At 40.8% G+C, this 576,716-nt stretch overlaps 1 protein-coding gene and 1 long non-coding RNA gene across 4 annotated transcripts; one reads left to right on the top strand and one right to left on the bottom strand.

The window, feature by feature from the left end:
- Positions 1 to 115,187: 115,187 nt before the first annotated feature.
- Positions 115,188 to 458,983, bottom strand: ZMAT4 (zinc finger matrin-type 4). Of its 3 annotated transcripts, XM_053216542.1 has the most exons (8): positions 458,820 to 458,983; positions 390,303 to 390,408; positions 339,361 to 339,450; positions 271,392 to 271,548; positions 244,262 to 244,489; positions 167,358 to 167,454; positions 138,029 to 138,180; positions 115,188 to 119,976 (listed from the first exon to the last, which is right to left on the bottom strand). In XM_053216542.1, exons 2-8 carry the CDS (start codon positions 390,402 to 390,404, stop codon positions 119,972 to 119,974), a joined length of 831 nt encoding a protein of 276 aa, XP_053072517.1. In that variant the 5' UTR covers positions 390,405 to 390,408; positions 458,820 to 458,983; the 3' UTR covers positions 115,188 to 119,971. The 3 variants fall into 3 exon arrangements, with proteins under 3 accessions (XP_053072517.1, XP_026926934.1, XP_026926941.1); XM_027071133.2 differs by lacking the exon at positions 138,029 to 138,180 and having other exon boundaries at positions 115,194 to 119,976; positions 458,820 to 458,977; XM_027071140.2 differs by lacking the exons at positions 115,188 to 119,976; positions 138,029 to 138,180; positions 167,358 to 167,454 and adding an exon at positions 203,189 to 207,262 and having other exon boundaries at positions 458,820 to 458,981.
- LOC128314389 (uncharacterized) lies at positions 238,853 to 242,739 on the top strand. Its single transcript, XR_008295978.1, has 2 exons — positions 238,853 to 238,961; positions 242,602 to 242,739. It is a non-coding gene; the product is annotated as an uncharacterized LOC128314389 (long non-coding RNA).
- Positions 458,984 to 576,716: the final 117,733 nt, after the last annotated feature.

The following is a 576,716-nucleotide window of genomic DNA, read 5'->3' as shown; positions in this document are numbered from 1 at the left end:
TGTGGTCCAGTTGCACATAAACCACAAAGCAAGTTATCTTCTCTACTGATGCACCAGGATGAAGAAGAAATGGGATATTGCAATACAAATAAACAAATAATAAGATAACACCCCTCTATTTGGAAAAGCAAAGAATGAGAAACACCAGTCCATAACAATTTTAAATCTTTGGGGTAAAAATAGCAAGGACTCCTAACCCCACCAGCAGAAGATTTCAGTGGAGTATGTGGTGAGTTAGTTTATGAGGCAGCTTCAGTTCTGCTCTCTGGGAAGAACTCTCTTCCCTGTCTCTCTTCTTCTGTTGCCCTAGCCTGGAATGGTAGAAGTCTTCTTATTGTTCGTTATCCTTTATAACCAACTGTGAAGTACGTGCTGGATAGTATTCCCTTGCGGGGGGCTGTGTGTCTCTCTTAGCCCACTTGCTGCTGGTGCAGTTTTGGAGGCCAGAGATTGCTTTGAAGATAGAAAAGTCTCAGGCTGCTGCTGATCCTGTTTAGGTATATTATGTTTCTTATCTTGTTTTCTCTAAGGTTGACCAGGCTCCCAGTCTTCTCACTTCTACTCAGGTGTAAACAAAGTAATTGTAGGCTAAAAAGAGCTTTTAAGCAGGAAAGGTCTCTCTCATCTTTTATTTTCCAGCCTCTGTGCTCTGCTATGCCTTGCTTTTCCAAATTAATGGTCACTTCCTGGATTCATCTGAAATAATGAGCTTGGACAGGAGTGTAATGCCTTTAATCCTATGTTTTCAGCAGGTTTCTAACTTCCTATGAAAGGGTATCAGTCTTATGTACTATAAATACAGCAACTTTACAGTTACTACTTATAACTGCTTCAATTTGAGGAACAAATCCATTTGGCCTTTTCAACCCTGAAAGATCTAAATTATGAGACTCCTATTCTACCCATATTGCAGACTATAGGCAGGACTAACTCCATTAGTAAATTGATATTTCTCTCGATCTGTGTTTATAGTGTGGCTAGCTCCATTCTAAGCTTTTCTCTTTTTTGTAGGACTGTGCAGAGAGCAGCAGAAGAGACTAGCACATATCAACATTTTAAGTTGCCCTACCATGCTCCCAACACTTCCACCTTGGGCAGCATGCGGTCTGATTTCCAAGGTACAGTAGGCAACAGATTGACAAAATTTCCTCACTGCAGTAACAAAGACAGCATGGTTTTCAGACTACAATATTGGACTCCTTAATATCTGCCTCCCCACTTCCTCCATTCAGCTGGGTTGGTATTTTGGGTTCTGTTGTCTCTGGCATCCTCTTTCTAGCAATCAAATTCTGTATCGATTATGAAATATGTTTCAGGTGCATGCAGCAGAAAACCCACATCTGCGATCTGAAGAAGATAGACATTCGTTTTTCTCTCACGTGAAGGAACTTGGTGGTCTAGGATCGATATAGTAGCTCCGGAGATTTGGTGGGACTATATTGCCTGTTCCTTTCTGCTCCATCATCCTCAAGGTTCCTTTATTGCCTGAAGTGTTTGCTGGCTCTCCAGCCATCACCTTCACATTCCCAGCAAGAGGAAGGAGAACGGAAGAGAGGTGCTAAACAAAAGTAAAGCCTGCCAGCTGAGTCAGCTTGATTTAAAATTCCTTCCTCTGGGTTTTGCCAGTGACTCTTACTTACATCAATTTGGCGACATCTAACTACATGGGAGCCTGGGAAACAGCTTAGCACACGGCCATTCAAAATAAAATTGGGTTTCTGTTAGCAAAGAGAAAGAAAGAAGAATAATGGGCAGTCAACTATATGTTCTTTCCACGTTTTCCAGAAATTCTGTGCTCCCCTGCCTTGTCCTGATGGGGAGATGGCCAATGCCTCATCTGCATTATAGCTGATTGCCAGAGACTTAAGCTAAATATTTCATGAGTTGGGGGAGGAACAATGATTGTGAGTCATCTGCACCTTCATGCTAATGCATTTCATGTCATTTCCTGATAGTGGTGTGATGTAAGAGAGGGACAGAGGTGAAGGGGAGGCTACAATAAGGGCTCCACCACCAGAGTAGAGGAAGGGATAGGAAATGGATACTAGAGTCCATCTCATCAGTTTTTCTCAGGTGTCCTCATGCCATGGCCTTGAGCTTTTCTTTCACATCTTCCTACCACGATTTGGGTCACAGTTGAAAAGCATGTTTTCTCTCCTGCCTATCACCCCTCCCTAAGCAGCCTTCCAGATCACTTTTGCTGCACCATCTTGCCTCTAAGCATTGGAGTGGGGCAAGGGGCATGTTGGGCAGTGCCACAGTCTAGCTCCTTCTTGGCTTGTCAGGGAGAGGTGGTTTGACCCAGGAAACATATTGTCTTTATGATGAAATGGTCACTGTACTCCAGGAATGTCTTTCACACAGTGCTGTCATCTCTTAGCAAACAATACACCAGACCTGGAATATCTCAGTTCCTTCCAACAATGGATTTGTCCCCAGATTGCATGACCAGATACTATTAAATGGTTAGAGTCTGTGAGCACCCATTGTTTGGAAGTTCTGGTGCACCATCCAGGCCTAGGATGCTCATTTCCTCAGCTGCTGGGAGTGTTAGTGGCTGAAGGCTCTCCCCTGGGTCCCTCTCCAGAATATGCCTTCAGTCAAAGAAAGTCACTTGACACAAGGTCACAGTTGTTCCCTGTGGGGTGGGAGGTTTAATAAAGGTCAGATTCCCTTGCCTCAGAGCAAGACAAGTGCAAAGGGCCATTCCAGCTTCAGAGTCTCTAGAAAGACACAGGGTGGTCTCTGTTGCTGGCAAATGATGGCCCAACCTCTCCCGCTGCCTTGTCCTGCTTCCCTCACTTCTTTTAGGGAGTGCTTTTGAAAGCACTTCTACCATAAAAATTCCGCACACAAATTGAAGATTCAGTCTGTTTTTGAAACAGAACTGATCTGCAAACACCTGGGAAATGAGGAGACAAAGCAGAAATTGCCTTTGTTGGTCATAGTCCACCTGAGTCTGTGGCATCCCTTTAATGGCTGTGCCTGGTTATGTTCCCTGATAACAGTGTCTAGTGCTATAGATGACCTCCGGATCCCATTGCTCCCTTTAATAATCTGTAAAGATCTGTCAATAGTTTAATGAGAACTTGTGTGCCCATTACATTTTCAACCTCTATCTCTTATTTGGGAAATTGATTCTATAATTTTGCCTTATAAAGTTTATTAAATAATTTTCCTTAAATGAAACCCCTTTCAAACTTTAAGGGATATCTTCTGCTTATAATGGATTATAAATAGTGCCCTGTGCCCTACCTACATTATAGGTAACATATAGGCATTCTTTCCTAAAATGTACCCCTTTGTTTACACTAAAGTTTATCAGCCCTCTAGAAGAATATTATGTTGTAGGTGTAGGAAGGAAGTGTGGGATGTCCCCTAGGAACTTGGAGATAAAAGAAATAAGATTGGCTTTTAAGGATTCAACTAGTAAAATCCACACACAATGTTTAGAAATCTGGGAGGGTAAATAAAAACCTGTCTGTAAATATGTGACCAAGGGATTTGCCTTGTCCCCCAATTCCACACAAGGTGACCTGGGTCTTGGAGATGTAGGACAGGTACGTGGTTAGTATTTAGTAAGCAAAAACCCAATCAATTGTATTGCAATGCATGAGCATAAAGGAACAGTCTGGCTCACAGAAAGTATAGCTCAACAGGACAAAACTTGGCAGTGTTTTTCCAGCATCATCCAAGCTGAGAAGACACTGAATCTGCAAGACAACCTTAATTTAATTACTAGAGAGGTGTTCTGTAGCAAAGGGCAAGAATGATTCATCATACCATGCCATGGTCTGGATAAAATCTCTCAAACTCTCCACTTCCCTTTGCTCTGATTCTGTGCTTACCATGCAACTTGAGAGTTATTATCTTGACCTCTCCAGGAAGGAACTGTCCCCAGGAGGAGAAATGAGAATTCCTTTCATTGGATCAAAATAACTTTCACTGTGTACTAATAAGTTTTCAATCTCCTGATGTGTTTTGATTTTAATTTGGTTAGTGTGAGTCAGTGTCCCTGCTTCCATCTGACTTCAGAACAATGACAAAGTTTGGATCTCATGGGCACGATGCATTCATCAAGGTAATACTCCCTTCTGAGATGACTTGGGAAAGCGCCTTCTAGCTTTCATGTCAAGACCCCTCACCTTGAAAAGTGGGCAGAGACTTTTGGAAAGTTTATCTGATTTGTCTGCTTAATAGTTTACATCCAGAAAATGCTGAAAAGCTAAATGTCATTTGCAACTGGGGGGGATTTCTCTGTATCTTGCCCTTCCAGATGGCTCATAAAAACAAGAGATAAAATGCCTCCCAGGATGGAGAGACCTGTTATATGTATCTCCTCAGAAGCTCAATGTCTGTTCATTTCCACACTTGATATCATAAATATATAAAAATATTACTCTGTCTTTGACAAAATATTTTGCTCCAACCACAGATGCTTGGCTAGACCGGAGCGTGCTTACCAAAAGCTTGCATTACTCACAGTGTGGGTGATTTCCCTACACTCGGCCCATAGACTGGGTCTTTAGACCACTGCTGCCCAGCAGGGCCCAAACCAGACTGGTCAGAGTGGTACACTGCCTTCAGCTAACAGTCCTCTTGGTATGACTGTTCTTCTGGCCAATTGGCCCTGAACTCTTGGCCTCTTATCCCCATTCTGTCTGCCAAATCTGGCCTGCCCAGATTCAGTGGCCTTCTGGGCCCTCCCTCCGTGCTCTAAACTGTTTCCCAGATGCTGTATGGGCTAGCCTACTCCCCAACTCTGAACGTTATCTCGTCTCTGATTAGCTATCCATGACTTAGTGTCCATTCCTTTCTTTTCTTAAGACTGGGGAGAAGAACTCATTTTCCTGAAACCTAGCCACTCTGGGATTTGGTTTCCCACGTGGGAAAAATGAAGGAAGTTGCTCTTGCTCCCCACACTCATGGCCTGTAGGGAGGCAGGGCTGCACTGTAGAATGGAGGGTCAAGCTGGCAGCAGGGTTAGTAGAGCAGGGGCGAGGGGTGGCGCTGCACCAGGGCCCTGCTCCATGTCCCAGCAACACCAGAGAAATGACTCCAGACCTCCGGGCTTTCCTACAAAGTACCAGCTTTCATGCATTGCATCTGTATGGGAAGATAGTATTTTGAAATAGGTGATGATTCCTCTTCTGGTCCCCCCCCCCCCCATTTTCCTATTTGTTTCATTTCCCCTTTTCTTCTCCCAGGAGAAGGATGACACAGCACAATGAAGGTAGGAAGCCAATTCTTGACTTTGGAAGAACATGGGGGAAAAAAGAATAAGTTTTCTGTACTCCTGAGACTATATATGATTCTCTTGGTTGAGGGAGGAGAAGGAATCAAAATGGAAGCCAAGGTAATTTATGTTAGAGATTCCTAAGCCTTGAGAAGGAGGTGACTGAGTCTTGGGGAAAGTTTGGAGACTCTAAGATCAGAGGGGATCGGTGACATCCTTCTGCAGCCCCTGTCTTTCCTTGAGAAGAGCTCAGCAATGTGGAAAAATCAAGGAGAAACAAATGAACATGTGGTGCATCTAGGGAGATGGATCTAAGACAGATTTGCAGTTTCTCACAGCATAGAAAGAATAGGAACAGAAGAATGGATCCCATGTGCACATGGCACAGGGGGTCAGAGCCCACAGGAGGCCTTGCAGCTGGGATGAGGGGTTACAGGGGGGAACTGTGTGGATAAAAGAAGACACCAACACCACATCCCACCTTCAAACCTTAGCATTATATAAGCCACTATGTAAAAAGTAAGTTTTCATTACCTGGCAAAATTGGAACTCAAAGTAGCAATTAATCTCAGTTACAGAAAATAAAGACATTTACTTTCTTTATTTCTTATCCATTTTATCCATCTGTGGATGGGTTTCTTATCCATTGTGATGGATAAGAATCACAATCAATATGCTGGAAATCTGGGTTTCCTAGGAAGTCTCATAGAGTAATTTTTGCCAAGTCATACTTATTGGTGTAGGGGGAAAAAGGAATGATTCTTCTGCCATAATTTGTCAGACCCTTCTAAGGACTCTGTGTTAGTCTTCGTGGTCTGCCTTAACAAAATGTCATAGGCTAGATGGCTTCAACAACAGAAATTAATTTTCTCAAAGTTCTGGAGGCTGGAATTCTGATATCAAGGTGCCAACAAGGTCAGTTTCTGATAAGCCCTCTTCTCTGGCTTATAGACAACTGTTTTTCTCCTTCTGTGTGAGTGTGTACATGTGAGGAAGGAGGAAGAGAGGGTAATTGAGGGAGGAAGATAGAAAAAGATAGGTTAGAAAGATAGAGAGAGGAGGGGGAGAGAAATGTCTCTTTTCATAAAGTCACAAATTCCATTGGTTTAGGGCCCATAACAACCCTGTGACATCATTTAGTCCTAATTCCCTTCCCAAAGGCCCCATCTCCAAATACCATCACCTTGGAGGTTAGGGTTTCAACATGAATTTTGGAGGGACACAGTTCAGTTAATAACAGACCTGAAGGATTTCAGACCACTCTGCAGAGTATGACAAACAATTCAGAATGTTCCAAATAACCATTCACTATTACTTATTGCCCCCCCCAAATCTGTTTTCCAGCCTTCTCTCCCAGGTCTGGATCCACCCCATGGAGCAATGCCCATGGGTGTTCATCCAGAGATTCATTGCCTTTTGGTTTCTAACAAGTTTCATCCATTAGGAGGTACTGGCAGAATTAGAAAAGGGTAAGACAGTTTGAGACATTTAGTCTTCCTGCTCCTTCTCTATTGACAGCCACACCTCTTATGGGGCCGACACCCACTTTCCGGGGCCCAGTAATAGCTTCTTCCTCTTGCCCCTTCAGCTTAGGTGTGATAATGCTGATGTCATTGTTAGTCTCTGGGTATTTCTTGGTCACTTATTAGTTCAATAAACCTTGATACACCTCTGTAAAGCCCCTCCATTAAGCCCTCTTCAGTTAAACCCTTTGAGCATGGCTGGACTCTGATTTATATAGCAACAATGCAAAGTTCTAATCAAGCTCCAGCTCAGTAGCTGAGTGGAGCTATCCAATGTTACTGACTGAGCTTCTTGCAAAGAAAAAAAACACACACAAAAAGGTGAGTGATTGGCCACTCCAGCTTCTCTGAGGGGTTAACATGGCATGACATTATGACAAAACTCTCTCCTGTGATGAGATGGAACTGTGTCTGGTGGTTCCCTGATGCATCCATGTGTCTCTCAGGCCATAGAACAGTGGCAGCATCCCTGGTCGATAAATGACCATAACTCTGTAGCCTTGCTATTAACATTGCTCTGGGGAGGTGGTGTGATCCATAGTTGGAACCCTAGCAGACCAAATGGCAGGTGACAAGGAAGAACAAATTGCAATAAGAGCTACCGAAATGAACTCACCTCTATCCTCAAGGTGCTTACAGTTCAGTGGAAGATAGGCAGGTAACCAGTTATACAGTGCAATGAGTATCAAAATAGAAGTCTCTACTAAAGGCTTATAAAGATGAAAGGAAGGAGCACCTTCCTGCTTCATGCTGACTCTTGGAGAAAGTGTAGGTTTTATCTAATAAGAAAAGGGTGGGAAGGATGCTCCCAGAAAATGAGTGGCATGACAAAGCACCTTGCTGTGAAGCAGTGTAGGACATTCCGAAGCCACAAGCAGCTAGTCTCCATGCAAAGAGAAGACTGCAACAGTCAAAGTACTCTTGGAAGCTCCTTAGGAGACTGATGTATCATTTCTTACTAAATCCAACAGAGATTGTTTCCCAATATTGAAACAAGATTGTGTTTCTTCCTTCAAGCAGCAGATGAAGAAGTTGGCTTGAGTTTCCAAGTCGTGTTCAACAAAATGTATTTATCTTCAAACCTTAGGCTGAGTGGTGGCACTCACACTAGGAGAGGCAAAGGAGTGAAGAGAAGAAGGAAGGGGCTGGCAGGTTTACAGCTCCCATCTCCCAACATATCTCAGGACAAATACTTATCTACCACAACAGGAATGAGGAGCACCACCCATTAAATTATTGCTTCCTCTCACTCTTCCCATTTCTCTCATGGCAAGTCTGTACCACTGAATGTGCCTATGGCCACAAATGGCTGGACTGCAGGGTTTATACCTGGCCTGAGGGGTGGCAGCTGGGAGTAGGATAGGAGGCATCAAAGAGGAGGTGGGGGAGCTGATCAAGTGCCATACATGATGTGTCTTGTGTATCATGCTGGGTACTTTGGCTGTTGTCTTTTAAAAACTAGGGACCCAGGAAAGGGTCTGCATACCATCCAGTTCAGGGCAGAAAGGATGGATCGAAGAAAGGTGGAAACGGAGGCAGGGAAATCATTTGGCAGATAGCTGGGAAACCCAAACTAGCAATAACCAAGATTTCAGCCACTAAGACAATCACTGGAATAGAAACGAAATGTCTGCTTCCAGAAATATTTGTGTGGTGTATCTGACAGGACTGGATGACTGGGGATGGTGGGGATTATGGGTACTAGACGTGGATTAAAATGGCTTCTATATTTTTAAAAAATATTTATTTTGAGAGAGAGAAAGAGAGAGAGAGTAGAGGAGGGGAGGGTCAGAGACAGAGGGAGAGAGAGAATTCTAAGCAGGCTCCCCACTGACTTTGAGGCTCAAACCCTCAAAGTGTGAGAGATCATGACCTGAGACGAAATCCAGATGTGGATGCCTAACCAACTGAGCCACCCCTGTGCCCCCATGACTTGTAGATTCTTGACTGAACAGCAGGAGAGATATTGGCCCTGAGTCTGTTAGAATTCTTATAGGAAAACAGATGACTTATCCAATCAGGATATTTTGAGGAGGCTTTCCTTTTGTTTTATTTGTTTTGTTTTGTTTTACAAAAAGTCTACTTATAAAAGTATTGACAGGGTGCAGGGTGATAATGAGGGGCTGTACAGGAAACTAGGGTGAGATTCAAAGGGACAGGGAAGGAAACAGTTATCCAATCAAGGGGGCAAGTCCTATAGAGCAGACAACCTTAAAAGCAGCATTAATCTTCTGCTAAGGGATACTGCCAGCCCAAGTTGACTCCCCAGGGAAGGAGCCATAAGGTCCTTATAAGATACTTATAATAAGGTCATTACCCACCCCCCACCACACACACACACACACACACACACACACACACACTCCCTCAGCCTCCTGCTCAGGTCCCCTACTGACATGCCCAACTGGAAACTAAGTGCCTAGGAACCTGTTGATGTTGTCCTTATATGCAAATCTCCAGGGGACAGAAAACAGAGTGGAAAAGGGTGGAGAGAAGATTTCATGCTAGGAAAGATGGTAAGTCTAAGATCTCCAGCCCAAGAGCCTTCAAACGGGTCAGGAGTTAGGGAGGAAGAGCAGGCTGACAGGAGAAAATAACACATTTAGTTCACATAGGATGAAGATTGGGAGATGCGAGGTCCTATTTCCAACAGGATCCAAGGAATGCCAGGAAGTCAAAATTGGATGAGCACCTAGTATGTGCCAGACCCCATTCTACATGCTTTGCTCAATTTACCTCACTTAAGTCTTACTACAATAGCTCAAAGAAACATTCTCTCCATTTTACAGATCAGAATCTGATCATGTGACCTGATGAAAATGGGACTACAGGTCATGTGACCTGATGAAAATGAGACTACTCTTAACTCCAGACTGGTAAGTATTACAAGGCAAGATCTGAATCCAGCCCTGTTTTACTTTAAAGAGTATGCGTTTCCTGTCTGAAAGTTAATTAAGCCTGTGCAAAAAACAAGAGAGGATGGAAGTTCTAACGTCCCACTTCAGTGCCTACAATTATCCAGACAATTTATAAACAATTTCACACACTTCACCTCCAAGTTCGGATCAATGTCTATTTTCTATGGCTTTTTTTTTTTTTTTTGCAGTGGTTCATTTACCCATCAGTTCCCCACAGACTTGAAAGCCCCGTTTGATGATGATATTTGGGGTTTTCTGCAGCCTCAGGCTCCAGTGAGAACAGAGGAAGGGCACAGGTAGAAGTGGGGTGAATGTGAAGGGAACATGAGCCGTGTGACAGCACCACGCAGGGAGAACCTAGCCAGTTAGGATTGCTGCAGATGGCTCTGCATTCTTGGCACTTGTGAGTGTCTCCTTTGATTCCAGTGGCCATGGTGAGTGGCAAGGTGACCTGTGTGTCTCTGGGAGCTGATCATTCCTAAGGCAGAAACCCTTGTTGGTAAACAGACACCTGGAATATTCACATGTCCTCTTTTTTTGTTTGTTTTGTAGAAGTGCATTTATTTATTTTGAGAGAGAGGGAGAGAGAGAGAGAGAGAGAGAGAGAGGATGTGTACAAACATGGGAGGGACAGAGGGAGAGAGGAAGAGAGAGAGAATCCCAAGCAGGCTCCATGCTGTCAGCACAGAGCCCGATGCGGGGCTTGATCCCAAGAATTATGAGATCATGACCTTAACTGAAATCAAGAGTCGGACACTTAATGGACTGACTCACCCAGGTGCCCCGTACTGTGTGCTCTTAATCAGCCTGTGGAGGGACTAAAAGACCAATTCCAATTATATTTGCTTGCTGGTTATGATTCTGCCTACAAGGTTTTCCTCTTCAAATTTGGAAGTTAACACTTAAAAAACAAAAACAAAAACAAAAACCTTCCTGTCCTCTTCATCCTTTTTCTCTTCCTTCTCTACTTATTCCTTCCTTCTGGTCTTCTTCTGACCCCTCCATTCTCTCTCTTTCTCCATTTCCTGCTCCCTTTTTTCCACCTCATTATATCCAACTAAGTGGGCCAGTGTAAAAGTTTATGATCTATGATATTTAAGCTTGTTTGTCAAAATCTACTGAATTTCTCAAATCTTTGGGTACATGAGGATGGGGAATGCAGATTACTGTCTCCACACCAGCAGTTCTAGGATGGACAGACTGAAAATGACAGTAGCTGAACTCAGTAACGTGTCAGCCCAAAGTGTAGAGGTAGAGGTCAGCCCAGGAAGCGCTCCAGTGAGGTTTTCAATGAAAAGCATCCCTCTGGAAGGCAAAGAACAAATGGCAAGGATTGAGTGGAAATAGAAAAGGCAATATGGTGGCAGAGTACTAGGAAATGGGCTTTTTCATCTTGTTGGGGGGGTGGAAAAAGATTTAGTGCCATGGAAATGCATTGGCTAGGCATTGGGAGATCTTTCTGTGGTTCACATATTCTTGAGGATAGCAGCCATAGGACCTCCCCAAGTCACGCTTGAGAGGTTCTTTGTCCAGCAGTAGCATTTAGGGCATGTTAGAAACCCAGCAGGCCCAGGGAAGGAGGGGATTATTGTCCCCATGGCAGGGCAGAAATGAGAGAGCATAAAGTCCATGTGAGTCTTGAGAGGTGGGAACCTACAAACTGAGTGAAGTGCATCTCTGGGTTTCGAATGGCCACCTGGAAAGAACTACATTATCCATGGAGATGGCTAGAGTGAATGGGTTTCATACCCAAACATAACCAGAAATTATCACATTCTTCATATAGTCTATTCTCTTGGCATTTAGTGTAGTATTTTCTGTTCATTACACTTCTTAATATTACACTGTGATAAGAGCAATTGTCCATCATTCAGATATTCTCAGGAGTGTAGGGATGGGGTGAAGGATGTTCCCTGGCAATAGCCCATGAAACCAATCACCTGTAGAAATTCGTGTCACACCATTACTGATTCAGATGGTAGACACTTCTGGCATTTTTAAGGAGGATGAGAAGAGAAAGATGTCTCTTGCTTGGATCATAAAGCTTATCACTGTCTAAAACACACCAAGTGCCCCTCTTTTTATCTAACTTTCATACCAGTTCAACAGGTTTGGATGTACGGGAAGAGAATTTCTAGAAAGACCAACATTGCTAGTTTTATTCATCATTATCTACCACCTCACACCAAGTGTTCAGTCTGTAGATGGTACTTAAGACCCAGGAACAAGTGGAAGTGAAATTTGTCCTTGACACTAAAAGTTGTGAGTCCTTTGTCACTGAACATTACATGCCAGCGCATTTTGGCTTCAGCAACCCAAAAAAGATGCAGTATACTTCTGAAACATCATTTCCTTCCCTATCCCAGCCAGGTTGCTCTCTGAAAATAGTTATTTCCCCTACTTTGGTTTCATCTGTGAAGCTGTATTTGACAAGTCTCACATCACATGTCACAGAATCTCAACACTTGAATAGCTAAGAGTCTTGAGGTGATGGAGAGTCCTTTCTGGCCTACATCTGACAGTGAGTCCAGAATGAACATGGAAGCAGCTGGAACAGGAATGTATAACACTTTGGGATAATCTAGAAGAGAAGCCATGGCCACCAGCCCACTCCTCTGTGCTTAGCCAGGAGCTATGAGCATGCCCTTTTCACCAGTTTCTCCCGGATCCCCTGCCTCCACCAGTACTGCCTAGAGCCACACTTCTCACAGAAGCACCTCTTGCATAAATGACACTGAAGGCCTCAAGCAAGAACCGTCCTTGTCTTGGCTCATATTTGTGCCATCTCTTCTCTGTGAGTTCCTTGGCTCTACCTCCTGTCTTCCCAGGGCTTACTTCATCAACCCAGGCTGCCCTTCCAGCCTCTTTCCTAGGTTTCTGGACTCTCTCTTTAAAAACTGTCCTTTTTTGTCATTTTCCTATTGCTGCCATAATGAAACAATGCAAATCTAGCTGCCTGAAGTAACCCAAATGTATTGTCTTACAGCTTTGCAGGTTAGAAATCCAACACAAGTCTCCTGGGCTAAAATCAAGATATTGGCAGTGCTGAGTGCCTTTCTGGAGGTTTCAGGGAAGAATCTTCCTCGCTTGCCTTTTCTAGCTCCTGGAGACCACCACCATGCCTTGGCTCATGGCTCCCTCCTGCCATCTTCAAAGCCAACAATGGCAGCTTGTGTCCTTCTCACCTTGTCACATCATTCTTACTTGCAGTAATCACCTATCATTCTTTACCTCCTCTCTACTTTTAAGACTTGTGTGACTTCACTGGGCCCACCCAAATAATCCAGAACAATTTCTCCATCTCAACGTCTTGACAGCTGTAAAGAGCCTTTTGCCATGTAAGGTAATACATGCATAGGTACCAGGGATTAAGATGTGAACATCTTTGTGATGCCATTGTTTTGCATATGACACCCTTCCTGACCCCATTCCCTGGGAATATTCCAAGTGCCTAACAGGAATTTGATATGCTAATTCACAATCAGGAGTGAATGGGTTTATAACCCCCACACAGGAATACATTGTGTTTACTTTTAAGCTGTAGTCTTCAATACCTAGCCCTAGGTAGTTTATAATATGGGAGTTTGACATACTTTGGTGGGCACAGAGAAGTGCCATTTCCATGGGGTAAACAAAATGTTCTAGCTTTTCAAACCACAACATATTGACATTTGCTTGTTCTGCCTTAGATACACGTCCCACAAGACCTTTACCAGAGCATGTGGCTTTGGGATCCAGAGTAGGCATCATAAACTGGGGCTGAGCAGCATTATTGGAAACCAGGTCATGTTATTTGTTTGCTCCAACGGCCTGCTGCAGCAAGTCATTAGAGTGAAGGAGTTTTTCCATATGACATTAACTTCTAGGAAAGAATAAATCCTTCTGCACTTTGTTCCCCCTCTGGTAGGTTAAGTTCCTTGAGGGTAAAGGGAAGTGGATGTTATTGATCCTTTTACTTGCACGCAGTGCATGCATGCACATGCACACACATGCACATGCTCATTTGTACACACTGTACATCTGTGAACGCGCGCATACCATGGGCAGCACAGCAGCGAACACAAGCCACGTGAACTAGGCACATTTAGGACCAGCTCTTCCTTCTCTGTCCTGAGTATCTCAGAGAGAGCAGACCCAGCCCAGGAAACAAGAAGGGGAAATGAAAAGTGTGGAACCTTTGAGGAAGGTTTACAGGGAAAGCAAGGCTATCGATTGCTACATGATAAGAAAATGAAGAAGGATGTGGCACATTTCGCGATATTGATCTGACCTATTAGCAACAGTGACAGGTCACTCCATTCTCCCCAAATCCTCCCCAAGCTCCAAGCAAGAGCACTGTGTGTGTGTGGACAGGTAACAGAGACAGGGAGAGGTCTCTCTCTAAGAGAGAGAACAGTAGAGAAGAGCTAGAGAGGGAGGAGTATTTGGAATGGAGTGGAAGTATTTGGAAGTGATCAATTTTCCACCAGGAAAACAGGCAGTTCAGTGTGGACCTGCCAAAATTTTGAGAACTTGAAGACTAAGTAGTAGTCTAAACGAACAGCATGAAGAGACAAGGCAATCTCTCAGAGGCACAGATACTGGCTGACGCAGCTAGATTTCAGAAGCTTTTGGAAGCCTCTGTTCTTTCTCCAATGGTTGCCATACATGAAAGTCGACCATTAGAAATTCATCTTGAGAAGGGGAGGGAGCTCTGTCTTTGCAAGACTGTTCCATTTTAGAAGAAAAACAGTACTTCTTGGATGGGGAGCTTACTTGCTCTGAAGTATTAATGTTACCAGAACTGATTTTCAATCAAGGAGAAAGCAACTGGGAGTGAGGAGGTTGAAATTTTGAAGAAGGAATAGATAGTGAGGAGCCCAGAGAGATGGAAGAAAGAGAAAAAGTGATACAAGGAAAGAAAAATAGAATATAAGTCTGGCCAAGGAAACAGAATAGAATAAGGGCTTTGTAATAAAGACTAGGATTCTCAATTTTGTTCTGTCTCCTGTGAGCTATGGCTGGTAAATTTCTTAATCTCTGTGAGATGCCGCCACACAGCTTTTCCAACCCAGAAATTAAAGATAGATCTCTTGGTAGTTGTGAAGATTTAAGTTAATGTTTCTGAAGTTCGGTGCCTGGTGCCTAGCAACTGGGTATTGCTGCCCTGGAGGGGAGAGGAAAGGTCCTCTGAGATCCACGGGGGGAGATTGGAAATGCTAACAGTGACAGTCCCCAGCACTGGTGGAGGCTGCCTCATAGTCCCCTTTCTCATTCACTCTCCAAACAACCCCTCAAGGTTGAATCTGGAAGATTTTTCAGGAATATTCTGACCCCATTTCCACAGAAGGAACATGAGCAAAGATAAGATATCACTCTAGGTATCAACCCGACTCTTTTTCCCAATCATCTGTTTCTTCCTCTCCACTGGATATTTCCCATTATCATGGAAGTATGATGTTACTTATGCATCTCCAAAATATTTCTCTTGACTCTTTTTTTCCCCCTATCTTTTGTCCCATGGATTTGCTCCTCTTTGCATCAAAAATCCTAGATTAATAAAAAAAAAGTTTGCCTTGCTGTCCCAAATTCCTCTTATCCTGTTCTCCCTGAAAGCCGTGCCATTAAGTGTTCACCTCTGCCACTTCATTGAAGTGGCTCTTGTCAAGGACACCAATAACTTCCATTTGCTAAATCCAAGCGTCCATTATCAGCCTGCATCTCAGGTGACACATCAACTGCATTTGGCCCAGCTGATCATACCCTGTGTGGCTTCCAGGATTGCATACTGTCTGCTGTTCATCCCATCCCAAGGCTATTTCTGTGTAACGTCCTTTGCTAGTTCTTCCTCTTCTTCCAAACCAATTAATGATGGAGAGCCTGAGGTTCTGTCCTTTTTCCTCTTCTCCTCACTGTTTTCCCTTACTCCCTTAAAGATTTCATTTAGCCTAAGTCTGTATACATAATCTGTGCTTTTGGTTCTTTACTTTGTCTCAATCCCACCTCCTTTCTCCACCCTCCTTTGCCCCAAGAGGCAGGCCATGGTAGACATTTCCCCCTTGCAGACTGGCTTTCTGACTCTGGCTGGTATAAGATAACTGTAGGAGATGGAGTTTTTCACTGGTCTCCCTCTCTCTGGGTTAGGCACACTGTGCCCTCTTGGTTTCTCCCTCAGACCTAAAAGTGGTAGTGGCTTTCCATCTTTGCTGCTCCCTTGATGCACACCATACCTTGTAAATCCCTTTAATCCTGCCAACATCTCTGTAAATAGCTTATTGTTAAATTATTTTCATTTAAAGCCTTTGGATGTTTCACTCTTTCCTGCGGGTGCTTTCCTGATAACATCATCCATAAGCTGATGAGCCCTGGACTTCATATGATCAGCTCAGGTGTCTCCTGAACTCCAGGCCCATATATCAAATGGGATACTTCAAAACTTTGTTTGAATGTCTCAGAGAGCCTGGGTGGCTCAGTCACTTAAGCATCCGGCTCTTGATTTCGGCTCAGGTTATGATCTTGCAGTTCATGAGATCAAGCCCTGCATTGGGCTCTGCACTGATGTGTGGAGGCTGCTTGGGATTCTCTCTCTCTTCCCCCACTCCTCCCAAAATAAATAAATAAAAACATTTAATTGAAAAAAAACATTTTTTGTTTCAAACTTAATGTGACCCAATGTGAGTATGTAATATTGACCCCAAATCTGCTAAGGTCATTGTCTTTCCTATTACAGATGACATAACAGCATTCTTCCAGAGTCTCATCCCCACATCCTGGGAGTTATCTTTGGCTCCTCTCCTCTCACATCCCACATTGACTCCGTCAAGAAAACTTGCTGGTTCAACCCTTCAAATAATCCAGAATCTGACCGATTTTCTGCAACCCCCCCCACCCCGCTCCCGCCCCACCATTATCTATCTCAGGTCAAGCCACTGTGCACTTTGACCTGGATATGATGAAAGCCTCATCAGAGTGGATCTGCTTGCTTCTGCTCCTTCCTCTCTATTGTCTATTCTCAATATGGCAGCCAGAACAATCCTTTTAAAAAGTGAGATCAGATCATGTGACTCTTCTTCTTGAGACTCTGCCATGGCTACCCATTTCCTACCAAGTGAGAGCCAAATCCCTTACAACAGTCTAAGAGAGGCTCTTCAGGACTTCCATGCCCAACATCTCTGAGTTCACTCTTCTCCAGCTACTCTGGCCACTGGCCACATGCTGCTCTTCAGATGTCCCAGATGAGTCTAGTTTCAAGGCTCTGGCACTGTCTAGGTCCTCTGCCTGGAATTTTCTTCTCTGATATCTGCTTCACAACTTCCTTCACTTCCTCCAAGTGTTTTGTCTCTTTTTTAAATCAGTTATCACCCTCTCAATGAATCTGAGTCTATCCTGATCACAGTATTTAAAATTGCCATGTAAAACTCTCATATTCCTGATGCTCTATCATTGCACTTGTTTTTCTCATAGAACTTATCACTTGTTAACAAACAATATAATGTTGCTTTTATTAAATTTACTTTTGTATTTAATTTGTAATTTGTAATAATAGTTGTATTATATTTCACAATATATTTATTAGGTTCACTGTTTATCGTCTGTACACTGTGCTGTCATTTAAACATTATGAGGACAGGAATATTTGCTTGTTTCATTCATAAAAGCAATTCTTGGGGCATAGAGGACATGCCACTTTTGTGTGTGTGTGTGTGTGTGAATGGAAGATAAGTGAATTAGGAAAGTTTACTAAGGCAGATGTGCCACTTAGAATTCTATCTTCTCCCACTCCTGTGTTCCTTTAACTATAGTATATATTCTACACAGGATATTACCTTCACTATATACTCTATATATGATAGAGCCTTCACTATATGCTCTATACATAGTGTAACCTTCAACAGCAGAGCAATGTGGCCAGTGGCAGTAGCTATGTCAGACTGAGAGTCCAGATCCCAGCTACCCCACTTATTTGTGATTTGGTAAGTTACTTAACCTCTGACAGACTCATCTTTCTCATCCATATAATGAAGTACCAGTGCTAAGTCTTAGGGTTATCATGTGGAGTAAGTCAGAAATATGCATGCATGCACAAACACATTACACTTAGCACAGAGCCTCAATAAGAGTTATTGCTCTGAAGTGCAGAGACACACTGCAAGTGTGGGAGCCAGAATTCAATTCCATACACATTTCCAGGTTTCTAAAGAGAATGTAACTGTATGTAAACCTGAAGATCACACCACTCCGTTAACACTTGAGCTTTGGAAGTTATTTCTGTGATCAACATTTATCCTCCGAACAGGTTAATGATTTCACATAATCTTATTCTTGGGGATTACCCATTTATTCTTTTCTTAGCCATTGGAATTAGGAGCAGTTGTTTAAAGTCTAAGACAATTCTTCCTATATCCTGAGGCAATCCTGATCCAGATAGAAGAGTTTTAAGGGGATTGTGTGTGGGCTTTGGCCAGCCGCCCAAATGTGGTCTTAGATTGAACACTGAACTCCTAGATACCCACTGTTCTATAACCCTGATACATAGCATCCACATGTGAGCTCCCACTGGTCACGCCAGGACTGGGATCTGCTTTGAGCTAAGGCCAGTGATGGAGGGAGACCTGACACCTGCCTGACTCTTGCAAGTATCCCTTCTGAAAATCTTGCTCCTTTAGAATACTAATTGCTGACTAGATTTTTTTTTCCCAAATGAAGAGCCCATAATGAACCCACTGCCACTATATTTTTCTGAGAGCCTTGTGGCATGTTTTGACATCCAACACCTTGGATATACTTGGATAACCGTGCCATTCTGAGTCGTTGACTGTGACCCTTGACAATATCTAGAGTCTGGTTTGAGTCCCAGACTTTCCTCTTTTACCCTCTTTCCTACTCATATCCAGTAGTCCCACCTGATTGGATTATGGGAAGAAGAGATGGACAACCACTCATTCCAATCTGAAAAGGATATTAAAATATCACTGAAATAAATAGGAATTACGATGCCAATTAACTCAGGTTTCCACAGGGACTTATTGGATAACTAGTGAAGTGTTAATTGGTTTTGCATGCCAGAGTGCCTTCAAAGGTAAATTAAAAATTATAAATTAAATACTTGCATGTTGCACATGCAAATCTAAGATAAATCAGATGATAGTCCTCTGAAATTAGCATTCAAAATCTAAATTCCAAATCAGAATAATGCATGTTATAATCCTGTCCACTGAGCTTTCTTCACAGCACAAAATTGGCTTTAGGCAGTAGAAATGAATTATTAGGTAAATCTTCCCTGAGTGTTAATAAAAATATTAATTGCACATGCTTCCAAATAAATATATCACCAAATAAATGCCATAGATTCAATGTTGAATAAATGTTTAAAGAAAATTGATTTAGAGACTCATGAAACACTTTTTCTGTGTGTGTTGCCAATGGTCTGTCCTGTGTTGGTTTCACCATGCCTCACAGTTAAGAAGTGTTTTCCAAGCGGAAGCCCGGCTCTTCTGCTGTACTCGTTAAACAGCAGATGGCCACCCCAATCTAGCTGTATTAAATCAGAAGGAAAAGACGGGTATCTACATTTTACTAAGCCCCCACAAGTAATTCTCATGCATACTCCTGATCTCAAGGGTTGTTATATCAATAATTAAAGCCTTATTAAAGAAGGAGGGGGAAGAATGAATGAATGAAAATGAATGAATGATAGCACCTAATATGCCATTTTTCTTGCTGGTGGAAAGGTTTAAGAAGCATTCTGTCCCTTGGAGGTAACTCACCACCTTCCTCACATCACCCTGCTATTAGAGTACACCTCACTTTGGGATATGGGGGTTACTGAGCTAGGAGCAGTGACAATTCCCATCAAGCAGCTAGTGGACTCTCATCAGTCTCTTCTGGTAATTAATTCTAAAATAGCAACATTTAATACAAAGGAGATAAATCCTTCAGGCACAGTTTTACAAGATATTGCAAAGCCTAATTGAAATTCTTTGCCTTATTTTGAAAACAATCTTGCCTAAAAGGGTTTAGAAATATTTAAGAGTAATAAACAGGCAGCTTAGTAACATGAGCTTCTGGTTGTGGAACATTCCCAAGATGTGTCCATGTCTATAGAAGCATTTTTAATTCCTAGGAATCTTGACACGAACTAAAAGAGTCATGGTAAATTCTGGGTCTAGAGTCACAGGTTTACACAAAATTAGAGCTGGACTAGAAATAGCCAACATTACATGATGTTCACTCTGGACCAGGCACTATTCTGTGGGCATGGAGGCTCTAAATACTTCGGTAGGAATAGAACTTCAAGTACAAGGAGGTTAACTAACATCCCTCATGGTCATAGAGGCAGTTAAGCCAGGTTGTGGACATGGGTGATTTGCTCCATCCTTGCACTAACTTTCCTTCAGCGAGTCATCCCACCCACTTAGTTTCCAAATGGAGAAACCCAACCCACAGAAATGTGGTGTACAAGGTCACATGGCCAGAGAGCAGATGAGCTGTAGTGACATTGGGCTTCCCAGTCCTTTTCTCCTACCCTCCAGCTCAGTGCCTATCAACAACCAAAACACAGAACTCCAGGGGTGGAAAGAAAAGCCTGGAGCTCCTTGAATCTTGCCTCTACCTCCAACCCAAAGAGGTAGAAAGTCCTCATCTTTAAACTTTTTCTAAATTTCTTAAGGCATTTGTCAGAACTGACCTTTTGGTTGCTTCTATCTAGCATTGAAACAATGTTTTCCCTTTAGCTTAGTAGCACTGCTCATGAGATCCTTTTCTGGTTGGGAAATGTCCTCTAAATAAGGAGCTAGAAAGGTCTACAGTTGGGACAACTACTTAACTTTCTCTCAATAAGGGTTTTGCTGTTCCTGCCCTCTTAACAGGCTGGTTAGCTAGTAGGCAGGGCTTTGTTTCCTGCATCTGGGCATGCACACTGAGGAGAGAGGTTTTCTTCACCCCAGCACTATTGGAGGGGGTAGGGGGTGAGGGTAGGGTTAGAGTCCTCATACCCCTGGAAATCTAGCAAACTCAGATGATTTTTCTGTCTACACATGTTTATTCTTTCATTTTGGGTTTGGTAGAATGAGATCCCCATACTTTCAGTTGGATTTGACCTTAATATTCTTTGAGCTTTTGCTAAGCCTTTCTTATAAGATTGGCAAACTTAATTTGTTACAGCTAAAAGCAAAGACACCAAGTACGAGTTCACCAAAGATTTCTTCATCCCAAGAGAAGCCACTGGCCTATTAACCATAGTTGACTATTTGTGTCATAAAAGGATTCTAAACACTTTTACAATCTATGAAGTATTTATTACTTTAGGTCAAATCTCATTGCTGCTAACTCCAAAATCCTTTCCATACTCTTTAGTGTAAGTGAATTTTGTTGCGAGGGAGAATGTTGCTTTAAGAATAATGAGCTGTCAAATGGAGCTTAGAAATCATTTAGTTTTGTAGAACTGTTCACTGCACCAGCTATCCAAATTCAAGAAACACCTCTTTGATATGCAAATGAATTTAGTTAATTCCAGCCTTATACTTTGGCCTTTTCCAGGGATGAATTCTTATCTTTGTCTGTCCTCTCTCTGCATACTTCCTTGGGTAATCTTGTCCAACAATGACCTCACAATGCACCTGTGTGCTGTATAACTTTCATATGCCAATAACTTCCAAATATATATCTGTCATCCAAACTCTCTCCTTAGCTTCAAACTCATATGTTCAGCTGCTTACTTCATATTTTTACATGGATGTGTCTCATACCCTTCAAAACTGATCTTCTGCCAAAACCTGTTTATCCTATTTCATTTCTTTTCCTGGTAAATCTACCTAATCAGTTTAGTAAATCTGCAAATCATGGTGGCTGATCCCTCCACTTCCCGACATCAAAACAATGACCCAGTTGCATTGAAAAATGTTTGTTGTTTACTACACATATATATTTCCCTCCCTTTTTCTAGAAAACTCTGATTGTTTTCAGATTTCTAACTACTAGCTTCTCACCCCAGACCCCTTCCCCCTACAAACACACATTCAGCCCACTTGTTTTGGGGGAAATGAATCCCATCAACTTCAGGAATGTTCCTGATTGGCCTAACAGTAATCCTATTTTCCTTGCCACTGATTGATTCAGGGATGGGCACGTGACCCAATCCAGGATAATGAGAATGAAGGAAAAGTTTATTAGGAGCTTCCAGGAAAGTTTGTCCTTATTTGCTGGGCAAGTTTCTGGAAATAAGTCTCTATATGAATGATTTCATACATGGATAATCTACAATTGTTATAACCATCTTGCTACTATCTTGAGAATAAAATCAACAGAAAATCAAGTGGGCACAGAAAATCAAGTAGACATACAGAGTAAGAATGATGATAAGCATCTCTGAAGTCTAAACTCTTTCTGAACTTAATATGTTATCAGCAAGGGAATTTATTTATAGTTGAGGCTAGTTTGTACTGTTTATTTTCCTATCATTTGCTGCAAAAAGCTTCCTAAATGATTTATCAAGTTTTATTAATATCTAATGTCTATCTCCTCATCACCATCTTCAAGATCACTGTCTTAGTTCAGACTTTCATCATTTCTCACTTGGATTAATAGAACAATCTTCCTAACTGGTATTGCTGCCTGTAACCTCAATCTGCAGTAATCCATTCTCTGCAGCTGCCAGAGTGATCATCCTAACATAGAAGAACAAGAAGAGGAAGGAAGGAAGGAGAAGAAGAAGAAGAAGAAGAAGAAGAAGAAGAAGGAGGAGGAGGAGGAGGAGGAGGAGGAGGAGGAGGAGAAGAAGAAGAAGAAGAAGAAGGAAAAGGAGAAGGAGAAGAAGGAGAAGAAGAAGGTGGAGGGGCAGGAGGAGGAGGAGAAAAAGAAGGAGAAGAAATAGGAAGGAGAAGAAATGTTTATTTCAAACTCCAGCCCAAAATTTCTTTAGATTTTTCTCTTTTCTTATTTTTTAACCACCAATTAATGCAAATTGGCTTTATGGTTTACACTTATTTGGAAAGCACTAAAAAAGGCTGGGATTAGAGAAAGAGGAAGGGGTCAACTTTGTTCCAGATCAAGAGAGAGGCTGAGACAAGCCCAAAAGAACAGAAGTTATAACAACCCCCTTGGAATAACTCTGGTCCAACTTGGGTAGGTCTTTCAATCAGACTGTGTGGTCAGAGGCTAAGGCATGTGGACCCCACAGTGTCTTTTTCAACATCAAGGTCAAGGCATGGTCCAATTACAATGCAATAGTTTATCTACATCTTGCTGTGCCAACACTGAAGAATTAGGAAGTACTCCACTCCCTCATTCTTCTCCACCAGCTCCCCAAGAGTGGGCCATGCAAATCAAATCCTCCAGAACAAACAAAAGAGTAAAGAAATATATGAGTAGGAGATACAAACTTTGACCAATTAATAAGGTTGTATTGCCTATAGAAAATTGAAAGTCCTTGGCATATCATTCAATGTTATTAATGATGGTACCTTAGACTTTCTCTTTAGTAATGATGGACAACTGTTTGTTTTGTTTTGTTTTTTTCCTAGCATCTCACTACTCACTTACGCCTTCATGTTCATATAGAACCCTGATGCCCTGCATTCATAGCCTCAGTAAACTGTTTCAGACATGGTCTCTGATTCAAGCAGAGCAGTCAGAGGACTTCCCTGTGAACTTTCAAACTAGAATCAAGAGAGGATGTCAGTCTCTGTTTAAATGTCTAAACTGTATGCTGTAAAACTGCTGGAGGTTGAATTTCCTGCCATATGAACTGAAAAAGCAAGAATGTTGGTAAGGAGAGAGATGTGTGTGTGTGTGTGTGTGTGTGTGTGTGTGTGTTTGAGAGAGAGAGAGAGAGAGAGAGAGAGAGAGAGAGAGAATGGGAGAGAGAGAGGTCCAGAGAGAAACAGAGAGGAGAGAGGGGAGAAATCTTTTTCAGGGTCTAAATTTTCTGATAATAGTTGTTTCTAAGACTGGATATATTGCTGTCCTTAGGCTTGCTGAGATACCACAGTTCTTTATGACAAATAATTCTCTTCCTTCTTCTCCACCTCCTCCTTCTTGCTTAAGTTATTTCTACCTGACATTTATGACAGTTGAAACCAAAATAGCGCTAAATAATATGCCTGTTGTTTCTCTCACCACTTAATTCCAAGCAGCCCATGCTGTGGGCATATGATGCCATGGTTCTGTACATCTCTCCAGCTGGATCCATAGCTCTTCCAAGCTGATGTTCCCTCTCAAGCCCCCATCCAGGACTTTGCCCATGATTCTCTGGGGTTCTTTTCCTGAATTCCATGTCCCCTATTCATCTCTTCAATTCTGAAATCCTTTTTTATACCTCTGACTCAAGTTATGTCCCTCCCCACATTCTTACAGTGTCCTATGTGTACCTGTACCATTATTCTTAAAACGCTGTTATAAATGCTGTGCTGTGCCACTAGCTTACATGCTGAGGTCTCTTTAGGGCACAGGACTTCACCTGTCTTTCTTTCTCCAGCTTCTAGCAAGCCACTCATTTGATAAATAACTCTTAATCAATCAATCAATCAGTTGATGAAATAAATGCCATATAGCATCCTAAGTGCATTTTAGGGTTTGGCAAATTAGCAAAATTTTTTAAATAAAGAACAGAAAAGACGGTGAGGTTCTTGAAAAACTGGTAAACACAGATAGTGTGGGTGGTCTTGCAAAATAGTGTATCCCTTTTGGAAATCAATATGATAATGTACAGCAAGTGTTATAAACATGTTCATATCTCTAGTCCAAACATGAAAATGTTTCCTAAGGAAACAATTGTACACAAACAAGAAAATTCATACATATACTTATGGCAGCAATTTATAATAGCGACAAAGTTAAAAGAGAAAAATGATTACATTAAATTACAGTACATTATATCTATAGAATATTAGGGTTATTTAAAACTAATAAGTAAAATCTAGAAATTAGCACAAATGCTCTTTATGTATTAAGTTTTAAAAAACAAACTTGAAGAGCAAATTCATGATGGTTTTTAATTTTTCAAGCATAATATTCAAGCCTGGAAAGCAGATGACAGAAATGGAATAGTTGTGTCAAATGATGGGATTACCAGTGTTGTATTCTCTTTCTCAACATTTTATCTAAATTAAAAATATGTAACTGCAATAATATTTATTAAACAGAGGAAAGTTTACTACTGTCCTCCATATTATGAGATCTTCCTAGTAATTCCTACAAGACATTCTTCTGGATGAGGTATGGATACACCTGCCTAAAATTTCCTGACACATGGCATTCAGTACATTCAATTGAGAACCATTATATCAACATAGTCACAGTCAGCAAATTTGCATAATAATTTATGGACATTTGCCCTAACAATTGTGTGGAGATATGGAGCAGCTGTTCACCAGCTCAGCTTTGGCTCTGCTAACAAGAGGCAGACAACAGTGGTTAATGAAAAACAATTGCTAATAGATAATTCCAATTTAGCCTTGAATTGCATTTTGGTGTTGCCAGTACATGGAGTGACTTAAATACAGATCTAGAGACTCATACCTGCTTCACCCCCTTCCTCTCTTCAGATTCCATCCTCCTGGGCTGGCCATTGTGGGGAGATAGTTCCAGAGGCAATCTGGGAGCATGTTGCATGGGAGGGGCCTGGATCCTGCTCTGGCTGGCAATAATAAGATATGAACCCTGTGACAGAGATAGTGTAGTTTGTAAGGAGCTGGGGATGGAGAACCATGCTCAGATTAGGGCTGTGACAACTCCCTCCCTGATTGTCTCTCCTTCACTGCGCCACCACCCTAAAACACTAGGACCCTTATTATAGGTTCTCTAGAAAGTGAATGTCACTCCAGAACAGATGTAGAAAGCCAACCAAACCTAGAGAGTGAGTTAAATGCTCAGGATCCATTTCCATCCTTAGCTCTGTTATCTTTGTTGAATGATTCATCCTCTTTAAACCTCAGTTTCCTCATCTATAAGAGGAAGAGTTTGAAAGAACATCTGAGGCCCCTCGAAGCCTTGTGATTCTCTAAGTTAAAGTGGGGATTGGAATTATTTTAGACAGATTGTCTTTAAGTAAGCCCAAATGCATTTGGGATATATTTGTAATTGCTGAAGCCCTCAGTCGTTGCTTCTGAGTATAACTTCTGAGTTTTAGTGCAAATTTGGAATGACGATGGGACTCAAATTAGAAATTGGGTAATTGGTGAACTGTGCAGTGGAATATTTTTAATATATTGCAAGTTTCAGTTCATATACCACAACTTAATTGAATTTGCCCTAAAGCCCTTCAATTAAAAAAAGTGCAGAAACTAGCATTTTCAAGATAAGTGCAGGACCTTAACCAAACTCCAAGAAAACAAAATGGTAAGTTTTTGAAAGGTTAATAACATTTTTCTAATCAAAGCAATAATGGAGATGGAGAGACTATTTTCTTTTTTATGGTGTACAAGAGAGATGGATAGTTCCATCTCTGGAGTGACCTGATATTCTTAGGAATTCAATTGAGAAACAACATCTTTGTAACAGTCTAGAGTAGGATCGCCTTTGGCAGAGTGTGTGGGTCAGTCTACTACTCTGGTGAGGTGGGTTAGCACAGCTTGCAAGGACCTACATAACCTGGCCCCCTCCTCCTTGCCAGCCCCATCTTCTGCTTCTCTGGGTTTCCTGTCCTTTTTCTATCACAGTGTTCCTGAATTTCCTACCTCTTTTTTAAAATTTAATGTTTATTTATTTTTGAGAAAGAGAGAAAGACAGAGCATGAGCAGGGGAGAGGCAGAGAGAGAGGAGACACAGAATCCAAAGCAGGCTCCAGGCTCTGAGCTGTCAGCACAGAGTCCAATGCGGGGCTCAAACCCACAAACTGCGAGATCATGACCTGAGCTGAAGTTGGATACCCAACCAACTGAGCCACCCAGACACCCCTGAATTCCCTACCTTTTTATATCCTGTTCCCTTGGCCTGGATTTTGTTCCTTCCTTCCCCAACTTTCCTGCCTGAAAAACTTCCTTCTTCCTAATCCTTTGAGAGCCAGGTCATCTGACTTTGAAGCCAGTTAAATCCAAGTAAACCTCTTGACTCTACTGCATATTATTTGTATAACTTGGACCCAGGCTTTTATGCAAGATTCTATCTAGTGAAAGAAAAGAAAATAGGTCAGCTCTGAGTTGGTTTCTCAAAGGTGTGTAAGAGTTTGCCACTTGGACAGCAAGGTAAATGGCATTCTAAGAAAAGGCAGGGTATGTACAAGACATAGAAGTAGAAAGAATGGAACATTTAAACATAATACAACATAACTGGAATAAGGGATCGAGGAGGAAGAAAGAATTTGGAGATGGGGTGGGAAAGGAGGCAGATAATGAGGGACCTTTTGTGACATACTAAGAAGTTTCAAATATCTTTAAAGAAATGGAAAGACTTTGAAGGATTCCACTCTATGGAATGGATTCCTTGATTTCTTCTACTGGCTCTGTAATAGTCTGACAGGTTTTCAGGATTTCACACTATTAATGTGGCATGGCACGAATTCTGCTGTTTCTCTCTGGGGGCAAATGTTTATGTTGAGGTAACTCTTCATCTTGGCTTGTTTGAAACAATCCTGGTCTCATCTGTTGTCCTGGCTTAATTATTAATAGTGTTGCCCTTTTATTCTCAAAAGTGTCCCAGGTTAGACACTCAATATTATTCTCATCACCTCAAGAGGTTATGTGTGAAGAAATCCAAAATTATTTCTGAAAGGTTAATGGATTAGTTTTGAAAAGAAAGCCAGAAATCGTTCTTAAGAGGAGTTAGAAGACCTCCAACCACTGAAGATCTCAGAAAGGGAGGTAGGTAGCATGAGAGTTCAGGGTGATTGCAGCCAAGCTCACAGTACCCAGGTGCTGGTTCTATGCCTGCTTTCTGTGTGTCCTTAGACTAAGTACCTACCCTCTCTGTGCTCCAGTTTCTCACCTGTAGAATGAGGAAGAATTAATAGTGCCTACCCTTGTGAGATTCAAGGGAGTTAAAATAGGTCAAGGCTTTGCAAAGGCTGACATTGAGCAAGAACTGGATAGATGTCAGTCTTTATTACTGGATTGGTAGTTGAGTGTGACTTACCTGTGGATAAGATCCAATACATTGTGATTCTGCTTATTCTCTCTGAATAGCCCATACTTTTCTGTGCCCTACACAGATCCAGGAGGTCCCATGTTTCAAAAAATATCAGCACCCTCATTACTTATTTACATGAAGTTTTTCAATTGAGCAGATAAACAAAGACAAAGTTCTCTTAAAAAACAAAAAAACTTCATTAGGGATAATGCAGGTATAGCACTTGGTCACACTCCCTGAAACTGTTTCTTAATGTAGCCGTTCTCCCCACTAGAAGGAGCTTTCTATGAACACAAGGGTGTTTGACCCAGTTGCATGTCTTTGCACTTGGCCTTGTACCTGGTTCACAACAAGAACACAGTACTTTTTTTTTTTTTTTTTAGAAATGTTGGGATAATTTCCCAACCTAAGCAAAGCTATACTCCAAAACACAGCTGTGTGACCATCATTAAATGACTTTATGTTACAAGTTTATGAGATTTCTCCCACTGCAGTCAAGTACACCGTGCCCTCTAAGAGCTGGCATCCTTTAGTTGTGCGATATAGAATAAGCAAGGTTAGCAGTTTATGTAGGAAACTTCCAGCGCCCAGCCTTTAGCAAAGTTAAGGTTCGATTTAAGTTTGTAGAAAGGTAGAAAATTGCCACAATATATTCCGTGGATAAGGAGAAGTTATTGTTATTCTTTTCTAATTTTTGTTTATTTATTTTGAGAGAGAGAGAGACAGAGAGCGAGCAGGGTAGGAGCACAGAGATAGGGAAACAGAGGGAGAGAGAGAGAGAGAGAGAGAGAAAGAGAGAGAGAGAGAGAGAATCCCTAGTGGGCCCCAAACTGTCAGCATAGAGCTGGACATGGGGCTCGAATCCATGAACCATGAGATCATGGCCTGAGCCAAAATCAAGCCAGACACTTAAACGACTGAGCTACCCGGGTGCCCCAGGAGAAGATATTTTTAAAAATGACATGAACTTTGGGGTACCTGGGTGGCTCAGTCGGTTAAGCATCTGACTTCAGCTCAGGCCATGATCTCACTGTTCATGGTTCAAGCCCCACTTTGGGTCCTGTGCTGACGGCTCAGAGCCTGGAGCCTGCTTCAGATTCTGGGTCTCCCTCTCTCTGCCCCTCCTTCGCTCATGTTCTGTCTCTCTCTCTCAAAAATAAATAATAATTTTTTTTTTAAATTAAAAACAAACCAGAAGTTGGATAGGCCTGGGCCTGAATTTCCACATAACAATAATTAGCTGGAGCAAAATAGTGACTTTCCACTTCGGACATGGAATATTTGTCATAGTCGTCACCATTTTATATTGTCTTATCTGGCTAGTTTCACTCATTTACGTTACTTTTAATTGTAGACATTCCAGTTTTCAACCCTGAACCTAAAGTTTTCTGGACTGGGATGGCCATTTATCATGAAAAATTAGGCTCTTGGACTCCAAAGTTACTTTAAAAATGATCTAGGGGTGCCTGGGTGGCTCAGTCCGTTAAACATCCAACTTTTGCTCATGTCATGAGCTCACCGCTTGTGAGTTTGAGCCCCGCCTCGGGTTCTGTGCTGACAGCTCAGAGCCTGGAGCCTGCTTTGGATTCTGGGTCTCCTTCTCTCTCTCTCTACCCCTCCCCTGCTCATGCTCTGTCTCTCTCTGTCTCTCAGAAATAAATAAACATTAAAAATTTTTTTAAAAATGATCTGATTCAATCCCTGTGGCCCTACCTCTATCCCCCAAACTTGTTAATTCAATACTTGTTTGGTTTGGCTTTTCAAAAGTGGAATAGCTTTCTGATGTTATTAGTATTGTCATATATTTTCTTGGTTAAAAAAAAACACACATAGAGAAAGGAATTAAAAAACAAAACACAAACATGTTATCTATCACCTGACATAGAGATGCATTAGAAATTTCGATACATATCTGTGGCCCGTACTGCAGATGGCTCCCTAAGCTCTATTCAAATTCCTGTAGGTAGTTTTACTTCATTTTAGAAGATGGAAATTCTAAAGTTGCATATTTCTCAGACTCCCTTAAACCTCAGGTTTCCCATGCAATCCACCTGCCCCCAAGCCAAAGCAGAGTGAGAGGTCTGGAAGGTGGAAATGAAATCAAGCTGGAGTTTCTGATGCATCTGCAGTTTCTCCCGACAACAGCATAATTGTTCATTCAGTAAAGGCAATGAATGGCACAGGGCCCGTGTTGCATTCAGTCCATGCGGGGCACAGAGCACCCATGTTGTAGGCGTGATAGCAGCCGTAGTAGTGGGTTTTGAGCCAGCAAGACCTCTGATTGCGACAGCTTCCTGGGGGGCCGGTTCTACAGTGGAGTTTGGAGAGTCATTACTAGAGCTCACAACCCTTTGCAATGACTTTGTAAGTGCTTATTTCCCTGTGTTAAATTCCTCTGAGCCTAAATGGCTAGAGTGGATTCTATTATGTGCAACTGAACCCTAACAGTGTATTCTTCCACCTTTCCTTATACGTGTTTTCAAAAAGCAGGCTCCCTTTCATATAGTAAATAATGTAGGCATTCTTTTTAAATTAAACTTCCTTTGTGATCATGTTTGTTTCACATTCACTTGTAATAACTAATACAGAGTGACTCCATGTACCTTTCTCAGGCTTCCCCATGGTAACATCTTGGAAAACTGTAGTACAACATCACAATCAGGGTATTGACATTGATGCAATCTACTGATTTTATCCAGATGTTCACTGTTTTACTTGTGGTCCAGTGTGTGTGTGTGTGTGTGTGTGTGTGTGTGTGTGTGTGCGTGTGCGCGCGTGTATGTCTAGGTAAACACAGTGTGTAGCTACATGCACAGGTTCATGTACCCATCACTACAAAGTACAGAACAGTTGCAACACAAGAATCCCTCATGTTGCCTTTTTATAAACACACCCACCTCCCTCACCTCTTCTCCAATCTCTGACTCTGTCAATCTGTAACATGTTCTCCACTTCAGTGGCTTTGTCATTTTAACAATGCTTAATGAATAGAACCACACAGTATATATTCGCTCAACCTAAAACGCTACCAAGTTGTTGCCTATATCAAGTACCTCCTTCCTTTTTAGTGCTAAGTGGTAGTTCATGGTACCAATGTCCACAGTTTGACCATTCACCCACTAAAGACATGGATTTTTCCTGTGTTTGGCTATTATGAATAAAGCTTCTGGAATATTCATGTGCAGATTTTTGTGTAAATAGAAGTTTTAATTTCCCTGGGATAAATGCCTTAGAGTCTAATTACTGGTTCATATGGTAATTGCATATTTAGTTTTGTATGGAACTGCCAAACTGTTTTCCAGAGTAGCTGTAGCATTTTACTTTCCCGCCAGCAGTGTGAGTGATCCAATTTCTCTATACATTTGTCAGCATTTGGTATTATCATTTAAAAAAAATTTAGCCATTCTGGTGCATAGATAGTTATACCTTTTTGTGGAGTAGGCATGATTTTATGTCAATTTATATAGCACCACATTGTAATTTCAGTGGTTGTATATAATTTTTATACCATTGTATTCAGAATTGCTATCCCACAGTATTGCCTTTCATTTCCATAGCATTTTCACATATTTTATCATATTCAATGTTGACTGCTTTATGGCTTCTTATTATCATCATTCCCTTTTATGTGATGAGATGGAAGCCACAAAAATAAATAAATTCTGCAAGGTCAGAGGAATGAAACTCTGTTTATTGAGCAACTACAGTGCACAAAGCACATGGTATCATCTCCTTCAATTATGCCAATATTTCTGCAAGTATACGCTATTATTCCTGTTTGAAAGGGGTAAGGAAACAGGTGCTTGGAGCTACCAATACGTGATTGAGCTTAAATTGTTATGTTTTCTTTGTCAAAAAAGCCCCAAAAAATATATAGACATAGAGACAGAGGGTAAAGAAAAGAAATCCACACATTACCACACGCTAGAGGGAGACCCACTAGAGACGTGTGTCTGCCTGTCTGTGGCAGGCCGCGCACAGTGGCTCTCCAATCTCCCTCCAAACTGCATGGCGGTCCCCACTCCGCTGTAGCGCTCAGCAGTCGCTGAAGGAACTGGTACCGCACCCCGGGTTTCTGATGTGTGTTTGCCCTGCTTTCCTTTGCAACATAGTCACCTTTCCTTCTTTCTTAAAAATGTTTTTAGGTTGATTTATTTATTTTGAGAGAGAAAGAGAGAGTACAAGTGGAGGAGGGACAGAGAGAAGGAGAAACAGAATCCCAAGCAGGCTCAGCCATCAGTGCAGAGCCGGATGCAGGCTTGAACTCAGGAACTGGGAGATCATGACCTGGGCCAGGATCAAGAGTCAGGTGCTTAACCCACTGCGCCATTCAGGAGCCCTTCCTTCTAATTTGAGAAGATAAAAAAAAACAAACAAAAAAAAAAAAAACAAAAAAAAACATATGAAATGGAAGTCTTAGGGGATGTTCTAACTTTGTATTTCTACTGAATAAAATGTTTTCTCCATAATGTGCCACATTTTCCACCTCCCTTTCATGCGTCTGCCCCTGAGATAATATTGTGGGCAAACTCGCTGTCTCCTAGCTCAGCACCTCACACCTGGCTGAGTGTACATCCTGGGGAGGCTTGTGTGATTCCAGAAATCTGTACCTCATCACTTCACACAGTCGTGAGTTCTGGGAGGTGGGCTGGTGGGAGGAGACAGAACAGAACAGACTGCAGAGGATCACAGGTTCAAGAATTAACCAACCTTGGGCAAGTCAGATCACCACATTCTTAAAATGTAGCATTGGGCTGGGCGCCTGGGTGGCTCAGTCTGTTAAGCGTCTGACCTGGGCTCAGGTCATAATCTCATGGTTCATGAATTCGAGTTCTGCACTGGGGCTTGCACTGGCAATGAGGAGCCTGCTTGGGATTCTCTCTCCCCCTCTCCCCCTCTCCCCCACCCCACTTATACTCTCTCTCTCTAAATAAAAAATAAAGTTAAAAAAAAACCAATTCCATAATTTGGCTATTGTTGATAGCACTACTATAAACGTTGGGGTGAATGTGCCCCCTTCAAGTCAGCATTTTTGTATCCTTTGGATAAATTCCTAGTAGTGCAATTGCTGGGTTGTAGGGTATTTCTATTTTTAATTTTTTGTGGAACCTCCATACTGTTTTCCAGAGTGGCTGCCTGCACCAGTTTGCATTTCTACCAACAGTGCAAAAGTGTTCCCCTCTCTCCACATCCTTGCCAGCATCTGTTATTTACTGAGTTATTAGCTTTCACCCTTATGACAGGTGTGAGGTGGTTTCTCATCGTGGTTTTGATTTGTATTTCCCTGATGATGAGTGATGTTGATCATCTTTTCACATGTTAGCCATCTGGATGTCTTCTTTGTAAAAGTCTCTATTCATGCCTTCTGCTCATTTCTTCACTGGATTATTTTTTTTAGAGCCCAAATGTCCATCAGCTAATGAATGGATAAAGAAGATGTGGTGGATATACACAGTGGAATACTAGCTGGTGATGAAAAAGAATTAAATCTTGACATTGTAACAACATGGATGGAACTCGAGGGTATTATGCTAAGCAAAATAAGTCAATGAGAAGGACAGATATCATATGATTTCACTCGTATGTGGAATTTGAGAAACTCAATAGATGAACACAGGGGAAGGGAAGGAAAAATAAGAAAAAAGAGAGATGGAGGCAAACCATAAAAGACTTAAATACAGAGAACAAACTGAGGGTTTCTGGAGGGGAGGTGGATGGAGAGAGGGCTAACTGGGTGACGGGCACTTGCAGAGATGAGCACTGGGTGTCATATGTAAGAGATGAACCACTGGGTTCCACTCCTGAAGCCAAGACTACACTGTATGTTAAGTAACTTGAAAATAAATAAAAAGAAACAAATAAAATAAAATAAATTAAAAAAGAAAAAAAAAGAATTAAAATAAAAAGAAAGCAATAAAATTGCAAGCCTGAATTTCAATTCTGATTATTGGAAGTGATTTCCCCTGAGATCCCTGGGATGCTACTGGCTGCTTGTTCCTATTAGTCACTTACGTGGCCATGAGACATGGCCTGGGTAGGAATACAGGCACAAAACAGTGCCCAGATCTCTGTAGTAGATCTGTCTCTCCACCATAATCCTTCCTGGTTTTCCAGTACTTTCCTTCATCAGGATACAGGGGGTCACCGAAGTGTTTAGTCACCAGCCTCCTCTGTGCCATGCTACTACAATGATTAATAAATTATTGTGAGAGCCATGACTACTTCCGCCGATGTGGGATCTTCCAGAGCCAGTTCCTATCCAACTGTTGTCACATGCCTGTAATTAGCCACCAGCATCGCTGAATGTAACCCTTAATTGAAAGCACATAGTGGAAAAATAAAATCAAGCCCTCTCTGGCCTCCACTCCTACTGCTAAAGCCAGGAGGGACTTGCAGATCATTCATGCTAATACATTCATCTTAGAGACAAGTAAATGGAGGTTCAGAGGCTGATGGCTGGCTGGCAAGAAGGCCAGGCTGGAGCTCAGGTTTCTCAGCTGCACTGTTTTTCAGAACCTCACTGCATTTGATCACGTGGCAGCTGCTAATACCAAGCCTGCTATAAAGAAACAGAGTCTGTTTCAGTTTTGTTTTGTTTTTGGTGGTGTGATGGTGAGAGTTTGAGGGCAATGCACCTGGGTGGGTGGGGGGGGGGGGGGGGACTACCTATCAACTACTCCTCTGCTCCTGAGGAATCAGATCCTAAATATTGGCAAATTACAGCATAGCAAAACTACACAGATGTCTGTGATTTCCCAAGTTCTAGAAACAATATTTTAAAAATATGGATCAATATAATGATTCTACCACCTTGGGACTCCTTCTATTTGGTGTGGAAGGTCAAGATAAGCATCAGGAAAAAATACACTGGAAAAGTATCATAGGTTGCATATAAGGAAGGCAATTCTGCCAGACACAACACCTCAAGTGGCTTGTAATCTTGTTAAGACTATTGCTTCTAATACATGGGACAAAATAGAAAACAATTTACAAAAGGCTAGGGTTGGGTGGTATGATGATGCAGGTAAAACACTAGAAACTCTGCAAAAGTGGAAAATATGATTGTTGCTCACAATTTTATTTCTAGTTCCCCTTCCACCCCACCAACTCCTGGCATCTGGTAAGCCCTTGTTAAACACACTATGCCATCTTGTCTAAGATAGCACTGTTGTAAGGAACACCATTCTATTTTGATAATGTTTTATACTCTTAAGAAACAAAAGCAGTGCCAATTAAATACATCATACCAGTTTTAGAAATGTTAAAATTTAAACAAAAAAATGTATCTTAAAATTAATGAAAGATAGTATTTATGCATGAATAATGAATGCCTGACTCAAGTCAGAATCCTGGGGCGGCTACCCACTATGTGTGGAATTCTGAGCAAATCACTTTAAGTTTCATTATCTTGACATTAGAAAATAATAATAACAACAATAATAATAATAATAATAATAATAATAAATCTTACCTCAAAGGTTTTTCATAATGACTAGAATGTATAACTTATGACAAGCACTTTGTAAACTCAGAGTTTTAATAGAAAATATTAATTAGCTAAGTTCCCAAATTAACCCATATGCAATATTCGCAATGGTTTGGAAGGAACCAAACCAATGTTTTGTGTGACCTACAGTGTCAAGAACTACGCTTACTGGAAAGCACAGAACAGTCACTGTCCCAGGAGGATGGACACAATTTGGACTAGCAGACCATGTTCCATGGGCTCTGAATTGTTGGGAAGTGTAAGTCTTTGTTGAAAGCAGATAGAGAGAGACTGGCATTAGGCCCAGACGCAGAATCAAGGGCAGAAAGAAAGGCAATTGCCCCAGATGTCTGTCTATAAAAAACAAAACTCAAATAAATGTGGCATCATTTTACCAATTTCCAGGCAGAACTGCTCATGTAACTGGTCAACCACAAATTGCTTCTAAACCAGTAGAAATAGACAAGTCTGGAGCAGACTACCATTTTTTTAAAAGTATAGTTGACACAAAATGTTACATTATTTTCAGGTGTACAACATAGTGATTCAACTTCTCTGTACCTTATGTTGTGCTTACCACAAGTGTAGCTGCCATCTGTCACCATGCAAGGCTATTACAGTAACATTGACTGTATTCCCTATATTCTACCTTTCATCTCAGTGACTTATTCCATACCTGGAAGCCTGTATCTCCCACACCCCTTCTTCACCTATTCTGCCTATCCCCCTGCTCTCCTTCCTTCTGGCACCCATCAATTTATTCTCTATATTTATAGGTTTCTGATTCTGGGGTTTTTTTTGTTCTTTTATTCATTTGTTTTGTTTTTAAATTCCACATATAAATGGAATCATATGGTATTTGTTTTTCTCTTATCTGGAGCAGACATTTAAAATATTCCTCTGTAGTGCTGCTTGTGTCTGTTGAGATTTTTGTATCTTTCATGTTGGCAATCCTAGTTGACTGAAGTTCTGAATGAAACAATGCAGGATGTAACATGGCTTGCCAAAATTTAATGATTCTTTTAATTATGCACGTTGTAAACTATTAATGTGTCCCAGGGAGTTGTCTGCTCCTGAAAATACTGAAAGTAAACTGGAGAATAAAGAACTAAGGGAAAATAGAAAGCACATTACAGAGTTCGCTTCTTGGTTTTTCCATGCATATTGACTCTGCTTTAGCAAATACAAGTAAATTTAATAAGTGGAAGAGTTTCCTTAAAAATTGGATATCAAATTCTGTCAAGATAGCTAGTAACAGAAATCCCTTTGTTCCTCCCTCTACTAAATAAACAGTGAACATATATTTAGGAAATATTAGCTTGAAGATGGTATCGTGTCTAGGATACCCTCTTGTGTTTATCTGGTGTGAGCTGAGCCTTAATTTTTCTAATATGATGTTTGGAGGAATGTTCCTTCTATTCACTCTACACAGGAGAAAGTTTGAATAAGCACCCAAAAATGTAGATTTCTCCCAAGCCACTTGTCTTTTTCTAGCAATTATCCCTTCAGGAAGCATTTTGGTTTTGTGTGAAACAGTGATTTTGGCCAAGGATAATTCAGGAAAAAAATGGAACCTACCATTTAATGAGTAAGCACTGAGTCCTTCCACCCACTTGTACCCACCTGGTATTTGAGACCAGGGGTGCAATAACAACAGTCTCTGTCATGGAATTCCCACCAGAAGAATCATGGGAGGTTCATAACCCAGTGAATTCTCCATTCTCAAGGAACAACCCAGAACAGGTTTACTCACTCAATTGGCCACTGAAATTCTCTGAAGCTGCCAATTTCTACTTCCTCTGCCATTGTCTTTGTCCACTGTTGGCCATTTTCTTGGCTGCAGGACAAGCACGCCCACCGCACTGCTGGTGTCCCACATCCAAACATGGTCCTTGAAGCTCACCCCTCCACCATCGTTCTGACCACCTGATACTATTAAGAATTAGAGACCTTTGTGTACCTCTTCATGGGCCTCATCTCTTCTTCCCTCTTTATCACATACGTGTTGCACAAAACATTGGTGACACAAGACTATCTCTTCCCCTTGTTATGAAAGAGTTTCCTGGGCATATAGTTTCCTGGGGCTGCTGTAACAAAGAACCACAAAGTGAGTGGCTTAAAACAACTGCAATTTATTCTCCCTGTTTGGAAGGCAAGAAGTCCAAAATCAAGGTGTGGATAGGACTGTGCTCCTTGCGGAGGCTCCGGAGGAGAATCCTTTCTTACCTCTTTTAGCTTCTTGTGGTTCCAGGTATTCCTTGGCTTGTGGCCACATCACTCCAGTTTCTGCCTGTGTTGTCTTTTCTGTGTTTCTCTTCTAGAGACACTTGCCATTGGAGGTGCCTGGGTAGCTTAGTCGGTTAAGCATACGACTTTTGATCTTGGCTCGGGTCATTATCTCATGGTTCCTGGGATCAAGCCTCACATCAGGCTCTGCGCTGACAGGGCAGATCCTGCTTGGGATTTTTCTTTCCCACTCTCTCCGCTCCTCCCACACACATGCACTCTTGGTCACCCATGTTCTCTCTCTCTCAAAATAAATAAATAACCCCCCCCAAGAAGCTTGCCATTGAATTACAGTCCACCCAGATAGTCCAAGATGATCTCATGTCAAGATCTTCAGCTCAATTATATTTGCAAAGACCCTTTTACCAAATTTACCAAATAAAGTCATATTCATAGGTTCCAGGAAATAGAGCATAGACATATCTTTGTGAGGGCAGTGGGAGGGGGCACAATTCAACCCACTGCAATAAGTGAGAAGGTCTTGTTTTCTTAGTTAATGTCTATATTCCCACTGCAGTAACTCTTACTTATCTCACTTTTTAGTTTCTCACATTCTCTTATGGAGAAAATTCAATTAAGGTTGATCAAGTCCTGAATTACAAGATGGTAAAAGTTAAAACAAATTATGCCCTATTTAAAAATATTTTTTTTCCAAACTTGACCTTGTTTTTCAGAAAGGTACTGTTTGCAGGTAGGACAGAATGTTTTATCAGATATCATTTGATAAATGACCATGACCTGATGGCCAGGGAATATGTGCACTGCATTGAGCATACATAGAGTGTGTCTGCTGTCCCTCCCACTGGAGGAAGAGAAGGAAATTCTGCAGCCATCACCACATCCAGCTTGTCCTATAGGACTGCAGCTGTGTCCTAAGAGGCTGAGGGAGATATTCAGACTTTTGATCTTAGCTATCTTGAGGTTAACTGAAAGATCTCTCTGCTACCTTCATTATTGTCCAAAATATAAGCTTCTCAGGGGATTTACAATTTTTCTTTACACTCATACCCCAAATTTAGCACACCTCCTTTCTCTTGATCCAACTTCCCATTGCTCCCCTGCCTCTAAAACTCATCTCTGCAATCTTCTGGAATGCACGTTCCAAGAAAAGCAGACTAAACTATATCCTTAATTCTGTTCCCAACGTTCTTAGGTAATGGTCCCTAAACCTGTTGATCATCAGAAATTCCAAAGAATGGTTTAAAATAGATGCCAATTTCCTGTTCTAGGTCTATTGAATTAGAATCTCCTGAGGCCACAGGACAGCTGTGTTTAAAAATTCTCCATAAGTCTTAATGAGTATATCTGTTGATTACGGGACACAGTCAACAGCCACTGGGAATTATCAATACAATGAATGTGAAATAAAAATAAAATAGCTAGAAGGACAAATTTGGACTTGGCAGAATGACAGAAATACGAAATCTAAACTTAAACTTACAATCTTTTAATGGGAGGAACTGCCAGGTCCTATCTGTTTTATATTCTCAGGCATTTTGCTCGAGTGAGAAATTTCTACCCTACTTGCTATTAACTTTTCATGTAAAGAGCAGTTCTGTATTTTTCCAGAGTAGCTTTACAGCAGGTAGTCCCATTAGGGACTTATCCACAACCATATTTTCTTTCTCTGGTAAAGGTAGGAGCAACAGAAGGAAGGCTCCCACATCAGCAACTATTTTGTACAAGCACTCACTCTCACTTACTCAACTTAAACATCTCTTGTTTACCTTGATCCAACCCATCAAAGGATCGATATTCACACACAAGTTCTTCCAAGGTTCCAACATTACCTTCTACACATTGGACTTAGAAATCTGCTAAGAAATCTGATTCATACTTTGCTTGGCATTAAGCTATTTATTTAGAAGATGGTTTCTTTTGTTTTTTAAAGTTTTGCAGACAAGCCAGTTTCATCTCTGTATCTCTCCCCACCCCTCTCCCTCATCTCTCTTTTTCTTTCTTATTTTTGCTCAAGATTCAAAGAATGTTTTTCTTGTATTGTCTTACAGCTAATATACAAAATTATTCCACTTTGGGGATAAAGGGCATATGGGTTAATTTACCACTCATGTCTGGAGCTTTTATAATAAAAACAAGATGTAGATAATATAGATCTCCAAGAAATATTTTATATTCAATTGTTCTTCTGGAAAAAGATAAAACCTACTACTAGTGAAAAACACAAAAAGACAACTTTTTGGTTTTCATTTGTCAATTCACTTTCTCCTTGACTTCAATCCTCTCCAAAGATACTACAAATGAAATCCCAGTCTCCATATCCATTGAATATGTCTTACTGAAGGACTTTTGACTTTCAGAACCTATTCAATACCTGCCTGCTCTGGGAATTGTAATGACCAAGTCATCCTATAGCGGCCACTGAGTTTCCACCCTGGGTTACTTATTTGTTCACTGTTCATGTTTGCAAAGTTTTTCCACACTCCTAGCAGACAAAGATTATGTATCAGTAAAGATAGTAACAGTGCAGTAGAAAGAAGTCTGGATTTTAAGTCAAAAGTCTTGATAAAGGAGTAGAAAATTTGTTGTGAATGTTGCTTTCTATGATATTCAAGATTTCCTTCATCTTTTTTCCATGCCAATCAGATGTTAAAAAAAAAGAAAAAATAGAAAATAAGGGCTTAGTTAAGATTTTGAGCAGGAAAATGAGCCAATAAATATTTAAATGGAGATTGGAGAACCAAGCTTATCTTCTAACTGGTTCTATCATTAATGAGTTGCATAAATCTTTAACACATGCTTACTTTATGTTTGCATGTGAGACATAGATTTTAGCTTTTTGAAAATTAATTTTGATGCTTTTGGAAGTCCTCCTGAGATGTCTAGTTGGCTTACTTTCTATAAGTAATTAATGTGGTACCCAAGAGGTGCCCCTGAAAGTCAGTGTAAAGCCTAAACAAGTCTTTTCTTGACTTCTAGGATGAATCCTCAGAGGCAATGAAAATTTGCCTTTGCTACCTCTGTTTCTCTTTGTCTCCCTTCTTTCCTTCCTTCCTTTTCTGTGTTTTCTTCTTAACTCTATGGGGTTTGGGTTTTGTTTTGTCTCTGCTTCTGGTTCTTGGCTCAGTTAGGTTTTAGTTCTTATTTGCCTATGTTGCCTAAGCTATTGCTCACTGGTGGCAAGGATGACTGGGGGGCTGGTTTTATGACTTGACCATTAGGTACTCTCTATCAGACAGCGATAGGGATCTAGTCTAGATAACAGAGAATTTGGTTTCTTAGATTTTGTTTGTTTGTGTGTTTGTGCAAGAAAATGTCTTGCTTCTTCTGGAAATGAGAACAGATCTTTGACATTGGGATTAGTGCAATTTTGTTTTCTATGTTATTCTGTCCAGTGGCTGCAGTTGTGAAGCATAAACTGCAAGGTTTCTGTGTCTGTAATTGAGAAAAGCCTTTTCCTCTCATTGTGTTGTGTTTGTGTGAATTAATCTACAAAATATATTAATAAATTAAGTTATAAATTCCATTAAAATAAATGAGCTCTGTTTTTATCGGTTTACAAACGTTAATAAACATTTACTTAAACATAATATTCTCATAACTTCCCCAAAACAAAGAAACTGAACTTCTAATGCTTCAGATGTGCTAACTTTTACAGGAAAAAAAAAAAAAAGACTTCTCATAAAACTGCTAAATCAGAAGCTATGCTTTTATTATGGAAATGAATCCTTGAGCAGATCAGACTGGTGTGATAAATTTGCTTTCAAAATAGTGATATGTATTTCTCTGGCTTTACCAGTGTGGAGTGTAATACCAATACACATTTTATTTTATTTTTTAAAGGAAGATGTAGGTTTGTATTTTGTGTTTTTGTTTTTATTTTTTTAGTGAAGATGTTGGTGAATTTAATCTCCTAAACTTATTATGCTGGTTTATTTACCAAAGAAGCTTATATTACTCCCATAAATGTTTCACATTATGAAAAGCATCAAATGATGTGTTTAGCTTGAAATTATAACTCTGACAAGTGTTTTTATATCAGTAGTTATTATATTTGGCAGTATGTCAATTTAAGCAAAATTGCTAAATTCCATAGTTAATTTTTTAAACCAATATTGAGTTGATATACATATACATATATATATATATATGATCTTTGAATACTTGGCTAAACTACCAAGAGAAGATTCTTAGCTTTTTATTTGGATGCATTACAGAGGAGCTACTTCCCTGGGCAATGTCAACAAAATTGTTCATTTTTGCCTCTTCGAAAAGATAAAAAGTTGTAAAAAATACATGTTTGTTGGGGCGCTTGGGTGGCTCAGTCAGTTAAGTGTCCCACTTTGGCTCAGGTCATGATCTCACCGTTGGTGAGTTCAGCCCCTCATCAGGCTCTGGAGCCTGCTTCAGATTCTGTGTCTCCCTCTCTCTCTGCCTCTCCTCCACTTGCACTCTGTCTGTCTCTCTTTCTCTCTCAAAAATAAATAAACATCAAAAAATACATATTGGTGGCTGTAAGAGTCATGTTACACATGTAAATGAGCTTTGCAGGTCTGTTAAAATGATTGATATAACAGTAGTCACCTACCTCCTAGCTATTTCTGTTAAATAGATGTTGTCTTTGTTTACTTAAGTGAAAAAAGAGGAGAGTTTGGTTTACGATAAAATGAATGGTTGTTCTAAAATGTGAAAGGATAGTGAAGAACAAAATCTGAATTCTTTTGCAGAAGGGAATTTTATTTGTCTTGAATTATAGTATATGCAAATAAGTCTGAAAAGAAGTCATAACATGTATTAACATATTGCCAAAGGTGTCTCAGTTTTAATGAGTTTATTCAAAAGATCTTTTTAAAGAGCTGCCATTCCTTTAGTATCAAATATTATACTGATGTAAAACTGGAATTAGGTTTTTGTCTCTGTTACAATGACATAATTGTCTTGGAATATTGGTCAGTTCTTCCTTACCTTCCTTGATAGATGATAAGAAAACTGGGCTAGTACCTGTTCTATGGCTTACAGTCGAGGTTGGCAAACTATGGCCTGTGGTCCAAATCCAACCCAACAACTGTTTTTGTAGATAAAGCTTTTTTGGAATGAAAGCATACCCATTTGTGTACCTATTGTCTATGGTGCTTTTGTGCTACAACAGGTGAGTTGAGTAGTTGTAACAGAGACCTTATGACCCTCAAAGGATAAAACATTTACAATGTGGACCATTATAGAAAGTTTTCTGACCCTGGCTCAAACCTTCCTATCTATATAGGTGGTAAGGAAAGGCTGCTCTCTGGCCAGAAACCATAGTAAAGGAGAGCGGATTTCGCCCATATTTATACATATTGCAGATGAAACTGGTAGAGATGAAGGTCTTGAGTTTGATTCCGTGGCTTCAAATTAGAAGAGAAAATAACAATGAAAAGCATCTGTGAAATACTGCAACAATCCCATTTCTCCAGGCAAAAGTTAATTTTCTGGCCTTACAAGTTGCTTAATACCAGGGGACCCTAGATTTGCTGACAGCGTTAAAAAGTGTCTTATATATGTAAATTAACACTTTTTACTGCAATTATGTAAATGAATTAAGCACCAACACAATGAGATCAGCTTTTCCATGGTCGAGAATAATCTTTCGAGATTATTTATGATCAAAAGGGAAACTTTTAAGACAATTATGTAAACTATAAAAATAGACCAAAGGATTACTGAATGTTCTTTTTGAATGTTTTCTGTCAGGCCCACCTGTGGATTCTGCTTCTCCAGATCAGGAGTCTGAAAACTTTGCCTACAGGTCAGACACTGCCATCACCTTCTTTGTAGATAAATAAAATTTGATGGGGACAGCCATGTACATTTACTTACACATTTTCTATGGTTGCTGCCATGGGTTGAGATGAATAGTCTCACCAGAGACCATATGGTCCAAAAAGCCCTAAATATTTGTTATCTTGTTTTTCACAGAAAAATTGGTCCAATGTCTCCTCTTGGAATGTTGTTCTTTGTTTGACTTGTTATTTACTATTGATTAAGGTAGTTTTCAACTCTGTAGGAGAGATGATAATTTATGAAAAATTATAGCAATGAAAATGATATTTGTCAGATGGAAATGCAACGAAAAACCTTTTTTGCAAATTATTTCTGTATAAAAGGAGGGATAATTCCCCAAATTGGAGTTTTATTACACCAAAGGATATTAAATAGTTTTGCATGAAATCTGACCACCTCATCCAAGCATAAACCACTACAAATTTTTCCTTCTCGCCAATTCTCTTGAACAGCTTCACTATTTTGTTGGTTTTCTCATTAATCAATCAAATGTATCTGTCAAGTGTTGACTTTAAAATAAAAGATGATAGTGTATATTTTTTACCTTTAGCAGAAACATTGATCAAATCCTTATGATGTGGCTATTATTTCAGCATTATTACTGATCAGAAAAAAATATATGTAAGTTGGAACCACACAAGAGATACAATTTCACAGCCATCATTATTGGCAAACAATAAATTCTGATAATATTGCGTTTGGGAGAAATTATGGAAAAAACTATACTTATTTATGGTTTATGAATTTGTACACTAGTAAAATGAATCTAAAGAACAATTTGTACTTATCTAGCAAATAAAAGATTTCAGATAAATTTAATAGAAAGCTTCTTCTCCTACATAAAAACCCTAAAAAAACCTATGCACATGTGCATGAGGACCCATGTGTAAGAATGTTCTTATCAGAGTTTTTTGTTATATCAAACAGAAAAATCTAGAAATAAGAATGTCTGCTAACAGTAGGAAAAAAACTGTAGTGTATGCATACAACATTAAAATAAATGTATTGTAACTACATTCAACAATACCAAGGAATCCAGAATATAATGTCAGGTTTAAAAAGCAAGTCAAAGAAGAATATATATACCATGTTCAGATTTACATAAAGTTAAAAATTATACAAAACCAGGATAAATTATTTAGAGATATAAACATGTGATAAAATTATAAAGAAAAGCAAAGGAATCTAACACAAAATTCAAGATGGTGGCTACTTCTTAAGGTGTAGAGAAAGGTTTGGAACCCAGGAGAGGCTACAGAGAACTTTATTTATTTATTTATTTATTTATTTATTTATTTATTTAAAATTTTTAAAAATATAATTTATTGTCAATTTGGTTTCCATACAACACCCACTGCTCATCCCAACAAGTGCTCTCCTCCCTGCCCATCACCCACTTTCCCATCTCCCTCACCCCCTATCTACCCTTAGTTTGTTCTTAGTCCTTAAGAGTCTCTTATAGTTTGTTTCCCTCCTTCTATGGAGAACTTTAAACAGTCATGTTTTCTTTCTTAAACTGGGTGGCAAATAATTGAGAGTTTGTATTTGTGACTATTCTTTAAATCTTACAAATATTCTTTTTTATATATTCAACATTTAATACACATAAATCTTAGAAAACCTTATTGTGGTGACAACCAAAATGGGCCATAAAAATAAGGAATACGAGGCAGGAAGAACTTCATATATCAGTCAAGATTTTTTTTAACTGCAATATATAACACTGTGTAAGTTTAAGGTGAATAATGGGTTGATTTGATATATTTATATATTATAATATTATTGCCATTTTAATGTTAGCTAACACCTCTATCAAGTCACATAATTATCATTTTTTTGTGTGTGGTGGAAATATTTAAGATCTAGTTTTTAGCAAGTTTGCTGTTTACAATACAGTATTATTGTCTATGGTCACCATACCATGCATTAGATCTTTAGGATTTATTTATCCATTAGTTGCAAATTTGCACCTTCAATCAGTCGAGATTCCTTATGTTGCAAATGAACAATAATAACAAACAAAAAAGAGGCTTAAGCAAATAAGGAATTTCTTGACTCAAATAAATTAAAAGTCAAGGGCCTCCACTATAGCTTGATGGGGAGGGCAGGAACGAGGACTGTGGTCAAACTATGTCACCAGATTCTGATTTCTCTGAGCTCTGGTTTCTCTATGTTGGATCCATCATCAGGAGATGGCTTTCCCCTTGGGTTAGCAAGATGGTTGAAGCATCACTATTTCTACATTTTCTGGGTTCAGGCCTTGCAGTTCAGTGGAAAGAAAGAATGCCTCTTATCCAATAGTCCTGGCAAATGTTCTTATGGTATGTCATTGGCTCAGTTTGGATCATGTGACCATCCTTGATCACCCACCAGTCCGGGGTATACAGTGTTCTGACTGGTTGGATCCCAACCACATGTCCTTGAGCCATACTTGAAAAGAACTTCAATAAATCTGCATAACAAGGAGTGGAGAAGAGATGACTGCCAGAAGAAAATAGAATTTCTTTCTTTTTAAAAAAAGAAAGCAAATCAATTCCAGGTGGCCAAAATTAAATGTCAAGCCTACCATAGAATCTACCTCCTTGGTTCAGTGATCCTGAGCAGCAAGTCCAGTCTAGTGTACTTGAAAGCAGGAAGAAATGGCTGCAGGGGAGTACCTGTCAGTGCTCAGGTTCCCCAAGGAGTGGAGCCTGAAGCAGAGGTGTTCATGCTTTTAACTCACCAGGGAACTTTACACAACAGGACAGATGAGTAAGGACAAGGAGGAGGGGAAGGGAAGAGAGACAATCCAAACCACGTTGATGAAAGAGTCATCATTAACATGACTGGTTGCTGTGTCATTGAGAACCATCCATGAAGAAGTGCTATAAATTGCCCCTATCCCTCTCTGGTGAAACTTTTACCCCACAGGTCATACATACCAATTACAAGGCCAAGAAGCCCTGAAATAGGGAGCAAGGCGCACCTGGAACAGGGGTGAAGTGAGATTCTGCTAGGTTGTACTCATGTAAAGGTGTTTGAGACCCATGCAGAGCTGGTTGCTACAATACCAGCTGGGGTAAGAAGTGGGTGAGACAGAGCAGATCCAATGCCTTGCCTTGGGTAGGAAGTCTCATGGGTGCAGAATGCATGGCAAGTCCTTGTTTTACTCCAGAGTCTTCTTCATAGTGCTAGCAGCTGAGGGTCACAGTTCCCATCACCTCAGTGATACAACAGGGCTCTCTCCCAGTGAGATTTTCCTCCCTCCTGCCTCAGAGTCTTCAGGTCTCCATCAGTCTGGTTGATGCCCCTCAAAAATGTCCAGAGGCAACATTCTTTATCCGGTGTACCAGCAAGGATCAGGTGGAAGGACTCTGTTCTCTGACTTGCTGGAAGACCTGCTAAATTGACTGCCCAACTCCTGGGCTAAGTTTCAACAGATAATCAATACCAAGCCATGGTTCTTGTGAGACCCCTGTCACTTTGCCCTATGTCTAACAACCATGAGCGAAAGTGGAGAGCTGGGGGAAATCAGGGCCATATGGTGAGAATAAAAGGATGTAGGGCTCTGGGGTGATTTGACTGAAAGAAGCAGAGAGGGCTTCTAGAATATGTGCTTCACAGACAGTAAGGAGAATGGCATTTGTGGTAAGGACACTGTTTTCTTGCTGCATGAACTGTTATAGCTCCTTGAAGGTTAACTTTCCATGTAGCACTCTGCACTGCTCTGATGCATAATTGGTTTTTGGGAGGTCAGCAGTACCTCCTGAAAAAGCCCATTTGAAAAAAAAATCAATCTGAAACATTAAAGTGGAAATAATTCCATGCTTAGCTACAGAAACTACAGAAACACATTTCATTGATGAAAAGCTTTTAAAAATAATATAGACTTTCATTTCCTAATCCATAAAATGAGGGGTTGGATCAGGTGCTCTTGGAGGTCATTTGTTTTTCTTTGTCTTGGTTGCTAGGAAGCTTAAGCTTCAGTTGCTGCAGATTTTAAAGAGGAGTTTGGGTTTTGAGTTTGTTTATGTCTCTCTTTTGTTCTGTCCCTTTCACCTTTTCACTCTTTGTTAACAGCTTCAGTATATATGGATATCTCTGTTTATGGTGAGCCATTGCAAATCCCTTTGCTAAGCATTTATAACCAAGATCTCTTCCATTTCTAATACTCTATGATTCTAATAAGCCAATACTTGCTTTTCCCATCTGAAAAATATAAGCAATAATTCTGCAGCTCTCTCTCCCCAACTGCTGAGTCTCGGGTACACTGAAGCATCAGATGTAAATAACAGCTGTGAAAGGCTCCATGGTGCCCAGAGCACCTGGTCAGAGCTCTGACCTTGACTGTGACAATCCTGGAATGCCCAAGACGGTGGCTCGGTGTCCTGACTTTCATCATTACCAGACTCCTTCCTCAAGCACCTCCAGCTCTGGTATCCTGCTTTGAGGTACAGCCACAGAATTTTTTGACGTAGCCTTCCAGCACTCAACCTCATCAGTGGCACAGAGACATATGGGACACCTCAGGCCTTCTCTGCCAGGGTCTTTCCAGACCCTGGGAAGCCTGGCTGACTTGGTAGAAGCTCACTGAATGAAGGACCCTGGGTGGCAGGGCCCCTTCTCTGGGGCCGGGCGGGGGGGGGGGGTGGGGAGGGAGAAATCCTGCTCCATGTCAGAGCTGATCACCTAAGCAGGATACTAGCAGGTACAAAGAGGTGTTACTTGGTCCAGCTTTTTCCCTCTTTCTTCCCTGTTGCCCTATCTTTGCCACAGAGCTCATTTATCTGCCTCCACAGACTTGAACTCTTTCTGTAACATTCTGTTTCAGTCACTGCCCTTGGGTTTCCTTTGTTTCCGTTTCGTTTTGATTCCATCTTTTTCTTCTCTCATCAAATGCCTCTTCCCTTTAGGAATAGCTTACATGCTAGTTTATATTCTACAGCCTAGGTCCCCTATTTTTAAACAGAGGGAAACGACTTTCATACATTCTCTTTTGAGCTCACTGTGGCGGTCTGGAAGGAAGGAGGTGAATCTGTAACTTATCACACATGTAAGTCCACAGCTCGTGCCTTTCCCGGATGGTTATTGGTCTTTGTGAACATATAGTTTGAAGGCTCCACATTGATGCACCTTTTCTTCTTGCCACCTCAGGTGAAAAATCCATTCCTGACTGCAACTGTGAACTGAATGCATGGAATCTTCAGCAAGGGCCTGATAGGCAAATCCTCATTGGCCTTGATAAACTGGTGATGGGGACAGGGGAAATCATCTCCTACATAGGTACCAGATGAGTGCGAGCAGGCTGTGGCAGATAAAGGAAGGGAAAAGGCATTTTATGCCTCTAGTAGGTGCTAGATATTTTCCTATGCTCATAATTATCATTTAATTCCAGTGCAACTGACTAAGAAATGATTGTTAAGCCATTAAACGGACAAATAAACTGAGCCTCTAAGACATTATGTCTTTCCCAAAGTTCTACTGCTGGTAGATGGCAGAGCTAGTATCACTACTAGGTCTGTCTGACTACAAAGCCCAGGATTATTTACCAGGCATCATGAAAAGTGCTTTACATATATTTTCTCAAGTAATCACAATAACGACCCTCTAAGATGGGTATTAGCATCCTTGATTCACAAATAAGGAAACTGAGGCTCAGAAAATTCCATGCTGTGGGGAAATGGCAGGGAGTATGCCAACTCACTCCTGCGCCAGAGTCATCGCTTTTAAGTACCCTCCTGAACAACCAAAGTATTTAATCCCCAGGGAGGGTGGCATGAAACACTCAACAGCTTAAGTTCAGAGCAGGCAGGTTTGGGTCCGTGGCAGGTAGGATTTCTGAGACATTCTGTTTGGCTTCCATCAATATGTACTTAAGCCCCAGGGAGCTCCGCAGACAAACAATGCACTGTCTTCTCATGTCAGGCACCATTTGTTCACACGCCCATTTCCCTCAGCCCTGAGCGCAATGCTCTGTGGGGGCAGCTACACCATTAGCGGCCCATATGGCTGAGCTGCAGCCCACTTATCTGTAAAGGATGCACTGAGAGAGTCTGACAAAAGGCAGCAGCTTAGCTGCCCGCGGATGATCCCATTTGGAAACCAAAGCAGGGGGCCTGGAGTCCTGCAGTCACAGCACCACAGGCCCAGCCAACCCCTGACAGCAGAAGCCAATTGCCAGGGGAGAGATCTGCTCACTTAGGTGCCTAAGAATTGCTAACCAGATTTTCATTCTCCCCCTCCTTTCAAGCGACACCGCAGTACCAGCACCCCTGCTCTGAAGTAGAACATTAACTATGGAGATAGAAGCCAACAGGAAAAAAAAAAAAAAAAAAGAAAAGAAAAGAAAAGAAACACACACACACACACACCAAAATCAAAACAAATTAGGACTTTTCCATAACAAAACGGCTTACATCCTGAGTTCTAGAATGCCTGTCCTTTCTGGCGCACTAAAATTTCTATGGTAGGAAGGGATATTTCTTCTTTGCTTCTTCTGCCATGCTCCCATAATTGTTGAACTAGTTCCCAAAGAACCAGGTGGGAAAACCATTAAGTACGTCACTAGGGAGGGAAGAATGTTGAGAACAAGGGCACCGGGCTAAGAGTAGGCTTTGACATGGTGGCCTCTTCAGAGGCCTGGCACTGAGGCAGGATGGCAAGCAACAGATGTACCTTTAATAGCAAAGGAGCCACCAAGAAGAAAAGCTCAGAGATCTCAGTGCAGGTCCAAAAGAAGCCTGCATATCTGGGGAGTTGGGAAGTACACAACAAAATTTTTTCCAAGATGTCAAAATGGTCTGTATTTTCAGATGAGCTACCCTTAATCCATCCTCTTACGGATCGGGACAATACACTTATCTCTGACCAGAAGGAAGCCACGTGGAGAGGGCACTGTTTACCTCTTGGAAAGGAATGAGCAGTGGTGGTGTTGACAGGGAACAGGTGTGGAGAGTGACAAAGCAAGACCTAAGTGGGGACTGAGGAGCAGGGGCTGGGCCCAGAAACTCCAGGCAATCTCACCTGCTAAATGCCAGTGTTAACTGAGTGAAGGACCCTTTCCAAAACATGGTGTCTTTTGGCACAGGGTGAAGCCTTCATTTATGGAAAATATCTTGTTCTCTGGAGCGATGTGTTGTTTCTCTAAGACCCAGAGAAACTTGACTGATAAAAAAGGAGAGAAAAAAGAATGGAATCATGAGAAATGACTGCTTGGGATCATAGGAGTAATATCCTCACAGTCTCTTCTCCACAGGGAGCCCCTGAGATGCATCACAAATGTCATGTTTATTCCCAGATCAACAATCTTAAAGGTTAGGGATACCCCTGAAACAAATAAGCCTGGTACCTTGAAACTGAGAAATGTGTTCTTTTTACTAATGTGTAGTAACAGCACCTGTCCCAAATAGACCAGATAAATAAGAAACCACTCATTCTTCCTGATTGGGGAACTCCTTCCTCCTTAAGAGGAACACTGGCTAAGGATGCCAGCTGGGCACTCAGAGCTTCTTGAAAGCAGCTCCATGTATGAGTCTGGTCATCTATCTCAGATGTATAGATGCCATACTTTATTAGTACTCAGAAGATCAGACCGATGCAGTTACTGTTGCTTCAACCAGTCATGTTTGGCAGAAATGATTCCATGTGACAAGTTACAGAAGACCAGGCAGCGTCCACATAATTCTCCTGGAGAGGCTCCCTCTCAGGTCTCAGTGACTATTCTGCAAGAAACTTGAGCCACTTAGAGATGCCATGTGCAGGTCTTTTGAGACTTCAAGGACTCCAGCCTAGGGGTTAGAAGCTGGAGGAGGAGGAGCTGTCCTCCACATTGACAAGTCATGTTGAGATGAGAAAATGAAGCAGGCTACTCCATACAGTTCACATGGAGTTTTATTCAGGATAACTTAGCCACAAGGGGATCAGGTGGATGACGATCCAGGCACTGTACGGTTATTCTCCACCAAGTCCAGACCTATGTCCACAGACTTTAGAGAGCGAGAGGATGTGCAGAAGGGCAATGTAGTGAGATCAAAGAGTTCACACACACCTAATTGACAGATGACCTTTGATTAGATCTGGTGGCATCCACCTGTGCATCAGAAAAGGGTAATACGGTGTTATCTCTGATAGATTCATGGGAGGCCAAAGCAAGCCTCCCCACATTCTGGCCTTGGCAGACATTTCTAATTGAGCCTATATTAATCTTCAAGGGGTCCATAACACCTAGCCTCAAAAGATGTCATCAGTTGAATATGAACAACATAGAGGTCCAAATATGGAGTCAGTATTGTCAGCACTCCTACGCCAGGTACCAGACATGTGAGTGAAGAAGACCCCTGTTGATTCTAGCCCCCAGCTGTTTAAAGCATTCCAGCTAAAGACTATGGCATTATTGCGCAGACACATGACATCCCCACTGTTGTGTCTGAGTTTCTGGTCCTCAGAATCCATGAGCACAGTAAAGTGGTTGCTGGTTTACACCATTAATTTGGGGACAGGAGTGTTATTTACCATTAGTAACTGGAAACACTGACTAAATGGGTGAACAAACTGGTACCAGCGCACTCAGTTTACAATAGTATGTAGCTCTTTATAGAGACCAGTTGTTATCTAGTCTAAGGTACTAAGAAAACTAATTAGACATCAGAAACTTGCTTAAAAATCAAGGTAAAGAAGATTGGTTGTCTCAAGGGGTATTTTATTCAGGCCACAGTGATAGGGTCTGATGAAATACTTTGACCTTGATTTCAGGTCAACAGTCCCATTTTGATTTTGAGAAAATACTAGGAGCTGGACACTGTACCAAGGGCTCAGTATATAAAAAGCAAATATAAGGTATTCTGTTTGCTAAATATTCTGGAAGAAAATATAGACTTATACACTAACAACAAATTGAAGTCTGTGAAAGGTGTAGGAACAGGATACAGTAAGAAGGTATCACCTGAGCTGACTCTTGAGTAACAAAAGCTTTCTTAATGAAGAAAAGCACCAGGCCAGCCATGATACACAGGGGGAACAAATATGCAAGACTTGGAGGAAGACAATCACATAGTGGATTAAAAGAACCTTAAGATCTTTGGTTCTTTGGAGTGTAAAGCATACACACGGAGGAATAGAAGATAAGATCAGAATGAGGAATCTGTGAAGTGCCTGTTCACAGTGGAGGTGACTCAAAGCCAAGAGATATTTAGAATTAGGAAGTGAAATGGTCAAATTGTGCTTTAGATAACTCACTCTGGTAGGTGTATCAATCATGTAACTAAGAGAGCAGGCAGCAGAGCACAGAAACTCGCTGGTGGTTATTTCAACAGCCCAAGTAAGAAACTATGAAAGACTAAACTTGAAGAGTCGTAGTAGAGTTGCCAAGGAGGGAATGGACTCCCGAATATTTTGCAGGTAAAAATTTTCAGGATTTAATAATCAGTTAAATGCAAGCTGACGATTGGGATGCCTGGGTGTCTAGTCAGCTAAGCATCTGACTCTCGATTTCAGCTCAGGTCATGATCTCATGGTTCGTGAGTTTGAGACCCACGGTAGGCTCTGTGCTGACAGCATGGAGACTGCTTGGAATTCTCTGTCTTCCTCTCTCTCTCTCTCTCTCTCTCTCTCTCTCTGCTCCTTCCCTGCTTGCTCTCTCTCAAAAACAAATAAATAAACTTTAAAAACAAATAAATGCAGGCTGTAGATTAAGGAGGAATCAAAGATTAAGACTATGGGGTGCTTGGGAGATACCCAAACAGAAATTTCCAGTTGAATTTGAATTATTTGAGTCCCAAAATAGGAAAATTAAAATTTGGGGGTGTATTTAAAAGTTATAAAAGTAGGTAAGATCTCCTAAGAAAAACATGTAAAGACAAAATTTTTATAAATGATAAAATAAGAACTTCGAATGTCATTCAAAGAATGGAAAAATTAATTAAACTATAGTCATGGGATGGAGTATTATACACCAATGAAAACAAATGCTACAGCCACTTAAAACAAATAACTCTTACTAAAAGACTGACAGGAAATATCAGCATGGAAAAATACATGACATAAATTATATAAAGTTGAAAATCTACAAAAAAATCAACAAATCATTAAAGGATATAGAGGGAAGTGAATGAAAAACACAAAAATCAGAATAATGGAACCCCAAAATGGGCAGAAGAGAGAGTCCATTGCAGATAAATGCACAAAGGGCTCCCAGGGTGTTGCTATTTCTTATGATAGGCAGAGGCTTCACAGGTATTAATATTCATAGCTCCTTTGAAAATTACATATATTATTTTTGAATATTTGAAATACTTCACAATACTTTTTAATGAACCAAGAGGTGACTAGAAGACAAAGAAGTCAAACTTTAAAATTACTCTTTCAAGTAGCTTGACAAAGAAGAATGAGAGAGAATGGAAGGAGTTTAGGTTAGAAGAAGATATGAGATTGAGGATATTGTTTTTAGAATAATATCTATGGGAAGAGATGTTTAGATCCAAGGGACTGAATACAGAGGAAAGAGAGCAGCTCACATGCAGTGAAGAGACCCCGGGGAGTCTAAGAGGACTATATATACATTTTAACATCACTAATAAAGTAATCGTTGGATTGGCCCAGGAAACCTGTTGTTAAACAGTTTAATTTTCAGGCAGAAACCTTATTTTCTGGGAGTGTCCCTAGGGTCTCCCTCTACCACCTCTCAGGAGTCATTTGTGTACGGTAACTTCTGAGCCCCCAGGATAAGACATGCCTGCATGCACAGCATGACAGTGACAGGAATAAGATTATTTCTCTCAAACGCCAGGAAGAAGCAAACACAGACTATCAGTAGGTGACCATATTACAAAATGTACAAAGTTTTTCAGCACTTTGACTCATCCCAGTCATACTGGAATGATGTCATTTTGGTTTCATTTCAATCTCTCCTTTTGCTAAAGAGTTGGGAATAGTCATCTCATTGCAAAGGACTCAGGGTTCTGATCTATGCCTATGTCATTCGCCCCTCACCTGGTTATAGATGGCAGACCCCACTGCACTTACGTGGTATCCAGTTATCCAATTACAGGGGCTTTCTTGGCTTCAGTTCTCAAACAGCCACTTTGTACTTTGCGCTGCATATCTTCCTTAAGGTTATTGCTAACTTTCTTCTTTGGGCTTCATTTACTGTTCTCTCTTTGTCTTTTTTTTTAGCTGACTATAGTATGCAGAAATATAGAATGCTTTATAGTGTTCCATGCTCAGTCTTCCTTGTGTTTATTGCCCCAAGCTTACCTATCTATGCTCTCATCTTGAATTATTGCCTCTGTGGCTGGGTTACCCCCCCCCCCCAAAAAAAGGAGAAGAAGGAAAGAAAGATCATCTATCTTAACAGCTGACACCCAAATTTGTCTTAAGGATAGGACTATTTTTATTTTGGAAAACACCATCCGTCACTTGAGGGTGGAAGGTAAGACCTTAAAAGGATGGGTGGGAATGATGCAAAAAAATGCTGCGAGGAATAGTTATCTTCTTATCATAACAAATGAAAAAGAATTTTCCTTATGGTGTAAAGGCACACGCCCCTAACAAACTGACCCACCCACAGGTAACAAACAAGAAATATTGAACATCTTACAAAAAATGACCACCTGAAGGCACTGAAAATGAACAAAAGCAGACAGATTTTGAAAGGGAGACCAAAAAGCAGCTATCTGTCTGTCCTGAACAGCAAAAGGGAAGCACAGGAGCTACTCCAGCCACCAAAAGCAAAGAGGGACCTGGGAATGAGAAAAACACAAAAGAGAGTCCCGAATTTCTTACATAAACTTTGCCTGAGTTTCTGGCTGGTCCCTGACAAGTGCAGGTTTCAGCAGATTCAAAACAGCTTTCTGCTAAGGCTAAAAGATGTCATCTGAGCTTTGAGCTGCACCCACTGTAGGTGAGAAAGAGCATATTAAGTCTGAATGTAATCAAATTAGTTATTTTCTAGAAAAAATATTAACAATCTTCAAGAACAACTAATGGACTACAGAATTACCATAAAATAACGTTTATAAGGTCTGGTATACTCTAACATTACTTGATTTAAAAAAAATGAGACTCACTCTCTAGGGAAAAAACATGGAACAGGGGCTCATCCTGAGAAGTCCCACATGTTAGAAATATCAGATAAGGATGTTAAGCCACATTATACATGAATATAACAAGGCAAAGGGGAATGCACGTGTAATGAATACAAAACAGGACTCTTAGCGAAGAGATAGAAAATATAAAAGAGAATAGAATGTAAATTCTAGAACTGAAAAAACTGCATCATTCTACTACATACCCATTTTAGTCCTAAAACAAAACAACAACAAGCCCCCTGCCCCAAAACCTGACACCGCCAATTATTGTCAAAGATGTAGTAAAACTACATCTTTAATACACTGCTGATGATGTCATAGAACATACACCACTTTGGCAATTTCCTTAGTAAAGCATATGTTAATCATATGACCCAGCCATTCCACATCTAGGCATTTGCCCAAGATAAACAAAACATATGTCCACACAATGGCTTGCACACAAATGTTTCAGCATTTGTGGGACTTGTACTGCATTAGTTCCAAACTAAAAACAACCCAAATGTTCATCAGCTGCTGAATGGATAGACAGAATGTGGTCAATCCATACAATGGGTTACTACTTATAGTCTCAGGAGTAAATATGGGTGAATCTTGGAGTGCCTGGGTGCTCATTCAGTTAAGCGTCTGTTGATTTTGGCTCACATCATGACCTCACAGTTTGTAAGGTCAAGCCCCACGTTGGGCTCTGCACTGACAGCACAGAGCCTGTTTGGGATTCTCTCTCTCCCTCTCTCTCCATCCCCCCCCTTCAAAATAAATAATTAAACATTAACAAACAAACAAACAAAAATCATGGGTGAATCTCAGAATCATTATACTGACTGAAGGGAGCCAGGCACAGAAGAAAAATTCAAAATATTAAAATGTTTTTAGAAAATTCTAGAATATTCTCGAAAATCCAAACCAATCTATATTTCAGGAAGTCACCTGCATGTAGCGAATACAGGAAGCTTCAGGAAGAGAGAGGTTGGACTGTAAAAGGGGGTGAGGAAACTTTTGTGGGTGATGTAAACATTCTTCATCTCAATTGCATCAGTGGTTTTACTATATATACAATTGTCAAAACTCATCCAACTGTGTACTTTAAGTGAGTACAGTTTGGTTTATGAGAAATAAACTAATAAAGTTAATTTTAAAAATGAATGGTAAATCCGGAGTCAGAGCAAGGCAGAGGAGAGAAGAAGACAAGTGACATGGATGTCTGGTAGAGTCCGGGAAGCATCGAAGGCCATCATTTCTTACAATCAGGGATGTTTATTCAGTCAGAGAGTAATTGGTTTATTGCAGCTTGACTCCGTCTCACCTTCTACGAAACATCTATAATTCTGAGAAACACACAACAGTCTGTGAGGGGTTTTCCATGAAAAATAAGGACAGGAACTTAGCTGTACACATGGTTTGATTTGGGATGCAAGTGGGAGGGCATGAGCTGTGGACTGAGTGGTTTCAGCAGAAGTTGAAGCTGAAGGCCAAGGGTCACCAGGCAAAAATCATATCCCTCAAATTGGAAGAACTCTCAGTGAAACAATGGTTTTTCTGTGGGATTTGTACTGAGGATTTGAGACAACTATCAAGATTTTTTTTTATTTAAAAGAATTTTTAAAAAATGTTTATTCATCTTTGAGAGACAGAGAGAGACAGAGCATGAGCAGGGGAGGGGCAGAGAGAGAGGGAGACACAGAATCTGAAGCTGACCCCAGGCTCTTAGCTGTGAGCACATAGCCCGACACAGGGCTCGAACCCATGAACCGTGAGATCATGACCTGAGCCCAAGTCGGATGCTCACCTGACCGAGCCACCCAGGTGGCCCATAACTATCCAGATTTTAAAGGATGGCATGTATCTGGCTAAAAATCTGAGTGATATCTATAAAAGTGCTGAATGCTAAACTTCCCCTCTGGCCACCTGCAACAATGGGATGTGAATGTGGAGCCTCTATTTTTTTAAGGCAGTGATCCTCAGTTGGGAGAAACACGTAAGAACCTCATGGAGACTTTTTAAAAATTCTAAAACATTTCAACTAAGTCATTATCTCTAGAGTATGACCTAGGCATGTGTAATTGCTCTAAGGAACTCAGCCCTGGCCTCTGGACCACACAGAAATGGCTGGATGGTTCACATGTTTATCCAGATGTGACTTAACCACTTTAAACACAGTTTCCTGACCTCACTAGGACCACAGGTCTCTGTGGTGGGCTGGCCTGAATCTTCCAGGCACACAGTCTGGGTCACTTCCTAATGAAAACTAGTCTTTACCCAGAAATCCAGTGGGCAGAGAAAAGATTTCTTCCAGGATCCACTGGAAAGCTATTCCCTAAGTAACAAAGCTACTCTGTTTCTATAAAGTGCTTCTTGGTGATTCACTTTGAAACTTTCTTTCTTCTGAATTCTAAGCCAAGGACAGAAAGGTCATGCTTCTAAATGTGCCAGCTGGACTCCTGCTGTCCTGGTAGAAATGCCTTTCCACACCTGTAAACACCCAGCTCCTTTCTGTCCACAAAATGAATCATACAAATACACAGAAGTGATGGATTTATAGAAGGAAAACGAAAGAACAAATCTGAATTAATGTACAATAACTATCTGCATATTTGTTATCTAGAATTTGACTGTTTTTTTAATGTGCAAAAATTAAAGGGAACTATTATTCATCTTGGCAAATAAGATAGAGGTTTTTTAAAATCTTTTCCAATTTTTTGCATTCTGAATATGATTTTAAAATTATTATGCTAGAATACCTCATTTCTTTGCTACCACTACTTTGATGCTTCCTGTATACCATATAGTGATCTACACTTTACATATTTTAACGAGTTTAATCATCACGATCTCATGAGTTAGCAATTATTTTTTTGAATGTTTATTTATTTTTGAGACAGAGAGCTGAAGCAGGGGAAGGGAGAGAGAGGGAGACAGAAGATCTGAAGCAGGCTCCACACTGACAGCAGAGAGCCAGATGAGGGGCTTGAATTCACCAACCATGACATCATAACCTGAACCAAAGTCAGATGCTCAACTGACTGAGACACCCAGGTATCCCTCTTCTTGCTTTACAAAACAAAACAAAACAAAACAAAACAAAGGAAACTGAGACATAAAGGGGTTAAGCAACTTTCCAAAGATTTCGTATTAGGTGGTGGAGTGGAGATCTCAACCCTGGCAGTTGGATCCAGACACTGTTCAATGTTTAAATCATTATGCTTTGTGGGTTCTCAGGGCTTAAAACACTTCCTCTGTATCCATCATTCCTGCAGGATCATATGTGCCATATGTGCATTTGAAAACAGTCATGGAAATATCTGGAATTGTTTATTCAATTTTAACCTGCTACAGTATATATTATAGGGGTAATATTGTTGAAAATGCATTTTGCTCCATTCTCCAGTGTACCCTAGATTCAAAAGTAAGTGATCTAAAAATCCATGCAAGAAGTTCTTAGAAACTCAAGACTAAAGGTAATCTTTGTTCATCATAAAAAAAAATTGTATATTGTGATTGTTTCCTATGCTCTTTTTTTTCCCCTGGAACATGAAGAAACTCTTACACTGTAAAACAATAATTCAAAAACATGGGCCCTTTTGCCAATAGTATTTGCTCATTGGGCTTGCTTTCTCATTTTTTTTCTCTATTTTTACTGATGTGACTTTTTATCTTATATATTTCACTGAATTTACCTATCATTTTATGCTGCTTTGAAACCTTTGTAATACAAGGGGAGTATGGAGTATAAAAATAGAAACCTTTTTTTATTAGAAATTTGAAAAATCCCAAAGCCTGTCAGATACCATATTTGGATTTAAAGAGAAAGAAATATTTTATTTTTCTAAGAAAGACTTTATCTAGAGCCAATTCCTAAATGAAAGAAAATCTCTTAAAGTTTCTTCTCCCATCTCCGTGTCCCTGTCTCTCCCCATTCCCTCAATTCCCTGCTTCCCTCCTTCCTGTCCTCCTTCCTCCCTTTGGTTAAAAATAACACTACAACTATTTTACTATTAAACACTGCTTTGCATACTCATGTGAATATCCCTTCAGAAGAAATTATTACAAATAGAATTAATTGAACTCCCATTTTGTAAAAGATTGCTCTTTCTCTTATCAACTTAAAATAATCATATATCTGTATATAGAGAGAAAATTAATATTATATGTATAGAAAACTAATCCTTTATTAATGCATTGTAAATATTTTTCGGGTTGTCACTTCTTTTATGATTTGACTTATATGATAATTTTTTATCTTTACCTTAAAGGCATCAAAGAGATTAATTTTTGGTTACATTTATTTTGAGAGAGAGAAAGAGAGAGAGAGAGAGAGAGAGATGTCAGCACAGAGCCTGATATGGGGCTCAATCTCATGAACCATGAGATCATGACCTGAGCCAAAACCCAGAGTCAGTCGCTTAATTGACTGAACCGCCCAAGTGCCCAAAGAGATTAAATTTTTTAATGCTTGCCTGTTTTTTTTTTTGTCATATCTTTCATTTCGCAATTGTGTAAAGAAATCCACATCTGTTTGCATCTTTTCACATTCAAATCATTAATAAATGTGCCACTAATCTCTTTTTCTAAAGAATAACAGGTTGTCTTAATATAATTTCAATGATATATCTTTCCCCCGCTATCTTTATCATTCGCAAAATCCGCAGTTACGTTAACGCCTATTTCTTACCATTGTATTACAGTGTTTGGCCTCTACCCATCTATTACTGTGCCAATAAAAACATTTCGAAATTTCAGTATTCAGTAAAGTTTATTTTACTTTGCTATTCATCTTTTTTTTTTAAAAGAGGTTATTCCTGCGCATTCAATTTAAAATATCATTATCGATTTCCCAAATTCCCATCTTGTTTTTGACTGCAATTTCAAATTCATATTGATTTAGAGGGCATGTATACAGAATTTTTACATGAGTGAACTTTCTCATTTTGACATCTGCATGTCAATCTAATCAATATTATCTTGTGAACTTCAGTAAAATTTAAAGTTTTCTGTGTATCAATTTTACTTATTTATAAATTTAATTCCCAGATATTTCTCCTATATTTGATGTTGTTACTTGAAATGATGTCTTGTTTTTCTATTATACCTTATACCTGATTGCCAGCGGATATATAGATATATAGATATATAGATATATATTTAATGTTTTATTTATTTTTGAAAGAGAGAGAGAATGGGAGCAGGGAAGGGGCAGAGAGAGGCAGAGACACAGAATCTGAAGCAGTCTCCAGGCTCTGAACTGTCAACACAGACCCCAATGCGGGGCTTGAACCCATGAACCATGAGATCATGACCTGAGCTGAAGTCAGATGCTTAACCAACTGAGCCACCCAGGTGCCCCAATATATGTTTTTATATATTAATTTTGTAAGCAGACTTCCTATTAAACTTTGTTATTGCTTCTAATATTTTAATAATTATCTTGGATTTTCCAGGTGTACAGTTACATCACCTGCAAAAGCAACTTTAACATTGGCACTATTTCTCTTTTCTCCATATGTTGGATAATACTTCAGAATATTATTAAAAATGTGTTGATAATAGACATCTTTATCTTGTTTCTGACATTAATGAGAACTCAGTCTGTTCATCAAGTCTAATGCTGGCTTTTGCACATAACATCATGACAAGAGAATATTTAAATGGTCTTAATCATTTTTATTAATTTTTATTCCACTTTTATTATTTTCTCATTAGTAATGGTATTATATTTTGTTAATTTTCTTTTTTAATGTTTATTTATTTACTTTGAGACGGAGAGAAAAAGCAGGGGAGAGGCAGAGAGAAACGGAGAGAGTCCCAAGCAAGCTCAGCACTGTCAGCACAGAGCCTGATGCAGAGCTCGAACTCATGAACTGAGACATCATGACCTGAGCAGAAACCAAGAGTCAGTTGCTTAACCGGCTGAGCCACACAGGTGCCCCTAAATACCATTTTAAGATCTGTTAAAATGATACGTTATTACTTCCTTTTGCTTAGATAATATAGTTGTTTAGATGACTAATGAATAAAGAAATTGTGGTGTATATACACAATGGAATACTACGTGGCAATGAGAAAGAATGAAATATGGCCTTTTGTAGCAACGTGGATGGAACTGGAGAGTGTTATGTTAAGTGAAATAAGTCATACAGAGAAAGACAGATGCCATATGTTTTCACTCTTATGTGGATCCTGAGAAACTTAACAAGAAGTCCATGGGGGAGGAGAAGAAAAAAAAAAAGAGGTTAGAGAGGGAGAGAGCCAAAGCATAAGAGACTCTTAAAAACAGAGAACAAACTGAGGGTTGATGGGGGGTGGGAGGGAGGGGAGGGTGGGTGATGGGTATTGAGAAGGACACCTTTTGGGATGAGCACAGGGTGTTGTATGGAAACCAATTTGACAATAAATTTCGTATTAAAAATAAATAAATAAATAAATAAATAAGTAAATGCTATCTTGACCCAGTTTTAAGGCCCTTCCCAGAGGGCCTTTGGCTCCCCTTCTTGAGTGGCTAATTAAGTCTGCATCCCCACCACCTCCTGGATGGGGGCGTTTACACTCTGGGCCATCACATACAGTGAATCGCCCTAGGACCAGGCGCCAGAAACCCGCACACAGTCCAGACGCTGCAGAGCCAGCTGAGGTTATTCAAGCAGCCCGCCCCAACTCTGCCTGCCCTGCCCACTCCTTCCTGCAGATCCCACAATAAAGCTGCTTGCCCACGGGTCACTTCTGTGCCTTGTGACCTACCCAGGGCTTCCCCCGAGTGGCCTGATGAGTACGCTATGTTCCCCAGGGAACTGTGAGTTACAAAGCTGTGAAACTCTTGGGGCACCTGGGTGGCTCAATCGGTTGAGCATCTGACTACATTCAGGTCATGATCTCACAGTTCATGAATTCGAGCCCCATGGGGTCTGTGCTGACAGCTCAGAGCCTGGAGCCTGCTTCAGATTCTGTGTCTTCCTCTCTGTCTGCTTGTTCTCTGTCTTTCTGTCTCTCTCGCACGCGCAAAAATAAATAAACATTAAAAGAAAATACACACATACACACACAAAAAAATAAAGCTGTAAAACTCTTTCTCGTTTCTCTCCTGATCTTCATTTGGCCTCACCATACCTCACCTAATATGGTAAAAACAATGTAGTGACATGGGGAACAAAATTGATAGATTTTATAATAGTCAAACCTTGACATTCCTTGATGTAATAAATTAATCTTCTAATATGCTACTTGATTCTATGTACTAGCATTTTATTTTGGAATTTTGGGGTCTTATGATAAATACATAATCATAAGATTGATTGGTGTGTGTATGTGTGTGTGTGTGTGTGTGTGTGTGTGTGTGTGTTTTAACCATGTTTTATCAGGTATTATTATCAATACTATGCAGGGTCTATAAAATCAGTTTGGAAGGCTTCGTTTTTCTCCATTTGTTGCAACAGTATGAATAGTACAGGAATCACCTGCTCCTTAAAGCTGTGAAAGAATTGGCCTGTGAAACATTTGGGTCTGAAGGGACTGAGGCTAGCAGCTGGCATGTAGCTCTGGCAGTTTTCTTTCTTCTGTGGTAATTGTTCTGTCCCGATTTCTTATGTTTTCTGGGATATATTACTTTTATCATTTCTAACAGGTGCCAAGTGTGTATAGGAAGGTAGAGTGGCTCTGACACAGGCACCATGCTTTTACCCAGTTCCCCCATGCTTCCTGCCAGCCCCAAACTGCCCTCCGCATGTGAGACCCTTCCTGAGACTGAGGAGTCCATGCTATCCCAGCCAAACTTGCTGGGACACTGGGCTGATATTCTCTGATGTGACTCAAAAGCATCCAAAGCATCTGTTCACCGATGGTTGGTTTCACGGTGCTCACCTGAAACCCAAATGGATTATTTTTTTTCTTATTTTTCCTGAGTCTGTAATGGTGAGGCCCGAGTGGCATCTTCTGTTGCCAGTACTCTTGTAGCTCAGTGCCACAGGCAGGGCATGAAGGATGTCTGAAGTGAGATAATATTCTTTCCAGAGTCTGAGACTTCTGTGTTGATGGCTGTCATCACCCCTTAAAAGGAAAGTCCTGGAGAGCAGGGGCCCTGGAGGCACTCCCTCTAAGGAATGCTTAGCACCTGGGAGCACAGTAAGTAAACACTTGGCACCAGATGTACCTTGCAAACACTGGATTTGGGGTACCAAAAGAAGGAGAAGGAAGATAGCCTAGAGGAGAATAAGGGAAGGCACTTACTGCACATCAAATGCTTTGGAAAAGGTAGGGGATTCCTCAGTTCTCTGAGTGCAGAAAAATTCAGCTCTGAGCCGAATATTAGCTGATGAGACGGGCTCATTGGAATTTGATTTTAATTAGCCAAGCCATTATTTGAAATGAGGGTAGAATGCATCATATAGTTCATTATTCAGATGTGAAGCTAGACCTAAGACTTGGGTAATCACTCTTCTCTGTAAATGGACCTCTACCCGCTGGGAACCCAAATTCTATCCCACACTCTGAATCCAACAACAGCATCATGTTCCCCAGCGCTGACTTTCCCAGTCACCATGATTTTCTAGAAGCATTGGGTAAGTGACTGAGTGAAAACAATGGGAAAGTAATGACTCTGGAAGGGCCATTTCCCTGGTTCAACCTAGTTTGGGGCTCACACAGAAGACAGCCTGTTTCAAGGGGGTAAAGAAGTAGAATATGGACAGGGACAGGGGAAAGGGTTTCTTAATAAAGCCTTCCACCCAGAGATAAAAGCTTATTAGTGTCTTACAAGGTGGTAAAATGTAGTTGTTTTCTATGTTTTCTATGTTTTCTATTGAAAGCAAATTGCAATCTAAAATAGACCCCAATAAACATTCTCCCATTACAGGTTGTGACAGTTATAATGGCATGTTAAACGTGCTAATCATCTGTGATCTCATAAAACAAACACACTTCTGCCAGTAAGGGACTGTTTGGACAAGACACAGGACTGTTGAAGAATCATCCCACATCCCTTCTCATCCTCCTCCACTACTGTCTGGCTTAGGAAAACCCAAATATAGTTCACACATTCCAGGGAAGTCATTTAAAAATATCAAACAGGAGGGTCAACTCAGAGTCAGGAGGCTGGCCAGAAAGTGCCAGCAAAGCACAGTTGGAGCTTGGGACAGAGCTCTTCATGTGAGAAGAAAATTCCCTTTCTCTTAATTCTTAGTTTCTTAATTTTTTTTTTTAATTTTAGAGAGAGAGCATGAGTGGGGAAGAGGGGCAGAGGCGGGGGGGGGGAAGAGAGAGAGAGAGAGAGAGAGAGAGAGAGAGAGAGAGAGAGAGAATCCTAAGAATGCTCCATGCTCAGTGCAGAGCCTGACAGGGATCTTGATCCCATTACCCTGGGATCATGACCTGTGCCAAAATCATGAGTCAGATGCTCAACCAACTGAACCACCCAGGTGCCCCTTAATTTCTTAAGAATTTCTATTAATTACCAAGATAAATCCCATCTACAACTTCAGCTTCCTAGGAGCATTTCTATCTTCTAAGGTCATGTTTTTTATTCTCCCTTTGGGCTCCACCTATGATCTTAGGGACAGACTTCTCCGTCTTCATAGTGTTTTCTGAGCAATTGATTTTTAGGGTACACAAAAAAAATCCTCATGTGCCTCCTTTGGACAAGCAGCACATGAAAACAGGAAAATTAAAGTCAAAGCACAAGTCAGAAGAATGAAGTCGTGGTTCTAGGTCTAGGAATAGCTAATTGAATGACCTCGGACTTGTCATTTCTCTGCTATAGGCCTATGTTTGCTCACCTATTCAATGAAGGTTTATTCCATTAATTCAAGCAGAAAACATTTTCTGAGTGTCTTTTATGTGCCAAACACGGTAAAATGGAACACAGGAAAATGAAGGTGAAAGTTCAATCCCGATTTCCAGGCAGCAGCTCATTGTGCATTTTTTCCTACAGTAGGATATATATTATAATCGAAGACAGTGCAATGATTTTCTTTTGGAAGGGCATACAAACATTTGGAATAGATAATCCCCAAAGTCCTTTTATTTAGGTGTAATTTTCAAAATATTGAACTAAGTGTGAGAGATTTCACTGCCAAAAAAACACATCGGCATTACCCACCAGCTGACTATCATCAGCTCTGCCTTCATGCATTGTTATTTGCCTACATTTCTTCTTTGCCAAACATGTTCAGTTTTGTTCAGGTGGCAATGTACCAGGTCTCAGGAGGTGAACTGTGGTTGTTCTTAGTCGAGCATTCAGGACCCCATTCCCTTCATCAGTAGTTGATCTAGGGATAGTATTGACCTGGTTCAGGCCAGTGAAATGTAAGGTGATGTCTGCTGGGAAGTTTCTGGATGATTATGTATGAGATGGTCACAAGCAGGACTCTGTCTCAATTGTTCTCTTACTCCTAACTCTCTCTACCTCTTTCTCTGTTGCTAACTGACCTGGCCACCCTCCTAATTCCTACCCTGGGGCACAGTCATACAAAGAGCTACTATCTGAGGCTGAACTAGCCATTTAGCAACATTACAGGAATGCTAAGGAAATCTTATACATATCCACCAGGTCTAGGTTGGAGCTGCTATATCAACCTAGAAACCAACTGCCTATAGGTTTATTATTAAGTATAAAAAATATATATATATGTCATATGATTTGAGCCACTGTTAAGTCAAATTTTTGGTTTTATGCTGTTTAATGCATTCCTAATTCATACAATGATGCAATACTTTCTGCTGCTGAACTTCCTATTTATTATCAAGATAATCTTATACAAAGTAGAGATTATAACTGTCTTTCAGCCATACCAAGCCCAGAGGTTCCCCTGGAATACTTGGAATTTTTAACTTCTTTAAATAAATCAATACAAGAGAACACCCTTTCCCTTCTAGGAAGAAAATCATTCTGTCCCAGTTTCTAACTCAGGACTCCTCTAGAAACATGATCCCTTTATGTCCTATGAAAATACAGTGTCAAAACCTCTCTTTGTTCATAGGTGGGATTTACAGGCTCAGGAAGAGACACAGTAATACAATAGAACACAGTTCTCTGTCCCCTTCTTTCTCTACATTTCTTTCCCATACTGATCTCATGTAGAAGAGATTAGTAGATTTTCAAAATTATGCTGGCAGATGGTAAATATCCCACAAAGAATTTGTTTTTAGTTTGTGTTACTTCAGAAAGTAGAAGATCCATAAGTAATATTATAAGTCTGAGGAGAGGACCCCAACCCACATCAGATTGAGACCTATCTTATTCAGGGTATTTGTCTGAAAAATGTAGGACAGGCCATGCATACTATGCTTGAAATACCTGAAACCCATAAAGCTTATGAGTTTGCAGTGGGAAGGGGTAGGTTGAGGGGAGATACTGTAGGTCCTAGTGGATAAGGAATTTGAACTATGGTTTAAATATAACAGGGACAGGCTCCTGTCAGGTTCAGTCGGTTAAGCATCCAACTCTTTATCTCGATTCAGGTCATGATCTTATGGTCATGAAATTGAGCCCAATCAGGCTCTGTGCTGACAGCATGGAGTCCACTTAGGATTCTCTCTCTCCCTCTCTCTCTCTGCCCCTTCCCCACTCATTCACACTCTCTCTCTTTCAAAAAAAATTATAGATAAAGAGATAGATGGTAGATAGATAGGTAGATAGATGATAGATAGATAGATAGATAGATAGATAGATAAATCAAACATGGATTGGGAAAGGAATAAAATGTCTCTGAGGTTAGGAAATGCAGGGAATTATTGGGAGTTTAGAGGTGGCACATGGAGTAAAAGTCATGAAACTCAAATAGCTGCATGCTTTGGAGCAACTCTTTGGCAGATTAGAAACTGCTGAGGCAGCATGTGCTAAATTATTGACCACCTGGCAGAAAAAGGATGAAAGGACTCCCAGTTTTTGATGAGGCTAGAATTATTTTTACATATGACATTCAAGAGAAGAGGGGGGATGTCACAAGGTGAGGTTCCATGAGAATTTCAAAAGTTCTGGTGGAAAATCCATAAGTATCAGCTCTGCTGACCAATCTTAACGATTCTGAGAGGTCTGAAGGATTCACCCTGTCATATCAGTTGACTCAGGTGGAAGAGAAGAACGTGACGCTGCCCATGGTCAGAGAAACCAACAGCATGGGTGCCTGGATTGTGAAGAAGTTGTGATGGAGCAAATTTACAAGCTTCTACTTTCATGATTGAAGAGTAAATGTCTAGGCATATTCATGGTCTCTCCTTTGTCAAGGGAGGCCCCATCTTCTACTTCTAGTGAGGGAGAAAGCACTGCTGGCAGATGGCATTGTAGAAAAAGTCAGAAGTTCAAGTGCAGTCAAAGGCCCTGGGGCCACATGTGAGAACAAACCTCAAGGAACTCTTCATTTTATACTATGTGTCTGCCCCTCATCCCTTCCATCAGAAAGGATGTAAGCCCCTTCTCCATGAGGTTAGTGGTACCTCATGCAAACAGAGGGAGAGGTATGCCAAGTAGTCCTGGACACCAAGTATCAGGTATTTACAAATACCAATCATCTCTGAATGATATCTGTGCCACAGTGAATGATCACATTCAATGGGGCCTCTATGATCTGAGCCTACAAAACTATGTTATCTGGCTCCCTCCCTACATATACTTCCATACAATATTTCACCTAACAAAATTCTTGCATGTTTAATCCATCTTGACATCTGCTTCTCAGAGGGTCCAGACTACAATCTTCCCTAACTGATACAAGAATTTTCTAGACTATGCATTCTCAATGTGGATAACAACAATCCCAAGAAAATGAAAATTGGTTCATTGATGTACGAGAAAGCTTTGATATTGCAATTGTTTATGGACAGTACATAAAGAGATATATTGTATCTGTGGTATTAAAATTTCATGGAGGAGAGACAATTAGGGAAAAAGAAAATCTACAAAAAACTCCCTTATTATTTATTTTAGAAAGACAGAGAGTGAAAGCAGGGGAGAGGGGTGGAGGGGCAGAGAGAGAGAGAGAGAGAGAGAGAGAGAGAGAAATCTTAAGCAAGCTCCACACTAAGCACAGAGCCCAATATAGGGCTCAATCCCATGCCCCTGAGATCCTGACCTGAGCCAAAATCAAGAGTTGGGCACTCTACCAACTGAGCCACCCAGGTACCCCAAAAACTCCTTGTGGAAGCAATAATTTTAAAAAGGTTAAGAAATTTTTCTAGATGAATCATTCTGTCAGAAAGCAATGATTTCAAAGGTCATATCAAATACCTCTTTGTATTGCATTAGAGCCAAACCTTAGAATCAGTATGCCTCTCCCATTTGTGATGTATGGATTGAAGGACACCAAACAGATGAACTCAGACTGATTCATACACCCTGCCCCAAGTTCAGGAGGCTTTAGATACTCAGTATGAATCCAATGGTTCTCAACATTAGGCCTAAGAAGTAAGAATTTCTTAACATGTTTGTTTCTCTCATTGTGCTCAAACACATCCCAGTACTACCCTCTGGAGGTCTCTTCCTTGGTGGAGATCAGCACAACCCCAAGTCTATAACCATCATCATCTGGCTGGCCAGCAGTACCTTGAATAACTGTTGGAAGACGATTCTCTCTGGGTGTCTTGCATCTCTGTCACATCTTGTGATGAAGCATTGCAGCTTATTTCTAAACTATTTTCCAAACTATGTACAGCGAACCTCATTTTAGCTTAGTAATAGTGTCTTTTTTTTCCCAAGGAAGAAAGAATACCTATTTCCTGACCGGCATAATAAAGAAAATATTTCCTCCAGGTTGGGCACCTCTGCTAGAAGCCTCCTTATAAGATTGGAGGTTTACTAAGCTTGAGGTTCCTCAGCTGAGACAAACCTGTTACATGTGCTGCATCCACCTGGGCCCATCAGCACGTTACTCACATCTGACCTGGAGTTAAGAGGAAGCAATGTGAATATGAAGCTCATGCTATTTGCTGGGTCACGAGTAATAAAATCCTTAGTCTCTGACCCAGGAGTCTTGTGTCTTTTTCCAATATCTGTAACGTGTTGGCTTTCAAGAAGAGCAAAAGCTCAGATCCTACATGGTCCTTACCAGAAGCATAGCCAGGGTGGAATTTCATCCTTTCCTCAGTGTGAAAGCAGTAATTGGGCAAGAATATGTAGAGAATTGACAACCCCTTTTTTAAGGGACACTGGTACTCTTCCTTCTATAACACCAGAAAAGAGGAAGCCACTACCCACACACCTGAACCTACGAGGCTTAGAATGTCTTGCAAACCCCAGATGTTGTGTTTAGGATGAGAACGTGGAGAAGATAGAGCCTTGTCTCTGCTATGTTTCCCATGTGGCTGATCTTGCCTGACATTGAGGATGCTCTGATGTAACAATCCTTCCCACTCAGCTCTGTCTAGTAACTGCTGTGAGGCAGAGTCAAAGTCCATGGTTATAAAGCTCACAAAATTATAGTAGAAGGTTACAGTGGAAAGGGCACCCTTTATACCCTTCATTGCGTTACATCCTTATTTGAGGAAAACTGTTTTTTAGTTTAATAACATATTGAAGTTATTCTAAGAGAAAAATCCATAAACAAAGGAAAATTCTGTCTATCTTGCTGATGTTCCATGCTGAAGAATCCCCTAGAGCTGGGGATTGTGGCAGAATAAACCTGAGTTGATGGAAGGAGGGAAGGAGTAAACCAAAGAGAAAGGGACCAGTGGGGGCACCTGGAGGGCTCAGTTGGTTAAGCATATGATTTCGGCTCAGGTCATGATCTCGCAGTTCATGAGTTTGAGCATCACACCGGGCTCTCTGCTATCAGCACAGAGCCTGCTTCGGATCCTCTGTCCCCCTCACTCTCTGCCCCTCCCCAACTCAAGCTCTTGCTCTCTCTCAAAATTAAATAAAGTTTTTTTAAAAAAAAATGAAAAAAAGAAATCTTTAAAAAAGGGGGGGGTGGGGGCCAGTGGGGTGGATACCTTGGGCACCCATCCAAGTTTTATCCCACTGCATTTACTAGAAATCCAATATATATTAACTCAGTTAATCTCAATAAGAGCTTGAATTCGGACCATTGTTCTTCTCATTTTATAGATAAGAAAATAGAGTCACAAAGGTGATGGATAAGTGACATGCCAAAAGTCATAGAGTTAATTAACTCAAATCCAGGCAGCCTTATTTCAGAGTTTGCACATTTGACAGCTACACTATGCAGTTTCTCTAATATTCTATTTCTCTCTCCCAAATACTCCTAGGCCTCTTGTTATTGTGGATCCCAAAGTAGTATCACCAGAAGAGAAGGTTCTGATAACTTACTAATTCTTAAAGACAATACTGAATCCCCTTGGGGTGTCTGGGTGGTTCAGTTGGTTAGGCGTCCTACTCTTGGTTTGTGCTCAGGTCATGGTCTCGCAGTTTGTGAGTTCAAGCCCCACATCAGGCTTTGTGCTGGCAGTATGGAGCCTGCTTGAGACTCTCTCTCTCTCCCTCTCTTTCTGCCCCTCCTCTCTCTCTCTCATTCTCTCTCTCTGTCTCTGTCTAAATAAATAAATAAACTTAAAAAAAAAAGAATGCTGAATCCCCTTAAACTTTTCTTTATATTACATAGGCATCATGGTGAATCCCAAATACCCTGATATCATTCACTGAAACTTCACAGACAATTCAGTTGAATGGGGTATTTTGCCAGCAAACCAAGACAGCTGTGCTTGTTGTTCAGTGTCTGCTCATCTGGCAGTTTTTTCTCGCCTTCTTTTTCATTTAGCCAATCAGTATCATTTTTGTTGTTTTGATCCATGTAGCATGGTTACGTGACATGTGAGCATCAGGGGAAGCTGGGCGAAGGGTATATGAGAAGTCTCTGTACTTTATTACTCTTCTGTAAGCCTTGAAGCATTTCAAAATAAGAGGAAAAGGCAGAGACCAAATGTGAATGTGACTGTGACTATGATTCTTGAGTCATTGCTTACGTTTTCCTCATCTTGAATAAGCTCACAGGATAACAATAGTTATATACGGTTATTTTGTGAGGATTAAATGAAATAATGCAAGTATGGGCTTTAGAAGACTGTCTGGTAAGTTCAAAACCTGTAGCTCCAACTGTCCTTGTTATGACCATAAGGAGAGATCCTTGTCTGAGTCCATGGAAGACTTCAGAAAATCTGTAAAACCCCTAAAGCTGCACATAAAATTTCCCGCATAGACTCCTATGCATTTTTTCTGGATGAAACATCCATGTATTTCATTGGCTTCTCAGAGAGAACCGTTGCCAAATGGTTTTAACTCTTGCTCTAAAATAAAAGGTTTGAAGATTCTGAGGCAGGGAGGAGGGGACTTAGCATCAAAATACACTCAGTGTTTTTGTTGTGTGTGCTTTACACGTGGGTGTGTTTTCTCAGATACCGGGCTGCTCAGGTTTTTTCCACATGTAGATTTTTTTTAACGTTTATTTATATGAGAGAGAGAGAGAGAGAGAGAGAGAGAGAATGCGCAGGAGAGGGTCAGAGAGAAAAGGAGACACAGAATGCAAAGGAGGCTCCAGACTCTGAGCTGCCAGTACAGAGACAGACGCAGGGCTCAAACTCATGGACTGTGATCACAACCTGAGCCAAAGTCGGATGCTTAACCGACCGAGCCACCCAGGTACCCCTCCACATGTAGGTTTTGTTTTGTTTTGTTTTGTTTTTTTCCTCACAACAGGTTTTGCCTGAGGAAGTGAGAGAGGGCCCTGGGTTCCTGAAAGTGCAGGGATGGGTTCACACGGCCCCTCACAGCCTCTAGGACTATGACATACGTCCTTCATGGTGTCTATCTCTGCTCTCCGTATCTACTAGTGCATTTGTGTACAGTCTGTCCCCCCAGACTGCATGCTAGTAGAAGTACCTTCGTTCACCACGGCCTCCTCAGCTTCTAGAATACGCCCTGGCATGTTATAGGCACTTAGGAAACATGAATTGAGTGAATGAAGTTGACAGAGTGCAGGCTGGAAGGAAGCAAGGCCTTCAGAAAAGTCAGAATGGGAGCACCAAGCTGTCTGTGACCATGTGGGGTTTCTGCAGTTAGCTGAGCCTGCCAAACCTCACTACTCAGACACTGCCCCAGTCACACTGCTGTTGCTTTCACCCTTCTCAGCTTTCCATGAGGCCTCCAGAATTTTCAGAGACCACCTGAGGCCTCCTTGGAATGCTGCCCTTTCTCAGCAGTATTTGTGAGGGAGGCTCAGTCTTCATGGGGCTAAAACCACAGACGGGTGTTGTTAGATGCCTTCCACCAAATTCATCTGTTGATGTATTAATGCCTAGAACCCTAGAATGTGATTGTATTTGGAAATCTCAAAGAGATAGTTATATTCAAATGTGGCCATATGGGTGGGCCTTAGTCCCCAGTACCACTGCTGACAAAAACAGAGGGAAAACCATGTGAAGACATAGGGCAAAGTGGCCTCTACTAGGCATGGAGGGAGGCCACCAAAGAAACCAGCCAGTTTCCAGAACTGTGAGACAATGAACTTCTGTTGTGTAAGCCACCTGGTGTGTGGTACTCTGTCATGGAAGCTTGAGTAAACAAATCACATATATTAGTATTTAGGATTCAATTCCTCCCTATTGTTGTGTAGACAGTGGTTCTCAAAGTATGGTCCTCAGACCGGCAGAATTGGTATCACCTGTGTGCTTGTTACAATACTAACTCACAGGTCCTATTCCAGATCCACTAAGTCAGAATGTCTGGAAGCCCAGGAAACTGTTTTAAAGAGCTCTCCATGTGACTCTCAGGCCCATGTATGTTTGAGGATCACTAGGGAAGAAGTGGTAGGGTGTGGGTTTCATCACCATGACCTGGGCTCAGCCGTTTCCCCTCACATTGCTATAATTCTCTTCATGCATTGCAAGGGGTAAACATAAGAAGAGAGTTGTGATTGGTGCCTTCATTTAAAAATTAGAAATCCAAGGCTGTCTGGTGTTGAGGAAAGACAGTGAACCCACCAGGAAGCACAATGACTTTTATATATATGGAAGCAATGGGCCTGAGAAACCACACTGCTGGCAATTCAGTGAAGAGAATAAAAAATAATTAGCCTTTTCCTAAAGGAGATTGATAAAAAATTGAGTTCCATTGCAACAGAATATTCTAAAAATCTCTGGTGCTTCAAGCCTTGTCTAATTGCAGGACTCTCACTGGGTCTCGTTGCCCAAAGAGAGCTCCAGTTTCCTCTGCCAGGGAACATGCATTCATGTTTGAGCCTTCTTAGATATTTCCCTCTTTCTGGATGGGAAAATTTAATGAGTGATTATGCTGATAAATTTTATAATTCCTGGAAAGGTGAAAAATCCAGTGCAGCTTTTTGGCAAAACTTTGCAAGTGGCAAAGTTTGAAAATGAAAGTTTGGAGTCCCCAACATTACACAGTTACCCCACCCTCAGACATGGATTTTCTTAAGGGACCCAGGACCCAACCCAAAATGGGACCTTGTATTATACTATGTGACATCACTGTGTGCGTACACAAATGGGCTGCATGTCCAAAGGAGTTGAATAATTTTGCTTGTACTTCTCAACAACAATAGAAAGGTCTGATTTCTTTTCCAGACCAATAGGCAGAAGTCAGTACCTCCTCCCTCTCTGGTCTCTTGGACAATTCTGACCACTTCACTCCCGTAGTTTGGTTCAACCTTGTATCTTTAGCCCTGAACTTCTTGATCTATTTCGTGAACCAGTTCTGATGATCTCAGTCTGAATATCTTGTAAGCAACTTAAATTCATTATGTCTTAGACTTGCACACAATCAGCAACTGCAACACTTCCATAATTTCAATGCCAAGTGGCACACTGTCCATTCAGCATTTCCTATTTACTTACTCCCTGCAAGCCTGTCATATTTTTAGTCTCTCTTTACTCTCCTGTCCTCCTTTCCCTACTAACCCAGTTTGAAATAATCCCTCCCTCCATTGACCTTCCACTGCCTTGACCCTTTGTTCCATTGTCATAATCACGTTGCTTAAAACCTCAACTTTTGTTAAAAAATTCAACTCACCTCCATTCGGCACCTGCACCTGGTCTCACTTTAAATTTATGAGCACAGACGTCAATGTGACCCTTAGTGTTGTCTAATCATACTGCATTTTATTCTTCTACTTGCTGAGATGACTATTTCATTCCTTCTCTCTCCTCAAACTTCTAAAACCTCCTCCCTCTTCCTGCTGATCAATTGGTTACTATTTGCCATTTCACTGAAGAAAGAGCAGAGAGAACTTCCATAATTTTCTACCTCTCTCTGTGGGTGCCCATATGCCATGCCCTTCTTCCTATTAATGAGGACAAAAAGTGCCTGCTCCTAACTAAGCTTAACTGTCCACTAGTGTCCATGATCCCATTCCTTCTTATCCACTCAAAGACGTGTGTCTAGAAATCACCACTTTCTACTGCATTATCCAATGTTCCTACTCTTCTGGGGTCATTCCCATTTTCCTATACACATGAAATTATTTCCCCATCGTAAGAAAGAAAAAAAATTTTCTCCACTTCCTGCTACAGTTATAGTCCCCATTTTTCTTATTTTCTTCAAGAAAATTCCCAGAGAGTTATGTATACTCACCATGGCTCAATCACCCCTTCCTCTTATCTTTTGATCTCATGCCAATCAAGTGTTCATCCCCATTTTCTACTCCACTAAAACCTTAAAGTGTTCTCATCAGGACCACCATGACTGCTTAAGACAGCTGATCCAGGAGGTAACCAGTCTGTCCTCACTACCTGCCCCTGAAGCATCACTTCTGAGGCACCAAATTCTTCTAGTGTTTCTTTTACCTCCCAGGCTACCGCTTCTCACATTCCTTCACTAGTTCCTCCTCGTCTTCTGACCTCTTCACACTGGAGGGCTCCAAGATTGGTTGGTTGTCTTTTGTTGGTTTGTTCTGAGGTATAATTGACGTATTACATTTACATTTGTTTCAGGTATATAATACAGTGACTCTATATTTGTATATATTGCAAAATGATCACTACAATAAGTCTAGTTAACATCCATCACCACACATAGTTAGTTTTTTTTCTTATAGTGAGAGCTTTTAAGATTTACTGTCTTAGCAACTTTCAAAGATGCAATGCAATAGCACATTGTAGCTATCGCTTACAATAGCCATAGTCACCATGCTGCATGTTACATCCCAGGATTTATTTATTTTATAGCTGGAAGTTTGTACATTTAGATTCCATTTACTCATTTCACCTACCCCACCCCCACCCACCCCCACCTCTAGCCACCAACAATCTGTTCTCTATATTATTTATGAGTTCATTTTTTATACTACATATAAATGAGATCATATGGTATTTATCTTTCTCTGCCTGATTTATTTCACTTAGCATTATACCCTCAAGGTCTATCCATGTTGTTAAAAATGGCAAGATTTTTTTTATGGCTGAATAATATTCTGGTGTGTGTGTATATATATATATATATATATATATATATATATATATACCACATTTTCTTTATCCATTCACCCATCAACAGACACTTCTGTTGTTTCCATATTGTGACTCTTATAAGTAATGCTGCAATGAATATGGGGTTGCATATATATTTTCAAGTTAGTGTTTTCATTTTCTTTGGATAAATACCCAGAAGTGGAATTGCTGGATAATATGGTAGTTCTATTTTTAATTTGGGGGTGGAGGGAGACCTCTGCATTGTTTCCACAGTAGCTGCTCCAATTTACATTCCCACCAACAATGCAAAGGGCCTTCTCTTCTCTATGTCCTTACCAGTACTTGTTATTCTTTGCCTTTTGGATAGTAGCCTTCCTACTAAGTGTAAGGTGATAATCTCACTGCAATTTTGATTTGCATTTCCCTGATGATAAGGGATGTTGAGCACCTTTTCTTGTACCTGTTAGTCATCTGTATGTTTTCTTTGGGGGAAAATATGTCTATTTAGATTATCTGCTTGTTTTTTTAGATTTTTTTTTTTTTGCTGCTGGGTTATAGGAGTTCTTCATATATTTTAGAGGTGAACCCCTTATCAGATAATATGGTTTGCAAAGATTTTCTCCCATTCCATAGGCTTTCTTTTCATTTTGTTGATGATTTTACTGAGCTTATCTCCTACGACTCTCCCATTTACTTCACTCTGTCCACTATGTCTTCCTCCTTCTTCCTCTACAGGCCAAGTGCACCTACACACGAAGGTCTTTGCATTTCCTCTTCCTTCTCCTAGAACTTCTTCCTCTCTGGGCCATTCTTTCATCTTCTGGGGGGTATAGGGTCAAAGGTCATTTCTCCATGAGGCCTCTCTTCCTCACCACCTCCACCCCACCCAATATTCCCAATTTATGTTTCTTCAGATCCCTTACAATAACACATAATCTGCATTTTACTTAGGTTTCTTGTGTAGTGTCTGTCTCCCTCCATTATGGTATAAACTACATGATGGCAGAGTTTTCATCTGTCTTGTTCACTGCTAGATCTTCAACATCTGAATTAGTGCCTGTCATAGAGTGAACAATTAGTAAATGGGAGTAAAAAATTTAAAATAATAAACAAATTAAAAGGTAAATTAATATTATTTACTATGTTAAAATAATAACACAAAAATACATAATATTTATTGAAAGAATGAATAGGTGGCAGAACAAACCAGTATTCTTCCAACATGCTTCTTCTGTAGTCCATGCAGAGCTCCCAGTCATCCCAGAATCTAGGAATCCCATGTTGTTCCCCAGCTCCCTAACTCAAAGCTCCCAGGCAGTCACCAAGTCCAAATCAATTCTACCTTTTAATATTATTGGAATACATACCTCCTGCCCATAATCTCAGTCTTAGTTCAGCCTAACAGAATGGTCAACTCATGGCTAAAGCTTAGGAGGCAGTCCGGGGGTAGAGGCAACAGGAGGGGTGGTCAAGCACCTGACCTGACCAGCTTCCTACTGGCTGGCTGGGTGGGGACTGAGACAATGTCGGGACTACTAGCCAGCTGGACATCCTGCCTTATTGGAAGCACACACCCTTTTCTTAGTGGAAAGTAAGTATAGTATTTTGAAACCTGGACATTTGGGCTACAGCAACCATCCAGGAAAAGAGATTTGCAGCTTTGGAAAGCTAGAGCCTGCTCTAAGAAGCTGGCTGCCCATTTTCTCTCACTAATTAAAAGCAAAATTCTGAGGCCTTTCTCTGAGTCTCACGTGCAGAGTTGGACATGCCACGGTCTCATAAGAATAAGAGGCAATGATCATGGAGTTTGCACTTACCCCTCCTTTCCAGCACCCTGATAGGGAAAAATTGATAGTGAGAGTAGCATTTTAGATATCCTGTAAATATTTTAAGAGGGAGAGAGAGAAAAAGAGAGACAGAGAGAGCAATGGTTGGAGCTAGAGTCACAGTCAATGACTTCACTTGCTAAGGGAACATGAGATACCTTCAGTCAGTGAGTGGTAAGAATTCTGCATGTTGTTTTCCTGAGAGTGCTTTGTGGGATGGGGTGGGGAAACATCTGGCTGACAGCAATATGTCCCTGGAGTCCAGCTTGTATGGTTTTAGGGCTGGAGTGGATAGTTCTCCATCTAATATCACCAAGCAATGTCTACCAATGAAGAGAGTAGAGAAGGGTAAGAAGAAGCCAAAATTCAGTTCACCAAAAGAGAATTTCAAAAGTTCTTCAGTGGAGGCAGCCAGAATCAGTTAGCAAAGCAGGTGAATGTGGCCAAGAGCTGCTGTGCCATGGAGCTAAAGAGCAAACAAATCATGGCTACCCTCAGAGGCATCTAGGACAATGACCCGGTACTGAGCATTGCTGTTGACAATGCCTGGGCATTGTTTGTAGCTCAGTCTACTGATTTTAAAAACCTAGGTAAGGAGAGCCCCTTGACACACAGTGTGGGCACAAAAGTACTACCTCCTGCCTTCTCCACACTATTTCTACTTTTTTTCTTCCTCTTGGCATTGAATGTGGGACATCCAGTGCCACCAAAGCAATAATTTTAAGTATTAAAATTAAGTATTAAAAGTTAAGGTGATATGCAGCAGCAGAAGGCCCTCAGAGACACTGGGAAGGTAGCTGCCCTCCCTGCTGATGCCAGGAGCTGGCCCTACCCAGCAGCTGTTCATAGTTCTCCAGAGCCACCGGGCATTGACTGAACTGCAGAACTCTCCATCAGGAAGCCAAGAGAGCAATAATTCAATTTGATTCCAGTGGATCTTTTTCAGTGATTTTGTGTCTAATGGGGAAATAATTTGACCAGAATGAATGAAGATTTGTCTCCAGATGTCACCAGGAGCTGTGAAACATACTCTCCCAAATCCATTAGTTACTGAATGAAAAGAATCCCATTTCACAAATGAAGATCAATCCCTTGCATCTCTACTATTCAGGCTGCAGTAAAATGAAGAAAGAATGGCTGTCAATATAAAATGGGCCTATGACTTTTAACATTATTGGCCAATGAACACATGGAATTGTGACTAGAGAGTTGTCTTCAACAGCTATTGCATTCCACCCAAGCGCCTAAAATAAAAACGCAGCAACTCATACTCTTTCACAAAGGCCCACTCATGTAACAACCCACTTACTTAGTACCTCATTAGAAGATACACTAAATGCCAGATGCAAAGAGTTGGTGCATATTTTGTTGGGTCTAAATCATTATTACCTGGTGTTAGGTTAGCTGAAAGAAGGTAAGTAAGATTTGAGATAGCAGTGATAGTCTCTCTTTTTAATTCACAGATCCTATTTAGTGACTGAGTTTCAAGCCAAATAAAAGTTATCAAATTAGTCTTGGACACTATATGAAATAGAACATGGAGTTTTTATCTGACTATATCATGCACCCCTCCTGCCAATATTAGCAGTGATTGTCTCTGGAACTTGGAAATTTGGCTGATTTGTATTTCTTTATATATTTTCTGGATAGCCCAAATTTCCAACTAATAAATATACATTATTTTATAATTTAAGAAACTGTTTATTTTTTAATAAAAATGGTGAGGAAGTAAAAGAGGAAATGAGAAATTTCTTCTCAATAAAGAAGAAATTGACAAGACATTGCCACAATTGTTGGATGAAGGCCTAACAGCGCAAAAATGACAATGTTTTTTTTTTAAGTTTATTTACTTTGAAAGAGAGAGAGAGAGAGAGAGAGCATGAGCTAGCAGGGGAGGGGCAGAGAGAGAGGGAAAGAGTGAATCCCAAACAGATTCCACGCTATCAGAGCAAAGTCTGATTCAGAGCTCGATCCCGCAAACCACAAAATCATGACCTGAGTGGATATCAAGAGTTATATGCTTAACTGCCTGACATACCCAGGCACCCAACAGACCAGGTTTAATGACAGCTTCTCACCCATGTCTATGGTCTTGTGATTTGATCCTACATTTTCTTGCAGGTCTTTGAGGTGCAATAGCTTCTGCTTTCCTTTATTTGCGTTATCAGGAGAAGACAGAAGGCAAGGGGTGATTGACAGAAGAGCAGATTCTGGAGGCTTCCGTTCATCCCCAGGGCCACTTCACAGCAGCCATGCATCCTCATGAATTCCTGCCACAGAAATGACAGGTGTTCATTGATGGGTGTGCCAGTTCCTAAAAGAACGCTCTTGGCCAGTGGCACTGCATGAATGTCTCCCAACTGCATAGAAAATGATTACATCTAGACCAGTAGATTTGGTGTCTATTAAAGCAAGCTGATGTTTCTTGCTTGAATTTTAACCTCCTCGCCCATCAAACTTTTCAGCCTCTAAAACTCTCTCCAGGTCCAAACCATCCTACCATCATGCACAGAACCTTGTACCTGAATAAACAAGAGATCCCCTTTGTAAACACTAACTATAGACAAAACCAAAGCCTTCAGTCTGATTTATATGCCCCTTCACTATTTATCCTCAATTTATGATTTAAGCTCTACCTCTACCTAACTCATCTGGCAGTTCAATTTTACCAGGCTAACATCTGCCTAACTTTACCATGTGCTTCCATACTTTTATCTCTGCTTACATGTTTTCGCTCTGCCAATAATATAATACCTTTGTGTTATCATTCATTTGGAAAATTTTTACTCAGCCATCTGTATCAAAAATTTTCAGATGTCTCTCAGACCCAAAGAGCAAACCCCTCCCCACCACCTTGTACCTGTATATGGATTATCACACTTCCATCTAACTGGTGGTTTGTGTGCCTTCTATATGTCTAGACTTCACAGGAGAGAACTATTCATTCAACACTATGTTCCCAATAACCAATCACATAATAGCGGTTCTCTGAATGTTTGATAGATAAATGAATGGTTTCTTCTACCAGGCTTTCAAATGCCATGTGATCATGCATCCAAACAATATGGAATTGTTTTTCGTTTTTATTTCTTTGTTTTAAATGTCTTCCACTGTGACTTGATTATTTTGGTTTTGTGCTTCATTTAAAGGAGTGAATGATTATAAATTTAAGCAAATAAATAAACACCATCCATCAACAAGCACTGAAACCTTATTTGAGGCTAGCTTTCTATTGTGTGCTGAGAAGACACATATCTTAGTAGGTAAGAAAGAGAAGGAGCATATGTGCTAAGTGGGGAGACAAAGCTGAGTACACTTAGACATGTATTTATTTTGGTTAATTGAAATTAATAATGTGAGTCTGATTTACATTATATGGCAGTAGTACCTTTCAATAAGTGCATCAGTTCAGGGTTAAAAGGTAACACTCTGCACAGGAACGCCAGGAGAAAGCTGATGAAGAATGGTGGGCTGTAGCTGTTTCTCAAAGGATTGAGTCTTGCACATGTGCATGTGTGCAGAATCGTGTGTGTGCCTACATTTCAGAAGGAGAGGAAGCCTTTATTTTCTCTGTGACCGGCTGCCTTTTACACATGTGTGACACTTTCTGTTCAGTAAGTTCATTTTCTATGGCAGGGGTTGCCCACCTCAGCACTATTGACATTTTTGCACAGGTTAGCTCTTTGTTGTGGAAGCTGTCCTGTGTCTTTACAATGTTGAGCAGCATCTCTGGTTTTTACCCACTAAATGTCACAGCAACCTACCCTGTCACCTCGATTATGACAATAAAAAGTGTCTCCAAACATTACCAATTCTGCTCTGAGAGACAAAATATCTCAGGGTAGCTACAGTAAATGTGCTTTCAGACTTTGTTGGAGCATTCTTACATTTTTGCTAGAGTTCTTTCAGAGAAAGAGAGAGAGAGAGAGAAATCATGTGGGGTTACCAGGAAGACAACTCCTAAAGATTCAGTGTTTTTGTTTTGTTTTGTAAATAGCTAGTATTAGGAAAATGAGGAAAACACACACTATTCACTGTCTATTTCCTAGTGTTTATTACTCATCCAGGATGAACTGATACTACTCCAGTGATATGAAAATGGTGCCCAAGGCTATTGAATATGACTTTGAATTAAGTTTTGAAAATATTCCTAGCAACATGTTTAATTAACTAGCATACTTGGTTTATATTAAATCCACATAAACTAATATTAAAAACATATATATTGAGGCTTAACAGCTTCAGAAGGGCTCAGGATCTGATTGTGGTGTAATTCATTTTCAGTGTACAGGTTCACTGAATCTTTCCAAATAGAGCATTGGGGACTGGAACGTTACCACTGATTTGGTAAGCAAAGTGGGGAAAATTAAATTCTTGTTTGTCAATGTTTATATTTCTAAACAATGGGTAGAATAACCTTTAAAAAGAGGTTGGGAAACCTTTCTTCATCGACTGCAGTATGCTTCCTTGCACCTCAAAATGTCTGGGTCCCACTTCCTTAAACAAATGCAGGACAACCATAGTGATAAAACTGCTATGGGGAGTGGCCTTCCCTGTTTATAGGAGGAAATCTTGCCCTTCTCTGGTAAAGTGTAGTTCAATATCCATGATCTTCATTAAGGCTACTCTTGGTTTGACCTGAGCCTAGAGGGAAAAAAAAAATAGACCAGAATCTGGAAGCAATTTATCCCTGCTTAACTGAGAGGAGATAGGCATTGGACAGGAGGATTGGAGAGGTTACCAGGACAGGGAGGATGGTGGTAGATGCAGAGAAGTGACAAAAGAAGGTTCACTTGATGTTTTACCCAACAAATATGATGGATCTCAGTATAGGTAATCTGATCCATAAAATACGGTTTTATAGTTTAAGCCCTCTTACAACAGAATTCTTTAATATTTTGCTTAATATTGTAACTTTAGCTGTCTTAGTCATCATATTCATATCTTGTCCTCAAATGCTCATTACTAGTTTCTTGTGTTAGCTTTGTCATCTCCAAATTATTAGACTCCAAAAGACTGACTTAGAGAAGGGAGCAGAATCTTCCTAGAAGGAAATCTCAGCCTGATTCCTGTTTGGGGCTCACTCTCAAGAATCTGTTGACTCTGCATGTTGAGAATGGCCGCAGACCTGCCACAGTCACCAATGTGGGGATCTATAATGGTTTCTGGGATCTTAGTGTCCATGCTGGTCACTAAGGCCCTGTTTCTTGGCCTGTATCCATTTACATGAACCTGAGAATGTCAGAATACTGTGATATAGCAAAGACCCAACACCATTCACTACACGTAACCCTGCCAGCACGCTGGTCCCTTTCCCTCACCAGGTGCCTCTGAAGGCATTTCCTAGACCTGGGCCACTCTTTAGACTCTGACAAGCTACAATTTTTTTTAAAGATAACAGTTGTGGGATTGTCCTCCTAATTATAAGAGACAAAGCATTTTTGTGCCAATAAATGACTATGAACCACAAGATCTATCTGCAATTTTTATTACTGAGTAATACTGTCACTTCCCTACTCATCAATCAGCGTTTTGACTCAGCAGACTCTGCATGGGATCAATACAACTATGTGTGGGTTTGGTTGCATCACGAAAACAAGCAAGTATCTTTGTGCTTGCCCCCCAGTCAGAAGGGAGGAGCAGAATGGACTTCTATTTCCTTTTTTCCTACTTTTTTAAAAAAGAATTAGCCAATACTTTGGAGTCAGTGTAACTCAGTTGAGCCTGATGGCAGTAAGCAGAGAAGGGTAAAGCAATTGGAAAAAGGTAGAAATACCAAGGGAATTTAACAAGAAAGATTGCCATTGTCATTATCATATCCTAACAAACAAGACAAACGTCCCCAGTGTGGGATTCCAAGAGGTTCCTGTCCACTTTAAGATCTTATCTTGGCTGAGACTCACCTATCTTGTTTATTTCTTTAACTTGATGTTAAAAAAAAAAAACTTTGGATAAAAATCAGAATAAGCCACCTTATTAGCTGGACTCACATTTGTACCTTTCAGCTCTGGTTTCATGATGCAAACCTCACCCAGGAGTGAGGCTCTCAGTCTTTGTTCTTGAAATTTGCACTTTCCCTGGTTTTAGGGCTGAGCAGTGGACCACTAGGAACACATGGTGCAAAGTGCAGAAGATGATGTCACTGAGGATAGGACATGATCATAGACAGGGACAGCCCACAGGCATAGCTCAAGGAGCACCTAGCAAGTGTTTTGCTTTCTGTGTCCATCTTTTCTTAATGCTCCAAAAAAATATTACACCTGCATGTGACCTTCAGAAGCCCAAAATTCTAACGAAATAGGAAGCTCTGGGCAACATGTCCTGTTTGCATCCTAACAGGATTTCGTATTGCACAGGTAGTCATTTTAACGTTGGCTGCAAGCAATAATCCTGCCTCATGGGTTGTTATAGAAGCAGAGCTCCCAGCTCTGTCCTCCCTCACTGCAAGGAAACTTAAGACTTCACCAAGAAAATTGACATGTATGTGACAGGTACAAATATATTTTTCCTCTCTTTTCCTTTTTCTTAATTAATTTCAACTCCCAGGCTTATACATTGAGATTACACACAAGCACACAAGCACAGGTAGGTGCACACAAATACAGAGATACAAAGCTACCATCAAAAGGAATGTGTATTTATGTGTGTACCCACTTAACACCCACTCATTAAAACTAGGAGAAGTCAATCAAAAGTTAAATCCCTTTTTATAAAGTGAAAGAATTTGAGCTTGAATTTGGCTGATACAGCACACTGCATGACTCTGTATATACCACGGCACTCCATACTTCTGGTGTTTGTACGTGCTGTTCTATCTGTAATGCTCTCCCACCTTTAACCATCCAGTGAAAGGATAATCATGTCTCCCAGCTCACAAAAGCCAAGAGCACAAAGGGAAACATATATTAGTAACTGGGCAGGAATTCACATCTGACCAGGAGCAGAGTTGTATACAGGTCATTTCCTTCTGGTTCTCTGGGATTCATGAGCCTTCTCCCATGTGTTTGCAATTTTCCTGTCCTAGATGCTATGGCGATCTCTTCCTGTGTGCCCTACTGCCATTCTCTGCTGTTCCAGGTGAGGCTGGGGTGAATTCTGCAGTAACACTCTCTTCTGTCCTGATGGAGACATACTCCTCCCTGGGCACTGACAAGTCTTCAGAGCAGAAGTGCCTTGGGCTCTCTGCCTGTAAATCAGATTTTAGTGGTGCCTTGGTGTTGTCAAGGTGCCCTCTCTCTGCTACTGTTCTTCCTCTCACTCTCTTGTCCCTCAGGGTGATTCCTTGCCTTGAAGCTTCTCTCAAACGACTGAGGAGCTCCTCTTAGGAGGCTGCCAACAAAAACCCTTTCAGAACAGCCACATTCCTCCTCTGTTGGGCCACATGGGACTTCATCTCTCCCTCTTCCATAGATCTTATCAAGGCATAGTGTGCCTATATATATACGTCTCTCCAAACCATGAGCGTGAGCTTTAGAAAGCCAAGTCTTATTCATTCCTGTGTACAGATTTATGTATCCAACTGACTCTCTCACATTTTCATTCAGATATCTAATAGACCTCTTAACGCAACTTGTGCAAAATTCAACTTCTGATTTTCCCCTTAGACCTGTTCCTTCCCAAATTTTGGGCAACTCAGTAAGTGAAAACCCTATTATCCAGCTACTCAGGCCCAAACCTCTGGAGCCACCCCTCACTGCTCTTAATCTTCATAACCTATGTTAGCAGCATACATTCAGCAGCAGTTCCCTCCAGTTCAACCTTTAAAATGCACACAGAATACTGACAACTTCTCATGGCCTCTACCACAACTGCCTAGTCCAAATCACCACCATCTCTCTCCTGAACTAATAGACAGCTTCTTGAGAAGGGCCCTTGCTTACTTGCCCTCTGAAGTCTATCATCCATGCAGCACGCTGTAGAAGATTGGATGATGTCCCCCAACAGGATATGTCCATATGTCTTAATCTCTAGAACCTATGAATGTGATCTCATTTGGAGAAAGGTCTTTGCATATATAATTAATCTAAGGGATCTAGAGATTCAATCATCCTGGATTATCAGTGGAGCCCTAAACCCAATGAGAAATGTTTTTATAAGAGATATTCAGAGAAGAGACCTTGGGAGGAGAGATGGTGATGTGGAGACCAGAGCAGAGACTAGAGAGATACAGCCACAAGGAATGCCAACAGCCACTGGGATCCAGAAGAAAGGAAGAAACATCCTCTGTAGTTTTTTGGAGCAAGTACAGCTCTGTCAAAACCTTGATTTCAGACTTCTAGCCTCAAAAAATATGAGAGAATATCTTTCTATTGTGGTCCCAAAGTCTGTGAAAGTTTGTTATGGCATCCCTAGAAAACTTAACACAGACCAAGGAACACTTTAGGGTGTCATGCCCTCTATGTTCTACCAATATCCTCAATCCTAACCTTGAAAGTAATTTTCATCTGGCTTCCTTTTTAAGAAATTGAGAAGAAGCCACTCTTTAAGAGAGCCCAATACTCATCATAATACCAGTGGGAAGTCCTTTCTATCTCCTGATAAAGGCAGCATCTGCAATGTCATGGGTACCAGTGCCTTGTCAGCTACTCAAAGAGAATCATCAGGCCAACAATGGCAGGTCAGAGAGTGTCAAAACCAACATCAGATGTTTCAGTGGCAATGTTGGTGGAGTAAGGATGGAAAGCTGAAGGGCAAAGAACATTAGCTATAGCAGCACCACACCACTGTCCATGGAGGGAGACAATGATGGTTCCATCCCAGTGATTCTGTGACTGAACACTCATGTTATTGCATGTGCTTCTTGAAGATTCTCCCTCAGGCTTGTGTGGACCAGGGAAGGAGGAGAACTAGGGATTTCACTCTACATCTACAAAGCCCTTTCCTTTGTATTAATTCATTTGAAACTAACAGCTACTGAAGAATGATGATACAAAGGTTTTTTGTTGTTGTTTTTTGTGGAAGTGTTTGTTTGTTTGTTCACCTCAAACTTGTCTCAAATTTATTTCTTCAAGCCCATTTGAGGCTTTATTTTTCAAGTAGAACAAAGTAAGCAAATAGCTTGAGATACTCAGAGTCAATCTACCATTTTGTTGTTGCTCTTGTCCTGGGTCAGTTAAATATTCATACTAAAAATTGAAATGTCCTAATTAAGAACATTTTTGATATTCCACCAGAAATCCTAAATACTAACCATACTTGTTTTGTTTCTGTTTTTTAAATGTTTATTCATTTTGAGAGACAGAGAGACAGAGCACAAGCAGGGGAGGGGCAGAGAGAGAGGGAGAAACAGAATCTGAAGCAGACTTCAGGCATTGAGCTGTCAGCACAGAGCCCAATGCCGGGCTTGAACCCACAAACTGTGAGATCATGACCTGAGCCAAATTTGGATGCTTAACCAACTGAACCCCCCAGGCACCCCTAACTATGCTTCTTAAAGACAATACTGATTTTCACGGTCAATGAAGTAGAATACTTAGGTAATGTGGTTGGCCCAGATGGAAAACTTTTCACTATGAATTTGTACAATTTTGCTGGTCAGTCTAGAAGAGAAAAATGCACTTGGAAAGAAAAGGATAAAAAGGAGAAATCAATTGCAAATCATTTTGCAACTTTTAGAAGAGTATACATGATCAAACTGGTTCTAAATTATTTTGCTTATTTTTAACCTCTGAGCAGGGAATGAAGGGAGAATGGGCATAGAAGCTAACATTCTTCTATGTTCTAGAATCTTAGTGCTTAGTAGGGCTTTGACTCGTGTAGTCATTTCATTGAATCCTCACCATGATCTACCTGGTTGCATTACTTACTTGTTATATATGAGTTTCTTGTCAGGAGTCCCATTTAAGGTTTCTATGTAGGAAACATTTGTTCACAGATCGTGTGACCAGTCATTATTATCGAGCAAACATCAGCAGCATCTAAATCTTGAGTGGTATCTATGAGATGTAAGACTGTGCCAGCTTTATTAACCCTGTTTGCATCAGGGTTCTTCATTAACCTGCCAATAAAATCAATGATGGAGAGCCCTGTTGTTTTAGAAATGAAACCTATTGGGTTACTTCTTCCTCCAGGCCACTTTCAACATTTGAGTTCCTGGCAAGTTTGAATCTGAATTCTCAGACCTCCCTACTGCCATTTGTGCTTTAGAAAGGCCCTGGCCTGGTACTTTCTCAGTTTATCAAATTTTCTCATGTATTAACTCATTCAAACCTTTGACAGTCCCAAAGCATATATGAATCTATTCACTTTTAAGATCAGTAAACCAAGATCCGCAAAATGTTAGTAATTTGCACAGAATCATACAAGTAATGAAGACTCAAGACAGGACCTGAACTCATGTTTTTTAACCTTCATTATGGTCCCCTTCACTGTAATTGTCTATCAAATTCCTTGGGCCCCTGAATATTATGGATACTGGAATTCAGGCACAGTATTCTCTGAAGTCCCACATGGGCTTTCTGAGAAGAATATTAGTGGGGCACACATCCTATGGGGTCAAGTTTAGTGCTAGACCTTGCCATTTATTCATTCCCTCAACCTCCTTGAGACTTCCTTTACTCCTAGCCAAATTAAATAACTCTAAAACTATCCCATCCCAATTATTTTCTATAGTTTTTCAACAGAATCCCAGATTGGCTCTGAAAGAGAGAAGTTCAGATGTTTTCTTTTGACTTTTCATCTGAAGGTGCCTGGTTCCCTGGGGAGGTAGAACACTGTCTCATACTCCTCAGATCTGCATATCTATATATCCATACTTCCCAGACTTACAACAGATCTGCTCTTTTAAGTCTTTATCTATTAAACCTATCTTATCAGAAGGAATTAGAATCCCTGGAGAATATGCTAAGGATTTGGTATTCCACCTCTAACACTGAAAAGTAGCTTCCCCATTAAATGGCAAACCCTTCATGTCAGAGGTTGAATAGCACAGCACTTAAAAAAGACTTCCAGCTGGTTACATTTAAGGGGCTGGAAAAAAGGCCATTCCCAGAATATCTACTGGCTCGAGGCTGTGATGTATTTTTGTTTGATACTAAATTGGAAACATTGCACTTGTTCTCTCTTTCTCCACCATGTGATCTGGTCCCGTGGACGCAGCACATGCGCACGAAAGCAGATGACTGGCTGAGGCGCCCCTGCTGTCACATTCCACCAGACTCGTGTTCTCTCAGGGCGGCTACTAAGCTGAGAGGGCCTCCTGATGGACCCCTTGTCTGAGAAGAAACATGCAAAACCAAAGGCTGTTTCCCTACATTATTCGGCTATCACAGATTCTTCCCCTGCAAGAATAGGAAAGAGTAGGGGCACCTGGGTGGTTCAGTCAGTGAAATGTCCAATTCTTAATTTCAGCTCAGGTCACGATCTCACAGTCATGGGATCAAGCCCCACATTGGGCTCTGCACAGGGCATGGAGTCTGCTTGAGACTCTCTCTCTCTCCTTCTCCTTTTGCCCTGCTTACACTATCTCTCAAAAAATAATAAATAAATAAATAAATAAATAAATAAATAAATAAATTTTTAAAAAGAATGAGAAAAAGCACAGCCCCTCTGGGGATTTGTCTCCTCAATACCCCTTTGGGATTTGTTACCTCTGACCACCACAGCTTCACCCTCTCTTGTCTCCCTCGTGTGGCCCTGCCATCCTCCCTCTATGACCTTTCTATTCTTTCTCCTACTTCCCCATTGGTAGACTTTCTCACTGTTCAGGCTTTTAATCTCTAGTTATTTTTAAATCTCTTTTTCTCAAAAAAAAAATTGAAGAAGAAATAGTGCTCTGTCTTCTCCCAAATATAGCTGCTTTTTCCTTTTAAAAATAGTGTCTTATTTTTAAAAAGACAATAAGAATTGGAGTGTTTCTGGACACAAAGTTTTGCTGTTAGTGCAACTTGCTGACTCATTTTTCCATGTGTATCTGACCCTTTCTTCAGTAAGGAGCCATAATTATGTGTTTATCTTCACAGATGATTCCAAAATCTGGATTTCTAACTCTGGCCCCCTTGTGTCAGCTTCAATATCTTATGTTGAACTACCTCCCCAACATTTTAAATTGTGAATCACCCCTTTTTCACCAACTGTAACTAGGGGAACAGCCTCAGTCAATCATCTTACTAGAGTTCCAAGAAACCAAGCAGTGAGCTTGTTCAGATACCAAAGACAAAAAGGGCTAATTATCTCTGAAGAAGAAGGACCAAGGCTGCAGCCTCAAACTCATCCCAAGCTGGTGTCTACGGTTAGAGGGCTGGTTCAGGTGAAAACAGGATTGAATGGCAGCAGTTCTCAGAACTAGGGAGACAGCAGAATGTTGAAGTAAGTAAGCCTAGGTGAAGCAGAATGAGGCAGAAGTCAGATGTAACCCTGGGGAAAAGGCAGCAGAACCTTGGCAAAGGGTCACTGAGGTGAACTTAGCCTTAGATATGAGTTCTAGACCCAATGCAGACCTGACATAGGAACATCAAATTCTGATTGTAGGTGATCAGGCCATGCAGAATGGTTGCAAGATGTCGATGCTGTTGGTAGAGGCCATGAAACTAGCAGACAATGGCAAAGCCTGCTCCCTGGAAAGAAGGGGCTCCAGGGGAGCTTTAAGTCTGGATTCTCTGTGGTGCAGGAATGAGGCAGGACTGAGTTGGCAGGACTTTGTGCTTGTGGCCAAGTAAGAGCAGGGCATAGAGGAACACTGATGAATGGGAACATCTGTTTGAATCCAAACAGCCAAATGGGCTTCCTATGGTGATGAACCTATACCACCATTTTCTCAGACATCTGAAACCTTGGTTGGATTTGACTGTTCACTCCTCGCTTCTTCATATCTAAGCTGCCATTAAGTGCTAATAATTGTGCCTCCATTTCATTATTAGTACCTTTTCTTTCTCCCCAAAGGCTTTTGCAAACATGCTAGTTAAGCTCCTGTTGTTTCAAAATAATGTATCATCCACTTAAAAGTTTTTCTCGCTCCAGCTTCTGTCCCATCAACCTATCCTGTATGGTACCAGTTTTGTTTTCTTAAAATCTGAAAATCTTTATTGTTCAATCATGTTATTCTCCTTTCCAACAGTCCCCAAGGACTTGGCACTATCTATAGAATTAAGTCCTTTCATTCAGCTTTTGAGCCATTCTGTGATCTCTTCCCCCCACATTTTTCTCTTTTCATGTCTCAGTCTTTCTTTTTAAATTTTATTTATTTTGAGAGAGAGAGAGAGAGAGAGAGAGAACACACAAGCACAGGGGAGAGGCAGAGAGACAGAATCTCAATGAGGCTTCACACTGTCAGCACAGAGCCCATCTTGGGGCTTGATCTCAAGAACCGTGAGATCCTGACCTGAGACAAATCAAGAGTGAGATGCTCAACCGACTGAGCTACCCAGGTGCCACAATCTCTCACTCAGTCTTAACAGAACTCTCTGTATTGAGGTTAGTTTGCCCACTATAAATAATTTCTACTAATTATCATCTTACCACTTCTGCCATGTGGTGCACATCTTTTGGGCAGCATTACCAGCCTGCACTCTTCCTCGTTGCTCCCATTAACATCCTGCTCACATCTTCTCTGAATTTCCATTAACCATCTTCACCCACAAGGAAAATTCCTAGAATTTCCTGCCTATTCCTTTATTTTGGTACACTTAGTTCCACTTCTCTAGTTAACTTTCCATGTTTCTCATACCACATCCTGGTAGCTAAGTATCATTGGAAATCCTACCTTGTGATCATCAATTTCTACCAGAGCACCTACATCCAGAGAAGGTGAGTAATAAATATTTTCTCAATAAATAAGTGTTCTCTTTTTAAATGCAGATGTTTTCACACTGTGATGTCTGCTATTACATTGAATACCCACAATGCCGTGATCAGTTCCATTTTCCCTATACACGAGTCGTATTTTGAGTTACATTCCTTCTGGTGGGAATGGATTTGTGTGGATGCATTTACACACTTTCATGAGGTTCCCCTGTGACCGATAAAGTGGATTTGTGAGATGGCCTCTTAACTTCTCAAAAGAGGTTTTTGCTTCTTTAGAACTAACTAAACATAATGGGCTTTGAACCCACAACTTTGACTTCTGTAACAGCATGCTTTAACCACCAGAGGCCTATGGGCCCTGGTTTATTTCAGTTTGGTTCAGTTATTTTCTGTGTAAATTAGCCTACTTTATATAAATGAATCTACCATGAGTGTGGGCAATCATGCCCACAAATACACTCAATACAGGCAGACAGCTCATTTCTGTTACTCTATTCTGTATTATTATATTGCATATAGCAGTTCAGCCCCTAAACTTCTCTAGCCCCTTGAGGTGTTCCTTTGTGGGGTGCAGGGTTACCCATGAATGGTAAAAGTCCGAGGAAGGTCAATAAATAACACTTGTTTTCCCCTGTCTTAGTTCTGAACCAATTAAACAGTTAGGTAAAGGGAAATCGTTGCCAAATATCAACTTTTTAAGGACAGGGTCTAGATGGAGAGCTATGAGTCTCATTTGTGGGCCTGTAGGCTTCCTAAGATTTGAGCTTGAATCAGACAGACTCCCACACATAGTGATGGCCATGCCAGACGGGGGTGACCCTTGATACACTGAGCTATACCGGCTGCCCTGCTAGGGCAGAGACCAGCCCTGGAAATAAATCATGAATATGGGAGGCAATGAAGTGAGCAAGGCAGTTTATTTTTCCCAAAGGTTCTTATCAGGTTAGTCACTCCACCTTCCCTGCGGCAGAGTAAGTGAAGGAGCAGAAAGGATCCAGGAACGTTCTACTCCATAAGGTTCCCCACATGGAGGGAAACGTCAGGTGTAGAAATGAAACACCACATCCATAACAGGGCATGTCCTCATGCCTGCCTGAACCGAAAGTCTGAATCTATCTTGTCCCCGCTGAGGTTCAGGACACTCCTAAGACACTTTTTCTTCATCTCCCCAACAATTTGTTATTCACTGAGTCAAGGTCAAAGCCATATTCAGTTTAGGACTGGAGGCTTGGAGAGAAAACACGTGCTAGATTCCAAAATGGGGACTAGACAAAAACATGAATGATCCAACAATTCCATTCCAAATTCTGGAAAGCAGCTTATACAAACATATGGCAATAACTCAATAAGATCTCTTGGAATTTGAATCCTACACTATAACTACATGCATGTATACAAAACAGTCAGGCTTTGAAAGTGCTAATTTTGAAGTACTGGAACTAGAGCAACTGACTGTGTCAGCTCCAGGCTGTGACTTAGTGCTAGGCTAGGGTTTTCAGTTTATCTAAAGGCTAAAGCTTTCTAAATTAGTTTGAAGAAGTAGGAAATAGGATATGTATCACTACTTCTTATCCAATCTGCATGTGTGTGTGTGTGTGTGTGTGTGTGTGTGTTTATTCTCAGGTGTCTGTGTGTCTATAGATCCGGACATGAGTGTGGTCCTTCTTATTCTCAGAGATCGAGCCCCTCTTAAGTGCCAACCGTTGTTCACTAGAAAACTCTTGAAAAATGAGGACAATTCCCAGCCGAGCATCATTAAAGAATTTCCCCAAATTGGGGGCTCCTCGGTGGCTCAGTTGGTTGGGCATCCGACTTCAGCTCAGGTCATGATCTCATGGATGGTGAGTTTGAGCCCCGTGTCGGGCTCTGTGCTGACAGCTCAGAGCCTGGAGCCTACTTCGGATTCTGTTTCTCCCTCTCTCTGTGCCCCTCCCCCACTCATACTCTGTGTCTCTCTCTCTCTTTCAAAAATAAAGATTAAAAAAGTAATAAAAAAAAATAATTTCCTCAAAGTCACAGAGCTGATACGTGTTAAAGGAAGGATTTAAGTTAATGTCTTACTGATTCCAAACCTGTTTTCTCACCTTGTATGGTCCCAACCCCAAGAACATAAGAGAAAAAGATTGGCCATTGGAGTCCCATCCTGCCATTAATGTAATGAAAGGCTCAGGGCAGATCACTTCTCCACTGAAGTCCTATTTCTTTATGTGTAAAGTCCCTGCCTCACCAGCCTGTTGAGGGGAATAAAGGAGATCATTTATGTGAAAGTGTTATAGGAACTGTAAGGAAGCAGAGGAGTGAAGAGATTAACCAGAATTTTCTTCACTACCTGATCCACACACCTCAGGGGGCTGGTTCTGGATGGCAACTCATCAGTTCCCATGTGACTCTGTCACCCGACTCCTGTTGGCCCGGTTCTGGTTCCTTCTAGCTCTGTGTGCCCTGCCTTTCTCTTTCTTGCTATTCCTTCTCTCTGTGTTGGCAAAGCAGGTGGGGGAAGGCTTGGCATTTGACAAGTGTTTGACTTGTAGGGGAAGAGAGTGAAACCGAAGATTCGGTATAAATAAATGATCTTAACTTTTCCATGGAAAATGAGTGATATGGGCAGAGGGAGGTCAGAATGGGAAATAACTCAGGGAGATATGACACCCAGGGTAATGAATTCATTGTCCTCATACAAATAAATCAAATATAAAATCCCTCCTGACTTGGGTGTTGGTCAAGTTACTCCCACGTTTGCCTTTGTCTTGGTTTCTGGATGTATTTCCTTGGATTAATTTCCTTTCTAGTTGGGTCTTAAATAACATGTTTCTGATCCTTAAATCCCAGGAGAGAAATAATTCATTTCGAAAGGGAAAAAAAATCACATGTGATAAAAAATATACAGTGCCAGGAAATTCAACAGCACAATGCCTACTGAGTAGCCCTGGGGAAGCCATGTTATTCAGATAAACTGAAGGGTCTCCTGAGGGGAGGCTAAGATATTGAAGGTGACGTGAGAGGGACTGTGAGGCAGATGGTGTGGGACTTCCCCACAAGATGGGCTCAAGCCTTGAAGTAGGAGAACTTCTAAATATCTCAGGTTGAGTTTCCTGTCTGCTTGGTAGGAGGAAGCTGGGAGTCTAAATTAAACAAATTTTGTAATTAAAAAAAATACAGGGTCGCCTATGTGGCTCAGGTAGTTAAGTGTTGGAGTCTTGATTTCAGTTCAGGTCATAATCTTATGGTTCATGAGTTCAAGCCCAAAGTTGGGCTCTCTGTAGACAGAGCAGAGCTGGCTTGGGATTCTCTCTCCCTCTCTCTCTGCCCTTTCCCCACTTGTGCTCACTCTCTCTTAAAATAAATAAATACACTTTAAAAAATACAATATTCTCTGCACGCCTGGGTTTGAGAACTGAGATCCATATCCATTCCACACTCAAACAGAAAATCAGAAGAGTCCCACAATTATTTTAAAATGGAAATGAACCTGTATGAAAAGTTATATATTATATAAATCAAAGGTGGGATAGAGAAAAGTTCCTTTAAAGACTGAAAATTCTCAAGTGCTGTTTGTAAACAAGGTAGGTATTGAGGGGAGATGCTGTTTTTTTGTCTGGGATTTTTAGATTTCTTCATTTGTTTAGTATGATCCGATTTTGCCCGGTTACTGGGCTTCACCTGGTGTTTCTGGCTCTGGTGTTTGGCTGAGTAATGGAGCCAAAAAGCCCCTAGGGGGCAACAAAGAGACCTGGGTGCCATAAGATGTTTTCTAAAAGAATGGCCATCAACAAGACACAGGGGTGGGGGCGGGGGTGGTGGCGGTGGTGGGGGTGCTTCATTTCCCTCATCAGTAAATGACAGACTTGGGTTCATTCACGTTCATACAACTGCACCTCAAGGCACAGGCCACCCCAGTGGGAGGAATATTTCATCACTGGCCTTGTTTAGAATTACTGGTGCCTGGATAATAAAAAGCAGACAGACTGTTATTCCCTTTTTATTGTTTGGAAGTTCTTTCCAGATAAGGTACACCCTTATTGCCCAAGAGGCTCATACCACTCCCTTTGTCCCCTCTTGGTCCACCCCTGCTCCAGAGACTTTTTCAGTTCCTAAAGTCTATGCTGCTTTCCTTTCCCTCATCAGCACGTAAAGGTATCTTCTGTTTCTCCTCTGCCCTCCACCCCCCTCCGGTATTTTCTTGCTGGACTGGGAGAGATAACAAACCAGGACTGTGTGGGTTACCAGCAGACATGATCTTGCAAATTGGCAGGGAAGGAGGCATGCTTTAGCCTGCCAAATGGTGAGTGTTATTGAAAGATGTAAAATACTCCATGACTTTGATAATGTGGAGAAATGGCTTGACATGAACTCTAACTGCCAGCCAAACAGAGGAAGTGACAGCTGATCCATTAGGCCTTCTTAGTTTCCAGGCATGAAGTTTCTTGTTGGTCCCCTGTGGCTTATTCAGAATCTGGCCTGAAGTATTAATTTGCAACCTGCTAAGAGAACAGTGAACTTGGATAAATACAGATAAATACAAGTCAACATGTTTTAAGAAGCTCTTTTCCTTGTTGTGTTGATTTTTTTTTCTCCAGTGGGCATAGTATTTCCAAAGAGCTATAAAGTTGTTTCTTGCATTCCTTATGCATGACTTTTACCAGCTCAAAAGCCCCTGAGCGTGTCAGGGTGGTGACACTGAAGCTTTAGCTGCTGAGGCACCAGAGAATGGGGAGTGAAGTGGCCCAAGAACAGAAACCTCAGAAGTGAATGATCTCGTGTCAATTAAGCGCCCACATTCACCTCTTCTCTGGCCCACCCCAGATCCTGGCAATGATTTGCTGAAGGTTCATTGCTTAGAGAAGGGAACAGGAAGAAAAAATGGGGAGGAAAACTCAAAACCCACTCCCCAATACTTAACCTCCCATCTAGCTGTTCTTTCCTGTTTCCTTTTTCATCTTTTGGGCATATTGACATTGTTTGGCTTGGGGGGCTGGTCTCACTTGCCTTCCAGGTCATTCTTAACCCACCTATCTTTTGTCTATCTCTAAGTCCTTACTTTTTTTTTTTTTCTCAACCCTCATGGTACCTTTCTCAGTCCCTTAACTATCTCAGTCTCAAAGCCCTGAGACACCTTAGAGCCCATGGCAAATACTTTCATGTTACAGTGGGACATCCCTGCTGGGCCTGTGATGCCAGGAGCCCAAGGGAAACCTGGAGGATGTAGGATGAGAGAGGAATAAAGGAAAAAGAAGGAGGAAAGATGGAGGAAACACCTCAGAGGGTAACTCCCCTCTTACCCTAGGAACGAAGCTTGATGTAAGATGGTGACTGGAACTCCCTGGAATTTCCACAGGCTCATGTGGTTTGGAGAACAAACAGTTCTTTGGGAAAAGTCTTTACAGGCAAAGAATCTTTACACAGGTAGCATTCATATTCGGTTCATACTTTTATTGAGCTTCCATGATATGTCAGACACCACACAGGCAGAAGGTTGAACATGATGATCATGGCTCCTACTCTCATGGAGCTCACACTATAGTGCAGAGGACAGACAATTCAACAAGCCATTGACTGCAAGTGTGATACATATTACAAAACAGAAGGTACAAGAGTCTGTTGGAGTATATACATTTGGAAGAACATCTGACCTCGTTAGGAGATTAGGAAAAAGCCCTAGAAAGTCCTTCAAGTGAAAGCGTGGGGTAGAGTAACAAACGATTTAAATCTCACCAAAGCCACACACTCCATGGCTACTAGAGGCCAGGCTTGCCCTAACAACTAGCCCTTGGTTGGGTCAGTCCTATCCAGAGTCTGGTACTACTTCCATGGTACATAAGTTCGGTAACTTCTACCTAGATGCCTCTTCCTGACATCCACGTGTTCCCATTCTCCTGCATCTAATTAAACCCAGACCAGTGCCACCTCTTACAATATTGTCTCAAGGGTAGAGGTTGCAGGCAACCGACTGCCTACAAACTCATTTTAAAAAAGTCAATATAAGTCCTGTTTGCGGCATGACATTGTTTCAAAGTAAGTGTCCCATTAATGATTAATTCCAGCAGATGAATAATGAAAGACGGAACCATAGTACTGCTGCTGACTCTCCCCTTTTACAGAATCACAGAATGCCAAAGCCAAAGGGGTCTTAGGGAGCGATTTAGTCCAGTGGTTCTCGCCTGGGGAGGGGTATTCTTATCTGAATGGCTGGCAAAGCTTTTCACATCCTGCCTATGCCCCACTCCAATTTTGATACATTTGGGTTGGAATGAGGGAAGGAGGCTGGCATTCTATTTAGAACATGATCCCCAGTAGATACCAGCAAGTTTCTGATGGTCCCTTCCCTTTGCCCCCTCCTGCATGGAGAACCACTGATCTAATCCAGCTCCATATATTACAGACTATCAAGGACCAGAGAGGTTGTCTGTGTTGAACTTTATTTAATAGTAAATCTGGAACTGGAACACAGCTCATAATATTTTTATTGTGTTTCCATGCTTAGGGTTCTAAAAGCAGGAGCAGCTCTGAGGCCTGCCATCTCCTGCCCCTGCCAGGCTTGACTGCCAACTGGTATTTCTAGTTACAACAGTGAACATGGGGGATATTCATGGTCTCCTCAGTGGTCTGGGCCCAGGAACAGGAAGGGTATAATCCTCATATCCTGGCCTGTCTTAATACTGCTGAAGCCATGGGTCTTTGTAGCTGGAGTGGAGTGACCACAACCCCTAATATTTATTATGTGCCCTTTTACAAAAAAAAAAGTTAAGTTTGCTGGTCCCTGATATACAGAAAAGATTGAGATATAGATAACAGTCATAATGGGAGGAGGGTTTGTCTTTATTCCCCTGAGGTTGGGGTGTAAAGAAGGGTCTCTCTAGTAGGACCCTCAGGTCTAGTCTGTGTGTCTCCAGTATCAACCTTTGCGCTGCATGCTTTTTCCATCTGACAAGAGGTGGTGACATCAGTTTTTACCACTGAAACAAAAGAGAAAGGAAGGCTGTCTTAATGCTCACTACTACACAAACATTAGGCACTCAGTCTTATTGTCAGGAAACAGCCCTACCTTTGCATGAGAAATCCTCAGTGGGCCAGTGAACCAGGCTATTTTGAATATATTCTGATTTTCTGTAGAAAACAGGAGGATAAGCATGAGGATGGCCAACTGACTACTTAATTAATCCCACCTTATCTCCAAGCTCTGACCTCCTCACCAATCTTCAAGTCCTTGATCGATCACCCACATATCTCTGGTTTAGTGCTGCTGTAATAGGTGATTTCGACTGCATCAGGTGGACCAGAGTGAGCACAGGACTGGGAAAAAGAAGATGCACTTTGATACTATGTGTCCTTGAAAATGAATAACTGCCATTATAATTGGTATTCTTTGTCGAATGACCACTAAACTCGTTATTTCATAAGAATCTGATAAGGCAAGTATCATTAATCTCATTTTAAAGATAAAAAAAATGAGGCTGAGAATCATTTAATTTACTATTTAAGATCACCTTTCACTGCCTTCCTAACAAGTGATGGAATCCAGGTTTATTCAGTTCCAAGAACTGTGCTCTTTTTATAAAAAAAATACCTTGTTTCCTTTCTGCTCCTCAGTCTCCTTATCTGTGAAATAAGATTATAGCAAATTCCTTTCAAGATTCTGTCAGCAAAATAAATTCTGTTGATCCTAAAACCCCTAAAAGTTCTATTTGGCCACTTAGTAAAGCATGAAGAATTTTCTACAGGCTGAAAGAATCCACCGAGATCCTGGGGAAAGAGCAGTGAGTAAACTGGACACCACTGCCTTCATGAAACTTTGTTTAGTCCACGCTGGGTCCCTCCCTATATGCTGTACCGGGGCTTCAGATAATTCTTCCGCCCAATGGAGTAGAAAGAAGTTTTATTTGAAAGCAAATAAAAACACTCATAAAAGAAGAGATGACTCCAAAATTGTACTTTCACTCTTATTAAAAGAATGTGTTCGCTGTTGTATATTTTCTGAGCTTCCAATTAGGTATTATGCCAGAGGAGACGCATATCCTGCAGGGACCCTAGAAAGCTGGAGACAAGGAAGGGACAGAGAGAGAAGAAATGAAAAGAGCAGCACAGGAATTGGCATCCAGAGGCGGGAGAGGGTTGTGGAAAGCCAAGCCTGCATAAGCACCCTCGGGTGAAGACAACCTCCATTCCAATATGTGTTTTACCCTTCCCTACCTTTCCACTGGAACAACCTTTAAAATAAAGAAGTCAAGGGCGCCTGGGTGGTTTGGTCTGTTAAGTGTCTTACTCTTGATTTCAGCTCAGGTCATGATCTCATGGTTCCTGAGTTCAAGACCCGCTTTGGTCTCTCTGCTGAGAGCAAAGAACATGCTTGGGATTCTCTCTCTCTCTCCCTCTCTCACTGACCCTCCCCCACACTCTCTCTCAAGAATAAATAAACTTTTAAAAAAGAGTCAAGTTAATTTACAGTCTCTCTGGAGGTAGGAAAATTGGTGATGGTCTTGTACTGAGTAAAACATAGGTAAAGCTTTGAGGTACAGCAATTGACCATGTAGACACTGAGGCAGCTTTCGTTATTCCCACTGTCTGTCCTTTCTTAAGATGCAAGGGGCCTTTGTCAACCATAAGGCCAACAGCTATGCCTCTAATATGAAGCAACTATTCTTTAGTGGCCAGGGGCTATGTCACTCTTTCATACCCACCCACCCATAAATGCATTCCGCAACTAATCTCTCTCTCTTGGAATCAGTCTCTCTTAGCATATTTTTTTCTGGGAATGAAATTCCCAGTAATGGGCAACATGGCAAGTAGATAAATAAGGACATTTCACATCCTGGAATAGTAAGAATGTAATAAAAGCTGTGGGGACAGAAAGAACAGTGGGAGTGGCTGTGGAGTGTGCACAGACGAGCCTCACTCTCTAGCACCACTGTCAAATAGAACTTTCTGCAGTGATGGAAATGTTCTGTGTCTGCATTTAGTGCCTATTAAACACTTGAAATGTTTCTAGTACAAATGAACAACTGCATTTTAAAGTTTATTTAATTTTATTTAATTTATAGCTGCATGTGCCCAGTTACTCCTGTATTAAACAGGGAAGGTCTAAAGGACACACATTGGACAAATAAATGCCAGGCACCAGAAATTCAGCTAAGGCTTCTAAACCTCAATATTTCCTTCTGTTTGAGATCTAACATGCAAATTCAAAGTGGTAAACACAGGGGAACTAAGAAATTCCATTATTTTTGAAGGCAAACAACAGACCCTAATGCCTCTTGCCCTGTTTAAGGATGAATAGCACTAAAAAGAAAATAAACATTAGGTCAAAGAATATATTTTGAGTCATAAAAGCACAAACACATAGTTTTCATCTTGTAGTGCAGGAAACAAAGATATATTTTGGAAACTATGTTTAATGTTGCTTAAATTCTCAATAATGTTCAAGAATAGGAACATTCACTAAAAGGAAAGTTGAAAGATGAGCTGTTGAGACAACAAAATGAGATAAAAAAAATAGGCAGCTGAAAAATAAGGATTGGGAGATAAAAAAAAAGTCATTAGGTGAAATAAGGAAGGATTATAAACCGTCAAAATGCAGTCATAGAACTACAATCTGCATGAGAAGTCCCAAAAGACATAATCAATATTGTAAAAAATCAAAAGAGCAATCTGGAGGATGTGCTTTCAAAGCTCCACATGAGTGTAGATCCAAAGAAATAAAAAATAAAATGCACAGGGATGCAAGCAACTAACGTTAAGATGAATAAATGGAACAGAAGCAATAATCAAATACATAATCAGAGGAAAACATTCATAAATATAAAGAGAGACCCAAGGCACAGATTGAAAGAGGCCATTGAAAGCTAGCTAAACAAGTGAAAAGAAATGAAGAGCCACACATACATTTCATAAAAGGTTTGTATTTCAAGAGTTAGAAACTACGAGAGTGTTCAGACAGGTACATCTGTGTGGCTCAGTTGGTTAAGCCTCCAACTTTGGCTCCGGTCATGATCTCATAGCTCATAGGTTTGGGCCCCACGTCGGGCTCTGTGCTGACAGCTCAGAGCCTGGAGACTGCTTCAGATTCTGTGTCCCCCGCCTCTCTGCCCCTCCCCTGCTCATGCTCTGTCTCTTGCTCCTTCAAAAATAAATATAAACATTAAAAAAATTTTAAAAAGCGTGTTCAAACATATCTCTCTTTCCCCAAACCCAAAAGAAAAGTGGATGACAAATGAAAGAATGACCCAGTTAATTTTTGTAACGTTCCTTAATATCACCCTTGGTAGTCAATTGCATATATGTATTCTAGCTACAGAGCTTTCACTTACCCTCAGTCTTTTCCTCAATATATAGAACAGAATCATTCTTAAAATAATAAAAATATTTTTAAATGTTTATTGATTGATTTTGAGAGAGACAGAGAGAGAGAGCACAAGCAGCAGGGGAGGGGCAGAGAGAGAGCGAGAAGAGAGAGAATCCCAAGCAGACTCTACAGAGCCTGATGCAGGGCTTGATCTTACTAACCCTGAGATCACAACCTGAGCTGAAATCTAATTGGATGCCTAACCGACTGAGCCACCCAGGTGCCCCAATAAAAATACTTTTAAAGTGGTAATTTAATAAGGTAATTAAAATGCTAATATACTTGAAAGGATATTAATTTTTTTCTCAATAGTCAGTATTTCATCAATATTGTTGGGTTTTTTTTTCCTTGTTCAGATATGGACGGTATCGTATCTTCAGTATTTATCTCACAGACTATTCAAGGCAATTACGTTTTGAACCCTCATAAAACTACATTTTTACCAATATTCAGAAATTGGTCCAAAAGAGGCTATAATTTTTCATAGTTAATGCCTTTTATGACTGTTAAAACTGTTACACTTTTATGTATCATGATAAAACTAGATCAGAAGATGCTTAAGGTGAAACCATCCATGGTAATCTTGCTCAGAGTACACACGTGCTTTACATGTGCTTTGCACGTAGTAGGAACTTCATAATAATTTTAACATGCCCTTATCATCTGCATTTTCAAAGTAACAATGCACAGCAATACACTGAATTGTGTTTATTTTCAAATATCTCTTTCCCTGAAATTCTTCTGAATTTAAGTTCAAATGCTGTGCCTCCCTGACAGTGGTAACCATCTCTCAGCACTGCTTTAAGCTGTCTCCACGATTTGCCCATTCTCCTTCATCCCACAGACTTTCCCTTCTGAACATCAGATCATAGGAGTGAGCGGAGCCAGGCCTCACCAGTCCCCCAGAGACTGTTTATAAAAACATTACATAAAGTGGGGAAGGAGAAATTCTGTGGGGGCTAACAGCCAACTTCCCGCTTCCTCCCCAAAAACAGACCTATGGCCTATGTGCAGCTCCTCCCATTTCACCTGCCCCCCCACCCCCAACACACACACAATGTTACCTCTACCTCGGGACTTTTTCTCAGTCCTGGAGCCCAGGAAGTTCAGCTGATTTAAATTAGAATTCCACCACTTGCCACTAAAAGAGACCTGAGAAATCACTACATAAATAAATACAACTGAAAAAAAAAAAACCTGTACATAAATTTAGATTTTTAAGCTTTTATTGGTTAGAAAGAGGTACTATTGTTACAGTTTAATTTACTATCTATTCTGCTAGGCAGCTAACACTGCACTTCCATACTATTTTATAATTATCTGTTTATATGTGTATCTCTCTTGGTAATCCATTTCTGTGTAGCAAATTATTCTCATATCCAGTGGCTTCAAATAATCATTTTAACTCACAATATAATGAGCCAGGAATTCAGGTAACGCTTACTGAGTGAATCCGTGGCTCCATGTGGCATCCACAGGGTTACTTGGTAGTATTCAGCCTACAGCTAGTCCAGTCCGGCAGGTGCAAACACTTTCACACACAGGTCCACTCTTGGTGGGGATGACGAGGCTCAGCCAGGTTCCTGTTCCTCCCTGAACAGATTCATGGTCTCCCATCGACCACTCAGATCAGACTTCCTCCATACCGGGCCATGCTGCAAGGAAAATGACCTGGAAAGTGGCATTCTGTAGGGCCTGGACCCCAAACTGGCACCTCATGGCACCTGCCATATTACAGTGGTCAAAGCCAGCCCAGATCCAAAAAGGGGGACAGTGTCAAAGAATTTGTGGCCTCTTTTATCCTCTGTACCCAGTACTCTCTGAGCGCCCTGAGAACAAGGTATGTGCTTTATGGATCTTTGTATCCCTCGATAAAAAATTAGGCCAGAGACACAAGTAGGAAAGCTAGAGAAGTACAGTCAAAATCTAGACCCTTGAAAACATGAGTAAGTAGCTGCACTAGCCCTGGACTGCCCCCCCCCCCAACTTCCTGATCCATGAACAAACAAACAAGCAAGAAAACCATGTGTTCAAACTATTGTTAATAAAAGATCAGACTGGACTTAATCTTCCTCATCTATATTAGATCTCAGAATACAAGTATACTGCTTAACAATGTTCACAGTAGGGTTTTCTTGGAGGGGGCAAAAAGGATCGAACTTACCTAAACCATGCTGATTTCTTAATTTCATGTTAGGTAAAATTGATTTTTTAACATCAAAGATTAAGGAAATATACTTTTGAGTATAGGATTAGAAAAAATTAAAATGTATCACTGCGAAATTTAAATTTTATTTAAATTAAAAAAAAACTAGAGGAAAAGAAAGGAAATACAGCACATGCAACTCAGGGAATACAAAGGAAACACACAAAACACAAAACAAAATGACCTCAAGTTAAATGAGGCCAAAATATATAATGGTTTAATTCTTCTGGTAAAAGACAAAGTAAATAAAAAAAAAAAAGAGAGAGAGAGAGAGAGAACTGAATCCCATAGTAATACACTTTTTATAAGAGACACAACTAAAAAAGTAGTGGGGTGGGGTGGGGTGAGCAAAAATAATCAGATAAATTAAAATTAAAAGAGGGGCGCCTGGGTGGCGCAGTCGGTTAAGCGTCCGACTTCAGCCAGGTCACGATCTCGCGGTCCGGGAGTTCGAGCCCCGCGTCGGGCTCTGGGCTGATGGCTCCGAGCCTGGAGCCTGCTTCGGATTCTGTGTCTCCCTCTCTCTCTGCCCCTCCCCCGTTCATGCTCTGTCTTTCTCTGTCCCAAAAATAAATAAATGTTGAAAAAAAATAAAATAAATAAATAAATAAATAAAATTAAAAGAAAGAAAAGTGGGAGAATTTTCATAATAGAAAACAAAGCCTGACATATTAACCAAGATAAAGAAGGTTAGTTCATAATGTTAGCAATGTTAGAAATATGATATGGTAAAATATAACATAACATAATATCCATGACACTTCTATGCCAAATCATTTTGAAATGCTTTTGGTAACAATAGAATGCTAAGCACATTTACAAGTACTGTCTTATTGAATCTTCACAACTGTTCTTTAAAATAGGTATCATTATACCTAAGTTCCAGATGTAGAAATCAGCGATCCTGGTCTTAGATGACAATATGGAGGTCAAACTTTGGAAATGCAAATGCTAGATGAAAAAGCACACACAAACCTGGGCAGAGCTGGGGTCATGTTTTGAATGCTGTCCCAAAGGAACCTGCAGGAATAAAGCCAGGTGCCAGCTTTCATTTCCATGGCTGTTAGGGAGGGTGAAACCTTGTTTGAAATGGAATACGGAAGCCCTGAAGGGGGCACTCTCATGCAGGTACTCCTCGGCGCAGCAACGTACCCAACGAGAGGAAGGAAGGTAGAGTGATTTGGACAAGGGAAGACATTTTTCACATAGGAATTTTATGTCCTGCTTTTAAGAAAAAGAAGGAAGATTCCTCTTTACCCCAGCAACAGCACAGTAACCATCACTTGCAGCCAACCTTGAACTTGTGTTCTTCCCCGGTGAACTTTCTTCAAATCAATCCTCCTGTTTCCTGCTAAAACCTAATAAAAGCTGACCTTCCCTCTGTCTTTTTGGTCTTGCGTACAGTTTGCCATAGTTTGCCTGTCTCAAATTTTGCAATTCCCCTGCTCTTCCGAAATCAATTCATTTTGTTTGTAAAAGAACTGGAAAGTTTATTTTTAAGGTTGACAGGAGCATTCCCTTTCTTCCTGCACACTCCATGGTGGGGAGGATAACAAAAGATTCCCAGGCTGCTCCAGAGGCCCAAGAGCTAGGGCATAGGTGGCTGGGTGGGAAGTGGGCAGTCCCACATGCCCACAAGAGGAGTGCTTAGCTGGAGAAGGGGTGGGTAGACTGCTGTTCTGACCTACTACTCTATTGCTTGTTGCAGGACAGGGTCCCTCTCTGCTCATGAGGAAAATCTCCCAGGTGCTTAGATAGGCTGAGGACCAAAAGCATTAAGATTACATTCTAGTACCAGCTGCTGTGCTGGTATCCTGGCCCCAGATAGTGCAGTTTGAAACAGCTTTGCTTATTCTTTAAACAGCTAAAAAATAGCTTAGAGCCTTTTTTTTTTCTTCTTACATCTCAGCTACTAAAGCTTTTCTGCTTACAAACCATAAAATAACACTCAGAGGAGCAAGTGGGGTTACACACTAGAGCAAAAAACCATCAATTATGGTTACCACCAAAAGGTGCAGTCTTGTGCTCATACAGCCCAGTCATTGTCTTCGGTTGGTTGGTTCAGTTGTGTCTGGACTTTTTATTGAAGTGTTTGACAAACATCATTAAGCTCAACAGGTGCAAAAAGTAACCAGACGTGTTGAAAGCACCAATAGGAAGAGACATTCCCCATTTGATTCAGATGGGGAAGAAAGTAAAGATAATGCAGGAAAAAATGAAAAGTGAATTTCTAAAAACAGCAAATACCACATATGATTTTGCTTGTGGAAATGAGCCATTGACTGGGCTGTTGCAATGATTCTGCACGACAGAACAAATCGTGCAACCAGCAAGCATATCTTACACAGCAATAACCAGGAAAAGTGGAAAAAAGTGACTGGCCACATGGTGCATTCCTTTGGTCAGTTTGGATGAGTAGGAGTTGTGGGGGGGAGGTGCTACAGAAGCATCACTTGTGTGAGCCCCGGCAGCCTGGAGGTTTAAGGTGAACCTTAAACGTTGGGGATCATCAACTCATTGCCAGTGTGCATAAAACTGCCATTTTCTAGGAAAAGATGCTGGATATGATGTGTACATAAAGAAGGGAGGGAAGTCCCCACTGATGTCAAATCTTTAAAGGGTGGTTTCTCTTTCCTTTTTGTTGGAAAGATGCCCTGGGCTACCAGTTAAATCCTCTCATCATTGCTTAGGGATTACAAACATTTTGGAGCTTGGCATATTCTTCCAGGTTTCTCTTTGGGGCTTGTTTACCACATTCTCAATCCTCAGGGGGAGCATGAAGCATTCTCAGTGCCCGAGTTGTCACAGAGGCTGAGGCGACAGCCTGAACTGTTTGCTGCCCTTGCCCGAGCTCTGGATTGGGAAGCACCAAGCACCGTAGTTCACAGAGTGAGCACAACACTGAGGTTCTGGCTCTAATTCTGCCACTAGTCAGCTGGGGCTTTGGACGAGTCCTCTCTCCTCTCTTTGCCTTATTTTACTCAGCTCGAGAGTTCCAGCTGTATACACTCCAAGAAGTCTACAGTTGGAAGGGGACAGGAATGCCACAAGGAACTGGTCCTAGAGAAGGATGCTACAGCCTGCAGGTGAGGACATGTCTGCGAACACATCTCTGTTTCTCTCTGATTCATTTTTAAGAGACTCTGAGCAAGTTCAGTGGACACATGTTAGTTATGGTCTTGTTAATTACTTCTCCCCATCTATCATCTGTTCTCCGTGTCCGATGGCCATCATGTTTCCAAGATGACAATTACTCCACCAAGTAATGGATGAAAATAACTGGTTTCCTGCCTTCAGCCTCTCATAGAAGTCATTTCGCTTACTTTTCGAATAGGATTAATGAGGTCTAATTTTCTTTTGCCAAAGTTACTATATTTAACAGACTTTCCTCATTGAAAGAGCACATGGATGATCTATAGCTTTCTGTAAATGTGTGAAGAAATAACTCATTGCTCTACTCCACCGATTTGATTTCATCTATTTCCCCAAATTTGGGGGAAAGTTTTTCAGAAGGAGAAATGGTAAATAACCCAAAACAATGGTTAAAGTTTTAAGATACTTAGGATATTGCCTGATTCCTTTTGATGTCTTAAATTGGCCTTGGATCTTTCATAAATCTGTCACTACCAGAGAAAATTAACATGACAAGTTATTTTTTGTGAACACCAGAACACATTGGTCTTTAATCAAATAGAAAGCATTTCACTAATGTGTTCGAGAGCTTCACATTAGCACAGATCTGTTGGTCTCTCGGTACAATAAACAGTTATAATCTCTGTGTATATACATTCAAATACCAATTATGTGATTAGCAATTGTATTTCTAATTAGAACTTTAAGTTTGTGACCATAAAACCCAGCTTTCTATTTAACCTGTGAGAATGTTTCTATATTGTATTTTTAGCCTCTGAAGTACATTGATAGAAGAATTACAATAGCACAGAATGTTACCCACAAAAAGGCCAATCTTTAGGTAGTCATTTGAGAGTCAACAAGAGCCTCAGTTAGCACCTATAGGCAGCTGTTATCCACCTGTACCTCTCAGATGCCCTAATTCATCAAGGTCGTCCCTGGCAGGGCACTGATTATCAGCAGCTTTGCCTCCGTGGAGGCAGACCTTGCCTTGTCTGTGTGTCTTGCGCTCTGAGCACCTTGGCCAACCTGATCACCCCACCAACAATGGACTGGAAAATAAATCTACCATCTACTCACCACACACAGAGGCAGAGACCCACTAAGTCCTGGGGCAAAGTCCCTCAGAAATATAAAGAGAAATCTGAAATAAAGTTGGAGGCATATCTAACTACTTGGTAGAATTTTTTAGATGTTTTGGGGAACTGGTTCCACTCTTGGGGCTCCTGCTCTGGACGCAGCTCACTTGGTCTCTTTGGTGCTGCCTCTTGGTGCCCTCCCCCCACCCATTAAGTTCTGTGCCTATTCTGTTTCCTGTCTTCTGACTCTGCATTGTCTCCACATCTGTGTGCTCTCTCCGCTCTCACCCTGGCTTGGCTGCTCTGTCTGGGGCTGCAGACTGTAGCCACCTAGTCCCTGCTGCCAGCACCAGATTCACCCAACTTGGGTTTCCCTCTTTGGAGCCCTCCCTCAAGCACCAGCTGAGGAGCGATAACTGACCTCAACACCTGTTACCCAGTTTGTTGTTGTTTGTTTTTGTTTTGTTTTGTTTTTGTTTTTCACTTGGAAAGCTGAATCTCAAATCCTCTCTTTCTAGCCCCTTTCTGGTCACTTTGGATCTGCTTCTTGGTCTTTGCCACACATACATGTTCAGACTGTGCCCTCTGGATAGGAACACTTTTCCCAATGACGCCTGAGTTTTGCAAGGTTGTCTGGAAATTTCATAATGGCCTTTCAAGCAATTGTGACTGTGGCAAGCCTTTGTCATCTAGTCATTCTCCTCAGTCTCTGCAGACTCCACTGAGACGTGATGCCAAGGTCCCTGATGCCTCATGTGGGAGGGCACCCAAGATGTGATGACCCCATATGGCCAAGGCAAGGCTGCACTGAGACAGGTTTCCACTGCAGACCAGCAACAGTCGGCAACCAGAGGCTCCCTCAGCCTCTCCTTTTCTAAAAGGCCTAGATCTGACAAACTTTGGTCACATGGGATAGAAAGTTAGGCTCAAGCAGAGTGAGCTGTCCCTTGCTTTGTTTTGCAGAGAAGGTGGGAATCCATTTGATGGTTTCTTGGTGCATCCAGAGAACAGTAAGAAGCATGGGCTGGTGTGAACTGACCAGAACCAACACCTACCAGGATCATCTGCTAGCAAGTCTACATTGTACGGGCAAGAACAGTGAGGCTTCGAGAAGGCCTTTGCGAGTCTCAGAGTTGGCAGCTAGACCGGAACTAGAATGCTGGTGTCTGAGTCATTTATAGACCTTAGGGGTGGGGGGGGGCAGCTCAGAAGATGACCCATAGGCCCTGCGCAAACTCTTGGCTTGTCCCCATTTTAGGTGACGCTGGGGAAGGTGAGTTTTCACCTTGTCCTCTTTAACAACAAATTGCTAAAGAAATTTCTTAAAACTCACATTTTTCTCCTTTCCTGGAGCCCTGATTTTACATGAATTCTATTTTCCTGCCCTTCTTTTCCTTCCCTGTCCCCCCAAAATCTAGAACCTTTATGTAGCTACAGTGATTCTGCAGAAGCCAGCCCTCCCTCCTGCCTGGGAAGTAGAAACCAATAGAGTGCCTTAATATTCCTAGGGAACATTATTATCATTTGATATGCCAATGTGATAATGGGCAGTTTGCCAGTCTTGTCATTTTAGAAGCAAATTGGCTTAAGTAATCACCTAAAACATCCTCTTCCAAGGGACTTCCCCCTCCCCCCCACATAGCAAATAGCACCTGTCACTTCCAACTGTGAGGCACAGAGAAAATATTTCCCCTCTTAAGTAATACAAGGGATCTGTCTGAAGCTTTTGCAGGCCTTCCATTTAAATAAAGCTCTTTTTTAAAAAATAAAAATTCAATGCACGCTCACAGGATTTCAGTGTTGTCAAATATTCAATTTAAACTCTCCCTCTTATTTACATTCTCCATCTGAACAACTGGTATTTCACAGGAGAGTTTTTTTTTCCCTGCAGAGAGCATTCATGCAACGTAGTGCTGGTGTTATTACCCAAGTGATTCCTGTCTCCTGTATGCTGTGTTCCAAAGCCTTATCTCTATTGTTCCCTTTGTCCCTCCAGCGCTGAGTGGGCGTTCTCCACGACAGCAGACAGCGATTTTCCGTCTCTCAATAGTCAGCCTGATTCAAATGGGATCGATCGGAGGAAGCCACAGCCAGAGAACCACTGCAGCTGTGCTGTGTCCAAGGGTGTGAAAGGTCCCTGCTCCCCGGCCCTGCTCTCACTACAGCTTCCGATGTGGCAAGTGGCCTGCCTCTTCCCTTTCTCAGGCATTTCCTCACGTGTCTGTCACCAGGCCAAAGAATTCTGCCTCATTTCTTCACAAAGCACTTTGGTGTGTGCTGTTTCTTTCTGACTTGGGGGCCTGGGAGCAGTAACAGAGTATTCTGTTTGGGCTGCGACAGGCAGCCGGTAATGGGATGGCTCTTGGAAATGATTGATAGCAGCTACACATCTGTGGTTTCGATGACACCTAGGCTGCAGAACAGTCTAACCGTCACTGCGGCTGGGATGAGACTTTTCCTCCTGCTGCCCTTGAGCTGCCCATTGATTGGATCTTGGATTCAAGGCTCTTTAGTTGTTTTCATTGCTAGAATTTTTGACATATTTGGTTATAAAACTAAGGTAGTTCTTTCTCTGTAAGCTGAAGCCAGGGACATATTGGACCATTGCACAGTCAGGAAAATGAAGAATAAATGAGTTAGAGCCATATCATGTGAGAAGTAATCAGAGACACCCCCCACCGCCTCCCAGGCCACCAACCTGTCACTGCTAAGGGCACAAAGTAAAATGCCAGAAATGCTCTGGACATCCCTGGGAGTTTATGATAGTATAATATGCTGGGCAAAGCAATTGCAAACCCCATTTAATGATACAGGTGACATCCATTTTAGCTTCATGGGATCTGGTCATCTGAATTTTTCTGAGTTGCTTTATTCACACACCTGAAGACTGAAACAATCTTGAAGCAGGAGACATTACTTCATTATGTGTACAAACAGTAAAAATGCAGAGTCATGTTCTTTAGTATTCCATTGACTTCCCCAAGTTATATGGTAATGGTTGCCATCTAGCCCATGCCCATCCCTCCCAAGAAAGCTGGGCCTAGGGAGAGGAAAGTAGCTTCTTTATGAAAGCCTATATTTTTCTCCTGGCAGAATATGGCCAAACCTCCTGCCTCCTAAGTTTCAACTCCCATCTTGCTACTGCACATTGGTACCTCCTAATTCATAAAGTTTCAAATTAAATTCACGATTATTTCTAAAAGTTACCTTCTTTAGATAATCAAACCAATGAAACACTATATATAACACCACGTAAATGCATGACTTCTTTCTCCCGTTCACTTGTCAGGACTATCAAGGTCCCATCCAGTGACGAGGCTAACAGGAAGAGGGTTGTAAGCCAGGAATGGCTCACTCAGCCAACCAGGACAGCAGGACCCAACTCTTCAAGGGAGGAGTCAGTAATATGAGTCATCAGGACTGAAAGGGCTGGTTAAATAAAAACCACTTCTATGTGGGGAATGGGCTTCAGGAATGAGGACAAAGGAGCCGGATTCTGGACAGAGCAGTCAGTAGCTAGACACACGAGGACCGCGCAGAGAGACACAGCCTGATATTGTTGGAATGTCCAGTCTGGACAGCTCAGGTCCACCAGGCCCCAGGTAGAAGATAATGGTATATTCCCAAGCCTCACTTGCTGCTACGCAGGGCTCTCATTGGCTTGGAGACTGGGTCATGTGGGACTCCTAACCCCATCACGTCCCCAACAGGACTGGGAAAAAACAAAGTGGCTCCCAACCATACAGGATTCCACTCCTCCACTCCCAGGGATGGGTGTTTTGGCTGTGCATTAACACCTGCCTGTGTCTCTAACATCCATGATATGGAGGACTTGAATCATAGGGCAGATTTCGGTATAGGGAATTCTAATCCATTAACAATGAAGAAGAATTTAGGGCACCAAAGGGCAGAAGTGGTTAGAGAGCTGGGAGATCTTTGAACTTCATGTCCATTGTAGTAAGCTAACTTTTGGAGTGGGGAGGCTCATGTCTAGTAAGCTGATTTATGTAGTGGGTTAGGCTCAAACTCACAAAGTTTATGACTCAGCAATGTCTGTCTGACATTTATTACCACTCGACAGACTGGCAGTCATAAATCCAGCTTCATTTTTACAGCTAAGTAGCTCCTATCATGAGACAAAGGAACAAAGGGAAATAATCCACAGCTGTGCTATTCATCCAGCATCTTATCAAAAAATAGGAAAAAAGTATAGAAATGTATAGGTCATGTTGTAATAGTCATATTTATATGCACACATGCAAGTACACTGTGTACAAATACTATATAAATATATGTGCTAAATTACGCCTGATGCCGACGCCCTGCCTACGGAAACATGGTGAGGAGACGCATGTCTCATTTCTCTGTGTTAGAGCAAAGCCAGTCACGGGCTCTCCTTGCTAGCTGCAAGTGTCAGGGTGTATGTGCTGAGGCAAAGTCCAACAGAGGGACAGAGCTCAAGCCTGGGGTGGAGGTGAGGGCATGCACAGGAAGTGAAACAGAAAAAGGTGCCCCATGGGAATTCACATAGCTTCTGGGACACTCTGAGCTCTGCTCTGCTGGGAAGCTGTTCTTGGAGTTACACCAGCAGCAACCCTCTCCCACATAAGGTTCCAGTTCACGTATTTTGGTTTTCTTTTTTTGTTCTCTTTTTTCTACAGCACATAATTTTTAATGCTATACAAATAATACATATGTGTATATATAAATACGTACTGTATCATACATATTCTCATATTCTTTTTAAAAAAAATTTTTAATGTTTATTTTTGAGAGAGACAGAGACAGAATGTGAGTGGATTAGGGGCAGAGAGAGAGGGAGACACAGAATCCGAAGCAAGCTCCAGGCTCTGAGCTCAGTACAGACTCCAACAGGGGGCTCGAACTCACAAGCTGTGAGATCATGACCTGACCTGAAGTCGGATGCTTAACCGACTGAGCCACCCAGGCACCCCACATATTCTTTTTTTTAATGTTTCAAGTTCTTATTTAAATTCTAGTTAGTTAACATATAGTGTAATACTAGTTTCAGGGGTAGATTTAGTGATTCATCACTTCCACATAACACCCAGTGCACATCACACCACGTGCCCTCTTTAATGCCCATCATCCATTTAGTGGATCCCCCTGCCCACCTCACCTCCAGTGTGTTCTCTAGAGTTAAAAGTCTGTTTTATGATTGCCTTCCCTCTGTCTCTCTCTCCCTCCCTCTCTCTCTCTCACACACCTTCTCACTCTATTTTTGAAATGAGAATGAGTGAAATGAGAGATACAGGCAAGACAATTTTACAGGTGTCTTCCAGCTCTCACACTGAATGGCTCTATTTTACATTGAACAATTATTAGCTAATTGGATGGTGGAAAAGAGAGGATGAAACGAAGCTGTCATTTGTTTAATTTTTACAAAACTATAAGAAAAGTATCATTAGTCCCATTTTAAACATTGAGAAACTAAAGCTCAGAAAACTTACATAACTTGCCCCAGATCATAGAGTAAATAAATGACAGAACCATATTCTAAATACAGGTTTGTTTTAAATCAGATATCGTTTCCCCAATAGCATACTCTTTGTCTGAAATTTTGCATTCAATAAATAACTACTAATTTAATGTATGCATATATGATAAACTTAACACATACAATTCCTCAGCACTTGTTATAAACTGGATTACTAGAGTTTGCAGAAAAAGATAAATCGGTTTTGGTTTCGGTTTTTCCCTCTCAGGGGTGCCTATCACTTCTCTCAAAAGAACTTTGGCTAAAGAAGGTCACTGCAGGGGCACCTGGGTGGCTCAGTCGGTTAAGCAACTGACTTCGGCTCAGGTCATGATCTCATGGTTCTTGGGTTTGATACCCGCATCAGTCTCTGTGCTGACAGCTCAGAGCCTGGAGCATGCTTCAGATTCTGTGTCTCTTTCTCTCTTTCTTTTCCTCCCCTGCTCATTCACTGTCTCTCAAAAATAAATAAACATTAAAAAATTAAAAAAAAAAAAGAAGATCACTGCAAAGGAGAAATGATTTGTTTTCTTCAAATCCCAGAAGTACTTCAGAGAATATCCAAAATTGATGAAAAGTAGCAACCAGACTACCTTGTACTCAATATCTATAGAGATAAGGCTCTATGGTGGCTGAGAGACACGATTACTATGCAAAAAGGGATAAGGATTGAGTTTAAGTCCTCCCAGAATGGCTTACCATTCATCTGGGAAGTTGGACAGTTTCTGAACCAGTGAGTGCCTTGGCCGGGGGGGTGGGGGGGGGAGTGCCTTGGTTCATTTACACCTCAAAACTATCAAAGAAGAAAATGGCTGATGCGGTCGCCCAGATGGAATGCTCTGCTTATTACATACCCCTACGGGTAGCTTGTAAAGGGTAGTTATTAGCTTTCATCACAATTAAACTCTCTACACCTAAAGGACACTGAGAGATGGTACCTTTATATAAAGAGGTAGGAGATGGGCTTCTAACTGGCCTTAAATTAAGTGGTAAAGAAGAAGATAATGAAGACAGAGTCTTCAAAAAAGATACCTTGTCAAAAGTAGAAACTTGCTGAAATGGCAAATAGTCTCCATATACTGACTGTATTTTCCCGTTACTAATCACTTTTTAAAAATAGCAGCACATTCTAGGTAAGCAAAAGGGTGGTGGAGAAAAGCACAAACCATTCCAAAGTTCTGAATATGTGCTCCTTAGAGCTAATCAACATGAAAGCCACACAGCAAATCTGACAAGTGACAAGAAGAATTAATTCAGAAGAAGAAAGGGAAAACTTGAACTGTTCATTAATGCTCCTAAAGCCAACTGTGGACACCTACAGGGCAGGGGTGGTCTCTCTAATGTTCTGATGGTTCTGTCTAGAATCAGAGTTCTGTAGATTGCCTTCCTTCCTTGATGACTTTCGTTCCATTGTTTTCAAGCTCAAAGAGATTATGTTTTTGACAAACCAGAGGAACATCCCTACTACTTTGTTTATGCATATGCAACATTGATAATTTCCTTGGAACTAACACCAGGGAGGCTAGTCACTTCCTCCCATCCTGAGCTTCTTGGAGCCAGAGTAGTGGACTGATAGGACATGGGGTTGCCCCAACATGGCAACTCTTTGGACTCTCAGGAATAAAATTATGAACACTAATGTTGTTATGCATGTATGCTGATTAACTCTCCACTTAGCTGTGAAGACGACTTCAAGAGATATGAAAATATACATGAAAAACTTTGATTTCAAAGAACATGTGGTCACTGAGTTGACCAACACAAGGAAATCTTACCTTACAATCATTGGTTGTCTTACAGTCAGACTTTTAATCATTTGAAGAGTGACAATTCAAGTAGAAAATGTGCTAAGAAAATAGCAAGGATGCAAAACAGGAATTCATTATCGTTTATATCAGTTTCACTTTTATTTCTTTAATTAAAAAAAATGAATAAGTTTAGCAGCCAAATGTCCTACATTTGTACATTATTTAAACATTCTGAAGGAGAAACAGTCTCTGCGGATCCTAGTGCCCACTGGTGCAATGAGGAAATTTGAGCGGGACTTCAAATAACCACAGATGATGTCAAAGTTTGGCGCGTAACAATAGTTAGACTGTTCTTCAGAAACAATGTAAAGTGTTAGTGATAGCTGGAGGTGGGTGGGGGTGGGGACAGGTAAAATAGGATTTTTTTCCCTTACTCATATAATTTGAAGATTATAGAATGTGGTTTTTAAAGGTCAAAATGAATTGCTAATTAAGTTGAGGCATTTGAAATTAGCAAATAAAACTGCTACTCAGAATAGTGACTAAGGAGTAATTAATCATACAGGAAAAAACTGGCACCAACGTAGAGCCAGCAGTGAAATTAGCTCTTAAATAGTTGCCATCGACCCTTCAGACAATGTTACTAAGAAACTGTGAGATATTCATTTCTTTCCTTTCTGTTTAGGCTACACCCTTTCAAAAAGACTGTGTTCAACATTTTTCTAGAAAGATACAAAACAGATGTTTAGCCACACAACCTCTCTTGTAGGTATTCAGAAATACCTGAACTAGTTTTGACTCTTCCCTCTATGTTTTACTCAACATGTGAAGTAATGAAGGGTTATGTGATCGTAAGCATTACCTTAAACCCACTCTAACTTTTAAATATAAATCACTGACAATTTTTGGCATTTTAACGATTATGATACAAAATTACTTAATACACTCTTAAAAACCAGTGTTGACCACCCCCACCCCCAACCTTTGAGAACACCTGCTTTAAAATCTGCTTAAGAAAAACATTTTGGTTTTGCTTGTAGGTGCTTTTTGTTTCCTTAGGTGCTACATTTGCCAGACTTGAGTTTGAGTCCATGCTGGGACTCTCAGTTTCATTTTACATCAAGATGTTCGTATATTAAGTTTTAAGCCAAATTTACCAACATGAATAATACAATGAAATACCTAGATAGTTAGTTTGACATGCAAATCTTAAACTAGAAAGCAACTAAGGCAGCATTTATATAGAGATTTATATTTTTAAGCACTTGACATTTATTTATTAGCTAATCCACACCACAAACCTATGAGGTAGTTTAGCATGACTTTAGTATGAATAAAGTAGGTAAGAAGACAAAAAAAAAGAAAACAAAATCTGTTCCCACAGTAATATGTTGATCAAACCCTCCTCATTCTGGTCATAAAAGGGCAACAATCAATTCTTTGTACAAGCTGGTCAAACAAACAATGAATATTCAGCTTGGATGGAATGTAGAGAGGGCGGTTATTTCATTTCCTGACAGTTTAGAAAGTTTAGTTTGTTATTGGAGTTCTAGTATTCTGTGCTCACAGTGACTCATCCATAACACCTCCCTCAAAGATCAGCTTTGGAAGAGGTGTGGCCACGGCCCCTCCCCAGGGCTCAAATTTGCCTCTGGAAGTATTAGCATTTATCATCTATCCCTATTCTTCCTCTCTTGGTCTGAATGGTCTAATAAACTCACTTCAGTAGGAAGGTATAAAGACTCTTGCAGTTCCAATTTATGTTTATATGTTATCTAAGAGACAAATGAAAAACAAACCTACACTGGTCTTTGTGGTCAAGCAATTGCAGATGAGAGATTTATTACGATTTTTATCAGCAAAAAGGATCACTGTGGTCCTCTGTACTTAGCAGATGGTTTTATGATAATACATATTAGTGCACTGGGCTGTGGAGGTTATATATAATGAAAACTCGTTAATTTGGGTTTCACTACCATGGCATTTGTGGCAACTGGCACAGGTGCTACCCAGAAGCTGACCTCTGTACTTAAAGAAGAAAACCCTTCGCCAAGTTAAGTGAATTGCATGACCGGGTCTGTAGGAGTATTTTGTCTCTATAAGAAGACATAGACAATTTCAACCACCTAGCAAGTATCCATTTAAATACAAAGGAAAAAAAAACCCTCTAATATAAGGATGCCATTAGGCTTGTGTGTTATTTTAGTTTTGCATTATTTTTGCCTCATTGGAGCAAAATTTTAATGTCAGTACTTCAGTTGACATTACTCCAAGTACTCAGGAACAGTGAAAGTACTTTATGTACCGATAATTTGGATAGTCTCTTTCAAACAGATAGGGTTCTCCCCTAGGTCCCTTGAATTGAAGTTTTACAGAAAACCCCTGGACTCGTTCTTTTCTCTCCAGGAATCTCTGCTGTCATAGGGTGACTCTGTCAGCGCAGCTCCACAATGGCCAGGTCCCCCTGGGTGTCTTCCTCTCTGCCAGAATTAATTTGGCTACTTGAAAACATTTACCTTGCATCTCACTCCCATCTGTTCATGATGAATTGGAACGTAAGACATGACCTAATAAAACAAATATAGCCGTTCTACTACTACCACTATTGCTACGAATGATAAATCAGAACAGAAAGAACAATAAACAGCTAGCTTTCCAAGGAAGGTTTTTTCCGTCTAAGACTTCCCAAAATATAGATAACATTCATGGGCTCTTCCTGTTTAAAACTTAATATGTCAACTCCATGGTACATTGGAACAATAATTTCCCTTATTTATGCAAAAATAAATAAATAAATTTGAAAACAAACAAGCAAACTCTCTGGCAGGATATTCACTTTCACTTGACAGGTTGCCAAGGAGAAATAGAATTTGGATGAGGAATTCTGAAGTAATCCGATTATTATATCCAGAAGCTGATCTGTAAAGGGTTTGGCATAGCTCCTTTGTATATCAAGAGATCTATGTTCATGGGCTCGTCTATATTAGGTTATTAAAAAAAAAAAAAACAACAAACGTTTGAGAGTATGAGCTCACTCACTACACACAGACAGAAACAAAGTTTGTTTTGTTTTTTCTTTTAACTTGGCCAGTGCTTATTTTACAGCAGAATAGACAAAAAAAAAAAAAAAAAAAAAAGCACTATTTCACACATTCACAGACAAGTCACCATTGGAGGTTTGTAGCTCTGTTGTGTGCTTTCCAAAATAGATTGCTTCCCATCGGACCCTCCTTCCTTCCCGTGGGACAGCACGTGGCTGTTGGAGTCGCTGGTCTCTGTAGGCACGGAAGCTGGCAACCCGGGTCCCTCCTGAGTGGGCCCTCTCAAGGGAATGGGACCAAATTTCAAACACCTCAATAACAACACTGTGCATTTCTAAGTCATTTCATTTATTGCTCACTGAGTCGTAACCACCTCAGCTCTCTGTGGAAAAACAATGGATGTCCAGAAAATCCTGACACCAGGAGACCCATTGCCTGCATGGTCACAATGTACAAAGGGCAACCCCAGCCAGATCACTGAGAAGCATCATAAATAAGAAGGTAAATGTCTGGCTTTGCGGCCATCCTACAAGACACCAGATCTGGTCACGACAGAGAAGAATGAAACCCAGAGAAGGCTTTCTAATTTACACTCAGAGGCGTTCCCCATCAGAGAATAACAGTTTTCCAGTCTGCCAGTGGTGTTCTTTCTGAAGTGATTGAACCTTGGCTCGGCAAGAGGACTCCAGTGAGAAACAGGAATAGGGAGACTCGCCATACCCAAGGCTGTCAATTCTTCAGAGTTTACTCAGTTCTTCTCAAATTGCCAACACCCCACGTCAAAACCCACAACTCAGGCCAACTTCATAAGAAATGTTCGTTTATTTCCCTCTCATTCTAGGGTCTGTAATTCTTCTCTTGGATGCCTTTGGGAAAACATTTCATCAAGGTCAGCTGCTATTCAGACATTTTTGCCTAAGAGGATCATCATGCAGGCAGACGGATTCTCTTCCTAAGCTATTATTTTGGCAGCTTGCAAAGAGATCTTGGCTTAACCTTGAGAAACTGTTCTTTGAATGGTCAGAAAAAAAGGATGGGGATTCTTCCTTTATCCACCCTCTTTATTCTCGTTCAGGTGGCAAACCCAGCTCGCAGTTTTGAAGGTGAAATGAAGGAGGAGAATTTATGTCCATTATGTATCTTCTACTAACAGTGACTCATTCCGGTTCTGTGCATGTTGCTGCCAATCATGTTCAGCATGATGAACAAATAATGTTTCTTTCTTGATGGAGGTGCTCTACATCTCAGTCATCAAAGATTTCATGGAATATTTATGTGTTGAAGAAATCTAGAATAAATTGGACATTTAGATTTTCCCACTGTCTTCAAGTTTGAATGATGTTCCCACTGTTTGCTATAGGATTATAATTTAGAACATGTACTAAATAGATTATCAGGAAAGAATTTAAAAATCCATCCAGATATCATAACTTACCACAAAATGAAAAGAAAGAAAGAAAAAGAAAGAAAGAAAGAAAGAAAGAAAGAAAGAAAGAAAGAAAGCAAGCTCATTCACTTCCCAAACCAAGATTAGTCATATGTAAATTTGTGAATCCTCATAAGAAGTGTTCATTGTTCAAGAAAGAATCCTCCACTGGTAGTTGATAAGCAATTCTCCACGGCAGAGAAATCCTGACATTTTTTTCTCATCTCTTGATTGATGTTTTCATTACTTATTCTTCAGGCTATAAGACAGAAAGGAACACAGTCTTACCTTCTTTCATAATTATGTATTCCAGCCTCCCTCTCTCCTTCCTCCCCCCCTTTCTCTGTCTCAATCTCTCCCCCACATCACTTTAGCCATCAAATTAAAGTAAAGCTGGATTTGTATGATGAATCTTTTATATTCTAAATAACCTGTAAATATAATAACTCAATTACCAATGTCATCTCCATGTAGGTACAAGAAAATATATGCCTCAGTCTTGTCAATCCAGATACTACATTCATTCTGTAAATTCTAAAGATGAAATTAACCAATTGGTTTATATTTGTGATGGATTGCATATACCCATCTTTAAGTTTCAGATAGAACGACCTATAGAACTCTCTTCTTGGGAGGGAGAACAACACTATAGAATTTGGATTTCAAATTACTATTATAAGCCTCATTCTCAATTCATTCAGAATTTTCCCTGATAGATATTGATATAGGAGAAATGTTTTCTGGTTTTAGTCTCAAAAAGTACTGATTTAAATTAAACAGGCTACTAATTCTTAAAGGTTTTGGGTTTTGTTTTTCTTTATGATAAGAAGATACTACCATTTATTTATGCCTACTGTGTGTCAAGAATTTCACACTTATTTTACTTCTAATTTAATCCCCACCTTTAATTTGGATGTCATTTCTTCCCATTTTAACGATGATAACACTGAGGCTTCAATTGGCTAAGTGAATCGCACACGTTCATACAGCTGCTTGCGGGGGGCAGGGGAAGGGTGTTGAACCCCAGGAAAGATCAGAATCAAAAGGCAAAAGGCTTGTTGCCATCCTGTGCAGGGAATTTCTCTCACAGCATTGAACATGTCCTCTGGCTGCAACGAGGCTGCCAAAACAGTCTCGGCCTGTAGTTTACAATTATCCCTAAAGCTGTTTCTTAGAGAAGATGGTGTCAGAAACGCTGGAGCAGGTTAGAATCCTTGCATAGATTTTCCTATCCCTCTTTATTAAGAGCTAAATATGGTAGTGGAAATCTGGTAAATGAAGATTCACAAGCTACAAAGGAAAATTCTATCACTCACACGGCATATCGTGAAATTTTATTTAAAAAAAAATGCTGTCATAGAATATTCTTAGGATCCGAATAAGCGTTTGAATGTTGTTGTAGAAGACAGACCAAAACAAAATGGAAACTACATGTATTTCTGGGTAAAAAAAGATAGCTTTGGAATTTTGCCTTGGAATGACCCTGGTAAGCACAGCCACTTTTAAATGGTTGTTATAAAAAGAAAAATCCTGTTTTGGAATCTCATATTCGATATCTGCGCCATCTGGTCATGACCTGAGGAAATTCTACAATCCTTGTCATTTTCATGTATTAATGTGACATAAGGTTGAAAGTCTTCACTAAGCAAACAAGTATAATCTCATTTTTATAAACTGCAAAGATGAACACTTTTCAGAATAAAATGAGTTTGAAGTGCAGCACCGCCGTGTAATAGTGCAAAGACCAAACACATATGCAGCTGAGCGGCCGTAGTTATGATTACATCATTAGAGGAGACTAGAAGAGACGTGGGTGTTTTTTTTTTTTTAAACTTATAGTAAAAGTGGTATATTAAGAACTTAATCCCATAAGGAGCAAAAATATCCCCTCTTCCTTTTTATAGTCAGAATAATTATTCAGACCCTCTCTGAACACAGAAGTAATGACAAATTAAAATGTCTTTCAATTCCATATAGCTTTTATAATTATTCATCCGTTACTCTTATTATTGCTGAAAAGCCTCCTTCATATTTTAGTCAGCATCCCATTTGATACAAAAGAACACGGACAATTTTACTGCTATTAATAAATATGCAGCCATCCAATCCAAGATGAAAATTCTTTTTCATCTGAGAGATAAGCTGCATAATTCATGTATTTTCAGAAATTTCTTTAAATAGAAATTGAAGAAAGGCATAGGGAAAAAGAATTCATTATATAGTTGCCATTTGTGGTGAGGGACAGTGTCTGTTCTCACAGAGTCTGAGAGTTAATTCAATTTGAAGAGAATTTCAATTGCCCTGTATATGTACCAACATACTCATAGAGCCGACTTTAGTTTTGACATCTATCATCATAAAAATGATATAACATAGCTGCCACTTGACTTAAAAAAATGTAACAGAAGGTTACTAGGTACTTTTCTTCAGGTCTTGGAATGCAGTTAGAAAAACTTCACAGCAATTTGGAATGGGTGCCTCGCTTTCCAAAAAGAGAACTGTCCATGTCAGTGAAGCATGGGGCTCCATCTGACTTCCGTGAGTTCCAGCCCCTGTAGGAAAGAGTTTCTGACACATGGAGATGGCCTTGCAGGGTAGGCCCGCATTCCCAAGACCCCACACCAAATGAGAAGCACTCTTGCAGGACCAGATAAGTAAAAAAAGCTTCTGTTTGTACTAATTGCCTTTTTGCCCATTCAGACCTGGAAGGTTCAGAGGGGGTGGTGTTCCAGACTGGGTCTGAGTGTAGCCTTATGTACACTGGTAAGGATTTCTTTCATTCTTTTGTTTTCACGTGAAGTATAGTTGACACACAATGCTACATTAGTTTCAGGTGTACAACTTAGCCATTCAACCGCTCTACACATTATGCTACGCTCCCCAGCTCCCCACAGTGCAGCTACCATCTGTCACTGTACAACGCTATTACAATACCATTTACTATATTCACCATGCTCTACCTTTCAGCCCCATGATTTATTTAGTCCATACCTGGACGCCTGTATCTCCCACTTGCTTCCACCCATCTTGCCCCTTTTCCCTCTACCTTCCCCTCTGGCAACCACCAGTTTGTTCTCTGAGTTTACGGTTCTGCTTCTGCTTTTCAAAACATTTCTTTGGGGCACCTGGGTGGCTCAGTCGGTTAAGCGTCCAACTTCAGCTCAGGTCATGATCTCACAGTTCATGAGTTCGAGCCCCACATCAGGCTCTCTTCTGTCAGCACAGAGCCCTCTGTCTCCCTCTCCCTTTGCCTCTCCCCCACCCATGCACACACACACACACACACACACACACACACACTCTCTCTCTCTCTCTCTCTCTCTCTCTCTCTCTCAAAACAAATAAACATTAAAAAATATTTCTTTGTTCATTTGTGTTTTAGATTCCACATATAAGTGAAATCACATGGGGGTATTTGTCTTTTCTGTCAGAATTATTTCAATAAGCAATACCTCTAGGTTCAACTATATTGTCACAAATGGCAAGATCTCCTTCTTTTTACCTAGAAAAGAATTTTTAATACCAAAATTGAACTGTTCTCACTATGGAAGATGACCAGAAACATGTGCGGTCTTTCTGAGATGTTATCAAGGTCAGGGAAAGGGGTGTGGAATGTGTTCTGAGCAGTGTGTATGGAGATGGTTACTGGAGAAAAATTGATGTGACTACCTCACACTAAATGTAAACTATTCAGTAAACCAATTAAAAAACTAAGCAGAGTATCCTTAGTCATAATGAAGCCTGGTTTCTGACACTAGACAGCAAGTTTACAGGGACATAAGAAATGAAATCATGAAATCATGGACCACAGCTTCTACAAAATGATGGGGCCAGAATGAGTTAGGTTTGTTGGATGAGGAGGAGCTATGTTCCAGACATTTTCCACACACACGTTGTTGAACAATCATGACTTTGATATGCTGCCGGAGATGTTCAATCTGCTGCCTGAGATGTGCCATGAATGACATCTGAGCACTGTCAACTTTGCTCAGTTTATCACCATAGGGCAAAGATAAACCAAATTAAACTAGATTTCCCAAATCAAACCTCCCTCAATTTTGATTCTTTCCTTTCTTGCATTCCCTAACTTGGCGAACAAGAACTCAAGGCGGAAATTCAGTGTCTCCCTGGCCCATTTCTTTTTCTCCCCCACCCCATAACAAATCAACCACAAGTCTTACTGGCTTCCTATTTTACTCTGAAATATGGCATGTCCTCTGCACCTCCCACCCATGGCCTCTTCTGGGCCCTTGACATTACACTCGGCTTCTATCTGGCACCTTTGCAACCAGCTCTGCTGTGTCATCACACTGGTGTTACAGTGTTTCACTAGGTTCCTACTGGAGAAAAATGTAATAAACAAAGGTCATTTTGTGATATGGCCAGGGCTTCTCCTCCAGCTCGATCTCTTCATCAATGACCCCGTAATCATTCTAAAATCCCATCACGGACGTTTCTGAACCTGCCACACTCCCATGTGCTTTTACAGTTTGTATAAGTGCTTCCTTCTGGCTGGGAACTCATCCTTCACTCCTAGCCTTGCCCAGATTTCCCCATTCCTTTTAGTGGGAGCATGCTTCCTTTAAATATCCTTCCTCTAACTTACCCTGCCCCAACCAAATGCATTTGGAATATTTTGAGCCGCCACTAGGGAGTAGAGAACAAAACCTCAAGAAAATGCCCAAGCCACAGCAAGTGGTCAGTAAACTGCTGTGACAAAGGATGCAGTGTGTCCTGCTTCTGAGAGTCGTGAATGGCAGGAAATGAGGTGGGTTGGAGAAGAAAGAGGAGAAGAGAAAAAATGTGGGAGAAAAGATGAAGCATGGAGAGAACAGAACAAGGAAAATGGACTTCTGGGCATGGTGCTACCTCTGTGTGATGCCCAAATCTTTGAAATTTGCCTAAACAAATAAAATACTTGCAAAATGTTAGTTGTTAGTGGAAGTTTATGTAGTCTGAGTGATAGGGATGGGGGTGGAGGGGAGAAGCACTCAAAGTTACAGGGGCAGAAAGATGTAGAAAGACCACAAGACACCAGGAGTTAAAAACACTGGCAGGATGAATTTCTCCAAATCCTTCTTGGAAAAACAAATCCTGTGTAGTTATAACGCACTGAATAAATAAATCATTTAAGATTCAAGAATCAGGCTAATTCAGAGAAAAGTCAGCTATTACGAACATTCAAGAAACTGTGAATATTCAGAAGTATAGGATATTTAAAATGAATGCAGGTCTATTACTTCCTAATACACATAGACTAGCAAAATTGACAAGAATGATTTGTAATTAACTTACCAAAACACCTAAGAAAACAAGCCTCCTCTGTTTATATAGAATTTGCATTGTTTATATGCAAACGAATGCTCCCGAAGTACTTGAGAACAATTTATTCCCTTAAGAAGGCAAATATTCTCTCTATAATCTTGTTTACACTATTCATTTGCTTTGCAAAACTTTTTTTATGAAATCACAAAATAATGAAATGTGAGAGTTCGAAGGACCCCAGGGATCATATAGGAAAGTCCAAAGTACTCATTTTATAGATGAAAAATTCAACAGAACCCCTGACACACTCATTTACCCCTAGCATTTCTGAGGCCTGCATGCTCACATCCCAATCCCCCTAATTTGGGGGACTCCATTCTTTCTACGATGGGGTGCTAGCCACAACTGAGGCAGATGCAAACAGAACAAGGAAGTTACAAAGTGTTAGTTAGGCTTTGGGGCATCACCAGGACCCATCAGCCTCCTAGATCGAGGTGAGAGTCCAGTACCCCTTTTCCATTCACTTATAGATTGGGAGGCCTGGTTAGTCTCAGTTTGCTTCTAAGCCTCACTAAGCTCCTACTCTGTCTCCTGAAAGAAAACTTTCCTGACTCCCGCTTCCCTACCCATCCTAGTTAGGACCCATCCCAAGTGCTTTCTTCTATTGTTTCTGTAACCACATCATATTGCCTCTTGTGTTTACTATCTGTCCTCCCTCCAAAGAAGCCTGGGACTTCCGTATTTTCAATGCTCGCAATAAGTGCTGACAGAGTCAAAGCTTATCCTTCTCCAAAGAAACACATGAGACCAGAGAAGGAATCAATTGGTACATTGGGAAAAAGCCTAACTCCCAGCTACTACATTCCTCAGTTCCTGCTCTATCTTGGGCAAATCCATTCCCAGCCTTCATTCACAGATAAGAAAAACAATTAAGAATTCAAAGCATCTCTATTATCTCTGTCTTCTAGTCTTACAGGTTCGAAGGGATTGTGATTTAAAGTCAGAAAACTTGATTTTAAACTCCAACACTATTGCTAGTTGGATATTTATGTACTGTGTTTTTACGTTATTAGTTTCAGTTTATCCATCAATAAAACAAAGACATCCATAATATCTTTCCTATAGGAGTGTCATGAGAACTAAATGAGATAATACATATGAATATGTCCAGTAACTACAAAAAATTTAGAGATTTTTCTCTTTACCCTTGCTCCTAATCACTTGAAAATAAATTTCTGATGTAGCTGCTATATCTACTATATAATAAGAAATTGTTTTTGGTTTTTTTTTGTCCCAGTTCTTGGGGTGGAGATTCAAAGCCTTTGGAATTTCCCACTTATTAGGAGTACCTTTGGTTTTTGGTTTTTGGTTTTGGTTTTGGTTTTTAACATTTACAAAGTGACACTTGGCTTTTTTCCCTGTGTTTATTTATTTTTAATTGAAGTATAATTGATGTACAATGTTATATTAGTTTCAGGTGTAAAGCATAGTGATTTCAGCAGTATATACATCACGAAATACTCACCATGATAAAAACAGTTACCTTCTGTCACCACACAAAGTATAGTCAACTAATGTATGAAAAAGGAGGCAATAGCATTACCGTGGGGAAGAACAAAGCTGGAGGTATCACAATTTCAGATTTCAAGATATATTACAAAGCTGTAGTAAACAAAATAGTATGTTACTGGCACAAAATATAGACACACAGAGCAATGGAACAGAATAGAGAGTCCAGAAATAAACCCACACTTATGGTCACTTAATCCATGGCAAAGGCGAGAGGACATATAGTGGGAAAGTCTTTTCAACAAATGGTGTTGGGAAAACTGGACAGCTATATGCAAAAGAATGAAACTGGACCACTTTCTTACACCATACACAAAAATAAACTCAAAATAGATTAAAGACCTAAATGTGACACCAGAAACCATAAAACTCCCAGGAAAAAAAAAAAAGGCAGCAACCATGTTGACATCAGCCATAGAAACATTTTTCTGGATCTGTTTCCTCAGGCAAGGGAAACAAAAGCAAAAATAAAACAATTGGGACTACATCAAACTAAAAAGCTTTTGCACAGGAAGAAAGCCATCAATGAAATGATAGGAGTGCCTTTGTTATTCTTGGTGGGCTCTGACAGCTCATGCTAATGAGGTGACTCATGGTGAGTCCCTACATAATTTCAAGATGAAGGCTGGCCATGCCGTAAAGATCCACCATGTGATCAGAGGGGTTGAGGCTTTGAGCCAAATGATATTATCATGACCTCTGCAGAGGGGAGGAGGACTGTAGAGTTCAGTGATGTGGCCAATGATTTAATCAATTGTGTCTAAGTAACGAATCCACAATAGAAATTCTGGACACTGAAGTTGTCAGAGAGTGAGCTCTACCATCAAATGACAGACCTCAAATCCAAGATCTAGCACTTAGTAGCTCTGTGGTCTTTACTTCAGTTTCCTGATCCATTAGATGGGGATGATATAATAATAGCAGAGATTTCACAGGCTGCTATGGAGATGAAATGAGTTAGTACATATTATATACTCGTCCATATGGAACAACAAATCAGTGTTGTCTCTTACTATAATTATTAGTACTAGTATCACTTGGCTACATGGGCCTCTGCATTAGGCTAAGTAGATTTCTGTGTCTTCTGTAATTGGCAGAAAGAAAGGATGTTGAAGTGAGATATGCTTTCTCACTACCTACCCAAGGGCAGCTTTAGTTCTACATGTTTCCAGTTGAAGAATCATGGAAAACAATGGCATATAGCACAAAGATAGTGGGGGTGGGATGAATGCTAATATTTGATGGGTGCACAATGTTCCCTCCTGCCAAAAAAAAAAAAAAAGGCTAAGATTGTGCAGGCTATACTGTCCACTATCATACCCAGTCTACAGGTGACTATTTAAATATAAAATAATTAAAACTGCATACAATTAAAAATTCAGTTCCTCAGTCACACTGGCCACATTTCAAGTACTCCATAGCTACACGTAGCTAGTAGCTACTGCACTGTATAGAATAGATACAAATCATTTCCATCATCACAGGGGATTCTACCAGACAGTGCTGGTCTAGAACCACCAAAAGTATTTGAAATCAGATATGTTTTGAAATACAAACCATATTTCTTTTATATGTTCTTTTATGTATATTTATATACAGATACATATATACACAATTATGTTATATATATTTTATATAATTGAATTATAATTAATATACAGTAGTATATTAGTTTCAGGTATACAATTCTATACATACTCGGTGCTCATGATAAGTGTACTCTTAATCCCCTTCACCTATCCACCCATCTTCTTACCCACATCCCTCTGGCAACCATCAGTTTATAATCTATATTTAAAAGTCTTATTTTTTTTGTCTGTGTTTTCCATTGTTCATTTGTTTTGTTTCTTAAGTTCCACATACACATGAAAGCACATGGTATTTGTCTTTCTCTGATTGACTTATTTCACTTATGTAGCATTATACCCTCTAGATGCACCTGTATTGTTGCAAATGACAAGATTTCATTCTTTTCCATGGTTTCGCATCTTCCTTATCCATTCATCTATGGCATTTTTTATTTTTTATCTTTATAGGAACCTCCACACTGTTTTCCACAGTGGCTACACCAGTTTACATTCCCGCTAACAATGTCTGAGGGTTCCTTTTCCTCCATAGCTTCACTGACACTTGTTGCTATTGTTATTGTTCCTGTGTTTTTCATTTTAGTCACTCTGACAGGTGTGAAGTGATATTTCATTGTTGTTTTTATTTAATGCTTATTTATTTTTGAGCGAGTGGGGGAGGGGCAAAGAGAGAGAGGACAGAGGATCCAAAGTGGGCTCTCTGCTGACAGCCGACAGTCTGATGTGGGGCTCAAACTCACAAACGGTGAGATTATAACCTGAGCTGAAGTCATATGCTCAACCAACTGAGCCACCCAGGCACCCCATTGATTGTGTTTTGATTTACATCCCTGATGATTTAGTGATGTTGAGCATCTTTTCACATATCTTTGGTCATCTGCATGTCTTTTTGGGAAAAATGTCTATTCATGTCCTTGCCTATTTTTAATTGGATCGTTTGTGGGATTTTTGGTGTTAATGTAGAAGTTCTTTGTATGTTTTGGATATTAACCCCTTATCAGATATGTCATTTGTAAATATCTTCTCCTATTCAGTAGATTGCCCTTTTGTTTTGTTGATGGTTTCCTTCACTAGGCAAAAGCTTTTTATTTTGGTATAGTCCAAATAGTTTAACTTTGCTTTTGTTTCCCTTGCCAAAGGAGACATATCTAAAAAAATGTTTCTATGGCTAGTGTAAAAGTGGTCACTGCCTATGTTTTCTTCTGGGAATTTTATGGTTTTGGGTCTCACATTTAGGTCTTTAATCTATTTTGAGTGTGTGTGTGTGTGTGTGTGTGTGTGTGTGTGTGTGTGTGGTATAAGAAAGTTGTCTCATTCTTTTGCAGGTAGCTGTCCGGTTTTCCCAACACCATTTGTTGAAGAGAACTTTTCCCATTGTATATTCTTGGCTCCTTTGTTGTAGATTAATGGATCATAAAGGTGTGGGCTTATTTCTTGGCTCTCTAATCCATTCTGTTGATCTATGTGTCTATTTTTGTGATAGTATCATACTGTTTTGATTACTACAGCTCTGTAGTATATCTTTAAATCTGGGATTGTGATACCTCCAGTTTTGTTCTTTTTCAGTATTGCTTTGGCTTTTTAAGGTCTTTTGTGGTTCCATACAAATTTCAGGATTATTTAGGTGTGCCTGGGTGGCTCAGTCAGTTAAGCTCCAACTTTGGCTCAGGTCATGATCTCACAGTTCATGGGTTTGAGCCCCATGTCAGGTTCTGGGCTGACAGCTCAGAGCCTGGAGCCTGCTTCAGATTCTCTGTCTCCCTCTCCTTCTGCCCCTCATCCACTCACACTCTGTCTCTCTCAAAAATAAACAAACATTAAAAAAAGTTTTTTTAATTTAAAATTCAAATTTCATGATTATTAGTTCTAGGTCTGTGAAAACTATTGTTTGCATTTTTATAGAGATTGATTGCATTAAATCTATAGATTGCTTTAGGTAGTATGGATATTTTAACAATATTGGTTCTCCCAATCCATGAGCATGGAATATTTTTCCATTTGTTTATATCATCCTCAATTTCTTTCATCAGAGTTTTATAGTTTTTGGAATACAGGTCTTTCACCGCCTTCGTTCAGTTTACTCCTACATATGTTATTCCTTGGTGGTTCAATTGTAAATGAGATTATTTTAAAATTTCTGTTACTTCATTATTAGTGTATAGTAATGTAACAGATTTTTGTATGTTGATTTTGTATCCTGTGACTTCACTGAATTCATTAATCAGTTCTACGATATTTTGGTGGAGTCTTTAGGGTTTTCTATATACAGTATCATGCTATCCACAAATACTGAAAGTTTTACTTCTTCCTTATCAATTTAGATGCCTTTTATTTCTTTTTCCTGTCTGATTGTTGTGGCTAGGACTTCCAGTACTATGTTGAATAAAAGTGGTGAGAATGGACATCCTTGTCTTATTCCTCATCTTAGAGGAAAAGTTTTCAGTTTTTCACCATTGAGTATGATGTTAGCTATGGGTTTCTCATATATGGCTTTCATTAAATTGAGGTTTGTTCCCTCTAATCCTACTTTGTTCAGAGAGTTCATCATGAATGTATCTTGTACTTTGTCAAATGCTCTTTCTGCATCTAGTGAGATATTCATATGGTTTTATATCCTTTATGTTGTTAATGTGATACATCACATTGGTTGATTTGCAAATATTGAACCACCTTGCATCCTTGGAATAAATCCCACTTAATTGTGGTGAACGATTTTTTAAATGTATTATTGGATTTGGTTTGCTAATATTTTGTTGAAGATTTTTGCATCTATGTTCACCAGAGATATTGGCCTTGTAGTTTTCTTTTTTGTAGTGTCTTTATCTGGTTTTGGTATCAGGGTAATGCTGGCCTCATGGAATTATTTTGGAAATTTTCCTTCCTCTTCTAAATTTTGGAGTAGTTTGAGCAGAAGAGGTATTAACTCTTTAAATGTTTGGTTGAATTCACCTGCAAAGTCATCTGTTCCTGGACTTTCATTTGTTGAGAGTTTTTGATTACTGATTCCATTTTATTGTCAGTAATCAGTCTGTTCAAATTTTCTATTTCTTCCTGATTCAGTTTTGGAAAGTTAAATGTTCCAGGAACTTATTTATTTCTTCTAGGTTGTCCAAACATTGACATATAATTTTTCATGTATAATGCATAATCCTTTGTATTATATATAATCCTTGGTATTGTTGTTCTGTTGGTTGTTATTTCTCCTCATATCTGATTTTACTTACTTGAGTCTTTCTCTCTCTTTTTGAGGAGTCTGACTAATGGTTAATCAATGTTATTTATCCTTTCAAAGAACTCTGTCCTGGTTTCATTGATCTATTCTACTGTTGTTTAGACTCTTTTTCACTTATTTCTGTTCTAATATGATTTTAATCTTTTCTGATTTTGTTGAGACTTGTTTTGTAATCTAACATGTGATTTATTCTGGAGAAGATTCCATGTACATTTGAAAAGATGATGTATTCTGCTGTTTTGGATGGAATGTTCTGAATATATCTGTTAGATCCATCTAAACCAAAGTGTCATTCAAAGCTATTGTTTCTTTGTTGATTTTCTGTCTAATGATCCATCCACTGATGTTAAGTGGAGTGTTAAAGCCCCCTACTAAAAGTATATTACTATCAATTTGTTCTTTTATATCTGTAAATGGTTGTATTTGGGTGTTCCCATGTTGGGTGTGATTGTTATATTTTCTTGTTAAATCGTTCCCTTTATTATTGTGCAGTATCCTTCTTTATCTCATGTTACAGTCTGTTTTAAAATTCATTTGCCTGATATAAGTATTGCTAGACTTATTCCTGGGTTTCTCTTTGCTTCTATTTGTATGGTAAATGTTTTTCTATCTCTTTACTTTCAATATGCAAGTGACTTCAGGTCTGAAGTGAGTCTCTTGTATGCAGCAGAGATGAGTCCTGCTTTTTTATCTATTCAGTCACCTCTGTCTTTTGAGTAAAGCATTTAGTTCATTTACATTCAATGTAATTATTGATACGTATGTACTTACTGTCATTTTGTTACTTGTTTTATGGTTGTTTTTGTAGTTCCTCTGTTCCCTTCTTCTCTTACTCTCTTCCCTTGTGGTTTGATGGCTTTCTTTAGTAATATGCTTGGATTACTTTCTCTTTATTTTTCACATATCTGTTACAGGTTTCCAGCTTTTCATCTGTGGTTACCATTAGGTTGACATATAACATCCCATGCATATAGCAGTCTATATTAAGTTGATGGTTGCTTAGGTTTAAACCCATTCTAAAGCCCTACATTTTTACTCTCCCCTCATGTTTTACATGTATGATGTCATAATTTCTATCCTTTTATTTTGTGAGTCCCTTGATTGACTTTTATACATATAATTGATTTTATTCCTTTTGTGCTTTAATCTCCATACTGTTTTTAAAAATTTTTTTAACGTTTATTCACTTTTGAGAGACAAGAATGCAAGCAGGGATGCGGCAGAGAGAGAGGGAGACACAGAATCCGAAGCATCCTCCAGGCTCTGAGCTGTCAGCACAGAGCCTGATGCAGGGCTCAAACTCATGAACCACAAGATCAGTGCCAAAGTCGGGCACTTAACCAACTGAGCCACCCAGGCACTCCTCCATAGTGTTTTTATAAATAATTAATCTACGACTTTTATTAAGTTTGTATTTACCTGTGAAAAATTTTTTTCCTTTAATAATTTTCTCTTTTTTTAAGTGTATTTATTTATTTTGAGAGAGAGAGAGAGAGAGAGAGAGAGAGAGAGAGAGAGTGAGCAGCCAAGGGGCAGAGAGAGAGGGATAGAGAGAGAGAATCCCAAGCAGGCTCCACACCGCCAGCACAGAGTCCAATGTGGCCTTGAACTCACAAACTGTGAGATCATGACCTGAGCTGAAACCAAGAGTCAGACACTTAACTGACTGAGCCACCCAGGTGTCCCCTTTCATAATTTTCTCACTATTTTTCTTTACACTCAAAGACTTCCCTTTAACATTTCTTGAAAGGCTAGATCTATTTTTCTATTCTGAACAAGAGCCTTATTGGGTGAAATATTTTTTGCTGCAAGTTTCCTCCTTTCATCACTTTTAATATATTATGTCATTCATTTCTGGCCTGCAAAGTTTCTGCTGAAAAATCAGCTGATAGTCTTATAGGGTTTCTCTTGTATAAAATTATTTTTTCACCCATTGCCTTTAAAATTCTTTTTCATTACTTTTGTCATTTTAATTTCTATGTGTCTTGGGTGAACCTTCTTGGGTAGGTTTTGTTGGGGCTATCTGTGCTTCCTGGATCTGGATTTCTGTTTCTCTCCCCAGATTAGGAAAGTTTTCAGCTATTATTTCTTCAAATAAGTTTTCTGCCCCCTTTCCCCTCTATTCTCCTTCTGGGATCCCTATAATGCAAATGTTATTATACTTGATGATGTAGCTGAGTTCCCTTAATCTATTCTTGTTTTATTAATCTTTATTCTTTTTGTTATTCGGCTTGGTTGCTTTCCATTACTCTATCTTCTAGATTGCTGATCTGTCCCGCTTTCTCTAGCCTACTAGTTATTCCCTCTTGTGTATTCTTAATTTCAGCTATTGAGTTCTTCATCTCTGATTGGTTCTTTTTTATATTTTCTATCTCTTTGTTGAAGGTCTCACTGAGGTCCTCCACTCTTTCCTCAAGTCCAGTAAGTATCTTTATGACCATTACCTTGAACTCTCTTTCAGGTAGATTGCTTATTTCCATTTCATTTAGCCCTTTGGTGTGATTTTGTCACACTCTTTCATTGGGGACATATTCCTCTGTATCTTTATTTTTTCTAATTCTCTGTGTTTGTTTCTATGTATTAGGAAAGTCATCTACGTCCCCTGATCTTGGAAGTAGTGGTCTTATGAAGAAGAGGTCCTGTAGTGCCCTGCAGTGCAGTGTTCCCTGTCCACCAGAACCAGGTGACTCAGGGGTGTCTCATATATTTTGTGCACCATTATGTTGTGATTGAAATGCTTTTGCCTTCAATCCAGTCATCTGCAATGGCCCCCTTTGCCTGTTGCAGACCGGGTTTGGTCCTTGTGCCTTAAGAGACCAGTCTGGGTCTGCCTTAGTCTTGTAGTTGGGTCAGATCAGATGTCTTCCCTCAGTCTGTCTGTTGGGGTTGCAGTGACTCCAAACTACAGGGTTTTCTTATTTCCCTGTCCCCTGTGAGGTTTTTGTTGGTGGGAAATGCCAAAAGTGAGATCAGATGTCTGCCACTAACTCATTGCTAGGGGTACAGTCAAACTGATGTGTGTGGTTACCTTCCCCTTTTCCTAGGGCAAGAATCATGTTGGAGTAGTGCTGGCCACTATTGGGGCTGCTTGTAGAATTTCAGGTGCCATCTTGGAGGGACTCCCACCAAATGGGGCAGGTTGGATGGGACAGATCTACAGGAGAACACACAGGCAGGGTAAGCTGTTAGCAAGCTATGTGTGAGTGTTTGCACACTGGTTCTGGCAGGTTTCCAGATATCTAGGCTGAAGGTTGGGGGGTGAGGAGAAATGGCACCCGCTAGCTCTTTTGTTCTTGGAGAAGTTTCATAAAGATCCTCTGCATCCAGTGCACGTTCTGAGATCAGTAAATAAATATCTTTCCAGTATACCCCAAGTGTTTTCAGCTGCTGCTTCTATGCTGTATCTTCACAGGATTGTTTGTTATGCTGGCTGTTTAAGTGCAGGGACTCAGTTTCCTACTGCTCTGTGGCTCTCACAGAGCTAAGCCTGCTGAAATTTAAAGTACTCAGAGTTAACCCTCACTCATTGTAAAAACTCACATAGTTAAGCCCCTCTGGTTTTTGATGCCAAATATTATAGGGACTCATCTTCCCAGTAGAGGTCTCTCCTGTCTGGGGTACAGGTGTGTGGTCTGCTCCTCACCCTTCTCTGTGCTCTTGGTGTCCCTCCTGTCTGTGGTTGGTCTCACAGGGAGTTTGGCTCTTGAATGTGTCTCTGTTCCTCCTACCATTTTCGATGTGGTCTCCTCTCTATGATTAACTGCAGAGAGTCTGTTCTGATAGTCTTTCGGTTATTTTCTGGGTTAGTTACACTGCTGTGGCTGTGATCTAGGTGTACCCATGGAATAAGGTAAGCTTAGGATCCTCCTACTCTGCTATCTTCCCAGGCTCCCTGCCAAATTCATTTTTTTAAGTCCTACAATCATGTAAATTCCATTAATTTTTCTCAAAATGCAAGATAAAATGAAAAATAATGGAGAGAATGCCTGCTATTATGCTCAAATAATGTGTAGCCTCTCTCAAACATTTTAGTGACTGTAAGTTTAGGAATTAGGAGAGGAAACGTCCAAACCCTTGAGATGCTGTCCTCCTTTCCTTCCACTCATATGCAAATGTCCTGGGGTATGTGCCTTTTGAGAACCTGAAGGCCAAAAATTCCAAATGACTCTTAGTATGCCCAGGTCAGCAACTGTAGAGGTGGAAAGCCATTCCTCAAGCTGGCCCTTGGGCAGATAGGAATTGAAGTCTGTGAAGCAGAGTAGTAGAAACAAAGGAATGAGCTGGCAGAAGCATGTGTTGGTGGGGTATGTAGGGAGCTCATGGGAAAGGGAAGGACAGGGGACTGAAATGATAAAAACAGAAAAGAAATACTGTGTGAGGCTGATCGCTAGGAAGGATACTGGGAAGTATGGTAGGATGACATGTAGCCAGTTTTCAGGGAGAGACGCCAGGCTGGGATGGAGAGGAAGAGGTCTAGAAGCTGACAGAGGAGGCATGGGGTCTGTACCAATGCAAGAGTCACTGAGGGGTCAGGGAGGACTCAGGCACCCTGACTGGCCTGCTGGTGGTAAAAATAATACTACAATGATAATGCAATTTTCATACTAGTTATTTGACAATTATTACATTATTATCAAAACCCCAAAACAAGTGAACTCAGAAAGAGCCTTCAATTTAAAATCTAGGCCTGGAATTACCACTAAATGGCTATGTTGAAAGTGTAGCTTCATCTGGGAAACCTCAACTTCTTCAACTATTCAATGGAGAAATGGGCAAAGCCATTCTCCAGGATTTTTCACCTCCAACATGCTGAAATCCTGGGGCCAGGCCAACGTCGCTGCCATGGAGACAGACTCAATCCTTTAAGACATTCAATTCCAAGTTCAGCAGTTTTCTGTCAGCTCATCTAAATTATAACAAACTCCAAAATGACAAATCCACAGATAAAGAGGATTCTGTACTAATTTTCTTTTCCTTTCTCCCCCCCGCCCCCTTCAGGCTCAGAGTTTATTTGTTAACCAGCACCAACTATAAACAGTCAACCCTTTCAGAAGATGATCAAATCCACTACTGAAAGCTATCAGTACATTTTGTAAACAGAGCAAAACTCTGTCTTATATATAGGCCAAAGAAGGGGATCAAGAGAGTCAGCATGTGCTCACAGAAAGTCTCTGGGAGGCTGTGGCCTGATGCAGCATCCTCCAGAGCACCTGGGTTGGTTCTGGACCAAAACAACAAATCACAGACTACAAAAGTCCTTGCAGTGTCTATAATAGGCAAAGTCAATGATGTAGACAGAATTGAGGCACATATAGAAATCCTCCTAGTGAAAGGATCCTCCCATCATGATCCCTACTCCAAATAGCTATATCCTCTATATTGTCCCTGCAGGACTTCTATGATGCAGAGTGGGGTACACTGGGGTAGTCTGGAGTCCTGGTGCCATGCGACACCATCTAAATCATGCAACAGATATAAAATGACTCATCTTCCTTGAGCCCCAGGTCTCTATTCTCTAAACTGAGGTTAAGACAACTCCTGCATAGGACTTTGGTGACAAATAAATGGATTAATGAAAGCCCTTTGTAAATGGTAAAATTAGTGGAAAAACTATTCAAATGTAAATCATTAGTTATAACTTGATATAACCATATGACTTTAATACTCTTTAAAGTCTATGGTGTATTTTTTAATTGAGATAATGTAGTGGGAATAGCATATTAGCTAACTATAGCATTGTCAATGGTTTGCTTGTAAGATGAATCTATCACTACACACCTCTAAGTGTCCAAGGACTTGAATCTGATACTTGAACTATTGGAAACAAGGTGTTTGTCAGACTGGGGGTTCTAAAAACATAGGAACTACAAAGGGCAATGAAGTCAGAGGGGGTGGAGAGTGGGGGGCGGGGAGAAGAGCAGGGAGATGCCACAGGGAGCATATGTATTTATTCCCAGGGTTTGGGGAGAGGGACGGCTGTTAAAGTACATATTCCACCTGACAATTTTGTCTTGACCAGCACTAATGAACTTGGTGATCTTGCCCAGGAGTTTTTCAAGCTGTGTTGCAGCCTCTTCTTACTGCTTACAGTAAACTGCAAGAGTGACAGATTGATGGAAGAACTGTTACACAAAAAGGAGCCGAGATTTGATGATTTTGAAAATTCTCAGCTTCTCTAGATAGCAAAAGATGCTAAAATTAAGAAATAGCTTCCAGGTTGCCAGGAAAATGTGGTCTAGAAATAAAGCTGAATGAGACAGCATTGCCCTTGGTTAGGACTTCAAAAAGATCGAAGGATCAGACCATTAGTGGATCCCACACAAGGGGCTGCTGAAGAGAGTGAGGGCACTACATACAAGTTGTCTCGGGAACAATAGGACCCCTGGGAAGTATGAGGACTTTTGTTTCAGCCTTCTCAACAAAATCCAAACTAGAGAAAAGCTTTTCTCTAAGAGATTTCAGGATGTGACTTTTTTTTTTCTAGTACAGCAAACCCCAATAAGATTCACAGAAATCTCTCAGAGTTTTTGAGAAAATTAGATCAGCAGAAACAGTAGTATTTTGGATTGAAAGGAGTAGAGACAATAAAAAATGAGGTCGGCCGACCCTAGAAAGTCTACTGGCAAGAAGCAAGCCCACCAAACTAGCTGGATACAAACGTGCACAGGCTTTCATGAAAAAGGATGGCCCAGAGGGCAGACCAAGGTAAGCAGCATCTGAGAAGTGCTTTCCAAAGATCCTTGCATCCTGGTATCCTTGTCCTGTTGAGATCCCCTCCCTTTGAGTGTGGACTGGATCCAGTGACTTGCTTCTAACAAATGGAATATGGACAGTATTATTGCTAGATCAGGTTATAAAACACTGTGATTTCCATCTTGTTACCTCCCACACTGTCTGTTGCCGTGTCGCTTGTTCAGATTGTTATGAGCTGTCCATGCCCAGAAATGCCTCTGGCCAGTATGTCATAAGGAATGGAGACCCTCATTCCAACCACTCACCAGGAACCAGATCCTGCCAACAATCACCTGAGTGAGACTGTAGACAGATTCACCCCTAGGGCAGGCTTGACTAAAGCTTTAGAAGAAACTCAGAGCTAGAGAACCTAGATAAACCATGCCTAGATTCTTGTCCCACAGTCATTGTGAGATAGTAAATATTTAGGGCACCACGTTTAGGGATAATTTGTTAAGCAACAACAGATAAAAATGGTCAGTGTTATGGACTGAATTATGTGATTTCCATTCATATGTTAAAGATCTAATTCCCAGTATTCAGAATGTGTCGTTATTTAGAAAGAGAGTCATTGCAGATGTAACTAGTTAAGATGAGCTAATACTGCAGTAGAGTTAATCTAATCCAACCTGACCAGTGTTCTTCCAGAAAAGGGAAATTTGGACACAGTTATGTCTATCAAGAAAACACCATGTGAAGATTGGCTTTAGGCTACCACAAGCCAAGGAACTATCAGAAGCTGGGGGAGAGGCCTCAAACATCCTTTCCCAGTACCTTCAGATGGAGCAGGGTCCTACTGACACATTGAGTTGGATTTCTAGCCTACAGAACGGTGACAGAATAAACTTCTGTTTTATAAGCCACTCAGTCTGTGGTGGTTACTGCAACCTTAGCAAACTAATACAATCAGTAAATGGGAGAAGAAGTGTTATGGAGTGCCAACTAGAAAAGAAATCAAAGAATGCTTTGTTCTGATTCCAGTAGTCCTCTGTCAAACACTGACATCCCCTCACTACATCCTGGCAAACAGACAAACAACAATCAATGTGTGCCTATTCAAATGCCATCACCATAGTCTTTTCCCCTCGGAGAAGTTATGGGGATGCAATGAGTCACACTCATGTGAACATACCCCGATATCACAACCTCCTTCACCCACCTCAGAAATGTAAACAGGGTAGAGTAACTAGAGGAAAACAAACCAGAGCAAAGCCCTGAGGCACACAGTAAGAAAGAAAGGTCAATATAAGGAGAATCCACCTGTATCTCACCTCTGATATAGATTTGTTCCTTTAAAAAATAAATAAATAATGAGAGAGGATTCGACTCTCTTTTGTGTAAATTAATTTACAGCACAAGTTAACCCATTTAAAGAACCACACAGTGAATCACTTCAACAAGAAAAAATCATCTTCTAATGTACCTCTTACATAAGTTTGGGCTCTATGGAGAAGCACACGCCAGCCGGGTTCTGAATGTGAATGAGTAGTCTCCTAGGGGTCAATATCCAGCAATTCTAAAACCCTATACATATTGGCTTTCAATTAATAAACAAAAAGCAATTGATTATGGAAAATTCAGGGCTGAAAAATAGACATTGTGATTAAAATTCATGCTGACTGCTCTCAATCAGGGCTGGCAAGTCCTGATAGGGAAAAAAAATCTTTTTTTTTTTTGTTGTTGTTGACTTTGTTAATACCTGAGAAGAAAGACACGAGAAATGAATTACATTCCAAGGGTCCTAAGAGGGAAACACTGATTCCTGAGGCAGCATAATTATCTGCTTCCAGCCCCTGACCTTTACTCCCTGATGACTGACAGAGAGGGAAGGGAAAAGGGAGCAGGGCTCCCTGGGGCTCTGTGTGAGCTAGAAGTGCCAGGAATTGCTCTGCTTCTGACCGATTGCTATAGAAATGTAGGTTATGTGCAGCACATAAAGCTGCATTGAAATATGGTTCAATACCGTTTCTGCCAGATCCTCCAAACAGACTCAGATGCATCCTGCCACCAGGGGCTGGTGTGAGTAGTGTATAATTTCTAAAAGCATTTCATACACGCACCAAACGTGGAAAAAATATGGAAATGCAATCATGATAAGGAGTGACATTTCTCAAGGTGCGCCATTTGCAATATTTTGATTAACTCCCATTTCTGAATGGCAAAGCAGCTTCTGTTAATAAACAGCAAGCTTCAATTAGACATCTGTGAATGCAATCTACGTGGAACTCTTGGCTGGCACGTGTGTGTCACCAGTTTTCCCACAGCCTGTGTGCCTGTGATCCAGACTGGGGGTGGGGAAGGGTGTTTCCAGCGATCTCATGAAGTGCTGGGCATTTCACTCCTGTGAGCATGGAAAACCCCTACGCTAGTGTTGATGTCATTTCTTTCCTTTCTTGGCCTTTCTCACAGTCTGACTCCCTGACCAAGAATTCAGAGTCTAGAGAGTGGCCATTCGCTGAATGGAAGCCGTCCCCTGATACTAGGAAAGTATTTAATTAGCAATTTGGAAAGGAAAGAAGCCACAATGTGGAGAAAAGAATGTGGATCCTGGGGCCAGACCAATCTGTGTTTGAATTTAAGGCTTCACTGTGTAGTGATCATGTGACCTGGGAAAATGATCTCAGTGTTCTCAGCTAAGTCACCCCATCTATGAATGGGGATCATGAAGAATTGGCCCTTTAGAGCCAGGCACTGTTGCAATGTGATGATGACACCGTGGGAAATCAAAGCGGCAAAACTCCATGCCTTACAGTTTAGTATGAAGACATTGGCAACACATGAAAATAACGAAATTGCACGGTGCATGGGAAGGTGATAAGGACTATAAAGAAAAATAAAACAGGGCAGAGGATGTGGATGATGTGGGAACAAGAGCTGCAATTTTTAATGGAGTGCTCAGGGAAATTGCCATTTTGTGTGCTAGGAACTTGCCAGGTGACAGGTGGTTGGGAAGAAGAGGGATCAGCAAGCACAAACACTCTGAGGCCAGAGCACTGCTGAGGGCTCCAAGAGCATCAAGGAGGCCAGTGTGGCTGCAGCTGAGGGAAGGAGGAGGAGAAGCTGGAGGAAGCAAAGAAATAACTGGAGGTAGGAGGGTTTGGTGTGGGGGGGCCTTGTAGGCCAATGTGCAGGCTTGGGCTTTTATGATGAACAAGAGGGACAGCCATTAGTGTGTTTTGAACTAAGAAGTGGGCTGATCATTAAGGATTCTGTGAATTAAAAGAAGATGAAGATAGGGGCATGTGGGTGGCTCAGTCAGTTAGGCATCCAACTCTTGATTTTGGCTCAGGTCGTGATCTCACGGTTTGATGAGTTTGAGCCCCATATTGGGCTCTGTGCACTGACCACTCAGCCTATTTGAGATTCTTTCTCTCCTTCTCTCTCTGCCCCTCCCCTGATCATGCTCTCTCTGTCTTTCTCAAAATAAATAAATAAACTTAAAAAAAAGAGAAGATGAGTGGCACCTGGGTGGCTCAGTCGGTTGAGTGTCTGACCCTTGACTTTGGCTCAGGTCATGATCTCACAGTTTGTAGGCTCAAGCCCTGCACTGGGCTCCGTGCTCACAGTGCAGAGCCTGCTTGGGATTCTTTCTCTGTTCCTCTCCCTCAAAATAAGTAAATAAAGTTTAAATTTACTTTAAAAAAAAAAGAAGATGAGATAAAGATGAAGAAGAGGAGAAGAGGAGAAGGGGAGGGGGAGGAGGAAGAAAAAGAGGAGGAGAAAAGGGGAAGGAAAAAATGCTATGAAGTACTTTGCACATCTCCCAGGGCAGGTAGTTCTAAAAATGAGATCTTAAGCCCTTTTCACATCCCCCAGAGAATCACACTGATCTTTCTTTCTCTTCTCCCTTGCCCCAAGATTGTGTGATTTATGCATACAATTTTGGTTGGCAATTTTTATGTTGCCTGAATTAATGGCATGAAACTTAAGTAATAAGAAGGAGGTCTGGAAGCAAAGCACATTGTTTTATCAGAGATTCTGGCGATTTCTGTTGGTGATTTCTGCCCTGCTGGGACAAGGAAGTCAGATACGTTTGGCCATCCATCCATCAGCACCTGTCCAGAGATAGGGGTGCTCTTGACCAGTGTCTGCAGATTCACTCCACATATCTGTTTGGAGAGTGCAAGGCTGTGTTCTCCCAAAACAAAGAAAGACAAAGACAAGGATGGGGCTGATGGAGTACCTGTCCATTTGGGAGAAATTAATTCTGCAATTTCATGATCTCATAGTTGTTACATTAATCTGTAGCTGTTTTTCTCTTTACTAACTTCTGCTCAGCAGACAAAGGTCAAAAGGGAGACATAGATGAAGAGAAGCAAGCTCACTAACACCCTCTCCTTACAAGATTTGAGGCAGTCGGCCAACTGTGCTGTGTCATTAAAATGTCTCCTGAGAAAGAAAGGCTCACAACTCCCCAGCATGCATCTCAAGCCTTGACTTCTCGTCTCAGCGCTGGGTAAGATAGTGCTGAGAGACCTCAAATGCCACACTGTCCAAAGACATTTTAGCTTCCCAACCAGTGTCTCTTTACACAGTCCTTAGCTGAGGGAATGGCTCCTCTGTCTAGAAATCTGGGAATCAAAGACTCCTCACACATACTTGGTAATTGAGTGATCTTCATTCTACTTGTCAAGCAACTCCCTGAGCTAGTATTTCTGATGTGGCTATGATAGTTCAGAATATAAGTTGTTTCACCTCCTCTCCCTGTTTCTTATCATATCTTCTAACCCATCCACTGATTTATTAAAACCTGATTAGGTCCCTTCCCTACTTAAATTCTCCAATGTCTCCTCATTGCCCAAATCCCTTAGGTTTACACACTAGACTCTGTAATTTGGCTACTGACCCTCTCCAGTATTATTTTTCAATACCTGCCCTTCTTGCTTCCTCATTTCCCCAACCAAAATGCATCTTACTCTCCAGCCATTTTGAGTTTGTTGTTCTCCTAAAGTGTACTAAGCTGCTTTAAGCAAATCCTTTGTTTAATCTGTCCTCTTGCCTGGAGTTCTGGCCTCACGGTGACAAGGTGCCTCCCAGACCTGCAGCTACAGGGAACAGTATCGACCAAGAGAGACAGAGATGCAAGTTCTGACACTGAGCTCTGATTACTTCTCCTGGGCTCCTCCCAGACCATGCCTGAGGGTAGCAGAGATGTTAAGGCAGATCTTTTCTGGAAGGCGGGGAGTTCTTCTGAGGCCAACTTTGGCTCCTTTTTCCAAGGACCATACAATGGTCTAGGATACTTCCACCTGACTTTCCCCTCCCTCTTTCCCTTACTCAGGGCCAGACATGTGGTCTAATAGCTTTCCCAGTTTCTTCTGCATCACATTGCACTTTCTCTTTCACTTCTTTCCCCTAATGATGTACTTACACATTTAATCCTCTCTTGGCAGCTACATCTCAGGGGATCCAGTCCCAGACTAATGCAATGACTGTCTGGTGAAAGCCTACTTTTTTTTTTTTAATTTATTTTTGAGAAAGAGACAGAGACAGAGACAGAGCATGAGCAGGGGAGGGGCAGAGAGAGATGGAAACACAGAATCTGAAGCAGGCTCCAGGCTCTGAGCTGTCAGCACAGAGCCCAACATGGCTCTCCAACTCATGAACCGCGAGATCATGACCTGAGCTGAAGTTGGCCGCTTAACCAACTGAGCCACCCAGGTTCCCCAAGCCTACTTTTTATCTGACATGGTTCTCCTCCATCTTATGACCCCTAGGCAAAATGATATATCATATGTAATAATAGTATATTATATACTGTAACTAATAATGGCACTATTAATATTAGAGATGTAAATGTATCCTACCTGAAATGCCATCACATCTCCTATTATACTGCATTTTTCCATTAGAGTGGTGGTGTCTTACACAACATCTCTGCACCCACAGAGCCAAGCACAGTGGCTGGCTCACAACCCACAATGGTTCATCAGTGACTAGAAAAGTGCTTAGCACATAGCAGATGTTCAATAAATGCATGTTGAAAAAGTGAATGCATTTTACTGGCTAAATGAAGGAAGGCCTGGATGAATGGCACACAGGCCTGAAGGGCAAGGGTAGAAACCAAAAGTCTTAGAGAGACAGGAGGGAGAAAGAGCAAATGTTTTGTTTTGTTTTGTTTTGTTTTGTTTTCCCTGAAGGAATAATGGTGAATGAGCAAATCCTTACAGATAAGGTTTATGAAAAAGATATCAAATTGCTCTACTGACATTTTAATTAAAAGTGTAATTATAAATCAAGTATTTGAAATTTTGTAATTTTAGGTTGCCCTGTTTGAGTACTTAGGCTGTCATTAGTTGTTACGTAGTGGAAGATGCATTGGGATTGGGTACAGCCTGAATGTTCAATAAAGGTGGGCAGTTTGCTGTGGGAAACACACAGCCTCATCTCTGAATGAGAAAGATATAAATGTGCGGAAGAGATCTGAAAGTCATCACCCTCATTTTGAACTGTGTTGTCAAGAGCAAGGTACTCTTCATGGAACAAGGCAGATACCAGTCTTTTAGTTAGGGAGATACCACGTTTTAAGAAATATTTTTTAATCCCTGATATGTCTGCATTTGCAATTTCTCATTTAAGAAATGAAAGCTAATGAAGTTTAAACAACTTGGATTCAAATCCCAGTTTTTCCCTTTGCTACCTGTGTGACTTTGAGCAAGGAACTTAACCTTCCAGAGCACTGATCTCCTATAAAAGGAGAATAATAATTAAACTTCCCATACAGTGTTTTGGAGGATTGAATGAACTGATAAATGTGTATGCCACAAGAACAGCATCTGACACACAATTGCTGCTCAGTAAATGCTGGCTGAATTGACAGCCAGGGCTGTGGTGGCATCTAATGCATTTTAAATGTCTGAGATGAATTTACAGCTTGGTATTTCTCCAAAGTTGAAATCTACTTGGAAAGGTTTCTCATAATAACCCTCTCTTACTCTTGTGAACCCACTCACTCTTCCCGGCTGTATTCCCAGCTCCAGTTCTGAGGAGAGAGCTCTTCTTTTGCAGGGTCTGAGGAACGTTTCCAGTATCGTTACTACTTTTTTAGGTCATCTGTCCACCAATCGAGCTGCTGCTGCTAGTGCCACTTTTCAAAGAGTTTAGTCCTCCTCAGGCCTCATAGCCCAGCTCTCCATAAACACATGTAATTGTAAAGCTGTGCTTTTAGGGGCTAATTCTCTGTCCTTCTCCCACTTGGCCGCTCCCCCATCCCTGTACTTACTCTCCAAATCCTCCCTAGTCTACTTACTAAAACCCATCTCCTGGAAAGGATCAAATAAGCCATTTACATTAGAGATCTTTCAATAAATTGAACTAATATTTGTATTAGAATAAGTCTCCTCATGCTAAATGTATCACTGACCAGTAAGGCAGCCACACACTCCGCTGATGCCCAAGGGGACTCCACATGATCACTCCTTGACTCTGACTATGAAAAAGTGTGGTGGCTTTAAAATACGTCCACAGATTCTTTCACATTCCTCCTTTCGAGGGAAGGAGACTAGTCTCTACCCCACCTCCCCCATTACTGTGCCTGGACTTAACTCGCTTCTTGAAAAAAAATACAGTTAATGGTGTGTGATTTTAGACACTTGGTTGCACAAGGTACTGTGTCCCCCTCCTTGTTCTTCTTGGATTTCTCACTCTGGATGAGGAAAGAGCCCTGTGGGAGGAACAGAGGCCTCTCGCCAATAGCCATGTGGGTACACCCTCTTGAAAGCATACTCTTCAGCCCCATTCAAGCCTGAAGATGTCTTCAACCCCAGGCTATGTCTTGGTACTCCTGATTCACAGAAATTATGAGATAGCAAATATTTGTTGCATAAGCTACTTGATTTGGGGAAAATTTCTTATACAATAGCATATAGTTAATACAGAGGAAATCTGGATGTTCTGATGTTTTGCAGTTATAATAGGTGATACATTGCGTTTCAAGATAGCTGCTGAGTTTCTTGTGCCATCACAGAAAAATGGGGCCTGAAAATGCTAAAACAAATTCCAAAGCCATGATGTACTCTCATCCTAAGATAAGAATGCCTTTCAGGTGGTTTTAAGGACCAAACTAATGGCACCTTACATTCAGGTAGCATTTCATGTCTGATCTCATCTGATCCTCACAATAATCCCATTGGGAAAGTAGGAAAATTACTATTATACATTTGGTAGATGACTTAAAGTGAACTGCTTAAAGTTTCATAGAAAATGAGTAATATGGATGGCATGAGAATTCAGGACCCCTCAATTTCAATCTAACATCATTTCTTCTATATTATACTCTCTGCATGAATCCATTCCCACACCAGTGACTGTGTTAGCTAATATGGGAGAGAAAAGAAATACTTCCTGATTATTCATTCTGTGCCAAGGTGTACACCAGGTATTTCACACACTTCATTTCATATAATCATCATATCCAATTGCACAGCACTTGTTAACATCAGTTTTCATAGGAGGACACTTGAAAGTGAGGGAAATTAATGAAAGCATTGCCGATGGCCACTTCTGCCACTCAGGGGTATAGGAATTACAGGTGTTACATATATCAAAGTCACTACTATCCCATCTTAGTATTTCATTCCCTAAATTTCCTTATAGTTATATAACCTGACATGAGAAAAGGTGGGATCATCCCTAAGTAATTTTGTCACTTAAAGGCTTTCATAATTGGGTAAAAGGCAAGGATAGAGCAGGCTTCCATTAGAACTGCAATCAAACTACCAACTTCTGCTTCTGCATTCAACAATTATAAACCCATCACTGTCTTTTAAAACAAACAGAAATTAACTAAACAAATGAATTGAGATTTTGGAAATACATCAATGAGAACATTAGACATAAACTTCTGCCTCCACAGAGCTCACTTGAAAATGTTAAACAATCATAAATACACTAAAATCTTTGGGGGAAATGTTACTCTGCCTCATGCCACTTCCTCATCCATCCCAGCTGGGTTACCAATAACATTTGCCTATCTTTTTATTTGTTCTTCATCAACTACCTCTCAAATCCTTCTTAGTCACCACCTCAGATATCCCCTGCAGCCTTCATGATCAACAGTGACAACAATAGCAGCAGCTAACATATACTGAGAGCTTGCCTAGATGGAGCACTGTGCTTAGCTTTAGGGTAATGATCTTATTTGATTCTCATAACCTGATGAGATCAGCACCGGTATCCCCATTCTACAGATAAAGAAACTGAATCTTAGGGAGGTTAAGCTACTTTCCAGACATCACACAACTAGTGAGTTATGTGACAACTACTAAGTGTCAGAGCATGTGTTCTTTAGAATGAAATATACAGCCACTCCTCCTAATCAGTCCTTCTTCACTGATTAGATGGAACTCATGCAACTGAAACTCCCCCTGCCTCCTTCCCTCCAATAAATAATGTACCTATGATCCCTCTGTTCCTCTAGTCTCAGAGTGTGGGGCCCTCCTTCTACTGGAGGACAGGATCTTCTCTTTCAAGCCTGGAGCTCTCTGGTCCTAACTTCTCTAGATTTTCTCACAGTCTTTGAAAAGTTAAGTCACCCAGTGAATACTCTATTCCCTCATCTTCCCTTTCTCACCTCTCTCTCACCCTTCAACACGCCAGTCAATCTTCTCTCCTGACCACTCCACACGTTGCGTTCCCTAAGGTTATCAAAACAGCACACTCCAGACTATTCAGACAACACTTAGACTGTATCTTACTAGATTTCTCTCCCTGCATTTGACTCTGCCTATCACTCCCTCCTTCTTAAAATCTGGCCAGTGTTCTGAGATACTAGCCACATGACTCCCCTACCTCTATAACTATCTCTTTCTGATCTCCTTCACATAATTTCTCCCACCCACACTTAAAATTTTGCTATTTTCCAAGGTTTCATCCTTGCTTGCCTTTTATTCTATATGTCCTTTTATTCAATAGTGCTTTCGCTCATCGTTTGAATGAATACCTCCAAGAGGATTCCTAAATCTGTATTTCCACTCCTAATTTTATAACCCTCCTGTCCCAACTCATACATCCAATTTTTATTGGAAAATCTTTCTCAATGCTACACAGACATCTCAAACTTAACATGGATAAAACTGAATTCATGATTTTCCTCTTTGTCTCAAATCGACTTTTCCTCTTTTATTCAAGTGATGCCACCAGTCCATACCACTCAAGTCTGAAGTCCAGGCCATTGCAGAGTCCACCTGCAGGTGTCCTTCCTTCACTGCATGGCACCATTAATGTCTTAGATGACCCCCCCTAGCCCTTCTTCCACCCAGTGCTCCAAACACCCTTCTACCTCAGGAGCTTGGCACCTCTTGCCTGGACTACCTTACTAATCTCTTAATTGTTCTCTCTGTTTCTAGGCTTTTGCAATCTGCTGTCAGAGTAATATTTTTAAAATCTTTCAATGTGGGGGCACCTGGGTGGCTCAGTTGGTTAAGAGACTGACTTTTAGTGCAGGTCATGATCTCACAGTTTGTGTGCTTGAGCCCGCTTCAGGCTCTATGCTGACAACTCATAGCCTGCAGCCTGCTTCAGATTCTGTCTCCCTCTCTCTCTGCCCCTCCCCCATTCACACTCTGTCTCTCTGTCTCTGTCAAAGACAAATAAACATTTAAAAAATTTAAAAAAATAAATAAATCCTTCAATGTGATTCCACTACCTATAAGTATTGTCTGTCTGTCTCTCTCTCTCTCTGCCTCTCTCCCCCTCATTCTCATTAATGACATTTAGGACCACTTACTCGAGCTCTTGTCTCCTGCTAATGGCTCAGGCCTATTTCTCTCTCTCTCCACCAGGCTCTTTTCTAAAGATCCAAATCAGCCTTTACATTAGTAAAGTGGTGGTGTCACTTCTTAGACCAACATCCTTACCTTTCTTGTACATCTACTCATTAAAAACTCAAGTCAAATACCACCTCTTCCAGGAAGTCTTCTCACAGGCTGGGTTGGCTGCCCCTCTTGTGCTTCTATAGCACTCTCTGCCTTCCCCTAACATGGCATTTCCCATATTATAATAAATTTATCTGTCTCTGTCTTTAATACTAGAATGTAGTTCAGGTTTTCTGTGTGCTGGCTCCTTCTAGACACTGGAGATACAACAAGGAACAAGATCCAGAAAAATCCATGTTCTTCTGTAACTTTTATCCTATTTATGAAAGCATATGTGGGTAGGTGGATGGATGAATATATATAGAGAGATGATAGATATAGATAGATAGATAGATAGATAGATAGATAGATAGATAGAAAGAGGAAAGGAAGGAAGGAAGGAAGGAAGGGAGGGAGGGAGGAAGGAAGGAATAGCAGAGGGGAATAAGTGTTAGGTAGAGAGTTAAAATAGAATTATGTGACAAAGAACACCTAGGAGACATTTAAGCTTAGAGTTGGTTGACAAGAAGGAGTTAGTCACATGGTGGTTGGTGGAAAACACATCAGGAAGACATTCCAGCTAGTAAACACAAAGTTAAGGCAGAAAAACATTTGGCTGTTTGAAAATCAGAACAAAGGCTGGTCAGCATTCCTAGAGCACAGTGGACAGGGGGAGGTTGGTGTGAGCTAGCACAGAGAGGTGGGTAAACATGAGATTGCACTCAGCTGTGTGAGCCAGCAAGAGGAGTTTGGATGCACTTCTGAGTTCAATGGGCAACCTTCAGTGGATTTTCAGTGGAGAGGAATAAAATCTAGATTGCATTTGTGAGAGCTGACTTTGGCTCCTGCGGAGGAATGGCACAGAGAAAGGAAAATGGGCCCACAGGCAGCAAGTTAGGAGGCTGATGCAGGGAGGCCAGAAAAGATAGAGACCAGAGGCTCAGACTTGGAGGTGGAGGGATGAGATACAGAGGCAGTGTCACAGGACTGGCTGATAGATCTTACATGTAAATGGAGGGAAGGAAAAGGATCAAGGTTAGTTTGCAGACTTCTGCCTTGAGCAACTGGATAAATCGTAGTGCTGTTTAGAGATGTGGGGAGCCTAGAGAAGACAGAGGTATAAGGTCATGGAGGGAAATCGAGTGTTCTCTTTTTAATCATGTTACGTTTGAGATGCCCGACTAGAGAGTCTGGAGTCAGGGCTGGATTTGATGGTATGTATCAAATGGGTTAGATCTTTTCTGGAAAGTGTGATGACAGAAAAGAATAGAGCACCAAGAAATGGTCCCTATAAGCTCCTCTGTGACCAAACCCTTTGGCCATCTTTCCTAGTCACGACTCGTAGAGGTGCTGGGCTGGATGACGACTCCATATCTGTTGTAAGGTTTATACATTTTAATTCCCTGATGTTTGTCCAACTCTCCAATTAACTCTTGTCCTGGTGTTGGCCTCAGTAAGTGGCCTCCTGCCACTGACAACATTTGTGCCACCTGATGCATCTCCAGCCCCACCTATTACAAAGTGGTGAAGCTATTTTCTTCAGAATGATCTTTCACAACCCTGTCAAACTTCACACACATATATAGAAAGTAAAATAGACAATTTCACCAAGGAAATTGGATATTTTATCATAACTTGTTGTCTTGAACACATTATATAAATAATAATGTGTCCAACCACAGATGGTCCATTTCCCATGAAAGCTCTGCAATAAATCCCTAAGCCATAGCACTAGCAGAATTTTCTTTCTGCTCATCAATGAGAAAACAAATCATGGTATCTCTCCCTTCAAATTAATCTCAGTATGCTGATAAAATCATGTATTCTTCAGGTGATATTTTAATTTTTTAGTATGCTGGGTATAATTCATTCCTACGTGGATATCAATTTTCTGACACATGTGAGTCTAGAATATTTTCATTAAAGGCATATGGTTCAGTTAAAAAATAAAAAGAAATGGTCTTCTCATTTATAATTTTTATACGTAGCTAAAGCAAAGAGATTCAGAATGGCACTCATTAATAAAACAAGCTTATCTTCCTGAGAAAACTGGAAGCCTTTGAAGTCACTCTAGTTTTGGTTTGTTTAATTTTTTTCAAAGAGAGACAAAATGACTTGGCACTTAATGTTTTGGCCTCTCATTTGGCATTTGACTATTGTGTCTTTTATTGTTATGTAGCAGTTTTCTTAGTGTGCCGTGGTGGTTTTGTAGCATGGCTACAAAACACGTGTGCTGCAGAGCATGGCTAAGCTGAACGGCGTTTCCTAGGATTCCCTTCCCTGTCCATTTCTAGTTTTGTCTCTTTACACTCGGAAGGTCAGTGCTTCTGTAGCTCACACATGTAAGTGTCACATCCTCCTGCAGAACATTTGCTCCACTGAGGTCGAAGGTGGTGAGCATTAACGTGGTTTCTGTCCCCCCATACAGTTCCAGCTCCTGCTTGGGAATTCAAGTTTGGCCTCGCTCTTCCCCACTTTATATCCATTGCCCTAACAGCCTGTCCTGCATACTTCAGGCTCTAGCAGCAGAGGTAAAGGCAACAGTTTTAGATAGTGCTTAACCAGCTCCCACAATTGTCTAAGGTCAAATCCCTGTGTGTGTGTGTGTGTGTGTGTGTGTGTGTGTGTGTGTGTGTGAGTGTGAGCGTGTATGTGCCAGAGTATGAGTCTGTGTGTGTGTCTCTCTATGTGTTTGTGAGACTGTGTGTGTATGTGTCTATGTGTGAGTGTGTCTGTGTGTGTGTGAGAGTGTGTATCAGTGTGTGAGTGTATGTGTGTGTATGACAGAGGAGGGCAAGGGCAGAGGGAGGCACCTCCTAGTGGTTTTGCTTCTCCGATTGAATCCTGGCTAATACAATGTCCATGGTGCTGCTTTTTCTTTCTGCCCTTTCTCTACTTTGGAGGATACACCTATTCTCCAGGCTTAAATTTCACCTCTCCAGCGGACTCCAAAATCTCCATTTTTAAGCCCTGACTTGTATCTGCATACCAAGCTTGCTTCAGGACCACCCTACTTGGATAAAGTACCATTAGTTCAAAAGCAATGTGTCTAAAGCTTAACTCACTAAGGCTCTTCCAGTCTATCAGAATCGTGTCCATACCCCAGGCTGGAGACCCTTTCCTCTGTTGTCCTGTCAACAATGTTATTAAATTGTTCTTCAGACCTCCAGAGAACAGTAGGGCCCAGGGGAAAAGTTTAGTGGGTGGTAGTTTTGACCCTACATGTCCACTTCTAATAGAGCTATGTTTTTATGAAATTCCACATACTATTTATTTTAAAAGAGGGTTCTTCTATTTAACTTTGAGTTCTCATGCAAATCCTTCCCCCTCTGCCCTTCTCATTGGGTCATCTCTGAAGCTGCAGGGCCTTTTCCCTCACCCAGTGAGAACATTGGTAAGGAAATCCCTTACTTTGTTCTTACCCCAGCCATTGTGGTCATCATAGTGTCAAAACTTCAGCAAGACTCCCTGGCAAAAATCAACCACTACCTCCTGATTGGCAAAGTCTCTGGATTCTTTCAGTCCTCTTCCTACTTGACTCATCCGTATTTAGTTAATCTGAACACCACCACCCTCATTCTTGAAATGTTTTTCCTCCTTGGCTTCTGAAACACTAATCTGTCCTGTTCTCCTACTTAGAAATATTATTATTTCTAATATTATTAGGTATATTATTAATATATTTATATTAAATTATGTTAAATATTACTAATATTCAATATAAAATATATTAATGTTTAATATAAAATAATATGGATATACTAAATATTATATAAATTAAATTATATTAAATATTATTAAATAACATTAGAAGTATTAAATGTGTCATGAGAAAAAGTACTGACTTCTCTTCCTTTGTCACCCTGTATGTGCATGTGCATGTGCACACGCATGCATGAATGTGTGTTTATCCTTCTTCTCTACACACACTCCTTGAATGATCTCATCTATTACCATTTCAACTACTTCATTATCCTGCTATGAGCTAATGACTCCCAAACTGTTTCTCCAGCCATCATTCATTTTCAGAACTCCAGACCCATAAGCCTAAGTACCCGCTGGCATCTCCATTTAGATGCTCCTAAACTCAGCCCATCCCAGACTGATCATCCTTGTTCTTCAGCCCAGGCTCATCTCATCCAAGCACATTTCTCTTGTTATTCATGTCTGCACTCACCTCTCCCTTCTCTTGATTCTTTGCATGATGTTACATAAAATCACAATCACATATGAGCATTTTGATGCTCTTTTATTATGTTTGTTAATTAGTTTTCTTAGTTAAATTCTATGCTTCTTGAAGGCAGAGATCACACTACTGGCTGGTCTTATATCCACATGATATCAGACACTGAGCTCAACATCAAGCAAATATATGGAACAGAACTGAATCATTTTCAAGTACCATGGCTCTAGAAAAGGACATGCCAGAAAATCATGACAACATCTGCTGTCTAAATCCAAAGGTAATGGATGCAATTTACTGTCTTTGAACACTACTAGAGGAGAAATAATTTTAAAGTAAAAAAAAAAGGAAAGGAAATATTCTAAACTAGATTATAAAATTTGACTTAGAACTATGCTTTAAAAATTTTTTGGTCTGCATAATTCTGCATGACATCATAATATATTTCTCTCCACCTCCAAGTCTCTGATTGGATCCATACCTATGAGGAGAGATGATATTAACATGATTTTTTAGTCTATAGTGGCTCTGTTCCTTTGACTCTGAAAACCAGGAAGAGACTGAGGTTATGGGGAGGATGCTCAGAAGCAGAAGTGGGGTTTCATAGCCCCTTCGAGCTCCTTCCATGGTCAGACTATCCACAGGGCAGCCATTGGCCTTACACTCAATGGCTGACAGAGGAGTTCCCCACTCTCTCATACCAGGCTACTCCGACTCTCTCACATATCTGCTATCTAGCCACCTCTCTCTGACTAAAAATGATAAAGGAGCTACTTATTCCCTCTCTTTCAAAGGGATAAAAATGGGTGAGTCGTGAGGTCAGTAAATCTGTGTTTTTTTCCAAAATAGTTGAAATCTTTGCTTTACGAGCACTAAGCTAGAGAAACCAAAGAAATCATAACAGACAAAAGTATGATGGTAAGGGAATCTAGAAACATGTTTGCATAGAAAAAATATTTAACTCATTCAGTGTTATATTTCCCACTTGTCTTTCTATAAGTCAAGAGTATAAGGAGCAAATATTATCTCTTCACGCTGGCCTGACCCTGGACCAAATAGGCCAAGTTTGTTCTTGCCAGTCTCATCTCCTCCCTCTGCCTTCTCTACCCGACTCAATGATGCCCTTTATATTTCTATCTCAGTCCCCTCCCATCTAAACTTCTCACAGGTAAGATTCTGACATTTGTTATTTATACATCCCTTTGTGCCATTATCCCTGGGACTTTTATAGGAAAGTAGACAAAACAACTTTTTTCCTGTGGAAAAATATAATTTGGCCATTAGCTAGCATGTGTGTATGGGGGAAAGGGTATCACTGTGAAGAGAAGAAAACAACTCCCTGAAATCACATCAGAAGGCAGGCCCAGTGTTACAGCCTGTCACATTCTCCCCTGCGAATGAAGAAATTACTCATAATTAGCAGAGAATATTGTGGAATGATATTCATTGACTTTAGTCATTCAAATCCTATGCTGGCCTCAACTCTAATTAAACAGTTGTGAAGAGAAAGACTATTAATTATTGTACATCCATTGTGGGCCCAGGATGAGATAATTTAATCAAAAGATCCAGGAATAATCCTACTTCTAGGTTGAAAGAAAAATTACCCACATGAAGAGTAAAAAAAAAAAAAAAATCTGCCTTCAAACAATGAAGCAGTTCTTGTTATGAAAATCTGACTCAGTCTTACTCTTTTATCTGTGCACTATCTTATAGGAGCTAATCATTTGCTATCATTTCCTAGAACCATACACTAGAGAAAGTGTTATGAGCATGAAGGGGGAAAGAATAATTAGAGTGGTTTCTAACAGAAGTTGGACAGATAAATGTCTCTAATCATCATTCTTTGATCACAGATGTCATTTATTCTTAACTTAATTTTCATTCCTGGTTTCTTCCCTCACTTAATAGCATTGAAAATATCCTATTAGGTGTTACAAGATTTAATTCACCATAAATAAGTAATGAGGGCTCTTCAAAAAAAAAAAAAAGAACCCATAAAATGTGAAGTTTTAAGCGAAGAAAGTAGTTTGGGGGGTAAGGCCTTACAAGTCCATACAACAAAACAACAAGCACTTCTTGGTAACTCATCCTGTTTATATCTGACATCCCTCATGGCTCCTGCACCTGCCTTCTTTCTTCCCTTCATAACTCAGGCTTCCAGGCTACCTTGGGCACTAAAACCTGCACTTAAAACCTACATTGTTCTGGGAGGCATAGTCCATGTTGTGCCCAGTCACCCAGCTCCCTTCACTGCCAGCTGTTTGGAGAGCTCCCCAATATTCACCATGGAGTGGAGGCACCAGTGTCCTCTCCTGCAATTTCAATGGACTCAAGAGTCAAGGGATCTCTCTAGAATCACAGAGCTTTGGGGTTTAGGCATTTATTTATTTTGAGAAAGACAGAGACAGTGCAAGGTGGGGAGGGGCAAAGAGAGAGAGCCAGAGAGAGAGAGAGAGAGAGAATATCTCAAGTAGGCTCTGTGTTGCCAGCACAGTTTGAAGTCACAAACCTGAGCCAAAACCAAGAGTCGGTCATTTACCGACTGAGTCATTTGAACATTTAAAAAATTACATTATCACTTTAAAGACAGAAATGTAAGTTATTAATTTGTTATTTTGTACTATGTGACTTAGAATCCATCACATAGTAGGTCACTTATTTGTTAAACCCTTGACCCAGTCAGTGAATGTTCTGGTGTTCTTTCACCAACGTGTCATAATACTGAAAATCTCCAGATCATGAGTGAACCAATTCAATCCACAGAAATGAACTCTCTAGATTCACTATAGAAATACCACTTGCATGTTCTAGAAGGTTGACTAATTAGGTACCTGCTACTGGGTTTCTTGAGAGTTAAATTTTAAATGAAAGATGCCTCTTCAATGTATACATACACTGCAAAGCATGGACATATATTTTCCTTGTACTGATGTTTTCCTGACATACTGGTGTGAGAGAGCCTGACCTCTTTCCTGTCACTTTTTTAAAGGGGAACAATAGATGTTGGCTACTAAATTTCCTAGCTATAGTGAGCATCTCTGATTACACTTTACCTGGTCTATCCTTTCCATGGGAGGCACGCTTTTATCTTCAGGCCCTTAGTTAATATGGAATAACACAATTATGACATCTGTTCCAAGATGAAGAAATTGAAACCTGTATAGTTGACTTCCAAACCTTCCAAGTATGGAGGCTGCTGAGAAATCTGAAGAACCCCCAACTCACAGCTGCCCCGAGTAAGAATTATGTTGATCCAAAGCTGGATTTAAAATGAGCCATGTTAGAGCTAACCCCATCTATGGCAGACACTTCAGGTGTCCTTTTCTGATATAGATACTCAGGGACATAGATTCTAATTTAGTAAGTTGTCTGACCATGAAAATCTTACTTATTAGTAAGTTTATCTTACTTAGCGCCGAAAAGATGTTAGAAAACGAAATCCATTATTTCAACTTTATCCATTGTCAAGGAAACAAAATTAGAGGTCTGAAACTCATCTACTTAAAGGTTATTATATGATCTTTTTGTTAGAACAGAAATAAGTTCGGTGGTTATGGTTTTAGAATTCAAAAAGAGTAAGGTGCACATGTTAGCCTATTAGGTGTCTTTAGAAGAAAGGGCACTTAAATAAGGAAGAGAAAAGACATATATCTCTGGAGACGATAATAGCACCAGAGGCTGTGGGTAGAGCTTTGAACTACTTGTGTCCTGAGCTTGAAATATCACCAACATTTCTGAAAGCTAGCTTTATAGATTTTGATTTGTATTTGACTACTCAGCATAAAATGGACTAAGATTTTTCTGTGACCCTAAAAGCTATAGAAAACCATGCATTTTCTATTTGTTGTTAAAGACTATTAAGAGTGGCAGATATATATGACTCTAATGATGGTTATGTAAATTTATATTCTGACTGAGGTCCAGATTCTGGCTATATCTGGCTATTCTTAGCACAATATAGAATGGTCCAGATAATATTAACTCAAAGAAAAGAAACAAAATATCTTCAAAATGTATATCATTAAGTTATAACTTAAATAATAGTGGCCAACACTTAAAAAGATGTCACCCTTATACACAGAGTTCATTTGTTTTTTTGAGAAAACCCTTCCAATTTTGAAAGATTTAGGCATTTATCAAACACCGTGACTCAAAGCTGGATTTGATCAGCTAATGTTGAGATTAGCCAGATTCTAGTATGAGCTGTAGGTGTTTGAGAAAAAAGAATACAAATACTCTTTTTAAATGGCAAAATAAAAAATGCAAATGGGAAAAAAAAAATAAACCCCTCTAATCAAAATGGTAAAGATACTCTATCCAGAGAGTCTCAAAGAATATTAGGACAACGATTTTAGGAAATTCAGCCAGGAGGATTGTTCAATTTATTTATTTTCAATGTTTATAATCCATGGTCTTTGGAGAAAAATGTGTTAATAACAGATGTTTGACAAAATGCAACTGGTTATCAGAGAGCTGGATAAAGCAGAAAGCCTGAGTAGGAGCTGGGGTTTAGAGACCACATGTAACTGGAAATGTGCAGAAAATGTTCTTTCTGGTGTTGGAAGATTGAATATCAAGCTTGAAATGTTGTATAAAATGAGGACTTGGAGCAGGTAGAAAGCAAATGACTGCAAGAAACTCAAAATGAGGACATTCTTTGAAGGCCTCTCTCAGATCATTCTTTTTATCTAATTGTCTGATTAAGGTCAGTTGGGTTCTAAACACTGAGTAGACCTGAGCTTGTGTGTGAGTCCAGAAGCCCCAACTTTGGGCAAGAAACTAGAGTTTGCTGTTAAGAATTCTGGGACAGTCTTGCAGAAGAAGTACCTGGAACAGAAGTATTAAATGTTACCTCAACATCCAGCTACCTCATCTTCGAGGTACATTTCAAATGCAATTTCATTACTATAAAATGATAATTAACACCTATTGAGAAAAAACTTCATGCCAAGTACTGTCTACACACTTGAGTATTTTTTGCTATTATTGTTTTTGTTGTTCTTAAAACTTAATTCCCACTCTAATCAGTTTTAAGTTTTGTAAATAACCTGCTATATTTTCCTAATATGGAAACGAAGTCACAGAGAGGCCTTTAAGTAACATGCTCAAGGTCATACAGTTAGTAGATGGTAGAGTAAGGATTAAACCAGACATTTTCATTCCCAAACCATTTTACTGCACTCACTTTACGATAGTCTTTTCCAATGATCCCCAACCAGATGCAATTATTTCTTCCTCTGAATTTCAGCAACATTTTGTACTTCTTTTTTTTTAATGTTTATTTATTTTTGAGAGAGACAGAAACAGAATGTGAGTGGGTTGGGGCAGAGAGAGAGGGAGACACAAAATCTGAAGCAGGCTCCAGGCTCTGAGCTGTCAGCACAGACCCTGACGCGGGGCTCGAACTCACGAGCTATGAGGTCATCACCTGAGCTGAAATAGATGCTCAACTGACTGAGCCACCCAGGTGCCCCAGTATTTTGTACTTCTTGAACTTACCATATACTATGTTGATCTTAATTGTAATTACTTGACTACTTTTTGCATCTTCTCTACATTATAAACGTGTAGAGAGGTATAATTATCTCTGCATCTCCTTCTGTTATCCTAAAGGCCTGTTTAATGCCCTACACGTAGTAGATGTTTGATAGATTTTGGTCATGGGATTGAATTAAATGTGGCGAGGGGCTGATCTGTCCAATCATTCACCACTACCCCATCCACACTATGGAAAACAGAGCCAAATGGACCCTACTCAATCTTCTCTTCCACCCTTCAGAGAGGTGATAGAGAACTTGAACTCAGTAAGGAGACCACAGGCAGATTTCCATTTCCATCTCATCTCCTCTCCCCACTTCCCCAACAAAACTGACCTAAATGAAGTGAGATCTTTCATTCGTTTAATTCAATTCCCTGGCATTTCATGTTCCAGGATAACCTTTAAGAGATTAGACAAATGTTGGCAAAGCTCAATATTCTACTTAAGTCTGATTGGACTAAAAGTCAATGGCAGCTAAAAATAGTTTACAAATGGACATACCCTCATTTTTAATGAACTCTGGTGAAATGTGAGAGAAGTGCTTATGGTAACTTACAGAAAACCCAGAAAGAGTGCAAGTCCAGAGGCCTGACCTGCTCAGGTGAAGGGCCAAAGTCTACCTTAGAACCCTCCCAATTCCCTCCTACCTATTCCTGTGTGCTTAAGAAGGCACCAACATTAGGTTCTGTATTCATAGCTTGGAATAAAGTTAAAAATAAACTTCTTTACTTTTACACAACCAACTCTACTCCTTTTGCCCCAAATCATAAGCACTTGAAAAGCCCCTTTGCCTTTTGTTTAAGGACAGGCCTCCAGGATACCTCTCCTCTCACAGGACTAATGCTTAAAGGACTGGTCAGCTTCTGGGTCACCTAGCAGCAGAGAAGTAAACACTAAGGAAGAATTATGTTTACAACCAATCTTTATCCAGCTGAAAAATATTAAAGAGTTAAAGAAGGTAAGCCTCAAAGTCATAAAATTAGAGAATGTTAGAAATAACACAGACTTTGACTACCCCATTTTCCAGCCCCCTCATGTTTCGATGAAGACGCTGAATGAAGCTCAGTGAGGGGACACAATTAGTTAGAAACCACGTGGAGAAAGAAAGAACTACTGACACATGGAATAAAGTGAATGAATCTCCAAACCATCATATTGAGCTGAGGCAAAGAAACCAGACCGAAAAGGATACCTATAATATTATCCCATTAAGTTCCAGGACAGTCAAACTAAGCTATGGGGACAGAAATCAGTGTTTGGCTGGAGGTGCGGGGGTTGGGGTATGAGCTGAAAAGGGGGTCCAAGAGAACTTTTGGTGGTTATGAAAATGTTCTGTACGTTGATTGGGCTGCTAGTGACATGGTGGACACCATCCCACTGTACTGCTAAAAGTGACCTATCTTGTTGTGTGTAAGTTGAGTCTTAACAGACTGGTTTAAAAAATTATTTTTTGCTCTGAAAAGCTGCACGGGGTGTGAGAAGTGGGGCTGACATGTGCCTCCTACGCCAAGCCTGTGGGCATCCACAACCCTCCTGCCATTTCTTTTCCTTGATGCAGATGCACTCTTCAGAACCAAGCCTTGGTAACTGGTCCTGGGTGACTAGCATAACAAAGATCATGAAAGGTGTTCAATGTGGTCCACAGTTAAATCTGAGACATTAAATCATCAGCTCACAACTACTCTGGAGACAGCCATGACTCATGCAAATTTCAAGCAAGACAAAATAATGATTACCAGCTCCCCCCCGCAAAAAAAAGGGGGGGGGTAGTAAATGAGTGAGGTAAAGAATATTAGGTGCCATTGGTAATTCTGGAAGTAATATGAAAGAATGAAAGTGCTCCCCATTTAGTTCTTCTCAAGCCTGCAAAGGCCTAATCTAGTCACATACTATGATTATAATGTATCCCTAGGTATGGCATATTTACAAAAGCATGCAAGTGAGACTTGGAAAAATAGAGCTGTTAGGATTGCCTGTGCATTGGTGCTATATATAGAGAGATGTATAGCTTTGCTCTGGCTTCTCTGGAATTCTTCTCTCTACAGGCTGTTTTTCCTTTGAGAAGTTGAACTCTGCTTCATCAGCGGCCTTTCTCAAAGAAGCAGGGGCTCTTGACAGTAGTGGACTTGAATGTTCTGCCTATTAAAAACAGAGCTAAATAGAGAACACCCTCTGACCTACAGGCCCTGCCACATCCTTGTGTCTCATGCCTACAGCAGGCACCCTATTTACAGCACCTAGGATTCCCCTTGGCTAGAAAGACTTGGCGACAGTCTGTAAGCCTACTTCTAGAAAAGCCATTTTGCACAGCCAGAGTCAAAATGCTGTTGCCTGGGGTTCTAGATTTCACCCTTTATTTCAAGACTTTCTGAGCAATTTACAAAGTATCAGCTGAAGAGAAATAACCTAATGCTCTTCAAGAAAGGCAGCTCTATTTTAAAGCCTATCTTATGCCCTGCTTATCTCAGAATGTCACTGATGACATATACATTCTGTTTTTCAGAAAACAAAACAAACCAAAAAACCTTTTCTGTTGAAAAAATATTGCACAATACCAAAGTCCCAACTCTTTTGATTCTTGAAGTTCTTGGATATGCCAGTAAACCATATTGAAAATTCCACCAAAAATATCTAGATCTTTAGACTTTGAAGACGTCCATGCATTGATTTCTTCCTCGTTGGTTTGTTTGCTTCCAAATATTTCTTGGGGCTTTAAACTACTTTTATTTTATTAAAAGTACAGATGGTTCTTTTTTAAATTTTTTTAATGTTTATTTATTTTTTAAGAGAGAGAGAGAAAGAGAGCAAGCCAGGGAGGGGCAGAGAGAGAGGGAGACAGATTCCAAGCAGGCTCCTCGCTGTCAGCACACAGCCTGATGTGGGGTTTGAACTCACGAACTGTGAGATTATGACTTGAGCCAAAACCAGGAGTCAGAGGCTTAACTGCTGAGCCACCCAGGCACCCCTAAAAGTACAGACAGTTATTGATGGTTGGTTTCTTTGCAAAACTATCTTATTTATTATTGTATACTCCTCAGATAACTAACTGTTACCCTAAACGTAAGAACTGAATTCCAAGGTATTTAAAACAAATGAATACATTCCAGCTCTGAAAATTAGGCTAAATATCCATTCAATCATTTAAGAAATAAATGAATATAATGGAAAAATGAATGATATGAAGACTTTGGAGGATTCACACTAGTTGGGAAAAACTGTAGAAAAAGCAATGGATATCACCATTTAAAGTTTCTTCTCAAAGGAAGAAGTACATTTAGAAATTACTACTAACTTTTGGTCAGTCTGATTTATTCTCGTAGACACTTGTGTCTCATTTTCAACCAACTGAAGTATCGAAGTAAGTAACGACAACTTTTATATCCATTATTTCTAGGTAATATAATGTCCTTAGGCTTGAAGTGTTCCCTAAACCCAAATTTAAGTACATTATGGGGGAAACGTTCATTAGTCTATGGTATGTACCCATGTGCCTTTAAATTTCATTCTACTCATTGGTACTAATTGACAGACTATATCCCCTGGAAAGCCTGAAAAATCTACTAACAGGCAATTGCTTTATATGTCAATGTGATCATTTGCATTTCTAAACCTTTAATCTCATTAGATACTTAATATTTCTCTTGTTATTTAATAATGGAGCAAAATTTGACTGCCATTTTGCTGTTTATGACATTTGCCAAAAAAACAAAAAGGCTCTTTACTACTAGGAAAGAGCAATATGTTAATAATGGTATTATTTAAGTATTATTATAGCAGTGATAGTAATGATGGCTGATACCCTGACTTCTGCCCTTGGGTCTGACAATCAATTATTTTTGGGGCCTTGGACAAGTCACTTCTCAGACTCTTAATTTTCTAACCTATAAAATGGAGATGTGAGCATCTGGCCAATTACAGGGATGCTGTGCATATTATATATAATAACACTTTCAGAGTGTTTTAATTTGTTGTTATACTCCAATTATGCAGAAGTTTCCTCCAGTTAACAGTGGTGGCATCCTCACCATGTACATCATCATCATTGCTGTTAGTACTGGCATAGACATAAGAAGGAGATGCCTAGAAAACATAACTAAAAGGATACTTGTGGAACAAGGCAAGTACGTTTCACAATGCATTCATTTCCTGGGGCTCCTCTAAAAAAAGTACCACAAACTGGGTGGCTTCAAACAATGGAAATATATCCTCAGCTCTAGAGAATATATGCCTGAAATCAAGGTGTCAGCGGCCTCTTCCAAAAGCTCTAGAGGAGAATCCCTCCTTGCCTCTTCCACACCCTGCTGGCTCTGGATTTTCTTGGCTGGTAGAAACAATCCTAATCTCTACATCTGTCTTCACGTGGCCTTTTACTCTGTGTGCCCCAATATCCCTTTCTTCCTCTCATAAAGACAACAGAATGATTTCATCTTGAGATTCTTAACTGTTTACATCTGCAAAGACCCTATTTACCAAAAAGTTCACATTCTGAGCTTCTGGGTGGACATAATTTTGGAAGACATTGCTAGCTCCAGTAAAATAGTAGAGGCTGACAGGGGAGAGAATGTTAAGGCTGAATTCAGTAGCAGCAGGAAAGAATACCAGGATCGTGAGCAAGGTATGGGAAGTGGACATGTACTTTTCCTGTTCTTGTCATCACTAATCACTTATCTATGAGGTAACGGAGGCCTAAAGGACATTTGTTACTGCCCCTGGTCACTCAGTGTGAAGTGGGACTTGAAATAAAATCACCTGACTCAAAATTCAGTGTTCTTTCCACTACACAACCCATCTGAACACCTCTCTAGAAGTTATTACTGAAAGTATAAATAAAAGTCCTTGAAAATTACTGACACCTTAATATTTATGGTGATTTAATCGGTCAGATTAGAGTCCTTAAGAACCATTTGGCTGACTTCCAATTTCAGCTCTGAGAGAGTAATTGGTATCATACTAACCTTCCACCTGAGAACAAAACAAAAGCTGGCTAAAATTTAAAGGAAAAACTTTGGAAGCTCTGAAGAATTGGGGTAGCTGATGTCAATGTACTCTAATAACAGTGTTACTAGTCAAAGGACATTTCATGATGACAAAAGGGCCAATTCCATAAATATTTTTAGAAATTCTTAAATGTGTAAGCATCTAATAATATATATCTTTAAACATATAAAGCAAAGAAGTAGAATTAAAAGGACACATAGACAAATCCATATTTTTAGTCAGAAGTTTTTTAAGTACCTCTATTTCTCATGGATATAAAAACAGACAAAAAATCAGTAACACAGAAGATTAAAAAAATTGATTAAAAAACAAGATTAATAAACTTGACCTAATTGATATACAGAACCACTTACTCAATTACTGGAAAAGACACATTCTTTTCAAGGGAACATGGAGTTTCATCAAAATTGAACATTTGCCTGGGGCACAGAGCAAGTCTATCCAAATTTCAGGAGACTGAAATCATTTGGAGTATGTCCTCTGACCCCAGTGAAATCCAGTACAAATTAATCCTCCAAAATATAAATAGAAAAATTCCCCATATGTTAGATTTTAAGCAAAGCACTTATATATAACCATAAGTAAAAGAAGAAATCACAGTAAAAGTCAGACAATAAGTTGAAATACATAATAATTAAAATACATATAAAACCTCTAGGATACAAAAAAAATAACTTGTGGAATATAGCTATAACAGTTTATTGAGGAATATTGAGAACCTTAAATGCATATTTTAGGAGAAAAGGAAAAAGTTGAAAATGGATGATCTACACTTTCCTATGAAGAATCTGATGGAGGAAAATGAAAATTAAATACATAGGGACTAGAAAGAAAAACACTTTTTTTTAATGGCAGAAAAGAGCTGTACTCAGAAAAAAGTCAACAAATCCCAACATTCATCCCTCAAAAAGACTCAAAGATGGATAAACTTTTAAAAAAACTATAAAAAAAATTAAAAGAGAAGAGACAAATAAACAATATTAGGAATGAAATATATCCCACAGACATTAAAAATAAAATCAGGAGATACCATGAACAACTTTATACCAATACATTTAAAAATGTAGATAATAAGGGCAAAGCCATTGAAAAATAACTTATTAAAACTGATACAAGAAGAAATAGAAAATATGAACAGGGCTTCATTGAAGAAATTAAATTTTCAATAAAAACATTCCCACAGTATAATCTCCAGGTCCAGATGGCTTCCCTAATGAATTCTTCCTAATATTTAAGTAAGAAGTGACAACAGTTCACTACAAACTCATTCAGAGATTAGCAACAGAGGGCAGACCTCTCACCTTGTTTAGTGAGGTCAGCATCAACTTGATACCAAACCTGACAAGGGGATTGATTACAAAAGACTCATGGAACAATCTGTCTTGTAAACACACATGCGCGCACACACACACACATGCACACACGCAATATCCAAATTAGGTAAAAGGGCAGATGAAACAGTCACATAGGACAGGGCTTTTGCAATTATTCCCCTCATGTTTCCCTCATTTCACTCTTTAGAAGAACAACCTTGTACTTCTGAGGTAGAGACAAATGTCTTTTTTACTGGAAAGAAATCATGGTAGGAGATGTACACTTCTGAAGTCACATTTATTTATTAAAGCCACTGGGAAAGGAATGCTCTCTTTTTCAAAGTTCATCCTGGTACTCTCTATTGGCAGTCCTCACTGTGGTAGTTCAGTGAGCCTGAGTCAGACACTACTAGGTTCAGTCCTGGTTCTGTCATTTGTTGGCAAGGTGATGCTTTGGTCCCTCTGAGTCTTAACTTTCTTGTGTAAAATAATGGGTTAATGACATTTATCTGAAGGTAGTTAAGGGGATTAAATGAGATGATGGGTGTGGAAATGCCTAGCACACTTTCTGGCACATGAAGTTGTATAGGTACACATAGAGATATTCCTGGAGCTGGAGATACTATTTGCATTATTTATTTACCTAATTTGTGCCACTTAAAGTCACTATTGTCTACCATTTTCTTTTTATTTGTTAAGAGCAATAAATGCATGCCTCTAAAAGATGATCATTTATTGTTGCAGCTGCTTGTAATGTGTCTTTGTGTCCATCAGATGTCATGTTGGTAAGACTGCATTCAGTGCCTGTCACAAAATACTAGTTAGAGACACACTGAGTAAACTGTTAGGGGAAGGGGGGGAGGTGTCCAGTAATCAATACAAGTGTCCTAGGTACTCCATCACGAATCAGAGACAGTCTTTTTGAAGAATTACCTCAACAAAACCCTCTGGGGTAGATCAGAGTAAAGCAAGTCATGAAAGGGGATTTGACTCAGGAGACAGTGTCAATTGAGGGAATACTGAGAGTCCTAACTAACTCCAGGCTTAAATTTCCTCACCAACACCAGACCCCTGTGACCTACATCTTTATGATACCTTTGCAAACAATAAAATAATAATAATAATAATAATAATAATAATAAAGTCCTTGACTGTAATGCACTTTCCTCATGCCCCTGCCTGGAAAGTTGTCACTCATCTTTTAAAATCACACATCCATTCGATCAAAATGTTTATGAAGCCCTTCATATGTGTCAAGTGCTGTGCTGGGCAGTGAGGTTATTATGATGGTGAGTACAATCAGACCACAACCTCATTTATGTGCCCAGGCTCTTCGCCAATGTCCCTGTCAAACTTGGCCTGGTTGTTCCCTCTTGGGTACCCAAAGCTCTGGGTGTACACATCCTGGTATTAGAGAATAATCCCTGTGTTCACATGGCTGTTTCCTCTGCCTGGCAGGGAGCTCCACAAGAGGAAGGCCTAATTTGATTCATCTTTTCTTCCCCGGGGCACACTTTGAAATCTGACACATAGTGGGCGCTCAATAAATGTTTGTTGAATGAATCATTCATTAATCACAAGGCCTTGATATAGTTAAATTTGTTAAACAACTCTACTAATGAATAGGAGTGAAATTAAAACAATTACACTCAGGAAAATTGCATATTTTTGAGATATTCTTTGCTTTTTTTCCCCTATTTTATTAGATTTTATTAGCAGTCCTGGCAGCTACTTTAAAAATGCCTACAAAGCTAATGTCACTGTTTTTTAAAAGATGCACAGTATATTTATATTGGGAAATATGTAGGTGAAATTATGCCCAATAGCCTTTTCTGGCTATCTGAAATTTGGGAGAAAAATGAAATGAGCTTCCATTTAATTGGAAAATAGCTATGCATGGGAATAACTTAATATAGCAGGGGATTTGTTAGGTTTCTATACTAATCAACAATATTCATCTAGAAATGTTAAGTGGTAGAAGAAAATCATAGATTTTGACTTCACAACACCGAAGTCTGCCACATCCTCCAAACACAGATAAAATTGTTTATTTAGAAACACTTAGTATATCTCTAAAAGTTTCCTGAAATTTGTGAAAATATGCTGAGCTGCTCTTAAAAAAATTAAAGAATGAAAATAAGCATACAAAAAAGCCTGTCATTACTTGTGCCAAAAAAGAAGAAGCCATTCTTTAAGTTGTGCTAGGTAGACCCTGGAGGCTTCAACATAAATATCAAGGGAAATTTGAAGATAAAGAGATCCTGTTTCTATTGACTTATTTTGAAATAAGTAAAATGTTAGCCTTTTTTCACCATACTATAAATTATACACAAAAGGCCCGAAGAGTGAGAGCATGAAAGTACCTACTTGGTCTGGTGTTTAGATCCTTTCAGATGGGCATGATACTGTTCTATGGAGTTTAGAGAGACACTGCAGATGGTACATCTGTAATTGCGCCTCAGACCTGTGGACAACAGACAGACTTGATTAGCTGTGTCCTTGCCATCAGCTACCTGAATGCATCCCAGAATCTTTAAAAGTTCAGGACAGAGTATTAGAGGCCATCTGGTCTACCAAACCAACATTTCAATTCTCCTTCCAGAGCCCAGCCAACACGTCCCTTAGCAGAAGTTAGAAGCAGGCTGCTCTATTTCTGGATAACTAAAATTATTAGAACATGCTTCCTTGAGATACAAGGTTTCTGGACATATTTTGACACAAACAAAGGACGCATTCTACTTTTTCCTTAAGGCATGGAGACAGGGTAACCTGTTCTCTCTGCAATGAAATTTGAGACTCCAGAGAAAAACTCTGTCTCACTTACTCTTTCAACCCTATTCCAATGGTAGAATCAGAAATTCAGCTTTAGACCTCATTCATTTGAGTTCTTCCAGGGTCATCTTATAAAATGTAAATACCCAAGAGAATGCTGATAATCTAATTCACATAAAAGTTTACATTCCACTCAAGAGTTTAAAAGAAAGGTATTCATTAATTTGCTTATTAGTTTAATTCATTCAATTCATTCATTAATAAAGTATCAACTTTGAACTGGGTTCTAGGGATTCTAAGATGAATAAGATGCTCTTTGCTTTCAAGGATGTTAGCAAAAACTTTGACTTCTTTATAATATTGATTTATCTAGAGTCAAAGATGTTAGAATGTAGCGTTAACCAAAAAACTTTAAACATTTGCCACAGTTCAGAGACCCACATTAAAGATATTCCTTCTGCTATAATGTCCCATCATAGTAGAGAGAAAAGCAAACTTGAAGGCAGGACCTAAAATTTTGGGTTTAAATCCTGGCTCCATGGTTCCTGGTTGTATGATCTAGAGGAAGTCACATAATGTCTTCCTAGCCTCAACATGGAGATAAAGCCATTCATATCACAAGGATGTTCTAAGAATTAGGTGAATAAAATATAGTAAAATGATTACCAAGTGACAGTTACTAATTTTCTCCAAAATTCTACGTCTTACTATCAAAAGAGCCAGAATTATAAACAGCTGTAGCAATTTTTTTTTCTGATGAATGCATACCATTTTCTTTCTAAGAGACAAAATCATTCCCATTTTTCTATAAGGAAAATAATGCACAATGTCAGCAGAATTTTGTAACCTGCAATCTGGTGAGTTTACATGAATTATTTGACTTCTCTGGATTTCTGTTTCCTTAAAGGATTTTGGGAAAGACAGAGTGAGATAAAGCATGTATGAAAGAGTGTCTGGTACATAAGAAGTGATCAATATAAATTAGCTATTATTATGATTTCAAAGAGATGTTAAAATGGAACGCTTTTTTTTTGCCCCAGATGAAGCCCTAAGTTGAAGCCCTATACCCATATTACTAAAGTGAAGTATGAGAACCCCATTTCAAAACATCCAAAGAAAAGAGTCAAGAACCAGTTTCTAATCCCCAGCTGACCACCCACCACCAGTCTAAAAAAGAGGTGGAGAAGAAAGAAAGAGATAGGTGGAGGATTTCCTAAAGGAGACATATTGAACTGTAAGTTTTACTTACCCTCGTCCATGTGAATTGGGGGTGTCCTCCTCTCTCACCTCAAACCTATGGGAAAAGAATTCAATGGAACTAACTCCCTAGAGAACTTGAGAAGTGCCTCCTTGCACTCAAGAAGCCATGTACTAGACTCTATACCACCTGCAAGATCCAAAATGCTACAGTCTGTGGCTGGTTAGCCAGCCACCTTGATAGCAAAGCAAGAAAGGTGGCAAGATTGGGCATGGCCTGTATTCTCACAGCTTGTCAGAGTTAAAGGTATGTGTCAGTTTCCCACAGACCATGTGTGTACTGGGTATTAGTGGGGCTAGTTTGGTGATGTCTTGTATATTGGAGTTGGGGGCAATAAGACCTCATCAGAAAGAGGTTAAGAGTGTTCAGCTGGCTAACCTGGAGCTTAAAGTGTCCCCAGAGGAGATACTTAGCCCATATCGAGTAATGCTGAGTTCCTGAGAAAGCCAAGAAATTGCTCCATGAAATGAAGAGTCTGTTTGCAGCCCCCGCCGGATCTGGCAGGATCTATACCAGCTTTGTATGCATATCTATCAAATCAACTCTTATCCCTTTCCCCTTCTTTAATTTTTTTTTAACTTTTATTCAGTTTTTGAAAGACAGGGGGAGACAGAGCATGAACGGGGGAAGGGCAGAGAGAGAGGGAGACACCGAATCTGAGGTGGGTTCCAGGCTCCAAGCTGTCAGCTCAGAGTCCAACGCGGGGCTCTAACCCACAAACGGTGAGATCATGACCTGAGCGGAAGCTGGACACTTAATCAACTGAGTCACCCAGGCACCTCAATCCCTTTCCCCTTCTAACCTGACACCCTGCCTCCCTCCGCTCTGGAGGAACCTGAGGCAGCCTTCTAAGCTAAAGGGATAAAAGCAAAAGCCCTAGAAGACAAGCAAAGGCCCTGAGCAGAGAAAAAGAAAGGACCCTACTGAACTGTCTTTTTTTTTCACAGCAAATAGGCACCCAAATAAATCTGAGCTGAGAGAGGGGGGAAAAAGTAACTTTTAATAAAGTTTGGAGATATTTATTTATTTATTTATTTATTTATTTATTTATTTTAAAGTTTATTTATTCTGAGAGTGAGAGTGAAGACGAGTAACAGAGGGGCAGAGAATGAGAGACACAGAGAATCCAAAGCAGGCTCTGCACTATCAGCATGGAGCCCAATGTAGGGCCCAAACTCACGAACCATGAGATCATGACCTGAGCTGAAACCAAGAGCCAGATACTTAACTGACTGAGCCACCCAGGTACCTGAATATTTGGAGATATTTAAAAATTATTTTTCTAGGGGTAGCTGGGTGGCTCAGTCCATTAAGCATCTGACTTCAGCTCAGGTCGTGATCTCATGGTTCATGAGTTCAAGCCCTGCATTGGGATCTGTGCTGACATCTCAGAGCCTGGAGCCTGCTTCAGATTCTGTGTCTCCCTGTCTCTCTGCCCCTGCCACTCACATTCTGTTTCTCTATCACACAAATAAATAAATCAATATTAAAAAAATTTTAATTATTTTTCTATCCTGGATATATCAATTAATGGCATAGAATTTTTATGTATCTAGGAATGAGAGTAAATAACTCTTTCCAGCTTAAAAGTGTGTAAAAAATTCATGAAGCTTACTCTACTTTTTATCCAAGGAGTAGGGAAGCATTAATCCCACAGAGATGGTTTGAAAAGGCAGCAGAGGGCAAGAATAAGGTTGGTCTCTGATAACACCCCTTGAATCCTGCTGACAGAGTATTGCAATATCATTAGTAACGTGAAAAACAGCAGAAATTCCTGGAGACTTTCAAATTCTTAGGGTCCCCATGCATGTTTCTGGGAAACCTATCTGTCATGTCATATGATAAGCCAGACTGGCCAACGTAAGGACTAAATTGTTTTTGTTTCAGTTTAATTACATAACTGGACACTGATTTATCTAATCGTGATTCAGGTAAGAGTCAATTCAGTTATGGGAAAAAAAACAGTAAAACCACAGATCTCTAGGATCTTCCTGGGAAGCACTCTAAGGGACTAAAAGCTTTCCAGGCACAGGCTGACAGTTCAGAGGCAATAGACAACTGCGGACTCTATTACCTCAAGCAATGACTCCCAAACTTCTGAGTCTGTATGCATCCTCCAGCTATTGTGCTCAAAAGCAGATTCCTAGGCACAGATTCCAGAGATTCTGACTCTATAATCTTTGGATTAGGCCTGGGAATCTATAAGAAGTCAGAGCTGTAACCCAACCCCCACCACACACACACACACACACACACACACTTTAAAAAGTACTGGCCCATTATACTAATACTCCCCTTGGTCACTTAAATTTGTTAGAACAATACTGGGTCTTAAAATAATAATAATAATAATGATAAAGCTTCCATAAAGAAGAGCTGTACTTACATCATCTTTCCATTTCACAGGTGTGCATGACTCAGAAAGATGACCGCAGTCCCTAAACCCAGAGACTGTAAGTTATGACAACCAGCATGTGAGCTGGCTGAATGCTTACCCAGGGCTGATCCATTCTTTCTTTTATGTATGGAATCAGAATATGAAAACCAGCATCAGGCTCTCCTCTCTCCTGAGTTTTCCACCAATGCTGTCATAATAAATGGTAACTACTATTTACATGGGTCCTCTTCAGACTACAGACTAATCAAAGTTCTCCTCATAACAAATTGAGGTTCAGCTTGGCAACAGGCATAAATATTTATGTTTAAAATGGGCATTTTAAAGATCACCAACAAATCCGAAAAATATTCTGATCTGTGCTTTCCATTACAATTCTCATGCTCTGTCTTCCAACAGAGGCGTGGGCAGGAAATAGCTGGTACTTTATTATGATGTAAAACTACAGGAAGCATAAACTAGAGAGGCACTGGGTATAAACAAGAACAAAGGCAGAGAAGGGGCAGAGGAGTCCTCCCCCACACATTACACAGTGTCCTTGGTGGGAACTTAGGGCTTTATTAATGCTCAGTTGAAATCCTAATTACTTTGGAATTATACAGCTTCTTTTTCCTCAGAAAACTAGAGAATTTTATTAAACAAAAATGCTAACTTTCTTATTCAATTCATTTTCACTACAATACCATATTAAGAGTATCCTGAAACCTTTGCATACCTGAAAGTTATTTCCATAGGATTGCCAATATGTATTGGAAACTATAGTCACTGCTGCAAGGAGCTGACAGTCCAGTTGGAGAGAGAAGATATGTATACAAATAGCATTGTGCAAGGTAAATCATAAAAAGTACCACAGTCAGGATGAGTGGAATGGATGGGAATAGAGGAGGAGATGGTTTCTAACTCAGAGGGTCTGGAAAAGCTTCTTGAAGATGCATCGCTTTTGTATTTATATTCCTAGCACAGTGTGTAAAACAGATGGTCCTGGAGTGTCTAGCAGTATGGGAATACTCAATGTGTCTTTTCAAGTCTAGCAAAGCCAGACTTTAGATGCCCTGCAACTTCAGTTGTATCCATTTTATATTAGAGAAACATCATTGCACCTTTATTACATGCCAAGCAATTTTGCTGAATACCAAGATTGTAGGAGAGAATAAAAGAGACAAAACAATTTTTTGATGGAGCTAGTCAGTTTAAAAGACAAGAAACAAGTAAGTGAATAAAACACAATTAAAGATTGTGAAGGTGTCACACAGGATGTAAACAGGATAATGAGAGGGAAACAGGGAAGAAGAGTGATTTTGGACAGAATGGTCAACAGAGTTCTCTGAGAAGTGTGAAATGAAACCAGAGAGATGAGATTTAGGCTGTGATGTGAAAAACTGATTAAATATTTAATCAAGGAGGAGAATGAATAGCAAGAAGAGAGGACTAGGAATGGAACCATCATGTTGTATTGTGAATTGTGGTGTTTATTCGTCTAAATTTATTTGAAGACAGAAAACAATTAAAAAAAACATAATGTTGTATTGCGAATTGTGGTGTTTATAATGTATTTATGTGTATAATATATGAAACCAGTAGCACAAGAATGTATAGGGGCAGAATATTATTGTTAAAAGATCATATTTTACACAAAATGGTAAATATTAGTTCTAAATAGACAGTGGTCATTTAAAGATGCATATTATAATCCCCTAGAAACAAATAAAAAGATATAAAGCTAAAGACCCTATAGAAAAATTAAATAGGAAAATAAAAAAAAAATATTTGATTAACTCAGAAGGCAGGAAAGGTGTAGGAAAATAGAAAACAGATGGAAAAAAAATTGAAAATAGCAAATGGTATAGTGAAATTCAATTATATCAATAATTATATTATATGTAAATGGACCAAACATTCAAAAGGCAGAAATTGTCAGTGTAGATAAAAACCAAGATCTAAATATATACTATCTTCTAGAGGTATACTTCAAATACTTATATGTTGAAAGTAAAGAGAAAAAGACACCATGCAAGCAATAAGCATAGGAAGTGGAGGTGCACATGTTAATATTAGGCAAAATAGATTTCAAGACAAGAAATATTACTAGATATAAAAAGGATGTTTTATAACGACAAGGGAGAAATCCACTGGGAGAATCTAACAATTCTACATGCAGTTGCGATAATGATAAAGCTTATGGATACGTGAGACAAGAACTGGTATAACTACAGGAAGAAATAGACAAGTCTATAATAATAGGAGATTTTAACACTCCTTTCTCAGTAGTTGATAAAGCAATAAAACAAAGAAATCAGTAAAGTTAATTAAAAGATCTAAATAAAACTATCAGTGATTTTGTACTAATTGGTATGTATAGAACACTACACTCAACAATTGCAGAATACACAATTTTTTCAAGTGTATCTAGAAAGTAAACTAAGATAGGGAATATGCTGAGCCTTTAAAAAATTGTACTAAATTTCAAATAATTATATTTTGTAGAGTGTTTTTTATTATAATTGAAACAAATAAATAATAGTAATATTTATAAAAAATAACTAAAATACTTATAAATAACCCGTGACCAAAGAATAAATCCAAATGGAAATTAGGAAATATTTTGAATTGAATGATAACGATAATACTGCATATGAATCAGTCAATCAGTTTTTAGAGGGAGATGTATAGCTTTATATCAGAAAGGAAGAAAGGCCCAAAATCAACGGTCAAAGTTGAAATCCTATGAAACCAGAAAAATACAAGAAAATTAAACCAAAACCAAGTAGAAAAAAAAAGAAATAATATAGAGAAGAAATCAAGAAAATAGAAACAAATCATAAAAAAAAAAATAAGAAACCCCAAATCTGCTTTTTAGAAAGGATTAATGCACAAATTAGCTTGTAACAAATCTGATGGAGGTCATTAAAACAAGAAACTTAAATTATAAAAATAAAATAATTGTTATTAATACAGATTCTATAGGCATTTTATAAGGATAATAAAAGAATATCATGAACAATTTTATGCCAAAAAATCTGACAAAGCATATGAAATAGACAAATGTCTTTAAAAATTCAACTTACCAAAACTAACACACAGTGAAATAGAATATCAAGATAGCCATTTATCTATTAATGAGATTGAATTTCTTGTCCAAAATTTTCCTACAAAGAAAGATTTAGACCCAGAAAGTTCCTTGGATAATTCTATCAAACATTAAATGATTGCATAACATCAAATTACACAAACTATTTTAGTTAACAGGGAGGAGGAAATACTTCCATACTTGGTTTGAACCAACATAACACTAATAAAAAAGTTTGCATACTCTAAAAGACAATAAAATGGCAAACCAATATTTGTTATGAATATGACCCAAAAATCTGTTAAAAATTAGCAAATCAGAAACATATTACAGATATAGAAGTGTGTGTATATATGTGTGCATATATACATATATCAGTTCCATCATAACCAAGTTTGTTTATTCCAGAAATAAGAGTAGTTTAACATTTAAAAATCAAACAATATAATTCAGTATATTCACAAATAAAATGAGAAAATAATATAGTCTTAATAGATACAGAAATAAGCACTTAACAATTTTAATATCCATCAGTGATCAAAATTCTTGGCACAGTAGAAAATAACTTTCTTAATTTAATAAAGAGCATCTATCAAAAACTTATAGCTAATTATATTAAATGGTGAACTATTGAACAGTTTCCTAAAATCAGAAAAAAAAACAAGAATGTTGCTCTTGTTATTTGTATATAACCTTGCAACAGAGATTCTAGGCAGTGTGGTAAAAAAAAAAAAAAAGAAAGAAAGAAAAATGAAAGGCTTACAGATTGGAAATGAAGAAGTAGAATTGTCCTTATTCATAGAAGATATGATTGTTTATATAGAAGATCTTAAGGAACTGACAAAATAACTCTAGAATAAGTGACTTTAGAAAGGTCACAATACACAAAGCCAGTTGAAAATAAAAATTAAAAGTACCATTATAATAGTATCAAAAATATTTTTAAAAAATTGTTTTAAAGTTTGTTTTTGAGAGGGAGATAGAGACAGAGTGTAAGCGGGGGAGGGGCAGAGAGAGAGGGAGACAAAGAATCTGAGGCAGGCTCCAGGCTCTGAACTGTCAGCACAGAGCCTGATGTAGGGCTCAAACTCACAAGCTGTGAGATCATGACCTGAGTCAAAGTCGGACGCTTAACCAACTGAGCCACCCAAGCGTTCCAGTATCAAACATATTTTAAAACACTTAGGAAGGTATTTAACAAAAGCTGTACAAGACTGAGAACTACAAAACATTATTGAGAGAAATTAAGAACTACCTAAATAGGGACAGAATACACCATATTCATGAACTAAAAGAATCATTACTGTTAAGATATCAGTTCTCCCATAGATTCAATGCAAACTTGATCAGAATTCCAACAGGCTTTTTACAGAAATAGACAAGTGGGTTCTAAAATCTGTGTGGATATATAGCACAATCCCTATCATAATACCACCAGCATTTTTCACAGTTAGAACAAACAATCCTAAAATTTGTATGGAACCACAAAAGACTCCAAATAGCCAAAGCAATCTTGAAAAAGAAAAGCAAAGTTGGAGGCATCAAGATTCCAGATTTCAAGCTATATTATCCAATGGAAAAAGACAGTCTTCTTCAACAGATGTTGTTGAGAAAACTGGACAGCAACATGCAGAATGAAACCGGACCACTTTCTTACACCATACACAAAAGTAAATTCAAAATGGACAAAAGACCTAAGTGTGAGAAGGAAACCATCAAAATCCTAGAGGAGAATGCAGGCAGCAACCCCTTTGACTTCAGCCATAGCCACTTCTTACTAGACAGTCTCTGGAGGCAAGGGAAACAAAAGCAAAAATGAACTAGTGGGATTTCATCAAGATAAAAAGCTTCCGCACAGAGAGGAAGACAACAAACAAAACAACAAACAAAAAAATTTTAGTATCCAAAATCTATAAAGAACTTATCAAACTCAACACCCAAAAAAGAACACAAATAATCCAGTAAAGAAATGGGCAAAAGACATGAACAGACACTTTTCCAAAGAAGACATCCAGATGGCTAAAAGACATGAAAAGATGCTCAACATCACTCATCATCAGGGAAATACAAATCAAAACCATGATGAGATACCACCTCACATCTGTCAGAGTGGCTAAAATGAACAACACAAGAAACAACAGGTGTTGGCAAAGATGCAGAGAAAAGGGAACCCTCTTGCACTACTGGTAGGAATGCAAACTGGTGCAGTCATTCTGGAGAAAACTATGGAGGTTCTTTAAAAAGTTAAAAATAGTACTACCCTATGACCCAGCAATTGTACTACCAGGTATTTACACAAAGGATACAAAAATATAGATTCGAAGGGGTACATGCTCCCTGATGATTATAGCAGCATTATCAACAATAGCCAAACTATAGAAAGAGCCCAAGTGTCCATCAACTAATTAATGGATAAAGAAGATGCAGTATTTACATATACAATGGGATATTACTCAGCCATCAAAAAGAATGAAATCTTCCCATTTGTAATGATATGAATGGAGCTAGAGTGAATTATGCTATGCAAAATAAGTCAATCAGAAAAAGACAAATATATGATTTCACTCATATGTGTAATTTAACAAGTAAAACAGATGAACACATGGGAAGGGATGGGGGAAGAGAAGAGAGGGAAACAAACTATAAGAGACTCAGTGATAAAGAACAAACTGAGGGTTGATGGAGTGAGGTGTGGGGGATGGGTTTAGATGGGTGATGGGTATTAAGGAGGGCACTTGTGATAGGCACTGGGTATCATATATAAGTGATGAAGCACTGAATCCTACTCCTGACACAAACATTGCACTATATGTATGTTAACTAGAATTTAAGTAAAAAAAATCCATGTAAAAAAATAAAATTTGGTGGAAATTTAAGTAACTAAATGGCCAAAATAACTTGAAAAAAGAAAATTTTCAGGACTCTCACTTAAGGATTTTAAGACTTACTACAAAAGTTGATGTAATCATAACAGTGTTCCATTAACATATGCATGGAAAAAGTGTATGAGTAGAACACAATAGAGACTCCAGAATTGGATATACACACATAGGGTCAATTGATTTTTTCCAGTTTTATTGAAATATAATTGACATACAGCACTACATAAGTTTAAGACATACCCCATTATGAACTGACATACATATATTGTGAAATGATTACCACAGTAAGTTTAGTTAACATCCTTCATCTCATATAGATTAAAAAAAATTTTTTAAGAAAATAATATTTTCCCTATTGTGAGAATTTTTAGGATCGACCCATTTAGCCACTTTCAAATATACCATATGGCAGTGTTAACTACAGTCATCATGTTGTACATTACATCCCCAGTACTTATTTATTTTATAACTGGAAGTTTGTACCTTTTGACCACTTTCATTGATTTTCAATAAAGGTGTCAAGGCAATTCAAAGGGGGAAAGAAAGCTTTTTCAACAAATGGTGCTAGAACAACTGGATAAATGTCTGAAACAAAAAATGAACATCAACCTATGCCTCAGAGCACACATTAAAATCAAGATTAATTATAAATTTAAATGTAAAAGCTAAAACTATAAAGCTTCTAGGAAACTATAGGAGAATATCTTCATGAACTTGGCATAGGTACAGATTTCTTAGGGAACAAAACACATTCAACATAAAAAAAATGATAAATTGGATTTTATAAAAAATAAAGCCTCTGTCTATAAAAAGACACTATTAAGAAAATAAAAGGTAAGCCACATCCTAAGAAAAAAAATTTGTAATATTTATATGTGATACAACAGTTTTGTCCAGAAGATGTAATTAATTCCTACGTACATGTCAATAATAAAAAGATAACCCAATTTTTCAAAGGAAAAATAATTGATCAGATTAGTCATAAAAAATGATATAAAAATGATCAATAAGCCCATGAAAAGGTGCTCAACATCATTTGTCACCAGGGAAATAAAAATCAAAAGAACAACTAAAAATTCTTTCATGCCCACTACAAATGCTAACATGAAAAAAACAACAATACCAAATGTAAATGACCAGGTAGAATAACTGGAATTCTCATACATTCTGGAGGAGATTGCAAAAAAGATAAAACCACTTGGGAAAACTGTGAGTTTCTTCCAAGTTAATCAGGTATTTACCCTAAGTCTCAGACATTCTACTCCTACACACTTATCTCAGAGACACAAAAACTTAGTATAGAAAAAAGAAAAAAAAACTTACAAGAATGCTTATAGCGGCTTTATCCCTAATAGCCAAAACCTCAAAACAATCTAAATGTTCATTAACACAAGAATTGATAAGCAAATTATGATATATTTACACAATGAAACAATACCTGAAACCAAAAAACAAAATAAAAAGAAAACCTGATTTATGCAACAACATTAATGAATCTGAAAACGATAACATGTTGGTAAAGAAGTCAGACACGAAGGAGCATATACTGCATGATTTCACTCATATAAAGTTCAACAAGAGCAAAGCTATTATTGTCTAATAACAGAATTCAGAAAGGTGTTGTCTTTGGGGAGTGGGGGTTGACTGGAAAGGGACACAAGAAAATTTTCCAGAGCAAAGTACTTGTTCTATATCTTGATTGGGATGGTAGGTAAGGGTATATTCATTTACCAAAATTCATCAGATTGTATACCTAAGATATGCATATTTCACTCTGTTAAGAAAAGTTAATGGATGTGATTCTACATGAAAACTTCAGCAAGACTTGAGTTTTGCCAGTTTCTGTTCCTCCTCATTTATACCCTACACGTTCCACTGTTTTACATTACTAGAAAGTACACTTCATTTTCATATTTATGCTTTGATAACCTTGCAACAGGCAAAGAAATATTTCCATATGTTCTATACTAAAGCTAGGGCCATTCTGAAAGATTATTAATAATATAAAAGTAAAAACAATAAGACACTTGGTTTTGAATTATTTCTTTCTCCTCCACTTCTTACACATGCATTAATCAAACAGTCCTCTAAATGGATTTGTCATTTTCCAGTATAAAAAATAGTAGCTAATACTTACATTACATATGCCATACATAAGCACTGTGTGTGCTCACTTTACCCATTTACTCATTAACTCTTTGCAACACCCTATGCGCAGACACTATTGTCATCCTGATTTAACAGATGAGGAAATTGAGGTACAGAGACTTACTTACACAAAATAAGAGCTGGCTGGAGACACAGCTGGATTTTGAACCCATGCATTCTGTTCAAGATTCACACGTAACCACTATGCATACTGCCTCCCATGATAGGTGACTAGGAATGTAATCACAGAAATACAAAAGGCTCTTTAGGGCTCATCTAGTCCAGTGGTCCTCACATTGGCCACTGGAGAATCAACTGCAATTTGTTAACAAAAATCCCAGGTTACTGAATCCCAGATTCAGTAAATCTAGAGTGCAACCTACAAATCTACATTTTTTAAAGCTCCCCAAGGTGAAAGTTTTGGAGAAACCACTGGTATGGTCCAAAACCTCATGGAGGACACATGAAGTTTTTACAAGTAGAATTGTTTTTAAAGGCTTGCACTTTTCTAAATGTGGCTGAATTCGACCACTGGCCTCAGTTCTGCTTTGTGCACAAGTTTATTAGCATCTCTCCAAATACATCACATTCTTGAGGAAAGTTATCACGTCCCCTAAGGTTCTATTTACTAGGCTGAAAGTCATTGGCACTTTGACAATGTTCTTCATTATAACATAGGTTCAAGTCTCCTGTATCAGCTCTATCATTACCTTCTGAGTGGCATTTCCTGTTTGTTGATAACATTCTTAAGATATGACCCTGAAACTGAAGGCCAGTTCTGTAGTGTGGTTACATGAGTATACAAGGCATAGCAGGGGGCGCCTGGGTGGCTCAGTCAGTTAAGCATCTGACGTAGGCTCAGGTCATGATCTCACGGTCTGTGAGTTCGAGCCCCACGTCGGGCTCTGTGCTGACAGCTCGGAGCCTGGAGCCTGCTTCGGACTCTGTGTCTCCCTCTCTCTGACCCTCCCCCATTCGTGCTCTGTCTTTATCTGTCTCAAAATTAAATAAAAATTTTTTAAAAAATTTACAAGGCATAGCAGGACTGTCACAGCCCTTGTGCACCATTAATTCTAACAATACATTTAAAGCTTTGAGAAAGAGAGAGAGAAAGAGATAGAGTGTATCTAGAAACGCTGACCCCCTGAAATCTGCACTTACATTGAACCCACTATCAATCAATTTTAAGTCTTTTCCACACGGGTTTCTGCTAAGCCACATATTCATTTCCTCTAATTTTATATTTGATAACTCAGATATTACTGTTTATCTCCATTAAGCTCCATCTCAATGAATTCTACCTACTCTTCTAGGGGTAGCAAATATAATGCAGTTCATCTATCAATTCCGATTGGTTGGTAGAGTGCTGTGGCTGCCAGAGTGCCAGATGATGAGCCCTCCACCAGGTGATAGAGAAAGACTGCCATCATCTGTTAGTCATGTCTATCGTTGGTGAGGGGTAGAGTGGTAGTGGCATGCTTTCTATGTCTGTGTCATTCCAGCTCCAGCACACTAACATAAATCATAGAAAAGTCAGGAATATTCTGGTAATTCAGAAAGTCATTGAATGTAAGTGGTAGTTAAAGCTGTAGAAATGGTTAGATCATCTATGGAGATGGTGTAGGTAAAGGGAAGAGAGAAGAGAAGTTAGTACTTCCTGATGTCAGAGCATTGATGATCTGTTATCTCACCCTGATGCACTGGGTAGAAGCCAGGTCCATGACATATCCTGCTCTCACTGGATCTCCACCTTTGGTACTGCTGAATCCTGGGCCAGATGTGAGTGTGGGAAGCTGATTCAAGGTCACCCATATCCCTGAAGCTGGGGCACCAACACTTAGACACAGTCTTCAGTTCCAATTTTGCCTCCCAAGTAGTTTGTCTTCACTCTTCCTTGCCTCACAACCATTTTTCCTTCCTGACTGTCGGCCCTGATAACTTCAGGCCCAACACTAGGTACAGAAGAAATGGCAATACCTAGACTGCCTTACTAGTTCCCATAATTGCCTAAGGTCAGATCCTTATAATAAGTTCCTTATTCTATATTAGTCATGGTGGTTGTATTCCTCTGATCAGACCCTAACTGGTAGAGGTGGTATTGAGGAAGCAGAGAGAACAAAGCTTTTTTAGAAGAATGAAGGAATCACTACTATCATATTTAATCCTTATGGACATTATTAACCCATTTACATGTGATAAAACCATGGTTTAAAGACATCGAAACCACAGTAGTAGCAAGGCACCTGGGTAGCTCAGTCAGTTAAGTGTCCAACTCTTGATTTCGGCTCAGGTCATTATCCCAGGGTTGTGGGATGGAGCCCCATGTCAGGCTCTGCACTGAGTGTGGAGCTTGCTTCAGATTCTCTTTTTCTCTCTCTCTCCCTCTGCCTCTCTCCCCCACCTGCTCGCTCTCTCTCTCTCTCTCTCTCTCTCTCTCTCTCAAAAACAAAACAAAACAAAACAAAACCCTACAGAATTAGCAAGTGGAAAAGCTAGATCTAAATCTATTTCTGATTTCAAAGCTAATGATCTTAATAACTACATTAGGGCTTTTAATAGAAAAATGGGAGTGAGGGAAGGAAAGTAGAAGAAATCTGTTTCCAAAAAAACCTTAATTTGAGACTAATATGTGAAATAGACAAGGCATAACTGCTCTCATTGAAATGGGCGTTAGAGGATTCAAACATCACTCAGTTTCCCATCACACTTCAAGCATAGCACTTAGGCTACCCCCAGTAAGGGATTGTGGGCTCTGCAGAGCAGAGTTTCAAAACCACTGAATTTTGTCATGCTACCCCTCCCAAAGATAACATGAGGAATGCTTATATGTCTAGTATTAGACTTGCACTATGGAATATCTCTTCCCTGTGAGTTTAAGTCAAGGTGACCCCACTAAGATCAGGGTTTGTTGTAGTCCCAGTTAAAGAAGAGCCTGTATTCCTCAATCCTAGAGTTTTGACAATGTACAGGATGCTTAAATGCTTAGCCTTCTGAATTCATCCCACTGCCTATGGGCATAGACTGCGGGGTACCAGTCAATTAACAAAGAACACACATTATCTAAAACAACTCTTTCTCTACTTAAATAGTATATATGTGCAGCCTTGAAAATGGAATCATGAGGCAAATAGCTTTGCATCTTCAAAAGCTATTTCCAAACAAACAAAACCTAAAGGTATGGAATAAATTTATTCTCAGTAATTAAAAGACCATTTCAGCCATGTTGGATGCCTGACCCAAGAAAGGACTGGAAAATTGTCACCCTACTGAGAAGACTCAGAAGGGACAGAATAATTTATTCTTAATATTTAAAAAGCTGCTTCACTGGAAGAAGGCTTAGACGTATTCTACATGGCGGAGAATAGATGACACATTTTCATGCTTTGAGCAAATCAGCCCCATACAACCTTGATTTTAGCCTTAGAGGTTATCAGTACTATTATGGTAATATCCAAAGGATTGAACTTATTTTTCTTTTATTTTTATGAGTTGAATTAAATGTTAAGAAAACAGAAATGAAATTACCCTGAAACAATCCATTATTTGAATTGTACACAAGTGATTTTTAAAAATATAGTGAATAACCACTTACAACCAAAATGCCTTCATCCTGGTCTGGATATTGATGTGGTACAAATGGAAATTCACAGAACATGAAACGTGCTCTTTCCTTTGAGTCCTAGAGCAGTGCCATCGATCTCTATGGATATAAACAACTAATAACATAGCAGGGGATTTCTTTTATGTAAAGTGTTTTCAAAAAAAAATATTTTTTTCTACAACACAATTGCTGATTACAGATTCCATTATGCCTAAACTAGACTACACTCCTAACATGAAGTTGTGGGCTGTGGCATCAAGTTAAACAATGGGTTAAATTAAGGCTCAGATAGTTGTTTGTTACCCAATAGGTGTGTAGGAAAGCATAGATGCATTTCTCTGTCTTGCAGTGGTACCTCTTCAGACCATCTCTCGTGTCTTCCCAAGGGCTAGGGATCACAAGCTGCTGTGATTTCCTTCAAGAACTGTCAGTAGTGCTATTAGGGCCACAGCTGTCAAAGAATTGTGGTATTGACCTTTAAGCTGCATCAGCTGAGGACACAGTAATTGTCACCTCTTTTAGACATCTGCTGAAAGTCCAAATGCATCTTTAGCAACCTTTGCTATGGAGCTGTACCAGCTACCTGGTCAATCAAAAAGTCCCAGGAAGCAGGAGAAGCAGGAGAAGCATTAGTGGTAATTTTTAAGTCTAGCCCAAGAAAGATTCAAAAGTGAAATACAAACAGCAAAAATGTCCTAATTGTCACTATCTCCTTTTAGTCACTTTATACATTTTTTTTTCAACGTTTATTTATTTTTGGGACAGAGAGAGACAGAGCATGAACGGGGGAGGGGCAGAGAGAGAGGGAGACACAGAATCGGAAACAGGCTCCAGGCTCTGAGCCATCAGCCCAGAGCCCGACGCGGGGCTCGAACTCACGTACCGCGAGATCGTGACCTGGCTGAAGTCGGACGCTTAACTGACTGCGCCACCCAGGCGCCCCTTTAATCAGTTTATAAATGAGACTGTGCTCTTTCCCTCTCTCTATCATTCACACACAAACCAACTGTTAGGTACATGAATATAACCTTGGGTGTCCTTCTGGTTCTTTTGTTAGTCCTTCTGGACTGCCTGTAGACATCTATCTACTATGGCCAGGTCCTTACCTTACTTTGAGCAGATAACCTGGCAAACTCTGTGTTAAATCGTGGCTATAGACTGCTTTCCTCCAGGACTGGCCTTTTAATATGGATGTTTGAAATTAAAAAGTCTTCAACACTCAAAGAAAATAACTTTAAAGGTAGAGTTTCAGGGGCAGCTGGGTGGCTCAGTCAGTTGAGCATCTGACTTCTGCTCAGGTCATGATCTCACGGTTTGTGAGTTCAAGCCCTGTGTCGGGCTCTGCGCTGACAGCTCAGAGCCTGCTTCGGATTCTGTGTCTCCCTCTTTCTCTGCCCCTCCCCCACTCACACTCTGTCTCTCTCTCTGAAAAATAAATAATAAACATTAAAAAATATATAAAATAAAAGTGGAGTTTCAGGTTTGGCCAGATGGGTGGGAGAGAGCTTTATGAAGTCAGTGGTGTTCAAATCACTGCAGCCACATAGTGGCCTGTTCTGCCTTCCCCTGGCAGACACCCTGACACACATGGCCCCCCTGCAATTTGAAGAAGTGACTTTTCTTTAGGACACGTGGCAGGAGATTTCCCTATTTAATACCATTATCCCAGCAACCATACCTATTTATAGAAACATGCCTGATCTTGTTTGATTTACAAGGTAACAGAATAGCAAAATGTACAATTTACAGATAGAAGGAATGTGATTCTAGGAAAAGAAAACATTATAAAAAATCTAGAAAAGATGGACTCAATAATTCTCAAATATACTGGAGTCTGAGAATATGGGAAACAACTGATATGGAAGAATCAAGTACCCCTTGATCATATTCAGGGGGAGGAACCTGTATTTTTCCCTCTTTCAATCTATACTTGTTTTTTAAACCTCCACTCCCTAATCTGTAGATTGACAATAATAATTTTACCTATTTTTGAGTTATTAGGAAAAATCAAAGAGTTAATATAGTTGAATAACAACCAAACAGCTCAATAAAGGTAAACTACAATTGTTATTGTTAATAATGATGATACTTTGCTTTGGACAAAAATGCAGACTGAACTTATGAATGGGAGAGTCAAAATAATTTAATATTCCAGAATAAATTCTCTTTTTTAGCATTCTGAGGCATATTCAAATTATTCTGGCAAGCTGCCTTCTCTACAGATGCTATTTATACACATCTTTTTTGACAGGTCAAATGCTTCCTTATATACTAATCATCCTATATATTTGCTTGGCATAAAGTTGAATTGAAAATTATCTCTATTCTTCATTAAATTTTTTTTTGAAAACATGGAAGATATGACATTACATGAACTGCTTCTAAGAAAGCTGTTGACACAGTGGATCTCAATATATTTTGTCTGCTTTGTTCTTAAATTGAGTGATTGAGGCTATTGAATAGGTAATTAGCTAAGTTCATAAATTAGATAAAAAGGAAAATGCAGAAGGGTATATTGGAAGTCATCTAATTGCATCTTCTTTATTCTTAAGGAGCACACTCAAGGATCCATCTGAAGACTTGGTTTTTGTCTTCCATTAGCAGTCTCTGTTAACAATGCCATTTATTCTCTAGAGTCCTTGTAAACACTGAGCAGGCAGCGGCTCTGGTGAGAGTGGCAATTCCTATCCAATTGCTCAAACTGACTTCCCAGTAGACTTTGATGTATCTAAATATCTATCTATCTATCTATCCATCCATCCACCCTCTATTATCCATATATCCTTATAATGGTATATAATACGACATGATATATGATATTGTTCATGGATTCATATTTACAAAATTATCTACTTGCTAAAACGTATTTGTAATTCCTGAATCAATACTCATGATGCTTTGTGATCATTCCCAGATATGTACAGAGCAGCCCACATGCATGTTTCTGCCTTCTTGTTTCAGCTTTCAAACAGAGATGACCAGAGGATGGAGATGGGAGGGACTAGCCAGTGTAGTCCAACAAATTCCAGCATTGGGGCCAGTTGATGATATTTGAATCCCAACTCTGGCACCTATTAGTGGGGTGGCTTCAGGAAAGTCACTTAATGCTTCTGAACCTCATTCTCTTTTTCGTAATATAAAGAAAACTATATGTATGAGTGGTTTGTATGTATGACTCTTTATGTATGACTCTATATGTATGAGTGGTTTGTTGAAAAGATTATAATCTTTTTTTTTGAGGGAACGGGGGGTGCAGAGAGAGGGAGAGAAAGAATCTTAAGCAGACTCTATGCCTAGTGTGGAGCCCGACAACAGGCTCGATCTCATGACCATGAGATCATGACCTGAGCTGAAATTAAGAGACACATGCCCAACTAACTAAGACACCCAGGCACCCCAAGAAGATTATAATCTACATGAGATGTGTATACAGACAACTGTACATATTTCCTCTAAGAACAGTGGTTCAGTAGCAGCTCAGTCATAAAGAGGGATTAATAGAATAACTAGCGTAAATAGAGAATCCACTGCATATATTTGCAGTGGGAGGTTGAGGCAGTGTGAGGATCTGAGGGCCATAAGTCATAAAATGCCAAAAATAAAGTTAGGATATTACCTTCTCCCCCTAAAAGAAGAAAGGCAAGAGAGATTTAACTGAAATGTCTGCATTCATAAAACCAAGCTTTTTGCTTTCCATTTGGAATCATCCCTCCACAGTGCTCTGCTCTCCAGGCTACCCAGACTCCAATGTTAGAGCCAACCTCCAATCCTCTTTCCACCCTATCCAGCTCAGTTGGCTCCATTTTCAAAATACATCCAGAATCTATTCTTACATTTAAAAATGCAAATTGTTTTGATCATGGTAAATACAAGTAACATAAATTTGCCAACTTGACCGTTTTGAGGTGTACAGTTCAGTGGCATGAAGCACATCCACACTGCTTCACTGCCTTTGACGCCCTCCACCCATGGGACCCTTCTCATGTCACAGAACTAAACTCTGCACCCATTGAATGGTAATGTCCCTTTCCCTTCTACCCCCAGCCCTTGGCAACTTCCATTTTACTTTCTGTCTCTGTGAATGACTGTTCATATGACTGGATTCACACAGTATTTGTCCTCTTGTGGCTGGTTTATTTCCTCTATAGTCATGTCCTCAGGTTCATCCATGTCAGAGCATGTGTCAGAATCTCCTTCTCTTTTTATGGCTGAATACTATATTCCATTTGTGCATATTGCCACATTTTGTTTTCCCATTCACCCATTGACAGAAACAAGTTGCTTCCCCCTTCTGCCCATTATGGATAATGCTGCCATGAGCATGGTGTGCACTTCTTTGCTTGAGTACTTGCTTTCAGTTCTTTTGGGTATATACACAGAAGTGGGATATTTGGATAAAATCAATCCAAAATCCATTCTTGACACCTCTGCTGCTACCACCCTAGCCTAAGCCCTGCTTGTTTCCCATCTGAATGATCTCAGTTGGAGTCTACATCCATCTCCCTGCTGCTGTTCTTTCCCTCCGGACTTAGTTCTCACACAGCAGTCAGAATGACCCAGTGAACAGGTCAGTCCAATGGCTTCCCATCACACTCTGATTACAAGCCAGAGTCATCACAATGACCTCACACCATCATACTGGTCTGACGTCCCCCCTTGTCTCTCAGCCTCCCCATCCTCCACCCTCACCCCATGCTTACTCCTCTGTCTGTTCATTGTCAGATCTGTGCATAGCTTGTCCTCAGCGACTTCAGATTGTCATTCAAAAGTCACTTTCTCTGGGAGGTCTTCGTTAACTGTTCTGGTGACACTGCAAACCCCCTCACCTCACTCCCCTCTTTTTTCCCTTCATCTTTCTTCTAGCACTTAGCAGAATCTAACATATTATATATTTTACTTTTTAAAACAACTTTCTGGGGTACCTAGTTGGCTCAGTTGGGTAGGCGTCTGACTTGATTTCAGCTCAGGTCATGATCTCACAGTTTGTGAGATCAAACCGCATGTCAGGCTCTATGCTGACAGCTTGGAGCCTGCTTGGGATTCTCTCTCTCTCTCTCTCTCTCTCTCTCTCTCTCTATCTCTCTCTCTCTCTCTCCCTCTCTCCGCCCCCCCCCACTCATACCCTCTCTCTCTCAAAAGAAATAAATAAATAAGCTTAATTTTTTTTTTCTAGAATGCTGCATTACAATCTGTGTACCAAGCTCTGGGGAGCATCTGATACAAAGAGGCACTCAATAAATATTTGAATGGATAGATGTATGGATGAACAAATGAAATGAATAACCATTTAAAGGTAATATTGATAAAAGATAAATTGAACACTGAAGAAATAATTAATCTTTAGAGAAATATCCAAATGGTCCTTTCCTTTTTGGTTACTTGGATGGGAATATTCATTTAACTATTATTTGAATTTCATGGCTATTTAAAAGCAATGTTTGTGGATGGGGGAGGGGGTGTCAAAAATAACTACAGTGTGGGGCACCTGGGTGGCTCAGTCGGTTAAGACTCTTGATTTCTGCTCAGGTCATGATCTCATAGTTCATGGATTCAAGCCCCACGTCAGGCTCTGCTCTGAGAGTGTGGAACCTGCTTGGGATTCTCTCTATCCCTCTCTCTCTCTGCCCATTCCCCACTCGCTCTCCCTTTATCTCTCAAAATAAATAAAAACTTAAAAAGATAAGTTTTCCTCCCACCAAGATTCCAATGTGCCTTTCCAAAAGGAAGTATTTGAAGAGACAAAGAGACGTGTATTTTTAAAAACTCCCTGGATTTTGTGATATAAGATTAAACTACAGATTGGGAAAAAAAAAGAACACACAATTAATTTTTTTTCATGTGCCATTATGTGATATGCTTATTTTGAACATCAAGTAAATCACAATGTATGTTATTAAAGGGTATAATGAATTTATTGTGGAATTTTTTGTGAACATGTATAGAAAAATAAAATATTAGGCCTGCAATCCCATGAGATAAAATCCCAATAGCTGCAAAATACTTTTCTGATGCTCCAACTGATTGTTTCTAGGTATAAGTATTACCAGGTATGTGGAATACCACAGGATTTTTCCTGATCAGACAATACAAATAATTGATCTTTAATCAATAGATACAATGTGGTGGGGAAATCGGACTAGAAAATGTTTAATTCAATAAGTAGACATAGTCAAATCAATCAAAACTTCTTAACAGAAATTTTCTCTCATCTTTTTCCCTCCTCTTTTTTCCATTGCATTTTAATTATCTAATGCTCTGACTTCTTGTCTTACTTGGTTATAAGTCCCTGGAGAACAGAGACTCTCTGATTTATTTATGTATTTCTAACATAAGGCTCTACACACAGTAGGTGTTCAATTTAGGCCTATAATTAAGGTTAATCAGGAGGGCTTTAATTGTCAAATATACACACAAATATATACAAACACACACATAAATACATACACATACATACACACATAGACATACATATATAGACTTAAATGCTTTCTGCACCAACTTTAAGGAAGTTGAGGAGCTAAATTTCCAAGATAAAGCTGAAGGGCTTCACCAAAGGAACCCTCCCCTAGTATAAGGGTCTTCTCCACTAAAAGCCAAAATTGTCTTTCTTTCAGTAAAAACTAGGTTAACACCTCACACACAATGATATGCCTTCTTACAGAACCAGCCACTTGCTCTGAATCTAAGAATTGGAGTATGGTGAGGGCTCATAAGTGTGTGGCTGTGTGGTAGTCCAAGTAAGGCTTCCTCTCTCAGGACTGTGTCTAGAGGCAGGTTGGGGATGGGGTTGGAGACATCTGGAGGAGGGACATATGAGGATGGTGATTGCTTAAGCATATGCTATATAAAGGAGAAGTGTGGGAAGGGAGAGAGGATCCCTATCATTCAGTCCAACTGAGCCTTCAGTTCTGGGGCCAGTCCTTTCTGCCTGTCCTTCTTCATGGTGCACAGTGCCCAGGTCATCCTCTGGATCCTTGGACAGTGATTGTCTCTACTAATCATGCAAAGTTTGCAACTTATCTTGGTCCTCCTGAACTATTCGAAGTAGTACAAATAATCTTTCCTATGTTTGAATATCCCTATTAAAACTAAAAGCTGCTTCAAAACAACAATGGCATTTCGATACAGTCATCTTTTTGCTCACCCCCAACACCTGCCATGAGTCCTGCTCATAGAGCTGCTCACTAAATAGCTGTTTAGTTGGATGGTTGTGGAGAGGGCGGGTGGAGAGGGAATGCAGGTGATGGAGAAAGTTCTCTCTCTCTCTCTCTCTTTTTTTTTTTTTTTTTTTTTTTGCCTTATTTCCATGAATTAGAGTATCTGTCATTCCTCCTAGGGCAAAAGCAAGAGATAAGGAAGGTAAAGTTTCCCCTGTCAGATTTTCTCTGTTATTCCGACCTAAGCCTAAGCCATGTTAATTTTCTTTTTTTTTTTTTTATTTTTTTTAACGTTTATTTATTTTTGAGACAGAGAGAGACAGAGCATGAATGGGGGAGGGTCAGAGAGAGGGAGACACAGAATCTGAAACAGTAAACCATGTTAATTTTCATCTCCAAGTTCTACCAAGATAAATCTGGACTGACTAAAGCATTCCTACACAACTCAATATGAATTGTGTAGAAAGTATAGGAAATTGGCAGAGTCCTGCTTGGGTCCCAGCCCACATATATGATTTCTTCCTTCACAGGTGGCCCAACTGCCCTTAACCACAGGCAAATACACACACATACCTGTAACACCCAACCTCCCCTCTTGTAGTCCCTAGATAGAGCCCCTCTCAACCTCAGGCAGGAGGAAGTGAGCAAGTTCTAGTCCCACACCTCAGGACTGAGCAGCTGGTCACACTCATTGTAATCTGAACTTGCTATGGTGCCCCACACAGTGAGGCTTCTGATGGGGCTCCCAAAGTCTAGACTGATACATCTCCCATCATGCCAAGTCTAGAGACCAGATTCTTGCCTTGGCCGTGATGTCTGAAAAGTGCTTACGTCCTCATGACAGTCCCCACTGCTGCTCCAGTGCCATTCCAACTGTCCACAAAGAGACCCACAAGGTGCTCTACCCTTCTCCTCAATTACAGTACTCCAACACAACAGAAAAGAAGTCACATGTGTCACTCTGGTCAGGTGAGTTTGGAAATCTACTACTCAGTCTATACCTGAGCACTTAAATTTCAAGTGTATAACATAGACTGGCAGCAGGATAAAACTCACCCACAACCCTCAGCTTAAAAATGGTTGTCATTTTTAGCACCCCTTAGTGCTTAAATATATTCAATTGTTAAAGGAAACCATTTAAGGGATGCAAATAGAACTAAAAGGCTTTGTTCAGCTGATGTGCTATCAGGGAGCACTGAAGACCAGTGACATCCAGCTGAAACAGGGTCAGAATTTATAGGGCAGGGGAAAGTTGAGTGTGTATCCTTGTAGTTTTCACTTAGGTGGCCACTTCTCAATGTTATCCGAAACCTGCAGTCTGGGTACTCACAACCATCAGCGCAGTATTTTCCAAGAAGTGCTTCAGTAAGCCTTGTGATTTATCAGGTCTTTAAAGTTCCCAAGGAGGGGAGGTAGACAGAAGAAAGAAAGAAAGAAAGAAAGAAAGAAAGAAAGAAAGAAAGAAAGAAAGAAAGCAAGCAAGCAAAGCTAGAAGGCAAGGAAGAAACTGAGACCTGCTGAGGTCTGTTTTATTTCTCTTACACAGTCAGTGCTTCTCCAAATATCTGTGGTAAAGGACCAGATTTTTTCATTTTTATTGACTTTTAATTTTCAATATGTTGCAGACCACACTTGCGTAAAATCCAATAAAAATTAAATTAGTGGCAAAATAAAATAAAAAACAAAGACATGGAAGATGCAAGCCCCAAGTTTTATTATCAGATCTAACAGACTTAAAATTACTCTATAAAAGTTACAGTAAAAGTTTCTAAATGTTTACTCTCAATTTCTATACTTGCCTCATTACAGACCCGAAAAAATCAGTTTTTTTTGGATCAGCACCGTGAACTATGTTTTGAGTAGCACCGCTTTAACTGAATGAAGTGTGCACATTTCCTCTAGATCTCAAGGCCACACTGCTCCTGCCCACTGCAACACTCCCCCACTTCACATTGGCCGTCCCTGTGGCTGACTGTGTGTTTTACTGCCAGCAACATGCTGACCACTGCCCCAGGGTTGTTTACCAGCCTGTTGGTTACCTGACCACTGCCTGAGGTTTGGTTATTTGCTTTTAAGCAAGAACTTCATCCCCAAAACCACAGTTTAGGCTCTGATACTGGCCAATCTGACTTACTATCTGCCTTTTGAACTTGGCCAAACCAACATTCAGTATGACAAAAGAGCACTCAGATTTTCTTTTTTCTGGATACTTCTCAATATTCTTCTCACATACCCTCACTTTTTTTGATTCTTTGATGGGTAATCAATTTAAGGTCCTTTGGTCTGTCACCCCTCCAAATTTTTCCCATAGCGTTGAACCTTAGCTTCCCTCAAGTTTTCAAGCCCTTTCAGTTTATTTTTGAGACTCTCCATGTTCCAGCTGAGCCCACAGACTACTAACTCAGAGAAAATACAGGTCACATAATTTGCTGTGTCAATGGTCAAATGTAGGCCTTAGTCCCTTCTTTATTCTAACCTGATGTAGTTAACCAGTTCCCAGGTAAGACAGCATCTTTAACTATTATAGTTGTTACAAGATTAATCAGTGCACTGCAATTTTAACAGGTTCCAATTGGTGAACTGGACAGAGTTCGTTTAAAGAATAAAAACAAAAGTATCTCCCAATAATACCAAGCATTGAAAGCAAAAGTACAAAGAATCCACAAATAAATCCCCATTGATTATTGAATCCAGGGCTTGGGAAGCTTCCATTTTATACAATATGTCCAGGAAACTGAGAAAGCATTCACAGAAACACACATAAATAAATTTAAAGAATACCACTGCACAAAAAACAGTGTATTTTTACTTATCCTAGATCAAACAGGCAAAACTTTGTAAGCATGTTATGCCTTAGGTAGACACACTATTACAAAGCAAAAATGGGTTGGATGAAGAGCTATGTAGGGTCAAAATTCATCCCATGAGGGGATATCCAAAGAAAATCACACAAAAAAATATCCTAATCAAGTGGATGATCCATCAAATTATATACATTTTTTTTTATTGCATCTGTCTGGAAAGCTTGATTGCCAGTTGAATGACTTAAAGGAAAATGAGTCGTCTGCTTTATTTAGATGAAAAGCAGGAACAATTTTTTCACAAATGGCATGAATACAATTTAATTCTGTTATCTTTTTTGCTTGGGAAAAGTGCCTAGATTTCACACAGAAATAAAAATTTGATGTTTGTATGTTTGCCATGTTTTCCTTGAGACTGTAAATAAGAAAGAGATGGTGCGTCATGCACTTTTGAATCTTTGGATATGTCTTTGATTCAAATCTGCAGGCTCCATAAACAACAAAAAGGTGGGCAAGAGAGAAATCAAGCTGTGGGTAAAACCACAGTAGTTCTAGACTAACTTTCTCCTATTCTCAAACTAAGTAATCAGATTTACTCTCTTACATCATTTGGCTTGTCTTGGCTCATGTGTATGATGGCTGTTATGGAGATCTCTCCTCATCATCACATAGCAAATATAGAATTATCATTTTCAGAAAGACCTAGAATGGCACCTGCACTCTTCTTTGAGTTCTGAGAACAGTGGTCTCTGCTTAATTGAAAAGTTCCTTTTGCAAATGCAAAATTTGTGGAATCTTGTGCTATGGAGAGTCACTTAAAAGTAGTTTTAATGGACCATGTAATAGCTTATTTCACTATGCTCTTTTATTTTATCATAAAAGCATAAATATTCCATTCAAATGTTGGAAAAAATACAGGCCAAGCATGTCCACTACAGCATTATGTCGGTAGTGGTCCACTTAGACTACCTCTGTGTTTCATCATTAATTGTGTCTGCCTGGAATGTTTACATATTATCTGTGGAATATATCTAATCTCTAAAATTCACACTTCAACGTATTGTCTGGTGCATGTAATCACATTTAAAAAAACATTATTCTCTCCTATACCATATCATTGTAGGATTTCCTTCTGGAGAAAACATTTTGTATGATGTTCATTATTCTGAGCACTAGTGAGGGGGATCAGTAAAGATGAAAAGTAAAAGTTTCAAATGTTCAAATGGTTTCTCAAGAGAGGTTAAAAATAAAATTTTACTATCATCTATTTTAGTTTTACAGACAAGCAGCTTAAGTGCGGCACTAAACTGGAAGTAGGGTCTGGAACTCTCTCTGCAATCCAGAGCTGCTTTTTCAGCAAGATTTTTATGGCCAGATGCCCATTGTCATGGGTGAAAGGCAAAGGTAGTCCAGTGTAAGGAAAGTACATGGACTTTGAGTTCAAACAAACTTGAGGCTCCAATGCCAGCACTATTACTAATGTCAGGCCCTGAGGCCAAGTTTCCTGCCTTGTAAGAATGATAATAATGACCCACTCACTTCATAGGATTATTGTGAAGGAATGAAAGTGGCACCATATATCAAGTGCCCAACATGGTTCATGATCTATTATAGACACTCAATGCATTCTCATTTATATTCTCTCTTGCTTTTTCTCTCTCTCATGAGTATGTGCATGCTAACTGAAAGCTTAGGGTGATATTTACAGACCCAAAGATACATTTCTGTGTCCACACAAAGAGTGGGAGTGCATGTTCCATGCCAAATAAGTTACTAGTGACACCCACAGGAAATTTCTAATTCCATATCTCTGGCAATTCTTTCTAAGTGTCCCTTATTGCCAACTCTTCCCATGCATACATACTATCCATTCCTCACATGTTGATATTCCTCAAGTTCTTGTGCTTGGCTCACTTTCTTCCTTGCTCTTATCACTAATTTTATTCATTCAAGGATGTCAGTACCCCCTCCATGCTGATGATCTGAAGTCCATGTGGTTAGTCCGGGCTTCACCCCTAAGCTCCACTCACATATCCAATCCTGCAGGCACCTCAACCCTAACATGTCCAAAAGTGTCCTTGCTACTTCAACAAACTCAATCCTCTTACCTCCCAATAAATGGGTTTCACTTATTTTCTATATTCTTGTTAATTGTATTTCTACCCAATCATTTAAGCTAGGAATTCTTCACTTACTAATTTAAAATGGTTAAATAAGCTTTGCCCTCTTCCCAGCATTCTTACATTCACTACTCTATTAGCTATGGAGTTTTATTCCCTCCTGACTTTTTTCCACCCTATGCCTTTAACATGTTCCCTACTTCCTTATCTATTTGCATGTCAAATGCACATCTCATCTGTCATCTTGAATTTCTTCAGCTGACCAGTTTGCTGGACTTGATGCTACCACTAGGGGCCAACAAGTCACTGGGCCTTAGAGCTGTGGGCCAGGCACATGAACTGAGTTACTGGCTCCTTCAACAACTTCCAAACTTGAATGAAACATCACACTGCAGAGTATGGGATCTGGCATCCCAAAGCAGCCTCCAAAAGGCTTAGAAAACCTACTCTGGAAGTATGAAGGAGTTAGTTTTCCATGGGGCCAATTTTGCCCCATGGAAAATCAGAAATGGAATGAATCTAGACAAAAGACTTCCCCCTTTGTTCCTCCCTCTAATGGGCTTATCTAAGGTAAGTCTCCCCCTACAGAGAGTCCTGAAGGATCCACATATTGAGTGAGAGCCCTGCTGGATCACCTCTGTGTCTCTTCACAGCTCATCATGAAGCAGCCGCCCACACAGTGATGTATCACATTTTATTGCCGCATCTCGTTCTTCGCATTCCCTCCATTTTTTCCTCACTTCTGCTGCCCTGGGTTTGCACCTAGCAAACAAAGCATCAACATTTAATCCTTGCCTCAAGCTCTGTTTTCGAGGGAATTCAGGACTGAGAAAACTTCTAAAAAGGATTTTATGCAACTTTAAATAGAAGCCTTTTTTCAATAAGATAAGAACCTTTGGCTCATTTTCCTTTTTTAAATCAAGCCTTAAAGGAAAGGAAAAATGAATATTTATAGTTTAAAAGCCTATTGGAGAAAGGCGACAGTAATGTCATAAAATTTTGGTTCAGTTTTTCTAGCAGCCAGAATGAAGAAAGAAAAATAATTGGTTTCATAAGTGAATAATAACTGGAAGTAAACTTATCAAGAAAAAAAAATCTGAACGATTACTAGACCCTGAGCTTTGGGAGATATTTCTCATGATGTCACAATGATCTGTACACAAGGATCATAAAGTAATGTAGTGAATCATATCCTTTATATTATATAATTTTTTACAAAAAAAAAATTAAAAACACATAGAGTGTTCCTCATGGTTTTTGTTTTGTTTTGTTTTGTTTTGTTTTTTTAATACTAGGATTTAGGGAAAAGCAATAGCAAGATTTTAGGGGAATGGTTGTAAAACATTGATATACACAAGAAGCTTCTTAAAAATACATATATCAGGGGTGCCTGGGTGGCTCAGTCGGGTTGGGCGTCTGACTTCAGTTCAGTTCATGATCTCATAGTCCTTGAGTTCGAGTCCCACGTCTGGCTTTGCGCTGACAACTTAGAGCCTGGAGCCTGCTTCAGATTCTATCTCCCTCTCTCTCTGCCCCTCCCCTGCTCTCACTCTGTCTCTCTCTCAAAAATAAAATAAAAACATAAAAAAAAATTTGAATACATATTTCAGGGCCCTATTTCAGACTCATGAACCAGAATTTCCCGAGCTAAGATCTAGGCATCTGTATTTTGGACAAGATGAATCTAATGTTCACCAAAGGTTGAACATTGCTAATTTCCAACTGTTCAACCTAAATGTTATCTAAAACATTGTTAGCATTTTGTAGCAGAGGCAGCTTCTGAGAATATATTCTAAATGATATCATAAAATGGAAGATCACCACACAAATAGACACCATCTTTTGGATTTTTGGAATTTCAGAATGTGAATTAAATTAAAAAGAAATGGAAAATTATGGAGCAAGAACATTATGAATATTCTTTCAGCAAATATCTGTAAAACATCCTCTGTGGTTACAATGCCTTAGTTAAGTAAAATAACATGATGTGGAATGTGGGATACTTAAGAGTAGAAGCAGGGTCCCCACCATCAATAAACTTATAGCATAATTCTGAAGAAAAGCCACACAACTAAATATTGTTATATTTAAATATATTGTTAAATATCACTGAGGACCCGATGATATACTGTGAGCTATGTCTACAGATAAAAACTGTTTACTGAATATGCAGTCCACTGAGGAAGCCTAAGATCAGTCAAATGTTTTCCCTTTTCTAAAAGGAAGTTTCTCTCTCATAGGTAGTTTGGCTGTGGACCATTGGTATGAGATTAAAAATAAAGCAAATAAGGCACATGGAACAGATCGGACCACTAGAATTTTCTCTCAAATTCCACCCCACTCTCCACCTTTAGATGGTGGCTGTTGAATCACGACTGTTTTTTCACACTAACCTGTAGGCACTAGGTTTCCAGTCTGTGTGTGTTTTAACAAGCTTCACAACCTTTAGAAACCAATACCATCTTAATCTGGCTTGCCACATTTGGTATTTAGAAATTTTTAAAAATATAGTCCAATTAGAACAAAAAGGAAAAAAAAAATCTTTTCCTGGGATATCCAGGACAAAGGCAATATGAGGCAGTGTTTTTCTTTGTAACAGAGAGTCCCGCAGGAGCCATTGGTAGTTATCTCCTATATCACTGCTCTAAGAGGCTAAACGCTTACAAACAATTCTGTCAGAGGGTTCTGGGAAAAAAAGCAGGCATAAATAATACTTCCTGACATCAAGTATATTTCATAGTGTCTAACCGATGCTCCTGATTTAAAAAATGAAACCATGGTTTAAATATCTTTTAAGAGGATGCAGTTTGTGTTGACAGAAAATCAGAAACTGCTCAGTACAAGGTTTTTAATTGTCCTATAATACTTTTAAATCCAAGCTACTCACTCATTTGTTTAATATAAAAATTGAAATTACATGGTCATTATTATTGAGCATATTACATTATCCTCCTAGTAAAAGAAAAAAAAATACAGGTTTTAGAAGTCAGATCCACACAAAAGATGGAAAAGGGAAGAGAAGCAAAGGGCTGGCTCATTCGTCAGTATGAAAAATAGCTTCCTAAGTCATGTCCTTACTTGGTATTGTTTAAACAGCTTCTTAGTTTAGGTTTCTTTAGAAGTGACTGGTTCAAGGAATTGCGTGCAAGAAGTCTATTCTGGAGGCAATTCCAAGAAACCCTAATGAGGGAGTGGGGAAATAGGCAGGTAAGGAAAACAGCTAATGAGGGGTTTGTTTTCTAGTAGGTGAGCTCTAAGAACACAAGTGACTCCCACTGGGGACTCGGGAGCCAGTACAAAATAGAGTGTTGCAGGGCAATGTCAGCTCAGGGGTGAAGGTCTTATATACCAACACTCGGTCATTGAGATAGGCTGCTGTGGAGAGGGGCAGGGGATATTAATTATCTGATGCTTTCAGCCTACCACAGGGACAGGAAAGTGAACTCTGGGGACCAAAGAAAGCCCTCAGACAGATGCTGGGGGTAACAGTGTTAAGTCAAGTTGATGTTCACTGAGAGGCATGGGGGTGGGTGGTAATATGGGCAGAGCATCAATGGGATTGTCCCCACAAGCGTTCACAAATGGACAAATGCCCATTAAAACTCTCTGGAGTTATCCTAGTTCAGGAAGATGTCTCGGGGCATGGAGAAGGCAGTAAAAGAAAAAAGGCAAATAAAATAATAATAAAATAAAATAAAATAAAATAAAATAAAATAAAATAAAATAAAATAAAATGAAAGCACAAATAATTTGGATTTCTCTACATGGGTGGAGCACACTTAGCACCTTCCATGCTTAGGCTGTGCTGGGTGGGATTCAGGCTGCTGTCAAGCAGCTCACAGAGGTGCTCCTAAGGCAGACACTGACGGGAAAGCTATGAGTGCAGAAGGACACAGTCAGAAGGGACAAACAGGGAAAGAGACTGCAGCGGAGCCTTTTTCTTGGTCATGGGGTAACACAAGGGGGATATGGCGTAGCCAGAAGAAACAAGGTCCAAGTTGGCAGGTACCAGAGATAAGCAGGGACCTGGAGACAGTCAGCAACATCTAGAAAAGAGTACTTGCCAGTAGCTATTTTATCTCACCCATTTCTTAGCACCAGCTATCCACTGCTTATATTTCAATAACAGGCATTAAAATGGGATTCGGCCATTTTCTACACTTCCCTGAGTGAAGAATCACATCCTGCAGAAAGTGGGGAGGGGTCCCTGTAGACCACATCCACCACACACGCTCTCTAACTGTGGATTAATGTGTCCTCCCTCCTTGAAGCACAGCTCATGACCAGTGACCAGAGATACCTCATTCTCGTTGCACTGAGCGAATCACTAACTTGCAAGAAGAAAGCCCACTAGAAATATTCGGTTCCACAACTTTTAGGCCACCAGACAAACAAAATCCCAGCGTATGGAGGGTGTTTGACACGAATTTTCTCGCTAGCTGTACAGAGTTCACAGAGATCTCAAGATATGAGAGTGTCTCAGCTTATTTAGGAACGCAGCAGGCTAAGAATTTCTAGAGGGAGTGAGTACTGACCCAGCTTGTGATAATTTCACCTCTGCCACTCTCCATCCTGAAAGGACAATGGCAGAGGCAAACTTTAAAGCAAAAAATAAAAGTCTGGACAAGTTAAAGCAATAAGAGAGTCGATGTTGGAGCAAAAGTTGATGTGGGAAACATGTCAGAGAGCTCCCTCCTGTACCATTCCCCAGAGCATGGTGGGACTGATGGCCACAGGCCACAGAACCAGGACAAAATGAGGTCTTCCCTGCTCAGGGCTAGGAGATCCGTTATGTAATTAACATCACCTTCACTCCTCTGTTAAAGAACGTTTTTGTGGCTCAAGATCTTTCTATAAGATCCAGAAAACCCATTTAATAGCAAGGCAAGGACTTTGTTCAAAGGGAGATAGATTCGTTTCTGATTTTGAGATGCTCCCAATGTCAAATCTATCAGACATTATTATAACATAAATTTTCTAAAGCAACAATTCTTCACTCCCAATTGCTCGTTTCACAGATTGTATCATTAAGGTCTTGATCTAGCCACTTGGCTTCCTATTGCTTCTATTTGAGTCATCCCATAATAAATGTCCCTGCTAGGTTATAATTCTGCAATTATGGTGTCTAATACAATCTGTACGTGAACTGGCACAAAAGTGTTGAGGAAGATCTGTTTGTATTTAGTGGGACTTTCAGACAAGCCTTTTTGTTGCTCCCGCTCTTTTTAAGCCCGCGCTATACATTTATTTTTCAATAGAGGCATTTGATTACATATCCCCTGCTGCTTACTCATTTACAATGCATCTTAGACCATTTGGAATACTAGTAATGTCTTGACAGAATTATTTATATCCTAATATTATCAATGTTCTATTTCAAAAAAATGGGACCTATGTCATTTTACTAGAGAAGTGACAGCCATGTTTTCTAGTGTCTCTAGCTTAATATGAGTGGGTAATGTATTACAGAGGACAGTGGACTGGATGGAAGGAGAGACACTGTGATTCTAGTCTCAGCCTTACTAGGGAGGGATTTGGGGCACTTTGGGAAAGTTACTCAGTGCCAGACAGAGCTTGTTCTCGTGAGATAGGCCAGCACACACAAGGACCACTTGTCTGGGAAAACCCACCAGGCAGAGGGATGGGAGGATGTTGGAATATTCAGGCCAAGCCAGATCTTGCTTCACTGAAGAATTAATACAGATGCAAGCGACTAAAGACAGTTCCAAACCAGTACTCGAATCTGGAGGGAATGGCTGGAAGCAGGAAATAATTCCACTTGCCCTGAAGTGAGTCTAAGTCGGAGCAGCTGGTAATCTGCAAAGATTCAGGCGTTCATGAGTTGGAACAAATAATAAGGACAAGAAGAAAAGGAGGGGCAGCTGGGTGGCTCAGTCAGTTAAGTGTCCAGCTTTGGCTTGGTTCATGATCTCACGGCTTGTGAGTTTGAGCCCCGTGTTGGGCTCTGTGCTGAGAGCTCAGAGCCTGGAGCCTGCTTCAGATTCTGTGTCTCCCTCTCTCTCTGCCCCTTTCCCGCTCATACTCTGTCTTTGTCTCTGTCTCTCTCTTTCTCTTGAGAATAAATATTTTTTTTAAAAAATTAAAAAAAAAGAGTTTGTACAAAGGAATTAATAACATGTGCATGCTGTACATCAGCAATAAGTAAAACTACAAGGGAAAGTTCAGTTGATAAATGACCTGGAAGTTCTTTTTACTAACCGATTACTATGCTTATCATTTAAGTGTATGAAACATAAAGGAAACAAAATAATTTATTTCAAATATCCAGAGTTTATACTTGTATCTGCTAAAGGAAACAGTGAAGAAAGTGAATATATGTGTATGGCCCACAATTGAAGGAGCCTGGGAAGGACCTTTTCTCCAAATACCCATCTCCTTAAACACATAAGAGGAGGCCCTTCTGAGGACCTGGTGTGGCTGACACAGGGTTATAGAGAGGAAGGAACCTGGACTGAGAATCTGTTCTCTTCTAAACAATGGCACTCAGGGGGCACCTGGATGGCTCAGTCGGTTAAGCGTCCGACTTAGGCCCAGGTCATGATCTCACGGTTTGTGGGTTCAAGCCCCGCATCGGGCTTTGTGCTGACAGCCCAGAGCCTGGAGCCTGTTTCAGATTCTGTGTCTCCCTCTCTCTCTGCCCCTCCCCCACTCACACTCTGTCTCCCCCTGTCTCAAAAATATATAAACATTAAAAAAAATTCAAAAAAAAAAAAAAAAAAAAAAAAACAATGGCACTCAGGGTGACCTTACACAAATCCTTCTATTCTCTGAGTTCTGTGCCTTATTTGCTAAATAGGGTATTTAAGGCCACCTCAAATGTTATGATTCTAAGAGATGATATGGCATTGACACTTTATTTGACAAACACTTATTGCCTCCCAACTATGTGTCAGACTCTGTTAAGGGCTGAAACACCAAGACAGATAAAACATCATCTGAGGTCTCTGAGAACCTTCCAGCTAGCTGGGAAACTAACAAGGACACTGCTAACCACTGAGCAGAATGAAGACTGGAGAAGGCAGCACAGGTTGCTACCAAGACGGAGAAAAGGTCACTTGATTAGTGCCTGGTCATCCCAGTGCTTGGCTTCATGGCAGCTGCAGGGGGACAGCATGTGACACTAAGACAATATGCCACAGAGGAAAGAGTGCTGACTTGGAGTTTGCTCCAGGCAAATGCTGTCCCTACTCTAAACATTCTTCCATGAATGTGAGAAACAAGATTAAATACTATTTTTCTCACCGGCTAAGATAATGCATAAGAAAATACTAGTAGGTGCCTAGTATGATTATTTTACCTATTTTCACTTTTACCAATAGGCAACTTATTCAAAAGAGGTGCCAAGAAATCAAAAAGACACACGTGGCAATTTTGCCTTAGCTTGGCCTTGCTTAATCTGGCTGGACCAAGTAATCATCGCTGAGCCTGTAGATTCCCAGTTTTATCTTACCTCTGATTTGGGGGAAATATCATGGGCATAAAGGACTGCATTAAACATTCTAGCAACAACCAGAAAACAACAATTCTCTCAGTTGTTGGAAATCCATCATACTGGGGCATGAGCCATGTAGAGGTCTAGAAACCACAGGAACCCCTGACAGATCACATCAACCCTAAAATGAAATACAAGACCCCTTCTTCCTCTAAGTTTTAGCCCTGCAGTAATAAACACAGAAATAACAAAGTCTCTGCCTGCCCCATCCAAACAACACAGTGCTGATGTGTGGATTCCAGACACTTTTGGTGACTGAAAGCCCTTTGTCCCCTGTGTCCTACAGACACTTGAGACTTATGAGGAACATTAGTTCACCAGGCTCTCATCACTGGCCCATGCCGACTCCTTTTGGGAAGCATCTGGACCAGCTAACCCCTGTTCACACTGCCTTTTCTTGCTTGTGCTTCATAGCATCCCATATTTCCCTCTGCTGGTGCCCTGCAAGGACCTGGGTATGTGTTTGCTATGGAATGAGTTGATATGTTGGAGCCCTAAACCCAGTGTAGCAATATTTGGAGATGGGGTCTTGAGGAAGAAATTAAAGTTAAATGAGGTCACAAAAATAGTGTCCTAATCCAATAGAATTGGTGGTCTTACAAGAGGAAGAGAAAGAGAAATCTCTCTCTCCCCTTTGCACACTCACTGAGGAAAGGCCATGTGAGGAAACAGCAAGATGGTAGCCATCGGCAAGCCAGCAAGAAGGCTCACACAAGAACCTGACCATCTAGCACCCTGATCTTGGACCTCCAGACCCCAGAACTATGGGAAAATGAATTTCTGCTGTTCAAGTCACCTCATCTTTGGTATCTTGTTATGGAAGTTTGAGTTGACTAAGACAGTGTCCATTTTCTTTATCAAACGATAAACTCCTTAAGAGTAGAGATCATGATTTACCCGCTTTTGTTGCCTCGCTCCTATTGCCCAACACGCCTCCGATCCCTAAGAAATGTTTGTTGAGGGGCGTCTTGGGTGGCTCAGTCAGTTAAATGTCTGACTTCGGCTCAGGTCATGATCTCGCGGTTCATGAGTTTGAGCCCTGTGTCAGCCTCTGTGCTGACAGCTCTGTACCTGGAAACTGCTTCAGATCCTATGTCTCCCCATCTCTCTACTCATGCTCAGTCTTTCTCTCTATCTCTCAAAAGTAAACATTAAAAATTTTTAATTAAAAAAGAAATGTTTGATGAATAATATTTGATTAAAAATGAATAGCTGTAAATTTATTTCAAATTTCTTCTCAGATCGCAATACACATTCTCTTCCTACTTGACTCAGGGACTGAACTAAAGGGACTGGATGACAGAAATGAGATTCTCACCTATGAAGGGAACTTCCATTTTTTCATCTAGTTGCTGAAGATGCAAAGCAGTAAGAGCTGGTTGAACCTAGTGGTTAATCAGTCAATCAACAAATAGTGACTGTGTATATCCTCAGGCCAGGCACTGACCCAGTCACTGAGGATGTGGCCATGAAGATATGGACAGAGTCGTTGGCACAAAGAGCTCATACTCTGGTAGACAGAAACAGATAGTGAACATGTGGGAAAAAATAAGATAATTTCAGATACTGCCAAGTACTCTGAAGAAGTTGAAATACAGTAATGCAGCAGAGCATAATAGAGCAGGAGCTGCCTTTCCCAGAGTATTGAGAAACATCTCTGAAAATAATGACATTTGAGTTCAGTATGCATAATGAGAAGGGGGCAACCATGAAGAGATCTGGGGAACAGAATTCAAAGCAGTTAGGAACAACAAATAGAAAGCTCTGGGAATGGAACAAGCTTGATGTATCCAGTGTACAAAAAATCAGCAGCTGGAGAATAGTGAACAAGGGAGAGAGTTGAGGCAGGGGAAGGCAGGTTCCCGATCATATGGGCCTTATAGGATTTTATCCAGTTACAATGGAAAGTCATTGGAGATGTTTTAGCAGGGGTGCTTAATAATTTATGCTTTAGAAATACAACTCTGTCCTGCAGGATAGGAAGAACATGGGGGTTGTGGCTGTGGTCAGGGAGAGTTAAAATAGCTTAAACTAGGGTGGTCGTGGCTTATAGCCAGATTAGGGGCACCTGGGTGGCTCAGTCAGTTAAGCATCTGACTCTTGGTTTCAGCTCAGGTCATGGTCTCACGGCTCGTGAGATCGAGCCCCACATCTGACCCTGCACTGACAGCACAGAGCCTGCTTGAGATTTTCTCTCTCCCCTTCTCTCTTTCTGCAACCCCTGCAACTCATGCTCTCTATCAAAATAAATAAACATTAAAAATTTTAAGAAAAAACATGGCCAGATTATGGGTATATATTTTGGAATAGAGAATCCTGGACTTATGGATGGATGAAATGTGGGATTTGGGGAAAAAGAAAAGAATCAGCAATTACTCTTATCAAGGTTTTTAGCATGAGTAACTGCATGGATATGGTACCACTGACAGCGACAAAGTGGGAATCAAGACAGGCAGTGCCGCAGTAGGGAGGTGATTGGTTTGTCTGAGACATGTTAAGTTTAAATACTTATCAGACACCAAATGCAGATATAGTACAGGCAGGTGGATACATCAGGGAAGAGTTTAGAGTAAGATAAATGAATCTGTCAATCATCATTGTAAAGACAATATTTGAAGCCATGGGACTAGGTAAGAGCATTGAGGGAGAACATACAGATAGAGAAAAGAAAATGGTGAGGATAAGGGCCTGGGGTACTTCAATTTCTCGAATTGGATATGCAAGAAGAAGACAGTCAGGGAGCCTTAGAAGGCACATCTATTGAGGAGCAAAATCAGGTAAGTGTGGTATTTCAGAAACCAATAGGAAATAAAAATGTTCCCAGTTGAATAAGATGAAGATTCTGACAAAGTTGGAATTTGTGTAGCTACTTTCTAGGAATAGCAGCATTAGAAGACATTTCAGTTCTTAAATAAGGAAACTGAAAAAAAAAAAATCTCCAGGGATATACAAGTCAACTGTGTGTAGGGCCGAGACTAGCCTGCCAAGATGAAGTTTACCTGCTAACTGCCAATCCTGCCTCCTCTACATGCCCCACCTGTCCCATCAGATGTCACCCTGCCCACCACCGTGTCATCAGCAGGAAATACGCAGGGCTTGTGAGGAATGGTAAGCTGGTTGTTTAAAGATCTATTTGTGACTGAGCTCTGCACCTAGCACATTGTCTGAGAGGACAGATCTTCATCCTGCTGGTGTCAAGGCAAGCAGGCGTCAGACTGAGAAAAAAAAAAAATGTGTGTCTTTCAAATGAAGAGGGTGCAAAGTTGCAGGTGCTAATGAGAGGTGTTGGATGGACAGGCAGTGAGCAGCGCAACGGAGGGGATGAAAGAGCACAGAGAAGAGGTGGTAGGCTGGAGCGAGCCATTTACTGCTGGCCATTTACTCAAGCCCTCCACAGGAGAAGCCACAATGCACTGGCTTTGGCATTTCGGTAAAAGAAGAATAGAATGAGGAACTATGGAATTACTCAGTTGATGAACTAGATTTCCAAACCAGAGTTTAGGTCATATGACCTTGTGACAATTTCCTGATAACCCCGTCTGAATTGTTTGTTCCCTTTGCAGTTTTCCTGAGTAATTCTGTTTATAAAATTGTATCACTCTTATCTACATTTGCACCCACCTTCCCTGTTGAACGGTGCCTGGTCTAGCAGACAGTCAATAAGTGATCGTTAAGCCAGTCAACAATCAAAGAACTAATGGGTCAGGATATCTGAAACTTGGTTTGTCCTGGAAAATCTGAAACACATATTCCTCTTAAGAATATTGCTGTGGAATATTCTATCAGAGAGACAGATTTTCAAGGGTATTAAGCACACAAAGAATGTTATCACCGCAATATGTAACTAGAACATTTCAGAATCAGATATATGCTAACAGCATAGTCAAGCATTAGAATCTAATGCTTAGATAAACAAAGGACAAACAAGAACATATATGCATACATATACACACTCACATATACATATAAACAAAGTGTATGCATACATGTGTGTGTATATATAGACAGAATATTCATTGTTTTACTGTCTCCATGGACCAGAAAGACATATACACTCCTAAAATTAATATTCATTAACATTTATTAACAATGCTATAATTCAATTTATCATTTGTATTATATTTCTTCTACCATTTAAAAATTTTCAACTATGTATGAGCAAGGAATATAATTAAAACATCTTATACTTGTGAGATTTAAATACTTTCTAAGCTAATTTTTCATATTTGAATTATTTCAGCTTACTTATTCAGACTTTAAATCCAGTGAGAGAAGCATCTTTTTTTTTTTATTTTTACATAGCAATAAGCACTCTCTGTGTTCAACAAATACGTTTGTTAATAAGGCTTTGTAATTGATATAGCTCTATTTCTGAACGAATCCTTTGAGAGGATGGGGGAAGGAGGTAAAAGTAAGTCTGTAGATGCAGAGGCAGGAGGCCATGGGATTTACTGCTTGAAGTTCTCAATTTTGTCTCTGTAGGACTGGGGCAGCCCCCTGCTGAGGGAGAACTTGGTAGAGGCTAAAGACTTCAAACAAGTTGTCAGCCTTGAATTGTCTGTTCACAAGGAATGAGAAAAAATATGATGTAAGTATACACAAAAGAACTGAGGTCTGACCTAAGAGCTAAGGAAGGACTGTGTTAATTTGTCATGGCCCAAGTTTTAGGTGATTTTTCCCATTGGAGCCTCAACATCCTGATCATAGCAGAGGAGGTGAAGGTCACTGGATGGCTCCAGGTTACAGCCTGTCTGAGGAGGTATAAATACAAAAGTACAAGGGACCCCAGGGTATAATTAGAGATGTACTAAAGACTAGCAGATATGTCCACATCTAGGCTAAATAAGAAAGGAAATGAAGACAGGAAAGACTTGTTAAGATGGTAGTATATGGATTAAAGGACAAAGGTCATAACACTGAATAGCACAATTTTTGGAAGGTTTATTATGCACCAACTATGATGCTAAGGATTTCATACACATCATTTTATTTCATAATAACTATTAAGTATGCACTATGCTTATTGCTGTTATGAGCTCAGAGAAGTTAAGCAAATCATCCAAGATCATATGACTAATAAATGGTGGAGCTAGGACCCAGCCCTCTCATCTGTGACGTGACAAGACCACATGCAGAACAGTTATAGGAGAATTAAAGTTTAGAAAGCTATGGTTCGGGCATGAAATTTTGGATGGAAAGGGGATTGCTGGAGGAGGTGACAAGAAAGTCTAGAAGTTGGTAGCTAAATGACATGAGACTCAAAGGAACTTGATTACTAATCTGGAGCAGAGAGGTGGGAATTTGGAAATGACATTAATAAACTAGGATGTCCATATTGTTCCTGGGTTCTTTGGGATTTAGAAAGGATAAAACTAAGAAGTAGCCATGAGAGAAAATGCCAACACAAATCTATGCTATACAGAATCACTACTTAGAGTCTAAATATGGTTGTAAGGAAACACCATACAATGGAAATAAAAGGATTACATTTCTATGAAAGATCATGTCTAAGTATGTTTATAAGGTCTACTTGAGAAAGTCTTACTCTCAGTCTTCCTTTCCAATGTAATTATCTGTACTTTCTCTCAGAAATCTTATTTTCAACACCCACTTGATGACTGACTGTTCTATAGGGAAAGTTTCATGTCACTCGTGTCGGTTCCTCCATTTGGAATATCCAACCCTCACCTGCATTTAGGTAAATTCTCTCTTGCCTGGATCAAATCCCACATTGTACACAAAGCTTTTCTTCATTTTTCAAATGGAAGAATATGCTGCTTATTCTAAAAAATTCCTAGGGCACCTGGGTGGCTCAATCAGTTAAGCGTCCATCTCTTGATTTTGGCTCAGGTCATGATTCACAGTTCGTGAGTTTGAGCCCCATATGGGGCTCTCTGCTGTCAGCACAGAGACTGCTTCAAATCCTCTGTCCCTCTCTCTCTTTCTGCCACTGCTCCACTCTCAAAAATAAAAAAAGAAACATTTAAAAAATAAAAATAAATTAAAATTCCCAGCATTTTTATTTGTACTTCAAATGCCTATCCTGCCTATGGGATTATGGGATATATATATGATATATACACATATGTATGTGATATATATACATATGTGTATATATCACAGTTATATACAAAATTAAAAAACAGTAGCTCACATTCATGGAGATTTCCTGCCAGGCTTAGAACTGACCCCTTTTAATGAATTATCTTCTCTAAACCTCATACATAGTCTATGTAGGAGATGACTGGTACCAGTTCCATTTTATAGATGAAGAAACTAAGGTTCAAAGAGCTTAAGTTACTTGCCTAAGTTCACACAACCAAACAGTAGGAGACCTAGTATTAAAACAAAGGCATTGTGATACTTACTATTTATCTTGTGCTCACTCCTGTCATAAACTATACCATATGTACAGATTGACATTCTATAAATCTTACATATTCCCTAAAGAATAAGTACAGGTTGGGATGCCTGGGTGGCTCAGTCAGTTGGGCATCCAACTTTGGCTCAGGTCACAGTCTCACTGCTCATGAATTCAAATCCCACATTGGGCTCTGTGCTGACAATTCAAAACCTGGAGCTTGCTTCTGATTCTGTGTCTACCTCTTTCTCTGCTCCTCTCCTGCTCACACCCTTTCTCTCAAAAATAAACAAATGTTAAAAAAAATAATAAGTACAGGTTAAGATGTGAGTCTAATTTATCTTTGCATTTTCATGAGTGCCTATGACAGTGCTTTGCCTATAGTGGGCTGTACAAAGCTACTGAATGAGATGATAAATTAATCTTATGATATTTAATAATGAAAACTTTTTTTCTGAGAATGTAAGTAATTGTAGGATAGTATAAATTATCAGCAGAACATAGGTTTAGGAGTGAGGAATAATTGGTGATGGTAGAATAGAGAGGAAACAGGGCTGTCGGTGATATATATATCACAGATGCTACGGGGAACTGAGTCAGAGCAGGGCAGCAATACCATCACTGCCCCTTAGTCACTGTGAATGCATGCATGTCGTATGAATGTATCTGTGGATATGTTCATGAGGTCATTTTATTACCCTTAAGCATTTTGGGGGCACCTGGGTAGCTCGGTCTGTTGAGCATCTGACTCTGGATTTCAGCTCAGGTCATGATCCCAGTGTTGTGAGATCAAGCCCTGTGTTAAGCTCCACACTGAACATGGAACCTGCTCAAGATTCTCTCTCTCTCCCAGGGCACCTAGGTGGCTAGTTGGTTGGGTGTCCAACTTTGGCTCAGGTCATGATCTTGTGGTTTGTGAGTTCGAGCCCCATGTCGGGCTCTGGACTGACAGCTTGGAGCCTGGAGCCTCCTTCAGAGTCTGTGTATCCCCCTCTCTCTGCCCCTCCCCTGCTCACGCCTGTGTCTCTCTGTCTGTCAGTAATAAATGTCAAAAAAAAAAAAAGATTCTCTCTCTCTCCTTCTGCCCCTCTCCCCCACTCATGCTCTCTATAAAATAAAATGAAATAAAATAAAATGAAATGAAATTCAAAATAAAATGAAATTCAAAATAAATAAAATAAATAAGAGTTTGATATTTTTTCAGTTTAATTTTTTTCTTTTCTCATTTCCTTAATACCTTAACAATAACCTGTCAGTGGCATGTATTATTTTTTTCCAAAAGTAAGTAATGTTTAAAAAGGTAATCTATATAAATACCTAACTTGTATTAGGTCAAAGCCTTTATTTTTCTAAATTGAGTGTTTATAACCAACTGGTAGTGGTACTAGATCGCCTGATAGCCAAGAAAGGGGATAAAACATGCTTTTACAGTAACATTGTTCATTCGTTTGTTTATTTTAGAGAGAAAGAGAGCTTGATTTGGGGAGAGGGCCAGAGAAAGAGACAGAGAATGTTAAGCAGGGTCTGCACTCAGTGTCGACCCCGACGCAGGGCTTGATGCCATGACCTTGGGATAAAGACCTGAGCTGAAATCAAGATTTGGATGCTCAACCCACTCAGCCACCCAGGCACTCCAACAGTAACATTGTTTTTTAAAAGATGCCTTGTGTATATGTATATGTGCAGGTAGTTATATGCATACACATGCAAATTACAAGCACAGGCAGCACATGATCACTGTATGTAACTCTGAACATATAGACCTTCATCTCAAAACTGTTTTGCATAGATCTAGAACAGCACTATACAACAGAAATTATATTGTGCTCCACATATGTAATTTAAATATTCTAGAAGCCACAGTAAAAATATACAGCAAAATAGGTGAAATTAATTTTAATAATAAATGTTATTTTATCTCATATATCCAAAAACTATCATTTCAACATATAATTAATATAAAAACATTAATGAAAAATCTATATTACTTTCATATGTATATTACTTTCCCTACATGTGGCCAGTGGCTATCACATTAGACAGTATCAAAAGTGGAAAGTTAGAGCTAGAAAGGCACATAGGGATTATGAATTTGAATTCCAATGCCATTATTTTATAGATTAGACACTATGGAACAGAAAGGTTGAGTGATTTGTTTAATTCTGCTTAGTTATAATGCAATATAATTTCAATTTCCCTTTCTGGCCTATTCTGTCAGTGTTTCATATTTGAATGGAGGCATAAGGAAGATAGGTTGTGACAGTCAAATCATAGTCATTTAAACTTCCAAATATAAAAGGAGCATAATGGTACCATGTAGTCCAAATCTCTTACTTCACAAATGAGAAAGAGGAATGGAGTCACTTTTTTTTAAGCTTATTTATTTATTTAGAAAGAGAGAGAGAGAGAGAGAGTGAGTGGAGAGAGAGGGAGAGAAAGAATCCCAAGCAGGTTCTGCACTGTCAGCACAAAACCTGATGCAGGGTTCAAACTCATGAACCGTGAGATCATGACCTGAGCCAAAATCAAGAGATGGATGCTTAACTGACTGAGCCACCCAGGCATCCCTGGAGTCACATTTCAAGAGAGTTTCATGTTGCAAGATTTGGGGAAACAAATCTGAGGCTCTGAATGGGGAGATACCCCTTAGAAGTTTCCTGAACCTAAGTCTAAGCTGGCACCCTAACCTTGAGATGATGATGATTAATTCCTCAGGTCAACAGGAATGCTCCTTCTTCAAATTCAAAGACTGAACCTCTTAAGTCAATACTGCCCTGAAGACATTTTGTGCCTATAAGTAACAGGACTCGATTTCCATTCACATCTTCTTTCCAAGTTAAATGGCCATGGGGAAATCTCTTCTGCCTGTCCAGCTAGTTAAGTAGAACCAAGAATTACCATGATTCTATTGATAGGGTTTAGTGGTTGAACAGACAGGGCTGCAAATTCCTGGGGTGGAATATTTGATCCTTGATGTCTTCAATACCAGCTTTACAGAGCTCATTTCTAGATGCAAGAATTGATGTAAAAAAAGATGGCCAGGCACACAGAATTTCTTGAGGAAAGGCAGGGAAAAGTTTAAGAAAAGGGAAATTATCTAAATAACAGAGTTTTGTTGATTTTTTGAAATCCATGCTATCCATGCTAATTGATGGTGGTTTGAATAGTAAGTAGCCCTCAAAAGATATATCTACCTAGAATTCCAGAATGTGAGCTTGTTTGGAATAAGGGTCTTTGCAGATGTGGTTAAGGTAGGGATATCAAGATGAGATCTTAAATGTTCTTGTTATTTTTTTACTTCTCAGTCATCCTGCCTTCCTAACTACCCCTTCAAGGTAGCATTTGGGTGTATGTAGAGAGTTTTGGTTCATGTAAACTCACAGTCAAGAGGAGGTCCCTGGGCTCAGGGTCCTTTAGCAATGCTGACCTTCAAGGTGATGTCTTTCAGCCATTTGGTTATTTCCCTGATGGCATTTGCAGTGGTAGCAGGGGTAACTCATGATCTAGCTGTTTTCTGAGCATGGACAGATCATAGTAGCACTCCTGGCTTACTTGGACTCACTTCAGCAACCCCAGATACTGGAGACATCTTGAGACTCTGACAATGACAACCACTTACTCCTGCCTGGGTGAGCTGTTTGGAAGCTCTTCCTATAGAGCATTCTGCCCCTATTTTGGCAATCCCTTCTGGAAGCTCAGGCTTGCCAATATTTCTGGGATCTGCATATACCACTAGTGAAGGAAGGGAAGCTTGGAGAAGTGAAAGCTTCAGGGCCTCTTAGCTTGCTTACACTATACCTAAGTCACTTTGATGTTACTGCACCAGGCTTATATGGAGATGGCCCATGGGGTGGTAATGAAGTAGAGAAAACCCTTTTCTGCATTAAGTACCACTCTCACTTAATATACTTCTGCCCAGTGGTTGACTAGTTCTTTTCCCTACACTATATTCTCTCTTTGTCAGCACACATCATGCTTCACTGACAGAGGTCTCACTATTGGGACAGAAGGGATATTGTACCCTGGTAGAACTCTGAATTGAGTTACCCAGGCTTGGCCTTTTATATACTCAGTAGGGTAGATTTGGGCGTGGACTTGTGGGCAATGATAGAGAAAAAAATGAAAGGATTTTAGACATTAGCCTAGCTTTCATGGCCACTGGATTACTGGACATATTTTGAATGTCAAAGGGTAATGTTAATTATCTTTCTTTGCATTTCTTCTGCAACAGATTGTAATCTGCTCCCCATTATAACACAACTCTCCCAACCCGGGGAAGATTCTTAAGACTAAATGGTTGAAAACCATACCCAACAAAAAAAGGGAAGCCCCATGATAGCAAGTGCCCACTCTGTTTGGCACACTGAGTATGCTCAATAAGTAATAGCTGTCCTTCCCTTTTTACTGGAACCTATACGATAACACTACTGTGTCAAATATGTGTGCACATGACAATTACAGAATGGAGACAAACATTTGATGGGTTATAGGTTATAGTGGTGAAGTCATTTCTGGCTGTATTCATTTCCTAAGGTTGCTATAACAAATACTACAAACTGCATGGCTTAAAACAACAGAAATTTTTCTCTTGCAGTTTGGGGGCTATAAGTCAGAAATCAAAGTGTCGACAGAGCCCCATTCCCTGTGAGGCTCTAAGAGAAAATCTTTCATTGGCTCTTCCAACTTCTAGTGGCTCCTGGTGGCTCCTGGCATTCTTTGTTTTGTGGAATACATAATTTCAATCTCTGTCTTATCTCTTATCTTCAAATGGCTTTCTTCTATGTGTTTCTGGGTTGTTTTCTTCTGTCTCTTACAAGACTTTCATTACTGGATTTAGTGCCCATTAATCTCACTTTGAGATTATACTGTAAACTACATCTGCAAAGGCCCTTATTCTAAATAAGGTCAAAGGTCTGAGGTTATAGGTGGACATGTCTTTGGGGACTATTCAACCCACCATAGTGATATATTGTTCTCTTTTATTATCTTCTTATTTCTATGTTAGTACTCTTTTTACATTATCAATTGGTAATAAGCCAGAGAGAAAATAACATGGCTTTTGAAAAAAAAATCTATAAAATTATTTGACTAGAATGATTTTCTGCTGTAGACAGGGGTAAAAGGAGGGGTTGGAACAAATACCCTATAAGTGGAGTGTTATCTAAAGGCTGTTCAAATATCAGGTACAACTATGCTTTAAATGCCATTGGACTGAATAAAGTTAATTTCTTTTTGGCCAACAATAATTAGAAGTACATGGAAAAGACCCGATAGGTTTAGACAAACAAAAGAGCTTCCTTCCTCTATGCAGCTAAGAACTGTGTGAATAAACTTGCATTTACCCCAGGTTTACCCCTTTAAAGAACTGGGGAGAAATATCTTCTATTTTCTGTCACCTCTAAGAAATTATCTTTCACAGCCCAGAAACACTCTTAATAACACCAATCCTAGAGAAAGATTATTTCCACATCCTTAATTTCACCCAGAAATTTAAAAGTAAGCCAAAGCAATAATGTTATGCATCAAGCAGTCAGTCTACATGTAATTAAGAAGCTCTAGAAGTTCTCATTCTGTATGCAAGGAGTAGGGCAGGAAAAGTGCACTGTTTGCAGGTAAAGGTTTCCTTTCCAGGGGAATCATTCAGCACAGTGATCTTAAGCTCAATTGCCTTCTTTGCATTCCTAATACCTTCTGATAACTTTACAAAAAACAACTCAAACATCAATAATCTCACACGATTAACTTATGCGTAAAAGCTCCTAAGGAATGGAGCCATCCACACAGTTATGGGAAAATACTAATGCATGATTTATTTTGCAATCTAACTTCTTACAGATTCTGAGGAGTCCATTCCCCACATCCCTTCGGCGCCTTGCGCATCATTTGCAGTATATTAATCTGCATACATTTATAGAGGGTTTCTAGTGATATTTTTAGAGTCCAGTCATATGTTTCGATTCTGTCTCCCCATCTAGATGGTGGATGATCTTCTCAAAGGCAAGGGCAGCGACTTCCCAGCGGTCCATGTGTAAACTGCTTAGCCACTCATACAACTCAATTCTCCAACATCACATGAAAAACAGATAGTGTTCCTAGGTTTTCTCTCCTAAATGGAAATGCTGTACAAAGCATTTGCATTTGTATGAATCCTGAGAGGCCCCCTTCACCAAGGAACCAACTTGGCTTGGGAAGTGATTTTCTATAAAGCTTGATCATTACTTTCTCTGGGGACCTAAACACAAATGGTAAGAATGACTAGGTAAAATTTGTTACCACTTCCTTCCATCTTATTCTGTGCCCCTCTCTTCCCCTAACCCTTGCTGCCTCCTCTGCTCTCTGTGACCTCTTTCTTTTTAAAGAACACCTCTACCCTACCACACATACTTCAGCCTAGCACCCAGGCTAACTTATGTCCCAACATATCCTGTCCTCTGACCAGGCAACCAAAATCCCATTCCCTGGTAGTAGAGGTTCACTAAATATTTATTTAAAGGAATTTCCATTGAAACAGTGGCTGCAATATTCCCGAAAAAGCACCAGAATTCAAGTTGAAAGTCCTGGGTTTGCATCCTTGTATCATTTACTAATGCTGTGGCCTTGAAAAATCACTCTGAATCTTCAGTGACCTCCTCATTAACTTCGGTGTCATGGCCATGAAAAGATGCCTGAAAATATTTACTATTGTAGACCAAGTGACTCATGGCCTAGCCTTTATGCATATGTTCTGAAAAGCAATGTTTTCAAAGGCGAGCTTCTTATGAAGTCAAATAAACTGTAATTTAATTAACAAAAAGTTTGAGGAGGAAAGACTATATTCTGAAACATTTTGGGGACCCCATCATCATTGCCTTCCAGAAAAAATGTCAGTGGTTCAGGCCCTTTTCTAAAGGTTACAGACATTTGAGTAATCTTCTCGGCTGACTGCTGTAAGATATGTCATGCAGAATTGACAAATTCCGCAATAAAAATTGGGGAAACTTCCAAAAGAGCCTATGATTATTATTTTTTTAATGTGTATTTATTTTTGAGAGAGAGAGAGAATGAGTGGAGGAGGGCAGAGAGAAAGGGACACAGAATCCAAAGCAGGCTCCAGGCTCCAGGCTCCAAGCTGTCAGCACAGAACCCAATGCAGGGCTTAAACCCACGAACTGTGAGATCATGACCCGAGCAGAAGTCACCCAGGTGCCAAGAACCTATGATTATTCACACTTCTCAATATGCCATTGCATTTTGATTTAATGAACATAAAATTCATTAGTAGAAATTCAAGTGTGCAAACATGCACACACCTTCTGTGCGCCTTTTCTTCTCAAGAAATATGTTTGCACTCACAGAACTGATTGCACTTGAAACACCAACCCCACCAAGTAGCAGGGCACAAAAGCTTTCAGTTTGGGAAAAACCAGCGTCTCAGACACAAAGTCAAACAGTTGCCTTGAGTCCCGCACATATCCTTCATTTTTTTAATTTTAAGCCACTGCTCAACTTATTCTGACAAACACCATCAAAATTGCCTTCCAGTAGCTGTTCATTTAGGGGTTTTTTTGGTGTTCAGAAGGTCAGCTTTAAATGCCTTCATATTTCTTTGGCTGCCTTCTATTATTCTTTCAGGAAAATAAACAGCACCTTAGAAAAGGAGGATAATTTGCTGTGCCTGCTAAAGCTTCTTGGGCTGTAAGAGAAGAACAGAGGGTGATTGCAAGTGGCACAGCCCAAAGGAGCTCATAATTAAATCGTGGAGCTTACGGTACCAATGAGGAACCACTGACAATGGATCAATGGTCAGGGAAGAGTCTGTGTCTCAGACAATCAAGTAGCAGCCTAACGGGTACATTTGGGGCACTGAGGAATCTTTTTATGAGGGACTGGGGCCCCGAGATCAATTTTAATTTCACCAAATTCATAAGCTGCAATTGCCAAGTTTTTTAATGAAAACCTTTCATCTTTTTAACAAACACCTCCCTCCAGAGGGAGTCACAGTACCTTTTTGTGATCTGAGAGCTGCCAAACTCAGAGCTACGTATCCTTAAAAAGTAATTGCTTCTGTAGCTGCAGCTTCAATGTGTAGTTCCTGAAAAAATAACCTCCTTCAAAGGTTCCAAAAAGAGGAAGACAGTCTGAGTCTCAAATATAAAAAATAATGAAATAGACTTAAAAACAAAAAAGACAACAACTCTGCAATCCCCATGAGGGTGTACAGAACTCGTGAAATGCCTTCTCCGTCTTGAAACTACATTTCTCAGCCAAATTGCAAGTATCAGAGAAGGGCTGGGAGAGAGCACCACAGTAATATCACCAAAATAAAATAACATGAAATTAGTTTCAGATTATTCTCAGAATGGAACCAATTTTAGAGAGACAATAAAAGTCAACAGTTATCATGGGAATTGCTGAGCGCCAAATCAGAATTAATGACAATGAGGCTGACAGTACGAGTAAACATGTGACTTCTACATAGAAGTCTCCATATCACCCAAGGTCTGGATAAAAAAAAACTTTAAAAAGGTGTTAACATGCAATTCCTGAAGGTTATGTACCCACCACTCCCTGTCTCCCCAAAAAGAGAGAGATTAATAGACTCAATCAGAGAATTATTAAAATAAAATTTTAATAAATCCCCTAATTGCCACATTAAAATAATTGTTAGGTGGGTCACTTGCTGCAGTAGAAGCTGTATACAGAAATAGCCACCAAGACAGTCCAGGCCATGACAGCATCGTGGGCAAATGGCTCCTTGTGAGAATGCCTGAGCTACTCACATCGCCATCAATTTGGCGGGGGGGGGGGGGGGGGTCCTTTCTTTCCAGCCCCACCATGACACTGTGTACCAGTCCCTGGGAGGTCTGTGTGTGGAGTAGTTTGGGGATGCCACAGTTTAGGGGGTGCTGGGAAGATGTTCACATCAACGACAGCAACAACAACAAAACCCACAAATCTTTGATTTGTCTTTATACTCATTGAATGGGAGATAGTCTTAAATTTTTTTAAAGTTTATTTATTTATTTGAGAGAGACAGAGACAGTATGAGTAGGGAAGGGGTAGAGAGACAGACAGAGAGAGAGAGAGAAAGAGAGAGAATCCCAAGCAGGTTCCTCACTGTTAGCCACAGACCCCGACGTGGGGCTTGAACTCATGAAACCATGAGATCATGACCTGACCCAAAACTGAGTTGGGCACTTAACTGACTGAGCCACCCAGGTGCCCCTTCTTTTTATAGATTTTTAAGTTTATTTATTTCTTTGAGAGAGACAGTGTGAGTGACGGAGGGACAGAGAGAGAAGGAGAGAGAGAGAAGAATAGGAGATAGCCTTTCATTGTACAGCTGAAGTAAGGGCAAAAAAGAACCTCTCATAGGAGGAAATCCACTGAGAGTCTGTTTGGCAGTACAACTTATTGCCTACCGACAAGAAAATACATGTGTTATCAGGAACAATGTGGGGAGAGTTAGAAGTATGGGGAGCAGAAAGAGAGGTACTGTAGGAGAGGTTCTGCGAGGGCAGAGAAAGCATCAGAGAATCAAATCAGAGCATTAAAGTCAAACTTCACCCACTTCTAATTTCTGCATTTCTCAGGCTGTGCCTGGATGTCAAGGCCTCCGAAAAAGCTTCTGGTGCTTTGGAGAAAATTTGCATTAACAAGAGGATCCGCGATGAATATATACACTGTTTGGATTTCTATTAAACAGGGAAGCACTGAGTAACTGTAGAAGGTTCATATTTGGAGGAATACAAATGATAATAAATAGAAGGCACATTATAAAGATTAAATGCAAAGGAAAACCTTTTAAGGGTTCAGTCTATTACATAGTTGTGACAAGCCTAATACATAACTGTTAAGTCATTATATAATAATGGAATTACTGCCAGTGGCAGTAAGTTCCCTCTCCTCCTCTGGCATGCTGTGTTGGCAGACAACAGGGCAACCCCTACTGCCATCCAGCATCCAGCACTATGATGGTGGGGCCTGGGCTTCCTGCTTCTTAAGCTGAGCAAAGCCTGAAGGTTGTAGTGATTCATGCCATGGACAAGAGCATGGAGAAACACTGGCACCCATCATTCTTTAAAGGGGATTCCTGCATTCACCTTTCCTAATCTCTTTAACTTTACTTCTGGTCTCTGACTGCTTAGATCTACATGGAAAAATTAGGGATATAAAACTTGTACCCTGGTAAAGTTTCCTATGGGGTTTTGAATGAGAATGGATATAGTTTGTGAGATGGCCAAACATAGTTGGGGCAAATGCACCCAGGCTGGCTCTGAGCCCTCAAACCTACATAAGGTTACCAAACCAATTCAGGGATACAGCTCGGACAGTGATTCTTGAGCTTCAGAGTTTCTACCTCTCTTGGTCACAGGGATTTTTCTAATGACCCTCTACAGAGGTGGAATAGAAAGACAGAAAGATTCAACCAAGGTAAAGTTGGATTTTCCCAAAAAACTTTTCCTACAAAAATAAAGAGGGGGAGGGAAAGAGTGAGAGAAGACAGACACACACACACATGCATTGATGAAATTACCTGTATCTGCATCCCTGGGTCTAACCCTCACAGCTTTCAGGGTGAGTGCTTATCTCAAACTAACAAAGGATTTTATTATATTCACACATATTTTTACATAACATAAGGATCAAGGAGAGGACTCAAGTGAGAAGAAGTTTTAAAAACAAAGAAGAAAAAATGACAAGTTAACACAAGTCATTCCCTTACTCTGATCTCTGTTTTTTCCTTATACTCATCTTTTTTAAAAGTTCATTTATTTATTTTGAGAGAGAGAGAGAGAGAGAGAGAGAGAGAGAGAGAGAGAGAGAGATTGTGTGCACACATGTGTGTGAGTGGGGGAGGGCAGAGAGCAAGGAAGAGAGAGAATCCCAAGAGGCTCTGTGCTGCCAGTGTGAAGCCCAACATAGGGCTCCATCCCACGAACCATGAGATCATGACCTGAGCTGAAATCAAGAGCTGGACTCTTAACCAACTGAGCCACCCAAGTGCCCCTCCCTCATATGCATCTTAATGTTGGTGGAAAACTTTATAGAGCCTATGAAGGCTAGAAGGGTGGCTCAGCAGAATTCAATTTGTGCACATATTAAGTGATACTTGAAGAGGCACAGTTATGAAGTTTTCCAACAATCACTCTAACTTGATTGCATGGAGGAAGCATCTTTATTCTAAGAGCTGCTTCTTGTTTGTATGGATCTTATCACAAAGATGGAACAGTCCGTGCCTGCTAATAAACAACTCACAAAAAGCATTTTTTCTTTTTATATCTAGGCTTGGTTTGTTGCCAAGTAATTTTAAAGATATATCAGAGGCTTTTCTTGGTACTTCTGCAGAGTTCTTATTTGGAAAAAAAAAAACAAGCTTTTATTAACTTAATTCACTTTTTTAAAAAGACAGCATATATTGCAGCAGCAAAAACTAAGCAGAATACACATGACTTGCTTAAGAATTCATAAACTTTTCAAATCAAACTTTTTAAATATTTAAGAGAATGGCTAACGTTAGCTCAGTCCCAATAAGAATCACTCTGTAAATGTGTTAAATATTTCCAATATCTCTGGAGCTCTGTGTTTAGATGGCAGATAAAATAATCTACCTGAAAAAAAGCAAAGGTTAGTAACGGTCAAAATTGACATTGACACCCTTCAAAAGAAAAGAGGAGATGGCCAAGGCTTTGATGTCACAATTTAATGGAAAAGAAGTAAATTTGATGTGGAAAAACATTTACATTTATTTTGCTTAGGTTGTTTTTCAAATCTTGTTAGAGGAATAGGAATGTAGTAAAAGCTCAGAAATGTTTATATACTTTAAACCCCCTAATAATTTGCACAGAAATGAATTATTTAAAAGAACAGTGTTGGTAACTTTACTTTTTCCTTCAAAATGACTTTGCAAATTTTGAGATCCCAAGAAGCCAAAACTGTTGTTGTAGAATTGCAGTGAATCCATTTTCCTCTTCTAAAATAGTCCTTTATTCTTTGATTGAAATTCAAACTTTTAAAGATATTTTGGCCTGAAGGATTAGGCATAACATTAAACTAGTAAAAAAGCAGGATGCTTGGTTAAATTTGAATTCTGGATAAACAAAATATAATTTTTTAGTATAAAAATGTCCCAGATATTACATACTTGCATATTTATATTAAAAATATTTGGTTATATGAAATTCAGATTTAACCGACCATCCTATATTTTTTCTGTCAACCCTAGTGACTAAAAAAAAAGTCATACCTGCACCACATGGTCCACTGTTTCTAATGGATGAACATTAAATAATGTACAGTACTGACAAAATAATTGTCCTAGGTTCTCAAAGATAAAGAGTAGAAGAAAAAAATTAAACCGTCATCTTAATCAGCATGGCCAAGAGGGACAGTACAGATACACAATCAACCTGGCTTCTAGGAGACTAAAGAAACCAAATACTTTAGTGTATTCACCTGTTCTGTCTTCCTCAATTGACCATACAGAGTAGTCCCTTTAAGACAAGTACATCTAGTTAACTCCACTTAAAACCAAGGTGAAAGACTTTCCTTCCAAATGTGATGCACAGCATGATCTCCTTCATGAGAAAAGCTTGGCAAAGTTTGGCAGGTATAGGCTTTCTGCTGGAAAAACTATCTGTTAGTGGAGGGCTATTAATATTCTCTCCATTTTGCCATTGAAGGGAGATCTAAGTTAAGAGAAGAGGGTTGAAAGGAACACCTGTAATATACTATCAGATTTAGAGGAAGAGCATTGCTGTGCATATGTTCAGAAGGAGTAGAGATCCTTTCCATTTGAGTAGCTCTGGAAAGCTCACATTCAAGCCATATTTTATGAGAGCAAAATGATTGTCCTAGTTTCCTAAGGAAACATATTTAAAAGATACCAAAGTTTTCTGTGGGCAGAGCAATGGCAAACTGTATCTGTTTGTTCTTTTGTTAGAGTCTTTGTGAGTGTGTACCTGTCAGGGTGAAAGTGTAGAATTTTCGGAACTTATCTGAAAATATCTTTGAGACCATGTTCTATTCTAAGCCATGAGGTGCAGGTATAAATTTCTTGGCAGCTTTAGAATTCCTGTTCATTTTTCCATGGCTGGTTTCCCAGTCTGTTTAACCAAGCACATGCCCACACACTAGATTAGAACTGATCTCAAGCAGCCCAGAAGCTGCACTCTGCCTTCTGTTTGTATTTGGAAATGAATAACAAAGGAAGCCAGAAATTCTGCCTTATTATGAGTAACAATAGACTGGTTGCATTAACTGTTCACATCTTTCCATTATGGAGAAGATGTCTCACATACTAAGGGATACTCTGCCTACAAAAATTCATATACACCTAACACTTGACCAACCATACTCCTTTGGAAATACATCAGCGACCACTATATCCTTGAGAGCAGCACGAGGGGAAATACCTCATGAGTCACTTATTGACTCACTAAACAAATGCTTCTTTAGTGTATATCAAGTGATAGACATTTGGTTGTGTTAATAATACAGTGATGAAACAAATGTACAAAGTCCCTACCATTACATAACTTTCTGTCTGGAGAGAAGAGACACGTGAAAAGGTGACTGTCAAAAACTGTGATGAAGCTGCAGCAAGAAACCCAGGTATTGGTTCTCCCTGTGGGAGAAAGCAGTTAGGGAGCCCAGCCTGGATGCATTTTAGAAAAAGCTTCCTAGAAGACAATCATCTAAGGAGAGATCTGAAAGTTGAGGAAGAATCTAAACAAGGAAGTGTGTGTGTGTGTGTGTGTGTGTGTGTGTGTGTGTGTGTCTATTTTGGCAAAAAGAGATGAGTAAGGGCAGTGTTCCAGGAATAAAACTGTGCAAGGCTTATAAGTAACTAAAATTATTTTAGTATTGTTTCAGTATAAACTGAGGTTGAGAGTTTTTAGAGGTGAAGTTGGAGAGGAAAACAGCAACCAGATCCCAAAATTCTTTCCAACAATGTTAAGTTTAAACTTTCTCCTGAGGGCACTGCTGAGCTTATGAAGGTTTTTAAGTAGGGTAATATCATAATGAGATTTGTATTTTATAAAAGTCTCTCTGGCTGCCAAATGGGAACTAGATTGAAGAGAGAGACCATGTAGAGGAATGATGCACTAAAGGGCATAGGTGGAATTTAGAAAAAAGAAAAAAAGAAAGAAAGAAAAACATTTGGAGAGAAAAAAATTGATTAGATAGAATAAAAGGGAAAAATCAAAGTAAACAAGAAACCTAGCACCAGATCTTAGGATCTTGGTTTCAAACGTCATTCTCCTAAAACAAACAAAGAAACAAACAAACAAACAAACAACCCCCAAATCAGAACACCTTCCAGAAAACACTAACACTGATACTAGGACCAAGGCAGGAAATTTAAAAGATAAGCCTCAAGCATCTTGTTATGCCAGCAAGTAAGGAGGTGTAAACAAAACAAAATAAACAAATAAACAACAACAAAATAAATAGAATGCAATAAAACTCCCAGCAATATATAAGTATGTGAAAGAGACATAGGCGCTAACTAAAAGAGCCCTTAAGATGATGAAATCTAGAACAATTTGAGCAACAAAATAGAGTAGAGTTGGATTATAGTCAAAAGTAAAAATAAATATGTCCACCAGTTTATAAATAAATAATATGAATAAATGTTTGGATAAACAAGGAAAAAGAGACAAATCTTTCCTGCAGAAGAATTCCAATTTATTTGCATAGATATTCCATTCATGAGTCCTTGGAGGAGAATTCTCCACTCCTCCAGTGTGGGCTCTGCATAATGACTTCCTTCCAAAGAGTGCAATATTAGCAGCAGCATCGTTAGCAGGTATCAAGATTAACATTAACAACTGTAAATCATATTTATATTATGTGCACTTAATATGATGTGATAAAGAATGGCACTTTATTATCATGGTATTTGCCTCAAAAACCTATAACCCCAGTTGAATTATGATGATAACACCAATCAAGAGGTATTCTCCAAAAATCTGACCAATTTCCTCAAAACTGCCAAGATCATGAAAAATAAGACAAGTAGTAAGAAACTGTCCCAGCTGAAAGGAGCCTAAGGAGACATGATTAATAATTACAATGGAATACAGGATTCTGGAACAGAAAAAGTATACTCAGTAAAAATGAAAGAAATCTGAATAAATTGTGGACTTTTGTTAATAATAATGTATCAATATTGATTCACAAACTGTGACAAATGTATTATACAAAATAAGATGTTGATAATAGGAAAAAATGGGTGTGGTGTATACGAAAACTCTCTATACTAGGTTCACAATTCTTCTGTAAATCTAAAACAATTCTAAAATTAAAAAATAAATAAACAAAAATGGAGATAGGAATAAAAATCATGAGTTACTGAGTTGAAAAAGAACCTAACTTTACTCAGCAACTAGCATTTGAAGCTACACATAAGGTTTTAGGGAGAGCTCTGACATAATAAATCTTTTGCTTTGACAAAACTAGGGGCACATAGATGGCTTAGTTGGTTAAGCATCCAACTCTTGATTTCAGCTCAGGTCATGATCTCACAGTCGTGGGGTCAAGCCCCCCATCAGGTTCTGTGCTGGGCATGCAGCCTGCTTGAAAGTCTCTTTCTCTCACTCTCTGCCCCTCCCTCACTTGTTCTCTCTCTCTCTCTCTCAAAAAAAAAGTTAAAGTAAATTAGATGGATTAGGGAGAATACAGAGAGTCAAATAGAACAGATGGGAAATGTAGGTCCATTGTAGTAAAGGTCTTTATTTGGTTAAATGTCTTTACAAATGGAGGAAAAAAATATCAATAGGAAAGAATAGGTATATGTCTACCTATGTTCTTGCTTGGGGAAAAGAATTCTCTTTAGGCCAGTGGATGGGCTATGGAGAGCCTTAAGATAAAGATAATAGAGAAAATGCCTGCTTATGATATGATTGAAATGTTTCAAGTGTGGCAGTAAGATTTCTAGCACTGGATAGATGTTCATACAAGAAAGGTGAACTAAGTACAGTTCAATGACAACTCAGGAAAGACACAGTTTCCATATGAAACAAAATACATTAAAATAAAAGTTGCCTTTGAACACCCTTAAATCATTCATAAAGTATACTCTGCACGGCTGTATGATATATAGAGCTATATGGAGTAATATGTATATAGTAATGTAACAGAAATGCAATAGGGTAATTTTGCAGTAATATATGTATTTTACTAGTAGAATTATAATCTTCTTACTGTGAGTTATTCACACTATGGTAGATAAACATCCTCTCTGGAATAAATTTACACAAAGTGTCTCCATTTTAAGCTAATGATATTTAGGTCTTCACTGGTTTAGTTGAAAACATCCATCTTTTGATCCATTCCGAAAATATCCATCTTTTGATCCATTTACATTTAATGTAATTAATAAGATAGTCAGATTTGGGGTCCATTTTTACTATTTGTTTTCTGTTCATCTCATCTATTTTTTCCCACCTATTTTTTGTTTCCCTATTTCTTCTTTCATGTCTCTTTTGATTTAATTGATTTTTTTAGAAGATCATTTTAATTTATCCATTATCTTTTAGTTCTACCTTTTTGTATTTTTGGTGGTTTCTCTAAAGATTATTGTACACATACTTTAATTTTTTATTGTATTTATAATTAGAATTGTATCAGTTCATATAAAGTATTAGAAATTTACATTTCCATTCTTTATGCTGTAGTTGTCAATTGTATTTAGTCTAAATATAGTATAGAAACAAAAAGGGACATTTTATAGTGATAACATAGTTAAACTATCAGTATGATATAACAATTATATATGCACCTAGCAATAGGGCCTCAAAAGTACATGAAGCAAAAACTGACAGAATTTTAGAGAGAATACACAACTCAACTTTAATAATTGCAGGTATCAATATCTCATTTTCAATATGTATAGAACAACCAGACAAAAGGTCAAGAAGGAAATTGAACACTTGAATAACACTATAAACCAAGTAGACTTAAGAGACATTTAGACATTTAGAGAACACTTAGCTCATCCACAGCAGAATACCTATTCTTTAAGTGCACACAGACCATTCTCTAGAACAGACCATATGTTGGCCCACAAACATATCCCAATAAATTTAAAAGGACTGAAATCATGCTAAGTATATACTCTACCCATCATGGAATAAAATTAGAAATTGGTAACAGAAAGAAACTTGAAAAATTCATAAATATATGAAAATTAAATCACACGTTCAAATAACCAATGGTTTAAAGAAGAAATCAAAATGGACAACAGAATATACATTGAGATTAAATGGAATGAAACCAAGATACCAAAACTTATGGGATGAAGCAAAAGCAATATTCAGAAATTTATAGCTATCAATACAGGCTTTAAAAAAACATAATAAAGATCTTAAACCCATAATCTACTTCCCACACTAAGAAACTAGAAAAAAAAAAAAAAAAAAACCAAAAAGAGCAGAGGGAGAAAGTAATAAACATTAGAGTGGAAATACATGACACAGAGTATGGAAAAACATTAAAGAAAATCAATAAAACCAGAAGTTGTTTCTTTGAAAAGATCAACAAAATTAATAAACCTTTAGCTAGATTGACCAAAAGAGAGAGAGAGACAGACAGAGAGAGACAGAGAGAGACAGAACTCACAAATTACTCAAATCAGGAATGAAAGGGAGGATACCACGAATAATTTCATGGAAATAAGAAGGATTGTAAGTGAATATTATGGACAATTGTGTGACAACAAATAAGACAACCTAGTGAAATTAAATAAACTCTTAGAAAACTACAAAAACTGGTTCAAGAAAAAAACAGAATGTATGAAATATACCTATATCAAGTAAAGATCAAATTAATAATCAAACTTTCCACACAAAGAAACGTTCAGGACTAGATAGCTTCAATGGTAAATTCCACTAACCATTTTAAGAATTAGCACCAATCCTTCACAAATTCTTCCTAAAAACAAAAGTGGAAAAAAAACACTTCCTAACTCACTTTATCAGATCATATTATATAAGTGAGCCAAAGATAGCTCCTGTATATTAGCCCTATATTAATGTATTAGCTCAAAGCCCACCAAAACTAATATTGAATCTTTACACATCTAATGATCTTAAACAGAGCTCAAATAAACAGATTTTAGGCACTTAGGACCTGTCTGTTTTGCACATCCCATGAAACTATACCCCAAATCTGCTAGACACAGACAAAATAAATCTTGCAGCTATAAAAGACCTAATATTAGCCATGCTGCCTTCAGAGCTCTTTGATCCAGGGACACCCTGCCAAACCACCTAGAGATATCACTTATACCATAAGTCCCTTCTCCAAATTGTTTTTCCCCTATTAGCTCCCCTCACCTTCTCCTTTTCTGGGTAGTAGTCCCTGTGCTATAACCTCTGGATGGTCTTATACTATGAGGGACTTTCCCAGCATGCAAACCTGACAAAGCATCACCCAAATAAATCTCCCATGTGCTACTGTCACCTAGTGGTCATATCTTTTTCCCTGATAAGTCCCCAGATTCCTCAATCTCAATGTCACTACAGGCCCATACAGTACCCTCTCACACACACATACATACACACACACACACACACACACACACACACACACACACAGACAGACAGACAAAATCATAACAAGAAAGCTACAACCAGTATCTCTTATAATAAAAGTCCTCAATAAAATATTTGCAGCTGAATTTAGAAAAAATAAAAAGGATTATTCACCATGACCAACTTAAAATTATACCAGGAATGCAAGGTTGGCTCAACATATAAAAATTTATGAATATAATTTATCATATAAATGGAATAAAAGGCACAAATCACATTATGATCTCAGTGCATGAATAAAAATCATTTGATAGGGCACCTGGGTGGCTCAGTTAAGCATACAATTTCAGTTCAGGTCATGTTCTCGCTGTTCGCAGGTACAAGCCCCACATTGGACTCTCTGCTGACAGCTCAGAGCCTGAAGGCTGCTTCAGATTCCGTGTCTCCCTCTCTCTCTACCCCTCCCCACTCATTCTGTCCCTCTGGCTCTCTGGCTCTCTGGCTCTCTTTCTCAAAAATAAATAAACATTATTTTTTTTTAAAAAGCATTTGATAATTCCAAACAGTCTTTCATGACAAAAACATTCAACAAACTAGGAATAGAAAGGAAATTCCTCAACCTGATAAAGAGCATCCATGAAAAGACCACAACTACCATCATACTCACTAGTGAACAACTAAAATCTTTCTTCCTATGATCAGGAACAAGACAAGTATGCCCACTCTCACCACTTCTATCAACAATGCTCTGGAAGTTCTGGCCAGGGCTGTTAGTAAAGAAAATGAAATAAAAATCATCCATATTGAAAAGAAGAGAGAACACTCTCTTTTTGCAGATGACTTGATTTTGTATATAGAAAGTCCTACGGAATACACACACACACTCACAAACTACTAGTGTTAAATAAGTTTTACAAAGGTGTAGGATACAAGATCAATATAAAAAATTCACACAATTGTATTTCTATGCACTTGCAATGAATAATCCAAAAACAAAATTAAGAAAACAATTCCACTTATACTTGTATTAAAGATAATACAATATTAGGAATAAGCTTAACAAAATACATGCAAGACTTGTACATTGAATACTATAAATTATTATTGAAAAAAAATGTTTAAAAGACCTAAATAAATGGAGAGTCATCCTGTGCTCATCGAAGACTTAATATTGTTAATATGGCAATATTACCCAAATTAATCTACAGATTCAAGACAAGCACTATCAAGTTTTAGCTGTTATTTTCAAAGAAATTAACAAAGTGACCCTAAAATTCATATGGAAACGGAAGGGACTCAGAATAGCCAAAATAAATTTTGAAAACGAAAAATAAATTTGAAGCACTGACACTTCTTGATCTCAAAGCTTACTGCAGTGCTACAATAATCAAGATTGTGTGGTACTGGAATATAGATAGACCTATTGACCAATAGAATAGAATTGGTAGCCCAGAAATAAACTCATAAATTTATGGCCAATTGATTTTCAGCAAGGATGCCAAGACAATTCAATAAGGAAATAGTCTTTTCAACAAATGCTGCTGGTAAAACTGGATATTCATATGCAAAAGAATGAAGTTGGAATCCTACCTCAAACCATATATAAAAATTAACTCAAACTGGACCAAAGTCCTGAATGTAAAAGATAGAAGAAAATTTGGTGTAAATCTTTGTGACAATTAAACAGTAGTCCTTTAGAAAGGAACAAAAATATAAACAACAACAAAAAATACATACAAATTAAACTTATTCAAAATTAAAAATATTTGTACTTCAAAGGATACTACTAAGAAACTGAAAAGATAATCCAAAAATGGAAGAAAAAAATGCATATCATATATCTGCTAAAAGTCTAGTATCCAAACCATAAAAATCTGAAGACAAAAAGACAACTCAATTAAAAACTTGACAAAGGGGGCACCTGGGTGGCTCAGTCAGTTAAGCGTCCAACTTCAGCTTAGGTCATGATCTTGCAGTCCATGAGTTCAAGTCCCGCATTGGGCTCTGTGCTGACAGCTCAGAGCCTGGAGCCTGTTTCGGATTCTGTTTCTCCCTCTCTCTCTGACCCTCCCCCGTTCATGCTCTGTCTCTTTCTGTCTCAAAAATAAATAAATGTTAAAAAATTAAAAAAAAATAAAAACTTGACAAAGGATATGCATAGAAATACACAAACATGTATGAACATTCACAAATGTCCAATAAACATATGATAAGACACTCATGTCATTAGCCACTAGGATAGTTGGGAATTAAGAAGACAGATAATGATTAGGGTTGGCAAGTATGTAAAGAGATTGGAATACCTGTATATTGCTGATGGGAATATAAAATAGTACAACATTTGAAAGCAGGTTTATAGTTTCTTAAAATGTTAAACATAAGAGTCATCATATACCCCAGCAATTCTAATCCAAGGGAACTGAAAACACATCTACACATCATCTTTTATATAAATGTTCAAAGTAGTATTATTCATAATAGTCAAAATGTGGAAACAACCCAAATGCCCATTAATTGATTAATGGATACACAAAGGGTGATCCATAGAATGGAATATAATTCAGCAATAAAAATGAGTGATGCGCTGGTAGAGTACATGTTACAACATGAATTAATCTTAAAAACAATATGCTAAGTGATATAAGAAGGCGCATATTGTAGGATTCCATTTACATGAAATGTTGAGAACAGACAAGTTTAGAGACTTGTCTACTCATGGTTGCCAGGGTCTGTGGCAGTGGAGAATGGGGAATAACCACTGATGGTACAGGGCCTTATGGGAGTGATGAAACCTTCAAAAATTGATTGTGTTCATGGTTGCACAAGTTTGTGAATATACTAAAAACCACTGAACTGTATACTTTGAAATGGTGAATTATGTCTGTTTTGAATTACATCTCATTTTTTTACAAAAGAGGCATAGGAAAGGATCATATGTATTTCAAAGAAATTAAGAGAAAAGAAAGCCTGCTATGCTAATCTACATATTTATCATGGCTGGTGATTTTCCTTCCTTCGTGAAGATCTGATTTTCCATCTGGTATTTCTGGATAGCCTGAAGAACTCTTTAGCACTTCTTGTTGTGCAGATCTGCTGGCAAAAATTCTTCAGTTTTTGTTCACTTGAAAATGTCTTTATTACACCTTTATTCTTGGAGAATATTTTCACCGGTCTACAGGTTTGTTTGTTTTTGTTTCAGTACTTTGAAGAGTTTCACTGACTTTTGAATTTGATTTTTTTGTTTGAATGAGAAATCAGCTGTAATTCATATTGTTGATGCTTTCTTTGTAGTGTGTAATTTTTCTCCGGCTGCTTTCAAGATTTTCTCCTTATATTTTGTTTCCAGCAGTTTGACTATGATGGCATGATGATTCTAGTGTGGTTTTCTTTACATTTATCCCACCTAGGGTTCATGAGCTTCTTAAATATGTAAGTTTTTGTCTTTCACATATGTTCTACTTTTTGACATTGTCACACACTGTTATGATGGTTTTTAAAATATTTTTTTCTTTTATTTATTTAGATCAGGTAATTTCTATTGATAACTTTAAGTTCATTGACTCATTAATCCAATTAGTTATAAACACATCCAGTGATTTTTTTTTTAATTTTGACCATTTTATTTTTCAGATCTAAAATTTTCACTTGGTTCTTTTTGTTTCTATTACTGATTAGATTTTCTGTTTCCTAACTCACTGTGAGTATATTTTATTTTATATCTTCAAGCATATCCATATCATCGCAGTGTTATCTCCATTGATTGCATTTTCTTTTGAGTATGGTTTACATTTTCCTATTTTTTAATATGCATATATATTAATACTATACCTGGACATTATGAAATGATTCATTGTATAAACTCTAGATTTTGTTACATTTCTTCAAAGAGTCTTATTTTTAAAGCAGGCAGTGAACTTAGCTGAACTCATACTCCTAACTCTGTCTCCTTAGTAATGTGTGTGTTGGGAGGGTACAGCAGCTAAATTTTCTTCTCAGTACTTTTAGCCTTAGCTAGGCTGTTTGTAGTCGGCATCCTGGATGTGTTGCTTAGGTATCAGATACAAGTTTAGGAAGCGTATATACTTAACTTTGAGCCATACCCTCTGTAGCTTCCTCTTTTCTTGAATTTTCCCTCAACTTCCCAGTTCTATGGCCACTTGGCACTCTTTCCTCTGTTCTTAAAGCCAGCAAGCCTATGGGTTTTTATCTGAGTTTTAGCTAAATAGCTTGGTGCTGTCATGGGTCAGCCCTGAGTTTAAAAGCTATAAAAATAGGGAAAACCATTCAATGTTGTTTCCTTCTTCCAAGTATTCACTTTCCTCAAGTTTCTGCTTGTTTTTGAATATTACTCATTGCCTTAAAGCAAACAATTTTAATGTTTTGACCAGAGTTTATAATGTTCAGTAGGGGTTAATCTGATAAGAGTTACTCCATTATTACCATAGTGGATTCCATGACTGGGTAGCAACAATGGTGAATTCCATTCACATGACAACCACACTTGGTGAAAGTGAGAGACAATTATAAACAATATATATGATTAGCAATCATGTTTATATGTGTGGGTACATGTGTGTATGTGTGCATGTATGTTGCAGAGGTCAATGACTACTGATTCCACTGAAGAACTTTTATGTCTGAAAACTAAAATAGGGAACTTACAGATTTGCACTTGAAATTAAGAGAGGGCTATAGAAGAGAGACCAGATAAAGGGATGGCTAAAAAGATAAAGTTGGCATTGTCTTTGAGGATTAACAGTAAGTCTCAGGTATGAGGAGAATAACTTGAAGTGTCTCCTCTGTTTGTTTGCTTAGGACTACAAGTCAATATTCAGTCTGTTCAGACTCAAGCTAAACAGAAATCAAAAGCTTTTTGGTATGACCACATACCTGAATCAATTCTTACATTGTCCCTGGACTGTGGAAATCCATAGGTGGTCAAAGGAATAGAAAGGGGACAAAATAAAACTCTTTCTTATGGTCCCAAGGTAGGATCAGTTCATCATTAAAACTGGGCTTGGGCCATCTGATATAGCAAATCCTATGCTGGAGGTGAAACTATCCATACCCCTAGTATGCAGACTCACAGGGAAGGGCTCCTCTGTGGTTCACACTGACCCAGATGGAAACTAAATAGGAGACAATGTGAGAAGAAACGCTGTGGATAACCCAACCCAACACCTTCATTTTATAGAGAGGAATGTGAGGGCCAGAGAGGTAAAGTGACTCATCAAGATCTATCTCACAGCTACTTGGTAACAGGACTTGGGACTCACCTCCAGGGTGTCTGACTCTGAGTCCACTGTACTGAACCTTAATGATTCACCAGGATTTTGTGAAACCATGGCTACCCCCAAAAGGGTTCATACTGAGCAATAGATGCCTCTCTTTCACATGTAAAGGCAAAGGAAATCAAGACTTATTTACAAAACAGCAGTGCTTGATAACTCATTTCAAATCATTTAACAGATTTCCAGCTGGTATCTGTGAAAAGCTATGCTACCACTTCACTGGTCCATTAGCTATTTCAGTAAATGTATCATTATTTGTCATACTTTATAAAAATAGACTCCAAATTCAAATTATTGCATATTTTTGTTCATTATTCAGGTCTAAGAACCCACTTAACTAATGTAGGCATCATACACACCTTCCAAATAAAAGATCTGTTTTGGTAAATAACGTTTTTATGGCAGCACACCACCAGCTTCTATATTTCCAAAGAAATCTTTAGTTTTATTGCTGTATATTTTTTAGTTAAAGACGTTTTTCCAAGATTTTAGAGGAAAATTTTCCATTTCTTTCAGTAAAGACATGTAAATCATTTGGAGATTTTAAACACAATCTTTAAGTAATATTAAAATGCTTGCATTTCCTCCTAGCATAAAAGTTTCCTGAAGGCAAGGACTATGCTTTCTTCAATATTGCATCTCCAGCATTGAACATGATGTCTATAACATAATAATCACCTAGTAAGTATTTGTTGAATGACTAATGGGTGAATAAAGAAAGAGATCTTTCTTACAGGTGACTCCATTATAAAAAACATCTATAGGATTGAATTTCTCCATTTTATGTAGCAGCTCTGGTCCTGGGCATACAGCCATACAAAGGTTCCAAACACAATTTATCAAGATGCCTGCTGATGCCTTCCTTACTTCAACCTCAAATATAAAATCTCCATTTTCTTGGGGAAATAGTCACAGGATATGATAATTGTCAATAGCAGAATCTCTTTGAAAAATAGATTGAAAGTATAGAATGGACTACACTTTTATCTATTTCTTTCTTTTTCATGTATCTATTAATTTACATACAGAAGATAAACCAAAACCCTTCAAATAGAAAGCTTTTTGCAATACTTCACTGGCCAAAGCATTTGCCATGTTGTAGACTTCTTGAAGACAGAATAATGTCTTCTTTCACGTTCCAGGACAATGTCACCTTTATATTCCAGTGTTTATCAAAATGTCTATCACATGATAAGTGCTCCTTAAAAATTAGTCAAAATAAGATAGTGAACAAAAACACCAATAGGTAGGTTCTACTTTGAGTAAACCTGACATTTATTTCATTTGTTTTAATATCAACTTATAACCAACTTTATAGAATCCCATCTACTGCAGAAAAATTCAGTCTATCTGTAGCACCTTTAAAATAAAAGACTTAGGACCACTTTTTTGCATGGAGTCAAAGCTATGATTTTAGAAACAAACAAAATAGTTTCCTGTTTGTTGAAGGACAGGTTTCTCCTGATTTTGCATCTTTTCACAAACATCCCTCCTTTTGTCAAATGAATGCATGCTACTAACAAAGCCCACAGCTATTAAGAGCCAGGGTAACAGATACACATCCCTAGAACCTTAGGAAAACATTGTGCTGAGCCCTCACAAAATACTACCCTAGTTTTTGAGCTTAAACTAAATAGTAGAGACCTTCAATCAATACTGAAAAAGGACCTTAAGTTACTGAGAAAGAAAAATAACTTCACATAATACTGTAAACTTCCTCAGTGTAGCCCAAATTGGCACCTATGGATCAGTTAAGTGACTTGGATTTTGGTGGGTGTGTTTTGATGTTGCTTTTGTCCTTTTCTCGTTCAACATCTCACAGCCAAGGACACTGGTTCCATGCATCAAATCTGAGGCTGTTTCTAATGTATTAGCCAACTCTGAAATTAGAAATCCAAGTTGGTACATAGTTTTCTATTTAATGAGTGTGCCCACAATGCATAAATGGAGGCGGAATGATTCCATTTTAAAAGCCAAGCTCATCTTTTTTGAAACCTGTGATGATAGTCAGTGATGATAAAGAGTTAACCAAGCTTCTTTAGACAGTGTTCCATTTATTAGTTTCATTAATAACAGTGATGGGTAAGAGTCTGTCTCAGCTGAAGAAAGAATTGCCCTACAGGATGTAAATAGACTACTGTGAATGTTCGACCACATTCCTTGTTGGATTTGAGATTGAGCACAAATTTAAGTTATTACTCATATTACTCATTAAATTTATATTTTTTCCTATTAGTGTTCCCAAGGCCTTGCCAAGGTGTCTTTCAGAATTCTAATGCTCCTGCTGTCTTGAATTTTGTTGAGGGGAAGAACATGCTGACTGCTACAGAGAGAAATATATCTTTTACTGCCCCCCTTCCCCCCCGCCCTCCAGTCCTCTCCAAGCCTTTACACAGGCCTCTGCATTAGTCCATCTGGTTTCCTGGCCTCTTGAATCTCCCCATTCCAGTCCATCACACAGTAACCCCCCTAAAGCACACATGAAACCAGCCATTTCCCTACTTAAAAAAAAAAGAAGTTTGTGGCTATCAAAAAAAGTTCAGGTTTGCCTGACATGCAAGGCAAGGCTATTTATAATTTGGTTTTGATCTGTCTTCCCAGCTTTATCTCACTTACACTTTATACTCACTGAACTTGATTGCTAATTTTGCTCACATTTTCCCCATCTCTCCATGACTTTGGTCATGTTGATCTCTTGGCTATAAAGAATCTGGTCACCGATTTCCACATGCCTGATGCGAACTCCAAGTTGGAAATCATTTCTGCTTGATTTTCAAATCCCTAAGCATTGGGATGAGGTAACTCCTAAGCTCTCATTTCTTTTTCACATTTTGTGTTATATTTACTTCCATAAAGGTATTAGCTTGCTCTCCTCCCCTTCTTCAGACTCTTAACCCTTGAGATTTAGAAGATGAGTCAGACATTTCAATATTCTGGATAATTTCAGGCACAAAGCCAGCACATAATAGACATTTAGTAACTGTGAATGAATGAATGAATGAATGAATGAATGAATGAAAATGATCTCTTCTATATCACACTATTTTCCCACTTCAATAACATGACAGTAACATGAGCCATTTAAGCAGTTTAATTATCTAACCCAAAATGTGGGCTCTGAAGATCAAAATGAATCTATATGCAACAGCTGAAGTGTCAAAACACATTAAAAATAATAATGCAAAAATAACCAGGTGTAATCTAAGCTGAGTATTTTCTTCTGGCACCTCTTCCCCTACCATTCAATTTAGAATTGTGTTCTATAATTATCATATCTGCTTAAAGGTCCTATTTTCTGCTGATTCTTAACTAGCTAAAATACATACAGTTTTCAGAGACTGAAAATATTAGTACAAGGAATGAACTAATGTTTTTGTTTGAACTTATTAAATGCAATAAAAATGCACCTCACTTAACATGGTAATTTTTTTTATCAAATACTCAACACTGTGAAATGTTCAACCATCAATTTGAGACCCATAATTCTCATTGTACTTAGAAATTGGAAAATATGGAACGCACTCTTTAACTTGGTTAACCAGGTAAGACCATTCAAATCCCTGGATATTCATGCAGGACTTTCTATCAACAATATATTGTTTTAGATTCTGTCAGTGAGGCAAAGAATAAGACATGGACCTCCCTGCCCTCAAGAAATTTTGACAAGACCAAAACTGGGTTAAAATTATCAGGACTGATAACACCCAGTGCTCAGTGCTTGGATTCACACTTCAGAAGAAGGCTCTCACAGTATCTAGCATGTGGCATGGCAAGTTTAAGAGTAAATCACGGACAGGTCCTGTGTCTATGCCAAAGGGGCAGCTGTCAGGGGCTGTGAAGGACCAACTGTCCACCAAATTCCACTGAACTCACATCCATTTTTTTTTCTCATTTTGTTCTGTTATGCTCACTGCTAGTATTTTCTTTAATTCAAGTTAGCATAATTTCTCACAGGAGTAATTAATAGCCTTCCAATATATCTCCCTGTCTTCTGTCTAGTTCCCTTCTATTCCACCCTCCATACTGCTGTCTATAGAGACTCCTTTCAGAAATACAAACGTCCTGCCAAAAATCTTGAAATCACTCCCACAGCCTTCAGGGTTAGGTGAAAGCATTCAACTCCTACCATGATCTGACTCTCTTTCTCTAGCTGCTTGTCTCATTATTCCCAAACCTGGTCTGAAGTTCCAGCCACACCATACCTCTCCTCAAAGGGACCCCGCAACCTTTGCTGCCATGCTTTTTCATAGGCTCTGTCCTCAGCCTGTGACTTCATCCCCTTCAGCTGCCCAAACTGAATATCTTTTAGTTGTCTTTCAAGACCCACCTTACTCTACTGATCTCAAATTCTAGTGGTTCCACTGCTCCATTCCCACTGTCACCTTCACCTCTCCTTACTTGAGCAGTCTGGCTCTTCTACTTGCCCAATTAGACAAGGCTTAATCAGTGACCAGAATCCTCTGCTCTAAAATGAAGACATCAGTGGATACTTGTTAGGTCCATTTTCTCATGAATAAACTGCCCCTCACATGGTCAAAGGCACCTAACGCATTCCCATTTAACACCCCAGCTACCCTGCAGTGGCCAAAATGCTGCTCCTGAGCTTAGTTTCCTCCTCAACTCAATGACCGTTAAGACACTTCTCTTCTCCAAAGCACAGCCATGAAAGAAACCATGAAGGGAACCCACATCAGTTCTTCTTACCTATAAACATTAAAGGGACTCCAGGGTTGTGTTTTGTTTTTGCACCCTGAAAACCATGAATGAATGATGCATCTCTTACCAGAAAGTTTGCCACCCTAAAACTCTGCTAGTAGCATGAGAAATGCCTCCTTGAACAAAGGAAATATGTAAAGGGTGTATTTGCAGGAATGACAGGAGCAACACCAGCAGGTCTTAGAGGGAAGAGAGGTGACCTAGAGTGGAAATGAACCAAGCCCTTCAGGAGAGAAAAAGTAGAGCATGTGGCTTCACAAGCAAGAGGAGCTGCAAACCCCTCTGTGCATTTAGAATAAATCAAAGCCTCTCAACGACCTATTAAGATCTGCACAGTGTGACTCTAGCTAAACCCAATCTCACTGTTTATCCTTCTTAGTAGCTTCAGGCACTCTGCCTGCCATCAGTCCTCAGATGTGCCACACCCTTTCCCCCTACACAGGGCCCTTTGCACTTGCTAGTACCTCTGCAAAGAATGAGCAGGTGCTTCATGTCTGGATCCTCCCCCTCAGTCAGGTCACAGTTCAATATGTCAGCTTCTCTGAAAGGCTGTCACTAACCATCCCATTAAAGAACCTATCTCCTATTTCATTATTTATTATATTGCCCCACTTTTTTTCCCTTTAGCATTTGCCATAGGCTAAAAATGTTTTGCTTCTTTACTTTCTGTCTTCTTCCCAAGAAAAGGACCTTTTTCTTTCATTCACTGTAGTATCTCCAACACTCTGTGCCTGGTATTAGGTAGGAGTTCAATATTAGTAGATAAATCGAAAAATGAATAAATAAATGAGTGAATGAGTCAGAGAGGAAACCAAGCAATAACATATAACAAGCTTTTTGTTCCTAAAAACTTGACCTCATCATCTGATTGGAACTTCTGTTTCTATGAACTCATGTGGGGATTGGGAGCCTACAATCAAGTTGTTAACTCCAATTAATTTGGTCCCCAAATCTTTGGAATCCCTTAGGCATATTGGATTGGCCAAGCACAAAGGGATTATGGTTGTTGGATGAAAAAATGATTGTTTAAAACTAATATGGATATTCTCAAGCAAACCTCAGATGTCTGGCCATGACACCCATCAGGCCAGACCCAGACCTTGGGCAGAGGATCACAGACAGACTATTTGCCGTTGGTTTGGTTCTCATGAGGATAGGCAGAAATCTCTGTTAGATTTTAGTTTTTTAAAAAAATGACAGAATGTCATAACAAAATGTGTTGCAGGTGATGCTATGTGACCCTCAAGCATTCCACCTGATCTGTTTCAGGAAGGGCTCACTCTGTGGGAAGCCAGCCACCATAACAGAAGTATGTTAAACACTGGGAAAGGACCACAAGGAGAAAAACTGAGGCCTCCTGCAAACATATGAGTGAGTCACCTTTTCTTTATTCTTTCATTCAACTTTTTACATTTTCTGGAATCACCCAGCCAAGCCACTCCTAAAGTCCCCCCACAGAAACAGAGAGATAGAATAAAAATCTATTGCTGATTTAGGCCTTTATACTTTGAGATAATTTTTACAATGGCAATAGTTGTACTGGTTGCCTTTGAAAACTATTTATTTATTTATTTATTTATTTATTTATTTATTTATTTATTTATTTATTTACCTAGCATGCCTTTCTTTCCACTGGAACAGACTTTGGAGCAGACCCAGTACTCAAGTCCCCCTGCACAGGTATCTTAGGTAACTGAAGGTAGAGGAGTGCCACTGAATGAGGTGACTAGGCTATCTATTATCTGAGCTATGAGCAAAAGCCAAAGGAAGATTAAGTGGGACAAAATCTGAGATAGACAACCCATTATCACCCAAAAGACCACAGCAGAAGTAACTCAAAGAGTAAAAGTCTCTCACTCCAGTGGTCTGCTTATTTTGAGGTAGGTCTGCTCTTTCGGATTCACATACTACTTTAATGCTTTGAAGTCATATATAAGCTTCTTGTATCCCTTGGAAATTAATCTCCATTCCCACTAATAAAGGCAGAAGCTGCATTATACAGAGAGTAATAAATTCTAGTGACCTCTCTGGGAGTATGTTTTCTCTTCACAGAACTTTGCTTTCCAATACCAGGCCCCTGTGAATAGTAAATATGATTTCTTTGCCTTTCTATATTCACTCCAGCTGAGATAGTGTTCTGAATGTGGGGAAAACTCCTTTATTAAAGCTATATAAGGCATTTTGTAAGTGATTCATTCCCAGAAAACTGAGAGTTGACAGTGCCCATTCTGTACTTGAGTTCTAAGCAAGTTTCATGCATTTAAAAATAGATAAGCCCCCAAACTCAACTGTTTTTTTAAGTTAATTATTAAGAGTTCTAGTTAGTCAATGATGAGTCACTAGAAATTGGTGTGCACAGAATCGGGAGTTGTGGGTCTAGCCATAACTTAGAAGGGAAACAGTCAAGTCACTTCTCTGAACGCTGCTCTATTAAAACAATACACACACAAAAGAGTATAATTTGATGATGTTTGATGTCCTTCCCAATACTACCTGCTCATAATGCTCGGAAACATTATTAAATTTTCAAATGAGTTCCTTTGCTCTGTGTCTTCAGAGGAGAATCACACCAGATTTCTAGTTTCCTCTGAGACACTGAAATAACTGCGTTTTTCCATTCTACAACTTTTAAAAGAATGAATGATAGAGATCTGCAAAATGTATATTCTATGTCCACCTAATTACTGTCCACTATTTCCAAATAAGAAACTACCTAATATCTGTGTTTTATGCTAGCAAGAAGAATTTAAACTATAAAATCCTCTGAAGTGTTTTGTGATCTTTGAATTTTATAATTTCATAATTCAGTGACTTCTTTTGTTTTTTACATTGGACTCCATATTCAGAAAAAGATGACTATTGTTCTTAAGTTAAAACTCGGAAGTAGAGACATCTGTTTTCTGAAACAAATAACTTTAAAGTTGAGTTAGTAACCAGGTTATGCATACTAATAACCATTTAGGCCAATTCCGTTTAAAATTCTTTCTTAATGTATGAGAATAATTTTCTTTTTTAAAATTTGATTTCCTACCTGAAGCAAAGGAAGGCAAGAATTCTAACACACTTCTATAGTTTTCAATGGCTAAATAATGTGAATACCAAAAATTACAAAAGGTGTAATTTTCTGTGCTATTAAATTATATACAAATAATGGGTGGAAAGTTACGTGTAGATTACAGGAATCAAGATCAATGTAGAAAAATCAACTACATTTTCTATATCAGTAATCAACACATAAAAATAAAATTTCAAAAAATAATTTATATTAAGTGTTAACAGAAAATACTTGAGGAAAAATTTTAAAATAATGTGCTAACCCTTTAACACTGAAAACTATAGACTGTTGCTGACAGAACTTGAAACAATCATAAATAAATAGGTATAGATGTCCATGGATTGGAAGACTCAATATTGTGAAGAAATTAAACACATATCCCCAAATTGATCTATAGATTAAATTCAGTCCCATTCAATATTCCAATAAGCTTTCTGTGTAGAAATTGAAAAGCTGATTTTGAAATTTATGTAGCAAAGCAAATGATTTAGAACAGCCAAGCAATATTGAGAAAAACAAACAAAGTTGGAAAGCTTGAATTACCTGATTTCAAGACTTTCATAATGCTAAAAGAATCAATACAATGTGATACTGGCATAAAGAAAAACAAATCAAAGGAACACAATACAAAGAGACTCACACGCAATCAATAGATTTTCGATAATGGTGCCAAGATCATTTTGTGAGGAAAAGAAGATATAGTATATACCTGCATTTCACAGTATATTTTATATAAATACTGTGTATATATAAAATATACTGTGAAATTTTTAAAAATTAGAAGAAAAAAATCATAAATAATTTCTTGTAAAATTTATTCAGTCAGGATCCTTTTAGAAGTAAAAGTGATTATTGGGGTGTCTGGGTGGCTCAGTTGGTTAAGATCTGACTCTTGATTTAGGTTCAGGTCACAACCTTGCAGTTCTTGAGTTCAAGCCCCGCATTGGGCTCTGTGCTGACAGTGTGGAGACTGCTTGTGATTCTCACTCTTTCTATCTATCTATCTATCTATCTATCTATCTATCTATCTATCTATCTCTTTTTTTCTCTCTCTCCACCCCTCCCCTGCTCTTTTGCATTCTCTTTCTCAAAATAAATTAAAAACCCATTTTAAAAAAGAAGTAAAAATGATTAAGAATGTAGGCTTTTAGGTGATTTTTTAAGTTTTTGCTACCTCTATTTATTCAGCAATGATTGCGAACCTACTAAGTGTCTGTCATCATTCCAGGCATTTTGAACACATCACTGATCAAAACAGACATAAATGCCTGCTTTCAAGTTGCTAACAATCTATAGGAGTAGGGAGGAAGACAGAAAATCAGGAAAACCCTAATAAATAAGTCAATGTTGAAGTGTTTTAAAAACTGAGAAGTTCTATGAAAGAGAGAAAGCTTGAAACACTGCCATATTGTGCGCTAGCTGTATCACACCACTTTTAAAAAAGCTATGGGTATACCTATATTTACTAATTAGTAGCTTTGTCCTTAGTAATTGATTGATAGTGCATTGGCAGTATTCCAGAAATAGGGGTTTGGAATGTGTGCATGTGTGCATGCATGTGTTTAAAAGTGATGGTTTATCATCAATGCTTTATTCTTCAAGCTTTTGCAATATTTAACGTCTGAATAAACATATATCAAGATGTCACCTGGGGTGGGTGGAAAGGTTCGTTTCAAGGACACTGTATTCAAAGCTAATCTCCTCTCATGTGCTACTGAGTCATAGTCACAGTGAGTTATCAAGTCAAAGAGCAGCCCTTTTTGTCTTCTGTATAAAAGACAAGCTGCTCAAATGTTACAGAATTCAGACGCCCAAGTCATTAAGATGTGGTTGTACATAAAAGATGCAGCACTGATAATTCAAAATAGACAAGAAGAATGTGCTCTAGAAATAATTCTTCTACAAGTCATAATATCTGGCACAAAACATAAATAAAGCCCTATTTTTCTCCTTCAGTGCCCTGCTGTGAAGGAGTCACTGAACCAACTTGTTATCTGCCAGTAACAGCGAGTTTCGGGAAGGCCTTCAGCTATGAAGAGACTCTTTCTGTATTTTTTAACAAGACATAGACTGAGGATACAAGAAATCCACCCCCCCCCCAAAAGGCAATAGCACACCAACAGTTCAAAAGCCTCTGAGATGAAATTATCCAACATTCTGAAACACGAAGCCCCATGTTGTTTTTCTATAGCTAAAAACACACCCCACATAAAGTGTTTTTCATGTTTGTTCTTGTTTGTCGTTCTTAATTACATATCTTGGAAAAATCCATCTCTAATCAAGCTCTATAGATGTACTAATGGACCTCCAATCCTAAATCTATATAGCATTAGAGGATCCTTCCATGATGACGTGTTTATTTGCCAGCTACAGCTTATGTTTTCCTGTCTCTTTGCCTATACATATAGGTATCTGCTCACATGGAAAGCCTGCTGCAATTCTACCCACATTTCCACTTCCCACTCAAATCCCTTTCCTGGGTGAAGTCTTCCTCAACCAACAAAATCAGAAGTGACCCGCCCTCAGCCCTCTTTATGCTCACACAGCGTGATCTTCAGTCCCACTACTTATCTGCTCTGGAATTGTACCAGGGCATTTCCTGACTACAGTGATCTCTCTTGGAGGCTCATAGCCCAGTTAGGGAGAGAACTGTAGGCTCCACACAAAGAACCCAGATTAAATGCAGATTGCATTCTCAAAATTCTCAAAATTGAACTGCAAATTTTGTTTTTAGAGCTATTAGGAACAATGATTCTTGGCCAGCCTATCAATGTTCACCTAACCCATATAGCACTTGGAGTACAGTATTAATAGCACCCTTTGCAAAATTATTTTTCTGAGAAAATGTATTGTCTCAGAAAAAAGTATTGTATGTGATTCTGTCCTACCTCTACACTGCCAACATCAATTGATCAAAAATGTTTAGGTGATCAAAAATGCTTAAATAGTTGTTGATGATATGTATTAAGTGCCATGAATTGGTAACTGTCTTCCTAAAGAACCCGCAGGAATGATCCTCATCCTGTGGTTCCCAAGTCTCCACTCAGCAGCTTCTGTGAAACCCTATGTGAAGTTCAAATGTTGCATATTTTCCATCACTTGAGAAAACATCTGCCAAAGTGCAGTGGGAAAGCTGGGTATTGGCCATATGGTGGCACGTAGAACTGTCTTACCTCAGCTTCCTAGATATTTCTATTAAAGGAACTTGGGCTTATTTTAAGCTATGAAATAGAGTCAACAGGTTGCTTTGTTTGGGTTGGATTCATAAAACACAATAGTTAATAAGATAATATTATTTGGTCTTTTTAGCATCTTCTCTCACACGGCTCATCTACAAAAGCAGTCATTAGCAAAGAGAGTTAAAGCAGAAGAAGAAAATCTGGTTTATATATGGTTGGCTTCAATCTGAAAAACAGTCAATAAAAATATGGAAATAACAAAGACTTTGAAACGAAAGAGATTACAAAAGTTAAGCTAGTTTTCTACTCATTTCCTTTGCCTTCTATTCCTTTTAGATGAGCCTAGATTTTTCCTTAGAAATCAATGCAATTTGTGAAAACACAATCTTTCACTGAAAGCCCAGTTCTATGGCAGAAATTGAAGGAGTTTCTCTTACCTCTTAGTTCCCCCATATCCAGAGTTGTCCCAAGCTGTTCTAATAGAGCAACTCTTGCTGCATTCTTTTTGTGTTTCTTGCCATCATAATGTTGCTGGGCCATCAGAGGATTGTTAAACCAGGCTGCACAGAGCCCACAGTATCTGTCTGAATCTCTTCTTTGATAGGGAGATGTGACCACTGGAGCAGTGTCTACCCTCGGAGGCTTCAGTGAGTTCAGGGGTGTTGCTGTGAAGGAAAACAACCAGAGGGACACACAGGCCAGGTTAGTCCATTACTGAGTACGAGTACCCATGTCTTCAATATCTGAAGGGGGAAGGGTCTCATGTTCATTCTAGAGCTCGAAATCCAGAGTTTACTGAAAGCAGGAAAATGATCTTTGCCAGCCTCCATTTTTGAAGCTGGGATACAACCAAAAATTCCTAATTTATTGAGATCAGATTTCTCACGTTATTATGCTTAAATCTGACCGTTCAGAAGACCATCCCTTATGAAGAAAGAAAGATGTTCAAAAATAAACTCTTGGAGGCAAGGGAGGGATCCATTAAATCGAAGCCAAAACTTGGAGGAAACGTTGAACAGTTATGGCTTCAAAGATTTTGAATGAATGAATTCGACATGTGTGTGCTATAACTAGAAATAACCAATACATAAAGGACTTGCCCAAGTGATAGAAGTAGATCTTTTCAGTTACAAGGACTGTACCAATTGACAAAATCGTGCTCATTTTATTGTCAGTTTCTTCTGTTTACTGTGATGGGTTATTTTCAATCCATACCTGCTAAAATTGATGTTGAAAGTATAATAGTGTTTTAAAAGACCAAAAGACAAACACTATAGAGCAGATGTTGCTTTATCTAAACTGAAAAGGCATAATATCACTTGAGATTGCACAGCCCTAGCTATTAACTTAACACATTCCATTGTGAGCCTTCAGTTATTTTTGGTCCAGAAATAAAAAAAAAAGAACCTAACTTGAAGGAGTTTACCAACAGAAAGTAAAAATAACTTTCTTCTGTATTACAACATACAATGTGCTTTCATCCTCCCAATAGCTATGACTTGAATTGCTATCCTATTTCTCACCTGATGGACCTCGCACAAGCCACATGATTTACTGACAGTGACATTTCTAGTTATGGGGAAGGCAAGACTCCAAATCAAATCCTTAATTTCCAAGGCCAATGTTCCTCACAATACCTCTAAAGACTCTTTTTATACTTCTTAATAAGCAATTTTATAATAAGCAAATTTAGATACTTTTCTAGACCTCAGTCATCTTTGTTTTATATAGGATTTAATTTAAATTTGGAAAAAGGTTCTAATCCAAATATTTTACAGAAGAAAAAGAAATTTAAATTCTCATATGCCCCATTAGTCATAATGCAATATAGCAGTACCTTCTGTTCATTCTTTGCCCCTGTAATGTAGAGTAGACTTGGAAAAACCAAGAACATTAGGGCCATTCCAAAGAAAAGCTAAAATCTGGAACCTCAATAGTAAGTAATACTTAATCAGCTCCCCAACCTTTCAAATCAGTTTCGTGTGGGCTTTTTTTTTCAGATTAAATAACAAACATGCAAGTAAATACTTGCTAAATAACATTTTGATTCAAGGAATGACTGTATTGTGGCAATATCTTGAAAAAGTCTTTTATTCTCAACCCAGAGATTTCACCAGATGGGGAAGTTCTAGCTAGCTTGGATGAAACTTAATGGTATTATTTCTATAGGGACTTAGAGAAATAGTATGTCTCTTAAAGGCCTCATTACCAGATCAGTCATATATCAATCACCATGTGAAAATAAAGCTGAAAAGTGGGCCATACCACACCAGCTGTTACCCAGTATCATTCTGTTGTGACTTAGAAATGCTAATAAAAGCTACAAATACTCAGTTGACCTGTATGTAAAAGGACTTCTACACACTTTTCAGAAGTAAATTGGATCTCGCTTCCAAAGTTTCCTGCAACCCTATCAATTTCTGAGGATTTATATCTATTGTTTTTTTTTTTTTATGGCAAGGAAAACATATCAAATGCTTGTGATCAGAATGAACATTGATTCTTGAAGCATAACTCACTTTTCTCTAAACTGGGCCCTAAAAAAATATCTGAGCCAATTTTATCTATTGATACCTCTTATACCACTTTCCAGCAGGAGTGATACACAACAGAATATCCATCAAATAAGATAATCTTATCTCTCACACAAGAAAGTAGGTTAACGCTGCATCTGTATTATAGCTTCTCCTCCTTAATAATTCCACTACCTGGTGTACCGCTGCAAAGTTTAATTTTTCTTATGCTCCTATTACCAACTGTCCTCACCAATCCCAACCCAGTTTATATTTCCTGTAAAGGCAAGAAAAGGCAGCAGCGTGAGACAGTGGAAACCGTGTGGGATCAAAGTCAGAAATCAAGATTGGATTGGATTTCATCACCCCCTGAGCTGTGTCACCTTTGGCAAATCTCTGATGTCTCTGGTTTCCACAAGGTTAAAATTCAGGGTCACCATCTCTTTAAAGCCCATAGTGTGGGGATGGAACAAAATTGTACAAGCTTGCTCTTTCTCTTTTATGGCTTTGACTGAATGCCAAATAGCGAGGTTATATGGGAAGAGAGCAGTTTCCAGATCATAATGCTAAATCTATGTGTGAGCATGGACCATAACACCCATACTTCTTTGCCAAAAGTATGTTATTCTAATAAAATGAATACAAAATAGGGTAAAGATTATGGTTTGGCTTGAAAACGTGTTTATAACAAAACACTTTAGTTGATGTATAGTTCATTTTTATTTAAATTTCATGCTTTATGTTTTTATTCTAATTGCAAAAATATGTAGCTAAATACTGACTTCACCTCCTCTATGTACAACTTAAAACCAACAGTTCATTCATCAAAACCAGTAGTTTTCAACCTTGGGCGAGTATTAGACTCAGCAGGAGCTTTAAAAATCTCTGTGTCCGGACTGTTCCCCAGACCAATTCTGTTCAATTATATCTGAATCTCTGGGTAGGAGCCAGGAAGCAGGAGGCTTTAATGCCCCCTTCCCACACCACCTTGATCCATGCTTCCAAAGTACAGCCAATGTTGAGAATCACTAACACAAATATTGCCAGATTTTGTTTGAAAGTGACTACACAATAGTCTTCCTAGATCTTCACATAAAAGAAAGTCACATACTACATCCCACAGCAATAAAGCCAATTATTTTGTAGGCAGTAACTGAAATGCCACATCTTTATCTATGAGGCAGAAGGAAATAATAATTACTTGGCATTTTTTAAACCCCTAATCAATTTCTCCATTTCGCCAAGATATAAAAGTTTCTCCAAAATAGCAGCTAATGTTATACATTTATATTACAAAAATTAAATAACAATTCCGATCCCTTGTCCCAAGCAGAAACTCATATATACATTGAGCTGCTGAGACACAGCACCGCCTAACTTTGGCAGTCCCCCCCAGCCTGGGCCACCATTCCTCTCCTCCTGGCTAACCACTGCCTTGCAGGGTGCTGTTCGGTTCCTTCTGCTCTGTGAGGCCTTGGAAACCCAAGTAAGTGGTTCTCCCTTCTCTAAACTCAAAGCACTTACTAACTACGCAATTCATTGGACATTTCTTAAACAGCGCCTTATAATCTTAGTTGTGTGTGCACACTCGTGTGTGTGCATGGCTAAGGGAAATTAGATCATAACACTTATACATCAATAATGGAAACTTTGGTGTGTGCCGTATTCTCCAATACAGGTCTGTAGTCCCTTGTTTCTACTCAGAAAAAATAAAAAACCTCTAAAGTTCAAATTTTTCTCCATGATTCATTTTTTATTAAAACATGACAAGAATTCGGAAGATATAAATTTATATCTTTATATATATAAAGATATATATATATAAAGACATATCTTTATATATATAAAGATATTTATAATATATAAAAATTTATATATTTATATATAATATAAATGTAAATTTAAAAATAAATATACACGATATATGATATATATATATATAATCACTTATATAAACATACATACATGTTGCAATAGAATGATTAATGTCTCTAAGTATAGAGTGCTTAGATCTGCTAAAACATAATATATAGTATATGGACCTAATTACATAGTTAAAGTCTTACTCTCATAACACATTCAGCCCCCAGTATTTTGAACAGAAGATCAGGATCTGTAGCCAGTTCAGAGTAACTAAAATAAACTCAACTTGTTCTAATGCTTGAGACAACTGAAACAACCCAGTCTCCAAAACTTGATTTCTAAGAATCACCAGACATGAAAGCCATTTTCAATACCCCCTTTATGTCTTGCATAATGTTTGTCAAAGAGCAAGTTCTCAGTAGCTATTTGCAGACTGTTGGCTAAGTTGTCCTGAGTAATAGTTTGGAATACTATCTCTCTCCTATGTTTGCTTTTATCCTGGTAGAATAACCACAGTTGATCTAAGGACAAAAGTATTTTCAAAGCACCCTGTGTGCACCTCTCTCAGCACACCTCCTCACTCTGTAACGTAACACTGTATACGACCAGACTCTCCATAAGTCGGCACCTTGCCTGGTGGCACTCGCGCAATGTATATCCCATGCCTTTTGCTAAATAAATGAATGGATGGATGGATCCTCTTTGTATTAGAAGTGAATAAAGTACTGGTGACCAAGAGTTTTCTTATCTCTTCTAAATTGTATCATTTAGGGCTTGAGTGCTGTACCAGTCAATATAAATATAAGTATTAGAGAATCACTGGCAAGATTCTGAGTGGGAGTGGGGAGGTGAAGCTTAAATTATAGAAAGGCAACCTGTCAAAGTGGAGACACACAGCCCAGTCTTCCTCTGTCTTTTGGTTTCAATTGGATATAACGGAAGTTAGTATTGTAACCAACTTCTGTCTGTTTGCCAAGGTGGCCTATTTCTGTACATTTTAGAGAGTTCAAATTATGCACATCATCCTGGAAATTTTACTTTTAAACAGGAAGCCATTTACTTGGATTCATTTAACATGGCATCTAAACCCTCACTCCAAGTTTCTGGCATGGTACCAACCATCCCAGTTTGCCAGGAACTGAGAAGGTTCCCAGGACGTGGGACTCCCAGTGCTAAAACAGGGACGATTCCAGGCAAACAGGAATGAGTTCGTCATTCTAGCTTCTGGGGTCACACCTGATTTCACATCATACAGGAGAAAGCAATTAGTAAAAATTTTGGAAGTAACTGCTTGGGAGATTAGAGCAGGTGCTTTCTCAACCAACCAAACAGAATTTATTAACAGATCTCAAAGCTTTACTTGTCAGATCACCATGTGGGTATCCTTAGCCAGAAAAGAGGATAACACAGTCAGCAGGCAATGGTATTCTTACCTGCCTGTCTGCCTTCTGGGTCACGGCACAGGGTGCTCTTCAACCCCCAAATGTGCAGCTTTCATTGGCATCCCCTTCTCTCTCTCCTCCGTTACTCTCCTCTTCCTTCCTCCCCTGTCGTTTCCTTTCTACCTCTTTCATTCATTTCTGATGCTTTCTAGGCTTTAGGACTAACAAAACTTAGTCCATCCTCACAAAGGACTTGGAGGCTATTGAAATATTTTCTGGAATTTACTTCTTCCAAAGTATGTGGCTTTCTCACCTAAGGTGTTCTTATCCATAATACTAATTCTTCAGGTTTGTTTGACCTTATGCAGTTTATTCCATTCTGTCTGTTCCATGTATTTTCTTCTTTAAGCTGCCCCCAAATCCTGTTTGACCAATGAGGTAGCTTTAAGTTCAGGGAGATAAGTCAGCTATCACAGGGTCCTCTAATTAATAAGTGGCAAAGACAAAGGCAAAGGCCAGATCTTTTGAGTCAAAGACCAGCACCATAGTTTAATGCCAACTAGTTTCCAATGATGCTGAGGGAGCAATAGGCCAAATAAACAGTCAGAACATTTTCCTGGGCTTCAACATCTGTTCTCAGAAGGGATTATTTGGAAATATGCATTTTCCCTAAAACAATTTTTTCCAATTCCCAGTGCCTATGATCATCTGCCTTTCCTTTTTCTCTTTTTGTCCCACCCTAAATCAAATTAATAACAGTAGGAATCCTCCAGCTAGTATCACTGTTTGAGGGTGGGGGGTGGGGTGGGGGGGGAGAGTGTTTTGTTTTTGCAAATGCTATTGACAGTTAAATGTGCCTAGGCCTTTCAGCAGCCTGGCTGAGGAGACAGCTGTCAGTGTGGATGGACAACTCAGTCTTCCAGTCTCTTCTGCAGGTAAATGCTTCAATTCCTGCAAACCAGGCAAAGGCAAGGCTCAAAGAGTATCTCTCTATGCATCTCTCCCAGAGGACAGGGCCTCTTGTCTAGATGGTACATGCTTAACCAACATGATCAATAAAAGAAGAAAAGGACTAGTTAATTTCAGGCACAATCACCTGGGTAGATTTTCACTTTTTCCTAGATGACTCATGATAGCTAATTTTAAATATTGAATGATTTTGTTAAACTTTACAGGGTTAAAAACAAGTGAGATGTTCGTATTTGGGGAAAGATTACATAAATTGTGGGCATCTACATTCTGAAATACAATGCAGCAATCAAAAACACATTTTAGAAAAAAAATTAATATTTAGCGACCTGGAGAAATGCTTAGGATATAATGTAAATCAAAGATGTGTTTATATGTAGGGTGTAAACCAAATTACTTATTAAATTATACACACCCACATATTTAAAACTATATAAAGACTAGAAGGCTATAAATCAAGATCTTAGGAATGGTTATTTGTCAGTTGCAGATTACGGTGATTTGTTTTATACTAGTGGATATACACTCCTTGATGCAGAGGGAAAACATTTTTATTTTACAACTTACATATAGGCCACATTTCATGCTAACTTGTTTTAGTGCAAAGTGGAGAAAACACTGCTTAGGGGACGTGTGGCACCATAACCAGGTCTTAAATTGCAGAAGATTTTATTTGTGGTGATTTATTTATTAATTTATCGTTGATTTGGAGGAAAACAGGTTGGGAGAAAGCTGGCTCAGTCAGAATATGATGTAAAGGCCCCAGCTTCTCGTATTTCTCCAAAAGATACAGGGAAAAGCCATTTTCCCACTGTATAGCAGATCCCCAAAATCACTCTCATTACTTAGATAAAATGAAGCAACTCTCTTCCTTTTCATATATGTTTGGAAGTGAGCTCCTCTATCCAAGGCTGCAAGATAGGAAAAGCCATGTGCCATTTCTTGTATGCCATGGATGAAATTAAAGAACACTATAAAACATTTCATGTTCCAAAATATGTGCCAATAAACATTTCCGGAGAAGAAATAAAGGCGAGGATGGCTTATCACAACCATTATTCCAATTCAATTTTATATCAAAACTCTAATTATAATCAGCCTATTAACAGGAACTGCTTCCTCATCCACACTACATTCATATATCATGAGTCTTCATTATTATAGTATTCATAGATCATTGATTTTCATTAATATAGAATAATTCCCTCTAGTTGCAGTCACTGATTGGGTTCTAAATATCTTAAGTATGCCTGTTTCCTACAGAAACCTAATCTTTGAAAATAAGCCATTAAACAGAACTTTAGAGGAGATGAAAGTCCTTTTATAATTTTCTCATGTTGTTTGACAAAAGAATCCTAAGTCTGCGATACACCACATTCTTCTGTGTGTTGAAAACAGGGGGATAGACTGTAGGCTCCATGAGGGCAGGATCTTTATCTGTTTTGTCTGCCACTGTACCCCAGGTACCCAGAAACAGGTAGGGCACATAGTATGTGTTAAATAAACTCTTGTTGAATAAGGGCAGCAGTTTATTCCCATAAAGCTACCTGTGTGAGAAAAGGAATTTTACTTTAGGAAATTCTGCTGGTAGGAAGGCATCCTTCCAGTCCAGACTGATCTTAAAAACACCTGTCGCATTGTAGGTGTAATGCATTCACAGCATTTAGACTTAGACACCATTCAGTAAAGGTGCTTTGCTTTTTCTGAGTTCAATATCAAAATCTTTGGTTATGGCCACAGTTCCCAAACTCTGTGCAGAGGTGCCCTTGGATGATGCAGTCAACATATAGGAAAACCATAGGATTATTTAAAATTCTAAGAAAAGCATAGAGATATCCATTAGACACCACGGCAACCACTCTCCTGAGGAAGTTCACAGTCTCAACATTGGATGCTACCACCCTTTGAATGAGTTCATATTCCTGTGAACTTGGATTTTTAGAGACTGCTGTCCACCTCCAATCTATCTAGCCAACCTGTGAGGAGCAAAAAACAAAGGTTAACAATGTCCAATCTAATCTAAAGGTTTGAGAAGCTATGCTGTGTCCAACAGGCAAATGCACCCATTACTGAATGTGACTATTTAAGGATGAAATGCAAATATTAAATTTTCCTTCAATACATGCTGGCAGAGTTATTACGACACAAATACTTATTGTTTGGATACTAGGAGTTATGACATCACCCTACTACATACTTTGCTTATTGCTTACAAGAATCAATGACCTGCTAAGTGGGCACTGCTGAAAATGTCTTTCCTCATGAACCTGAGACAAGAGGCAGAGTCCCAGAGGGCAGAGTGGGTTTCCTTGGTGGGGACTCATTGACTCACTGGCACCCCTATGCCTGTGCCAGCAGATGCCATCTTAGAGCGGGGAGCTGGAGGGCATCACCCAGATCCCAGGCAGTGTTGCCAGAGGCTGGAGACTGGTGAGATGAACCCTGAGGACGGGTCCTAGCTCCTATTCTTTCATTCCACTGCCACCATCCCCGGCTTCCCTTAATCCATACCCTGTGCTCACGGATGGGAATGATTTACTTATCCACCAGCATCAGCTATGCAACTAGAGAGCCAGCTTCCTGGATCATGTCTTATGTCCTATGAATATTTATGGAGGATTCAAAGATGAGAAAAGCGACTGGTGCCAGAAGCACAGCACAGATAAAGTATAGGCTAAGTTCAGAGGTAGACACAGAGAGAGGGTAGCCTTTGGTGTGGGCTGAAGGAAGCTGAACCCTTAGGAATAATTTCAGAGAAGTCAGTACTGATATTGTTCCCTGAAGAGAATGCATGTATCTATTTTTCACCCCCAACCAACATGCTTCCCCCAATCAGGTTTCTCCACTTCACCTCTGTGCTGAGCGACCTTAAGCATATATCCCTAAAAGTCGAATTGTCCTTAAAAATCCACAGTTTGCAAGTTAAGAAAATTGCCTCTACTTCATATTTAAAACTAACTGAATATGAATATTAGCTATGCATATATTTTGCATGTATTTCTTTGGATTTAATCTAGAAATAAAGTACTTTTATTGGAAAACTGGAAACTGCTACATCTGAAGGTTTGATGCTATTCTAAGTCAGCTCTATCAGACTTCAAAGCAACCCTAGAACTTCTTGAGGTCTTCTGAGACAGATGGAGACACTCTCCTCTCTCATGTTAGGTATTCCCAACACTTGGATCAAGAGAATCCAGAGCATCAAATGCTAAAGCAAGAAGGTCCTCCAATCCCTATAAGTTTAAAGACCATTGCCTTATACCACTGCTTCAGATATTGAGCAATGAAGTTGGTGGGCAGGGGATGATTGCAAATAAAGAAGAGGTTTTAGGCTAGATAAGACTTTGCAAATCAATGTTAGAAAATCATTAGCTTAATTTAGTCTCTGGGGGAATAGAGGCCAAGCTAGAGCCCGAATTATTTAGATGTATCATCCATAATCATTCATTTAACTATGGCTTGACCACAAATTGCATACTTCATTGTTGCCATCCAGACACAGTTAAAAGGGAGTGCATGAGAGAGAATGTAAATGATTTCTATTGAAGTATTTTTAGAACAAGGGTGGCATTAACAGCTAATGAAGGTGATGCTGCTTAAAATTTGCAACCCCAAGAGTGCTCCACAGACCAAGATCATCAACATCACCTGGCAGCTTATTGGAGATGCAAATCTCAAGTCCCACCCTGGACCACTAGATGAGAATCCACATTTAGGAGAGCTTAGGATGACTGATAAGCAAACTAAATTTGGAAAGCCCTGGGTTAGGATCAGTGTTTCTCAGTCTGGTAAGGATTAGAACCACCTGTAAGACATTGAACGCTTATGGACTCTAGGCCCCAACCCTGTCCAATTATATTAGAATCCCTGAGGGTGGGGCTGGCAACAGCTGGTTTTAAAGCTTTTCAGGTGCTTCTAGTGTGTAGACAGGGTTGGGAAGCATCAGTCTGGAGGGACAGCATCTGGCATGGGCCTCACTTTCACTTCAATCTTACAAGGCATCTGTATTTTCATGTTTCATTCATCCTACTCTGCATTGGCATCAGGTTCCACATTAATATACAACACCACCCCAGCCCTCATGCAACTTGAAATCTGGAATAGAAATACTTTTAATTAACTCACAGAACAAGTATATTAAGTTGCACTCATTCAGAAGCCTATTTATTAAAAAAAAATCATAAGGGGCAACAGATATAAAGGGAATAAAAGTTTTGAAATAAAATTAAACTAGATTCACATGGCAACTCAGGATGGAGTTACTTTAACTATAGTGAGAATATTTCCTAAAATAAGATGGGGTAACGGTTCAAACTCATGTCTTTGTTGTGCCTGCTTGATAAAAGTTAGTTCCTAGACATCCTGGCCATAGAGAAAACAAAGACTGTAAGCCAGATCTCCTAATTCCTACTCCATGTTTTCCCATGTCCCACACTGACATCAGTTCTACCAGGCAGATACAGAGGCTGCCCTCACAGAGACTGGGAACGTGGTGAACATGAGACAAGGGAGTGTTTGGAAAGAGGAAATCAGAAATCTCACTTACTCGTCAGGAGAGGTTCATGTATCTGGTCATAAGTTTGTGGTTACCACAGCAATCTAATATCCTTTCAAAGCCATATGGGATGGATTGTAGATTGCCAGGAAGTGTAGGAAAGATCCAGAGAGGTGGCTTAAAGAATAGAGGTGTATGAGTAATGGTTAAAGGATGTAAGATTACTTAGCCAGAAGACGAGAAGCTGAAGCATTACTTAATAACACATGAGACACATAGAAGATTGTGGAATTTAGACTGATGGCCAGCTGTTCTTCCAAAGATGCTAAAAAGAAAAAACAGACTGAGCCTGAACAGTAGGCCTTTAGAAGACAAGGAGCTTAAGAGAACATGATGCATGATGTTAAGACACATTTACTGCCCATAGGGTGGGTAGCTGAGGAATGTTTATAGAACGAGAGCATTATTAATACCCAGTGGTGAAAGGGAGAGCATTTAAACCATGCCAGATGATGGGACTTAAGACTTAAAGGGAATCTTGCTGGAAACAGAGAGATGAATACGATGGTAACTCGGGATTCTATGAATTTCTAGGTATAATTCACTCTCCATCCTAGGCACTGGATGAGATAACATTTTTTTAAGGCAAAACTCTTGAATATTAAATCATCAGGGTTAAGCAGACTTATGGACATCTTTCTTAATCATTTTCACTAAAAATGATCTCCCCTTTGTGTTAAGAAAGAGCAAATAAAATGTTCCCATTTTTGCCAGAGTTAGTTCTTGCTTCCCCTGTCCAGCAGCATTCTTGATATATGAGTTTTACTAACTGAAAATGAAAGGTCCAGGTATTAAGATTTCATCAGCTCTGTTGACTGAAAAGCAAAATGAAGATGATAATCATTAGCAGTTTACACTAATCAAGATATAATTACTGTGGGAATTCATGAGTGCACCTTCAATCCCAGTCTTCTGCTTCTTGGTTGTAAAACCTCAATAGGCGGTGTAGACAACAACCATGCATAGGTTGTTGACTGACTGAAGACTCTCAGTTTAGATGATTACACTCAAAACTCCCAGACTATGTCTTTAGCCAGTATCACCCACAATAAGAATGGCTGCAATTCATGATACCTCAAAGTGGTCAAAGTCCTCTTGAAAACCTAGGTGGATTCATAATTAAAGCTATAGACTCAACAATGTGTGTGCTCAGCAGACAATTACTAGAAAACCCACACAGGGGAAGCCAGCTCTCTTAAGGCTGAGAGTAAAGTAAGAAAACACAAAATGTCATATTTCTAAGCTTTCAAGTAAGTAAACTGGCTTGGTGTCAGTGTCACATAACAAGTTAGATAACAGAATAACCTATTGAGAAATTAATTAATTGCCTTATATTCCTATGGACTCACTTCATAAAAATGAAAGGTATTTTCCACTTCATTCCAAAATGAGGCCTAAGCCTTGAAGTCTGGTTTTTTCCATGCCAAGCATGGAATGAACAAAGGCACATCAGGCTATCTGAATAACAAGGGGGTCTGTGTGTCAAAGAAGTGTGTGCCTAACTAATATCAGGAAAGGAACTGGCATGTTAGGAGCAAGGGAAAAGAGGGTTGCAGGTATGGCTAAAGACCTGGGCTTATTAAAAGCAGTGTGTCTCAGGTGGCAGGACATCCCCCAGAAATGTTCATAATGGAGTTTTGGCCTTCCTTTCCATAGCATCACTTGGCACAAAGGAGATGAAACCATCAGTGGAAGTCACTGACCTGAAGGAAGACAGGAGAGGGAGACAGGCCTGAGAGGGAGACAGGAAAGTGAGATCCACTTCTGAGGAAGCCCTGGGACTTCACCTACAGCCTGTGGCCCAGAACACAACAGCATCCTGGATGACCATAAAGTAGCCAGAGTCCACAGGCTGAGATCTCTTTGAGGATGTCCACATGCCTCTAGGCCCTTGTGTGGCCCTAAAGAGCACCCCAAAGAATGACCAAGATGGGTCTTCTAACCTGTCTTTAGGGCTAGAGGATAGAAGTAATTTACACTGATTTTTAAAAGGTAAAGAAATATGGGGTGCCTGCGTGGCTCAGTCAGTTAAGTGTCTGACTTCGGCTCAGGTCATGATCTCATGGTTTGTAGGTTCCAGCCCTGCATCAGACTCTGTGCTGACAGCTCAGAGCCAGGAGCCTACTTTGGTCTGTGTCTCCCTCTCTCTCTCTGCTCCTCCCATATTCAATGTCTGTGTCTCTCTGTCTCTCAAAAATAAATAAACGTTAATAAATAAATAAATAAATAAACTATAAATAAATAAATAAATAAAATGTAAAGAAATATGATATTTGTTGTACTCAAGGGAAATCCATTAATTCATACGTATTAAATCTGATTATTCAACCAACCTGAACGTTACACAAGACTTTTGACACTGACGTTTAAATAATACAGATATTACAAAGGATGAGAATACAGTCTGGGACACTTACTACCAATTATTTTAGGTAAGATACTTACTTTACAAGTGCCTTCTCAATTTCATAGACTAGACAGTTTTAGGGTTCTTTTTTTTTTAATGTTTATTTATTTTTGAGACAGAGAGAGACAGAGCATGAATGGGGGAGGGTCAGAGAGAGAGGGAGACACAGACTCTGAAACAGGCTCCAGGCTCTGAGCGGTCAGCACAGAGTCCAACGCGGGGCTCGAACTCACAGACCGCGAGATCGTGACCTGAGCCGAAGTCGGCCACTTAACCGACTGAGCCACCCAGGTGTCCCAGTTTTAGGCTTCTTTAATAGTTGATTTAAGAGTAGTTGCCAGAAAATCTCTCACTCAGAGTTTTTCCTGAATAGTATTGCATTCTGTGTATGGATTCCAAGCCCTGACCACATCTTCTATTGACAGTTTTCAGCTTAAGCACAGGAAACTGACAATTTTATTGTTCTACTCTATTCCTTCATAAAAATGTGTTAAAGAACACTTTCTGGAACAAAGGTATAACCACATCATAAAAGCTGCTGAAATCATCAACTGTCTTATACCACTATTTGATCATCCAAAAAAGAAAAGTGAGTTTATGCTATTTAAAAGGATTTGTGAAAATCACCTAGGCAGTAGTCTCATTGTTAAAATCTTTAAATCCATCCAGTCTTTGATCTTTTGTTTCTCTGGTCATCAAATATAAAATCAAAAGACAGCAGCCTTGATCGAATCATTGCTCCAAGCCGCTTGTGATCCAGTGTACAAAAGTCATGGCCAAAAGAATTTAGCTAGCCTCACACTGCTTATGCATTTAAACCCTATTCACTGTACTACAGTCAGCGGCCAGATTGGTATGTTTTCTCTTGACAGCTGACATCATGGAAGATTACTGCAAAACAAAAGAAAGCTCTTTGCCATCAACCTAGTATATCACCCTGGGCAAATGGCTTTACCTCTCTAGGCCTGTTTCCTCATCGGGAAAACGACATGGTTGGGAAATAACGATGGGTAAGCACCTTCCAGGTCTGCAATTATATGAATCTATTACTTGTTGCATTTGTAAGAATTAGAAAAGCCAAAGACATCATCAGAACAAATGCATCGATCTAGAGATGACATCTTAGAACATGCTAGCTTTTCCAATTTAAAAGAAAATGCACTGCTATGAAGATCCTCTGGTTTGACAAAGTATTGTTTGCATCTATTAAAACAAGTATCTAGACAGGCTATGTTGGCAAACCAAATAACCTGATTCAGATGATAGAACTGCTGCAGTATATAAAATCTTATATGCAAATCTGAGGTGCTGATTGAACCTGGAGTGCATATATTATTTAAAATTTGAATTTATGTAACTTACAAACAGATCCAGAACACCCTGATCTTTATTCATCCAACAGAGAACTCAAATAAGCAACTCCGTGTCTGGCATAGAAATTTATGGAAAAGTTCTGAAGCTCTGTCTCACTCATTTTCCATAGAAAGTAAGGAAGGAAAGGAGAGAACCAACAAGATTGCAGAAGAGGAATATATGATAAACACACTTACACACAAACAAGCAGAGTGGACGAGATCATTGCTTATCTGTTCTTTTCCCCACATTGCTCACTGTTCCTACAAATGAGAAATGCTTGATTTAAAGTTTATACACATATCTTTGTGGCTTTGCTGCTTCCAATCATCTTAGTGAGAGCCTTAGAGTGTGAACTCTGCTGTTCATTAGGGGAGCAAAAATCTGGAGATCATTTTATGAAGCATTATTTATCACTACCTGGAGATGAAGGTCCTGAAACATGGAATCAGAGGCCCTGAGTTCAAGCTCCCGTTACATTATTTCACTACATAACATCAGGCACGTCACTCTGCCTTCAGTCTTACTTCCCTCTTTGGTAAAATGGAGATAATTATACTTTAGACCTCATGGTTTTTATGAAGAGTAAGTAAAACAATGAATGTGATGTTTCTGATAGAATGTCTTTAACACTATCAGTTATGATCTTTTTATGTATTTTTTACAGAGAGAGTGTGAGGATGCAAGCAGAGGAGGGGGGCAGAGAGAGAGGGAGAAAGAGAATCCCAAGCAGGTCCCATGCTCAGCACAGAGCCCAACATGGGGCTCGATCCCATGACCATGAGACCGTGACGTGAGCTGAAATCAAGAGTCAGACGTTTAACCAACTGAGCCACCCAGGCGCCCCTGTGATCATCTATTATTAGTTTAGATTCTGCCCTCTGAACTATAGTTTTACTACACACTAGGATCTTTAAAATATTATCTTTTTATTCAGTTTTGCGTGATGAACAGACTTCTTGAAAATTTTTATATAAATGTAATGGACATAACTTTTGATATAGTCAATTCTTGTTATTCATAGTTAGTTATGTTCTTCATAAAGTCTCCAAGAACACTGAATTAGCAAAGACCAAACCATTGCTCCTTAGGATGAATTCAGGGTTAGGTTACTTGAGTATATGGTTACATTTTGACCCACTGATCAATATAGATCCTTGCTTTATGTGTGCTTCTGTTTAAAGATACCTTATTTAATATACATTCTTGATTCATTAACATGTAACTCAAAGTCAACAATATACAACTCATGCCTAAACTAAGCTAAGTTAAATGTATGTATTCTTGCCATAAGTCACATCCCAGCCTTCTTGCATTTAGAAACACTAGACAGCACTCCAGCACTACCTTTGGGGGACATTTTAAATAATAAAGTCACCAACAAAACCCACAAAAATGTGTAAACCCTGGCACTAAATAGATTGCAAAAAAAGACATTTATTTGCAGTGTGAAATTTGAAACAAAAGGCCAAGGATTGCCTTATTCATCCTCAGCTAAGAAAATGCCCATGGGGCAACTCAAATTTTTCACCATTTTACACATGTCTACAAACAAACATTAATGTGCCGTGAGTGTTGATTTTGTTGTTACAAATAAATCTTAGTGAGTAGGTGAATTCACAAATACAGAAGTTGCAAATAATGAATATCGACTGTGTGTATGTGTGTCCCTACCTACATATATTTACATACAATAATGTACTCATTCAACACTTACTGGTGTGGCAGGCGCTATATTAAGTATTACATATACTGTCTCCTTTATTATAATAATTCTGGTATCTAATTATTACCATCATCTTTCCAATATGAAATGGAGGGCTGGAGAAATAAAATAACTTGCAAAAGTTCACACAGGTATACCGATTGTAAAACTGAGTCTGACTTCAGAGCCTTCATTTATATGCTATTGAAAAGGATTTGTGACACTCACCTAGGCAGTAGTCTCATTGTTAAAATACATTACTCTGTATTTCACCTATTTTTACCAGGAGAAAAAAAAATTCTTTCAACGAAGCAAGTGGACACTCAAGACGCTTCCTATAAAGTTAGAAAACCACTGCTTTTAATCATTATATTTAACTGAAATTTAAATAACCAAGGTAACTTACTTGAAAACAAAGCTATAGAATTTAAATGCCTATCATTATTCTCATGTATGCTTCCAATTTCCACTCATCTAACAAATATTTATTAAATGCCTACTATGTGCCAGGAAGTGGTCTACATGCACTCATCATCAGAGCCATTATGCTGTAATGCCTCTGGAACACACTTCAAAACTATTCTCTCAATCTTCTACTGTTAAGACATACACACATCACAAGAACTTCAAACTCTTAAGGGTCAAAAATGAAAGAAAGTTTACTGCTGAGTCTAATGCCATTTCCTGTCAAACCAATGATGTCTGAGAATTACATAAAGGAGAGTGCTCAATATCCATTTTTGCTAAGAATGATAGATGTATTCATAAAAGTTTATATGTGAAACAGTAACTTTAAGGGACAATGAATCAACCAGGATAGATTAGATACCCCAAAGTATCACAATAAAGGCGTCTTTCTTGTTCTTGAAAAGTCTAATGTAGGTTGAATGTCCCTCCTCTGTCTTGTAGCCTGGTCTTAAATTAATGCACATTACATCTACACACGATTAACTCAAAGTCTGGGGAATGCAGGAAGCAAATGGATTTTGGATGACTAACGTGTCTACCACAAACGCAAATTAATTTTCTTGTTAATCCTAAATACGATACCTAACTATTGAGATTACAGATAATCTTAAAATTTCACTTTGATTAATGGTAGATGGTGGGGGAATACTTGTGGTTTAAAACTTTTTTTTTTCCTATGCTTCGGATTTCTACTACACAATTCATATTCTTTTGAAAACAAAATTTTAAGAACAGCTAAATGATGTCTTTTTTAGAATTTTGAGTAAGAACAAAGTCCCATTCTTGTTTCAATTATCTTGTTTGTATGGGTTTATCATGAGAAAAAGGGGAAAAACACTAGCTAGCAAGCATAATATTAGGGCCTGTGACCTGTGTCATGTACCATCACTTAAAAGAAGTTGGCTTGGGTAAGGTGTTAATTAGTGCCCCCCCTCACATTTCAAATTCATGTCCACACAGAATTTCAGAATGTGAACTTATTTGGAAACCAGGTCTTTGCAGATGTAATCGGTTATGCTGAGAGGAGGTCATAGTGAATGAGGGCAGGCCTTACTGGTGTCTTTAAAGTAAGAGGAAGGACACAGAGATATACAGAGAGGATGGGCATATGAGATTGGAGCCACAAAGTTAGAATGCCAAGGGAAGCCAGCAGCCACCAGAAGGTAGGAGGAGGCAAGGAAGGAGGTTTCCCTAGAGCCTTCAGACAGAGCATAGCCCTGCCCACATCTTGATCGTGGACTTTCAACATCCAGAACTATAACAGAATAATTTCTGTTATTTTAAGCCCCCCAACTTATGATAACTTGTTGCATAAGCCCTAGGAAACTAATATAGTTTTCAAGTAAGTACTTAATATAGATTTCAAGTAAGTACTAAAACTCAGGAATTACAACTATATTAGGATGTTGGCAAAATCTGGGTAATATTTATCTGTTTAGCTTTCACAAATATCTTAGAATTTTAGACCTATTGGAGACATTAGCTGTCACTCAAGTCTTATAGCTTCTCTGGAGACCTTTCTTGCTCTCAACAAGGGGAAGACCCTGGGTTTTCTTCATTCTCAGTTCTCGGAGTACCTCCCCAATGTAGAGGTCTCAAACATTCCTCTGCCCTCAGTCACATCAATCCATTGATCCCTGTTCCAGTGCTTCCCCTGCTCCTCACAGGTGTACAGCCCAGGAAAATGCTGGCATTTTGTGTATAAACCCACACCAGCACCGTTTTCTCTGTGCTGCCTCTTCCTTGAGATCATTCGCTGTCAGGATCAACAAACCTTTTGTGGAAAAGACCACATAGCAAATATTTTAGGCTTTGTGGACCATATGTATCCTGTCACAACTATTCAGCTCTGCCAGTGTAGCCCCCAAATGGTCTTGACTGAAGGTAAGTGAATGTGTATGGTAGTGTCCCAATAAAACTTTATCTATGGACACTGAAATATGAATTTTATATACTTTCCTTGTGTCACGAAATATTTGATTTTTTTTTAAACCATTTACAAACAAACATTTTTGGCTGTCAGATCAGACAGTAGGCAGCAGGTCAGATTTGGTCCTCAGGCCAAAGTTTGCTAATCCCTGACTTAGATCAGTGGTTCCTGACTAGAGTCAGATTTGCCCACTAGGAAGCACTTGGCAATGTCTAGAGACATTTTTTTTTTATTGTTACAACTAGTGGGGCTCTTCTGGAATCTATTGGGTAGAGGTCAGGGATGCTGCTAAACAGAACAGCCCCTCCCCCAACTGAGAATGTCATACTGCTGAGTGAGAAACCCCGGTCTAGAAAAAGGATTCCTTTGAGGAATTGAGACCTTTCCCTAACAATCCCCACTGGTTAGATGGTTATTAAGGCCTTACTTAAGGTCTCTCCTCATAAATTCTTTTCAGACATCTCCAACCACAATTAGTTTGACCTCTCTTCAATATCCTATTGTATTTGTAGACATTCACACTGTGTCATATATTGTTTTCCAGTGCCTGTGTTCTCTCCTACTACATGGGGATCCTCTGGAGTGCAAGGAGTGTCTTATTCACTTTCTTATTCTCAGGACACAAGATGTTTGTTAAGGGGAACTAAGCTAAGAAAATAATGAAATGAAACCTCCATATTATTGGGCATCTGAATGGCTCAGTTGGTTAAGCATCCAACTCTTGATTTCAGCTCAGGTGATGATCTCGCATTTCATGGGTTCGAACCCTGTGTCAAGCTCTGCACTGACAGTGTGGAGCCTGCTTGGAATTCTCTCTACCTCTCTCTCTGCCACTCCTTGCATGCTCTCTCTTCCTCTCTCTCAAAATAAATAAACTTAAAAAAAAAAAAAAACCCTCCATGCTATGAATTCCCTTATAGCAGATACCCAAAGAAGGAATTTCAACTTTGACAGAGAAATTACTTCTATCCCTTAGGGTGGACATTTTCTGTTTGAGAATTCCAGCTTTGTTGGGTGAGTCAATCACCAGCAGAAGGACCCATGCTCCACATAATATGAACTACCTTTGGCCAGAAAGCCTAGAAGGACTGGAGCTGTCTGAACCTCTACTCAATGAGAAGCTCCACTGTGAGCCAGCCAAGACTTCCCACAGCCACCTCTTGAAGCATCAGTGACAAACCTACAAGCATCTGTTGAGCTCATGCACTGCCTTACATGAGGCTAGGGCAATTGAGGCCACAGACAATGATGGATTTTGCAGAGTCACCCAGCCCTGAGTTTGTTCTTCCTGCTTGTCAGACCTGACATGTCTGATGCCCCTTGGATTCCCAACTCAACTTTCCTCCCCACCTCCTGATCTTCCCTCATCCTTACCTTGAGATCTTCAGGGCTCACAGCTCATATCTGCCCCCACCCCCAGCCTCTGCACTGGCTGTGCTTCTTCCTAATACCACTGCTATCAGCTAGTCCACACCCTGGACAGCCAGGACAGCACCTTTATTAGCTCCCTCCTAACACACATCCAAAGCCCCCAGCACACAATCCAAAGCCTCAGTGGCCAGCCTTTTGGGCATTCAGACTATTTCTCCCATCCTCCAATTTAACCTCTGTTCAAATATGGTCTCCTGCTTACTTCTATTAGCTCTACCCTTCCTCCTGTCTGTCCAATCACACTGGATTAATGTTTCATTTGGCAGATTTCTGTGGCTGTTTTGATTCCTCTCTTCCCCCAGGTTTCTGTGACCTCATACCCTAGCCCATACTTGTACGCTTGTACTTGTCCTCAAGCATGGACTGAACACCAGGTTACATTTTTCTGTCACTCTCTGTCATGGAGAAGAACATGGCAGGCAAGCTTGTGTATGGGAATGTGGCAGAATTCAGAATAACTGTGGAGATGTGGTTCCTCTGTGAAGAGTGCTTATAGACCAATGGGTGAAGAAAACTCACCCAAGGGACACGGCCTTGGACAATGGACAGTAAGATATTTTAAGTGCAAAATTATATGGCACAGAGTTCAGAGGAGAATAAATAAAAATAGCTCCATTTCCTCAGTGGACAGAACTAAGATTGGTTGAGCTCTTTGTGATAAGCATTTTATATCTATTAATCAGCTTGTGTAATTACCACGGAAAACCCTTGACATAAGTAATAGCATTATACCCACTGTACAGATTGGGAAAAGGAGGCTGAGGCAAATGAAGTCCTCTGCTAATAAAGGATGGGACCCAGATATGTCCAACTTCAAAGCCCATGCCATACTCATATTGCCAGCAGCCGTGATAGATTTCAGAGACGGCATGAGACCTGAATTGAGCCTTGGAAGATGAATGTATTGAGATCTACAACAGGTGGAGGGAAAAGGGCACCTTGGATATAAGACAGTAGGAGGGAAGACACAGAGGGCTGATGATGCAGGAGACCTGTTTGGCCTGTGTGTAGAGAAGATAGAAGAAATGAGGTTGGAGGTATAGAAAAGTTAACTTGTACAGGCTCCTGCACGCTAGGAAAAGAAATTCACCTTGGGGCCCCTGGGTGGCTCAGTCAGTTAAATGTCTGACTTTGGCTCAGGTCATGATCTCTTGGTTCCTGAGTTCGAGCCCTGCATCAGGCTTTGTGCTGACCACTTAGAGCCTGGAGTCCGCTTTGGATTCTGTCTCCCTCTCTCTCCACCCCTCCTCAGCTCATGCTCTGTCTATCTTTCTCTCACAAATAATAAACACTAAAAAAAATTATTTAAAAAAAAGAAATTCACCTTGACATCATAGGAAATAGACCAGAAGTTTTGTACAGTATAGTATTAAATTGTGTTTCGGGAATAGACCCTGACACAAAGACAGACCTTTTGCCCCTCAGGCAATCCCCTGACAAGAGTTATGTGAGCGCTATCTACATTGCACTTGAGGTTCCCCAAGGTGGATATGTGAGAGGTACATACGGAAGTGCCTTCTTTGGCCAAGGGCTTACTTAGGTCAGTGTCTATCCTGTGGCTGCAGTTAACAAACTACCATAATTTTAGTGGCTTACAACAACCTTATTATATTATCATTCTAGATGTCAGAAATCTTAATGCCATAGGGAATCTTAATTTCTCCTTGCTGTGTACCGCATATTCATAGGTTCTGGGGACTGGGACGTGGACATCTTTAGAAACCACTGTTTGGTCTCCCACAGTCAGTGATCTTGCCCTGGAGGCTCGATCACTGGCAGATCTGCAGTCTTCGAACATACCCTTGTAGGCCACCCAGGCAGCCACGTGGGAAAAAGTACAGCGAAGTGCACAGGACCCCAGAATGAAGCTATCAGGCAGTGCATGGCTCTGTCTGGTTACTTGTCCTCCTCATTCTGTTGGAAGTGCTCACTTTCACCCACAGACTCAGCTCCCTGTGAGGGGCTTCCAGGGCCAGATCCCAGCCTTACAGATGCAGAACTAAAACAGATGCAGCCTGACCTCTAAGGTTTGGCATCAGCCTCTGGCCCTTTATCATTCTGCGTTTTGCTTTGCTAACAGAGCTTCTTCCACATCTCTGAGATCTATGCCCTCTCAGGGCTCTCAATGGGGTGTCTGGTTCCTCCTTTTATCCTCCAGAGATCTTGAGTTCTCATCCTAAAAATGATTTACTATTGCATCTACTTGCCAGTTACCAGTTCCAGATCCAGGGTCCTGCCCCCAGCTTAGTGATGGGGTCTCTCTCCTCCCGATAGCGCCCCTTCCCGCCCAGCAGTCTCCTCAGCTCCATGGCCAGCCCTTCCCCCCATGCCCACCAGCGCTGCTTCACTCCAGTGGGCAGCTCCTGTGCCAGGCCCTGCTTCGGTTCATGGAACTCATCCCAGAAACACTTGCCTCCAAGGAGACACACACAATGTCCCTGTGTGCTGTTCCCGAGGTAGTATTTGAACAACCCCACATTAACCAGGAAGTCAGTCTTTGGTAGAAGAAAGGAGTTGGGCTGCACCCCCATCAACTTATTTACCACATGTTCACCTTCTACTTTCCAAAGCTCTTTAAATCTATTGTTTGCTCTGCAAAAGGGCCTGTGAGGTAAACACATCTAGTGTTAGATTTAAATGACAGATGAGAAAACTGAGGTTGGAAAGGAGAACGAACCTAGCAGAGATCACACGGCACCTTAGGCCAAGCTGGGGCCTGGGCTCCTATCTCCCGACTCCCAGGCCAACATTCTTTCTGCCTATCGGCTCAGTGGGTCAAGCCTGCAGGTAGTATCAGGCTGAGAATCCGGTTGGAAGGATTTTAAATGTCATCTAGACCAATGTCCCGGGCTGGACCCCCCTGAGGAAATGCCCTGTGGAGTATCAGCCAGCTTCTGCTTCAACACCCCTCCCCAACCCCCTGTCACCCATCACGCCCCAGTCCTATGTCAGCTCCAGGACCTGTTACTCTGGGAGGTGCAGCTTACACAGAGTACCTGAGCAGGCATTGCCATCTCCGCCATCCTGACTCAGTTGGTTGGGTTTCCTTTTGGTTTCATTACAGAAATCTAGTATCTCTGAATCTTAATAATCTTTTTCTTATCTTGAGCTCAGATCTGACTCCTTAATGTTCTACCTACTCATTGGGTACATTTGTTGCATCCAAGCTCACACACACACTCCCTCACTCACACACACAGTCACATTCATGCACACACACACATACACAAACACATACTCTCACATATTCTCACAAATTCTCTCACACTCATGCACACATGCAAACACACACTCTCATATGCTCACAGTCTCACACTCACACATGCACACTCTCACATAGTCTCACACACATTCACACACACACACATATCCTCACACATTCCCTCACAGACACATTCACATATTCTCACACTCATACATATACACTTTCTCATATTCTCACAAATGCTCTCTATACTCCCACATGCACACACATATACACACTCTCAATCACACACACATATTCTCACACACTCACACTCATGCACACACTCATATTCTCATACATAGTCACATGTTTTCACACATTCTCTCTCTCTCTTTCTCTCTCTCTCTCTCTCTCTCTCTCTCTCTCTCTCACACACACACACACACACACACACACACACACACATACACCAGAAATCTCTTTTTTCCCATGATGACTTTCCAAAGATTTGCCCCTGAGCAATCTGTTTTCCATGGTAAACCACCCCTGTCTCCTTTATTCTCTCCCTAAAGAGAGGATTTTCATGACCTTCACTGTTCTGGCCTCTGACCTACACCTCCTCTAAATCCTTCTCACAGTGTGGCAAATGACCTGACTACAGCAGGTAGTCAGCCTCTGATTTGGCCAAGACCTCCATGCTGAGGTCCACTGACCCTATGAGAACAGGGTGGGCCTAGAATTCTCCTCAAGCTTTCATCTTGCAGCAGGACCTAGAAAAGCATGAACAGGAAAAGAGATTCTGAAACGCACTAAGCAACAAGAATGGGAACTGGTATTTGTCCCAGCAGGTCTGTCAAGATTTTCAGAAATTCTAGTAAACATGCTCCCATCTGGAGAAGACAACTCAAACTGCAATAATTCTGCAGGATATCCAGTTGATGCTTGATCAAAGCACATCTTCCGTAGGCGGAAAGGTAATGATTCACAGATACCGATTGCTCACCCTCATCAGACGGAGTAGCTGGGGGAAGCAGTGACTTGTGCTTCAATTATCCCTACCCAGAAATCACTCTGGTTCAAGAGCCTGTTATTCTTGGAGGGGTAGCTTACACAGCATCCCCGAGCAGGGGACTCGCTTCTCTCTAGCACCTTAATTCAGTTGGTTGGGTTTTATGTGTTCTTTTTTTTTTTCCTTTGGTTTTCATTACAGAAATAATTTCAAGCCAATCTGATGGAGTATGCAGAGAAGTTCTTAGATGTGCATCGGGCAGCCACAGCTTCGAGGGTGATGTCCTTCAAGAATGGCCACTGGGCTTGGCCTCCAGCAGCAAGAAAAAACGTCAGGCAATCCTGACTCTATTCACAAACTGGAGGGATTGAGCTTAGTAGCTCAGGAAGCCCATGACTGGGTATTCTTTTCTGGTGCCTCTAGGTCCTTATCCTTACTTGCAGTAACTGAATTTGTGTGTAAGACCAAGCCTCAACCTATATATCCTTGGTCTGGAAACCAGGTTCCTGATTTGTTCCTTATACTTGACTTCCAGCTCAGCACTCTTGTCTTAAATAATAGTGTTCTGTCACTCTCTCAACAGCCTTTACTTTCACCAGCCTGCAGCCAGGGCCCTGCTACCACCTGCCAGACTTTCCCGATGCTGGTACCCAGCTTGAGTCTCTGCAGGATCTCTGTATCCAGATTCTCTGTTGCTAGGTTCCACTCTTCTATTAAGCCCTCAAATCCTTATCCCGTGCCACACCTCCCAATGCCTACTCTCTGCTTATACTTGTACCTAATGACTCATCTGGCTCTAGAAGGATACACTGCTTCCTCTGCTCCCTGCCAGCAGCTGGGTTGACACTAACCCAAGCCTAGGGACCAATTTAGCTTCCCAGACCCTCGAATTCTGTTTGGTGTTGCCATCTTCCAAGACCCTTTCTGCTGTAAGCAGCTTCCAAGAGAATGGGTGAGAGCCTGAGCTACAAAAGGGGATGTGCAGCCCAAGAACCATGAGCTAGTTGAGAGAGGGAGATGCAGGCATAAGGCAACTGAAATCTGTTTCCTCAGCCCCAAGCCACAAGTAGATCAAGCTACTTACCCCCCACCCTCCCTCCCTCCCCTTCTTCCCTAACTGGCAATGTGATTTTGCTCATACTGAGGATTGGGCCAGCTCTGTGGACACCAAGACAAAGTCATTGAGTAAAGGGTGCAGTTTAAGTGCTCCTGATTTTTCCTTGGGAATATACTGTTGGGAACTAACAAATTACCCCCAAGTTATATTTACCAGCTCTGAGGGTATTTGAATTCAGAAAAACAAATTGGTACTTGCTTATCTGGAGGATGTATTTAAATTCACAAAGAACCATTTGTGCCATGTGGTGTTTTTTTTCCTTACAGAAAGAATAACTCTCCCCTTTGCTAATTGACATGATAAACAAAGATCCAGCTTCTCCTCTCCCATCACTACCTCCAAAATTAAATTTAACAGCAATTCTCTGCTTAGGCAGAAAGAACAAATGGGCTAGTTACTCATTCGTGGAAAACAGGTAGAAATTTTCCAGTGACGGTTTCTTTGAGGTGTCTATTTTAAGAAATTTGTTGGGGAGTAGGTTACAAGGTGAATATCCAACCTTTTAGAGAGCAAGAATAAGGAGTTTCAACTAGTGGCTGCTTATAAAATGCTAACACACGGAGTGTACCCAGGAACAAGCTGAGCTCGGCTCCAGATTTCAGGTGTTTCACAACCCCATCCTGTATCTGAATGTCATAGCCACCTTCACAAAAACAATATCCTTCAGTTAAACTAAGTAGAAAAATATAGTGAAAAGATTCCTTGCTATTCTCTAGGTGAAAGAAGATATTTTTCTTAAGGAAAACACTGGCGAGAATAAAAGCCAAGTATTGTTTTAGGCTCTCTCCAATCTCCAAAATACCATTTAAAAAATAATTACTCCCACGATTTATGCATGATTCATTAGACAAAAAGATAAAATGCACTGCTAAATTTTAATTGCATTGGAAGAGTAGACATCATGAAATATATCCCCAGCTTCTTGGGATTATAACCCAGGCTAGTAACATCCTCACCATAATTTAAACCTTGTCCAAATAGTCTAACTTGATTCAACATCAACAGTAGTTTAGTTTCATAATTTGATACACTTATGAAGAATTATTTTAGTTAAGCAATTACAGGGTCAAATGATCTTTTATCAATAATTAAGCTTCTTCTTGTTGAAGTTAATAGGCTGGAATCATAGACAAAAGATATGTCACCTCGGTGGGGGGGTGGGGAGGTGGGGTGGGAATACCTTAGTTGTCTGCAAAGAAGCATTTTAAAGACCACAGTTTTCCTCCTCCACACCCTCACCAAGATAAGAGCAGGATGATATCCTGCATCATACTGACACAGACAGTGAATATACCCACTCTACACAATACACTACCCATTCCATACGGATTACACACTGAAGCTAAGAAGAATAGCATTCCTTACGTAATAGGTATAGTATCTTATATAATATATGATAAATATGACAGACAACATCTTGCAGGATGTAAACAGCCTTGCAAAAGATGCCAGCTGCTGAATTATTAATCTGAAGGAGCCAGGGTGAGAGAATGAGAATGTGCAATTATATATAACCCTCTGATGACAGCAAAGTCTGCTGTCCCATTCCTTTAGGTTTTGAAGGCTATCTACCATTAGGTTCTATTCAGGCAGCCTCTTCTGAAGAAGAAGCACAATTAATGGGATAGGCATGGTTCCTGGACTTCAGTATCTCCCATGATCATTTTCATACACATACCTGTGGTCTTTAATGGGGTTTTCTCTCCTAGCAACAGTTTTAACCTTTTGGCATGGATTTTGCCTTGATAATGTGAGTCAGCCACCACTGCCGAAGTAAAGGACATGTTACAGAGTGTACAGCACTTATTCTTATCCACCATATCAGCATCACTTCCCTGCAAAGAAGAGAGAGAGAGAAAAAACATTAGCGAGAACCCGAAGTCTTAAAATTTCTTTTTTTCCCCATTCCATTCTGTTGCAAATGAGATGTACCAAAAACTTTCTTATTGAATTGTCTAGTTTTTGCTCTGCAACCTTTTTTTATTCATGATAATCATTATCAAACATTTTCAGTTACTGACTTCAACCTACATTTATTTGGTGGCTACTCTTGCCAGACACAGGGAATATAAGACACATGCACAGATATGAGTTGTCCAAAGAAAAACAGGGCCCACAATTAGGTGAGAGCACATTGTGTCTGGCACCATGAGGGAAATGGTCTCTAATTGCACCCATTATGCTCATTAAAGGAAGTAAAATATCAGAGTTCAGATGACCTGAATTATTTAGCAGAAATTATCATTTGGCATTCAGCTCTGTCTTTCACCAATTTTAGCCTCACCAGGATACATGGCCACATGTTCAAGATTTTCTTTTTTAAGATTTCTTTAGGAAGTTGAACATTTTTCATAATTAACTTGAGTGTATATCATAAAGCTATGATGACCATGCTGGCTGAATTTTCTAGGAGAGTGTGTGTAATTTCCTTTTCTTTGGAAAAGGTGATTAGTTAAATATGGCACAGAATACTTAAATCCAGCTTGATTTTTATTCTTTTGTAAGACAATGGAAATGAATCATGATTCAGAAAAAAATAAATCCTTTGTCAGATCATGTGACCTGGCTATTGTGCACAAAGATCACCAATTGCCTATATTATACAAGGGGAAAATGAAAATTTGGGCTCTCCTCCAGCCTAGAGACTGAGAGAAAGGCAGACTCAGATAAGGAGTTAATCTAATCCTCAGTGTAACAGTCATAGCAAAGCATCTTTTTGTTAAAGAGCAGCCTTGGATGAGGATCTGGCCCCACAATAGCCCCTTCTCTTATTCCAAGCAGGCTCAAAGAATGCAATGTAAAATAGCATAAGGAGAGGATGAAGGTGGGGCTAGGATGGGAAAAGGGAATTATATATTTTCTGCAGAACAATAAGATGTCCAGACTGCTAGAGAGATGTTGCCTTGCAAATTAAGTGGCAGTCAGAAAACTAACTCCTTCCTCCTTATGGCATTCATCGGTAATAGCTCTCATAATTAATGTTCGTCTTTGGGAGAAGTGTAGTGAGGGGTGTGGGGGCACCTACTGCCATTTATTCTCTTGACCTCAGATTATTAAATCTTAGTGTGTCTCCCCAACCCTTTTATCAGAGTTAATGGGTGAGATTTAAGAAGTGTTCCGTTCGGAGGTGGGGGGCCATTGAGGAAATAGATCCTGTATACAGATGAGGAGCTCCCCTAAAGGTCCTTTCCTGGACAGAGAAAACACTTAGGGCAAGAAACCTGGGTAAGGCATGAGGCTGTGTCCACTGAGTGATCCTTGCTGATTATTTAAAGCTTTGAGTTACTTTGAGTTTTCCCCTTACACTCAGTTAAAATTAAAAAAAAATCACCAACACTTTTACACCTTTGTGGTATATACTGTGGAAACTAACTGGACTAAGCAGTACAGGAAGAGTTGGTTTTTCGTCACCTACTTCTGCAACCAGGCCTAGGAGATGCCACAGCACCCATGCAGGGGGTAAAGCCCAGGAATATCAGGAAATTACAAATCAGGAAATTACTGAAGGGTTTGAGCCCAGTAAATAAGGAGTGGATACCTCATGAGGGCTGAAAGACCCAACTGGTACTTTACCCTATATGCTAGAGGATATTGGCCTTGCATATAAAAAAGAAGAAAGAAAGAAAGAAAGAAAGAAAGAAAGAAAGAAAGAAAGAAAGAAAGAAAGAAAGAAAGAAAGAAAGAAAGAGAAAGGTTGTCAAAGTGAAAGTGGATACTTAAATTACTCATTTTTCACCTTCTTATACATAAGTCAAAGCACATCATTTTTCTTAAAATTAGGAACAAGATCATAAGCCAAAACTTAACCTACACTTTACACCTATTTACAATCTGTGCATCCCTTCTGCGTTTCTATCAAAAGTGCCAGCCAAGCCTAGCCTTTCTCCCTGTAGTTCTAAAATGTAGACATTTCCACAGAAATGCTAGAAACCCAACAAAGTGGCTGGTGTCAGTATATGAAGTGTACTCAGAAATAGTTTCTAGGGCAAAGAGCTGAATTTAAATTGGATAATGATCAATCGATTTATGATATTCCTTCATTCAACACATTTTTAAGGATCTGCCATATATGTAAGATGCTGTGCTATATGAATATGACTCTCTTCTCTCTTCTTAAGGAGGTTGAGACCAGGAGAATTGGAGAAGGTACTAAGAAAATAAAAAGGAAAATAGTATACTCAAGAAAATACAGTCTCCTATTAGACTCACACTCTCCCAATTGTAAAGTAAAACAAAACAAAACAAAACAAAACAAAAAATAAAACAAACAAACAAAAAAAAGCACTAACATAAATTAAGCCTATTTGTGTAGATTTTCATCAACAAGCCTTTCTCATGCCTGGAATGCTTTTTCTCATCACTTCTTGTCTAATCCAGTCTTTCTAGAATCTGCTTCATGGCTCAGTTTAATCATCACTTCCTTGAGATGAAGCTTTTTCTGCCTCCCTCTGTTGTCCTGCAAAATTGAGCACTGACCTTAGAGTCCTCTATGTGTCCTGTACGTACTTCTTTTATAAGAGAACACTGAAGTATTAAATGTGTCTTTTTTCATATTTGATCTCCTTACAAGCCTACAAAACTTCTTTAAGATCAAGGAAATCATCTCTGAAGATACTGAAGCCCCAGCACCTGGCACAATGCTTGACACCCAGGGGGACCTACAGATGTTTACTGAATAAGCAGGACTGAGTGTTGGTTTGTAGGATTAATAATTTGCATGATGTGAAGATCAGAAGAGGAGACAGATAATGCAAGGATGTCACGTTGTGAGCCAGAAACTTTCAGACTGTCAGGAAGATGGCCATAAAAAGAACCAGAGGAATCAGCAATTTATAAACTAACTTGTGGGTTCAAGTAGGGGAACATTGTGTCCTAAAATTTGTTAGTTTCATCATAGTTTTAATATATATTCCTAGCTTTCTGCTCTCCTGGGAAATCTCATTCACATAATCATATAGAAGAATCAAATAAGAATAATAGAAGAGAAGAACCAATGGTTAGGCAAGAAAATATCAGGAAATGTAGCTATGTCATAGTTGTAGAAGAAGGACCAAGAAAGGGTAAGTGTCTGACAATAGAGAAACTGTAATAGTGCCCTGAGAAGTTAAGCAGCCTTTGAGGCCAGCAGGACATGTTTATTGGATATTTACTGAAGGATCCAATATACCTCACATAAAGCAACCATAAAGACCACCAACTCTGACTATTCTAATGACTCTGGTGGAGACACAACTACCCAGAAAGAATCTCAGTACTAACCAAATAAATGTCTGCAAAGTGCTAGAATTTAATTGTGTATTCTTGGCTATCTAAATCCCAAATTAATGGCTTCTTACAGGTACAGATCATATCATCTCTACTGGAGTCTCCCATTGCACTCTGAGCAATATGGATATATGACTCAGGGCAGAAATTCCATAAAGTTTGATGAACTGACCTCAATGAATACATTTAGAGTTTCTGGCTTAAAGAATTAAAGAATTGGCCCCAAGCTATCAAATAAGTGAAGGGGAATCTAATATTGTCCTAAATTATGGGTTTCAAACTGGAGGCAAATTTCAGACTTTTTCAATGTAATGTCTATATTGCTGAAAGAAAAAAAAAGTTTGTGGAGTATCCTAAGCCTGCATAGCCAAAGCATTTTGCAAAGGTTAGAAGTTTTCAGGAGGATTCAATCAAGGTGGAAAACCCGGGCTGCCTGTGGCCAAAACTCAAGTCTTGAAAGTCCTTTTTATGTTTTATAAGTTTTTTTTTTTTACTTAATTCAGATAACTGTCTTCATTCTCCTTCAGGTGCATGCAAAATCTTAACAGAAGGACTTTCACCTCCAGAATGTCAGAGTGAGAAATTCTGTACAATTACTCTCAGCAAAACAACCATAAATGCTAAAGATTATTTAAAAAAAAACATAAAAACATTGTTGAAGTCTCTGGAAATTATACCAAGAGCAAACAGAAAATTAAGAAATATTTATTCAAAAAATATGTAAGAATAGCAAGAGTCTATGGCACTTTAGAAATAACCCTCTCCCTCCCTACCAACCATCAGGTAAGCATGATAGAAGCTCCATTCTGACTGGCTGTGGTCAAGAAAATAGGGCTCCCTCTCCTATCAGCTTCCAGTTAGGGCATATCAGGAAGGCAGAACACCAACATTAATACCCTTTAGTTCCAAGATGCAGAAGACAAATTCTTGGCAATGTAGCCAAGAGATCAGACATTTTCTTCCCCCTACCCACCCTCATTCCTAGGACAGAAGTTCTCTACTAGGCATAGCAGACCAAGAATTTCAGGACCCTGACTGCAATTGCTTCAACTTGCTTGTAGGACAGGGGTTCAATGTCAGGAGAGACAAACTGATAAGACTAGACCCTGCCATTTCTGCCTAGCTAATAAAGCAAGGTTGTCATTCTGGTACAAATAAGCCACTGTCCCTGTTCCCTACTCTGCAGCAAAGGCTCAGAAATTTTTCCATAAGAACAGAAAGTTCCTAAACCCTCTCCAAAGGAACTGACTTTGTTTGAAATAGAGTATTGAAAGGTTTAAGCCTAAGGTTCCTCTCAAAAATAATGGAGACTTTGGTGGTAAGCAATTAAGAGAAAGCTGATAGCTCCATTAGAGCAACAAGCTAAACCATAGGCTCGCTAACTTACCAGAGAGAACGAGGGAGATAGCTCAGGGGAGGCTTTCTGGAGTCAGAACAAACTTCAAAGACTTGACTCAAAAACTAGCCTCACAAAAAATAAAATATTTAATTAGATCACAGTGTGCAGCATTTACACTCCAGGGCATTGACAAAAACAATAGAGCAATCATCGAGCAATTAGCACAGCCTAAAAGATGGAGTATGATTCCAGTAGTGGCAGGCAGCTTAATAGAGATCAGAGAAAGAAACAGTCAAAGAGAGTCCTATACAAATCACTGCCATCCCACAGTGACTGTCTCATTCCTAAGGCTGAGCCTCTGAGCAGTGACAGTAATGGCTGCATATCATGGGAAAGTATACACTATTAAAATAGCCTAGCCAAGACATCGGACAAATAAATAAGCAAACAACAACAACAAAAACAAACCCTGGAACAGGAATGAATCAGTATCCAGCATCACTACAAATATATAAACTAAAATATTCAGTTCTTGACAATAACAACGATTATAAAAAATGCAAGAAACCTACACACATGAAAACAACAGTAAGGGCTCAGATGTTAAATTTAACTGACAGAGACTTCAAAGATTTGAACAATTACAAATGTGTTCAAAAAATTACAGGAAATCATGCTTAAGGAAGTAATGGAAGGTGTGATGACGATGTGTCATCAAATAAAGAATATCAACGAATGGGGCACCTTGGTGGTTTAGTTGATTAAGTGTCCAACTTTGGCTCAGGTCATGATTTCACAGTTCGTGAGTTTGAGCCCCATATCAGGCTCTGTGCTGACAGCTTGGAGCCTGGGTCCTGCTTCAGATTCTGTGTCTCCCTCTCTCTGCCCCCTCCCTAGCTTGCGCTCTATCTCTCTCTCTCTCTCTGTCAAAAATAAATAAACATTTTAAAAATTTTAGTAAAAGAATATCAATGAAGAAACAGAAATTACATCAAAGAATCAGATAGAAATTCTAGAGTTAAAAAGTACAGTAAATAAAATGAAAAATTCACTACAGGGGTTTTGTAATAGATGTGAACTTACAGAAGAAAGAATTGGTGAACTTGAAGATATATCAATAGAGATTATGCAATCCAAGAGGAGAGAGGAAAAAAAATAAAGAAAATTGAATACATCTTCAGAGAAATGTGCGACACTATTAAGTATACCAACATGCGCATAAAATGGTAATACCAGAAGAAGAGAAAGAGAAAATAACAGAAAAAAAAATTCATAGAAATAACGACTGAAACCCTCCAAAATTTGAAGAAAAACATCCATATACACGTCGAAGAAATGCAACAAAATTCAAGCAGAATAAGTACAAAATTATTTATACCCAAAAACATCACAGTAAAAATGCTGAAAGCCAAAACTAAGGGGAAAGTCTGAAGTAGCAGAGTAAGAGAACTCATCACATACAAGGGAACCACAATAAGAATAGCAGCTAATTTCATATCAGAAACACTAGAGGCCAGAAGTCAGAAGGGTAGCATATTCATAGCACTGAAAGAAAAAGAAATCCATCAAACAAACAAACAAAAAAAACTTTCAAAAACTTAGGTGAAATAAAGACATTTAGAGATTTTTTTTTTTTAACTAAGAGAATTTGTTATTAACAGATCCACTTTATGGGAAATACTAAATCAAATTCTTCAGGCTAAAAGCAAGTGACATCAGAAAACAATTTAAATTCTTATGAAAAGAAAAGAAAGGCAAATATGTAGTTATAAAAAAACAGTATAAATGCAAATCTCTTCTTTCTTTTATTAACTAATTGAAGAGTATATATGCAAAATATTTATTTTTTATATTTGGGCCAATAACATATACAAATATAATGTATTGATAATAGCAACACTAAAGAGAGTAGGTGGAAGCAAAGCTGTGCCAGAGCAAGGCAATGACACCATATTGAAATTGTCAAATCCACAGGAACAAATGATGAGAATCAGAAAGGGTAAATAAGAAGGTTAATATAACAAATGCTGAAATATAGCTTGCTCATGTTGTTTTTCTCAGCTTCTTTGAAACATATAAAATTGCATAGATTAATAATTATTACAATATAATGCTGGGTTTATAATAGAAATAGATCCAATTTGCATAATAATAATAGCACAAAAAGGGGGAACAGAAAAAACAGCAATACAGGAGTAACATTTCTATATCTGGGTACAATTAAGCTAGGATAAATTTCCGATAAGTCAAGATGTATAGGGTAAGCCTTAAAGCAACCACTAAAGAAAAAGTCCAAAATAATATATGGAATAGTCACTAAAACAGTTAAAATGTGGCAGTACAAAATATTTTCTTCAGGCAAAAGAAAGTAGTAAAGAAGAAATAAGAGAACAAAAAAGACACGATTACTACATAAAAATGAAAAGTAAAATGGTAGACATAAATCCAACTGCAGCAAAAATAACACTATATTTGAAAATAATATAAATTTAATCAAAATATAGTAATGAGAAGATTGGATAAAAAGGAAAATATGACTAATCTATATGTTTTCTAGGGGAGATAACACTTTAACTTCAATGATACAGATAGATAAAAGTTAAAAGATTTAAAAGCTATATCAGGCAAACAGCATCCACAAGAAAGTTGTAGCAGCTATACTATCAAACAAAGTATAACTTTAAAACAAAATTTATACTAGTGATAAAGAGGGACATTGTGTAATGATTAGAGTGCTGAGCCATCAGGAAGACGCAATAATTATATATATGCATGCATATAACAACACAGAAAATTCAGGAAGCAAAAACTGACAGAAACAAAGGGAGAGCTAGACAATTCTATACATGTTTGTTAGGTCAAGTTGTTTTATGTCTTTTCAGTCCTTCTATTCCCTTATTAATTTTCTGCCTAGTCATTCTGCCCATTATTGAAAGTGTGGTACTGGTCTGCTTACTTTATTTGAAAATAATACAAATTTAAAAGTTTGCAAAGGATCTGAATAGACATTTCTACAAAGATATACAAAGGACCAGTACAACATAACAATATGCTTGACATCATTCACCATCAGGAAAATGCAAATCAAACCACAAGGAGACATCACTTCATAACCACCAGGATGGTGAGAATGAAAAAGGCAGGTAATAAAAAGCATTAGCACGGACGTGGAGAATTAGGAGCCCTCACACAGCTGGCAAGAATGTAAAATTCAGCAGCCCACACTGGAAAACCATCTTCAAAAGTTGAGACATAGAGTTACTATATGACCCAACAACTCCATTTCTAGGTATAGTCAACCTTTGTCATTCACACATAGGCATTTGTTAATTTACCTACTTGCAAATACTTATGTGTGGTTACACAAATCAATACTTATGGCTTTTTTGTCATCATTCACGGGCATGTGTGGAGAGACCAAAAGTTTGAGTCACCTGACATACATGATCCCAGCTGAGGTTGAACAAGGCAATGTTCTGCCTTCTTATCTTTTATATTATAAACAAGTGTTATATTCATGGTCTGTTTAGTGCCACATTTTTTGCATTTTTGTTGGTGATTTTACTGCCTAAAATGATCCCCAAGAGTAATGCTGAAGTGCTGTCTAGTGTTCGGAAGCACAGGAAGATCATGGTGTGCTTTACAGAGTAAACACATGTGTTAAATAAGTTTCATTCAGGCATGAGTAATGGTGATGCTGGCTGTGAGTTCCACGTTAATTGATAATACTGTACATCCAGAATAAGGAAGAGGAAATTTGTTGATGTGAATGTAAAACCACTCCAGAAAGTTCTATGACAAAGCTATGGGAAAGATGGAAAAGTGGCTAAATTTGTGGATTCATGAACTAATAATGGATAGTGAAAGTATAATTGACAGCATTGTTATAAAGCTAAAAGCCAGTGGGATTTACCATCTTACTTAGAGTCAGGAAAGTGTAAGAGTCTTCTCAGCTAGGGTTTTATTGCAAAGAAATAGTACACATAATCAATCATTTGTAAGGAATATATTAAATAAGGCATCTTTAAATAGAAACACACATAAAACAAGTTTATGTATTGATCCGTGGACAGAAGTCTTGTGACCAGCAACTTGCAGGCACTTAACCCTGTATTCCCTCTAGAAGCAATGGCTCAGTATTTACTCATTCCGAGTTGGTGACTTTATACAGCATAACTACCATGAAAAATGAGAAATGAATGTATATTCCATTCAAGAGAAATAAAAATACATGTCTACCTAAAAATTTGTACATAAATATTCATAGCAGTATACTTTATAATAGCCCAGAAGTGGAAACAGCCCATGTGGCCATCAACTGAAGAACAGGTAAATAAAATGTGCTGTATCCATACAATGGCATATTAACAGGAAAAAAAATTTTTGAGTGCTGACACATGCCCGCAACACACATGAACCTTGAAAACAGTATGCTAAGTGAAAAAAGCCAATCACAAAAGATCATATATTGTACAATTCCCTTTATGTGAAATTTTCAGAATAGAAAGATCTAGAATTCAGAAAGTAGATTAGTGACTGTCAAGGAGTAGGAGAGCAGGGAGGGAGATGTTAGGGAAGATTGGGAGCAAACACTAAGGGGGTTTCTTTCTAGTGATGATGATGCTCAACTTTATTTGGTGATAGTTATACTACTGAATATACAAAAACCCTTGAATTGCACACTTTAAATAGGTGAATTTTATGATATATGAGTTATACCTCAATAAAGCTGTTATAGAAAAAAAAAAACCCTAAGAGATGTCATTTAAATGATTTCAAAAGCCTAAAGAAATGACACTAGAAGCCTAACTTTCCTTTTTTTTTTTTTCTGGGCATTTTCTGCTTGGAGGAAGATCCATTGAGAAAGGAAAAAATAATGTGAATCATTTTGTTCATGTGGGCTCCTTTGTAATACTTGGAATTGCTCTGAGTACTAGCTGGCTACCCTTGGAATGCTGGTCATTGATGTTTATTTTGGCTAAAGGCATTTTAAGGCTATCATGGAACTCTACCTGCAGCTGCTACGAAGCTACACCTTCAGGCAAGAGCCATCCGAAAGCCCCTGCTAGAGGCAGAAGTAATTGAACTTCTCAGTGCATGCCCTGTAGTATGATGAAATGTCTAACACATGAAAATATTTCCAGTGTGATGCATGTTGTTGCATATACTCTAATATTTAACTTTGAAAAGAGGCAGGAATAGGAAGAATGTCTCTTTCCCTTCTCTCCTCCTTTATGGGGACCTAAAGACCCAGCAGTCATGCTTCTTGCCTGACTGCGGGGTCTTGAGCAATCTTGTCTTCCCCTGTCTCTCCCATGTGTCCTGTTCCACTCCATTTAGGTCATGCTGTTCTCTCTCCTCCCAGTCTATTTCAATCACATCCAGACGTCAAGGTCCATTTTATCCAGGAGCCCTTTCAAGATTTCTGTGAACTTCGCCTACATCTTCACTGTTGACGTCTCCCCATCCTTAGTATCTGTGCTGTAAATTTTGATTAGATCTTGGTCTTTGTTTTTTGAGTATTTTTTTTCTTTTTTTAATGTTTATTTATTTTTGAGAGAGAGGGAGAGAAAAAGAGAGTATGGGTGGGGGAGGGGCAGAGAGAGAAGGAGACAGAGGATTTGAAGTGGGCTCTGTGCTGAGAGCTGAAAGTCCGATGCAGGGCTCAAACTCACAAACCATGAGATCATGACCTGAGCCATGCTCCAATGCTTACCTGACTAAGCCACCCAGGTGCGCCCCTTATTAGTGTTTTTTAGAATCATCTCTCCAAAAACATCTTGAAGACAAGATTAATTTAGGAATTATACTTCCCTCCATCTCCATTGTCTGCCATGGGTCTTGATAAACAAGACATTCTCAAGTTGCTGAAGGAATGACTTGAAGTGACCATCCATTAACCAATTCTACCTCAATCATGCAAATCTGTATCCCACATAAAATAACCTCCCCTTTGCTCTTTTATCAACATTATTGCTTTGTCTCTGGAAAAGACAAATGTCACTGGGCATAAAGTTCATACCCAATACTGATATGTATATAGTGGAAATAACATGTTATAGTGTGACTTTGCCCACATAAGGATGTGTTCTGCTGGCTAAAAGTGGGTGGTGTCGGGATAGCCTATGGAAAAGGTGCAATGTCTACATCTGCAGAGTCCACTTTAAAGCCAGCATGAGTGTTGTTTTCCACCATCCACCATTAACTAGAAAGATACATACCCTGTCACTTGGATAGAAACCACACACTCAGTGGATAAAAATCCTCCATTTCCATGGTACTGGTGGGAAATGGTCATTTTGACAATAAAAGAAAGAGAGAAGTAAGATTTTCTACTCAGGAGGGATATAGAATTCGCTGTGTGCATTTGGTATTTGGAAGGCATTGGTTTGTTTTTCAGTCACTGAAGAAATATTTAAACAGATGGTAACAGTACTTATAAGACCCCAAAAGGGAGAAATTAGCCAGGGCTCCTGAGAGAGGATAAATACATAAGTTAGATAAGCCCCACTAACAAAGAGAAGTAGCTAACAAAATTGTTACCAATAAACAGATGTGCCAGAGAGAACAAAGATGGCGTGAGAGGCAGTTGGGAAGACGAGAAGACAAATGTCTAAAAACACTGGACATATCAAAATCTACCAAATGAAAAGTTTTATTGCCTGTTTGGGACATCACTTTAAGATTTAGATGGTGATGAAGCAACCTTAAAATTGTAATCGAATCCATGCCAGAGAGATCTCCTTCATGGCGGCACTATTCACCATCATCATGAACACCCTCAGACTCCAAACATCAGCACAGCTGCCATTTTCTGAGAGTCATATGTTCCAAGCATTATATTGGGTGCCTTATAAACTGTGTCACATGTAGCTTTCATAATCATCCCCAGATAAGTTTAAGATTTATTCCTCTTTCCTTTTCCCTCATCTCCTAAACATAATGTATCCCCAAATCTGGTAACCTTGTCCTCCAAATTACATCCCCAAACTGTCTCTCAACCCACTTTTATGTTCTTTTCCCCTTTTTTCTGTTCAAGCCTGAGTGCCTCTCCACTGCATGCCCCCTTTTACACTCTTCACAACACCTATTTTGCATTCTAAGATTATATGGTTTTGATATTTAAAATCTCTCATTTATTATCTGTCTCCTACCACTAAATTATTCAATACTATATGCCCAGTATCTAGAACAGCACTGTCATAGAGTATATAGCTTAAGCCATAAATATGGTCACATTTAAATTTTCTAATAGCCATATTAAAAAAAAATTTAAAAACTACTGAAATTATTTTTTAAATATATTTTTTATTTAGTCCAATATATCCAAATTCTTTTTCTTTCAACATGTATTCAACATAAACATTTTTTTATTTGGGGTGCCTGGGTGGCTCAGTCGGTTGAGCATCTGACTATGGCTCACGTCATGATCTCACAGTTGATGTGTTCGAGCCCCGCGTCAGGCTCTGTGCTGACAGCTCAGAGCCTAGAGCCTGCTTCAGATTCTGTGTCTCCCTCTTTCTCTGCCCCTCCCCCACTCATGCTCTGTCCCTCTCTGTCTCAAAAATAAATAAATACTAATTTTTTAAATTTATCATTTTATTTGTTTTTAAATATAATTTATTGTAAAGTTAGCTAACATATAGTGTATACAGTGTTCTCTTGGTTTCAGGGGTAGATTCCTGTGATTCATCACTTACACACAACAGCCAGTGCTCATCCCAACAAGTGTCCTACTCACTGCCCATCACCTATTTTCCCCTCCCCTGTTCCTCACCTTCATCAACCCTCAGTTTCTTCTCTGTTTTTAAGAGTCACTTATGGTTTGTCTCCCTTTTTGTTTGAAACTATTTCTCCCCTTCCCTTCTCCTGTGGTTTTCTGTTAAGTTTCTCAAATTTCATGTATGAGTGAAAACATATGACATCTGTCTTTCTCTGACTGACTTACTACACTTAGCATAATCCAGTTCTATCCATGGTGCTGCAAATGACAGGATTTCATTCTTTCTCATTGTCAAGTAGTAGTCCATTGTTTATATAAACCACATCTTCTTTATCCATTCATCAGTTGATGAACATGTGGGTTCTTTCCATAATTTGGTTACTGTTGAAAGTGCTGCTATAAACATTGGGGTACATGTGCCCCTATGAATCAGCACTCCTGTACCCTTTGGATAAATTCCTAGTAGTACTATTGCTGGGTCATATACTAGTTCTATTTTAAAATTTTTGAGGAATCTCCACACTGTTTTCTAGAATGGCTGCACCAGTTTGTATGCCTGCCAACAGTCCAAGTGGGTTCCTGTTTCTCCACATCCTTGCCAGCATCTTTTGTTTCCTGAGTTGTTAATTTTAGCCATTCTGACTGGTGTGAGGTGGTATCTCAATGTAGTTTTGATTTGTATTTCGCTGATGATGAGTGATGTTGAGCATGTTTTTCATGTATCTGTTGGCCATCTGGATGTCTTCTTGGGAAAAGTTTCTCTTCATGTCTTCTGCCCATTTCTTCACTGGATTATTTGTTTTTCAGGTGTTGAGTTTGGTAGTTCTTTACAGATTTTGGATACTAACCCTTGATCCAATATGTCATTTGCAAATATCTTCTCCCATTCCGTTGGTTGCCTTTTAGTTTTGTTGATTGTTTCCTTTGCAGTGCAGAAGCTTTTTATTTTGATGAGGTCACAATAGTTGATTTTTGCTTTTACTTCCCTTGCCTTTGGAGACATGTTGACTAAGAAGTTGCTGTGGCTGAGGTCAAAGACGTTGTTGCCTGTTTTCTCCTCTAGGGTTTTGATGGTTTCCTGTCTCACATTTAGGTCTTTCATCCATTTTGAATTTATTTTTTGTGTATGATGTGAGAAAGTGATCCAGTTTCATTCTTCTACATGTTGATGTCCAGTTCTCCCAGCACCATTTGCTACAGAGACTGTCTTTTTCTATGGATACTCTTTCCTGCTTTGTCAAAGATTAGTTGGCCATACATTTGTGGGTCCAATTCTGGGTTCTGTATTCTATACCATTGGTCTGTGTGTCTGTTTCTGTGCCAGTACCAAACTGCCTTTATGATTACAGCTTTGTGGTGGAGGCTAAAGTCCAGGACTGTGACGCCTCCTGCTTTGGTTTTCTTTTTCAGCATTACTTTGGCTATTTGGAGTCTTTTGTGGTTCCATAAAAATTTTAGGATTGTTTGTTCTAGCTCTGAGAAGAATGCTGGTGCAATTTTGATCGGAATTACACTGAATGTGTAGATTTCTTTGGGTGGTATTGACATTTTAACAATATTTGTTCTTCCAATCCATGAGCGTGGAATGCTTTTCCATTTCTTTGTGTCTTCAATTTCTCATAACCTTTCTATAGTTTTCACCATATAGATCTTTTACATATTTGGTTAGGTTTATTCCTAGGTATTTTATGGTTCCTGGTGAAATTATAAAAGGAACAGATTTCTTGATTTCTCTTTCTGTTGCTTCATTATTGGTGTAGAGAAATGTAACTGATTTTTGTACATTGATTTTGTATCCTGTGACTTTGCTGAATTTATATATCAGTTCTAGCAGCTTTTTGGTGGAGTCTTTTGGGTTTTCGTTCAACATAAAAATTATTAATGAGGTATTTCATATTTTTTCTCATACTAAGATTTTAAAATCTGGCATATATTTTATACTTACAGCACATATCAATTCAAATTATTAACATTTCAAATGTCCATTGGCTTCATGGGATAGGAGCTACTAGATTGGACAGAATAGCTCTAGAATATAGTAATTATTAAATATTATTTGAATTTAAAAATGAATGAATACACAAAGTAAAGGGTTAGTGAATAAATAAATGAATAAATTCCCATTTTTACAGATCAGGAAAATGAAATTTGCCAATCTGTGATACTTTTAGAATGTGGGAGAGCTAACTTTTGAATTCTTGCCTGGCTAAATTCAAAGTGGTACTATTTCCATCATACTGCACTGGCATCTTGGGTCTGTCTTCTCATCAAAAACTTTCAAGAGCTCTTTACTAAAGAAAAATAAATTCCTTATCATGACATTTAAAGCGCACTACCAAATAACTCTCAATACGCTTTTCTAGTCTTTCTCCCCAGCACTGCTTTTCACACATAATATGCTCCAAGAAAACTGATTTCTTCAAGGTCAGGAACACAAAGGACCTTGCCAGGAGGGTAGCTCAAAATCTCAGCTTTAAATTTCTCTGCTCCTCAGCTCATAGCTGCTTGCCCATGTTGTGCACTGCAAGTGAGTGAAGATTTGATCCATCGGGTCTCATTTTTGTATCAGGTTAAAGAGCAATACTCTTGCTCACTAGACTAAGCTCCTTTCTTATCTCTCCTTATTATCTCTCCCCCAGCACAGCACCTGGCACTTAGTAGCTACCAAAATTGTTGAATAAGTATATGATGGAAAAAATAAACCAATAAATGAACTCTAGTTATCCTCCAATTATATTGAGTACATCCCTATGTGTCCTTGTTCATACGGCTCATCCCACCCAGAAATCCCCCACTTTCTCCATAGGTAAATGTTATTCAAACACCATCTCCTTCATAAACGCTTCACCAATACTCCCCACCACAGAAAGGGAGACCTCATTCTTCCTCCATGCCTGCACAACTTCATTTAACCCTCTCCCCACACACTAATACCATTAGTATACATCTTATTATCTCTTATGGAATATTAATTCCTTTGGTCAAAAATGTCTCATCCCAAGCCTCCAGCACAGTGTTTTGTGGCATGTGGTATGAAATACATAAAATATTAAATTGGAGAGGAGCAAATGGTTTCAAAAGACACCAGATTAGGGGCACCTGGGTGGCTCAGTTGGTTAAGAGGCCAACTTCAGCTCAGGTCATGATCTCATGGTTCTTGAGTTTAAGCCCCGCGTGGAGCTCTGTGCTGACAGCTCAGAGCCTGGAGCCTTCTTTGGGTTCTGTGTCTCCCTCTCTCTGTCCCTCCCGCATTCATGTTCTATCTCTCTCTCTCTCTCAAAAATAAATAAACATTTTTAAAAAGATACCAGTTGAAGCCCTGTCTTTAAAGGTACTGCATGTCACTTACAATTACTGAGTCTGAAATGTCTCCCTGTTATATGGGAAACAAAATCTACCCTATCTGTGAGGTAAAAGTCAGAATAAAAGAATGCAATATATGAAAACATGCTTTGTCGTTTAGAAAGTTCTATTCTAATGATATACACACACATATATATATATATATATATACACATATATATACATATATATAGTCTAGTGATATAACATATACATATATATGTATTGAAATGGACTAAAAATTGAGTACATATTACCTTTTTGTATCTTCTTGATGGAGCTTAATTATACCTGACAATTTTCTCACTTTTTTACTGGTGAACATGTGTAATCCTATCTTTATTCATTATAATATATGCTTCTTGAGGGCAGGAATTTTGTTTTCTTCAGAGGTATATCCTCAGGGTCTGTAAAAGGACCTGTCATAGGTCATTTAATAAATATCTGATGATTGGTGAAAATATATACGCAAACAAAATAAAATGAGGATTTTGAGATGCTGGCAGTTTTTTTTTTTTTAATTTCTCTAAATCCCCCAATAAAAACAGAACTGGATAGACAAAGAAGAATCCCACAAAAATATTCATTACAAAACTAGGTGACAAGATATTTCTATAAACCTCAAAATGCAAGGGTAAAATATAAACCAACAAAAGTTATAAAGACACTGTAGGATACCGGCCTGTGTGCAAGAACATAAAGTGAAGCAATGGGGCACCTGATGGACCTCAGAGCACTAAAACCTCTAATAGCCAGTAAGTGCTCATGACAAAGTCACCTTCCATTGCTTCTATTTCAAAGAAAATTAGGAAACTTCCAGAAAACAATACGAGAGATGAAAGAGATGAATGAGAAAATTCACAAGGGCAGTATAAGAACCACAAAAACAATTGGAAATAAAAGAATAAATCATTTGAGAAATAAAGACTAAACAAGAAGAAACAGAATATGAATACACATAATGAATAATTCTCTAAGAGAAATAGAAGGCAAAATGGAGGAAAATATTTAAAATTTTTAAAGAGGAGATACAATGAGATTCTATAGTAAATCACAAATTAAAGAAAGACAAACATCATTCAATATATCAATAATAAAAATCCTTGAAAAAGAAAGCCAAAGAAAAGGGAGAAAGCAAGTACACTGATATTTCCTAAAATTAAAATTAAGAAAAGTATACATTAAAAGAGCATACCTAAAGGTTGATTCAGAATGACTATTGAATTTTAGAGCAACATTTTTAAAGTTTAGTTGAGCCTCAGAGAAAATTACTTATTCATAGAAAAATAAAATTCAGTCATTCTCAGACTTTTCAACTGCAATGTTTTATTCCAAAAACAAATGGGGTAATATATTTTACATTCTCAAGAAATGTGGGCCTAAGTTTTTATATCCAGCAAAACTGACATTTAAATTTAAAAGGCCAAAGTGAAAACAGACAAGAACTCAGGTAACATTGTTTTAATGAGCCTTTCTTGTTGTTGTGCCCATTGGAATATGATTCAAATAACCAAAATGACTAGAGAGACATCAATATAAGAATTAATGATAGGGTGATAGATATATAATGACTGAAAGAATCAAGATGAATGGAGGTTCGTATATATAATTTTGTTAATTATTTATTTATTTTGAGAGAGAGAGGGAGAATGCAAGCAGGATAGAGGCAGACAGAGATGGAGAGAGTGAATTCCAAGCAGAGTCCTCACCATCAGCTCAGAGCCCAATGTGGGCCTTGACCTCAGGAACCTGAGCCAAGATCTGAGCCAAGATCAAGAGTCAGATGCCCAACAGACTGAGCCACCCAGGCATCTCTGGAGGTTCATATATATAAATGGACGTTGGTATATAGTACGTAATCCCTGTATGCTCAGATAATGTAGATATAGTTTTATAATTTAAAAATAGGGAGAGTGTGTATTGTGAAAATAGATTTGTCAGTATTAATATGGTTATTTTGTAGGATGTTATATGTGTAATATTAGATAGAGTAAGTGAGTACTTTTGGGGTATTCCAATTTTGTCATTTCCTGAGTCTTTAACACTCAAGATGCTCAACGTGGAAAAAGAGTAAACAGAAGAATATGGGAGAGTAAGCACAAAAGTGTAATCATGATTGAATTGGAAAAATCAGTATTTACTCATGAGGTAGTGTGTAAATATATATATACAGTTCTCAGTTCTACCCATCAAAAAGACTAAAAATGATTACAAACTCAATACAACACGCCTAGCATGCAGATATCCTAGCAATCCTGAAATACCATCACACTAAAAGAGATTCTGTCTTTTGGGGAGAGATAGGTGATTCCAGGAAGTATGTCAAATGAGCCTGGCGTATCCTGTCATACTAGCTAACAAGGAAGCTATCAAAGATCACTACTACAGTTGTGACACAAAGTCTGGGGGCAACTTGAAGAGGCTCCCCCTGGCAAAACATGAGACAATTTGAACTTGAAACTAGGTAGTAATTGCAATTGATCAAAACCTATCAAATATGTTAAATCTCCACATTCATAACAGTATTTCTTAAAAGCCTATTTGGTCACCTTTGCAGAAAGACAGGAAATCAATCCCTTAATTGGAAAATTGGTAAATAAAAGGACAGACTAAAGCAATTTTTCTGCCTTTTCTAAAAGAACTATAGCACAGAGTATCAAACAGTAAATGAGAAAAACTGCTTGTTTAAAATTACTTCAATGAATCAATGAAAAAGAAATGATAAAAGAAAACAATTTTGCAACCTTCAGTGAATTAATGGATCTAGACATTGAGTATCAACAGCTGCTATCATCAGAGAGAGAGAGAAATTAAGATACTATGCACCTTTTGATGAGAGAACTCCACACCATTTAAACTCTTGCCAAATGCGTCTATCCTAAACCCTATCAAGTCTCTGGATCCACCTGCCAATTTGTAAGGAATAGAAAGAATAAAGTGTTAAATGAAACCACAAATACACAATCAGCACAACCTGCACTTTAGATTTTTTTTATGTTTATTTGTTTTTGAGAGAGAGAAAGACAGAGCATGAGCAGGAGAGGGGCAGAGAGAGAAAAAAAGAGGGAGACAGAATCTGAAGCAGGCCACTGGCTCTAATTATCAGCACAGAGCCTGACATGGGGCTTGAACCCACGAACCCCGATATCATGACCTGAGCCAAAGTCAGATGCTTAACCAACTAAGCCACACAGGCACCCCAAAACCTGCACTTTAGAAAAGTCTATGGGTCAGATGACTTTGTGTTCTCTTAGGGGTAATTTACAAGGAAAAAAGCAAATGTAGAAAAAACCTATAAACTCAGATAAGTGAAAAAAATACATCAAACTTTTAAAAATTGGGCAAGATAAAACTTTGGTAATTAGGAAGGCACAATTTGCAATCTAACTATACAAAAACCTGTGAAAATGGTTCTGGAAAAGTCGGGATAGCAGTTACTTTTTGTGGGACAAAGAGATTCAAGATAGGGATGAGACAAACAGAGAAGCCGTGGGAAGACAGGCTAACATCTATTTATTGACTTTGTAGTGGTACAAGGGTGTTTGCCTTAGAATTTATTAAGTAATACATCCTTCTTTCGTAGAATTTGGTATCTCTGCTTTATTTTTAATACAAAAAAATATGAATCCCAGTTTAAAATGCACCTAGCTGGCAGCCCTAAGTGTTTCCCTAAGTACAATTCTAAAATATTAATGAAGGCTGAAAAAGATGGAACACACACTAAAAATTAATTTGATAGACCACCTGATGCCAGGATTTAAAGTGAATTTCTGCCTTCTGTAAGGCATAGGGAGTTCAATTGAGATAAGCTATAAAACTAGAATAATAATAAGATTTCCCTCATAAGGTACTAGTGAGGATTAAATGAATTTATATGTGGAAAGTACTTAGAATGGTGCCTGACCTAGAGCAAAAGCTATATTTAGAAATAAGCTATTTTTTATTATAAACCTATCCAGAGTTGCATCTCATAAGAAAGAAACCCCTAAAAAAAAGACACAGTCTGCACCCCACTGTCCTTCTCCAAAACTCAGATCTGTACCAACAAAAAAGTCATCGAACAGCTATCCTTTATCATGTGGTTTCTTGAACTGATAAACCATTTACTGGTTGTCGTCCTTCTGCATCTATTCGGTGGCATTCATTCCTAGCTACCAGCTGGGGAGGAAATGCAAACTCACACATATACACTGGTGGACACAGGTTCCCACCTCACCAGCACAAAGATGGGCTACAGAGGCAGCCCCAGGGAGGCCACAGTGACTCAGCATCTTGGGAACCACAGCTGTGATGTGAGGCATTGACTTCTAATGTTGGAAAACCAGGCAGCTAGGGTAGGAAAAGGTGCTGCTCAGACAGACAGAGAGTTACTGTGAACTTGAAGAATCTGCAGAAACTACGAATTGCACATTGAGTCACATTTAATAATGTCTCAAAAAAATATGGTTTAGATAGTTAGCTAACTGGACACAAAAAGAAGTCATTTCTTCTCAGATTTATCTACAAATTCAATATAACAATTTGAAAAATGAAAAAAATGAAAAAAAATGGCAAAATAATCCTGAATTTCTTCTTCAAGCCAAAAAAAAGAAGAAAAAAAAAAGTAAAAAGTTGATATAATTTTAAAAATTAAAAGTAATTTAGCCTCAGATATCAAAAACATATTATAAAACTAATAAACTTTAAGGTGGGTTTCTGCTACAGAAAGGTGCAGGTTTATAAAACAAAATAAAAGCAGGAACAACCAAAGAATACATTCAAATTACTATGTAATACAGGGAAATTTCCAGTAAGCAAGGGAAATGACATTATCAAATAAATGGAAATGGAAGATTTACAACAATTTAGGGAATGTTAAAGCCATAAAACAACTAGAAGAAATAGAAATATTCAGATAATCTCAGGATGAGTTAAGCATTTTAAACATAAAATAAAAAATAGTTTGAAACAAAGATATACATATCCCATTCCATGAACATTAAAATGTTCTGCACATCAAAAAGTATCATGAAGACATTTAAAGAGGCAAACCAAAAGAGATTCTTAAATACTGTGAACAAACTGAGGGTTTCTGGAGGGGAGGAGAATGGGGTATGGGCTAAATGGGTGATGGGCATTAAGGAGGGCACTTGTTGGGATGAGTCCTGGGTGATAGAGGTAAGTGATGAATCACTGGGTTCTACTCCTAAAACCAATACTACACTGTATGTTAACTAACTTAAATTTAAATAAATGAATAAAAAGAAAATGGTAAACAATATTAACCATATGCATTTTAAAAATGCTTATTTATATAAAGAGCACCAGCAAAGCTGTAAAAGAAAGCTCACCTACCTCAATTTAAGCAGAGAACACAAACTGAAAATGTATAAAGGAAATGTACATGTCCAACAAAAATATGAAAAAAAATCAATTATACTGGTAATGAAAGAAATATAAATTTTTTAATGTTACTATTTTACTAATAAAGTTGGGAATATTTTTTTTAATATCTAGTATTATCAAAGGTGAGGAGAAATGAGCTTTGTAAATCACTGCTTTGAGAAAGATACAGCCTTTGTGGAGAGTGAATTGAGAATGTGCATTTAAAAACTTAAAGACACTTTCTTTTTGACCAGAAATTTATTTTCTGGAAATTTATCCTAAGGAAATTATTAAAGATTTGAGTAAATATATACAAAGTTGTTTGGTAAAGCCCTGATTATTGCAGCCAAATAAGTAAAAATTTATATACTGAATTGAGGATAATATTCAAATGATGGTATATTAGTTATTCAACTGATGTTTAATAAACTGTAGTGTATTATATATTGGTGTAATGGAAAGAAAAGTTATTAAATGAAAACAAGGGTATTCAAATCATAATAGAAGATATTAATGGACATGGAACATGATTCCCGACGCATTGCTAAATTCCTTCCTTCCACATGTTAAAACAAGTATTCACAGAGTGTCAATCCTGGACTGGGGACAGTGCAGGGAACAATGGAGATGATAGTTCCTGTCATGGAGCTTATATTCTCATTGGGGAAGCTGATAACAATTAAGATAAACAAGTAAAATACATAGTATGTTAGTCACAATTGCTCAGGAGGAGAAAATGAGCTTTGTGGAAGAAGTATGTGATAGTTTTTAAAAATGTTTATTTATTTATCTTGAGAGAGAGAGAATGCACCAGCAGGGGAGGAGCAGAGAGAGAAGGAGAGAGAGAATCTCAAGCAGGCTCTGTGCTGATGGATGCCACTCAACACAAGGCTCAAACCCACGTACCGTGAGATCATGACCTGAGCCCAAATCAAGAGTTGTATGCTTAACCAACTGAGACACCCAGGCGCCCTGGAAGAAGTGGGCCAAGAAGACCTCACAGTTGAGGGGACTCTTGATTAACAACCTGGAAGACATGAGGAACTGGTCATGCAGGTATCTGGAGGAATAGTGCTAGGAGCAAAGGGGAACAGCATGGAGAAAAGCACTGAGCATGAGGGGAGCCCATGTGTCTCCTGCCAGCCCCGTGTAGCTGAGCAGAGTTACAGGAGAGGCAATGAGCTCAGGGAGTGGGGGACAGGTGGGAGTGGGCCTAGTGCAAACCACAGGTCGGAGTAAAGACATTCATTGGCCTCCGAGCTGAATGAGATGGCGCAGTCATCTAGAGGCAACAATCGGCACGGTCCACATGCTACCACAAAACAAAAAGTGGCATTTGTATATGCATGCTTAGATTTTATTTATATTATGTACATAAGATGGGGGAGAAAAAAAGCAAAAATAAAAAACTAGAAAGATGTGCCTTTAAATATTGAAAAGATTATACCTATATGATTACATAAAATGTGTTTTTTTCTTTGTCCTTTATAAATTATCTAGACATTCCCTATCAACCACGTGCTCCTTTTTTATCTTGAAAAAGAAACAAATTTTTTTAAAAAATTTTTTAAAAGAAAGAGTGAGCAAATCTTGATTCCCACCATCCTGGAAGTTCATAAATGGAAAGATCACGCATGTTTAGATGACATTCTCTTTCAGCTCTTTGGGAGGAAATCGAACACTGGATGGAGCAGATCTTCAGGGATGTCTCTGCTGTCATCCACAGTATGACACACCCTAATACCTGGGTCCCCTACCCATGGCCCCTTGTCCAACAGGTTCCCATGTGGGTCAAATGACTTACCCATCAGACTTCTGAACACACTGTAGGGTCTGCAGCACCCTCACCCTACAAGCCCTGAGGGAAAATGCCAAGGCAGCAAGATGTGGGGTGCCCAAATCTAAAATACCCATGGTTTGTAATATTTATGTCCCTAAATGCCACTTCCCATCTTCAGTATCTCTAGAGAGGACAATCAGAAACAGACACATGGACTCCAATTCCTGTTGCTAGCTTTATTGCTACAGCACCGGGGGAAAGAAGTAAAAGGATCCTAAAGAAAAGAAAAACATACATAATGGAGGGTTTTAAAACAAAAATAAATAAATATATACACTGGATTCACTATGAATACTCAGAAAGAAAGTCTACATTTTCAAATTGTGGTAGCCAGATCTACAGCATCAACATCGCTGGAGAATGGGCTGGAATTATAAATTCCCAGGGTCCCACCCCAGACCTGCTGCATCAATAATTCTGCCAGTGGGACCAAGCTCGGGTGATTCTGTTCTATCTACAGAATGCTCTGAGTCCTCGGCAGGAATTGTTTTCTCAGACTCTCCTGCCCTTTACTGAAGGGAAAGACAGTTTGAATGGGGGTTCAGAATGTCTAGTTTTCCATTAGGAGCTCTTCATTACTGCTTTTTGCTCTGTGGGGATTTCTTTTTTTTCTTTTTAATTTTTTAAGTTTATTTATTTTGAGAGAGAGAGAGAGAGAGAGAGAGAGAGAGAGAGAGAGAATGAGAGTGGTAGGAGCAGAGAGAGAAGAGAGAGAATCCCCAGCAGGCTCCATGCTGTCAGCACAGAGCTTGATGCAAGGGCTCGAACTCACGAACCATGAGACCATGAGACTGTGACCTGAGACCAAGTCAAGAGTTGGACACTTAACCGACTGAGCCACCCAGGCACCCCCTCTACGAAGGTTTCTAAAAGCAGGATCTCCTCAAGATATCAACACCTACCAAGGCCCATTTACTTTCTTAGCTAGTTTGACTGGGCTGGAGTTGAGTCATCAACACCTTCTCTAATGCAGCATGCAGAGACCACATGCAGCTCTACTTTTTTCCCTTTCTTTCCTCAACTGTTAGCATATCTATCGTTGAATTTGTTTCACTGGTAAGTTAATCTCTCTGGATAATACACACTGTCCTCTTACAAAACGTTCTAGGCACTTTCTTTTAATAAGGAGACTCGCTGAAACATTCTGTATCTCTTTTATAATCCTGTAATTTTATCTTTGATTGCTCAGTAATACCTTCTTTTCCCAGCAGGGTGGGATCATCTCTTTGCTATTAAACCTTGCACACGCTGAAGGTCCTTAAGGCCCCATGTGAAGGGGCCAGGTGGAAGGTATTCTGAGATTCTCATTTACCATTTAATATATACTTGGTCTCTGATGCAGACGGTACAAAAAGGTCAGAACAAATCACATACTCCTTTCCGTGTCAGTTCAACTAAGCAAGCCATCCAAAGGAAGTACCTTTCTAACAGGAAATATCCAAAAGAAAACATTCAGTAAAAATGTGTATTCCTTGAAAAAACTTATGTAAATTATGTAGTCATCATTTCGGAGAATCTTTCACCACCAGCCAGAGACCGAGTTTAGCAAAGTAAGGTTACTGTGAGCTTGGGTGGTATGTGCCTTTTTGTTTTATTTTTAAAGAAACTTTTTATTTTGGAATAGTTTTAAATCCACAGAAAAGTTGAGATGAGATAGTACAGCAAGTTCCTATATACCCTTCACTCAGCTTCCCCTTATGTTAATATCTTATATAACCATGATACATTTTTCAAAATGAAGAAATTAGCACTGGTACATTACTATGACCTCAACTCTAGACTTAATTCGGCATTCACCAGTTTTTCCTCTCATGTTCTTTTTCTGTTGCAGGATCCAATCCAGGATACCACATTGCACTTAGCATGTTGCTTTTTAGTTCTCTTTTACTTCTTCCTGCCAGCTCCTGGATTGGAACTTCATATAGAATAGCCACTTATAAATAGCTGTTAATTACTAACACAGCACCCCGTGTTTCATAACTGGTAGCAATTCTGCCCTACACATGAGACGACCCATCGCGCAGCATCACGAGCCTGCCTCCGAGGTTCAGCTGGCCTTACCCAGACTTTGGCACCCTCCTAGCTACGCCTGGGATTGGAGCAAGAAATCTATTTTTGGCCCACATAAACTGGACAATGTAACCAACCCCTACTGATTCCTATCCTTGAAGACAAAAGTAAGCCAGTTTATTGGGAGGGCAATTCTTTGTAACAATACTCTCAGAATGAGTACAATGACAAATGGTTTAGGAGACGATAGTTATTTTTTTTTTAGTAATTCCCAGTTTATTCAAAGTCTACAGTATGACAAAGACCTGGGTCAAGGTGGGGAAAAAATCTCCCATGATGCCTTAGATAGGACCCTCTTGACAACAGTTACTGTGAAGTTACCTCCTCACTGGCCTCCTACACCATTTCCTCAGTGGATTCACCTCTACAACAAGGAGGGAATAAGACACATGCAGAGAAAAACAAACAAACAAGAGTTTAGTCAAAAGTGAAGTTAGCAGACCCACACCACGGTCCTTAAGGCAGCTCTAAAGACATGGTTTCTGGGGGTCTAAGATAACAGCTTCCTGAGCAGAAGCATTAGTCTCCACATTCCTGTTAATTCAAGTTCTAATTTCTAATGATATTCTTCCTTTAAGTCTCTGACATACACACACTTCCTAAGGTTCAACTGTGGCATTGAAGCAGAATCTCTGGGACCCTTAGAAATGGAGGGGAAAAACCCCACAAATACTCAGGTCTAATTCTTGGAGGCACTCAGTACTGACCACCCAGGTGAGAAATGGGGTGGGGGACAGAAATAAACCTGGAGGGCCCTTCTTAAATGCATTATTCCAAAGTGATGTTTTTCATTTTTTCTTTTTTAAATGAATAAGTTGGCACAAGAATTCAATGAAAACACGTTAGAGAAAGCAATGAAAAAAATGCAGTTGAACACATAGCAAGATACTCAAAGCCTTCTTATGTTCTGTTTTTCCATGACCCAAGGATCACAAACCCCCACACTCCTCAGCAGCCGTATCCTTCCTCAAGGCTAGTTCTGGCCAGGTGTCAAACCTTGGAGACAGTTCCGGTATGTCTTCCAATAGCAAGACCAAACACCATCTCTGTAATCCTCTGCCTCTCATGAGTTTAGGTCAACAATGGATTTGCCTTTCCATAATTCCAAAGTAAGGAGGAATGTCTGCATCTGAACATACTTATCAGCTTCTTGGCCATATTATTTAGCTTCAAAAAGTTGTTTGAAAACAGCAGTACCATTAATGGTCCAAATGAAAGCAATCTCATTTGGGTGATTGTTGTTATTATGGATGGTGTCAATCAGCATTGTTGAGTATGAATGGCACTAGGATTAGTGCATCATTTGGGGAAAGTGTCCCCAAACTTTCCCTAATATATATTTTTTTAATTTTCTAGAAAGTGCTATGATTGTTTTGTATGAATACAAACATTCGTCTGAGGTCAGAAGCACTTGCATCATCTCCCACCCCTGCTGCCATCATCTATTTGAGTTACAGGAAAAGGATGACAGGGAGTGTGACATCAATGGCCAGCTAGGTCACGGGCCAGATAAAATTTCAGAATCATTGGGTAGACTCTTTTAGAAGTCCCTGTCTCCTGACAGCACAATCTGAATGAGGGGAAGGGGGTGGAGAGACAGACTTAGAGGCAGAATAGCAAATGTCATGAGAAAGCTATTTTTAAGCCTTAAGGTGACATTGAGGGTAGAGGTTTCCTGAACTATAGAGCTTTATCTTAAAGCCAAACCATGTGTCTGCATTTTAGAACTATTAGCCAGAAGCATTCTAGGGGGTAGGAAATTTGTGTTTATAACCCGGTAAGTACACAGTCAGATCACAAATATTTTAATGCCACTTCCCCATCTCTCTTCATATGCTTGGAATGTTTTGGTAGCACTCTCTGCTTTTCTTTATAAAAAGCCCTAAATGAGTCCATAAGTAAAATGTCGTCAGATATAATAAAGTCATATGCAGATTATTCTCAAAAATTTAATAATAATTATTTTATTTTCTGTGGTACCCCAAAATAAAACTATGTGATGAAACCCCAAGAGGAAAAGCCAGACTTGGAACACCAACAAACAGCCCTCCCTGGCCAAGAGTGGGCTGAGAAAACTAAGGAGAAATGTCATAGACTGAAGGAAGTACCAATGGAATGATGGGAATCTGCATGTAGAAACAAACTGGCAAATGGAGGCAAACACTGTTTCCACCCAGCTCTACCTGTGAGCCCATGCAGATACACAGACACATGCACACACACTTGCACACTCATATACTCATAAGCTAGTCCTCCTAGCCCTCAACATACACACTCTCAACACAAGAATGGCCCACATAGAAGAACAGGTTTTCCAGAGTTGGAGTCCCCACTCCACCACTGGGACAAGGCCATTTCTTCCCCCACCTGACTGACCCTGCAAGTTCATTTTCGCTGTGGGAGAAGATAGAGATGGAGAAGGGTCTCCTCTGAATGCAACAGCACAAGTGTGTCTTGTCAAAATCATGGGAAACCATTTGATGTTCCAGACCATGGCCCACAGAGCATTTCCTGTGAATACCAAGGGCCTAGAAGCCTCTGCGTCAGGAAAGAAAAGGAGGGGAGAATGAGCCTCCCTCTGTGAGGCCCTAGCTGTGCTTTCTCATGGAAATCATACTGTAGAGATCGGTTAGGTATAGTTGGAAAGGTTCTATTGATTCTCTGCCTCAGGTATATCATGGATTAGTGAACCGGGTGGAAATCTAACCAGCTTTTAGAGTATTATTTCTATGGAGAAAAGTTCCCAAACTCCAGACAACAGATTCACAAAGGAATTGTTGAAGCACAATACATTTGTGCTTTGGCGACTACTGAGGAGGGGCAGGGCAGGGGCTAGATTTCTCCCCTTTGTCTTGAAGAAAGGCACTACTGGTGGAGAAGGGGGGTGTGTGCTCTATGTGGGCAGTGAAACATCCTAAAATGCCATGTGATAAATGCCTCTCACCCTCCCACATGCAGAGCAGCTTCCTAAAGCCCCTATGGTAGGTGCCCCTTCACTTTGCACCCAGCTAAGATTGTTTCCCAAAGGCCAGGCTAGCTACCCTGCTTAGTTTATATTTCAGTTTTCTCTGTTCTGCGCTTCAACTTCTGAATACAAAAGCCACTTCCTCTCCATCTCAGTTCTCTACCCAGTTGAATCACCCTGGGATAAAGAACCACATGAAAACAAGTAGAGTGACCACACTCTGGGATTTCCCTTGGTGATGTAATCCAATTAGGATAGGAGGAGAACAGATGACAAAGCCAGGTGCCGTATCTATGGTGGGTCTAAGTCTCACAGGAAGTCAGGATGTAAAATTACTTCCTTGGCTTTGAGTAGGATTTAAAGCTTATTATCTTGCACACAGGTGATGTACTCTGTCAGCCTTCTAGGAAAAAGAAAAAGAAAAAGAAAAAGAAAAAAAGTTTGATTTTGTCCTAACCTGTTTTGTAGATCATTGGACAAAGTTTTAAGATGGCATCTAACTTTTCAGTTGTCTGACATATTTGCAGCTATTTATTAATTTTCTACTATTGCTAGGCATCAAAGATGAATAAGATATAGGCTCTGACCTTCAGAAAACTGAGAGGAAAGTAGAGAGAATGACACATAACTGGATCAGTTGATTTCAATATGCTATATGTTCTATCATAGGCAAGGGGAGGCATGGCAGACAGAATAACTCTGCTTAAGAGAGCTGGGGCTTTCCTAGAGGAAGAAATATTTAAAATGCATTTTGGTTGGGTGTCTGAAATAAAAATAAGAATAAAAATAAATTTTAATATAAAATAAAATAATAAAATAAAATGCATTTTGGAGAATGGATAAGACTTTGCCAAACATGCGAAATGTGGAGATGAGAAAGGAGATGGCACCATCTGGAAAAGAGAAGAAATGCAGAGTCGGGTGCTCAAGGGAGAAAATGAGGTGGACAGGTAGACAGGAGCCAGGACAAAGAGAGGCTCAAGACCTAGGATGAGAAGATGGTACTCACAGCCCTCCATGCTCATCTGTAAAATAGCTGTTCTCACTGAAGGATCACAAGTCAAGACTGTACTTCTTGTTTAATCCATCCATATTCCCACTAATAAAGCTGGCATAACAACTGTTTTCCCATCTTCACCTGACTTGCAAGTGAGCCACTTTGCAAGAAACTGGCTGCCTAGCTAGGAGCCAGGCTGCGGGGAGCACACTCAAGAGGGAAGTCATTTCAGAATCACGAGGCATTAGAGTTGCACTTCCTGAGACACCTGTACGTGTGTTTATTCCTGCTTAGTCACCTGGCAGCAACTTAAAAGCACAGGTTTTTCAATTAATTGTAAAGTGGCAATCAGGCTGTGGGGAGAGTGATATAGAAGAGTTAGAGGGATTCATGTCTTGTAGGGGCTGTGTTCACTCAATCCCCAAAGAGGCAAAGAGGACCTAATTAGAAACAAAGCTAACTTAACACCTTTCCTGAGGTGCTTCTCACGGCGCAGTTTCTTTTGTTGTTTTCTTCTTGTGTGTGTTTGTATTCATCAGGATCCACTAAGGGGCTAGATATGAATAACTCATGGTAGCATGTATTAGTGACACAACATACACTGCTCTTCTAAATGGGGCGCAAGGAGCCATTGCTTGAAAGCACAATGCTTATTTAGAAATGTTCAGACTTCGCTGATCCTGAGTGGCAATCACAGGGAAGGACCCATCCAACCATTCATTGGGAGGCTCTTGCTCTGGGGCTGTGTACACTAAGGAACTCTTTTAAAATCATGATTTCATTTCTACCTACTGTCAGAGACAGGTCTGCATTTAAAGAAACAGGGAGAATGAGAGATAAGAGAAGGACTTTATAAAATCAATGAACATTCTTCTGAACATACAATTATATAATCACATAATTTTTTTAAAGGTTTCTCTCAAAATAGAGAGCAAGCAGCAGAGAGAGACAAAAGAGAGAGAATCTCAAGTTGTCTCCGTATTGTCAGCATGGAGCCTGATGTGGGGCACGAATCAATGAACCATGAGATCATGACTTGAGGCAAAATCAACAGTCTAATGCTCAACCAACTGAGCCACTCAGGTGCCCTTATAATCATATAATTTTGATAATGTTTATCATTATGCCATGTAAGAATATCCATTCTTCTTTGTCTTTTTTTTCAACAGATACCCATCTTGGAACTGTCTTAGATAAACCTTTTAGCTGATTTCCACTACCCCATATTGCTTTTGACAGAGTTCATTATTACCTCAAGTAGTATGCTGGCTAAATGTGACAGACAAGTACTTTCAGAAATAAAATCTTTCCTATTTCCCTAATTAGAACAACATTCTTGCAGACTACCCAGATGCACCTGCCCTTGTGCAAACTCTGAAGGCTAATCATGTTCCCTTTATTTGGTCAAAGAGGTTGTATGTTAAAGGTGATGGACTGGAGCAAAGCTGTTCCAGATGTATTTTTTTCATTCATTCAGTGCCATCAAGTTCATGGGCTTTTCTAGGCAAACGGTTTCAAAAAATGTAGCCAACCATCAATTACTCAGTAACTGATTAAATAGACTGTCAATTATATGAATCTCTTATTTCTCAATTTTCTCTCTCTTGACTTTTAGCCTTTCCACCATCTTACTGTAGATGGCTCTTTCCCAGAGAACAGATAATGCAAGTGAACAAAGAGAAGATGGGACTCAGGCAGGCAGTCTCATAGTTAGCTGCTCAGGGCCGCATCAGCTCTGATCCTCCGTGGCCAGTTGAGAATGTACATTAGATCAGAGATTGACAGACTATGGCCCTCAGCCCAAATCTGGCCCACTGCCTACTTTTGTAAACAAAGTTTAATTGGAGCACGACCACACTCATTTGCTTGTGTTGTCTACGGCTGGGTTTTGGACTACAACAGCAATGCTGAGTAACTGCAATAGAAGTCATATGGCTCTCAAAGCTTCAAACACTTGGCCCTTTAGAGAAGCAGTTTGCTAACCTTGTCTTAGCTGCTTGGACTGGTGAGTTCAGTTTCTTAGAGCATGATGTGATTAAAGTAAAGCCTTCCATTCTCTAGTCCATTTTCTGGATTTCACACTGGCCCCTGATAGGAATATTATAAATGTTAAGGCCCAACAGAAATGTGAAAAGAAAGGGATACCTGGGTGGCTCAGTTGGTTAAGCATCCAACTCTTGATTTCAGCTCAGGCCATGATCTCACAGTTCATGAGATCGAGCCCCGCATTAGGCTCTATGCTGACAGTAAGGAGCCTGCTTGGGGTTCTCTCTCTCCCTCTCTGTCTCTGCCCCTCTCCTGCATTCTCTCTCTCTCTTTCTTCCTCTTTCTCTCTCTCTCTCTCAAAATAAATAAACATTAAAAGAAAAAATAATGTGGAAAAAGATATTTTGGAAGGATATTTTTAACTGCAAGTAAAAGAAAACACTAAATCAAGGAATTTTTTATTCTAAGGGATTTTTTTTCTCATATAATAAGTCAAGCACCTGGGTTTGTTTTGTTAGTGGCTTAGCAGCTCAACAAGTACCCAGTTTATTTTGATCTTTCTGACTTTCCATGCTTAGCCTGTCTAATTTTTGCTTCAGGGTACCTCTTCTTAAAGGCCCTAAGGTGGCTGCCAGAGTTCCAGTCATCTCATGCTGACACAGCAATGTCCAGCAGCTGTAAAACAATCTTCTTGAGGCTATTTTTAAGAGTGAAACTATTCTCATAACTGCCATCCCTACCCTCTAGCTTTCTTGCCTTGTATCTCAGTAGCCAGCACAATATCACAGGCTACCATATTAAACTGATGACTGACAAGAACACAGGTCACTGCTTACTCCAATCAAGATTGAGCCCTTGGAGGCGAGATGGATATCTCTCTCCCCTGAAGCTGATGGCTTAGCGAGAACGGTGGGCATGTGAAAAACATTAGGGCTCCGCCAGAAGGAAAAAGAAAAGGGAAGATGGATGTTGGGTAGCCAACCAACAGTGTCAGCTATAGAACGGCATGAGTGCTTTTCCACCACTAGAAGAATAACTCACACAGTATTTCCAGTTAGTGACAAACAAGTTGTGCGCCAAGTATAAAGTACAGAACTATATATATACAGTAGAGAATATTTTCTATCTTAAAGATAAAAACTGTTCCATGAACTATCACCATGAACTTGAGTACATCATTTTATCTCTCTGGATCTTAAGAGGTTAAGACAAGATGAAAATCTCTTCAAGGTCTGGGCTACAAAAACCATTATTAATTCAAAACCTTGAATAAAGGAACACTGTGTATTTGAATAAATATTTTATTTATATGTTTTTTGTATTTATAAACTGTATTTTTACACAAAGAGTAGGAGCTAACCTTAAAAAACCTAAATACCAAAAGGGAAAATAACTAGTCTTGGGAATTGGTGCTGGCAGAAAATAAGGAAAGGAAAACATTAAAGACAGAGGTAAGGAGAGCATGCAGAAATGCAAACCATATGTTCCTGGAGAGTTGCTGGAAAAGTCACCTAAAAATTGAGTTCTAAGTTCTCTATAATTTAAAACAAGAAGGGAAACACAGTGAGTTATAAAACTGACAACATCCACAAAATAAAATCACAATAATAGTTTAGAGGCAGCTCAGATTTTCTTGATATTAAGACTTCAGACAAATTTCATTCATATTCCTAATAAAGAGGACATTGCAATAAATATTGTTCTTAGTATCAACATTTCAAAGTATGATATATTAAAGTAATGCTACCCACTGAAACCAACAAACTCTAGTATTTCATTACCTTAACACAGTAAAAAATTATTTCTTGCTCATTTAACATTCAGTGCTAGTGTTTCAGGCTGGTGGGTAGCCACTGCTTTCCATATTATCCATTCATCCTTCTCTAGGGACTCAGAGCCATCTGCACTTAGCTAAAGCAGAGTTGCTCAATTTTGGCACTATTGGCATTTTAGAACAACGTTCTGTTGTGGAGGGCTGTCCTATGCATTGGAGAGTGTTTAGAAGCATCTTGGGCTACTACCAACTAGATACCAGGAGCATGACAATCAAATGTCATGCTAATACTGTCAAATGTCCTCTGGGGGACTGGCTGGGGACTTCTCACTTAGAGTTTGGATAAAGAAAGAGAGTCAACCGACACATGAAAAAATGCTCAACATCACTCATCATCAGAGAAATACAAATCAAAACCACAATGAGATATTACCTCACACCAGTCAGAATGGCTAGCATTAAAAACTCAGGCAACAACAGATGTTGGCGAGGATGCGGAGAAAGAGGATCCCTTTTGCACTGCTGGTGGGAATGCAAACTGGTGCAGCCATTCTGCAAAACAGTATGGAGGTTCTTCAAACCATTAAAAATAGAACTACCTTAGGACCCAGAAATTGCACTACTAGATGCTTATCCAAGGGATACAGGTGTGCTGTTTCAAAGGCGCACATGAGCCCCAATGTTTATAGCAGCACTATCAACAATAGACAAAGTATGGAAAGAGCCCAAATGTCCATCGATGGATGAGTGGATAAAGAAGATGTGGTATATATATATATATATATATATATATATATATATATATACATACACACACACACACACACACACACATACATACACATACACAATGGAGTATTACTCAGCAATCGAAAAGAATGAAATCTTGCCATTTGCAACTATATGGATGGAACTAGAGGATATTATGCTAAGTGAAATTAGTCAGTCAGAGAAAGATATATCATATGACTTCACTCATATGAGGACATTAAGGTACAAAATAGATGAACATAAGGGAAGGGAAACAAAAATAATATAAAAATAGGGAGGGGGACAAAGCATAAGAGACTCTTAAATATGGAGAACAAACAGAGGGTTACTGGAGGGATTGTGGGAGGGGGGATGGGCTAAATTGGTAAGAGGCATTAAGGAATCTACTTGTGAAATCATTGTTGCACTATATGATAACTAACTTGAATGTAAATTTAAAAAATAAAAATAAAAAATTTGAATAAAAAAAGAGTAGGGAAAACATATCTCCTTTTTATTGATGTATTAATTATACACACACACATGATCAGATCTTAAGTGCTCAGTTCAACGAGTTTTGACAATTGTTACATCTTTATAATAATCACCAGCCAAAACAAGATGTCAATCATATCCCATACCCAGAAAATTCCATCATCCTCTCTCAGGCAACTACTTTCTGATTTCAATCACTGTAGATTAGTTTTGTTTATTCTCGGCCATAATATAAATAGAATTACAAAATATGTATTCTTTTGTGTTTGGCTTCTTTTGCTCAAAACAGTATTCTGAAACTCACGCATGTTATTGCATGAATCAAGAGTTCTTTCCTTCATACTGCTAAGTAGTCTTCTACTGTATGGCAATGCCACAAATGTGTTTAATCTCTTAACTGCTGCACACTTTCTTTTTTAAACAATTTTTTTCCTAAAAGTGATGTGTGTCACTTCTGTTCACAATTCATTGGTGAGAAATAGTATTATAACCTATCTGAATGTAACAAAGCCTGGGAAGCGACGTCTTTACTGGGCAGACACTTGTCAGTGACAATTCTGTCCTCTGAAAGCTGGAACATAAATCTTGTAGGACAGTTAATTATCTCTGTCATATCTAGCATCCAAATGGGAGATCTGTGTATGGCTTTCTGGCCTTTAGGCTAGAAGAGGTAAAACCTACTAGAAGTTCTAGCATGACATAGATAGTAAGTTTTGAAATACACTCTAAAAAAGTGTCAGCTCTGGAAACATTTTACTAGTCAACCATGCTAAGTAACAAGATAAACTCATATTGTAGTTAATTATTCACAAGTTCTAACCAAATACTAAATAACCAATCAATATCCAAAGCAACAGAGAACTTTCAGCTAATGCATATGAATGCTTTCTTGTACTTTTTTTTCTTGAAGGCTCAATATTTTAAAAATAAATTGTTCTTGAATAGAACATGATGGACAAAGTATAAATAGTAGTATATTTGAATAACCGTATTATGTTTAAAATCTACAGACCTGTGATACACAGAAGCCTCAACTTGAATTTCATATATTTGTTTTAAATTAAAAGAAAAAAGATGTCCATAATAATAGAAATGTAAATTGAATATTTATCATAGTTAACTATGAATGGAAGCACATATTCATGAAGTCATAAATATTTTCAGAACAAAATCTTTCCCAGACCAAAAGGCTGGGACCCTAAAAACAGTGAGAAACACAGTAGTCTTTTCTGCTTGAGGAATGCTGAAAAGTAAAACAGACCAGCATTCTCTGCTTTATTTTTACTAATGAATAACATACACAAAAAATAAAAGTACATAAAACTGTGATTAAAGATGACTCGATATAACTATATCCCTCATTTCAAAAGATGAGCATATCTATCGCATCATATAAAAAGACATTTTTTTACATATTTGCATGAATATGCCATCATATGGTGATCACTTTTGAGTTACCTACCCTAACCTATTCACAACATTTCATCCTTTATTGACTTTCAGATAGTTGATTTGTACACATTGTATATTTCCGTGTAAGTGATTTTTTTAAATGTCTCCAACCTGTGTGCCATAAAATAGTTCAGACCTACGTATGTACATAGAGGATCCGATGGGCGTAGGCCTGGCAAGAGTCTCATAAGGATCTAGGAAGTCCTGGGGAAATAGCGCCCGCTGAAGGAAGGGTCTGGCTCAAAGACAAAGAGTCCTGATAAGTGTGTCTGAAGGAGGAAGGTCAGCCCGAGGCAGGCACTGGGAGGCAGGAAGGCCCAGCACGCTAGGGAGAGCAGGCTTAGGCATCAGTCGGCTTTAGGGAGCTGCAGCACACACAACAAAGATACGGGGGGATGCAGTGCTCAGAGGCCTGGGTGGAAGAGAGGCACCTGCCATTAAGACGGTAGATCAGTGGAAGCAAGGTCCAAGCCATTGGGCTGGATTTGTGTCCAGAAATCCTTTTGCCCAGGAGGCATGGATACTGACAGGAATGGGTTCTCGCCTCAGAATAGCAGCTAAGCCACCAAGACAGGACTCAAGTAAAGGAGGAAGGACAACGTAACATCTGTCTAAAGTATCCAAGTGGCCCATGAGATCAGGATAAGTCTTGGAGCAGGCATGACTGATGCTGATTTCAAGAGTCATGGGACAGACATTCATCATCCCTTCCCCAAAAGGGTTCTGAGGCTTGCATGCCTCACTCAGTCACCCCAGTTGTGGGAAGGAAAGGAATGCAGAATTTGGGAACCAGGGACACCCAGAAGCCACAAGCTGGGCGTGACCTTTTATTTTAAAAAAGAAAAATCATGGGGCGCCTGGGTGGCTCAGTCAGTTAAGCATCTGACTTCAGCTCAGGTCATGGTCTCCCAGTTTGTGAGTTCAAGCCCTGCGTTGGGTTCTGTGTTGATAGCTCAGAGCCTGGAGCCTGCTTTGGATTCTGTGTCTCCCTCTCTCTCTGCCCCTCCCCCATGCACGCGCGCGCACGCGCGCGCGCTCTCTCTCTCTCTCTCAAAAATAAATAAAGATTAAAAAAAAGAAAAAAAGAAAAATCTTGGGGCACCTTTGTGGCTCAGTCGGTTAAGTGCCGGACTTTGGCTCAGGTCATGATCTCCCCATTCGTGAGTTCAAGCACTGCGTCAGGCTCTATACTAATAGCTTAGAGCTTGGAGCTTGCTTCAGATTCTGTGTCTCCCTCTCTCTCTCTGCCCCTCCTCCCACTCTCACTCTGTCTCTCTCTCTCTCTCAAAAATAAACATTAAAAAATGTTTTAAAAAATCTTAACACAGTTGAAAGAAATTGACATTCTTTCATAGGAGCCCGAGTCTACCTTTGCAGGAAGAAAGTTATCACAGGAGTTCAGTGGGCAGAATAGACTCCATCCTTGGACCTCCATTAGCACTGCTAATGTCTTTCCAAACATCAGAAGCTCTGGTATATTTCACTTCCAAAATGCCTTGGAACTCTCTTAGGTTCTACATTTTCAAAAGTCTTTGCCAGAAAGATGGTAACTGTGTCTAATTTGTAATGCATGCCTAGTCATAATGTTAATTCGCAGGACTAGTATTAATAATATTATACACTTCAAAGTGAATCCTGTATATTCTACAGCATTAACTGGAGTGGTTCAGGCGCCTGTTAACAAGTTACTGAAATTCAGAAGCTTATGGGTTTGTTGGGAAGTCACAGCCTATTACAAGTTGTGTCAAGGCAACTCCAGGGGCAGGCAAAAAAGAATTGCCACTCTCTGCAAAGCCTTAGGCACTGCTTTTGAATTTCATTAAGAAGGACATATCCATGGATTCCAGAAAACTATTATAGGTGGGCTTCATCTTAAGAAATATTAGTTATGAAAGGCAGCCTTATAAAATGTCTAAATTAGCAAGAAGTTATTTGCTTCAATAAAGGAGTTTCTATTTAATCAGCAAAAATCATCCATCCATTCATTCGTTCATCCAATAAATGCAGAGCCTTCCCATGAGTGACTATGCTATGAGTAAGACACGATCCCTGCCCTGAAGGAGCTCTCACCCCTGAAGGCAGATATTAACAATTAGCTACATCCAGGAGGTACCAGGTATAAACAAGATGGTCTGAACATTAAAATAAGAGAGGCCAGGGGCGCCTGGGTGGCTCAGTTGGTTAAGCGGCCGACTTCGGCTCAGGTCATGATCTCATGGTCCGTGGGTTCGAGCCCTGCATCGGGCTCTGTGCTGACAGCTCAGAGCCTGGAGCCTGTTTGGGATTCTGTGTCTCCCTCTCTCTGACCATCCCCCATTCATGCTCTGTCTCTGTCTCAAAAATAAATAAACGTTAAAAAAATTTTTAAAATAAGAGAGGCCATTTCCAGCAGGAAATTCAAGGAAGGCTTTGCAAAGAAGATGGGAGAGACTCAAAGATAGCAGGATATTAACTGTTAGCGATTGCAGGTAGAAAAGATGAACAAGTTAAACATGCATAAAGGAGTGAGCAAAGAATGAGAACCGGAAGCTATAAGGCATGTGTGAAGCATGGCAAAGAGATCTATTTGAGCGTGGATTTTGACCAAGAGTGGGAATTAGAATTGTAAAGGTAAGTTGAAGCTGAATCAAGAAGAGCCATAAATGCCAGGGAAAGGAATGTGTGATGGATCCTGTTTGGCAATCAAAAGCCGCTAAGCTTTTTGTGAAGAGAAAGAAGAGAATTAGTGCTTCTTTAATGAGAACAACATTTGCTTCTGAGATCCTGTGCATCTTCTATAGGGACAGAAGATTGAGAGCAGCAATATCAGATAAAAATATGTCACGAGAGTTTGGTAGAGAAGTGACAGGGGCCTGAGCTCTCATAGTGTTATCCACCGAGTGTGTTTAAGCAGTAATGTCACATGAACTGTTGGCCTGGAGGATGTTCCATTGTGCTACACAAGACATGTCACAGAGCTGACAAAATTGAGTACTGAGTACAGATTTTTAGTTGAGACTTCAAAGAGAAGAAGGCTCTTCCTGCCAGAAGAGTTTTTCAGTGGCCCCATCATCAACTACCCTTGAGAAGATGCTGTGCGCGTGCACACACATACACACACACATACACTCACACACCAGGTTAGAGAGATAGAACTGTAGTGCAGATGCACAGGACCAAACCATGACCAACTTATTGATGAGGGTCTGAAGCAAGTACTGAACATTCCAGAGCAGACCAGACTCTTTGGGGCAAGAGCAGTGGGAGCCTCAGAGAAGATCAGCTTGGAAACGATTTCCTTGGAGTTGCCAGTGAAGGTTACTCATCAGTTCTTTAGGAAGGAGGAACTGCAGACTGGTCTGAAAATCCACTGTCTACTCTTATGCTTTGTTGCATGTAAAGCTATCCAGAAAACCAAATATTACTCCTCTTGGGTGTATAGATGGCACCCTCTTGTCAGGGCTGCAGAGTACCAAGAGGAATGACCACACTAGGACCCTTCTCAAATTTAAAGCCAGGATTCCTGTGTCAGAGAACATATGTTTGGAGGTGAGAACAAGAAGTTATGGCTTGAGGCTTGGATACATGAGGGAGAGGAGCGAGTATGACTGGATGTTTGAGCTTGGGTGACTGGGAGAACAGTGAAACTCTCAGTCAGATGACAGGCAAGAAGGGGAAATTATTTGGTTAAGATGATCATTTCAGTTGAGAATATGCTGAGTTGGGGTGGGTAATCCAGAGCAAGATGCAGGCACTGGGAAGACAGGATGAAAGACCAGCAGAAAGTTTAGGACACAAGATCAAACATTTCTCAAAATAAATTACAAACCAATAACAAGATACTCTTGGAGCAAATTATTCACATGTATAACTTTCTAGAACTTTCTCAAAAGTTTAAAATGAGACACACCTTTAATTACCTTAATAGTATATTTGATATTAAATTTAAATTCCTTTTATACATCTTAGAGTAGTAAGTAAAAAACCAACTATTTTTAAGGAATTGTATTGTTCTTGTATGTTCCTCACTCTTGGATTAGTCAATACTTTTCTTGAGATAATACTATCATTATGACACAAATTTTTGGATGCAACAATTGCTAGCAACTTAATCTTTAATAGAGGTGGGATGTTTTAAGACATTCTGAGCTTCAGGTGGGCTTTTGATCACAAATTAAGAATCCATAATTTGCGAAACATTGTTGGTGTTTATGATATTTGAAAACACAGAACTAAATTCTAATTCTAAGGATTAAGACATGTTTTGTTTTTCTGTCTTATGGATTTTTCACCCCCATTGTCCCCTAGATGTGCTGACCATTGGAGTTAATGATGTTAAGTCCCTCTAGAAACAATTTATAAAGTGCTTCATACAGCAAGGCAGCCCACCCATGTCCCTTGAACTTAAGGCCATCTGTGCAATTGTTTTTCACCTCTGCATTCAAAAATAAAATAAAACACACCTAAACAAACTCTTGAAACCAAGGGAACACCAGGCCACTAGATTACTAAATTACTCCATTTCACAAGGACAGAGACTTTATTGTATCCTCAATGGCTACAACACTGTCTGGCATACAGTAGGTGTTCAGTAAATATTTGCTGAATCAATCAATAAATAAATATCAAAGTTAAATTTTTATTTCTTAGCAGACACAGTTCTGTCATCTTAGATGGGATTGTTCTCACCTGCGAATAGTGCGTTGCACATTGCAAGACACAGGATCACTGGCCATCTCCCTTTCAATGCCATTAGACTCCACTGTGACAACCCAAAACACCCTCCCACATTTTCAACTGACTCTTGCTAGGAGGTACTGGTCCCAATTTAAGATCCAGTATGTGAAATGTGTAATTAATGACTGGCATCTGTCTATGAACCACAACCAATTTCATGAGACTCTGAAAAATTAAAGGAAACAAAATATGGAACATTTGGGAGTAGACTTTGATGATTTCCATATGAAAGAAAAATACCTCCTGCTAAGAAAGCACCCAGCATCCCAGATTCTGAATTAGAAAGGTACTTCCAAGTGGAGATACAAAAAAGCAGGAGTGATCTGCTAGCATGATAGCATGTCTTACATTCAGGAAGACCCTGGCAAGCACCCTATCTCAGAAGAAAATATTCATTCGTCTAACTCCTCACTATCTATGGAAAAGCATTTTGAGGTTTATAATTAAAGTCAAAGGGGAAGTAGGATTCACTTTACATCATTCAGCAACTTTTCCAGAACACAATTCCATAGGGCTACAGATAGCTACTCCAGAGGCCAACCTTGAAAGTCCCCTATCAAAAGGAATCTAAATTGTCCAAAATTTAAAACATTAATGTCTCTAAAGACATTAACACAGAAATTATGTTTTTGCAATAATGCCTTCTTATTTGAATTTTGCAACAAATATTTTTGGCTTTAGAATTAAATAAATGTACAAGGATTTGAAAAATACTCTGGGGTACCTGGGTGGCTCACTTGGGTAAGTGCTGGACTCTTGATGTCAGCTCAGATCATGATCTCATAGTTCAGGGGTTTGAGCCCCACATCAGGCTCTGGGCTGACAGCACAGATCCTGCTTGGGATTCTCTCTCACTCTCTCTTTCTCTGTCCCTCCCCTGCTCGCTCGCTCTCTCTCTTAAAATAAATAAATAATATAAAAACATTTTAAAACTTTTTTAAAAAGGAAAAATACCCTAAATGTATCATATGGGCTCTATATCACTTTTTATTGCAAATAATACAATAAAATCAGTATCTATGTTGAGCTAATAATTACAGGGCTGGTTGAGTTTGGGTTTTTAACAACATAAACTATTTCTAGCTCTTTCTTGGGAGAACGCCCATGACTAGATGCCTGAAAAGACTGGTCTGAGGCACGGCTGACTCCACTTTTAACTGATGGAGCATGTGACAATCTGAACTGCTCGCCAAATTGGATGTTCTAGGCAGAAACTCTACCTTATCATTACTCAAAACTCCAGATTTCATATATCACAACACAGTAGTCAAGATGTATAAGTGGAGCCATAATAGCAAGGAACCCCTGGTGGCGATAAATCTGTGCATGAAGATACTAAATCCCTGACACTGAGCACTGTGCTTGGCACATATTTGGAGTTCAATAAATATTTGCCAAATAAGGGAATGAAAGAGATGACCTTAGTCACACAGGAAATTTAAGTTCTAATCAACATTTTCTGTTTATAGAGGATAAGATAATATTCCATACATTTTATAAGGATTTCCACCAACATGGTTAAATATTTCTAGTGCTTACAAGGATAATACTCAATTATCTGAAAATGATTTTCATCTAGCATAGTCCATTTCTAGACAGTGCCAGATTTTTTAAAGATTCTATTTAAATCCCAGTTAGTGAATATACAGTGTAATATTCATTTCAGGTGTACAATCCAGTGACGCAACACTTACATACAACACCCAGTGCTCATCATAACAACTGCACTCCTTAATCCCCTTCATCTATTTCCCCCATTCCCCCCCCCCACCACAACCCCTCTGATAACCATCAATTTATTCTCTACACTTAAGAGTCTGTTTCCTAGGTGCCCCTGGCTGGCTTGGTCAGTTAAGCATCTGATTTCAGCTCAGGTCCTGATCTCGCAGTTTGTTGGTTCAAGCCTCGAGTCGGGCTCTGTGCTGACAGCTCAGAGCATGGACCTGTTTCACATTCTGTCTCCCTCTCTCTCTGCCCCTCCCCCACTCACACTGTCTCTCTCAAAAATAAACATTAAAAAAGTCTGTTTCTTAGTTTGTCTCTCTTTTTTTCCCTTTGCTCATTTGTTTTGTTTCTTAAATTCCAGTTAAATGAGTGAAATCATACGGTATTCGTCTTTCTCTGACTTATTTTGCTTACCATAATGCACTCTAGCTCCATCCATGCCATTGAAAATGGCAAGATTTCATTCTTTTTGATGGTTATTATTCCATTGTATGTGTATACCACTTCTTTTCCATTCCTCAGTCAATGGACACTTGGGCTGTTTCCATGATTTAGCTATAGTGGATAATGCTGCTATAAACATCAGGGTGTATGTACCCTTTCAATTCTGTATTTTTGTATCCTTTGGATAAATACCTAGTAGTGCTCTTGCTGGGTCATAGGGTAGTTCTATTTTTAACTTTTTGAGGAACCTCCATACTGTTTCCCAGAGTGACTGCACCAGTTTGTATTCTCACCAACAGTGCATGAGGGTTACCCTTTCTCCACATCCTTGCCAACACCTGTTGTTTCATGTTTGTTGATTTTGCCATTCTGACAGGTGTGAAGTGGTATCTCATTGCAGTTTTTGCTTTTCATTTCTCTGATGATGAGTGATGTTGAGCATCTTTTCATATGTCTGTTGGTCATCCATATGCCTTCCTTGGAAAAATGTCTATTCATATCTTCTGCCTATTTTTAATTAGTTTCTTCATTTTTGGGGTGTTAAGTTTTATAAGTTTTTTTTCTAAATTTTGGATACTAGACCTTTATCAGCTATATCATTTGCAAATATCTTCTCCCCTTCTGAAGGTTGTCTTTTAGTTTTGTTGACTGTTTCCTTTGCTGTACAGAAGTTTTTACTTTGATGCAATCCCAATAGTTTATTTTTGTTTTTGTTTCCCTTGCCTCAGGAGACATATTTAGACAGAAGTGGCTACAGGACAGTGTCGGATTTTTTTTTTAATTACTAAAATACAGGATATGAGTTAGAAACTTGATAAAAATGTTTAGAACTGGTTTTAAGGAGTTAACTCACTCTAAAGCCTGAGGAAATATATTTTTATTTCAGCCACTTTTCCAACTCTCCTCACAGAGAATGGACATTTGAGAAGCCAGCTACCATCACTGGCAAAGTGTGATGCTCAGTGCAGGCAACAGTGCTCTTAAAGCAGTGAGCTACGTATCTCTCTGTTAAGACACTGCAAACAAAGGCATATGGGCGTTTAACTACAGGAACCACCAAAGTATCTAAAATCCCAGAACAGTGTGCCAGGATACAAGCTTGGAAGGCATCTTTCTTTTACAGAAAAAGAAACAGGCACAGAGAGTCTGAGGGACTTGTTCCAGGCCACATAGTAAGTTGGTAGCCGAGATGAGACTAGGAGTCAGCTCTTCATAATAGCTAAGAATCCCAGATGAATTACAGAGAACAAAAAAGAGAAAGTTGATAAAAACATCACCTCTCAATGCAGAGCAGGAGAAACACGACAAGCTATGCACCTTCTGACTGTTCAAACCTACAGCCCACCAGGTGGAATGAGGAAGAGCCTGACTCATCCATCTGTGTGCTAGGGCTGCACAATGGTCTCAGTAATATGGGGGAAGAATGCCATCAGAGGAGTTCATTTGTGGGCTGGGGGCCTGAGTCTAAGAACACATATAAAGCCTACTCGTAAAAATGATGATGGCTCCTCTAACCTTTTCTGGTCTATTGCAAGGGGCCCACAGTGAAAATGCATAGAGGGAGGGACCCTCTGGACCATGTTATACCAATAACAAGGAGCCAACATCAGTCAGAAAATGGCAGGCACTTTCCCTCAAATTTGGATATTACCCAGAAGGCTTTGCTTTCCTGGCATTGCTATGTTTATATCTTCCAGCACTAAGTGTTAGCTAACAATCTCAAAGTAGCATCCTGTGATATTCATTCAGTAAATATTTATTGAGCACCAACTATGAGAGAAGTAGAGTACAAGCACTGGGGATACAGAGCAAAAAGGCATAGGGGCTGCTTAGGAGGAATGTAGTCAAAACTAGAGAAAAACAGTAAGAACAAAGAGTCACCAAAGTGCTCGAAATATTTTGTAAGTACATGACAAGTTGTTGAAGAGGAAAAGGAAGCAGTCCCCAAGGAGGAGAACAGGGTAAGACTGGAGGAAATAGTAGGACAAAGGAAAAGGTCATGAAGGAATGGGTTTTGAATTTGGAAAGGTCCTCTACCAGCTATGTGAAAGGTGAGTAGGGGTGAAGCAAGGAGGGATGCAGAAACCAGAATTACAGCAATTGGAGGAAACAGGTCAGAGAGGCTTACGGGGTACACAGATGGGACTTACTTATGCACTGAAAGCAGCAGATGAAAACAATGACCCCAGGTTATCAAGCTTGGAGCCTCATTTACCAAGACTGGAAATGCAAGGAATGGGTTTATTTCTGACTGAACATAAGCCATGCCTCTGGGACTTCCAGATGTCCCATATGGAGAAATCCATGAAGCGTGTGGATATAGAGATCTGGAAGTAGGAGGGAGGGCTGAACATGAGTAGGCAGGGTGGTGACTGAATTCATGGAAGCAAGTGAAAGAACACAGATAGAATGTTCAGAAAGAGAAGACATGGGAGCCGAGGCTGGGACCTCTAAGTATATCAGAATTCAACAACTTCATGAAAGGCAAGTCATCAGAGAATGAAAAAAAAAAAAAAAAAGAAAGAAAAGAAATAGGAAATGAAAGAAAAGTCACAGAATCTGGGAACAAGTTTGTTTTAGTAATATTAGAAGTCATTGCTGTCATATGCTCAAATCAGGTGAAAAAAGAACTAAGAAGTCCCACTGGCAGTGGCCATTAACAGGCCACTGCTAACCTTGGCCAACATTGCCTGTTGTCCACGCATGGGTGGGAGGTAAATGAGGTGAGAAGCCATTGTAAACTTGCTCTAGAGAAGGAAGTGAAGTCGAGGGGAGATCTGATTGTTATGTATATATTTATAAGCATAGCTATGGATACGCATAGATTTCTCTAGAAATCTCTATCTAGATACAGATTATGGAGAATGACAAAATGTCAGCTCTTTAACTTTTTAGTTCATCTATTTTATCCTCAGGTTAACTTTTTTAATGGACAGAATAATAGTACCCACTTCAAAAAGTCACAAGAAAGAATGCATGTAAAACATTCAGTTGAGAGTCTGGCACCCTGGCTGCACTCGGTAAAGCTGGTCACAATGTCACTACCAGTGTCACTACTGTAGCTAGGACACTGCAGGTCTGGGAGAACACTGAAAAAAACAAAGCTAAGGGTAAGTGCTGGATGGGTTGGAAAGGAAAGAGCGAAGGGGCTGGAAATCTGGGTGAGGTAAAGAGAAGGTAAGAGAAGGTGACTCTGCAGTTAGGAGCTGGAGAGTGAGAGGAATGGGAAGTTGTGACTAGAAGTTCCCATGTTGCATTTTTAACACTTCAGAAGAGGTTCTGTTCTGGATAATAACAAAGGAGTGGTGAGGAAGGCAATGGGGGGCTGAACTGGAATGGAGACAAAGATCATTCATTGAGAAGACCTTACAGGATGGCTAAAGGAGAGCTAGAGGCTGATGGTGTGTGGCTGGAAAGAACTTGAAGGAGGAAGGGGTTTTGCAGGATAAACGGAAGAAGTTAGGTGCTAGGAATGGGCTGAACTGCTTGTAGGCCCCCCGGATGGGGGAACCAGCAGCATCTGCTCCTTTGGACAGTGGCCAGAAAGTGCCTTCCACATGGAGAGGGAGTTTTCAGTTGAGCGAAGGCAGTGGAGGAAGTGTTCTCTGCAAAGGCTGAGCGTAAAGGCTGAAGGCTCGCTTGGGGCAGCACAGGACCCCACTGGCTGTACAGGCGGGCCTCAGGGCCTCCTAGGTCCTTCCACCACCTACAAAACAGACTTGAAAAAATCAGCTCTGAAATAGGAAAACAAAAGGGCAAAACTGATATTACTAAATGTTTAATTAAATGTACATAAAACATATCATTATGTCAACTTCATCAATTGTTAAATTTAGTGCTCATAAAAATTTCATTGTGTGTAGAAAACAATTTGTATGTTGGGTTTTCCTGCTTTGCAAGAACCCCTGAGTAAGCACAATGGCTGTCAAGAAATCGCAGTCAGTTGTAAATTAAATTAGCTTCTTATAATCAAGTAATTTAAAAAGTAAAATTACTATAATTCTTTCGAATGTTTATAACAAAAATGAATTTAATGTGGAATATGGGTGGATACTAATATATTTGACAGAACATTTGAAAAGCTTCCAGGGGGCCACAACAGGTACCCCGGAGAGAGAGGAAAGATGCCAGAAAGCAGGAGTCAGGAACCCTAAATTCTCATCAAGGAATAAGTTAGAATTTTCTAGTAACTTTACCACTCTCTCCAGCTCAGAGATTCTTAAACTATATGTGCCTTGGATACCTTCAATAGTCTGATGAAGCCTAGAGACCCCTTCTCAAAATTATGTTTTTAAGTGTATAAAACAAAACACACAGGATTACAGAGGAAACCAACTGCAGTAAAATGCAACTAGCAAAATATTTAATGTGTTTGTGATTAAAAAAAGAGTAATATATATGCTTTTTTTATAAAATAACAAGACTGGTTTCATTTCATAATAGTGATCTGCATAAATGATATCGCAGGATCTCTTCAATAATAGCGTGTGATTTTATTTTAATTTTTTAATATGAAATGTATTGTCAAATTGGTTCCATACAACACCCAGTGCTCATCCCAACAGGTGCCCTCCTCAATGCCCATCACCCACTTTCCCCTCCCTCCCACATTCAATAATAGCATGTGATTTTAAAGTAGTGGTGGTTTTTACTGCTGTCAGCTGTCAGGAACTGCTAAAATTACTACGGTTTGTTGCTCACATTTATAGTTGAAAGAAATACTAAATTTCAAGACATCACTGCACATAAAGTCATAATTTTTTCTATCTAAGTTTACAAATCTCTATAATTCCACCTGTAAGTCCCTTGGAAGTTGATGGAACCCAGGTTAAAAACTTTAGCCCTTGGGGCACCTGGGTGGCTCAGTCGGTTAAGTGTCTGACTTCAGCTCAGGTCATGATCTCATGGTTTGTGGGTTCAGCCCTGTGTCAGGCTCTGTGCTGTCAGCTCAGAGCCTCTGATTCTATGTTTCCCTCTCTCTCTGCCCCTCCCCTGCTCATGTTCTGTCTCTGTGTCTCTCTCTCTCAAAAATAAACATTAAAAAATTAAAACAAAAAAAACAAAAAACAAAAAAACTTTAGCCCTTCTGTAAATCAAATGAACAGGGCAAATGAGGAGCAGGAGCAGAAACATGCCAGCTGACTCACAGGGACCTCAAATTCAAAGGCACTCCCTGAAACTTCCATTTCCTCTTTCTCATCTACTTCGTACATTCTGGCAAAGTCTGTTTCAGTTGGTTTTGGTTTCATCTATTTTAGCAAAGCCTCATCCAAACTGTACAGGCCTTTGACAAATACACATACACATGCGCACACACACACACCCCTCAAAGTTAGAAGATAATTTCCTAAGTGGTGGGGAGGGAGGGAGACAAAGAACAAAAGTTAAGTCAGTAATTAAGGATAAATGATATAATATAAAAATTGGAAAAGGTGATGGATATTTAGAAAAGATAAACATGCACAGCACATGATAATCAACCTTGCTACTATTTAAAGCTGGATCCACAAAATAATGAAATCTTATTCATTAATACCTACCAAATTAGCAAAGATTAAAAAGATTAATATCTAGGAGCACCTGGATGACTCAGTCAGTTCAGCATCCAACTCTTGATTTCAGTTCAGGTCATGATCCCAGGGTCCTGGGACTGAGCCCTGTGCTGACAGTGCAGAGCCTGCCTGGGATTCTCTTTCTGAAGCTCTCTCTGCCCCTCCCCCCTTCACGTGTACTTACGTGTGCATGCTCTCTCTCTCTGTCTCTGTCTCTCAAAATAAATCCATAAACATTTTTTAAAACTTTAAAAAATAAATGTTAATAATATCTAGTATTTGTGAGGATGAGTTAAAATGGACATTTTCATACATTGATAGTGAGATATCAGTACAATCTTTTTGGTGGGCAATATGATTTTATTATATCATATTTATTATATTATTTATATATTATTATTTATATATATTATAATTTGTATATATTATATTATTTATTATATATATTTATTATGTTATATGATTTACATATATATATCAAAGGCAATATGATTATATATATATATCAAAAGGCAAAATGCTCATACACTTTAACATAACAATACCACCAGTAGGACTTTATTCTAAATAAATACCTGTACAAGTGGATGAAAACATAATTAAAAAGTTCACATAACATACATAACTATTAATAAGAGATTGGTCAAGTAAGTTGCAGAATATTCATTCAATATGGTATTAAAAAGATAAAGGATTAAAAATGATAAGATGTACATATTAAGTGTTGGTATAGAACTTGACTAAACTGTTTTATTACACAGAACATTATTATGGTGTGATCCCATTTCCGCCAATACGTATATATGTATATATATAGTTAATATATAAATATTATATATAACATATCTAAATGTTATATACGTATACATACGTATAGAAACATAATGATGAAAATGTTATATATATGCAACATATACATACATATGCAGGTATGATCCAAGTAAAAAAACCAGAAAGGATCTCTACCACACTGTTAACAATGATATCTCTCAAGAAAGAGATTTTCATTTTTAACTAAAATAAAACAATATAGGAAATAATAATCACTGTATATCATTTTGTAATGAGAAATGGAAATAACTAAATAGTTCTGTTTGACGAAATGGTAACCTGGTTTCTGTGTCTGCAAAAGGGAGACTTCTTTGAAAGGAGCCTTTGAATAATTGAGCTTTTTCTCTATTCCACAAGAATTCAGGGCTTTAAAACACTTGCTTAATTGGGTCATTTCAGTTAACACCTGAAAGCAGTAACCCAAGATGACAGCTGAGCAGGGAGCTTTCATCCTGATTATTTCCTAACAGTCCCACGATGTCACACAGGAACCCCAGACAGCTGATTCGAGGTTGCCCGCTAAGCATTTCCTAAGAACCAAAAAGTCCACTTTAAAAGTAATGACATTCTACACCGACAGATGTCTGGCTGCAACTCAAGGGCCATTCTGTCGTTCATAGATTCACCCACCCTGCATGCACTAAGTACCTCCACGAAAAAGGACTAATACAATCCTTGCCCTCTGGATCTTATCATGGAGAGAGGGGGGCCCTTGGTATACAGGAAGCACACATACATACATAATGCAAAACAGAACGCTGAGAAGGGGTCATAGGTCATGGTGGTCTTCATGATGCAGGTGCTATTTAAGCTGGACCATGAATGAGAGGTGGGCTTCTCAAGGTATAGAAAGGGGAGAACAGGCATTCATCCTGGGAGGGTGAAGAGCTTTAACAAAATGAAACAAGGTTAATGGTGAATCTTTCCAGGGATGGGGAGTATCTGATTTGACATGATCTTAGGGCCCATCTGAGTAAATGCCAGGAATGAAGTCCACAAGGTTCACTGGATGGAATAATGAAGGCCTATAAAGGGAGTCTTTGGAGAAAATCACATACCTGGGACCGAAGGTTCCCTGGCACTGCATATTAGATGTCTCTTGAGGGAAGTCAAAGGGATTGATTCACAGATTGTGTCTATCGTCCTGGGTTCTTTGCCCAGATACTCCAAGAACTCTGGGCCCCTGGCCAGCAGACATAGAAGACAGCCCTGCCCAAGGGTGGGAACTGGGTAGTGGGGTAGAGACATAGAGGAAAGGCCATGGGGCATGACCTATCTGTAGCTCCCAGCTGGTTGGATCATATTGCTTGATTTCTTTTATGTTTCTATAAAACACAGGGACACCCTGCTCATCAGTGTCCCAAGGGAGGTAAAATAAATGTGATCAGATATATCCAAGGGTCTGTCATTTCTGTCCTAAGTAAAAGAATACATGGGTTCTCTGCCACTTCCAGCACCCTCTGTTGTGTAGTCACCTAGAACTGCTTCATTCTAACTCACAAGTGTCCCTCAAATTGAGTTACTGAGCAACACCAGCCCTGGATATAGGTCCCCTGCACAGTTCCAGAACTGCATCTTCAGACAGACACATAAAACTATGGACACCACACGCGGCTGGGAAATCCTTTGGCCAGTCTTTGCCCTCGGTATCCTGCAATTCCTATCTAATTTAAGCAAAAATAACAAGGCAAGCCCTCAGAAGAGGCCATGGGCACTCTGTTATGAAGCTTGGGTTTTATCTTATAAGAAAGTGCATCATCAAAGCTGTATAAAGAGGATGGGGACAAGATCAGATCTAGATACAAGAAAGGTAATTCCGGTGACAAAACTTCTAGGCTAGATAGAAGACAAGAGAGATTTAGAACAAGGGTCAGGAGGCAGAGGCCTCAAGCCAAGTGGGAGTTGATGAAGGCTTGATCTACTTCTGAAATAGCAAGAAGGGACAAAGATGAGTTTAACAGGGTCAGACAGGGCAGAATCCCAGGATCAGGATGTAGCAGGTGAGCAGAGCCAAATGTAATTCAATAGTTTTCAGCCTGAGGAAATGGAGGAAGTTTGGTATTATGAAATCTTAAAAGGACATATAAGAAGGGAAACAGGTTTTTGTGGGGATAAAAGATAAGTCCACTGAAGTGTGGTTATTCTGGATTGAAAACACCTAAAAGTCCACAATTCTGGGTCCATAGGCTCTATTTTCAATATATAAAAGCAAACTGCAGAGTAGTAATCCAACTAAGTCGCATATGAAAACATCCTCCCTACACTCATATAATTGTATTTTCCACCCTCTCTCTCTCCCTCTCTCTGCCCATCCCCTGCTTGTGCTCTATCAAAATAAATACACTTAAAAACAATTGCATTTTCCAGAACAGAGAGAGATTTCTCATTTAAGATTTACTGTTTAAGATTTCTTGCTTAAGATTAAGATGCATACACACATACACACACACACACACACACACACACACAAAAACACTCAGAGGAATATTACTTTGCCATAAAAAAGAATAAATTTTGCTGTTTGTGACAACATGGGTGAACGTTGAAGACATTATGCTAAGTGAAACAAATTAAAGAAGGACAAACACTATATGATCTCACTTGTGAATCTAAAAATCAAAACCATAACAAAACATGATTGTAGATACACAGAACAGATTGGTGGTTTCCAGAGGTGGAGGGAGTGGGGGAGATAGATGAAATGGGTAAAGGTTGTGAAGTGCAAACTTCCAGTTATAAAATAAAATCATGGGGATACAAGGTACAGTGTGGTGATCATAGTTAATAATACTGTATTGTATATTTAAAAGTTGCTAAAACAATAAATCTTTAAAGTTGTTACCACAAGAGAAAAAAAATTGTAACTATGTGTGCAGTGACAGATGTTAACCAGATTTATTATAGTGGTTATTTTGTAATATATATAAATTTTGAATTATCATTATACATCTGAAACTAATACAATATTCTGTCTATTATACCTCAATTTTTAAAAAGTACAAAAAAATATTTAGTGTTTTGAGCAAAACAAAAGACGTAGGCTTATCAGTCATTCACACCTTAGTATGAATTAGCTTATAAGGTCCTTTCCCAAACAAAGGCTTTGGAGGAGAGGTGAAGAGAGTGTCTAAGAGTCAAACACAGTGGCCCTGAGAGGAAATAAAGGTACTGAAAAAAGACTTCTGACTATCCAACTGAGCCCATAGCATGAGCTGCTAGACAACATTGGCCCACTTCCAGCTAGAGAATGGGTTTATCCTATGCTGTCTCTAAGGTCACCGGAACCACTCTCCCTCAACCCCATGTGTCAGAAAGTAAGAAAGCCAAGGGACATTTGATATTTGTTAGTTCTCATCACTCAACTCCCCTCTTGGGAAACAAAAATAGACCATTCATTATTGTGGTATTGAACATAATGTAGTAAAATGTGCAAAATTTTGTTTTATAGCTAGTTTTATCCTCATTCACTACTTTGATAATAATCAACTAAGCTTCCCTTACACAACACACTCCTGTTTCATGTCATCTCCTAACTGTCCTAACCGCTTCTCCAAGTCAACATGTCTAAACTAAACAGGCTCTCTTCCACAGTCTCCTCTCAATGAACAGCTCTTGTATCTACTGCTATGTAACAAACCACGCCAAAACTTAATGGTCTAAAACCACAACTGTTTGTTTAACTCCATGACTCAGCAGGTCGGCAAGGCAGGCAGGGCTCAGCTGAGTGGTTCTCCAGGTCCGAGCCAGGCTTGCCTGCTCTCCACGTTTGCAGTCAGCTGTTCACTTGGCTGACGCTGGCTAGGTTTCGAGATTTATGATGCTTACTCTCTCCACATGTTCTCTCAGCTAGCCCAGACTGGTTGCAAGAGTCCAAGTGTATCAAGAGCCTAAGTGCAAGGCCCACATGTTTTTCAAAGCTCTGCTTGTGATGGGTTTGCTGCTAGCCCATCAGTGAAAGCAAAGTGCCTGGCTAAGCCCTGAGTCAGGCTAGGAGGATAATCCTAAAGGGCCTGGACACAGAGGTGGAAACAGAGGCACCTGGGTGGCTCAGTTGGTCAAGCATCCGACTTCAGCTCAGGTCATGATCTCGCGGTCCTTGGGTTCAAGCCCTGCATCGGGCTCTGTGCTGACAGCTCGGAGCCTGGAGCCTTCTTCAGACTCTGTGTCTCTGTCTCTCTTTCTCTGCCCCTCCCCCACTCATGCTCGCTCTCTCTCTCTCTCTCTCTCAAAAATGAATAAACGTTAAAAAAAATTAAACACAAAAGAGGTGGAAACAGATTAGGGCCTGTAGTGGAATCATTTCTCCATTGATGATGTTAACTTTAAATTCTCTCATGTCTGCTGCCTTCTGATCTCTGCTAACTTCTTATTCCCCTAAATCTCTACAACAGACACCTAACAGGTCCACCCACTCCATTCTGGGGCTTCCTGTAGACTTTTCTATACATAGCAACAGAGTACTTTTTATTTTCATATTTATTTTCATTGAAGAAAAACTGACATATAATTTAATATGAGTTTCAGGTGTACAGAACAGTGATTCAACATTTGCATATACTACAAACTGATCACCACAGTAAGTCTAGTGACCATCTGTCACCATACAAAGTTAATACAATATTATTGACTGTATTCCCCATGCTGTACTTACAGCTGCATGACTTATTTATTTCTAAACTGTGGAAGCCCGTACCTCTTGATCACTTTCAATCATTTTGCCCACTCCCACCCCTCCCTTCTGGTAATCACCAGTTTATTCTCTGTATCTATCAGTCAGGGTTTTGCTTTGTTTTGTTTAGATTTCACATAGAAGTGAAATCATGCAATATTTGTCTTTTCTGTCTGGCCTCAAGGTTCATCCGTATTATCAAAAATGATAAGATTTTATTCTTTTTTATGGTTGTGTGTGTGTGTGTGTGTGTGTGTGAGAGAGAGAGAGAGAGAGAGAGACATCTTTATCCTTTCATCCACCTTTGATGGACACTCAGATTGCGTCCATATTTTGGCTACTGTAAATAAAAAGCAAGAACATAGGGGTCAGAATAATTATTGAAAGCCAAATCTGATTATTTTAGTCTCCTGGCTTAAAACCTTTCAATAGACTTTGGTTGCACTTAAAATAAAAACCCAAACTTCTTAAAATGGCTTGTAAATAATCCTCCACCCTACATATTGAGTTCACCTGTTGTTCAGTTTCATTACTGTGAAAGTGCCCTTTCACTGTTACGTCCCGGTTTGGATGATAAATTACATTGTCACCCTCCCCCTAAAAAGGGGTCTGCCCCTTACTTCAGGACCCTTCTAGCCTCTTCTACCATCACACTTGCTGTGTTCTGCACGAGTCCTGCTCACCTTCTGTCTATCCCCAAAGGCTGTTCCCTCTCCCTGGAATAGTCTTCCCTTACTTCTTTGTCCAGTTAATGCCTGTGCACCCTTCAGATGCTACTTAGGAATCACTGCCCAGAGAAATCCTCCCTCAATTCCCATACAAGTCACCTCTTCTGAACAATCTCTCTCAGCTCCATGCCCACTTGGCCATGGCATTTATCAGAACTGCCATTTCAACTGAAGGCAAGGACTCTGGGTCTGGCTTTGCTCACCACTTACTCTATGTCTGGAATATACACAAAGCAATTATTAATGGATTACATGCCTAAAATATTACTACATTAGAAAATAAAAGAAATATTTGAAATTATAAGCAATCCACTCATCTCATTTATGAATCATAAATATCAGTTCCCAGAAAATATTTAAATCACAGTTAATTAAAATTGGAAAGCAGCAAGTGATCACTTAGTCCAGAGGAGGACTAACTTTCTTGGATTTCACTTTCTTGAAGTCCAAGTAAAATGCAGACAGGACTAACAGTTTTCTGTTTTATTTCTAGGTGACAAGACTTGCATTGAGAAGACTTCAAATCCCTTCCAAGCTCAGATATTCTTTGGTTACAGTTTACTTTTGCCTTGATAGCCCTTTTTGTCTTCTTTTTCTCTTCCCTTTCCTCTCCTTCTCTCCTTTTTGCAGAATTAGCTATGAAAGCAGAGAACTGCTGTCCAGGACACTATGTCACAATGCAAAAAATACATAAAAATGAAAAATCTGTATGGAGAAAGGGATGGGCAGGAAAAATACACTAAAGACCCTTATTTCTTAGTCTCCAGAAAATTTCAGGTCATAAATCCATCTTGAATGTTTCCATCCCCCATTACAACAATGGCTACAATGGATAATGAGAAATCAAACAAACTAATTTGTCAATTCTAGGACATGACATCATGACCATTCATTTCTGGAGTTGCTAATGCCAACCAGTGACCTTCTAGGGTTATGTACAGCTGAAATGTGAAGAGGAAATTTAATTTAAAAAGGTCAACCATCACTCAGTACACCAATAAAACAAGATTTTTTTCCTTTACAATAAAATCTCAAAAATTAAAAAAGAAAACCAACATCGTATCTTATGATATACATTCAGTGCTTATAGCCCAAACTATAATGACTATATGGATGATAACATTTGCTGAGCTCTTGAGTATCTAAAGTCATAGACATTCCTTTAAAGGTCAGCTGTAAAACCGAGTTAATAACTCTGAAGAAAAATGCCTTTTTCCCACCAGGAATTCACAATAAAAATCATCTCCTTCTCTACACAATTTTAACTACACTTGGCAAAAAGACAAAACTAATAGACAAATTAGACATGATTACAAGACTATTTGGCTATTCAATGTCACAGATCAAGAGGAACGGTTCCTGTTGCAAGCAAGTAATGGCCCTGGTCCACAGTCACTCACATATGCTCCATAGAGAGTTTCAATAGGGTTTAGAGAATGACACGCTCAAACAGCCACATTTTTAATATCTATTAAAGTCACTGTGCCATGACTGCATGATGCCACCTGTGAGCAGGAGGGAGGGGAATATGAGCAACAGCACCGTGCATGTGGCCGAGGGGAGTACGTTCTATCACCCGGAGCTGCTCCAAATATCTGACTCTCTTCCAGCCAGACTGAAATATTGGCATTGGACAACAGCCAAGTAATGACAAGACGTACGCGTTCCTCCAAGCAACACTCCAAGGTGCTAATGCCAACACCATATTTTTCCCTCTTTGTATTAGTTTAGGTTCTTTAAAACAAGAATGTTATTGAACACTGTAATATTTTCACAGTTTCTCTGGTTCTTGGCAATTATTTAGGGCTTCTACTGAAAACATCTCTTTCAGCAGCATTTATTTAGTCCTAGAATACAGACCTATGAATTTCCCCCGCCAGCTCACTCTAATCAGCTTGTTGTGTTTTCTCCCAGTCAAATATAGTATCAGAAGGAAATACAACCCTTACCCAGTGCATTAGAAAGGAGGAAGGAGTGTGGGGTGCCTGGGTGGCTCAATTAAGTGTCCGACTTTGACCCAGGTCATGATCTCACGGTTTGTGAGTTCAAGCCCCGCATAAGGCTCTGTGCTGACAGGTCAAAGTCTGGAGCCTGCTTCAGATTCTATGTCTCCCTCTCTCTCTGTCTCTCTCTCTCTCTCAAAAATAAACATAAAAAAAGGAAAGGAGGAACGAGTGACAGTTGTTGGACACCCACCTCCCAGGCTCTGTGCTCCCTGCTTTGCATTTACATGATCATTTTCATCCTTCACAGTAGTCATGGATAAATGGGCTATTGCCACCATTTTTCAGATGACAAAACTAAGTCTTAGAAAGATCAAGGAACTTGACAAAGCCTACCCCACTAGCAGGAATTGGAGGCCATATTCAATCCCAGGGCAGTCCCCAACGCCTGCACTATTCCTTTACATGACACTGAATTGAGTGGCACCATAGTAACCACCTCTCAGATTTTCAATATGTCTGTAAGGCCATCAGCCCTCAGTAGGAACCTGAGAAGAAATGAACAGGATTAGGATGGCCCAGTGAATATTGTCCTAGCTCACTGGAGCCCTGAGTAGAAGAATTCATTGAGCCACTCCCATAAAGAGTGTCCTATAGGAACCTAGAACTACTAATGTCACTGATATGTGAAATGGCTGAGCCAGAAGTGAAATGAAATGCACCAAAGGCAGCCACAGAGATGTGGCTGGGTGGAAAAGGCCCTAGAGTTAGATGACCTCTAGTTTTGTATGCTTCTATTCCTCTCTGAACCTTCTTTATCTCATTTACAAAGTGGGCATTGGTAATGCTCACACAATAAAATTCTCTGAGAATTACCTAAGACCACATAGGCAGAGCTCCCAATATCGTCTGTGATCGGGGGCAGGTACATGAGAAAGATTTGCCGGATCCAAGTCCAAAAAGACATTTTACTTCAAATTAGTAGAACTCAGGGCATCATCCCTATTTTTCAAATGTATTTTCTCTAGGCTTTCTGGTGTGTATCAGGGGACATTCATCATTGTCTCAGCATTACCTGCACCAAATCCAGGTCACATGAAGTTATAAATGTATCTTGTATTCTAACGGCACAACCCTTGGCTGCTTCTAGGGCAAGAAGAAAAAATATATATTTCTAAAAGAACATATCAACCCAAACAAAGCCAAACAGTCACAAACCAGAATGTAGTGAAGGAAACAGACTTCTTTGTTCTGCAAAAATAATATTCTGAGCATGAGGAATGCCCATAGGTGACTAAGGAGAAACAGAGAGAGCACGTGGGGTCACCTAATGGGAAGACAGCAGGCATGATTTATGACATAGCCTTAGAGAGTAAAGACTCACTGTGCTGTGTAGGACAAAGGAAAGAAGGGAGGGAACACCCTCTCACACCCCTCCCTGTAGCCAGGGAAGAGATGGAGATAAATGGACCCCATTTTAAAATGATTAAAAGTGGGTGGTAAAAATTTTCAGGAAAGAGTTGGGATTTCAGAGAAGAACAAACTTAGGTTTTGTGAGACTCTAGGATGTGAATCAAGGAAACCTACGTATCGGGGGAAAATACTGACACAGGAAAGATAGCTTGAGAGGCAGACACCTGAAAAGAGGAAACACAGCAGACAGGGCAAAGAGCCCAAGAACCCAGCTGCCACATGTTCATGAGCCATCAAGCTGCATTAAGCTGGGTAGAGGCTTCTGGAAACCCCTGCTGGCCCTCTGAAAAGAAACCCAACATATAGGCTGACATCTCAGAGCTGACATTAGAGAGGTCTGTCATCCCCAGAATTCCTTTATTAAGTACCCTAAACAAAAACATACTTTGATTTGTGTTCAAGAGCCCATTTGGTGTGCAAAGTGAAAGACACATGTTAAGGCATTTGACCTCTACTCTTCCATGTTTTGCATCATCCAGTAAGTATGATCCACCTGTTTTCTCTGGAGGCAACACCAAAATATCCTACAGAGAAGAACTTCCTATCAGTTTCCTTTTTTCTTATGGCTGAAATTGGGTGGGGATCCGGGAAGGACATTTACCTCCATTAGCTATGCCTCAACTTCTGCACAAACAGCCTTGATATGTGGTAAAATAGGGTCAAGCCTCAAGGGCAGACAAGAAAAGACAGACAACAGCTCATCTCAGAGCAGCCAGTGAGAAGGAAGCTAAATAAGTGAGCAGGTCTGCCAGGGCAGGGTGGTTACAGACTGGCCAGATGGAGCCTGAACATGTGGGTCCCCACCAGAAGCACCTGCTGGAGAGACCAGCCTGTGCTATGACAGCATGATCTCCCAAATCCTCCCCCTTTCCTTACGTGTTTCCTGTTTGAAGATCACCCACATGAGACCAAGAACCTGGAGAAGATTCTCATTGAAACAGTGTCCATAGTTCTCAGATTTTCTTAAACCCAATTTCACAAAATCTTCTTTTAACAAAGGCACTTTTATAGGGATATAACCAAAATATAATTTCATGGTAATACTCTGTATGATTTTCCATATAAATGATAGTTTTTTTAATTAAAACTATTTTTTAATCATAATGATTTTAAAGAAAAAAAATAAGATAATATCTTATCATGAAAATATGAACAGTAATTTATGGAATGCCCCTGTGGGAAGGGGTATAAAGATTAATAAGTTAAGGCCCTTGCCCTCATAAAGTCTAAAACTGTGGGTCTTACCATCTCTGCCTTTCCAACTAAGGAGGAATAGGATGGACCCACCGGGAGTCACTGGATCTAGGTCTTAAGACCACATCTGAGCTGTTCCATCTCCTTAAATAGCCCTGGTCTTCCTACTGGATGCACATGGTTTGACCACCAACAACTTTGGCATCTCTCTCTAGAAGTCCTCCAGGGTACTGATACTATCCTCTCCCCAGCCCTGGCACTTGGTGACAGCCTTGAATTCATTCAGCACACTGTCCTGACACTGGACAACACCTGTAGAGAACCACCTGTAGAGAACCTCTAGCCTGTGCCTCTGTGGGATCCAACTCCTGGCCTGGCCACTGGCATGGCTTCACCCTCCCCATTAGAAATGTAGAAAACCTTCACTGGGAAGAAACTCTGAAGACAAAAGTCCACCAGTCACTGGCTGTACTCTACCCCTGCACTGGAGGCAAATTTACCTCTATGCAACTTCAGTTCCGCTCAGCCTGGATTAATATGGAACAACCTCGAGAAAGGGTTTTCCTCACATCTTTTCCCCATGCTCAAATCTCCATGCTCTCTGGTCCTTAAGGAGTAAGAAGACTACTGTGGCTGCAGGAGAGGCGACAGCCACCCAGTGCAAGTTCTGAACTGGAAGCCATTTGGAAACCTTCTTCTGCTTCACATCTATTATCCAATTGATCCATTTTTACTGACTTAATTATCCCTCGAATTTATGTATTTCTCATTGTTTGCTGTTGTCATTAGCCTCATCCACAGCCATCCTCTCAGTGGCCTATTGAAAGCCTGACACTCAACCATTCACCTCTGCTCCTTTTTCCATTAATCCATTCTCTACATCTGACATCACTGCCTGCTTCCGTCTCTGAACACAAGCAACGCTGGCTTTCATTTTCTTCCTTAAGTGTGCCGTGATTTCTTTGACTGCAGGGCCTTTGACCATGCCGTCCCCTTTGCCTGGCATTCTTCAGCCTCCCGTTGCCTCTTTGACTAGTTAAACCATCCTCACCTTTCAGACACAGCTGAAGCATCATTTGTTCAGGGAGGGTTTCTCTGATCCCAAAGACCTATGATCTCCCCATTTTGTGCTTGTCCATTACTTTCTTTCATTTGTGTATTTGTATGATTTTTTAAAAAAATAATGGCCGTTTCCCCCACTACCCTGTAAACTCTGTCAACACCAACTGCATGTGTTTCCTTCACCATTAAATTCTCGCAATCAACAAAGTACCTGACTCTCAGTAGGAAGTCAATTAACATTTCTTTTAAAAAGGGAATAATAATACGGAATAGTAATACGGAGTTCTAGAGCCAAACCATATTGTGTTTGAACCCTGGCTGTATCATTCACAACAAGGTCTGTGAGTTTACGTAAGATATTTGACCTAAGCTTCAGGCTTCACCCCTTTTAAAATAGAGGCAGTAAAGATTCCTACTTGCATTTGTAAAGTTCAAATAAAATATCTATCAAGTATTTAGTATCGGGCTTGACACATAAAGAGGGCTTCATTCGTGGCCAGCTAACAAGAGAATATATCCAATGATGTGTTAACAGTAAAATCAAAGACCGACTACACTACCTCTGTTGTGGGGGAAAAGTTATTTTCATAGCTGCCTTTGGGGGAATCCTTTTTTTCCTCCCCTCTGGATCAGATTTTAGATAGAAGTAGTAACTATGCTATATATTTTAGCATAAATGAGTTTCAGAACCACAGTGCCAAGCTAGAGACCTAGTATGGGGCCCAGAGAGTCATGTAGAGCCAAGTGCCATACTGCACATTCGCATTAATGAGCAGTTCTGGGTTGTTTTCTCCTTTAAATTATTATCTGTGTATCTGGAATCTCGATTCCACTTTTGGGTACAGTTTGGAGAGGAATTATTGGACTTTCCAGGACATGCCACTGATTTGTAGTGACAAGAACAAATATTCTAAATCAGGGTTGTCTCAAAAAAAGTCCAGAGTCTTGGGTTACCATAAACTGGTGCTGCTGTGCCGATGGCATAAAAAACCTGGTGTCCTCATTGTGTCCACAGTGTTGCAGACTTCAAACAAATTCTTATAACATAACCCCTTCCTAAATTTCAAGCGATCTGCACTGAAAAAAACCAAAGCAGAACAGCAAGAGTGTTGATTCTTGCTCAGGAGTTTGGAATGATACTTCCTACTGGCCAAAACCTTCAACTTGCTGGCCCCTAATAAACCAAAACTCAAAAGGAACAGAGGGCAAGGCAGCTTGAAGAGTCTGGAATGACATAGGTCATTCTGAGCCTAGGTGGCTCAGTCAGTTGACCATCTGTGTTCAGCTCAGGTCATGATCTTGCAGTTTGTGGGTCTGAGCCCCACATCGTGTTCTGTGCTGACAGCTCGGATCCTGAAGCCTGCTTCAGATTCTGTGTCTCCCTCTCTCTCTGCACCGCCCCCCCGCTGCCCTCTCTCTGAAAAATAAATAAACATTAAAAAAAATTATTAAAAAAAAAGAGTAAGGAATGACCAAAATGTGTCATCCCTGTGAGTAGACAGATGCGCAAAAAGAGGAGTGATAACACCCCCCTTCCTTCACCAAATCTGTCCACTTCACATGGGGGCCAGCAAACACTTTCTGTGAAGGGACACAGGGGAAACAGTTTAGGCTTGTGGGACATACAGTCTATAGCAACCGCCCAGCTCTGCCGCTGCCCTGTGCATAAAGCTATAAAGGACTGAGCGTGGCCATGTTCCTAAGATTATGTCTATGGAAATTAAAAGGTGAAGTTCATGTATTTTTCACTTGACAGTATATTCTTCTTTTGGTTTTTCCCCCAAACATTTAAGAATGTAAAAACCATTCTTAGTTCGCAAACTTTACAAGAATAGGCCATGGCTACATTTGGCCAGCAGCTATTTTCTGACCCTTGTCTTAAGACACATCAATAAACACCACCTCACACTTATTGGTGCCCTAATCTTTCCTCAGGTGTTCTCCATGAACACAGCAGGCCTGCCCCTAACTGGACTAGAGAAGTTGTATATCGCACAAGAGACTAACGATCAGAACCAATAGACAAAAAATGTAAAACTCTATTAATGAACGCTACACACACACACACACACACACTTTACCATTTATCATGCGGCTCCACAAACAGGAAGCTTTTATTTGAGTTCCTGAACAACTCTGAGAGGTAGGCATGGCAGCGTTTATAGGCCCTGATTATAACCATGGCAATTAAGGTTTAGAAAGTCCAAAACAAAGTTGTAAAACTAATATATGTAGCTGAGCCAGGGACAAAATCCCCACTTGTAGCTCTAAACACACAGCTGGAGGCTAAAGCACACAGCTTTGATGGGTAAATGTACCTATCTTTGCGAACTGCTCATGAATTTAGCTGCAGACCACTTGACAAAGCAGAAAACGTTGACAAAGTAAATGTTAATATTGTACGCAGCAGACGTGCAGGCCTTTCCCCACCACCCCACGCTTCACTTTGGTCTCCACTGCTCTACTGAGTGCATTCTGTGTCCCCCAAATTCATGTCCACCTCCAACAGGAGACATTTGAAAATAGGGTCTTTGCAGATTAATTACAATGAGGTCACACTGGATTATTATAGCAGCTGTCACTCGGATGACTGTCGTTCTTATAAGAAGAGAAGAGAACACATGAAGATACATGCAAGAAGGAGACCAGGTGATGACAAAAGTGGGCAGGCACAATGCAGCTCGAGCCAAGGAACACCGAAGGCTGCCAGCAACCATCAGCAGCGAGGTGAGAAGCACAGAACCGATTTTCAATCAGACCCTCCAGAGAGAGGCCCTGCCTACACCTTGATTCAGACTTGGAGCCTCAAGGACTGTGAGAAAATAAATTTCTGTTGTTTTTAGCCACCCAGTTTGTGGTAATTTGTTACAGCCATCCTGGGAAAGTAACACAGCCTCCCACCGGCATTTTATACTCTAGAAATACCTTTGAATTTTGCTTCGCTGAAGACATTACTCATTTTGGCTCCACACTCAGAAGAGCACTTTGCCCCCCCATTCACTGGGCTCACCCACGTGTATCTCTCAAGAATCAGTTCAGCGTCACTTTTTCCAGGCAACTCTCTCCTGCCCCATCCCACCAGGAAAGGTTGGGGACTCCTCCAGTGTGCTAGATGACACCCTGGGATATGTCTTGTGGGAGCACCAATATCCATGGGAGCACCTGCACAGCCACCACACTGTCTTAAAAAACGTGACCACACATTGGATCACCCCCAACCTGAACTAGATCCTGATCTCTCCTGGGGAAGGGCCCATGTCCTTACTAGCTGATTACCACCTATCTCAGGAAGTGGCATGGTGAGCTAGTTTGCAGAACCAGAGGAATTTTCTTTCATTTTGTTTTGTCTTTCCCCAGCCTTGTCTTTGCCACTTGCCAGCGGTATGACCAGAGTCAAGTGACTTAATTTCTCTATTTCAGTTTACTTTTCTGTAAAGTGGGGATAATGATAGTTTCCACCCTATACAGGAGTGAGGATTAAATGTGTTAATGTATGTAAAGCATTTAGAATATAAGTAGGAGGTACCTGCTAAGCACCAGCTATTATTACTTTGCCCCAGAACAGCAGTGCTCTCTGGCTCTGGACCCAGCAATGGCTTCAATGTCTAAATATAAGACAGAATTTCAAGATATGTGGGAGAAGCCTAGGAATAGAACTTAGGGAAGCAGGGAGGGTCTCAGCCTCAGGCCTGACCAATTTGGGCAAGTCATGGTACTTCTTTGGACCTTTTTTTCACCTTCATCACAAAACAGTCGGATTAGATAGTCCTCCTGACCTGGAACCCAGGATTTTAGGGACCCATGAAACTGATCCTGGAGGTGCTCCAGCTCTGCTGAATATTCCAGACCTATAGGAAATCATGTAAGTGTTTAAAAGTGAGAAGCTTGATTATACCAACCAAATGTCAAGTTTTTCCACTTAGGAGGAATTCTATTAACTCGATGTAAAAACACTATGTACTTAATACTGACTGGTGGTTTTTGTTGGCAGTTACTTATCCTTACAGAACAAAATTAAAGGTAAAATGAAATCATCCTTTTACTTAAAAATGTTGTTTCTTAAGGAGACATTTTTTTTTCCAAAGCAAGTGAGAAGATACTAAAAAGTATCTTGAAAACCTGAGACTCTCAATGAACTAGATGCGCTCTACATTCCTTTTTGGCTCTAATGCTCACAGGATTACAGAAAATTTCTCTAAGGCAATCAACTATAACAATTTATTTTGCATTTAATTTTACTCTGTGGCCTCAGGAGGAAAATGTCTTGCTCTAAGATTTCAGGGAAAAAAAAAAACATAGAAGATCCGAATGAGCATTTGAAGCACACGAAGGGGGAATTTAAAAAGCTGGAAATACCAGGTTAGGAGGCAGAAATGAATTTTAAGTTTTTGAAAAGCAACAACAAAGTCAAATAACCTGGGGTAGAAATGACAATTGACCCTGGGAATAATCATAGGCACTTGTGTTCATGTGTATGTAGACTTGGAGTTACTGCATATTCCCAGAGGGCTAAGAAGTAGGGAGGGAGGGGTGGCTGCCATTACTTATCAGCCCTATCAGTTTTAGGGATCACTGTGGGGCCAAGGTTCAGGTGCATTCAGGGATTGGAGACTCAGAAACAAGTTTTCTCTGTTTTTGGAAGTCACTCACTTTGTTGGGTAGTCAGGGTGGCCATGAAACTATTTCCAGCCAAGACTGGACTACAAACCTGTCACAGCCCCAGGAAGCAGGACAGTGGGGAGGATGTGCAAGGATGGAGAGGCAGGTGGAACAGAGTGTTACATTCTTCTAAGACACAGGGTATTTGTGGAGAGGGAATCAATAATAATAATGCAGGTAGAAAGAGCTTTGAAAATAAAGTGCTGAATAAATAAGTTATCTTATTTGGACCTTATGCTAAACCTGTACACTGATGTTATTTTTATCCCCATTTTATAGCCCTGTGGAAATAAACAAGACCAACCAAATGAGAAAAAGAAAGGCTATTTATTTAGAGCTTACTAGAGCAAGAATGTCAGTCACCAGAGATAACGGTCTGACTTCCTACAAGTTTAACTTAGGCAGGCTTCCGGGGCTGTTTTCTATATACTAATGGGTTGGACTCCCAGGATGGTTGCTATAGGTTATGGGTCAAAGTTCTATTTTCATTCATTCATTCATTCATTCATTCATTCATTTATTTATTTAAGTTAAAGTATAGTTGAAACCCAATGTTATATTAGCTTCAGGTGTATCAAAGTTCTATTTCCATATGGCTGGCCATTGTTTATTTGCATATTAAGCCTTTCAACCCTAAGGTATGAGTCTGTACAAAAGAAAGTTGGCCAAATAATTACCAGTTTCAACTTTCACAGCCCCAGTGAGGGACTGGGGTGGCTTCCATGCTATATCCAGCATGTCAAAATGCCTAAGGTAAATGATGTATTTACCTATGAAATGTATGTGCAAACAAACCCTCATAAAATCATCAACAATCTCTTTCAAAAAGTAGAGTCATTATGTTGCTTTTCCTGCTTACTGATTTGGTCTTATACTATGATTACAGAAAGCTATAGAATATGATTTAATAAATAAATCATTGGCAGGAATGTCTGGGTGGCTCAGTTGATGAAGTGTCTGACTCTTGATTTCAGCTCAGGTCATGATCTCATGGTTTGTGAGTTAGAGGTCCATGTTGGGCTCTGCACTGACAGCACAGAGCCTGCTTGAGATTCTTTCTCTCCTTCTCTCTCTTCCCTTCCCCTGCTTACACACGCACATATGCTCTCTGCCTCTCCCGTCCACTCTTGCAAAATAAATAAATAAACATTAAAAAAAAAACCAGACCATTAGTAGATCCAAGTTTTCAAAACTCAGGATACACCAGAGGAAAAAGTTCTCAAAGGGGTCTTTGGTAAAGAATCTTTGCAAATACTTCCTGCTCTAAAAATCCAAATATCTTCCCCTCCATAAATCATTCCCAGTGCTACTGGCAGAACCAGGGCCTGAGTGGGTAAATCATGGGTCTGACTAGAATGGCAAAGACCATGTCCTCAAGTAACACCAGTTGAGTCCCAGTGTCCCCCTTCTGTCTGCCCAGTCAAGCCCTCCCTAGGAGCTCAGACATAAGTAAGTACAACATTCATGATTAGAACTTGAGCAGATAGAAAGTAATCTGTGTTCCAAGAGCTAATTGTCAAATGTATATGAACCCTATTGTTTTTGACTATTATGATAAGACATGAAAAAGCTACTGAATGAAGTGACACGGGCATCATTGCTGGATAATTTCAGAGAAAAGGAACTAATTCTGTCCTCTCCACTAATGGAAAGATGGAAAGCAGGACTCTGCTGTAGCTACAAGATTCTTATACTACATGAAAGCTGGCTCAGGTCAACTCTCCTGAGGTTTAATAAGTTATTTTGATAGGAATACACCCAAGAATGCACCTGTCTCCTCCCCCACCCCCACCTCCTCCAACTGGTACCATCCATTCAAGCCCAAGGACCCCACCTCAAATGCCAACTCTCAGTAACACCATCCCCGAGCAACTCGTCCTGGCATGGATAACTTGCCCTTTGTCTCCATGGGATTTTGTGTAGAATCTTAAACACCTACACTGTGCAATTACAGCAATTTTTTTTATACAATGTTGATCTCCCTCACTCCACTCTGAGTTTCTTTAAGGCAAATCTGGGCCTTATTCATCTCTCTTTCCTCAGTACTTTGCATATAACAGTACACCTCACAGAAGCCCAGTGAGGAAAGGGTGATTATTATAGTCTCATTGAGGAAACAGGTTGAGAGAGATCAATTATTTGCCCAAGGTCATAAGGCTAAGAGCTGACAGAACCAGTCTCTGTCCCACTTCTTAGCAGCTTGAAAAGTTTTTGTGACATCTTTTCCCTCTAATAAGCTCTAAATGCTGCTTCACCAAGGCAGTAAAGACAACTCCACAGTGTTCCAGATTAGCCTGCGCATGAATAGCTCGTGTGCGATGTAAGAGGTGTGCTTGGAATTCGTTAACACCAGCCCTGATGCTCACTACTCATGGTCATCCACAGTTCTCTTGTTCTCTCTTTTTCTCTTGTGAAGAACACACAAGTGTGGTTCTTGTCAAGTGTCTTCAATGATCATATATTAATTTTTAATAAGAAAAGAAGACTGCCATCTATAAGGCAGCAGAAGGAGAAAGGAATCATAAGCATAAGCAAGAGTGTAGGGCATAAATTCCATGCCTGCAGCCTCCTCAGTGCTCAAAGGACAAGCGATTTCTGTTTCATCTGCAGTGTTTATCACAGAGGACCTCTGCAATGGATGGATATGAATATTCCACTCATCAGGAAAAGTAAGCCCTACTGGGAGGAAGGAATATTTATTTATCAGTCCCTGCTTTGGCCTGGCTGAAGTAAACCCTTTGCTCTGACCTTATATCCTCAAAGCAACTTCCTAATTGTCATTTTATCCCCAAGTAAATGTTCCCTCAGGGAGAGGGGCACTGATCAAAACCCTCAGTATTTTTATTTGCAAGATGTGCACAGTATTTACAAAGGAACGAATTGGCATTCAGTTTTAGACACCAAAGGAAAAATAAAATATGTTAATAGCAAAGTATCTGATATTTCTGGCAGGTTTTCTCCTTAGGCCATCCTTCCTACTTTTGTTTATCTTCTGATGGCTCCTGCCTTCCCTCAGCCAGCTGCTCTCTGTTCCTTCTGTACATTCTTTCTCGGCTCTGCCCTAGTGTGGAATCATCACAAAGTTCTCCAACACCATACTGGCAAGTTTGGGCGGGAAAAAGGGAAAAGACTTGCTTACATGTAACATTTTCTGTAGTATTTAATGAGAATAATTTCTACTCACTTAGCTTTTCTGCTAAGGTGTACATGACTATACTTCCTAGACTTGCAAAGTTCTTAGCAAATGGAACAAATCATCTAAGGTTATCGGATGGTGCCAGATACTCACATTTTCTGACCGGAGCCTCTTGGCAGGACACCCGCCATCCCTGGGGTGAAGCATGTAATACAGTCGGACTTTGCTTGCATGTTTTCGACTCTGGGAAGGAAAAGCAGAAGCAAATACTATGAAAGAGAAAGCATTTTAAACCCTTGGAAACTTAGCCAGTGACCGTAAGTGCAAAGTAGTATTTTCATTAAAAACACTTCCCCACACTCCTGAGGATTACGTGGGGTGAAGTTTCACATAGGTTTAGTGACTTGCCCAAAGTTATAAAGCCAACATAATTTCAGGATTAGAAAACACAGTTAAAGAAGAAAGTTAAAGTTAAAACACTGGGATCTTGAAGCATAGGGTGCGTAATATATTTAATTGTCCTCAAAATAAGAATGGGTCAGCAGAGAGAACAATACAAGGATCAACTGTGATGGAAAGCTTAGACCCCCTGCCTTGTCTCACCCTCCCACTTCCCTGCCATGAGGATCTTGGGACAGTGCCCCCCCACCCCCTCCTGGGAGTTGGCACTCATAGTATCTCCAACAGAAGGCTTTATCTCTGGTTCTCCCATGCTAGATAGAGCCTCCTTAATAAGCTATCAAAAGAGATCTTCCCAAGTCAGATATCATAAGCAAACAAAAGATATCATATGCAAGCCCGAGGACTGATCAGAGCCCAAGTTGCATGCAAGCAGGCAAAGCAGTTGAACAAATAAAGCTCCACATCCTGTAGGATCAGCAGGACTATGGGTTTCTGCCTGTATTGAATGGTCCACACCCAGCATGGAGAATTGACCTCGTCTTAGTTCTATCTTTCTTCTACTACTTTGCTCAACAGGGAGCCCACCTGAACTTCCCACACCTTTAAAGAACCCTACAGTTTTAACTCCCAAGTTGCTACCTGTGGCAGGATGGTAGAGTGAAAAGAGCACCACCAGTGACAAGTTCAGATCCCAAGTGCAGCTCCACCACCATCTGGCTGTGTGATATTGAGCAAGTCAGTCTAATTTGTTTATAGCTAAAATGAGTCTCTTTTTCTCGGTGTACAAAATGAACGTGATATTTATTAGGGTTGCTGTGAGAATCAAATGAGGCAGCGCCTATGAAAAACTGCAGTCCATATAATGCTTAACGTGTCTCACCAACAAGTGCACCAATCCTGAACTCTGAATCTGTACTGCTCTGATGTGCATTCTCCTTGAATCCATCACTATCTAATTCCCATCGCCTATCCCTTTCCTTTGCTCAGGGCCGATTTCTTTCTTCTCCAGGCATTGGTTCTGCTTTGCCTTTACTTACAGTTGGGGCCCAGCCAAGCTCCTGCAATGATGGTTTGCCTTCATGGATTAGCCACAAAGGCAAAATGATTTTCGGAGAATGCAAGGCAAATTGCAACTTGTTTACAGGATATGATATAAATCCCTCTGTCTCATTTTCCTTCTTTATCACATTTTTCATCCCCTTATTGTGCCCAAAGCAAGAAAACCATGCTTCTAAAACAGTCCTTGAACACTTTCAAGGCCTTTAAATGGGTTTAAAATTGTTAATGGAACATGAATGATATTACAGACATATAAAGGTACTGGAGTGTGATTTTGAAATACATTTGTAGCCATTTCCAGGTTGTATTATCAGTTTTAATCACGGGTTACCTGGAGTCTTGTTTGCCTGGGAGATTGGTAGGACAGTGAAATAGAGACCTATGTGGACCTGTGCCAGATGATTTCAACAGCATTGTTCAGCTGCTGCACGGTTCTGAGAATGATGCAGTGCAGACTGGTACAGTTTTTTGCAGACAAATATGTTGATTACTAAAATCTGTATACAGTTTCCAGTTTTGTTAGTTTTTTGGAGGTAAGGAGTAGTGGTAAAGTTAAGAATACTGCTACAGTCAAAAGGAGAAAAAAGAACCATTAAACACCTGCAGGATGCTGAATGTGGCCACAGAGCCTGGGCTGGAGAAAAGCACAACAGACAGGTAATTAGTGAAAAGACAAAGCAGTACCAGTGTGAGCTCAAAGCCAGCGGAAGTGGGCTTTCAAAGTTTCATTTGTTCCCTTAGAAGAATGTATCACATTACCTACCACCATCAATCTACTCAAAGCCCTGGATTCCTAGACAACAAAATCACATCCAAATTGGAAATCTCATAATGTGGCCTGTTTCATGGTTGGAGTTCTTCTCTTTGCTAAAATACTACATTTCTTTCCAAAAGATTCTTCCCAGCAAAGGCAGAGCTCACTGGATTATTTAATTGCAGCTTGACAAAACTAGTAAGAACCCATTAGCTAAAAAGAAAAGGGAAGCAAATGATAAGTCTGCTGTAAAGCCACTAGTGATGAGAGATGTTGGGATTTGAGTCTTATTAGCAATTTTCTTCATTAAAGGCCAGTTTTTCTCCTCAGCGCTGCCAGCCTCTAATTTTGACAGAAGGACTGACTGCCCTCCAGGTACTGTCTTTGTCCTTGTGTATGGGTGAAGAAAAACAGTGCTTTGGAAAATCCCACCTCATTCAGGAATGATGGCAGAGACATCCTAGTTCATCATTTCTCTGTTTCTCTATTGCCTGGTCTTCCTTATTGCCTCTGCCCTCCTGCAGCTTTTCCTGGGCTGCCTGAACGGGGTCCAATGCCTTTCCCACCCACAAGCCAACCCTAGCTTCAGGCAGACAGTAAAAGCTCCAAAGGCAGTCCACTTCTCAGTGAGAAGAGTGTGGAGCCACCCTTCCAGTTAGACTGATTCAAACCCAACACCACTTCCAAATGATGTTGGTTGAGAAAGAGAAAGAGGCAGCTACCAGAATGCTCTCAGGCCCGCTATAATTCCTCTGCCTCAGCTCAGGGTCCAGCCCTGCTAGTGAGTCCTCTCCTTTTTTCCTGGCATACTCACCTCTACCTCAAGGTGGGGCATACCGAGTAACCCACAGCGTCTTCCCCCACTTGGCTCCTCTCAACCCCTTACCCACAGAAATTGGTTGAAAGTTGACATCGTAACCTCACTCCTTCCAATTTATTCTAAAACGAAGCAAACAAAAATATTTCCACAAAATGTTAAACTTAGATTTGAGCAAAGATGTTCATTGCAGCATTGAGCTAGAAACAACAACTCAGGGAGGTAGCTACATGTTGGACAAGAGGCTGGTTAAAGCAGCCACGGGATGCCCTTATGTTCAGTTGGAGATTGAAAAAGTGCTTCCTACATACTGAATGTTGAACGGAAAATGCTAAACTGAAAATTGTTTGTGTACTGTGATTAAGATGATATAAATATTTGTAAGTATATAAGTAAGAGGTGGAAAACCAAGCATGGGTAGAGAAAGTATGGATGGTTTTCATTTTTTTATTTTACAACCAATTTTCCCTTAACATAAAAGTAATAACTTCACAATGCTCAAGCCATTGTAATTTCTCAATAAGTATACTTTCTACTCACAATGATTGTAATTAGTAAAAAGCACACTGATCTGAAATGCTTTTATACTCATATATTCATATACTGGCATAATTGACCACATTTCCAGCTACCCGTTAACATCTTATCAACATTCAAATGCATGATTTTTTTCACTGCAATACTTGCTGATTGCATAAGACTACTTAGCCCAAAAACAATACACATTACTTTAAATATTAAAACTTTCTTTGGGAACATACAAATGTTATGGTAAATACGTGTCTTTTCACAATGCGATCATTTCCACTTCCTGTGTACAAATGGAGTCTCTACGGAGACAGTGCGCAAATGCCATCCAGACAACCAACCTGGAAGGAAAGCGACTTCTGAAACAGATTTATGTCATCCAAGTAATATGAACAACAAAAGCAAATCCTTATGACTTTTTCAAATTTATTAATACCTCACACATGCACTGCTTTTAAGAATTTAAAAAGACAAATTGCCAACTGCAAGGAAATGCAAGGAGACAAAAGGACCTTACATGTTAAATGTACATATGACAGAGTGTCAGGGAAGAAAAGGGCCATTTCTTTAAGGGAAAAGCATGAAAACGAAATTACAATCTCTTTTGCTTGCACCAAAAGTCAGTCCCTGGTTCTCGCATTAATATTTGCATTTTAAGTAAAAGTCATTACTTTCATTCAAACCACATCAACTTTAAGCTTCCCAGAGAGGTCAGAAATTACCAACTCTTCCATTTTAATTAAAGCCTTTGCCCCTGATGCTGGGCATTGTGCAGGGGGCAGACCTATCTGCAGATTAGTTTCTTTGGCTGAAACAATCTCTTGGCACTCAAAGAAATCATCTAAAGTGGAAATTCAGGCCAGCCTTCTCTTTGGGGGGATAAAGAACAAGACAAACCTCTATTTCCGATGTATTGTGTGAAAGAAGGGGGTGGACCACATGGAAATAGAATGGCTTTGTGCTTCATCTAAATAGCCATCTCCCATTATCACATACCCTTAAAAAATTCACAACTCAAATTTGCTTCCAGCAAGGCTACTGATTTCTGGTCTCATAAAATGTGAAGATAACAAAGCAACTTAGTATTTGCATAATGCTCCAAACAGCCTTCAAAGCCCTTTGACATTTACCATTTCATTTTATCCTCAAATCACAGTTGTGAGGCTGGCAGGAGAGGTGTTATTTCAAATAAGCTTTAAGATCCATTCCTGATTCCCTAGTTAAGTCTTCACCATTTTATTTCATCATAGGTATCTAATTATACCTCTTCCAAAAACCAGCTAAAATAAGCCTTTTCCTAAAAGAAAAAGGGAAAACCTGGAACAGACTGATAATTACAGAGGAGTGATACTCACATGCCAACCAATTTTGAGCTGTTTCTACTCATTCTAGGGTGAAGAAGAGCCACTTAAGGGAAGGACGACAAATACCAAGGGTCTAACTCCCCAGCTACCCAAGAATGACTGGCTGATGTGAGATGGGCTCCATCTCTCAGGAAAAAGGAGAAGCCACCCTGGCAGAACCCCACTTAACATTCCCAGGTTGAGGGCCCCAGGGCTGAGCCCTGGAAAAGCTGGAGCACAACTTCACTGGGAAGTCAAGGTTCAGTACAGAGAAAACCACAAGTGTGCAAGATTCCCTCTGATGACTGTGACTCTTTCCTAGAGTGATGCATCTTTCCTTATTATCACAGAAAGGAGGCTGGATACAGAAACTCCCTGTACCTAGAGTGAACCAACTAAAATTCTCAGAAGAAATAAATAAGAAATAAATGTTCTCTGCTGGAACTGCCCAAGGACCCGGGTTTCAGACCTCCTACACAGGCCACTGAAATGGTCCTACAAACGGAATCAGATCAGAAGATCCTGAAAGCTTTCAGACATACCATGAAAGGATCAAAGGCCAATCCTCACACACTAGAGACAAGTGACAGGCCCTCATAACCTCTGTTCACCAAGGATCAGTAGCACCTAGGAAGTAATTCTGTATTGGAAAAAGAAGACTTTGGAAAAACTTCCAAGGAAAAAACATCAAGAAATTATTTGCAAAACATTTCCCACAATAAATAGAAGTACATTTTAAATGGCACAGTCTTTGTGCTGTTTAATGCTGAGGGTAAAAGCTAAAAGATGAGATAAGACAGCTGATTGAAATAAAGATGTACTGCCTGCGTTAATAAAGAAAGAACATTAAAAATATCATGGCTTGATTTTGAAAGTCTTTTCACAGCAACAGGAGCAGAATCAACACTGCAGATCGGTGTGTTATTCAATATAGAGACACTTCTTAGAATGCAGAGGGATAGAATAAAGGAGTGGAAAATAGCGATACTGGAGATCTTACATATGAAAGATCAGAACAAATAGAATAAAAAGTCCAAGAATAGAACCAATAATTTGGAACAAAAAGAAAACTAGAAATATATATATACATATATATGTATATATATATACATGTGTATATATGTACATGTGTATAAGTGTGTGTGCATATATATATATATGTGTGTGTATATATATATATATATATATATATATATATATAAACTTTGTAATTGGAAAGTTTTGTGAACAGTGAAGAAAAAGAAGGACTGATGGAGCATAAAAAATAGGTGTTTTAATCTGAAATACATGTAAGAGGCAAACCATAAAGTAGGAAAAATATTTGCAAAAGTAAAATAAAATGGTTTAGTACCTAAGATAGAGCACTCTAACAAATTTATAAGAAAAATAGCTTAAAATAGGCAAAAGATAGGAATTGCAGAAAAGCAAACAGCTAAAAAAGACTTATAAAAAGTTCACCCAAATTCTACCTTATAACTTTTAAACTAAAAAATATCTTTTTCACCATTAAATTGACAAATATTTACAAAACAAACATATCTATATTTATGAAGATACAGAAAAATGAAACTTCTTGTACAGAGTTATTAAGCATGTAAACTAATATAAGATTCCAGGATGGAAATTTTGCAATATGTATTCATAAGGGGAAAAATTGTTCAATCCAACAATTCTACTTCTATGAATTTATTTTAAGAAAGCAGAGTTATGTTTTGCCATTTATTTATAAGTGAAAGCGGGAAAATAAATTACGTATCCTAAGTGAGAGGGATAAACATTTTATCTGTGTGATAGATTACCAAACTGCCATCAAGAAATTATTGTAACAATATCGATGACATTTTAAAAAAAATCTATGAAATCATACTAAGAAAAAAGGTCCCTCTGAAACCAGAATATAAATGATGCCAAGTTTTTTAACAATAGAATCTATCTACATACATATTGAGATAGATAGATAGATAGATAGATAGATAGATAGATAGATAGATAGATGTGTGTGTGTGTATTTAGCATAGACATAGGAAAAGTCTAGGGAGAAACATACCAAAGGGTTAACATTGTTTATCATGGATCACAGGTGATTTCAATTGTTCTTATACACACTTTTTATTTTTTTTTCCTTTTACCATAAAACACTATTACAATACAATTGACTATATTCTCTATGCTATGCCTTATCTGCATGACTTATTTATCCCATACCTGGAAGCCTGTGTCTCCCACTCCTCTTCACCCATCTTGCCCATCACACCGTCCCCTTCCACTCTGGAAACCACCAATTTCTTCTTTGTATTTATGTGTCTGTTTCTGCTTTTTTGTTTGTTCATTTGTTTTTCTAGATCCCACATATAAAGAAATCATATGATATTTGTTTTTCTCTTATTTCACTTAGTATTTTATCCTCTACTTCCATCCATGTGGTTGAAATGACAAGCTTCTCATTCTTTTTTTTGGCTGAGTAATATTCTATTACACACACACATGCACACACACACACACACCACATTTTCCATTTTTTAATTCACATATAATTAACATAGAAAATTATATTAGTTTCAGATGCACAATAATTCAAAAGTTGTACACATTTCTCAGTGCTCACCAAAATAAGTGCACTCCTAATCTTCTTTATCTTTTTTATTATGTGTGTGTGTGTGTGTGTGTGTGTGTGTGTATAAATGCCACACCTCCTTTATCTATTCATCTATCAGTGGACACTTGGGTTGCTCCCCTATCTTGACTATTGTAAAAAGTACTGCAATAAACAGGGGTGCTTGTAATTGTTCAAATTAGTGTTTGCTAACATTTTGTTGAGGATTTTTGCACCAATGTTCAACAGGATTATTGGCCTATAGTTTTCCTTTTGTGTAGTGTCTTTATCTGGTTTTGGTATCAGTAATGCTGGACTCATAAACCATCTTTCCTCTTCTATTTTTTGGAATAATCTGAGAAGAATAGGTATTAACTCTTCTTTAAATGTTTGGTAGAATTCACCTGTGAAGCCATCTGGTCCTGGACTTTTTGAGTATTTTATTACTGATTCAATTTCATTGCTAGTAATTGGTCTGTTCAACTGTCCTATTTCTTCTCAATTCAGTTTTGTAAAGTTATATGTTTCTAGGAATTTAGTCCATTTCTTCTAGGTTGTCCAATTTGTAGGCATATAATTTTCATTATATTCTCATAATCATTTTTATCTGTGTGGTGTCAGTTGTTATTTCTCCTCCTTCATTTCTGATTTTATTTACTTGCATTTTCTCTCTTATTTTTTTGATGAGTCTGGCTAAAAGTTTATCAATTTCACTGATCTTTTCAAAGAATAAGCCTGGTTTCATTGATCTGTTCTATTGTTTCTTAATTTCTATTTCATTTATTTCTGTCTTAATCCTTATTATTTCCTTTCTTCTCTTGCTCTTGTTTGTTCTTTTTCTAGCTCCTTTATGTGTAAGTTTAGGTTGTTTGACTTTTTTCTTGCTTCTTGAGGTAGTCCTGTGTTACTACAATCTTCATTCTTACAACAGCTTTTTCTGCATCCCAAAGATTTTGGATCCTTGTGTTTTCATTTCCATTTGTCTGCATGTATTATTTAATTTTCTCTTTAATTTCTTGGTCGACCCATTCATTGTTTAGTAGCATGTTATTTAACCTCTGTGTAGTTGTATTCTTTCCAGACTTTTTCTTGTGATTGATTTCTAGTTTCATACCATCATGGTCAGAAAAAGATGCATGAAATTATGTCAATCTTTTTAAATTTATTGAGACTTGATTTTCAGCCAAACATGTGATCTGTTCTGGAGAATGTTCCATGTGTACTTGAAAAGAATGTGTATTCTGCTGTTTTGGGATTAAATATTTTGAATATATCTATTAAGTCTATCTGGTCCAATGTGTCATTTAAAGCCATTGTTTCCTTTTTTTATTTTCTGTCTGTATGATCTATCCATTGATATAAGTGAGGTGTTGACTTTAACAATATTACTGAATTGCTTCCTTACCTCTGTTAATCATTGCTTTATATACTTAGGTGTTGCTTTGTTGGGTGCAAAAATACTTACAATTGTTGTTTTGTCTCTTTTGGATTGTTCTCCTTATCATAAAGTAGTAGGCCTTGTTTTCTTATCCATTTAGTCACCCTATGGCTTGATTGGAGCATTTAGGCCCCTTATATGTAAAGTATTTATTGATAGGTAAGTACTTATTGCCATTTTGTTACTTGTTTTATGGTTGTTTTTGTAGTTCTTCTCTGTTCCTTTCCTCTCTTGCTCTCTTCCCTTGTAGCTTGATGGCTTTCTTTAAGGATATATGTGGATTCCTTTCTGTTTATTTTTTGCCTATCTGTTATAGTATACCACATTTTCTTTACCTATTTATCTATCGATAGACAATTGTGTTGCTTCCATATGTTGGCTGTTATAAATGATGCTGCAATAAACATAGGGGGCATACATCTTTTTGAATTAGTGATTTCATTTTCTTTGGATAAATACCCAGTAGTGGAATTACTGGATCGTATGATACTTCCATTTTTAATTTTTTGAGGAAACTCTATACTGTTTTCCACAGTGACTACATCAACTTACATTCCCGAGACATCTTTACCAAGTCTTGTTATTTCTTGTCTTTTTTTATCCCATTCTGACAGGTGTAAAATGATATCTCATTGTGACTTTAATTTGCATTTCCCTGATGATAAGTGATGTTGAGCCATCTTTTTGTGTGTCTGCTATCTGTACATCTTCTTTGGAATAATGTCATAAATATGTCTTCTGCCCATTTTTTAATTGGATTATTTGTGGGGTTTTGTGTGTGTTGACTTGTAGAACTTCTTTATATATTTTGGATATTAATCCCTTATTGGGCATATCATTTGCAAATATCTTCTCCCATTCAGTAGGTAGCCTTTTAATTTTGTTAATTTTTTTAATATGTGTTTTTTTTTTAATTTTCCAAATTCTTTAAGGAACCTAATCATCCCAGTAATTAGAGGGAGGGGGGAATCACAGTTTTAAAGATTCAGTCCAGCATTGATGATTTATCATTCTAATAGTCTTACCTTAAGATAAGTATAATAAGTCTCAAAAGATCAAGGGACTTGCTCAAGATCCCACAACTTATAAATTCTCAGAGAATAGGGATTATATGTGTTTTGTTCATTGTTGTATTCTTATCAACCATCACACATAGTCAGTGCTCAGAAAAGGTTTGTCAGCTGACTAAAGGCATGAATGAAAAAATGAGACAATCCCAGAACAAGGGCCAAAGACCCTTGATTAATCAAAACAATAGTTTGAAAGTGGTGTGTACATCATTGTTATAGATTCCCTCTATTCTAAAATGAAATCAAACCCATTACTCATCTATTTCCATCTCTGTACCCCACTGCTGCAGTGTAGGTCAGAAAGAAGCAGGGAGCCTGCAGACCAGAAAGCATTCTAAGTAACAACTCCTGCAGGCATTTTGCAGAGTGTGCACGTTGGAGGAAAAACTCTCAGCAGGTGAATTGATGAAGATTGTGCATGAAGCATAAATGCTAAAGCAACTCAGGAATTGCTACAACTGGTCAAAAAGTCAAGATTCAGAGTCAGTCATATTGCCAACAACACCATGGCACATATAGATCCAGCTTGTTCAGGTAGAGGAGGTTTGGGACAGGACACAGTCAATTCCTCCACTATTTCTAAGAATTTCCCACTCACCAGATGCTGCCTTGGTAAAGTCTCCTTTAACCTGTGGTCAGATAATATTTCTCTTAATTTTTAATTATAGAATCTTGGGCATTTATGCTGTATAGACTGAACTGTGTCTCTCCCGAAATTCATATTGAAGGTCTAATCCTCAATGTTACTCTATGTTGGAGATAGACTCCTTACAGAGTTAATTAAGATTGAACAGGTTCAGAAAAGGTAGGGCCCTAATTCAATAGAACTGGTATCCTTTTAAGATGAGGAAGAGACACCAGAGATCTCTTCTTCTTTCCATATGCACAGAGTAAAGGCCATGTGAGGACACACCAAGAGGGCGGCCTTTCTGCAGACTAAGAAGAGACACCACCAAAAAATAACCCTGCTGGCACCTCACTCAAACTTCTAGTCTCGAGAACTGTGAGAAAAAAAACACCTGTTGTTTAAGCCACCATTCTGTAGGATTTTGTTATAGTAACCTGAGGTAAGACATGTGTCTCCCTTTCAACTAGATGATCTCTTGGAGTCTTTCTTCTTGTATACAGTAATCAGTCCATTTTTCAAAAGCAAAGTTTCTAGAATTAGGTAATTTCAATTTTTCTGAAATTTTTTTGAAAAGCATTTGAAATGAGAATGCTTATCTTAAACCAGTATCAGGAAAAATTAATTTTTGTTGGAGAAAAATGTATATAGTCAGATGTGCAATATGCATGACTGTAAAAACATGTTTGCATTAAATCTGTACTTTTATCTGCCTACACAAGTGACTACATCAATGCATTACAATTTTAAATCAAAGTCTTGCAACTCAAAAAATTATATTACCACCAAAGTGCACAGGAACCATTTTTCTGTAGTGTGAGGATAGAGCTAAATATGTCTCCATTATGTCTGTGCATTTTAAGCAGAATCGCATGAAAAGAAAACACTGGAGGATAAATAATACGGCATACCTTATCTAGACCTCTTTTTTGCTGTTTGGGGAAAAAATGATATTTACCCACAAGCCCTTTTTAAAGAAATTAAAGTTAGAGATAAGGAGAAAAATAAAGCCAGTGTGATCAGTAAAGTCAAGGAAGACTAGGTGATTTGCAGCAACAAAGCTATAAAATCCTTGTGAAATGTGAAAGCTTAAGCAACATGAGCTGATCTTGGACTATCATTTCCCAAGGTCTTTTGGTTTCCCATATAAAATTCATGTCTGGAATAAGAAAAAATTTAGCACTTTATATAAACATCACTGTGAAAAGTCTTCCAAGATTAACCCTACCACTACCATGGACATACACTAGTGTAGTCCCCACCTATTTATTTGGAGTGAGGTTTAGCCTTAACTTAACCAAGTTAAGTTAGAGTCCCTGCCCTCATGAAAGGGATGACTAGCTGAGCAAGGCAGGACAATCACCCAGACAACCACAATAAGGACAGCAGCAGGAAGGCTCACATCTGGCCTCTTTACTCAAACATTTTCACATTAGATTCTCTTTTTACCCTATTATTTTATACTCCTAGGCATGTACCATATAATTATTCTCAAATAGAACTCTGTTTTTATGACTGAATCCTTAATTTCTTGTTATTTTTATAGCTCTGATCCATCCCCACAATGCACCTTTAAAAATCCTGCACAGAAGAGTTCCTCTACAAATGTTCATTAACTATTTACATAGTCAGGTAAAGAGAAGCTTTTTTGTTCTGTAGTCTCACTTGCTTATTTTTGCTTTTGTTGCCTTTCCTTTTGTTGTCCAAAATAAAATCATTGCCAAGACCAGTATCAAGGAGCTTTTTGCCTATGTTTTCTTCTAGGAGTTCTATGGTATCATGTCTTGTGTTCAAATCTTTACTCCATTTTGAGTTGATTTTTGTGTATGGTGTAAGATAGAGATCCAGTTTCATTCTCTTGCATGTGGCTGTCCAGTTTACCCAACATCATTTATTAAAGGGATTATCCTGTCTTCACTGTATATTCTTCACTTCTTTGTCATAAATTAAATAATCATACAGTTGTGTGTTTATTTCTGGGCTCTCTATTCTGTTCTATTGATTTATGGGTCTATTTTCATACCTGTATCACACTGTTTTGATTACTACAGCTTTGTAGTATAGTTTTGAATTAGGAAGTGTGATGCCTCCATATTTGTTTTTCTTTCTCAAGACTGCTTCAGCTATTCAGGGTCTTTTGTGGTTCCATATAAACTTTAGGACTGTTCTTTTTCTGTGAAAAATACCATTGGAATTTTGATAGCATTCACATTGAATCTGTAGATTGCTTTGTGTAGCATGGACATTTCAGCAATATTAGTTTTTCCAATCCACAGGCCCAGAATACCTTTCTAATTTTTTTTTTTGGTGTCTTCTTTGATTTCTTTCATCAATGTCTTGTAGTTTTCAGTATGCAGATCTTTCACATGTTGGTTAAATTTATCCTTAGGTATTTTGTTTTTTTCAATGCAATTGTAAATATTTTTTTTTACTTCTTTTTGATAGTTTGTAATTAATGTATAGAAATTCAACAGATTTCTGTATATTGATTTTTGCATCCTGCAACCTAGAATACCTTTATTAGTTCTACCAGTTCTTTTGGTAGTGTCTTTAGGGCTTTCTACATATATCATGTCATCTGCAAATTAAGGCAATTTTACTTCTTCTTTTCCAATTTGGATGTATTTTATTTATTTTTCTTGTCTGACTGCTGTGGCTAGGACTTCCAGTACTATGTTGAATAAAAGTGTTGAGAGTGGGCATCTTTGTCTTATTCCTGATCTTAAAAGAAAAACTTCAGTTTCTTACCATTGAAGCTATGGGCTTGTCATATATGGCCTTTATTATGTTTAAATACATTTCCTCAATACTCAGTTTGTTGAGAGGTTTTATCATACATGAATGTTGAATTTGTCTAATGCTTTTTCTATATTTATTGAGATAATCATGATTTTTATCATTCATTCTGTTAACATGGTATCACATTGATTGATTTTTAGATGTTAAACCATCCATACATCCCTGGAATAATTTCCACTTGATCATGATATGTAATCTCTATAATGTACTGTTAAGTTAGGTTTGCTAATATTTTGTTGAGGATATTTGCACCTGTGTTCATGAAGGATATTAGACTGTAATTTTCTTGTAGTGTCCTTGTGTGGTTTCAATATTAGGGAAATGCTGGCCTCATAAAACAGGTTTGGAATTATTTCCTTCTCTTTTATTTTTTAGAAGAACTTGAGAAGAATTGGTATTAACTCTTCTCTAAACATTTGATAGAATTCACCAGTGAAGCTATCTGGCCCTGAGTTGTTCCTTGTTGGGAGGTTTTTGATTAGTGATATAATCTCCTTATTCACAATAGCCAAAATACTGAAACAACTTAAATGTCCATCAATGAAGGAATGGATAAAGTAGATGTGGTATATGTACATAATGGAATATTATTCAGCTATGAAAATGAAGGAAATTCTGCAATTTGTGACACATTAATGGGCCTTGAGGGCATTATGCTAAGTGAGAAAAGCTACACAGAGGAAAATAAATATTGTATGGTATCACTTATATGTGGAATCTAAAATAAATACATAAATAAAAACCCAAACTCATAGAAACAGAAAGAAGAGTGGTTTCTTGGGCCTGGGTAGGTGAGGGGGCTGGTAGGGAAAATTTTGAGAGGTTGGAGAAAGGGTAAAAACTCTCAGCTATAAGATGAATACGGTCTAAGAATCTATCTAAACTAAAGCACTGTGACTAAAGTTTATAAGAATGTATGGTATAACTGAAATTTGATAATGGAGTAGAATTTAAATGTTTTCATATATATTATATGTATATTCACATAATATACATTTGTATATTATATTTATATATAATGCATTATTAATTATATATATAATATGTAAGGTGTTGGATTATTAACTAGATGGGGAAAATCATTTCACAATGTATATCAAATCACCATGATATACACTTTAAATATCTTATAAATTTGTCAATTTTATCTCAAGCTGAAATAAATAGGTGACTCAGACTATGTAACGTGAACACAATTAGGCCTCAATGTAAACACAGTAAAATAAATAAACAAATAACAAAACAGTAAAATATCTGCCTAAGAGATCCCTTAACTTACAAAAGTTTTATATTTTAAAGTCAGGGGGTGGGGAGGTGCCTGGGTGGCTCAGTCAGTTAAACTTCTCTTTATTTCAGCTCAGGTCGTGATCTCATGGTTCCTGAGATGGCACTCTGTATTGGGTTCTGCACTTACAGTGAGGAACCTGCTTGGGATTTTCTCTCTCCCTCTCTCTGCCTCTCTCTTTCTTTCTCTCTCTCAAAATAAATAAATTAAATCAATAAACAAAGTCAGGTTCCTCTGGTACACTTGAAATATGACTTTATATAATGTCAAAAAAAGTAATCAGCAAATTTATTAGGAACATTTCTCAGAGTAACATAATATTCACAAAATAGCATATCCACTTCTCCCCACCCTAGTGTTTCCCACCATGTTTGGCTAAAGTTTTGCACATGAAATTAGCCCACTGAAGTGGGGGAGGGGTGGAAATCCTCACTACTGCTGAATTTGGAAGGGTCCAGCTGTGCAGCTAGTGGCTGGTAGCTTTGTTTCACCTAATGACCAGGAAACAGAAGTTGTGTTAGAATCCACAAACAGAGTCAAGTACAAGAAGCATATTTCATTTTTCCAGCAACAGTTGTTTTGTGTAATACCACTTTGCAGACCCTAAGGGGAAACATGCACATGTCCACCAGCTGCAACTCTGCTCTCACCTGCTGCTCCACCACTACCTGATTTCAATTTGCTTATTCTAAATCCCTGATTTTAGTCTATTTTCTGGTTGTTTTGAACTGATAGCATGATTAAAGAAAAATTGGAAATTTCTCAGATAATCCATCCTCTCTAGGTGGGTGGTTCAGAGAGATACATGTGTTCAGTTGAAGATCATTTTATTCAATAAATACTCCCCAGATGTTTCCAGAGTCTTATTGTCACTCCTTGCCCTTAGCTAGAGGGGCAAGAGAGGCACACAGCAGGGGTTTACATTTCCAGACATTGTGGAATGCAGAGTGCCCCCTCTTGGGGATAACAAAGAGGGGAGTGCAGGAATTCCTAGGTCCCACCTCATTGCCTACCCATCTGCATAGGGAGTAAACCTGAAGTAGTCATTTCCCTTCCAATCTTTCTCAAAATTTGGTCTTTGGGTCACCTGATTCAGAATTGTAGAGAGTTTGTTTTCGGTTTTGTTTTTGAAGAAAGTTTCAGACCTTATAAGAATTTGCTAGGGGTGGGAACCTGAAATTAGGGTTTTCATCTGCTCCCCAGATGCTTAGAAAGCAAGTGGATTTTTGAAACCCACATCTTCACTTTCCATATTTCTCATCTTCTCTTCTCCCCTCCCCTTCTATGGCTGCTAAGCCCACCTTGAAAGAAAAAGAAAACAGACTGAAAAAGCTATCTCCAGCTTCAGCTGGATTTCACTTCTATGGGTGACAAACTCAAGAAGAACCAGTCTCAAGGCCAATCTTCTTTCAAGAGCTGGAAAGAAGGCTGTTTGGGGCAGATGCAATGCTCTGACATCTCTCAGCTCTCAGATTCTGACTGCCAGTTTTCATTTCTCATAATCTCCTCATTCCTTCTCTCTCCCAACATCCACGTCTTCCTAACTGCGTTCAGAATGTTCTCCTTAGCTATATTATTATCCTACTCAAACTCAATACTTCCCAAGAGAAGTCATCAACTTTTCTCCTGGGTCTAGTTCCCTTTTCAAGTTCCAATCTTTGTCTGGAACACCAGCACTCTTGCAGGCAGACACAAAACAAAGTGAAGAAAAAATATTGGAATACACAAACCAAAAATTTTAAATAAGAATGATAAATATTTTTAAGGAGTTGAGAAGATATTACCAATATGAGACAAAAACACAAAATCATAAAAAATAAAAAGCAGAACTGTGAGATAGGAGGATTATATACCATGACCATGTGAGGTATGTTGGTGTAACAAATGAAGATCCATCAAAGTAATATACCTTGTTCACAAACACTAAGCCATGTGAAACTGATGTTCTTGTAAGTAAAAAAAAAAAAAAAAAAATGACCAGGGGTACCTGGGTGGCTGAGTCAGTTGAGCGACTGATTCTTGATTTCAGCTCAGGTCATTATCCCAGGGTCAGGGGATCAAGACCTGCATTGGGCTCCTCACTGGGAGTAGAGCCTGCTTGGGATTTCCTTCTCTTTCTCTCTTTCTCTCTCTCTCTCTCTCTGACCCCCTTCTGTCCCTCTCCCCCACTCACTCTAGCTTTAAAATAAATAAAATGAAAAAATCTTAATGACCAAATATTGGTGGTTTCATATGGATCAACTTTTTTTTCCTTTGTTAATCAGAAAAAAAAATTTGAAAACTTATGTCCACATGAAAATCTGCATATAGATGTTTATAGAAGCTTTATTCATAATTGTCAAAATTTGGAAGCAAGTTTTGAGATGTCCTTTAGTAGATAAATGGATAAATTGTTGTACATCCGGACAATGGAATATTATTTAGTTCTAGAAAGAAATGGGCTGTCAAGCCATGAAGACAGGGAGGAGCCTTAAATGCATTTTACTAAATGAAAGAAGCCAATCTGAAAAGGCTACACACTGTATGATTCCAACTATATGACATTCTGGGGAAGGAAAAACCATGGAGAAACTAAAAAAGATTAGCACTTGCCAGAGGCTAGGGAGAGAGAGAGGAATGAATAGGCAAGGCACAAAGGATTTTTAGGACAGTGAAAAAACTCTATGATATTATAATAATGGATATATGCCATTATACATTTGTCCAAACCCGTGGAATATAACATCAATGGTGATACACTAAGGTAAACTATGCTTTTTGGGTGATTATGGTGTATCAGTGTAGATTTATCAATTGTAACAGATGCACCAATATTGTGGGGGATGTTGATAATGAGGGAGGCTACGCTTGTTTGAGACAGGGTACATATTGGGAATTCTGGACCTCCCTCTCAGTTTTGCTGTGAACCTAAAACTGCTCCAAAAAGACAAAGTCTATTAAACCCTTAGGTAAAATTAATGAACTGAGTACAACACTGTGTTTTTTAAAAGGTAATGTGTCATGATCAATCATGGATTATCTAAGAAGTGCAAGCATGGCACAACATTTAAAAAAATCAATGTTATTTACCACATTAATAGACTGAAGGAAGAATAAATCATACCTCAACCAATGCAGAAAAATCATGTAATAAAATTCAACACCCAGTTATACTTTTTAAAAAGCTTACTGGGGCACCTGGGTGGCTCAGCCAGTTAAGCGTCTGACTTCAGCTCAGGGCATGATCTCACAGTCTGTGAGTTCAAGCCCCGCGTCAGGCTCTGTGCTCACAGCTCAGAGCCTGGAGCCTGCTTCGGATTCTGTGTCTCCCTCTCTCTCTACCCCCCCCCCACCCCTGCTCATGTTCTGTCTCTGTCTCAAAAATAAATAAAAACATTAAAAAAAAATTTTAAATAAATAAAAAAAAATAAAAATAAAAAGTTTACTAAACTGGGGAAAGATAGGAATATTCTTTTCTCCAATAGGTTATATGAAGAATCTACAACAGCCATTATACTTAATAAAAAAAAATTCTGATTATATTCCTTTAAAGACTAGTAACAACAAAAAATATGATCACTGTCATTGTTGCTGATGAACATAGCACTGGAGGTCCTTACTAATACCACTGGGGAAAAAAAGAAAGAAATAAAAATAGATCTAAGAATATGAAGGAAAGAGCTAAAATTCATTGTTTGCAAATATTAATAAAAACATTTATTTAAAAAATGTGAAGCAATCAATTAGAGCATTAGAACTCACAGGAGAGCTTAGTCATGTTGATGGACATGGAGATGCCACTCAGGTCACCTTCAACGGAGAATTTGTTGCTCCTGCTACTGGGAGTGCTGTCAGCACACAGCCCTCAGCTGTCAATCCTTTTGGGGATCATGTCAGCAACAGAGAACTGCCTTGCTGAAGGTTAAGTCCTTCCCAGTGTATGGGCATAAAAGTACATAAATAAGTGAAAAAAAAAAAGGAGAGGCATCTTGCATAGACCAATTTTGTGAATGCATTATGAATGTCAAATGTGATTGATTCACTTATCCCTCCGTGTGTGATGCTAAATTAAATTTAGCTAGTACAAGGTTGCACAGAACTAGTGGGTAGTGCACATTCATTGATTCATTGGAGAGCAGGGATTTGAGACTAGGTTTTGTGATTCCAGAGACTAAGTCTTAACTACAATGCCATACCACCAGGATAATTTCCCCTTACTATTTATTGTAAGACCACAAAATGTACATTCCTGTTTCTGTGTTTGTTTGTTGATTGTCTTCCCAATTCCTGAGATACACAATACCTCCCACTGCACACTCACATGTAACAACGCTTTTATACCTGTCCCAAGACCGATCCCTCTATGAACTCCTTCCCAGTTGCTCCAGACACTAATTGCATCCTATTCTAACCCCTCACAGCTCTCATTGTCTTTATCATATATTTTAGCTTATTATTTTCATTTAAGCAATTCATAAAATACTCCCCAGCATATCTGATGCCCTATCTAATAACTCGCACATAGTTCATGTGGCCCCAAACCACAACCACCTGCAAAGGGCAATATATGAATCTTCTAGATTCCCACAAGGCAGGATATACAGTCCAATGTTTCTTGATTTGAATTGATTAATACAGTGTATTAATTAGTCTTGCAGGCTTAAGGCTGAAATTAAAGCAAACAGAACTGTCAAATTCAGTTCTGCTTGTCTTCCTCAAACAGATACTAGTATATAATTTCTGCCTTGCCCTCATCATTCTTGACAATCCAATTTGATCCAGAATCTCTTGTCAAAAGTCAACCCATAGATAAATATGCATATATAAAGCTAGACCAAGACTACTGAGAAGTGTGTAACCAGTGTAATCATGCATTCAGGCTGGACATTTTCTCATCCAAGGAAAATAACAGTGTCTTCATTGTAACGTTATTGGGTACCACATGATTATGCAGCACCATCATAGCCCCTTCCCTCCTGCCCCCTGCTCTTAACTAGATTTCAAGTAAGCCTGCCCCACTTCTTTTCACCTGCTAACTGAATTGCTTTTCATATAAATGTACCAAAATTTTGAGAACTTATGAATAAGGATATATTTTTATGACTATTATTTTTTAAAAGGCGGGGGTAGAGGGTTCAGCTGTCTTCAGCTCCTCAGCAGCCCAATGCAGTTGTTTCTGGTTTATATGACAAAGCACAGCAGCCAAGGCGAGGCTGTGACTACTGGTTCCTTTCTTGTTTGCTGAATTAGGAATACAGCAGAAATTAATGCCTTAAACACAACCATCTCTTCTCCTCCATGTAGTCCTTTCTTCTGGACTTCAACAAGGGGTGATATGTTGATTCTAAGTCATGTTTAAATTCAATTCCTGGTATTTCAAATATTATTCCTCTCAGCTTAGAGTGCATTTATGAAATTGGGCCAACAGGAGAGAGGAAATTAACTAATGTTGGTGCCCTATTCACTTTCTAGTTTTCTTTTGCTAGATTAAATCAACTCTACACACACATACATACACACACACTCACTCACATACACAAAATCCTGTGGCATTTCGGCTACGAGAGGAGTTAAATGGCCATGGACTGAGACAGGCAAATAGTGTGTACAATTACATGAAAACCATCCATTCATTTATTTATTCTCCAAAACCTTGATGCATATTATATTCAGACAAGGGTCAAAAGTCAGCATAAGTCTTCTGGCATCTGGATTATTTTTGGTTGAGTTATTGCTACCAAATGAAAGAACAGCCAGCACTCACCATCTAGTTATTCTCTTGTGAAATCTCAACATCACCTTCTGTGAACATCCATTTATTTATCCTCCCCATTCAGTCCTTGTGCCTCTCAACCTATTGGCCAGAATTCACTCAGCCACTCTTCTTCAGCCTGATATTTTTTGTCCTTGTTTTGGCTTTAGTATGTCTAATGGCACTCCCCTTCCTCGAGGGTCTAGACCCCAGCAGGGATGTATACAAACACAGGTCATGCTAACAGAATTGCATTTTAGCAAAGACTACTCCAGGTCCAAGAATGAGTAGGTAGAATGTACTTTTAAAATCTTTTATAAAGATTAAAACAGAATAGAAATTTAAAGTTTGTTCCTGAGCATAAAGATAGGTTAACATTCCAAAACTGGTTTCACAAGAGAATGTTTTTGAATTGCTTAAACACTAATGGGGCAACACACATTAACTTTGAGATGATGGTTAATTTATGATTCCTTAACTATAAAATGCAAAGGTAGAACATGACCATTTTTAATATCCCAATCAACGCTAACACTGTGATTCATGATATAGAGAATTTGAAAATGCCATTGTAACTTTAGAGCACTAAATGCTTATATTAAAAAAGAAGAAGAAGAAGAAAGGTCTCAAATCAAGGACTTCAACTTCAACTTCCACTTTAAAAAACTAGAAAAGAGTAAATTAATCCTAATGAAAGTAGAACACAGGAAAAGATAACTATCAAAATGGAAATCAAGAAAGTAGAAAACACAAACAAAAGAGAGAAAAATAAATAAAAGCAAAGGCTGTTTTTTTGAGGTGACCAGTAAAATTGATAAGCCTCTAGTCAGACTGATCAGCCAAAAAAGAGATAAAAGACACAAATCACCAATATCAAGAATGAGAGAGGTAACATCATTACAGAGTCTACAGATAACTAAAATAATAAAAGAATATTAGAATGTTATGCCAATTAATTCTACAACTTACATAAAATGAAAAAAAATCCTTGAGAAATACAAACAGCCAAAGCTCACTCAAGAAGAAATAACCCAAATATTATATCTATTAAAGACATTGAATTTGTAGTTAAAAACCTTCCCACAAAGGCAACATCACACGCAGATGGTTGTAGTAGTAAATTCTACCAAACATTTAAGAAAAAATCACATAACTGTACACAAACATATCCAGAATATTGAAGAGGAGAGAATATTTTTCAACTCATCCTGTGAGGCAAGCATTATTCTGACACCAAAACCAAAAATATTATAAGGAAAGAAAACTCAACTAGTATTTCTCATAAACATAGATGTAAGAATTCTTAACAATTTTTTAGCAAATCAAATCCAACAATGTATGAAATGGGTAATACATCATGACCAGGAATGCAAAGTAGGTTTCACATGTGAAAATTAGTCAATGGAATCACCACACCTTAAAAAAAAAATCAATAAGTAAAAAAGAGAGAGAAAAAGAAGAAAACTCATATGAACATCACAAGAGAAGCAGAAAAAGCATTTGAGAAAATCTGACATCAATTCCTGATAAAAACTTTTAGCAAACTAGGAATAGAAGGGAACTTCTTCAATTTGATAAAAAAAAAAAAGCATCTATAAAAAAAATCCCTAATGCTACCATTATACTTAATGTGAAAAACTGAATGGTTTCCCCAAGATGGATTAGGCAAGGATGTCCACTCTCACCTATTCTATGCAATATTGTACTAGAGGTGAGAAAAAGTACAAAGTGAGGGGAAAAAAAAATAAAATGAATCCAGATTATAAAGTGAAAGACTAAATCTACAAATGGACAATGGCCAGACTGGATGTTAAGTATAGATCTCTAATATACAAGAGTAGCAACCAGTTCTGAAAGTCAACCTACTACCCACCATTACTGGTCCACAAAGTCAAAATTCTATTTGTAGCAACCAGTATAAGAAGCCAAACAGCAATTCCTGTAGCAATAGCCCCAAACTGTCAGAACATGATTACTAACTGAAGCTTCCCTAATAGTTTCCCCTGTTTACAGCTTAAGATCAACTGGAGAAAGACAAATACGTGTCCCAAACCAATCACATAGAATAGAATGCCCAATTCTGGTTAACCCACCTATAGCTTCCCATTGCCAAGAGCCTCCAATTAGGGCATACCTGAATCCCTACCATTTTTCAACTATTAAGCTGTCCCACTCTTCTGCCTGCCTTTGAGTCTCTGCCAAATGCAAGTGATGGTGGTTGACTCCTTAATTATAGCAAGCTATGAATAAATAGCCTTTGCTTGTTCTTATTTGAGTGGTCTTCATTTATTTCTGCATAATGAAGAAATAAAACTGTTTTTATTCACAAAAAAACATGATTGTATGTGTAGAAAAAACTATAGAATCTTTTTTAAAAAGCTCTTAGAACCAAGTTAGGAATGTTTCAGGATAGAAGACTGATATTTAAAAGTCACTTGTATATATACTACAACTAAGAAATCAAGAATTGATTTTTTTTTCATTCACTATAACAGATCAAAAGCATGAAATATCTGGGATAAATCTGACAAAATATGTGTAGGACCCATACACTAAAAATTATAACACACTGAGAAATTAAAGAAGACAAATAAATCAAGAGATGTACTGTATGCATAGGTTATAAAACTCAACATTGTTAAGATGTCAGTCCTCCTGTAAGTGATCTGTACATTCAGCGCAATTCCAGCCAAATTCTGTGCAGTCTTTTTATTTATAAATACTGTTGAACTGATTATAATGCATATGATTTGCAATGTACTTAGAATAGTCAAAAACAATTTTGAAAACAAAGGGCAGAGTTAGAGGACTTACACTATCCTATCAAGACTTATCATAAAGCTACAGTAATCAAGAGAGTGTGGCATTGGTAGCAATATAAAAAAATAGTTCAATGGGACAGAATAGAGTGGTAGAAAGAAATAAACTCACATACACATGGGCAATTGATTCTTGACAAAGATGCAAAAACAATCAATAGAAAAAGGATATCTTTTCAACAAAAGGTACTGGAAAAATTGGATATCCATAGGTGAAGGAAGGAAGGAACAAGAAAGAAAGAAACAAAGAGAACTTTGATCCACACTTAACACCATATTAAAAACATTAACTCAAAACGGACCGTAGATCTAACTGTGAAACCTAAAACAATAAAATTTCTGGGGAAAACAAGGAGAAAATTTTGAAACCATGGATGAGGCAAAGATTTTATACATATGACACAAAAAGTATAATCCATAGGATGTGAACAAATGGACTTAGTTAATTGACTAATTAATTAAAGTTGGACTTAATTAGAATTAAGGACTGCTTTCAAAAGATGTAGTTAAGAAATTTAAAAGTGCAGTCATCAGCTGAGAAAAAAAATATCTGCAAATCACATATCTGATAAAAGACTGGTATACAAATATGCAAAGAATTTTCAAAACTCAATAAGAAAACAATCTGATTTTTCAAACGAAGCCAAGGATTTGAACAGACATTTCTCCAGATGTCAAAAAAAGGCATGAAAAGATGCTCAGTTGACACCATAAGGAAAATGTCAACTTAAACCACGACAAGACACCACTACACATACCTAATAGAATGCTAAAATTATAGTGATTGACCACACCAGTGTTCACAAGGATGTACAGCAACTGGTACTTTCCTACACTGCTGATGGGAATGCAAAATGGTACAACAACTTGGGAAAAGAGTTTGGGAATTTCTTAAAAAGTTAAACATGTACCACTGTGCTACTTCGTCAAGGCTGCCATAACCAGTATTCCAGACTGGATGACTTAAACGCCATACATTTATTTCCCCACAATTCCAGAAGCTAGAACTCTAAGACTGGCATGTTGGCAGCTTTGGTTCTTCTGAGGCCTCTCTCCTTGGCTTGTAGAAGGCTGCCTTCTCCCCATGTCCCACATGGTCATCCCTCTGTCTATACTGTGTCTTAATCTCCTATTCTTATAAGGACACCAGTTTGGGCACCTGAGTGGCTCAGTTGGTTGAGCATCTGACTCTCGATTTTGGCTCAGGCCTTGTTCCCAGGGTCGTGGAATCGAGCCTTGTGTCAGTCTCCATACTGAGCATGGAACCTGCTTAAGAGTCCCTCTGCCCTTCTCCCCCACTCATGCATGCTCTCTCTTAAAAAAAAAAAAAAAAAAGACACCAGTCATATTAGATTAGGGCCCACTCTAATGAAACCACTCTAACTTAATGATCTCTTAAAGGCTCTATCTACAAATACATTCTACGATACAAGGGGCTAAGACTTCAATCTGTAAATTTAGGAAGACACAATTCAGTCCTTAACACCTGCCATATAATCAAACTATTCCACTCCTAGGTATTTAACCAACAGTATTGGAGCATATGTCCATACAAAGACTTATACATGAAGTTCATAGCAGCTTTATGTGTAATAACTAGAAACTAGAAACAAACCAAATGTCCACCAGCAAGGAAATGGGTAAACAGATTGTAATACATTCACAAAATAGAATACTATTCCGAAATAAAAAAGACTGAACTTTTGATATTCATAATAATACATAAGATTCTAAAGTAAAAGACACAAGAGGAGAAAGATTATATATTATTTGATTCCATTTATATAAAATTTCCAACAATGTAAACAAGTGCATTATGACAGAGCAGATCAATTATTTCCTGATGTAGCTGAGGGTAGTGATAGTTGGGAAGAAGGAATTCTAAAGAGACACAGCAAACTTTTGGGACAGATAGATATGTGCCTCTACCTTAATAGTGCTGATAGTTTCACAAGTGTATACATATGCCCAAGCTTATCAAAATATACATGTTAAAAATATACACTTTACAGTATGTCAGTTATACGTCAATAAAACTGTTGAAAAAAAAATTTCCATGTCAGGCAAGAAATGACACACCTTTATCAGAATTGTCCCCAAGTGATTACTAGTAAAAATTCCATAAGAAACATGTAGACCCTTTATTCATTTATTAAACCAATGTCAATCCATGCTACCTCATGGAAAGATGAGGCATGTGCTGGACATACTTTACCCACCAAATCCACTTTCCCCTCACCCCCACCATTCTGTGGGCCCCAAGATGCTGATCTGTGTAAATTTCTCCTGAAAATTACTTCTTACCCTCTGGCCTTTGGTCAGGTTCAGCCTCTGGGAAGCATGTAGGCAGTCCAGCTTCCTGGGTATGTGTTCTAAATATAGCCTATTAGTAGAAGATGTGAGTATAGTAAGGCCAACAGATCAGGAGACAACTACTTTTGAAAGACAGTCTATTATTCACAGTTTCCAGGAGGAGAGGGCACAGTATACCAAAGGGGTATTTAGGGTTTTGGGTTTGTTTGGGTTTTTTTGCAGATTGGGGAGCAATGTCTTAATTTATTATAGCTTGAGGTCCAACCACATCTACACCCTCATGCTCTCTCAGTGCCCTCCTGAGTCCTTCTGGGTAGAAATGTAGGGAAGCCTGCAGGCCTTGAAGCCTAGGGTTTTGTGCCCTCTCCTGCCAGCAGCTCTTAGACCAGGAAACCTTCAGGAACCACACGAGGAATCCCCTGGGCAGTCATGATGTAGAAGGAGGGAAACTGGGGGCTAGAGACTTGATTGTGGTTTCCACAGGAAGGAATGGGTGAGGAAGAGTAAGCAAATTTAGAGTTGGCTTGTTTGACTAATTTCAGTATGCTCTGGGGCACAGAAGCTACCCCTAGTTGTCTAGTACCTGGCCCTGGGATAATTAGGACAGGTGTATACTAGTCCAGGGTAGAGCCCAATACAGGAGGTGTCAGGTATGTGGACTCCAAATTGGATGGTTTGTATTTTAAAAGTGTGCCCCAGGAAGAGGAGCCCTCCTGAGGTCAGGGGAGGAGAGGAGGGAGGCGGGGGGCCAAGACAAGGTGACTCAGGCATATTCTTAGGTTGTCCAGAGCAAGGCATGTCCAGCCTATACATGCAGGGCAGATGTTAAAGCATGAAGTCTATAGAAACTAGAAACATAGTTAACACAGTGCAGCCCACACAGTCACAAAGGCCATGGCACTTTTAGAAAGGCCTTGCACTTGGTTTAATACTCTGCTGTCACCATCTTGAAATTCTTAATAATTCTTTAATAATGTCTCATACATTGTATTGTGTAGCTGGTCCTACACAGAAGAGCAGGAGAGAAAGAATTCAGGGTATCTATTCCTCACTACCCACTATCTTCCTACTAGGTCATGCTTTTCCAGGGCATTCCTTTGTTCTGCCATTAAAGGCCACAGCTCCTGCCACCTGGCCCTCTCCAGCTCTAGATCCCCCAGGTTCCAAGGACCACACAGTTCCTCTGTCTCCTGGGGTGGTAAATTGAAGTTGTAAACCCCAGGGAGGTTCACTGCTCCTTGCTGGTTTTCCTAAACTCTTACCTAGCCTTTGTGAATCATCTTTTCAGCCAAACCTTCTGGGTTCCTTGTCTGCAGCCTGGCTGAACCCTGCCAGAACCCTGTGAGTAAATGGATGCACAAGAAGGGGAGAGGAAGAATACAGGATGATATCCAGAGAGCATGGAAGAAGTACAGATTTGATAGGTTCTAAAACCATATAACGGAATTAAAGGTAGCATGGAAGCTAAAAGGCTTTAGGAGTTCCTATGGGCCTTGGCCTAGGAAAGCCCAGACTTTCCAAAGCAGAAGACAGAGTTTAAAAGCCTATAACCACAGAAATGACCCGGAGAGAACAATGCATAATTTACAGAGTAATTCCAAATACACTAGCCCATCTCCTCTGATCCTCTAAGAACACTGAGGCTCAGAGAGGCTGAGTAGCCTGCCAAGGTCACAAGGCCCCTCATAGTGGCTTGGGCTGAATCAGGACACCTGCTCCCCTCTCCCCTCTCCTACATCCAGGCCTCCTCAGAGTAAGCTCCTAGAGGGTAAGAGCTAGTCAGAGCCATTCATTGACTCTCTAGAACTCAAAACAACACCTGGCACATAAAGGCTTTTAATATTTGTTGACCAATGATTGAGGCCAGTGTACCTTTCATGACACTGAGCAGTATGTCCCACAAGGTTTTGTCTCGGCCTGAGTAGTCTATGCCTTCCTTCATATGCTATACATCAGCAGACTTAGCGGGAGGGTCATGGCACAGCAGAGGGATGACCTCTCAATGTGGAGGAAGTGGCTTCAAAACACAGTAGTGTTGCTGCCCAGCCAAGATGTTCAGTGAGTTCACCTCTTCTGGGATTAGAGAGAAGGTTCAGGCTTGAATGAGGTTTCTCTGTGTGAGACAAGTCTAGATGGACCCTGAGACATAATACACTCTTTCTGTAATTTTATATCCCTTCACCTGTAATAAAAATCCTGTTCTACTTTCAATTGTCTACACTTCCATATTTGAGCTATATCCTATGAGCATATATTATGTGAAACCATGTTAAACTGCCATCTCTGTAAGTGAGAAAGGTCAAATACTGGCAATTTCATGTGGTTCAATTTTATATTTATTTGATGATCGGGAAAAAAATCTCGATTTAAAAAAAAAACTGAAAACGTATGTCCACACAAAAATCTGTACACAGATGTTTAAAGCAGCTTTATTCATAATTATCAAAATCTGGAGGCAACCAAGATGTCCTTCAGTAGGTGAGTGGATAAATAGCCCATGATACCACCAGACAATGGAGTATTAGTGCTAAAAGTGAATGAATTATCTAGGTATGCAAAAACAGGATATGCAGGAAACTTAAATACATATTACTGAGTGAAAAAAGTCAATGAGAAAAGACTACATACTGTATGATCCCACCAAGATGACATATCATCATTCTGGAAAAGACATAATGGAGACAATAAAAAATTCAGTGGTGGCCAGGGGTGGAGGTGGAGGAAAGGATGAATGAGCAGAGCACACAGGATATTTAGGGCAGTGAAAGTACTCTGTATGGGATGCTAATGATGGATATATGTCCTTATACATTTGTCCCAAGCCGTGGAATGTGTAAAACCATGAGAGGTAAAACTAGGTTTACTAACGTGAACTATGGACTTTAGGTGGTTCTGATGTGTCAATGTAGGTTCATCCTGGCATTGAAAACAAAAAGTACCATTCTGGTGAATAATGTTGATAATGGGGGAGGTACGCACGTGTAGAGAGCAAAGTGGTAGGTGGGAAATCTCTGTACCTTCCTCTCAATTTTGTTGTAAATCTAAAACTATTCTTCAAAATGGTCTTTAAAAACAGCAGACTGTTGGAGCTCCTGGGTGGCTCAGTTGGTTAAGTGACTGACTTCGGGCTCAGGTCATGATCTCGCGGTCTGTGAGTTTGAGCCCCGCGTCAGCCTCTGTGCTGATAGCTCAGAACCTGGAACCTGCTTCAGATTCTGTGTCTCCCTCTCTCTCTGCCCCTCCCCTACTCATGCTCTGTCTCTGTCTCTCTCAAAAATAAACATTAAAAAAAATTAAAAACAGCAGACTGCAACATTTATATTTTTCCTGAATTCATCACTTTCTCCTATCAGTTTTAGCCATTCTAATATAATCTAAAGATTGAAAACCTCACCATCAACCACCAAGATACACTTCCATAGGTGAACAGATAAACAGACTGTGGTACATCCAGACAACAGAACATTATTCAGAGAAACCAAGAAATGAGCTACCAAGCCATGAAAATACAGGGAGGAAACTTAAATGCATATTGCTAAGAGAAAGAAGCCAATCTGAAATGGCCAAATACTCTACAATTCCAACTATCTGACATTCTGGAAAAAGACACAGTGAAAAGACCAGTGGATACCCAGGGCTTAAGTGGAGGGAGGGATAAACAGGTGGAGCACAAGAGGTGTTCAGGGCAGTGAAACCATTCTGTGTAGTTCTATAGCGGTGGATACATGGCTCTAAGCATTTGTGAAAACCCATAGAATGTACAACACAAACAGGAAACTACGGGCTTCTGGTGATAATGATGTGTCAATGCATGTTCATCAATTGTAACAAGTGTACCATACCAATGCAAGATGATAATAGGATGATAATAGGAGAAGCCGGGAGGTAAGGGAGCATATAGGAATAGTCTGTACTCTCTGTTCAATGTACATGTTTATCAGTGTCCGCAGAAGGGGCCCTCGAGGAGCTCACGCAAGTCCTAAAGACACGCTCCATCAATTTTCCAATCTGCCTAAGGCTGACCTTTCTTTCCTAATAAGAGGACTTAACAACCCCCTTAAAATCCTTTTGCGAATTTGCTGGTTCCTTTCGAGCATTACAAACTTTCCATTTGGGGGTGTTTCTAAAGCCCTGGCGATGTTTCATCTTATCTCCAAGTCATGCTTCAAAGTCCAACACTTGCAACCATTTCCAAGTAAAATGAATAGCTCGTGACAAGCGGAGTCTCAATGTTTTTAAACCTGCAAGTCTTGCAGGGACGGAAGCTGCTCATTTTTATCTACCTCATTATTCTGGCCCCGAGGTTTTTCAAGGTTGAGGGGTCCCCCGAGATGTGACATCTGTAATTACAATCCATCTAGATTCCTCTCGTTACTTTCTTTAGGAAAAGGGTGACAGATTTGCCCCTCCTCTTTGCTATCTTGGTAGAAGCACATATTTGTGTATGTTCTGCCCCGGATCTGCAAGGACATCTGCAAACTTCCATCCATGGAAAACAAAACATGTTTATTTCTCCCCATTCTCCTGTGTTCTCATTGAGTTAAACAGTATGTCCACTTTCACTGAAAAAAGAATCTCCCTTGGAATTCGTGATCTGTGGGCTGATCTAGGAGAGGTTAAAAGGGGATTTTTATTTTTAGCTTTAAGAGAATTATTCAAACTAAAATATGAATATCATTAAATAAATCCCATTGGTCTATTCCTATTGGTATATAGCATGGCATAGTACTGGGGTAATGTAACTGGCCAGCTTTCTCCAGAGACCAGTATACGTTAAGGAGGGAATCATCCACGGCATGGATGAGAACTAGCTTGCTTGCCTGCACCATCACCTGAGGAAACTTCACTGGCATGGAGAGGCACTGGGATCTTCCCTGAGACACTGAGTGCTTAACAAATGTTCTTGTTCAACACATATAGAGCACTACATGTCTACACTGTGGATATTAACTCAGACCTGGAACACCTAGAGAGGAAATACACGCAGACTGTGTTGCATTTCATAAAGTATTTCACCAACCAAACGACCCCAGGCACTGTTTATAAGGAAGTCTGATAGTTAAGCTGTCTTCAAGCTTCTTCTTGAGGTGTTTACTTGGGCTTTTTACTCCCTCACTGTGGACCAGCTAAGTGATAGGAGAAACACAACTGAGGGAGAAGCAACAGGCCCTTCAGCAGGGTGCGTGGTTTGGACCAGGAAGGCACATGGTGACAGGGTTCAGATACTCGCTGTACCCTGCCCTTCCAACTCCCTTACCTTGTGGACACAGGTGTTCCTGCACCAGGTATATCCCAACCTTGTAGCTTTAGTCCCCTCCTCCTTGGGACTCTGTCTCAGCTGGGTACCATGGCCAGCAGTTATCACATAGGTGTGGTGCTATTGTGTGACAAGGTTATATTAGTGGGGGTCAAGAACCTACAGATGGAGCAGGAGGGAAACTGGGGGATAGTGGCAAATGGAACCTCATCCTCCTGATGGCAGAGCAGAAATAAGGCTGTGGAAGCTCAGAAGAAGAGTAACAAAAGCAGAAATACTTGGTCTCAGCTTAGAAACTCAAGACAAAGCCATCCAAAGCCCCCTCTGGGCCTCTGCTTCCTAATCTGCTCACTAAGGTCTCATCTGCAATTTTATTTTATGGCCCTATCATAATGGTCATCACTTCTGAGACCCTTGTCCAATCACACATCTACTCTGGACTTGGCCTTGAAAGCCCTAACCTTGAGCCTATATTTATGGCCATGCCTCCAGTCACACCACCTGACTTGGGGGTGGACCTCCATGAGCAGTCAGAGCTAATGACTTGAACACCCCTACTGTGCCCTCCTGCAGAGAGGCCTTTATGCACCTGATTCCCAAATACAAAGACAGAAGTGCCACTGCATCTGACCTATTGGCATTCAAAGGCAGGAACTGAAAGCTGCAAGGTATCCTTATGAAATACCATGATCACCAGACCATGAGACTGCTTTTTTAGTGCAATTTCTAGCCAACATAGTTAACTCTAGAATTTACAGTTACAGAAATTCGATTCAGAGTCTCGGCTGTCCCTAGGCTGAGGGGAGAATTTAGTGTCATACCTGTTTCCTCCCCGGGGGCTCAGTATTTGCTTTGACTGGCTGCACTGATACATCAATTGGGAAACTGTTCTCATCAGTGGAGTATCGATTTAAAGGTCTGAGGCTCTGGGACTCAGGGTATAAACCTTCCCCCCCCCCCCCAGATTTATTTTATATAACCCATTGCACTAATGCCGCATATAAAACTTTCCCCATACTTTACAATAAACATTTTCCATTCTGCAAATTGCCAACCGATGGCAGTCTTGAGCACCCAAAGTGATGTTTGATATTCCATTCACTATCACTACAAGTATCTTAGGGTTTATACAAGATGGCACTTACACAGATTTTTGTCCCTTCCTATCACAAAATGAACCTGAAAAGAAAAAGAAGTGCTTAAAAATACAGCTGTGACTTTTGAATTTTCCACATTTTCTTTTTCTCTGTCCCTGCACCCCCCGCTCTCTTTTTCACTCAGTCTTAAATAGCAACCGGAACTGTGCAAGGAGATGGGGAGGTTTATGCTGTGATCCCTGTGTATCAGAACAACCTCACTCCCTCCCTCTCTGGCTGTCAGGGGTAGGGGTGGCTGTATGGAGATGGAAGTCTTAGGCCATATTTAACCTGCCTTGAAGTTTGGTCTGAGCAGAAGGTATGTATCTATAGGGGAGCACGCATACCTAACAGAGGCTTCAGGGTGCAGTGCTTGAGAGAAATGTGGGGCCGACCACTGCTGTCCTGCCCCAAAGTTACACCAGCTTCAATCCTCCCCACCTTGCCCTTCAGAGAAATGGTCCCTGCCTGAGTTTACTCTTATCAGCACTGAAAATGCAAACAAGAAATTGATATTCTATCTCAGGATGTTTCTTTTTGTACCATTTGGCAAGGAGGACAGGAGGAAGAAAGGAAGTCAAAGAAAAGTGCTTAAGTCAGCAATTCACAAAGCAATTCACAAAGTTGTCCGCTAACCACAACCCGTGAATTTCACCCGGCTCTTTATCATTGTCTCTGTGGTATTTAAAAAACAAAACAAACTTTCAAAACTGCAGACCTATGGTTCTGCCTTCCATGCACTAATTAGAATATCTCCTTCCCTCCCGGGTCCCACCCCATGCAGCTGCTACAGAGACCTAGAGGTGAAGGTGCCTGGATTTGCAAGCCTGAAGCAATTTTCACAGCATTTCCTTCGACCTCTACATCAAATCCAAGCTGGAATTCTTTCCCCCTTCAGCCACAAGTCACCTTGTTTTCTCTCTTCCTTTTGGGTGTCAGGCAAGCTTCATGAAGTTCTAGGCCACATAGCCACTTGCCGTGTTTGGAGAGCTCACCGATACCCAGGCAGGATTAGCTTCAGTGCAGACCCTTCCAGCTCCACGCCCCGTCTCCTCTGGAGCGGACCTCCACCTGCGTGGAAGGGACGGGCAGGTACTGGGGCCATGCTAGGTCACGCTTCTCACCTTGGGCTCCAGCAGAGCCACACCGCACACCATTCCCAAGCAACTCTGCTTTTGGAGCTCTGTGCCACCGGCCTGGAGGCTCCTTTTCCCATCTCACTGCTGGAACTTTCCTCACTCTTCAGAGCCTTGCTCAGCCCTCCTCTGTGAATCCAGCCTGATGATCTCCCACGCTCTGCTGCCAGCCCCACCAAAACATAGTGCCAGCCAACTGTCGGGACACCAGGGTGGCTCTGACCTAACACTGGGCGACCTGAGGTATCTGACATTGGGCACACACTCGCCCCAGCCTCCAGGGAGCTCGTGCAGTGATGGAGACAGCACCATTCATTCTGTGTTCTTGGGCCCTGGGCTCAGGGCCTAGCACATTCTGAAGGGACAGTACAAGCTTGCTGGATTCAACTGCATTGTCACCTGTCCCTTCTCAGACAGAGGAAAGGGGGAGTGTGACAGGATCAGACAAGGTAGTATTGGGGAAACTGCCTAAATAGTAGGGCCTGGGTATCACAGCTGCACAAATCATGTAACTTTTACTGCAATTTCTTCAAAGGGCAAGTGTAAAATCATACCTACCTTGAGAGTCAGTGAGAGAATTACATGACATGATGCCTATGAAGACTGGCACAGGGCTGGTTCCCGGTAAATGAAACTGTTGCCATAAAATAAAGTCTGAGGAGGAGAGCACACCTGGCAGAGAGTCAGCTGGCCAGTCACACACTCCTCCTCACCTGCAACATCCTCCATGTTGAGATTGCTTGGTTGGTAAATACACTAGAACAGGCACTTTGGACATGGGGTAAGACCCCTAAGTCCAGGCCAAAGCCCTCCATGGGCGAACACAAGGGTATCAAGGGCACTAGCAGGTCCCAAGAGAGGCAGCGTCACGGCCTTGATGGCCACCTGGCTTCATAGCAGGGCTGCAGGAGGACACAGTACACACCAAATAAGCCTCTACTACAGGCTGAGGGATCGGCTGCTCACCCCCTGCCTCCACTCGGTCTGGGCAAGTCTTCAAAGAACTTTAAATCCAAGCATGAACCAAAGCAGCTGTGCCCAGAGACCTGATCTGCAAGTTAATGCCAACCCCCTCACTCCTCAGGAAGAACTTTCTGGTGTTCTCTTCCTCCTCCCCTTGCAAATATTTATGAAACCCCATAGTGGGATCTGTTCTTGCCAACCTGTGTGGCTGTGTTCCAAGGTCCTAACACCAGGCTGTTAATGTATGACAAGCTGCAGTGGGCAGGACATCTTATTTTTCAAACCCCGCTTGTAAGCCAGATGAAAAAAGATGTTCTGAAAAGCAGAAAAGAACACTTAGAAACCAATAAACCTCTCTACCCCCTGACCGATTCTACTTGAAGAGCTGCCTTGACTTTCCATATGCTGCATAAATCTACCCTATTTTAGAGCCACAGAGGTCCCTGCAGATGCTCCTCACAGTCCTAATCACCTCTAACTTCGGTGGACTCTGACACGGGAAAACTTCCCTGATAAAGGAGATAATGCGCACTTGCTTTCCCAAAGCAGCACTCGGTGGAGATTAATCTCCTCTTACCTTTACTGCTGTGGTGGCAATTTCTCAACTTTACTTCCCAGGGCTTCATCCCGGGCCAACACAATGTTTCACCAACGAACCAAACAGTGACTAAAATTATAGGCAGTTTTAGTGAAAGGACCTTCCTCCACCCCCTGCCCCCTCCTCCAGCCCAGGCTTCAGAACACTCTCTACCATGGAGCGGGTTTTTTTTTTTTTTTTTTTCTCAGACCAAAGCCTTCTCAACTGAATGTGAATAGGACATACCCCTGCTCTGTCTCCCTTAGCATCTACTCCAGCTTATCTCTTCTTGTGTCTGTCTGTCTGCATCTGTCTCTCAGATAGATAGAAAGTAGATGATGGATGGATGGATGGATGGATGGATGGATGGATGGACGGACAGATGGATAGATGGATGCATGCATGCATGGATGGATGGATGGATGGATGGATGCATGGACGGATGGACGGACAGATGGATGGACAGATGGATGGATGGATTGATGGATAGATAATCAAAAACTCTGTTACTCTAATATATGGAGAGAGACAGGTATATATTACATCTCTAATATATATGGACAGAGAGAAAAAGAAAGAGTCAGACAAGAAGGGAAACAGTTTTTTCCTTTATTCTGAATATACAGATTTGTCCCCTTCACAGTGGAGTTTTCTCCTGAGAGCTTTCCTAAATGATTTTCAGTTTGAATACACAAAAGGGCAGCTATTCAAAAATTTTAAGTATAAAAATTTTTAAAACATCAACATATATAGAAAATTAATATAGTGATCATTAAAATGAATCAATCCAGTAATCATTTCAATAATATAAATCATTGCCTGACCAGCTTTGGCAATCATTGGCACAGAAGCAATGTAAAAATATTAAGCCCCAAAAGGAATGATCAAATAGTGAACTCCACTATGCAATATGATTTAAGTCAATCTTTCTCAACTATAAGTAATAAAAGATAATTCTCAAGTGTGGACAAGAATAAAATTCTCAAGGATCTGATGACTCCTGTCTGAGAAACAATCACTTCACAATCTAAAGTCCTATTTTATGAGAACATCTTTTAATTGTTATCCCAGAAAAGAGGAATGTTTCAGCTTTATATCTGGTCATATGTAGGCATTAAAAATATCATTAAAAATTTTTGAAGTCTAAAAGAATATGCATAATCTCAAGATTACATCCATGTGTGTGTATGCCCAGTTTGAGAAACACCACTCCCAAGGTCTTACACATGGATGATCCTTGGAGCTACAACCTAAAACTCTAGGGAAACAAACACTCCAAACACTGATCATCACTGTAAGGGTTGTGCTTTGTTTCTTTTTCTTTCTTTCTTTCTTTCTTTCTTTCTTTCTTTCTTTCTTTCTTTCTTTCTTTCTTCCCTTCCTTCCTTCCTTCCTTCCTTCCTTCCTTCCTTCCTTCCTTCCTTCCTTCCTTCTTTTAACTCAGGGCATTAGAAATGACTTTATTTCCTAAAGACATGGATAAGTAGTTCCTTATGATCACACATAGGACAAATGTCCAAGTTAAAAAAAAAAAAAAAAAGCAAGATTTCCTGAAGTGTGACCTTGAGTAGCCTTAACTTTTAGAGATGTGCTGCCGTAACCAGGGGTTTGTTCTATATGCAAAGCAATCACATTTGCCCATTTTAATTATTTAATATATTATAATACCTATCTAGTCTACAGACAAGACACAGGCAGTTATTTTTATTATTTTCACATTTCATTAAATAGAGACGAATAAGTCAAATTGTCTTTTCTTTCTAACCAAGCCATCTTAAATCTCTGTGATGAATAACACACTATGCTTCTCTCTTGCGGCTCACCCCCTTCTCATTTGTATGGCTGTCATTTCCGTGCCTGCCTTAACTCCCTACCTGAAATAAGTGCAATCTCTTTGTCTTTTTCATCTGGGGATCCCCATAGAGGAAGAAAATGGGATCTATTATGGGGCATTCACAGAGTGTACATGTCCAGGAAAATATGTTGGGAGAATTAACGCAGGCAAACATCAGGGGTGTTCATCACCGCTCCTAACTCAGAAGAAAACATTCAGAAATAGCTGCAAGTCAGCACCTCAGAAGCCGGCACTAGTTGGCTGACCTACATATAAGCACATTAACCAGTATGTCCTTCTGCACACACCACTGTCACAGAACAAGCTGGAGACACTTGCAGTTTCCCACATGAACATCCCCAGAGGGCAGGATAAGACCCTTCTGAATTCCAGAGTTGAACCTAAAAGGCTGAGCATGCTGAAAGAGGGGAACAGGGTCACCTCAGGTGCTTCCTATCGTTCAAAGATTCAGGGGATGGCCCTGGACCTCAGGACTCAGTGCTACTCTTTATTAAAAAGGGCATGTGTATCTCTGCCACATTAATATTTAGCTAGAAGATTGCTTTTCTGAGCAAACATGCTTTGGTCTTTAAGGTGCTAGTGTAGTAAACATGACTTTGTATTCCTTTATCAGAAATCATTTCATGAAAAATTCTAAATGCCATAAAGACCCAGCGACATCAGATTAACTTCAAAACTGGGTTTCCTCCTCAACTGAATCAGAATATTGATTAGCCCATAAATATCACCCACCAGTGTCTTATCTCAGGCATGCCAAGCTAGTCCAAAGACATTTGCGTTCTTCAAGTACCAGAGCTAAGGGATCTCATGCTTCTTTAGTGGCTTCAACTTATTCAGCATTAGACTTTTAATGATTTCTTTCCAACGTAGTCTTGCCTTCTCACTGCACACAAGTCTCAAAGCAAACTGACTTGATTAATTCCTTGCACAGTGACACAATCAGATTAAAACAGCTTTTAAGCTAGGAAAACCTCATTATCATATAGCTTATTCCTATATGCATTTGGATAGGGTACGGGTCAAATCATGTCTCTGGATCATGAGACTTATGTAGACTGAAAAGCAGACACAAGGTAGTAATAGTCAAAAGGGTGGGGGTTAGATAGGTCACTAGCAAAATAAAGAGGATCCACTATGATACTTTCCTTTAAGAAAATAATTTTTTTCCTTTAGTTCAAAGGAGACTATTAAGGGATCACTTGAAACAATGAAAATTTCAATAAAGAATGTTAGAGCACTTTACAAAGAAAATGTGGTAATGAAAATGCAGCTTAAGGGTGAAATTGGAAAAAAAAAGATAGCATATTTTGGCTTTTTATTACAGGATATTTAAGAGACAGCTTGGCAATAAATGTTAACATCTTTCTAATGGTTGGGAATGCAGTTGTATAAAGCTGAAAACTCACCTTGACTTATTGACACAGCAGAGTTTTAACTTACACTGCTCATCCCCAGAGGAAATGCACCACACTGCAAAAAAAAGTGCTTAGCCTCACTCGATAAATGGAGGTAGGTATGAGCTACTGTTACACAGCCACATTAGGCATTTTGACCCAGGGGAAGCAGATGCAAGGGTCAACCAAATCAGTAAAGAGGGAGGGAAAGAAGGGAAAAAAAAAAGTCAGAGGGGAAACAAACAACCCCAGTATTCATTATACCCCTCTAGGTTGAAATACAGTGAAGAAAAAAAAAAAAAAAGAAATTAAAAGCATGGCCCTGTGGGGTGCCTGGATAGCTCAGTCAGGATTTAGCATCCAACTTCAGCTCAGGTGATGATCTCACAATTTCCTGAGTTCAAGTCCTGCACTGGGCTCTCTGCTGTCAGCACAGAGCCCACTTCAGATCCTCTGTCCCCCTCTTTCTCTGTCCCCTCCCCTGCTGGTTTGTTCTCTCCCTCTCTCTCTCAAAAATAAGTAAATAAATAAATAAACTTAAAAAAGAACATGGTGCTTGTCTTCAACATAATTACAGTTTAGTTGAAGAGCGATGATCAAACCTTAGCAAAAGAATAGGACTGAATATATATATTATTAAGACCTAAATTGCACAATTATATATGTGCTCATGTGCTAGATGTTAGATTTTTTTCTGAAATTTAATATGGAAATTGACTTAAAATGAAATGGATAGATATCCCTGCTTCAATATGACCCAATACTATAAAGATACCAATTCTCTTCAAATTAATTCTTACATTTGATGGAATTTCGATACAAATTTCAACTGAGTTTGTGAATTTGTTCAAGCATCTATACAAACAACAAAATTATACACTGTGTAAAAAGCTAAGTCAACTCTGCAACAGAAGAGGAAAGATAGGACTTGTCACTCTCAGATATTAAGACATAACACCAAGGGATGGTAATTAAGTATAGCATGGATGGGCCCAGATGAAGATAAATTGAACCACAGAACAGTATTGAGAGGTCTGATTTGGGGTCAAGTACGTGAAGAAAACTAACATATGGTAAAGCTGACACCACAAATTATGAGAAAGAAGGGGTTGTCGATGGTGGTAGGAAATCTGGTGAACTGTACACAGAGGAATCAAAGTAGATTTCTACCTTATATGATACATAAATGCAGGCTCCAAATATAATTAAAGATGTGAATATAATAAATAGAAGTGTCAAATTAATAGGAGCTAGAATATGTAATGTTTTTGTGATGTATTGATGGGAAGAACTTCTTAACGTGTAAAGCAAAAAGTTTGTTAAATTTATCACATAAAACTTGCCACGCTGGGGTGCCTGGGTGGCTCAGTCAGTTAAGCGTCCAACTTCAGCTCAGGTTACTGTACGTGACTTCGAGCCCCACGTCAGGCTTTATGCTGACAGCTCAGAACCTGGAGCCTGCTTCGGATACTGTGTCTTCCTCTCTTTCTGTTCCTCCCCCACTCACACTCTGTCTCTCTCTCAAAAATAAATAAAGATTATATATATATATATATTTATATATATATATAAATATATATAATATATATATATTTTAATTAACAAGCTAAACAAACAAAATTAACAAAGGATATCATGAACACTTTTAATAAGAGGACCGACTAGAAGATATTTACCATGCCTAAACCCAACAAGGAATATATGAGGAAATCAAAAAGAAAAATACTAGAATACCAATAGAAAAATTGATACAAGATATGAACAGAAATCACAAGAAAAGGAAAACAAAAGGACTAGGAAGTATACCAAAAGCTGTTCAAACTTCCTAATAATTAGAGAATGGTGATTTCAGATAACAAGATATCAAATATCAAGCAGATTAGAAAAAAAAATGAGAAAGCTGAACACAGCCAATTACCGGCAGAGACGAGGATATGGGAGCCCTTATGTACTGACCCACTACTAAGCAAGGCTTAGACAAGCAAGTAATAATATGGCTTTTGATGCACAAGTTCTACTCTTGCCTTACATCCATCTCACATAAATTCCCACACAGGTTCTTTGGGAAACATTCTTAAGGATGTTTTCCACAGCATTGTTTTTATAAGGGGGCACCAGAAGCAATCTGAGTGTCCATCCCTGAAGGAATGAGAAATCAAAATATGATGAATGGAATGTCGTACAGCAATTAACAGCAAGAGGATTGACACCGTGTAGGAACATGGATGGCTCTCAGAAACACACCATTGACTGAAATAGCCAGGTAAGAATGAGATTCACATCACAATGTCTTATGTATACATTAAAAATACATGCCTACTCTGTGTATAATGACTTGCTTCCAAAGAGAAAAAAGAGTAAATTTACAGTGGATTAATCTGGCAAACACTACCTTGAGCTAAAAGATCAAGGTGAACATCAACAGTGATAAGTCATGTTGATAATACTACCCTTGATGAGATGTGATGAGAATGGCACTTCACCTCTGACAGCTTCCTCACCGAGAACACAGAACCCCATATGAATCGTGAGAAAAAATCTCCACTGAGGGTCATTCAACTACCTGACCAGTAGTCTTCAAAATTATCAAGGCCATCAAACACAAGGAAAGTCTGAGAACCTGTCAGTCTCTGGGATCCCACATGTAGGGTGGAATCCTGGAACAGAAAAAGGACATTTGGTAAAAACTAGGGAAATCTAAATAAAGTACGAACTTCACACTTTATAATGTAGGTTATATAATAATAGTAATAATAAATATTATGATACATTACATATGTTAAATGCTGTGACAAATATGCCATAGTAATGCAAGATGTTTAGGGGACACTGGGTCAAGGTTTACAGGAATGTTCCATACTATGTTTGTAACTTTTCTGTATACCTAAAACTAATCTAAAATGAAAATTAAAGTATACATGCCCACAAAGCAATACATATTTTAAAGAACACATATAAATAAAAAACACACCAACTCTAATAAAAGGGTTACCTGTGGAGATGGGCATGAGGCATGGAAATAAAATGAGAGAAGACACTGAACGTTCTCATGTTACAGAAGAAGGAGCTAGAAGGGTTAAGTTACTTTGCCAAGATTGTACTTACAACGTAGGCTTCTGACCTTGAATACAGCAGAAGCTCTTTTTATAACTCAGCCCTGCTTTCCCTACTCTGAGGAAAAGCTGAGAGTGAATTTACTTCACAGGCAGAAAATAAAGAGTATAGCAGGTGAGCCAAAAAGGAGCGTGAACTTTTCCATAAAGTTGAAAAAAGGTGAAGGTGTTTCTCTGGGGCTTAAAGCAAGTGGCAGCACCCCAAAGGGCTCTGAGTTTAAATGTGGGGGCTGGCTTTAGGGCCATAGAACACCGGGGAGTAATATCAAGAGGTATTGTTTAGGCAGAAACTGGAGAAGCTTAGTTTCCAGAAGATAGACTTATTAACACTAAGCGCAGAGCCCCAGAGAATTGATACAAACACGAAATGAGTAGGATTTCTTGGATCAGAATGCAGGGCAACATCTGAGGTCAGGGGTAAGGTTTGTGACTGCAAGGCCGGAAGAGGTCCTCTAGAAGCCCGGAGGAAGATGAGCAGCACAGATAGAAAAGAGTTTTGTTCTAGTTTTCCTATTTTCTTAGTAAAATCTAAAAACTGCCTGTAGGTTTTGCACAATGAAGGAAGGAGTGTTTCTATATTTGAATCAGTAGAGAGTGGACATAAGATCCCTTTCAGCACCCGGGCCTCCCAGAGACCAAGGATACCTGAAGGATTGAGCAAGGAGACAAGAGCCATAGTCACAGGAGGGAGCGATTTGGAGGTGGCATGGGCATTTCCTGATGAGATGCATTTACATCTTTATATGACCCTCAGAGAAAGTGATGGAAATCAAAGTTAGAAAAACTCTACCCCAAATTAAGTCATCTTAGTAAAAGCCTAAGGAAACTAATTAAATTCTCAAAATCACAGAGAAGGAGGAAGCATGCTGTCCTCAACACCCTCTCCCATCATGAGAAGAAATAAAGACAAAGACACAAGGCTTAGATCAACACTCAAGCCCACTTACTTAGGTCATTAGCCTTTAAGAATCCTCTGTCTGCTAATGTCTTTAAAAAAAAAAAATTAACAAGACCAGATGGCTTGGTGATGAGGAGGTCAGGAATGCGTATGTTTCCAAGTGAATGCTGGGATGGAAAGCTGGAGGAAACACTGTCACTGTCAATAACAAACTAGTACAGACTGGGATCTGAAAATCAACAGATATGTATGTGCCTCACTCAAAGAGCGTTCACAGGGAGAAAATCTTTTTTACACCAGTTTTATCAGTGCTACCAAGGAGTCATCAGTCAATTCAGTAAATATTTCTGTACAAATTATGACACATTCATGTAATGGATATCTATGCCCCAATTAAAACAAATAAAAAAAAAAAAACGGAGGGTCTAGCATGTCGCCATTTGCAGAAAATATATCAAAGGAAAAATTAAGTTTTATCTATATGCATAGAATATTTCAAAGAAAATTGTCACACTTTTCAACTGAGAAGGATAATTGGGGAGCTAAGGAACAGGTGGGAGACTTTTCACATTACGCACTCTTTCATGCTTCTTTAATTTTGAATCTCGTGAATTTATTGCCGCTTCAAAAAATGAATAAAATGCTAAAATAAAAAGATTAAATATTTATATGTTTATACCCCACTATTTTTGTCTTTATTAAGACTTTAAGAATACAGATCAAGTAACATCTACATCTAATGCAAAAGAGTAAAATAAATAACTAAGAGATACAGACTAAAGTAAAACAAGGAAAAGAAAAGAATAGAATCCAGAGGTAAAGTGAGGACAGAAAAATCCTATATAGAATACTGTCTAGAGGCACCTGAGTGATTCAGTCGGTTAAGCGTCTGACTCTTGATTTTTTGGCTTAGGTCGTGACCTCCCAATTCCTAAGATCAAGCCCCACATCAGACTCCTTGCCAACAGCACATAGCCTGCTTGGGATCCTCTCTCCCTCTCTCTCTCTCTCTGCTTGTCCCCTGCTAATGCTTTCTCTCTCTCTTTCTCTCAAAATAAATAAACTTAAAAAAAAAAAAAGAATCCTGTCTAGTTGCTGGACATGGCCATGAATTTGGTGACAAAAGCAAAGCAGGAAACAAGATCAAAGAGTCCAATACCAATAATAAACTAGCCTCTGAGCAGAGGAATGACCTTTCCTACAAGAGAGAGAACATGGAAATTTCTCTCAAACATCCATCTTTTAGAAGACACTGAGATACCACACATTATGTCCTCAGCCTCAGCACACAACTGGACCCCTGCAGAGGCTGCTCCTGGATCACCTATGTGAGGAGAGGGCAGGCCTTCAGACAGCTGAGGGATGCAGAATTCAGGACCTGGGGGACCAGTGCCCTAGGCCCAAAATGGTAGAGCAGAAAAGAAATCCTACTCTTCTGACATGACACTCAGTACACAGGCCCCAAATTCCAAATGGAAAATCTCTGTGCTTGACCAATTAGGTCAGAGGAATTGGAGAGAAAATCCTTATCTGATAGCATTTTAGCCCCTGTCTTTTATTCATTTTTTTAAATATTTTTTTTGAGAGAGAGACAGAGTGCGAGCAGGGGAGGGTCAGAGAGAGGGAGACACAGATTCCGAAGCAGGATCCAGGCTCTGAGCTGTCAGCACAGAGCCTTATGTGGGGCTCAGACCCACTAACTGTCACATCATGACATGAGCCGAAGTCGGACGCTTAACCAACTGAGCCACCCAGGTGCCCCATATTCCCTTGTATTTTAGACAAACAACATGTTTGTTTCTGTCTCCTACAAAGCACTGTGATGAATAGGCACCATCTTCATCGCAGCCCCCAGCCACTTTATTTCCAGAATCATTCCTGTTTCCTTGCCAAGCCTACCCCCTTTGGGATGCATGGGACTTCCTCTCTTCCTCTTTCTTCTCCACCCTCACTTCATCCTCAATATCCCCAAAGTAGGTTCTAACCACCACATCCCCTGTAGTGTCATACACATAATATAGTACACTGAGACAATGCTATGTGCTCACCAAACTGGCTCCCATTTCCTCCTGGGTACATAGCTAAGCTCATTTGCCAGCTCCCATATAGTCAGAAGAAAACACAATTAAGTTCTGGCTAGTGGAATGTGTGTGGACATGATGCCTCTTCCAGGCCTGGCCCCCAAAAATGTCCTGCACAAATCACCAACATTGCCCATCGTTTCCTCAGGTGCGAGCTGGATTTTGATACTCAGGGCAATGTCAGAAGCAAAGATGGTGGAATTTCTGTTAGCTTGAGTCTTAAATGATTACACAGTACAAAATCCCCCTCTGGCAACCCACAGTGGGCTATAATGTGAGCAACAAATCATTTTTATTTCTTTATTACTACCATTAGCCTACCTTGGCCAACATAGAAACGGAGGCTCTCCCATAACAAAAAACTTAAATATTTGACATTGACTTAGATGAGATGGATGATAAGTAGGGAGGGTAAAGATATAGCAGATCCAGGTTATTCAGTGGCAAAACACTGGCAAAAACTATTGACTACAATACTGTGGAATGTAGACTACCTGCTTACTGAGCTTACAGTTCTTGGGGAACTAGATGGTTCTGTGCTAGGAGATCGTTACATTTCTAAAACAACCAGAAGATGATGGAAACACAGAATGCTTGCATATATGTTGTTGGCTGCTAATTGTCTGTTATTGATTGTGGGTCAGGTTTTTTATGAAAGAATCATAAAATTCTAAGAACTGTAATGTGTAACTGGCACATTAGCAGATAGAAATAAAAAAAGAGTTATCCTAGAAATTATGGACTTACTTAGAAAAGTCATTTATTTGCTAATTGCTTCCAATCACCAAGAAATGAAAGATGTCCTATTAAAAGACATTGTGTGCTGAAGACCCAGTGAGACTTCTCAGTCGCACATTGTGACTCAAGACTTTGGCAAAAACCGGACTGAGGATGTGATATTTCTACCTACTTTCAGATAACCTCAAGATGGCCACTATTAAACTGAAGAATAGAAACAGGCACAGAGACGAGGAAGGAATAAAACAAAGAAGACTCCTTGAAATTGTGTCTAGGAAAGAACTGTGTGGTGACAACACATAAAACTTTCTAAAAGAAAATAAATCAGAAGGCTTCTATATCACTGAGAGAATTGTATTGCTAAAGCAATTATTATCTTGAATTAGAAAAGCTTTGAATATTCCACATGCCTTAAATCAGTCTCAGGAAGGAAGTGGGCTATGAATGCTGGCAGTTCCCAAAGATAGTATAGGACCCGAGATCCATTTCAGATGTGGTGATGACAATGGATGGTGAAAGAACTGTGGAGGGTAGATATAGGGTCATTAAGAAAAATGGACAAGAAAGTCCTTCTCACAGAGGAAGGTCAGAATCTATTCAGGGAACTCCCCCTACTCCTTGAAAAAAGATACTTCTTAATGCCTTCCCTGCAGCATTCCAGCTCTGCTATGGGCCAGTGATCAGTCTGGCTTCTTTTCTTCCCTTTTCTGAATCAGAAATGTTACCACTGTCCTCACCACTCTAAAGTAGGAGGAGGAGGGGTGACCTTCCTGTTTTCCTCACAGGCTGCTGAGCCCAGAGGAATCACATCGTATCTGATGGAGAGATTTACTCCCTCCCTGGAGACTCTGAAATTTGAGCTGAACAAAGTGACTAGGTAGGGCTTGCGGGTGTTTCCATGGAGAAGGGACATGTACTCTATGTGTTAAAAGAAAAATGGAATGGATTTCTGGTGACTAGAGGAGTAGACTGTAGCAGAGATAATCCTATGTGTTTGTTGAACTCATTTCATTTTCTTACACATTTAAATTCTTTTCCCAACTTCCCCTGTAGCTAGGTGAGACCATGTAATTGAGTTCTAGCCAATGGAAGACAGCCTGGCTCCTAAAATCCACCAAGCGATGTCATATGCTCTCAGCAAATGAGCACTCATGCTACAGAGCACACTCTACCAACCCTTAACCAATGAGCATTAAGCACACACCATCTGACAACGTTTCATAGCCAATGTGTGTGTTGCCCTGAGTTGAGAGTGTTCTTCAGTCTACTGTTGTTTGCTTCATGGTAGCCTCTCTATTAACCATTTCTTTTGTGTTCCAGTGAACTATTTTGACTAGTAATAATTGATAAAAGATAAAATGACTGGACTTGCTGGAATAAAAACAATGGAAAAATATGAGAATAGTTAGAAACTTTACAGAAGCTCAAGAGTCTTCAATGAAATGGTCAAGAAACAGAGGTAAAGACCATTAGGCAATGGGGAACAGATTGAAGTCCTCTGACATTACAGAGGGTAACAAAAATAGTGTTAGCCTCGGCAAATGAGCCAATAATGGTATTAACAGCATCTGGGAGAAATTAAGCATGTCATGACTGTAAGAGGTTTGGAGAGACTGAAGCAGTGATTCTCAATGCACAGTGCAAAGAAGCATCTCCATGAGAATCTTGCTATAAAGATCTTTTATTGTCCTCACCCAGGTAGCATTTGCATCTCCAGGAGCATATCACCTGCAATACCCAGGATGGCTGTTGACCCAGTGAACCCAGACAGAACTCAAGTCCAGTTAGTATGGCTGACGGGTTGCAGAAACATAACATGATACTGACCAACTACTCTCATACATAGAAAAGGAGTTGCCCAGCCTGCATGCTTACTCAGAAAAAAAGAAAAGGAAAAAGCAAAGTTGAGAAGCTATGAGAGATGAAGGGAGAAAAGTCATTAAAGGCTTAGTAGTAGAAAAAAATCATGCTGCTTTAATCAGCATATATAAAGAACCTCAGTTTTTACTTTGTTATCACTAACCACAAAGCACTTACATCCCACCTACTACCAGACTTACAGAGACCAAAAGGTCATCCTTTGGTTATTCCCCTGGATTAAATAGAAGTTAGGGAAGGCCAAAGTTCTGTTGGATGACACTGAAAAAGGTGAAATAAGAAAAATTGGTTTGTGTGCCTCTGTAGGCTCTATGTGCCTGCTGTTTCCCTGACGAGAGAACAGTCCTGGACTCTGCCACTCCTGGGTGGCTTAATGGGGTTCATTTATCAAGACTGACATTACTTCAAGACTCAGAAATGTTTGAAAGGTTTTTCATCAATTTAGAGAATTGTCTTTCTTAGAACTACAAAACCATCACCTATATCTTGAGGCCAGCTCCTGAGTACAGGTTGACTCCCAATGTATACCAATGCCTCTTCTGGCACACCCATCAATGCTTCCATTAAACTTAACCCACTGCTTCCCTCTACCAGTCCCCAAATTCAGCCTCTTCATCAACCTACAAGTGCCTACGATGGCACAATGGGTCAAACTCTAGGGTTGACACTGTAGAAGTAAATGAAGAAACTCAGTGCATGACTCTTGCCTGCCTTCAGGAAGCATACAATCTTGTTTGAAGGTGCCAGTATACCTGAGTCATTGATTTTGCAAGGAACAATTAATTACACAGGAAGAGACAAGCAGCAGGAACTGGCCGATTTATGCCGACTTCATTGATTCTGCCTGACAAGAGTTCTCTCTTTCCTTCTAGATCACTCATTCATATTTTTCCTTTAGCTTTACTCAAGAAAAAAAAAAATTCCCTGTCTTTTTTAGTTCATTTCTCATGGCCTTCCGTATACAAATCCTCTTCTTCCTACACGCCAGAAAACTACTCACTCCTTCACTCATGCAAGCAACTCTTTCCTTTTGCAGAAAATTATTCTTTAGCCACTTAAAACTACAACCAACTGCTCACGTGGCCTCACTAGAAAATTATTGCTAACCTCTATAACATCCAGGCATGTTGAAAGGCACACGTGAAAGCTTTCTCTTCCCCCTGTTTCTGTGCCTACTTGTTCTATTGACTCAGTGAGCAGAGACAACATCTAATTATATTTTCCACCCAAAGATTAACATGTTATTAATGCTTAGCAAGTAAGAAAAATAATAATGTCTTTATATTTCCCATTTTTTCCACTTCAGGATTTCATATGCAAAAAGAGATTTTAAAAGTATAGCATGGAAGTGTTTTGGGTCCATTAGACATATATTAGGTTTTTCTGTCCTCCTATACAAAGGTTCAGCCTTTTAAATGGGGCATGCAGCTATTAAGCATTAACCCATCTGTTTTTTCTCTTTTACTTCAAAAGGCTGGCACACTAGTTCCATAGCCAAAGTCATACCAAAGCTGTTCGTTTCCTAACAATACACCTTGACCACCACCAATGGACTGTCGTTCAGAAATGCTGTCAAGTTACCAAATGCTTAAGAGCCACAGGAAAGTACAAAGTCCCCTTTCCTTTACCTTCTGACCCCACGTGACCCTTACATACTACAGTGCACCTCCCTTCCCTAACACAAATCCTCCTCATAGCTCCTTGGAGATACCTCTCATTCTAGCAACCCCTAAACTTAACCCATCCATCAAGGCCTATATAATTCATGACATTCCCAACAAATCTTTCTTGGCCATAATAGCTCTTCGTGGTGACCTGCTCTTTAGAATTTGGAATATGAAAAAACCTAAAACGTTAACAGCACTACATAGCATATATCAGAAAGTCAAAGGGGCAGAAGAATTAACACTCTGTTTAAATCACATCAGATCAGCAGCTCCTTCAAAGCAGGCAGAATTCTACAGATCACGTCCTCAGTATCACACACCTATTTATACCACATTGAACCACCCATGGCTTTTCTGCCCAACAAAGTTTATGAGCTTCTTGGGGGCAGAGACTGTTTCTCATAGAGTTTCAGAATTCCCTGTAATAACTAATACTAATAGTGCTGGACACAGCAGAAAACACAGTGGATTCTTTTTGATTTGCCCCGTAGGGAAGCTGGGAATATTTTCTAGTTGAGTAAAATCAAGCTAAAGCAATACATCAGTGATAGAGCATTGAGACTCAGTGTGATAACATTTTCAATGACCTGAGTGGGATTTCACACTCATAGAGACCCACTCTTCATGCAATTTCAGCAGAGAGAGTGTATGTGGCGGGAGGGAGGAGATGAACAGGGTCAGATTATCAATTCTCAAATGGCCTTCAAGATCATCGGATGGAAGCCATCATCCTCTTAGAGATGAAAAATTGGGGAAGCCTCCTAACGGAAGCTGGTAAGACCGGATTGCTCAGGAGGTGTGAACCCTGTTCATATCCCCAGCAGCTTTGCAGCAACTATGTGTAGTGCTGTTTGTCTTGGAAAGAAGTACCCCACCTCTGCCTGGAAGCAGGGAGTAAACCATCATTTAGAGTCCTCATCCATGCTTAATGGAAGTGTGTTTAATGTTGTTTTGATGATGTGTAACACTGTTAATTGCAGCTATATTTTGATTGCTTTCTTTTCTCTATCTTATCTATGGTACATGCAACAAATATTAACACATTCTCTAAACAATTAAATTGTGCCACAGCAAGGATACAGAGTGGTAACAGGAAAACCTGTGTTCAAATAACTAAACCCTTAATTGAGCAGCTAAGATCTTTTTCTTTAAAAAAATTCTTTTTTCAATTTTCTGACATTACTTTTCTAGTTCAGGTAACAATAAAGCAGTGCTGGACTGTGTCACCAAGGTATTTTTGTTAACAAGCACTAACTGTACATCTGTGATGTGCAGGCACTATTCCAGGAATTACGGAAGAGCAAATGAATAAAACTCTGCTTCTGCCCTCAAGAATCTAGTAAGAAGATTAAAACTGAACACAAAAAGTCTAATAAAGGGAGAACATAAAGGGCTAATAGGAAGCTATGGAATTTGAGAGTAGGAATGAATTCCCTGATTTTCCTTAACTGAGGAAATCATATTAATAAAAACCATGTGTGTTTATAAAGCAATACCCACCAAAATTAGAAAGTTCTTAATATCAGAAGATGGATATCTTCCATTTTAGATCATTCTTTTGAGCTCACATTTACTTCTAACACTTGATTGCCTACTGACAAAAGAATATGCTAACTTTTTTTCACAGATTCTGATTTTTAAAAGTTTTCTCAGAAGAGCATGCTTTATTTGCCTGCATCAGACTATTGCTGCAATGGAGTTAATAATGAAAAGCAATATAATTTTGTATGTTCAGCACACTTTACAGCTTCCAAAGCATTTTCACAAATACTATTTCAATAGGTCTCACTTGGTCACCACAAAACCCCAGGAAGTACATGGGGTCAGTTTATTGTGTTTCTGGGCATGTGCATGTGCAAGTTAATTTTATTTTTTATTTAATTTTATTTTTTTATCATGCACAGAGGAACCGGAGGCTCAGAGGAGTCTGGTGAGTGACGGTGACAACTGGCATTTGTCAGGCTTGTCAGACAAAAAGAAAATTGCTGGCTAAGCCCTCCAATCTAAAATAACTCACAAGTTATTACACTTGAAAACTCGTGTTCCCACTGGTATATGTTCTCTCATAAGGTGAATATGCCCTGGGCAGCACTCAGCATCTGGGGGCACCCAGTGTCCCCTTGTCCCCATGTGCGGCACCTTGTCCCCACCCAGAACATTGGCCAACCCTTCTTCTCTCATTCTCTGTTCTCAGTAGAGGATTAAAAGGCAACTATTTGTTCTTCCACCCTAAAAAGCCACTGAATCATGTCCTTCAAAAGTATTTGGATTTTGAAACTTTGCTACAACTTTACAGGGAAAGTCCTTAGGCTGATAAACACATGTAGGGCAGCAGCCATCGTGTGGAAGGAATTTGATGCTGAATCACTGATGCTGCCATCTCTCTGGACAGTGATTAACAAAAGGCCTCTGAGCTTATCTTCAGGGTCATAGAAGGAAAGAGAAGCTGGCACTAATGCATCCTGCCCTGTGTCCCTGAAAGGAACTTCAGGGATGAGCAATGACAGATTTAACAAGTAGAGAAAGCCCATTGAGTCCCCAGGGGCTGAGGCACCAAAAAAAAAAAAAAAAAAAAAAAAAAAAAAAAGGAAAAATAAAAAGACAGAATCTGGGAAGCAGCCAGAGTCTGAGACTGATGTCCCTAGGCCTCTGTCCCCACCCCACACATGCACATTTGCCCCAGCCTGATCTCAGACTGTAAAGGCTCAAGCCCTGTGGCTCTTGAAACATGCCCTGAGACGAAAAGGATCTGTCCTCAAGTCCCACACCATGTCTGCACCACTCTTTCTTCCACTGAAAACATCAAATGGGAAAAGCCGTCCTTACCTCGTAATGAGCCACGCGCTGAGATTCGGATATCAGTTGTGCACTGCACACTTTGCAGTAACTGTCTGTAAATAAATCCTGATCGATATCGGAGGACTTCATCAGGCTAAAGGAGAATCAACAGAAGAAAAATGAGTCCACTGCCTTGATGTTTATGCAGGACATTAACTGTGTGCAAAAGCTAGAGCACAGTCACAGACCCCATGATAGTAGCAGTGGGGGAGAACACCCTACACCTTAGGTGATACCATGTCAGTTAACCACAATAAGTGTAGAGTTTATAATTTTCTTATAAATGCCCAGCAAGACTGCTGGTACCCTACAAAATAGAAATGCACCTTTAATTTTCTCTTTCTGACAAATCAGATTTCTATCTAGTGCATTGCCAAGGATTTACGTGAGAGGATATTTTCATATGTGATTTATATTAACAAACCATTGTAAGCATTCAATACATGCAATGTAAGAAAGAAGTTGAATGAATTCTGAGACATCCACATTCTAGAATACGATGTGCCTTCCAAATCCAAATGCAAATCGAATTCTTTTTTTTTTAATTTTTCAATGTTTATTTATTTCTGAGACAGAGAGAGACAGAGCACGAGTGGGGAAGAGGCAGAGAGAGAGGGAGACACAGAATCCAAAGCAGGTTCCAGGCTCTGAGCTGTCAGCCCAGAGCCCTACGCAGGGCTCAAACCCGTGAACCGTGAGATCATGACCTGAGCCGAAGTCGGTTGCTCAACTGACTGAGCCACCAAGGCACCCCGAAATCAAATTCTTCTTTAAAGGAATGTTTAATGAAATAGGACAAAGTTTACCATTAACAACAAAACCGTTTACAACACAGTATGTACAGTATTATACTAAATTTGTTTTAAAATATGTATAGGTGCATAGGAAAGCATCCCAGGAAGTTTTAATAAAGTGTTAATAGCAGTTATCTTTCAGAGATTATAGGTAATTACTTATGTAATTTTATTTTTTTCCTACAATGAACATATATTATTTTTGTAGTACATGGAAAAAAGTTAGCTTTGTCAAGAAACTTATAGGCAATATAAAATTTAGTTTTGAGTTGAATAGCTATATTACAGAATTAAAAAATAAAATCAGGATAAACTGTAACTTTTCTTGCAAGCCTATACCCTGTAAAGTGAGAAGCTCTTATCATCCATGCTGACTCTTCCACATTTAGGGTTACTGATATTCATAAAAGCCACCTAGGCCATTACACACCACAATTGAGCCCCCAAAGGTAAATAAACATATTGTCGAATCCCCAATCCTGAATCAAAGTGCAGCCAAGGGTCTCACACTTGTGAAAGTGATCTGTCACAAAGGTATCTCATAGCAGCTGTAGTGTGAAGTTACCACCGTAGAAACACATGCCAGCGCATCAGAACGCTTTCCTCCAACACAGAAACTCCATTTCATTTTACCTCCTACCTGCCAGGTAAAATGTAAGAACTATGCCAGAGAGCAAGATGTATGGAGAGGCAAAAGGATTTCAGACAACAGGGATGTGGTGAGCACCCTGGAGCTTATCTTGCTCCCATGCCCTCATTTGATATATGAGAGTGTTTGAAGTCACATAGTTGATCATTGGCATGGCCATATTTTCTGTCTGGTTTGCATGACTCCAATTTCCACACTACAAATCCATGCCAGGTCCAGTCCAGGTCTCATGCTACTTGCCAACCATGTGATGTTGGATGAGTCACTAAACCTTCCAGTCTCAGTTTCCCCCTACACAAATTAAGATAAAATATTATCCATGCCTTTTTAGAGAACCGTGGTGAAACTTAGGAGAAATATAGAAGAAGGTACTATATAAACTGTAAAACTCTCTTCATTTGAAAGGGATCATCAGTACATTTTTAATAATATCCTAATGTTAATAAGATGCTGGCCAGGTCTTAACCAATGCAACAAAATAAAGGACAGTGGTTTGTTTTAAGTGATTTTTGAAATCATCTAATTTTGTAGCTGGACTACAAAATAAAGTATCTGCCTGAATAAAAAGCTTCCTGCCTCAACAACTGCAAACTCACTTTCTATCCTTGTCCTTGGCTATAGTGGCCCATTCGGGGCATTTGATTTCCAAAATTCAAAAAGATTCACAGATTTTGCTCCTAAGAGATGATGGTGACTCTGCTTTTTCAATGCCCTGAGTACCAACAGTAATGCCAGGTAGTAAGGACTATAGACTCTCATAGTTGAAGTGGATTGTTATTTCTGGAAGGCTCATTCCTGGCAGAAAACTCAGTCAGCCTGGAGTCTAGCACCTGCAGTGCCTGGAGACTCACTACCTAACATGGCAACCTGTTCCAAAGAGTCTGGCAACTCTAGCAGTTAGGTATTTTTCAGGTTGAATCAAAATCTGTCCCACTGAAGCTTTCACTCACTGATCCTGTCTTTGGGTACAACATACAAAAATCCTACTATCCTTTTTCATGAGATATCCTCTCTCAAGTACCTAAAGATAGCTCTCTTCTATCTACTCTGAACCCGTCCTGACTTACCATCTTGGTCTGTGTCTATTTCTTTATGGTCCATCTTCAGAGGCAGTGCCAAGAACAGAATGACCATTTCAAAGATGGTCTAAATCAGGCAGAGGATCACAAGTCCAAATGACCATCCAAAATATCCATCATCATGTGTAATGGTCTCTATTCACATCCCAGAATGCAAATGGAGAAGAGGTGTTTTGATGATGGGAAAATGTAGTACAACATTTTGAAATGTCAAATGGGAAAAGAAAACTTACTAAGGTGTATTTTTTAAGCCAAGCTTCTATAAGTAGTTGTGTTTAAATATCATCATGTTCCCTGCTATTTCTAATAAAGAAGTGCACAAAAATAGATTCATGGGTGACCTGGTTAATAGGAATCTCCAAACTCACTGCACACTCCTTCCTCATTATACAACCGACTGCAGAAATCAAACACTGTGAAAGGATATTCAAGGTACGTGTCGGACCGAGTAGGGCCCGTAGGAGTCTGAGTCTCGGTAAAGCAGCTGTGCAGCAGAAATAGCTTTAAAGGCAGAATATAAAAATGTGTATACTAAAAAAAAAATTCAAAGGAAGAAGAGAATATCATGGCTTTTTCCACTGTTTTATATAAGAATATCGATTTGAAGACGCCCATATGCAGTAAAATGGCAATAAAGACCCCTCTGAAACGTACGAGGCCCAAATGGAAAACCTGAATAAGTTAAATTCCAGTGGGAGGCAATTAGTAGGCAAGTGTCAGACTGGTTTGTGTATAAGGCCTTTTCCCTAAGAAAAGAGAACTCTCTCTGTGTAGGTCACTTTAGACAACTAAAGAGCCTGATTTATGATTCAAAGAGTGGAATTCCCCAGGAAGAGGGTTGCCATTTGTTCCTTCCTCTGGCTTGTTTAGAATAGAATTCTCAGCTTCTCTGGGCTTCAAAAGTACAGATGAACTGTTAAGGACAAGGAGGGAAAACCAGACTACCTTTCTTTAGCCTTGTCCATGGTCCTGAATCAGCAGCTAAAGCAGAGACAGAGCAGGGCTGTTGATCAGTTAGTAACCAGTCAGACCCACTGTCTCATCAGAGCCAAGGTGTAGTGACCTCCAACCTGGGGACATGCTGACTATACTACATTCTGAGGCCCTGGAACATTCTGAGGAGGGATAGAAAAGCAGGGGAAGGAAGGGGTTTGATTTCCTGGATTTGAAACTGATCTGAATGAAAATTTCCTCAGTGTTCCCCACCCAGGCACGTTCCAAAGCAAACATTGATGATTTGAATAACCTATCACTCTTCAGTATTCACAGAGGACAGTGCTACCTTTATTTTACTAAAAAAGCCCAGAGGGAAGTTGGAGGCAGTAGTAGAACAGGAGTCTGATCAGATTCTCATTTGCTGTCCTAGGTCTCTATACAGTAATAAATCTATTTACATCTGGTAGCAGTGACAAGTGTAAGGCTCAGAGGTATAGCTAGGTGTATAAACAAAAGAAATATAAAGGGAGAGAGCTTTTGTTTGTTCAATAATTATTACTGAGCATCCACTATGTGTGAAGCACAGGAATAACAGAGGGCACAGCTCCTGTCTTCCAAATCTTTATGAGCTATTGAGTGAGAAGAGATAGATGCACACAGAATATCTAAGGCACAGGCAGCAAGCGTAATTTGGCTGGTAAAAAGCGACAGAGGATTGGAGAAGACAAGGTGATTATAAGGAACTCTTTAAGAAGGCTCTATAAGAGTTAAACATTTAAGAATGAATAGGATTAGAGTAGAGGAGTAGGAAATGGGTTTAAACCCAATAGGTTGCAATTCTTTTTGCTGGCATGGAGAAAAATATTACTAGTTGGCATGAGAAGATATATACAAGGGGCTTCAGTGGAACTTACTTGGGAATGCAACATAAGGGAAGGAGGCAGCGAAATTCAAGGGAAAGAAGGGTACACAAAGCTCAAGACCCAGATGGAAGGAGAGACTGAGGGAAAACAGCAGGTCCCAAAACATTTCTCAAGGTACAAGGAATGGCCTTTTTTAGGATCTTTAGATGCAGACATGAAGCCTTCCCCTCTGTTTCCTTCTGCTTCTCAAGAACAGATTTCAGGGACACAGCCTGAAAACCTAGAGAAACCTGAGGTTTCATGGCCAAGAGTAATATTCTTCATTCCATTCTGTTTCCAATCAGGCTAAAATAGCTTCTGACTCAAAGGTCCTAAAACCCATGCAGGGCTCTTCAGAGGAAAAAGAAATTAGTTCAAATCCATGTTTCGTTGCTTGCCAACTAGATTTTTGAGTGCAAAGTTACACATCCTCCCTGAGCCACCATTTCCTCATTTGTGTAACAGGGGAAACATGCTCACAGGTTCATTGTGAGGATTAGAGAGCATCTAACAAAGACTGCAGTATAAGGCAGACACTGAAAACTGGATATTACCACCATTATAATGAATATTATTAATTTTGTGTTATCATCATTCTTATTTTCAGGAGGGATTCTGTCAATATTTAAGTAAAGAAATAAATAGAACCACATTAAAGACTAAAGGGAGAATCGGTGTGTGGAAATAATAACTTTGATTGTCATCACCAGCCTCCTCTTTTGTATTAACAATATTCTCCACAAAAATGGCTCACTTCCACTAAATTCCACTGCCAGCTGATACTCAGGCCATATGCCCATGAGGACTCCATACTTCATAAACATTTAAATCCATTTTTGCTGCCAGTAGGTGTCGATACTGGCAGATGGAGCAGTTTGATGAGAACTCTCCCACCTTCTCTGTCTCCCACCCAGAGCTCTTCTGGCTGTGACTTGCCCCCTGTGGGACACAAAGGAAAGCACATGCCATCCAAAATCTGAATTAGACCAGCTTTCTGGACCCACAGCCACTGACTGTGGTAGCTCTGAGGTGGCCACAGCAGTCCTGCTGCCCATGTGGCATCCTTCACCCCAGTCCCATGTTGGTGATCACCACCAGTGGGTGTCCTGCCATAGGTTTGGGCATTTTAACTATAAAACTCATCCATAAGGGGGAGCCTGGGTGGCTCAGGTGGTTGAGCATCCAGCTTTGGCTCAGGTCATGATCCCATAGTCTGTGAATTCATGTCCTGCATCAGGCTCACTGCTGTCAGTAAGAAACCCGCTTCAAATCCTCTGTCCCCCATCTCCCTGCCCCTCCCCCACTCATATTCTCTCTCTCTCTCTCTCTCTCTCAAGAATAAAATAACATTTACAAAATATTAAAAGAAAACTAATCTATAAGATATAACAACCTACTTTCCACCCATTTTCTCACCACACTAGCCTTTTTAAAAGTAGTATTTCAGACCCATGGCAATTTCAACCAAAGATCTACTCTTGCCTATAGGGACAGAGTTCTGAATTTCCAAACTGCCACTCCATATGACTTTGTGGACTCTTTAGTATCAGGGACTGTGGCTCCTCTAAAGATGCTCCCAATAGCACTTGACCCTCATGAAAGCTCTGGCCCCAGAAGGCATAAATATTTTATTTTACTATTGTAAACATAGGAAGGGTTGCTCCTGAGCCGGGCTTAGTGTTAATGGCCTTAACACCTGATTTAATTCCCATCAAGTGAGGCAGGTAGAGTCATTGGCCTCATTTTCTAGATGAGGAAGCTGAGGCTTAAGAGTTGAGTGATTACCCAAAGGTCGCAAGGCTCCTAAGTGGCAACCAGGTTGCCAAGCCTGAGCTGACCAAGCCCACTGGCCTAACCCTCAACTTCTGCTGACTCTCTGGGACAGAACTCAGTGCAGTGAGCCCTTCAGTTGGTTCCCTTATTGCCACAGTCTAGGGAGCATCATAAAAAGCACTTAACGTGAAAATAGAGGGCAGACATCCTCCTCAGAATTAACATGCTGTGGCCTAGAGATCCCCAACTCTCCAGGTGGAGCCATGCAAACTGTAACTCCTTAGGGCCCAAACTCTCTTCCCTGTGTTTATCTGAACCAAGCTGGGATGCATTATCAACCTTCTCATCTTCCCAGACACTCTACTCTGCTTCTGTCTGTACATCCAGAGAGTCTGTGCCTCTGCAGCCCAACTCATCCACAGATCTAGTACCTGCTTCTCTCCTCTCACCCTGATACCCTGAAAAAAAAAACACCACTCCCTTCTGTCCAGTCTGGCTGACTCCTCTTCACCCAGTCCAAGATCCTCACATGCCCACCCCTCACAAGGCCACCACTCTGGCAGCTCTGACCCTCTGCTTCCTGTGCCTAATGCAGAGACATTGGACCTGTCTTCTTTCAACTTTCATTAAGTTGAACAGTAGACAAAATGCCACCAATTAAAATGAAACTTCCCCTGGTTAGGAACGTGAAACAGACATGAGCCATGCCACTGCTATTTAAATGCAGCCATATTTTAAAATGACTAATATCCAAAGGGTATGAAAATTGTTCCTGCTTTGTTTTATCAATACTGGAGGGGATTCCACTCTGCTCAGAAAGGGGAAAGATAGGAGAATGAGAGCCGGCCCATTTTCAGCACGAAACAAATAAGCCTTTGTGATCTTTCTGAGTTTTTACTCCACTTGTAAAAGGGCCCCAGAACCAGAAGCCACCTTGTGGCTGCAGCCTGGTCTCTGCTCTGTTCCTGTTTCAGAACCTGCCACTGTCCTTTCCTTCTAGCCTCCCTGACAATAAAAGGACAAAGATTTGTGAGACAAACTTGTGGCTTCAGTAGACATCTCTACAGTGACCAACCACCCCCACTCAGGCCCAGGAACCCAGATGATGAGGTGGGAGCAGGGTCTGTCCTGTCCCCTTCACACCTTCCTCCATGAGAAGGGGGTAATGCAGGGCTAGCTGCCACGGCAGCAGACCAAGCAGCCTTAGAAGGAAAATAGACATGAACATACTCCAGAAATAAAAGTTTACTGGTCTTCTGTGAAATGACACTAGAGAAAGGGGGCAGGGAGAAGCACAGCGCAGCACAAAAGAAACAGGTGCCCCAGCTCACAGGGCTTGCAGACTCCATCACACCCTTTCCTTTAATTTCCACACACCCCACAGGTGGCCAGACAGGGGGACCTGGAACCTCCTGAGAAGCTGAGATCCAGTAAAGGTCAAAGACACAACCAGCCCAAAGAATCTTTGGATCCCCCCTTTCTGTGGATGGAGCCCTTTCTGGTCGATTGCTGATGTTGTTCACATAAAGGAATCTGGCAGTCCAGCCCTTCCCATACATCATCCACACACAGGTGCAAGCTCTGCTATCTAGCTTGAGCTTTGTTTAAAAAAGAGTGAGAGAAGGAAAACTCCCCACACCACTTCTTTCCCTTCCCTCGCATTGCCAGAAGCTGCATCGCTGACTCACATCACTTGAATAATTGCCTTTTAATGGCACCATTTTCTTCACTTGTAAAACCAGGCTCTGTGATTCCTGACTCGGAGGCATCTGCCACTGCTGGGCACACAAGTATTACCCTTGGCCCCGGGGGCCGGGGAACTGAATCTGTCAGTCTCATTTACATGTGGCACAGGCTAGCCCGATGACATCTGGGAAGGAGAACAGCAATTTCTCCAGCCTGGGCCAGTCCTATGGGCATGCACGTGTGCCTCTGCCGCATCTGAGGAGGCATGCATGCCTGGGTCCTTGCCGCTTCTCCCCGTATGGCCCCCTGTCCTTTGTCTGAATGTGCAAGTCTGAGTAGTAGGCTCCCAGGGCCATGAAGAGTCCAAGGCTTCAGACCCACTCTAGCCCCTCAGATTTTGTGAGGCAACTCACCAAGTGGCCTCTACCCAAGTCCTGCACATTATACAGGCCCCTGGGATTCCTCCCTCATTCATCAAACAGATTTTTATAGAGCATTTACTATGCATGGTGCTGTCTAGACACTAGGTTTGCAGCAGTGAACAACACCCACAAGGGTGATCTTATGGAAAAGGCTCACATCCTGAGATCCAGCATACACCATTCTACATAAATACAAACAGGATATCTGTCTCCATCTACACATAAATAAAATATTCATACCCTTGCTGGTAGACAATGGCTCTTTCTTTCCCACATGTCCTCCTAGAATCTCCACTTGCCGCATGGCTCAATGTCCTTGCTAAGATTCCAGTGTAGGACCTTTGCTTCCACCTAACAGTAGAGGCTGAGGATGTGCACAGAGGCAGCTGGGGCCAGCAGGTATTCCAAATGATGAAAGCCATTCTATTTGGGTTTCCAAAAGGCCCTTTCAAAGGCCTCTGGGGGAGGGCCTGAGGTGTCTGGCAATAACTCCACACAGCCGACAAGTCTGGGCAGCATGACAGGGCACTCTCGTCGGGGAAAACATCATTTGTTTTTGTAGGATATTAATGGGGAAATGTGAGCACCTCTGCCGGTCAGTGGGTCAGAAGCATTTTTTTTTTTTTTGGTACTTTCAGAGGGGAGACATAGGTTGTGCATGGAGAGTTTAGATTTTCTGCTGGTTTATCACTTCAAGCCAAAGTAAAACCAGAACCCCTACCAGAGGACGAAAGCCAGAGGCAGAGAGAAACAAAAAAGATCACCAGCCCAAAGAGAGAAGGAGAGGAGGGGAGGAGAAAACACGAGGGAGTAGAGCCCACTTATGTTCTCTGTCGTTCATCCCACCAGACTAAAGGGTTGTGTACGCATGTGGAAAAGCCACTCATATTTGAAAAACTAGGCCCCTGCCCTCCCCCACCACTCAGAGGAGGAAAGCAACCTGGATTGCTCACTTCCCGATACATTAGCTTCCTGTTTGAAGAAGGTGCATACTCAAAACGGGCTGATTTTCTTAACAAGCTAAAAGACAACAAGGCCTTTCTTTTTAATGGTGGTTACAAGCCTTCGAAAATACCGTTCATAAATAAGTATTCCATTACAATAACTTGTTTACATGATTTATCTTCACAAGGCTGCCCCTACTGAACCAGACAGATTGAGGGCAGATTTAAATGCAGCTATTACATCCAGGGCTCAGAGGCACAGTTCTGCACCTGTATCCAACTTAAGAGGAGGGCACAGATAAGACAGACCAAGCTGCTGCTGGGAAAACTATTAGTTTTATTGCAATCTGTACTTTGAGGCTGCTGCATTGGCTGTCAGTCAGCCAGCGGACATTTTCAGCTCCATTCTCCACTACAGCATACAGACTTGACTTGGCTTCTCTGAGGAATCCTGTTTGGCCTCCATTTGTCTGCTGCTTTTCCTAAAATCAGCAAAATTATAGAGTACACATATAAGCGTCTGGAGCGGCCAAGATGGGAAGACACAGGAATTCATATGTTGCCAAGTTAAGGACTTCCCATCCATAAATTGACAAAAGCCTGCATGCAGGACTGTTCCTTCCCTGAAATCTCTCGGTCAGAATTTATTTTCTGATCAGAGAGATACTTGAGATCTTGTGCCACCTCTTGCATTGGGATGCAGCAAGAAGTAGTAGAAACAATGAGAGCTTAAGAAACTCAACTGTCAGGGGAAGCTAAGCATCTAAAAGTATGTGTATTATGCTCAATAAAAAATAAAGGCATTAGTAAAAACTAAAATATCTTACTGTATCAAGTGTTAGGAAGGGCATGGACACACAGGATTTTTTTACACATTTCTTGATAAGAGAGACTATTGTCATCAAGTTAAACAACCCAGCAACTGTATCCCTAGTTTATAGGCAAGAAAAAACTGTTGCTCACATACAACACCAGGCGTGTAAAGGATAATGATAGTAGCATTGCTCAAATAGCAAAAGGTGCCATAAGCCCAAATGCATATCTACAGGAGCATGGACAAATAGATGGAGGTAGAGTTACAACAGGAATGAAGCAGAGCAACACATCAGAATGTGAATAAATCGTAGCAACTGAATGTTTACATGAGAAAAGTAAGTCAAAGAGCACATACACCAAATCCTTTTCATAAAATCAAAACAAGTAAAATACAAATATAGACATCTTGGGACACATATAGGTAAGATACAACTCTAAAAATGTTTGTTATATTATATATAAATATATAATATTTATAGACAGGATTCAGGATAATGATTACCTCAGAAGGGGAGATGAGAGAAATTCATTTGACTAAATACAAGTTCTTGCCAGATTTTAACTTTGCTTTGGAAAATGTGATAGGGGCACTCATTCTGTTTTTAAAGATGGTAAAGGATAACCAGATAGATGATGATGGATAGGTAGGTAGGTAGGTAGGTAGAAAGACAGATACCAAGTATGCACCAATGATGAGAGATGATTTTCTGGAAACGAATCCTCCACTCTAACAGAGACATTTTTCCCCCTTTTCCCCAGCCACAAAACATTAGGCTGAGATTCTCATCTTCCCTTATAGTTAGTATGCCAGGTCACTGAGTTCTGACCAATGGAATATAGGCAAACGTGCTATGCACACATCTAGGCCTGGCCCTTAAGAGCCTGCTGCATGGGGCGTGGCAGGAGAGGAGGGGCGTGTCTGGCTGGCTCAGTTGGTTAAGCTCAGTTAATTTCAGCTCAGGTCATGATCTCACGGTTTGTGAGCTCGAGCTCCATATCAGGGACCACACTGGCAGTGCAGAGCCTGCTTGGGATTCTCTCTGACTCTCCCACGCATATATTCTCATTCTCTCTCTCTCCCTCTCCCTCTCTCTCTCTCTCAATAAATAGAATAAACTTTAAAAAAAAAAAGCCTGCTGCATGGTCTTCTAACTGCTCTCTCTTCTGTGGGTTAGATAACTGGTGTCTTGGTCAACATGGGAAGCCCCCATGTAAACAAGGCAGGCTTTCTGAAAGCCAGAGCACTTGAATGACTAAGCAGAGTAGAGCCCCGCGTCCCCAAGCCCTGGTGTGCAAGGAACTTTATGTGACTGGGAAATAAACATCTAGTGCACTAAGCCAGGGTTAGTGATTCCAGCGTTTATCTAGCATTGCCTTCACTAACTCAACCCAAACATTAATAGCTTGACTATCTGGACAACAATTACATACAAGTGTACTTTTCACCTAGTTACAGCTCACGTTCTTTGTGAGGCAGCTGGAAGAAGCCAAAGACTTTCAAAGCTCAGAAATTTTAAGGATAAGATTTTAACACTGCCTCTTCTGCTCAGGGCCCCAGGTCATGGCATTAAACAGCCCAGACCTCACTGAGAATGTTCATTCAGGACAGTACCAACCTATTCCTCATTTTGAAGGGAATATGATGTAAAAACAGGGACTCTACAACCAAGCGATTTATCAGAAAGCATACATCGTTTCAGGACATGGCCTTTGTGCTGATGCATTGACTGGGAGCCCCTTTTTAGGTATTTGAACTAGGAGTGCCTTTTCAAATACCAGTGACACCTTCTAGGAAGGTTGCTCCATTTCTCTCTAGTTTTGAGCATATTTCACTTACCCATCCCCTGGCATGTTGGTGCTGGTGTCTTGCAAAATCTGCTTTGCCATCTTGTGAGGGGGCAAACCGAGCAGATGGTCATGACCACTGGGATGCCAGGTAATGAGCAAGTGCCTCACATCAGAATATTGGGGTCTTGTCACCTAGCCAGAAATGACAGCTTGGCTGTCTGGCAACAGCCCTGATGTTGGGAGGAAGCACACCATCACACCACTCCAGCTCCTAATGTGGTCATCCTTCCAAATTCGTGCCCCAAATCAATTCTTCTCATCTTCTCAGCTGAGGTGAGAACAGATTGGGCAGTTTCCAGGTAATGAAAGAAACCATATTGATATAGATTTATCACCTGGCTGAGCAGTTTCTGGCTTCAGGGAGAAGAGCAAGCATATCAAGTACAGGCTGGGTGATGCCCTTTGAAAGCACTCCTCGCTCCTCTGTGATAGCCAGACTGACCCTAAATCAATGCCACCACCCCTGCTCCCTCCTCCCCATCTGCCCTACTTGCCGGGAGTGGGAAGGGACTGCTCAGCACAACTGCAGATTGGTGTCATGGAACATGGACACTTCAGATGGAGCTAGAAGTTGAGGCAGCAAAAAAGTAAAGAGGCATGGAATTCAGGCAATCCAGAACTGAGTAGATCCAGAGAGGGGATAAGTCCACATCCCACAATGGAGATGTGTATAAAGAAATCACACACTAGGAAGGGCCTTAAGGATCACCTAACCTCATCCTTCACATGCACAGAGACTCAGAAAAGATACCCAGGAAGATTATGGGAGTTAATCATATTTTCCTTGTAAGTCAAAGCCAAAATGGGGGTACCTAACTCCTAAAATGACATTCTTTCCTCATACCTTACTGCCACGTCCAGAATATTTACACTCTTACTTTAGGAATCATTTTGGTCCAGGAGGAAATCAAAGACACCATTTAAACCTGGGTAAATCCAGACATTTGTGACTTTGACCAGTGGGAGCCAGTCATGGAGAGATACTCAACAAAAACCATCTGCAGGTCAGATCCCAGGAGGGTCATGGAGAGGGGCTGAGACGAGGAGGAGCATCTGAGTAGGGGTAGGCTCACCTCTTCTGCCACATCCTCAGATTTTACAGGCAAGCATTTTGTCAAGAATGATAAAGCCCAGAGATCTGTGACATGCGAAGATATTAGGGTCGGAGCAGGAAGTAAATTTCAGTACTGATTTCACATAAAACTGAGTCCTAGCAATTCTTACCCCAACAGCAATTTCTACTTCTCACCATGCAAAAAGTAATAGGCCATCCTCCCAAGTCAATGGGCTGTGACTTGCTTACTGACTGAGTGGTCTGGACCCACATCAAGGTAAGTACTTGGAATTTCTTATGGCGGACAGGGACACATGTGGCCCAGATGCCCTTTTGAGGAAGAACTTGTCCTAACTGCTGCAATGGAATTGGCGTTCAGGCTTCACCTGTCTGCCCCTTCAGGAATGGCCTCTGTTGTGGACAGCTGTCTCATCCAAGGTCACACTCCTACCCAGGGTGGCCCGAACCCAGTAGCTGATGAATTCAAGGATGAAAAGCCCAGCATGGGACAACCCAGACAGGCCTCTGTAGCCCTAGAACTCCTCACAAGCTGGCTGAGACTACTGCATCTGCACCAAAGCCCAGCTGTCCGATCTGCTTCTACTCCTCCCTTCCCTGAGCATCTGTCCCCGGAGCCATCCTTAGCTAACATCCCCAGCACTTAACTCTGTAGGGTCTATCTCCTGGAAAACCCTCAGTAGATGGATATTTCTTCACACCTGCCTCCTTGTGAAGCAAACCTCACATGGTGGCTCCACTATGGACCTCACCCCATCAGAAATTCAGAGACCCAATCAATTCCCAAAGCCCCAGAACTTCGTCAGGAGTCCATAAATGTAATCCCAGTATATCATTTGTGCAATAGTAGGCAAAGAATTGTTTCTGGTAATGTTGTATCCTGAGACAGGCTCCACACTATTTAATAATACACAAAGAAGAGAGATAGGCTAGTGTTGAATCCCATTTCCTCATTCTTTTGATTCGTGGTCTCCAATGTGGTTACAGTTACTATCATACCATCAGACTTGAACTGATTCTAAGTTCCATAATGTCAAATAAGTCATATTTCAGTAACACTTCCTACCCACTACAAAAAATATTGTTTCTTCCCACACAGTTATTCCTAATGAGACATTTCAAGCCACTTGGAACCCAGGGGAATTCCCTGGCTAATCTTCTATGGAACCCGAAAAAATGGAAGCCGTATACAATAGAATCCAGTTGGATGTTGGTGTTAGAGGGCAAGAAGAGCAGCAAAAATACAGGTTATTTTGTCCTACAGTAAGAGATGTTTTTTGGAGATGTCATTAGACCCACAGTCACTGTGACCCTAGGGGAAACAGTACATTACTATGTGTTTTTGCTGGGAACACACCAAATTGGAGCTGGCCCCAGTTACTGGCTGGCTTTCCTCCAGGACCTTAGCTGCTCTTACAGTTTCTGATGAGAAGCCATTTGAAATCTGAACAACTGTGAACTCCCACTGAAATGTAAATGCATCTGGGGACAAGGCAACCCTCCTGTCCGGATGCACTGCCAACTGATTCCAGCCATTCCCAAGGTTTGCCACGCCTTGCTGATAGCATACCCTGCTTGCTCTTCCCCCCGTATCATGTGCAATGCTATGCTGTGTTTTCACCTGTTTATCACCCCACTCAGCCATGTGTTGGGTGTTCTTTCCCTGGAACACTTTCTCCTGCCCTCATCCAGGCTGGGCCAGGGCCCCTTTCTAGGTTTTCCCAGCTCCCTGCGTACACCTGCACATAGCAGATACAATGTGCCCCTGTAACTGTGTGCTCCCTCACTCACTGGGAGCCTTTAGAGGCAGAACTCGTTCTTCCCTGTCCTCAGTACCCAGCACCATTGTAGGCACTTCAGATAGTGTTGCAGTAGCAAAACTAAGATGCACTGTTGTAGCCAACCATGTCTAAATTGCACTTTCTGTTTCTATTCTTTGATCCAGAAAATTATTAAGAGCCCAGAGGGTAGTCCCAAAGAAAACAACTCCAGAAGCACCTCCGGGGCATGTCCGGGCTGTCCCAGACAAGGCCTTCTCCAGGGAGACCTAGGCAGCACACATCTACTCGTGCAGATGTTTTAGTACTTTCATGTAGGGGCTCCACTCTCTATGTATAAATTGAGGTTCTATGATTAGGAATAGGTCTGGAAGGAGAGGTCAGTATAATGTCTTCCCTCCACCATCACTAGCCCCTCCTTCACACTGGGTCTTAGCTGGAACAGGAGGTAACACTGAGAGAAATAAACAAATGTGTCTTCAGATGACAGTGGCATCCCAGAATGACCAAGTGAGTTCACCAACTCTTCCTCTTCCCACCAAGTGCATCTCTAAGGCATATCATCTCATGGCCTTAAATTGAGCCTGACCCACTAATCAGACCACATCCAGATGTGGGACATCTGGAAAAATGCTACTAGATACTCATCTTCATAGCCAACATTTACTAACTTATGGGTTGAATTGTGCCTCTCAAGAAAGGTATGTTGAAACCCTAACTCCCAGGACTTGTGAATGTGACCTTATTTGGAAATAGGGTCGTTGCAGATGTAATGAAGTTCAGATGAGGTCATGTTGAATGAAAACTGGCCCTAATTAGTGTCCTTATAACAAGAGGGGAACTTGGACAAACAAATGGGGGAAATGCCATGTGAAAACAAAAGCAGAGATTGGACTAATACATCAACAAGCCAATGAATCCCAAGGATCATCAGAAACTACCATCAGCTAGAATAAATAAGGAAAGTTTCTCCCCTAGAGCCTTCAGAGAGAGCAGGTTCCTGCCCACCCCTCAATTTCTTGGGAACTAATATGGTAACCAACCATTTTATGCCCTATTTGGTAGTCTCACACAGTGACTTTACACAAACCTCACAATTATGCTGGAAGGTGGTTACTGAGGCCCAGAAAGCCCATGTGACCTGCCCAAGGAAATGTCAGTATAAGGTCTTTATAACTAGCATAAATAGAGCAAGGACTCAACCCCATGTCTCCTGACTCCAAATCCAGCCATCTTTCCAAAGCTTTTAAATCAAATTGTTGTTTCAGCATTTAAGGATCTTCTAATCATTATTAAAACATTCCAGCTCTCTTCATTAATTCTGACCTGCCAAAAGGAGAATAATTTGAGGCTCTCGTGGAATTCCAGATCTCATGGGCAGGAAAGTCGAAGCCAGTTGCAGCTCCTGCCTGCCCAGTTTTGTCAGAGATCCTGACTGGGTTGCTGCACTTGATTTGGGGGTCAGGAGAAAGCAGTAATTTACAAGCTGTCTTCACCTGCCAGTGTCATAAAGGGAGTCCATAAGCAATTAGGCACTTCTAATCACTTAATCCACTTCAAATCTCTGCAAGAGGAAGGTAATAATTATGGAGCTCCAATCTGGCTGGTCCTTGGTTGGTCTTCAGTCAACCAGAGTACTACAGAATATTAGAAAATACATTTCCTAAAGACTTATCCAAAGCATCTGAGGCCCTGAATTCAAGTCTTGTGCAGGAAGTCATGGCCAGGAAACAATTTAGGTTTACCTCTACCTTTTCCCTCTGCATTAAGCTGCACTGTCTCAAAGTCCCCCACTGCCAGGATCTTGATTATGAATACAAACCAGATCCTTCATCCCATACATCATGTGGGTGACCTACCCCATCACCACTCAGCTCCACAGCACCATGACAAAGGCCCATATATATAATTTACCACGTTCTGCTGGATCAGAGACCCAGCATAATTTCAGGACCCTGGTGTCCAGCTTACTGCAAGATAGCATTTACATGCTGGAAAAGGGGATAGAACCACGATGGAAACTGAGGAACAGACTAATGCAATCCCTGTTTTTCCAGGGAGCAGAAGGCTTTCCAAGGGCATGGACATTCCCTCCACATGCTGGACTAAAAACTCTCCTCTGACCTTCCCAAAGCAGCAGCATTAGCAGTTTGAGATATTTCAGGCTTTTATCTCCAGGTCCCTAACACTTCTCCAGCCTTCAACACCCACAGTGGTTATTCCATGGAAGCACATTATTCAACAGCTGCCAGTTCTATGTACTCAAGTGTCATACATGAGACTGTTCCTAGTCTTCTTTCTGGGCAATTTGTGCCTTCAACTCACCAACACATCCTGGTGATAGGAGAGGCTCCAATGAAGACCCCCCTTAAGAGTTACCAGTGAAATGAGGATCAGTCGAATGGATCTGTTGCCAAGTTTGATTTTGGGGTGGTTGGGCAACGTGGAATAAAACTGGAAAATTAATCCAGCTGGGCAACGCATTCATTCTCAGGATCTATCCCTTCTTTCTTTCCTCTCAGTTTTACAAGCTGTGTATACAATGCACCCAAAAAAATCCAAGATTCAAACTACCAAAATTGGAACAATTCAGCAAAAGCCCAACCAATAGACACTGAACACCTTTTTCAGCCCAACCTGTGGCCTCTGAAAAATACCCAAGGATATAACCTGTAGGCCTCACAACTGAAAAATGATGAAGAAAGGGACATTAGCAAACAGCAAGCAAACAAAAGCACACATGCACATAGGAGTTAAAGAAATAATAGTTTGTCTTGAATTAGCAACAAATCTAACTTTCCAAAGTGAGTCCACATACCCTCATCACATTTTAAATTCACTTGGGGTAGTAAAATTATCTTCATTTCACATCTGACAGAGCAGAAACTGAAGCCTAGAGAAATTAAATGACTTGCCTCATGTCACATGGATTGTGGGAAGTTTAGGGTATGAACTCAGGCATTTGTGGCAGTGATGTGAGCAGAAATCACAGGTTCTTTAGGGAGAAAGTGCAGAGGGTGACCTCGGTACTGTGGACTGTGTGTCAATGGAACAAAAGCAAAGATACAGAATGCCCTATACACTGGGAAAGGGGCTACTTAAATACTCATTTAATTTTGAGAGAGAAAGAGAGAGAGAGAGAATACAAGTGCACATGCACGGGAGGAGGAAAGGCAGAGAGACAGGAGGACAGAGGATCTGAAGTGGGCTCTGCACTGACAGCAGAGTGCCTGACATGGAGCTTGAACTCATGAACCGTGAGATCATGACCTGAGTTGAAGCTGGATGCTTAACTGACTGAGCCACCCAGGCTCCGAGAGGGGCTATGTTAGAAGCAATCCCAGTTATCCTGAATGCACATGCTGAATGAGGCTGTGAACTGTGTATCAACCACCAAGAAAGATCACATCTTCCAGTGCTTAGAGCCCTATCTTCAATTAGTTTGGCTCCCTCATTTCCCTGTAACTTGGATCTTCTCCTGAAAGTGTGTGGACACCCTGGACCTATTCCCAGATCAATATGGCAGAACAGCATCAAATAGAACATTTTAAGCATCTTCATTACTACTTTTAAAAGCTTTGCTACTCCAGAGAGGATATTCTCGTTTCAAGACTCAACACTGCTGATTGCCCAGGGAAGGAGACAAAATGTTTACAGTTATTAATGGCTGTCTCCAGGCAATTACAAACACAGTGCCCTCACTCAGGTTTCTGGTCTGCCCAGATGCCATGTGCCAGTTGGGCGACTCTGCTGTTTCTGAGAGATAATGCAGCCTCTGCTGCCATTGCTCAGATGCTTTAACAGACCTGCAGGTTGGGGCAGCTTCTGAAAAAATAGCATCATCCTTTAATTTGACTGAAGGCAAGACAGTTGCTCATGTTCAGGCAAGATAATCTTGACATGGCAAGAACCCCATGAGACCGCTGGGAGAACACGGTGAAAACCTGTGTTCGCTGTGCAGAGGAATCACAAAGAGGCTGTTCTGAAATGTTTCGACCTCACAGGCTAAATGTACTTGCTAGTTCATGAGAAAGGAAAGGAAAGGAAAGGAAAGGAAAGGAAAGGGAAGGGAAGGGAAGGGAAGGGAAGGGAAGGGAAGGGAAGGGAAGGGAAGGGAAGGGGGAAGAAAGAAAGAAAGAAAGAAAGAAGGAAGGAAGGAAGGAAGGAAGGAAGGAAGGAAGGAAGGAAGGAAGGAAGGAAGGAAGGAAGGAAAGAAAGAAAACAAAAAAAACTAAGGTTGGAGGGGGCAGTGAGGGTGAAAATGTATTTAACAAGATAGAACCAGGCATCAATTAGGATGAACCCCAAAAGGAAGCAAGATGTCAAAAGAAGGGAGAAGCCAGCTGACATATGGGCTCCATGCAGAGAAGAGGCAGGACCTCTCCTGCTCTGTGAATCCCGGAATTCCAAAGTTTGGACTTCAGCCTCGTTCAAATCCCAGAGAGAGCAGCTTCACAATAGCCTTCCTGAAGCATTGGAGAATGGACCTGCCAAGGTTGCCCTAAGTAGGCTCAGCTCTGGCTGAGACCTGGGAGCCAGCAACTATTCACGAGCTCCCTTCCCAACAGCTCCCCAAATAACACTTGCTGTTTTATCCATCAGCCTGAGCATCATGTATTTCTCTCCCCTCAATCCATTCCACCATTGTCCTGACCCTCACACTCAACCCAATCAATCTCCAGCCCCCGAGGGAGAAAGATTCCCCCTGTTTCCCTGTGTCCTTCTCAGACATGAAGGGAGAACAGGGGTCCCAGAGAAGCTTAGGTCTGGGGACCATGGAGGTCTGTTCTGCAAGGGAGAGAGTTCCCTGGGCAAGGTTGCAGCAGCCACGGAACTCTGTGAGGGCTACCTCTGAGCTGCCTGCCTCTGGATTCCATAATTAAAGTCACTGGGTGTTTGATCACCTCCTTGATGCAGAGTAATTAAAATTGCTGCACTGTTTGTTTTTCATTTCCTTTGACAAATTGTGAAAGTGTTGATGAGCAAAAGCAGCTATGTTCAGCCTCCCTCACTCTGGCTTCCTCATTCATACAGGTGTCCTGCTTGTGTGCCCTGCTTCCCTCTGGGTGGGGACTGAGGTGGGAACGCAGGAGCAGGGATTCTGCGGGATGGATCTGACCAGCTGCTGGGAACATGTTTCAAGATGGCCCCTCAGGGAGAGCCAGCTCTATCCCTTCAACCTTTTAAGGATAGAAAGGGTCCAGGTAGGTCTTTGTTCCAAAAGGAAAACTAAAAGTATAAGTTCGGGCTATTGTTTGGCTTTTAAATGCATTCCCCTTCCTCAACCCCTTTTAAAAGAGAAATGGGGCCATTCAGTCACCCTGGAGAGAGCAGCCTGTTCCAGTCTCTGTCTAGAAAATGGGCATCATCAAATTTGTCCTGCTGATCACACTAAGGTGTAATGAGGACTGAATAACATGTTATCCATGAAAGTGCCACAGAAACCACAGAGCTCTCTGTGACATCAGTAAGTTCCTTGCATTATTCTTGCCTCCCCATGACACTCAGTGCACAAACAGAGAGCTTGGCTGGTTCCCAAAGCAATGAAGTGCCTCTAGTTAATGCCCAGGCACTGAAGAAGGACAGGGAAGGGGAGGAGGTGGGAAAGCAAAGGACATTCCAGGGCAATTTCCACACCTTCTTCTCTGTAACAGGAGGAGTGACCATCCTGTCTGTACACTTCTAAAAGGTGATCCTTTAGACCCAGGGCATCTGGCTGGCCTCACATCCCACAGGCTGCTCTCTCAAGGAGCTCCACTCCATTGGCAACTGCAAGAAAAATGCCCTTCCTCTAATAACTTATATGGTCTCTGTAATTGGGTTGTGAGGCAAGTGAAGGCAGCTGCAGAGGTGACTCCTGTCCTGGGAGTGTTCCCTGGCATCACCTCTACGTAGTAGGGAAAGTCCATCACCAGGTGCAGGCTGGACCCCCTTCAATCAAGTCTGGTGCCTGCAGGGCTCTGACAAGAAAACCTGAGGTCAGCCCTTCTTGGCCTCCAGAGAGCACTAATCTATCCAAGGATCATGAGAAATCTATTTCAAAAGCACATACTATATGGCCTCTAATTTAAGCCCCAGACTTTTCCTCAGAACAACAGGGACCAGGCAACCTTCTAGCGGTATGTAATTTTGACAATGAGGAGAGGTTTATCTGCTGGATTAGATGCCCCTTCTCATCTACCTCTTCATGCCATCAGCTATCCTGGGAAATCAATGTTAACCCAGAGGAAAATGAGATCCAGCAGACTAGAGAAACAAGGGGAAAGGTCTTTGAATGGTAAACAGTGATCTTTAGAGGGAAACGATTCTGTCCCAAAGCAACATCAGATCACGGGAAACAAGGCCACCCTGAAAGTGAAACATCTCTATATGGAAGTCACAGTTTCCTCTCCAGGACTCTAGACTCTATGCCCGTGGCCAGTATCCATCATGTCAGGTGTTCTACTGAGCAGTCCCAGAAATGCAATAAGGTGTTTAAATAAAGACCCCCACCAAAACCACCACCGAAAAAGATAGTATTTATTTGTAGTTCTTTGGAGGAATCTAAGGCAATTTAACTTTTTGGAAAAAAAGCAGGAGGTGAGTTAGGCATGAGTCAGGCAGAAGAATATAATGGAGAAGGAAAAGCACCCGGACATTTACATCAGGGTGCTTTAATCTCTAAAGATTAAATAAATGGTAGCTATTATTATCTTTATTACTACCAATAATGTCATTGCTTTGGCAGGGGAATCCCTTCCTCAGTTCAAAACTCCCTTCACTAGGCTTCCTGATCATAAACACAAAGTCAGCACTCACATCATTCCAGCTATCCCCAAGGAATCTGTTTTAGAGAGGACTCCAAACATGGCACCAGGGAGAGGTGCTCAGAGGCCTCCAGGAGGTCAGTGCTCTCTGTTCCTGGCAGATGGCAAGTCATGCAGGGAGGACAAGCTACTGTCTGATTGACAGATGCTACCCCATGTTAGCATCACAGTTGTCAGGCCAGACCAGCACAGCTGCCTAAGAAGAGCCAGAGAACCCAACCTGCAAATCTAGAAAGGATGTGTGGGCAGGGAGGAGGTGGGTGAGGAAAAAGCTAAGCCCATCAGCCTCTTCCCTGATCTGCACTCACCATGGCTGACCCCATTTCACTCTCAACACACAACTGCCCTGATTTAATCATCTTTAAATCAGACAAACATGACCAGATGCTCCACAAGGAACAGTCTTCTTTTCTGATTTTCTGAGTACTTTCATTATTTACTCATAATATATTTATAAGTAATGACATTCTTCCACCCACCTCTCTCCCACAGATACAGGAAGGAGGAGGAAGATGAAATGCTCTCAGCTTCTAAGGAGAAAGAGATAAAAGACATTATACTGATATCTCTTGGGTTCCAAAAAAGTACAAAATGCTTGCCCAAATATGCCACCTGTCTCCTGAAGAACACACAATACCCTGATTTCTAGAGGTACCCCTATACTTGTACCTTGGTAAACATATCCCTGCTACAGGGGTGGGAAGAGAGGAGAATTCACCCAGATGGCATTACTCACTCCATCTCTTCTGCTTCCAAAGTATTACAATGAGAGAGATAAATAAACATGATGTGTGTGTTTCTGTGTGTGACTCATGAGGATCTCCTTCAACACTCAGATCAATGACTTGTATGGAGTAGATCTTGGACCAATATTTGCTCAATTAGATTGTACTGTATACACCTGTATAGTCAACAGGGCTCAAACCCAACCTGAATCCAAAGAGAACTACTGAAAGCCATCTGCAAACTCACTGCTCTCAAGGTTTCCCTAGCTCAGTAAATGGTACAACCATTCCCCCAGCTGCTCAAGACAGAAACCTAAGATCCCTCTGTGATTGCTCTTTCCTTCCTGCCCACATCCAATCTATTAGCAAGACACACTGCTTCTAACTCAAAACTGGATTCTGAATCTGATAATGTCTTACTATCATCGGCAGCACACCTGGAGCCTGAGCCATCAGCATCTCTCCCCTGGGCTGAGTTCACTGGCCAGACACTCTCACTCTCCTGCTTAAAGCCTAGTAAAGCTTCCCAGGCACGGAGAATAACATCAAACCCCCTATCTGGGCCATGAGACCTACTTGAGCTGGATGCTTGCTGCCTGCCTGTAGCCACATCTTCCCCATCTCTTCTCCTCACTTACCACCCTCCAGCTGCACTGGCCTTCCCTCGACCCAGTGGAAAGTGACAAGCTCATACTTGGAATGTTCATCCACCAGATCTTCACCTGGCTGCCTTCCTCCAAACATGACCAAGCCCAACATATGCACCAACCAACCCTTTCCTACTGACATCACTGTCTATCACATCAGCCTATTTTCTCTGCTTTAGAGCACAGACAAGTACATAAAGTGATGTTATTTTTTCATTTATGTTTGTTTAACTTTCCTCAAAAGAGGAAAGTTAAGCTCTTTAGATAGAGACTCCCTCTGTCTTAGACAGCTGTATCCCAAGGGCCTGCAATGCCACCAGGTACATAGTTGATGCTCAGTAAACATTTGTGGGTTGACCAAACTAAGTGGCTTGATCTCATGTTGTCTCCAGTATCCAGGTTCTTGCTCACCGAATTTAGTTTTGTACACTCATGTGTAGTTATAGATTGCATTGGGAAAGGGGAACAAGGAATAAACTCTTCTGAGATATTATATAAACCCTCAACCTTATGACTATCCTTATGGCTAGCTGTTTGCAAATAAGATTATTCTTCTCTTACAGTATATTCTCAAGCATTTTGTTCTCAGGACCCCTTTACACACTTAAAAACTGTTGGGAATCCAAAAGGGCTTTAGTGGCTCACATTTATCAGCATTTATCGTGTTAGAAATTAATACTGAATTTTTAAAAAATATTTATTAACGTATTTTAAAATAATAACGATTATAGTTTCACATATATATTTATATAAAATTAATCATATTCTAAATGCAACATGGTATCCTAGTTTGGACCCAACAGCATAAAAGGGACATTGGTAGGGAAGTGAGAGAAATCCAAATAAAGTCTATAGTTTAGTTAATAGTTGTGTATCAATATTAATTTCCCAGTTTTGACAAAATACCCCATGTTAATGTAAAATGTTAATATTAAGGGAAACTAAGTGAAGAATACATAGAAACTCTTTGGACTATGTTTTAAACTTATCTATAAATGTAAATTTATTTCACAATAAAAGGTTTATTTTTTTACAACTATTTATAAATATTAGTGTGAAGAGTGGCATTGTTTTATATTTTTGCAAATCTCCGTTATGTCTAGCTTATTTGAAGAGAGTTGGTTTCTAGTATCTATGTTGCGATGTGTTGTTTTAGTTGAGTATATGGAGAAAATCCAGTTCACACAGATATATAGTTGGAAATGGAAGATATATTAGCCTTATCAGATCATTATGAGTACTTTTCTTTGATACTGCACTAAAATTTGACAAGGGTTAAGTGTTAATTGCAATGTGAAATATGAAACAATGATCGGTGAGTTTTTTGTACTGCATTTTATTAAACTCTGTTGGCCTATCTTGCATTTTGGACAGATCTTTTTTCCCTCAATGATTTTGTAACAACATGCACTGATCATCTGGGAAACAATCACTGAGTTGTATAGATCTTCCAAATGTTGACAAATTTCATTATATAATGTCAAAAAAAAGAACATTCATTAACATCAACCATCTCATCAGAAAAGTCTTTAAGGTTTAGAGAGCTGTCAAGTTCACTGTTGAGAGACATAAAGTTTCCAAAGTTCTAATTTTTGCTTGAATGCTTAAATTGTATCACTGGAAAAACAAAATACATTCAGGTGCATGCCTTGAAATGACAGGCTTGTTTCATTCACTTTAAAGAAGATGTTCCCCAAATATTTAAATCTGAATAGCCACAATTTGTCTTCCAGCCATTTTTTTAAGTAAAACTGGTGTGCATGTAAAGGATTTTAAGTCAGTTCACAACCCAAAGAACTGCACAGGTTCTTACCCATAAGACAACTTTGTACATAGGTATGGAACAGGAATCTCTTATACACCATCCTCACTTGATCACATAGGATATTTAAAAGATGGATGCTCAAGACTTGGCATTTACAGTACAATAATCATTTCTAAAACCTCAACTAGGACATTCTTAAGTGAAACTGGCATTTTTGTTTTTGTTTTTATTTACTACTGCAAGTCTGTGGCAGTCACACTGACTTCTAGTATAGTTTGGTTCCATCGCCCGAATTTGAGCAGGCAACAGCAATTTTACCCACCTTCTCTTCTGCCTCATCAGTCTAAATGGAAAAGGCAAATAACCCCTTACTATTATTATGAAACTAATACTGATATCACAGAAATCCTGAAAGGATCTTAGGAAATCCCAGTGGTCTCTGGAATCACATTTGGTAAACCAGTGTTCTAAATGATTTACCAGTAAGATACCTCAAAATGCAAACATTTACGGAGCACTAGCTCTATGCAGACACAGCTCTAAACATCTGTGGACATCAAGGCTAGGACAGCACAAAAGAAATGAATATAAAGTCCCTTCCCTGGGAGTCTAAATCATAGTTATATAAACAACAGTGATATTCCCTGCGGAATGTCTGTGATAATAAAATAGAAATTACCACGAGAATTCAAAGCGCTAAGGCAGTGTAGACTGTGGAACTGAAAGACTCAGGTGGATTAGGTAGGTAGGGATTCCAGGTCACTCTTCTGGCACAGTTAGCTCAGGCTTCCGGATTTCTCCTACACCTCACTCCAGCAGTCAACCTAACGTGCGTTCTGAAGACCATGGCCTCAGCCCAAAGATGGCAGGTGGAACTGGAACCAACACAGGCAGGGAGGAAGGACAGCAGAAGGATGTGTGAGAATGGCTTTTGGAAGTCACAACAGTACAGAAAAGCAAAAGAGCCTGGCCAGATACCAGTGGTGGTCAATTTCCACATTTAGGTAAAAGAAAGAAAAAAGGATAGGACATATTAGGGGATGTTCCAAATGGGCTAATTTTTGAGGGAAAACAAAACAAAATGACACACAGAGTTTGTTTAATGGGAGATCAAAACCCAAGGACAGGTAGGACATTTTTGAGATGAAGTTTATAGCAGATGAATGCTGTACACCAACAATATCTGAAACTCCCACAGCTAATCTGAACACAGTGGTTGTCACAGTTTTCCTCTATCCCTCGCTGTTTGTATTCATTTCAAATGACACTAGATTTCAAAATTGGCCACCTGCCCACTTAACTTAGGCTCTTTGTAAATGGTTTGTCCAGACCAGAAGCTATTTGAGCCTGCATTATTTTTCTGACAAGCTGTGGTCTTTTACCCTGCAAAGCCAGCATGTCCTGAATCCTAATGGAGCCTACTAGAGCCCATCAGAGGTGGTTATGGGCTTTTCTGCTGGCTGCTTTGATGGCCCTGGTGCCAAATGACTCAAAACCCCTCAGGCTCTCAGTTGCTAAGTTCTAATGATTCCAAGCAGAGGGCTAGAGACACCTTCAGCAGAGATAAAAACTGCTGCTCTCCCAGCAAATCCACAGGCTCAGTAGGGGTAGGGAGCTGCAGCCCTCCACCACAGAGCCAATAATGGCACGTGGTAGAATCAGAGCCAATTCTCATGGAGACTGGAGCATTTTCCCAAAGAGAATTGACCAATGACAAACATCAATGACAGCAAAACTTGTTTTCAGGTCTCTCAACCACTTACAGGAATGGCTCTATCCTTCTGGCACTGGGTGCAATCATGAGGCTCACCACAGCTTTTTAAAGAGGAGTCCCACCCAGTGATCACCTCTCACAAGACCCTAGCACTCTGGACAGTTCACGAGCGGCAGGAAGTCATTGTCCACTCAGGCGAGGTGGCCAGGGAGGCGGTTCAATAAAGTCCAAATCATGCTGTTACTATCTCTTCCTCTGCCTTTGTCCCAACTCCCAAAGAGATGGTAGGCCTTTAGGAAGGGTACGATAAGCGATAAAGGAATTTAGAAATACTAAGTATAATTCAGAGGAAAAAGAGTTCACTGCTAGATCAGGAATTTGGGGATAGCTTACAGAGGAAGTAGAATTAAGGGGTCAATAGAAGGTAGGAAGGGTTGGAAAAAGAAGACAAAGGGAACAGGGTATTCCAGGTGAGGAAGGACATTGCAGGCAAATGTGTGGAGAGAGATGTTTATGCACAGTGTATGTAGTATGTGCAGTACTCAGGCTAAGTGCAAGGTTAAAGTATGGAAATTAGTGAATGTAATATAAGAAAACTAAGTTGAGACCATAACGTAAAGAAAATGGAATGTGGGGCGGCTGGGCACTGGGGAAGCAAAGATGACCAAGACCGCTGCGGCCCAGTGGGGGTGTATGCACAAGGGAAGGTAGCAGCACAAAGCAGGGAGCCATCAACACTACAGACCTCATGAAGGAAGGATATTTGAGCATCTTGGCACAAAGGACACCATATTTCCCTGGGCATACACTGGGAGAGGGGCAGAGAAGCCCTTTCCAAAGACAGGGAATGGCAGAGGCCAAGGCCTTATGGCTTGGAACTGCATTTGCATTCAGAAGACTAGAAGAACTGACACATGGCTGCAAGGGAATGTAAGGGATATGTGGGAGTCAGTGCTCCAAATGTGGCCATGTAGCAGGTCAGGGAGTGTATGGTCAGCTGGAGGTTTCCAGCACATACTCTCATACTGCAGAGAACACAATGGATGCACAAAGGATCCTCAGGAGCCATGACTGGGCAGCGAGTACAAATGGAGATCATGAATAAGCAGGTCCCCATCCCCTTTTAACCAGACGATCTCTGTTCTGAAGTTTTTTAACACAATTATACTTAATCCAAAGTTTGAAAATGATATCAGCATTAGTCATTAAAGGCTTTCAGCAGCAAAGACCTGAAGTGATCAGGAGGCCACCAGGGCAATATCAGCAGCCTGGATGCCTTCAGAAAAGGGGCAAGTGAAGAGATCACCGCTCAGTTCAGATGAGAGATGATCAAGACTGAGCTACAGCTATGCGAGAAAGAGAGGAAGGAAGGAAGGAAGGAAGGAAAGAAAAGATACATCTAAAAGACAATGTTAACAAAATATTTACTGGGACTTGATGGTTAATTTTACATGAGGAACCACAACAATTTACTGTGCATCTACTAAAATGATTACAACAAAAAGCTAACAATACCGAGTATTGGGGAAGAGATAGAATCTTTCAAACTCTTTGCATTCCTAGTGGAAGTGAAAAATTATACATCCACTTTGGAAAACTGCTTAGCAGTTTTTGTTAACATAAAATATTCACTTGGTCTATAACCTAGTTATTTCACTCCTAAATATTTACCCAAGAAAAATGAAAACATATGTCCCTGAAAAGACCCATGTAAGAATATACATAATAACTTTGCTCATAAAAGTAAAAAACTAGAAATATTTCATATGCCCATTGGCATGAAAAAGAAGTATATTCATACAATGGAATACAACTTGACAATAAAAAGGAATGAACCACCAATATAAGGAACAATCTTGAAAAATATTATGCAAGCAAAAAAACTAGGAATAAAAAAGTACATAACATATGATGCCATTTATATGAGGTTCAAAAACAGGCAAGACTACTCTGTATGAGACAAATCAGAACAATAGTTGCCTCTAGGGAGGGGGAGCTATTGACTAAAAAGGGGCAGGGGCAAACTTTCAGGGGTAAGGGACACGTAGTATATTTTTATTTGGCTGAGAATTATACAATGTAAACACTTGCCAAAATACATTGTACTTAACTCTGTGCTTAAGATCTTTGCATTTTACTATATGCTTCAAAATATGCTTCAATGATATTTTCTTTCACATGAGGAATTTGGAGAAAGGAAAAGAAAAAGTGACTCAAGAGTTCAATGGAGGGGTGCCTGGGTGGCTCAGTTGGTTAAGCGTCCAACTCTTGGTTTTGGTTCAGGTCATGATCTCACAGTTTTTTGAGTTCAAGCCCCACATCAGGCTCTGCACTGGCAGGCTCTGGCCTGCTTGGGATTCCCTATCCCTCTCTCTTTGCCCCTCCCCCACTTGCACTGTCTCTGTCTCTCTCAAAATAAATAATAAACTTTAAAAAAAGAGAGAGAGAGAAAGTTCAAAAGGACAGACAGGAAGAAGAAACTTTCCACTAATAAAACACAGAAATCAATGAAGGGGTAAGATGATGCTCATTTTCACCTCCTTTGAAACATACTTTTCATAATTTGCAATATTTGGTTTTTGTCTTTCACCTTCTATTAGATCACAAGCTCCCTGGGATCTCCTCAATACAAGGTATTGGGCAGAACAGCCCCTCAGTTACTAAGTGCTGCCTGGGCACTGAGATCAGATGGTGATTTTGTCTCTTTCCTCTGGATCCACAGGTTTAGTAAGTGAGCACATGGAAGCATTTATGACGGACAACAGGTCAAAGTGTTACATGTGCCCGAGAAATTGGCTTCACTTCTGTGGGTCCAGACTCATGCCTTGATCTAGAGGAACAACTAACTGGACGAGTATAGGCCATCAGCCAGTGCATGAAGAAGTTTTCCTGACCCCTCAGCTCATATTGCCCACTCCACCCATGAAGATTTCACCTGAGTTTTCCAGGTACTGGCAAACCCTTCTCATTCCTTCTCCTCACAGCTCTCCTGCTCTTTTCCACCATCTTCAATCTGCTTGCCATTATCGTCCTTGTCAACATGATCAAACATGTGAAATCAATCACCCACGCTATCCATGGGTCTTTGCCATTCACCTACCTGGGAGACAAAAGGTGCCATTATGACCAAGGGCAAAGCGTGTTATGTCCTGGCATCTTCTTATCATTAAGATGAATTTGGCTTGCATGGAACTAAATTGAGGCAGGGTCTCCTGGGGTCCAAAGAAAGCCTTTGACCACAGAATAAACACTCTGTAAATGTTGTTTCCTCCCCAGCTGGGCCAGGCTGCCAATGCCCACCTTGCCTTCCTGACCTCAGCAACTTCAGAAGGATTGTGTTTTCCAGGGAAATTAGATTTATGCAAAATACCCAGGGAAGTCACATGCCTGCCTTCAAGGCCTCCCTGCTTCCCTTCTGCCTCAGAAGCTGTAAGGAAGCAATCCCACGTAGCTCTCCCTGACTGGGATGGTGGACCCCACCCTCATCAGAGGTTGGAGAGCCTTAACCAGCAAAACAAATCCACAGAGAGAAAACTGACACTCTTCCTTTTCCTCCTTTCTCCCTCCTGTCCCCACAAGCAGCAGAACATGCATGGAAACCCAAATCTTTAATGTCCTAAATTCCCTGACAGTGGCAGTTGGAGGATCTAGTGACACACACATACATACATTTTAAGGATTCTGAGTTAATTGGCAGACCAGGAGAATTATAGGCCAGCTATTGGCTTCAGTGGGCTTTTCACATAAGCAACATAACTCTGATTAAGAGCAGAAAGAAGCTAAAGGGAAGATGCAACAAGTTTGCCACGAGTCCACACACAACCCAGCCAGTGTCAAAGCACATGCTGTGTGTTCATGTGGAAGGTGTTGATTGTCAAAGGCAATTACAAAGGCTTTCTTTTGACCCCAGGAGACCCCGCCTCAATTTAGTTACATGCAAGCCAAAGGCATCTTAATGATAAGATGCCAGGACATAACACGCTTTATCATTGGCCATAAACTGGCTGTCCTTTGTGGCCACCTTTGGTCCCCCAGAGCAGGTGAATGGCAAAGACCCATGCAATTGCAGTGGTGAATATTAGTTACCAACAGTATAACCAAGCTCCTCTATAACTGGGAACGGCTGAGTTAAGTCACGAGGGTTAAGTGGAGGAAGAGGGTAGGAAGGCTCACAGAATTTCACAGTTCTCTGTAGGGATGGCACACGTATACTCTCTTCAACATCTCCCACATCTACTTCTCAGCCTTACTACTCAAACAACTTTAAAATACAGAAAAGGATGCCGAGGTTAGTCTGGAGTACGACATCGTGAAATCTACTGACTGAGAAGTAATACAATTCTATGTGGCATAGCGAAAGGAATCAGGACTTTGTGGCCAGTTGGATCAAGGATTAAACCCAGCTCTGGGATCAGCGCCTGGGGCAAGTCACAGATTGTTTCGGCTCAGTTCCACATCTGAAAATATGGATAATAATATTTGTTTATATACAGTGTTTGGTAATGACCCCAGCCACAAAATACCCCCCCCCTTTTTTGAGATCTTCCAATCCAAAACAAAATGATCATTGGCATGGTTTTAGTACTAGTCTCAGATGACGCAGGGGATTCATCAGATGAGTGGCAACAAACTGAACCCAGATATGAGCCAGTATTCACCAGAGCCACTGTCACAGTTTGCCCTTCAGAACTTATAGGCATAATTGATTTATTGATTAGAACAGACATATTTTCACTTATTAGAATATCCACTATCTTCATAGGTCTTTGAAAAGGATAGGTTATTTCTTTTGATCATGATATTGTTATTTTGGACAATGGCAATATCACTTCCAGCTTGCTTCCAGGGTCATACATGAAGCTCAGAAGAGCCATGGTTGAGAGTAACATACAGCTCAAGAGATGCAGGTTGGCCACCTTGGACATTAGAATAATGGCTCCCAAATCTTTTTGGCCCATGGAGAATTTTGGCGGGGAACACAGACCATATATGACAGTGTCTCTCCCATTATTGGGAAGAGCTTCCAACTTTACCTAAAACTGTCAACAGACATTCATGAGCATTCACTTGTGTGCTGGAATTTGGAGATACAGCAAGTCAGGTTCTCATGGAGCTTACAGTCTGGAGATGAGCCGGTGATTGCAATATAATAGAACAAAAAATCTAACAGGGAAGTGTGTGGTGCCATATGAGCCCTATGGAGGCCATTAAACACAGTTGGGAAGGCCAGGACAAGCTTCCTGGAGGAAAGATGCGGAAGAAGAGCAAGTCTCAGATTTCATCACTGCCTCAAGGAAGCCCTCCCTGACCTCTCCTCCCAATCTAAATGAGGCTCTTCTCACACTCTCATATAGCCCTGTCCCTTCCCTGACTTATCACCATTTGCATATTCATATTTATTTTTTTATTTTTTTTCAATATATGAAGTTTACTGTCAAATTGGTTTCCATACAAGACCCAGTGCTCATCCCAAAAGGTGCCCTCCTCAATACCCATCACCCACCCTCCCCTCCCTCCCACCCCCCATCAACCCTCAGTTTGTTCTCAGTTTTTAAGAGTCTCTTATGCTTTGGCTCTCTCCCACTCTAACCTCCTTTTTTTTTTCCCCCTCCCCTCCCCCATGGGTTTCTGTTAAGTTTCTCAGGATCCACATAAGAGTGAAAACATATGGTATCTGTCTTTCTCTGTATGGCTTATTTCACTTAGCATCACACTCTCCAGTTCCATCCATGTTGCTACAAAGGGCCATATTTCATTCTTTCTCATTGCCACGTAGTACTCCATTGTGTATATAAACCACAATTTCTTTATCCATTCATCAGTTGATGGACATTTAGGCTCTTTCCATAATTTGGCTATTGTTGAGGGTGCTGCTATAAACATTGGGGTACAAGCACCCCTATGCATCAGTACTGCTGTATCCCTTGGGTAAATTCCTAGCAGTGCTATTGCTGGGTCATAGGGTAGGTCTATTTTCAATTTTTTGAGGAACCTCCACACTGTTTTCCAGAGTGGCTGCAGCAATTTGCATTCCCACCAACAGTGCATATTCATATTTAACACCGGCCTCCCTGACTAATCAAAAATGCTATGAAAGGAGGGACCATATCTATTTTGTTCACCAGCCCTCAGTACAGGACCCGGCACCTGCTAAGTGCTCAGCATGTATGTGTTGGATGAATTAGGACTGAAAAGCTGTGCTAGTCAGGAAGCATGAGCTGTGCAAAGGATTGAGGGTTGGGAACAGATGATGCATTCAGAGAACAGAAAGCCATTCAAGTGATCCAGGGATCTTTTGGAGGACAAGCATAGTAGCAAGAGAGGAGTCTGGAAAGGAAACGAAAGTAGTGAGCAAACCAGACAGTGCCATGTAAGCCTTATGAAAGATCTTGGAATCTATCACAAGGACAAGGTGGAGTTTGGAATAACTTTAAGTAGGGAAGAGAGGTGATCAGATTGGCATTTCTCTTACTATGGGGTAGAAAATGTTTAGAAAGAACCAAGACCCAAGAGAAAACTCGTTAAGAACATATGTATAAAACTATGTGAAAGATTATGGTGGGCTACTCTGGAATTGAAAGAGAATTTTTTTGAGAGAAAATGAGAGAGAGTGTGCATGTGACTAGGGGGAGGTGTGGAGAGAGAGGGAGAGAGAGAACATCCCAAGCAGGCTCCATGCTGTCAGCACAGAGACCAATGCTGGTTTCGATCCAACAAACCATAAGATCATGACCTAAGCTGAAATCAGGAATTGGACACTTAACTGACAGAGCCACCCAGGCACCCCTTGAAAGAGAATTTTGAGAAAACTGAGGTACAAAGGAAATAAGTAAGAAGCATAATTTGCATGCTTTGAGGATCCTTTGAAAATGGTTGAAGAAAAGGAAACGTCTAGACCTAGGCTATGTGACATTGGCTTGAACAGTGGTGCCACTCACTGGGGCAGAGAAAAACCCAGGGTTAGGTGGAAGGTGAGACTGGGAGGAGGGTTAAGTTTATAACTCTTATGGAACTTCCGACTTCAATAGAAATGCCCAATATGTAACTGAACGTACCACAGTAAAGCAACTCAGAATAGGAACTAGTCTGGAGAACAAATTTGAGAGAAATCCATAGAGTGGAAGTCACTGAAATGGGAATGGATGAAATTCCTCCCAAAGTTAATCAGGACAGTATACTTTTATGAGATACCAATTATAGAAGACCTTGTGAAAATCATTAATTTATGTCAGAAACCAAAGTAAAGCTATCTATCACGAGTACTCATGATCAAGTATTCATTTAAAGCTTACACACACACTTTTATTGCAGCATTTACCTATATAAAATAATTATCACACATTATTCCTTGCTCAGTAACAAGATCATAAAATCCTGGAATACTGGAATATATTTGTATTCATATTTTATTCATCTCTGTATTTCTTGTGCCTTGCACAACATCCAAAATATAGAAGGGACACAAGCAATGTTTGCACATGGCGTGGAATTGTATGCCTTGATTAAATGAAAAACCCCTTCCCCAATAAGTGAATGCATCTGACTTTGGCTTGAATAGAAATATAACTGAGTTGTGTTGTCCCAGGCTCAGGAAATTTGGCCCACTTCACCTTGGACAGAAAGGCCAGTCCAGCTGCCAGTGTCCTGATATCAGCAGCAAATCGGCTATGTCGAGTTGCATGTTCCCTTTGAGAGTTTGCTTTTCTCCCCTTACTACACTGGATATATGCACACAGATCAAACATAACACTAAAACGTCACTTACCTTATAGTGTTTGTATTTCAAAAGAATTTGGAGGAAAATTGAGAAAAAATTACACCTCTGTAATGGTGAGGTGACCCTAGAATAGATGGCCCTAGGTGACCTAGGATGGTTAGCCATGCTGGCACACCTCAAGTCCTCCCACATAGGCAGGAAAGGACGACTCTGATGGCTGAGGCATCTTAGTGGCAAGGGCAAAAGAGGTCAAGTGCCACACTTACCCTGTGTCATGTGGGTACCTGCCACAGTTGATGGCAGCTGTGACTGGTGACAGCATCATGATTCTGGGTCATTCAGGTGGCACAATGTCTCAATTCTAAATCCTTGGTCTCTGACCTCAGTGGGGTCATGACTTGCCCAAGGGACTGGTATTTTTATGCACTGTGACGGTATAAGTTGAACCGAGCAAATATAGAGACAGCCTCTAGCACATTAGGAGATGGCTATAAAAAGTCTACCAAATTACATTTCTCAAAAACTGAACTCTATGTCACCACATATCAAAAATTGAAAATGCACTGAAGCTGATTTGGATTATATGAAATTCCGATATTTATGAAGTTCCAAGCTCCTAAAAATATAAAATCCTGAGCACTTTTATTGAAACACTTCCTGAAATTCTTTCTCTATTTAGGAAGTTGGTTCTTTGAATAAAAGAGCGACACTGCACACAGCACAGAATTTTACTGAATGAAATCTGAACGGGGTCAGGCAAAACTGCGAGATTAAAATGTATTGGCAAATTCTGATTCAAGATTCCCCTAAAAACGTCACTTTGTGTGCGAGTGTGGATATCTCTCGGCAAAGGCGAGGGTTGAAAGAATCAACCTTTTTCTGAATTCACAAGTTCTCAATGACTCGTGGCAAGAGTGACAAATGCTACTTTATCCCACTTCTGAGCTTCACATAGTGTTTTGCACTACAAAGTCCAAGACAAAGAGGAAGTCGTGAATGCAGAATCAAATGTGCCAATACATGCCACGACGGATATCCCTCAGAAAATGTTTGCTTCAAACAAAATCTCACACACAATTCTGCTGGCACTGCCATCAGAACGGGTGGAGAGCTGTGTGTGCACTGTCTAGTGTCAGAGAGGACCTTTCAGGCAGAACACGATCTGGCCCTCAGGGCGACCTCCCAGTGACCCCAGAGCCCTCTCTACTCCCAGGTCCACAAAGGATGAGCAATGAACACTGACCCAGCATCTGTCCATGCTAACCCCCAGCGGGGTGATTTAGATACATAGTTTGTCTCTCCCAGCAACAGCCTAGGAGGGATTACATCATTATTATTTTACTGGAACCAGAAGGAAACTGGAACTTGGAAAGTTAGTCACCTCAAGTCCACAGCCTCAGTTTATGAAGCAAAGCCTCAAACCCAGACTCTGTGATTCCATCTTTCGCTGTTTTCAATGCACCAATCAGGACGCGAAAGTCCAAGTCCTAAAAGATGGCCTCCCTTCTCCTACCATTTGCTGAGCATCAATCTGATTTTCCCAACAAACGTTTGGATTATAGGATGCCAAAGCAACTACCTTTCCAACCTTCTCCAAAAGAAAGAGAACCGTGAAGCAAGTGAAGGGGTATGTGAAAGCCTCAGCTCCAGGAGCACCTCGGATATACATGCCAAGCTCCAAACCAGTGTGGTGTTCCCAAATGTCTCCTGGCTGAGAGCTTGGATCAACAGTTCTGTTTCACAGCATCCGCAGAACACAGCAGCATTCTCTGAACATCGTGCTGCTGTCCCTGACCTTCCGGGGCCCCTAGAAAGACAGTGATTCCTGCAGTTCTCCCTCTGGAATCTGAATCCATCACTGCACAGGCATGATGCCTGCTGCTGCACCTCTTTGTTTGTGCCCTCTCTCCTTGCCCACTTGTAAGGGTTGGTGGGCACTGGAGCATCCAGGGCTGAGCATGAGGGCTCTACACACAGTGCCAATGTCCCAGGGCTGGAACACCTCAAGTGCCCCACTGTAAGCAGATCCATTTCCACTAATAGCTGGTGGATGTGCATTCTGAGCCCACAGGCACCTCAGGCACATTTCCAACAAACGATGTGGCACACACAGGAATTCATCCGAATCCAGCAAAAATCACTTAGCTTAATAACGCTGCCCTGATTTAATTTTAACTTTTCATAAAGCATGAGAGATGAGTGGGGTGTGTTTGGTGTTTTATGGATTACTGATGAGACTGGGCTCACATCTGGCTGTTTTATGTGGGTTTTTTTTTTTATAACTTCCAAAAAGGAGGGGGTTGAGAAAGGAAGTAGATGGATAATTAAGAGGAAGGCAACACCTGCAAGATGTGCAGCCATCTTCTACCCATGGCAAGGGGAAGTTTTCGCTTCTCTCTGGTGGGTGAGTAGCTGGCGAGAGCCTGGGAGTCTAGAGATAATGGCGTCTGTTAATGGATCCAGTGCTGCGGATGTGAGTGTCCAACGGGAAAGACACCACACACGCACATGCACACATATGCATGCACACACACAGGTACACGTGCACACATACACATGCACAGATATCCACACACATAGGGCACACAAATGGAGGAAAAATTTTATACTTTTTTCTACTGGTCTTCATTTAAGCAGCACTTTCAGGGCACAGTAAGTCCAACGGCTACCCACAGAACGACTGTGGTTTGCAAGCACTAGATTGGAACAGATGTGCTCACAAGTGATCCTTAACTCTTCTTTCTTCTACCCTAACTTCAAAATACACCCAGCTCTTCACCATCTCTACAGGTATGCTGTCAGAAGGCACCATCATCTCTCATTTATGTTGGTACCATATTCTCATCCCAGATCCCTCCATGTCCTCTCCTGCCCCTTATTCTATTCTCAAAGGAGCAACCAGAGTAATCCTGATCAACATACGTCAGATCCTATGATCGTTTTGCTCAAGCCTCCCCAGTGGCTTCTCATTTCTCTCAGAGCAAAAGCCAAAATCCTTACAGGGGCTCAGGGCCCTGCATTAGCTGTTTGGTCTGCACCCTTCCTCTCTCTTTGCCCATTTGTCTGAGTTACCCATTGCTCCTTAGTTCTGGCCACACTGACCTCCTTACTGCTTCTCAAATATGCCAGGCAAGTTCCACCTCAGGGCCTTTGCACTTGCTGTTTCATCTGTCTGGAAGGTTCTTCTCAGGTACCCATGTGGCTCACTCACTTCTTTTGTGTCTTTGTTCAAATGTCACCTAACCATCCTATGTAGAATTCCATCAGTCTCCTGCTACCCTGCCCCCAGCATTTCCAATTCCTCCCATGCTGTTTTATTTTTCCACCCTGAACCCACCATCTTGTAAAGTACTAAGGAATTTGCCTATTTATTTTTCTCATTTGTCTCCACCTAGCAGGCTGTGAGCTTCACAAGAGCCAGGGATGGCCACCCCAGCTATACCCTGGAGGCTATCACAGGGTCTGGCACAAATAAGTTGAGCCCTGCAAGTGGGAACTGCACAAGCCCACTTACACACCAATTTTTTTCAATAAATATATAAATGCGGTAGCAATACAGTACAGTACTTATAAATGTGTTTCTCTTCCTTATGATGTTCTTAAAACATCTTTTCTCTAGCTTACTTTCTTGCAAGAACACAGTATATAATAAATATGGTGTATAATAAAATATGGGTCAATCAACTATTTGTGTGAATTTATATTACCAGCAACCTTCCACTCAACAATAGCCTATTAATAGTTAAGTTTGGGGAGAGTCAAAAGTTGGGGTTTTTGACCATGCAAGTGTCAGTGCCCCTAACCACCGCGTTGTTCAAAGGTCAACCATATTGGGGTGCCTGGGTGGCTCAGTCTGTTAAATGTCTGACTTTGGCTCAGGTCATGATTTCATGGTTCATGGGTTCAACCTCAAGTCGGGCTCTTTGCTGACAGCTTGGGGCCTGGAGCCTGCTTCAGATTCTGTGTCTCCCTCTCTCTCTCCTGCCCCTCCCCTGCTTGTGCTCTGTGTTTCTGTCTCTCAAAACTAAACATTAAAAAAAGTCAACCATATTAACATAGTTGTGTAATATACATAATAATATATTATGAATATATGTGAATAATCAACATGTTGATTAAACATGTTGAATAAACATATTTAATTCCATTAAGTTTATATTTATAAATCTCCTATGTTGAAAATAATAAAGCTGGACAAAATCAAGAGAGCCACGGTACATCAGGAGACCAGTAGGCAAAGCGACCATGGCCAGAGCAACTTGGAAAGCTCTGTGAGGGGACCAACTCGTCCTCCTCTGTACCTGCCGTTCCCAGCCGCTCTAGGACACCGCCTGCAGGAACAGCTATGCTCTGCTACAGAAACATGGATACAGAATTCAATCTGGCACACCTCCTGCCCTGCACTATCTGAAGCCTTTTTACTCCAATGGCTTTCTCAGGACACAATGCCTCCCTGCCCTGAGACCAGGGTCAAGAAAGCCCATTAATCACAGACTGTATGTGGACATTATCAGGGCTCAACCAGGGCCAGGACAAGCAAAGCCAAAGGAAAGAAAATGTTGGGTTAGAATTTTTAAGGCAGAAAAGAGGCCAAGGTCGCCGACCTTCCCCCCACCCCACCCCATCTTCAAGCAATCCCCTCCTTTTCCCAAAGCTGACTGGGTGAGCCCTAAAGTTGAATTCCTACTTTAACAAGCTCTTAAGGAACATCTGTCCATCCCTCTCCATTGCTACCAAAGGCAGGTACACCAGTCAGCCTCCCTGACTTCAGGCTCTGCTCATCCTGTCTCTTGTGCACACCACCAGATTCATGACTTTAAACACCATCACTCTAATGGAGCCACCTTATTAAAAAGTCCACAATTTTGCCTATTACACTAAACTGAAGCTCTCCTTGCCTACCTCACAGTCCTGCAAGATGGGCTTTGTTCCACCTGTCCAACCCCATTTGCCACAGCACCCCCACCTGAACCATCTGGTTCAGACACCATTCTTCATTCTGGCCTACCTTAAACACCTCATGCTTATCCCCACCTCTCCTCACTTATGTTTGTGTTATTGCCTTTCACTGGAAGACCTTCCCTTTAGCCATACAAGTACCACTCGTGCTTCTAGAAGACTCAGCCTCAAACTTCATCTTCACCAAGGAAATGTATTCCTCTTCTACAACTTTATAACATATTTGGTTTGGTCTGCATGACACCACTGTCTTACATAATATGCTATTAGTTGGATATATATAAGCCTCCCATAAATATTTACCAACTGACTGGTGCCTACTGCCTTTGTACTGATATCTAGAGGATTATTCCTTGCCTGTGGGTAAGGAGCATAACACTGGGCTTCAGTGTCAGGCAGACTTGGATTTAAACCTCCAGCCTGCCACTTTCTATGCCCAAATTTGGCACAGTACTTACAGATTTAACTTCTTTAATCTCAATTTCATCCTTTGTGAAAGATGAATAAAAATATATGGCTCCCAAGGTTATTATAGGGACAAAATGAGATGGTCCCCAAACTCTATTAGGGCAGGGACTTTGCCTTAGTCACCTCCTTGTCCAGGATGGTAACTGACACACGGTTCTCCTCAGTAATAAAAACCGTGAATGAATAATGTGCATAAAATTCCTCACATAATCTGGTGAGTGGTAGATAATTAAAAAAAAAAAAAAACAGCTATCACTGACAGCCTTATTCTGATGCAAACTTAGAATAATGCATGACCTCTTCCTAAAGAAATCTTCCATGCACCTGGCAGCCATCAGCAGGTCCTCTCTACCTTTCTCTGGATGAGGCAGTACAGACCCATTAGCTCCTTATCATTGATCTCATTCCCTAATCTTTTCATCTCCATCTTTGAGGATCTTTCTAATTTCACACAAGATAAAAATTAAGAAGTCTAGTTAATTCTGGAAGGGAAGATTATCCTTCCCAGAAGTTATTTATTTCACCCGTGTCTTCCTCGTGTTACCAAAGACCTCTGTATTAGCCTTCCATGTTCTGTGTTCTCCTCCCAGACTGAGGATGGACTTGTAGAGCTACACAATAGTTCTGGCACATATTTGTCCATCAAACATCACATACATAATAGATGCTGAAAAAAATAAGTGTTGAGCAATTGAATGAATGCACCAATTGATTAAGTAAAGCCAATTTTACAACTGTGGACCTTAGAAATAAATGGCAGAAATGAGTATAGACTACAGTCTTACAAATAAAGCAGAAACTTTCTTTCCAGTCTAAGGGAGAGGATACTAGTGCAGCCACGGTCTTAAGAAGCACTCTCTCTGCTAAGGAGCTTTTGTTTGTTGGGCCACCTGCCTATTATGCATAGTTATCCAGATGCCTATGTCAACCCCTACCTCCCTTCACCAGCTCCCCTATTTGTAAAACAAGTCCCATCAGCTTTCCATGACCTTCCAAAGAGGTTAGTTGATGAGTGAGACAGTTTACTTGAAACCTTCTCCAACCCCAGGAGAATGAAATGCTTCAAAGGAACTATGTTTTTACTCCACTGTCAGGTGAGGATGGAGCTTATGTCTGACTGCCCCACAGACACAGCAGGCAAGAATTTCTGTTTTATAAGAGTTGCTACACCATCTGCTTAAGAGTGATGCAGGGCAGGTAAAGAGTGTGAAAATGAAGAGGAATTCGTAAAAGAGCTTACTCCTCCCTCATCTATGAGAATGGAAACACAACTAGAGTTAACTAGGGGCAGTGGAGAAAAGACCACCATATTTCTCCAGAAATATAAAGAGCATTAGGCCGTAATGGAAAGAGAATTCACAAAACTTCCATGGCACTTCAGAGAAGGTTAGGGAGGAGTGGAAGCAAGGGGATGGTGGGAAAAAGCCACGAAGGAGAGATTCCCCACCTGAACATGAGGCGAATGACAACATCACCATAGTGAACCAGTCTTCCCAAGGATGAGTGGGATCCATCAGCCAGCCTGGGACAATGCTGAGATGTGAACCTGGCCATTCTCTACACCCACCCTGTTTTCTACTAAGCATTTCTCTGCCTCTGCGACAGAAGCCTATCCTGCCTTTCTGTTGGGTGGCCCAGCTCCCTTGTGCTCTTTTCTCCTCCATTAAAGAAGTGCTCTCAGGGGGTGCCTGGGTGGCTCAGTTGGTTAAACATCTGACTCTTGACCTTGGCTTAGGTCATGATCTCATGTCCTATGAATTCGAGTCCCGCATCAGGCTCTGAGATGATGGCGCAGAGCTTGCTTGGGATTCTGTCTCTCCTTCTCTCTGCACCTCACCTGCTTGTGTGTGCATACTCTCTTTCTCTCTCTCAAAATAAATAAATAAACTTAAAAAAAAAGAAGTGCTTTCAGGAATGGATTTGATAAACTGCTTCCTGTTGAGTGTATAATGATAATAAGAACTCATGAATTACCACTCCTAAATATATGTGTTTTTCAGCTCATATTAAAGCCTAATGTGAATCATCTCAATTTTGGGCTTTCAGGGAAACCCATGTGACATGATTTCCAAGAAGAATGGGATATATGAAATTAGGGCCAACTTGGGCAAATTTGGGAAGTGTGGTCCAAGGGGGAGGCTTCTATTTGAAAGTCGAGGGCAACTCCAAGCCCTCTGGAATCACCCCAACTGAGCTGGTGCTTGCATTCCATTCCTCAGCATGGCCACCATGCTCATGATTGCACATGCTCACACACACACATACACATGCTCACACATACACATGTGCACATGGATGCTCATGCATGCATATGCTCACACACATACATGCTAATGCATACACATGCACACACATGCTCACACATACACATACTCATGCAAACATACATGCTCATGCATACACATGCACACATACACATGCTCATGTATACACATGCACACACATACACATGATCACACACATACACGCTCACACACATACATGTGCACATGGATACTCATGCATGGATATGCTCACACACATACATGCTAATGCATACACATGCACACACATACACATGCTCATGCATACACATGGTCATACACACCTCACACCTCAGCAGGGAGGCCTCTGTTCAGGGCAGGAAAGGCACCTATAGTGGGAAACTCTGAAAGGGGTGCCCCACAGAGCAACCCAAGGTCTCTCCAGCCAGTGTGGGGAGAGGTACAGGGAGCCTCTTCAGGTGCCAGTGAAAACATGTTTCCTTCAAACACAAGTCCTGTCACAGGATGTGGCTGTTGCCAGGTAACAAGGACTCCCCCCCCCACACCACACCTTCTGCCTTCCCACCCTGGACAGGAGCATGAACAACCTGGTAAATGCCTCCAGTGTGTTTTCCAAGCCCCCTCCTGGGAAGGCAGGCCCCCGGCCCCGCCTCAGTGAGCTAGCAGGGATGCACAGGTGGTGGTGACAGCATGGCACTCCCTCCAGCAGCCCCTTTACCCTGCCCACCGTCCCCGCGCCCCCCCCCCCCCGCCCCCGGATAATGCCCAGAGTAAACTGCTTGTAACATTTCTGGCACTGCAGGTTGTCAGATGATCATCAGAGACCTAGGTTTGAATTTGAGGAGAGAGGTACTGACGGTTGACAGTGGCAGGGAGGTGTGCAGGGGACTGGCTTGATTTTTGTGCTTCTTAGCTGTTTTAGAATTTAAAGGGAAGTTTGCTATTCCATGTGGCCCTTAGAGCATGAACTACCAGGGCGGTCAGAGGGGGCCGGCCAGCTGAACTCTCTGTGGACCAGCACAGCAGAAATCGTGGCCTCCAGGATTCTAAATAATCAGGGACTGTCAGTACCAATAAACCTCAGTCTCTGAAGCCCCAAGAGGTTAAAAAAAAATCCTCCATGCAAGGTGACAAAGAGATTTAGATGAAGAATCCTTGGGGAAAAGAAGGGGGCAGCCACAGCCTGGAGGGATGTGTTGACTTCGGCCCATCCGAGAAACCCCCAGTGTCACCTGACTGGCAACCCAAGCCCCAAATCAGTCTTCTCAGGACACACAGGCACATGTGCACAGAAAAGATAATGTTAATGTCGCTCCTTATTTGTTTTTCTGTCTGCAAAAATGCCCACTTATCAGTATTTAATGGCTCTCAGAAATAAGCTATTTTAGAACATCATCCAAGATGCAAATGAGTCACTGAAAGCTGTCGCTCTGACCTTTCCCTGTCACTGGGTAGATGTTTCCAAATCAATAGCCCTCTTCCAAGTGGCATAACTCAGTGCTGGCATTCCATGATGGAGCCAAGGAACGCCAATGGCTAGACCCCTAGCCTTTGCTCTGGGGAGTGACAGATCTCCAGATCTTCCACATATCCTTGAAGAGGAAGTCCCTGCAGCCGTAGGAGACAAAATGCTCTCTCCTCAAGAGGTTGTTTCCTCAGCTTTCTGGCCTCCATGAGAAAGCCAAGTCGTCTGGCGAGTAATGACAAAGGAAGGCCCACACAGAGAGCCATCTGTCATTTGGGAGATCCGGACACACACAAACCGGTCACACAAGGTCCCCCCAACAAAGTAGTCCCAAAGCTCTGACACTAGTTAACAGCACTGCAAGTGAGGACATGCAACCTTGTGGAGCCCTCCCCCGTTTTCGACTTCTGTTGTTTCTGATGATATCAATCCCACTTGGACAACCTGATTCCACCCTCAGACACTCGAAGAGTCAAAGTGGTTACTATTAACCGAGTCAGCTAGGCTTGCAGGAGGGCATTCCGCTCCCACCACACACCGACTGCTCCCACTTCAGAGGAGAAACAGGTGAAGCAAGTTGGTGCCAGCATGACCACCAAACTGTATTTTATCATAGAGAAGATTTTTTTCCCCAAAGGAACACATTCACATGACTTTTCTTCTTTTCAGCAGCCACCCCAAACGCCACCCCTATGGAACACTCGGACTTGGTAGCAGAATTTTCATATTTCCCTAGATCTGAGAATCCTCAAACTGAGAGCCATCCTAGACTCTTCCCTCTCCTCATTCCCCAAAGACCACTCTCTCTTCTTCATTCTTTTCATAGGATGATTTTACCTGTCCTGGGGGTAGTAACAGTGACATGATTAAGGGCATAGATTGTGAAATCCCTGGTTATGTGAGACCTTGGGCAGCTTATCCAAATCTGTGCCTCAGTTTCCTTCATATGAGTTCTTAATAGTATCTACCTTACAGTGGTTGGAAAAATTAAGTGAGGAAAGTGCCCAGCTCTTAGTAAATTCCATTATTATCATTATAGAGGAGTTTTAAGAACCAAAAGTTTTAAGAACCTAGGTGCAGCAAGGTACCAGTGCCTCTCCACTTAGACACCACCATTAATGCTCTAATCCAGGACACCATCACTTCTTGCCTAGACTATTGTCAAAGCCTTTCATCTCTCTAACTCCTGAATCTCACCTCTCCAATTCCTCTTTCATGACACTCTAGGGACCCAGTTCATTAATTTACATCATCCCTCTGCTTGAAAACCATTAATATTTATCTGTTGCTTATTTGATAAAGTCCAAACCGCTTGTTATGGCCTAGAAAGCTCTTCACGGCTGGGCCTGCCTCTTCAGCTTCACTTCCTCTCACACTGCTCCCATCTGCCTGAAATAGCCTTTCCATTTCATCTGCCAGAACCTCTGGACACCCTTCTCCCCACAGCTCAACTGCCATCTTCTCTAAAAAGCTCCTCTGGGTTTGGCTGAGTAACTGATCTCTATCTCTTCTGAGATTCAACTCTACCTACCCCTGTTTACACATCTGCCTTTTCTAATAGAGAGTTAAAGACAGGGACAGTGTGCCAGGTCTCCTTATCTTCCCCCATGCCTGGAATGATGGCTGGCACAGAGTAGATGTTCCATAAGTACCTGTGGGTGAAAAGTCTGCTCTTGCAAGGACATAAACATAAGCAGGTTCAATGTCAACAATTCTAATCACTGGTACAACCCCACTGGGAACCCTGGAACACCCCAGTGTTAGCCTGGGTATGCTTCCAGCCAAATCTCTATACCACGAAGTGGGATTCTGCCCAGAAATCTCTGCAGCATGGGGCTATACAGAAAGCCAGATGTACCCTCCCTTCCCTCCCCACCCCCATTCTAGTCTCTCCAGAATCCAAAAGGAACATTTAGTTTTTAACAGTACTCACACTCTGTTGGCATACTAATTAACACCAATTAATCATCTTCATTAGGTGTGATAATGACTGGGAGAGAAAAGATTAGTTCCAACAAAATAGTCTGTGCCTATATCAAGTGTCCTGGTGGCTCATGAGATTAACCCACCTAAGATCAAAGCCTCATCAAACTACCCCTGCTCTGCTGGACCTGTCACTAAACCTCTGGATGATGTCAAAGAAGCAAAAATGCCCATCTGGGGAAGCTCCCAGACATACAGATCTACTCTAAACAATCACTGAGAAACTAATAGATGTCCTCCCAAAGCAGGAATTCTTTGCAATCCTAACAGCCCCAGAATATGACAAGCCATTCAGTTACAATTCCTAAGTCCCTACGGAGACCAGGAAGATGCATCATATGACCTACCTGTTCCTACGTTGTTTCCAGTCAATGGGGACCAGTTCAAACACTCCTCACTTGCCAACTGCCCCTCTCACAGCCTGTCCCGTCACCCAGCATTGGCAACCCCAGCCTTCCAACTGTTCTAGCCAAAGCCCTTGCAATCTTTCTTTGCTGCTTTCCTTCTTCCATTTATCACAAGCTACTCGTTAAAAATAAAATTCAAGAGGTGCCTGGGTGGTTCAGTCAGTTAAACGTCCAACTCCTGATCTCAGCTCAGGCCACGATCTCATGATTCATGGGATTGAACCCCAATTGAACCCCAATTGAATCCCCAATTCATGGGATTCTCTCTCTCCCTCCATTTCTTCCTGCCCATCCCCCACTCATGTGCGTTAGCTCCCTCATAAATTAATAAATTAATTTTAATAATTAATTATTAATTATTATATATTAATATATAATAATTATATATTATATTATAGATTATATATTATATATAATTACATATTGATTATATATTTATATATTAATTAATATATAATAATATATTAATTAATATTTAAGTTATTAATTTAATTAATAATTTTAAAATTATTAATTTTAAAATTAATAAATAAAAATAAAATTCAAAATATATACAATATCTGACCACTTTCTCATTGCCTCCACCCTAGCACAAGCCACCTGGACCACTGCCTACTATATCCTCTCTACTAATCTCCTGCTTCCACGTTTCCCTGTCTTTGGTCTATTCTGAACACGGCATTCAGGGTGAGTCTTTTAAACAATAAATCTTATATCACTCTTCTGTTCAAAATCCTGCTTGTCTCTGTCAGTCCTTAAATTGGGCTACAAGGCCCTATGTGACTTCCCTGCCCCCACTCTTCTTGGACCTTCCCTGATTCTCTCTCCCTTTCTCAGCCTATACAACAATACTGGCCTCCTTGTTGCTTGAACACATCAGGCACACTTCCACCTCAGGGCCTTTGCCCAAGTCTGTACCAGGTAACCCTCTTCAGGAGGCCTATTTGTAGACGACCTTCTTTGAAATCATAACCTGATGCCACTAGCTCAGCATTCCCAGCTCCCACCCCCTTTATTCTGCTTTCCTTTTTCTTTTTTCCATAAATATTAACAGCGTCTAACATTTCATGTAATTTACTTGTGTATCATTTGTATTATCCATTATCTGTTTTCTTCAGCTAGAATGTAAACTCAATGAGAGAAGTCTATGATTTATTCATTGATTTATCCAAGGTATGGAGAATAGTACCTGGTATATAGTAAATACTCAATATTTACTAGTAAGGAGCAAGAACATTTAAGAGAAGTATACAAAAGTGACTATGAGTATCCTTTAGAGCCAGGGAGAGGACAGGAGAGATCAGGGCAGTTTCCATGGAGGACATGACATTTGAACTGAACCTTGAAGGATGGAGTAGGATTTGAACCTGTAGAGTTGAGTGGAAGTGTTCAGACAGAGGGGGCCAGTGTGCAGTGGGCCAACAGAGGGCCTCTAGAGAAGAGTCGGTGGTTCAATTAGGTGTATAGCAAGTGGTGGGCAAGTAGGTGGTGGAGAATTGGGCTGAAAAGAAGCCACAGCCTTGCCAGCCAGGAAAAGGGCTTGCTGATGGCAGTTGCTAGGGATCCTGCGAGGAGCTGGGGGTGTCGCTTCCCTTCACCACTCTACTTTATAGATACATGAAATAGGACTGTCCTGCAAAACATCATCAACCTTCAACATGCTGGGGGCCAAGAGACCTCTAAGGTCATTCTCTTTTTCATCTCACCTACCACATTCATGCCTGTCTAGGGGCCTTTGCTCGTGCCACCTTCCCAGTCAAGGCCCTGGCTTCTTCCCCCTCCTTTACTTCCTAAGACTGACTAAGCCCCAGCTCAAGTCTTCCTTGTACTTGCACTTGCAGCCTTCTCTGACCACCACCCAATGGTCACCCTCTTCTTCATGTTCACTGCATCCTCCGGTACCCACTGAACCCTTCCTTGTTCTCTGGCCTTTTGATGTATGTCTGTCTCCTCATCTACATTCTTCAGCTTTTGGGCAGGGCCAATGCCTTAGCCTCTTGTGGCTTTGGCACACTCCTAAACACTCAGGAGGTGCTGCATAAAAGGTCTGTGCCCAAGTGCTCTTCTCGAAGCACAATTAATCCGGGCCATTGTGGCATTTGTAACAGTGCACCCATAACACCCAGCTGCTCAGATCATCAACGCTTGCCATTCTCTTGAAGAAAAGAACCTCTGAGAGAGGGAGAGTTACATCCTGACCTCACCTTGAGATGATAGGGGTGGAAAGTACTGGTAAAGCGTGTGTTTGTTTTTATTTGTTTTTAAATAAACAGACATAACAAATAACATGTACTGGGAATGAGGCACCTGGGTGGCTCAGTCAGTTAAGCGTCCGACTTCGGCTCAGGTCATGATCTCACGGTTCGGAGTTCAAGCCCCACGTCGGGCTCTGTGCTGACAATGCAGAACCTAGAGCTCGCTTTGACTTCTGTGTCTCTCTTGCCTCTCTGCCCCTCCCCTATCCTCCCCACCCCTCAAAAATAAATAAACATTAAAAAAAAATTACTGGGAAGACCCAAGGAATAAACTCCAGCATTCACCTAGCAGTTTCCTACTGTGTTGTTGGAATGATCTATCCACTAAATATTACAACTAGGGACCTACAGCCATGGCTGACACCCCCAGAGAAGAATGCCCCCCTCAAGCTGACAATATACAGTTTTTCTGAGCATTCCCTTCACTCCCACTCCCAGGTGAAAACCATCAAAGTCAGCTTTACATTGGCATTGTTCCTCCCACACCCTTCCCAGGGCAGCTAAGCATACTTAATTTAAACACAATTTCTTAATGGTTACACTTTTGCACATGAATGTCTTTTGGCTACTGGAACTTTTTTCAGTGCTTGTATCTGATCTGTGGCCCAAGGCCTTCCCTAATTATAACTCCCAACTGTCCTGACTGGCTGCAGCAGGTGTGGCTTCTGACATGGCTTATCCTAGTAGCAAAACCCAAGAAGGTGGTGGTGTCTGTATTCATAATTCAACAGAAGAAAAATGTCTCCCCTTCTTCACATTTTCCTACTGGACTTTCCATCTGTACCACTCAGAATGTCAGGAGCAGGGCAGATGAAAGCACCAAGAGAAAGAACATGCACCTGCTGATCATCAATGCATTGACTCTGTGTCTGTCTCTGAAACTGGCCACTATATTCCCCTGCAGCATCTAGGAAGGTATCAGGACAGCCAGGAACAAAACTAAATGCTTTCCTCTCTGTTACACCAGTCTCTATGCCTGTCCTTCGGGTTTCTAGCTCTCCCTGATTCTCTCTCAGCAAACATATCCCACCCCCTGGCTCCCTGTCCAAATGTCACCTATGGGAATGCACATAAAATCTGGTGTCCAGGTGGGTATACTTAATACAAAGCTATCGCTGAGTCTTGCCTCTGCCCAACACCAACCTCTTCAATGGGATGAGTGTGATTATAAGAACATGAAACACTGAGCGAGGAGAATAAGGAGCATGTAAACTTGGTCCAGACAAGGGGGTCGGTTAAAAAGAAACAGCTAATGTGTCTGAAAAGTATTAAACACAATACAGCACACTAGTGCTTGCAGCCCATTAGATAAAAAGAAATGAATGAGCGTGTGTCTGCAAAGTATTAACTACAATGCAGCATACTGGCGTTTGCAGCACCCCCTGGCAGTGATAATACTAGTTATTAACTATGGGATGTCCAACTTAAGAAGAACAATGGAGAAACAGGTGCTGTGTGTGATATGTGGTGTCTTTACCAGGTGTGGAAGAGGGCATGAGAGGGGGCGGCAGTCAGGGCTTGGGCCCCAGAAAACAGCTAGGCTGGGAGCCGCATGCAGATGAGCTCCCCTCCTACCCCCAGAGGCCAGAAGTCCACCCACAGTGCTCAGGGTCGCCCAGCTGGAGAAGGACAGGACCTCCTCCAACACATTGCTTGTAAGATCCCGCTGGTCAGGCTGTAGGGAGGCAAGCCATGAGTGGGAAAGGAGACAGAATCTCCAGGAATTAATAAAAGGAATTATTTATATATTATGCCCAGGAAGCCTGGCAGGATTAGTAACTAATAAAACTGTCCTTTTGTTGGACTATGAGTTTTGATGACAGGGAGCAAGTTAATGGAGTACTCTGCCTGGACATAGGAGATACTTGGGAGAGTCATTTTGTTTTCTGTTGTTGTTGAAAGCTCTGTAAGTCCTTTGTACCCAATTCCTAAAAAAACAAAAGAAAAAAATACATAGTGTTTGAACACATTCAGGTTTTTACTCATGTCTAAATATAACTATCATTAGGGGTGCCTGGGTGGCTTAGTCAGTTGAGCATCCAACTTCAGCTCAGGTCAAGATCTCACAGTTTGTGGGTTCGAGCCCCATGTCAGGTTCTGTTCTGACATCTCAGAGCCTGGAACCTACTTTGGATCCTGTGTCTTCCTCTCTCTCTGCCCGTCCTTTGCTTATGCTCTGTCTCTCTCTCTCTCAAAAATAAATAAATAAATAAACATTAAAATAAATAAACATAACTATAATTATAGTTGTGTGTGTGTGTGTGTGTGTGTGTGTGTGTGTGTGTGTGGAGAGAGAGAGAGAGAGAGAAAGAGAGACAGACAGAATTTTCTCCCAAGACTTTCCGTGGGTGGCAGGAAAAAATATCAGCATTATGCCAGCATTATAGCTGATGTTTGGTACTATTTATAGAGCCGGCCATGGCCATGTCAGATCTTTAAAAGAAGCAAAACATCTGGGTGCATTCCAAATCAGACAGGAAATACCTAAGTCACAACACATTGTACAGAGGAAGGCCGCATCTTTATAAAAGTTACAATTTACATTTGCTAAACATAATCCTGTTCCTCAGAAGATCTCCGGGAACCTGATTCTGGTGCTGAGTGGAATGAAAAAATAACACAATAACCATTGTGTATTTCAAGTTTAAAAAAGTTCGGAGGTGATCCCTGCTGACAGCCTGACACCGGCAGCCTGCTTGGGATTCTCTCTTCCCTCTCTCTCTCTCTCTGCCTCTCCCCCACTTGTGCATGCGCTCTCTCTCAAAATAAATAAAACTTTAAAAAAACAAACAAAACAAAACAAAAAAGTTCTGAGGTGAATGAATGAATGGTTTTCAGAGGGCAGAGAACACACAGCATCTCCTCAGCAAAGGGCCTCTAAGTGGCCAGTGGCCATCGACAGTCAATCAAGACAGACAGCCTCATTGAACTGAAGTCAGCAGCTGCCCTGGAATGTTTTCAGCAGGGCCAGAGTTAGAGCCAAAAATGTCCCTTCCTGCACCTCACTTGAAGGCAGGCAGCTCCCCGTTCCTGCCCCATCTCTCAGAGATGTCATAAGGATGAATTAAAGAAAAATATTTAAACTTATATAACACTTGGGACATCTGCACTAAGAGAAAAAAAACTCACTATTTCTATAATATTTCGCAGACCTAAAGCAAGTGTGTCCTACTTTAAGCAAAACCAATATATTTTAAAAATTCTGGATTTTGAACGATCTATATCAGAGCTAAATTGTCCAACATAGAAAAAAAAAAAAGCAAAGAGTAAATTCCACAAGGATTGAGGGCTCTGCTTTACACACCAGGGGATACCCAGCACCTAACCCAAGACCTGGCACATGACGTGTCCTCTAAAGGTATTTGTTGAATAAAAGAATTATTTTTGTTAAACAGCCAGCTCCATGAGTGCACTTGATGAATTCTAAAATTTGCAAACGTTCTGTTCAGATGCTCCATCCTTCAACACACATGATGCAATAGGTAAGACACCTCTGGAACATGGCCCAGGCTTGGGGACGGCTGTGTCCTGTGAGACATCCCTGCCCCTTCCTATGTCACCCCTGGCATGTCCAGCCCCCACATTCTGTGAGCATGATGTGGGCAGGGCTGCTATTTTAAGACAACCTTTTCCCGGGGTGCATGGGTGGCTCAGTCGGTTGAGCATCCAACTTCAGCTCAGGTCACGATCTCAGGTTAGTGGGTTTGATCCCTGCATCGGGCTCTGTGCTAACAGCTCAGAGCCTGAAGCCTGCTTTAGATTCTGTGTCTCCCTCTCTCTCTGCCCCTCCCCAGCTCATGCTCTCTCTCGCTCTCTCTCTCTGTCTCTCAAAAACTAAAACGTTAATTTTTTTTTTTTTTTTTCAAAAAAAGAGAACCTCTCTCTGGTTTCCTAGTGACAACCGTACGGAAAGAGGGCAGCAGGTTTCAGTCTGGCTATGGCTTTGGTAGTGACTATACACGTGGGTTGTTACCATCTGTGGCTCCCGGGAAGCTACTGGATTTCAGGGCTGACAGCACACGAGGGCAGGCTTCCACTCTGCTTGATTCTGTCTTCACAACATACCCACTTCTACCTCTTCATTTCTAAATGTCTGTTTTTATCTCCACAACATTTGTTTCTTCCACATTGGTCAGGGAGGGGGCAGAGAAGGATCCATACACAGCCTCCCAACAGGCTTCCGGGGGAATCCACACAAGGCGGGATCCACAGAGAACCACTTCCCAAAGAGGCCAAGAACCTGATCCACTCAGGGTGCTGGAGTTCACATTCTCTCTGTAATTTTTATTACTTTTACTATAAAAATTCATAAAGGCTCACCATAAGATGTTTAGAATTGCATAAGAAAATATCAAAAGGAAAACAAAAAACATCCCTAATCTTACCATCTGGAAAGAATCTCTATTAGCCTCCTGGGGCACTGTATTCATGTTTATGCACACAGGTATGTATTTCATTAGGCAAGTTTAGAAGATATTTAACCTATAGCTTTCTGGACACTGTCTCATGCCACTAACATTCTTCACATATTTTTATTTCGCTGCCTACTACTCCACTGTATGGATGTACCATAATTTATTTAACTAGTTCCTGTGATGGGAGAGAGCCGATTCCAGTTTTTCAGAAAAATAAATAGCACCATGGTGTACAATTTTATACACTCATATGTCTTCACATCTCTGATTATCTCCTTCGGATAGAACCTTAGAGGTAAATCAAAAGTACAGAACTCCCCAAAATCATGCTTACCAGAAAGGCCTCACCAACTACAGTTCTAATAATAGGGCCTGATACCATTCTATCATATCTCTATGACACTGAACATTACTGAATGTCATTTTTAACCTCCAGTAATTTTAGAGCTGGAAAAATGGCGTCTCATTTCCATGTTAATTAGCACTTTTATTATTGTTATTATTGGAATTGTTATCAGCGGTAAAGCTCGACTGGACCTTCCGTCACCACCACATGGCATCCCTGTGCAAGGTAGGCCCCTCAGCCAGGCACTACAGGAGGAGAAACTGAGGCCCACCTGAGTGATTTTCACAAGCTCGAATAGCTAACTTTCAGAGCTAGGATCGAAGCCTGAAAGCCCTATCTGTCTACCTGTTCGACTCTGCTGATTAGTGCTAGAGTCACACATTTTTCTTGTGTTTCTAGCCACTGTATTTCTTTCTCTGAACTCTAATGAATGTTATTTTTCTGTGTAGAAAAACAGCCCTCAGCATTTTGGATGTTTTGACACAACCGGCTTGTGCCAAGATTCACACATCACCCCCCAGCCCCTCCTTCCTCAGCCCAGCCCAACCACCCACCCATCTCCCTGCACATCAAGTGTGACACATCAAATGTCTCCTCTCCATGTTGTAAAAAGTTTAAACTGGCCTCACCTAAACCCGCTTGACATTGCTTGAGATTGCTCCGAATGCCCTGGAGTTTAACTAAACCCAGACTGGGAAATAGCCACACACGGTCAAAAAAGTGATACTTAATATCAACCCCATGGGGCCAGACAACATGGAAGGGCCAGAAAACGCAGCTCTGGCAAGGGCCCATTCTACTGGGGCATCCACTCCTTCATGTGCAGGAGGCAGAGCAAGAAGTGTTCTCTCCGGACAGAGACAGGAGTATCTCCTGACAGACAGCTCCTAAGTCAGTGCCACGTTTAAGTGCACAGGCCGGTACCTGTCCACCACCGTCACTCCTCGGGGACCCATCCCCCCCACACCCCAGATGCTCGGGCAGGTAGGGGAACACCCTCCTACCCCCCAAACTGCCTCATGCTGACAGCTGGAAGGGAGCCACCTAAGGGGGGAGGCTCCCTCCTCGGGAGGTACCTGCTTGCCCTAGAATTCATGCCGCAGGAAAGTTCTGCAGGGTCATAAACCAGCCTTGAGCCTGCCTCAGAGCTCACTCTGCAACTCGCAGCCATCATTTGCTTGATTCAGTTCAGGTTAGGGAGATGGATAGGATTTTCCCACAAATCACTTGATTAGTGTGAGAAATCTATGTTCCTGCTGTTCTAAGCGTTGCAGGGATTTTGGTTCCCTTTAAATCTCTCTCAATATTATGGTTCTTGCAGCTTTCAGAGTTTCTTCCCCAAGATTTATTTTTTGAAGGCACTGCACTATTTGGCAATTCTATATTGTTCCTCTCTGGTACCTTGACCAGCAATGTTGAGAAGAAGCATCTGAGCTCTGAAACCCAGAAACAGGGATTCCGACCTTTTAACTAACCATCCTGGGATAGCTGCTGTAGCAGAACCACATGGAATCCATGATCTGGCTGCTGCTCACCACAGCCCGCTAGCCGGGACCATCCTGGCCCAGCCTTAGAGAGAAGGCACCCCTCCCACCCACACCATTGTCACCCCGCATTCCCACAGATTCCTGCAACCTTGCTATATTCTAGGCACTAGGTGGGATACTCGATGACTGCTATTCCACTTAATCCCTACAACCCATCTATGAGATGGGTATCATTAGGTATTTGAGAGGGGGGAAACTAAGGTTTGGAACAGCCACACGGACTCCTTGAGCCAGGCCTGTGGAAATAACTTGGGTTTAGGTGGACTCTGGGCACCTATACCTCTGTGTTTCCATATTCTCTACCTTATCTCGGAAAGACCATCATAAATAAGATTTGGAGAAAAGATGAATGCGTCCTCTTCCTCGGTCAGCCCTGAACCACACACTCTTTGCTGCCTTTATCACTCACACAAACAACCTCACATCCTAAGTGTGCACAGTGTTTGGACCTTTGGCCGTCCAAGAAAAGTGCCGTCTCCGAAACACAGATGGGCCCGGGGGCAGGTGTGTGTCCTATATGTGCCAGGTTTTGTACAAGGCCACACACCTTCCTGGACTGTCCTGACAGCACATAGAGGCAAACCTGGTCCCTTGGCACACTTCCGGAAGTCCCCCGAGCAACCCCCCACTGCCCTCAAACTGAAGTTACCCCTTCAGTCCTGCACACAGAACAGTCTGGGAGGTAAGTCACCCACCCTGCTTTTCTGCTGGGTCTGTGATCTTAGATTCTTCTCTTTTCTAAAGCCCCCAATGTCCGTTTCCTTCCACCAATTCCGCTTTCCCCCTGGGCTGTTTTCCTGGTTCTCTTCCTTCAGGCATCTAACTAGCACTAAGGAGATGTTCGATTTCTTCCTAGTTTACATGAGGGGTTTCTTCTCAAACTGCAAGGACTTCTCCCCTTGTCCTAGGGCGTCTGAGAGGAAGACACCAGAGGGCTCAGCCCCCACCTTATGGGTTCTACTCCACGTTTAGATCAAGGACCTTCGGTAGGTCCCTTTCTCCCCAGAATAATGTCTGCAGGTAAAAATTAGAGAAAGAATTTTCCTCTCCTTCCCTCCTCTCTTCTGCCTCATAAAAAGATATAAAAAAAAAATAAGAAGTCTCAAATAAAAAATCTTTAGGAGGAAAAGGGAAAAAAATGCAGAGAGCCTCCCCTAACTCTCCCTAACCCCAGGCCAGCGATCTCTCTCACCTCACACAACTGTCTGATTTCAGAGGAGGAGTTACAGAAACTCCAATAAGCAATTCCATTTTCTGAGAATTCAATTGTGAGAGAAAGAAAGAAAGAAAGAAAGAAAGAAAGAAAGAAAGACAGACTATGCATAATGATGGATTTAACTTGACTTATTATAGTGATCATGTTACAATATATTCATATATCAACCATTATGTTGTACACCTGAAACTAATATAATGTTATATGTCAATTATAGCTCAATTAAAAAAAAATACAGCCACACAAGAGCTACCTGGTAGGCAGCTCCAGGCCCATGGGAATCTGAGACTATTTTTTGAGGACTTTCCATCCACAACCTCATCTTGGCCTTATTAATTCAGTCATAACTCTTCAGAATTTACAGGGCCCCTTTTACAGCGAAAAGCTCAAGTGATGGCATCGGCACAAAGCTTTTAATTTTGATTTAGAGACTCAGACCCTCTGTCACTATCTCACGTCCCACTTCCCTTGTGCTCAGGGGACATCTGTTTCCAGGGCTCTTGGCCGAGGGCCCCTCCCCACCTCCCAGCCCTTGATGTTCCTTCCTACTCACTGACAGAATGAAGCAACAGGAGAGAGTCACCACTCTGATCTCCACCCACCGCACCACACCCCACGTCCACCCACACACCCAACTGCCTTCTGACCATGGCTGTCCTTCCCTCCCCCTTGGCTGTCCCCTCAGCAGCCAGGCCATGCCCGCCCCATTCGCTGGATCCCAGCCCCTCCCTTCCTCCCTCGGGACCATCTCCCCGCCTTCTCCTATGTCACCTTCATGCTCTTGACTGGATGGTTTCCAGCAGCATACAAACACCCTGCTATTTTCCCCATTTTAAGGGGGTAATCCTTACTTTGACCCCACACACCTCTACAGTTCATCTTCCATCTCCTTGCACCCCTCACAACCCCACTCTTCCAGAAGGTTGTTTACATGTGCTATCTCCAATGCCTCTCCACCAACCAGCACCGACAGGGCCTCCCCTCACGTACCATCAGCCTACTGATGGCTTCCACACTTGTGTTCAATTCTCAGTCCCCACCTACTTCACGCACCAGCAGTCTGTGATCAGGTGACCAGCCCCCCTCGAAAATGCTTCCCTTTGTTTCTGAGGCAACATTATCCTATGGGATATCCTTCTCAGTCTCATCTGCGGGTTCATCTTCGAGTCCTAGAACAAAGGTCAGCAAACACAGCCCACGGGCCAACTGCCTGATTCTGTAAACAAAGTTTCACTGATCACAGCCACACTCATTCATTTATATGTTGTCTGTGGCTGCTTTTGTGCTACAAAGGCAAAGGGCACTAGTTGCAGCAAAGACCACATGGCCCCACAAAGTTTAAAATCCTATCTGGCTCTTCAGCAAAGTTTGCCAACTCCTATTCTAGATCTGTAAATATTGGGGTTCCCAGAATTCAGTCTTTATACCTCCTCTCTATCTACACTCACTCTCGAGGTTATCTCCTTTGGTCCCATATTTTAAATATTATCAATACACTGACAACTCCCAAGATTTTTCTCTAGCATAAACTTCTCTGAACTCTAGACACATAACCCAACTGACTAGCAGGCATTTCATTTAGATATTTAACATCTCCAGAACACAAATGTCTCACCTCCTGTTTCCCCCAGTGTGTTCCTTCCACAAACTTTTCCATCTCATGCCAAAAGTCTTGGAAGTCATATTTGAATCCTCCTTCTCTCAAACCCTCCATTCAGCCCATCAGGAAATCCAGCTGGTTCCACCTTCAAAATATATCCAGAATCTGAGGGCTCCTCACTCCCCACTGCTACTACTAATCCAAGCCACCACCCGCTCTGCCAGGATCATTGCCTCCACATAGCTCTCCTATAGTATGCTCTTAGGGCATGTACCAGACAGCCAGACTGATCCCTTTGAATCCTACACTATGTTACTCCTTTGCTCAAAACTTTCCAGGGGTTCAGTGAAGCTCACCTCGACCTCAGTGCTACATCTGACACTACAAGTGTCTCCAGCTTCAGGGCCTCTCCTGGCGTGGACTGCCCTTCCCCCAAATATCTGCATGGATCACCCTCCACAGCCCTGGGTCTCTGCTCCAGTGTTACTTTATTACTGAGACCCTCCTGGACATACCCTTTACACACACACACACTCCATCCCCTTGCTCTGATTCATTTTCCCCCCTTTCACATATCAGCCTCCCTACATATTGACTTACTTGTTTGCTATCTGTCTTCTCCACTGGAATATAAGCTCTGAGTAGATGGGGACTGGGTCAGTTCTGTCCACTACTCATTCTAAAAGCTTAGAAAACTGTGATTGTCAGTTCTCAATGTTCTGAGCAATGAATAAATGAACACATAACATTTCAGGAGCTCACGTCCCTGTTAAGGTAACTGAAGGATGAGAGAGAGAAGCACATCATTTCCATCATAGTGAAATCAAAGAACAGGGCCATGGCCTCAAGCTCTCCCGGCCCGGTAGCCTGTGGCATCCCTCACTGACCTGTCCCAGGGAATGGACAGGCACCCTGGTCCCCAGCGATAAGCAGCCTGCCCTCCTGCTGCTCCCAGCACCTCTCTGCAGAGCCTCCTGGAAATGGGGAGAAAGCAGAATGCAGAAATGCAGAAGGGCCGCTCTGCAGGCAGAGGGAGTCCTGTTCCTGCTCTCCCACAGACCCCCTTGGTCACCAGGTCTAGGCCCAGAGGGGGTGGCACAGCAGACAGAGAGCATCAGGCTGCAATCCACCACCAGGGTTACCCACTGACTGCTGGCCACACCATGCTGCAGTTTCCTCTGCAAAATGAGTCTGAGGACCAAGTGCTTAACAATTTGAAAATAGGGGCCTCTGGGTGGCTCAGACAGATAAGCATCTGACTCTTGGTTTCAGCTCAGGTTCATGATATCGAGCCCCATATCAGCTCTACACTGACAGCGCACAGCCTGCTTCAGATTCTCTGTCCCTCTCTCTCTGCCCCTCCCCTGCTCACGTTCTCTTTCTTTCTCTCTCAAAATAAATAAATAAATAAATAGATAGATAGATAGATAAACAAACATTTACAAATCTGAAAATAAAGGGTAGTCTCAGACTCTTTTTCCTGTCTTATTTGTGTCTTATCACACTTAAAAATCTACAATTTAGACAGAGGCTATGCTTCTGCTTTTCAGTGTGCTAGAAATTCTACCTCACTTCCAAACATCCCTCTTGAGTTCCCCACCTACTCCCCGACCCTGCTCCCTTTTTCTTGCTTTCCCTGTTGGCTCATAACTTTTCCTTCCCCTTCTCCCATTCTGGAAAACCGAAGTTCCAGGTAGGCAGGGGAGGCCTGGCAGAATAGGAACCATCCCAATCCCCCTTCCTGTCTTCCCAGAACCCTACAGGGAAATTTCATGTTCAGCAGGAGCAAAACCAAGAGAGGCAGCGAGAAGGAGGGAATCCACATGAGAACCCCGACTCATTTCCTCCTCCCGCCCAGTGGCACTGTGCCCAGCTTATTACATAGGAGGGAGTCCCAAAAATAAAGCAAAGCCTGGGATGAGAGATGCCAAGGCACTCTCCCAATCCCCCCCTGACTGAGCCACATGACCCCTCAGCAGCTTCCAACGTCGCATGCTGGCTCTTGCCCTCAGATGGCCACTCACACCCAGAATGTGCCTCCTTCTGTCCAAATTGCCCTCATCCTTCAGGGCGCAGGCCCTTCTGCCTCCATCAGACTTTGGTGACCACACACATTCTCTCACTGGCATCCACTTCTCTCGGCACCTCCGGGACTGGGCCTCAGGGCAGGACTCAGCCAGATGCACCCATGTTTTGGAAGTCACCTCACATGTGTGCCACCATCAACTCATCAAGTATCTGCCAGGGCCCCACGGGGTACTGCGTCCCCCCATCACTGCACCCAGGACATGCAGGCCAGCAAGAAGCCCCTGTCCGTCAGGAGGTACGGGGGTGTCTGCAGGCTCCTTCCATGCCAGCTCTTCTGCCACCCAAACCGAGGCAAGTGGCTCGCCCTTCCCAGTATCAATCCCCCCTGTGCACAATGAGGATGAGGACGCCTGCCCCATCCGCCTCTGAGGCTTGCGAGCACAAAACACCGTACAAACGTGCATTATTATCAAAATAAATAGAGCAGCAAATCAGCCGGGCCCGCACCGCTCCACACCCAGCCCCACCTTCTAGCAGGCTTCTCCCCTTTTCCCAGTGAAGCCTGTGAAAGCCCCAAGGATGTGCCCCTCGGAGTCACCCCCCATGCAGCCCGGGCACACACCGCGGGGCCAGCCGGCTGTGACTGCCACAGAGAGGGGGACTCTCGGGCTGCCCAGAGTTTATGTAACAAAGGAAAGCAGCTCAGGAGGCAAAGGCGGTCTGGAAAAACAGCAGCAAATGAGGGGCAGGATGCAGAACCGCGAGGGCACCGCCGGAGACCCCTGCACTCAGAGTCCCTCCTCTAAGCATGACAGCCGTCGATGCATTCGCTCAGTCTCAATAAGTGAATCAAGCACAAGGCATGGCTTCTGGGAAGGAGGGGAGGGCGGCTCCACACCTTCCCGCTGGAAATCTGCCAGCTGTCCCCAATAACACAAGAAGCCCTACAAAACGGCCCCCTCGAGAAAGGGTACACGGGCTCCCTGCCGCCAAGCTCTGCCACCCGTGAGACGGGCGACCCTGACACAGTCATAGCCTCTCTGAGCCTCATCTTGTCCACCTAGGACATCTGCAGATGCATGTAAACACACCCGCTGCGGGCTAAGCTAGGTCTGACCACTGTAAGGGACAGGCTGGGGACGTGTGTGGAAGGGGGAGGAGGTGAAGAAGAAGGGGGAAGGTCGCCACTGCCCATGGGCACCATTCCCTGCACGGAGATCCTGCACCCTCAACATCTGAAGCAGACTTTTCGCAGGGTAGCATGTGACTAGCAGGTGCATTTATCTGATCTCACCAAATGGATTGAGGACACCTGGCTGGCATGACTTTTTTTTTTAATGTTTATTTATTTTTGAGAGAGAGGGGTAGGGAGGGACAGAGAGAGGTAGAGGGGGACAGAGGATCCTGAGCGGGCTCCCTGCTGACAGCAGACAGCTGGATGCAGGGCTGAAACTCACAAACCGTGAGATCATGACCTGAGCCAAAGTCAAATGCTTAAAGGACTGAGCCACCCAGGCGCCCCATGTTAGGACTTTTAATGGGCAGCATAGTGCCTGACACATTGTTACATATATAGTCCCTGCCAGAGCATTTGTGGTTTGAGTAACTGATTTAAAAAGCAAGTTTGTCTGGTGTGTAAGATAACACATTTATTTACTCTAAGAAATTTGGAAAATACAGAATAGTTTAATAAAAGAATCACGTGTTTCCTAAAACCCAGAGATACCCACTGTTATCACTCTGATATATTGCATTCCATTCTATTTTTCAGGACTGTATGCGTTTTTTTGTTTGTTTGTTTGGTTTTTTTTTACAAAATTGCATTTCTACTCTATTTACTTTTAAGCCTATATTTACTTGATGCATATTATTAGCATTTTCCCATATCCTTATATATTATTCAATGTAACTTTAATGGCTTCCTTGATTTCCATTTTATGGATGAGCCATATTAGATTTAATTAATCCCCCCATACAATGTTTTGTTATAATGAATAATGCTGAAAGGAATATCCTTGATTAGAACTATTTTGCACAGCTCTGATTATTTCCGTAGGAAAAATTCCTAGAAGACGAACTGCTTACTGGTTTAAAGGGTATCTTTTTGAGACATGACTCCCGTGTTTGCAAATGATCTTCCCATCAGCTACGTCTGCCAATGTCCACTTCCTGGCATCTCAACAACACGGGGCATTTTATTTTCATTTTTGCTCAGCTGGTAGGTGGATAAGGATACCTTGTTTTTAAAGTAATATTTTAGTTATTAGGGAGGTTGGACACCTGTACGTCTTTTTCTGGACATTTGTGTTTGTTTTCTCTTTCTTTGTGCTACCTATTCACACCCTTTGCTCACTTTTCTGTCAGGGGACAGACTGATTTTTGAATACTCTACAGAGAAGAGAATTAGTCCATAGCCGTCTTTGCTGACCCTGTCCCCGTGTTTAACAATCCCTCCATTAAGGCATTAAAGTCTAGCTTATATCCTTTTCCTGTTGTTGGAGCCCATTTGCTCCTGTCCTGTCCTCAGTGGGGAGCACTGCTCTCTCTGTCATCGACCCATGTGACCTTTCCTTGCCACCTGTCAGCGTCTCCTCTAAGGGATGAAAAATTCCTCTTCATTTTTGCCTGATCAAGTATAACTTAAGAAGTCAAAGCATCACCCTTTGATGCTGTCCCCTTCTCTTCTTCCATTGCCACAGTCTCCCTTCAGGGCCTCATCATTGCTCACCCAAACCGCAGCAAATGACTTCAGGACCAGCCTCTCTAGCCCAGCCTTGCCTCTCCCCAAACTCACCCCCACTCTCCATTCCACAATTCCTTTGTCCTAAATGCAAATGTGACTGCCTTTCCCTGCCTAAAACCCTTCTGCTCCTCAGTCTGGCCAGCTGGTCCTTCCCTACCTGGGGACACTTCCACCCCCTCTCTCTCCTGCACCCCCAAAAACAAACCTCATGTGCTCAAGATGTAGCAACACCCAAGTATTACTCATAGGGCTCTGACACACTGTGCTGTTTCATGCTTCTGAGTCTTGCAAATGTGGCTGCCCTCCTTCTCACCTCTCCATCCACCTGGTGGGATCCTATTTATTTCTCAGGTGTTCCTCTCCCCAAGAGGAATCCTCTGACCATGCCAAGTAAGGCTAACCATGTGTACCCTGCATCCAGGACCTACTACCATCACGCCCACAACAACTTGCTGTGTCCTAGTGCAGTCTATGGCACCAAAGTTGAGGGCAGAAATGTGAAGTCAGCTGAGTGTCGTTCTGGATGGAAAGGGACAATGGCAGTGGGATTGAGACAAGGTTGCCCTGGGTTAGCCCACTCCTCTGATGAATCTCTCAAGGTTCTCTCTGTGGCTGTAAGTACTTTCACCTTCTGAAGACAGGCTCTGACATCCCTTGGCTTTCTGTCATTTCTTGTGCTACCTACCCGCTCCTCTCCCTCAGCTACCCCAGCTCTCTCCACCCTTCAGGCCTGTCTCACAACCTGGGCAGCCTGGCCCCTGGCACCTGCTGTCCTCTCTTCCCCTTCGGTTCCCCCTGCACCTTCTGTCTTGGCAGTTCCTCAGACACATGTCCTGCTGGGCTGCCTCAGGGGCTGCTGGTCTTCCCAGGCAACTTCCCACAGGACAAGGATCACACACACCTATGTAGTTCCTGATAGACTCCCTAGTGCCTGCCTGAGTGCTGGGCAGAGCACTCGGAATGCATTAGTTAGCACAGAGACATGCCCTGAACACCCCCTGCCGGCCCATAGCTGGCCCAGCACAGACCTCCGTGTTTCCTTCCTTTTACTCAGCAACTACGCACGTGCACTTCTTAACTATGAATTTACTTTGTGGTGCCCACTTCACCAATTCATCTTGCTTCCTACAAGGCTCAAACCACTGCGAGGCAAAGCCCGCACAGCCTCTCTGCCTGATTCTTGAGAGCTTGAGGCTGTTTTCATCCTAAGGCTGCCAGCTGGACAGCAGCGTCCTGTTCCTCCCCTGACACCAGAGGGAGCCTGCCTCTGGGCCTTGAGACCGCCCACCCCCTCGCCGCTGTAGGCTCTGGCCCTGGGCCTCCCTGGAGGGCCACCAAGCATGCCCCAGAGATGTACGTGCCCAGAAACAAATCAAGTCTGGCTGGAAGAAATGTGGAATTGCAGCCCCACGTTGTAGAAGCTTCTCTTAGAAATGACAATCTGAATGAAATTCCAAATTCTGTTTCATTTTATAAAGGTAACTGATGATATAAGGGTCTTATCCAGATCTTATGTGTGCTGGGGACGTCTCGTTTCATTCATCCAACAAGGAGCTTGAACTAGATGTCTAAAGTTTCTCACCTCCGTAAGATGCAGAGTAAATATTTTTTTTTTCATATCACTCTTCCTCATCCTCCTGCTGCACCCTCATCCCCTCTTTTCTGCTGCAGTTTCTGGCAGGCATTTGTCCAGCCCTGGGCTCATGGTAGTGCTGCCCGATCACCGACTGGAGCTGAACGGTTTGCTGTATAAATCAGGGAAGGTGGAGTTGAGTAAGTACACCATGCTAGTAACAGGCACTCAATAAATACTGCTTAACTGCAGGTGCCCCTGTCTCCACCATTTGCTTAGAGAAAAATCAGGAGCCCAGAGAAAGTAAATGGTCTATTCAATTTGGAAGCAAGGGGGAGCTGATTCTGGTTCTGGCTCTGCCATGGGTCAGTGTGTGAGGAGGCCACCGAGGCCTGCTTCCTCTCCAGGCCTCATTTGCCACACCTGAAAGTGAAAGATTAGACTTGAAGAGAGGGCCTCAAGCAGTAGACAGGATCTGCCAGTAAAGGCAGCACCTGGCCGGCCCTGCTGGCCCAAGGACTTCAGCTCTCAGCCACTCTGATAGCCCCAGAGCAAAGGTGAGGCTTCTGAGCAACCAAAAAGGGCCCCCCCTCGGGAAAGGGCCAGGATCCCTGGGCCAGACGGGCCCCTCCTTCCGCCTCCTCCTCCAGCTGAATCTTCTGCTTATCCATTTCCTAAAGATCATCACGGAGGCTCCACAACCTTCCCTTTTTAACAACTCTTGCTGACGGAAAATTCTTCCTCATACCTAATCTAAGTCCATCTGCTGCAATTTCTGTCTATTTTCTCTCGTTCAATCCTACTGGAGATGGAGAACAGCTGGTCGCCATCCTCCATATAACATCCCCTCCTAAACCAAAATCAGTTATTACATCACCCTCAGCCTGTTTTTCTTGTGGCAGAGCACCCACCGTCCCTCCGACCTGCCTCCACGGATTCTGGCTCTGAAAGCATCACTGAGCACCGTGGCCCACATTGGAGGATGCTCTGCAAGCTCCAAGTCCTCCCAGAGCCATAACATCCTCAGCTGGATGTAGGACTCCAATGGCAAAATCCAGAGAGAAGGTCAGAGCAGAAAGAGATCATGAGGACATAGGCCAAGCCCCTGACTTTATATACAAGGAAACTGAGGTCAGAGAGGGAAAATAAGTGCAGCACCCAAGGTCAAGTCTGAGGGATCAAGCTCCAGGTGCCAGACCCCAAATAGTGCCAGCACGGGGCTCTGAGTGCCTGTAGCGTGTCCTTGACATGGTAAGAGCAGGACCAGCCTTAACTGAAAAGCAAAGGCTCACAACTGCCCAGACACTCCCTATCCAAACTCTATCTTCCAAATCCCAAGGCAGATGTCTGCAACTCCACTCTAAACATCTTGGATTTCCATTTAGAACTCAAATACCTGCATAAGTGGCACCACTCTTAACTATTTACACCGTAGTATGAATAAGTAGATTTGATCCTTTCTAACTCTTGATAGAGAAATTTAGGGGTGAGAAGAGAACAAGGAACAAAGAAATTGGGAGAATGACAGGCACATATCACTGCTGGCTAATGTCTCCAAGGTCAGTCCAATGCATGGGGACTGCGGGTGGGCGAGCCGCAGGATAGTGGAACAGTGAGGGTCATGCCTGGTGGAATCCCTATGCGTCTAACAGGTCTGTGCTCAGTACATCTGCCCCACCTGCCTCCCAAGGGGTGGCTGCACCACCACAGGCGCTCTTGTAAGGTCTGCATGGAACCGAACGTGGTGAAGGATTGCCTCACTGCTCCCGCAGGGCAACTCCATGTGCATCCCAGAACTCTTGACTTCCCCTGGTTAAGTGTTCCAGAAGTGAGGTGAGCAGGGTGTCTAAAATTAAATCTCAACCTCTAGGATGCCCTTAAGTGACGGGAAGGAAGAATCATAAGGGAAGGAAGAAAGAGAGGCATATACCAGATTAAGTAAGATTGTTCAGTGTGCAACAGCTCCATAATGGGGAGGGAGGTAGGGCGCATGTGCATAAGGAAAAGTAAGTCAGGTGAACTATTACTAATCATTTGGGGCCACGAAATCTTCCAAAGTGAAGAATAACGGGAGAAAATAACCGTGTGTGGTGCGTACATTTCAGAGCCCAGGTTTCCAAACAGCCTTCACCCCGTGATGAATAAACAGAAGCATCATGCTCCAATCTCCTCACCTTTCAGGGGATGCTCCAGATTATTTCAAACCTCCAGACGCACACACCCCCAGGGTAACCGGGGAGTTCACGCAACTACCCAAGAAAAAAAAGAAGACATCTCAACGGCCCTTTACAAAAACGCCTAACACAATAAACGTGCTTATTTGATTTCCCCAAAACAACAAAATTAAATGTTCAAATAGGAAGACTAAAAGGCTCTTCTCTGATAAAAATTTTCATATGTTTTCAATCCTTTTTTCAGGGTTTCAGGGGACAGATTTCTTTAACAGCAAAATTGGCACAAAATGACGAGATCAAAGTAGGTTGCAAAGAGATTATTTACTGATGTGTTCATGATGAAAAGAGATGACAGGAAAGAGGAACAGAAAAGTAAGGAAGGGACTTTGACTTGCCAGGTAAGTCACCCAGGGCTTATGAAGGCACACAAAGAGATAACCCCTGCTTAGCACAGTAGTTAAAAGAGAGAAAACCTTGTTGCCCAACTGGGGAGAGGAGAAAATGCTAGACCTATGGATGGCGCTTGCCCAGGATTCTGGCTACAGCTACCATGTTTGATGAAATAACGAGTAACAAATGCAATTTTCTGAGCACCAATCAGTCCCTTCACACATAAACCTGCGCCAGGCTTCCCAAGGAACTAATCAACCTGATACCAGAGAATGAATTCTCCAAAGTGGATCACAGCGGTGTGGCTGGATCCTGGATTTTATGCCCCATCCAAGGTGAAGTTGCAGGGATGGTGTTTTGTATTTCATCAATTATTCTTCAGCTCCTATTATGCTTTTTTTAGTCTAGAGTTGTTATTTTAATAATCTTTGTTCCAAATGGGGAACTACAAGGAAGAGGGATGAGGAGGAGGAAGAAGGCAAGTGTTCCAGTGTGTCCCACTTGCACTTTCCAAGCTCCCTCTGCCCCCTTCCCCCACCCTGCCTTTTTCCTCTCCCTGCATGAGTCACCATTCAGGAGCTGGTTTAAAAGCCTTACTTTGAATGTCCTCTATCATGATAGAAATCTAGCAGCTCAGCATCAATTGAAAGGACCCTCAATTTTTGCTACCGGTTTTTTGGTTCCAGGCACCCCCTTGAACTCAAAAGCATTTTCCAGCTTTATGACTGCCTTCTTGAAAACCAAAGTGCCCCCTTTCGAACTCCCACCCCCACCTGCTAGGTGCTGCCTCTCCAGGGCTCTCTGGGGCTCACGTGCCCTAGACAGACCACAGGGGTGAAGGTGTGTGGCCAAATATGCCCCAAACAGCAGATAAAAGCTCTGAGTTTACTCCAGGCTCCCAAACACAAAGGCATAATTTGCAGGGCTGCAAGTTTGTTGTGTTTACTGTCAGACAACATGTGCAGAAGAGAAAGCTGACTGTATCCTGACCAAAAAAAAAAAAAAAAAAAAGTCCGGCAGCTGGTTTTTTTTTTTGTTTTTTTTTTTTAACCATTGTGAGTAGAGCTCCCACAATAACAGCAGCCACCCGAAATAGCTGCTTAATGGAGGTGGGGGACCTGTTGTGGCAATTAAAGAAAAGAAGAATTAAACACTGAAAGTGATTTGGAGAGCCCGAGAAGGGGGACTGTCATCTGCACCTCAGCAGCAAGGGTGTCATAGGGACAAGGGGTTGCTGGAGGATCCTTCCCAGGACTGGGAATTGAACTCCTCAGCTTCAGGTCTAGGATTGAAATCAGGGTGAGGCAATGCACCTGACCCCCGCTAAAGCCCCAAGGACTTGTAAGATCAGTCCTGGACCCGCAGCTTCAGAGCATCCAGGAGGTCAGAGGACAGACCTGGTGAAGTGCTGTAGGGCATTCAAATAGGAGCTGCCTGAGCCAAAGCAGGCAGGAAGTTCAAGACCAAGCTCATCACCTTCTCTTCATGCTTCCTAGGGGAGGCCTACCTACCTAACATCTCCCATTTGCAGAAACTCTGGGAAAGGAGTTTTCCCCACACGCAAAACTGGGTCTCAGAACAAGTGAGGGAGGCCCTTGTGGTCCCACAATTTAGAATGCACAAGGGTGCTTCGAGGCTGAACCAGCCGCTGACCATGGCGAGCATTTTTGCTCAAATAGCAATGATCAGAAGCAGTGTAGACGGTGGCTCCAGCACCCTCTGGGGCACAGATGGACCTGCGCACCTAAACAGACCCAGCCCCTCAGAGCTTGCCCCTCCCACCAGCCTCCACCTCCCAGAGCCCTTGGCACGCTTAGCACTGGACAGCCCTTCTCTGGTAAGGGTGTAACCTTCACACGGGATACAATTTAGCTCCAACCCCTCTATTTCAGGACACATCAAGCCTGGAAAGTCTTCCAGTTTTCGGGAGCTAATCAATTAAGTTATTTCTTCTCCTCTGACAACTGTTTCGTTGGTTTTTCCCCAAGTTGTGTGTCACACGGATGCCCATCAGGTCAAACAGGACAGCCTCCCACACCCCCAGGAAATTTTTTTTCCCCACCAAGCAAAATGAACTGAGACAGACTGGGCAAGGAGTAGGAGGGAAGAAGGTCGCAGAAGTTTGAGGAAGGGCCCAAGTTGAAGGTCACATAGTTGAGGGAAGGCAGGTCAAGGTAATGGAGAGGGGGCAGACCCTATGGAGAAAACCCAACCACCAGTCATGTTTCTCAGTGTCAGCTTCCCAACGATGGGTCCGCCAGGAAGCGGCACATCCAGGGGTCCAATTCCCTTCACCCAGCAAACCTGAATTTACACCCCAACGGTGCAGTCACCCTAGCCCAAGACCAGACCTATTTCCACAGACCTGGGTGCAGCTAATTGCGAGAGTAGTAAACAAAGCCAGTTCTAGACGGCGCAGAAGTTTTCCAAATTGTCAGCTTGTTTTCATCCCAACAAAAGATGGTGATTTCCTATATCTGTCACGTTTCCTCGCCTAAACTTTTCTCTTCTTTCTGCAATCCCTCTACATAAGCTAAACTGCAAGCCACTGAGAAGGGGAGAGCAGGAGCCGCACCCCCCGGGACGCAGGCAGGAGTACCTTTTCCGCGGAGCAGAGGGGCTGGTGGCCAGAGGCTCGCTGCCCTGCCGAGCCGTGGAACGATGCTGTCGGGATGGAGCACGCTGAGGATTACGCGTTCCCGTCTCTGCGACCAGACCTTTCGGCAGCTCGGCCCAACTGTGCTAGCGATGCACTTAGCAATTATCTGCTGGCGCCGACGCCCCGCCCTCTGCTCCTGCGATTGGCTCTCCAGTCCCGGGCAGGACTGCATTGGTTTCAGCCGACCTCACTCATTGCCTTGGCTCCTACTATTATCTAAGCCATCAAAGGAAATGATTCCATGTTTCATTGACAACCTGTAAGGCTCTCCCCGGGCCTGGCGGGGGTGGGGGTGGGGGTGGGGGGGTCGCAGTCAGGACTGGGAGTCCAGTGGAGGGAGGAGGGGAGAGTAGAAAAAGTAGGGGGTGGGGGAGAAAGAGAGCTCGAGAAGGGGTGGGGGTGAGAGGGAAAGAGAGAGAGAGAGAGAGAGAGGGAGAGAGAGAGGGAGCTATCAAGCAATCAGATTCTTGCTCCAGCATTTTAACTTCCACAAAACAGAGCCCATAGCAACAATTTTCTGGCCTTCTTTTTCCCCCAACTGGTGAATGTTCCTGAGGGCAGAGAGAAATGTAACAGTCGGGTTTCTGCCTGTGTCAGACAGGCTCTGGAAAGCAGAGCAGGTAAGGGCTGAAAGAATATAGTGCTGGTTTTCCCGGGCCACCCTGGAGGGCATGTGAAGGTCATTTTCTATTATTGGGGGGAAATACTATGCATCTTCACTGGACTTTATCCATCAGTTCTTTCCCTAGCGGTTCACCGAAGGCCCCAACCTGGGAGATAATTTCCCTGGCAGCCTATTCAGAGTCTCAGAAGAGCTGTTCTAAAAGTCAGTGAAAGTCTGGAATTCTTCACTGCTCTCACTGGGAGGTCCAAAGAGACAGGCATTCCAGAGGTAACCATTCAGAACCCTCACTTTTGCTTATTCTGACCGGGCTTCAGTTAATGGCGTAGACTTGTGGCATCAGGCAAAGCAAGGAGAGAGGGGGAAAAAGAACTCAAGGGGTGGGAACGGCATAAATGCTTCCCCTTGTTCAAGAAAAAATCATAAAGTGCACGTTTTGGCATTTATTTCCCTAATGTATTTTTTTACTATATGGGAAGGACATTATTTGGTAGGTGAGTTTTTTTAAGAAGAAAAAAAAAATTTAAGGGGTCTTTTAAAGAAAGCTCCTAGAATGTCCAGTTTCAGATTAGTTAGAGACTAACCCTTCCCCATTCTTCTGGGTTCTGCACCTCTTTGAGCCCAGGCTGCCGTCTGGTTCCTTCCCCGTGGCCTTGAACAACAGCCACCCTTATCACCGTCTGCATCCTCAGAAGCAAATGGCATGTTCCCCCTGCCTTGTCCAGTGCATGCATGCCTGGCTTCGGTAAATATATCATCTGTAAGAGCAGAGACAGCATCATGTATATCTTTATAACTCCACAGACAGCACCTAGCTCTCAGTGAGTGGACAGACTAATAAAACCCAATTCAAAACAAAAAGCGTGCATGGCACCAGCCTCTTGGAATCGTCATTCCACTGTGAGTACTCATCCAGCTGGGCAGATGGGGAGGGGGCCCGGCCTGAAGCCCAGGAGGTAAAAATTCAGGACTGACACTGTGGCCACTGCAGCTAGAAAGTCCCTGCAAGCTCTCGGTGCCTCTGTTCTCTCTGGAAAATGAGGCAGCTCTTCATCAATGCCTTCCTTCTCCCTCAAGCATTAGAGAGAAATGAGATATGGGATGCACATTTTATTTGTGAGACAGATACCTACAAAAATTAAGTCGTTTCCATAATGGCTTTCCGAATATCAGTATAGCTAAAAGGAGGGTGACCAAATATTAAGAATTAAAAAAACTAGGACAGGGGATATAGCGAAATATTTGTTTTCCATTTTATTCATTTGTCTAGGTGAAATTCTTACGAAGACACAGTGATGAAATTAAACTTAGCTGTTCATTTAACATTGACACTGCCCCAGAAAATCTGGCATGTTCTGTCATGGTGTAAAAACCGTAAATAACACCTTTATGATTTAAGCAGTAAGATTTCCACGTCCAAGAGAAAGCAGGCTTCAGACTTGTTCCCTCACACTTTGCCTCTGTCCCCCCTAAAAAGAAATACGAGAAATAAACTAAATTATGAGAACTCTCCTGGGCCTCTATCAAAAGTTCAGTTGTCCTTAAAGGAAAAGGAAAACATTCCAAGTGATTTTCTAAAATGCTTTGTCTAAAACAGCTTGTCCTTACATGTACTATTTGCCTTTTGAAGATGAGAGAGAGAGCTGCAAACAGTTGTTTATGTCAGTGCCTTTTAAACTGCCTGGTCATAAAATATTCTCTTTGAGAGAAGGATGATCCCTTTGTGTCCCATAGATCAACTGCTTAATTCTGAGAGTTAGAGAATGCATATTAAGTATGCAGTTTCCACTGGTACTTGCATTTGTATTAAATATCAGCTTCATACAATTTAAATGCATTGGGGTATGAAATGTACCGAATTCCATTTTGTGGCCAGTATTCTGGCAAAGCAGTCCATTTTTGACTGAACAGTTTCGGTGTGTTAGCCATCTGAAAGGCTTTGAGGGGTTCATGTTCCACTTTGAGTAATTAAGGAAAGAATGTGGGTTTCCTTATTAAAACGCAAATTAAACAGCAGCCACTGGAACTACCATTTTTCTTGCGGGTAACCACTTCCTACAACAAATCACCCTGACCTTCCGTGGGAGGCTGGAGAAACTCTGCGTTTACGCTTGTGTTTGTACCATTTTCTCGGTTATCATTTATTTATGCCAAATTCTGTTCCTAAAAGGGAAGAGAGGAGAATAAATCTAGGCAATGCCAAGAAAGAAGGAAATGTGTGAAAACAGGAGAAAAAAAAAGAGGGTGACTTTCAACACTACATCTTTGCTAATCGAATTGAGCCACACAATATCATTTTAGTGAAAACATGATATTAGCGGGATTTCTTAAAACCAGCATTGGAGGAAGGAAAGGTTTCTCAGAAAACTTCTCCCAGCACAGCTCCCTGAGTAGAGAAACTTGGAGGAACAGGCTCACAGCTTTCTCTTCCAGCTGATGGCAGTTGTGAAACTTTATGTAATCTAATCCCTTCTCTCTCCACCCGCCCCCTCCACCCCCCAAATCAAACCTGTGGAGCCAGTGACATTTCCACTAAGTATGAGAGGTGACTGTGGCTGCCAAGAACGTGTCAGTCACCATGAGCCATTCTTAATGATTTCATTAATTACTAATGAGTCTTCAGAAAGTTGGTATTAAAATAGACAGGGCACCATGAGGTTTGAAGACAGTAAGGAATCCTTGATTATTTAAAATACCCTGCTAAATAAAAGCAGGTGGTTCTGGTGGCTCAAATCATGATTGTATTTACTAGCTAGACAGAGTTGTAAATCACCTGAAGGAAAGAGAGAGAAAGAGATTTGGAAGATTAAATCGCCCACCGAAATTCTGTTTGGCTTCAGTTAAATTCTTCATAAGAAATATGGAGCTGAAAGCTGTCATTAAATATTGTCCAGCAGTGCACCAATTGACAGAAGTTGGAGAACTGAATTAAGAAGGTCAGCATGCCTTCTGCGAGGCTGGCTGATCACATGTGGCATGAAACCCCCTTCCAGAATACGGGTCTGCACACATGAATACAACCGTTGGACCCCCTGCCTGCCAGGACCCATGTCCTAACATAGAAATCTTCTGGAAAGGACCCCTTGAACATGCTCACAATACCTGCCACACATCATTTTCTCTTTTGTAAATCAGAGTAATAGTAATTATTTCTAGGGCTGCTGAGAAAAGATGGCAAAGCAACCTACAAAGGACCACAGAGATGTCCTGCCACTTGGTATTAAAGCAGTGATGTCTTGGCACGGGCTACTATTACTGTGATGCACAACTACTTCGCTCCACTGGTCTGGGATGTCAGATCAGCTCTTGGAGTGGGACCAGTAGATGTGCAGAGGGGCAGAAACTGTGCTCCAGGCACAGGGCACAGCTTTGGGCAATGAGGCTTTACTTCCTCCCACCTAAGGAAATTCACAAAGTGCCCCATCAATGTACGGAGGCTAAGAGAGTGTCACCGGAGTGATCTGCTACAAGCCACAAATATTTAAATATGCATATTTTATGGGGCACCAGCAGGGTGGGAGGGCGGGGCTCAGTCAGTGGGGTGTCTGATTTCTGCTTAGGTCATGATTTCAAGGTTTGTGAGTTCAAGCCCCACATCCGACTCTCCCCTCTCAGCAAGAGCTGTCTTCTAATCCTCTGTCTCCCTCTCTCTCTGCCCCTCCCCTGCATGTGCTCTCTCTTGCTCTCTCTCTCTCTCCCTCTCCCTCTCCCTCTCTCTCTCCATCTCTTCTCTCAAAAATAAATAAACATTGAAAAAAATAAATATACATATTTTATTATTTTTTTAATTAAAATTTTTTTTATGTTTTTATTTATTTTTGAGACAGAGAAAGACAGAGCATGAGCAGGGGAGGGGCAGAGAGGGACACACAGAATCTGAAGCAGGCTCCAGGCTCTGAGCTGTCAGCATAGAGCCCAACGTGGGGCTTGAACTCACAGACTGTGAGATCACGACCTGAGCTGAAGTCAGACACTTAACCGACTGAGCCACCCAGGCGCCCCATATACATATTTTATTATTAAAGTCACACCAATTTTGTATTCTACTGCAAAATATATCCATGTTTGTTTTACTATGTGAGTTAAAGAATGATCTGCCCCATGTATCTGTGTAACACCAAGTTTCCAGGAAGATGCTTCACACGTAGGAGTACCCTGGGGTTTGAGAAACATAGGCCGATAGTTCCCAGCCTGTCCTCTGTCTGGCTTCTGAAGTACCCCATGTACCCCAGGCCCCTCACAGCCCCCTCCCATGAGCAGGCTCAACCACCCCCCACCCCCAACCATCCCCTGGCTGCTCCTCGCACCCTGCCACCTCCTCGTGAGACCACACACAGCCAGCCTTCAAGAGCCAGGCACATTTCTCCTTACCTCAGACTCCTGTCCACTTGGCTGTTTCAATTTCCCCTTCTGGGCTACTCTGCAGAAGACGGGTGCTGGTTGCCTCTCGAGCAACTCCCAGAACACCAGCTTCCCTTGGCTTCTCCCCACCAAGACCCTCACTGGTTTGCTGGCAGAGCTCTGAGCTTTCCATCCTATGTCTTTGAAGGCTCTGACTGCTCTTAAAAGGGAGCCAGTAAGATTCCATCAGGTTCCTCTTAGTTACCACCTCCCAACAACAACAAAAAATAATCTCTTCAATGAGGAATACTTTTTTTACCACCTAGTTTATTAAGGGAACCAGACACTTTCTCTTTTGACTTTATTTTAGGATCATAAGATGATCAAGGCCTATTTTAAACAAGGTCTCTTCACTTGTGTGAAGAGTAAGGAAGAGACCAATTATTACTGATTCCCACTGAGACCAGGGCAGAGGGCCTGGCTTTGTCCCATGTTACAAGACAGATGGGCTAGCTATGAAAAGATGGGCTTGGGATCCAGACTAGAGAACAGTGCTAGCTCTTCCTGAATCTTAGGAAACAGGAAGAGCCTCCTCTTGTTGTAAGAGTTTCAGTGAAAGTCCTCCTGAAAGTGAGGGCCACACATCCCTCAAGTTTCCCTCTTATCTCTGAACTCCAATGGTGGATTTCTTCTCATCCCCTCCTTCCTTTCTCTCATGCCTCTTTCTGTCCCCCCTTCCTTTCCTTAGGACTCCTGCTTTCCTTTTTAATTTCTAATCTTAGCCCCTCACGATGAATATTCCCCAAATTGTCTTCTTCCTCTTATAGCCAACCTCTACTGATCACTGAGCCATTTAGAGAAAAGAAGACATGAAAATCTAACCAAATGGAATAAATAAGATTCCCTCTCTTTGAATAGATTGCCTAAAGGGGGAAAAAAAAGAAGAACAAGTGTTTAGTTCTTAAAATATTATAGTCTACAAGGTATTTGTGAGGGCAGAGTGACATAATGTCATATTGAGCATGTTACTGATTTTGCTCAGGAGTTGGGTTGGGAGGTTATTCTCAGGTAACCTCAGCAAATGACTCTAAAATCAGCAAATTCACTACATTCAGCCCCATTTCTAAGCATACAGCATGAACGTCTGAGGGGGTTGGAGTATTGAGCAGGGTGGCAGATGAGGAAGGAAAGAATGATGGCGCCATTTTAGCTTAAATCTTCTTAACATTGGTTTTACAAAATGTCTGGGTGATAGAGTTTCAGAATCCAACTCTGACTTTTAGCTATTAAAGAACCGTTGTTAAGAAAGTCTTAAGCTTCCAGAGGAAAGCTTTGAAATCGACACAAGCTCCTTAAGACAGTTTCCATAGCTCAAGACATTGAAGGGCTAGAAAAGAATAGATATGCCAACGTATTTATAGCAATGTCACTGCCATGATTAGGAGTGGCCTTTAATGTTTTTTCCCCAACTTTCAAGGCACTACTGGGCTTCTGTGATCTACAGCTTCTATGAACTGGTGTTCCTTTCATTGTTCTTCCCTCCTGGCTCCATGGAGGGCAGCATTTCTGTAAGGAAATATGGCCCTTCTGCCTGTGTAAATAGGCACAGTGCAATGACCCAGTCTATGAGCATAAGGGCACAAATGTTGCAGATTCATAAGTGGAAGTTTTAATGAAGCTAATAATCAGTTGTACAGAAAGGCCCAGCTGGGATTCTCCATCTTGGCAGTTTAAAAAAATATTTCTTGATGTTATGAAGTAAATGTAAAGCTTCTCCAAAACTAGGCTGGGAAAATTCTGTTGGACTCCTCACTCTGATACTGAAGATGTTAAGAAGCAGGATGGGGGGCAGGGGTGCACCTGGGTGGCTCAGGGGTGGCTCAGTCGGTTAAGTGGCCGACTTGGGCTCAGGTCATGATCTCACTGCTTGTGAGTTTGAGACCTGGTTCAGGCTCTGTGCTAACAGCTCAGGGCCTAGAGACTGCTTCAGATTCTGTGTCTCCCTCTCTCTGCCCCTCCCCTGCTTGCATTCTGTCTCCCTATCTCTCTCAAAAATAAATAAATATTAAAAAAAAAAAAAAGAAACAGGGAGGGGAGAGTCATAAACAAACATTTATCAAAGAGGCCTGACCAATAAAACATTTTAAAAGCCAAAATCAATGAAAGGAATATTTGTTGTTCAAAATGTAATGATAATGGAAGTTGGGGAAATCCAAGAGTATCTTCCTGACCCGACCAGAGCACAGCGTCTGATACACACTACAGCTCCATAAGCATTTTTTGAAGAATGGATGAGTGGATGAATGAATTATGTCACTGGCTTAAACCTTGGGCCCATTTACCATGATTTTCATCTTCTGCAGTAACAAATTATGTTTGTAGGAGGGAATGATTTCCTTTCTGGACTTCACATTTAAGGATTAGGAATGCCCCTTAACCATCACTTTCTTGTGAGTTCCTCTACACACAACTAGCTCTACACAAAACTACCCTTACCTTTTCCAATTTATTTTGCCAAACATCTTCGCCAAGTTTTGAGGGCTCCCTAACACTGCCTAAAATTACCTCTGGATGGCAGGGTATATGTGATTAATAAAACTTTCTTAAGTTGCTCTGGAAGCCTCCCCACCTCATTGCTAACCCTTTATTTATAGCTGATCACTGTCAAGGTCACAGATGCTAATGAAGGGTGAGAAGTTTGAGGTTAGGGAATTATTCTAATATAATATAATATAATATAATATAATATAATATAATATAATATAATATAACATAACATAATATAATATTTGTATTAGGGAGAGATCAAATATCAAAATTTTATTTTCTCACAGCTCTGGAGGCTGGAAGTCCCAGGTCACGTTCTGGCAGGGTTGAGTTATGGTGAGGGCTCTCTTTCTGGCTTGCAGATGGCCATCTTCTCACTGTGTCCCCACAGAGTGAAGAGAGAGATCACTGGTGTCTCTTCTTTTAAGAACACTAATCCTATCAGACCAAAGCCATGCTCTATGACCTCATTTAACTTTAATTACTTCCCTCAAAACCCTATCTCCTACAGTCACATTGGGCACTAGGGATTCAACATATGAATTTGGGAAACACACAATTTAGTCTGTAGCTATGTTCTTTCATCTTATTGGGCCAGTTTAATTCTGCCTGAAGATAAAGAAACGGAATGGATGACAGCCCAACATCTTACACCTCCCAAATTGTAATTTTTTGGGGCTGCTGGGAACTTCTTTCCCTTTCTTTTTATTTTGCCTCTTCTCTTTCTCTTCTTGCTCTTATTATTATTAAATTGACTGATTTTAAATATTAGAACCTTTAAAAAACATAAGAAAACAAAAATCCCACTATTTTTACATTACAATAAATGATGTCCTACACTATTTGCAACCTTTCTTCCAGCCTGCTATATTCCTCCCTTCCATGGCCTCCAAGCTCCTTCAACCTTTGGAGTGTCCTCAGAAACCTGGGTCTGCGTTCTTCTTGACTGATCTCCTCCTCTGATTCCTGGTGACCTCAACTCTCCCAAGCCCTACAACCTGTCCCTTTGCATAAGCAAATGTTCTGGGTGGCAGAGCAGCTTGTCCACTAGGAGATCTCTGTGCAATGAGGGTCTTGTAGAAAGTAGGTGTTCAACAAACGCTTATAGAAGGAATGAAACATTTGTTGGTCTGACATAATTGCTATTTTCAGAGCAGACTAGAAAAAAGATATAATACTTGATCGACATTTGGCACATTCTTTTTAATTTGGCAAGAGCTGGACGAGGAATCAGAGGATCTGGTGTTAATTCTCAGCAATGTCCTTTCCTACCCAAAGCAAACAACCTTCTCCATAACATTAAAAGGTATATTGATGCCTATCTCACAGGTAGGAGGATTATTACATGAGCTAAGGCATCTGAATCCATCAGCACAGTACTGGATATGAAATAGTTCTCAATAAATGTATTTCAAGTCTGAATAATGTCACAAGAAAATAATGCACTACTTCTTGTTAATGTACACATAGAAGTTTGCTAGAGTATTTACATCTCTTAAGTCAGTTCTCCTTGATTGAAGTACACTGCTACAAGGTAAATTATGGTTTCTTCCTTATGGACATGAATATTATAAAATACTCAGCTCTTCTTAAAATGGTACTAAAAAGGACTTTGGGAAACCAAAGATAATAGTAATTTCCTTTTCTTTCCCCCTAGTAACCTAGTGAAAAAAATATGCTAATCCTTTTAGACATGGATATTAATTCAAAATATTGTATTTGGGGACAATGTATTAAGAAAATCAAATAATAAAGATAGTTTGGCACTTTTAACAATTATCACACTTATTTTAATGTGACCTGATTTTATACTCCCAAATGTTTCAGTGGAAAACTATTTCAAATAAGTTTATAAGTCTTAATCTTTACTCCTCTAATCAAACGTCTTCAAGATCACGGTACTGACTCTAGCATTGTGGGGACATAGGCCAATTCAGCATCAATAGTCCTTAGCTATGAAAATACTATGCAGTAGAAACTACAGAAAACAGCAAAATACTGTTTTGAAGAAATTTTTTAAATAATGTATCAATAAAAAAATGCTTTAAATGCTTATATTAATAATCAAGACTGAGAAAACTAATTAAACAAACTAGAAGTAAGTTAGAAATTAAAAGTAAAATATGCCGGGCACCTGGGTGGCTCAATCGGTTTAAGCATTGGACTCTTGGTTTCCACTCAGGTCATGATCTCAGGTTTGTGAGTTTGAGCACCACATCAGGCTCTGTGCCAGCAGCACTCACACTGTCTCTGTCTCTCTAAAATACATAAGTAAACTTTTAAAAGAAAGAAAAATATGCCTAAAAGAAACAGAAGCGGGGCGCCTGGGTGGCTCAGTCGGTTGAGCATCCGACTTCGGCTTAGGTCATGACCTCGCTGTCTGTGAGTTCGAGCCCCGCATCGGGGCTCTGTGCTGACGGCTCAGAGCCTGGAGCCTGCTTCGGATTCTGTGTCTGCCTCTCTCTCTGACCCTCCCCCACTCATGCTCTGTCTCTCTCTGTCAAAAATAAATAAAACATTAAAAAAAAAAAAAGAAACAGAAGCAATGGTTAATTAAACAAAAACCAGAAATTAATAAATTAGGAAACTAAAAATGGAAAGATTAATACACAATTAAATGGTTCTTTGACAAAAGCAAACAAAAGGAAACTGCTAACTCACCCAATGAAGCAAAAGAGAGAAGGATAATTGCTCCAAATAAGAAATGATAAGGAGGAAATAACCTCAAATATAGTAGAAGCTATCTAAAGAGAATAATTTGTTCACTTTTATGCAGATAAATTTGAAAACCCAGACACAACGGAAAATACAAGAGGCTAAAATTAATATAAATGAGATAGTAAATCCAAACAGACCAGTTAACATAAAAGAAATAGAGAAAATTGTCAAAGAACTATGCCCCCAAGAGACAGCAGGCCCAGCTGGTTTTGCAGAAGAATCCTGCCACAAACCAAAGAAAAAGATAAATCTGATATTATTAAAACTGACTCAAAGCACATTAAACAGAAAGAAATCATCTAAATATTTCTATAAAGAAAAAAGGTAATACTGATACCAAAATCTGAAAAAGATGGTGCATCCAGAAATTATAGGCTACTTTTACTTATGAGCCAAAGCAACAATCTTAAATAGAATACAAGACAAACAATATCAATTAGTACATGACTGCATGAGACTTACTGTAGAATCAGAGTGATTTGATATTATAAAATTGATTAACATAATTTACCATGTTATTATATCAAAAGAAATTACTATTAGACCATAAGCAAGTAGAGACCTGTCTTTTCTGTTAGGATAATCCCTGTAACTACAATATTCTCTGGGGCACAGTAGGTGCTCATATGTTGAATAAATCAAATGCTTGAGAAAGTATCATATAATAATTGCCATAGATTCCAAAAAGTACTTGATGAAACTAAATCAATTATTGGTAATTTTTATGAAGTAGAAATAAACAGACCCCTCATTAAAAAGTATAAGACTCTTATGTATGTATTTGCATGTATCTGGATATAGATATCACCACAAAGCCTGTGTGAGGCATACTGTAGAAATATAACAAGCATTCCCATTAAAATAAAAAATGAAATAATGATACACATTATCATAATTTTTATTTAAGATAGACCTGGAGGCACTAGCCTATACAATTACATAAAGAAAGAAGAGATATGAATTTTGAAGGAAATGAAATACAACTATTATTATGTGTATATGATATAATTGAATACTTAGAACACATAGAATAAACTTACAAATAATACAAATAAAAAATATTGATAAATAGTCTATGTCTGAGTATAAAATTTATATACCAAACTAAATAATTTTTATATAAATAAAAATAAAAATTAGTTGGAATATATAATTAAATAATAGTTAAGTCCTAGTAAAGTTAAAATACTTGGGAAGATACATAAAAAATGTGCAATATCTAAGTCATTAAAACTTTAAAGTACAGTGAAGGACACAAATGAAAAATTTAATGAATAAAAGGTATGCTGTGTTCCTGAGCAGAAACATTCAGCATCGTTAAGATGTCAATTCCCCCTAAATTAATCATAAAATAATGCAACCCATAGTACTTTTGGAAGGAGAGGGGTAACAGGTAAGTGGGTTTCTTCATAAAATAATGCAACCCATAGTACTTTTGGAAGGAGAGGGGTAACAGGTAAGTGGGTTTTGTTCTTCATAATAACAAATAAACAAGCAAAAAGAGTGAGCAATGTTTTTAAAAAGTAGAACCCTACCAACTATCAAAATGTATTGTAAGCTTGACTAGACAGACCAATTAAGGACTCCAAATAGACTAGAAATAGATTTGAACTCATGTAATAAAGTAGGATTTCAAAGTAGTGCACTAGCCATGGATTATTTTATAGAAATGGTATTGGGAGAGCTGTGTTACCATCTGAAAGAACACAGACATATTCTTTAGTCCATATTTTCCATAAAAAAAGAAGTTCAGGTGGATCAAAACTTTAAATATAATAATGAGAATACTAAAAGTACTTAAAGTATACTATGAGATTTGATATTATAGTTTTCGTGGAGAAAATCTTAGTAAATATGACACAAAATCCAAACACAAATAAAGAGAAAGATCCACACATTTGCTCACAGTAAAGAAAGCTTCTGCATGGCCAGTGGGGTGGGGTGGGGTGGAGTGGGACAAGATCAAAGGCAAGTAATAAAGTGGATATTTACAAATAATAGTACAGATGAGCAACTAATTTTCTTAATATAGAGAGATTTCTTATGAATTAGTAAAAGGCTAGTAACCAGTAGGAAAATGAGCAATAATAAACAGAATATTTATTTCTGCAAAGACTTAAACATAAGGATGTTGGACTTGACTCTGAATGCAAATGAAAAATACTACCAGATACTTTACACCTACCATAATTTCTCATAGCCTAAAAGTAAAAACAAACAAACAAAACAGAAGCAGCAGCTTGAAAGGTCTATGTGTTGGCCATGGGGTGAGGAAACAGGTATCCCATTCTTCTAGTGCTATAGAAAGTCGGGAAAACCAACAAAATGCAGGACACATCCCGTTTGTCCCCATAACTTCTAGGATTTTATACTACAGATTTATTCCTGCCTGCATAAAATGATGTATGTATAAAGATACTCATCACAGCACTGTTTGTAAGAGCAGAGAGGACACAACCTTCAAATGTGTTAAAAAAAAAAAAATCCTGGTATTTCCAGACAATGAAAGACTATGTAGCCATTTAAAAAGAAAGAAGTACTGGATAGAATCTGACATGTTAGCACTCCCCAAAGTATGTTGCTACTGGGGAGGAGCAAATTTTTCCTACTCATCTAGATTCTTGTGGCTGGTCTAAGTAAACTGATGCAAGACACATTAATAGGAGGGAAAAAATTTATTTCATATGTATAGGGGTCTCATAGTATAACACCTAAAAGTGACCAGAGCAGGCTGTTTATATACCTTTTAAACAAAGAAACAATACATTTGTGAAGAACTGAGAAGACAAAGAAACTTAGGCTTCAGTGAAAAACCTAAGCAGAATTTGTTTACATAGCCTTCTTTCTCAGCCCTTTCTCTATCTCTTGTGATAAGAATGTCTGGTTCTAGGAGGGTATCTTTCACATGGAGATTTATTTCCTGCTTTCAGGGGGACAGACAGGAGGGTCAGAGTGTCCTCCTTGTACCGCCTGTTTCTAAAGTGACTTTAATTCAAAATAATCAATATGCAACTTTGGCATATTTAGGGGCAGCCTGCCCTGAGCACCATCATTGCTAAGTAATAAAAGCAAGATGAAGGACATGATGAGGTGTGTGCTTTCATTTGCATAAACCAGAAAGAAAAAGAAAAGTGCATATTTACATATGTGCTTGTCCATGGGTAGGATTCCCTGAGAGGCACATAGGGGACCTGTTGCCAGTGAGCCCCTCAAGGATGGAGAGCTGCCTGGCTAAAGCCAAGAATAAGTGGGAGATTGTTCTCTAAATCTTTACCTTTTATAACTTTTTGATTTTGTACCCTATGCACATATTGTTTTAAAAAATAAATAGGGGCAGCTGAGTGGCTCAGTCGGCTAAACATCCAGCTCCTGATTTCAGCTCAGGTCATGATCTCAAACTTCATGGGTTCGAGCCTCCCATCCTGCTTGGGATTCTCTCTCTCCCTCTCTCTCTGCCCCTCCCCTGCTCTCTCTCTTTCAAAATAAATAAATAAAAACTGTAATAAAAAATAAAATAATATTTGAAGTCCTTGGCTTTGTTCTTGTAAGAAGACCTTACTGTTCACAACTAATCAAAAGAAAAAGTTTGAAGGGCACCTGGGTGGCTCAGTTGGTTAAGTGTCCAACTCTTGATTTCAGCTCAGGTCATGATCAATCCCCCATCAGGCTCTGCACTGACAGTGTGGAGCATGGTTGAGAGTCTCTCTCCCCACCTCTCTCTGCCCTTCTCCTGCTTGCTCTCTACCTCTCTCTCTCTCAAAATAAATAAATAAGCTTTTTAAAAAAGTTTGATATAGGGAGAAAACAGGGTTTAAAAGGCAAATACGACTAGAGAGATATGGCCCAAGACTAGAAACGCAAATGTTCTTTGCCTTTTCTTCCTTCTATGCACACAACTATTCAAAATATGCAGAGAGCTCTGTGCATAACAACTATATCTTCATGACTGTAGGGAGGGTGCACCTCCTCTCTCAGACTCGGGTCCTGCATTTTTATAATAATGAGATCATCAGACTAGATACTTCCCAAGGTCCCTCTAGCTCCAGAATTCTATAAAACTCACTCTGATCTTTCCCTAAGGTCATTTTATTTACTTGCTTCAACATTAGCCCACAAATTAGGGATTACCAGCTGCTAACTATTGCTTGAAACTTCTTCTTCATTTAAGTAAAATGGCTCCCTCATCAACCTTTCTCTTAAAGCCAAGTTTATCCGAACAGACTCTGTCTCTCTCTTTTTAATTAACAAAGCTTGTATTTATATACTTTATACCATTTTCTGTTTTCTAAAAGCCAGTATTCCTTCTGGTTCAAACTATGTCTAACTGAAACTTAAAATATAGCAAAATTGATGTCTAAACTGGACATATAAAGTAATTTCCCCTTACAGGTTTTTTTAAAAGACAAGACAGTGCTCAGGAAAGAATTGTTCACCTCCTGTTAACTAAGTGATTTGCAGAAAGATCCTCTGCTCTCTTTTCTGAAAGGCACATGGGGCCCAGGACGTGCTTCCCTTCTGGAACCAGGCCCATCCATCCCTCACCAGAGGGGTTTCTAAAAAGTAGGTCTGTTTTGCAGGGGCTAATTTAGCCAGCAGGACATTACTCATCAACTTGGGCCCCTTTTCCTTATTCCTACTTGACTCTGCCTTTTGGTAATTTCTGGTAAAACACTGGTGTCCTATTTTCTGCTTTAGTGATAAGCTCGAGGGAGAGTTACTTAAGCCACTTGACCAAAATATGTTTTGGAGCATAGCCTTTTTGCAAATGACCGCAGTTCAAATCCCTGTTGAACGACTTGTTAGTTGTGACATAGTAACAAAACATACATTCCCCAGGCTGTAAGAGCCTCTACTTTCTTATTCATAACATGAAAATAGTAACACCCACCTTGTAAGGTTCTGGAAGAGATGGTAAAAAAGACATGGTACATAAAATAGATAATATATGTAACATGTACAGTATGTATTGCACATATATAATATGTGATATGTGTTCCATAATATATATTAGTATGGGGCATGAAAACATGGACTACTGTTATTTAACCACATTGAACTTCAGTTTCCATGTCAATAAGATGGACATGTTAGTAGGTCCTGACTCACAGTGTTGTCCCAAGGGTTAAATGGACTTAAAAGCACTTACACACTGTCTGGAAAACTGTAGGAGGTCAACAAACATTGTCTGATGTCACTATATGGCAAGGTCCCCCTCATGACATCAGCACTCAGTGTGTGGTAGGCATTGTGGTTGTTTATTTCTTTCGGTGGCTGTCTGTGGACACGGATGCAGAGGGTGGGTGGAATGTGAAAGATGCTAAGGAATGGACCCCATGCAATATATCCAAGAGGAAATGACCCAGAGCCGGTAAGGCAGGAGTTCAGGAGACCATCAGCAGAATCACTCTTCCTGCTGTCTCAACCAAGATGGTCTCTGTGCCTGACTTTGTATTTTCAGATGATGGCACAGGGGCTGGCACAATGGCTGAGGAGGGTGGAGAGACAGGGTGTCCACCTGCCACATTAATATTCCACCAATTCCTGGCTCTGATTCCTTTTCTAATTAAGAGGATTTATCTAGTTTCAGGACAGGTATACAATACGGTATTTCAGAAATCTTACCTTTGGACCTGGTTCCTAGATCTCCTGGGATTGGATAAGGGGGAGGGATAGTGGGGGAACAGGCAAGAGGGAAAATGAAAACAGAGAATGGGGGGGGGGGTACAATGAGAAGTAAGAGCTTCACAGAGGCCCCTTCTCCTGGGCCCCGAGGAAAGGAGCTGCTTGGGAAAGAAAAGGACTCCATCGATCCAGGGGATAGCCCCTGAAGTTCCCTCCAGGAAAACTTCAAACCACAAGATTGCCAAATCCTCATATCTGAGAAAAGAGATCACTAAAAGTGGATAGACGTCAGGGCACACATTAGAGTCCTGTGGACACCAGCAGTTTTGAGGGCAAACAGCTCTCTCTTCCAAGTATTGATTGAGCCAGAGCAATAGGCATTCTGCCTAAAAAAGAAAAAATCTCTTTGTGCATAGCAATCCCACCCCGCTGAGACAGAGAAGATGAACAGCAGCAAGGGTGGACAGCAGCACCTGACCACATTGTCCCTAGTACATAACTCCAGACACGGCCAGGAGCCCTTTATTGCCAGTGAGTTTCAGAGCATGAGGGAGAAGCTTCTGAACTCAATTAGCATTTAATAGTCCTGATGCTCAATCACAGGCATCAGCTGCAAAGTTACTAACGCTGGGTAACCAGGGACCGGAGTAGCCAGTTGTGTTTGAAATGTCAGTGCATTTCACCTGACACCACCTTCCCCCTTTTGCTGTCCCTCCCAGTCAGAAGTCCTGATATTTAGCAGCACTTCACAAGGGCAGGGAGTCATCCTTCAGCTTGGCAATCAGGGACCTTGAAACACCCATGGGGTCCACTGCAGTTTTGTTCTGTCCCTGGGAACAGGGAAATCCGCGTTGAAATCTGAAAGAAGTTGGGGACACAGGCAGCACAGGCATGTAGGATCTTCAGCAAGTGTCAGCTCCTTCTCCCAGATGGGGTCCTGTATCCTGCCAGAGCAGCTGGGGAGACAAAAAAAGTCGCAGGGTAAAGAGCTTGAGAAGAGCTTTGAGAAGATGTGGAAAGACCCAAGCTCAACTTCTCTATAAGCAAAAGACAATTCCCTGGTATTGGCAAAGGATCATTGGAATGTAACTGTTTGTATTCTAGAAATCAGACGGCAAATCAGTATGGCTGACTGTTAGCCAATACCCTGCCCTTCCCCCTTTGCCTGAAGCTGGAATCCCTCTGCAGCTTCCTTTCATCTAGGTGGAACTGAGGGTTGAGTTCTCACAGGTATACTTGGAGCAGTCTCTGAGCTTCCTTCTTCCCTGTCTTCCAGATCAGAGGACTCAGTATGGGGCTCTGAAGACCTGAGCAGAGTGGAGCCACAATCTGGAAGGAGCCTGAATATCTGTAGAGCTATCTGCAAACAACAGAGCTCCCCCACTCCAACCTTAGTAAACTGAACAAAAAATAAACCTTTTTTTTTAAGTTTATTCATTTTGAGACAGAGAGAGAGAGAGAGAGAGAGAGAGAGAGAAGCAGGGGAGGAGCAGAGAGAGAGAGAGGGAGAGAGAGAATCCCAAGCAGGCTCTGCACTGTCAGCATAGAGCTTGACACGGGGCTTGAACTCAAGGACCGTGAAATCAAGATCAGAGCCAAAACCGAGTGTCAGACGCTTAACCGACTGAGCCACCCATGCACCCCCCCCCACCAAAATAAACCTTTAACTTGCTCAGCCACTAAGATTTTAGGTTATTATACCAGCTGCCAAGTACCCTGACTAACAAAATGACATCATCAGAATTGCAGACAAAAATATTCATTACAGATCTATTCATAAACAACAAAAGAAGTGAGATTAACTGTCCCAAACCAGAAGATTGGTTAAATATATTACGATACATGATATAGCCATTAAGACTCATATCTTTAAAATAATGCTTAAGGACATGGAGACATGATATAAAGTTCAATGAACTGAACTTGTTTTTTGATTGCAGAGCCCAGAAACCAAACAGGATTGGTTTTGTTTGTTTGTTTAAGTTAATTTATTATGAAAGAGACAGAGACAGTGTGAGGGGAAGGGCAGAGAAAGAGGGGGACAGAGGATCCCAAGCAGGCTCCCATCTTCCAGCACAGAGCCCAATGCAGAGCTCAAACCCACGAAACCAAGAGATCATGACCTGAGCTGAAACCAAGTATCGGATGCTTAACCAACTGAGCCACACAGGTGCCCCAAAAAGTATTTGTAAAATAGCTCAAATACCTTTGTTAGAGTCTTCGAAGGGGATTTATAAATCACAGAATTCTCTTTTAAATTCGCCTTTTTCTCTTCTGGCCACTCTTCTTACCACAGGAGCTGCTCCCACACTTTTCCAAATTTCTGGCACCAACTCTCCTCCACCAGCCCACTCACCTATAGCTCCCTCCTTCCTTCTCGCTCCCTATGTTTGGCACCCCAAACCTGAAGAACAGCTCCCAGACAGAAACGGAAGAGTGAGCAGGAGGAGGGCAAGATTGGTAACAGTCACACATCGGTACACATCGTTCACCCCTTACTCATCATACCTGCGGCAGGAGGACCTTCACTTTTCTACATTTTCTCAACATCAGAATCTTGCTTACTTCTCCCCCAGGGTCAAAGAATTCTTATCATTAGAGAAACACGAAGGAGCTCTCCATTGTCAGCTGAAGTAGGAAAGAATGCTTTCTAATGAATCTCAGGCAGGGAAGGAGACAATGTAGAGCCAAGTAAAGGTCTATACTGACAGGATACCATGAGAGAAAAATGTGGGGTTTTTCCTTTGCTTCTTATCCGCCTTCTGTTCTTGCTAGGACTGGTACCCCACCCCACTCTACACATGCCTCAGAATGCAAATAGCATATGTCCTCCTCCTAAGAAACAAGGAGTTAATGATTTCTCTAGAATAGATGACCTCTAAGGAAAGACCAGGTGAGAATGGCTGGAAGAAGCTATCGTACGTGTATTCTAGATCACTGGTACTAGACGTCTTGACACTAAGACCCCTGGCTTCAGGGAGTAAGTGACTTATGATGGACACCTGTACCTCATCCTCATTCTGACAAGTTCCTGGATGCCTGAGAGGACACGTGCACCAGACCACAGTTGTCAATAAAAAAAAAAAAAAACAAAAAAAAAACCAGCAGAGACAAGACTCCCTCTTTTCCTTTCCAAGTCTCCCAGAAGCTCTGTCTGTATCTCCCTATACACCTCCAGTAAACTCTGCTTTCACTTCCTTCTGGTTCATGTTTCATTTCTATCCTGTGTGAAGCCAAGGACCTTCTTGGCTGGTGTTCTAGGGGACCCCCATCTGGGTCCTCAGACCAGCCTGTCAATCATGACATGGAAAGAAAAGGGTCAAAGTGATCTTAAAATGAAAAATAAGATAGCTCTTTTATTGAGCCGAATCATTTTCTTGATGGTGAGATCACCTTTATTTTTTTATATTAGGGAAGAAAGTCAGAAGCAACCTGGATAGGAATTCCCTCCCCAATGCCAGCCACCTCCATATACGTGTCCTATTTTCCACCCCACAACCCCTTCCATGGAACCAATTTCCCCACCCCCTGGGGGGGAGGGCCCCTTGTTGGAATTAGCCCAACTTCTGGAGCAGCTGCATCTTATTTAGCAGATGGCTTAAACTCAAAAATGTGAGGACACAGAAAGGACCTGGGGGAATGGCATTGGACTGATTATTTAACAAGGAAGGGAGATACATCCTGAAGAAAAGGATACTGCAGGAATTAAAGGAAATGCATATGCAAAGTGAGAGAAAAGTGGTGTCAAATTGGACACACCAGCCCCCACCCCAAAAATGCCTAGACAATCATGACTGGGTCCAAGACAGTGAAGGTGTTTAAACAGGGGTACAATACTGAGCCCACTACCTAAAGTCTTTAATAAAGTGTTGCTTAATTTTTACGGGTCTCATGCATTCAGGTTTAGGAAAATGGCAACTGACTTCGAATCCTCAGCAGATAATAGAGTCATCTTCTTTGGACTCTAGATGGCAACAACTATCTTCTGGAAGACAAGCAACCCAGCTAAAGAAATCTGCCCTCCTCAGCTCCCCAGAGGGTAACTAGAGGCACAGCCCATGGGACACTCCATTTCCTCACAAAGGAAATGGCCCCACCATAAAGTTGTGTCGGTGTATTTTTAATTTACCTAGTTATCTAATCAGCTAAAAGAGCAAACTCACAGAAATATGTAAAGTGGTTACCTCTCTGTGATGGGATTAATGGTGAAATTTGTTTTCCTTTTTCTATCTTCAGTATTTTCTGAATTCTTACAAGGAGAATAAATTATTGCGTAAAGAGAACAAAAGAAACATTGTAAATAAAACCGCTGTAATCCTATGACAAGTGAAAGTCTCCTCTGAGTGGGTGGCATCAAAGAGAAGCTGGATTTTGTTTCCCTCATGTGAATTAAGTAGAGTGGAAGCTTAGTCCAAGGGTAATATGCTACTTGTGGGCATCACTGATTTTTAGGGCTCTCCATGAGCTCCCTGAGTCCTCACAGGATCCCTGGACAGTTTGTGGCTATCATACTCATTTTAGGAATTAGTAGCAGGGTAAGAAAGTCACCTCAGCTCCTAGTAAAAGGATCCCAGCTAGAGTCCAGAGTATGGACTTGTAACCTCAGGTGCCCCCAGCCAGCACTACCTGAAATAGGAAGCTTTCCCATCTGCAACACGTACCCCCAGACCCCTGTGTGCACGAGCCCAAAGCTCATCCCCTCCCAAACACCTGAATCTGGGACTTAAGCGAGAGTAAAGAAGACACTGTGAACCCTCAACCATAACACTGATACTCCTCTTGGTTTTGTAGCAAGGGGCAGTTAGTGTGGTGGTCAGTAGAACCTGGGCTTTCTCATCTTCAGATGGTCAAGGGTAGAGACCCTGGGGGAGCTGCCCTAGCCTGTTAGCTGTTTGATTACACTAGTTACATGACCAGTTTATGACTGCATGACTTATCAAATCAGGAGCTCAGACTTACATACTCATTAATGATAAAATGCTTCCTCAGCCCAGTAGCCCTCTTCCACCTTAGCTTCTAGCTTTTTCTAATCACTTTGCTGGGGAAAGTGTTTTCCCCACTCTATATGAGTCAGACGGGCTGGGAACGTGTCTCTTTGAAAAGAAGATGCCCCATACTTATGCATAAAAAAGGCAGGGTGCCAGCTACCTCCAGCTTGCCACCTGTCCTGGACACCCATCTGGAGCTCCAAAATGATTCCATTAGCTGGGCCTTCACAGCTGACAGATGTGAATTAGTTAAAGAAATAAATCTCTAACTATTGCTAGCATTATTTTATATCTCAAAAAATCTAATCACTTCTAAACAACTTAAAATATAAAAATTAAAGCTCTAGGCTGACAGAGGGGATAATTAATAGTGGCTCATATAACATGTATTTTGCCCTTTTTAAAATTTTTGCACAGTGGGGGTCCTTCTCAACTCTGACCCCAGCTGAAAGATACTTTTGCCCACCAAGTATAAATTTCAGCCTGAAGAGAACCGGAGCACCTGAGCAGACAGAGAGACCTCAGAAAGAGAAAAAGAAGAGAGCCATAACAACAGATCTTACACAGAGAAAAGCAACAGGCATTTTGCAGAGGGCATTAGGGAAAGCACTATTTCTATTTCACTGAAGATGACTCCGCTCAAAACAGAACTTTGAACTACTTCAGCTGCAGGGACCAGAATTCTCTCTAATTAATAAATATGTAGTTTGCATCATCTCAAGAGAATATTCTGAGATAAGCCAAGCAATAAGGTGCTGCAGAGTAACAGAACCTGAATTTTGAAAAAGAGAAATCTGAACTGGAAAGAATGGAGGCTATTGTACCAGACACAAAACACTGAGCTCACCAATCCTTCTAAAGAAGGTTAATATGAACAACTTCAGTAAAGGGGTACCTGGGAGGTTCAGTCAGTGAAGCATCTGACTGGATTTCAGCTCAGGTCAAGATCTCACAGTTCATGAGTTCGAGTCCTGCATCGGGCTCTGAGCTGATGGTGGGGAGCCTGCTTCGGATTCTGTCCTTCTTTCTCTCTGCCCCTCTCCCACTTGTGCTATCTCTCAAAAATAAATAAATCAACATTAAAAGAGGCTTCAGTAAAAATTACTTAGATATTGTTCAATTAATCCTTTTACTGTCTTGATAAAAGCAGGGGGGAAGTAGCCTTAGTGGCTGTTCTGAATCAGTATCTGGACTAGAGATGTGTCACTGGCAACTGCTTACAATGATATTACAGCCATTCCTTGAGTATCACAATGGGTCGGTACTTGCAAATCCTGTGCCTGATCTGCCCGACCACCCTGCAACATAGGCAGGATGAGTCCCATTCTGCAGAGCAGTAAACCGAGGCTCAGAGAGGCCATGTGTTTCTCTATTGGAAGCACCAAAACCAGAAGAGTATAAAGGAAAAATGCCTCATAATCAAACCCCCACTGTTATTTTAATCACTTTCTCTCTACTTGTACTATTAAAATTTTAACAAAATTGGAATACTCCATCCAGTATTTTGTGCCTTGCTTTTTCACTATTTCCCCCATCATTAATATTCTTTGAGAAAATCATTTTTAATGAATGAACTGTTTTCCATTTTTTAGTTGTGCCATTAATTATTTATCCAACCCCCTATTGTGGGACTTTTAGGTAGTTTCTCATATTTTTTCTATTACATTAATGGCTGAGATGAATATTCTTGAACATAAATCTTGGACATAAATTTGATTGTTGCCTTCAGACAAAATCCTAAAAGTAAAATTACTGATTCAAAGTCTATGAGCGTTTTAAGGCTATTGATACATAAATTGCCAAATTTCACTCCAGAAGGTTTGTCCCCAGTTTACATCCCCACCAACAGTAATGAATGAAAACATCCTTTTTCCTATATCCTGAGCAGCAAATTTTGTGGGTTTTCTTTTAACTTTATACCAATTAGATGAGCAGAAAAATTATAGATTTATAACCTTCACTTCTGTGATGAAAGAAGTTAAACTTTTTCCTTGTTTATTGGGCATTAGCTTCTGTTCTACTGCAAATGTCTCTTCATGTCCTGTACCCATTTATCTATCACTGTTTGAAGACGTTGGTATTCAGAACCCTTCAGTGCCAAATGTGGTTCTGCTCCTGATGAGGCTGAGTCCTCTCTCCATGAAAGATGGTTGCTCCCTAATACTGAGCAAAAGTTATCCTCCTAGAACCTGGCCAGGGAACTGGAAGGAATATTCTTTCAGTCAAACCACAGTGGCTCTGTAGGAATTATCAGGCCCCTGGATTTAGAAACTCACCAGCAACCAGGACTCATTATCTCAAGACTAAATGACTCTGCAATGTATAATTTCTCACGAACTTGACCATGCCCCTGCCTTCACCCAGTGACTGAATTCAGCCAAATTGCCATAGAGACACAGCTGTGGCTCTACCCCCACCGTGGAGTTGGTGCTGAAAGGCCAGCATATAAGCAGACCATCCCTGCAGATGGCAGAGATACCCTCAGGTGACCTTGAGACACAGCAAGAGGAAAGAAGGCTGGTAGTCCCCACACTTCCTAAGAGGGAGTAATGCTCCAGAAAAGGATGCAGCAACACCCGTGGGAATAAACTCGAACCACAGCAGAACCCCTGACGCACGTGACCTCGGTGGTTGGAAGTCATAATCCCTTCTCCGTGCAAGCCTGCCCTGTGCCTCTCCCCACTGGGACAGTTTGTTCTGGGTTGCAATCATTACACTTAGTGGTTTACATCCTTGTCTCCCCAACCAGAATGTCAAGTTTAGGGCACCCAGCCCCTAGTATGGGTTAAACCCTTTGTGGTTGCTCTAGGTGGATGAATGAATGAGTGAGCGAATGAGCAAAATAATTATAGTGTTGCCCTCCAAACCGCTGCAGATCTTGAAGGCATTTATGTCTCTTTAGATGCCCACACATAGTAAGGTAAATACTTATTGGAGAAGGAGTGGATGAACTGAACCTTATTTCGACCACGATAACACCTACTTGTGCCCATCTTTCCAGACCCTCTTCCCTTAGGATTCAAGTAAAATGCAGCAGGATTCTCAACCATTCCCCATCACCGCTTGTGCTGGATGGAGCTTCCTCCATTACATTGTTCTGGGCCGGCCGTGGGCAGCTGGAGTAACGCTGTGTGACAGCTGCCCCCACAGGACTTTCAAAATAATGAAATGTCTGTCTTCCCAGACTGATGTTGCTGAATACCACGCTTCCCAGAGAAAGAGAAAGATCAGACCAGTATACACCTGTGTATGCATTTGTTTACATATGCATGTGACAAGCACTGTCAGGACAGAAATCAATGTGAATCACAGAACTTCACAGTCCGGCCCCAATGACAGCTGAAAGGGGTGTTTGCAACAGGCACCACCTCAAACCAAACCCCAGACTGACTCAGACATAGATTCTGTTAGAAGAAATAGGCTGTTGCTACATTTTAATTATGAGTTTTGTCACAAGGAAGCACCCCAGAGCTCAAGCACTCTGGGGAGAAGCCCCACATCACCCACAGAGCAGGACAAATGACAGGCTTGGGCCAGTCACTCCCCCAGGCAGAACTCCTGGGATCAGCACCCTGGTGGGCCCTGACAGGGAGGGGGGCCTCCCAGCATGCTCCCGCCTTCCCAGACTCCCAGGGAGCTCTCTCCTTACTGAATAATTGAACTTCCCATCCAAAAGAGGTTCTGTTCTCTCCTCGTACGAACATTAGAGCTTCTAAATATTTCAGGATTCCTGGGTTGTGTAGGGTCACTGAGCCCGCCCTTTGGATAATGGAAAGCCAGTGTCAGCTGCTTCAGGGAGGGCTTTGAACAAAACTGTACAGACGGCCCCTTCCTCCTCTTCCTCCCTAATCAGGGTCCTCCTCTAGTGTATTCAATCATCTGTCTGTTTTATGAGCATTTATTGAGCACCTGCTGTGAGCAAAGTTCTGAGGTCCCTACAAAGAATGACCCAAAATAGGAGGGTATGTAAAGATGGGGTGCTCAGGGGGAATCTCTCCAATGCCTGCTTCCTGTGCTCCGTGCTATAGTGATGAGCCCCAGTCAACCACCCACAAAGAAGCACCCCAGGGGCCTTAAGAATGGCTTCAACACAACCCAATAACCCCCAGGAGGCCTGTGGGACCACTAGGTCTCCAGCGGGTTACTTGGGCCTTTCTGGGAACTCTGGCATCACCACAGAGCACGCTGTGTAAATACACAGCTTCACCAAGCTCGAAAACTCTGCCTTCTCCACAACTCCATCCATATCCCCTTCCACACGTATTTGTTTTCCTTGGAAAGAGCTCCCAAGGAGTGTTGACAGGGGGGTTGCCTTACTGATCTGCCATAATACTAGCTTGAAGGTGGCCCATGCAAGAGCCACCCGCAGAAGGGAAAGCCTGAACAAGCCACTGCCACCGTGGATTGCCACCTCCCAGCTTCCATGCAAGACCACAGAGTGTTCTCCACCCCAACACTAGCTGTGGCCAGCTTCCCAGGCAGTCACCATGCTCCTGCTTATCTCTGTGGGTTCCCCCAGTGCGTGTGCTCCTTCTCTGCCTCCTCCTGCTGTGTGCACACCTCCCTGTGCAGAGAGCACAGCCATGGCAGTGTGAGCCTCACAATAGACATCTATACTTTGAGAAGCTTGAGGTGGCTGCTCCCAGGTCAGCTTCTGCTCAGGTTGCCGATGGAACCCCACAGATGGGAACCCCACAGAAACTTCTTCCCACCTGGAAGACGGACAGAGGGCAGCAGACAACCTGAACCCAGAGTTAGGCTCTCTACCGCTGGCTCCCTCTCTCATCTGTCTTCAGTCACCTGCCTGGGGACCAACCCTTATACCCCCTCTGAAGATACAAGCTAATCTTTCTCCCTGGGCAGGGCCTGGAGACAGCAGCTCTGCACAGGGCCGGAGCACATTTCGCTCTCTCCTCACCTCCCTGCCACAACAGCTGAACTCACGGTGCCTCATCTCTCAAACCCACCAAATGGCAAAAGGGGAGTCCACCCTGAAAAATCCTTACTCTGCTTCCAATGGGTAACAAGGACCTAGAGGTTCTTCTTAAACCTCCACCCTGGCTTTCTTAGCCTCAGAGGTGCACACACCAGGGATGCCAGGGTACACGAGCATCCTTTCTCCATCCCCACTGCCCTCACTTACAGTCTGGAGCTGCAGCATTAGCTGAGATCAAAGCATGAACTGTCCCAGAGATTTCTCATTTCCAAGGGTTTTTGGATGCGTAAAGAGCTCTAGGAGTCAAAAGAATTTCACTCTAATGGTGAAGTTACAGGTAATCTGACAAATACCTAGAGCTAGAGGAGTTACTAAGCATCCCTTCTGTCTCTCCACACAGACACCTGCCCATCTGAAAGCCCCTCAGGCTGACATCCTGCACACCTGCTCCTGGCCAGTGTGGTTCTCCTAAGGATGCTTGGGATGTTGATATCTTGCTGTACTTCCCAGCTGAAGACTCTGGGTCCTGCTGGTCCCAGACCATCAGGCAATCATATTTACCCATTGACCTACCATCTTCTTCTTTCCTTCCTCCCTCCCTCACTTCGGAAGCTTCAGCAAAACATATTTCAATTCCCACTTTAAACTGAAATTATTAGCATCTAAATAATTAACCTTGCTTCAATAGGAGGGCATGCAATCTGTACACACACCTCTACTGGTCGATCTTCCCAGTGAGGGGAGGAGCAGAGCTTTCCCCCAGGGTTTTCTTAGAGCTTCAGAGACTGAAATTTGAGGATCGATGGAGGATACACATTTGGAAGTGAAAGGGGAAGACTCTAACTGTAGGAGAGGAGGGAGACTCTCAGTGCTATTCCCAGGTAGCAAGTTCTTTCTTGTCGCACTTGTCACCCCTCCTCAACACAGCCATGAAGCATTAATATAACATCTCTATACCCTTCCAACACTAAAATATTTTTTTAAATGTCTTAACTTTGTGTGTTGTTTTACAAAAGGATCACTGAATGGTAGAATTAAAACTGGGTTCCCTGCTTCCATAAATGGAAATTTATCAAGTTAATAACTGATAACAGCCAGGAGGCTGTGTTGCCTCCTGGGACCCCCACCCACCCCCACCCAAGTGCCCAAGACCACTGCGCACTGATGATCCAACTGCCTGGCCATTGATCGTACACCTGCAGTTTCCCTGTCAATTGCTTACATAGCCCTCTTCCCTATACCTTCCCACAGCCCAGTCCACAGTGCTGGACTATCTGAGCATGAAGCATCCATAACCTCTTCTTCTGGGCTCATGAAACACTGGGCATAATCTGGAGACATATGCTACCCAAATAGGATTCTGTGGTCAATTAAATGGGAAATCTTGTACAGTTTATGCCCTTTCTGGGGATCCACGTATTTTTTTGTTACTAAAGCCTTTTAGATGACCTTCAGGAAGGACACCTACTTTTTTCCAAACTCACTAACCTTTCCCCATAATGAAATTTTTATTCCTATCCTGCAGACGTGTGCTCCACAAAAACCTTGGAAAGGCTTTTCCAGAATGGCATAAGATGATGTTTGCAACAATAGTTCTTCTGCAAATACAGCAGTGAACTTTGCATGACTGTTTCAAGGATGTTTAATTAAAGCCAAGGACATGGTTCCTAAAATGCAATTCAAAGAAGATAATTATGCAAGGAAATAAACTAATATAGTTCAGGTAATTGGTCTTCTGGTAGTCCAACAACATCCACAGGTCTCAGTGCCTACAGGAGTGGGTAAGATGGGGGACCTTGGACAGTCACCCCTAAATGTCACTTCTCTCTCAGACTTTGTGAGTACTAAATACCCTATGATTCAAGATTCGACTCTCAGAGGGAAAACAAAAGAACCATTATCTTATTTTAATAATTGAGGGTGGAATCCATATGTGTTGGAAACAAGAAAAGCAAATGGCAAGATGCCATCTGAGTAGGAAAATTGATGAACTGATCGGTATTCTTACCTGAATGGAAGTCTCCATTCTCTGCAAGGACAGGATGCATGAACTCACTTGCTTGAGGTCACACAATGAGTTGGTAAGAGGAGAAAGCCACATCCAGATCCCAGACTCTCCCCACAATGATCCTGCTCAGTGATTACTCACCCCACACTGACTACCCAAAGACTCAGCTTTTCTGGATTATTTGGAACTGAGCTGCACACTGGTCATTTTAATGTGTCCAGAAGTTTTTATTGTTTTGTTTTGTTTTTATTAAGTAGATGGGAGTCTGGGACCATGGATAATGAGGAATCAAAGAGGAAAGAGAAGAAAAAAAGGAAGAATGTAGGTGAAGTGCATGCTCCTGAACTCTTGCTGTTTATGCCTGAAACTTCACTTTCCAGTACTCTAACCATAAATATCATGGTGCTTATGAGGGTGGTGGCTCTGTTTTACTAGGCACCTGCTCTTTCTGTGTATCATGCCCTATCTTAAGCACAACTTTATAGACTCTTTTGGAGCCTTTGTCTTATTTTTTTTGACTTTTAAACATTAGAGTGTTCCACAAGCCCCTTCTTAAATTATTATTATTTTTTAACATTTATTTATTTATTGAGAGAGAGATAGAGTGTGAGCAAGGGAGACACAGAGAGAGAAGGAGACACAGAATCTGAAGCAGGCTCTAGTCTCTGAGCTGTCAGCACACAGCCTGATGTGGGGCTCGAACACATGAAGGGTGAGATCATAACCTGAGATGAAGTTGGACTGAGCCACCCAGGTGCCCCTTACATTATTTTTTTAAATGTTTATTTATTTATTTATTTACTTTCGAGAGGGAGGGAGGGGCAGAGAAGAAGACAGAGAATCCCAAGCAGACTCCCTGCTATCAGCACAGAGCCCAATGGGGGTTTGAACCCATGAATCGTGAGATCATGACCTGAGCCCAGATCAAGAGTTGGTAGCTTAATTGACTGAGCCACCCAGGTCCCCCCTTCTTTTCTCTATCCTCACTCACTCTCTTGATGACCTCATGCGGTCCCAAAATTTTTAAAACTGTCTAGACTCTGGTGATTCCTACCCTTGTATCCCCACCCCAGCCTCTCCATTGGGCCCCAGACTGTCATTTGCAACTGTCTGCTCATCACCTCCACTGGATGTCTTAACAGAAACCTGCAACCCAACATAAAGCCAGACTCTTTACATCAGCACCAACCCCTGCAACTGAAGTGTTTGCTTCCCGCCATGTTCCTCATTTCAACATATGACAATTCCATTTCACGAATTGTTCAGGACAAAATCTTAAGGTCACTCTTTGTACCTCACTATTCACACACCCGACCCCACTTACCAGCAAATCCTATAGGTTCTACCTATAGAATATATGCAGATTCTTACTATTGCTTTACCGCTGGCACCACTGCCATAATCCAAGCTGTTGTCATCTCTCACCTGATGACACAACAGCCCCCCAACTGGTCTTCCTGCTTCTCCACTTACAGTCTTAAAATCTATTTTCCACTGAGCAATCAGAGTGATTCTTCTAAAATGTGTGTCAGCCCATGTCATTTCTCTGATCAAGGCCTCCAATGGTTTTTCCATCTCGCTTACAGTAACTCTGCAAGGCCCACATGATTCCACCACCTGCCACACACATACACACACACACACACACACACACACACACACACACACACCCTCTCTGCTCTCTTTTCCTCCACTCTTCCCTCAGCCCCACCCCTCCAGCCACACACAACATCTTCATGTTTCTTGAACTTGCCAGGCACCCTCGCACCGCAGCACCTTTGAACTTGCTCTTTCCCATGTCTGGATATCTGTATGATACTTCATTTTCTTCCAGTTTCTGTTCAAGTATCACTGTACTGAAGATGCCTTCCCTGATCATCCTTGAGGAAAGAATCACCCCCACACACATCCACTGTCTCCCTCTGTCCCCTTACCCTGCTTTACTTTCCTTCTTAGCATTATTACCACCAGACACAGTGTATAATTGTTTGTTGAGATTTTCATCTTCCCACAATAGACTATAAACATCTTACAAAGGGACACTTTGTGTTTCTTTCACTGCTTTTCATCTAGCACCTAGAATACACCTTGGTATGTATTTATAACTGTTTATATTATTTGATAAATAAATGAGTGCCGGTATCATAATCCAATTTTACAGATGAAGAAATTGAGACTCTTAGAAGTTGATAACCTGCCAAAAGCCAGTACATGGTAGAGGCAGGATGTGAACCCAAGACCACCAGGCTCCAGTCATAGGGGCTTCCTCTGTAGTCTTTCCTTGGTGTCCAGTCCCCCATGGGGTCACCACTTCCATCCTGTCTACAACAATGTGAAGCCTCTTCTTTCTGACTCTTCTCCTACCTTCAGGAAGTGAGCAGCTCTCAGGGGCCATGGCCAGGAAATAAGCAAGTGGGTGCAACCGTTAGAGAGGAGGCATGGGCTGTTTGAGGATTTCTTTGCACCGCCACACACCCTGCCTCTTCTGTCTTTGGTAATCAGCATGCTGAAATGTCTGCAGCTGGCACAGATTCCAGAGCACCTACCTCAGAGGAAAGCAAGGCATTCAAGAAGTCTGGAGCGTCCTCACAGCCGCGTGGTGGCACCTCCTTTGGGCCCGCTCACCATGCACGCTGTCCGGGCTTCTGTGTTAATGATGAGATACGGAAAAGAGCAGGAAATCCATCTCCATAATTGCAACTCAGCTTGGTTCCTTAGGGCCTTTTCTACCTCAACAATATGGTCCCTGCTTTGCTGGTCCTGTGGTCCCGCTGTGAAGGTGAAGATAGCTTGCCTCTCCCATTAGAAGAGTGCCCCGACCCGCCACCTGGCCAAAGCCACAGGCGGAGAGCCGTCGGAGTTTCCTGAGCGAGATCTGCACCTGTATCACTTGCATGGCAGGTCTCACTGTCCTCCTGTCCCCCTCCCCAACCCCATACCTCACTGCCCACCTGCTGCCCACCAGGACAGGGCTGGGAGGAAAGAGGGCGCAAGGCAGGCGCTTTAAAAAAGGACAGGCAGGGTCACCTGGGTGGCTCAGTTGGTTGAGCATCCAACTCTTGGTTACGGCTCAGGTCATGGCCTCACAGTTCTTGGGATGGAGCCCCATGTGGGTCTCTGTGCTAGCAGAGAGCCTGTTTGGAATTCTCTCTCTCCCTCTCTCTCTGCCCCTCCCCTGCTTGTGCGCGCGCGCTCTCTCTCTCTCTCTCTCTCAAAATAAGTAAATAAACTTAGAGCTGCATTTTAAAAAAAGGAATGCATAGGCAGTGTCCTGCTGTCACTCTGGGAACACTGACTCCCCCCAGCTGTCCCCCGAGAACCTCAGCACCTGCTCTGCATATGCTCAGGAGAAGGTCACTGCTGCAGCCACAGAGATCTCAAGCTGTTTCCCTCACACTCAGCCTCCCAGGCTGTTCACTGAGGCCACGGGAAGAAATTTCACCAAAAGAATATCTATTGATATGGGTCCCAACAGCCTTTCTGAACAGAATACCAGAGCCCAAACCTGCTCTGTCTCCCGCTGCAAGTACACCTAACAGCAGCCCGGGGCTCCACTTGCCTGACTCTTGACCACAGCCCTGGGCTGGGCTCTCAGGCTGCAAGGTCTTTACTCAGCCCTGCTGACAGGTGTGCAGAGGAGCCCTGGAGGGGAGGCAGTGATGCCACCAGCAGCCCAGCTTTTGCCCCTACTTAGGAAACTTCCTTGTCCCTCCTGCCTCTGACCATCGCATCCTCCACCAAGGCAGGCCCAGGAGTTGTGTTTCTTCCCACTTCACAGACTGCTCTGAGAGCCTGTAGACAGGTGGCAGGCTGGGCCCTGTCACCTGCTGATGCTGATGCTGCTGCTGTCACAGTGCCTCTCCTCATGTTTCCCATTTCTGCTTTCTCCTTGCTGCCTTACTCGTTCGCCCCAAAGCCCAAATGAGTCCCCAGCATTAAGAGCTGTCATGTGTGGGAGCTCTGCAGGTGGTCATGGAAAGTGTGATTGCAAAGTAGGGAAAATCAGGCAAAGGGAAAGTAAGCAGGTTTCTTACTGCGGGACTTCTCAGAGCCTTTAATATATACGTTTAGATTGTGAATTCCCAGGAGGAAAATAGTAGTGTTCTTCCAACTCGTTTTATGAGAGAAGGTATTTTTCAAGGCACTTAGCTACAGACTAGGGCTTCAGAGACCTATTTTGTCATAAAAATGGGCCTGCAGCATGGGGAGGGATTGGAAGAAGCAGGCCGTGCTACAGGTCTGGTGGCATGGAGAACACCCCTTTCAGACAAGCAAGACCCCCACCCCCACTGTTCTGCCCTGCCAGGAGCCACCGTGTGTCTAGAGAAGAAGGGCGGAGGAGAGAGAAACGCTGTGTATGAGGCTGAGGAGGGCATGCAGAGAGGACGGGGGGGGGGGGGGGGGGGGAGGGGGAGGGGAGCTGGGAGCCATGGCACAGCATGTTAGCCGCCACCTCCCACGTGCCTGAGACCACCCCCCATACCCCTGCACACCTCACCCTTTCGAAGAGTGGGGAGGGAAAAAATCGGAGGAAGGCTGGAGGAAATGTTAGACTGGGGCTTTGCTCCCAAAATTCAGGTTTTGTTCTGAATTCTGTAAGGTGAGCATATGGAACCAAAGCGTTTCTCTGCATTTCAGTTTGTTTCAACCGGTATTGATTGTGTGCCTACCATGGGGCCAGCTCTGAGTCAGGGGTGGCAAGGAATAAAAATGTGCAGCTCAGTGCAGCTTTCACAGAGCTGGCAGCGCCGCTGGAGTGACAAGACCACACAGGCAAACGATTAGAGAACAAGAGGAGGCTTCACCAAGAACAAAAAGGAGGAATACCGACAGCCGGTGGCAGCGCGGTCAGGAGGCAAGGGCTATGTGCACGGAGATGAGCGCGGAAGGTGTTGGACAGTCTCCATTTATGAAGACATCTGGAGGTGGGAAGGGCCCTCCTGCAGGTGGACAGTCAGGGAGTCACCCTCAGCAAGTCTATCTGTCCAACCAAGACGGCCAGGAGCTGGAGATACCAGCCAACCTCTTGGTAGACTTGGGCCTTGTAAGGAGGCTACAAGGATAGTACGGCTCAGGCCATATCCCCTACTGGGTGCCCTTAGACCTGGAAGGAAGGCAGAAGCGGGGGGAGGAACAGTGAGGTCTACACCCTGTACTGGCAGTGCATGGTACTGGTCAGAATACCCCCCGTGCAACCTTCATCACTTTCCCATGGGCCAAACGAGAATGTTGTAAGCTGAGTTGGGTCCCCCAAATTCACATGACGAAGTCTAACCCCTAGTACTTTAGAATGTGACTGTATTTAGAGATAGAGCCTTTAAAGAGGCAATAAGTTAATGGCTCTTAATCCAAAATGTCGGGTGTCCTTATAAGAAGGAGAAATTTGGACACAGACATACTGAGGGAAGGCCATGTGAGGACACAGGGAGAAGACGGCCATCTCTAAGCCAAGAAGGGAAGCCTCAGAAGAAACTAATCCTGTCAACACTTTGATGTGGGACTTCCAGCCTCCAGAACTGTGAGAAAATGAATCCCTGTTGTTTAAGCCACTCAGTCTGTGGTATTTTGTTGTGGCCTCCCAAGCAAACCAATATAGGGAATCAAGCCATCTTCCTAGCGTCTCCTGGAGGAATGCAGCCAGTCTCCTTATTTCCTGGGCTCATATCCCTTCTCCCCATTACTTAAACTCCCTTCTTCCCCACAATCCTGTTGTCAAGATCAACTGGAACACAAAGTGTGAACAAACTCTGAATGAACTTCATATAAACATCTAATAGTAAGGTGGCACTGTGCTGCACACCGACAATTCATAAATGGATAACATGGGGTCCTCACTCACAGGGAGCTCACAATGGGATGGGAACAACATTCACAGACACAAATGACTGGGGTGCTTGACAGGTGGGAACACGATGGAACTGAGGGAGCACAAGGAAAACCATCCAAAGTGAGGGCATTTAAGATGGGCTCCGAGGGATTAAGAGGAGTCTATCTGAGAAGGAGGGCTGAGTATTTTCTGAAGAAAAAAAACAGAGAAAATCTGTTTTGCACACAGAGGCACAGACCGCATGATGTGTTTACAATGCAGTGAGAAGTCGGGGTGTCTGCATGGTCCACGTGGGGAGGGGCAGGAAGGAGCTGGGAATTCTGACGAGGCTTGTAGGTCAAGGATGCCTGGGAAACAGGCTGGCCTTTAAGACAGAGCTAGTGAGGAGCTGAGGGGGTGTACTAAGAGGGCCTCCAGGATCCATGTAGAGAGAGCCCAGTGCAGTGTGTAAGCCAGCAATCTGTTTTTGGACCCCTCTGGGAGTGTGTGGCACATCCATGTGGCAGGCAGCGAAAACATAGGCGCACAGTTTAGGGGAAGGACCAAAGATGAGGCTAAGGGGACGAGTAAGGTGGCATAGACCACGAAGAGAAAAGGCAGTGGGGGCCAAAAGCCCACCTGGGCCAAATGCTTAACCCTTCTAGGTCTCAATTTACTCACGGGTAAAATGTGGGGAAAAGAGCTCTTACTGACATGACTGCCGTAAGGGGGAAATAAGCAAAAGAATCTGTGAGAAGCTCTCAGCAGGGCTTATAGCAGGTATGCTCCATGACACTGGCCCTTACTGCTGTCCCTGGTCACGGAAGGACAGGATGGAGGCCTGCTCACACAGAGTGGAGTTGCATCTAAAACGAGCAAAGATAAGACACCAAAGTTCCTTGACGGCAATGTTTGTCTCAGCGCCACATCTCTCAAACCATGAATGAGCACAGCTTCAATCACCCCTGACTCCAGACAGAACCTGTTCTGGATCCTGGAGGACCGAGTGAAGCAGCCCCAGCTGGGAGGAGTAGGGGAAGCAGGAGCAGGGCTTGCAGTGGGTGAGGTCTGGAGAAGGAAGAAGAGAAGGCAGTTGGAACCGTTGTCAGGAAGAGACTTGGAGGGTCAAATCCAAGTCTCCTGCTTGGAGGTGGGGGGTGGGGGGGTGGGGGCTGTGTGGGTCTGGGGGCTGCAGCAGACCCCACTAGCCTTGTTGATGGAGACGCTCAGGGCTGCCCTGGCCACTGGACAAGGCCTCTCTCTTTGAGCTCTGCCATCATTCTGTGGGCCCCCAGCGGCACGATGAGGAGCACTGACTTGATTCTCCTCTTTGCACCTGAACCTGCATCTCAGGCACCCTCGCCTCCCTTTGCAACTTTGGCTGCTGGGCCCTCACCTTTCCTGCTACTCAGCTAAGTGAAATAAAAGCCGACAGAGGCAATTTTTACAAGGCAGACCAAGGAAAGGTACTTGAAATTCAACACAATGGCACATTTAGATGTCTGGGATCCCCTGCGTGGCTAGACTCCACGCTTCATCATTTTGAAGTGTAGCATGGAACACATTAGCACAGACTTCCCTCGTCTAATTGAGGAGGCTCTTACATCTAATGCAAAAGTTCTATGGAAGATTGACGTCCAGAAGGTTACCCAGAAGCATTATTCTGCTTTACATGGTGCTTTCCATGTGTTTTTCCGTGGTGGGTTGACAAAAGGTCAGGCTCTGTCTGGGTCTCAGTTTTACAGATTAATAAATTAAATTTTATTGGTTCATCTAGGGATGAGCGCATATTTGGGAATGAATGCATAACCATCAGATGTGCAAGATACTGATTGGTAATCCTTGCAACGGCACAGGCCTGCCCAGCAGGTAACCCATTCAGGTCATTGCTTAAATTTAATTTGGGGTGGGTAGGTTCACACCCAAAATAAGATTAAAAATTCTGCTCAGCAAATATCTTGTAAATCCTTATTATGAGCAAGGCACCAAGCCAGACGCTCTGGTGGGGATGGCAATGAGTTCCCCATGGGTCATGCCCTCGAGAAGCTTCCTTGCACATAAATATGATACAGATAAAAATGTGCTAGAAGAAAGATGTGGAAGGCCTACTAGGAAAGCACGGGGGAGGGAGGAATACTTCCAGCAGTGGGTGGAGGGAGTGGGGAAGGAACCAGAACCAAAGAAGGAGGCAGCATTCAAGCTGCGTCTTGAAGGAGCTGTGAAGGTTTGTACCCAAGGTTGGGAGTGGGGTCATTCCAAGGACAGCAGGAGGTGAGCAAAGACAAGGAGGATGGGAAATTAGTTACATGTTTGATGTGGTAGAGAGGAGGAGGCTAGGAAGATAAGCAGGTACCAGATTGTGTCTCATAGTCACAGAATGCAGCGAAAGGGAGGGCCAATCAAGCGAGGAAGGCTCAAGGAATTTGCTTTTTCCAGGGTATGGGGCCTTCTGTCTACATAATTAGAACTGGCTGATCGAAACTACGTCTTGCATGAATTGGGGGAGACACCCTGACATGCACCAGTCTGTTCTGCTTTGGTCTCTAATGCATTCTCAGTCATTAACGTCCTCTGTCATTGCAACAGGACCTGTGACGGTATCTTCCAGCTCGTGAGACTGTACCTTCCCTTGCATGACTTACTCTGTGTACTGGTGCCTTCCCGACAGCATGCTAGAGAGCACACAGGCTCTCAGTGACAGCTGCAGGATCCTCTGTTTTTACCAGGCATGCAGAGACACACTGCTCCTGAGAGTGGGTTCCTTTCTCGGAGACTGAGCTCCTCCACCTTTGGCAGGACTTAATTTGCTGCCATAACAGAGGGTGACATTCGCGTCCAGCCTCAGGGTCCACCCTATCTGGGCTTCCATGGTCCTCCCTCACTCCAGTGGAGGTGGAACTGGAGACAGCCCGGGGTGAGCTGAATGTGGCCAGTTCGGCTGAGGTCCTCTGAGTTCCCACAGCAGAGAACCAGACATTGGAAATGGCAGATGACATGTCTACCACCTGATTGCCCAGAGTTCCAGAAAGGGCTTAGACTTTGTGTTTGGTGATACGTGGCTGGGAATTAGGAGACTGTGTTCAGGAAGCTGGGTTCTAGATCCAAACAGAATCAAATACCAGCTCTACTACTTCCCAGTGTCACCTGAGGCATATTATTTAATCCAAGCCTCAGTTTCCTTGTGTATAAAATGGGAATAAAGATCACACTTACCCCCCCAGGGTTGCTGTGGAGACTAACTGAGATGTCCACACAGCAGCTAGCACAGTGTCTTGCCTGTTAATGAAGGCCCAATACATGTTGGCCATTCATTACCACAGGCTTTTGAGGCCTGCATGAACAGTATCAGAAAAGCCCGTGAGAGGAGCCTGCAGTCTATACCCCTGGGGGTCTGGGAGAGCTAGATCAATTGCTGGCAAGTTGAGCTCTCTTTTCTGAGGTGACAGCAGTAGCTTTCCACTTGCCCTGCCTCCTTCCTGCATCTGAGTCTGTGGTGCCATCAAGCAAGCCACGCAAAGTCACTGAGCTCAAAGGAACTCTCCAAAGCTCCACATGACTTCCCAGTTTCTAACTTCTCCACTAGTGAACAATGTGGGGACCAGAGAAACCCACATTCCTGGCCACCTCAGGTACAGGGAGGCAAGATACCCAGTTCCATTGTGGCTGATGGTAAAAGGCATGGTGATGTGGCTGATGGTAAAAACCTTGGGTTTCTAAGCCCCCAGAGATAGCGGGAACAGTGATGTGTTGGAGAAGTTGTCTACCAGCTTGTGCCAAGTCTTCAGGAAGTATGTGAGCCCCTGGACATCCTGTTGGTAGCATGAAATGGGTGGTGGTGAAGAGTATTAACACCACAGAAATCAGCAGATGTTAACCAATCGAGGGTCTTCCCCGCCCCAAAGAGCCCCTTGTTAAAATTATCAGCACACCACCAGGCAAGACCTTTGTCACTCCCTGCTTCAGTTGCCTTTACTCCCTCACACTACGCACCCACCTCCAGACCACCCAGCTAAATCTCCAGTGGTCCTGGAATAAACTGCCAGACACCAGCCGATGAGAAATTGCTTGAGACATACAGAGGGTGCGCCCTGTGGGCTGGTGTCAAAACTCTAGCTTTTGCCCTTTTCTCCTCTCAGAAGGAAGTTAGCTGTTTGGTTTTTTTTTTTTAAGTATTTATTTATTTATTTAAAATTTTTAAATTTTTATTTTTGAGAGAGAGAGACACAGTATGTGCAGGGAAGGGGCAGAGAGAGGGGGAGACACAGAATACAAAGCAGGCTCCAAGCTCTGAGCTGTCAGCACAGAGCCTGACATGGGGCTGTACTCACAAACCACGAGCTGAAGTTGGACACTCAACCGACTGAGCCACCCAGGCACCCCTATTTATTTATTTTGAGAGAGACAGAGACAGCACGAGTAGGGAAGAGCAGAGAGAGAGGAAGAGAGAGAATCCCAAGAAGACTCTGCACAGTCAGTTCAGAGCCCCACGTGGGGCTCGAACTCACAAAACTGTGAGATCATGACCTGAGCCGAAACCAACAGTCCCACACTTGCTTAACTGACTGAGCCACGCATGCGCCTGGATCAGCTGGTATTTAGATGCGACGACCCCTGGCACCCATCAGTGGTGAAAGATCTTCCTGTCGGTTCTCGGAGGTGTCCCGTGGATCAAAGGGGAGAACAAAGCAGTGACTCAGAGCTCTGGAATACTGACCTCTAGGGGACCACGTAGGGTCACAGGGACTTTTAGACAACACCAGAGAACAGAAGTGCCCGCAGAGAGGCCTCATGAGGAAGGGCTTGTGGAAAAGGGAAGCTATCCAGTGTCTTCTCCCCACCCCCAGCCCAAGTGAGCCCTTGCAACCCTCTGACACTGGAGCTTCACTGAGCAGCAGCATTTGCAAGGATCCGGGCACGCCCTGACCCAGTGGTGGCACCACGGAGGGAAGCCTGCCCCTCCTCCTCCCCTCCGCAGCAGGAGGTTTCTCCCTTAACTTTACCCTTAAGTGTATCTGCTACATTTGCTCCTGCAATATTTATGCCCCATATCAATTTTTCATCCATCCCATCACTCAGCTCTCTGGGGAAGAAACTTCTCTGAGTTCTCCTTCTCCTTTTGGTGAGGTGGGGATAAAGCACCTGGGACCTGCTGCCCCAAAACCAGGCCCCCATCCTCCTGCACAACAATCCAGCATCTGCCTCACCTTCCAGGCCGTTCACACTCCCATTACACCTTGCATATCCAAAATTACCCCCGGCCACTTCTCCCTGCCTTCTTCTTGTGGTGAGGCACAAACACAGCTTCTCCCCCTTCCCTGGGGGGGGCTCCCGCAGCTTCCTCCACCGGGAGGACATTTTCCCTCCTATGGTGTGTCCAGAACTGCCTGTTCCCCCAAGCCCAGACCCATTCCACATCGTCCATGAAGCCACCTTTCCCCTAACCTAACCGCACATGTCCTTGTTTATCTCTGTTTCACCTCTGCCATGACTGTGACTCTGCTGTTCCATCACTCTTCTGTCCCGCTGAGCTGTGAGTGCCATACAGCCTGTGCCTCCAGGCTTCTGGGTTCCCCGCAGGGCTCCCCTATATCATGTTGGTGATGTACTAGATGCAACATCAATAACGGGGTAAGTCAACGGCAAAGAAGAAAATAATAGAAAACAAATAGTTATAAATAAATAATTTAATAAATAATTTGCTTTGTTGAAAGCGTTAGGGACTTTTTCTGTAATAATTGGGCTCATCTTAGATGTAATAATGATAATACTTGCAGACACCTTCTTATCTCTGAGACATACACTAAAGCATTAATTGTATTCATAATAACAATTGCTCTCATTTACTGAGCACTTAACTCTGTGCTCAAAACAGCAACGTATTTTACAGGCATTTTCTTATTGACCTCTCAGGTAAATATTATTACAATCACATTTCACATGTAAGGATCTTGAGAGGAAGAGAGGATGTGACTAGTCCACAGGCACACAGCTCACACATGGTAGAGCACACATTCCAATGCCATAGTCTAGCCCAGGGCTCCTGCTCTTAAACATCACCTCATTCCTGCTGTTGCTAGCATTCCTGCACACATCTTACAGGAGGGCAGCCCAAAGTGTGCACATGAGCAGTAGCCACCAGCCCAGGAAAAGAGAGAGTCTTCAGGTAAATATATGGAATGAGCATAAGCATTTATATGAGCCCCCTCCTGAAACAGCAACAATGTTCTGGTAAAGCAGCAGACCCACAAAGACAATGAAAGAAGAAGGTATGGCCGAAGAGACATATCAGCAAAATTCCAGGAGTCAGAGAGCGGATGGGAGAGTGGTACATCACCACACAGGGCAGAGGAAGCTGAGCAGCTTAGCAGTTCACCTGAAGGACCTTGGGAGTCCCAGATGAAGGTGCCAACTTCTGGCCAAAGTTGGGGCAAGAAGAGACACTGAAAATAGGGCCATCTGGAAGCTTCGATACAAATTTATCAGGATCCCAAATTTCTCCCACATCCCTGCACAAACAAGGACTAACTCCCTTCATATGTCACCTTGCACTGCCGCAACAGAACACCATAGACTAGGGGCTTCAACAACAAACACTTAGGTCTCACAGTTCTGGAATCCAGAAAGCCCAGGATCAAGGTGGCCAATTCAGCTCTGGTGGGTGCTCTCTTTCAAATTGCTGCCATCTTGCTGTAGCTTCACATGACAGAAGGGAGGGAGGAAAGCTCTCTGGTATCTCTTTTTATAAGGGCAATAATCCCATCATGTGGCTCTACCTCATGACCTCATATAAACCTACTTACCTCCTAAGGGCCCCACCTCCAAATCACATCACATTTTGAGACTGGGGCTTCAACATATGGATTTGAGGGGAGGGGAGCATTCAGTCTGTAGCCCCCCAAGGATGGCCTTCAGTAAAGAGCACTAGAGGCACATTGGCAAGCATGGGTGAGCTATGAAGCTGAAGAAAGGAACTGAATGATGTCTGTCTACAGAACAAAGAAACAATTCCTCCTCACTCCCCACTACCCTCTTCCAGTCCCAGTCTCCAAATGCTAGTCACCAGATATATATCCCAATGCAGGAGATGGGACAATATTTTCTCAAGAAACAGAATTCTACATTAATAAGTGATATAGCCCAGAGTAAATGTACAGATACATTTGAGGGTCTCCCTATGAAAAAGCGCACTTGCAGCCCCACCACCCATTTGCTATGCCTGGGAGTCAATACCCTGCCACAATCAAGAGTTTCACATCAACTCTTTAGTCCTTTATTCTGAAATGTGGAGAGATGGCAAAGCATCAATAGATTTTTAAGGAAAGCATTCAACATGAAGACTAAAACAAAGAAATGAATTTTTTATCAGGAAAGAAAGACAATATGGAAAACAGAAGAAAAGTTCCAAAGACCATCAATATCTTTAGAGAGATATAAAAAATACTATGCTCATAAAATAAAAATAGAATGCTGTCATACCAAAATGGGAGCAATTAGAAAATTAAAAACCTCCTTTTAAAATAAAATTAAAACTATATTATGAACCTTAATTTTTTTTAATCAAAAGATTCAATAAAATCCAGAAAATATTTCAGAAAATACTTTTAAAAGGAAGAAGAAGAAAGAGAAGAAGAAACAAACAAATGAGCTATAGATAGGCAGACAGGAAAATGCAATGAACAATTTAGGAGGTCCAACACTTAACTAAATAGAAGTTCCATAAAAAGAGAACAGGAAAAAATGGACAGGAAGATATTAACAAAGACATGAAATAAACAATATAGGAAAATTCCAATCTGGGCATATTCACAGGGCCTATGTATAACCAATGCAATGAGTGAAAACAAAAATGCCTACAGCAAAAAATTCTAATCATGACATTTTGTGATCAGGACAAAAATGATAATTGAAAGAAAAAGAGAATAAAGAGGAAGAGGAAGAAGAGGAGGGGGGAGGGGAAGAGAGGGAGAAAGGAGATCCCAACGGCATTGGATTCTCAAGAATAACATCTACCAGATGTTAGAAGCCCTTCAAAGTTCTGAGGGAAAGCATGATTTTCAATTTTCAACCTAGAATAAAAAACTTAACCTAACCATTAATCAGGTTTGAAGACAGAACAAAACACTTTCAGACATGGAAATACATAAGAGTTCTATCTCCCTTGCATTATTTCTTAGGAGCTACTAGAAGATGAGTTTCAGCAATATATACACACATACACACACACATACTGTTGGCTTGCAGGCTCCGTGGGAACATTCCAGGTATAATCTGAAACTGGCCCATATAGTCAGAAGGCAGGACACTCCAGGTTGGTAGGTGGCAGTTTTTAATAAGCAAAGGGAACTTTTATATTCAAGGCTTGTCTTGGGTGGCAGCTAGACTAATAGATCTCTCTACTGCCCACCGAATCTTACAAGCTTATGTAGAGGCCTTAACTGGGTTCAATCATGTATACTGTCCAGGAAGTCTCTGAAACACATCATTATCTCAAGGCTGTGTCCTTGGGGTAGCTTCTGGAAGCGGGGAAGACAAGTGGATCCCATATTCCAAGGACAAGGGAGAGGATAGGGAGCCTCTGATTGTCAGGGTCCAGCTCAGGAGTCAACCAGCAGTCATGTCTTCTCAACAACTACCCCAACACATGCATGCATACATCTGTATATAAAACTAAAAGAAGAGGAAGCAGGGATTAAATCAATAGAGAGGAACGCTGGATCCAGGGAACCAGAGATAGATCAAAGAAACAGTGAATAGAAGCCCCAAGATAGCCATGTCCCATGCCTAAAGAAGGGAGCAGAAGAGCAGAAGCTGCAGGAGGAAGATATCCAGGAATAACAAGAGAGCTACACACACACACACACACACACACACACACGCACAGAAACTGGTAGTTCTGCTTCTGTTTCAAATCCTGATCAATACTAAATAAAGCAAATGAATTTCTAATTTGGGGGGGGAGTTTATTTAAGAGCAAAATTATAACAGTAAGACACTATATGGCTTAGCAGCGAACAACACTGTGTGAAGCTAATAATAGAACAATGAACTACTAGTGTATCCAAAACATGTAATATAACTATGCTGAGAAGATTGAAGGAGTGTGTGTGCATGCACGTAGAAGGAATAAGAAAGCTAAATCCTCAGCCAAGTTCATTCCTACCTCTGGTCTCCCGCCCTGACCGTTTCCTCTGCCTAGAACACTGTCCCCTCAAACAAGATATAGCCCACTCCCTTTTTTTTTATTCGAGTCTCTGCTTAAATGTCACTTCTTTGGTCAACGTATCTAAAATAATGTTCCCCCAACCTAAAGAACTCATCATCTTTGGTTTATTTTCCTTGATAACATTTCCTAACGCATATAATATAAACCTTATTGAATACAACCTGCCACATGGTAGATACTTAATTGGCTGAATAAAATGAATGAATTCCCATGATGTGAAACCAGTAGTTAATATTTGTCTTAGCTTGAGTTTCCCCAGAAGCAGACTCTGAGACAAGGGTTAATGCAAAAGCTTATCTGGAGTGGTTACCGGGGGTGGGGGGCAGAGGGTGGAGGGAAAATAGGGAGTTATTGTTCAGTGGGTACAGAGTTTCAGTTTGAGTTAATGAAAAAGTCTGATGTATAATGCTGCTGAATTATACACCTAACATTGCTAAAATAATAAATTTTATGTTATATATATTTTACCACACTATAAAAAGGTATATATATAAAAAAAAAAAGCTGATTTGAGAGTTACATAAAACACCATAGAGGAGCGGAAAGGGGCCACCAATGAAGGTTCATAATCAACCAGAATCCACCTGGGGCAGCTAGATCTTAATCCCTCAAAGAGAGTGTGGGTATGGTGTAGCACAAGCGTCAGGGTTAGTCCGCCAGCACAAGAGAGTGAGGAAATTTATACACCAAGTCCCACAAGGTTGGCTGCTACCTCTGGGGTAATTCTTCCACACTTCTGGCCTGCCCTTTGCACAGGCAGAGCAGTCTCAGAAAAGTCTTCAGGCAAAGATATGCACAGATGGGCAAGTTAGAAGCAGGCCATCTGCACTGAAGAAGTAAGACCCAAAGGACATGAGTAAGGCACTGAAAGGTGCTACAATGCCTAAAATTGATAATATGCACAGGTTACTTAGAAACATGGAGTTAAATACCACAAGACACAGCCAGGAGAGTTAAGAGGAGTTGTATCTGGGCAACAGGACTAAGGCATGGGAAGGAAATTGCTCTATTTTGCCATAAATTCTTCTAATTTTTTAAAGTATTATTTCACTTTTAAACTATGTCCATATCTTATCTTGGGAAAAAAAGATGAATTTTAAATGAGTGTGAATATCACCAGGAAGTCATCCCACACTGATTTGGTTCTAATTTTTCATGAGAAAATGTCACAAAATGATTAACCAGCCCTGTGGAAGGGAAACTCAGTGAATGTTAATTGAAGAGAACTGTAGCCAAACATACTGGAAGCCAGTAATCAGTTGCATTCAATTGTGAAAACTTTTTGTTCAGCTCCTACTATGAGCCAGAGACTGTGCTTCGTATTAACAAGATGAGGAGGTAAAGACATGAGTAGTGGGGTGATTAGTGTCCCTCCAAACTTCATGTCCACCCAGAACCTCAAAATGTGACCTTATGTTGACATAAGGTCTTTGCAGGTATAATTACTTGAGAGGAGGCCATACTGGATCCAATGACTGGTGTCCTTTAAGAAGGCCTTGGGAAGACACACAGTCACAGAAGAAATACCATGTGAAGACGGAAGCAGAGATTGGAGTGATGTGTCTACACACCAAGGAATGACAAGTGTTGTCAGCAACGACCAGAACCTTGGGAAAAAACGTGGAATAGATCCTTCCCTACAGCCTTCAGACAGAGACTGGCCTTGCCAACACCTTGATTCCAGAATTCTGGCCTCCAGAACTGTAAGAGAATAAAGTTCTGTTGTTTTAAGTTGTGGCAATTTGTTCCGGCAGCCCTAGGAAGCTGACACAACCCCGTTCTCAGAAGTCTGTGGTCCAGGGAGGTGGCCTTAGCCCGAGGATGGGTGTCCTTCACCCTCTTGTGGCCCCTCCCTGCTGGCTGGAGTGTGAACTCAGTGGGTTGGGCTGGCATAGCCAGCCATTTGGACCATGAATGGAAGCTATATGTAAAGGGAGGTGGGTCAACCAGGTAGAAGAACCTGGAAGTCATTCCAGCCTGGGACTGCCAACTTACATGTGACTTGGAAATGAACACCTGCACTGTTTACGCCACTGTTATTTGGGGTTTCCTGTCGCTTGCTGCTGAATCTAATCTTAATTCATATTGGGCGACAGATTTACAAATGAAAATATGCAACTCAGTGTGGTAAATAATATTATAGAGACAAGCCATGGTAGGGGCACAAAGGAATAAATGATTAACTTACCTTGGGGGGGATCAGGGAAGACTTTTCAAAAAAAGCAGTGGCAGCTGCTTGTAAAAACATGAGGAGTTTGCAGACAGCCAGGACATGGGATGGCAGGGAGGCAGTTCAGAAAGACATCAACAGTGGAGTGAAAGAACAGTTCCTTGGGACCACCTGTAGTTCTGCATGGATGACATATAAGGTTTGAGGTGGACAAAGGGGGCAATAGAGTCAAGGTGATGAGAAACATGGAATGCCATTCCTGTGTGCTCGCACCATCTCATGTCACAAAGAAGAGCCATTGATGAGTGCACAACAATGATGCCATATTTTCACATTAACTTAAAAACATTTTTTAAATGTTTATTTACTTTTGAGAGAGACAGAGACAGAGTGCCAGCTGGGAGAGGCAGAGAGAGAGGGAGACACAGACTCCAAAGCAGGCTCTAGGCTCTGAGCTGTCAGCACAGGGCCAGACGTGGGACTCAAATTCATGAACCACGACATCATGACCTGAGCTGAAGTCGGCCACTTAACTGGCTGAGCCACCCAGGATCCCTTACATTAACTTTTAGAAAGATCACTTTGGCTAAGGTGTGGATGGCTAGGAGGGAAGAAGAAAGAAGTCAAAGCAACCAGGAAGGAGGCCATTGCAGTGGTTACTTAGTTTTGATGATGGCAAGGTTCAACATGAGGGCAGAGGCACTGGGGACAAAAAGGAAGGAATAACTTCAAAATACAATTAGGAGGCTGTAGGATATGAGAAAAGACAGCATCCAGGCGGGCCCCACTTGGCTGGCTTGGGGCATGAACAGCTAAAGCATTACCTGGGACACACACAGGGAGAGGAGCAGGTCTGGAGCCGAATGATGAAATGCTAATGACCAATTCAGGTCCAAATCCTCCTGAATTCAGACCACACTGCTCCGTTTCCAGAGGGCTCCGTGTTAGCTTCTACCAACAGGGGCCGCTAGAGGGCGACAGGGAGGGAGAAGGATGAGCCCTGCTTGGCTTGCTTCCCACCAAGGCTGCCAGTGAGGCTCCTTACCAAGCAGCAGACGGAGGTGCAGATGTTCTCGAACCTCCTAGGGCCAGCCTGATGTATCCCTGCGGAAACAGCAGCACCAGCGGACAGTGACCTTCTCACGGCCCTGAGTCCCAGCCTGTGGTTTCTCCCAGCTCCTGAGGGTCCAGCAGCCGCCGCGGCATGCCCTCTGCGTGGTCTGAATGTCAGCTCCTCGGAGCCTCTGGCTTCTGTCAACCCCGCGTCTTCCTGGCTCACCTGGCTCAGTGGGGGTGGCTGCTCCCCGCTGCTTCTTCCACCCTCTAGTGCCCTTTTACCGATTTCCCAGATTGAATTCACTCCAATAAGCACTAGGTCCTGAGGAATACAATCGTTGGCACACAGGGTGATCTCAGGGAGGAGACCCCCCAAGATGAGACCCTGGGATTGTTTCTGCCCCCCCCCCCCCACCTCAGGGTCTCCTGAGAGGCAGCCGGTGCAGCTGTCTGGGATGCCGTGATCAGTCTAGAGCTAGGAAGGGAGCACACGTCATTCCCCTCAGGAGCACAAGAAGCCAGAAGAGCAAGGGCCCAGGTCAGAACCCTAAGAGGCCCCAAAGTTGAGGGGCTTATTCCGGGGACAGAATAAGGCACCATTACCTGGGAAACATCAGTACAGAGCAAAGTTTCCTCCTGAGGAGAGGGAAGTGGCCCTTATACAAAAGCTAAGGTAATGACTGAAAAGCAAACAGTGACTTGGCAGGAGCCACTCCTGACCCTGTGGAGGGTCCTTCCAGTGGAGTGGGGGACACGGAGGGCAGTGGGAGAAGTTTGAGGAGCGAATGGAAAATGAGAAAGGCAGACAGAATATGAGCTAGAGGGCCTGCAGAGAGTGTTTCTATTTTTACCTGAGAGACCTGAGCTCCTTTCCAAGCTGCAGGAAGGAGCCAGAAGCAAGAAGCTGACCTGCAGGAGGCCATGGGAAGGAACCTGGGGAGCCGCCAGATAAGCGGGCAGGAGCCGGTACTCAACTTCCTCTGAGGCTACCCCTTCATCTGACACCCATTTGCCAGTGGCTAAGATGTGTCAGGCACCATTCAAGATGCTGGGGGCAGAGGTCAATAAAAGATAAAAATCAGAGGCTGGAGGCCAGGTGGCGAAAAGGGGCTCAAGGTGTGAGATCTAAAGGAAAATCTCCTAAGGTTTCTGGAGAGAATGGCAGCAGGTTTAGGAAGCTGACTTCCTCTCTCAGTTTTCCTCCGGAAGCTAATTGGCAGGTTGTTTCCTGAGCAAGGTAGGGTACCACTCATATCTTGGGGCTGGATGGCTGGGTCCCAAGTCAACGATGCGTAGTTCACCGTGGGGGCACCTGCCTGAGAAAGAGAGGCACAGAGAGTAACATGCTTTTTCCAAATGCCCTTTATATGGCATTGGGCTCCACAGCCCGTGGGGATAGTTTTAACCATTCTTTTGGCTTTATAATGCATGCAGCTTTCCTTTTCACTGGATGCTGTCAGTGCAATTATAACTGATTACTATCATTACAAAGATGACCCACCAAACGTGTCTTAAAGGAAGAGGGCAACTAGTGCATGGATCCCAGGCTGCAAGGAACAGTGACAGTTGATCTCACTCAGGGTCCTTGAGGCTGAATTATTAGAACAGCCCCTCAAAGGTCTCCAGGGTTACCATCCTCCCTTTCAATCCATTAGCCAAGCACACCATTTCCATTTTCAAAACCCTTGGCATACAAAGACATGATCCTTGCCCACCCCTCCAGCGGCACCCCCTGAGAGGCACCCTCAGACACTCTACGTTCCGGCCACACGGATGTGTCATGCTCTCTCATGCGTGTGCTGATCTTTCTCTGTCTGAAAAACTTTTTCTCCATTCTTTGGCCAACATCTACTCAACCTTTCAAACTAAACCCAAGCATCAGCTCCTCTAGTAATCGCTGTGACAGAACGTATCATAATTGCCTTTTACTTATGTCGGGTATTTTGCAAGCATTATCTTGCACCAGTTACTGAGGCATGACATGATGAAACTGTATCCCTCGGGATACACTCAGGAAAAATCTAGCAAATAAAACCACTCGGGAAAAATCTAGCAAATAAAACACAGATCCTTGAATCAAGACCACTCAGATGCCTGAGCCCCACACATATTTACAAATTCACTGATTAATTTGGGTACGAGCTTGTCACTATTTGTCGACTTAAGAAGTTAGGAAGTATTATTACTCAGAGCTGGAAGGAAAGGGAGTGTTCTTAGGATTGTAAAGCCAGCATTATATGTTCATAAGAAATAAAATCAGAGCTAAGATTTTAAGTCATTTATCCATTTTCTTTTCAAGTATAGCTAACATACAATGTTATGTTACTTTCCAGTGTTATAATATAGTGAATTCACATTACTCAGTGCTTATCATGAGAAGTGTACTTTTTCATCCCCTTCACTTATTTCCCCTACCCCCCTACCCGCCTCCCCTCTGGAAACCACCAGTTTGTTCTCTATAGTTAAGAGTCTGGTTTTTTATCTTATTTTTCTTTGTTTGTTTGTTTTGCTTCTTAAATTCCACCGATGAGTAAAGTCATATGGGATTTGTCTTTCTCTGACTGACTCATTTCACTTGTAGATCAGTCTATGTTGTTGCAAATGGCAAGACTTCGTACTGTTTTATTTATGGCTGAGTAATATTGCCTTGTATGTGTATACCACATTTTCATCCATTTGTCCATGCGTGGACATTTAGACTGCTTCTATATCTTGGCTGTTGTAAATAATACTGCAAAACAGATATCTTTTTGAATTAGTGGGTTTTTTTAATGTTTATTTTTGAGACAGAGAGATAAAAGTGTGAGCAGGGGTGGGGGGAGGGGGGCAGAGAGAGAGGGAGACAGAATCTGAAGCAGGCTCCAGGCTCTGAGCTGTCAGCACAGAGCCTGACACAGGACTAGAACCCACGAACAGGGAGATTGGGACCTGAGCTGAAGTCCGATGCTTAACCAACTGAGCCACCCAGGTGCCCCTGAATTGGTGTTCTCATTTTAGATGTATCCATTTCTTTATTCTCTTTCAATCCACTTAAAGTCCTCATCCCTCCAGGATGAAGTGCTAAGCTCACTTCAGAGAGCTCCACTCCATGAGGTGAGTTCTCACTCAGTCGTGGTAGGTATTGGCAGAAGTTTGCCACTTGCATGCTGTCCCGGAGGCATAAGAATCTTTGCTGAGGCTGGGAATCTCTCGATCCTGTGGGATGACCCCCCCCATTTCCATTGAGCTCCAACGAGGTGCAGCTTCTCATGGCTCCCAGGGTCCTCGAGCAAGCTTCCCTTCCTCTGTCACTCAAAATCCCTTCCTCCTCTCTCCTTTTTACCCAAAGCTCTCCTTTGTCTCTCATTTTCTCTCAACCATGACAACTAATATAGCACAGGCCCTAAAGAAAACAAAAGCCTAGTGGGCAATGTGCTAGGTACAGAGTTCACCTACACCTCCCCAGGAGAGCTGTCAGCCATGGAGACCAGAGACTCTTGGAGCACAGCAGTCATAAGTGGAGGGGGAAAAAGGCAAACTGCCCAACAATACCAGTGGCCACAGTCCTTGTAAGACATATGAAGAGACTGAAAAAACAAACAAACAAAAAAAAACCCTGCTAAAAATGTATAATCTCTGTAGGAAAGAATGACAGAGTTGAGTATAAAACGAGAGTGGAAGAAATGAAAGGAAAAGAGTTCTTGAAAAAGAAAAAAGACATGAATCCATATTGCATGAAGGTGCCGACAGACTAAAAAACAAGTAATCAAGAAAAAACTGGACAAAATCCTTAAATACTCGATGGAAGAAGAAATACAAACAGCTAATAAAGATAAGAAAAGATGGGCACCTGGGTGGCTCAGTCAGTTGCACGTTCGACTTGATTTCAGCTCAGGTCATGATCTCATGGTTTGTGAGTTCAAGCCCCACTTCAGACTCTGCACTGACAGCGTGGAGCCTGCTTGGGATTCTCTCTCTCTCCCTCTTTCTCTGCCCCTTACGCTGCTCATTCTCTCTCTCTCTCTCTCTTAAAATAAATAAACTTTTTAAAAAAGAAAAAAGATAAGAAAAAGTGCTTGCACAAAGCACCACAAGTTAAAACCCCAGTGAGGCACATTGCATATCGACCATATTGGCCAGAATATAAAAATCTGGTCATATCAAGTGTGGTGAGAATACGTAGAAATGAGAATCCTTTTACTTCCTTGGTGGGAATGAAAATTGTTACAATCACTTAAAAGATAACTTGATATTACATAGCCAATGAGAATATATGGATGCCTGTATAACCCAGCAAATACACTCCACATACATACTGGAGAGTGGAGACACTCCACACATGGTCCACAAACTCCTGAGGATCCCTGGAACCTTCCCAGGACTTCTGCAAGGTCAAAACTATTTTCATTATAATACTTAGACATGCTTTCTTTTTTCACTGTGTATTATACACTATGACATACTCATATTTTTTAAATGCCATTATTAAGAAAGTCCTTAAAGGAGTAAAAGGTAGTAGTTTTATTAAATCTCAGCCCTTGATAAAAAACTTTTTAATAGTCTATGTGATGAAATGAGAAATACCTGCAACACTTCAGTTGCATATTGAAGTATAAAGATTGTCTTGAGAAAAAGCCATTGTGTAATTGCTTGGGTTGTGAGCTGAACTACTTTTTTCACAGAATATCATTTTTATTTGAAACAAATACTGACAGACAAACTATGGTTATTCAAACTTGAATATTCGAGAGACATTTTCTCAGAAATGAATGATGTGAGCCTTTCACTCTAGGGAAAGCTAACATTATTTGTTGCCAATGGTAAAATTCAACCTTTCAAGCAAAAACCAGAATCTTGAAAACCTTGTAATTACCACCATGAGCTTGACAACTTACCAATACTTAAAGACTTTTCTAATAAGATCAGTAGTGATATTAATGAATATGATCTTTTGATATCTTATACTGAAATGTATCACAAATTTATAATGTCTGCCTAGCTCAGTGAAACATATCCAAATGACCAACATGTGATGTTACAAAATCATGCAGAAGTAAAGGATCTACTCAAAGTTCCAGGTAGGCCAATACATTTTAATATAACTGAGTACAAAAAGGTCATTGACATGGTTTCAGATTTTATATTGCACCTAATCTTTAGAGAAATTACTAGTTGTCAAGTTTGGGTAAACACTAGTCCCTCCTTGCTCACAGGGGATATATCCCAAGACCCCCAGTGAATGCTAGAAACCACAGAGAGTACTAAACCCTATACATACTATGTTTTTTTCCCATACATACATACCTATGATAAAGTTTAATTTATAATGTAGGCACAGTAAGAGATTAACAATATCTAATAATAAAAGAAAACAATTAAAACAATATATCATGATAAAAGTTATGTCAATGTGCTTTCTCTCCCTCTCTCTCTCTTTTTCTCAAAATATCTGATTAGGCTGCACTCCCCCTTCTTCTTGCAATGATGTGAGTAGATACAATAGTTATGTGACAAAATGAAGTGAGGTGAGTGACACAGGCATGTGACATAGCATTAGGCTAACTATTGACTTTCTGATGATGCATCAGAAGGAAAACCATCTGCTTCCAGACTGTGGTTGATGATGGGCAAATGGAACCATGGAAAGTGAAACGACAGAAAAGGGGCACTACTGTAGTATCAGAGGAAAATAGCCACAATGATCTGAAAAGGCTATTAAAATAGTACTACTTTTTCCAGATCTGAGGCCAGGTTTTCTTCATGTACTTCAACCAAAACAACAATTAAAGATAGATTGTAGAAGCAGTTGTCAGGATCTAGCTGTCTTCTATTAAAGAGGTTTTTCTGATGTAAAACAATGACACATTTCATTAATTTTTCTTATATTGAAAAATAGAGCTATGTTTCACAAAGATACGTTATTTATATCAACCCATAATGAGTTCATTATTTTTTTATTAAGACTTTATTTTTTAGAGCAGTTTTTGGCTTGCAGCAAAATTGAGGGAAGGTTACTGATATTTCCCATATACCTCCCACTTCCACACATGCACAGCCTCCCCCATTATCAACATCCCCTGCCAGAGTGGGACATTTGTTAAAATTAATGAATATACACTGACACATCATAACCACCCAAAGTCCCTAGTTTACATCAGGATTGACTCTGGGTATTGTATATTCTGTGGGTTTAGACAAATGTAAAATGACATGTATCCATTGTTATGGTATCATACAGAGTATTTTCACTGCCCCAATATCACCATTATTTATGAATCAATACCTTTAATTTTTTCTCAGTTTTAATGCCTAATACAATAAATATAATTGGATATAACCCATATAATCAATAGTTTTATAGAGTCCTCAATTATTTCTAGACGTGAAAGGAGTCCTGAGGCCCAACAGTTTAAGAAGTTCTGTTGCAGAGACATGCTTGCTCATGGGTAGCAGGAGAAAAAGGCAAGGGTGTTTATGGCAGCATTACCACTAATAGACAAAAGCTGAAAACAACCCATTCAACATCAGAATAAATCATTAAAAAAATATGGGATGTTTGTACAATGGGATACTGTACTTTTGTGAAAATTAATGATCTAAAACACATGTAACAACAGATATTAATTTTGCTAATATAATGTTAAGTGAAAAAAAAGAAAGTGGAAGAAGGCATTCATTATAATTCCACTGATACACAATTAAAAAATAAACAAAGCTAAAAACAAAATTTCAAGGGGCACCTAGGTGGCTCAGTCAGTTGAGCGACCAACTCTTGATTTCAGCTCAGGTCATGGTCTCACAGTCATGAGATCGAGCCCCATGTCAGACTCTGTGCTGATAGCAGGGGGCCTGCTTGGGATTCTCTCTCTCTCTCTCTCTCTCTCTCTGCCTCTCTCTCTGAATGAATGAATGAATGAATAAATAAATAAATAAATAAATAAATAAATAAAATAAATTTAAAAGAACAAAAAATTTCAAATCTAAGCCTTCTATATTTAGTTACACAAACTGCGAAGACAAGAAATGGGATGATAAACACAAAATTCAGGGTAAAGTTTGTTTCTGAGGGTCGAGCCACAGGAATGGGTTATGGAATGGTGCTCTCGGAGCTTCAAAGATAATGTTTCATTTTATCAATTGGGAGTAAATATATAACTGTCTATTGTATGTTTATTTTTCATACCATACACATGTTTATAAATATTTTATCTTTCCAGTTTTTATCAAAATGATAACAACAAAACTCATAAAACTCATAAATTCTCAGTCAACTTTGAAAATGAAGAGCAAGGTGGGAAGACTTTCCTTACTAAAAATACTATAACACCATGGAAATAAACAGTATAGAACATTCATGAACCAATGAAGTACAAAGGAAGATAAGAAAAAGTTAAGATGGAGCCCTGTGTAGATACGGGAATTGTACATTCCCACACAGTAGACTGGAATAAACCATTAATGCGAGGGTTGGAGAAATTGACTCACTGGACTAAGGAAAATAAAACTTGATCTTTACCTAACTCAACATTTCAAGATGGACTCCAGATGAATTAAATATTTTAACTATAGCACAAATAGGTAGTAACAGAAGGAATTATGTTTATAATCTAAGACTAGAAAACAACTTCTTAAAAAAATTCAAAAAATCGTAAGGTAAAAAATGAATGGATTTAATAACACCAAACTCAGGAAATTTATGCAATAAAATTTCATTGACAAATAGTGAAATGGAAGGAGATATTTACAACATCTAAAACTAACCAAGGACTGGGTCTCCTGGGTGGCTCAGTCGGTTAAGTGTCCGAATCTTGGTTTCAGCTCAGGTCATGATCTCACAATTTATGGGTTTGAGCCCTGCATCTAGCCTGTACTGACAGTACTGGGCCTACTGGGAATTCTCTCTCCCTCTCTCTCTGCCCCTGCCCCACTCACATGCTTGCTCTCTCTCTCTCTCTCTGTCTCTCTCTCAAAATAAATAAACTTAAAAAAAAAAACTGACAAAGGACTAGTATTGAAAATCTTCAAGGAACCCCCACAAATTCAAATATCAACAAGAAAAAGTCAAAGGCCACAAAAGAAAATGATCAATAACCACGAACAGTCAGTTCACAGCAGAGAAGACCCAAAAGCACAGCAAGTGCATGAAGAGATGCTCACGTTGATTAGTAATTAGAGAAAGCAAATTAAACACCAAGGCACTATCACTTAACATCTACCAGCTTGGCAAAAATCAGAAAGCTAGATAATGCCAGTAGTTGTCAAGGATGTGGGGATATAGGGGCCTTTGTGCAGTGCTATTACAGTGCAGATGGGTGCAGCCATTCTGGGGACCATTTTGCAAATGCTTAGATTCAGCATTCAGATACTCTGTGGCCTAGAAATTCTGCTCCTGGATATAGATGGCAGAGAAATTCTCAAAGGTACCCACCCAGGTATGCTTGCCACAGCATTGATTGTGGGGCAAGGGTTAGAGCCAGTCTAAGGGTTCATTTCTGGGGGAAGGATAGAATAAATATGGTGGATACACAGTGATGTACTCCACAACAATTAGAAGCAACAGACCAGAAGCACACAGACCAACAGGAAGAGATATTACAAACATACTGCTGAATTGGAAAAGGAAAGAAAAAAAAATCCAATTCTGTTTATGTACATTAAAATGCTTGTACACTATATGATACATACTCCACAATAAAACAAAACTAAAATGAAAAAATGTATATTGAGGGCACCTAGGTGGCTCAGTGGGTTAGGCGTTTCACTTAGGCTCAGGTCATGATCTCACAGTTTGTGAGTTCAAGCCCCACATGAGGCTTTGTGCTGACAGCTCAGAGCCTAGAGCCTGCTTCAGATTCTGTGTCTCCCTCTCTGTCTGCTCCTCCCTTGCTTGCTCTCTGTCTCTGTCTCTCAAAAATGAATACATTAAAAAAATTTTTTTAAGACAAAATATATATCGAGTATGTTAGAAACATCTCAGACAGGGAAGGAGAATACAAAGGAATAGCATAGGACAAAACATAGCACCAAAAAAGGGGCCCAGTGAGAACATACGATAAGACACCCTGAAATGAGAAGCATGATTAACTGAATCCTCTGCATCTACAGTAGAAACAAACAAACAAACAAACAAACAAACAAAAACAGTAGAGGAGCAAGACTTGGGAAGTCATAGCGTGTCTGCCTGGGCCTCCCTCAACACCTGGCCCAGAGGTCTCACCCCCAGCTCAGAAGACAGAGGAACTCCCAGGGCCACCACCTTCCATCCATCTTCTACCACTGCCCTGTATTCCAATGAAGGGCTGCTTAAACTTTCATGGGGTCAGTGTGCATTTGGATGGGAGAAAGAGTAGAGATCCAGCATATTAGTGCTCTCTAGAGAAACCGAACCCATAAGTGCTATATAGATAGATAGATGCTAGAGAGATAGATAGGGCATGAACCAATTCTGTGAAATTATCTTCCTTCTCTCTATATAGATGAGAGACATATCTGTGTGTATGTATCACATATGATATATATAATTGATTATGATAAGATGGTATATATATATATACACACAGCATATTATGGTGTGTGTGTGTGTGTATATATATATATATATATATATATATATATATATAATATCTCTCTGTAGAAAAAGATTTCTCGAGTGAGATGTATTCCATCTATATATAGAGAGAAAAAAAGATGCACTCAAGGAATTGGCTCATGCTACTGTTGGGGCTGGCAAGTCTGAAATCCACAGGGCAGGCCAGCAGGCTGGAGTTGATGCTGCAGTCTTGAGGCAGAATTTCTTCTTTCTCAGGGTAATCTCAGGTTTAAGGCATTTAAGGCCTTCCAACTGATGGCTTGAGGCCCATGCACATCACTGAGAATAATCTTCTTTACTTAAGTCAACTGATTATAGATGTTAACCACAGCTATGAAAATATCATCACACCACAACTTAGGTGAGTGTGTAATTGAATAACCAGGAACTATCGACCAGCCAATTTGGCACATGAAACTAACAATCACAGATGGTTTCCAGATCAAATGGGAATAGTCTTTGGCAACAGACTGATTATGGACAGTTGGGCACCGAGGAATATGTACTCACAAATTCTATCCAGGTAGAACAGTAATATCACCTCTTCTCCCTTACTTTCTACCATTTCCTTTCCCCAATTCCAGCGTAGCTAGAGCTATGTCCTATCAAAAAGGCTGTAGCATTATCCTCTTTCTTTTACAAATGAGGAACTGTGTTCAGAGGGGTAATTTACATACCTTGCTCTAGGCCACTCACCAGTGCTGGAATCAGTCAGATTCCTTCCACAGGAGTAACCCTGCTGTCAACATCCTACATCTTCCTAAACCCCTTCCCCCTGTCACATCAGCTGCCTCTCCCTTGAGCTCTCATAATAACTAATGAAAACCTCAGTTTTAGCTCTCACATCTCCATATTGTGTCTATTCATTTTCCTGTCTCCCCACAAAAATCTAAATTCCTGTCCCTCTGTGTGTTCCTTGCTTCATCTGACTGTGACATATGCATGGTATAAGAAACAACAGTACCCAGTGGTCCCCTTTTCCAGAAAACCCTGAGAGATGAAAAGGTAGGGAGCCTCAGTGTTTACATTTCCATGACGAGCTTGTCTCTCTGGCCACAGCATATTGATCTCAGGATAGAGACCTGCCCTGAGCTGGGCCACTCGGATCACCTCATGGGAATTGGAAGCCTAAAGGATCAGAGGCATCCAGCAGTGACAATGAAGAGGAGTCCATGTAATGGCAGTGACCAGAGAGTCGATGTACAAATCTTGCTGCTTGAGGTGTCTGGTGCTGCCCCACCATGCCTTCTCAAGACTTGGCTGTTCAGCAGTTGTCTTGATTCAGTCTCCTGAATCAATCAGGGTAAAGGTCAAACTGCTAAAACAAGGAGCCCCAAAACACAGAGACTCAAAGAAAGTAGAAGCTTACTCCTTGTACAGTTCAAGAACTTACTCCTGAGACAGTTCAGCTCCACACAATCTTATAGTGGCTGCCACAGCTCTGCCCCCTTCAACACCATGCACCTTCACAAGTCTCCAAGGTTGAAGCTACCCCAACCGGAGGGAGGAGGGAAAGATGTGCGGGCGTGAACCCACAAGGCCTCAGGGGCCAGGTCTAGAAGTGGCACATGCAGTCCTGCTCATGCTCATTGGCCAGAAATTGGACATCCGGCCACATGGGCTGTAAACGTGGGGCTAGGAACTGTGGTCTCTGGCTGGCAGCCACCTCTTGCTTGAACTCTTGCTGTGGAAGAAGGGAAGAACAGCTCTGGTTGACCCTAGCAGTCTCCAGCTATTAGAACTGTCTACAAGCTTTCTCCTTCCTGCCCCCAAACTAGTCAGTGTGTTTCTATTGCTTACAATCAGAAGACACTCTGTGGATATAATAGGTGCCCTATATTCCTGGTGAGTGAAGTGTTCATTGATTGATCCTGTAGAATATATGCCTGGGGAGAGTTGCTGTGGGACATCAACAAAGACTATTCCTGACAGAGATTTTGGGTCTCATACAATCAAAGCCTAGCTAGTGCTCAGGTGAGAGTTGGTGAGAGTCTGACCTATAAGGAAAGACTGTTCTTAGGGACCCAGATGTCTGCCTCAGGTAGAACAGGACCCAGTGCCAAAGCCTTATCAAATCAGCCCAGTCCTATGTATAAAATTGGCAATGTGTAGAATCAGGGGAATGTTCAGAGGTCCCATTGATTCTTGCACACAGACCCCACAGAGATGACCAGATGTAGCTAAGTTCTTCGTTTAGGGTCTCTTTCCTCAGAAGAATCCAAATGGGTTCCAGGGGGATGGAGGTACAGAGCCTGAGCACCCTTGAATATGACCCTCCCCCAGGCCAGCCCAAAGTTCCTCAAAAACAGAAAATCCCCAAATGCTTTTAAAGTAGAGGCTTCCAGGGGCACCTGGGTGGCTCAGTCGGTTGAGCGTCCGACTTCGGCTGAGCGTCCGACTTCGGCTCAGGTCATGATCTCACAGTCTGTGAGTTCGAGCCCCGCATTGGGCTCTGTGCTGATGGCTCAGAGCCTGGAGCCTGCTTCCAATTCTGTGTCTCCCTCTCTCTCTGCCCCTTCCCTGCTCATGCTCTCTCTCTCTCTCTCTCTCTCTCTCAAAAATAAATAAAAACATTAAGAAAAAAAATTAAAAAAAAATAAAGTAGAGGCTTCCACAATCATTCAATAAGCTAATGAACTACATCCCTTTCCCAAATATGACAGAGCCCTGCCAGGTCAGAAGGACCCAGAATGCAGCCAGCCTGAGTGGGCCCAGGGACAAATCCACACTGGCCAGGCCCACCTGCCTGACTCCAGAGTGCCACCCACTACTGCTCCTTGCCAGCTCCCTCTTGGAAGAAATGAAAGTGGGCTCCTGTCTGTAACAAAAAGGGTACTTTTAGCTCACATATTATGCGCAGGGGAATTTCTTTAAGTCACACACAAGAAAATGAGAAGGAAAAGGTCCATGTAGCAAAAGGGGGGTGACCCTGTACACAGGTGAGGGGACACTGGAAGCTGTTGGCATTAATCTTATAGATGTACATCTTACCTAATCAGCTATCTGTACTCTCAAATACATTATGTCATTTGATTCTCAAAGAAACCTTGCGAGGTAAGCCAGGTGGTTGTTTTCATCCCATTGTCTGAACAAGAAAAGTGAGGGTTTCTTATAATACATTATATTATTTTCCCATATTTCTTATGTTGCTTTCTGAGTCCTCAGTCCAGTGACCCTACCTTTGGAAATAAGAATCATCATAGTTAACATTTGTGGGCACTGGTTACACACACCAGGCAGTGTACCTTCATGTGCACGATGTTATGTCAGTCTCTGAGCATTTAAACAACCCCATGAGAGGTACCATTGTTACTCCCATTTGACAAATGAGCTAACAGGCTCCAAAACCCTGGGAGGAAAGCTTCCTACAAATCGTGATATAAAATCTGAACTTCACAGCATCATAAGATCTTAAGGCTGGGCGGTTTCAAGAGCTGACCTAATTCTTGCACCTGCCTTGAGTGAGAAACAAGTTGCAGAGAGATTCAAGAGACGATTTCACCACCTCCCTTGGCTCCTCTCACCAGGTCCCTTGTAGATTCTAAATCTTAATTGCAGTAACCTCTTTTTATTTTGGGTTTGGGTTTGGGTTTGGGTTTTTGATACAGACACAACTCTTAAAGCATGGAAAATGCCCCCCAAAATTAAGCTGCAATAAGAGGCTCCAGATTGACTTAAACTGCATTCTCCCCAGCTATGCCCAGCAACCTAGTGACCCTGTGCACATTTTGCATCAGGGAGCATTGTGCATCTCTAATTTAATTTAAAGAAAGACAAAACATGGATGAATAGCTTTTCTCCTGGGCTGCACTCTCTTGGCCACAAGTGATCATCACTGGTGGGACCTGCTTGTGTTTCAGCACCAGCAGGATTGCCAAATTCTGGATGCATTTTCTGGGTTTCAGGCCACCTATCCAAGGACTCTCAAAGCTGGGAGTGGATTAACAGCAAACATCAGTGTAACACACTCAGTTGCACTTAAATAACATCTAAGTCTCAAAGCAGACAATCCATGAGGATAACAGCCCCAGTGGACATTAGCCCAAGTTCAGTCATTGTCAAGCACCCAAACCAAAAAAGCACCTTCTGTCCTGGACAGGGAATAAGAAATCCCCCAGGATAGTAAGATCTGCCTGAGAAGCTGTGTGTTTACTTGGTCCTGGCACTCACTAGTTTCATATGTCAGTTTTCAATTAGACTCTGTCACACACACTCCTCTCCACTGTACCCCCACCCCAAACTACTTGGGTTCAGTTTACATTGGTGAGTGGGAACAGGGACTGCTCTCTGGGCTTTTTCATCCTGCCCGGGATCCTCCTCCCTCACACGAGCTGTAAAATCTAATTGCTCTTTGTCAAACGTCTATATTACTTTTCCATATGACTTGTTAATGGTGCTCAGATGAATTTCAATAGCAAAACCCCTGATTTAAAAAAGGCTATTAGCAAGGAGGTAACGCTGTCAACACTTGCTGGTAATGACACTCCAACCGCCTTTTGCATTTAAGCCTATTTATTTATGACTGATGCAGAAACGATCCTGTTTCGGCAGGAAATCAAGGACAACTCTTTGTGCCAAACTCATTTTCTGTCCCCTCAAAGGCCCAGGATGGGGACGGTAAATGTGTCGTGTGGAGAAGATTATAGCCGCAGGGTAATTTGCTTTGAGAAACTTTGCTGGAGATTTTAACGCAGCAGACAGGAATGTTCTGCTCTTGCCAGTGTTCAGAATTTGCCAGTACTTACAGGCTGGAGCTCAAAGTTCATGCAGATGCCATGCAAGATAAATCTGCAAGTGTGCTACCTATTCCTTGACAATTAGCTGAGCAAACTGCCTTTAATGATAACAAACACATAAGCCCTATGGAGAAATTTTATTCCAGTGTTCCTTAAAACCTGCAATTAAAAACTTAAAAGTTGACTCATAGGGACAGTACTGGCCTTCAACTTTTTTGTATGGGGTCTGGGTTTTCTTCTCATTTCATCCACTGATCACCTGTAGAGAAGTAGGCACATCACGGGACCCCATTTCAGGGATCCAAAAAGTTGGGACAGGACAAAGAAGGATAGAGGGAAGCAGTGTAAATTAGGACATATATTTGGTCTCTTGTGAATTGTATCACCTTGCAGGCACTAGGAGGCCTTGCAATTTAATGGAAATCTGTAAATGCTTTTTAAAGAAAATAAATCTTTTTGCATCCATATTAATTACTTTGAAAATACTTAGCCAAGTGGGTTACCAGTGGACATCTTTTGCTTATACCAAATTGATAACAGAAAGCTGGATGTCAGAGAAGAGGCCTGGACCCAGGCCAGAAGTCCTGCATTCAGGTCCTTTCAAGTCCCAGCTCTGCCTTGAATCTGTGCATCCTTGAAGTAATTTCTCTTCTTCTCTGGACCTCATTTTCCTGTATAAGGTAGCAAGGTGAGGCTACCTATGGTTTATGGGTTATGGTTTAAGGTCTGTGGTTTCTAGAGATATTAGGTTTGGGGTACACACTATGTGGACACTTTTGAAGGTTCACCTTAGACCTCGCTGGTCCTCTACACACCCACTTCCGTGCACCTGCAGGCTGAAGGCTGTGCCTGTACTACTGCTACCCCCAGAGTCAATTTGTCCCTAGTCCCAAAGAACTGAAGTGCCTGGGAGTCCTCACCTCTCTTCCTTCTTAGCCAATAACTGATTTGGGAGTACAAGAGCCCGGCAACCTTGCCTGAGTCAGGACAAACTCTGAGGAGTATTTCTGGCTCCAGAGCTCCACTGTGGGGTCGGTGGGGGCTGGCCCCCTCACTTGGCTTCTCCCCGTTCCCATCGGTCTCCCTCTCCTACTTTCTCCAGAGCATTTTCTTGGCCTGCTTCTGGGGAACCTGACTTTATATGCACATCTAATAGGCATACAAAAATAATAATAAAAGTAAAAGGGCTTTCTGCACCCAAGGTGCTGCGTTACCGAAACTTAAAAAGGTTTGCACCTGAAATAAACAGACACATAGATTTCAGCGCCTAGGAGTCTGGACCTCCATGACTGATGGATGAGGGGGTGTTCTCGTGAAGGATCCCGTTCGGTTTTAAACTCTTTCTGATTCCAAGCAGTCCTGAAGAAGCACCTGAGTGCCCTGAGTTAGGGAACCTAACAAATGAGGGTGAGGCGGTAAGAAATGTGCATTGCAGGGCACCTGGGTGGCTCAGTCAGTTAAGCGTCTGACTTGATTTCAACTCAGGTCATGATCTCATGGTTTGCGGGTTTGATCCCCTCATCGGGCTCTGTGCTAACAGTGCAGAGCCTGCTTGGGGTTCTCTCTCCCTCTCTGCCCCTCCACTGCTCTCTCTCAAAATAAATAAATAAACTTTATTTATTTATTAAAAGGAAGAGAAATGTGCATTGGAATGAAGTCTAAAGGCTGACGGAGGGTAGAAAGTGGACAATATATGCTCAAAGCCAGCATTCAGCGTTGGTTGGATGAACAAACAGACATCACCAGGAAGCAGGGTGTTATGTCATTCTTCACCAAATACCCGGGTCCAGAGGAGTGTTGAATATCGAGGTGCTTTTCCCTCCTATATGGCCTGCCCTGCCCTTCTTCCTCCTTCCCTTCTCCCCTCCTGGACAAGAATCAAGAATCCAGCCAAGCCCTGGATCTGAAGAAGAATCCATCCACGAGGCCTTAGGGGTCCAGGCAGAACTAGGAGGATATGCCATGGTGCATCATCAGGGGTGTTTTCATAGTCTCTGACAGTTACAAGGGAAGTATCCAATAGTAAGAAATGTCCTCCTAGAGAGGAGGGTCTTGAGGTGTGTCTTGAGAAAAGCCAGGTGGAAGCAAGCGGAGAGAGAGAGGGGCGTTCCACGAATAGGGAACCACAGGCCTGCTCAGATAGGGGGTCCCTCAGGCCACAGTGTGCATGGCTGGGAAGACCAGGGGAAGGGAAGCCATCAGTGAAGCCAGAAGAGGCAAGCTGAAACAGAAACAGCAGGATGCTTTTTAATCCACAGTAAGGAGTTTGAACTTCATCCTGTGGACAGTGAGTAGGAATAGTAGGGCCTGCCCTCCAAATACCTCCAAGGTCACTCTTTCCCTGCTTCCCTCAGCCCTCAAATCCTGGGAAATTTCTTTCCCTTCCCAGGACTCCCTATTCTTGCCCCACCAATGGTGCTGAAGGCAGGGGCTCTAATTTAAACGACCATTAAGCTCTGCTGCGGGCCCTGAAGCCACTTAATGAGTAAGAGCCTGATAACCTGTTCTTCACAAAAGGAGGAATTAAGAACTCATTTATATCAGTGGCAGGGTAGAAAGAAAACAGCAATCTTACTCCAGCCAGATCATGGAGATACCAGTCCCTGCTTTATGGAGTCTTAATTAGATCCCCTTGGTCCCTCTTGTTTTTATTTTGTGGTTGCCTTTCTAAAAAATAAAGGAAGAGTACCCATCAACTCACGCTACTGGAGTGTGTATTTTATGGAAAGAATACAGATGATGAGTCTCCGTGTCCTAAGAACTCACAGGGGTTTGAGGAGTGAGGTAGAATTTGCTATGCCTGAGGCCTGTGAATAATTACTTTTCCTAATGAACTCTTGTTCTAGAATCACCAGAACTACCTGCAGAAGATGCTTTACCTGCTGCAGAATCTGAACCCAGGTGGTTCCCTGGGAGAGAGTGGAGGATGGGTTACAGCAAACGGTGGGAAGAAGTTGTAAGCTGTGGGGCACCTGGGTGGCTTAGTGCGTTAAGCTTCCAACGTTGGCTCAGTTCATGATCTCACGGTTTGTGAGCTCGAGCCCCGCATCAGGCTCTGTGCTCAGAGCCTGGAGCCTGCTTTGGATTCTGTGTCTCCCTCTCTCTGCCCCTTCCCCGTTCACACTCTGTCTCTTTCTCAAAAATAAATAAACATTGAAAAAAAATTAAAAAACAAAAAAAAAGTTGTAAGCTGCGGTAGTGAGACATTTCCCGGGGGTCTTTTCCACATGTTTTGGCTTGTTCTTCTCAGAGCGGAAATACAAACCACTCAGAAAATCCGGGGAAGGGGAAGGTAAGTCAGGAGACTTGGGTCCTGCCCACAGCTCTGCTGTTAACTAGCTGTGAGAGGTTGGGTGAGTTGTTTATCTCTCTGAGTTTCTGTTGACTCATCAATAAAACACTTATATTACACCCAGTGACCTCTAGGGCCCCATTGAATTCCAACAGGCTTCCAGTCTGTGTAGAAAGAGTGACACCTCAGAGGTCCAGTGAGAGGCAGGGAAAGAGGCCTGACACAGTCGGGGGGGTGGGGAACAGAATGACATGCATATCCTCTGATGGTCTCTATCGGCTCCAGATGACATCCAAAAAGTCAAAAGACTTTTTACCCCTAACTCTCAGACTGTATGTCAGCCTGGACCAGGGTTCTCTAAATGTGTCCCCAGAGCCTCATCAAGCACTCTAGAGTTTGTTTTGTTCGAGGGAGACTCTAAATAGTAGTCTCAGCTAACTTAGAAAACAAACTTGGCTGAATTCTCTTCTTCATCCATCCATTCCAGAGATGGACACCTGCATTTTTCCTCTTGAGAATTCCACAGTGTCCTCTGGCACTGCTCTTGACTGGCTCCCTGGTTCTTCTCTGCCTCCCTGTATGTAGTTACAGCAGGGTCAGCTGGAGCAAGAGCCCCAGCCTGAGCAGAAGACACAGCCAACAGTCGGGGCTGGGTGACCAGGCTGGGGTCAGAAATACAGAAGTCATGCTCTATGGGATTCAGCAAATTGAAAAGAAAGTCAGGAGCACAGAGATCAAAATCAAGTTTTCAAGTCAGAGTGATAAGCTTCGAGAAGGGGGTAGCAAACTGTAGTCCATGGGTCAAATCTGGTCTGTGCCTATTGTGTAAATAAAATGTTACTGAAACACAGCCACACCTGTGTATTTATGTATTGTCTATGCACTAGGCCTTTGCACTAAGATGGCCAAACTGAGTAGTTGTAACCAAGACAGTAGGACCCACAAAGTCTGAACTATTTACTATCTGACACTTTACAGGAAGAGCTTGACAAAGCCTGGCTTTGACCACGCACTCACATGGCTCCCTTGCTTCTGCAAGGGAGTTGACAGGCCAGGTCTCCCTCCTTGACCTCCAAGCAGTTTCCTTCAGGAGGCACATCTACTCAGAGCAAATCCCATGCACAGCAGTGACACTGGGCTCACGTCCCCCAGCAGTAGAAGTGGAGAGAAGGACCCTGCCCTCCCCAGCTCAAGCTCTACCAGAGCCAAGGAAGATGGCAGCAGGGGAGAAAGCCACCAAAGCTCTTTCTCCCTCCATGGATAGCATGGAGCTCACTTGGAAGAGCTGACCCCGCTCCAGGTCCCCATCACCACCATCTTGCCTGCTGTTTCCCAGGCCCCACCAGAAGGACACCCCCACATCCATGAGAGCCCCATTTTTGAGAGCCACACCACACACTCGGCCACAGTTCTGAGCACTCCCACTCCCTACGACAGGGCTTTTGTCAGCTCCTCATCTTGTTTGATCAACACAGGATTTAAATTGTCGAGGAGATCACACTGATCCACCCACTGGCTGAATCACGCCTAAGCACCCACTCTGTGCCAGGCACTGCGCTCAGCACACGGGAACGAGAGAAAGTTAGTCTGTTTGCTGCCCAAGCCCGTGGCTCGTAGCCCACTGTCCATGGTCCCCTCATTACGTGGGGGTGCCAGAAATCCCTGTTCCCTGCTCATACAATTATTTACGATGTGTCATTTACAACGAGCCAATCCCCAAAGACTTAGAAGTAGAGGCAAAGGAGGACTGTTAAGAAAGAAATTAAATATGTGCTTATATTTTTCATATAGATTTGAAATATATATTATATGTATGCATATTTCAGCAGTTGCAAAAATGATATTGGGACAAGTTGTATCAAATGTGAGGGAGAGGCAACCTCAAGTTTTGGAACATCCTCAGAGAGGATTTCTGGGGAGGAGCCTTCATGACATGCAAGTTTATGGACATGGCTATTCCTCGTGATTGGGAAAACCATTAGCTCGCCAAGCCAGTTACCCTGATGGGGCAGAGTGATGGGGCCTAAGTACCAAGGGAATAAATACATATGTGAGCAGGAGCAGAGAGGGAGACAAAAAAGAGAAAAGTGGTAGGCATAGAGGGTGGGAATGTAATCAGGATGGGAAGATTGTTGTCAATTCTGGCCGATGTGTATTGTTCAGGGGTTTTTTTTCGTAGAAACAAGAACCTGATGACAGCCCCTGAATCCTCCCCCACGTGAGAAGCATGCTCAGGGAGGTGAGGGTTAGCCCAGTAAAAATGTGGGGAAGGTTCTGTCTCTTAGGGAGCTCCTCCTTCTAACCAGGCCCTGATTGACTCTTGCAGGATTTGTCTTTGATAAAAAGTGAGAAGTCAGTGAATGAAAGTAACTGCTTTTGCCCTCAAATCTCTATGAGAATCTTCCAAGACCCCTTTCCCTTCCTGTGCCTGCCGGGAGCATGGACAAAGCAGGCACTAAAAGAGTCTCTTTGAAGCTGTGTTTTTATGAGAGGTCAGCCAGTTGTTATCATTAGAAATCTACAGACAGTGCCAAAAAGAGATACTGGGATTGGGTCTCATGGGATCATTTATTCTAGGAACAGGTAATTGTAAAGAGATTCCAATAATTTTAATAAAGAATTGACATCATTTCTCACTAAACATCCAGCTATTCACCAAAGTTAAATCTGTGGCTTACATGGACGGGCCTTTTCCTTCTGCAGTGTGGATCCCACAGGAGGAATATGTAAACCTGGAGTTAAGTGTATGAGTTTCCATATGGAGATAGACTTGCTCTCAAGGCAGTCCAGTGCTCTTCTGGGTGCCCATGACTGTGTGCCCACTTTTCCTTGTGCTTAAGGGGCCCCACCCAGCTTCCCACCCTCCGACTCCTGTCCAGGGGCATTAGTGGTCTCTTGGGCTTCAATCACAGCCCAGACGGCAGTTCCTCTGTGTGGTCCTCCTGGCCTCCCCCAGACAGAGGGACTGGCCCCCTCCTCTGGCCTGGAGTGACCTTTGCCCTGTCTCCATGAGAGCACCTAGACGTGCAAATAATTCCCAGTGCTCTGACACCCCCTCCGCCAGACACTGAGTGCCACAAGGACTCAGCTGTGTCATCTACATCTTCCTGTCTCCAACTGGGATATTAGGCAATAACACATAAAAGATTTTAAAACCATCTGGCAAAGGCCTTGTGCATCTGCTGAAACAGGGCAGGGGTTCCTGAACAGCAAGATGGCTGAAAGAGATCCCTAAAGGTTGAGGTTCCAGGCAGAGAGCCCCATCAGGTACACAGTACCTAAAGCTGCTGTCCTGAGAACTGCTTTTCCCTGGGCATATATGGTCTCTTTCCTCATCTTCTCCTGCCTTAGCAGCCATTTGTTTCCTTACCCCTCTGTATTCACTGCCAGCTCAGCTCATTCATTCCTAACTACTACGTGAGCAATCCCAACAGCAGTTCTACTGGATGAAATCACCACCCATCAGAGCTAGAAGGGTCCTCACATAGCACTGGGGCTGGGGGGCTTCAAGCTGTGCTGTGCAGAGCCTTTAGGGTAAAGTGGAGGCACCTCAGAAGCCACCTGTGTGCACAATTTGAGGGAACATTCTCAACAGGCAAGGCTCTGGGCCACCCCAACCCCTCCCCTTCTCATTCAGAGCAATTTTACTTTGGATTTGATCTGTAATAACCATAAATTTGTCTTCCACATGAAATATCTTTTTAAAAAATGATTCTGCCAGCAAAACAAGACTGAAAACCTTGAGGGCTAGGAAAGAAAGGTAACTTGTCCAAGGTCACAGGATTAGTAGAGGGCAGATCAGGGAGTAAATTTAGGTATTTCTGCTCCCCCCGACCCCACCCCAACCCTTCCCCACCACCTAGCTTCTGGTGGCAGCAGTGAGCCATTTCCAAACCCAGGTGCACTTTGGGATCCAGGTCAAAGCTCATGCTTTTGAAGTTACTAAGCAAATACCCAGAGGCTTCAACAGATGGTGACAGTTGCTGTTTACACGTTTAGGTGGAGCTGACTCTGTACAAATGAATCCTCTGCATTCTACCATGTGACCATTTAATCATACTACTGCTCAAGTCCCTCCAGAAGTTTTTCATGGTGCACTCAACCCAAAGTCTGGGGGTGAATGAGCCTATGAGCTGGGCAGGGCCAGTCTGGGATGAAGGACATCTGGAAGCCAAAAGCCTGAAGGTCACCACCTTTCAGGGAGCCTGGGTGGCTCAGTCAGTTGAACATCTGACTTTGGCTCAGGTCATGATCTCAAGGTCTGTGAGTTCAAGCCCTGTGCCGGGCTGTGTGCTGACAGCTCAGAGCCTGGAGCCTGCTTTGGATTCTGTGTCTTCCTCTCTCTCTGCCCCTCCCCACTTGCACTCTCTCTCTCTCTCTCTCTCTCTCTCAAAATTAAGAAAACATTTTTAAAAAATAAAAAATAAAAATAAATAAATAAAACTACCGTCTCTCACCTACCCGTTGCATCACCTTCTAACACAACACAAAGCCCCTGGTACCATGATCTACCAGGGAGTCCATCAGAACGATCTGGGCCCAGGCTGGGACCACAACCTGCTCTTTCCAAGAAAAGATCTAATGTCTCTGAGGTAGGACATCCATCCACAGTGGATGCAGGACCTAGCCAACAACTAGGAATATAGTGAGAGAGGTTTCAGACCTCTATCCAACAATAATAAGTACTGTGCATAGATGAGCCAAGCCCAACAACATTATGATACAAGTATTATTACCTGTTTCAGATGAAAAAATTGAGTCTTAAAGAAAGACTAAGCAATGTGTGCAGGGTCACACAGATGGATTTCAAACCCAGGACCCCACAGAACAGAGCACAAAGCTGCCACAGGATAATCTACTGAAAAAAGGGACCTTTCTGATGATAGGTACTGGAGGAGGGTGGCAGGCTATTGGATCAGAGTTTAGACCCAAAGACTTGTCATAGATACCACACTAGGAACTGTCTCATCCTACAAAACCCTTTTCAACAAAGCTTCAGTCATCTCATAAATAATTATTTATCATGTACCATCTATTGCCAGGCACTATTCCAGAAACTGGCTATACAGTGATGAACACATCTGCCACAGTCTGACAGCCTATTCTGTGTCTCCTGCCACCAGTACCCCCACAGAACAGACCTCCAGCAATGACTAACGTCATTCTCAGACACTAGTCTCAAACCTTGCCTCATGATTTCATCTTCCTCCTTATATCCATGGCTCCCTGAATCTTCCTGCACTCCCTTCTGGACTCTGTTTCCTGTTTACAGCCTCTCATCGCCCACTAGACCTAAGGCTTGACACCAGCTGACCCGATCAACTGCCGTGAGCATACATGCAGCCTGGACCAGCTCAGCCCAGCCTTAACCCAGTAAGAAGTGCCTCTGGAGATTTGCCACCAATAGGACACCCACACCACCGGAGGGCTAATAAAGATAAGCTGTAAATGTGGGGTCCCCAGACAGCAGGAGATAACATGGTTATGTACAGCTCCTGGTAGGGACTGAGCTGTTAATATACTGACCAGCTTGTGTTCATTCATTTTCCCACCCAACCATCCATCCAGCCACCCATCCAGCCATCCAGCCATCCAACCATCCAACCATCCATCCATTCAACAACAATTACTTATTGAGTGATGACTATGTGCCAGGCACTGTTCCAGGCACTTAAAATACATCACTGAATAAAATATGTGAAGATCACTGCCTTACAGAGTGTCAATCTAGTGAAGAGAAAAGTAAACAATAAACATAATAAAAAAATATATACATGAATATATAGTCACATGTGCTATGGAAAAAATAGAAAACATAGAGCAGGATAATGGAAGTAGGTTATCAATAAGGTAGGGCAGTCAGTATTAATGGGATCATCAGGGTAGACCTAATGAAAAGATGATGATAACTGAGTAAAAATTTGGAGAAGGTGAAGAGGGAGCTAATTAAGAGGATGTTGGGGAGAGGATATTCCAGGTAGAAGAGACAAAAAGAGCAAAGGCCATCAGCCAGAAAAGAGTCCGGCATGTTTGACAAAGAGCAAGGAGGCCAGTGTGGATGGGAAGGGGTGGAAGGAAAGGGCAGTGGGAGATGAGGTCAAAGGGGTAACAGGGAGCCAGATTTTCCTGCAGGCTCCTGTAGCTATGGTGGGGTCTGTGCCTTTTAATTTACCCTGTAGGTAGGACAATGGAGCACTAACAAAAGGTGTTTTTTTTAAGTTTTTATTTATTTATTTTTGAGAGAGAGAGAGTGCATGTGCATCTGCATAAGCAGGGAAGGGACAAAGAGAGAAGGAGAGAGAGAATCCCAAGCAGCCTCCACGCCAACAGCACAGAGTCCGATGAGGTCCTTGAACTCACAAACCATGAGATCATGACCTGAGCTAAGTCAGGAGTTGGAGGCTTAAATGACTAAGCCACACAGGTGTCCCCTAAAAGATTTTGATCAATGAGGTGGCGTGACGTTAACATCACTGCCCCATAAGGGCTAGGATAAATAATGACAGTGGCCTAGCCACAGAGATATTGAGAAATTGGTTAGATTCTAGACATATTTTGAAGACAGAGTCAGCAGGAACCCCAAATAGGTTATATTAAAGAATGGAGGAGTCCATGACAATGCCCAGATTTCTGACCCCAGCAACTGTAAGGATTGTCACCATAAAGAGAGATGACGAAGGCCACTAGTGGGTAAGTTTGAAGTGCAGAGACAAAAGTTCAGTTTTGCACATGTTGAGCTGTGGTGGCTATTGGTTGCTACATGGAAATGTTGGAAAGGCAGTTGGATATATGAGTGTGGAGTTCAGCAGAGGGGCCTCGGGCCTGGAGATGGGGCTGGGAGTCACTGGCATACAGGCGGGGATTAAAGCCACTGTACTCCCACAATCACTAAGGGGGTGAGCATAGTAGAGAAGGAAAGAGGTCCCACACCAGAGAGGACCCAGCAAAGGTGATGCAGAAGGACAGCCGAGTGGGGTAAGAGATCAGCCAAAGAACATGTTGTCCAGGAAGGCAAATGGAGGGCCAAAGTGCAGCCAGGGGCAGGGAAGGGGCAGTGGGGTCAGATGCTGCCTGGTCATATAAATGGAGAACTATGAACCCACCCCTGGATTTAACAATGAGGAGGTCCCAGGGACCTTAGTAAGAGCAGTTTCCATAGAGTTACAGTGCCAAATCAGCCTGATTGGAGAGGGTCCAAGAGAAGTGGGAGGAAAGAATCCTTGTTGCAAAGCAAGGCAAAATTTGAAGAGAAAGATGGTGGAAGAAGTGGGGACAGAAGATACTTTGTTTTCGCTGATTTTTTTATTAAAGTTTACTTATTTTTAGAGACAGAGAGAAAGTGTGCTTGCCAGTGAGCAGAGGAGGGGCAGAGAGAGAGAGACAGAGAGAGAGACAGAATCCAAGGCAGGCTCTGAACCATTAGCACAGAGCCCGACATGGGGCTCCATTCCACCAACCATGAGATCATAACCTGAGCCAAAATCAAGAGTCAGTCACTTAATCGACTGAGCCACCCAGGCACCCCTGAATTTTTTTTTAAGGAGAAAATCAAGAGCATGTTTGTATGCTGAGGGAGAGAGACAGCAGAATTGTTGGAGCCATGGAGCCATCGTCCCTGGATGGAGAGAGAGGGAACGGGCCCATGTGCAGCCAGGTGTGCCCAGGGGCTTGGACCACTTCTCCATGGTGCCAGGGAGGGATGTGATGCTGGGGGTCTTGGGAGTTCCCTTCTGGTTGAAAGAGGATGGGAGAGAAATCTGAGGATCAGAGGAGAGAGGAAAATGTTTCTTAGACATGTAGGAAAATAAGGCAAATAGGGCAGGAATGTCTGCAGACATGAAGGCCCACTGAGGTTCCAATGCTGTGGAGTGAAGCGGGACCAGTCCTTGGGTGTGTGGGAGCAAGCCGAGGCTGGATGTCCCCAGGCCCACTGGGCCTGCCAGGAACAGACTTCCGGTCCCTACTGCCAGTTTTAGGGGCCAGAGAAGTGTGATGCAGAAACCAGGGGCCTACCTCACCTCTAAAATCCCATAATTCACCCTCCTATGTTGAGCCTTTAAAAGCAACAGATTTGGAATCCAAGGCACTACTTTTGAATCCTTAGGCAGAGTATGTTGAAAAGGAGGCATCCCGTTAATATTATCTCCCAGAAACTGCTTCTAGGACAAGTCTATAGGAAGCAGTATGTGCCCAGGCTCCTTGATCTGTGAGCACCCAGTGCCTGTCCAGCCTCTCTGTCTATGCAGAGCTGCTGGCCTCCCTGCCCCTGCCGTGGGCTCCTGGCAAACTTCCCCTCCTGACTACCTCTCCTCCTATTCAGGTAACTCACAGTCACTTTGGTGCCCTTGGCCTCTGGTCTGAGAGTGTCTCTGTGGCCTTCTGATTCACACAGCTCAGAGTCCCAGGAGTAGAACCACCCCTCCCAGGCTTCAGCCCAGGAACAAAAAGCCTGATCTGCTGATCAGGTGCCAAGACCAAGAAAACGGTATGGAGGGGGAACTCTGTCATCTTCATGGTCCAGGGTTTCTGGGCACTTTATCACCTTTGCATGAGATTGCAAACCAGCATCATGAAAAGTGATTGACTTAGATCTCAAAAAATAAAACCCTAGTGCAAGACAAGCGTTTGGGAGAGAATGGGCACCCACCCAACTACTGTTTTAATGGTCATCGCAATGAGAGTTTTCTGATTTATTTCTTGTTTCTTTGCATTTTCTACTTTTAGGCTGAGAGTAAAAGATCAGAAGGAGGACTCCAGCATGCCCTCAGCTCTTTATTTCTTCGCATATAAGAGCCCTCCGTATTTTTGTTGGGAAATCATTTCTGAGAACACATTTCAACAATTAGACAAGGAAGCAGCCGCCCAACAAAGGTGCCAGGATTTTGGCAGATGTCCTGATGAGAGTACAAGCCTGTGATTGTGTGAGGTGGGGAGGGCCGTAGTGACACACGTCTGTGCGGAGCCCACGTGTGACCATCATCTTAGCAACACAAAGGACTGGCAGAAAAGCCCTTCTCCACTTTCTGAATTACTTAGAACAAGGCAGCATGGTGATAGTAACTAATGTCACAGTGAAAGAACAACCACATGGGAAGCTCTTCCGTTGTGTCTACCTGTCCAGTTGTTTCTCCCATCTCTCCCTTCCACCTCCTCCCCAGGATTCTAACATTATTTTTGCATGATCTAGTGTAATAAGCATTCACTGAAAGGGTTACAGATTTACTTGTTTTAGGGTTTTTTTCTAAATAGAAAAGGCACTAAACATCACCAAGAATGTATCCTGAACATACATTCTCTCTGATGCATTAACAAAAGCAATCAATATAAATTATGCTTGTCAAGGAACTTAATTCTGTAATGGAAGCCACGCCTCTGAGTAAGAAGTGGGCAATGGTCAGTAAAGAGCCCCTTTTCCAGGCAAAACCTGCCACCTTGTGGAATGTAGTGGAACTGCAGCCGCCTATGTTTAAAAAACAACAAAACAAAACACACGTCTTCTCCCATGGTCCTGTTGCCTGTCCCTGTCCCTCCTGGACTCTGAGCCTGGACTTTTTCATCAACGAAAACCTCAGGGCCTAACGCAGCTCAGTAAGTGTTTGATGAAAGACGAAAAGAGGGACAGAGGGAGGGAGGATATAGAAACTGAGTCACGTGACACGGAACATTCCAAGGGGACAGTGATGGGAACAGTGGTTGGGTGATTTATTTTGCCCTCAGACACATGCAAATTGTCCACCTCTGACTGCTCTCCTCACCAATCAGCAGGGCAAAACCTGGGGACACTTCCTCTCCTCCAGTTTATGGACATATGGACATTAGGCTGATGGGGAGCAGGAGGGGGGTTGTTGTTTTGTTTTTTAAAATTTCAACACTTTTTTTTTTTATTTCAAACCTACCGAAAAATTAAAAGAATAGAACAGTGAAACCAGTATTGTTCACTGTTTTATTAGGGTCTAGTTTACCCTTCTTTGTATTTCTTCCCTGCAAAAACAAACAAACAAACATACACACACAGGTACGTATTTTAATTTCCCCAAGTTTTGTATACAGAAGCTAACAAAATAAACGCAACTATTTTTCATTTTGCTTTTTTATGTTAATATATTTTTTACTGTTTATTTATTTTTGAGAGGAGGGGTGTGGGCAGAGAGAGAACCCCAAGCAGGCTCTGCACTGTCAGCACAGAGACCAATGCCAGGCTCAACACATGAACATTGAGATCATGACCTGAGCAGAAACCAAGAGTCAAATGCTTAACTGAGCCACCCAGTTGCCCCTTCTGTTAATATAGTTTGAAAAGGACTTAATGTCAGTTCCTAGAAATCCTCCTCAGTTGTGCTGGTGGTAAACGGTGCTCTGTTGCATGAATATACTACCATCTATTCAACCAGTCTCCTACTCAGAGGCTTCCACCTTGTTTCTGGTATTTTGCCTGTCCAAATACCTGTAATAAATAACTTTAACTTAAATTTGTGAAGACTGATTTTCAGGGGAATTTCTAGAAGGGGATTGCTGGTCAAAGGGTAAATGCATGTATATGCCCTTTGGTTTGCTGTTTCCAGATTCCCCAGTCCACAGGGAGCGTCCCATCGTGCACGCTAGCCAGCAGCATCTGAGAGCACCTGCTTCCCCACAGCCTTGCCCACCGTGTGCGCTTAAATCTTGACTTTTTGCCAAGTCAGTGGGTGAGAGGGGTGGCTCAGTCGGTTAAACACCTGACTCTTGATCTCAGCTCAGTCATGAGCCACTCATGGTTCATGAGTTCAAGCCCTGTATCGGGCTCTGTACTGACAGTGCAGAGCCTGCCTGGGACTGTCTCTCTCTTTCTCTCTCTGCCCCTCCCCTGCTCACTCGCTCTCTCAAAAATAAACCTTTTAAAATTTTTTAAAAATATAGGTGAGAAATTATATCTCAATGTGGTTTTAATTCACTTTTAGTTTTTTACAGTGAGTGAAGTTGGACATCTTTTATAAAATTAGCAGCCACTTAGATGTGTTTTTCTGTGAACTGTGTTCATTACTCCCTCATTTTTCTCTCAGGTTTCTGATGGTATTATCCACCCCAATTTCAAAGATTTCCTAGAGTGATTAGTTCAGTATCTGTGAAATACATTGTAAATATTTTCTTCCCATTTATCATTTCTTACGGCGTTTTTTGATGTTAAAAAAGTTTTATAAAATTTTATATAGTCCAACTTTTTTATGAAGTCAATGTTTTTTGTTTTTTGTTTTTTAATTACATCTGAATTGGCTAATACTTTCAATATAGCATTATATAGCAGTGGCGATGTTGGCCATCTTGCCTGGTTCCTGACCTATGGAAAAGCCTCTAGCATCTAAAATAGCAAAGATGCTCTTTTAAGTTTAAGGTGTAGTGGTACACTTTGTAATGTATATATATATATACATGATATATATGAATCATGTTAAAGAAGTATCCGTCTGTTACAGTATTCTTTACCTCAAAACCCAGGGTTCTTGTCTCACCATTTTGAAGAATGAAGAGGTAGATACAAAATGAGCAACAGGCAAAAGTTTATTAAAGTATAAGACCAGAAAAGAAAACAGTATGAAAGCTCTCTTTATAGAGAGGGGGCATTTGAAAGTGAATGCCTTCGACTGTAGGCAAAGGTCCTTGTTTTATAAGGTTCTGGTCACCCCTCTTCCCCCTCATTTCTTTTCAGGTTTTATCCTTCCTGGCTGGATAACTCTAGGTACTGGGTTGTCCATTCCTGACTGGCTCATTTCCATTTAATGAGTAGTGGTCTATGGCCATATCATTCCTCATGGGTCGTATGTTTTATGGTCTACTTGTTTTTAGTCAGGTCTTTTGTCAAATTCCAGAGGGGAACCTGAGGGGGAGTAGGTGGGTCTGTTACATTCTTAAGAGGAACCTTATGCCTGAGGGGTTTGCTGTGGTCAGACATTCCAAGCATTGCTCCAAAATAGGTGTTTTTCTCCACCTAAGGACCAGCCATCCTAACTTTTCCTTCTCTGACTATTTTATCCTATCTTTTCCTATCGTACATCAGTAACTATTTTATTGTATGTTGGATTGTGTGAAGGCCTATACCCATCCATGAACATAAATGTGATTTTCCTGTATTAACTAATATGGTGAATTATATTAATAGATTGCCCAATAGTTAACCTTATTTTGCATTCATTCTTAAAATCAGTAACTGTTTTATTGTATGTTGGATTGTGTTGAAGGCATATACCCATACATGAACATAAATGTGATTTTCCTGTATTAACTAATATGGTGAATTATATTAATAGATTTCCTAATAGTTAACCTTGTTTTGCATTTTTAAAATAAATCTTACTTGGTCATAATGTATTATTTTCTTAAGATGATATTACATTCTGTTTCCTGCCTTTTAGGGTTTTGCCAAGATATTCATAAGTGAGAATAGTCTGCATTCTCTTCTTTCTGTGGTATTTTTAGTGCATTTAACATTAATATTGCATTGCTTCACAAAAGTAATTTTAAAGTAATCCTTTTAAGCTCTGAAAAAAATGGTATAATAGGTTTGATAGAAATTGATACCTATCAAATAGGTTTGATAGAAAATTGGTATCTAAAGTTTTGATAAAAATCACCTTTGAAACTATTGGGGCTTGGTGATTTTTTTTTAGTGCTTATTTATTTGTTTTGAGAAAGAGAGGGTGAGAATGGGGCAGGGCTGAGAGAGAGGGAGAGAGTATCCCAAGCAGGCTCCGAGCTATCAGCACAGAGCTGGATGCAGGGCTCTCTATATCACCAATTGTGAGACCATGACCTGAGCCAAAATCAAGAGTCCTAGCCTTAACCAACTGCACCTTGGTGAGTTTTATTTTTTATTTTTTAATGTTTATTTATTTTTGAGAGAGAGCAAGCACGAGTAGGGGGAGGGGCCGAAAGAGGGGGACAGAGGATCCGAAGCAGGCTCTGTTGTGACAGCAGAGAGCCTGATGTGGGGCTTGAACTCACAAACCACAAGATCATGACCTGAGCCAAAATCAAGAGTCAGTCATTTAACCAACTTAGCTACCCAAGTACCTCCATGAGTTGCTTTTTAATAGCATAGTCCCTTGTTGACTTTCTGTATTTCTTTAATGGAAATTAGTCTGTTTAATAGGCTCTCTATTGAAATCAATTTTGGTAAGTTGCATTTTCCTAGGGAATTATCTGTTTCATCTAGGTTTTAAAATTTATTTATATAAAATATATTAGTTCCTTTGTGATATTGTGATATAATACAAAAATATATATTTTGGTTTTCATCTCACATTTTCTCACAGAGCTTCTAAAACCCTGTAAGTTCATGAGTAGTAGAGCTGATAGGAGCATATTTGCTCTTAATCTCCAGTCCCTGACACAAGAGTTTCTAAGACATTTGGAATCTCCTGAGTGATGTAAGTGCCTTTTGCATGATAATGAGATGGTTGGTGGCTGAGGGTCCCATGATAGATGGGGGCTGGTTGCCACAAAGACCTAGCCCTGATTAAAGAGTTGGTACTCTCAGCCCCAACCCCCAACCTCTGGGAAGGGAGAGAGGTTGAAGAGTGAGTTCAATCACCAATAGCCAATGATTTAATCAGTCATGCTGATGAGAGAGCATGGGGCAAGCTGAAGGCAAAGTACAGGCTAACAGCATCTCCCCCCGCCCCCCCCCAGGTGGGATATGTGTGACAGTCCTCAGACACTCCTGGCTGCCCAAAGGACAGAAAACAAATGGTTAAACCGGTAGTCTCCATCAGTTTACAAATATCTCGTAAATTACAAGAAAAAGGCAACTTTATCAATAGCTTAATCTCCAAAGACCTGTAGACTCAGTTTCCTGGAACCCCAACATCACCCTCCCCTCCATAGTGATGTAGGGAACAAAGGCAGGAAGGAAATGGAAGGTGAAACTAAATTTCCTTATAACCTTTAACCTATTGACAAATAACTTGAGGCTGGCAGACTAAAACACTTCTCCAGGAACCCCCTACTGTCTTAATGTTAATGCTTTGCCAGAGGACAAAACAACCTTAGCTTGACCATAGCTATGCCTCCAGTATCCTGTGAGTCTTTAGCATATGAAAGTCTCTTTGGAAACTTCTCTTGACTTCATCTTCCCCATCTCTGTAAAAGGGTCACCCCCCACACTTGCTGTGCAGCTCTTCCTGCCCATGGGTCATGTCCTTGTGCTTTAATAAAATCACTTTTTCACCAAAGATGTCTTCAAGAATTCTCTCTTGGCCTTCAGCTCTGGACCCCACGAACCCCCACTATCACCCCAAAACCCCATCAATTCCTGTGTGATGAAACCCCATAAACACCCAGAATGACACGGTTCAGAGAGCTTCCCGGTTGGTGAATGCATCTGAAGCTGGGAGGCTGGTACATGAGAAGAGAGCACGGAGGCTCAGTGCTATCCCCACCCCACACCTTACTCTATGTATGTCTACAGTTTGGCTGTTCCTTTATAATACACCAAAAAACATAAGCCTGGTGTTTTTCTGAGTTTTAGAAGTCGTTCTAGTGAATAGAAGGGAGGGTCTGACTGTATAGCCCATTGCTCAGAAGTATAGGAGGCCCAGGACTTATGATTGGCATTTGAAATGGGTGGGGGGCAGCAGTTTTGTGGGGTGAGACCTGAAGCCTTGGGGTCTGCACTAACTCTAGGTAGTTAGTTGAATCACAATCTCATCCTTGCCTTGCATTTGAAGTTGAGAACTCTGATACCGGTGAGATTTTCTTTCCTTTGTAAGTGATTTGACTACTGTATTGGAGACCCAGGGGATTTTTTCCCTTTATTTTTAAAGTCAAACTAATCTATTAAGACAGTTGAAGTTGATCATTTCAACTTTCATAAGTACATTATGGATTTTTCAATATAAAAATTCAAAATTTATTTTTGGAAAGATTTCTGGAGTTATGTCTGTAAATATTAGTTCTGTTTCTCTTTTTTCTCCTTCCTCTTCCTCATCTTCCTCCTTCTCCTTCCACTCCAGTTATAGGTGAGGATTTTCTTGGCCTCTTTATCTATATTTATCATTTTCTCTCTGATCCCATTTATCTCTAATTTTAATTTTGTTTTGTACTCTTGGCTGTTTTTATTCCTTCCTTTAATGCCCCAATTTTTATTGATTTAGTCATTCTGTCTTTAATTTTCAGATTCAGGGTATTTGTTTCAAATCTGAATATTCTTATTTGGAATACATAGATTGGGGGAGGTGTTGAGTTACGTTCTTCCTCCACCTTAGGGTTGGTTTTGATGGAGAAAAGGATAATATTTATTGTCATCTTTGACTTTTGTCTCAAAGTAGTTTCGTATGAATGTTGTATTTTGTGTTATGTTTTTCTACAATGTCTTATATTTTCCTGAGTCAGCAATAACAAGTGTAGGTAGGTGGGGTAAAGGATTTAGGTGACTTGTTGGGTTTCTTAACTCCAGATCTCACTTTTCTCTCACTATAGTAAAATGAAGGTTTGTTGATTTTAGTTAAAGATGTCTTCTTTTATGGGGAAGGGTTTGGTGTGTGCTTGGATCCTTGCACTCTTTTGTTTCTCTAGGAGCCTTAATTTTTACCCCTTACTTCCTTCTTTCTCTTTCCCATCAAGCCTCCAAGGAACACCTGTCTCTTCTGAGTCACCTGCCAGAATTGTTGCTTTCCCAAGACAGCCACCTCTGGCCCTCTACACTTTCATGTCCTTTTCTTTTGATTCTCCGGTAGCCAGATGTCTGACCCCAAGCCTCAGACTTGTTTTTATAGTTCCCCAGTCAGATAGGTCTCTCACTTTCTAAGAGTTTCTAAGATTTTATCTGAGTTCTTTCACTACCAGGACCCAGATATACTTTCTTCTGTTCTGCACAGTCTCCACCCTGTGGTGAGGGCTCCAGAGCTGAGGCTCTTGGTTCCAGATATGCGTTTCTCACTTACACCTCTCTGAAGGTTGTCATGTTCTCTATCCTTTAGTTATGTTGTAGACATGGGTTACAGGTGCTATCATTTGCTCTATACAATTTTTGCAGAACATGTACAGAGATTTCAATTTTGGCAGCTACCATTATCCAGAGAGCACTTGGAAGTTCCTCAGACTGACTTTTGAAGACTCTTTCTTACTTCAAAATTTCCCCTGAAGTTTTTTAACTTGGCTCCACTTATAAAAATGTGCTGAGTGGCAAAAAGGGAAGCTACATAGAATGGTTGAACAGCCATCCCCTAACCTAAAAAGACACTTAGCCTACTTAGGAAATATTTTCTGTGTTCAGAACACTTGCGGGGTCCAAAGATCTCACAGGAACCCTACAGCTCCATATCCTCCCTCTCTTCTGCCTTGTCCTACCACTGACCCTGCCACCCCATCAGTCATCCAAAAATCATCCTTTACCTCATCATTATAAATGAGAGGACAAGTTCTACTCACAGTGGGAGTAGAATGGGCAAATGGTCCATATAGAGGCTAGTGCATCGAGATTGGGGTCAGAATATTTAGACTCCAGCTTCACTTCCATCTCTGCATCCCAACTAATTACATGTCCCAGGGAAAGTCATTACCTCTGAACTCAGTGTGCTCATATAGAGAGCTGGATAGTTATCTGACCTCAGGAGATCTTGAAAGCTCTTATGAAACAGGAAAGTGCTTTAAAAACTAGACAATGCCATGAAAATGTGAGTTTTTTAATACAAGCCAGAGACAAACATATAGATATCACTGCATCATATATTTCAGTCAGATTAGTGACCAACTTAGATGTACTCTTATTTTAGGCATTGGAAATGGAACACGAGGGGCAAATGAATGAAGAAATAATTACTTTTGCTATTGACTTGACTATCATCTGGGAATGCTCTGTAAGTACCACAGAGATGTATATATTGGGTTTGAATTTCAAAACCCTAAATTAGTTCATAATAGTTTCCTCCGGCAACAGACAGTTTTGTACCAGGCCATTTGGGGACCAAACTGAGAACAAAGGCAGCTGCCCTTGGCATCTTTAAAAGATTTTTATTGTTTCTTTTCCTTCCCATCTTTATTTTCTCTAAGAATAGAAAACAGGAATTGGAAAAGGCTAGAGCTTCTTCCCTATGTCTTGGCTTGCTAACCCTTTCCTGGGCTCCTAAACAAATGAGTAGTGAGGGTTGCTTTTTACAGAATTTTAAGAAGGAAGCTTTAAAAGCTGCTCAATCTCAGGGTAGCTGCATTTGAATTTTATCCACTTAGTTGTTTGTAATATGGTTTGCAAAGTGACAGTCTGAAACCTCTAGCTCTGCCCTTTCTGAAGGTCTTTGGGACCACCAGGGAAGACACCATCTTCTCTCTACTCTAAAACCCAATGACTTAACAGAGCCACTTAGTGTCTTTGATACATTTTCTACGGAAAATTATCTCAGCATCTAACTTATGCTTAGTACTTTTAACCAATCTTCCCTGCTATCATTTTAGGGAGTTCACAAATGAGAATTTATACCGTATTCTATAGCATGCATGTAGTATGCTATACCAAATAGGCAGATTTAGTAGACACTGTTAATTACCCAACTGGTTTCCATTTCTCCTTCTTCCTTGCTAATAGAATCCTGTTTTGTTTAAGTATCAACCCTGTAAAATTCAGGAAAAGAAGATCCCATTCCCAAGGGTAGATCCTACTTAGTCTGAGCCAATTCTAGTAATTCCTTTCTCCCTCCAGCAATTGGCTTAATAGCAGAGCATGGTTTAATTCTGACCAAGGATACATGATGGGATATGTGCTGGGCACTTCTGAAAAAGAATTTCTCACTTCTAAGAATGAGAGGAGGGAAAAAATACCTAGTATATCATCTATGCAGACAAGGACTAGAGCTGCCTCAGCAGCCTGAGAATGAAGGCAGACTTCTTGTTATGTGGAAAAATAAATGTTCTTTTGTTTAAGACAGTTACATCAGAGTTTTCTGGTCACACAATTAAAAATATCTAATACAATAATGTAGATAACATAAACAACTTGTATTTTTAAATGTCCACACATAATCATCCATACCCATGAAGTATATCTTTTTGCATCTTTACAAACTGGAGAGTAAAAATGCTTCTGTGGTAGAGGGAGTAATTTTGATGTACTGAAGATTTCACCCACAACTGTTTTATACCACAAAGTATGCAAATTTTATACAAAAATAACTGCTATACACTTAGGCACTTCTCAAGAGAAGCCTTATTTTAAAAAGGTATACCTTGGGCATATAACATTTCAATTCCAAGAAAGTAGAAGCTTTTCACTTATTCTGTAAACTGGCTTCTCAACAAAGGCTAGACACTAACAGAAGCTAGCAGCGTTTGCCTAGCTTATAAAGGCGAAACCAAACTGAGTCTTCCCCACCAGCCATTTTGGGTGCATTTTCTCAAATAGTCATTCTGGGTTTGCTGTAAGATCCTACTATTCTAACCAGCCAGCCTGAGGTTGTTATCTTATTGGAGATGAAATGAAGCTGAAAATTGAGCACCGTTTCACTCCCCTAAATATCACCAGAAAATCTGATAGCAAAGTAAAATTAAGTTTATTTAAGCCACTGTCACAAGGAAGAATATCACCTTCACTGAGTCTTAGCTGTGTCTTAGAAGGGGACAGTTAGAAGTGGGCTATTTGTAGGGCTTTGGTGTCTCAGCCCAAGTGGTTAGGTTGGGTCCTTTAAGGCAACAAACTGATTAGGAAGACTCTGATAAAACAGTGTAGGAGTGATGGACACGGTGAGTCAAGAATCCTGAAACACATCTTAATAGGTAAACTCTTGCCAGATAAGTGGTGGTCCACCCAGGTGAGTAGACAATTGTCTTCCATAGAAGAGAACAGCAGAGTTGTTTATAGGTTTATAGTATTATATTTCCCCAGAAAGTTTTCTGTAACAAACAACTTGTTACATGTTGTCATGTCATATTGACATGACTGGTCTCAGCATTGTCACAAAAGGTCGTGTGTCTCAGGGAACAAGAAAGATTTGAATTCAGAGGCAAAGAAAGATAATGCACATGTATCCTGTCTTGTTGCCCAACATTCCACACTATACCCTGTCCAAAAGTGGCTGGCTTTGTTTTCTTTTCTTTTTACGGACAGTCTATCAATGATTTCTTAATGAATTCTAACTATATGCAACTGTCCATGGCAAATGTTTTGTACCAAACCATGGTCCATGCCCTTGTGACCTTAGGCAAGTCACAGTACTCCTGAGCCTTTATTTCCACAGCTAGAAAAAAATTAATGATACACAGAACTAGAACAAATAATCCTAAAATTTGTATGGAACCACAAAAGACCCCAAATAGCCAAAGCAATATTGAAAAAGAAAAAGAAAACTGGCGTTATCACAACTCCAGATTTCAAAATATACTACAAAGCTGTAGTAATCAAAGCAGTATGGTACTAGAATAAAAAATAGACACATAGATAAATAAACACATAGAACAGAATAGAGAGCCCAGATATAAACCCACACTTTTATGGTCATTTAAAATTTGACAAAAGAGGCAAGAATATGCAATGGCAAAAAGCAATCTCTTCAACAAACAATAAACAAATCCCTTTCCAGTGTGAAGAAAATGGGATAGCTACATGCAAAAGAATGAAACTGGACGACTTGTTTATACCATACACAAAAATAAACTTAAAATGGAATGGGCACCAAAATATAAGACCCGAAACCATAAAAATCTTAGAAGAGACCACAGACAATAGTTTCTCTGACATTGATCATAGGAACATTTTCCTAGATATGTCTTCAGAAGCAAGGGAAACAAAATAAAAAATAAACTACAGGATGACATCAAAATAGAAGGCTTCTGGACAGCAAAGGAAACAACCAACAAGACTAAAAGACAACCAACTGAATGGGAGAAGATATTTGCAAACTACATAATCCAATAAAGGCTTAGAATCCAAAATATACAAAGAACTTACACAACTCAACACACACATGCACGCACAAATAATCCAATTTAAAAATGGGCAGAAGACATGAACATTTTTCCAAAGAAGACAAACAGACGCAAATAGACACATGAAAAGATGCTCAACGTCACTCATCATCAGGAAATTACAAATCAAAACCACAATGAGATATCACCTCACACCTGTCTGAATGGCTAAAATCAAAAACACAAGAAACAAATGTTGGCAAGAATGCAGAGAAAGGGGAACCCTCTTACACTGTTGGTAGAAATGCAAACTGGTACAGCCATTGTGGAAAACAGTATGTTTTTTGAGGAACAGAGTTCCTCAAAAAATTAAAAATAGAACTACCATATGATCCAGTAATTCCATTACTGGGTATTTATCCAAAGAATACAAAAATAGTAATTTGAAAAGATATATGCACCCCTATGTTTATGTAATTATTTGCAATAGCTAAATTATGGAATCAGCCCTAGTGTCCACCAATAAATGAATGGATAAAGAAGATGTAGTACACACACACACACACACACACACACACACACACACACACGTAGACACTGGAAATTACTCAGCTATGAAAAAGAATGCAATATTACCATTTGCAACAACATGGATGGATTTACACAGTATAATCCTAAGTGAAATAAGTCAGTCAGAGAAAGACAAATACCATATAATTTCACTCATATGTGGAATTTAAGAAACAAAACAAATGAACAAAGGAAAAAAGAGACAACAAACCGCAGGGGTGGTGCCGGGGGGAGGAGACAGTGAAATAGGTGATGGGGATTAAAGAGTACACTTACCGTGATGAGCACTGAGTAATGTATAGAATTGTAGAGTCACTATACTGTACACCTGAAATGAATATCACACTGTAAGTTAACTGCACTGGAATTAAAATAAATGATAGATGATAGATAGTAGATAGATGATAGATAGATAGATAGATAGATAGATAGATAGATAAAATGAATAATACATTCCAGAGTTGATATATGGATCAAACAACCTGATTAATGTAAAATAAACTTAGCATGGTACCTGGAATTGCCCAATAAATATTTTGCCTTTGTTTCTCTTTCTTCAAGAAACTTTTGAAACTTTGGAGAAGCAAAAATAAATTGACAGGTTAAGCAAAATATAATATCCCACAAAACAACAAATGCCAATGAGCGAAATAAGTACTAGAGAATATAAGCGGTGGAGCTTGTGCTGTGCTAGAGCTATCAGGAAAGTCTTCACCGCAGTGGCAGAGTGCCAGTGTCAGATCTGAGAGATGTCTTGGTTTTCTTTTCTGGTTCCTATTGAGAAGAGTCCACAGTAGCATTTGCTTCAGTCCCTAAACTCTCAGGAGTTGTAGTCACTACCTATGTCTGATAGTGAAATACTCTACTTCCCCTGAAGAGTTTACTGTAATAAAGACCACCACATGTGAACGTATGCTTTACACACTGTAGGATAATTCAATTGTAAGTGAATACATGGAGGAGTATAATTCCTAAGGCAAGGGAAACAAAAGCAAATTAAAAGCAAAGGAAGAAATCAACAAAACAAAAAGACAACCCACAGAAAGGGAGAATATATTTGCAAGTGATGTAACTGATATAGGTTAATATCTAAAATATATAAAGAATATTTACAACTTAACACCAAAAAAATCCAAACAATCTGATTAAAAGATGAGCAGGGACACCTGGGTGGCTTAGTCGGTTAAGCATCTGACTCTTGATTCCAGCTCAGGTCATGATCCCGGGGTCATGGGGTCAAGCCCCTCCACAGGCTTTAAGCTGGGCATGGAATCTGCTTAAGATTCTCTCTCTTTCTGCCCCTCTCTTCTGCTCATGCGTTCTCTCTCTCTCTCTCTCTCTCTCTCACACACACACACACACACACACACAAAATACAAAAACGAAAATTAAAAAATAGGAAAAAAGATTCTCTCTCTCTCCCCTTCTGCCCCTCTTCCTTGCTTGCATGCACTCTCTCTCTCTAAAAAAAATAAGATGGGCAGAGGACTGGAATAGACCTTTTCTAAAGAAGACATACAGACAGACAACAGACACATAAAAAGATGCTGAACATCCCCAATCATCAGGGAAATGCAAGTCAAAACCACAATGAGATATCAACTTACACCTGTCAGAATAGCTAGAATCAAAAGGACAAGAACAATGTGTTAGCAAGGATGTGGGGAAAAAGGAACCCTCATGCACTGTTGGTGGGAATATAAATTGGTGCAGCCACTGTGGAAAACAGTATGGAGATTCCTCAAAATGTTAAAGATAGAAATATTATATGATCCAAATATTTCACAACTGGATATTTACCAAAGAAAACAAAAACACTAATTCCAAAAGCTATAAGCATCCCATGTTTATTTCAGCATTATTCACAGCAGCCAATATACCATATATTTATATATTTATATGAATATTAACCATAAAAAAAGGAGGAGGTCTTGATATTTGCAACAACATGGATAGACCTAGAGGGTATTATGCTAAGTGAAATAAGACAGAGAGGGACAAATGCCACATGATTTCACTCATATGTAGAATCTAAAAAGCAAAACCTATAAATTTTTAAAAAGCAGAATCATACCCACAAATACAGAGAACAAATTGACGGTTACCAGACAGAAGGGGGGTAAGAGGTTGGGCAAAATGGATGAAGGGGAGATACAGGCTTCCATTTATAGAATGAATAAATCACAGGGATGAAAGGTACAGCATAGGGAATATAGTCAATGGTATTGAAATAATGTATGGTAACAGATGGTGGCTATACTTGTGGGGGGCACAGCATAATGTATAGAGTTGTTGAATCACTAGGCTGCACATTTGAAACTAATGTAACATTGTGTGTCAACTATACTCAAAGAAGAAGGAGGAAGAGGAGGAAAGGAGGAGGAGGAAGAGGAAGGGAAGGAAAAGAAGAAATAAAAGAAAAAGTTCTACTCTCTATCCTTCAACACGAGTTCTATCTTGAACCCTCAACTGCTTGACCTCACAACTCAAAGAACTGTGTCACATAATCTCACAAACATGCCCTTTGCCTCTCCTCCTTGGAGCCAGTGAATACAGAGAAGGTAGCTGGCAGCCAACCTCCTTCTCTTCTGTGTCCTACTCTGGCCCCTCTAATTTCTCAGAGATAAAGATGCTCTCAGGCAGAAGGTATCCCTACCCTAAAGGGCAGAGGCACAGAGAGGGAAACTGAGACCCAGGGGCCAAAGTTTTCTGCCCTAAGATAGCCACAGAACCTTTCTGCCCCAGAAGATCCATCTCCCACTTGAGCACCCCAGCTTGTTACATCTGCATCAAGAAGCAAAGGACCAGGAGAGAAGTCATTTCTTCTTTCTGCTCCAGGAGGCATAATTGTTTCACTTCCTCTTTACCTTTCTTTGACTGTAGGACACCTGCTTACAATACTCCTTGAACTGTTGCAAGTCTGGACGTGAACTCAGGACTACTTGCTCCTGCAGGGCTTGGACCGGACTGAAAGAATACCCCAACTACAGCTCCAGAAAGGCCATGCTCGTGCTGTGGCTAGCATGGCATCCATGTCAGCCTAAAACTCCCAGAGAAACAGGTTTTGCTGATCTCTTGTTTTAAATTGCACTGGAGTTAAGAGATACCTGTGAAATGGACAGGCATACCCAGACCCAGACCCTCCAGGCACGATGGTTCTGACTCTTATCCCCGTACAGTATAGAATAGGTGCCTTTTCATTACATTTCTTACAGACATCTGCTAATTCAAAGTCGACTAAAGATAAGTCTTTTCCAGATTCCTCTCATGGGGGATAAGGAAAGCAGCAGAGAGCAGAGCAAGAAGCCCTCAGTGCACATAGTATAACTAGGCAGAAGGAGGGATGGAACGAAGCAAAGTATTCTAAGTGCTACAACCTAGAACAGTTCATTTTTCTCAAACTTTGGTTGTTGATGACCATTTCAATGGTTTTGCCATGTATGAAGACATATGTGCTATCACTCACTTGATTTTTCTTCAGGTGGACCCCTTTTTAACTTAAATACACTCTATATTTATGTGTCTAATTATATTTATATTTAACATATGTAAATATATGTTATATTTAACAGACATCATATTTCTTCAATAAATGGAAAGCCATTTATGGATCAGTTACTACAAATAGAAGCTAACTCTGAAGATAAACACAGTGCAAATGAAATAAAGTTATTACTTTAGCTAGATACTGTTATCTGCCTAATGGGCCGAGCCTCAGGCCTCCTCTTCCATTTTTCAGAAAGAAAATTATCCAATGTTAGACAGATGGTGGAGGTGTCCTGCTAAGGCTTTCTCCTGAAGGTAATTGGAAGGACTGGCAGAGAATTAAACAATAAACAGCTTCCTCGTTGTGTTATCCAATTTCATGCCATGTCTGTCCACCTCCTAAAATTATCTCCAGTAACACTGGGAGGGAGGGGATAACACCCTAACTCAAAGGGAAAACTTGCTGTTTATCTCACTGCTTCCAGGTTGGGGAAGGGCTGTTTCTGACTACAGTCTGCTCACACATGCATAGCAGAGTTAGGAGTCTCTAGGGTCAGAGAGTGTGTCCTGGGCCTGGCAGAGAGCCAGCTCCATAGTAGGCTAATAGGGAGTTTTTGCCAAAAAGGATAAATAAAAATGTTACCTGGCAAAGCATTACCTGGGAAGTCTCCACTAACCTCACCATTAATGCATTATTCTTGATCCCTTATCTTTCTACCAAAATGAAGTCCGTGAATGAAATGGAAGCAAGTTTCCTATCGACAGGTGAGACAGGCCATGGAGGGGTAAATCTCAGGCAAAGATGGCCAGGTAGTCGGTAGGGGGACATGGGGAGAGAGGCTTCTATAAAATGCTTTTTCAGAGACCCTGGCTTTAGGAAGAAAACCTCCAAATATGAACCCAGCGATGTTTTTGAAAGAAAAAAGCAAACTTACAAGGTATGTACAATATGCCAGCCTGATAATTAAATGGTATTAAATTATTTAATCCTCACAAAAACATTTTGGAGAAGATACTATATTTGCCTTTTTTACAGATGGGGAAACTGAGGCACAGAAAGATGACTAGCCAATGTCAGAGACAGGATTCCACCTGAAGCCATCTAACACCAGAATCTGTGCTCTTAACCATGGCCCTCATCCGGACATTAGTACACTATAGATTTTTCAGCAGAGCGTGCACATGGATCAAATCACATATAGGCAGTTGAACCTGTCCTACAAACTTGTGTTCCCTCCATCCCCCCCAAAATAATCCATTGTTATGGGAATATTTAATGTTTGGGAGCAAACATGGGTGCCAAGATGGCTTCTAGATGTGGTTCTGACATTCCATATCCATAGGTGACTATCACAAAAGGGCACGGTGTATAACATGTCTAGTATCAAGAGTGCTCAATTAGATGTAACCCTTCCCCTGATAAAGCCAATGGTCTAATGGAGAGATCTGCCTCATGCACAAGATTAAGACCTGTCGTAACTAATTGTCCAGCTGCACAGAAAAGATGGCCAGGAGCCTGGGAATTCCAGCAGACCTACTGGTCCTGGAACAGCCAGGAGATCTTCAAGCAAGAAGAGAAGCTTGTAGGATGATCAAAATTGGTAATGACACAGAAAGGAGAGGAGGGTGTCTGTGTGGGGACATGAGTAGTGGGTTTACCAACAGTGAGGAGGAGAGACACACATGTAAGGTATATCCTGAGGTCCAAGGGCAGACCCAAAAGAAGCCATGACCATAAAGTGCCCCAGGGTCAGCAGCCTCTGACACAGCCTCTCACAGTGTCCTCTCAAAATGCCCTCAAAGACACAGGAAAAGATGAAAACTTAAAACACCTAAAAGCTAGCACGGATAGCTAATCTATTTCCAGCATCTGGGAAGAATTCCTATTAACTATGAAGCAGATGGAACTAAACTAAAAAATACCCCAGTTGTGCCCTGCTGACAGTCACAGGGTAATCCCATCCTCCTGAAAGGTTGTTGGATTCCTCATCTCCATCCCCCCTCTCTGGCTCCTGGCTCAGAAACACAAGAGTGCCAGGGAGCTATCTATTTAATACAACAGTCCTTTTTGATGCATCCATTATCTCTCTTTCTATGTCCAGTCGAAGACTGTAGCATCCAGAAAACATGTGAGTGGGAAAAAGAGCCTTGGTAGTGAGATACTGAGTCATATGAACCCTTAAGTAAAGAAAGAGGCAGGGAGCATGTACTCTGGGCAGTGGGAAGAGAGAATTTCATATCAATCCAGGAGAGCGGCACTGGAGGAAAGCCTGCAACCACCATGAATTCTGACACCCCAAATCCACTTTGACCAGTATGTATGGGGGATACGCAGTGCAGCCTGAGGCAGTACATAAAGCTTATCAGTATAGATGAATTCTTGTTACAGGAAAAAATGTTTTTTCAATGCCTTCATGAAATCTATGAAGGGAAAAAGCTGAGAATAAGGAAAATGGAATTGAGAATTAAAAAAAAAAAAAGAAAGAAAGAAGGACACCTGGATGGCTTGGTTGGTTGAGCATCCAACCCTTGATTTTGGCTCAGGTCATGATTTCACAGTTCATGGCATCAAGCCCTGAGTCAGGCTCTGCACTGACAACGCAGAGCCTGCTTCAGATTCTCACTTGCTCTCACTCTTTCTGTGTCTCTGCCCCTCCCATGCTTGCATGCACTTGCACTCACGCTATGTCCCTCTCTCTCTAAATAAATAAATATTTTTTTAAAAAGAAAGAAAGAAAAAGAAAAAAACTTACATCTAAAATTTATTTGCTATTACAACTGAATAAAAACCTGTGGGAGGATACCTAGGTCGCTCAGTCTGTTAACCATCAGACTCTTGGTTTAAGCTCAGGTCATGATCTTATGGTTCAGTGGGTTTGAGCCCCCAGTCGGGCTCCATGCTGGCAGAACAGATCCTGCTTGGGATTCTCTGTCCCCCTTCTCTCTTCTCCTCCCCCACTCATGCTGTCTCTGTCTCTCCCAAAATAAATAAAAATAATCTTTGAAAAAAAAACCTTGGGAAAACTAATTTAGCACTGGCAGAAGGGAAAGAACAGGCTGGGAGAAAAAGATGGCAGCATAACCTAGGTGAGATAAGATTTCAGGAAAACTAAAAATGCATTATCAGAATTCAGATTTACTTGTAAGCAATGAAGAGTGCAAATGCCACTGGGAAAATGACTGCCATAGTTATTTGCAAAACAAATTTGAAGAACTTTCCCTAAAATATAAATGAAGAGGACCACAAAAAACAAATTTTCATTAAAGTAAGATTGAGAATATAGAGCATGGAAAAGAGTATGTGGTTTTGACTGTGTTGGACCTAGTTTACATCCTGAGTGATTTATCTGACACCACCTGCCCCTTGGGCCCTTGGCCACTTGCTCAGTGGAGAGCCTTGAACTCTGGTGCCTTATCTCCTTATTCTGCCGGTGCCTAGGGGTCCCTCATGGTGAGGACCATTCCTCCATCATAGGTAAGGCCTCCATCATACCCACTGTGACTGAAGCCACAGTGGCCAGGCCAGACCCCACCAGACCCCAGAAGCCCTAGATCCTCCTTTCTACACCTTGCTTCAGGGCGTAGGACGTGGCTTCCCCAATGAATGATGTTAGAAGAAACCAAGTATCAGAACCTGGAAATGAGGGAGAGTTAACATCCCACAGGGGAACTTGGAGCATGAAAGACAAAAAACTGTAAGAAAGGACAGATCCTAGTCTAGTGACCGGTCCCGAGGTGTGGTACTTCCACAGCCCCCATCGGGAAGACATACTCATGCCTATGGAACTAGCGATGTTATTTTATGAAGCTATAGCCCTCTCAGTAACTCACAAAATTCTGTTTGTTTCCTTTCCTTCCTTGCCTCACACTCAACCTTGCTCTCCTGGGATTACACCTTCCTTAGTCTCAGCACATGAACTTTGTCTCAGGCTCTGTTTCCTAGAGAACCCAGACCAGGATAAAGACCATGCACATAAAAGTTCCCACAACAAAGATTAGGAAAGAGACCTGATACACAGACAGACATTCGCAATGTTTATGCAAAAATTAAAGAAAAGCTCTTAAAAGACTTTAATCCAGAAAAACAATACACATTTTTTAAAGCTCTATAAATTGAACAAAAACCAGTTGACTTCATGTTTTTCTATAAAAATAAATGCTAGAAGATAACATATACTTCCGAGGGAGAAGCTTGTGTCCCAAGAATATATGAACAGCCACTTTGTTTTTCATGCATGAAACCTTTCAGACATGCAAAAAACAATAGTATATTTATCCTTATATGTTTATTGAATATTAATCTGAAGATATATTATAGCTAACCAGTAAATGAATAAAAATTAATAACTGAAAAATGAAACATCAGTGATAAAAAGATAGACATTCTTTTGTTATTATCATAAAGACCAACTAAAATGACATCAAGAGGCAGTGTAACGAAAAAGCAGTATTTCTGAACCAGAGAATGTAGAAGAGAGAGAGAGGGGAGTATCCCATGTTTAGTTCCAACATATATATTTATGAATCTATGAAATCTTATTAGCACAATAAGCTTATCATAGAAAGTAAACATTAAAGAAGAAAAGGAAATGTTTAAGTTTCTCAAAATAGGAGATGAGAACTTAAAAAGAAAAGGTGGAGGAGAAATACTACCTTAAAGAGAAAATAAAAACCAGGAAGCAAATGTCCCAAGACGAAAGCCCAGCTCTTCCCTGGTTGCGTATCTTAGTGCAAATCACAAAGCAATGTGTTCATTTATAAAATCAGTGTCATAACGAAACCTACCTAACAGAGTTACTGCGAGGAAAAATTGAGTAATGCATGCTAAAGTTCACACAAAGGATGATAAAAATGAAAGGAATTCTTATTTTTTTAAATGTGTATTCATTTTTTGAGAGAAAGAGACAGAGCGTGAGCAGGGCAGAGAGAGAGGAAGACACAGAATCCCAAACAGGCTCCAGGCTCCCAGCACAGGGCCTGAGGGGGGCTGGAACTCATGAACTATGAGATCATGACCTGGCCAAAGTGGGCCACTTAACCAACTGAGCCACACAGGCGCCCCTGAAAGGAATTCTTATTCATGAAGGTGTTCAATTTTTGAGCTTACAAGTTCTCTAGCAGGAGCACACAGTGCGGGTATCTGTCCTTTCTAGACTGTCCCTGACCTTCTCCAGTGTTGTCCTGCCTCTATCTATGAATAAGGGATCTGCCGGTGAAAGAATATGTCACGTGGGAAAGTCACAAATACCCCAATTGGATTTCCAGGTATCTAAGTTCTAAATGTAACTGAAGAAAACTATGCAAATGTCACACACCTGCATCCCTGCGATGCAGAAAACACACAGCTCCTTTGCCTGGTTGACAGGCTCCCTGCAGTGCAGCTGCATCCCAATTTGACAACGTTTTCCTAGATGAACACTAAAGCCAGCCCCCTGGTCAATCCTCCCTACACAGACACGTTCCCGCTGTCGCTGCTGGAGCCCGGCAACCGTCTCCGCTGGCACTGGCACTGTCACGCTCGCCGCTGTCACTGCCTTCTCCAGCCTCTGGAAGCAGCTCTGCGTTCTGCGCGGCCACCGCTGAGGTCTTGGGGACCGAGGCAAGTCCAGTGTATTTCTCTCGTCTCCAGCCAGCGCCCCCTACTGGCAGAATGTGCCTGCGGAGCTGCAGGGGTGCAGGTCTAAGAGGTGCGTTTCTTGGACTTCGAGCCACTGAGATGCGGGAGAGCGCAGTCCACGCAAGAGACGAAGCCAAAGTGTGTGGGTCAAACACCAAATGACCCAAGTGTTAAATTCCACACTTACCGACTGTCAAAGAATCAGCATGAAACATTGCTCAGTAGATAACTTATTATATTCATATCATTAGAAGTGTTCGTGGTGAATCTAACGAGTTTAATATCATTGTATGGGAACAATGATATCTGCTTTGGGGACATCTCATGTTTCTCTTACGCTTTATTTTTTCGTACACACTTTTTTTTTTTTAAGTGAGCTCCATGCCCAACGTGGGGCTCACACTCAGGACCCTGAGATTTAGAGTCACATGCTGTAGGGACTGAGCCAGACAGGTGCCCCTCCTGTATACTTTTTTATACTCTTTATGTTTGGATTGACAATGGTCTATCTTGGGAGTCATAGCATATGATTTTGGAGTGTTCTTTTTCTCCTTAGGAAGTTTTGTGTTTACCAAAATGACAATCAACTGTGAATTCTTCACCAAATATGAAAAAGTCCAGACATTTTGTCTTAAAAGAATTTGTGGCCTAAATGGAATTAAATGACAAAACCTAAATATAGTTTTCAAAGATCTTTTAATGTTTTGAATGTTAAAATACCAACTATAGAAAGATTAAAAGATCATATAATAAAATCTCTGTTATTCTGTCTCATGGGATTGTCTAAATATTTATAAGCACTTGCTGTCTCAAAAAATATATAAGCATCCTTCCTAAAATTATGCTACTCACATCCTGTCTCTTAAACTTGTATAGGGTCAGTCTATTTCCCTATTTCTTTAAGAGTTCGAAGGTGCTTGATAATTTTTATATAACACTAACAGTTTTCACAAATATTAATTATTACAGATTTCACTGATAGAATAGAATTTCCACATATAAAGCCTTCGAAGAAATCTTTCACTCCAAGTTACCTGTAGAATGCTTACCTTAAATTAAAGCTAATATTCACTTAATAATAATCAATGTAAATCATATGCCACATGAATATGATTAATATTAAATATGCTGTTAACCAATGTGATCACATGATCTTTTTTTTTAAGTTTATTTCTTTATTTTGGGAAAGAGAGCATGAGCAGGGTAGGGGCAGAGAGAGGGAGAATGGGAGAATCCAAAGTGGATTCTCATGCAGAGTCCAAACTCATAACCCCCTGAAATCACGACCTGAGCTGAAACCAAGAGTCAGAAGCTTAACCGTTTGAGCCACTCAGGAGCCCAATCACATGATCTTTGAATTCAGGAGTCCAGAGCTGGCAGAGATGACGTCAGCATGGCCCAAAGGCCCAAAAAAGCATGGCCCAAAGGCCCAAAGTCAAATAACAGATTTTAGCAGAATATCAAGGCTGAAGTTACTCTTGAGGTATTGTAAACTGTGTGTTTTATTTTGTTTCATTCTTCTTAACCAAAACAACAAAACAAAACAAGTAGGAAAACTTCATTTGAGCCCATACCTGCCTGGAATTAGCTGCACTGAACAAAAGCAGCTTGCTGATGAGGCCAGGGCAGTTTCCTCCCCTAAAGAAAAGCCAATCCAGCAGGCAACGCCTGGCCATCCTCAGATCTTTTCACACACCTTTGACAGCCACAGTATCTAGGAGGCCTAAGCTTCCAATGCACTTGTTTGTGTTTTCAAGCCAGGAAAGAAAACGTTCTCGGTAGATGTGGAAGAGGCAAGCATATGTGTCTGCAGGAAACTCCTTGTGAAATTTCCTGTCTGGCTGCACACAGCTGCTCAATTTCCCTCTCCTCCTCACCACCCCCACCATCCCCTCAAAAGCCTCTTTTTTTTTAAATAAGAAGAAATAGTTTGGGGAAAGCATTCCTGGAAGGTACCCCAAGAGGAAGGCAAAAGAGGACATTTCAGATTTGCTGTGCCAAAGTAGTCAAATTAAAAATCTTCTCTTATTTGCATGTGAGACATTCCATTCCATTAGCTTCAGTCTGAGAGGACATTCCACCCTCCTAACCTGCTGCTGGTTGAGTTCTGACCCACCCTGCCCTTGAAGTCGTGCCCAGGGCCTTCCCTGAAGGAGTGTGGAGCCCAGAGCTCACCCCACTGACTGCCCCTGCCCCACTTCCCAGCAGGTCTCTGGGAGAATGGCCAACGTACCTGGAATAAGACCAGGACATCACCAGAGGTTTGGCTGGAAGGGAGCAGTTGTGCTGAATTAACTCCATTGGCAAATTGGCTGTGCGCCTGTTTTTATATCTTCTATGAGCTAAGAATGATTCTCACAGTTTTCATGATTAAAGATTTTTTCACACTTAGAAGAAGAAGACTATTTTATAACGTGAGAGTTAAATGAATCCAAATGCCATCGTCTATAAATAAATGGCACAGCCATGCCTGTCCGTTTACAAATTGTCTGTGGCTGTTTTCACTCCACGACAGGGTTGTCTCTTGCAACAGAGACTGTATGAACTGCAGAACAGAAAGTATTTACCATCTTTCCCTTTGTAGAAAGTACACTGACCTCTGGCCTTAGTGATGGTGGGCAGTAGTTTACAAGTGACGTCTAGTATTTGGAGCTTCAAGCCTCTTTTATTAGCTTTTATCCAAACCACTCACTTGCCACATCATTGTCATGTCAAGGGACACTTCTCAAATCATGGGGCTCTGGTTGCCTCACTTTATCCCATGCCAGGAGATAGCCATGGATATGGCCCAAGTGTCATTCCCTGAGCATGGGTGTTGATAGCAATGGTGGTGGTGGTGATGATGATGATGATGATGATGATGAAGATGATGGTGATGAAGAAGATGGAGAAGAAGAAGGGCACTGTGTTAGGCTTATTTATCAACCCATTCAATCCCTTCACCATCCCTATGAGACAGATACCATTGTTGCCCCCATTTAACAGATGAGAAAAACAAAGGCTTGAAGAGGTGGAGTATGGTAAATTGCCCAAGGTCACACAGAGAATGGTGGCACTCAGTGGTAGCCCAGTTTTCCAAGTCCTGAGCCTGTGGCCTTACCATTATGTCAGATTGCTTCTCCTGCCCCCTTCTGAGTCCCAGGAAGCTGTGAGACTCTGTGCTGCAACCATGATTGATTTGGTTCAATCAGACTGCCTACTCAGCACCAGCGTACATGAGGAGATGAGGTAAATAGAGAGTTGTCAACTGCAAAGAAAGGTGATTCTCAGAAACATCATTAAAGGTAAGAAAATATCAGTCATCCACAACAAAGAAGTATTCCCAGTGTCAAGGGACATAATTTCCAAGCAAAATAATCAAACGCAGTAATTAATTTCCCACACATAGAACTCAGGTACCTGGGCAGATCCAAGTCTTTGTAAGAATGAATCTTCATGATGAATGAATAATGTTCTATACTTATAAATTAATTTTTAAATAAATGTAAATGCTGTTGTGGCTTAGAAAAGAAATTCATTTAAAGGAATTATGGAGTGTAAGTTATTTTTTTTTGTCATTATGCTTCCTTTTTTCTAATCAGTAGTTTCTGAAATTGGAAAAACTGTCATCCTGAATATGCTCCTGCAGAAAAGTGATTGGGGACCACGAATGGAACATTTGGCCTGACGGTGGAACAAAATGTTTGTGATTGATGCTTTCCAAACAAACTCAGGGTACATGGACACTGAATTCAGAGCCCCTCCATTTACATGAATCTTTCAGACTGAATTAGCCAGCTCAGGCTATGTATATCCACAAGAAATGAATATGGAGAATATTTATTTTGGGTTACATCCAGAAGCTTATTCTAGAAACAGATTATATTTTTGACCAACTACAAAGCAGGCGCTCGCTAACATAAGCTTTCTGTTTTCTAATAATAAATGGCGGCTTCAAGCTGCAGTGAGCTCCCTGTCATTGGGAAGGCATGAAGAAGAGCTGGATATAACCATTTATCAGGGTCACTGTAGATGGGATTTCCACCATGGGTAAGAGATTCTGATAACCTCTAAGGTCTGTTCTGATTCAAAATCTATTATTCTGAGACCCAGGAGCATTTTTCTGAGACTGCCCCAAAGAAAATTGAATAACTCCAGACACACAATGGCTCTTGTTCATCATTTACCTGTTGCTACTGCCTGCCTCCCTACCTTTCCATTAAGTTCACAAAGAGTAGATTTGGCTTCTGGGCTGCAATTTAATATGTGCGTAAAAGCGATATGAGGATTCTGCCATCAAGAGGGCTGTAGTCCAAGGAACAGAGCTTGCTTTATTAGTTCCTCATCAATTAAACAGGGAAACCTCGGGTTCCAAAATGAACTCCGTCTTAGAGGCGACAGAGAGAGATTATTTTGTCTAAGGGAACAGAAATCCAGTGAGGACAATGGAGCCTCTGTCTCACATGAGAAAAAAGTGGGGGTATCTTATCTGCCTTAAACAGCTATTTCCAATGAGGGAGAAAATCCCCTTGTGAGGGAGGGGATGACAAATAAAATTACTCTGTGGGCTTTCTCAAATTCTACAACCTTCCCCACTAAGATTCGGACACATCCTACTCTTTAGGAACATACTCCTTTTCCTATGAGACTCTTTTTGTATGTATATTAAATATATATATATATATATATATATATATATATATATATATATATAATAGATAGTAGTATCTTCTTTCCATTGACATGTTGGTACAGAATGAGTTGAGAACTACAAGCTGTGATGTGTCTGTGTGCATGGGGATGAGCAGAGGGTGGTGGGTATTTGGTGGTATCATGGTATGCAGTGAAAGGCAGGGACTATAGAGTTGTAATGTTAGAAAATGAGGCTGATGCCTGTTCACAGAGGGCCTTGTGTGCCAGACTAGATACTCCTGAAAGTGTTACAGAACTCAAAAAGGATTGTAAGAAGGGAATATCTATGAACTATCTACTGGGGAAATACACTTGGATGACCCACAGGCTTCAGAAGCCAGGGGAAAAATTTTGACTACAGATATTAATTTGGGTATCATCAAGGTATGAGTAGTTGATGAAGACATAGGAGGTATGAGGCCCTCAAGGGAATAGAATATTACGAGGGGTGTAGAGAAAATCAGGAACTTATGAGTGAGATCAGAAAGCAACAGCCAAGTTGGTACAAGAGCAACCAGGGAAGTCAGGAAACCAGGGAGACCCAGAAGCCAAGACAGACACAAAGCATCACAGGACACCGCCCTCCTCTCATCCAAACATCACTTCTTCTTTGGAGGATAGGGTGAGAGGGGGAGGATGCCAGCATCCAGGCAAACCTGAATCAAGGGTGACCACTTCTTGGATATCAATTTCATTCTTGGAACTAGAAGAGAGGAATGTTGATGGGGGGATACAGGTTGGAAAACTGGACACGGCACTGGTCCCAGTACCAAAAGTTTGAGTCTGATCTCTGACCTTTTCCATGTGCCCCTGGGAAAGTCACCTTATTCCTCTTAGGTTTCATTGTCTCAACTAGATATTCAGGCTGTTGACTAATCTGCTTTCTACTCTCAATTCAAATGAGTTCCATTTCTATAAGGAGATGAATTTATCAATCATCTCCCCAGCCCAGCTGGATCAACAATCATCATCCTCGTCAGTTGCCAGAAATACAGCAATAAAAATAGTTCTTGGCGGGGGGGGGGTTAAACCTCTTACTACAGATAAAGACAGTCCTCATAAAAAAATCCCTGACCACTTGTTCAAATAGCTATTTCTGTGTGAAGAGCAAACGTGACTGTAATGTATCAAGACAAGGGAGCTGAGAAGTATCAATGTTTCTTCCATCACTTCTTCATGCATCCTGATTACCAGCAAATGGCAGAATCTATTTGAAAATGTTGAACTCATGGTCTTTAGCACACAATACTGCAAGCATGTGATACTGAGATGTGTCAATTATTCATTCTATTGGTGCACAGAATAATATATATAGTAGCTGGTGGAAGAATCATTCGTAGTCGAAAAAGATTTTGCTAGCAGGACGTGCTATCCTGGCCCACCCATGAGTCTTGGTATGGTGCCATTACACCTCTATCCCTAAGGGCTCACCCCAGTCATAATCACCACCTCTCCAAACTACAAGCCTGTGCCTAATTACCACTTCTTACACACCACTGCCTGGACCTTGAGTGATGATGGGGGAGGAGAGAATCCTCACACGAGAGCTTCCTTCCAGAAACAACAGAATCCTGTGAGGCCTAAGAGTCTAACACCTGCCAGGGACTATCAGGTCTCCATTCACTGGGCCTCACATCTCTGTTTTCATCCTGCATATTCCCAAATATAAACTCTTTAGTCTTTTATTGTCTGTTCTTATCACAAGCTGTGTTCTTCTCCCCAAACCTATCACCCACAGGCAGGCTTTTCCATTGTCCATTCTGGAATTCCCAGTCCTTGATGATCTCATTCCCCTATAGCTATACATGAATAGTTCACAGAATGGTGTCTAGCCTGGACTGCTCTCCTGAACTCCAGTCAGTATGTGGATCTGAGCACAACACAACCAAAAACAACCTTGCCATCGCTGCCCCCAAAGTTTGCTATTCCTACAGCACCACAGTCTCAATAAATGGCACCATCATTGCTCAAGCCAGCAATATGAGAGGCATCCTTGATATCTGCTTGTCATTCCTGCTCTTAACCTCTCTACCTCCAATCCGTCCCCAAATCTCTCTTCGACCTCCTGAACCTCATGGTTCCATTCACTTCTCTCCATCTGCATTGCTCACATGTCTAGACGGACCGTCATCTATTACCTGGACCACTACCACAGCCTCCTAATCAGTCCCCTTTATCCAGCTTCTGTCCCCAACAATTCATTCATCATACAAAAGTGATTTTTAAGGACAAATCTAATTAAGTTATTTTTCTGTTTAAAACCTCTTGACAACTTCCCTTGGCCTTTGGGCTAAGTGTACATCTTTGCTATGGCCCAGAGGCCCCTGAGTCACCCCTGCCTCCCGCATGACCTCACCCCATCTTTGCTCTTTATTCCTTTATTCTCTGCTCTAGCAATTCTAGCCTTCTTCCAATTTCTAAATATTCAACTTTAACATCAATTCCATAGAGAGGCTTTTGCTGTATTTCATTTTATAATGCAGGCCCCATATTAACCTCTGTGTCTCCAGCGTCTACAACTGTGGAGGGCACTCGATAAATATATATTGAATGATGGCATTCATGAGTACATGAAGGAGAAATTCACCCTTAACGGGCCCATTGATGTTTCAAGTGAACTGTGGTTTGCAATGAGAATTGCATTTGCTAAACCCAGTTTGTCCTTATTAGTCAGGCCTGGGGAGACCTCAAAGTGAGAGTGACCATTTATCACTCAAACTAAGACACTTTGAAAGTAAAAGTGGGTGCTAAAAACATTTAAATATATACATTTTAAAATTTGCATTTGTTGAATAACCCACTGGCTTGACTATATCAGGGGACTTATAAAATCATTCTATTTGAAGATAAAATTATTTATAAAACTAATTTCAAAAATAAAATTCTATTTCAAAAGTAAATACAAATCCCAAAATAAAAATATGTTTTAAAAACTGAAATCCATCCAGTAAGGGAAAAAATTCACTTATTTATATTGATGATCTCAAATTTGAAACATAACATCAGCAGAATAATTTTCTTTGGTACATATTCATGTATTTAAATTAGCCTGTAAAATGCATTTGTCACGAATCCCACATCACAGATTTTTCTGATTTTTTTTTCCAAAATGAACTTATTTTTAATTCTTTCACAAAATTGCCTACAATCATCTTCAAAGTAGCATTTTATGATTAATAATATGAAAGCATTGGCACATTAAATGGGCTCTTTCTATAAGCCACAGTATTTTCAAGAAAATATTCTAAGAACAAATTCCATTAAGTGGAGGATAGTCTTTATTCTCATTTTTCTCATATTGAAATGTGGACATATTCCAGCTAAGGTATTTTGACACCTTTTCTTAACCTCCATTCACAGCTTTCTTTGACAAATACTTTAATAAGACAAAGCATCAAATAAATTGCCTGATCTTTTTGGATAGTTGACTATATCTAGATGCTGCATTTTTGTAGATCTTGTTAATTTTGATAATGAATATGTATTTTTCCATTGAAAACAGAAGCTCCCATAAATTAAGCTATTTCAAAGTAAAATCAGAGAATATCAGTATTAGCTTTTGTTGACCATATACATTCACATTGCTTAATTTGTTCAGCTCCTTCTTGGTTTTTACAGGGATAAACTTCAATGTTTTCCTATTTGCAAACTTTATTTTCAATAATTAAAACATAACAATTTGCTAAATTTCAAAAGCTAATGGTTTTAGTGTTCTGTGTATTGAATACTTTTTATTAAAGGATTTTCAACAACATTTGAACACAATTCAACTAAAATTTAGAGGATTCATTTCCAAAAATGTCAAAATCATTTTTTGATTGATTCGTAAAAGTTCAGACATTTTTGAAGTCCAGCTGGTGGCAAGTAATGAAGAAAGAAAGCACAGGTGGACACTAGTTTGGGAATTGGATGTCAACTTCATCACGACAATTTTGTAGCTTCATTATTCTTTGCATATCTGAAAACATTCGTAAATGGAAGCACCTATGACTTCCATTTTGATTGTTAGAATAGGAGAGCTTGTTTGCACACAAATGTAAATTTTCAGTGTACCACAACCAATTCCAAGTAAATTTCTGCTCCATACTTTTAAAAAAATATATATTTTTAATGTTTATTTATTTTTGAAAAAGAGAGAGAGAGAGAGAGAGAGAGAGAGAATCCCAAGTAGGCTCCATGCTGCCTGGAGCCCCACTCAAGGCTCAATCTCACGAAACATGAGATCATGACCTGAGCCAAAACCAAGAGTCAGTTGGACTTAACCAACAGAGCCACCCAGGTGTCCCTCATGGTAAGTATTCTTACCACAGAAAGAAAAAAAGGAAACTTTTGAACATAATAGTTCTATTAGCTTGATCGTGGTAAGATGTGTATACATCTTATATATACAAGTGATTACATAATTCCAAACTCATCAAGTTGCATACATTGCACATTCGCAGTTTCTTGTATATCAATTATATCTCAATAAAGCTGTTGAAAGAATTTTTAATAAAATAATTTTAAAAAATTTTAAATGAGTAGAATTAATTTAAGAGATCTCCATTATATAAATAAATACACTGATAAAAATGAAAGTGATATTCTTCAGACTAATTTGAAAATATGTTTTCTAAAGCTACATATAGTCTTCTTATATTAACTACATGAGTAGCTTGTGAAGGAGATGTGGACTGTTCTTTATCAAATTTGAGGTTTCTGGTTTTTGGGAGGTCACGGATTCCCTTGTGGCTCCCATAGTGGACATCAAAGGCCAAGAACATTTTGTGCACCTTCCATGTTCATTATCAAATTTCTTAAACAGAAATTTAGTATTTCATTTAATATTAAACATGCACTTAATTTTCCAGCTCACTTAATTTTTCATCATTTTTGCAAATGGACTTAGGGCAAAATAAAAATCATTCAGAAAGAAATCAAATAAATGGTTACATTGTCCCATAAAGGTGAATAACAAAATTACTGTAGTTCGAGCATTTAAACTACTTGCTATCCATGCTGTATGCTGTACACATATTTCACATACATCTAACCTAAAATTTCTCACATTTTCCTGCAAGCCGACAAGTGACCTGGAGGCTTCATCACGCGGGCCACAGCATACATGTCAGCAAACATGGCTGACACACCAGCTGGTCCCACAGGTGCAGGACTGGTAAGGCTTCTTCCACCACCACTTGAGACCTGAGGAGTTTGCTGTCCTTAGCAGCTCCTGTCAGAGTGTGCTTCATTTTCTCAGTGTTTGACAGAAAACCATTCTGTCTTTCAGCTGGAAAGGCCAGGAAAAGAGAGGAGTTGCTGCTGGTTGTCTTCCAGATAAGACCATTGCACATGTATCTTACATCCTGCTGCACATGATCATAGAGAAAGTTGGAACCACCAAGAGAAAGTCTACTAAAGCCATCCAGACTTATTTTAATGGAACTACTGATAATACTATTTCATTTAAAAATGAAGAATCCAGGGGCTCCTGGGTGGCTCAGCTGGTTGAGCATCCGACTTCAGCTCAGGTCATGATCTCACGGTCTGTGGGTTCGAGCCCCACATCAGGCTCTGTGTTGACAGCTCAGAGCTAAAGCCTTCTTCAGATTCTGTGTCTCCATCTCTCTCTGTCCCTCCCCCACTTGCACTCTGTCTCTCTCTCTTTCTCAAAAATAAAATTAAAAAAACATAAAAATAAAAAAATAAAAAATAAATAAAAATGAAGAATCCAACAAATGCTAAACCAAACTGGATGCTGGGCCCATAGGCACAAAAGGACTCAATCCCAGGCCAACAAGATCTATGCACCTCTTTGTTCTGAACTAGCACCAGACTTTCATCCATGTACTATTATTTTATATGGATCAAATATGATGACAAAAATTTGGAAGATGTCTGCAACAGTCAATATGTATTGTCCACCAACAAATTTTCCATTTCAGGAAGCTGATTTTAGTGCAAAGGAAGGAAATGGAGAAGGAAGGCCAGGAAATAGAGAAGACATCAACACCCAGACAATGGGAAACAATTATAGAACACATCATTTTTCTGTGGGCCTGTAGAACAAAACAAAAGTGAAAAGTAGCCAGTTTTCCAGGCACTGTTTAAAATTTTCTGTGTGGGAGCCCGTCTTTCCCATCTGATTGGTGGACGTTGATGAGACAAGACACAAGAGAAAGCAAGAGAACCATGTAGGTGAGTGTGTGTTTTGGTGGTGTTAGGGCAGGAAAATGTGTCATCCCCAAAGTATTATTCCTCTAAAGCCATGCCTTCTCTTCACAATAGCTGATGTTTTCCAGTTCTACCATGAAATATTTCAAAAAACAAAACAAAGAACCTGCCTTCCAAATGTTAAACTTTCCAGTAAATTGATGCTTGGAGCTCGGCATGCTGCAGAATACAGACTAGGTTCCCAGAAAGCTTTGCTTCAACTCCCAAGTTTCCAACAGAGGCTGGAGGATCAGAACCAGTGTGAGGGGTCACTGGAGAGGGTGAAAACAACACTGGCCTTGGGTGTAATCCAAAGTGATTTTTGGCTGCTGAAATTTTAGAAAAACATCATTGTCCCCCAATCTGCACAAACATCTTCCCTCCAGCATTTTCCCTGAAACACTGCTTTAGCAGAGTCTTGCTAGCAAAAATAACACGTGTCTTGTAATCCACCCCAGCCCTTAGGGCATCCCCAAGTTTAGCCGTCTGTCTCTACAGAAGGTGCCAACTCCCTTTTTCCCCCTCTTCAGTTCAAGTCAAGAACTTTGGATGTTGTCATTAGCAGGATGAACCTGGCTTTCAAACTACCTAGAGTCAGAACTCATCAGTGCAAACTTGGTTGATCCCAAACTCACAACAGTTTCTTTGTCCTGAATGACGTTAACTTTGGCTATGGTTACTACACAGGGCACGTAGGGGAAATTAAGGGCTGAGCAGCTGAACAATGGATGTGAATGCTTTCCGGGCAGTAAATTATTTTTAAAATTCTCAAGGCAGGGCGGCTTCATCATTTCTACCCTTTCCTCTGACAATTGTGCTCAACACATGGGTATCTGAAAACTAAAGTACAGAATTTGGCTTCAAATATTTTCTATTACAGATATTCTGGTAACACACAGGAGTCCAGTTCCTCTAGCCACAAGTAAGCATGGCTTTGTCAACTGGTCTTTTGTTACCCAAGAGGATCAATATGATCAGAGCACTGGAATCTACTGTCAGTGGAGCCACAAAAGTGCTGAGTGAACATGAACCACAACAGATCCCTCTCTGCCAGCTGCCCCAAGCATGCAGTGAGGGTTCCAGGCTCAGGGATGCAGGGGGGACAAGCCCTGACAGATCCTCAGTCCCCTGAGGGCAGAGATCCAATTACCTCATTCTCATATTCACCACGTTATGAAGCACGCACGGTGAGTGCCCGGCTCACAGCAGATACTCAGCAAACATATCTTCAACTGAGTTCACTGTCCTCTTCAGAGGGTCTGGTGCCACAGCAATGACTGTGTACTATCTATCGGAATAGATTCACATTTTATTTGAGTAAACCCACACTCCCAAGAATGGCAAATTCGATTAAAAAGCACAAACATTAAAAAAAAAAAAAAGCACAAGCATTTTCTTTTTTCCTTTTTTTTTAATTTTTATTTATTTTTGAGGGGGAGAGAGACAGAGTGAAAGCAGGGGAGGGGGCAGAGAGAGAGGGAGACACAGAATCCGAAGCAGGCTCCAGGTTCTGAGCTTTTGCATAGAGCCTGATGCGCGGCTCCAACCCACAAGCCCTGAGATCATGACCTGAGCCTAAGTAGATCTCTCAGCCGTCTGAGCGACCCAGGCGCCCCAGGTACAAGCATTTTCAAACACGATAGTTTAGACAGGATGCAATTCTCATCATATCCTAGACTGGGAAAGGCAGACTGATAAGGAGGCACTACGGAAATAGGGGGAAAAATAGAAGGAGGGTGTAGACAAGGAAAGGCAGAGAACAGACTCAACAAGAAGTAAACAACAGAAGTCTTTTTCCTTAATTCTCCAAATTTTTCTTTGAAAGGAGCCTGAGTTTCTCAACTTTTTGAAATGTTAACATTGTTTTCTGTGTTGGCTTTTCACTTGTGAATAGGCTGCAAGACAGCTGAGGGTTGAAAGGAATGGACTGTTTCTGGGCTGTTTCTCCTCTTTGTGCCCTCAGGGCCTGGCCCCAGGCCTGGACCACAGAGCTAGTGTTCAATTTTTCTTTTTATTAAAAACATAACTTTTAGTGAGCTTTCACATATATTATCTGAGATTCTGATAAGTGCAACTGTTGCCCATACTACCCCTGAACCCTTACCAAATCGGTTGGCGCTCCCCTGAAAAACAGCGCTGCCAGCTTCACCCCAGCAAGAAAACACAGTTCTTCCAAGAGGAGCAGTGGCTGGAATTCACATTCCACGCCTGGAAGTCACATCCTGGGCAGGCTGGGTAATTCTTATCGGCCACGCTGTGCTCTCTCCGTTGTCAACACTTCAAGATCACAGATCGCAGCCACTTGGGGGTGAGGAAAGCTGAAATTAAAGATACAGTTGACAAAGACTCAAGAGCTCGACTGGGAGCATGTGCAGCCAGAGAGACTCAGAATTCTCTGTAATTAATACAGCAAGCGTCAGGGAAATGGATTTGTATTGCTTTTGAAGCTCATCCGGCCACGTTGAATTAAATCAGGGACAGGGTGCTGGTTTGGAATCCCTGGGGAAAGGGTGTCAGACTCCTGGAATCCAGGGAGGAAGCTGAGCCTCGGAGATACTTGGGACTGCGGCTGCTTTATGTGTCCACAGCCATGAGAGTTTGGCCCTGCTGAGGAGTTTGGTGCAAGAATGGGGGAAGCCCAATGTCTGCAAACATTGCTCTAAAGCAGGTGTTCTCATCTGAATAACTGGAGGGGCCTTAGAAACTATTTATGCCTGGGCCTCACTCTGGAGATACTGATTTCACCGGTCTGGGGTACAGTCTGGGTATCTACACTGTTTTCTTTTGTCTTTGGCTTTTGAAAAGTTTTATTTAAAAATATACATATCATTTAATTCTGAGTAGTTATTATATGTATAAGGCATAGAATTAAAAATGGACACAAGGACAATATAATAAGTCTCTATCCAATGTTTGTCCTTAGCCACTCACTTCTCTCAGAGACAACTTCCAGAGATCATGTTAAAACAGATAAGAAATCATATATGTTTACATATAAAGTGGAAGTGTAACATGCAGTTTTCCTACCTGCAGAGAAGTGTCACCAGCAGCTGCATGTCCTGTTAAATCCAAGGAAAACCCATCCCAAAATATGTTGCCTCTGCTTCTTCTACATGAACCACCTCACTCCCTTTAAGAGGAAGATTCCTGACTAAATAAATCAGGAACTTGTAGCAGGTATGTGTGTGTGTGTGTGTAGCCTCCACCCCTTAATCCCTAAATCCCCTGAGATGCTGCACATTGATTACATATGGTCGGATGCTCTACATGGGATGCAGGACACAGCCTAGAAGCCACAAGAGCAGCAGATGAGACCAAAGCAAGGATGGCAAAAGAAGAGAACTCAAACTCTCCCGGTTTAGAGAAAGTCTCCGTGATGGCCTCTGGTTAAGGGCCTCATCAGCTCCTGTTCAAATCTCACCCCCCACCCCCAGTAGGAATAAAATACAGGAGCAAAGACCTGGTGGGTACAATGAAGCCAGAACTTCAATCCTGAGAGGTTAGGAAGACAAAAGCAGGAAGAATGGGGCTGGGAAAGCAAGGCAGTGTCAGTGCTGGTGGTGGAGGGTCAGTAGCCAAAGGCCTGGTACAGTGCCTGGGCCACTGAGGCAGTGAGGAGATCATGTGGGGGAGAGGGAGCTACTGGCGGGACCTGGGGGGAAACTGGATCAAAGCAGGAGCCAGGTGGGAACAGTATAAGGGGTCAGACCCTAATGCCTAGCACACGGTCGGCTTTCAGGAAGCATCTGTGGAAATAATGAATGACAGTTACAGATTCAATTGTTTCAAACCACCCTTTCTGTGATCATCATCATTATATCTCTCCCTTATAGGATTCATATAAGTGCTAGAAGATTACTCATAAGGTAAATACTTTTCCCATGTATTTTGGGATGCACTGTGATCCCTTAAAAAGATACATTGAAGTCCTAACCTCCAGTACTTCAGAATGTGACCTTATCTGAAAACAGGGTCTTTACAGAGGCAATGAGCTAGAGTGGGCCCTAATACAATATGATTGGTGTCGTAGTAAAAAGGGGAAACTTGGTTGCAGAGACTGATACGCACAGAGGAAGGACCATGTGGAGATACACAGGCTGTGTGGCTGGGGGGATGTAGCTCCAGGACAAAAATCCCCAAGTAATGCCAGCACCCACTGGAGAAGAGGCAAGGAAGGATTCTTCCCGAGAGCCTTCCGAGGGAGCACAGCTGGGTGGACAGTTTGACTTCAGACCTGTGGCCCCCAGAACCAAGAGAATGAATTCCGTTAAGTTGTCCAGTTTCTGGGGCTTTGTTACAGCAGCCCCAAGAAACTAGCACATCTGTTCAGGTGAAATAATCAAGGGACAACGACATTATGTACAGTGTCCAGGTTCACACAGGTAGGAAGTGGGCCCATTGCTATTTTCGCTGTGGTCTTATTTCTGCCAGTCTACCTCACAGCCACAGTGTAAATCTCCAGAAAGATGTATTTCCCATCATGTGTAACCAGACTCGGGTAGACCCGATGTCATCATTTCAGCCAGGATTCTGCAGCCCAGCGTGAAGAGACTCTCATCGTGGGCTGGTGCCTGAACAGAGTTTTGTTTTTTTTTCCCCACCTGGATGATCCACTGTTTCTTGCCCATGTAAAAGGAGATTTTTCAGTAGGACATTTGACCCCATTTCATTTTGGAGAGAGATACAGAATCAGGGTATTTCTGGAATCATCATTCCAAGGGAGAATTCTCTTTAAGACAAGGTGAATATAAAAGTTAAGATCACAATTAAACTGGGTAAACAATTTCCCCTTAAAAATACCAGCCTAGGGGCATCTGGGTGACTCAGCCAGTTAAGCATCTGACTTTGGCTCAGGTCATGATCTCGCGGTCCATGGGTTCAAGCACCACTTCAGACTCTGTGCTGATACCTCAGAGCCTGGAACTTGCTTTGGATTCTGTCTGTGTCTCCTTCTCTCTCTGCCCTTCTCCACTTGCACTCTGGCTGTCTCTCTCAAAAATAAATAAACATTAAAAAAACAAACAAACACCAGCGTAAGGGTTACTCCCAGGGTGACCAACATGGAATTAAGGACCTAAAGAAATAGGGCTAAGTTCAGGAGCTTCCCTGAAGTAATGAGGAAGAGGCAAGTCTGATGAGTGAACTCACAGAAAAGTGCTCTTTTCTTCAAATGCAGAAACAAAAAGTGGGGTGAAATGTGAGTAGAGCCAGGGTAGAGTGGGGCTGGACTGGCACCTTACAGGGGCAAGGGCAGGAGAAAGGGCAGGAAGGTCCTCAGCACTTCCTGCCAATGGCTCTGTAGTAGCCTGAGGCTGGTCACTTCTTCACCATCTGAGAGAACTTTTCTAGGGTAAGAGCTATAAACAGCTCCCCATAACGTGTCCCTGTCTGCCCCTGATTTCTCTGCAGAGGGGGAGCAGCACATAGCAGGCATGCACATAGCAAGCATTCACTGAACAGAAGGTCATGTGGAATTTGCAAACAATCCAGAATGGAAGGTCATGTGGAATTTGCAAACAATCCAGAATGCAAAAACCACAACAGTACCAAAATGTCACCTCCATCAATGGAGTCTTCCCAGTCTATGTTCGTTTTCACTTACTTTAAGTCATGAGTAGACAACCACTGCATCTAAGGAAGAAACTAAGGAGGGGCACCTGGGTGGCTCAGTAGGTTGAATGTCTGACTCTTGATTTCAGCTCAGGTCATGATCCCAGGATCATGGGGTTGAGTCCATCATTGGGCTCCACACTGAGCGTGGAGCCTCCTTAATAGTCTCTCCCTCTTTGAGTGTGCGTGCTCTCTCTCTCTCTCTCTAAAATAAAATTTTAAAAATAAAATAAGAAACTAATGAAAAGTGAGCATGTTTGTAGGGTTTATTGATCAAGTAAAACACAACCAAGAAAGTAACATGTTTACTGTATATAAGTATTACCATATTACATGGCAAATGAGCTTAAATTGTCAGTCGTGTTCATAAACGACTGCTATTAACAATATTTTTAGTGAGAAAACCAAATTTTAAAGTGTCGTTTTCTTGCTATTCTGCATTTTTATAATTGACATCAATGATCTTTCCCCTGTATTTCCCAGGCCTCATTTAATCAAGTAACCTTAGAATCTTTAAGTTAAACTGAAACTTAGAAGTATTCTATTTGAGCTACCTGTTAACACAGAAAATCTTCACTGTAAACCCTCATTAACACTACCTTACGCACATACACTTTCACGCATGAGCACGCGCACACACACACGCACACAAACTGTCCTCAAGCAGCTACCTCCAGCTCACTTTCCCAAGGTAGATGTCCTAGGAGCTTGAGAACCCAGATTTCAGAAGCTCTGGGTCTTGGTCCATGGATAGGCTTCCCAGAGGTCATGGTCACACACAGGGAGAAGAAATGAAGGGAAGAGATGCTCCAGAAGAATCTTGTATACGTGGGAGTTTTGCATTTGGAAGGAAGATGAGGTGGTTTAGAACTAAGGGGGGGGGGAAGGGGAGGAGAGGGGACAGCCTGGTACCCTACTGTCTCCTCTAACCCAGCTCTACCCTCAGATGAACCACAGCAGATTTATTTTCCCAGGAAGCCTTGGCCACAATGAGTTCAGTGGCCAGGAAAAGCCTATCTCCACCTCTTTAAAAATATTACCTTGCTGATGCCATATGTTGCTCTACCATAGGCAGAGCACTCCTGGACCCTTTACAAATAAAAGGCTGTTATAAGCAAATACCTAGGAGGCAGAACTTAATTGGTATGAATAAGTTCCTGTTACAGTATAAAAAAAATCAGATATTGTTGATATTTTGATAAAGCCAGCCAGATGGAAAAGAATTCAAGCAAGAGCAAAACAAAAAGGGAAAGGTCAGGGAGGAAGAACTATGGACTTCGGACTTTCTGATTCAGGATTTGGCTGACCATTGATTTCATTTCCAAATGCAACTTGGATTTTTTTTGTTCCCTGAGTTTTAATACATTTCTAGCACCTCCACCCTTCTGCCAGAATACCCCAGCTTTCTTTCCTAAGCCTTGTGAACCTGTGGATCCATTTTACAGTATTCCTTACTATGTACCTTGTATTGTACTTTGGGAGTATTAACTACCTCTCTCACTAAACCATGAACACCTTAAGGGTACACAGCATCTGTGCCTAACTTCTTTCTTTAAGATAACTTAGGGTATAGCAGAGTGGGCAGAAGGGATCTGTTGTCAGGAGTCCTGAAGACCACCCTCAGGTTCAGTGATTCTCCAGAAGGACTCACAGAACTCAGAAAATCTATTCTACTCACAGTTATATTTGGAATAACATAAAGATACAGATTACACTCAGCAAAGGTAAACGGCACATAAAGCAGAGTCCTGAAGAGAGAGACCACGCATGAGCTTCTAGTCGTCCTCTCTCCATAGAATTATACAGACAGTGCACAATTCTTCCAGCAAACAATGTGTGACAACACCACGAAGTATTGCCAACCTAGAAAGTTTACCTGAGTCGTGGTGTCCAGGATTTTCATTAGGCATCAGTCACATAGGCATGGAGTGCCCACATAGCCAATCATAGTTTCTCAATCTCTAGCCACTCCAGCAGTCAAATTGATACTGTGTGGCCCAAGGCCAGCAGCATATATCACATTGTTAGCATAAATTATCTGTTGTGACTCAAGACCCCACTGAAATAGGGTACTTTCATCAGGCTGGATATTCTGAGGGCTTAAAGGTCCCAGGAGCAGTCGAGAGCCAGAATTTCTTTGTGGTGTGTAGGGTTTGAACGTTCCAGACCCACTGAGTCAACCTCTATTGCAAAGGATCAAAGGAAGAGAAACTCTTTACCATGAGTTCATGTGCTGACCAATCACAGGGTATTCTAATCAGGCCCTGCCTAACCTTATAACCTCTCTTGTAACTGAGATCCAGTTCTGGCTGATGATGTGGTTCAAAACCTCAGGAGCTTCCGGCATGAAATATGAAACTGGCAACCATACAGAGATAACAAGGAGAGACCAAAGAAAGAGGCAGACCTCTCCAGATTGGTAGGTGGCAGGTGGCAAGGGAATTTATATATAAGGCTTGTCTTGGCAAATAGATCTCTGCACCTGCCCACCAGCATCCAAAGAGTGCACCAATCTTACATAGTGGCTTTAACTGGGTTCAGTCACATGGTCCAGGTGATCTTGGCAACATCTCTCTCTCTCTCAAGGCCATGTGCATGAAATAGCTCTGCTGACAGCAATGGTAAGTAGAATATACCTTCCAAGGAAAGGGGAGGGAGTGAAAAGCCTCTGAATGCCCAGGCCAAGGTCTCAGGTCAACTGGTAGTCATGTCCTTTCAGTAACCTGCTTGAACAGGACGGAGTCCCCATAAATGAGACCAGTTAACTTCTTGGTCTTGAACATTTAAAATATTATATTTAAAAAAGGATAATATCTCCAAAGGAATATGTCTTATCTTTGGTGAAGTTTTTAGTTGTGAGTTTTACGATTTTCAGGGCAAATGTTAGAAAGAGACGTAAGGGCTTATGCTTCAATATGCCAAACATACCTGCTTTCACCACATGCAGTGAGACTCCACTACAATAAAGGATTGAAAATATAAAATGGAGTAAACCTGTATCAAAGAGAAAATTCAAAATACCTCTGAAGGAAAGTGGATGGGAGTGAGCTAATGAATAAAATAGGCCAAGAAAGACCTGGCCTGGATGAGCAGTTCTCAAAGTGTGTAACTCAGAACACTAGAGGCCCACCAGATCCTTTCCCAGGGTCCATAAGGTCGTGGTTATATTTTCATACTAACACTAAGATGTTATTGGCCTTTTTTCACTTTGTTGATACTTGCACTGCACAAAAGCAATGGTGGGTAAAATTTCAGAGGCCCACAATGGATCTAGGCAGTAGACCAAACCATACTAGTAGTCATTGCATTATTCACTCCCGTGAACTTGCAAACAGACAAAACAATTTCACTTAAGAAGGTTATATCAATTGTTATATGTTGAAACAGTAAAGGCTTATTAATTTTAACCCTTAGTTTTGATGTAGAATAGAAGAATATACACAGTTATCTAGAAAGGCTATTAAAATATTCCTCCCTTTCCTAGCTACATATTTGTGCAAAGTCAACTTTTCTCTCTGTATACTTCAACCAAAATAACCTATCACAGAAGGTTGAATGCTGAACTAGATAGGAAATCCAGACATTAACTCAGACACTCAAGAGATTTGCAAAAATGTAAAACAATGCTACTCTTCTCCCTAAATTGTTTTGACTTGGAAAATGTAGTTATTGTTCATGAAAAAATATTCTTTTTCTATTAACATGCGATGAGTTTATTATTATTATTGTTATTATTATTATTATCTAAAATAAGTGAATACATAATTATTTTTTCAATCTCTAAGTTTTAATTTCTGGTATGGTAAATATTCATAAATATAACCCAAATAACAAAAGGCTCATTGGGGTCCACAATAATTTCTAAGAATATAAAGGGTCCAGAGACTAACATGTTTGAGAACCTCTGAAATAGATCATGCCTCACAGAGAGTCAGTCTCTCTGGCAGTCTACCTGGAGATCTTGAGGGTGAGTCAACTCAAAGGGTAATTCTGGGAAGTGGAACTGAAAGCCAAGGATTGACAATAGGTCTGTGTGGAGGACAGGTAAACCCCTACTTCTTCTCCTTCCCCCAACCCATAGACCTTTCCAAGGTAACTATTGCTTCACCTTGCTCAAGACTGTCCTGGTCTTTTCACTGGAAGTCCCACATCCAGGGCAATCCTTTCCAGATGTGAGAAGTGCTGATTTTCCACCATAAGTGTGGGATACTAAGGGGCGGGGAGGAGTACAAACCCCATACAGCGGTCCCTAAAATAGGGGCTGAAAGCAGTCCTATCTTCAACATCAAATAAATATGGCACAGATTATTTGCCATCCACTGTCATTTCCCCTGAGTGCTGATGTTGGTTGGTAAGGGTGATTTCTGGTTCGGAATGATGGATCTTCCGTTGTTTTGTCACCCTGAGTGACATGGTTTACGTGTGCAATTTAAGTGCACTGTAATTTTGATTTTCCTTCTGGAGAACTGTTGTTCTTTGTATTGAGATAGTGCTAGTTCAATTTTTCACATTGTGAATACTTTTATCATGTTTTCTAAGAGTTCATACAATGAAAATGAGAACAATTACAATACGTATACCCTCATGACCCAGACATCACTGAATAAGAAGGCTAAATGGCTGTGGTATGTTAGTGACAGATGGAAGGACACAGACAACTGGCTTAGGGAAGTCAGTAACCAAAACAGAGCATACCACACAAAATGCTAAAAAGAATTCAGGTACAGTGAAGAAGTGGATCTAAAAGCACACGTAGAGACTGGATCTCAAGTATCCAGGATGACACAGGCTCATCCAGAATGAGACAGGGTGTATTTCTACAACCATTCAAGGTTTTCTGTTTCCCCAAAGGACACCACTGCTGTGACTGCTGAATCATCTTGAGTATACCATGCAAACATGCACACATTATTGTACCCTTGATTGCTGTATTAAAAAATTGAGTGAAGCCATATTCTGATTAATAAAATGCAACTGAAATGCCCTGGAGGTGGACAAAGAGCAAATTCTGATAAATTTCGTGTTGGTCTCATCTACACATTCTGTGAGATCCTCCCAATGATCATGCTTCCCACTGTATGTGTATCAACAATTGAATTGCAACAAGTAAAAATTCTCCCACCCCCCATCCCTTGGTTACTTCAATTTTAAAACTAGAATTTCAAATCACCTTAATCAACGATCTTGTCCAAATAAAAATAGACTTTGCTAATCTATCTGTATATTTGGCAAGCCATGCAAGCCTATAGTTTGGCAAATTCCATTCAGTCTGTAAACTTCTTAACAAAGAAAATAAAAAGATTTTACCTGTTAATAATGTCCTCCACACCTTATACAGAACATTGGAAGAAAAGAGATGTGATTTGCTTACCTATGAGATTGAGGCTTTCATAAAGAAAGTGTTTGATTACTTTTCCTGTTATTCAAAATGTGCAGAAGAATATAGCGAGATTTTTGACATCATAAAAGTGGGAGGTATCTTCCTGCCTACAAGATAGCTATCATTGTTGCCTGCCATAGAAAATAAGTTAAAAGTTGGCCTACCATAAAATCATATTGTCTAAATGTGAGACAAGAAGAATGCCTTTATCTGTTTCAAAATATATTAAAGATGAGAATGGAGAAAAGGATGATAGTAAAACAAGATTTATATGCTGTTTCTCCAAAGCAGTTTGATGATGCGGGAAGAGGCCATGAGGAACCTAGGAAAAGGTGAATGGACCACACCTGAGCTATTTGACACTTTATGCCTACATAGAGCATAAAAAGCAATAAAAAGTCACACAGCAAGAAAATGACTCATGTTTTGGGAAGCAGGACTACTTCAGAACTCAAAACATTGTTACCAGAAATGAGCAGCCCAGTTAAATAGAATTTCCTTAATTTGTTTACTAAAACTGTAGTTTATTTGGAAGCTAGCTTTGATTTCACAAGTCCAAATTTCTTCTGTGTTTTAAAACCATTTTCCCTGAGAAAGAGAGATTTAATTTATGGCACCCAATGTGCTTCAGCATGTTTAACAATGATGGACATTGTAGACACAAAGAACCTGATTGACAAACATCTGGTCTATAGGAACAAGCCTGTAGATACAAAGTGAATGAGGCCACTCCATGGGGCGCCTGGGTGGCTCAGCCGGTTGGGCGGCTGCCTTCAGCTCAGGTCATGATCTCACAGCTCTCGAGTTTGAGCCCCATGTGAGGCTCTGTGCTGACAGCCTGGAGCCTGCTTCAGATTCTGTGTCTCCCTGTCTCTCTGCCCCTCCCCTGCTCTCATTCTGTCTCTCTCTCTGTCTCCCCAAAATAGATAAACATTAAAAAGAATTTTTTTTTAAACAAAGTGAATGAACAATCTGGAAATATAGAAAGTAATTACTACAGGTCTAAAATCCTGCGATTGTAGTAAGTCAAATCCTAACTATCCTCTGGTCAAATGCCTTTGTGGAGAGGCTATGCAGCTGGAGGCTGCATGTTGGCCTGACACCGGAAATTGGTATAATGTGGACTTGATAAGAGCAGAGCTTCAGGTCTGTAGATTTTGACCATTTTCAGTTACCACTACAGAAAAGAAAAGAAATCTGCCCAAAAAGCTGTAAGCAGTTCAAAGAGGTATTATTGTAAAAGGAAACAGAAAGAGTAAAAATATCCAGGTGAGTCATGGAACAGAAAAAAATGTCACTGTTATCTCTCTCTATTAAATATAACTAATAACTATTTAATTTTTCCTATTATGTTTCCCTTTTTAAAGTCTTACATTTATATATCTTCAGAACATACAATGATATAGCTTAAAAAATTAAAATATTCAATAAATAGTTCTCCCCAAAGTGTTAAAATAAATTGTATTGGGGATAGAAACATTATAAAAATATTATTACATTTCCTCACACATACTGTTTGTTTAGATACTATCAATTTTTTTTTTTTTTAAGTAATCTGTATTTCCGATGTGGGGCTTGAACTCATGACCCCAATATCAAGAGTCATATTGATGGCTCCACCAACTGAGCCAGCCAGACTATCAATTATTTTTAAGGATTTATTTACTATTAATTGCTACCAATTGCCACTATTAACTAGCCCTACTGTTATTTAGCTTAAATAATAATATGTATGTAACAGAAAAGTATTACTTTAAAAGTATTACAGGATAATATATAGCTTCAAATAGCCAGCTGTTTTTCACATTTTTCTGTTACATTATAATACATACAGGTATAATTATTTTATATTACACTATTATATGGTTTTGGGTTTTGATTTTTTGTTTTTTGGTTTGGTTTTGTCTATTACAGCTATAACCCAAGTTGGATCTCTAAAAAAAATGATCTACATTTACCATTAATATTGTACTTTCCAAGTCTTCTCTAAATAAATCAGATAAATTTCAGGGGAAAGTTGGGTTTCTAGTGTAAATATTGATGAGCTAGAAGAAGGCTTTCTTTCAAGCATGAAGGTCAAGGAGGCCCTCAATCAGACAGTTTACTCCTCTCTCAGGTAAAGTAAAAACTGCCAGTTAGAAGCCCTGCTTTGCCTCCTATGAAGTTCCTGCTAAGACTCTGTCCTGGAGGGAGAGGCCTGGCCAGGAACCAGTCTACTGAGCACCAGACACAGCCCATCTGGCTACACAGTCCTTTTGCCCTAAATGTGAACAGAAAGCCAGAGATCACTAGGAGTATGAAGACACTCAAATATCTTCACTCGGAAAAAAATTTTAAAAGAGAAAAAAACACAAAAGAAACAAAAACAACTCAGGAAACACAGGAACACTTTAAAAACATCCTAGTGAAAAATATATTTTACATCCTCAAAAAATAAAAATAAGCCATTTAAAAAATTGGAGAAGAAGAGACTTTAGAGTTTAAAGTGTGTCTGATGAGGATTGGCAAAATTCAAGAGAAGTGCCAGAAAACAAAGTGCAAGAAACCTCTCAAAATGTAGAGGAAAAAAATATTAAAATATGTATAAGGAGACAGAGAGATTAATCCAGGAAGTTCGTCTAATGAATGTCCCAGAAAAAGCAGGAGTCTAAAAAACAATCAAAGAAATAAAAAATAAAATTTTCTCCAGATTAAGGGACTCTTCAGGTAAAGGAGGCCTCCAGGAATGCCTGGGTGGCTCAGTTGGTTAAGCATACGACTCTTGGTTTCGGCTCAGGCCGTGATGTCACAGTTTGTGAGTTCAAGCCACACATCG

This window comes from Acinonyx jubatus, chromosome B1, assembly GCF_027475565.1.
Source record: "Acinonyx jubatus isolate Ajub_Pintada_27869175 chromosome B1, VMU_Ajub_asm_v1.0, whole genome shotgun sequence".
NCBI classification, from domain to species: domain Eukaryota; kingdom Metazoa; phylum Chordata; class Mammalia; order Carnivora; family Felidae; genus Acinonyx; species Acinonyx jubatus.
Note: the sequence above shows the minus strand (reverse complement) of the source record. Positions and strands in the feature narration are given on the sequence as shown.

Excerpts from the sequence above, each read along its gene's own strand:
- ZMAT4 (XM_053216542.1), bottom strand. The coding sequence starts at position 390,404 with ATGAAGTCCTCCGATATCGATCAGGATTTATTTACAGACAGTTACTGC. Across the intron at positions 244,490-271,391 it reads AACCCCATTAAAGACCACAG|CAACACCCCTGAACTCACTG; the intron begins GTATGTGTATGA and ends TTTCCTTCACAG. Across the intron at positions 167,455-244,261 it reads GGATATGGGGGAACTAAGAG|GTCTGAGGCGCAATTACAGA; the intron begins GTAAGAGAAACT and ends TGTTGTCCACAG.